This window comes from Myxocyprinus asiaticus, chromosome 4, assembly GCF_019703515.2.
Source record: "Myxocyprinus asiaticus isolate MX2 ecotype Aquarium Trade chromosome 4, UBuf_Myxa_2, whole genome shotgun sequence".
NCBI lineage: Eukaryota > Metazoa > Chordata > Actinopteri > Cypriniformes > Catostomidae > Myxocyprinus > Myxocyprinus asiaticus.
In genome coordinates, this window is record NC_059347.1 from 27,681,420 (window position 1) to 28,214,872 (window position 533,453).

Sequence of the window (533,453 nt, forward strand, 5' to 3'; positions counted from 1 at the left end):
GGGCACGTAACCGGGCAAGGGTCTCAAGATCACGTGAGAGTGTGCCGGCCTGAACTCCAGGCATTCGCTGGTGACAGAGAGCACCTGAATGTCCCCAACCCTCTTGATAGAAGTGAGCACCACCAGGAGGGCTTCAGAGACAAAGTGCTGAGCTTGGCCTGCTCCAGGGTCACAAAGGGGGCTCTCTGTAAGGCAGATAGGACCACAGAGAGATCCCAAGAGGGAATCAGGTGCAGTCTAGGGGGATTCAATCTCCTCATGCCTTTGAGGAAACTGGTGATCAGGTCGTGCTGCCGAGAGGGTCTCCCAACTTGTGTATCATGATATTCCTCTATAGCAGCCATGTACACCTTCAGGGTAGAGGGAGACAGCCGTCTCTCCAGCCCCTCCTGTAGGAAGGACAACACAGACCCGACTGTGCATCTCCGTGGATCTTCCCCATGGGAAGAACACCAATTCGTGAAGAGACGCCACTTCAGAGCGTACAGCTGCTTCATGGAGGGGGCTCTGGCCTGAGTGATCGTGTCTACCACTGCTGGCGGAAGGCCTGCTAGGTCCTCTGTGTCCCATCCAGGAGCCAGATGTGGAGATTCCAGAGGTCTGGCTGTGGGTGCTGGAGCGTGCCCTGCCCCTGAGTGAGAAGGTCCTGCGTACTTGCACAACCCCCGAGGCCAGCTGTGCGCCAAGGCATCTGTGCCGAGGGGAGCCTCAGACAGGGAGTACCAAAGGGGGCAGTGAGAGGACTCTCGGGAGGCAAATAGGTCCACCTGCACCTCCCCGAATCTCTCCCAAATTAGCTGGACTGCACGTTACCTGCTGTGAGAGCGCATCTGCCACACTGTTGAGGACGCCCGGGAGGTGAGTGGCTCGCAGAGACTTCAAAGTCTGCTGACTCCAAAGGAGGAGGCAGTGGGCAAGTTGCGACATGTGACATGAGCGTACGCCGCCCTGGCGGTTTATGTACACCACAGTCGCTGTGTTGTCGGTCCGGACCAACATGTGCTTGCCCTGAATCAACAGCCGAAGCCTCCGCAGGGCCAGTGATACTGCCAGCAACTCTACGCAGTTGATGTGCCATTGCAGGCGGGGCCCTGCCCATAGCCCCGATACTGCCTGCCCGTTGCACACAGCGCCCCAGCCCGAATTCGAGGCATCCATCATGACCACGACGCCTCTCCAGACCTGCTCTAAGGGAACCCCTGCCTGTAGAAATGACAGGTCTGACAAAGGGCTGAAAGTTTGACGGCACCGTGGCGTGATAGTCACATGCTGGGTGCCATGGCGCCATGCTCACCTCGGGACTCAAGTCTGTAGTCAGTGCTGGAGCGGTCTCATATGCATCAAACCGAGGGGGAGTACCACTGCTGAGGACAGAAAAGCCTGCGAAGCATTACAGCCATAACTTACCTCAGAGTGCTGCCATAAATTGAAGCTGAGATTTTAATCTTGAAATATCCACTTGACTTGGTGTTAAATGAAGGCATTGCTTGACGAAACTATTCTTTTTTCACTGTGCAGAGTGAAGAAAATGTTTCACTTTGAAGAGCTTGATGCTGCAGCCATGATAGACTCAGCTTGAGTGACAGTCTGTGACAGCGCACACAGCTGTGTGAACTTCCGCTGTCGTAAAAGTCCCATTGAATAATCTCTCAATAAATTATGCATTAATTAAAATTAAACCCAGTAATGTAACATCAGGAACACCACCCATTGTAATGAAGTAAAAGTAAATTTTTTTCATTAGAAATTTACTTGAGTGAGAGTAAAAAGTACCCACTTTTAAACATACTCTAAAAGTAAAATGTAGTGTGTTACTACCTACCTCTGCTTGTATTTCATACTAGTTCATAGAAGCTTTGATAATTAGGCTAAATTCAGCCATACAAAGAGTGCATTTGACTTACTTTGATTAGTCATAACTGGCTTTCAATTAGAAATAAATTTGCCATTAAAAAGGTGTTTCTCAGTCAAAGATTCCCACCAATTATTGGTAAATGAGAGTCCTGGCATGTTTTACGGTTCCGTCATGTGTGCCGGCTCTAACTGTTGTTTGTTTTTCTCTCCCTTGTGTCTCACAGGTGGAGCCGGCACGTGTGATCAGCGTTTCCATGGGATGCTTCCTGCCCGCTGCCACCTGTTTTCTCCTAATTGCACTCCCTTCTTATTCCTTGTGTTTCCTCTCCTTCTTTGCCAGTTAGTTGTTCCTTGTTAATGTTTACATGTGTGCTGTTTATGGTGAAGTCTAACTTCTCTCTCTTGTATAGTTGGAGCGAGCTCGAGTATCTGTTTGTTGCCTGTCAATCGAGGTGCGGTACCTGTCTGCTTGCATTCTCTCTCACAAGCTGTGCCCAGGACTGTGGAGGATTCCTCGGTATCTGCCCACATCTCGGGAGATTTGTCTGGGTCTCGCTTGCACCTCATCAGAATTCTATGGATCTCGTTGGACAAGCTTGCATTTTCGGTTGGCTGCCGGTCGGTTGAAGTGCGGTTACCTGTCTGCTTCCATTCGCCCTCACTTGATGCCCAAGACTGTGGAAGAGGATGCCTCGGTTTCTGCCCGTGTCTCGGGGGAATTCATCTGGGCTTTGTTTGCACCTCACTCTCTTCAACGGATTTTCATCAGAGTGCTCCTGACTTCCACATGGACACACTCCCCTCACGAACACACTCTCCTATAGCCTGAAGCAGCTTTGCACCCCTGCCTTCAGTTGGTGCTGGCGCGCCTAGACTTGGTTGCTTGAGTTCATAATTAATAAAGTTGAATTGAGCGCTCTCTCTCTCTGCTTTTGGGTCCTTCATCCTCCCTCACTCCCCAGCCGTGACAGTATGGGATTGTGTTTGTGTATTTGCACTGGTACCCAATTTGTAAACATTAAAATAAATGTAAATATAATTTTTTTACAAATGAGGGTTATGTTTTAGATGCTGTCAATATGTTATTTCAGTGTCTAGCTATACATACAAATGTATATGTGTACATGTTACATAGAAAGACCACCCTGTGAAGATCACCCGGTGCAGTCATAGACATTTGGCATTGTAGACTCTTGCTGTGTGATTAAGTTTAATGTGAATTAATGTGTGGTGTCAGTTGTAATAGTATCTGGTTCACGTGTATTTATTTCTGCAAAATGTATCTCCGGATTCTTGAATAATAAAGACAAATGGTGGTTGTCAGAAATGATTTTATATTGAACATTCTTGTTGTGTTTTATCAATTGGCTTGTAGTTTTTTTTACTTGTCTGCTAAATGGACATTTTGGTTTGACCCACAGGTAAAACATCTCCAAGCGCACACTAGAGGTACATACCTTCCCCAGACTTCTAATAGATCTTGAACAATGTCCAAGACAAAACATTGGCTGTCTCAGAATGATCTAGAATAACTGTGACAAGAAATGTTTTTTCCTTTTTCATAACAGTTAAAGGTCGGGCAAGGTGGAGGCGGGAATTGGCTGAACAATAAACATAAACATTTAATGCATAAATGTACTTAAAACAACATAAAACATAAGGACACAGACACACATGCAACTAGGTGGCATGCGTCTCTCTCTCTCTCTCTCTCGAACCGGCATCTCCAGCTACCCCTTATATCGCTCTCCTGCTGATCAGCTGATTCACGCTGGCCGATTCAGGCCGGGGTGCCATTGGCCTGACTAACTCCCCCCCAGACACTGCCTTTCTGTCCGTTCTGTCAGCCAGCGGCCCACCCCGCCTCCTGTGAACCTGGGGGGAGAGACGAGGGGAGGCACAGGGAGAGGGAAAGGGCAAGCAGAGACACACAGAGAGAGAGGGAGAGTGAAGAACTTGCTCGCCAGCTCCCGGATGCGCAGTCGCCCGGTCCTCAACCGCTCCTCTCTCGGCGGATGGCAGCGAGTCCTCTGGCCCCTGGCGGATGGAACCGCTCCTCCCCTTCTCGGCAGCGGCTGCGGCTGCTCCCCTGGCGGATGGCAGTGGCGAGGACTCCGCGACAGCGCATCCCTCCTCCTTCCCAGGTTTCAGCACCACTGTAACAGTTAAAGGTCAGGCAAGGAGGAAGCGGGAACCGGCTGAACAATAAACATAAACTTTAATGATATAAATGAACTTAATACAAAAAATAAGGACACAGACACACATGCAATGCGGCCGCGTGCACCTCTCTCTCTCTAATCGGTGTCTCCAGCTGCCCCTTATCTCGCTCTCCCGCTGATCAGCTGATTCGGCGCCGGCCGTGCTCCATCATGGCCCGGCCACGCCCTCCTCCTCATCACAGTAACATTCTTTAGTTCTTTGGTGGTTGCACATTCATTGTTCATTCAGACTCAGTCTAAACCCAGATTCATGCAGAGTCATGCATAATAACCTAAATGTACCCTAAAGCAAGCTGTATGCTGAATCATTTAACATTTAATCTAAAATTACTTACAGTAAAGATGTTCTGTTAAGGGTTTCTAAAGGCCCTTTGGAATGGCACTCAATTATGGATCTAAAATACGGTGTCTTTCAAATGCTTCTTTAATCAGATGAAATGAGTATAATATATTTAATGTCTCTGTTTTAAAATTAAAATAAAAAATGTGTCCATAATAATTGTCAACATTCAATGTTGGTAGTGTTTGTACTAGAGTGCACATTACACCTTGTTGAAGCCACAATTGATTAAAAACAATATATGAATATGAAGGAGAAAATAAGCACTAATAACATGACATAACAATGTGAATAAAATGCCTCAATGACATGTATGTGAAGTGTTGTTAAGAGAGTCAGTGATTTGACAGGGAAAATGATTATGCAGTAATATTAGAATGTGTCATTTAACATGGTTTAATTTCTGACTTATTGGTAAATGCTATATAATAATCTGTAATCATCTAACTGACTACTAAATCTGTAAATCACATCATACATCACACAATTTACAGCAGGTGGTGGATTTATAGTAATTTTTTATAAATAAAGTTTTGTATTAATTTTTATAATTTGTTATGTTGCTACCACAAATGGATGAGAAGAACTTCTTTAAAATCCAGGTCCAGAACCACATGTCTGTTTATTTAAGGCTTTCTGCTCATTGTTTGAGTTGCTGATCCCTATACTAATATTATAACCACAGCTGACCGTTAGGAAACATCTGATAAAAAAGAAAAGATGTGTTGGAGGGAGAGTGGAAACAGCTGGTCATTACTCTACAGAACAATCACATTGTAGTGGTTATATCTTAGTGGAGATAATGGCAACTCTGAGGGACCTTAGACCAAGCAATCAGCTCTAAACAGGATGCTCAACAAACAGGATGCATGCATGTGTCAGTCAGTGCCTGATTGGCTTACAGTGTTCCAACCATTAGTGTCTGGGGCATTCTAGGGGAACGGCCAAGTCATTGTGCACCATAGGGGCTCCAGAGAAAACATGTTTGCAAAGAGGGCTGAGTTTAGCCTTTAGCCCATGATGTTGTGCTGTTCCAGGGAAGATTTACACACCCATTCAGCCGACAGCAGCCCTACTCAAGTTTAGGAGAAAGGCAGGCCCTGTGTTTATGGACATTCGGGTCCTCTGCAAACCACAAAGCTTTCCGGCAGTGGCTTTTGGATGTGTCACTGTGACTGCCTGTGTGATTTTCAACTCAAAACAGTTTGGAAAACACTAAATCTTATCCTGTCGTTTGTTTTTTCTTGCTAGGTTGAATGAACTGTATATCATAGCTGCAAATACATTATGCATAAGACGAAAGTGGTGCCTTGTTTATTCATTCATGTTTTATAATAATAAAAAGCCAGGTCTGCAACATTCCCAAGATACACTGTAAAGTGTACATGTGCAGTTGTTGACTTAAGAGGTTATTTCTTCTTACAGAAATGTCTTTCATTGGTATATGTTAACATGTTAAGGTTCAATCAGTCATATTAAATAATACATGTAACATGAATTTAACCAGTTAAAGGGATAGTTAACTCAAAAATTAAAATCCTCTCATCATTTACTCACTCTTGTGCCATCCCAGATGTGTATGACTTTATGTATTCTGCTGAACACAAATTAAGATTTTAAGAAGAATATCTCAGCTCTGTAGGCCCATACAATGCAAGTGAATGGTGACCAGAACTTTGAATCTCCAAATGTAAACAAACATAAAGTCAGCATAAAAATAATTCATAAGTCTCCAGTGGGTAAATCCAAATCTTCTTAAGCAATATGATAGGTGTGGGTGAGAAACAGATCAATATTTAAGTCCCTTTTGACAATAAATCTCCACTTTCACTTCCAAATTCTTTCTTTTTTTTTTTTTTTGGCAGTTCGCATTCTTTGTGCAGTTCGCCACCTACTGGTCAGGGCTGGTCAAAGGTGTACATTTTAAGTAAAAAGTACTTAAATATTGATCTGTTCCTCACCCCACCTTTTTATCGCTTAAACATATTTGGATTAAACCACTGGAGTCTTATAAATGACTTTTAAGCTGACTTTATGTGATTTTAGGAGATTCAAAAGTCTGATCACCATCCACTTGCATTTTAAGGACCTACTGATTTAAGATATATTTATATTTTTCTTCAAATGTGTTCTGCTGAAGAGAGAAGTCATACACATCTGGGATGGCATGAGGGTGAGTAAATGATGAGAGAATTTTCATTTTTGGGTGAACTATTCTTTTAATTTAGATGTTACTATATGAAGCACATTTTTTAAGTTACCTGACAAAACATTTTTACTGTGTGACTCTATCCTTTACAGAAAAATACTCTTAAAAAAAGAGTATTATATTTATCATGTATTTGTTTAAGCAACGGCTTGTTTATTCATTCATTTATTTTATTATTAAAAGCCAGATTTGCAACATTTTTAAGATACAATACAATGAAAAAATATCAACCTAATAAAATGTGCTTCATGTGGTAACATCTAAATGAACATGTTTTATTTAAGTCAAACATATGATTTAACATCACTGAATCTACGTGAATACATTAGGTTTTACCAAAAAAACTAATTTAAAGGGTAGATAAGGTAGAAATAGTTCCTTAAAGTTACAATTGCCATACCACAATCTGTCCTTTCCATGTTTTTCGAGACTGGGAGCACTGAAAATAGATTAATACATTTTGTTCAATGCAAATGCCCTATTTATTTCTGCATAAATATTCAAGAGAGGAAATAATCAAGGGAGAGTGCATATTTTGTATTAAATGAGAGGGAATGTTCTGCCTTCTATTACATGGTCTGGAATAAGTCAGCATTGAAGACTGGATTGCATGTGACTGGTGTCTTCACATAGTTTTGAAATCTTTGAAAATGAGGCAGGCTAATTCAAAGAGTATTTCCTCATATCTTTTGGGCCTACGGCCATCAAAAGTCCAAACAATGTCTGGGATCACAGAGGGATGGGTTTACTGAAGCAAAGTCTAGTAGATCAAACAAAGTTTGTGATCTTTCATCTGTAGTCTCATTACATTTTGCCTTTTTAGAATTTAGAACTTTTTTGGGGGTTGTTGCTGAAACCATGGTTTTACTACAGTAATATTGTAGTAGTAACCATAGTTAATTGTGTGGTGACTATAATTTAACTAAATCCTATGGTTAAACTATAGTTAATGTAGTGAAACCATGGTTAATTTTTGTAAGGGTGAACAAAACAGATGTCTATTAATTTTCTGTTTAGGCTCACAAATGTAAAAAAAAAAAAATAAAAAAAAATGAATGACTTGAATTATGACTAAAAAAAATATTTTAAATTACCCATTTTATCCCAAAAAATCGCAGGAAAATAAATGTAATAGAAGTATCTGTATTGGTATCGGTATCGACGATATTGGACTTGAAATTATTGGTATCGCAACGAAAATGCATAAGTGGTATCGCCCATCACTACTGGGATGGTATCAGAGGTTTAACAAATATATTATTATTTTTTATTTTTATTTTTTTTGTGTGTGTGTGTGTGTGTGTGCAAAAAATCTTTACTAATATTATAAGTGAACCTCAAGGAACATATTAAAATAATAAAAAAAGGCATGTCGTGACCCCTTTAAAGGGAAACAAATCCCACCTAGTTAAGCCCTAAGTTTCACACCTCAGACTGAGAAACAACTCTTGAAATGGGCGGGAAAATATGTAAATATCTGGGCAGGTATTGTGGGTGGGAAGAGGGAAAATGGAAGGGGGTCAAGAGCTACTTCCAAAAACCCACACACAACAGAGATGGGTGAACCTCATATTATGAGTGGAGATGAAACCAAAAGAGTTTGGGGATGTATATTAATCATGGAAGAAAATTGCTCGTGAAGAGTAAAAAAGATAGAACAGTTTGCAAATCTGCAAAAAGTTTCAGATATTTTGTTCAAACATTTGAGAATGAAGAGAGAACAGCACTCAGAGCAGACATCACCATCAAAATCAGCAATGCTGCTCTGGCGATGGACTGTAGTGTTTTTTTGTGGAGAAATTTCGATCTGACAACGGTATTTAGTGTAAAAGTCCGCTCTCATGTCTGTTCCCCAAGTGCTGTTGAAGTCTTGTGCATGCAGATAATCTGTGACGTCAATGAGTTTGAATTCTCCGCTGTTGCTGTAATGTGAGCTCATGCGTCAGGTTGCGCTGTGATTGGATGGAAGCATTCCTTCTCATGAATAATGTGGAAAAACACTCAGAATCTAGTGACGTAAATATGTGCTGTCCTACTAATAATAACACATATTTTACACATTTACTTACATTTTGTGACATTGCTTCAACTTACGTTTTTTAAAGAGGAAGAACGAAATGGCTCAATAAAATTTAAAAATTTAAAAATAAAACAAATAACCACTTTCCCCTTAACAACAAACATAATGAGTGCCATCATTGTTTTCAAAGATGTGCAATCTGTACATATCTGTTCACATCTCAGAAAATGTGTTTTGAGGTTTTATGACCCTTTAAAGGTGCATTCAGTAATTTGGGGCTAATTAAAAAAGTTATACACATTAACAAATTAATTGTGTTTTTGTGAAGAGTGATTGAATGGTATACTCAATCGTTTTCTATAAAAAGTGCTTTTATTATACATTGTGCGGGTCACCCCTTCAATGTGTTTCACCATATTGAAATGGCATGGTCCGCTGTGTTTCACTAAACATCGAAGAAGAAAATCCTTTTGCTCATTGGCTGCTGCCTATGTAGATACTCTTGGTTATGCTTACACAGTGTTGTTTGGTTATACGAAGAACGAAAGGAATACAATGGAACATACTAATTATAGTGCTTTAGAAGCAGAGACAACAGGAGATTCAGTAACAGATGCAAATGACATCCCAAAGCTGGCAGGGGCAGCAGAGACGTTCATGCTGATCCACATCGATAGATGGCAGTACAGTGTCTAACTCCACTGTCGTATCAGTACTTTAAGCTCGAAGAAGAGCAATGCTAATGCTAGCTAGAGAACTACTAAATACCCCTTTAAGGAGGTCAGCATTTTGTAAAGACATTAATCTCAGCCTCTTGGCTTTATCAGCTTGACCTTTTTTTTCTCTCTCTCTGTATTTCTCCAGCTTTTATCCAGTGATCTATATCTGTATAGCTTTATCTAACATATGAAAGTGTCTGTTTGAATCTAAATGTTTATTTGGAACTGAATGCTACAGCTTATGGCAAGGATAAGGCCCTTTTAGTGGCAAACCATGGCTGAGTCTGACTGCTGACATTGTCCTTCTCTGACACATTCACTGACACTGCTTATACTTTCTTGATTGTGAGTTGGAGATAAAGTGAAAGAGATTGAGAGATAAGAAGATGGCTGTTGCAACTTGTATGTGTTGACTTCTCAGGGCCAAGGAAGCTTAGCATTCCTCAACCATCCAGTGGACAGCACAAAACAGGGATTTTAAAAGTCATGATCTGTGTTAAAGCTTTACTACATGAGCGTTTTGCAGGTTCATATCCCAAATATGATAATATTTTATGTTAACCTTGTGCAACCCCACATCCTTCAGCGTGGATGTTGTATTTTGGTTTCGCAATATGCAACGCATAATTTAAATGAATTTAAGTCGACTGATCTCAGTTCAGAAGACTCTGGGATGTCAGTATAGGATCAAAGCAGAGTTTGACTTTGGGAGAAATGCAAAACTACATCTGGTAAGAAACCAGGTTTTTACATTGAAACCTGTTTGAGTCAAAAGATTTGTCTCTAGATTCATCCTATGTGCCATTTTTTATATTTGAGCGATATACTGCAAAACAGCACACTGTTAAACACAATGTTAACTATACTGGACAATAGCGCTAGTTTTTCTTTAGAAATTCTACTTACTGTGCATTATCACATTGAGAAATTTCCTTTTGCTTTCAGAGGCTTTATATGGAGTTAGGATGAAAATAAGGTGCAATTCAAATGGTTCTGAAGCCATTACAGACAGACAGCACATTGGAGGTTAAGTCATTCACTAAATAGGGAGCAAGGGAGCATCAATAGATTTCCTATGCTATAGGTCCTCTTTTTCCCAGACATGTCCTCTTTTTCGGACCTTAAATAAGAGTCCGGCTGGGATTTCTAAATTTGCGAAAATGTCCGGGATTCGGCTTTAGTTGCATTATGATGTGCATCTGGTCTAATACTTCACTGTGTGTGCGTGCATATTTGCATTGCTTTAACCCCTCTTTGTAAGTCCCGCCTTCTCGCACACCAGTTGGTCGATTATAAGAGGCTTGCAGCAACTATTGGCCAAATTCCTGCCTGTCAATCTCTCCGCGAAAGTTGTTGAACTGTTGTGTTCAGCATTAAACAGTAGCTTGACAGTAGCAGCAAATGACAGCTGAGTGGAAACAATGCCCAAATGAAAGTGCAAATTTACAGAAGATTTGCACAAAAAATTCCCATGCTTTCATCCATGTCGAGATCCGTGGGAAGCAGAATGTATGACATGTAAAGCTGGCACTTATGTGTCAGTTGCTAATAAAAGGTGCAAGTGATTTAGAAGCACACATTAGCTCTGTGAAGCATAAAGGGTCAGCAAAAGGTGAAAGTTCATCAGGTAAATTAACAGACTACTTTTCACGACCAGGTAAAATTGTTATCACATTGCTTCATTTTCCATGGCCATTCAAAATAATAGCAATAATAAATGAAGGTACACTCATGGCATCAAATATTTTATTTTAGTACATGGACATTCAAAAGAATGTTGGAAAGTTTTATTATATATATATATATATATATATATATATATATATATATATATATATATATATATATATATATATATATGTTATGCTAATACAGTGTCTTTTTCACTGTATTAATGTTTGCATTCATAGTAACACAGTTTTGAACCCTGTTATTCACCCTTATTAATGTTAAGACAATGAGCATGTTTACATGTACATTCTTATGCTTATGCTTGACCAATAATGCTTCTGCTTGACCAGTTATGCTTAATAAACCGACAATATGTGAGGTCATGTCAATGCCTTAAATGGTTTTCCTTTTTAAGGTAAGGTCATAAACCAATCAATACAAGGAGATTTTTGCCCATTGCGGCAATTTTACGTTTTTAATATAATAACTAGGAAATAATTAGATGATTTTAAATCTTACAAAAATGCTGTTTTTTACATTCTCATTTTTTATCAGCTGATTTTGGAAAGTTATCAGTGTATTGCTGCAAATATAGTAGCTCTCATTAAAGGAGTTTACATGCATGATCTAACACCAATTATGCTTTATAAGCAAACAATGCGTAAGATGATGTAAACACCTTAAACAGTTTTCCTTAAAGTATAAGGTCATAAACGACTGGCTTATCCAATATGCACAAGAGTTGTGTGCATGCCTGTTTACGTTTTGTTGTCAAAAGCAAATAACCTGATTATTTCAAATCTCATGTAAACTTGGTTTTCATGCATCGTCAGATTATTTTTAATAAGCTGATTTTTAGTAGTTAGCGTATTTGTATGCATGTAAACATGCTGATGGTGGCATTAAATACAACTAATGGATCATTTTATAGTCTATACAGTATATGTAGAAAATTGCTAATCTTGTTATCATTGAAATAAGAGAGATCCTCTGCATATATGTATATATGAATTGTGTATAAAACCACTTTAATAGATTTTGGTGCTGAAATCTCATAGTATGAACATTGCAAACAAACAATGAACAAAGTGTACAAATTCTTTAGTTTCCAAGTTGGCTACTGTTACATTTTGCTACGCTGGATTTAAAAAAAAAAAAAAATCTAAGTAGGTTAATAAAAATATTTGGACTCAAGCCTTATGAAGAAAGGCATTTATTTTATTAGTTCAGTTTCCTCTCTCCCACTTAAATGTGTAACTCTATTTTCAATTTCCTTTACACATTCCAAAGGAGAGGACTCTACTCATATATGGTCTTGGCGGAGGCCCAGGGATGACTGAGAGCAGACATAGTTGCACAGCTTTTCAGACACTGGACTTTTATTAATGTTTGGGGAAAAGAAAGCAGGAATGAGAGCCTTAGGGGAAACAATGAATATCAGCAATGATTTAGTCTCCTGCACTTTCCTGTGAGGGGGTAAAGATTAATCTTTTCCCAGACATTGGATGAGGTACTTCAGAGTGTTTCTTTATCATTTCACACTTTTCTATGGGTTTGAAGGTTATTATTTATTTTTTTAAAGTATTTATTTATTCAATTTAAGACACTTTAAAAACCCAAAACCCCAGCCCTTTCCCATGTTATTCCAGTTAAAAGAACAAACAAATGCAATAAATAAATAAATAAATAAATAAATATGGAAATAACATAGTTGCATTCTATTCAAGTGTACAGTGTTTATCTCAGCCACCATCTAATAATTCACTAGTTTTTAAGGAAGATATGAGGCCTTGCAAAGCTATAAATATGCAAGATATCGAATTAACAACACTTTGAAATGAATAGACATGTTTCTCTTTTTTTTTTTTTTTTTTTTAACCAGTGTGACTGAAACCACAGCTTCTCATTTCCATACATTCCCAAAGGCATACTGTTTGACATATAATGCAGAGAGAGGGAGGGAGAAAGCCCCCAGATTTCCATGTGGATGTTTTTATCAGGCCCCATGAAACCGAATATGATGTTGTAAGCATTCCTATGTCCATGTATCATTTTCCTGAGTCTGCTTTTTAATTTGCTGAGGAACAGACCAGCAGAGGTTGCATGTGACAACCTGTTGTTGTGTTTTGAAGGTTCAGAGAAGGTTGCTAGGGCTGCTATTCAGCAATTAATTTAAAATATGCCCAGTGAGTGGTGACAAATCAACATGTAGACTGTATGCTTGTGAATGTGCCAGTAGAGACACAGAGATAGAGAAGTGAGGGAATGTGCTTAGGCACAGAGGGTGGGAGGGAAGGGGTGGAGAAACATGCAGAGGAAAGCATGAGGAAGAGAGTGAAAAAAAGAGAGGATTGAGCAAGGGAAGGGCTCAGCAACAACCAACCCCCCCCCCCCCCCTTCAGCTCCTCTTATTTTTATGACCAGAAAACAACAGTAAACAAACAGAGAAGCACATAAACCATTCAGTTCGTAGCATTTCTGCAGAGCCAAACCAGTGGTTTAAAGCTGCCATGCAAAGTCAGTCACATGCAGGAAAAGTTATTTAAGTGTTCTGTGACACTGAGTTCAATCATGTGCACATGAGCTACAGTACATACAGTAACACACAGAAATACTGTGACTTCTGCTTTCAAAATCTTGTAAACATCCACCATTTTCAATTCACAGGCCTCAGGATTTACTAAAATATTTTCAACTTCACCTTTACCTGTGAATTCTGTCCCTCAATGTTTTGCAAGTTCACAGTAACTAATACATGATTACAGTGTGCCTTTTTCAAAAGTAAGCCCTAAGGATTTCTCAGAGGTATACCACAATAACATAAAAAACAAGAATGCAACCATAAGACAACCAAACATTATTTTTCCTTCTTTCATTCATTCAGTGGTGAGAGAGTTATTGATCCTAATTTAATTTATGCTTAGTTACCTACAATTGTCAAATATAAGACATCTTTTCATTGACAACACACATTTCAAATTGGATTGAATGTTGGAGAAAAAATACATTCTAAGGTAAAATAAAGTGTAAGAAATGTAAGATAGCCTCAAATCTCAAAAGAAAGAAAGAAAGAAAGAAAAAGAAAAAGGAGATCATCCTTCAATGCAAGATAGTGTGGGCAGATAATGGAATGCAGAGTTAATCATAACAAAGTATTCATCCATGCCTGTCTGGCATTTGATGTGACTAATGTGTGAGGATGGATACAGATGCATGCTTTTCATTAAGCACAAATGTCAACATCAACACATAATGCATATTGGCTAATTAAAGCAATTTGTTCATTATTCATTATTTATATTTGTAACATTAGCTTGTTTTGTTGATTTTGTCCCTTCTTTATTCCACTTCACAGACATTTTCTGTCCCTACAAAGTAAACTCTCCTCTCCTGTTTCTGAGAGCTATTTATAAGAGTCAAAGTGAAACCAAAGACATACCTAACTACAAAGGTGACATTTTCTGATTTAGTCTTGTAATCTTGATTGAATAATAACCACAACATATTACTCAAATAAAAATTTGGACTATATGTTTACTTTTCAGATCTTGCTTTACATTTACCCTGTCTAGTCCTTAGGCTAAGTCCAGTTTTCTGGCCTAACTCTCATTTGGTTTCCATTTTCCTTGTGTTGTCTAATGAAACCTGACCGTTTTTAACAGATCAAGCTATGGGCCCATCTATAAATACCATATTCTCCTTTTGAAGTTGCCTAGGCTTTGGAAAGTGGTAAGATGTCATGTGTTAAATTATCACCTGATTCCTTAAAACTAATCTACTCTGCTTGACATGGCCAGGTTTTAGTGCATGTGTACCTTATTTATCTTGACAACTGGCAGGCCCGGCTCTTTTTCAGGTTTGCCCAAGTGTCAGGTCCTCTTTGCATCTTGCTTAAGAGGTTTTCCACTCACCCCCTGAGGCTTACACACTAGCAAAAATTTTGAAGAAAAAAAGAAAGAAAAAATATGATGCGTGTCCATATGCTGCTGGTTGACTGTTGTTGAGCCATTTATAGGTGCCATTAAAATAGTGGAGTCCTTCTTTCCTGAGGCTAATCCTTTCCTTCACATTAACAAGCTCCTGTTGCTTTAAATCTAGGCTCAATACTATTTTGCCTCAATGTGTATCAGATGTTTTGCTACAGGTATGAGTGGTTCATTTTCAGGCACTAATCAGTCACTAAATCATACATGCTTTTGCTTACTGCACTCATACTCGTAAAAAAGAAAACAACAGCTGCATTCAAAAGCAAACGGAAAGGGTAAATTCAGTCATCATGTACTCACTCTCATGTTGTTCCAAACCTTTCTTTCCTCTATGGAACACAAATGGTGATGTTAGGTAGAATGTTAGCTTCAGTCACCATTCACTTTCATTGTATAGAAGAAAAAAAAAAAGATGTATTTTCTCTGCATTCTTTGGAAGAAATAAAGTCATACAGGTTTGGAACAACATGGAACAATTTTCATTTTTGGGTGACTATTCTTTTACATATGAATGGGGGGTACAGAAAAAAATAACATTGTGACACTTAATGCATTTTAAATAAATTTTTCTCATTTCTCATCCTCCAGATTGAGGTCTACATCATAACCATGTCTCTCTGACAGTTCACAGTAATAAAGTTCTGTTTCTCCTTGGTTACAGGCCTCCCAGCTGTTTTGGATAATGAATAATAGTAGCCATGCAGTGTTGAGTGTGAGAAATGCCAACGTTTCCATTACAGCTCAAGTGTCAGGTGGAGTATGTTGCATTAACAGTAAAAATTTGTGTGTCCATTAGGCCGTGATGTAAATACCTTTCTGGTCTACTCAGTTGACAGACGAGAGCCAATGCAAAGAGACTGGCCAGAGTGGTCACTCATAACTGCAGCATTTCACAGTATGTCTGAGTTTGTTTACCTAACCCACTTACACCCAACAGAAAATACTTTGTGAAAGGTAATGGTTTTAAAGGGATAATTTACCCAAAAATGAAAATTTTGACATCATTTACTCACCCTCATTTTGTTTCAAACCAATATGACTATCTTACTTCCGCAAAAGGACATGTTAAGCAAAATTCAGTATAAGTCACCATTCATATTCATTGACTACATTTACATGGACACCAGAAAGCTGTTTATTGCAAGAAAGCTGCTTAAGGCTCAAAATCGGTGTATGGGTTTACATTTATGCATTTGGCAGATGCTTTTATACAAAGTGACTTACAGTGCCCTTATTACAGGGACAGTCCCCCTGGAGCAACCTGGATTTAAGTGCCTTGCTCAAGGACACAGTAGTGGTGGCTGTGGAAATTGAACCAACAACCTTTTGCTTACCAGTTCAGTGCTTTAGTCCACTACGCCACCGGTTCAGTCAGATTCTCCACAGCAACGTAATTTCCCGTGACGCTTGTAAATAACAAACATGGGATCCGAGGAAGACTTTTCTATTTTATTCTCTGTTTCTTTGCTTTATTTCCAGATATTCCAGAATTGTTGTTTGTTTCCTTCACTTTGTATCACAACCTGGAGCGGAATTGCGCTGCATCAGTGGGGTTTCCCTCTTACATATAACTCTGGGATTCCCCTAAAGTACGAGTGCATATATGCGAACGTGAGGGACAGTCAGTATTTTCCATGGTGTGTATAAATGTGTATAGTTTATAGTTTATGTGATTTTCCCACTGTACTTCCAGAAATGGTCCACTGTACTTCCACAAACTTGTTGTTGGGCTCAATCCTATGACGTTTGTTATCCGGTCTGTTTCATGCATTTGCACACTACTCAAAAACCAGTTAAAACACTGCTTATGCATTTACATGACCACAATTAGCCACTTTCTTTGGGAGAAACCTAGATGTGTTAAACCGCTTTCTCTTAATCCCTTAAAGGCATAAGGTAATCAGCATTCTTGTTTAAACTATGTTTCAGAACACCGCTTTTTGCAAAACCCTGGAATAAACCGTTTTGTTAAGTGGTCAGTGTATGAATAATAGATGTCTGAGCAAAAAAAAACAAAAAACAAAAAAATTGCCTAACATCCTTTTGTTTTTCCACGGAAGAAACCAAGTCAAACAGGTTTAGAACAACAGAAGATGAGTTAATGATGACAGAATGTTAATTTTTGGGTGAACTATCCCTTTCAGTATACAAGCAATTCAAATGTACTCTTCAGGGTTCTCAAATGTATTCGCACTTCATTTGAAAAAAAAAAACAAAAAAAAAAAAACGTTGCTTTGTGTTCCATATAATGCAAATGTAATGCACAGTAGAAGGTAATATTGCTTGGTGGGACTGTTTCCACCATTGACTCCCTTCATGAGGTATACTGACACAGAACAAGCACTCCCACAAAAGCACACTTACTAATCCCCGCACAGCAAAAAGGAGAAGTGTTAAGGCAATGGCTGTGGCATCTATGACGAGTGAGTGGATTTCACAATCAAAGCTCTCTATTGTTCTTAAGGATTGAGTCTGAGCCACATTAAGATGCCTAATACCGTATGCACTAAGGTTTTCCATTCCCAAACAGTTGCTTTCGCCAAGCCACCTTTTCACCCTGTATTGTTAAAAAAAAAAAAAGAAAAAAAAATTTACAGGAATTCTTTTTTTTATTTATTTTTTATTACAGATTTTCCCTTTTTTTCCCATGAAACAGGTAATTAACTATAATTTGAGATAACATCAATATTATGTTTTTTAATAGCAATTTATTGTACGAGTTGGGGTACTCGAGTTTGGACTCGGACTCGAATCCGAGTTACGAGTCCAATTTTAATGAACTTGGACTTGTTATGGATTCGGATGCATTTTTACTCTGACTTGACTCGGACTTGAGCCTTTGGGACTCTGGATTTTTTTCCGAGTCCAGCCGAGTCCACGACATTTGTGATGCAATGAAAAAAATAAAATAAATAAATAACAAAACAGAAATTAATGAACACATCTCTGTCTGCATGCAGCTGTATTAGCCCCTGAAGTCATAGACGTAGCCAGAGTTGTTTCACTGTTTTTAAGCAAACACACGCACACACACATACTCATGTGCACAGGCACACTCATCAGTCAACCAATACGCTTGAATGTTACTACAGAGACTACTGTATAACATCGACTACCGAGGTGGCTGGCATGACAAAAACACAAAGATGGGTATGTATCCAATGTAATAAAAACTAAACAAGACAACTGGTAAAATTGCGTGTGGCGTTTGTGCAGCCAAGACGGTGCTTGCCTTGCAGTTTCATCGTGTTTAAAATCAAGAACTTCATTGAGTCAAGTCACCTACATCTCACAGTTTACTTAAAACAGCATATCGAAATAAAAATACATAAAAATAGTATTAATATTGGATATTTAGTCTTTTTAGGCATAATTAATCTACACATATAGGCTTCTGTAGTCTCTTGTGGTCCATGCAGTGTTGTCAGCTTGAACTGGTCCATAATAGCTTGATGAATTAACTGTGTAACTTTTTAAATAGTCAGGGGAAAAAAGCGTTATTGATAAAGCAGACAGCAACTCTAAACAGATAAACAGCACCTATTTATTATTGAGTGATTATTTTCAAAGCACTGGTGAGCTGCTTAAAATACATTCTTTTACAGCATTTGTCCACCATTCACAACATTCAACTATGCACAATAAAATATTAGGATATTTTGGGCAGTGAAGCTGTCTGTATGTAGTCTAACTGTTTAGCTTAGTTTGCCGTGTATTTTAAAATTTGGCAAATTCTTGTAAACTTAGCTACTGGCTGATACTAGAGATGAAACGGTATGAAAATTTCATATCACGATTATAGTGACCAAAATGATCACAGTTATCAGTATTATCGTGGTATTGTTAAAATATGCTGGAAATGTTCAAAAAATACCGATACACACACTGAAATCATTTCACCAAGTTTTATATTGAAAACGAACTCTGTAAACAAGGGAATAGCAAATGTATTATTATTATTGGTGTTGTTACATTATTATTATTATAATTATTATTCACTCACTCACTGACACACATGCACACACACACACACACACACACACACACACACACACACACACACACACACACACACACACACACACAGTCTATCTTCTGAGTTGCATTTGAGTATATGCAATGACCCCATGCACAGTTTACATAAATACAAATGAGTCTTAAGAAGACAGTGATAGTAATTGCAATGAGCCCAACAATGGACATACTGTAAATACAGTAATCTTGTATAGGAGTCTATAGTGTTTTTCCTGTTGGAACACTTTTACAACCAAGTTGATGACTGACGGATTTTAAATGAACAAAATATGTTGGTTGGGTGACTAAACTACATAACGTGTTATCGTGTGCAATGGGCAAATAGAGTCTGCAGACACATGACACATACATCAGCAAAACAAAGTGTAGTGTTTTTATAAGAGTAGGTCACACTGAAAGCTTCAGTTTACATTATTGACAAGCTATTAGCAAGTTAGACAGACAAACCATGACATTTTCCCCCATTCCAAAGTCCCCACATCATGCATTGAGCTAAAAGTTAACTTACCTTGCATTCACTATAAAGTAGTGGATGGTGGTCACGAAGATGACTCAAGAGATTTTAAGTTTTGCCCCCTTTAGCAGAGATTTTTTGCAGATAGGGTGACCATCTTCGATTACGTTTCCCTCAGCACTCTTGTAAAATCCAAAATACGACCACACTTCAGATTTGGTCCTCTTAGAAGGCTGAAAAATCTCCCGAGTGCTGTCACTGCCTTCCGCCATGTTTTCACACAAAACAAAACCCACGTTGCATGCTGTGCCTGTGTCAGACTGTTGCTAACTTTGGTTGATGCTGGACAGTATTTACCATGAGTTTTTCAAACCGCAGTAATCAAACACAATTTTAATGATAAATAAAATTTGAAACAGTAATACTAACCGTCAGGAATTTTACCATGGTTTATCGTGAAACTGGTAACTGTTTCATCCCTAGCTGAGACAAACCAGCCTCTCCTCTCTACCAGTGGTACCTGCAGGCAGTGAATCACATCATCAGCAGGAGGAGGACAGAGGACAGGAGGAATGACTGATACTGACTGATGTCTGTGTTCTTCATTCTTTCTAAACTTCACTCAGTATTTTCATGTCGGGAATATTATTTTATTGACATTTAAGATTTGTTTCCAGTGAGATATTGAGTTTTTATAGTGACTCTGCTGTTGTAAACGTTACTGTTGCTGCTCTAGAAACAACATTTAGTTATATTTAAAAAAAAAAAAAAAAAAAAAAAATATATATATATATATATATATATATATATATATATATATATATATATATATAGTAATTTGCGGGGGGTGGGGGGGGGGTGGTCACACAGACAGACAGAAAAACACTGATGGCCAAGGCCAACATCCTGACAGTAAACCCTTCTCAATGGGAGCCTCCAGGCGACCTGCCAGGCTTGTCAGGGTGAGCTCGATGAAACTCCTCCAGTCCGTAGCCTTCCCAATCCACCAGATATTGCAACCCACGCCCTCATCGTCGACATCCATTTGCCGCCTGACCGTATATGCGTTGTGATCATCCATGACTCGGGCGGGTGGAGGGAGATTGGTAGGAGGACAATGTGGACTGTCCAGCACTGGTTTTAACTGAGAGACATGGAATGAAGGGTGGATCTTCATGGACCTGGGCAGTTTGAGCTTAATGGAAGAGGGGTTGATTTTTTCAATGACAAAGGGACCAAGGTAACGGGGAGACGGTTTTCTGGACTCCGTTCTCAACAGAATGTTCCTTAATAACGGCCATAATTTCTGACCTGGCTGGTAATTGGGTGCAGGAGTCCGATGGCATTCAGCAAGGCGACGGTTTTTGTCAGCCGAATGGAGAAGTGCAGAGCGAACATCTCTCCAAATCTTATGGCAGCGATTGACATGAACTTGGATGGATGGGACTGCAATGTCGTTCTCCTGTACCGGAAACAACAGAGGCTGATATCCCAAGGAACACTCAAAAGGAGACATGCCCGTGGCTGAGCTGAGGAGGGAGTTGTGAGCGTATTCAATCCAAGCAAGGTGGGCACTCCAGGGCCCAGTTGTTCAGAAGTAATCTGATCAGATTTCAGCTATCAGATTGGATCAAATCTTGAAAATGGGTTGTTCAAAAGAAAAAAGGATTCTGAAATCGGATTAGATCATGTAATCCAGTCTTGGTTTTGATCTGGATCAAACCTTCAGTATGTGTTGTTAAAAAATTTTAGTAGGATTGGAATACCTTTAATCCAAAAAATCAGGATTATCCTGATTCCAGCAGAAGGGTGGATTTCAGGAACAAAATGTAATGAAACTTTAAATTTTGTCAAATAATACAACAGTTATATCATGTAGTATATATATATACACATTTATTTATATTTTTAGTAAAATATATTATATTACACTATATTTTTAGTGATAAAGTAGATAAAGGAATTTGGGAACAATTATTCCCATGGTTCCTGCCTCAGTATCTTCGCCGTCCAATCACCGATTTTATATCTGAAAACTGCCAGATACTCATGACAATATAAGCTAAAAGCACATATGATTAGTTAAGGGGTTACTGGGCGTGAATAATAAATGTATTGCCATCAGCAGAGCCAGAGAGGATACGCCGGGAGATTACATCCAGTGTTGGACTTACTGCTTCAAATTGAAAACTGAGGCGATCTTTCGAGGTAAAACAAGTTATTTAACATGTGTTGTCAATCTTGTCCATTGAAAGTCAAAAAGTTTTAGTTCCAAAGCATTTATTTGTAGGAGTAACGCTAGTTATTTCTGGAAAAAATGACATGACCGTAGGCGTTCATCGGACAGACAGCTAGCCTCTATTTTTAAGCAAATTTCTGTGAAACTTGCTAAATAAACATTAGCTAGCAATACTATGTACATTTTTAGCTAAATATCAATAACTTGTTTGGACAATTTTGTTGCTTGTGGAAGACAGTGAAACCTTTATAGTTACAAAGTATTTATTTGTAGGAGTAGCACTAGCTAGTTTTTTCCAGAAAATTGATGTGACCGTCATCGGCGAGCCTCTTTTTATATCAACCTTTTTTTGGCAGTTTCTGTGAAACTTGCTAAATAAACATTAGCTAGCAATACTATGTACATTTGTAACTAAATATCAATAACTTTTTTTTGCCAATTTCGTCGCTTGTGAAAAATCCACCTGAAGTAATGTGAGGCAGAGATTAGACGCTTTTCAGACCTGCCTGGAAACTGGCCTGCTAGTTAGATAAGTTATCTAGCTTGTTGATTTTCCCATGTAATAAAAAAATGGTAGACATCTTTCTATAAAAGCAGATAGCCTTACCCATCCATCACACAGACATGATTTTATATTGTGTGTAGCTTCCTGTTCACAAGTAAAGTGTCAGAGGGCTGTCTGCAGTTGGACATTCTGCTTAGTCTGCAAGCCTTTGGTGACTATTCAGTGTATGGATTTGTGAAGAACACACTGCTGGCTACCAACTGTTGTACTTTTTTCTGTTGTAGAGATGAATAGAGACTATGGCTCCCTGCTCAGCACCCTCAAGAGGAGGAGGCAGCTGACTGCTGATGAGCTTAGGTTCATAGCAGAGGAGAACATGGCTCATGAGGGCATGAGCACACAGGAGGAAGATCTGCTGGACCAGGAACTACTGCAGGAAGACCCGGACCACGAGGAGATGGAAGATGAGATGGAACCTGATCTCCAGCCAAGACCATCAACTGGGTATGTATGAATGTGTATGTATTGTTTGTTTCTATTTCTCATATGACTGATACTCACAGTAACACTAACACTGTTACTGTTATTATTTTGGGTATGGCTAGCCATTCTTGCACAGGTCCCAAGTCAGCTAGAAAGCGTAAACGCTTCCCTGACTCTTTTTCTTATCCCTTGTACTCTGACATTGATTCACAGGCACCAAAACCTCTCCCATTTAAGCCTAGCCGTCCATTCGGTATTGACTTAGGTAGCGTGCGTCAGGCTGTGCGGTCAACCTCCAATATGATGTTGCGAGAAATTGACTTTTTCATGCTGTTTTTTTACTGAGGCTGTAGTTGCTGAGATATGCAGCTTCACAAACCATCAGGGGTGGGAGCTCGTCCTAAACTGTCTGTCATATTCCAGCTACCAAGGAGCTTGGATGGAGGTGACCCCCGATTAATTTTACAAATTTCTTGGGTTGCTCATTTACATGGGGTTTTCAATTCTCCCTGATTCCCATCGTCATTGGGGAACAAAGTCACTTCAGGGCTCGTGGGCAAGGGGATTTATGTCGCGTGACCGCTACAAGGCTCTTTTAGCAGCTCTACATGTTGTAGACCCTACCACAGAGGATAATCAGGATTGCCTTAGGAAGTTGCGTTATCTTATGGACCACCTCAAACAAAAATGCCAGCAGCTCTTTCATCCTAACCAAAATCTTGCAATAGATGAACGTATGGTCAAGTCTAAAGCTCAGTCAGGATTTAAACAATACATGAAGGGCAAGCCTACTCGGTGGGGTTTTAAATTATGGGTAATTGCAACACCAGACATGGGGTATACTCTTGGCTTTAATGTTTACACAGGTAGTCATGATGGGCACGTCACTGACTTGGCCACCAAAGTAGTTGAATTGTTACTGCAGCCATTCAAAGCCCAGGGCCACAATGTTTGGTTTGACAGCTTTTACATGTCCCCAGCTCTTATGGTTAAGTTGTTAGAAATGGGAACTAATGCCTGTGGGACATGCATCAACTGTTTCCTGCAGAATTTAAAGACATCAAAAGATGGGAACGCAACACAGCTTGTGGGAATATGAGGTGGTGTAGGATTGAGGGGAATATACTTGTAATTCAGTGGAAGGACACGCGTGCAGTTATATGCCTCTCCAATTACCACAATGCGAATGGCTCAACCGAAATTACTAGGTTTGTAAAAAATGATGGCGACTGGACAAAAGAAGTAGCCCTCCAGCCCACTGTCATCAGTGATTATAACAAAAACATGGGCGGTGTTGATAGGTCAGACCAAATGATAAAATCTTACGACGTCCTACAAAAAACTCTGAAGTGGTGGAAGACTCTATTTTTCCACTTCATAGACATTGCCGTCGTCAATAGTTTCATATTGTTTAAGGAATGGCAACACATTCATGCGGCACCAGGGGATGAGCGTAGACCGGTGAACTTAACCCAAATAGATTTCAGAGAAAACCTGGCTCGTCAGCTGGGAGGTATCGATATTCAAGCAAGTTTCCCTTTGCATACACTAAAGCCTGTAGTCCCTCCTTCGTCATCACTCCACACAGCCCATGTCCCTAAATTTGAAGAGTCCTTTAAGAGATGTTGGCTATGCTATCAGAAAAGTAGGACTGAAAATAAAACTAAAGTAGCTTGTTGCGGAATGTAATGGCAAAAGACTTTGCTTGGTTCGCGATAGGAACTGTTTTCAGTCTTGGCACTCAGCTGAGTGTGACCAGTTTCGCAAAGAGGCCTAGGTTGGGCTGTGTTTACTGGTGTTGTTGTCCTCCCCCTCCCCTCTTTTCTCCCTCTCTTCTCTCCACAGGTAATGCAGTTGTTGAGTATTTATGTTTTTATATATATTCTGTTCCTGCACTCTTTATTAAAAATGTATTTACTGTAGATATTTCGAACGTTTGATTTTGTATGTTTTGCTGTGTAATTCGTGTGTAATTCTAATGTTCAAATTAAATAAAGTGTGTGTTTTATTGAACATTTATTGTACATAAAATATATATTTCAGTGTTTGTGTCCTTCAATTTCAGATGCAATCTCAATTTATTATTACAGGTGCTCAAAAGGAGTATTTGAGGAGTGGTCATGTGAAATGTATCTTAACATTCTAAATGTTTGTTTTATTCAGTTTTCCCACTAATCACTAGAATGGTCATAACTTTTAAACAATAGATTATATTTCTAATCTGTCTGCTATTCTACATTGCCCACAAAATTGTGTATATTTCGGACATTCTAAGTTTCCCTCTAGCTTGTAATTAAAATGGTTGAAAATGCAGTTGTCTGATGAAGTATGGTGGCTGGAGAAGATTTTTGTAAAAAATTGCTGTGTGAAATCTTACTGATAAAGGATGATTAGCCTTAAATAATCATACATATATTTATGTCATTTGAAATCCCTAGTTCTTCTCTTCAATATGGTATATACCGTTCAGGTGTGTGATGTTATATGAATATGAATGTAATATGAATATGGATATGAATATCATATTCTGGCACAGAATGGAATTTTCAGAATTTTGGGCTCAGGCTTTAAAGGGTTAAGCCTTTCAATACAGTAAAGTAATCCCCCAAACAGCTGTCAATATCAAACAAAAATAATATATTTAATTTTAACTGTCATGTATCACTTTATATTAATTACAATGACACAATCATCAGAGATGAACTAGTCAAAAGTAGTTTCTAACAACTGCATCCATTATTGCATGTCCAGTCAGTCCCTCATTCTGAGAGAACACCAGAGGTTGGTCTGGGTCTTCAACAGGCTCAGGTGCATCATAAATGTTATCACAGAGAGGGACATTTAGCCTTTTTGTGTTTTAAAACACGTGATCAAAATATCCACAATGTATTTGTAAATAATGTATATTTGTTTGTTTTATTTATTTGTTGTGGGTCAGATGAGGGGTCTGACTGTTTAAAATAAATTGAAAATGGAAGGGGATATTTGTATTGTTTTATTGTGCTGTTTTCTGTCTCTTCAAAAAAGAAAGAAAAAAAAAATTAAAGTGACCCCACGCTGGCCTACATTGTGATATGCAGTCCCATTTAGAGTACTGGTAATCTGGATTTGGTAATCTTGAAAAGTTTGTATCTGGATCATAGAGATCCAATACAATGTTGCTTTGAAAAAATGGCCCAAAAGATGGATTACCTGATACTGGATAACAAAACATGGGATTTCCAAATCCATATAATTCTGATCCAGATTAAACATTTTGAACAACTGGGCCCAGGACAAGGGATTACGGGCTGTAACACATCGTAATTCTGCCTCTAACTCCTGGTTGATTCTCTCCATTTGCCCATTGGATTGAGGGTGGAAGCCGGAAGATAAACTCACAGGTGCTCCAAGAGCGCAGCAGAAGGCTCTCCAGACCTGATAGGTGAACTGCATTCCACGATCGGAGACAATGTCCAAGGGAATGCCATGGTGACAGAAGACATATAATACCAGCAGATCAGCAGTCTCACGGGCTGTCAGGAGTTTGGGGAGAGTTGTGAAATGTGCTGCCTTGGAGAAGCAGACAACAATGGTAAGGATTATGGTTTTATCTTGTGAGGGAGGCAATCCTGTAACAAAATCAAGGGGGGATGTGTAACCAGGGGCGACTGGGAATAGGCAAAGAGCGAAGCAGTCCAGCCGGATGACGATGCGAAGCCTTCCCACGAGCACATATAGAACAGGCAGCAATGAATGCTTGAGTATCCGCATCCATGGTAGGCCACCAGAAGTATCTTTTAAGAAAGTCTAGGGTGTGACTGGAACCGGGGTGACAGGTGAATGGGGAGGAATGTCCCCACTGGAGAACTTGGGAACAAACAGCATCAGGAACAAATAAACATCCAGGAGGTCCATTACAAGGATCGAGTTGAACGCTTTGAGCTTCCCTGACCACTGACTCGATCTCCCAAGTGACAGCCCCCACCACACAGGAAGGAGGAAGGATGGTTTCAGGGCTCGAATGATATTCTTCTGAGACAAACTGATGGGAGAGGGCATCGGGCTTGCTGTTGTTTGAGTCAGGATGGTAAGTGAGAGTGAAATTGAAACATCCAAAAAATAAAGCCCAGTGGGCTTGCCGTGAATTCAACCGTTTGGCAGTCTGTATGTATGCCAGGTTTTTATGGTCAGTCCATACCAGAAACAGTTGTTTGGTTCCCTCAAGCCAGTGCCTCCACTCCTCCAGAGCTAACTTGACTGCCAGTAATTTAAGGTTCCTTACATCATAGTTATGTTCAGCACTGGTCAGGCGGCGGGAAAAGAAGGCATCCCATCAGGGGCAGAATGTTGGGACAGAATCACTCCCACATCAGAGTTGGAAGCATCCACCTCCACAATGAATTGACGAGATGGGTCAGGCTGGATTAACACCAGAGCTGACGTGAACAAATCCTTAAGTTTAGGAAAGGCTTGATCTGCTTCAACAGACCAATGAAAAGGGATGGAAGAAGATGTGAGCTTGGTGACAGGTGCAGCCACACGACTATAATCCCTGATGAATCGACAATAAAAATGTGCAATACCCAGAAAACATTGTAGTTGTTTAAGGGAGGTAGGTTTAGGCCATTCTGCCACTGCTTGGATTTTTTCTGGATCCGTCTTCACCTGCCCACCCTCAATTATGTAGCCTAGGATACTGACTGAATTGACATGAAATTCACATTTCTCTGCCTTGACAAATAGTCGATTTTCTAGAAGCCTTAGAAGTACCTGACGGACATGGCTGATGTGTTCTGAAGGGGTGTGAAAAAAGATCAGGATATCGTCGAGGTAAACGAAGATGAAGCAGTTGAGGAAATCACAAAGTACATCATTCACCAAGGCTTGGAACACTGCGGGGGCATTGGTTAAATTGGAGATATTCAAAGTGGCCTAGGAGTGAGTTGAAAACGGTCTTCTATTCGTCCCCTTCTCGAATTCTCACCAAGTGATAGGCGTTACACAAATCCAATTTAGTGAAGATAGTGGCCCCGTAAAGTGGTTCGAAAGTGGAGTTAATGAAAGGAAGAGGTGATGGTGATGTTGTTGAGGCCACAGAAGTCAATGCAAGGGCAGAGGGTGCTGTCTTTCTTAGCCACAAAGTAAAAACCCGTGCCAAGGGGTGAAGAGGAAGAGTGGATTATGCCTGCAGCTAGAGAATCATGTATATATTTCTCCATGGCCTCCCGTTCAGGTTGGGAGAGATTATACAATCGACTGGTGGGCAAAGAGGCTCCAGGCAGATGATCTTTCGAGCAGTCATAAGGGTGATGACATGGCAAAGAGAGGGCCCGATCCTTTCTGAAAACCTTACCCAAGTCATGATACTCCAAAGGCATAGTGGATAGATCCAAGGAATCCTGGGTGGGTGGCGCAACAGTGACCTCTGCTGGAGGTAGAGCAGACTGCAGACAGGAGGAGTGGCAGGATATACTCCAGTTAATTTTCTTTTCTGAGGTCCAGTCAATGTGTGGGTTATGAATTCGTAGCCAGGTATGTCCTAAGACCAGAGGAGCTCTAGGTGAGGATATTATCTAAAACTGAATGTACTCACGATGATTTCCAGACAGGACCAGGAGTAGTGGAATGGTGCAATGAGTGATTTGGACAAAATATTTCCCATCCAAGGCATTCACAGTGATAGGAGTGTCCAGTGGTTCAGTCAGAATGCCAGCATGGGAAGCGAGCTAAACATTCAGAAAGCTGTCATCTGCACCTGAATCCACCAGAGCTAACAGAGGAAGAGACTGCGGATTAAAACACAGTGTAGCTTGTAATTGCAGGCGGAGAGAAGACACTGAGGAGGATGTAGTTTTGTTCACCAGTAATCCCCCTTCGACTGGTGAGTTCCCCTTTTTGGCCGAGGGGACAAGTGGCTAGGAAATAACCCATCTGAATGCAATATATACACTCACCCGCCCTCAATCTCCGGAGTCGTTCGGCTGGGGTGAGATGAGCATGACCCAACTGCATGGACTCATCAGACAGCGAGTCTGGTTGGTTGAGACATGGGGACCAGTAAGTCATTTGGCGATCTCCTTTCCGTTCAACTGGGAAAAAATACGATAAGAGGGTGTGGGGTGAGAGAGACTGGATTTTTCCCTACAGCGTTCTCGCAGGCAGTTATCTAAAATGTTAGAGAGAGACACAAGTGAGTCAAGAGAGTCAGATCTGTCCTTAACAGCCAGTTCATCCTCTATTCGGTCATCGAGTGCATTCCGAAACACTGCCTGAAGAGCACCATCATTCCAGTCCGATTCGGCAGCTAAGATGCGGAACTCCAACGAATATTCAACCACACTTCGACAGCCCTGATGGAGTGAGAGGAGGCGCTTCTCAGCTTCAGTTTCATGAACAGGGTGGTCAAAAACTTTCCTAAGTGCAGCAGTAAAAGAGGCAAAAGTGTTAAACAATGCAGTTTGATCGCTCCAGACCGCTGTGGCCCATGCTAAGGCATTTCCACAAAGGAGCCCAATGACATAAGAGATTTTCACCTCGTCTTCGGAATATGTATATGGCCGCTGGCCAAAAACTATAGAAAACTGAAGAAGAAAGGACTTACATTTTTTTAAATCTCCGGAGTATGGTTCCGGATCCGGGACATGAGCCTCACGTAAAGGATGAATGATCCGAGGAGGAGGTGATGGGGGCATGGGGGTGTAGACCACTGAGCGAGTAGAGCAGAAATATCATTTAATTTTTCACAAATCTGTGAGATCTGACCTGTCATGGCTTGGTTGCTGTCCATGAGAACCCGTAGCTGTCTTTTGTGCTGTCCCAGAAGTACTCCTTGCCCAGAGAGAGCTGTATGAACTGAATCTGTGTCAGCTGGGTCCATAGTGGCCAGATTGTTCTGTTATGCCAAACGATGGTTGAACCCAAAAGCTGAACACAGACTCGGGGAGGGAGAGAGAGTTCGATGAAATGGTAATTTGATGAATAAGAAACAGACAGATGGGTGTACTGCCACTGGAGGCTGAGGGCTGGGCAGGGAGGAGGTAATTGCAGAGCGGAGCAGTGGCTGGATGGTTTGGAGTGGCAGGCTTAATGGGGAGCGGATCTGCGGATGAATGAAGAGGTAAGTGGTTGAGCACAGGTTGGCTGGTTGGATAGTGGATCTGAAGCACAGGATAACACAAGTAAGTACAAGGACAAATACTAAGAGAGAATTGCATGAGAGGCAGGTGAGATGTAATCAGCAGGGAAGAGCTGCCACACCACCGGAACAGACCATCTCACAGACACATGGGGGGAGGGGGGGCACAAACAGACAGAAAAACACTGATGGCCAAGGCCAAAATCCTGACACATTTATTTTCTGCTTTCAAACTAATGTTACATTTTAGACACTACTACAGAGATAGATGTGTGTCTAACATGTAACAGAAGTTTCGCTCAAGGAGAAGTCTCGCACTGAACTCTCATGGGAGGTGAGTTGTTGCAGGAAGACAACAGTCTAAATGTGAGTGACAGTTAGAGAGAGCCATCCGGGGAAGAGTGGAGTAACGTTACATAGTTGGAGTACAGGAAGCATAGCTTACTGTTATCTAAAAGATAAAAAAAACAAACAATGGTTCAAGTTTGTGCATTTCCGAATTGTGGCAACAAAATGAAGTGCATCACAGAAAAAGCTTTCACAGACTTTGGGGGACAGGGACACACTGAAGTTGTGGCTAGTTGTGCAGCAAATGAATGAAAACACTCCTGTCAGTGCACTGCACCTTGCAGACCATCGTGTTTGCGGTGGAACATATGCTGGTGTGTGTGTGTGTGTGTGTGTGTGTGTGTGTGTGTGTGAATGGAATACAGAGTATTTCAAAATATTTATTTTGTGATTTCAGGTCATGTGGAAAGACTGTGCTTGTGGAGATCTACCGCAGATAACCATGGCAATCCAGGTGTGGATTGAGTGGACTGTTTTTAATCTGAAATCGGCATAGTCAAAGATGGACAAGTCTTCTTATGCCATACTTATGCTCTGGGAATGGCAAAAAATTAAATTTGATCTATACTGTATATAAATTATCCAATAATATCCATTATTATTTATCCATTTGATCCTTGTGGGGCCACTGTGGCTGCGGAAGGTTTGGTATTGCAACAGTGAGACCTCCATCTTGGGAGGTTTGGTTACAAGGAAGTAAATACAATGCAACTCAATTCAACTCAACTCAATTTTCATGATTTAGTGGATACAAATTTTTTTTCTACTCACAGGGCAATTGCACTTACGAAAAAATTCCATAAGACTTTGGTTGTGATATTGATGGGACTTTCATCAAACCGTCCAATACTGTAAAAAATGTAGGTATCATCTTTGATCCCTCCCTCACTTTTGAAGCTCATATTAAATCTGTTTCTAAAATTGCCTTCTTTCACCTTCGCCGCATTGCTCGCCTTCATCCCTATATCAGTCTCAAAGACGCCGAAACACTGATTCATGCATTTATATCATCATGTCTTGACTATTGCAATGCCCTCTTCATTGGTTTACCTGCTAACTCTATTGCTAGGTTGCAATATATTCAAAATTCTGCAGCTAGAATTCTTACACATACCAAGCGCTCAGCTCATATTACTCCTTTCCTGTTTGAACTTCACTGGTTACCAGTTTTGTTTCACATCAAATATAAACTAATCCTGCTTACATTTAAATCACTTCATGGTCTGGCACCTCACTATCTTAGTGAATTGCTTCTCCCCTACAACCCGATCCGCTCGCTTAGGTCTTCTGGGTCCGGACTCCTTTCTGTCCCTAGATCTCGCCTCTCTGCTATGGGTGGCAGGTCATTCAGCATAGTAGCACCCAATATATGGAATTCACTCCCCCTGACTCTTCACAGTATCTCTTCTATCTCAGAGTTTAAATCTCAACTTAAATCTCTTTTGTTTTCTCAGTGTTATTTATCTTAATGTGTTATGTATTTACTCTCAGAGACTGTGTTATCTGAACTGTGTTTTGTGACTGTTCTTCGTTTTTGTATTATTGTGTTACTATTGTAAAGTGTCCTTGAGCTCTGGAAAGGTGCTATATAAATTAAACTCATTATTATTTATTATTATTAGAAGACTTGGATTATACTACACGAGCCGTATGGAGTCATTTTATGGACATTTGTTGTCCTTTTTGAAGCTGAAGGCCTGGACTCCATTTACTGCAATTGTTTGGAAGAAAGCTTCCCTGGCAGTATTTTTTGGGTGGACTATTCCTTTAATCACAGTCATTGCCCCTGTCTCTTTCCTGATAGTAAAACTGTATCCTCTGACTGAATGCAAAGATTGCTGAAATCTGATCACAGTCTGATCACATCTTCGTTACCTTGTCTTCAGGATTTCACATTGTTCATTGCTGGGCACAGCCTCATACCTTTGCTTTATTAACATCAGGACTGGGTCACTTCCCTTGAAGTAATATTGAACTTTGTTGAAGTTTGGGTTGTGGAGTTTAGTGGCCATGACATAAGTCCAAATATTGCTGATCGTCTTCATCAGCTGCTCCTGTGCTTCACAAGTGTGGAACAGAGTATAGCCTCCCAATACACATTCATTGCATTGAGGAAAAAGATCTCAAAATGACTCTTATTGCACATAAACGGGCAAAAGGCAGATTCTGCTAGTATATGTTACAAAGACTCCTGTAATCATGTCAAATTTGGCCACCTTTTTAATTCTAACATGCCCCCTGCTAGAGCAAAGACATTACTGACTCAGTACACAGATGGTAAAAAAGGAAATATTAGGCTTATCTTACCACTTATAGGTGAAAAAAAGTTTGCAATGGGATACTTTAAACAGAATCCACTTGGTCTGAGTGGATTTCAGGGACATCGAAGCACTTACCTTTCACCATGCAATGAATGTGTATGGAGGGCTATTCAACGTTACCTACTTGTGGAGCATAGGAGCAGCTGCTGGAGAAGATGAATATTTTGGACTTACAGCATGGACAGTACAACACAAAGTTCTACCAAGATTCAATATCAATTTAAAGGATAAAGCCAGTGTAATTTTTTTTATTTTACTTATTGTAAACATGGCCTGTGAAAAGAGCAAAAATTGCATTGCTTTTCTATTACTAACAACTATGGTCCATCTTGCCACCACCAGAAATACTTCATATCATGTAACTAATTGAACTCCATGGTAGAGTTGGGATACTCGAGTTTGGACTCAGACTCGAGTCCGAGTCACAAGTCCAATTTTAATGGACTTGGACTTGTCATGGACTCGTGTGCATTTTTACTTGGACTAGATTCGGACTCGAGCCTTTAGTCCAGCCAAGTCCATGACATTTGTGATGCAATGAAAAAAAAAATAAATAAATAAATAACAAAACAGAAATTAATGAACACATCTCTGTCTGCATGCAGCTGTATGTGCCCCTGAAGTCGTAGACGTAGCCAGAGTTGTTTCATTGTGTTTAAGCAAACACATGCACACACACATACTCACATGCACAGGCACACTCATCAGTCAACCAAAACGCTTGAATGTTACTACAGAGACTACTGTATAGCATCAACTACCGAGGTGGCTGGCATGACGAAAACATAAAGATGGGTTTGTATCCAATGTAATAGAACCTAAACAAAGCAGTTTCACATGACACTGGACCTGACAACTAGTAAAATTGCATGTAGTGTTTGTGCAGTCAAGATGATGCTCGCATTGTGGTTTCATCGTGGTTAAAATCGTAAAATCAAGAACCTCACTGAGTCAAGTCACCCACATCATGTCTCTCACAGTTTACTAAAAACAGCATATCTAATAAAAATAGTATTCATATTAGATATGAAGTCTTTTTAGGCGTAATGTATCTACACATGTAGGCTTCTGCAGTCTCTTGTGGTCCACACAGTTTTGTCAGCTTGAACTGGTCCATAATAGCTTGATGAATTAACTGTGTAACCTTTTAAATAGTTGGGGAAAAGCGTTATTGCTAAAGCAGACAGCAACTGTAAACAGATAAACGGCACCTATTTATTATTGATTGACTATTTTCAAAGCATTGACGAGCTGCTTAAAATAGATTATTTTACAGCATTTGTCCACCATTCACAACATTCAACCACACACAATAAAATATAAGGATATTTTGGGCAGTGAAATGTTTTGTTTATAATTTAATTATAGACTATAAAATAAATGTATTATTGGATGACAGAGTTTGTTTATGAAGCTAAACTTCATGTTACGAGTTGAATTAAGTTGGTTATGACATTTTTATTTTAAATGTTTATTTTTTTAAATTTTTTATTGTAAACCACTGAGTAACTTATGTACGTCTTTTTTTAGCCTATATCTCTGACATTTTTGAAGGACAGTTATGTTAAATTTATGACTCAAAATTATTATTCTCCATGTTTTTGCAGTTAAAGAAGAGCTCAATAAAATTTTCTTTGGTTGGTATTTAAAGTTCCCTATCTGTCACTCACTCGACGTTGTGTCGATGTAGTGACACTAGGGGTCACTCTTGTGAGCCTGAAACACCTCTGGTCTTTGATAAAAGGCCAATGAAAATTGGCGAGTGGTATTTGCATACCACTCCCCCAAACATACGGGTATAAAAGAAGCTGGTATGCAACCACTCATTCAGATTTTCTCTTCGGAGCCGAACGGTCGATGCTCACTGAGCTGAATTCCCACATCTGTTCATTCACCTCTGCTGGATCTGACAGAGCATTTCAGTGGCTTCTCCCCCCTCTGCACTGGTGCACTGCAGAGAACGCCCCTGGGCACTTCGGCAGAAATAAAAGAGTATATTCTAAAAAAAGCGGCACACACGGAACATCTTTTTAAAGATGCCTTTCCGTTTCTGTGTTATTCCTGGTTGCAGTTGTTATCTCTCGCCTCCTGACGGTCACGATCGCTGTCTTTCGTGTCTGGGCACTGCCCACACGGAGACAGTGTTCGTGGATGGGTCATGTACTCATTGCGAGAAAATGTCCATGGCAACAATGCAGTCGCGGCTTGCCTTCGTAAGAAAGCAAGCCACCCCAGCAGCTCCCCGCCCCGGTCCTTCTACCTATGGGTATGAGGCCAGCGCAGCTAGGACTGGGGGCGATTTGGGGACCCCAATGGGACCATCTCCACCGGGTATCCCCCCACGGACCTCCCATTCCCCTGCACGCTCTTCCGGATGAGTCTGCTGGCTCATCTCACGGCAAGTTTGACCTCTTGTTCGGAGCCCGCGAAGGTGATGAGCTCTCGAGCACAGCATCGGAGAGCGGGCTCATCCAGTCGGACGCGGAAGCCTCAGCTGGGCTCCCCCCAGGGGTACGATCACCCAGTCACAGGCTGACGCGGTGATGACGGACATGCTTTCCCGGGCAGCCACGAGCGTCGGGCTAGAGTGGAATCCTCCGCTCTCCCATGAACCCTCGCGGCTCGATGATTGGTTCCTGGGCTCGCGGCACCGCTCACAGCCACGCCCCGCCCCAGTTCCTTTCTTCCCGGAAGTGCATGAGGAGCTGACAAGGTCATGGGAGGCACCTTTTACTGCCCGGTCCCGATCTTTCAGCTCCCCCGCCCTCACTACCTTTGATGGTGGGGCGGCCAAGGGCTATTCGGCGATCCCCGGTGGATAAGGCGCTCGCGGTGCACCTATGCCCGCAGGTTTACGTCGCCCCTGATGGCCAAAGTCTACTGTGCCGCTGGACAAGCCTCCTCCGCCCTGCACACCATGGCTCTCCTGCAAGTCCACCAAGCCAAGGCGCTAAAGGAACTGCACGAGGGTAGTTCTGCCCCGGGATTGATGCAGGAGCTGCACTTGGTGACCGACCTCGCTCTCCGGGCAACGAAGGTCACGGCGCAGTCTCTCGGGCAGGTGATGTCCATCTTGGTGGTCCAGGAGCGCCACCTTTGGCTCAACCTGGTCGAGATGGGAGAGGCTGATGAGGTACAGTTCCTTGGCACCCCCATTTCCCAGGTTGGCCTGTTCGGCGACACCGTCGAGGACTTTGTCCAGCAGTTCTCGGCGGTGAAGCAGCAGACAGAGGCTATCTGGCACATCCTGCCCCGGTGCGGCTCAAGATCCCGCACCCCGTCTGCTCGTCACCAAGGGCGTCCCCCTGCGGTGACTGCACCGGCTCCGCATATGCAGGAAGCAGACGCCACCCGTCTCATGGCTGGCCGTCAAGAACCTGCAAAAGGCTTCGAAGCGCCCCGAGACAGGCGACCCAGGGACGACGAAACCCACTGCTCTGGAGCTGGTAAGCAGATCAATCCATGGAGGAGGGCCGAGAGGAGAATCTTTTGTAACCTTTTCATTTAATTTCGCCACATGCCCAAGTGGCTGCGGTACCCAAAAGTTCAGCAAAAGAGCGGTTTCCTTGTTCCCTGGGTCACATACCCGGTGCACATGGCCGTCATCACGACCACCTTCCACCATTCCATTTTGGCAGGCTTGGTGCTCCAGCGGCGGTCTCCCCACCCCTGCGTGCCCAGCTGTGGCACAAATCTGCCCCTCTGATGTGATGGACTCCACAGGTCACGAGGACAGGCCTCTTCCTCCCCCATCCCAGGCTGCTTCCCAGGGGTGGTAACAAGGAGCCAGGTAAGTGCTTCGATGTCCCTGAACTCAGCATGGCCATGACAAGGCATGGCACCTCAGGCTACGCCCCGCCGCGAGGCCCCACCCGCCGGTATGTCTGATGAGATTGTCCCCTTGGTCCCCCTCGCCCGGAGCTCGGACGCGTGGCTTGCGCTTTCCAACCCGTCGTGGTAGCTGGTCCGGACCATCTGACTTGGCTACACGATTCAGTTCGCCAGGCGTCCGCCCAGGTTCAGAGGCATCCATTTCACCTCGGTGAAGGGCGAGAACGCCGCTACCTTGCGTGCGGAAATCGCTACCCTCCTATGGAAGGGTGCAATAGAGCCTGTCCCTCCGGCCGAGATGAAAAAGGGATTTTACAGCCCCTACTTCATTGTACCGAAGAAAGGCGGTGGGTTGCGGCCAATCTTGGACCTGCGAGTACTGAACCGGGCTTTACACAGACTCCCATTCAAGATGCTGACACAAAAATGCATTCTAGCGAGCGTCCGGCATCAAGATTGTTTTGCGGCGGTATACCTGAAGGAAGCGTACTTCCACATCTCGATTCTACCTTGACACAGACCCTTCCTGCGGTTTGCATTCGAGGGTCAGGCGTATCAGTACAAGGTCCTCCCTTTCGGCCTGTCTTTGTCCCCTTGCGTCTTCACGAAGGTTGCAGAGGCAGCCCTTGCCCCATTAAGGGAAGTGGCATTCGCATCCTCAACTATCTCGATGATTGGCTAATCCTAGCTCACTCTCAAGATGTGTTGTGTGCACATAGGGATCTGGTGCTCTCGCAACTTAGCTGACTAGGGCTTCAGGTCAACTGGGGAAAGAGTAAGCTCCTCCCGGTTCAGATTATCTCTTTTCTCGGCTTGGAGTTGGATTCAGTCTCGATGAGACGTTAAGTCCTTAGGGAAGCACAACCTGATTATCAGGTTCCTGAGAGGTGCCAGGAGGTTGAATCCCTTCAGACCACGCCTCATTCCCTCTTGGTACCTCTATGTAGTTCTTCAGGGTCTACGGAGAGCCACCTTTGAGCCCCTGCAGTCAGCTGAGCGTAAGGCACTCTCTTTAAAGACTGCCCTCCTGACTGCGCTTACTTCCATCAAGAGGGTAGGAGACCTGCAAGCATTCTCTGTCAGTGAAACATGCCTGGAGTTCGGTCCGGGCTACTCTCACGTGATCCTGAGACCCCGACCAGGCTATGTGCCCAAGGTTCCCACGACCCCTTTTAGAAACCAGGTGGTGAACCTGCAAGCGCTGCCCCAGGAGGAGGCAGACCCAGCCCTGATGTTGCTGTGTCTGGTGCGTGCTTTATGCATCTATTTTGATCGCACGCAGAGCTTTAGAGTCTATGAGCAGCTTTTTGTCTCCCCGCCCCTGCGTGCCCAGCTTTGGCACAAATCCGCCCCCCTGATGTGACGGACTGCACAGGTCATGAGGACAGGCCTCTTCCTCCCCCATCCCAGGCTGTTTCCCGGGGGTGGTAACAAGGAGCCAGGTAAGTTCTTCGATGTCCCTGAACTCAGCACGCCACACGATGTCCCCCCCCCCCCGACGTAGACCTGGTAGCCCCAGTCGGTTAACAAATTTCACTCTTTTTTTGGGGGGAGAGGAAAAAAAGAGAGGATAAGAGGCCACGACTGGGCTAGCCTGTGTCTGTCTTTTGGGCAGTCAACTTGTCTCCGAAGGGCCGTTCGACACTCATAACAGCATTGGTGGAAGTTACGTGTCAGCCTGGTGCACTGGCTACGAGGCACACAGTGGTCTGCCCATCACACACCACCAGTTCACGTAACACAGTTCAGCCAGTTGTGGCATTTCGTACAGGGACCCCTAGTGTCACTACATCGACACAACGTCGAGTGAGTGACAGATAGGGAACGTCCTGGTTACTTGCGTAACCTCCGTACCCTGATGGAGGGAACGAGACATTGTGTCCCTCCTGCCACAATGCTGGACTACCCGCTGAAATGGCCGGGACCTTGTCTCGGCTCCTCAGCACAAAACTTGAATGAGTGGTTTTATCAAAGACCAGAGGTGTTTCGGGCTCCCAAGAGTGACCCCTAGTGTCACTACATTGACACAATGTCTCATTCCCTCCATCAGGGAACGGAGGTTATGCAACTTACAGGATGATTTCAGACTGATTGCAGACCAACGCAGCTGCCGCTGAAGCAAATATAATGTAAAAAAAAATGTTTATCTTCTGCGGCAGCAGCTGCGAGACGCACATGGATGCATCAAGGATTTAGGTACAAGAGCAGCAAGCAGAATTTGCGGTTTCCCGCAAATTAACTAGAAAATCACGTCTGTGATGACATGGCCCTAATATTATCAGTGGGCTTTTCCAGTGTTTTTGGATGTAGCTTTTTCTGTCAAATCGTGTGACGTAACTTCTCAGCGAGTGCTAATTACTACTGTGTTGACTCATTTGTACAGTATGTATTTTCCCAAATCAGTGGGCAGATAGAGAAAAAAGTCAAGTCATTTTTATTTGTATAGCACCTTTCACAACACACATCGTTTCAAAGCAGCTTTACAGAAGATCATGCATTAACAGAAAATGAAACTGTAATATCTATAATGTCTTAGAGTCATCATTGTGTAGTTTGATCAAATACAATTGTGAATTGTGTTTAAAAATAAGTAATTCAATAATAATTGTATTTATAACCCCAGTGAGCAAGCCAAAGGCGACTGTGGCAAGGAACACAAAACTCCATAAGATGATGGTTAATGGAGAAAAATAACCTTGGGAGAAACCAGGCTCACTGTGGGGGCCAGTTCCCCTCTGGCTAACATCATGAATATAATGCCAATATTATGTATGTATAGTGCAAGTCATGGTTTAAAATTATTAAACTAAGTAAGTGTTAAGGGTCAGTGTTTAAACAAAGATTTTGTATGAACAGTAAGATTAATGACTAATGTCTTTGAAGTCCATCATGGATTAACTGCAGAAGTTCACATAGATGCAATTGTCCTTGTTAGTTGGCTGATGAAGGGTTTTGTTGGCAATTAACTGATAGTCTATGTATTCCATTTCAAGAGTGTAGTTCATCATTAGACCAAGGTGGTGTTGGCAGAGATCACTTAGGTGCATCACAGTTCAACCTGGCTGGTAATTTCGGTGAGGTCTATCCTAAATCCAAGGTTCAGGCAATGGCATATGAAGTATCCCATGTCTTATGGTTGGAGTTGGCATCAATTCATCCTTTGATATTCTTAGAACTATTAACAGGCCAGAATTTGCGATCATAATGAACGTGATGGAATATAGCATGGTAGAAGGTCACTTAAGTACTGCGGAGCTAGACCATTCAAAGCTTTGTACGTAGTTAACAAAATTTTAAAATTAATACACAATTTAACAGGTAGCCAATGTAATGACGATACAATGGGGCTAATGTGATCATATTTCTTGGTTCTAGTCAGCACTCTGGCTGCTGCATTTTGAACCAATTGAAGTTTATTGATCTTGCTGGACATCCTCCCAGTAATGCATTACAATAATCTAGTCTTGAGGTAATGAACACATGAATTAGTTTTTTGGCATCAGCAACAGAGAGCATGTGTCGTAATTTAGCAGTATTTCATAGGTGGAAGAATGCTGTTCTACAAACATTGGTAATTTGATTTTCAAAGGACAGATTGGTATCAAATATAACTCCTAAGTTCTTCACTGTTGAAGACGATGTAACAGACATTCATCGAGATTCAAATTATATTTTAGTGGCTTGTTTTTAGAGGTTTTTGGTCCAATAATTAGAACCACTGTTTTGTTGAAGGAAATTTCTGGCCATCCAATCTTTTATTTCATTGATACACTCTGCTAATTTGGAGAATTGTGAAATCTCATCAGGTTCTGAATATAAAGTTGGGTATCGTCGGCATAACAGTGGAAATTTATTCCATGATAATATCTCCCAGGGGAAGCATATAAAGGAGAAAAGCAGAGGCCCTAAAACTAATCCCTGTGGCACTCCATACTTTACTTTTGTTTGGTTTGACAATTCCTCATTTACATAGACAAAGTGGTAGCAATCTGCTAAATAGGACCTAAACCATGCTAATGCAACTCCACAAATGCCAACATAATTCTCTAGCCTATTCAAGAGAATATCGTGATCTATCGTGTGGAATGCAGCACTAAGATCTAAAAGCACTAGAAGTGAAATGCAGCCGTAATCAGATGATAAGAGCCAAAAAAAGTCATTTGTAACTCTGATAAGTGCAGTCTCTGTACTGTGATGAGGCCTAAATCCTGACTGAAATTGTTCATATATACAATTTCTCTGTAGAAATTAACATATTTGGGAGGATACTACCTTTTCTAGTATTTCGACATAAATGGGAGATTTGAAATCGGTCTATAATTAGCCAGTTCTCCAGGATCAAGTTGTGGCTTCTTAATAAGCGTTGTGATAACTGCCATTTTAAAGTTTCTTGGGACATGTCCTAAGGATAGCGAGGAGTTAATAATATTAAGAAGAGGTTCTGAGATTACAGGGAATACCTCTTTTAAGAGTTTGGTTTGTATTGGGTCTAACATACATGTTGTGGCTTTTGATGTTTCAATAAGTTTTGTTAACTCTTCATGACCTATGACAGCGAAAGTTGCACGTGAGGAAAATTATGAGACACTGTTTTCTGAGGTGCTGTGACAGATGATTGCATAATTCCATTTTATTTCTGATTATTTAAATTTTATCAGTAAAGAAATTCATGAAGTCATTACTCTTGTGCTGAGACAGAATATCTGTTTCTGTTGAGGCTTTATTCCTAACCAATTTAGCCACAGTACTGAATAAACACCTAGGATTGTTGTGGTTATTTTCTATGAGTTTGCTAAAATTTGCTGACCTGGCAGCTTTTAGTGCCTGTCTGTAGCTACAGACACTATCCTTCCATGCACTGCGAAATACCTCTAATTTTGTATTCTTCCACTTGCGCTCCATTTTCCAAGCTACTCTCTTGAGAGCATGAGTGTGATCATTGTACCATGGTGCAGGGCTTTTTTCTTTAATTTTCTTTAATCGAAGGGGGGCGACACTATCAAGAGTGCTAGAGGTGACTGTATTTATATTTTCTGTTATTTCATCAAGATCTTCTAGGCTTTGGGGTTTACTGAGTGTATGAGATAGATCTGGAAGATTATTAGTGAAGCTATATTTAGTGGTCGAAAGAATAGTTCTACCTGAATGATAGCATGGTGTAGACTGAGTAACATTAGCTGATCGCAGCAAACAAGAGAAAACGTAATGATCCAAGATGTCATCATCGCTCTGCGGCAGAATGTCTATAGTATCAACATCAACTCTATATGACAGAATTAAATCTAGCGTATGATTATGGTGATGAGTTGGTCCTGTTACATTTTGTCTGACTCCAAGAGAGTTGAGAATATCGATAAATGCCAATCCCAATGTGTCATTTTCATTATCTATGTGAATGTTGAAGTCACCAACAATTAAAGCTATATCTACAGTAACTACAAGATCTGATAAAAAAAATGTGCAAATTCACCAAGGAAATCAGAATAAGGCCCGGGTGATCTATATACTGTAGCAAGGGTAAAAGACGACAGAGTTTTTTAATTTATATCTGACGGTTTCACATTAAGCATTATTAGTTCAAAAGACTTACATTTATATCCTGTCCTCTGAGTTTACACCAAAAACTTAAATTGTAGCAACACCTCCTCCTCAAACCTTCAGAGGAGGCTCATGTTTATAACAATAACCTGGGGGAGTAGATTCATTTAAATGAATATATTCATCTGGTTTAAGCCAGGTTTCAGTCAAACAGAGCACATCCAATCTATGATCTGTAATAATTTTATTTACAATTAGTGCTTTGGTAGAAAGAGATCTAATGTTTAATAGCCCTACCTTCATATGATTTTTATCTTTAATTTTTTTGTTTTGTTCAGTTTTGACCTTAATAATGTTTTTTTTCTAAATGATTTAGTGAGAGTTTTGTGTTTGGTAGTCTGGGGAACAGACACAGTCTCTATGTGATACCTAGGTGATACAGTCTCTATGTGTTGTAGTTAATGTGACCTGTGTGACGTCTCAAGGCAACTAGCAGATGTTCAGATTAACCAGTTTGTCTGCTTCCTAACCTGGGCCCCAGTTAGTAAAATATTATCATTATTAAGACTATGAGCCAAATTACTAGAGAGGAGAGCGGCACCATCCCTGGAGGTATGGAGTCCGTCTCTCTTTAGCAGATCAGGTCTACCCCAAAAACTCTTCCAATTGTTTATAAATCCTATTCTATTCTCCAGACACCACTCAGACATCCAGTCATTCAGTGACACTAATCTACTATAAACCTCATCACCACAACGAGCAGGGAGGGGGCCAGAGCATATTACAGTGTCTGACATCGTTTTTACAAATTCACACACCTCTTTAACATTATCTCTAGTGATTTCTGACTGGCGAAGCCGGACATCATTAGTGCCAACATGAATAACAATTTTAGAAAATCTACATTTAGCATTAGCCAGCACTTGTAAATTTGATCTGTCAGATGCTCTGGCACCCGAAATGCATTTAACAATAGTGGCTGGAGTCTCTATTTCCATGTTCCTTACAATAGAATCACCAATAACAAGGGCTCTTTCAACATGATTCTCTGTGGGTGCATCACTGAGTGGGGAGAATCGATTGGAAACCCTAACAGGAGCAGGAAAGTGGTGTCACTTTGCTGAGCGACTATGCTGCCGAGACATCACCCAAATGCCCTGCTGCGGGGGATGAACCAAAGTGTGTGTGTTGCTCTCTGTACTGCCCACACCTGAAACAGTATCTACCAGCTTCTCTTTCCCACTGACCTCCACTTGCATTCGGATGCGTGTCTCTAACTCATTAACCTTCTCCGTCAGCCTGACTAATTCCTTACATTTATCACATGTGAATCCCTCTCTGCTGACGGAAGAAGCTATTGTAAACATGTGACATGCAATGCAGGAAGAAATAACATGAGCATATGCCATGACTAACCGCAATTGATTTTTGCTGTTGTTGTTTGTTGTTGCTGGGCAGTGAGGGTTTGAAATCGATGTGAATCCCTCACGCAATTGTTTGTTGTTATGGTTGTTCTTGATAAACGGTGCTTTGAGATCAATACAATAATCCATGTAACACAGAGCGATAAAAATAGAAAGCGGATGCATGCAGAATATGCACGCAGTTGAATCACAATAAGATAATAATGAGGGGGAAAACCCGATGTGTGCTGAAAAACATCTGGGTTACTGGTGTAACCCCTGTTCCCTGATGGAGGGAACGAGACGTTGTGTCGATGTAGTGACACTAGAGGTTCGATCTTGAGAGCCTCAATCATCTTTGCTTAAAATAGGAAAGGCCAATGAGAATTGGTGAGTGGAATTTGCATGCCACTCTCTGCCCCAGACATACAGGTATAAAAGGAGATGGCATGCATCACTCATTCAGATTTATACTGAGGAGCCGATAGAGAGTCCCGGCCATGTCAGTGGCCGGTTCAGCGCCATGGCAGGAGGGACACAATGTCTCGTAACAGGGGTTACACCAGTAACCCAGACGTTTCCTGTCTGTCACTCACTCGACATTGTGTCGATGTAGTGACACTAGGGGTTCCTATAGGAAACACCGCAGGCGCTGAACCATATCACGAGGTATGGAAGAGTGAACACGGGCTAGCTGCTGCATGCCTCACAGTGAGCGCTCGACCACGTCGTGACCTTCCAGCAAGTTTAGGTAAGGCGTCTCCATAGTCCCATTAAGGGGGGAGGAGGCACTTACACAAGGAGGCTACAGGCGGTGGCCTTACCTGATATTTCCCGCCAAGCACCTTCTAGAATAATGCTGGGAAGTGCTCTTCCCTCTCCAGGTGGAAGGGCACTACGGAGACCACATCCTACCGGAGGGAGGTTAACATGTGGAGAATACCTCACATGGACTTACCAAAGGGGAAGTTCGCATATGGAATGATACCACCGGGAGGACCCTATCTACAGAGAGGGTACACAGCAACAGTGGCCGAAGCAGAGCGAGGCTCTGATGAGGGGAAACACAGGATTCACCAGAGGGGAAACCAAACAGTGGAAATGCATCACATGGGATTACCCAGAGAGGAACTCCCAAGGGGCACGGCAGGTCTTGTGACTGGTAAGCCAAGGAAATAGCATCCACAATCCAATGGGCCAGCCTCTGTTTGGAGACAGCTTTCCCCTTCTGCTGCCCTCCAAAGTAGAAAAAGAGCTGCTCTGAGCATCTGAAGCTCTGTGTGTGGTCCAGGTAGATGCTCAGGGCACGAACTGGACATAGCAACGACAAGTTCGGGTCTTCCTCCTCTGAAGGGAGTGCTTGTAGGTTCACCACATTGATGATACGCTGCTATAGCAGCCACATACACCTTCAGGGTAGAGGGAGACAGCCATCTCTCCAGCCCTTCCTGTAGGGAAGACAGCACAGACCCGACCGCACACCTCTGAGGGTCTTCCCCACGGGAAGAACACCAGTTCGCAAAGAGATGCCACTTCAAGGCATACAGCCACCTCGTAGAGGGGGCTCTGGCCTGAGTGATCGTATTTACCACTGCTGGCGGAAGATTCGCTAGGTCTTCCACGTCCTGTCCAGGTGCCAGACGTGGAGATTCAAGAGGTCTGGCCGTGGGTGCCGGAGCGTGCCCTGCCCCTGAGTGAGAAGGTCCTGCCTCAGGGGAATGCACCAGGGAGGGGCTACTGCCAGGAGCATCAGGTCTTAGAACCATGTCCAGTTGGGCCAGTATGGTGCAACAAACAGGACTTGCTGCCCATCCTCCATGACTTTGCACAGTGTCTGTGCAATGAGGCTCACTGGAGGAAATGCATACTTACGTAGCCCCTGAAGCCAGCTGTGCGCCAAGGCATCTGTGCCGAGGGGAGCCTCGGATAGGGAGTACTAAAGGGGGCAGTGAGAGGACTTTCGGGAGGCAAATAGATCTACCTGCACCTCCCCAAATCTCTCCCAAATTGGAGCATTACCTGCCATGAGAGCGCATCCGCTGAACAGATAAGGATGCCCGGAAGGTGAGTGGCTCGCAGAGACTTCAATGTCTGCTGACTCCAAAGGAGGAGGAGGTGGCAGGCGAGTTGCGACATGAGACATGGCACGCCGCCTTGGCAGTTTATGTACACCATGGTCGCTGTGTTGTCGGTCCGGACCAACACATGCCCTGAATCAACGGCTGAAGCCTCTGCAGAGCCAGTGATACTGCTAGCAACTCTAAGCAGTTGATGTGCCATTGGAGTTGGGGCCCTGTCCGGAGTCCTGATACTGCTTGCCCGTTGAACGTGGTGCCCCAGCCGAGTTCGAGGCATCTGTCATGATCACGACACGCCTCGAGACCTCTCTAAGGGAATGCCCACCCGTAGAAATGCGAGGTCTGACCAAGGGCTGAAAGTCTGATGGTACTGTGGCGTGATAGTCACACGCTGGGTGCCGTGACACGATTCCCACCTCGGGACTCAAGTCTGTAGCCAGTGCTGAAGCAGTCTCATATGCATCAACCCGAGGGGGAGAACCGCTGCCGCTACCTTCTGCCTGAAGCTTTTCAGGCAGGTCAGCACTGACTGTGCATGCTCAGTCATAAGACGTACCGTGAGAGTGACCGAGTCCAACTCCATACCGAGAAAAGAGATGCTCTGCACAGGGGAGAACTTGCTCTTCTCCCAGTTGACCTTAAACCCGAGTCGGTCGAGGTGCTGAAGCACAAGGTCCCTGTGCGCACACAATAGATCCCGCAAGTGAGCTAGGATTAGCTAGTCATCGTGATAATTTAGTATGCGTATACTCTTCTCATTTAACGGGGCCAGGGCAGCCTCTGCGACCTTAGTAAAGATGCGAGGGGACAGGGACAGACCGAAGGGGAGGACCTTGTACTGGTATGCTCGTCCCTCAACAGCAAACCGAAGAAAGGGTCTGTGTTGAGGAAGGATCCTTCAGGTTGAAGGCCGCGTACCAATCCTGATGTCGTACTAACGCCAGGATGCGCTTCTGCTTTAACATCCTGAACGGAAGCCTGTGTAAGACCTTGTTCAAGGCACGCAGGTCCAATAGTAGGCGCGACCCTCCCTCTCTCTTGGGCACAACAAAATAATGGCTGTAAAAGCCCTTGTGCGACTCGGCTATGGGGACGGGTTCTATTGCTCCCTTCACCAGAAGGGTGGCAACCTCCACCCGGAGGATGGAGGCACCGTCGCCCCACACCACAGTGGAAAGGATGCCACTGAACCTAGGCGGGCATCTGGTGAATTGGATCACGAAGCCGAGGTGAATCATCCTGACGAGCCACCGTGAGGGGCTGGAGAGCTCTAACCAGGCCTCCAGACTCCGCGCCAGTGGCACCAAGGGGACGACTGGATTTATCATGCCCGGGAAGGGTGGTTTGCGGCAAGGCAGAGCAGGCGCCCCACCTGGAAAACAACCCAGGGGGGACGTGCTGCTCCACAAGCCCGCAACAGAGGTCGGTGGCTGGGGCGGGCGCGCAGCCCCAGAGACCAGCACACTTACCTGTTCGCCGGCCATCTCTCAACGGAGAACGAGGGAATGCGAGGTACTCGTGTCTGACTGGTTGACCAGGAAGACTTCCAGTACTTGGCCTGGGGTGCCCAGGGGCAATGGTGGGGCTGGTAAGTTCACCAGGGCCAGACTGGTCGGAGTCAGTCACCTCATCCCTGGGTCGCCCGTGTCAGGGCTGCCTTGAAGCTCGTACGGGGTTCTTGGGGGCCGGCTGATGGGCAGGTGGAGCCGCCTTCCTACGGGAGGATCTTCTTCTCAAAGACCGGCGTACTGTCTCTGATGGTACGGGAGCTGGGGCCGGCACCACAGGAGGACGGCCCTGGCGAGAGGCAGACGGGGCACGGGACTTCGGAGGCCTGAAGGCGGCCGAGTCGTCCCGTGGCAAAATATGTTTGATCGCCTACATCTGCTTCCTCACCGTCAAGAACTGTTGTGCGAAGTCCTCGACAGTGTCGCCAAAAAGCCCCCCTTGGGAGATGGGTGCATCGAGAAAGCGAACGTTCTCGGCATCACAAATCTTCGCAAAGGTTGAGCCACAGGTGCCGCACGCCGTGACCTTCGTTGCCCATAGGGCGAGGTCAGTTGCGTTATGCAGTTCCTGCATAAGCCCCAGGTCGGTTCTACCCTCATGCAGATCTTTCAATGCCTTGGCCTGGTGGACCTGCAGGATGGCCATGGCGTGCAGGGCGGAGGCGGCCTAACCCGCAGCCTTGTAAGCCTTCGTCATCAATGAGGAAGAGAACTTACAGGCCTTGGAAGGGAGCCTTGGTCAGTCCCTCCAGGTGGCTGCGCCCTGCGGGCATAAATGCACCACTATGGCACACTCTACCTGGGGAAGCTCAACATATCCCTTAGCCGCTCTGCTGTCGAGGGTAGTTAGGATGGACGAGCCCACGAAGCATGTACGGGCAGAAAAAGGTGCCTTCCATGACTTCGTTAGCTCCTTGTGCACTTCCGGGAAGAAAGGCACCGGGGTGCGGCATGGCCGTGAGTCGCGCTCTGAGCCCAGAAACCAATCATCCAGCCGCTCAGGGCAGGGTGGAGGGTTCCACTTTAGCCTGATGTTCGCAGCCGCCCGGGCAAGCACGGCTGCCATCTCAGTGTCCCCTCATCCTGAGCTTTACTGCCCGTGGGTGGGAGCTCAGAAGATTCGTCCGCTTCTGACAGCGGAAACCCACCCTCCGATGCTGTGACCGATAACTCATCCTCGTCATGAGCCCCGAGCGAGACATTAAATCCGCCCTGAGGTGGACCGCCTGCATCGCTCGATAGCTCCTCCGGGTAGAACGAGCGTGCTGGGGGATGGGAGGTCCGCGGGGGTTGAGCCGGCGGAAATGCTCCCATGTCCACATCCAGATCACCCGTGGCACTCGCCGACCCGGCCGCCTGAGTATCAACCCAGGCAGACCAGGCTGCTTCACAAAGAAGGAGGTGAGCCACGACCGCAACATTCTCATGGGCATGTTCTCACAATGAGAACATGACCCCTCCAGGAAAGCTGCCTCGGCGTGCTGGCGCCCCAAGCACTCGAGACAGATCTCATTGGAATCCAGAGGGGAGAGATAATGGCCACATCCAGTAGCACAAAGGCGAAAGGCCATCTTTAAAAAGACTCCAATCGTTTGTGCGAGCTCTTTTAGAAGAAAATATACTCTTTAGAATATACTCTTTTAACACCTGCAGACTCGGCCGTCAAAGCGCCCAGGGGAAGCACAACACTCGACCGTGCGAGGATGACCGCTGATATGTGCCGTAAATTCAGCAGTGTAAGCACTGGTGACAGGGACGAACACACATGCAATGTATATATGAAATACAACAGAGGTGTTTTTGTAACATTCATATTGACAAACTGTTTTCCTTAGCTGTTAAGTTTAAAATAAGCTTAAAATTTTTATGTTGAGTTTACGGTTACAATTTTAATTCAGATTCATGAACAGAATAATTCGGACTCGACTCAGACTCAGCCTGTTATGGATTCGGTCTTAAGTCCGACTTGGCCCATTTTGGACTCGAACTCAACTCAGACTCAATTGTTTAAAGACTCGGACTTGACTCAGACTCGACTAAGGTGGACTCGAACCCAACAATACTCCATGGTATTCTAAAATTAAAACAAGTCACAAACTTGCAATTTTGCTTTGGTCTGCATAATTTATCATTACGATGACACTTCATGAAATTGTTTCCCAGATGTAATGATGAATTATGCTGATCAAAGAAAAAATATAGGTCTGTGACTTGTTTTCACAGGTTTTTGGAATACAGTGGAGTTAAATTAGTTACATAATATAAGGTGTTTCTGATGGTGGCTATATGAACCATAGCTGAAATGCACTGTAAGTTTTGCTCTATTCATAGGCCATGGTGACATAAGTATAAACGTACAAACCCCATTTCCAGAAAAGTTGGGATATATTGTAAAATGCAATAAAAACAAGAATCTGTGATTTGTTAATTCTCTTGAACCTTTATTGAACTGACAAAAGTACAAAGAAAAGATTTCCAGTGTTTTCACTGACCAACTTAATTGTATTTTGTAAATATAAACAAATATATATATATATATATATATATATATATATATATATATATATATATATATTTTTATTTTTTTTTTTTTTTTTTTTTTTTTTTTTACCACTGTATTACATCACCTTTCCTTTTAATAACTCTTTTTAATCATTTGGGAACTGAGGATACTGACTGTTGCAGTTTTGCAAGTGGAATTTTTGCCCATTCTTGCTTGATACAAGACTTCAGCTGCTCAACAGTCCGTGGTCGTCATTGTCTGATTCTCCTCTTCATGATGCGCTATACATTTTCAATAGGTGACAGATCTGGACTGCAGGCAGGCCAGTCAAGCACATGCACTCTGTGTCTACGAAGCCACGCTACTGTAGCATGTGCAGAATGAGGCCTGGCATTGCCTTGCTGTAATAACCATTGACTTCCTAGGAAAAGAAGTAATCTTGATGGCAGCATATGTCTCTCTAAAATCCCAATATACGCCTCCACATCAATGGTACCTTCATATGCAAGTCACCCATGCCGTGGGCAATGATGCACCCACCCCCATACCATGACAGATGTTGGCTTTTGCACCTTTCGCTGATAAAAGTCAGGTTGGTCTCTTTCATCTTTGGCACGGAGAACTCTGTGTCCATTTTCCCCAAAAACAAGCCGAAACGTGGACTCATCTGACCACAGCACACATTTCCACTGTCTTTCGGACCATCTGAGATGAGCTCGGGCCCAGAGAACTCTGCTATGTTTCTGCATAGATTTGATGTATGGCTTTCTCCTTGCATAATCGAGTTTCAAATTGCATTTCTTGATACAGCGGCAGACTGTGTTAAGTGACAGCTGTTTTCCGAAGTACTCCCGAGCCCATGTGGCTATATTTAAAACAGTATCGTGACGGTTTCTCATGCAATGCCGTCTGAGGGCTCAAAGGTCACGCACATTCAACAGTGGTTTCCGGCCTTGCCCTACACGGAGATTTCCCTGGATTCCCTGAATCTTTTCACAATATTATCTATGGTAGATTGTGAAAGACCTAACCTCTTTGTAAACTTGCATTGAGAAATGTTATTTTTTAACTGTTTGACAATTCACTCTCAAAGTTTGGCACAAAGTGGTGAGCCATGACCCATCTTTGCTTGCAAAGACTAAGCCTTTGGTGGATGCTCCTTTTATACACAATCATGATAACCTCACCTGTTACCAATTTACCTGCTTATTGTGGAATGTTTCAAAATTATGTAACTTGAATATTCTATAAACTTTTCACTCTTATTTTGCCCATCCCAACTTTTTTTACATGTGTTGCAGGCATCAAAATAAGAATGTGTTTATATTTAAAAAATACAATCAAGTTGGTCAGCCAAAACATTAAAAGTCATTTCTTTGTACTTTTATCAGTTAAATAAAGATTCAAAATAATTAACAAATCACAGATTCTTGTTTTTATTGCATTTTACAAAATATCCCAACTTTTTTGGAAATGGGGTTTGTACATTAGCCTTATCTTTTAAAGTGCCTCACCACTATGCCATGAAATAAATTAAAATAACACCCCCTGAGTTTAAACCCTCTGACATATGTGATGTGTGGTTAAGCATGTACTAAAATAATACAGAAAATGATTCTTTAAAGTAGTCAACTGTACTATAACACTATGTAACAAAATTTTTGTTCCTGGGTAGTAAGTGTTATTTCCTAATTGCTTATGCCTCAAAAGTATAGAAAATGGCTATTATTCCCCACAAACTTTGCTTTATGACCAGGACAGTGATATAGTGAAATTTACCTATTTCCAATGAGAAAACGGACGAATGTCCGAAACGGTCTTTTCGTTCACATAAAGTCAGAAAAAAACAACATATGAATCCAAATTAAAGTAATAAAAAAATGACTACAAAAGATTTAGAAGTGAGTAGTTTTTTGAGGTTTACGATTATACTGTAAATCACTTTCACGAATCAGCCCCCAAATGTACTGATCATACTTCAAAGCATCCAGCAAGGTCTTGATACTGTTGTAATCCTCTTTGAGGTGCACCGAGTAAGCCAGGGGAAGAGATGGGCACTTCTTACCGTTATGGAGCAGCACAGCTTTGAGGCTCCTGGATGAGCTGTCAATGAAGAGGCGCCACTCGTTCTGGTTACAGGCGATTCCGATTGCCTCGAACAGACTGGTCACATTGTGGCAGAAGCAGAGCCCATCTTGACGGGCGAAGAAGCTGGAAAAAGGTTGGTGACGCTTCCTCTAATCTGCGACTTGCACACTTTCATCCAACAAGTTCCACTGCTTGAGCCTAGATGTCAAAAGCTTGGCACTGGACTTAGTGAGACCAAGATCTCTAATCAAGTCATTGAGGTCTTTTTGGTTGGGGTAGTATGGGTTTCTCTCCTCAGCTCCACCTCTGAAATTGTCATCTGGATCTACAACGTCTTCCTTGCTCTCTGATTTGCTGCTCTCTTCTAAAGATGGCTGCTCTCTCTCTGGAGGAGTGGGTACGGGGAGCTCATGGCAGTGTGGCACTGGGGCGATGGATGAAGGAAGGTCTGGATACATGATAGCAGGTGCATTCTTGCCAGTCTGACATTTGGAAGGGTCCACCATGCAGAAGTAGCAGTTGCTTGTTTGGTCAGTGGGTTCCCGCAAAATTCTTGGGATAGCGAACTTCATGGCTCTCTTTTCCCCTCTGTACCATCTTACAACAATACATTTATTTCACCCATAACTAATGTGTAAGAGATTCTCCCAACATTTTTCATATATGATATATTTTTTCAATAACATTGAAAATTGTAAAACATTTCAAAATCAAAAATTTTTACAATTTTAAAAATTAACAAATTTTATAACAAAATTCCAAGCAACAATTGTCCATCTTACCTTCCAGAGTCTTAGTGCCCAGGGTTTGTCTTGATCCCCGACAGGCATGCTGAAATATGCCTTGTAGGCCTCACACATCTTAGCAGATGCTTCCACGGAGTACTTTTTCGCTCTTGTCTTGATAAATTGGCCGCAGACATAGCAAAATGTATCTGCCGGATGCTTGCAGCCTCTTGATGCCATCTCAGAAAAATGCAGATATGTATCCACTCAGGCAGCTGGAACTAAACTGAACTGGTGGGCTTAAGGCCCCTGTATTTATACTACTATTTATATTACTGGAAAGTTCTAGAAAGTTCTAGAAGTTACTCCAAGTTTACTTAGCACTGAATCTATCTGGAATGTTCTGGAAAATAGGTACATTTCAAAATATCACTGTCCTGGTCACAAAAGCAAAGTTTGTGGAGAATAATAGCCATTTCCTATATTATGAGGTATAAGCAATTAGGAAATAACACTTACTACCCAGGAACCAAAATAATAAAAATAAATAAATAAATAAATAAATAAATTGTACACAGTGTAATTTTACTATTAAGTTTTTATACACTTGGAAAACTTGTATACTTGCATTTTAATGTGTAAAGACTGTGGACTGCTGATTTAAATTCCTTAAATGTTAGCTGAACACTGTAAATGTGAAGAGATTTGCTTTCAAATGCAATTTGTGATGTACTTTGAGTTCTTGAGCATTTTGACATTTTCAAAATGAAAGCTGAATAGTGTAAATAGAGATCTGCAGTCAGTATGAGTAGGAGGGGGCTTCCCAGTGTACCGGATAGGTGGAGCAGGGGAGCTGGCGAAGTTCTGGTTTCTACTAAAAGGGATTATGAAAACATGTCATTTGGGCACAGGGTTCAAAATATTGAACTATTCCTTTAAGTATTTCTACTTATTTCCTAGTTTTGTCACATAAAAAACAACATTTTGGCAGTAAAACACTTTATTGGACAACTGTATAAAATAACTACTGAATACCTTACATTTACAGAGATTGCCTTCAATGTAGCTATTTTTCATGTGTTCCGACATACTAAGCTTATTTTTCCACTGTCAAATGAACATTTTTAACACTAAATATTTGTTTGCAATTCACTAAAATGACTGTTTAATGCCATAAATTAAAAGTACATATTCTGTGTTTATACATTGTGTTGTAGTTTTTTTCTTTTCTTGGAGAAACACAAATCTTACAGGAAATAACTGTAGGTAGGCAGGGCAGTTAACATAAGGTAACTACTAACTACCCTTAATTTACAGAGATTGGCCTTAAATGTAGCTATTTTTGATGTACTATGCTTGTTTTTCCACTGTCCAGTGAAGTTTTAAAAATATAATAGTTTAGTAAAATGACTGATTAATACTGTAAATGTTTAGACATTTGTCTTTGGTTTTATGTAATTACTGCGTTTCTATACAATATTTCTTAGTTATTGTACATGAAAAAAAATATATATATATATTTTTATAGGAAATTACTGTAGATAGACAGGGTAGTTTCATAAAGTAACCAATAAAAGCCCTAAATATACAGAGATTGACCTGAAAGGTAGTTGTTTTTAATGTATTTTGACATAATATATCTGTTTATTCAATGTTTAATTAACATTTATCAACAATAATATACTGTAATTAATTTTGACTGTAAAATCTGCTCTGTATTTTTACAGTTAATTGCAAGTAATTTTGTAGTATGGTTATTTACTGTAATTTGACAGTATCCATCTGGAAACTTTGCTGCCAGACTTTTACGTTTTTTTTTGTTTTTTTTTTTTACAGTGTTTGTACAACATAGTAACAACCTTAAGGGGACACCATGCTTTCAGGCATATAATTGCAATGGGGATCTGCTGAACAATGTATATTTCAAGCCTTGGAAAGAAAGAATGATACAGAATGACAGCAAAGAAGCAAGGATTTGAGGAATGATCTATCATTTTGTACTTGTGCCATGTTGCAGAGGCTTGCAAGGAGTAATTTAAGCAGTTACAATTCTGGGAAGGCAGCGGTATGAAAAGGAATCTGGAATACAGCAGTGTTGCTGATCAGCAGCTTGGAGGTGGTGTTACTTTTCTGCTGTGCCAGCTGGCCCTTTGTAGCTACATTGGGCAGGCCTAAGGTTACATTGTTATAATGCAATAACTGCTTGAGGTATTGTTTTTGTTCAGACATCCTATTTGAGGCTAGAAGCATCTCTTTACTATTTCTATATCTATTTTCCATATCTTATTATTTAACATAAATTCTCCTTATCTTCATAACATTTATGTATATTCGTATGTAAACTATATGTGTGAATACGTCCAATCAGTCAAAAGTCCAATAACACAAATGTTGTCTCTATAAGTGGTTTTGTATGTTGGTTTCAAATACCTTTAGTTCAAAATCCTCTTAATAAATAAGATTTCTATCCTAAAAAACTAAAATTGCCAATACAAAGGTACAACTTTTACTCCTATAGAGACCAACCAATCAACAAACGGTATTTCAAATTGATACAAAACAAGCATAAAATTTTAGCTAGCTTTCTATCAAACACTTTATTTTAAGAAGGGGAACGGCTATGAACAAATTTGGTTATTCATTCCATATTAATTTTTGCAATTCCAAATGACTGATGTGTGTCAGTTGTCACAGAATGCAGAGGCATGACCCAAAAGAAGAGTTAAAAAAATAAGGGGATTTATTTAAACAAAAACAAAGGCTAAATACAACATAAACTCTCACAAGGGGGAAAAAACAAACATAAACTACCTCATAGGGGAAACAGACAATCCAGGCTGGGGCAGAGGAGAATGGGGCACAGGACCGACAAGACCGAGCTGGGACAAAACAGGACCAACACAGGGGAACAAACAAGCACACAAGGCTGGAAACAAGACGAACTGGCACTGGACAGCAAACACGAGGAGACTAAAATAGGGATAGAAATCAACGGGTTAATGGGGGAAAGATGAGGCAAATTAACTAATAATAAGCAAACAAGGAGGCGGGGTATGATGTAAGACAGATAGACATGTGGCGATACAGAAACAAAACAAAGCCACGCGCTCTCACACGACAATAAAACACCCGAATGGCATGAGCGCACATCGCCAAGACAATGAGGCAATATACGCCCATGCCAACCAACAAACAAGATGAGAGAATGCATAGCAACGGCAAACAAGGCGATGCCAAGCATTCTCACACTAAACAAAACCTGAGCGTACATCACGGGGGCAAACACCACACGTGCACACAACAGGTGACAAAAACAAGACAGGACACCTGTGCGAGAGTTTGGCCACACCCGACACCTTAGGCTGAAGTGACCTAACCTCAGCCCAACATGAAGACAGCTCGCGACCCGGGTGCACAATGTAATGCGAGCATGACGTGAGGTGCACCCTTGTTCGTGAGAGACAGACATAATCTATTGATGAGTGCATGCTGCCAAGATGACATAAGCACGATGCACCCACGTCAATAACAGACAAACATGGAGCATGAGTGTCCGGATCCCGACACTGACCGAAACCGAACCAGACAGGAAGTCAGGACCCAGACACCATACTCCAGACATGAAACAAGACAGACCGAAGAGCGCACGGCAGGGAATACAACTGAAACCATGCGCCCACAAAAGACAGACAAGGAAACACAAGACATGGGACGATAATGCCGGTCATGTCAGACAAAAACCTGACAGAGTGGCAGGACCGTGACAGTCAATAACCCCTCGTCTGATTCCTTACCCCAGTTTTTTCTTTCTTCTGTGGTACACAAAATTTTATTTTCCTGTTAAAATCAAGGTTCATTTTAGGGTTTGGGTAAGGGGTTAGATTTTATGGCTAGTTTTAGTTTAGTTGGTTTGTTTATTTTTCTCTATGGCATAAAAGTAATATGTTTTTGTTAGAGGCAAACCTTATGTTTTCTTACACCATTCGGTACTATTATTATGACTTTTCAAAAATGTAAAAAAAATAAAATAATTCTAGATGTTGGGTAAACATGTTAACATAATCAAACCACACTGACATACAGTTAAGCAAGGGTCAACTACTGTATAATGAAGGTAGATTTTAACAGAAAGATTAAACTATGTTCTCAGGACAAGCGAATGTTTCATAAATGTTAGGTCAAGACAAGTTGTCACATTTTAATCAGGGTAGGTTGTCACATGGGTTGCAAATGCAGGAAAAAAAATGAAAATGAACAATTAAAATGTTCACTACCTTTAATTTGTAGCCAGGATTTTAAGGAAAGTGGCAAAACAGAAAACCTACCCTGAGAAATATTCACTATATAGTAAAAAGTGTGACAACTGTCCCCGGTCTCCCCTATAACTTTCTTCCTGTTGTTTGTTTACATAGTAGGCCCTATATATATTTTTGTTTGCGCTATATTGTTGTTTTATTGTTCTATGCTGACAACCAAGGCAAATTCTGCTGCTGCTCCCCTGCAGTAGCTAATATAGTAATTAATTTTCTGATTATTTGGGTTTAGTGAATTATTTGTTACCAAGTGCACCTCTGTTAAATCATGTAATATAACTCTAGTCATAAATTGGACGTGGACACCTGCTTTCCGGTACTCTCTCACGTCAGAACATACGTTGTGCAAGACATCTCCCAGTTTTGTTCATTGGTTATCACCTTGTGGCGACACACCTGTCCCAACGGAATGCCCGACATCAGAATTCAGGCCCGTTTACATGACAGCAGAGATTGGTAGCACCCATGCGTCACTCTGAAGAGATGAAGTGCATGCGTCAGTGGTTGAAGTCCCTTTGTGGAGTTCATCCAGCAATGAAAAGGTCTCGCATGCATGGATTGGAGTGTTTTTGAGGCTGCAGCCACAGACCTGGATGAGCTAACAGATACTGTTACATCATGTATCAGTTTCTGTGAGGATATGTGCATTCCTACTAGGACTTATTTAAAGTTCAACAACTACAAACCGTGGTTTACAGCAGAACTCAGGCAGCTTCGTCAGGCCAAAGAGGATGCTTACAGGAGTGGGGCTAAAGTCTTGTACAATCAGGCCAGGAACACACTGAACAAGGAAATCAGAGTGACTAAAAGAAGATACTCTGAGAAGCTGAAAAACAAGTTTTCAGTTAACAACCCTGCATCAGTGTGGAGTGGCATGAAACAACTCACAAATTACAGGACTCCTACCCCCCAACCCTGTGGTGGACCAACAACTGGCTGACGACCTGAATGTGTTCTACTGCAGATTTGAAAGGCCCAATCTCACACCCCACACCCACTCTGACCTTCACTTCACACAAACACCAACACCTCCTGCAACCCCCCTCTTCCCCCTCCTGCTACTCAAACTGCACTTAAGATCTGTGAAGATGATGTGTGCTGTGCCTTTCGAAAACAAAGGATAAGGAAAGCACAGGGCCCATATTGCGTTTCACCAGCATGTCTTAGATCCTGTGCTAACCAGCTGGCCCCCATCTTCACACAGATTTTCAATAGATCACTGAAGCAGTGTGAAGTCCCATGCTGGTTCAAATGCTCAATCATTATTCCTGTCCCAAAGATACCAAAAATCACATGACTTAATGACTACAGAACTGTCGCCCTGATGTCTGTGGTCATGAAATCATTTGAGAGACTGGTGTTGGCCCACCTGAAGAACATCACTGGACCCTTTCTAGATCCCCTTAAATTTGCTTATCGAGCAAACAGGTCTGTGGATGATGCAGTCAACATGGGATTGCATTATATCCTGCAACTTCTGGACAGACCAGGGACATATGCAAGAATCCTTTTTGTGGACTTCAGTTCGGCTTTCAACACCATCATCCCAGCTATTCTCCAGACTAAACTACACCAACTCTCTGTTCCCATGTCTATCTGTCAGTGGATTACCAGCTTTCTGACGGACAGGCAGCAGCTTGTGAGACAGGGGAAACTCACTTCCAGCACCTGTACAATCAGCACTGGTGCCCCCCAGGGATGTGTGCTCTCCCCACTACTCTTCTCCCTCTACACCAATGACTGCATTGCCAAGGACCCCTCTGTCAAGCTCCTGAAGTTTGCAGATGACACCACTGTCATCGGCCTCATCCAAGATGACGATGAGTCTGCATACAGAATGGAGGTTGAACAGCTGGCTGTCTGGTGCAGTCAAAACAACCTTGAGCTGAACACGCTCAAAACGGTGGAGATGATTGTGGACTTTAGGAGGAACACCCCAACACTGACCCCCTCACCATTCTAAACAGCACTGTAGCAGCAGTGGAGTCATTCAGGTTCCTGGGCACTACCATCTCATGGGACCTGAAGTGGGAGACACACATTGACTCCATTGTGAAAAAGGCCCAGCAGAGGTTGTACTTCCTTCGCCAGTTGAGGAAGTTCAACCTGCCACAGGCGCTGCTGATACAGTTCTACTCAGCAGTCATTGAGTCTGTCCTCTGCACTTCAATAACTGTCTGGTTTGGTTCAGCTACGAAATCAGACATCAGAAGACTACAAAGGACAGTTCAGACTGCTGAGAGGATTATTGGTTGCCCCCTGCCCCCTTCTTCAAGAACTATACACTTCCAGAGAGAGGAAAAAGGCAGGAAAAATCACTCTGGACCCCACTCACCCTGCCCATTACCTTTTTGAACTGTTACCTTTCAGAGCTCAGAGCACCAGAACCGTCAGGCACAGGAACAGTTTTTTCCCTCAGGATATCCATCTCATGAACAGTTAAATTGCCCATTGAGCAATAAATATGTCCAACACACAGTTTAGTCTTTTTTTTATTTATCCAACACATCCAACCTCTTCTGCCATTTCATTCCACTGGAAAAACAAAAAAACAAAAAAACATTTGCACTGTACATAACAGATTTGTATTTGCACTGTACATAACAGATAACAGATTTGTATTAGACTGCACTACGTACGTTTATGTGTGAATGTATGTATGTGTGTGTCTGTGTGTGTATGTACGGATGTATATAACTATTTTTTATTATTATCTATGTCCTGCTGCTCTTTTTGTATTGTTTTTGTATTGTTGTACACTGGAAGCTCCTGTCACCAAGACAAATTCCTTGTATGTGTAAGCATACTTGGCAACAATGCTGATTCTGATTCTGGTGAGAAATTGCGAGCCTTGACGAAGCGTCATTGTCCTCGTCAGTCCCTTGTAATGTTTGGAAAAAAACACATTGAAATTGCTCTGAAATGTTTGCTGTGTCAACGATGTCCTTACATGTTTGCCACTCAAAAGAGAGAAAAATAATCCTCACTTCGACATGAGTCGCTAGACAATTCATGCATTGAAGAACAGAAAATCTGACTCGATGGCGTGAAAGCGAACACCTTTATGGAGCCCCTGATGTAGCTCCCTAGGGGGCGTTGCTTAAGCGCCATCAGCCAATAAATTGCCGTGATTGTTTAAGGGCTTCAGACCATGTGACACTTGAACGGTGTCCCCATAGTGATCATACACAGCTCGAGTTCCACGAAAGGGAACATATGTTAAAGTTGAGTGTTTGTTGTGGGTTATTTTTGAAGGATGCATATGGATTGCATGTGTGGAGTTTGACCACATGTTTGCACATGCAGGAGGACTGGGTATGTAAATTTAGTATTAATCATATCTCATTTAATAATTTATAGCCCAGAGTGTTTTCCAGTTTGGTGAATAAGTTTGATTTGTGTTATATGTGAGAACATGTGTAATGAGAATTCATTACATGTGAAGTGAGAACATGTGTAATGAGAATTATATTGTTTTATTCTGTAATACCTGTAAAGTGTTTAAGAGTGTTTAAGCATGTGTTAAATGCATAAAATGTTTTGGGTGATTTAAGCATGTGTTAAATGCATAAAATGCTGTGAATGTTATGGGCATGTATTGAGATGATTTATGCTGAAGCATAAAGCTAGGCTAATGCCCTGTTTGTGTTTTCTTTTGACATTAGCCTCTACCATATTTCAGTTCCATATTTCGTTTTCACATTTCATTTTTGTATCTCACTTTTTGTAATTCTTTTTTTTTTTTTTTAATTGACCACGGTTTTTTCTTTTTTTCTTACAGCCATCAGATAAAACCCCGCAAAAATAGTTTTGTGTCCTGTGGTGATTATTTTCAACCCACCGCCTATATATTAATGACAACTAACTGTCTTGAGATATCTGTAATGGAAAGAGTACAAAGTTGCCTGAAAGTGCACAAGTAACTCTAAAATTAAGAGTTTTTTTCCCCTTTTGGCTTGGTTTAGGCTCTTCTTGTAACAAAAGTTACAACCCTATCTTTCTTTTTACATGTATACTATTGACTGTTGCATGCTCTCCAGTAATTATCCATCAAAAAGATGTCACACAGATTTCTCTTGGCATCTAGAACAGTACAGGCTTCAATTAAATCATAGTTTTCAAAAAAGACATTCCTATGAATTTAATTGTAAAACGGATTAAATTCCTGCATCCATTGTCTTTTCCATCAGGCTTTCCAAGCTCAGTGGAAGAAGCCATCAAGCTGCCTAATTAGAGGGTATGGCCAGTTGCCTGAAAGGGCTCACACCCAACTATGTGACTGTATCACCATCTGAGATAGTGCTGTCTTGAAGAATGGCCCATCTGTTAAAGACTGTGGCCTGAGGGTCTGGTTGAAAGAAGAAGCTTTGTAATGACATGGATCGATGGCTTCATCTTAAAATGGCAGAGAACCACATATAAAGATAGACCCCAGGACGACACCATCTAACCTTCATATGAGCAAAGGTTAATGCCGGGCCATATGTTATGGTGGTATGGTTCACAACACTGATGTCCTAATGGGTTCTGGTGGTGCACATTCTGTGTAGGGGAAGGATGTGGTAGGTCAGATACCTGATGAACAGCAGTTTTTCCACAGAGTCATTCATCATTTCAAATCTGTTTATAAATGCTTTTTCTGCAATTGACAGGGCTAGGCTTGTAAACTGAGAAATTGTATCATTTTAAATGATGCTTCTGTTCATGTTTGAGCATGGTGAGACATGCTCTGTAATGCATCCTCCTGTGTTATTTTACATTATGAGCTGTTGCCTCCTAACTTTAGTAAGGATAATTTAAAGGTACACTGTGGCATGGGGGTTGGTCATTTGTCGGTCTGTGGGAGAGAGAGAGCAGTAAGGATCGTCACCTGGGTTATGATGACTCAAACAGGGTCTTTTTAACAGTCTCTCATAGAACTATGCAGTTATTGCTGCCAGTCATTTGGCCACCAGTTCTCTTGCCACTCTCTCTCTGGTGCTCTCTCTCTGCTCTGACGCTCTGGCGTGCCTTTTCAGGTCTCCCTCTGCCATCGCTATAATTAGAGGCAGGTGTTAGGGTCATCATAACCCAGGTGACGATCCTTACCGCTCTCTCTCTCCCGCAGACCGACACATGACCAACCCCCAACCCCCCCCCCCCCCCATGCCACATACACTCAATAAAATTTGTGTTTATGTTCGCTGACACCAGGCGGCATAGATGCAGCATCATACAAAAACATAAGTTCTCAGTTTCCAATGTCATTGTAAAACTGCACATTTTCAGCCAGACTTGACTAATTTTATTAGTGAAAGTGTCCAAATACAAGGGATTTTTGAATATTGATCTCAGCATGGTGGTGCCATTAATGTACAGTCCGCACCATATGTAGAATAGAGCAGTCAGTATTTACATTAAATTTACATTCATTCGCATAATGAAGCGCTAAAATGGTACTGTCTCTTTTAAGAATATCGACAGTTAAAAAAGCATCACAGATGTGTTTCGGAACAGCGCACATTAACGTGAGAGGAGTCACACTGTTTCTTTAACTCAGTGCTATGTATGATTAAATAAATTATTGGTTGATAGGGCCTGACTTACAGTTGCTGTTCCTGTTCACCCCAAAAGTGATCAGTAGGGTTCAGGTCTGGGCTTTGTGCAAGCCAGTCAATTTCTTCCACGCCAGACACAGTAAACCATTTCTTTAAGGACCTCACTTTGTTAATAGGGGCATTGTCATGCTGGAACAGAAAAGGGCTATCCCCAAACAGTTGCCACAAATTTGGAAGCAGACAAAGCCCAAGCCATTACATAAAGGAACATTAAGATTTGTCTTTACTGGATTTAACGGAGTAACCAAATTCGTTAATTAGAAGGGGGTGTCCACAAACTTTTGGCCATATATATATATATATATATATATATATATATATATACACACACACAACAGTTAATTCCAGTCCTCGAATCTGATTGGATGAGAGACGTCCCATGAGCACTGATGGTCTCACACCATCTGCACTCGGACACTTCACTGTGTATCACTCCACTTGTGTTTGTGCCATTCTAAACTAAAGTGTAAGAGCAGTGCATATGTGTTAAGAGCTACTGTATGTGTCTCTTTTTAAATGTATTTTTTTATTTTTTTGACATTACATGTGTTAGCCAGCAGGTGGTGGCAAAAGATCATTTTTGTGTGTAATATGAGCCAGTTAGGTGATGTGAAGTGAATCCGTGTCAGCCAATGTTTACTTACAGCAGCTCTACATGATCGCTCGTATTACTACTACACTACTAAATCTAGGAAATAGCTTTAAATGGCTTTAAATGACTTCAGCAGTACGGCTCATCACAGCTGAGAGACACAACAGACTGATTAATTACACAACTCAAGGCACTTACCTCTCACCGGACTTTCCACATTGGAGAGGACGTGCTGTTTAAAATGGCGGAGGACATTGCGGTTTCTATAGTGAAAGACTTTTGTGCACCAGCTACCGTGAAATAGGGAGAAATACCCCCGCTTGGATGGTTATTTTTCCACTGAGAAAGCTGATCTTCAGAAAGCTGACAGCATCTCTGCTTGGGAGTGGCAGCAGGTGATTGCACATGCTCCATCTCTATCTCTCTCTCTCTCTCTCTACTCTCTCTCTCTCTCTCTCACACACAAACATCCATCCTTGTTTATTCAGTAACTTGTTAGAAACAGCACAAGCCGTGATACTATTTCTGAAGTGACATTTTTGAATTACTAATGAAGGCTTGGACGCATCATTTGGTTTGAACCAGCAACGGCAGATTCTGATCCGCCACGTAAGAAAGCAGTTCCATGCACAAATGCGTTTTTTTTGACCGTACTCAGTTTTTCCTAATTTCTTTTTTTTATTTACTTGTTCATTGAACTGTTGTATAGAAGCAATATCACACTTGCAATTGTGCTATATGGCACTAAATCAGCACTGCTGTGATTACCTACAGCACTCGACCTGTGGCCTCGTGCCTGCAGCCGAATCACAGCAGTGCTGATGTAGGGCCATATCGCACTCTTGCTCGTGTGATATTGCTTAAATATATATAGAGAGAGAGAGAGAGAGAGAAGAGAGAGTGAGAGAGAGAGAGAGAGAGATGGAGAGATAGAGAGAGAGAGAGAGAGAGAAGAGAGAGTGAGAGAGAGAGAGAGAGAGATGGAGAGATAGAGAGAGAGAGAGAGAGAGAGAGAGATAGATAGATAGATAGATAGATAGATAGATAGATAGATAGATAGATAGATAGATAGATAGATAGATAGATTGCAGAAAAAAACTAAAGCTCTTTGATTTAAACTGGAAGCAGATGCCAGTAAACGCCTTCATGTTTAAGGTGAATTAGATGTACTAAATGAAAATAAGTTGGCACCAATTTGCTGAAAGTCAACATAATTACATGGGGAAAGTAGGCCATTAAAATGCATCACAAAAAGGCCAAGCCTCAACTTCAATTCAAAAAGCAATCCCTTCAACATGTAAAGGAGGTAAACAGCTCTCAGCGGTGGGACTAATGCCAGTCATCATGATTCAGAAAATGTACCGAATTAGCACTGAAGATAACGCTCCTCGTTAATAACTTTTAACCAGTTGGATGGATTGATCTTTGCAAGAGGCAGAAGAAAGCAGGATTAATGGAGACAGGTTCCATACAAAATTATGAGAAATGCATTTGTGAAGCAAACTACCAGTGACTCTAATCTGAGGAATTCTGATTCCCTCCCGAGGTCAGTAATTAGGTCTTTTCTCTCAATCTCTCTCTCTCTGTTCTATCTGCCCCTTCAGCAGGCCTGAACATGTACTGAAGCTGTTTGAAATGCATCCTCCTTCAGGCCAGCCAAAAACATGATTTTTCAGAAATTAAATGGTATTTCTCACCCTGAGACTCTTTTGAGAATTTGAAGGTCTCCAAATAGTACAAGCTGATATCTGGGTTCATGTTGCAATTCCTTTAACATTGTATTGTATGCTTTAACACTGTAATTGTAACCTCACTTTACATTAATTTATTCAGTCTCATTCATCAGTTAGAATCATCAGATTTAGAAAATTGTCATATAATCTTAACAGCTCACACTTATATTTTTTACAATTTATGACATTAGCAACTAATACTATCTGAAGGTTTTGAGATATTTCAATTACCACTTGGTGAGATCATATTACTAATCATTAAAGATTTATGTAAGGACTCATTTTGATGTTTCCTTTCCACTTAAATTCCTTGAGAATCCCATTAACACCAGAAATGGTCGGGATGCTCTAAGCAGTTTCAAACCCATAAGAACAAAACAAAGATACCAAACTCATAAATGCTACAACATGACCAAACAAGTGAGACAAGAACCTTAAGAATGCAGTTTAGCTGAAGGGTATAACTCAGAAAATGTATATCTACAAAGTATGTTTATCAGTGATTTGTTTTTTTAGGTTTTGTCAAAGCCACACTTACATGTTTTGGTTATTTAGAGCTAATTATACTAAAGTTGGTTCCGGTTTTCTTATCTGATTGGCCAAATGTCGTTCTAAGAGTGCTGATATTTAGTATACCAGCACTGGGATGCTTAATTGTTTGTAGACTTATCACTTTGGTTGTTTGTGGCAACTGGCAACACACATCGGATTATTCTGATTTGGCTTTCATTGGTGCTATTTGCGTTATTGGGGCAAAATTAGACAAGATTACTGGCCATATTGTGTCTAAAATGTAAGTAATACGATATTAACCTCTTGTTTACAAAACTGCTGTATATAAGTAATATAACAGCAGTAGTGCTTAATTAATAACCTAGAATTAGAGGATGGTTTTGTTAAGTCCCTAAGTGTCTGGACATACACAGCTGCAGATTGTCCATAAATTATTTTTGTTATAATGTGTGCTTTCACTGTTACAACATAATAGAAATTTTAAAAGATATATTTTTTCATATGATATGTGCTCAAAGTTGAACAAATGGTTGTGATCTGTACTATTTGCATTCGGCTATTTGATTCAAAGCTTTTTCAAAAGAAAACATACAGTGCATCAATGGTGATTTTCCTGACAGCTGCATTTAAAGCAAGAACAATCAAGCCTGAGATTACTGCGACTGGTGGGAGCCATACTGTGCTCACAATTTTTCCCAACAAACCCCTCCAACACCACCACCAACAATTCCTAATCCCCTCCAAGTTCCCAGCCAGAAAGAGGGAAGCAGGGGGGGAGACAGTGAAAAATGTAAAGCTGCTGTGTTAACCAGCTTACTGCAATTAAAAATTATTTAGGGCTTACGAGGAATCCTTTCACCATTGAATAAATCAGGGCTGATATGACATGGTTCAGGTGGAAGTGCTGTTTTCAGTGCTGTTCTGGCAGAGGTCTTGTCTCCCTGTAATTACCCGGTCCCACCTCCAGCACTCTGGGCTTAGTTTAGAGGAACGCCCCTCTCCTGGGCACTGGAAGCTTCATACACAAACCCCCGAAAGAAATGTCAGTACACACCAGTGGTTCCATTTGAAAAGGGCAGGTTAAGTGTTCTGTAGATACCTCACTGGGTCTTAGTTGGCAAGACACCACATTCAAGTGGTGGGGGGGTGCTAATTAGAGATGGTTAGCATGTTTAATTGGAGGTACATTTCTATTTCATTATCCAAGAGAACTATTCTAGATGACTTACATTGGAAGGAATATTTCCATACCATAAACAGATTTAAGAGAAGATAAAATTACTGAAATGCAAAAATCCATGCATGATGATACAGCAATATCATCAATATTGTATCTTTTGTTCAGAAGAAAGGACTTTATTGAGCTAAATTGAACTGTATTTAAATATACTTTATTGTCCAAAAAGGTCATTTCAAATCATAAAACAAATACATATATTTAAAAATATATTTTTACTATACTGTTAATAGATTGTTTTAAATAATACAAAATATGTGACTCAATAAAAAATGAAATTAAAATTTATAAAAGCAAATGGATGTCTTCAAAAAATATATCAAGTTTTCATCTGCACTTTGTTGTTTAGTATTTTAATTGAAGTATATGTACAAAATATTTCTTAAAGGATTATATCTACACAATGGCAACCTGTACCATTTAGGGTAATGATCGAATATATTCAGGTTTGCATAATTTTTATTTTTATTATTATTCGATTTTAGTATATCTTTATTCCATAACTCTGGTATATTACCTTAGTAAATTAAATACAGTATACTGTGAAAACAAGACTAATCACCTTCATATAATTTGTAAAACTAAAATAATTGTGTTTTTCAGAGTTTTTACACTTTATTTTCCAGCCAGTTGGAAGTGATGAACTTCTCAGTCTGCCAACAAAAACCAATTATAAAACATGCTGTAAACTTATTTTTAATGTGTCCATTGCTCAGATGGTGAAGTAAGACAAGTAGAGCCAACTCAAAATTTGGTGATTTTCTTAACGTCAGTGTTTGGTGAAGCCTCAAGTATTCCACCCCTAGAGATACATTGTAATTCCATGGCTTCATTCAGCAAAACAAAGGTACTCTTTCTCTCCCTATGCTCAACTATGCTCCCTGCCTCAATTCAAACCTACTTCTGTGACTGCTCAGGTCTGTCTGAGGACTTGACAGCCTATATATTAAACTGTCAAAACTCACTGCCCTTCACAGGTGTGAGAAAATAAAGACTCTTTCCTTCTTACTCTGTCCATATATTAACCTCTAGACAGAGTAGATGAAGTCATAATCATGAGTTGAGTTTTAGCATTTGAGCTGTGATTTCTGCCTTACCCTATTGTTAACGTCCATCCTGATCCCAAATGTGACAATGAATGTCTTTTTTTTTTTTTTTTTGGTTTGTTTTTTTCATAATTTTAACAATGAGGAGTGCTGATAAGTTTGGTGATTGTGGATTTCCTTTAGCCAAAGCTATTTTATTCAAGTCAGTGAATTTATAATGTCAGCTAAATGTGTCTTTCATTACAGTATTCTCTTCAAAAGTGAAGATTTCATGTTTTCAAAATGTATATCTGTGGCCATCTGTTGTCATAATGGCCTTATAAACTCTGTAAAAATGTCTGCTCTTTGACCAGCTGACTTGTACAGACCCGTATGTTATTTTTTTTGGCAGAGGCTTCTTACACTAAGTGCAACCCCTTATTTGAACCCCTAATTAAATACTAACATGCAGTATATAGGGGCATCACTGCAGCATGTTTATTGTGTTTATTTATAGTCCCACAGACACCCTAGACCAACCCTTACCCCTAAACCTAAACCTAACCCTAACCTTCCCTTACAAAATTAACCATGGTTTTACTTCAGTAACCATAGTATCACCATGATATTGTGTACTAAAATCATCGTAACTACAAAATTAGAACATAGTTACTATATTAACACCATATTACTGCTGTAACATCTTGGTTAATTACATTAAAACTATGATGTCAGCCAAAAAAAATGTGGTTACTGCAATATTGCTATAGTAAAACCAGTTTGTCAGCCGTTTTTGATTCCAGTAGACTTCTGGAAGTCAAATAGACGCATTGTATGGCAGGTGCCATTTATACATAGTGCAAATGGTCACTCTGTATTTTTTTATGTGGGGAAAAAAATTAAATAAAGAATCTTATCATAGATCTTTTCTATTTGCTCCAAAATGGACAAAAATAAAACACCGTAAGTAGTCCATAAGATTATTGCGCAGACATCTAGACACAGTGTTACACAATAACCCTGAAACCGGGGTTGATGCTGCTCCAGTGCCTGCCACAACTGAATTTAAGCATATTGTTGTCCTTTCAGTCATTTGAGTAGCTTGCTGAAAACTGACAACTTACATCGAGTGATTTTTCTTAACCTTCATTTCAGGTATGAAAAGTGAAGATTAACATAATCATTACCACAAAGCAAATAAGATTATGGTTGCAAATGGTGGGCTTTTCAAATCTTTCAGCAATAGGACTGTAACTGTGCAGAGAGAAGCGTTCCGTTAAGATTGGCAAAGAACCTAAATAAACCACGATGACAAGACTAAGAGCTACACAAACAAAGGATTAGGTGAGAGATGAAAGGATGGGGAAAAGGGAAGTAATTTATCTTGAATGAAAGAAACACTATTGGTTTTCTTTGAGTTACTGTATCAAGTCATAGGACATGCTTTGGTCCTTCCTCTGAAATAACAAATAAGTCTATTACACATACAGTGGCCCAAAAAAATATTTGGACACTTAAGCCACATCTCAAATGTATGAATGTCATTGTGTTAGATAACAAAATATAATTTTGAATATTCTTTGCAATGTAAAGTCTTTGGTATAGTTGCACTATTCACATACTGTGTTAATTCATGTATGACAATCAATGATCTCATTGATATTTTATCATTTTGACCCAGTGACAACTGCAAATAATGTTAACTTCTGATTTTATGACCAGTTAAATGTACCATACTGCATTTGTCTGCTGACACACTGACATACAGAAAAAGCTACACATCACCCATGAAACCTGGACCCTGACGTGGCTTGTTGCTACCCAGCCGAGCCTGGCATCTTGGGGCTGAGTTGTTGGTGCGCTGGCTTTAGGACCCCTGACTGTTCCTCTGTGCTGTCCATGGCGTGCCCACAGAGAACTGTGACAGCAAGACCTGACAGCTCTGGGGCCAGACCAAGGGCGTGCTGTCATAGCGACACAATGGACCTCTGCTGGTGTAGCTCACACATCAACAACACCCAGCTTTCTGCTGGCGGATTAGAAGGAGCAGGGCTACAAAGAGGCATCTGACAAGAAAGCCTGTGTTAAATTGGGCATTAAACTTAACATTCGGTCACAGGGTCATAAGTATTCAATGGGAGATCATGGAAAATAGACATTAGCACAGGAAAAAAGTTGGGTGAATTTTTCTAAGTGCTTAGAATGGGATAATGTACCCAGTACAAAACATTAAAGCACTCTGGGTGCTTCTCGGTGCATAGAAATCCCATTATAATGTTCTCAAAAGAATTGCATGGTCCTAATGAAGCAAAATCCGAATTCTAATTAATCTAATTAATCTAGGATTCAAGACAGACATATCCTTGGATCCAACACTTACTGACAACAGGGTCTGTAATCAGCTTGAAGCTTTCAAGAAGCGAAGACTGGAATCTCTTCAAAAGGCTCTCCAATGCATATTGGTCACACTAAATAGGGACACTGTGCCTCATTAAAAAGAAACAGCAGGTGGATGAAAGCTGAAAAACCTCTTAACCCAAAGAGAAAAACACATCCCCTAAAATTAAAAACTATTACCACGCTTAAGGTTTCATCTGTGGTCACCCTGGTCAGCCTTATGTGCTTTCACTGGCCACTTGCAGGAGAGCCCTGTTTCACTTTCTTTCAGTCCTGTTCCTCAACCACAGTAAAATAACACCACAGAAGACTAGAGCAAGTGCTGCCCCACAGGTCCAGCACACTGTTCAGCTAACAGTACTTAGTCTGACTGTTCAAGCAAAACACAATTTCGGCACTGTGTACACAGTTTGAAGACAATAGGTGCGTCCCAGACCGCACACTTTTGGACTATTCTACGCCATTTTGTAGTGTGATTAATGTATTTACACTGAAAATGTTTAAAAAAATGTGTACTATGAGTATGACACTACACTTTGAAAATTCATTTTCAAAAATTCACAATTCAAAATTTCTGAATGCATAATTAATAGGTAATTTATAACACATGGTGACAAATCAAGACTTCATCATTTCCAATTATTACATGGCTCTCTGGAATATACTTGATTCTGGTTGGTAATTAGCAACATTCTATGGTGGAATATTTATATGTGACTGCTAAACTGCGTAATTGACAGTTGTCCCTGGCAACCAATGTCGTGCAATGTAATACTTTCATGTCTCTCATATCACTCTCTGCAGGGATGGGCAGTATTTCACATACATGTATTTGAAATATGTATTTGAATACAAAATACTATTTTTTACTTTGTATTTTAAAGTCTTTGAAAAAAAAAAAAAACGTAAATACATTTAGGTTTGGTATTTGTGTATTTTCAAAATACATAACAAACTTTGTGCCAGTCAGCCTCTTTATTAGGCTGCTGATTTCCTGTATCAACTAGTTCAGGCATGCCCCCCAACCCCAACTTTCATGCACGCGAGCTGCAGATGTCAGAGAGAACAGCTCCATCTAGCATCAGGGTTCCTGTAAGGAAATATGGAGTAAGATAATGTGAGGATATGATGGTCGATTCTACATGTTGCAAAAACATTATAATTGCTGGCAACTGTTATTTAATTTCAAATAAAATAATGAGGTAGCTATGATACTTTTTGCCAACATGTCAACAGTGAGGAAATCAAAACTAGTCAGCAGCCAGCTAGCAAGCTAGTCTAACTATCATTAGCGAGTTCACTAGTTATCGTTAGCTAGATTGCTAGCTAACAAGCTAAAATTAAACATCATTCAGATTTGCCTTCAGTTAACCTGAAGGAATAAAAGAGCATTGGCAAGGGCAAAATAGATTTAGAACTAGCACTGGACATTGACGCTCGCTAGTAAGTCTTGCTAGTTAATCTAACTAGCAGATTGTTCCAATGATTTTCAGGTGTTAGCTTCATTAACATAATCACCGTCCAGGCAGAGGGACACAGAGCGTGCATTAGCATCTCCCAGTGGGAGGTGTTAATCACTTGATTGTCGGGACTCCCTGCTGAGTTAATGGCTTCAAAGACAGAAAAAAAAAAACATATTTGTTTGTTTGAAAAAATCATTCTGTCACTGAGGCAGGGTCCTGTGTTCTCATCAAGTGACTAATGAGCTTTTTCTTTTACTAAAGAATGGACAAGGCGTCAAGCTGATGTGAATGTTTTCATCGCACTCAGATTCTGTCACCAAGCTTTTTTCGTGCACTAAAATGAGCCACAACAGTCTGTTTTTAGGCTGTTTGCGTCAGAAAAGACACAGGAAGAGAGAGAGCGAACTTTTCAATGCAGAAATAATGCAAAAGCAACTAATGATGGATAAAAATAACTACGACATAAATTTTCCAGTTTTAGTTCGTTTTAAAATATAACCTTGCGAAAACCGACTGAACCTGCATTTGGATGAGAAGCTTATTGCTCTTTGGAGTCAACAAGTATGTTTCTATGGCATATCTAATATGTTATATCATGACAGACTGTTAAATGAAAAACATTTCTGCTGCCCAGATCTTTGCACAATAAAATGACTATAAATGTGTAAACCATTTACATTTAATACTTGGGTCTTATATTACATTATATAACGTAAACAGATTATATAATCAGAGGTGGGTAGAAAGGTGCTACATTTACTCCATTACATTTACTTGAGTAACTTTTTGAAAAAAAAAGTACTTTTAAAGTAGGTTTAAAAGTGGGTACTTTTTACTCTCACTCAAGTAAATTTCTAATGAATTTTTTTTACTTTTACTTCTTTACAATGGGTGGCGTTCCTGTCGTTACATTACTGGGTTTAATTTCAGTTAATGTGTAATTTATTGAGAGATTACTGAATGGGACTTTTACAAGAACGGAAGTTCACACAGAGGAGCGCCCTGACACAGACTGTCACTCAAGTCATCAGTGCTGCAGGATCAAACTCTTCAAAGTGAAACACTTTCTTCACTCCGCACAGTGAAAAAAAAAAATAGTTTTGTCATGCAATGCCTTCATTTAACACCAAGACAAGCTGATATTTCAAGATTAAAATCACAGCTTCAACTTAAGGCAGCACGTTGAGGTAAGTTTTGGCTCTAATGCTAACGCGGGCTTTTCTGTGTAATGTGATTTTCAGGGTGATTCTGTAACTGGGCTCTTATGACATCCATTTTTAAGTGTACATTTTAAAATCAGCGCACTTTGTCCCGCGTCCCGCATGTCATGAGCAGTATTTACGCATTTACTGGAAACTACTGCAGCTACTTCGGGTGAATTAACTGTATAAATCCATGTAAACATCCAAATTAAGTGTAAATGCCTTTTGCTCTTCCGTTCATGTGATTGACAACTGGAGTGCGAACAGACAGCATTTCTGCACGTGCACAGTGAGGGGGCGGCAGGCACGCACGTGAGAGAGGTGCAGGCGTGAGGCGATCGTATGGCGAAGAGAGTGGCTGTGTCCGAAATCGTTCACTCATTTACTATTTCCTATATAGTGAATTGCAGTGAGTGCACTATATCTCAGCAGTGAGTGAACGAAATGAGTGAGTGAATTCGGACGCTGACATATACACCAAGTGTCGGAGCTCTGTTGTCACAGAAACAACGTCACATATGCACTTTTAAAATACTTGGGCCTTACTTGTTATTCGTATTAAATAATATATGAATACAATAAATCTTAATTCTGTGTGTTAACATAAAGAGTAAACGCATTCTATCAAATAAAGAATACATTTTAAAATGTACATACATATCTGGTATGTTTTGCCTCTCTATATGTTGTTATTTTAATCAAGTATTGATTTGTCAAAAAGTAATTTAATACATTCAGCATGAAATAAAACATTGCAGGAGTGAAAGAAGCAGTAAACTCCCGTCGTACGTCTCATAAAGCTTGTACGTCTTCCCCGTGGTGGATTGTGGGCAATTAACCGTTGTCGAGTGTACATTAACATACAACATTGTGAGTGCATTGTGGGTAAGAATGAGTGACCAAAAGTAGGGAACGAGTGGTTCACTCAGAATTCAGTCCTACACTCCTACAAAATGGCAGATACTCGAAATAGTGCACTATATAGTGGATGGGGGCGGTTTCAGACACAGCGAGTGTTCCACGACCGGGGTTGGTGCCCTACGTAGGCTGCGTACTCTGCATTTAGAGAGTGGTGGTACAGTTGCACAGAACTAATGATCTAAATTCTTTCGACACTGAAAACTGTAACTACACTGAAATAAGAATCAACGTAGGACTTTAAAAGCTATGAAATACCTAAAGTAGGCATTAATAAAGCATAATCTTGCTTTGGTTTATATTTCAGCATTATATATAATGTCCTTGTGGGACTTTTTCACGTTTTAAATGTTTCCAAACCTCTCTTCTTATTGACAAATTCATCCAGATCTGACAAGAGCCCTTAAAGGGATAGTTCACCCAAAAATTAAAATTCTCATTTACTCACCCTCATGCCATCCCAGATGTGTTTGACTTTCCTTCATCTGCTGAACTCAAATGAAGATTCTTTGAAGAATTGCTTTTGGTCCATACAATGCAAGTGAATGGATGGCAACATTTTAAAGCTAAACAAAATCACATAAGTCAGCATAAAAGTGATCCATAGACTCCAGTGGTTAAATCAATATCTTCAGAAGTGATGTGATAGGTGTGGATGAGAAACAGAGAAACAGATCACCTTCACTTTTTCCTTCTTGTGTTTTTGGTGATTCACATTCTTCTCTGCATATCGCCCCCTGCTGGGCAGGGAGAAGACTGTCTAGCAAAAAATGACAAATACTGATCTGTTTCTCACCCACACCATATCATGTCACTTCATCATATCACTTCTGAAGATATGGATTTAACTACTGAAGCCTTATGGATTACTTTTATGCTGCCTTTATGTGCTTTTTGGAGCATCAAAAGTTTGGCGTACAGAGCTAAAATATTCTTTAAAAATCTTAATTTGTGTTCTGCAGAAGAAAGGAAGTCTGGTATGGTATGAGGGTGAGTAAATGATGAGAGAATTTTCATTTTTGGGTAAACTACCCCTTTAAAGTGATAGCTCAGCCATAATTTAATATTATGTCATCATTTCCCTACCCTCATGTTGTTCCAAACTAGTGTGATTGTATTATGTAGAACAAAAAATATGTTAGACAGACAGTCTCTGTCAACATTCACTTTCAAAATATGGAGAAAAAAAAACCATTCACTGAAAGTAAATAGTGACTCAGGCAAACATTCTGTCTAAAATCTCCTTATTGTGTTGCATGGAAGAAAGAAAGTCATACGGGCTTGGAACAACATGATGGTGAATGATGACAGAATTTACATTAATAATAATTATTCTGTAATGCATGTTAAATGTGTATTATGTAATGGAATATAGGGGAGTTAACGTCTATTATGTCATTTGTGAAAGTAACGAGTTTCTCACTACTTGAGTACTCTTTTAATTGGATACTTTCTTACTCTTACTCAAGTAATTATTTATGTTAGTACTTTTACTTCTACTTGAGTACAGTTTTTGGCTACTCTACCCACCTCTGTATATAATACCTAATAGTGATACTTCATTGAATGGCCAATTGTACGTGTATTTTGTGTATTTTCAAGATACAAAATACTGTATTTTATTTTGATACATTTATTTTGATAATATTTGGTATATATTGCTTTTTTATCACTGTACTGTGGAAAAAATGGAAAACAAAAACATGCATTAATTATCTTTAACTAGATTTTTATTTCATTAAACATTTTGAATGTACTTGGCTACAATGGCTAATAGGTTGAATTTAAAATTATGATAAAAAATAAATAAATAAAACATTTTGTAATTTTTTAAGCCAAAAATTACGAAATGGGGCCCTGGGTTGGTGGGATACTTGGGGCCTCAGAAATCATAAACCCGCCCCGATGACAACATTTCAGTACTTTGTCTCGACTTCACACATTACTAGAGGCAACTTCCATATCTCAAAGGGCTTCATAATTTAAAGCTGTTTTAATCAGTTGTACTGCTTCCAGATACCCCACGCGGTTCATCTTTTCACATTTCACCTTGTGAAAACAAGAGTAAATTGCCTTTAAGGTAAATAAATGTGTGTGGCAGTGGTGGTGTGTGTGTGTGTGTGTGTGTGTGTGTGTGTGTGTGTGTGTGTGTGTGTGTGTGTGTAGAGAAATCCAGGTGTTACATGATAAATGTGCACTTAAATGTTCCAAGATAATTTTAAAATCCCCTAACATCCAACTAGAAAAACAGTTTACTCTGAGGTCACCCTAAGCCAAACCAACTCAAAGTTGTTTACATGTTTCACACAATCCTACATGAGAGGAAATAAACATGTTATAATGTGTTTTATGCTTGTGAACTTGTTTTAAAAAGACCTAATGTGAATAGTCAGCAGTAAGCTATACACTGTGTATATATTGTAGCTATACACCGTGACACTGAACAACCATAAAGTATGTCATGGTGTTGTCTTTACACACTCAAATATCCACAGTGTAATCTAAATTGATGTTTGGTAGGAGCGCACCGATGAACATCTAGAGGATTGGGATGACCGTGTAGGGCAGAAGTGAGTCTGTCAGGTCCGATTTCAGATCCAGCATAACATGAAGTGGGATTCACCCTCTGCAATGGGGAAAACAAAGCTGATCTGAGTTCGGGCCAAGCCACCACGTGGGAGGCCCAGAGGGAAGGTGAGGCTTGGTTTTACACTGCTTGCAGCTGGCCAACCCTTTAACTATGCAACAATTCTCTCTCTCTCTCTCTCTCTCTCTCTCACTCACTCTCTTACTCTCTCTCTCTCTCTCTCTCTCTCTCTCTCTCTCTTCACTGTACTGTGTTGGTTCATCCAAGTAACAAAGGTTAAAATACACACAAATTAACCAACTAGAGATGCGAAACTGGATTGTTTATAGATTTCTCCAGAAAAAGAGATAAAGAAAGTGAGCTAAGAAAAAAGCTAAGGCCACAATGGTCTTTATGGAAGTGCCAAATATGAATCATTGTAGCCCGGATGCCAGAAGGGCCTCTACTGTGTTGCTTAGAGAGACCCCGTGCCAAGGACCAGTTTGAGGGGAGGTGAGTGGGGGGCTGAGTGCCTCAGATGGCTGTACAGTTTCAGTTGTGTTAGATATGACTGGATGCTCCTATTCCTGTAATGGCTGTCTGGGTGGTCTGAGGCAGGAGGGCTGGATTTTAATACTGCCACCTATTAGCTACAGTGGGCTGTGATTTATGCAGCTGTCAGCTTGAACTTCATCAGGCTTGCAGGCCCTGGTGAGTTGTAGGCATCCAAATCGGGAGCCGAGCCTCCCAGGCTCTCTCTTATGGGGCTTAAGTAAACCTTACTCCAAGGGAGGGAGAAAAAGCAGAGAAAGAGAGGGAAGGGGAAAAAAAATATTTTTAGTGCATACCTCTTGTCTTGCTGAGCCCCTAGTCTGAAATATGTCTCCTTCTGGCCTGTGGTTCTGCAGTTTTGAAAATTGGGTTTCTGCATGGCAGAGCTAGGGAAGGGGATAGATTTTGAGATTTAGCATAATAATTGTATTTAGAGCCCAATGAAGTTTTAAAAATGAAAATTCTCTCATCATTTACTCACCCTCATGCCATCCCAGATGTGTATGACTTTATTTCTTCTGCAGAACACAAATGATGATTTTTATAGTGCAAGTGAATGGGTGCCAAAATTTTGATGCTCCAAAAAGCGCATAAAAGCATCATAAAAGTAATCCATACGACTATAATGTTTTAATTTATATCTTTAAAAATTATATGATAGGTGTTGGTTTGAAACATTAATATTGATCTGTTTCTCATCCACTCCTATCATATCTCTTCAGAAGACATGGATTTAACCACTGGAAACATTTCCGGCAGGAGAAACTAACTACACTGTTCAAATCAGTTCAGTAACACTCACACAGTTCAGGACAGCATCTTTGCGGTCTAGATGGATGTTTATCTGTTATCCGTTTGGTGAAGTTGTTTACTTGATATAATGCTTGGATATGTTTTCTGGTAGGGTTGTTGAAGCTTATATCGCTTGTCATGCTTTTATGAATCGAGCATTACTCGTGTGTTAACCGATCGTGATGTATGTTGTCCGGTGAAGTTACTGTGACATGATTAATATGTATAACTTCTGAAACTGACTTCTTGTAATTGTTATTTTGCATATTTAAACGTATTATTTTTCCGTTTAATAAAGTATATTTTATCCCCATCATTATTGAATCCTTGTTTTATGTTTTTAGTTGATGGTGTTATTGTGTGCATTGCATAGACATGCTATTGTTGTAACTGAGGCTTGACAATATAGTATAAAAATAATAAAGTCTTCTATTGAACTTGTATCAACCACATCACGGGTTTAACCTCTTAAATTGAAAATTGTAGTGCAATTCAAACATTAATAGTAGATAAAAAACTTGAATAATCATATTACGATATACTGGTGGTATCTGAGGAGAGTCCCTTGTTCTCTATTTAAAAGTGCATTGAGTGTAGTTTCAGAAAGTGTAAAATTCATTCAAATATGTAAATAAGAGTGTTGTTTATCTTCATCAAAGCAATTAATATTTCCGTTTAAAATGTTTAATCATATAACATAATATCAACATGAAAAAAGCACGTTATGACTCTGGCTCCAGTCATGACCACACACAGGCGATGTCCAGTTAAGCTCAAATTAGGAGATGCATCAGCCAGAAGAGCAGTGCCAGAACACGACATAATGTATTCTTCCACAAATTGCTTACAATTTTAAGTTTCAACCACAGATGTCGTTAGGGAGCACAAAGTTACATAGTGCAGCTTTAAACATCAAGCTTAAAAAATAAATAAAATAAAAAACATTTTGATGAATTGCATATCATTGCATCACCTTGTTAATAGGGATGACTAGAGGACTAACTAACAAATACCCTCAATGGTCATCATTAGTTTAAAGACGCGGTCACACCAAGGTTATAATAGTTTTAAAAAATGTATTTAGTTTTTATTTACATATATATCATTTTAAATTTTTCACTCCAATTTAGTTTAGTTTTCATTTTGTTTGTTAGTTCTTTGTTAGAGGCTGTAATCACTGCCAAAGGTGATTCAACTAAGTACTGAGTTAAGTGTCTGAATACTTATGTCAATGTGATATTTCAGTTTTTTCTTTTTAAAAAATTTGCAAAGTTATCAAAAATCTGGTTTTTGCTTTGTCATTATAGGGTATGGAGTGTAGATTGATGGGAAGAAAAAATATTTAAAGCATTTAAGCATAAGGCTGCAACATTACAAAATGAGAAAAAAAAAAAAAAAAAAAAAAAAAGAAAAACCCGAAGGGGTCTGAATACTCTCTGAATGCATTGTATATAAATACATACATTGTATTAAAATATGTAGCTAAATTCAAAATAACTTTTTTTATATGTGAAATGTTATTTTATTATATATTGTTATATACGATTTTAACCACATTTTAGATATTTGTAAAATGTACAAGTTCCATATAGAATTTTCTATCCATATGATGTCACATTGCATGTGTAATAATGATATGACTTGTCTGTGTTTGACATTTCTTGTCAGCTACAAATTTTTACAAAAATTTGCAACATTGGAACTTAAAAGTTAAAATACAATTCCACATTTCCACATTTAAGTTCTTGTTCTGTTTAAAAAAAAAAAAAACAATACATCTGTATGAATATGACCTGCAATCTCTTATTTAACACTGTGGCCATGGGAAAGTGAACATTTACAGTGACAGCAAAACATTTCAATTCCATTTTCATGTGTTGTGCAAAGAAATAGATCGGATTCTTTCAGCTCGTTGAACATGCATTTTCATTTAGGCATTTCTAAATTGCGTTGGATGATGCCAGAGAGCGGCAAAGAGCGGCAAATACTGCAAAACTAGAATGAAAGTATCGTCAAATCATCGTGCAATGCAATAAAATATCTTCACTTCCCTGCAATCGATACCAGACACGATACCAAGAAGGACGTTGAGGATATTTAATTTCAATGAAAAGAAATCAGTGAGCCTAACAGCATTATAAAATTTTTTAGAGAAATGACGGAACACACCTCATAAAACTGGGACCGACTTTTGGTCACCCTAGTTTTCTAACTGCTTTGCTTCTCTCCATGATGTACTGTAGTGATTCCCTCCCACTCTGTCTTTGCTAATGTAATGAGAGCAATAGGCCATCTGCTAGTGCTATCACTGCCTAGTGCCATCTTCATGTTACGGTGATAGCTCAAAAACCTGTCGCAACATAAATGAAAACTAAATATTTTTTACGATTATTTTTATTTTAGTTTATTTTAGTTTGAAAATGTATTTCAGTTTAGTTTCAGTTTTTCGAATAATGTTGATTTTTATTTTTATTTCAGTTTACGAAAATGTTTTTTTACAGTTAGTTTTCGTTTTAGTTTACGATAATAACCTTGGGCCACACATACCTTTGCACAGCGAAATTCTGCGGGCAAAATACAGTCATCTCAATGGGAATCCGCGTGAACGTGGATTTTGTGTGATGGACTTACTGTGGCGAAGAATTTTCTCTGGCTGATTTTGCCTCGAGTTCAAGTTTGGTGAACTTTGACAGGCGAAATCGTTGTGTTGACCAATAGGAAGTTGCTTGGTTTGGCAGTGACCTCTGTATGGGCAGTGCTTCGTAAACAGCTACTCTGAATATTCACAATGGACAATGATATAATTTTAGTGGTGAGTTTTTTTAACTGAACTCTTTTTAACTTAAGTCTCAATGAATATAAAATGCAGCATTAAAAAGGCTGTTTGACAATTATATTTTTGCTTGTTTCACGTGCGCTCAACGTCTGCCCATGGAATTTCGGTGTGAGAATGTATGTGTGATCGTGCCTTAAGATAAAATTAAAAGACTTACTGTCCATAAGAATCTAATACAATGGCCCCTTTTAGTATTAATTAGTAATCATGATAGTTTACTGACAGATTTCTACTGCTAAAAAAAATACTAAAATACAAAATGCAACAGGTAATATGAATATTTTGCACAAAATTCATTTATTTTACAAGGTTAGGATACAAATTGAACATGCATAAGGCTAAAATTAAATACATTTATTTATGATTCCGCTGGCATACCTCCAACAATACCACCTCACATTATTATTTTCAAAGTTTCAAATATCTGCACTGCAACCCTAATATGTACAGGTTTTAATAAGGAGCAACATAATAGCAAGAGCTATGTAATCTCATTTAGGTCTGTCTAAAAGTAACTTTACAGATTTACCTGTCAAGGATTGCTTTTTAAAGAGAATGTAGACCTCAAACATTTTGTCAGCCCAAACACTTTGCTTTGACAGATGACTTAACTAACTGAAAGATGACTGTAATTTTTTCCAACCAGCCATTACCAAAGAATGCATATTTGCAGAAATGTTTGTATAGGAGGGAGGCAAATTTCTACTTTCAAATGAAAAATGATTCACTATATAGAAAAGTACCAATATACTAAATTATTTTGTGGAAAGGCCCTTTAACATGGTTAACAATAGCCAGCATCAGAAACACTGCACATTATTTTAGATGTGGGAAAAGTGTACAACACAAAACTCTCGGTCCCTCAATGCTGCATTAATCACCAATCAAAACAACGGCATGATCTCACCATGGCTTATTATAAAACATCAGCAACACTATGAGGATCACATTTTCTCTATTCATTATGGGGAATGTGTTAGCACTAGCAAGGGGTACTCACTAATTGGCCACCAGATGGACATTATGTGGCATGTTTTGAGGAGAGGATTTTGGGAGCTTGTTGTTGTTGAGCACCTGAGATGCTTTCTGATTGGAGGTTTTCATGACAGATGATTTATTCATGTCATGACATTGGTCAGACCTCTAGCCACAAGACACAAATTAAGGGGGTAGCTCCCAAAATGCTAAAAATCTTATTTTTTGGTATGTGCCTCTTTAATGACAGCAAGAACTATTTCCTATTCATTTTACATCATAAACATCCTTTTTTTCTTCTTTTTTTAATTTTTTAATTTAACCAACTAAACTTTATTTACATGAAAATTTTAACTGAAAAAATATACAGATTTTCAATGTGGTTTTAGCTTTTTTTCTGTTCTTGGACCCCACTCTGCTCTTTGTTTTTGTCTGTATGTTACCTTAGCTCAACATTTTTAATTCTCTTATAACACAGCAGCAAAAAGAAAGAAACTTTATAAACTTCAGCCAGAAACTTTCTGAGGCATATTCCTTTTCCAATTATATATGACCAATTTATGATGTGGTGTGCATGAGTGCAAATATTTGGTTTCACTGTGTTCTTTCTGGGATTAAACCCATATTATGTACTTCAAAGTCTAAAAATACATGCACATGCACGGAGTGTAATGTGCACCTCTTCAGCCAAGCTCCCCATGTAAACTGGTTTGCCTAATTTACATTGGGTCATGTGCAGAGGTCATTTGATTTTGGAGAAAGGTTTTGCTTGAGGTCACCAATACACTTTCCAGATGTGCCAGAATATGATCAAACAGTTTGTAAGTAGAACCATGTAATTTTTTGACATAATGATATTAAAGATGGTAGTTTGGTTGCCCAAGCAAAAACTAACTTTATGACAAGCTCACCATAATTTAGGGGCTTGATTGCATTTGTAATTGTTGTAGGGAAGAAGCGACAAATAAATTATATTTTATTAAATAAAAAACAGGCCTGCGCTATAGACTTAAGTCTACCAAGTGGGTAAGGAGAAAACGAAATGCTGTCAATTGTTTTTTCCACAGGAACCTGAATTCAGGCTAATATTACCATTTTTAATGCCTCCTTACTGAAGTTTGGGGAATACCACATAAAGGCATTATAAAAGTAATTCATAGGACTATATACAACTATATTGCCAAAAGTATTCGCTCACCCATCCAAATAATTGAATTCAGGTGTTCCAATCACTTCCATGGCCACAGGTGTATAAAATTAAGCACCTAGGTATGCAGACTGCTTCTACAAACATTTGTGAAAGAATGGGCCGCTCTCAGGAGCTCAGTGAATTCCAGCGTGGTACTGTGATAGGATGCCACCTGTGCAACAAGTCCAGTCATGAAATTTCCTCGCTACTAAATATTCCACAGTCAACTGTCAGTGGTATTGTAACAAAGTGGAAGCGATTGGGAATGACAGCAACTCAGCCACGAAGTGGTAGGCCACGTAAAACGACAGAGTGGGGTCAGCGGATGCTGAGGCGCATAGTGCGCAGAGGTCGCCAACTTTCTGCAGCAGTCAATCGCTACAGACCTCCAAAGTTCATGTGGCCTTCAGATTAGCTCAAGAACAGTGCGTAGAGAGCTTCATGGAATGGGTTTCCATGGCCGAGCAGCTGCATCCAAGCCATACATCACCAAGTGCAATGCAAAGCGTCGGATGCAGTGGTGTAAAGCACGCCGCCACTGGACTCTAGAGCAGTGGAGACACATTCTCTGGAGTGACGAATCATGCTTCTCCATCTGGCAATCTGATGGACGAGTCTGGGTTTGGCGGTTGCCAGGAGAACGGTATTTATCTGACTGCATTGTGCCAACTGTGAAGTTTGGTGGAGGGGGGATTATGGTGTGGGGTTGTTTTTCAGGAGTTGGGCTTGGCCCCTTAGTTCCAGTGAAAGGAACTCTGAATGCTTCAGCATACCAAGAGATTTTGGACATTTCCATGCTCCCAACTTTGTGGGAACAGTTTGGGGATGGCCCCTTCCTGTTCCAACATGACTGCACACCAGTGCACAAAGCAAGGTCCATAAAGACATGGATGAGCGAGTTTGGTGTGGAAGAACTTGACTGGCCTGCACAGAGTCCTGACCTCAACCCGATAGAGCACCTTTGGGATGAATTAGAGCGAAGACTGCGAGCCAGGCCTTCTCGTCCAACATCAGTGTCTGACCTCACAAATGCGCTTCTGGAAGAATGGTCAAAAATTCCCATAAACACACTCCTAAACCTTGTGGAAAGCCTTCCCAGAAGAGTTGAAGCTGTTATAGCTGCAAAGGGTGGGCCGACGTCATATTAAACCCTATGGATTAAGAATGGGATGTCACTTAAGTTCATATGCGTCTAAAGGCAGATGAGCAAATACTTTTGGCAATATAGTGTATGTCCTTCAGGAAAATTTAGCTGTTTATTGTTTTAGTATTTATTTATTTATTTTTATTATTTTTTTTTTAAAAGAGGCTATTTTGAGATGCATTATGTTTACATATTCATTTTAAAGTGATAGTTCATCCAAAAATGAAAATTCTCTCATCGTTTACTCACCCTTATGCAATTTTCAGATGTGTATCGCTTCCTTTCTTTCTTCTTCAGAACACAAATGAAGATTTTTAAAAGAATTTTTCAGCTCTGTAGGTCCATAGAATACAAGTGAATGGTGGCCAGAGCTTTGAAGGTTCAAAAAACACATAAAGGCATTATAAAAGTAATTAATACGACTCCAGTGGTAAAATCCATGTCTTCAGAAGCGATATGATAGATCATAGAAACAGATCAATACTGAAGTCCTTTTTTACCATAAATCTACTTTCACAATAGCCCTATGCGGGCTCATGCGCGATGGGTGAAAGGTGCCATGCGTTGTTCCTGGCGGGCTGCTCAGCCTTACAGGCTCCATATGGTTAGGATCAGGGCGGGGTGGGGTTAGGACATATGCTGCCTCCCAGGAACAAACTGAGGCACCTTTGTACAATGGGCACAGTCATGCGAGTTCTTCTGTTTTTGCCGATTCGCATTCCTGGTGCATATCACCACCTATTGGGCAGAGAGCAGAATTGATAATAATAATACATTTTAAAAAAGACTGTAAATGAGTAAATGATTAGATAATTTTCATTTTGGGTGAACCATACCTTTAAGAATAGTTCACACAAAAATGAAAATTCAATGAAAATTACTTACTCATCTTGATGTTGTTCCAAACCCATATGACTTTCTTTCTTCCATGGAACACCAAAGAATTTTAGCAGAACGTCTGAGCTGCTCTCTTCCATACAAATAAAATGGATGGTATTAGCTATCAAGCTAAAAAAAGGACCATCAAAGCACCATCAAAGTAGTCCATACAACTTCTGAAGCCATTCGATAACTTTATGTAGGGAACAGACTAAATTTATAGCATTATTCACTGAAACTCTTGCCTTAAAAATCTTGCTTGACAGCTATTGTCACCATTCACTCTCATTGAATGGAAAAGAGCAGCTTCAACATTCTGTTATAAATTACTCCTTTTTGGTTTCACAGAAGTATGAAAATTAAAATATGAGGGTAAATAAATGATGACAACATTTACATTTTTGGGTGAACTATTCCTTTAAGCATCAAAAACTTGATTACTTTAATAAGCAACACATATCTATAAACTTTTCTCTCGCTGTAAATGTTTCAATCCAGAGCAAAACTGATGAGCCATGTTACTGTTCAAATGTGCTGGAGAGTCTTGATCCAGAACACCAAACCAATCCAGCTCTCGTTGTCCTCCTACACTGAGGTTTGTGTGCAAAGGAAGCTCAGTTTGCTTAGCTCAGTGGACCATTCTAACCCCTTTTGGCCAGGTGCCCGATGAAACATATGGTGAGAATCTATCCCTGTCAGGGAGATTCTTTGATGGAAGATTCATGGAGTGCTCACCGGCTCTGTGGTATATATCACGTAAGGCCAGGGGTCAACAGAAGAGAAGATTAGACTTCAGTCTCTCTTTCCCACACTCCCTATTTAACTCTGCGATGTGTGAAAGGTGCCATGCGTTGTTCCTGGGGGGCTGCCCAGCCTTACAGGCTCCATATGTTTAGGAGTAGGGCGGGGGTTGTGTTAGGACATCTGCTGCCTCCCAGGAACAAACTGAGGAACCTTTGTACAATGGGCACTGAACATCTTGAGTGAAAGTTTCTCCTGTTGCAATGTTTGTAGTATGAGAGAGCAACACCACCATGTGGATGTCAGAGTAATTGTAACAGTTGACATCTTTTTGATATTTCAGGAAAAACCTTGAGACTTCTTAATATCCATAACAGCTGAAAAGCAATTATATATGTCATAACAGCAGCACTTATGTATTATTTGCCTGGCATCTGAGATTATGCCACACAAAGCCTGCACCCACAATGAGTGAAACCTGAATGCTTTTTCATATAGTATGTACTACATTATTTAATTTTTTCTATGAGTCCGATCAAGTTCTTACCATAACTGACTACAATGCACAGCTATGCATTTTGTCTGGCTACAATTCAGACAAATGCAACTGGTTGACATCCAGCCACTTAACTGAGAACATTAATTGTTGGCCTATTTAAAGTTGTCAAAAGAAGATAAACATAATGCAACATACAATAATTACCTCTTAATATTATCTGTCTATAAAAATAATCTAATCTCACCCAGGACAAAAACATTTTAAAATACCAAGAATTTTTATAGAATAAAAGTAATCTGCAAAACATGTTATTAAGCTTTGTGTTGGACCATGGATAGAAATAATACAAATAAACATCAGATCAGTAAACATCTGAGAACGAGATTCCTGCAAATCTCCAAATATCTTGGTCCAGTTTAATATACATGTGTGGAAAAGAATAAGTCAGTATAAAAGTAATACAACACACTGATTTATTTATTGCCAGGAACACTTACAATCAGAATTACATTTACCCTTTATCACTCAGATTATATGGGCAGGCAAACTCGTGAATCTTGCATTTCATACATAACCCAACAGTTTCATGTTTTATACTTGCGTCCTGAGTGATACAGTGATCTGTTAGGTCCTGCTTTGTGCTAAAATTTCCCCCTTGTTTATAAATAAAATAATTCTATCTTATCCTATAAATTTCCATATGGTATTTTATTTACAGCATCAATTTATCTGACATATTGTTTTCTGTGTTGGTGTTTGAAGGCTTTCCAGTCTGTGGTTAACAACTTTACATTAAAAAGTCCAATACCCAAATTTGGGGGCAATGACATGACTGTTAACCTAATGGTCAAACTGTCAATAACAGGTATGCAAATGAAAATCCTGTTGGTGTTTTGTTACTATCCACATTGTGATGAGACACTGCTTCTCTGGTGGACAGGGTTCTTTATCACTTTGGTTGATATTGTCGGATCATTCAGTCCAAACTGTTTGGCGGCCATAAGCTGGAAGAACTGGGCCTGAAATTCAGTCTCTGGCTTTGCCTTTTCCAAGAGTCGCTTCTCCTTTGGAGCAAGTTCATTTCCTTCAGGTATCTAAAACAGAATTTGAAAAAACGTGTATCAGTGTTTTTTTGTTTGTTTTTTAAGTTAGTGAGCAATGTAGAACAAACAAACAAAAACCTATGGAGAAAGACATCCTTACCTCAGCAGATATTCTAAGCAGCCATAATTTCTCCTCATCTGTAAAGTCCATTGCAGAACTGAAACAAGTTCATAACGTCTCAATTAATAACTAATTGGGTCCAAAGAAATGACTAGACATTCAAGCCAACTGCAGATTTAAATGTATTGTATTGAGTTGCTATATGGCTCTTTATTCATAAAGCTATATGCATAAGTGAAAGTGAAAATAAACTGTACAATGTCCTTCAACTGTAGGTTGTTTACTAGTGTTTTTCTTTTAAATAAAATAGTTTAACAGAAGAAAATAAATACCGTTGTAGACATGTTCGAGGCTGGTTTGTGTGTGTTTAACTCACTTTAAATTTTAAAATTCAATGTCAGAAAATACATTGTTTGTGTTCCTGGCTTCCTGATTTGGGTTCAGCTTTACGCGAGCATATACTTTACGTCTGCAAATATTTTACATTAACATATAGCTCCAAAACATGGTCAAAAATAATGTCCTACCATTAGGTTATTCTGTTTCTATTAATTTGTAAATGACTTACCTTTTATCAAATGCTACAAGCAATTATTTAAAGCAAGATCCTGTCTCGATAAAAGCAGCGCTGCTTTCCGCTGAATCAATTAAATAGAACTACTACCGTTAAAAACAACTGAAGCTTGTTTGTCAGTAAACATCCTTAAGACGAAGCTTGTGTCAGCTGTCAAAACGACCGGCTGCGATTAAAAGCTGAGGGTAAAAACACCCTATTTTCACTAATACATTTCGAAAATGCTACAATGCCAAATCATTAAAATATTTAAAGATTTAAGTTCGCTAATAGTGCCCGACTCGCGCTTTCTTGTCGAGGATGAGCGATCTCCAGTCACTCCGGCAATTTCTTAGAAATCATCCGCATAAACCAACTGAAAGTGAAAGTAAACTTGAGTATTGTGTAAAGGTTGTAAACAAATACATCTATCAACCATTATGAGTCTATTGTGCTCCCGTATGTTTATGATGATGAAGAGGACATATTACAGCCTACACCGCTTCCAATTTGAATTTCAAGTCAAAAGTCAACTTAAGCCAGACATTTTTATTCCACTGGCAATAAACCAGACCCAGTTTGAGGCAAGCAATAAGACATGATCATCATTTACCCATACACATACATTGATAGAAAAGTTCCTTTCCAATAACAGAGTATCCAGCTAGCTCACAAATGAATATTCCCAAAGCATTGTTTTGTAAGAAAAAAACAATCTGTATTGACAATTAAATAAACAGTTCTACAGTTTCTATACATTTCAGACAACTGGCTGATTCATTATAAAATATTATTACTGATTTAAAATGAACCATACAGATCCAAGTGAAAGGTTTTAGATCATTTACTATGCAGAAGGGCACACTGTTGCACAGTGGACACCAAGCTGGTATTTGAAGGAAGACTTGGCAGGAAGTTTGGGGAGCTCAGAATTCCTCCTCTGCGTTGAGGCTTCTTGATGCCTTCAGCTGCTTGAGGCGTTCCATGCAGTCAGTCAGACTCCTCTCTCCGTGCACCTTGTTGTCACGAGTCCTAACATTCACCGTTTCGCTGCTCTTCTCCTTTTCACCCACCACTGTTAATTTCATAAGCCATAATGTTAGTGTCACAATAAATGACATTTTATGCCTGTTGTGAACACAAAGGTGTGAACATACAGTATTTACATGTGATATTTGCCAAATCTAAAATCAGGGAAATGATGGTAAATAAAATAAAAACACTTCTTCATCAAACTTGGTGAGAAAGACCAAGTTTGTCCAATTTTGCAGAAAGCAAAAACATACTGCCAAAATTGCATACAAATTTTGTGCTACAAGGTAAACATTTTGGGAATTTTCAAATCAGAGTAATTTCATTTTCCATGCAAATAATGGTATAGCAAAAAGATGTAAATTCATTTAAGCTTTGTTTAAATTTAATAATAATCTATTAAAAGATTTAAGTTTGCTTATAGTGCATGTCTTGTGATGAATGTCACTGCACATTATTGAGCCATGGTTTGCTCATGTTGTTTTCAAGCTTCAAATATTTCACTCAATGCAAAGAAACACAAGGGAGTCAATCATATAAACAGTTACACCTACAAAGTTACACTTCACCTGGTAAAAGTCATGCATCAGAATACCCAAAAAGTCTTTGCATTGAATAAAAAAGGCAATCTACAGTACTAAACAGAAGCAAACCACATCTATCACAGAGCCCTTTAAAAAAAAGACAGTTTTCTAATGTGAAGGTTAAGTTGGGTATGAATCTCTCACCTAAAATGAAATTGTACTGAGCCAACTGAGCATTCCTGATCTTCTTGTTAAGCGTGCAGCCTGGGTCCAGATCAACATCCGTCATCAAGCCTCCATTGTGGAACTCTTGTTGGACCTAATTTAGAAAAGTGGCTATAAGCTAGAATCAGGGGAAAAAAAGCTAAAAGATACCAATGTGTTCTCAATTGCAAGCAGGACTTACTCTTTGGGCATAGTCATCACAAGTGGGTCCTACAGGAACAACCATCACCTGACGTGGTGATAGCCACAGTGGCCTGAAACAAAAGCAGTTTATTACTGTTAGGAAAAAGGAAGTTCTAGTATCTGGCAAAAGTTCAAGTAACTCTTGTCAAAGTTCTATGGGCATACCACTTTCCACCATAGTTTTCAGTGAGGATGGCAATCATCCGTTCCACTGAGCCCAGGATTGCTCTGTGGATGATCACAGGTCTCTTCTTGTCATCACCATCATGGCTGAGGAGAAAAAGTTTTGGGTTACAAAATCAGCAACTTGCATAGTCAATGATGTCTGAAGTGAATTGCTGGGGAAGTGTAATAATCAAAATCAACCACGAAGTGCCGCTATTACGCTGATAGTTGAAATGAGGGATCTGGATGTTTGTTCTCTTGGGTGTTTTGCTCTGACAAAATGAATGCTGCAGCAACATACAGTATTGTGAATGAAAGTCTTTAAGGTAAAGCTAAATTGTCTTAAAGGATCTTTTATCCAAAAATTAAAATTCTGTCATTGTTTTCTCACACTCACATTGTTCCAAAACTACATGACTTTCTTCCATGGAACACCAATGGAGATGCTAAGCAGAATATTAGCCTCAGTCACCATTCATTTTCATTGCATATTTTTTTCCATATAATGAAAGTGAATAGTGACTGAGGCTAACATTCTGCTTCGCATCTCCATTGGTGTTCCATGGAAAAAAGAAACTCATATGGGTTTGGAACAACATGAGTGTGAGTTAATGATGAAAGAATATTTTTGGTTGAACGATCCCTTTTAATAGGCTTTGAAAGTCCCCATTTGAAAGTGAATATTTACTGTAATTCAGCTGCAGTTAAATATTATCTGGAGAAAAAATAAAATAAAAAAAAGTATTCAGTAAATGTACCTTACAAAGGTGAGATTGAAGCGAATGGGTAACTGGAAGTCCAGCTGAATGGTGGCACATTGGTGATACCTGCCAATGGCATCCTTTATCTGAATGTCAATCTGATTCAAAGAAAAATGGCAAAAACAGTAAAAAAGTAATTTCATAAATGTTCATTTACTGCTTTATTTATCTGTCTGTTCAAACCTTTGGTCCATAGAAAGCTCCATCACCAGGATTCAGAACCCACTTTTCCCCAAAATCATTCAGGCTGTTCTCCAGTTGCTAAAGCAACAATGAAATTAAGGGGGCTTTAATAAGTCACACAACATAACTATATATATCAAATTGAATTGAACACTAATACAAATAAAATGTTTTTTAAAACATGATATGACATTACACAGGATACATGTATTTTTATTGATGTTCTTTGAGGTTTAATTTGAGTTTCGTACTTTCTCAGCCTGGTCCCACACTTCAGGCTCTCCAAGGAACTTTTCTGGCCTGGTGGAGAGGTTCAGTTTGAAGGTGAAGCCAAACACATCATACACTGTACGCAGGAAGTCCAGGCAACCCTTTATCTCTGACTCAATCTGATGAATGCATCCAATAAATCAGTTATTAGCTGATGAAAACATCAAACATGTAATTAAAAGGAACCAAACAAATCAGGAATGTAATAAGCCCTTAAAGGACAAGGCAATATTTTTTTTCTGAAAAAGTTTTGCATGCCCTCACATTAGTTTGCACTCCCTCGCAATAAATTAACCATGGTTTAACTAAAGTAACCATATTTTAACCATGATATTTGTTGTGAAACCACAGTAATAATACAGGAAAAAACAATGGTAATAAAAATCATGATTTTGTGGTTACTATGCTTTTTACTACAATTACCATAGCATTTGAAGTAAAAACATAGTAACCATAAGATTAACCATGGTTAATGTATAGTAAAACCATGGTTACTAAATGGATACAGTATACTGTATTTAAACCATTGTTTCTGCCCAAAAACCATGGTCACTTCTCATAAATACTAAAATTTTACAATAATAAAACCAGGGTTTCCACAAAAAAACAAAAAACAAACATGTTTACTACAATCACGGTTACTACAGTCTTACTATAGTAAAACCATGGTTTCTGCCGAAAATAACATGGTTACTAGTTTATAGTTTTGCAATCCCTCGGAATAAAATTACCATGATTTTGCTGTAGTAAGGCTGTGGTAACCGTGACTGTAACCACGTTTTTTGGCAGAAACCATAATTTAAATACAGTATACTGTATCCATGTTGTAACTATGGTTTTACTATAAATTAAAGCAGTGCTGGAGCATATCCCAGCTGTCTCAGGCCAAAGGCAGGGAAACACCCTGGACAGGTGGCCATTCCATCACCGGCTAACACAGAGACAAACACATTCACACTCTCACTCACACCTACGGCCAATTTAGAGTCTCCAATTCACTTGACCTGCTTGTCTTTGGATTGTGGGGGAAACTGGAGCATCTGGACACCCAGGTTGACCTGGGACTTGAACCGGTGACCTTCTTGCTGTGAGGCGACAGTGCTACCCACTGAGCCACTGAGCCACCATAGGGTATTTCATTGTAACATGCCTGGTCCATAGAGCAGAAGATGTGAGCATCGTCCTGTTGGAAGCGCCGGACTCTGGTCAGGCCAGTCAAAGCTCCTGACAACTCATTGCGGTGCAAGACCCCAAAGTCAGCCATACGTAAAGGCAGTTCCCTCCAAGAGCGTGGCCGGTGGTCAAACATCAGACTATGAAAAAGTAAAAGCTAATTATTTTTTTATTTGTCCAAAACTGATTTGTCCCGTTTAAATTCCTACTTACTACATACGAGTATTGTACTGCTCTTTCAATGGTGGCGATATCTAACATATACTGTCTATTAATCAGTACCAGTCATCAATATCAACATTAAAAGGTTAGTTCAGCCAAAAATGAAAATTCTGTCATTATTTACTCATCCTTATTCTGTTCCAAACCCATATTACTCTCTTTCTTCCACTGAACACAAAAGGAGATGTTTCTGCCTAACTACTTCTTTTGTGCTCCACAAAACAAAGAAAGTTTGGGTCAGCAACATGAGGGTGAGTACACCACCGGTCAAATGTTTTGAAACACTTGACTGAAATGTTTCTCATGATCTTAAAAATCTTTTGATCTGAAGGTGTATGCTTAAATGTTTGAAATTTGTTTTGTAGACAAAAATATAATTGTGCCACAATATTAATTTAATTAAAAAACAAAAATGTAATTAAAAAAAAAAAAAGTTTTTGAAACTGATGACTTGGACCAAATAATAAAGAAAAGCAGCCAATAAGTGCCCAGCATACAGATGGGAACTCCTTCAATACTGTTTAAAAAGCATCCCAGGGTGATACCTCAAGAAGCTGGTTGAGAAAATGTCAAGAGTACATGTCTGCAAATTCTAGGCAAAGGGTGACTACTTTGAAGATGCTAAAATATAACACAGTTTTGATTTATTTTGTATTTTGTTTAGTCACAACATAATTCCCATAGTTCCATTTATGTTATTCCATAGTTGTGATGACTTTACTATTATTCTAAAATGTGAAAAAAAATATTATAATAAAGAATGAGTAAATGCTTCAAAACTTTTGACCAGTAGTGTACATGCTGACAGAGTTTTATTGTTGGGTGAACTTTCCCTTTCGGTCAGAGGTTCCCAACCCTGTTCCTGGAGGCCCTCCAACACTGCACATGGCTGTGTCTCGTTTGGAAGGCTGCGTCCTCCAGAGGTCGCATTTCTCGGCCGCATACGTCATCGAGGCTGTCTCCTTTCAGAAAAGCGAGTAGGACACTTCAAATGCAGCCTTCGAATGCGACCTTCTTTCACGGGAATTCGGAGGATGCATGAGGTGTATCCTTCGTGGACACTCACAACCCACAATTCTTTGCTTCAACGGAAATGTTTAAAAAGTAATGTTAATTCCCAAGTTGAAGTACCTCAGTAGATGGGTGAAGAGTATATAATATGTACAATTATATTAATATATAATTAAAATAAAGTATTAGACTAAAAGTACCCCTGTAAAATCAATTTTCTTTTCCCTTTACATCATTATAACTCTCCTAAAAGTCACCTCATACCTTCCCTTCCAAAGGGACTTTGTTCCCTTGTCACTCAAAGCGCTCGCGCTTGTTAAAGAGTGGCGTGCTGTCATAGCAACCATGATACCTTATGTTTCCATTCGTCCCACGAAGGCCGTCTCGTTTAAATGAGACTTGTTTAAAAGGAGGACGCTCGGTATACTGCAGCCTTCAAAGGACGCATCCTACCTAGCACGCAGCCTTCGAAGCAAGGCACAGCCTTTGTATATCTCCCTTTTCTAACACACCCAACTCATGTCATAGTCTCTCTACCAACGAGCTAATGAGTTGAATCAGGTGTTTTTGATTAGGGAGATATCCAAAATGTGTAGTGTTGGGGGGCCTCCAGAAACAGGGTTGGGAACCATTGCTTTAAGTAATCTGCAATGTGTCACTTCTGTTGCTTAGTTAAATTTAGTGAATAGAGAAAGATTTTGTACCAGTGTCCAGGGCAGTTCATGGGCTTGAGCGCAAAGATCTCCTTCTCCACTTCAAATGAAAACATGTTTTCGCTGTAGTGTTGCCAGTGCCCTGAGGTTTGCCACAGTTTGCTGTTGTAGATGTTAGGTGTGACCACTTCCTGGAATCCCCTCTTTCTGTATTCACTCTGAAGTGTAAAATATATTAAGTAAACTAAAAGAAAAACGGCCCATTCAAACAAATATAAATTCAAGTGGTTGGCCCACAATCGTTAACGGGGACCAAACTATCCATTACATGGTCTACTGAACCATGACATCTATAAAATGCAATTTAGCATAACCTAATAGACCTCTGCAAACCCAGCTCCACATTACACCCTTGTTTCATTAGTTATTGTAATTTTTTAAAATGTATGATATGCTCTATGGTAACAGAATATGCTTTGAATTCTAATTGGGAAAACTCACCCTAATGAACTCGATCAGCGTGTTATAGATGTAGGCTCCTTTAGGTAGGAAGAAACAGCTACCTGGGCTTAGGTCATGGAAGAAAAACAAGTCTTGTTCCTGAAGACAAAAGCAAAGAGAGAGCATTAAACATTAAAAGAGAACCATTTTTTGTACAGGCACAAAATCCAAAGGAGAATCTAGAAGGATGCAAATTATCAAGGCAAAAACAAAGAACAAGAGAAGTCCAAATGACTAAGAGACTAAAACTAGGACAAATGGCTGATTAACACTCTTGCTTTTGTTGTGACAAAATGTTCCCCGTGCACCCATCAGCGTGCACACGAACAGATGGCACATTAAGGAGACAGACATCTGCCTTGTTTATGGGCACAGTCCCTGTTCTCTCCCCTCCAGCCCACCTATCAGACCTGTCTTTAGTCACCCGTGAGACTCCCTACACACTGCATCAAATGAGAGAGAGGACAGCTTGCTGCCTAAATCATTAGCACATCAAGGCGTCCACATGTACTCCATTGTGAACAGTTTCGCCCCCCAAATGTTCAGTACAGAAAGGCTTTTATAAAATTGTACACATTAATAACTTCTCTTTGTAATTATTCATTTTCAGGACGGAGATGTATACATACAGGCCAATGTTTATGTTTTTGTGTCACACACAATGTTTGGTGAAAATATTAACACAAAGCAGACAAGCCATGTTTTTTGTTTTATGCAAGTAAATTCCCAACTGGAAAAGTTGATGCAGCAAGTGTACAATGCAATGCCATTTCTATTACTACACCGTTTCGGTGCTACAAAGGTTTAACTTTCCCCAACAATCTGGAGTACTATTCTGCGACTACAGCCAATTGAAACCAGATATGCCGAACTGGCAAAAGTCGCCTACGTCATCGCCATTTCTAGCATGCCTGCAGAGAAAGGTTTCTCACTGTAGAAACGTGTAAAAAGAGCCTTGCGTAGCCACCTTCTGAAGGAGAAAGTCACCAAGCTTATGCGCATCTTACATTAATGGCTTATCTATAAACATTACCCGTGCCTGTTCATGACAAAAATCACCTATGTCTTTCAGATGAGCTTTGGGTTTTGATTATGCATGTATATACATTTCCATATACAGTACATCTACACATACTCGTCCCAGTTTGCGATGATCCCTGTTCTTGGCTTCTTCCTGGAATTTCTCCCACTCTTTCAGCATTTTGGGATCAGGGAAGGAGATGCCGTAGATCCTTTGTAGGCTTTCCATGTCAGCTTTGCCCTCCCAGTACGTAGAGGAATTCTGTGATTGTATATAATCTACATAAATTCTGGGAGATTAAACATCACGATAAAAGTCTAGCCCACATTAACTAACATACTGTTCAGGAAAAACAGGAACCTAGGGATTATGTTTTAAAATACCGGGTACTTTTAATTGATAATTAGTGCCATATGTTCTCAAGGACATTAACCAATTAAAGAATGACTGAATTCTGCACCTTGTGGATTTTCAAAGCCTTGATCTTTCCAGTATGTCTTACATGAGGTCCTCTGCACAAGTCAATCAATGGGCCACACCTACAGAAAAAGCAAAAAGAACTTCATAAGAAACAATAAACTAAAATATATTAACACTAAAGCATTGACTAAAACATACACTACCTGCCAAAGGTTTGGACACAAAAAAAAAAGAAAAAAAGAAAAAAGTCACATAAGTCAGTATAAAAGAATTCCATAAGACTCCAGTGGTTAAATCAATATCTTCAGAAGTTATATGATAGGTGTGGGTGAGAAACAGATCACTTTCACATTCTTCTTGTGTTTTTCATGATTCACATTCCTCGTACATAGTGCCCCCTACTGGGCAGGGAGAAGAAATTCAAGCAAAAAAGTACTAATATATTTCTGTTTCTCACCCACACCTATCAAATTACTTCTGAAGACATGGATTTAACCACTGGAGTCATATGGATTACTTTTATGATGCCTTTATGTGCTTTTTGGAGCTTAAAAATGTTGGCACCCATTCATTTGCATTGTATGGACCTACAAAGGTGAGATATTCTTCTAAAAATCATAGTTTGTGTTCTTAGAAGAAAATCATACACATCTGGGATGGCATGAGGATGAGTAAATGATGAGAATTTTCATTTTTGGGTGAACTATCCCTTTAATGCTTAAATGCAGAGTTGGGGTACTCTAGTTCGGACTCGAGTCTGAGTCACGAGTCCAATTTTAATGGACTTGGACTTGTCATGGACTCTGATGCATCTTTACTCTGACTCGAGTCTTTCAGACTTGGGATTTTGTTCCGAGTCCGGCTGAGTCCATGGCATTTCTGATGCAATGAAAAACGAACAAACAAAAAAAATAACGTAAAATAGGGTGACTATACGTCCTCTTTTCCCCAGACATGTCCACTTTTTCAGACCTGAAAAAATTGTCCAACCGGGATTTCAAAATTGCCTCTAAATGTCAGGGATTTGGCTTTGTTTTCATAATGATGTGCTCTATACTGTTAGCACTATCATACATTCTGTGTATTTGATACTGCACATCAGTTTTCATGCGTATATGTCCTTACGAGTGATTATTCTGGCAGAGAGCGGCAGCGCGCACTCTTTCAAAGTACTTTTTTAACTCTCTCGCCCGTGCTGTATGTGTGTGCGGGAAAGAGATCACCACTCACCAGATGTGCTCTGCTGCTCTCACCCAGAAACACCAATAACGTACGTTATTTAAAAAGTATGTTTCTCAACTCTGCAAATTATTATATAGAACAAATGCTTTATCAGACTCATGTTACTACGCAAAGCCATTTCTAACTGAAAATGTTGACTATATCGAGACAAAATCAAATTTACTGCGTATCAGGGGCATTTAAACTAATATGACAGATGAAATAGATCATGATGGAAACTAAACAACTCAGTCCATCAAATATTTGTAGAACAACCTCTGTGTTACCTGCAAAGCTGGCACTTGCGTTTCAATGGCAAAAAAGTCAGAAAATACAATGAAGAACACAAGTCTCTATTCACCGATTATCCATACTAAATATAATGTGAAAAGCAAGAAACGTTAGCCCAAAGTGAGTTTGATCTTGACTGTAGGGAAGTAGGCTACACCTGGACACAGCAGGAAGACTGAAAAGTGTGAAGTGTAGTAGAATAAATATACAATTCTAATGGTATCTGATCTTTACTGTTTTTATTTCTGTTTAATTTTATGGGCATTATTAAATGTTTTAATATTACCATGTATTAAATGTATTAAACACATTAAATGTATTTAATTAATAAAATGTATTCCACCCATAATTTTAGATAAAACTAAACTAAATTGAAAAGTAGAAATACAAACTAAATTAAAAATTTAAAAATTAATAACTAATGCACTAATTGCTAATGACTAATGCACTTTGGTGTATGTTTGAGTGGAGGGGAAAAATCATAAAATAATTGAAAAAGTCAACAGATCACAATAAGAAGTGTGTTGAAGGACAATTTTGTCTTCATACACCTAAAGCATATGCTTTCATTCTGAAACCACTTTGAAATTTGTTCAGCAGGATACTAATCATTTGTTTTTTGCATTTATATTGACAAATTGTTTTTCTTAGTTATGAAGTTTAAAATAAGTTTAAAATATTGATGTTGAGCTTACGGTTACAATATTAATCCAGATTCTTGAACAGATTCATTCGGACTCGACTCGGCCTGTTATGGACTCAGTCTTGAGTCTGACTCAGCCCCTTTTGGACTTGATTGTTTGAAGACTCGGACTCGACTAAGGTGGACTCGAACCCAACACTACTTAAATGTTTGAAAGTAGTTTTGTTGCCAAATATAAATTGTGACTACATATACTATATGTAGAATTTCTTAACCTACAGTAACTTACATTTTTTAATAGATGAGTTAGGCTGGCTAGTGAAGAAAAAGCAGACAAATGCCCAGGATACATGGGAATTCATTCAGTACTATCTACCAGAGTGTGCAGAGCTCTTATCAAGGCTGCTTTTGAAGAAGCTAAAATATAAGAGTAATAGTATTGATTTGTTTAACGGTCATTTAAGGATGTTATATTTCCCATCCAAATGTGTTATTTTATAATTTACGACTTTACTATTTTCTAAAAAGTTGAATCTAGTTGTATGAGTAGGTGTGACCAAACCTTTGACTGGTAGTTAGTGGTAACCACATTTCAAAGTTATATGTTCTTGCAACCAAAAATCAGACCTGTAAACTGTAGTTGTGGGTGTGGTAACCTTCTCATTGAGGATCCTGCACTTGAACTTGTTGTACTGGAAACAAGAGAGATGCACAGATCTCACTGGTCTGAACTTCAAAGCACTTGAGAGTTTATTCACAGCATGAGTGTAATGGGTAGGCGATGGGCAAGGAGGCGGCGGGAACCAGCTGAGCAGTAAACGAAATGTTTAAATGACAAACTCAACTTAAAACAACATAAAACATAAGACACACACACAGCGGCCACATGCGTCTCTCTCTCTCTCTCTCTCGAACTGGTGTCTATGGCTCCCCTTTATCTCGCTCACCCACTGATCAGTTGACTCAACGCTGGCCGTGCACCCTCACGGCCCAGCCAATCCCTCCTCCTCGTCACACTCCTCCCCCGCCCGATTCAGGTCAGGGCGCCATCCAGACTGACCTTTAATGACAAACTCAACTTAAAACATAAGAGACACACACAGTGGGCGTGTGTGTCTCTCTCGAACTGGCGTCTCCGGCTCCCCTTTATCTCGTTCTTATCAGTTGACTCAGCCGGGCCACGCCCTCCTCCTCGTCACAATGAACTTAAATTTTCCATCTTTGAAAGGAATCACTTACCTTAAACATCTCCAAAAGGGTCTCCTTCTTCACTTCTAGCCTCTCAAAGGGCTGTTTCTCTTTGATAATCTTCTTACACAAGTTCTCCAGACAGGGGAAATCATTACTCGATACGCCTCTGAGAAAAGGGGGGAAGGAAGGGAGTGAGAGAAGGGAAAAATAGAAGAGGATACAGGAAGAAAAGGACACAAAAGTGCCCAGGTTTCATTAATAAACATAAGCTCTTAAATCAATCTTACAGTGGCAGAGAATTACCAAACATCTCACAGATGCCGCCAACTAAAGAACGTTTCTCTACGAGCAGACATTCTCTATGACTCAGAGGCAGAAGTAAGCGCTGCATTTTCAGAAGACTACCTGTTCTGGACCTGACAGAACCACGCTACAAACAACCAAGCACAGCTTGACAGTGAAATTATCAGACTGAATAACATTTTTATAAATTTACTTTCAACAAGAAAATTATGCTTATTATGCATTATGTTACTACTACTACAGATTTCTAAACAAAAGGTGCCACATGGAAAACAATTGACTTTGGCATTTGTATGGATGACCATAGTCTTGCTAAGTGTGCTGTAGAATCTATAATACTATGTAATAATAAAAACAAATATATAATCCTGCTGTTCTATTGCAAAAGTCCAAAGTTCATTTTAATAATAATAATAATAATAATAAAAAATCTAGAATTAAAACAGAGAATTTTTTGACACTCACTCATTTTCAAGAAACATGTCATAGTAAAAGCCATTCTCGATGGGGGGTCCATAACATAGGCAGCCTCCATAGACTCTCTCCATGGCCTCTCCCATTATGTGGGCACTAGAGTGCCAATAAACCTAAAAAGAACATAAAATGTATCAGAAATAATGTACCAGGAAATCTCTATTTTGATAGAGTGGGGTTCAAAATAGGACTATTAGCAACAGGGCTGACAAAAAAAGATCATCAGCTAATGAGACTTAAAGATCTTGCCTGTACTTTGCATTCTCTCAAACCAACTGTAATTTCAATAATAGAAAGGATGTGTCTAAAGGGGCACTACAGAAGGGACAATTAATTTTGTGAGAATAAATTCTGCAGAAAGAATATTACGTTCACTCTTTATAATTATATAAGTCATTAGCAGATAATTACTGCCACTGTAGACCAGTGTTCTTGGCACAAGCATTACAAAGAACAATAAAAAAACATCCTAAACTTACTGCTTGTGCCTCATCATGATCAAATTTGAGAAACACAAGACTGCAATCTTCCTCTAAGGGCCTGTCAAGATCCCACACACCATCGTTCACTTTGGCAATCACGGTGCTATCAGCAAGGCCTTGGCTGTTAGAGTAAAAAAAAAAAAAAAACATTAAAAAGAAAAAATTATACATTGCGACTGCCAGTTATTGCATGAAATTGAAGCATTGGGGGGGGGGGGGGGGGGGGGGGTTCAATAAGACTCCACAGGAAAACTTAAAGGTGAAGTGTGTAATTTCTGTAATTTAGTGGCACCAAGCAGTTCCAGAATTGCAAACTTAATGTTGCAATTGCAATAATAATGTCTGTTTTCAAACAGGCATCCCAAATACTCCCCATCTGGCAGAGACACAGTCTGCAAAAGAGGCCCCTCCCACATCTCAGATATCATGTCTAGCCATTCATTTCAATGGGGAAAATAAAGAGAAACATCCAATAGATGTATCTGTTTTTAGAAAGAAAAACAATCGTACTCTCACATCAAATCATCTTACAAGCATATCATCCATGTAAGATTTTTTTCACGAACCAGAATTTTTTTTCATCACCATGTATCTTGTGTCTGGATTCAGCCACTTCAGTTGGTTTGATTTATTTACTCTGTGGCTGAATCCAGGCACTTGTGTTTTGTCTCGTGCTGTGTGAAAGCACTTGAGTTTGTGTTTTCTCATTCCCTTGTGCATTCGTGTCTGTCTTCAGTGATAACCCCGCTCTCACTTTTGCCTTGTTATCTGTCTGATTATTAGTTGATTGTTTTCACTTGCCCTCCTCGTTATCTCCTTGTTTTCTTCCCTATTTAACCCCATTGTGTTTTTTTGTCTTGTGCCATTTCATTGTGGATGTTTCCCGGTTAGGTGTCTCTGTCAGTAGGTTCCTGTCTCGTTTGTCTTATTCCAGCCCTGCTCCATCCCAGCCCGTCATCTGGTTTGTCACCCTGGACTGTGTTTTTCCCCTTCAGGGCAGTTTTTGGCTTGTTTTTGTTATATTTTTTTGTATTAATAAAAGCCCTATAGTATATTTGTATATATTATCTGATATTTTCATATATCAGACATAGAAAAAGTACTTATATAGAATAGTTTGAGCATTATTTTAATCCAGGAAAACAAAGATGAGACAGTAAGGCCTTCGTGACCTCGCTGAGAGAGATCTGGGCACTCTCAGAAAAGTACTCTTCAAAGCACTGAATGGCATAAGCCAATAGCCAAGTTATCTTATTAGACTGTTATATTCTATTTGCTTAGAATGTATACTTTCATAATAAATGAATTTAAAAGTTATTTTTTTAAAATAAGCTAACGGTTAAGATTCCACCATTAAAAAGAAGCCAGAGAGTCTGTGAGATAACGGTGGTGAACAAAGATAATGGAAAAGCATGCATATTGGCTAAAATGGCAAAGAAAGGTGTGCTTATGAGGTAAAGTGTGATAACAGAAGTGTATAAACAAGTATGCTTTGAATGAGACAATAGATCATCAACTGGCCTTCTCGGGTATGACACCTGGAACTCCTGACTTTGAGAGTTTTCTTACTGAGAGGGAAAAAGAGACTTCATTACTCCATGACATATTCATTGGTGACCATGAAGGGACTGGAAAGTGGCCAAGAGAGCAGGGAGCCGCTGCGGGCTTGTCAGCACGGACTACACAAAATCACTGGCGCCAAAGACTGAGGTACGCAATTTTGCTAAAAATGGTGTTTTGTGTAGTCTGCTGTAAGTCTGGCCTAGATAGTGGTAACTCTGAAGGCCTCACCAGTCTCCAATTAATCATTTAATTTAGTTTGATGAAATAGAGAACTGGGTTCCAGGTTTCAAAAACTGTGCATGCAAATGTGAATAAGAGTTGGAGATAAGTTGAAGCGTGAAAAAATCCTGCGGATACCGCACTCCTAGGTAGGGGTGGGCTAAAATTGGCAGGTCACGCAAGAAGCGTGTTCACCCAGAGAGGGGTGCATTGAAATCCTGTGGATACCGCTTTCTGTAGTGACACCAGTAGGGATAAGGTGTCCGTTTTGAACGGTGGCCTTTGAACTGGCTGAGAAACAATGAGCCCACAATTTGATGGTTGGCATTGTTTCTCAAAATAGCACTGCATTTAGGGCTGAATTGGCAGGTTGCCCGGGCTGAAGAGTGTAAATGTTTGTCTGTCTGGTTTGTCTATATATGTATGTGTTGGCTGTATTGAGTTGTTTATAAAATGACTGCATTGTTTTATATGCTGGCTATGTTGGTTGTGCTGTGTTTATATTGGCTGCGCTGTGCTATCTGTATGTGTGTGAAATCAAACTGTGAGTGTGTGGTTGGGTGTGCTGTTATAAGCTCATGTGATTGTTTTTTTCCTGCATTCATTTATGAACGCTGTGGTATGAAGAAACAAGTGTGTTAAATTCTGTATTTGAGAATTGTGAAATGAATGATGAAAAAAAGTGTGAAAAAAGTTAGAAAAGTCATCCCAAGAACTAAAAACGTTCCAAGATATTGGCTTTGATTATTTGGACATCATCCAAATTGTAGTCGGTGTGATCCAGATAAAGAGACAATCATTAATAAAGAAACAAAAATTAAAAAATAAGAAAAACACCCGTTTCTCTCTCGCAATGGGAGTAAATGAGTACAGGATTGAGAATGTGTGACTGAGAGAAGTAGAGCAAAAAGGAGGGGCCGAACTAAGTAATAGTTGCGTTTTAGGATTATACTGTATTTTTTGAGAGCTCTGTGTTTACAAAGGCCTTGTGTTTGTAAAAAGTGTGACATTTTCTGTGTTTGTGAGTTTGTATCTGTGTCTGAAAGTGTGTGTGAAGTGACTGAAGTGCGATTGTTTGTAAATGTGTGAATGAAAGCAAAAAGTTAACTCTTAGCTGGCTGGACAAAATTCAGCCTTGGGCTGTTCTTTTCATGCCATGAAGGAAGCGTAATATAAGATTAACTATACTGAGAAAGAGCAAGTGGTATAACTGTGCTTAGAGTTAAAGTTTGAATCACATTATCTGGACAAACAAAGTTTTGAGTCCAGTGTATTACCTTAAACTAAATTCAACTAAGTAATTGGATTTTAAACAAAGGTTGTATTGAAGATAAGTGTTGTTATGTTGCATAAGGTATAATTATGGCAAACACTCCAGTGGAAATACTAAAATCTCGAAATCCACCGTGTAAATAATTGATTGATAAAATCTCAAAGAAATGGGAAAGCGAAAAAAGAAAAGGGGGGGGGGGGAGGGTAAAACTGAATAATAAGAAAAAAAAATCCAAAACCAAATTCTATTTTGTAACTTGGGTATGAGAAGCAAACCTTAAATGTGAAAACTTCATATTCATGTGTCTGTTTTACATTCAGTCTGGTCCAGTTTATGAGAGAATACAATTTTGAACAATATTAAACACTGTAAAGTCTTTATTTAAATGTATTTATTTTTGTTTTTGATTTCCTATGTGTTCGAGTATGTCTGGAGAACAAATTTACATGTGAGTTGCAGCTTTATCTGTGTAAACTTGATCAACCAACAAAAATAAGTTTAGTAGAGTTTATTTTTTTGTTAGGGACTGTCTGATGGAGAGATTGAGTGAGACGTTGCTCTGTAAGTAGAGTGAGCAGGAGGGGTTACACCACATACTCTGTAAGGATGGGGCGCAAATGATAGTCTGCAGACTTTGAATGGGAAAACTCGTCTCTCTTGGTGTCTCCACTCAGACACGGTCGCCCCGAATTTAGAAAATATTGATAACAGATTCTTTTAGTTAAGATTACATTTTTTTTTCCTTTTCTTGTTTTATATACACAGTGTAGGCATTGGTTGATCATGGGTACACTGAGAGCTGCCTTTGAGACTAAAATTAAAGGAAAATAAATTTAAGAATGATTTGGATAATTTCATGTTCTCTGCTTTTTCAATTCGCTGAAGTTGTGCTCTTAATACCTGTTCTCCTGATTTTTATGTGTGGCAGCCTTGCCAACATTGTGATGCTTTTTCCTTGGGTTTGATCTGTGATCAATCATGCCAGATAAAATGGAAAATAATGTCCCAACCTCCAATAAGGAGGCAGAACTAAGCAAACGTTGTAAACAATTTTTCTCAGATGCTCTGATATCTAATAAAATAGAAGTTTTCTTCTTTTGAAAGTGCTTAAAATGGAAAATGTTATTCGTGCTAGAAGTTCTAATTTTAAGAATTAAGAAATATCTTTGATGTATTTGATTGTAAAAATTATTGATAATGCTAAGGAAAAATTGGTCATTGGTAGCAGGTGAAACCCATGGAGAAACGTTAAGATTAAATTCAACACCGTAACTTCCTCAATTATGAATGTTAATAACTTAATATTCTTGCGACTATTCTGTGTGTGTCTTTGATACCAACTATGTTTTACCCTTTCTTTTGTCATCATTATGTGTATGTTGTTTCACTAACTCATTCTGGAACCAGTCTCTCACCATTGCAGATGGCCGGGCCAGATTATTTATTGAAGCTGCTAATACTGCAAGAGGAAATCCGGAGAAAAAGACTGAAAATGATGTGGGCTATTATTCGATTGGTGCTCCCGCTCTCATTACTGCTGGTAATCATTACTGATTTGCCATTTCTAATATAGATTAAAATTTCTCTGGATAAATTGATTTCAGTCTTATACGACCAATTGGGTTTATGATTTTCCAGACTGCCATCCATGGGTTCAATACCCATGTCTAAATTGTTCTGAGGGTCTAAATTTAAATCCAGCATCTAACCACTGATTTATTGATTTGAAGAAATAAATATTACATACTTAGAGCAAAGTTAGAGTTACCTATTGGTTTGGTTACTCCCCCAAATTTTCCAGAGTACCCTCACTTTAAAAAAAAGAAAAACAAAAGGGGGGGGTGTATGTCAGTGGGTGCTACAAAGAGATGATTGAGTGTCTTTTTCTAGTACTACTATTTCTATTTTGAGAATAATCTATGAAAGTTTTACTTTAGAGGCATACAGTTTCTGCACTGTAAATTTTGGTTCTGCTAATTAACTGTATAATTTGTCAGGGAACGCTGATAAGTATAATAATAACTGAAAAATCTTGTTAAATAATGCTGAAACATTAGGAAATAATAGAAAATAAGAGACGTGAGAAATTACAAAAGCGTAGTGTATCTCACTGATCAATTTTTTCAAAACACGAGATTTGTCTGAATTTCCATTGTGCCTCTTTAATACTTTATCCTGTTTAAACTTTTACTTTTCTGTTAGTTTAAAAACTTGATTTGTTATTTTATTAGAATGGAAGTTCCTTCACCTGAGAAAGAGTAAGAAATGGAGAAAGTAGTCATAATAAATTATTAATTAATAAAGGATTATAATATATTAATAAAAAGATAAGACTACAAGATAGGTGTTGTAAATATAAAGCTCTGCTTGAACAGAAGGCTAAAGTAAGTTGTATTGAATTGTATTGTATTGAAAGGTTCTATGTATGTTGTTTGAATGGACAAAAGAAAGTAAGGAATGAGTAGGTTTGAAAGTTCTGGAAGAGGTTTTTTTGAAGATGGTTTAAGATGGGAAAGTTTGAAAGCAGTCGATATAATGAATTATTATAATTATCACTATTTTTTTTACTGTTGAAGAGTAACATATTATTGTGAGATTCTAAAATGAAAAAGGAATAGCTGTAATGAGATTAGAAACAGCGTGAGGGAGTGGAATGTCCCCCCTCCTAATTTCTCCCCCACCCTGATCTCTCTCAGTCTAAGTTTGATAAGTGTCTGCTTGAAACAGAAACACAAGAGCAAATTTTGAAGTGTGCTAAAGGCACATCACTAAGTTGTTTTATTTTCTTTTGATTTTTTATTCATTTTATATGGAAAATGATGTGATTTGACAATAATGTTAGATACAGTGATATGAAGGAGAGGTTCAAACAGCTTTCCTCATCATGATTAAAGATTTTATATATTCAGAGGGCATTCTAAAGTTATGGGTTTATGCTAAAGACAAGAGATTCAGTTGAAAGTTGATCTGACACACTTAATGTAGGTTCAAAACAATCTAGAGACTATTATTGAATTAAGGTGATATTTTTAAATTAAGCTAGAAGCTTGAGAGACGCTTCCTTTATTTTGTTTTGTTCTGATGTTAGTCCCCACCATGATACATGGTCTTTTGTGACGTTGGCTAAAGTAGCAGAAATACAACCTGAATGGAAATTAGTAATCTGTAAATCAGTTCAATTTTAGCATTCTTTTAATGTGGACAATTTTAATAGATTGATGAATTTTGAATAATGCTTTTTGAATTTAACCATGTTTTGAATTGTCTCCATATTTAAGCATTTGTAGATGGTTCCATTGGCTGTGACGGTTCTCAGGTGATACTCCCTGAAACAAAAGAAAATATCTGTTTACTGATACCAAATTAAGGATTGGCTAATAGGACTGAGCCGTATCGAGACCAGTGGCAAGAAGTCATGACCCAATGATGGGTAAGACTCTCCAATGGCAAAAAATTGGGGGGGGGGCAACCTAAGGCAGGGCATTTCTGCCCTGGAAACCTGCCTGAGAAGGTTTGATATGGGTTCAAGGAAGTGGAAGAATGCTCTTAGGTCAGAAGCATCAAAAGGCAGGTCTAGAAGAGACCAGCCCAAAAATTGTGAATTCCACTCTACCCCACTGCATTTTAATAACCACTTTACTAAAACAACTTGTCACAGTGTTAAATACCAAGCATTCTGTCACTGTGCCATCAGGGGATCATATCCTGTGTAGTAGATTATTTACAGATTGGTTTTAGGGGTAAAGTTTTGAGAACTGTTGCAGACAAAGGAGTGCCTGACTTATTAAAGAAGTATTAACCCTCTGGGGTCGACGGACGCATCCTGCTGGATTTTTTTTCCTCATAACAGCGGAAACAACTTAAAATACTCCGTCATTTTTGGGCATACAGATAAGTGTAAGACATCATTAGAGGCTATAAAGGGTCTACTTTTATTTGTGTACACTCACAATAGCATTAAAACCTTGTGCTTTTGTAAAATAAAGAAAATAAACAGGGTGCACTTTCAGCCGTCTCTGTCTCCGCGAGCATCTTTCTGACACACGTCAAAAAAATGAACTGAAACTCCGCAAATTCTTATCAGACAAACATGAAACATATGTCTAAAGAAAGCTTAAAATGTCTACTTTTAAATAAAAAGTAAATGTGTCCTGCAATGTAATCTCTATGAAACAAAGCGATGTACAGTTTCTCCTGGCTCAGCTAATTATCGCTAATATGATCCCACCCACCAACAGAGTGTGCTATTCATACGGTAATGTGCTGAGGCGATAAATGCAAATGGTAAATGCCCCCAACAATGACTTAAAAAAACATCAAGTTCATTCACTTTTCTGCACGTTTGGAAGATGGCATGCTACACATGTGAGGAAGCTCTTCAGATGGTCCTGGATAGTGATGAAGAGTTCGCATTTTCCTCAGAAGAAGGGCGGGAATCCAACAATGAACGTTTGAAGATCGACTTGATCCAGCTGAGGATACAGTTTCGGATGAGAAAGTAATTTAGTTTTATGTACATTAGTTGACATGCTATTTTATATAAACATGTACATATTTTACTAGTTGGACTATTTCTAGACTTGCCAGCCAGGATTCAGAGTATTGAAATTTGAAATATGTCTTAATAGGCAAGTTTAGTTACATTTAAATGTTGTTTCTGCTAAAGCAGGTATTTAAATTGTATGCTGTATGATATTACATATCATATTTATATGATATAAAAATAATATGAATGTTTAGATTTTAACTAGTGTTTATGCTGTCTCATTATCATCAATGAAGCTTGTGCTTGCAAATATCTGTTTGGGTGTAAATGTGTAAAATGTGCTGTAAATATGCCCATATTAGAAAATCAGCATATTAGAATGATTTCTGAAGGATCATGTGACACTGAAGACTGCAGTAATGATGCTGAAAATTCAGCTTTGATCACAGGAATAAATTGCATTTTTACAATATATTCAAATAGAAAACAGTTATTTTAAATTGTAAAAATATTTCACAATATCACTGTTTTTGCTGTATTTTGGATCAAATAAATGCAGCCTTGGTGAGCAGAAGAGATTTCTTTTAAAAACATTAAAAAATCTTACAGATCTAATACTTTTAAACGGTAGTGTAGGTCTAAAGTTTTTAAGTAAAGTCTTTATGTAAAGAAAATGTATAGTCAGATTACTTCTTTTAACTTAAACTTGATTTTATGAATAAGCTACAAACAATACATTCAATCATTAAGTCTCTTTTCTCCTCAGGTGTGAATTACATCAATATTCATGATCATCCACGCCTCCTCGCATATGGCCTTTCTAACACTAAAAGTGTCTTACAAAAGTGAAATGACTATATTGTTTTGTATGAATGAGTGATCAGGATGGTTTCACACCATTTTGTAGCAAAAACTCTAGGCTACAAGATCCAGTTCTCAAAAGTCTTGTGAACAAATGTTTAGTATGTGTTATATGGCCTTATTTCAGTGACTTAACATTTTTGTTTTTTCAAAATCCACGCATAAACGTTCTTTTCTCAAAAATACAAACATACATACATGTTGTTCACAAATTATTGTAGCCCAGTTTGTGCTGAATACAGTGTTATCAGACTTGAGCCATTACTATGTTTTTAAGCAACTGAAAAAAGCACAAATGTCAAGGCATGTCAAAACTTCTCTAGGGCCCAAAACACCCTCAGACCCCAGAGGGTTAAACAAACCTGGGAATGCTTGTTTGATGAATAATTAAGACTGGAAGATGATTTATTGAACTCATGTACATTTTAATAGTAATGAAAAAAAAACAACATGGTGGTGACTAAAGATTAAGATTGCTTGTCTTGTTTGTTTATAACAATTTAAATAGAATTGTTTAAGAAATGTGGGGCATGGTTGGCTAAAATTGGTATAGTGATTGAAACAATTCTTGAGAGGAATAATATTCTGTTGTGTGTTACCATTGATCAAATCATTCTTGATCCGAGCGACAAAGATGACACTGATCAATGTGAATGGTCCAATGCAATACAATGACAACAACCCTGGATGGACAGAAAGACCAAATTGGGAGGAAATTGATTCCTCCAATGAAGATATGTATGAGGAGATGAATGATGAGCCATGCCCTGGGATGTAAGTGCTAGTCTAACCTCTCCTCAGTGGTGGCCCTCTACGTTACACAAAGTAACTGGGTTGAAGATCTTTTGTCAACGGGATCTTTGAAAGAAAAGAACTTTTAGTGTGGGGTTATTTCTACAGTTTTTTATGTTTTTGATATATTTACTGATTTTGATCTTCATGCTGTTATATTAAATGTGATGTTATGCTACTCTAATCAAAATGTTATGATTTTGAATGGTATTTTCTGTTATATTCTACATAACCGTGAAACCACAGGCAAGTGCTGAACCATTTACATGCTCATACTTATAACACAATATGTTCTCTCTCTCTTGAGTGTAGGGTTGAGGGAAACAGGATCTTTTACTCCTCTCTTGTTAAGTGTGGGAGGAGACGTTTGGTACAGTAATTTGGCATCAAACAGATGATCAATGTGTCTGTAAAGCCATCTGGAATTAATATTGGGGCTACCGTATGTACCATAGGCCCTGGACTGGATGAGCTGCACGAATTCTAGTAAAACCCTGGAATTACACAAGAGTGGTAGGGAAGGGGAGTCTTTTATTTTTGACTCTTTATTTTCAATTTTCTATTGTTTTTGGATAGCAAGGGAGTCAGCATACTCATTGGGAAAAAGAGACTTCAATACTCCACGACAGCCCATATCGCTACTCTGCGTTTGAGTCCTGCCATTTCCTCCACAAAACCTGACATAATGAACTGGCCATTTTTGGACTCGGCAGTAGCGATGGGCATCTTCCCTTTTCCATTTCCCACCCCCCAGGGATCCATTAGAAAGCATTCAGCCCAGCTCGCCCGGCTTCGTTCCCTCCGTCAGGGGGTTGGCAGACATGAGGGTTTTTGCCAGCGAGTTCCTCAGAACAGCAGATGGGCTGAACTACAACGACGCTGCTCTCAAGCACTTTTTTAACAACTGCCTTGAGAGTCCCCTGTGTGCTTGGGAGATGAGAAGTCTGGGGGTCTTGTCGTTCGAGGGGTTTGTTAGTTACCTGTCCCATCTGGTTCACTGGGTCACACCGGATTACGGACAGCCCCCCAGGAGCGACAGTTCCACTGTCGCCCCCTGACGATGGGGTCCCCAGACCTCCAATGTCTCCTAAGTGGAGGACAAGGAAGAAAACCTCAGCAGCACCCTCCCAGCCCAAGCCCAATGCCAACTGCCAGGAGGCGGAGGGGCCCACTACCGACCACCTGGAGGTCTCAAGGCACGATCATGATTTCAAGCTCGATTACACTTCCTAGTGCTTGACACATGCACAGAGCACTATAGGCAGTGTAATTGAGCTTGAAATCATGATCGCCAAAGAGACTGCTGTCAAGATTTATAGTAAAAAATGAATTACATGTTGGTCTGTTGTCACCTAAAACCGATTGGATCACTTCAGAAGATATGGATTTAACCACTAGAGTTTGATGGATTGTTTATGCTGACGTAATCTGCTTTTTGGAGCTTCAAAGGCCTGGCCACCATTCACTTGCATTGTGATGACCTACAGAGCTGATATATTCTTCTAAAAATCTTCATTTGTGTTCAGCAGATGAAAGAAAGACATACAAACTGGGATGGCAACAGGGTGAGTAAATTATGAGAGAATTTTCATTTTTGGGTAAATTATCCCTTTAAGGCAAGTTGTCACCTTTGCCACCAATGTTATTGATAACTATTCTAATGGTTCAGGATGCTTGGCAAAATAAGATGTAAAAATGTTGGTTTATTTGCAATACTAACCTGATGCCACAGGCAACCTGGTATGGTGTGGTCTTCCAGGACTCCCCATCTACTACTTTTCCATCAGGAAGTGTGATATTGATGGGCTTGCTGCCCTTTGCAGCTTTCTCAGCTAGCAGACTATCATGCTCTTCCTTCAGCTTGTGATAAATGGACAGACGTTCCTCAATGTACTGAGGGGGAGGACTTAACTATAGAGGAGAAAAATACATACTATTTGCATGTACTGAAGTCACTGCAGTGACAAAGTCCTATCATAACAAAACTCAAATCCTTCAGAGTGGATGAATCATAATAAAAATACCACAAAACTCCATTTAACATCATTACTGCATGGTTGGCTAAAGTGTTCAGAGGTCATGAACTTTGTTTAAAATGTATTATTTTCAATTTCTGAACTAGGATCATACTTGCTCTTTACCAGTGATCAGACCACTGTGCAATGGTCCAATTAAGTGCAAAACTTTATAACAACCAGGGGTATGTGCACCGCTGAAGTTACCTAAGCAGGTTTTCAGGGAGTAAGTTTGCTTTGTGGAACCTATAAAACAGAAATGTAAAGGATGAAAATTCTCTCATCATTTACTCATCCTCATGCCATCCCAGATGTGTAAGACTTTCTTTCTTCTGCTGAACACAAAGATTTTTCGAAAAATATTTCAGATCTGTTGGTCCATACAATGCAAGTGAATGGTGACCAGAACTTTATATGCTTTTTTTGAACTTCAAAGGCAGCATAAAAGTAATCTATAAGACTCCAGTGGTTAAATCCATACCTTCTGAAGTGATATGATAGGTGTGGGTGAGAAACAGAAATGTTTTACTCTAAATTATTTTCCCTGCCCAGCAGGTTGCGATATGTATGAAGAATGTGCATCAACAAAAAAAATAAGAATGTGAAAGTGGACATTTATTGTAAAAAAAAAAAAAAAAAAAAGGACTTACATATTGATCTGTTTCTCACCCACACTTACCATATCGCTTCTGAGGATATGGATTACTTTTATGCTGCCTTTATATGCTTTTTGAGCTTTAAATTTCTGTCCTTATTCCAATTGCATTGTGAAGTCCTACAGAGCTGAAATATTCTTCTAAAAATTTTCATTTGTGTTCAGCTGAAGAAAGAAAATCATACACATCCGGGATGGCAACAGGGTGAGTAAATGATGAGAATTTTTATTTTTTGGGTGAACCATCCCTTTAAATTAACATTGTAGGGCTGTCAAATGGTTAAAATAACCACATTTTTATTATTTTGTTGTTGCTGCAGCGAACACCGTCAGATCTGTTTTAGGGAGAGTATAATGGGATGAGAGTATAATACAAGTTAAATTAACATATTTCAGGTTTTGTGTCGACAAAAATGATTGGGAAGCAGTGCTCTATAACAGCATTAATCAGTCCCACCAGGATTTCATGACACTTTTTCCTGATTTTTGCGGCCCAAAATGACTGAATTTGCTGCAGCTTTTCTCAAATTTTGCAATGCAATTTGCTGTATTTTTTTGTGTTGTTTTGCAGTGAAAACTCACAAATCATCAATATATACCTCTGTAATTGTGGTGTACACATGTAAATATTTTAGTGCACAATAACTTTCTATGCAGTTAGCAAAAAACAAAACAAAAAACAAAACAAACAAACAGAATTACACACAAACATATCATACATTTAGTTGAAACCTGTGGGTGTTGAAAAACTCTTAATTATTTTTGCATTATAATTTTCTGTCTCAGACAATGCAAGAAAACTTCTCTAAGTTGAAAATAGACTTGCAATAAATCTGTAAACTAAAAACCCAAATGAGGATTCAATAGTTGGGCCTGATGCAATTATTACATCGTCTAATATTGCAATCTGATATACATATACAAACAAATACAATTAGAGTTCATATATTTGCACATTTATGTACAAATTTAAATTACACGAATGTTTTGAAAAAGAAATTTATGAAAATGGCAATTTTTGTCATATTTTGAAATATATTTTGCATACCTGTATATATATGTGATCTTTTTATTTTAGTAAAAACATTTACGAACATTATCAGCATATTTATATTTTCAGATTCATAGCCTACTGAATTAAGCACTTCAAATTCTAATCCCATTTTACTACACAACTAATGGGAATTTTAAGTGAATGTTAGGGTTTCTGTGTATAAACGCAGGTTTTGTGTCTCATTCGCAGCACTAAGGGTGAAGATTAAACACTAGCTGTGATGTATGTGGCATGTGTGCTGTCTGCAGTCCTGTGAAAGTTTAGACAAGGAATTTGATAGTGAATGCATAACGTGGAGGAGACGAGGCAGAGACACTTACACTGTTACTCTGGAGATGATACAAATGGCAGCTGTGCATTTAGATATGTTGCAACTGTTTCAAGCTTTAAGCATTTATTTTGCCTTTGTCAAACATGAAGGAAAACAATGGGATTCCCTCCGATTTACATTTTTTGCGGAAAATTTGCTGAAATAATAAGAAATTGCAAGCCGCCGCAAATAATGCGGCGATTGTTTGAATTTGCAAGATAGCAAAATCCTGGAGGGACTGGATAATGTAATGAAACACTGTAATAAAGAAATGTATAAAGTAAATACTGTATAGAAATGAAACTACCAACCTCAGCCTTGCCACCTGCCTCTCCACCAGCATTCTTGCTTTTCTTTTTCCCTCCATCTTTGCCACTCTGGTAAAGAGAAACAAGAGAGGGTGTGACATTCATTAGTTTTTACAGTCAATTGTTAGTTGTTACTGTCAACAAACGATGTAATATTCAAACACGTTACTCCACCCACTGTAAAGTGATACAAAAAGCATACCTGATTGCACACCTAAAAATAACCTGACCAAGTTCAAATAATCTTAATCTATCGTCATATTACACAAGAGTTATTATATAAATTACGACAGCAACTAGCTCTAAATATTTCTGAAACTTAATAAACACCCAAACCCGTGAGTTTTGACTGCAGTATGCTGTAACTCTAGAGCTCAAGAACTAGTCAGCTAAGCACTGCGACCGTATGGACACAACTGTTACCTTCTTCTCTTCCACTTGCAGATCCTTCATCTGTTCGGTCACGCACTCGTCCGCCATAACAAGACGAAAATATCACAGGGACGAACAAATAATAAAATCCAACAATGAACAGTTCGGTTACATGCCAACCGGCATGCACGTTTCCCGGATATTGCAAAAAAACTAATTCTGATGCAACTTTTCAGTGGATTTTGGATATTATTCGTGATTGGTGACTCACTGTGATTGACGTGAATGTAAACCAATCATCACGCAGAATATTTTCGTTAGAACGGCGCATATAGATGATGCAACAGGAACCACCTCCTCAAATCCCATATTTGGTCAAAGAGCGTCACTGAGTCATTTGCTGAATAGGCTTTTGTAATTTTATTGAAATATATAATATCATACATAATTTTTGTCATAGCAATGGTTATACGAAGCTTTCTTGAGCAAAAGGATTTCTCTTAAACGTATAGAAAAATAACGTGTAGCATAATAACAGCACTGCACGCTAGTGGAACCTGATGGTCAGAAATATGAAGAGCAGCTATTAATAATACGGTAATACAATATGATACGACAATAATAATAAAAAAATAAAAAAAACAGCACTTCAGAGCTGAAAGGTAATTTATTAACATCTTGTGTTTATAGACCTTACCAAACTTACAGCAGCGCCATCTTTGCTTTTTGACGGGAATGACAACAAGGCTGTGAGTGATAAATGTACAGTCTCTTCAATGGGCTGTGACTGCAGTTTAAAGTGTTTTTGGTTTGTTCCGCGGACAAAACATTGAAAAAATATATTTCCAAGAACCCTCAGTAGACAAAATTCTCCAGACATCACGAGTTGTAGTAAATCATATCTTGGAGATTATACTGCTTTGTTCGGCCCCCATAGCCTTGTTTTCATTCATGTCACAAAGATGGCAATTGTGGAAAAAGGTATACAGCAAGCCTGCTGGGTAAGGCACGTATTTACTTCTGGCCTGTCCTTCTAAAGCTACCTTGTCTTTCACCTACTGCTGAAGTGTAGGCAGGCCTCATGGGTTTCATAAGTTATAAATCCTGATAAGTCTTGCCTGTTGAACTGAAAGGGTTTGTAGATGGGGCAGTTTATACCGGTAGCCTATTTTATTAAATGGGGAGTGTTTGTGGAACTGAAGAATTAGTTTAGGCTTTTGTCTAGGCAAATCATATACATTTAGCCCATGCACTGTTAAAATAATTACTGTGTCTAGACAAAAACCTAAACTAGTGACCTCTTCAGTTCAACAAACACTCATTTAATAAAAAAAAGGCTATAAATTACCCCGTCTGCAAACACTTTCACGCAAGACCTAGCACTTATTCAATTTTTATATTCATGTGTCTTTTTTCTCTTTTTTTTTTTCTTGCCCTTACAAAGAACTGAAGCACATGCAGAGAAGTGTGATTGAACCTCTACATCAGAGTTGGCCAGAGAGTAATAAATGTGTGATAATTCATTATTTTATTATAACATTTTACAGGGCCTGCTCCACCCTCCAGGACCCTCCGAGGTGGCATCTGCATAAGAATTTTTATTTGCTTGGTTTCCTTCACTTGACTTTCAGTGATCCCCTATCTGACAGATGAAGCCTTCTGCACCTCTTCCTTGTCAATGCCCTCACTAACTGACAACTGTATGCACAACTTCCTTAGGCCCACACTGGGGCTTGTGCTACTTATGTCAGTCAGTGGTTATTTATTTATTTACTTACTTTCATGATTCTGTTGCAACTGATCATATATTTAAGGCATAAAAATGTAAGCAAACAGTGATGCAGTACTGATGCAGTACAATTTAGTTTCTCTATTTATTTGTTTGTTTGTTTGTTTGTTTTTCACATATTCTTCAGAGCTACAGTGTCAACGTTTTCACTGTGCATTATCAGGGCATGTAAATTTCATACTCCATTGAAGAGGATTTCCGTATTAATTTAAAGCATGCCCAAAAAAGGATATAAACTCAGGGGTGTTTTGGACTTTGAATGCCAGTGTAAATAAAACCAGTGGACTAAAAAAAAAACTGCAGTTGCATCCTGACAATGGTTGGGATCTGTGGAACTGTATCATCTGCAGTCTTTGGCTGCTTGAATGCTCAGTTGCATACACCCCTTTGTTCAGCTCTTAACATTTTTAAAGATGTTTTTGAGTAAATTTGTCATGTCCACCTACTCTTATGCATCTTTGAAGCATGAACCAAGATAACATAAAACATGAACTAGACAAAGACAAAGGACTTTCTTTTGTGTAGAGTATAGAGAAAGGCAGGTTTACTCCAGATATAGCATCCAGTAAGCCCATTGAACTGTATATATGGAGAATGAAGTATACTGTAAATGTAGTTTATCTTCCAGGTGAGTGAGGTGAAAATCTTTATAAATAAATCCCAAAACAGCATCCAAAAACATTGCCCCTTTACATGATTACATCCATCAGTAAAAATGTATGTGATTTTGACAAACTGGATCAATTTTCCCTCCTATAGTAAGCTAAGACAGCATATTGGATCAACATACAGTAAATCATCAGCTGGTTTCCACTGTAATAATGACATTAACCCAGATACAAATATGGAGGTAATTTTTGTAATGATTTATTATCAAATATAAATTGAGCTTAGATACATTGCCGCTCTACCCAAAAATAACATGAGCATTTAAAAGACATAAGAGTTTAATTAATAAACTAAAGAAGGAATATCTAATAAAAATGGCTCACAACACTTGATTTGATCACCACTATATTCAGTTTTACACTTTGAAGTGTGTCTCTACAAAAAAGACATTTTTCCCAAGGAAACATGAATATTTTCTGGATTATGCTCCCCTCGTTTGTTTAATTCCACACATTCAAACCATTCAGGAGTAGACTAAGTGGAACAGGTGACTCCAATGAATGTCAGATGGGGACAAAGGGAGTGTGTCTGCTTTAAAAAAAAAAAAAAAAGATGGGAGAATGGCTTATGCAAATCCACTCTGGATGTCTGTAATTTATTCTAGGGAAGTAATGCAGGTTTCAAACCACGCTTTGGCCTTCAGATGAAATGGTTTTGTGACACAGGGGAAAAATAAAAAATCTAAATTTTGTTCAGATGATTATTTTTACAATGTGATGTCCTTATTGTAATTGTGGACCTGCTTGGCTTGTAGGTTTTAAAATTGATTGCTAAGGTCTGACTCTTTAATGATAGTGCAGTCTTTAATGGTTGTGCATGGGGGAAATCATCTTGAAAGTTCAACCTCAAGGAAACTTAAAAATATGGATTCTACTTGAACTTGAACTCGAGGATTGTCAGATCCCAACAATCCTAGGCTCTGAATCTTTGCTAGTAAAACATATAGTTTCTTTATATGATCAAAAAAGAGACAGATGCAGCCTTAAAAGGTTAGTTCACCCAAAAATAAAAATGACAGCATTATTTACACACCCTAATGTCGTTCCAAAACTGTAATACTTTCTATGGAACACAAAAGGTGAATTTTAAAAAGTCTTCAAAGGATTTATTCCCATATTGTATGGGAATTGTGACTGATCTGTCAAGTTAAAAAAAAAAAAAAAAAAATTCTTTTTGTGGAACTTGACAGATCAGTCACTGTTTACTTACATTATGGTGAATAAACCCTGTGAATAAAATCATAACAACAGAATTTTCATTTTGGCAATCTGAGGATGAATTGCACATAAAAAATATGTTTCTTTCTTAGTTTCTTTCTTAGTTTGTTTTAATGCTAGCTAGCACATTATCAATAGTAGATTGGCCTCTCCTAAACTCACTTTGATCAACTACAAAAAACTACAGACTCCCCAAATAAGTGCACTAATCGATTAATCACCATCCTTTCCATTAGTTTGCACACAACAGAAGAGAGGGCTGTCAGTCTGTGTTAGATGTCAGGTGGAAAGGATTGATCCCACAGGATCTGAACTCATAAATGTAACCCACACTGTATTTTGGCTTGAGTGTACCAAGCCCAACCTTTTAAAGCTGTGCTGTGATTGCCTCCATAATCACTGGCCACACTGGCTTCTTATCTGTACACTTACTAAATTCATGATGCACTTCCCACATTTTCTCCCCACTCTGCAGAGTGCAGACAACAAAATCTGACCATTGTTGTAGTCGAGACCAGCTCATCTGAGTACAAGTCCAGGGCCAAGACCAAGACCGAGACCAGAGAGGCTCGAGTCTGAGTCGAGACCAAAACCAGAAGAGGCGGAGTCTGAGACAAGACTCCTATAAACCTAATGTGACTTTCTTATTTGCTTAGGCTTATGTTGTTTTAAACAATATTAGTTGTCAAAAATGAAATAAATGCCACATCCTAGGTTAAATGAAAACTATTTTATAACAATATGACATGTCAGTGTTAACAATGTGTCAGTAAAAAATTCAAATTAAAGGTGCAAGGTGCTTATGTGGCTTAGCATGGCAATACAATCTAACAGCTTCAGTGTATTATTACATTCCATTAATTGTAGATCAAGTAAACATCTCTGCTATACAAAATACATTATAAATGTACTATAAATGGTAAAAACAAATAATTAAATATGACATAGGCCACTGTAAATGCAATAAATGAAATTGGTATCAATGTATTCTTAGCATGACCCAATAATATAAGTTAAGGTTCATGACAATAGGCCAAACTAATCAAAAGCAAAAATAGCAAGTTTTCAGATTTCTTCACTACTCGGTTGTCCCCAAATTATGCATGTCCACTGGCCCCTAAGGTCATAGTGCTGATGAAACATATTGTTACGATTCTCTGTTGTTTGCCCTGTGTTTATCCTCTGTCATCTGTTTCCCCTTGGACTACACTTCCCATGATTCCCTGCCCTGATCATTACCAGCTGTTCCCTATTTTTTTCACCTGTGTTACATTTACCTAATTATTCCCTTATGTATATATTGCCCTGATTTCTGTTCACCTTTGTCGGTTGTTAATGTTTCTTCCCTGTTCATGTGCTGGTTCCAGTCTTGTTTGTTTACTTTTGTTTTACTTCCTGGTTTCCTGTCTTGCCCTGTTTCTGCATTTATCCTGCCTTGTATTCTGTTTTATTGTTATTAAAGAAGCTGCGTTTAGATCCTGCTCCTGTGACCTCCTTCATTGCAGCACATATCAAGTTTTAAGTCAATTCGCTCAAACTTTACTGAAATACAGCTTCACTTTCCGTTTGGCATCCTCTTTGTCTCCTTCGTAAGGCCATTTCTTAGGAACAGTTTTGAATATAAAAAAGTGATAACTTTTGTTGTGGACAACTTTAGTTGTCTGATGATCATCTGATTTAAATTTTGTGCAGATTCTATGTTTTGTGCAGTTTCAAACTACATTTAACTTTAAACAGCATCCTAAAATGCTGTGTTTATTATGCAACGTAACCAAGTAAGGAGCTCTAAAAGTGTCTGTCCATAGACGCGTCCTTAGAAAAGCCCTTATAATACAGTAAGTCTACCTCAGACAGACTGACAAAATCAATTGCAAAATGGATCGATGTGGACTGTAGGCCTATGCCTGGCTTTTATTCAATGACATGGAAACAATATATTGTCTTCTAAAGTCACTTTTTGTATTGCCTAATCAATGCTTAGGGTGGCCAGACGTCACGTTTTTCCTAGGACAGTCCCGTATTTAAGCACTTTTTCTAGTGTCCTGACTTATTCTGAAAACATCGTGTTTTGTCCCATATTTCCCCTCTCCTAAAATTTCTCCATCGCCAGTGTGGCTTTCTCAGTCACATGAGTATTTTAATTAAAGGTAGCCAAGGATACGGCTTGTAAAACCAATAAAATCATACCGTGCTATTTGAAGTACATGATTGGATTAAACTATCCAATCACAATCCCCTATCAGTAGACGTCCAGTTAGTAAACTGATTGAAGAGTCAATTTGAAAGAGCACACAGATGAAATTGCTGCTGGAAAAATGTCAAGGAAGCGTGCATATACATTTAATGAGGATCTTCAAAAAGAGTTTACATTTCTGAAAAAAGGAGTCACAGACAGAGCCCAGTAAAGTGAAGTGTGAGATTTGTGGAGCTCGCTTTTCCATCGCCCATGGAGAACGCACCGACATCACGCAGCATGTTCATACAAAAAAGCATGTGGATGCTGCTAAAATTAAGTGTGCCACACCAAGTGTTGTGTGAATTTGACAAGGTGCACGCAAGTGAAGGAATTTTTGCTTATCATTCTGTTGTGTACGGCCATAGCTTTGCACATTCATGACTTGAGAAAAGTCATTAAAAAGCAGTTGGATGCCCTGGTTGAAGCTGGTGACACACAAGCTGATGATTTTTTTTTTTTTTGCAGTGAGAAACTTTTGTTCAGCATTGGTGGATTACCCCCAAAATTGGAGCCGCTCATTGGAGAACACAGAAAAACTTGAGTGGGCCCTACTGAGAGACATCCCAGAGTGGAAAGACATTCAGAGCAGCCTCAAACACTTCTACTCCAGAATCCCCGCTCTCAGTTTGATTGACGAAACCACGCTCTTCGATGAGTGGGCTTGCACGAAAAACATTATCACTCATCACATCACTGAGTGGAACATGAACAAGACAGCCGTGTCTGAGAGATGGACAGACATTTTTCGTGAGCTGGAGAGCAAGACCATCAACTTCAGAGTCTTAGCCAAGGTCGTGGAGTTTGTTTTATGCCTGCCTGAGACATCTGCATCTGTGGAGCATGTGTTCTCATTAATGAACGCAGCATGGACAAATCTCGACTCAGTGTAACAGTCATGAAGGCAATGCTTTTCGTACATCTTAATTTTGGACTGGACTGTTCTGCATTTTACAATAAACTCTTGAAAGACAAGCGCACACTGAGAAAAAATGCTGCCAGCGGAAAGTACAAGGTGACAACAGTTACAGATGCGGATGCACCCTCTACTCCACACTGATCTGTACCTTGGTAAGGATATGTCAATTTCATTTTTGTTGGGAAGGGGCTGTCCCGTTTTCCACAAGCAGGAATCTGGTCACCCTATCAAAGTGGTACTTGTCTGCCACAATAATGTAATTTTTAATTATCTGAATTATTATATTTATTGCATATATTTAATTTATAATTATTTAAATATGATTATTTATAATTATTAAATCATACAGGTACTGTATATTGAATTATTTTATTTGGGGGCCTTTCTCAGCAAATATTGACATTTAAAATATTGACACTGACATGCGATAAATTGTGATTAATTTGATTAATTAATCGGCGTATCATGTAATTAATTAAATATTAATTGACAGCCCTGTTTTAAACATATTAAGTATAATTGATTTCTTTATGTGTAAACTGTTTCAGTGTGGGAAAAAATTGCTGAGTGTTCCTTTAACAAAAGGTAGATATATTTGATAATGTACGTAGATTGAAATAGTTTGTATTATGGGCTATATATTAGTTTAATTATGACAAAACTTGAAGGTTATTGTATCTCCAATAACAATGTGTTTGGCTGGATGTATCATTGTGCATTCTCAGCTACCTGTCATTTTAATTGCCATTAATGTGATTTGTGCACTGTGAACTTTATTGTAAGTCACAATACAGTGCAGCGTAAAACTAACTGGCTCATGCCTTGCCTAATCACAGAACAGTGTTTGTCCTTAAATTTCTTTAATATGCCACAATGAATATTAATTTCTCTATCCTCCACTGTCTGGAAAGGCCTAAAGGTTAATAAGTGCAAATATTCCTGTGCAGTTAGAATGAGCATATCGCGATCACACATACAAACTCAATTAACCAGATGAAAGAAAGGAGCTGAAAGCTTGTCAGGTTCAGAGGAATGTGACATTCAATTGTGCCATGTACCAATACTCATTTAAGAATGCTAACAGTGAATTTCCAGTGAGGAGGGTCAAGATCCACAATATTTAACCAAATCATTATGCATTCTCCAAACACACATAGGCAACAAAGTTCTCATTACTCTCCTGAGCAATAACAAGAATGAACTGTACACACTCTCAGAGGGAAAAGAGAGTATTAAAGCAAGAATGAATGCAATAGAGTGAAGCCCCTGGCAATCCCGGGCCCCCTGCTGCTCCCAACATAAGAAACCCTTAGCTGAATAATGAGTTTCTCCATTTTGGTAAATCCCTGTGTATGAGATTGGTGCTGCACTGTTTTTGTGTGCAGTGTTGTAGGTTACTATGCAATCACATTTCGAAGCAGAACTATTCATGCATCTTCAGCTTGTTTCCATAGTTGGTACGGATTAACTTCCTATGATAAATGTGCCATCTGGATATTCTACAGAGCATTTAGTTCAGTTTTAGTTAAGTAATACCTAGAACACAGAAGGCAGAATGTTAGGTACTGACAGCCTCTGTGACCATTCACTTTAGCCAGCAGCCAAAAAGCAGCATTAATATTCTTCAGAAATAAAGTCATCTGGTTTGGAACAGCATGAGGGTACGTAAATGACCGCAGATTTTTTGTTTTGGTTTGGTCAACTATCCCTTTGAGTGTTCTTGCTTCAAAATGATTAAAAGCAAACAGTGTGCAGTGACTTGAAAGAGTCATTAATAACCCTTTACAATAAGGTTGCATTTGTTAACATTAGTTAACTACATTAGTTAATATGAACTAACAATGAATAATGCTTTTACAGAGTCTAGTGTTAATTTCAACTCATACTAATACATTTTTACCGTTAAAAGTTATAGGTTAACATTAGTTAATACATTATAAACTATCATGAACTAACAATGAATAATTATATATTTAGATATTAAAATTAACCAAGATTTATAAATGCTGTTTAAAATTACTTTTCAAGGTTAGTTCATAATATGTTAAAAAGTGTTAACTGAGTGTTTCTAAGTCATTCACAGACAAATCTATTTCTTTATTTTGCACATTAATTGAGAATGAACAAGGTAGGCACATGGCTTTGTATTAAACACTACAAATAAAATGCAAAAAAAAAAAAAAACATTTATGTCTTTCAAGAAGATGACTTTCTGGTGTATTTTCTGAATGCTCTCAGGTAACAGTGTTATAGGACACTGTTGTCTGTTATAAGGGCCATATGTTCTGCTTTTTGTCAATTTCTCCTCAAATCTTTCTTGTGCTGTTCCTCCTCGGTTTGTTTTCATCTGTCTTTCTCTCCAGGGAGCACCACAATCAGCAGTGGATGATGGAATACGAGGACCTGAAGCAACTAAAGAATTCCCAACACCTGCCACACACACACACACACACACACACACACAATTTTCTTTTGCCTGTCTTGGTGGTGACTTTCCATTGACTTCTATAGTTTTTATACTGAGCTAGTTCCTCTTCACCTAAACCTAACCCTCTCAGAAACCTTTCTGCATTTTTAGATTTTCATTACGACACACACACACACACACCACCCCTTCTTCCGAATTCTTAGCGAGGTAGCTGTGAATGCCCAATGTGTTTTGTTTTGTTTTGTATTTGTCAGCAGAAACAGGTCTGCCGCTGCCCTCTGTTCAAATTCAACTGTACATGCTCAGCCTTTAAATATCTCATCCAAGGACCATCCTGTGCATTGTGGATGCAAATGAACAAATTACAGTGACAGGATGGGATTGTGTGAGGCTGGCAAGTGGCAACCTTGTATCTCACCTTGCGGTGCAAGAAGGGACTGTATCTGTAACTGTCATCACAGCAGGACAGATCAATCCATATCCCTCAGCATGTGCAGTCTTGGTGACAGGGCTGATGAAGCCATGACCTTTTTTAAGCATAAAGAGGAGGAGGAAATGAATGAGAGGGTGGGAGCGGGACTAGAGTGGAGGATGGCTGTCTAGACGTTAAGTGAAATAAATGTGATGCTTACTGTGAAATGTCATTCCCAGAGTCGGTTGTCTAAATCTAGAGCTTCAGAATTGGAGAAGTAATTTTCCAAGAAATACAATATCTCTCAATAGCATTTCAGTTCAGCAATTAAAATCTGTCATTGTCAGTCTCCACCATCAAAGCTTGTTTTTATATCTAAAGATTTGTTTTTCTAAAGTCAACTCAAGTGCATAGCTTGCATTTGAGCAAGCTTGACTATTTGAATTGCTCTTAAATATTTGGCAAACAGTACTGCAACACAAGAGTTGACAGCAGGTGTCAGTAAAAGCATTATTTGTTGGCCTTCATCTTTTTTGCATGCATTTCTCTAAACACAAATCAACATATATTAAGAAATACACTTGACAAAGAATTACTACAAATTGTGACTGGACAGAATGGCATCTTTTCCAATGAAATTTGGGTTTAAATTCTGTGTATAACATATGTCTGTATGTAGAACTGGTAGAAGTATGAGGTTGCTCTGAGAGTATATATGTATATATACATCTAGGTGTGAAGGTATAACATCTTACAATAATATGAATAGTTCAGCCAAAATGAAAATGATGTTATAATTTACTCACCCTCATGTAATTCCAAACTCATATGACTTTCTTTCTTATATAGAAATCAAAAGGAGATATTTCTATTAATATCATGGTCCAATTTTTTCAATAGAACAGCAGTGGACAGTGCTTCACTTTAAAGCTTCTCTCATAGCACTCATGCACATACAATGAATGTCAACATTTTCACTGAAAAATTATTTACATTTCGGGTTATTTCTCAACAAAACTTATCGTATGCCTTCAAAAGATGAATATGTCACACGAATTTCATGGACTACTTTAATTATAATTTTGATTCCTTTTTAAGCTTTAAAGTAAGCCCCTATCCCACTGACATTGTATTGAAAAGACGTACCTTGATTAAAAGACCCCCTTTTGTGTTCTACATAAGAAAGTCATATGGGTTTTGAATGAGGGTGAATAAATTATGACAGAATTTTCATTTTTCAATGAACTATCCCTTTAACTGTTGGTGTAATCTTTAGCAATTTGATGTGATGAATGGTGAAAACATGTAAACACATGCATAAAACAACACATGTATGCACATCCATAAAGCTCTAAATGTATGCTGCTTGTGTTACTGTCAGAGAATGGGAAGCATAAGACCACTAATGATTTGACTGCATTTTCTGGCAATGCCATTAATGCACACATTTGAACACCTTGTATTATTCTGAAACACCTCCGTTCTGCAGACATCTTACACTCGTAAATTGTATATCAACGGCAACAGTTTCAATGCTTGATTTTGCAGGTGGTCTCCGGTTTCCATACTGTTGTCGTGTTATCGCCCTCTTTGACTTTACCACTGGCAAAAGCAGAGGTACGGTATAGGAAAAGCAGAAAATAACAAGCTAGTCGTTCCTTTTTTGTTTTAACTTATTCAGTAAGCATGCAGTGGAGTGTCAGTGTGAGCTGTCAGCATATATTCTCAAAGTTTGTAAGCTTCACTGTATGTGTTGCTTTTTGAGTATTTGAAATTCAGACCTGCAATTTCAATCAACCTTGGAGACACAAAGACGGCAAAAGACAGAGAGTATAACACAAGACTGAGTAAACAAAACATGCTGAGAATTTTTATTTATATATTTATTTCATTAAGATGTAGGAAACAAAAAAGTGAGGATAATTATGTCCAAATATATATATATTTTATTTGTATTTGTTTTTTACAGAAAGAGAAATTAGTGAGCTATATTCGTGAGCAGTGTATTTTTTTATTAGTAATGGAATGAAATGAAAGCTATTTAATAATTTATTTTTAAACAAATCTTGTATTGTCGAACCAGTGATAATTTATTTTAGATTTCAGTTATTATAGATTCTGAAAGGGTAAAATCCCATGTTGATTTGCTGTAATGGAAGTGCACAGAAGCATATAATGAAATTATCAGCATGAGCAAGTGTCATTCTCAAATTATACCCTTAAACTTGTTTAATTGTAGTCACACATTATAGATTAAACAGTATATTGAATTTAAAGGGAATGTGATGGATATTTTTTTTTTCAGAGGTTTGATCATAAACAATGTACCTATTAACTAATCAGCTAATACATCTAATTAATTTAAGATGGTGAGACATTATAATCAGTTTCTAAAATACACAAAAAGTAATTGAAGCCCATATGTCAGTCTCCATAATGGATGCTATACAATAACTGTTCCCCTTTTCACCCTCTGCTTTTTAGTTAAATCATATGTGTTTGCACTTCTTATTAGGCAGTTTTGATAAGACGAGTCACAGAATTTCCTTTGGCTCAGATGTGCAGATTTTGATTATGGTTTCTTGGCATGGCTCAGTGTCAAGTAGTGACAAGTCAGATATTAAGAAATGGACAGGCTGATGGGCAAACTTACTGTAAGCTGCAATAAGTGGCAGTTCTTCTCAGAGGTAGCTCTTCTAAAGAAATCTTCAAAATCTTAAAAGTAATTAAATTAGGTAATAGGGCCTCCTCATAGCAGTTGCACTGTGCCTGTACTGTATATTAAATATGATTAAAGTTCAAGTTGTCTTTTAAAAAAAATGTCAATCAACACACTTTATGTGTAACAGTTAGCAGAAACAACAATCAATCCATAATTCCAAAGCCATTCAAGTATATTGCAGTGATACTGATTACTTTGGAGGCCTTCATTCTTCAGAGAAAGATTTGTTGTTTAAAACCTGAATTTCACTAATTGGCTGCATTGTGCTGTGTGTCTAAGTTTATCACCCCTTAAAATAATAGTTTGCCCAAAAATGAAAATTCTCTCATTATTCATTATGCCATCGTAGATGGGAATGACTGTTTCTTCAGCAGAACACAAATTAAGATTTTTAGATGTGGATGACTTTTATGGTGCCTAAATATGCCTTTTGGACCGTCAAATGGCCAGCAGCCTGATGGCACTTGTTTACTTACATTATAAGGACCTACAGAGCTTCAACATTTTTCTAAAAATCTTAATTTGTGTTCTGCTGAAGAAAGCCAGTCATACACATCTGGGATGGCATCAGGGTAAGTGAATAATGAGAGAATTTTCATTTTTGGGTGAACTATTCCTTTAATAGCTGCCGTAGGAGGAGCTTTTTCACACAAACTGTCAAACACAATTAGCCACTGCTTAACTCTCTGGCTGTTTTGGGTCTAAAGTCTTCAAATCTTTAAAGATCCACACAACTGTCTGCTGTAAGTAAGGATAAAACATTTTACTCATAGTGAAAGTGATGTGTGTCATTTCTGCGTCACTGGCGGCACCATAAGATGTGTTCAAAGTTGTCAATATACATTAAACTGGGATAGGAGAAAAAATTTGGATATAGAAAAAATTAATCTTTAAAATATGTTCCAATGACATCTAACAATGGCAAGGAAGAATTTGCCACTTTTCTCTTTTCTAAAAACTATTCTTTTAGGGGGTTTTATCTGACAGCTGTTTAATAATAAAAAAAAATAAATAAATAAAAATTAAAAAAAAAACAGCGGTCAGTGGGGCCTTATTGTATTTAAAAAATAAAAATAAAGAAAATACAGAAACTGAAAGAGGCTAATGCCAAAACACAAACAGGCATTAGTCTATCCATATGCTTCAGCATACATCACCTTAAAACATGCTTATAACATTCACAGCATTTTATGCCTTTAACACATGCTTAAATCACACACTGTATTTTATGCATATTTAACCAGGCTTTAAGAACATGTATTATAGTTTAAACAATTGAATTCTCATTGAACACGTATCACACTTATTCACTAAACTGGAACAAACTCTGGGCTATATCTCATTAAATAAGACATGATTAATACCAAATACAAAAAACATACCCAGAAATCACATGTGCATCCTTCAAAAATAATCCATTACAAACACTCAGTTTTAACATATGACTTCTGAATTCTTAATGCAATTTATGAGCATTTTGTGTGAAATGTGATGTTTATCCAAAGAATTATCAAGGATGAACAAAACCGGGAGCTCTATTGCAAAATGTTTTCACATCTCTAACCAACACGCATGCCCGAGGAGTTCTTAAAGGGGCCGCGTCCAATTTATGACTAGAGTCAAACTACATTAAATTTCTCTACTTGGCTACATTCTCCCCTGTTAAAAGTCATTGTCCACGATGACTTGATGTGTATTTTTCACTTCTTTAACAGCTTCTGTAAAGAACACACTACCCAGGCTTGTTAACACCTGAGAGAAAAACTGCATGCTGATTTTGACTCATGAAATGGGTTTGAGTGTATGCCAGCACTGGCTCTCTTAATTCTTCTTGGTGCTGTTACAGGCTTTTTCATCTCTGGTTCAGAGAATCTAGGAGCTGTGCCAGTGTCATTCTCAACCCTCTCTGGATCAGACACTCTAGGAGCTGTGTCATTGCTAGACCCAACTGTCTCTGGTACCGAACCATGTTGTTCAATGTTCTGTGGAATCAGTACAGGTTTACCTATAAGGTCTTTAGTGGCTGACACAGGGTTCATATTCTCTGTCCCTTGCAGATATGTGACCTGTAATAACAAAACAAAATCAGGATCAGAATGCACAACCTCAACCTGCTCAGAAACAGATTCTGCCCTTGATTGTGGTGCTGTGGGGGAACAAATTTCAGTCACCTCTGGCTCAGGAACAGAGTTAACACAAGTGCACAAGTAAACCCTATGGACTCTCTTTATAAGACCAGCCTCAAGGGGCTCAACAGTATGTATGGTCTCCTGCACATCTATGACCCTGTATAGAGTAGGACCCCATGAATCCTGTATTTGATTTCTACCCAAAGGTCTGTGATGCAAGTATACCTGCTGACCCACATCAAGCACAGGGCAATAGTCCTTGTCATTCAAAGTGGCAAGTCTCTCAGCAGCCTTGTGTTCAGCATAATCCTTGGCTTTTTCATGAGCTTCTCTCAGTCTGTCTTGGTGAATCACTAACCAATCATGTTTTCTGTCCACAGTTTGCTCTTGACCTAGCAGTGCATCTACTGCAAGATGCGGGTTGATTCCAAACAGCAAGTAATGTGGTAAGTAACCAGTGGTTGCATGTGGTGTTACATTATATGCATAAACCAACTCAGGAAGGTGTTTTGGCTACTGCTTCATCTTTTCAGGGGTAACTGTACGTAATAGATCATGGAGCATTCTGTTGAAGTGTTACCCTGTGGTCGATAAGGTGTGGTGCGTGTTTTCTTTAAACCATACATCTTACATAGCTCAGAAATGCTTTCAAAATTTCTGACCTGCTCAGAATGTAATCATTCAGGCACACAATATTTCATGAACCACTCTTTCAGACGGGTCTTGTCAGTGGAATCAGCCCTCTGATCCTTGGTTGGAAATACCTGTGTGAACTTTGTGAAACAATCAGTCACAATTAACACATTCTCACAGCCATCAGAGACAGGTTCAAGCACAGTAAAATCTACTGCCACTATTTCAAGGGGCCTTGAAGCCAGAAAGGGCTTCATCTTGGTTAAGATGCACCTTTGACATTTTTTAATCCACTGCTCCACATCATTATACATGCCAACCCAGAAGCATTGTTGCCTCAACAGGTTTAGTGTGCGCTCAATGCCCTGATGTCCCATACTGTCATGAACACTTTCAAGGACCTGTTCTCTTGGACATGAGGTTAAGAGCAGCTGTTGACATTCCCCACAATGTTGGTCATTAACAATGTGATAAAGCAAGCCATCCAGCTCTCTAACACACTTCCACTGCTTTATCAGTGACAGTGCAGACTTTGATAGGCCAGATCTCTCATGAGTAGTGGGCTTTTGTTTACATTCCCAAAAGGTTCTGAAAGCACTGAGATTGGGATCTTTCAATTGAAAATCCTTCAGTTCAGCTGTTGTATAACCCTGCAGAGTAGGTGTACTTCCTTGAGGGTTACAGCCTTCCTCTACTCCACATTCTAAAGCACGAATCTGTCTAACCCTACAGCACTTTTCACCAGCCATCACTAAGTCAGGCTCTAAGGCTGTTTCTTTGTTTATTATATTGCAGATGGCAATACAGTCAACATATTCTGCATCCTCAGGAGTGGCAGGCTCCCCTGCTAATGGCCACCTAGAGAGGGCATCAGCAGCTGAATGGCTAATTGAGCGATTCATCTAGAATCAATTGCACCAAGCTTGGCCGTTTTTAGATGGCACAGAGGGTTGTTGTCTGTTATAACCACAAAATTGGAACCCAGCACATAACCACAGAATTTTACAGAGATAGCCCACTTCAGGGCCAGTAGCTCAAGCTTCATGCTACTGTAATTTCTGTCATTCCTTTCTGCTTTATGAAGTCTCCTAATGGCATAAACTATGACTCTCCTACACTCACCCTGCTGCTGGTATAAGACAGAAACCAGGCCCTCACTGCTTGCATCAGTCTCCAATGTAAAAGGAAGATTGAAATCTGCATACCCTAACACAGTAGCAGAAGCAAGCTTCTTCTTCAGCAGCTCAAACACGGATTGGCACTCTGATGACCACAAAGCACTAAACTCTCTCTTTCTGGTGCCAAACTGCTAAATCATGGAGGGGGACAGCAATTCTAGAAAAACCCTCAATGAACTTTCTGTAGTAACAACTCTAAGAACAAGCGTAATTCCTTAACTGTACTAGGAATTTTCCATTGCTTGGCCACTTCAAATTACCTGGATCAGTACCAGTACCTCAAGTTGAGATCTGATGACCTAAGAAAGTTACTTCTTGCTGCAAGAAATTACACTTTTCAGTGTAGAGAACTTTGAGACCTGTTTCTTTTAGTCTTTTAAAGACTACTTCCAGTCTCTGCAAGTGCTCTGGGAAAGTGGGTGAGTACATTAATATGTCATCAAGATACAATAGAATGATCTGAAAAATTAGATCACCCATGGAAGCCTGCATAAGATGTGGAAACATTGAAGGTCCATTGCAAACCCCAAAGGGCATCCGCGAATACTCAAAGATCCCAAATGGAGTCGTAAACGCAAACTTATATCTGTCTCGCTCGTGGGAACCTGACGATACCCACTAGCTAAATCAATGGAAGAAAAGAACTTTGCTCCTTGTAGTGCATCAAAGCTTTCATCTATCCTAGGCAGAGGAAATGCATCTCGCTTGGTCTTTTCTATTTATTTTTGTATCCCCTTTTCTCCCAATTTGGAATGCCCAATTCCCACTACTTAGTAGGTCCTCATGGTGGTGCGGTTACTCACCTTAATCCGGGTGGCGGAGGACAAGTCTCAGTTGCCTCCGCTTCTGAGACCGTCAATCCGTGCATCTTATCACGTGGCATGTTGTGTATGACACCACAGAGACTCCACATGTGGAGGCTCATGCTACTCTCTGTGATCCATGCACAACTTACCATGTGCCCCATTGAGAGCGAGCACCCCTAATCGCGACCACGAGGAGGTTACCTCATGTGACTCTACCCTCCCTAGCAACCAGGCCAATTTGGCTGCTTAGGAGACCTGGCTGGAGTCACTCAGCACACCCTGGATTCGAACTCATGACTCCAGGGGTGTTAGTCAGCATCAGTACTTACTGAGCTACCCAGGCCCCCATCTCTCTTGGTCTCTGCGTTCAGCTGCCTGTAGTCGACACAAAGCCTGAGACTGCCATCAGTTTTCCTATCTTGCATGATAGGTGAAGCATAAGCACTAGTGCTTTCTTGGGTCACTCCTTTCTTAAGGAGCTTGGTGATATGTTCTCTGACTTCCCTATACTGTGTGGGTGGGATACGCCTATAAGGCTGGGCCACCGGTACATCATCCACCATGTGAATCTCATGTTGCACTTTGTCTGTAAAACCGAGGTCTTCATCCTCGAGAGCAAAAACTTCAGAGTACTTCATCAACAAATCACTTAGCTCTGCCTGCTATTCAGGAGTACCACCAATGTGTAGTTTGTTGAGAAACTCTTTGGAGCTGTCCTCCAATAACTGACTGTCTTTTGTGTTTATACTGATCTCTTCAATATCAGCAGAAATTCTCTGAAATCTCACCTCACATGTCACCTCACAGGGATCAAGGCATGTCTGAATCCAATGTTTGTGTCACATCCTGTCTACTGAGATACCTTCATCTGATTGATTTTTGAAGGCAGTATAGATGTATCCTTCGCTGCCTATGAAATCCCACAATACCGTGCGCGCAGCAGAGTATGTGAGCGGAGCAGAGTAGAAGTGGAGCGAGGAGTGGAGAGGCATGATTTTACTTGGAGCGAGGAGTGGGTTTTTAAAAAATCAGAGCGTCATTGTTTTCTATCATTTCAAGAGTGCTCCATTAATGCTCCACCACAACACAACACCTGTTAAAGGCCCATAATGCAATAATTCACCACTGGTTAAGCAGTGTTAAACACTACTGGCATGAAGGAAAGATGGAATTTCTGATATAACCATAAAAATGTGATAAAAAAATCTTGCGGCACTCTGTAATATTCGACGTCCCGCGCAAATTTTACTTTCACTTTCACTCTCTGTATTCTGTTCACACTCTCTATTATTGAGGTAAGCTTGTGGTAAAGCTTGAGTTAACTACATGCTTGTGTCTCATCTCTTTATTCCGACATCAGCTGGCATATATTGAAAATTAATGATTGGTTGGTGAAGGAGAACACGAGTGGGGAGGTAACTGCCATGATCAAAAGTTTGTTGTGAAATCCTAAAAGAAGTGTCCAGAAACGATGATAATCTGTTCACATGTGGAGAGAAAATCTAAAGGTCAGTAATACATAAATAGGCCATATCTCTCTCTCTCTCTCCTATTAAATATTTTGAATAATCATATCATCATTCTAATCGAACGCATCGCAATCTTAACTGTAGGCTATTATGTCCCGCATTAAATAGAACTGAACTTTTAACGACCTAAAACACCAACTGAAAAAATCAATATATTAATATGTTAGTTTGACTTTGATCAGTTGCCATCTAAATTTATTGTAGTGCTGTAGGCTAATTTATGCATTATACATTTGCAGATGAAGAAGCTCAGCAAACGCGAACAGAGAGGTAAATTTAAAATCTTTAAAAATTTAAAAAGCTAGTATTTCTAAACGTGAACTCTGCATTAGACATATAGTTTTGATATAAGGCAAGGTTAATTAAAAGAAGTGCAATAATAGAAAATAATAGGCAATAACTAGGCAATAGGCCTAATAATGTTTTTTTATTTATTTATTTATTTTTACTTATTAATTTGATTTAATGCTTTGTTTTCGTTCTCGTCATTTTTTTTTCCGTTTGGTAATTTATATTTTTAATTAAAAAACATTTTTGTCTAGTAATTTATTTAATTTATTAAATCCAGAGAATGTTGCAGACATGTTTAAAAAGTAAGCTATAAAAGTAATTTAATTTAGTTTTGGGCTAATGTTAGTGTTCCAATAAAGCACATTGTAGCTTTTCTTCTGGTATTGTGCATTTATTTTCATTTAATACATCTTCTGCATAGAAGGTTTTGATATTTAAAAGCATACTGAAATAACTTTACAGTAGAGAGGTAGTTAGGCACTAATTTTGCCATGGAACGAACACGGAGTGGGTGTTCTCTAATCCAGGAGCGAGGAGCAGGAAATGGACAACCCGGAGTGGAGTTGGAGTGGAGTGATTAAAGAACGCTTTGAGTGCGGAGGGGAAATTATTGTACATTTACCCCATTACATTTACTTGAGTACATGTTTGGAGAAAATGTACTTTTAAGTGTAGGTTTAATAGTGCGTACATTTTACTCTTGCTCAAGTTCATTTCTAATGAATGTTCATGTGGATTATTTTGATGCACCCTAAATATGCATTTTGGACCGTCAAAAAATGGAGTACATTCACTTGCATTGTTTAAAGGAGCAGGCCTGAAACGAAATCTTAAATTCTGTTTTGATGAAGAAAGAAACTCGGATACATCTTGGATGGCCTGAGGGCGAGTAAATTATCAGCAAATTTTCATTTTTTGGTGAACAATTCCTTTAACACGCATATTAGGTGGTTTTCACACTGGGCTGCGGTCCGAATCCAAGCGCGATTGTTCAATGTGCCCCCCACAGCATTGGTCTGGTTTCAGACTCATGATTCTGTCGAACCCCGGTGCTTTTCCATCATCAACTTGCGTCATCACAAATATGCACATGATGGAAAGCACAATGCGGGTCGCTGTATTTTTGTGTTTGTTATTAATTTTGTGTCATTATGCACACCAGAGTGAAGGACACTTGTGCCTCTGTGCTTCACATGCTGTAATTCAGCAGCTGTACATGTCCAGGGGAAGGAGACTATATCTGATGCTCACAAACAATCTTTTTTGAGGACACAGCTGGTCAAGGACAAGCTCACTCATTCACATATAAAAGGCACCTCACCTTTTATGGGTCCTGCAACATTTCCCTGCCACTCATAATGCACGTGTGTGTTTGTTTTTGCGCAACTGATGATGTCATCATGCTTAAATCGTCCAAAACGCATGCGCAAGACATTTTACTTCCTGAACAAGTGCGGACCCGAGTACAGGTTGCTTTCTCACTCATGTGAACCGTGCCACAGTTCCAGTGCAACCGAACTCAGACCACCTCCAACAGGTAGTCTCGGGTTCGGTACTTTGGTCCGCTCCCCGGTCCGCAAAAGAGCTTTTACATTACCATCTTTTCGTGCGAACAAGTGCGGACCCGAGTACAGGTTGCTTTCTCATTCATGTGAATCGTGCCACAGTTCCAGTGCAACCGAACTCAGACCACCTCCAACAGGTAGTCTCGGGTTCGGTACTTTGGTCCGCTCCCCGGTCCGCAAAAGAGCTTTTACATTACCATCTTTTAGTGCGAACCGTGCTCTGTTTCGGACTAAACTGCCAGTGTGAAAGCCCCATTAAAAACGCGATGGTTATAGCATCTCCTGTTAAATCAGCTGCGATTTGAAATTATACGGTTCAGACAGTCTCTAAAAAACCGGTGCATGCTTACTAAAATTATTACGGTAACCTTAAGGAACAACAGATGCGCGTTGTACACATTCTTTCAGTTGGGCAGCGAATCCCCGCATAATGACAAAATATGATGCATTATATTTTGATTATGCAATCTTTTGTACATTTTGTTACAGATTATTTTATAACAGCCTATGACCAAAATGCCCATCCCTAGAAGACACCGGCAGTAGTTTATGCAAGCTGCTGTTCTCATGATGCTGTGCCCTGCGGGCTTCCATTGTGCCGCGCACAGCACATTTTAGTTTATAAACAGATTTAGCGCTTATAACTTTCTTCTTCCCAAAAATTCAGAAATATGATGTATTTTTATTTATTTATTTTTTTTTTTGTACTTTGCAATTATGGTGAAAAATAACTGTAGTGAAGTTGAATACTTCATTGTTAATCAACGCAAGTAAAAGTACTATTATTTATTTATACTTAAAAAATGTAGAAAATGTGAAAAATTTACTCAAGTTCTGTAATGAGAGTAGTTGTAATTCGTTACTTTCCACCTCTGCTAGTCAGCATTACAGTTATTTCAGTCAATGAGTCAATATGGTATTTCAATTTTTCTGGGTGGAGTGACCTTAACCCTAACCCTAACCTTGTTAATATGATGGAAACACATTTCCCATAACACAAATCTAATGCATTACAATCCTCAGCCGCTGGGTTGGCTGTGTTTGGGAATGTTTCATCAGCAGGACATCGGTTCAAGTTAATCCCGATATGGCTCCAAATCCTGTGATTCAAGTAAGATTTTCATCATCAACACATATTTATCTCTATGCAGAAATGTGGGTAAAAGCTCCACATAGGCATTTCCCATAGTGGTCCTCACTGAAGCATTTTAAGCAAACAAAGACATTGAGAATTTAATTGCAGGGGGAAAACTTGCTCTCATTGACTCTGAAAGATTAACCATTAGATGAATTTGAGGATATGGGAAATGGCCAGCAGAGGAGAAATGCTGCAGGGTGCCATGGATCAGTTTCCTTCTAATGGCCCAGCATCGTTAAAAGCTTTTCTCCCCCTCCTGGTTGTGACTCAAAACATAATTGACCTGTAGGGCCCTTAATGAAAATCACTTATCACAAGCCTCAGAAATTGCACTTATCACAAGACTCTGAAATTGCATCATCTTATCAATGAGCCATGCAGTCTGACTGGTCACAAGTCTACAGATGCCTGTATTGTTGAAGGTCATATTCCACAAACCAAACAAGCCCTCCCCATTTGATGCATTGAGATTACCTGTGAAACAACCCATTAGAAATAATATGTTTATTTGTACAACGCCTTTTTTTTTTTTTTTTTTATCTCAAGTAGTTTCACGAGATATTAAAATGACAGAACTGCAAGGTAACACTGCATTTCAATGCATTTCTTCATGCATTTTAACACATGAAGTGCAGAAGAAAACCTGCAAACCCACATTAAAATGTCATTTAAAAAGCATATCTAAAATAATTAATCTTTTACTCTTTGGAGGGCTACACTGTTTTGGGACGGTGAGCTAAAACTGGAGCGTGATAACCTTTTTACCTAGAGTTCTGTCAGCATCCTTACACCGGCATGAGCTGCGAGTTTGTATTGATAGAGTGTCCAGTGCGGCAGACATGGATGCCCTTTGTGTTCTAATTAGCAAAGCCGTGAAAAATGAGCACTGCTGCAGAGCAGATAAATGCATTTGTCAGAGTGTGACATGCACTGTGTTAACAGAGCTATTTCAGCACAAAATTCTTCCTGGTGGTGTGAGGTCATGATGCTACCTACAGGGGTCAGTAGCAGGGTGAGAGGAAGATAATATGTTAGGGAACTGCCTTAGCCTGGCACTTAAACAAAGGATAATAATGGCAAACAAATATTTGAAGATTCTATAGCTAATAGCCTACAATAACAAATAATTTTACCACATACTGATCTATGGTGTGAGCCTCATTCTGACTGGTCACAAATCTACCAGAAAAGATTCAGAAATATAATTCTGAAATTAAGTTGTTAAAAAGGTTTAAAAACTAATCAAAGGACAATACTTATTTAGAAAGCAGAATGCATGTTAAGGAGCTCATAAGAGTCAAACACAAATCCATGCAAAGCCTTCAAATCACACTGACCAGAACATTATGCATACAGAGCCTCGTCATCACTCTCACAATAGGTGAGCTAGATCCACAGGTGCAAGCAGAGGGACGGGGGTCTAATCTTGTCATAGCAGAGGCAGAATCTGAGCTAGCTCCAATGTACCTTTGTGAAGATATCATGGCGTCATGTTCTGAGGCTCAAACCAATTGGCTCCACCCCAGCAAATTCAGCTGACAGACTGAACTGTCAGATAAGAGTAGGCCAATCATTTATTTAGTGCAGCTACCTGAAAAAGAACATGAGAAAAAAACAAATGTATACTCTCTCCCTCTCCTCTGGAACACTTGGGTCTTACAATCCTCTGTGATATGTGAAAATGATTTATGGGGAATAGAAATAGGCAGTTATCACAGTCGGGTATCAAACCTACTAAGTTGTTTGTTTCTTCAAGTTGATTGTTTATTTATTGCCATCTTGCCAAATACATGTGCCGATTGGTTTTTGCTCAAGCCACTAAATAATATTGGATATTATATTACATATATTGTAAAACCAGAGGTCAGGTTCCTCTCTAGTTTTTTTTCGTCACTTAAGCTTGCTCTCTGGGGGCTTTAAGACATTAAGGCATGATTTTCTATAAAGCTGCTTTGAAACAATTGAGTATTTTTCTCAAGAAAATCATGAAAATTGAAAGTTCATATGAGTTTTTCTCATTACAATCAAACAAAATAAATGCAGTACTGTTTAAGTTACTTTATTATAGAGCTCTACTATTTGTTTCTAATGTCAGACACTGTTGTGTCATTTATGATTTGAAAGACATTTATGTTAAATCCTTGAAAATGCTTGAGCGAAACATATGTGGGCGTTGTCTTTTTAAACCGTATCGTATAGTGAAATTTGTGTATCATTGCATGCCTAATCTCTATATATATATATATATATATATATATATATATACTAACATTAAATGTTTCTTAATTACCCTAAAAGGAACAGTCAATCAGAGGAATTGAAAAATAAACTTGTAATGGGGAAGTTTTAATTAAAAAAAATATTTTTGAAAAAACAACAGCTTGTTGAAGATAATTCATATGCATTTACTATAATGTCCTGGCATACCCATTGCACCACACATCCACTTTGATAATGTATTAATTGTTTAGCAGTCCTTTGGCTTGGAAGATCGTTACCTTTTCCATTAGGGCATTCTCAGAGATTTGTGCACACTCAACTCATATTGTATTCCCATTTTCAAACTCTTTGACATTTTCTTGTTAAAAATCTTGTTTAAGTGCCAGTGTTTGTTCTTATGGTGGAGACATATTTGTTGCTTGTGGCGGTAAACAGTTTAACAATCAATAAAAAAAGGTCAGTGCGGTAATGAAAATAAGTGCAGTGCAGTATAGAGATAGGAATATTGATTTAATTACAAAACAGCTATGAGGGATGCTCAACAATTACATGGTGTGTCATAAAGTTAATAACGATGATCTTTTGCTAAGGTTTAGGGCAAGGTGAAGAGACAGTATAAATATCCTTCAGCATATTTCTCATTCAATATAATCTGCTTCGTGTTGGGCCCCAAACCACGGTGGCATCTTACTGTTCTCACTGAAATGGTAAAACAACTTTCCCTTTTAATTGAAAAGCACTAACAAACATCCAAACAACAATAAATAATTATTGAAGATTACTTGTCCTTAAGGGAACCGCTTAACAATTCACATTGCTAAGTAACAGTTTGACAGACAAGCCTGCATGATTTAGTAATAGCTTGGAGACAAAGAACTCTCTCCCAATACAACTTGAAATAAAATAATTCTGTCAGGAAAATTCAGAAGTATCTGTGTGGAAGGAGATTGACTACTACTAATGTCACAGTCTGTCTCCCTCATTTTCTTCAAGGGCTCTTATTTTGAAGTTTTCCCCTGCACTACATTTCCCAGAATTCACTGCCCTAATCACTTCCATCTGTTCATCGTCATCCTCACCTGCCTTCCATTCCCTCATTAATTTTCTGTGTATAAATACCCTCTAGTTTTGTTCAGTCATTTGTCAGCCCTTGAAGTGTTGTGTTGAGTTTATGAAGTGTCATGGTGTGTAGTTAGTTTGTAATGTTTAGTGTTTGTTCCACTCCAGTGTTTGTTCCACTGCAGCGATTATAATTAAAGTTTTGAAAGATTCTACTCCTGCGTCTTGTCTCTTCCACTCCTTGGACACCAACGTTACAACTAAGCTTAGAGGTCTGCAAGATCTGATTTAATTGTATCCAATTTGGCCAGAATATGCAAGTGAGGTGTAATGGTGAAGAAATAGGTGCTTATCAAAGTTAGGTTTCAACCTACACAGTTGTTTGTTCAGCTTCATTGTTTGCTCTTTGTCATCTTCGATGAAGCATTAAATTAAAATGTTTTCCAAGTTTTTTTAAAACATGCTTTGCTTTAAGAGCATTAATCAGTTGTTGTTTTTGGTGTGGGAATGTTTAAAGAGAGGTTAAATCCAATAAACTGTTGTGAGTCATCCAATTTGTAAGTTATATAACCTTAATGTATATCATTGTATTAATAATTTCACATGTATGATTATTCCTGAACTTCAATTATACAAAAACTAAAGAGTGGTGAAATATGTGTAAAGGTCAGGGGGGTTCAAATAATCTGAAATGCCATTAAGGTCATTGTCACAGAACTTCAGGTTTGGGTATGGAAGGAGACGGGGAGCAGTGGGAGGCTTGTGGGACCTCTCTCACTGCAAATAACGGGCTCGAGCCACTTATCCCAATTTCTAGCATCCTCATGTATGAACTTAGGGATCATGTTTTTCAGGGTTTTATTAAATCACTCCACCAACCCACTGGTTTGTGGGTGGTAAACACTGGTGCGAATCGATTTAATACCTAATAATTCATACAGTTCGTGTAGAGTTCATGACATAAATGTAGTGCCCTGGTCAGTGAGGATTTCTTTCAGAATCCCCACTCGGGAGATTATTCTGAAGAGTGCCACCCCAACACTACGTGCTGAGATGTTGTGCAGGGGCACTGCTTCCGGATATCGCATTGCATAGTCCACCAGAACTAATACAAAGCGATGTCCGCATGCGGTCCATTCTAATGGCCCAATGAGGTCCATACCAATTCTTTCAAAGGGTACCTCGACTAACGGTAGAGGACGCAATGGCCGGTGGATTCACCAACTGACATTCACGTCATACCTCACACCACCTGCGTACGTCCCCGTGAAAGCCCGGCCAAAAAAAATGGGCCATTATTTGGTAAAGTGTTCTTTCCTGTCCTAAATGGCCAGCCATTGGATTATGGTGAGCCGCCTGGAAAAGCGCTTCCCGACAGCTCTTTGGGACTAATAACTGGGTTATATTTTCTTTTGTTTGAGTGTCATGTGTCACTCGATACAACCTATCTTTGATAACTGAAAAATACGTGTAAGTGAGCGTGACGTTAGGCTGGAGCTGTTGACCATTGATTACTCTCACTTGGTCAAAAGCTTGTTTGAGGGACTCATCACATGACTGCTCTAGAGGGAAATCCCCCTCAGGGAATTACCTGAGGGCGGGGACCTCCTCCCTTCCGTCATCTTGACACAGATCCAACGTAGATGGCCTGGCACTGCCTCCCAAGCCATAGCATCACACATCACACACCGAGATATTATTTCACAAGACCCATCTGCACAAATTTCCCTAAATAAATTCTTAAAATCAGGCCAATTCATCCCCAAAATCAGCAGATGCGTGAGGCAGGAATTAACAACGGCCTCCACTCTATGTTTTCTCCCCCTGAATAGTATCTCAATGGTAACCACCGGATACATGTGAATATCCCCATGCACACACCACACCTTCACCCTATTATTTGTGCCCAAAGCCCCGTCTTGTAACAAGTGTTGGTGGATGGAGGTTTGAGAACAGCCAGAATCTACCAAAGTTTGATATGTATCCCCCTGGGTACTCACCGGTATCCGAAACACCTCAGCTCAAGCAGGGGTAGCCTGTGGAGCGTCGGGAATCCAGACCAGCATATCCACCACCATTAGGGCAACAGTCTTGGAAATGCCCTCGATCCCTGCAGCTCTAAAAGACCAGCCCAGGCCCCCCTCCTACACCCATGGGGATGGACTTGCCTACCTGGGAGGGATAGTGGAGAGAGGTAGATTTTGTTTATTCTGGGAGCCTGCTCCTACATTAAACATGACTTCTTATTGCAGCCAACTGGAAAAATGTCATGTAATTTAACTCTAGTCAAATATTGGACGTGGCCCCTTTAAGACTGGAGTTTTGCGACACCTCTCATGTTAGAAACATAAGAACATACATTGTGCAAGAGAGCTCACGGTTTTGTTCATTGGTTGAGAATTCCTTAGGTAAAGATAAAATTCTACACAAAATGTTGTTAAATTACATTAAATATGTATTCACAAGAGTAATATGTTAAAATTGAGTGTTTGTTATGGATAATTTTTGAAGGATGCATATGGATTGCATATGTGGAGTTTAACCACGTTTTGGCACACATGTGAGGACTGGGTATGTAAATAGGATTAATCATATCTTATTTAATGATTTATAGCCCAGAGTGTTTTATAGTTTAGTGAATAAGTGTTATATGTGAAAATATGTGTAATGAGAATTCTATTGTTTTAAACTGTTATACAGTGCATCTGGAATGTATTCACAGCGCTTCACTTTCTCCACATTTTGTTATGTTACAGCCTTATTCCAAAATGGATTAAATTCATTATTTTCCTCAAAATTCTACAAACAATACCCCATAATGACAATGTGAAAGAAGTTTGTTTGAAATCTTTGCAAATTTATAAAAAAAAAAAAAAAAAACAACAACAAAAAAAAAAACCATCACATGTACATAAGTATTCACAGCCTTTGCACAATACTTTGTTGAAGCACCTTTGGCACCAATTACAGCCTCAAGTCTTTAAGTATGATGCTACAAGCTTGGCACACCTATTTTTGGGCAGTTTCTCCCATTCTTCTTTGCAGGACCTCTCAAGCTCCATCAGGTTGGATGGGGAGCATTGGTGCACAGCCATTTTCAGATCTCTCCAGAGATGTTCAATCGGGTTCAAGTCTGGGCTCTGGCTGGGCCACTCAAGGACATTCACAGAATTGTCTCGTAACCACTCCTTTGTTATCTTGGCTGTGTGCTTAGGGTCGTTGTCCTGTTGGAAGATGAACCGTCACCCCAGTCTGAGGTCCAGAGCGCTCTGGAGCAGGTTTTCATCAAGGATGTCTCTGTACATTACTGCATTCATCTTTCCCTTGATCCTGACTAGTCTCCCAGTTCCTGCTGCTAAAAAACATCCCCACAGCATGATGCTGCCACCACCATGCTTCATTGTAGGGATGGTATTGGCCAGGTGATGAGTGGTGCCTGGTTTCCTCCAGACATGACGCTTGCCATTCAGGCCAAAGAGTTCAATCTTTGTTTCATCAGACCAGAGAATTTTGTTTCTCATGGTCTGAGAGTCCTTCAGGTGCTCCAGGCGGGCTGTCATGTGCCTTTTACTGAGGAGTGGCTTCCGTCTGGCCACTCTACCATACAGGCCTGATTGGTGGAGTGCTGCAGAGATGGTTGTTCTTCTGGAAGGTTCTCCTCTCTCCACAGAGAAACGCTGGAGCTCTGTCAGAGTGACCATCGGGTTCTTGGTCACCTCCCTGACTAAGGCCTTCTCCCCGATCGCTCAGTTTGGCCGGGCGGCCAGCTCTAGAAAGAGTCCTGGTGGTTCCAAACTTCTTCCATTTACGGATGATGGAGGCCACTGTGCTCATTGGGACCTTCAATGCTGCAGAAATTTTTCTGTACCCTTCCCCAGATCTGTGCCCCGATACAATCCTGTCTCGGAGGTCTACAGACAATTCCTTGGACTGCATGGCTTGGTTTGTGCTCTGACATGCACTGTTAACTGTGGGACCTTATATAGACAGGTGTGTGACTTTCCAAATCATGTCCAATCAACTGAATTTACCACAGGTGGACTCCAGACAAGTTGTAGAAACATCTCAAGGATGATCAGTGGAAACAGGATGCACCTGAGCTCAATTTTGAGTGTCATGTCAAAGGCTGTGAATTCTTGTGTACATGTGATTTTTTTTTTTTTTTTTTTTTTTAATAAATTTGCAAAGATTTCAAACAAACTTCGTTCACATTGTCATTATGGGGTATTGTTTGTAGAATTTTGAGGAAAATAATGAATTTAATCCATTTTGGAATAAGGCTGTAACATAACAAAATGTGGAAAAAGTGAAGCGCTGTGAATACTTTCTGGATGCACTATATATGTCCTTAAAATCTGGTTAAAAATGCATAAAATGCTGTGAATGATATAAGTATGAATGAAGAAGATGTATGCTGAAGCATATGGGTAGGCTTATGCCCTGTTTGTATTTTCTTTTGACATTAGCCTCTACTGTAGTTTGTTGAACCATATTTCATTTTTCTATTTCATTTTTTGCCTTTCATTGCACTGTATTTAATTTTTGGTATTTTCTTTATTCTTTTTTTTATATATGGCCCATCAACCGCTGTTTTTTTCTTTCTTTTTTATAAACAGGCATCAGAATAAAACCTCAAAAGATATATATATATTTCCCCTTTTTCACCCAATTTGGAATGCCCAATTCCCAGTGTGCTTTTAAGTCCTCGAGGTCGTGTAGTGATTTGCCTCAATCCTGGTGGCGGAGTATGAATCCCAGTTGCCTCCATGCATCTTATCACGTGGCTTGTTGAGCGCATTGCCACGGAGACATGGAGGCTTCACGCCATCCACCGCGGCATCCGCACTCAACTCACCACATGCCCCACCGAGAACGAACCGCATTATAGCGACCACGAGGAGGTTACCCCATGTGACTCTACCCTCCCTTGCAACTGGGCCAATTTGGTTGCTTAGGAGACCTGGCTGGAGTGACTCAGCACGCCCTGGGATTCGAACTAGCGAGCTAGCGAACTCCAGGGGTGGTAGTAAAAAGATATTTTTGTATCCTTTGTTAATTCTTTACAACCCACCGGCTACATTTTTGGTCTTTTTTTTCTTCTTTTTTTTTTTCTTGTTCATCTTCAAATATAGTAGAGGTGAAGATAGGTGCCTGTGGGACACAGAGTGGAGGCTGTCTTCAGTGGTGCAGTGAACAGGCATCGGCCAAAGGTGACATGGCAAGGTGACAAGACTGCTGGACGAGAGAGAGAGAGCACCTGAGTTCTGCTGATTCCACAGGGGTACTGTTTGTTGAGACACCTATCCAGTGACTTTCTGCAAGCAAGAAAATTAGTAGATTATACAGACATTCGGCAACATATCCTTTGGAAACTTGCTCCCTCGCTTGCTGTGAGCCTGGCAAGTGCAAGGGCAGTCCAGAGGCTCAGCCAATATCGATACTTGTCGTTACTGATTGCACCAGCTGGAAAATGTCCTGTCACTAATCTAAAAATTAGTGGAGTAATGGTCTCTTGTTTACTTGATACAGGAAGCCAAGTCAGTACTATTTCTGAGAATTTCTTCAGAGAACACCTGTCTGGGGAGGATGACGATATGTTGTCCACAGTAGGTTTAGACATACCTTACCTAGGTTATCTTGAGTTGGAGGTTGAAACCATGGGTATTACCCTACCTGAGTGTGGTTTTCTAGTAGTCAGAGACTCACAAAACTCTTCTGCTGTACCAGCCCTCATTGGCATGAGGGCATGGTGGATGATGTACCGGTGGCCCAGCCTTATTGGCATATCCCACCCACTCAGTATAGGGAAGTCAGAAAACATATCACCAAGCTCCTTAAGAAAGCACTAGTGCTTATGCTTCACCTATCGTGCTAGTTTGGAAAACTGATGGCAGTCTCAGTCTTTGTGTCAATTACAGGCAGCTGAACTCAAAGACCAAATAAGATATATTTCCTCTGTTTAGGATACATGAAAGTTTTGATGCACTACAAGGAACAAAGTTATTTGCTTCCACTGAATTAGCTAGTTGATATCATCAGTTGCTGTCCATGAGCGAGACAGGCATAAGACTGCATTTATGACTCCATTTGGGATCTTTGAGTATTCTCAAATGCCATTTGTGGTTTGCAATAGACCTTCGACATTTCAAAGACTTATGCAGGCTTCCATGGGTGATATAATTTTTGAGATCATGGTAGTGCACCTTGATGACATATTAGTGTACTCGCCCACTTTCCCTGAGCACATTCAGAGAATGGAAGTAGTCATTTAACAGACTAAAAGAAACAGGTCTCAAAGTTAAAGCTGAAATGTGTCATTTCTTGCAGCAAGAAGTAACTTTCTTGGGTCATCAGATCTCAGCTCTAGGTTTTGGTACTGATCCAGGTAAAGTTGAAGCGGTCAAGCAATGGAAAATTCCCAGTAGATTTAAGGAATTGCGCTCATTCTTAGGGTTCTGTGGTTACAACAGAAAGTTCAATGAGGGTTTTTCTAGAATTGCCAGGCCCCTCCATGAACCTATGTATCAAGCAGTTTGGCACCACAGAGAGAGAGAGAGAGTTTAGTGCTTTGTGGTCATCAGAGTGCCAATCAGCATTTGAGCTGCTGAAGGAGAAGGTTACATCTGCTCCTATGTTAGGGTAAGCAGATTTTTTCCTTTCACATTGGATACTGATGCGAGCAGTGAATACCTGGGTGCTGTCTTATAGCAGCAGCAGGGTAAGTGTAGGAGTGTCATAGCTTATGCCAGTGTAGAGCCGAGGAGGGCGGGGCCGGGCTGGAATGAGACACACCCGGTCCCCAATCAGCCTGATGGGGCGCGCGAGGGATAAAGTCAGCCGGGGACGACAGTTCGAGAGAGAGAGAATTGCAGGCAGCTCTACTGTGTGTTTTTAGTTGTGCGTTTTGGTTGTGTTTTTTGTTTATTACATTATTATTTATACTATTAAGCCGGTTCTCTGATGCGCCGTCGCGTGGTCCTCGAGCACTACTCCACCCTCTCAGGTGGACTGTAGCCGCACCTCCCCGGGCGGACCGGAGTCAGAACGCCGACCCCAAGTGGACAGAACGCCCCTCCGCGTTCCCGGCGTCCCGTGGGGACTCTCCTCCACCCCTGGCAGCAGCCCTACCACTCCAGGTGGTCGGGGAGTCGCTTCCCTCCTCCCCCCGCGGACGGCGGTCTTCTCTCGACCCCTCCGTGTTCCCGGGGGACGGCAGGGCACTCCTCCGCCCCCGGCAGCGGCTCCCTCGCTCCAGGCGGTCGGGGAGTCCCGTCCCCACTCGCCTCGCGGATGGCGGCCGTTCCCCGCGTCCGGGTGGTCAGGCTACTCCTTCCCCCGTCGGACGGCAGCGGCGCTCCCCTGGGTGGACGGCAGTGTCGAGGACCCTGCGACGGGAATCCCTCCTCCTTCCCAGGTTTTGGCACCAGTGTAAAAGATGAGGTGAGGAGCAGTTTTTCCTTCTTCAGGTGAGGCTTTATTTTCCCCTCTTGGCGACACCAATTTACAGTTTACCTTCACACACTAAACTGACACTAACACACACAGCTTTCATAAATAAACTTTCACTACTAGAAAAATCCTTGCTCTGGCTCGGCTCTGTCGTAACCAGTCTCTGCCTCGACTGAGTGTCGCTCTATTTATGCCGCTCTCCCCGTGCTCACTGAAATTAGAGACAGGTGTTAGACATAATTTAGCTCAGGTGTAAGCGCCCTTACCGCTTTCTTTCTCCGGAGAGATGCTTGACCACGCCCCCGCTGCCACAGCCAATAGAAGACTTCGTAAAGCAGAAAGGAATTACATAAATTACAGTAGCATGAAGCTTGAGCTACTGGTCCTCAAGTGGGCTATCTCTGAAAAATTCTGTGGTTATCCACGGGGTTCCAAATTTGTGGTTATAACAGATAACAACCTTCTGTGCCATTAAAAAATGGCCAAGCTTGGTGCATTTGAGCAAAGATGGATTGTTCAATTAGCTGTCTTTGATTTTGAGGTGAAATACCACCCAGAACGGCATAATGCAGCTGCTGATGCACTCTCTAGGCAGCCATCAGCAGGGGAGCCTGCCACTCCTAAGGATGCAGAATATGATGACTGTATTGCCATCAGCCATATGATAAACAAAGGAACAGCCTTAGCGACTGACTTAGTGATGGCTGGTGGAAAATGCTGAAGGGTTGGACATATTCGTGCTTTAGGGTGTGGAGTAGAGGAAGGCAGTAACACTCACGGAAGTTTGCCTACTCTTCCAGGTTACACAACAGCTGAATTGAAGGATTTTCAGATGAAAGATCCCACTCTCAGTTCTTTCAGAAACTTTTGGGAACATAAAAAAAGCCCACCACTTGTGAGAGATCTGGTCTATCAAAGTGTGTACTGTCACTGATAAAGCAGTGGAAGTGTGTTATAGAGTTGGATGGCTTGATTTATCGCATTGTGAATGACCAACATCATGATGTGGAGTGGTGGATCAAAAAGTGTCAAAGGTGCATCTTAACCAAGATGCCACAGCCAAGGATACATCCTCCTATGAAGCCATTTCTGGCTTCCCCCTTAAAGTAGTGGCAGTAGATTTTACTGTGCTTGAATCTGCCTCTGATGGCCGTGAGAACAAGTTAATTGTGACTGTTGTTTTCACAAAGTTCACACAGGCATTTCCAAACAAGGATCAGAGGGCTGATACCACTGCCAAGATCCTTCTGAAAGAGTGGTTCATGAAATATGGTGTGCCTGAACGATTGCACTCTGATCAGGGCAGAAATTTTAAGCGATGTGATTGCTGAGCTGTGTAAAATGTATGGTGTAAAGAAAAACCGCACCACACTTTATCGGCCTCAGGGTAATGCTCAGTGCGAGCGCTTTAACAGAACGCTCCATGATCTATTAGGTACATTTCCCCATGAAAAGAAAAAGTGTTGGCCAGAACACCTTGCTGAGTTGGTTTATGCTTATAATCTAACACCACATGCAACCACTGGATAATTACCACATTACTTGCTGTTGGGAGTCAACCTGCATCTTCCAGTAGATGCACTGCTAGGTCAAGAGCAAACTGTGGACAGAAAACATGATTGGTTGGTGATTCACCAAGACAGATTGAAGGAAGCTCATGAAAAATCCAGGGAATAAGCCAAACACAAGTCTGCAGAGAGACTTGCCCCTCTGAATGATAACGTCCATTGTCCTGTGATTGATGTGGGTCAGCAGGTATACTTACACCACAGACCTTTGGGTAGGAACAAAATACAGGATTCATGGGGTCCTACTGTACACAGGGTCATTGATTTGCAGGGTACCACACAAACTGTTGAGCTCCTTGAGGGTGGTCCTATAAAGAGAGTCCATAGAGTTGACTTGCGCCCTTGTGTTAACTCTGTTCCTGAGCCAGAGGTGACTGAAACCCGTTCTCCCACAGCACCACAATCGAGGGCAGAATCTGTTTCTGAGCAGGTTGAGGTTGTGCATTCTGATCCTGATTTTGTTGTGCTAGAAGAGGTCACATATCCTAGTCTGCAAGAGACAGAGAATGTGAATCCTGAAAACAGGTGAACCTGTACTGATTTCAGAGTACATAGTACAACAAGGTTCTGTACCAGAGAGAGTTGCGTCTAGCAATGACACAGCTCCTAGAGTGTCTGGTCCAGAGAGAGTCGGACCTGACACTGGCACAGCTCCTAGGGTGTCTGAACCAGAGATGAAAAAGCCTGTACCAGCACCAAGAAGAACTAAAAGAGCCAATGCTTGCATACAATCAAACCCATTTAATGAGCCAAAATCAGCATGCAATGCAGTTTCACTCAGTCCTTAAGTCTTCTCTCAGGTGTTAACAAGCCTGGGTAGTGTGTATTATGTAAATATGTATTAAGTCTTCAGGGACAATGACTTTTAGCAGGGGAGAATGTAGCCAAGTGGAGATATTTCATGTAATTTAACTCTAGTCATAAATTAGACGTGGCCCCTTTAAGACCAGAGTTTTGTGACACCAGAGTTTTGCAACACCTGCTTTCCGGCACTCTCTCGTGTTAGAAATGTGAGAACATACATTGTGCAAGAGAGCTCCCGGTTTGTTCATCGGTTGAGAATTCTTTGGGAAATATAAAATTCTATGCAAAATGTTGTTAAATTGCATTAAATATGTGTTCACAAGAGTCATATGTTAAAACTGAGTGTTTGTTATGGATCATTTTTGAAGGATGCATATGGATTGCATGTGTGGAGTTTGACCATGTTTTGGCACACATGTAAGGACTGGGTATATAAATTTAGTATTAATCATATCTTATTTAATGATTTATAGCCCAGGGTGTTTTCCAGTTTAGTGAAAAGTGTAATGCATGTTATATGTGAAAATATGTGTAATGAGAATGTTATTGTTTTAAACTGTTATACATGTCCTCAAAGCCTGGTTAAAAATGCATAAAATGCTTTGAGTGATTTAAACAAGTACTTAAAGGTGCAGTATGTAAGATGCAGAAACCCTTGTTATTAATGACACTTGTGGCCATTAAGGAAACTGCAGCCAGCGAGCACATGAGCGAGCGAGCATCCAAAACAATGACGTAATGTACAAAGAGACTGAACGTGATTCACTGGCATCATGCTGATGTAACGCACGGCAGACTTAACCTTAGTTACTCTAATTAATATTTTTTTCAGTTTGCTGCATTTATTATTAGTTTTCTCCACAAAACAACACTATTTAATTTCAAAAACATTAAAAATAAAAACAAACAAATATGTAAATATGTGTATTCTAACATCCCTTTTTTTCCACAGGTTTCAGCATGGTTGTAGTAACCTGGGTTACACCCTCCCCTCTGGAATATATGCACGTCCCGTTGAAAGTCATCTGAAAGGCTGGGTAGTAACTACAGGCGTATCAACTACAGGGTCAATGACTGACTCTTCTAAAGAAGTACTGAGAGCAGTATTTAGACCCTGTAATAAGGACTGAATCACTAAGGTGAGTTGGTTCCCTAATTGGGGATATTGGAACTTTTTAGGGGGTCGTCGCTCTCTTCGCGAGCGTCTAGGAGCGACATCTTCTGATTCAATGCTCCTCGCCTGCTCATCTTGAGCATTTTCAGTATAACTCGGTCCATTCAGGATCAGATTACTTTCCTTCTCACACTCTGACTCAGAGTTGGTTAGTATTGTCTCAATTGTTTGAGTAGGAAACTCATCCAAGAGCTCAGGTCTATCATCCACTGAGATATCTGGTTCAATATGGTCTGATTCAGGCTCATCAATAGACCTTTCTACTCCTACAGACTCATTCAAATTTTCCTCTACAAGTCTCCGATCAGGTAAGTATTCTCTTGCAGGTTCTTCTGGATTTCCTTCCATGGATTCACAAACAGGTAAGTTCTTTCCAGCAGTCAAAAACAGGCAAGTCATTTGTAATTCCTTGAATTCCTGGGCAAGGTGATTGCTCAAGGCCCGTAAGAATTTGAGTTTCAAAGTCCAATGTACTTCCAGATACATAACATGGAATTTGATCAGACAGACTCTGACTCTTGCACCTCTTCATCATCAGGACAAGCTCTGGTTCTAGGCCTATGGACTGCCTTTTGCTTAGGCCGTTCTTTAGGTTTGTTTGCCTGCAGAAACCCACAGGGCAACAGTAAATCACGATGCAACGTCCAGAGAGGACCACTCTTTCCGTCTGGTTGGACAGTATACACCGGCAGATCACCAGCTTTCCTGACAACTACATGAACATCTGGCTCCCATTTATCAGCTAGCTTGTGCTTTCCTCAATCGTACATTCCGTACAAAACTCGGTCACCCACCTCCATAGTAGAAACAACCAAATGCTCATCAAATCTTTCTTATTACATTCTGGTACTTTGGCAGCATTCTTAGTTGCCACTTCATAGCTCTCCCGCAACTGATTCTTTAGGTCTCGCAGATATTGAGAACAGGACTTGGTGGGAGTATTTACTGGCAACCCGAAAGCCAGATCAACCGGGAGGCGTGGTTGTCGTCCGAACATGAGCTCGTAAGGAGTGTACCCAGTTGTATCAATCCGCATGCAATTATAGGCATGGACTAAGGGTTTTACAAACTCCTTCCATTGAGACTTCTCATTCTCCAGCGTCCCTAGCATCTGAAGAAGAGTCCGATTAAAACGTTCTACCAGGTTACCTCTTGGGTGGTATGGTGTAGTCCTTATTTTGTGAATGCCAGCGACCCTACACAGCTCCTTTATTGTGTACGACTCAAAATCGGGCCCTTGGTCACTATGTAGCTTCTCAGGAAACCCATAGTGTACAAAAAATTATCCCACAAGCACTTAGCGACGGTTTGGGCAGTTTGGTTTCGAGTCGGTATCGCCATGGCATATTTTGTGAAATGGTCGGTTATAACCAGTATGCTCTTGGTGTTACTTTGATCTGGTTCTAAGAACAGAAAATCCATGTAGACCAACTCTAAGGGTCTGCTGATTTGAATGCTTACTAAAGGAGCTGCTCTGTCTGGGGGTGTTTTTCTGCACACACAGTGTTCATAGGTCTTGACCTTTTCTTTCACTGACTGTGACATTTTGGGCCAAAAGAACCTCAACCTGACAAGGTCTAGAGTCCTTTCGATGACTAAATGACCCATGTCATCATGAAGGCACCGTAACACCATTTCTCTCAATTCTCTGGGCAGTACTAATTGATAGTGAGGGGCTCCATGTTCTTGCCCTTTTCTATATAGCACTCTGCTTCTCAACTCGAGTTGATTCCACTCCCTTAACCACAAATCCATGGCAGGTGGCTGGTCTTTCAGGGTGCAAGGCTTTGCTCCACTCTCCATCCACTCAATTACTACTCTGAGTTCCGGATCCCTCCTTTGCCGATCCGCCAAGGTGGCTTCTGAGAGATGAGGAAGATCTGGAAGACCATGTTCATCCTCATGTTGGAATTCATTTGGCAGGGTATCCTCATAGTGAGTAAGGGATTCGACCAAGGTAATTGAGGAGTGGGCGGAATCAGGATTTTCAGAAGACCCAGTCGCCTGATGCCTTTTACAGATGGCTTTTACCGTGTCTGCCTTGAGGACGGATGACTCAGTTCCTGGCTCCATAAGATGGTAGAGCATAAACTTCTTAATCCTTTCTCTCTCTTTCCATGAAATTAGGTCATCCAGGGGTTCTCCGTGCGGGCGTCGGGAAAGCCCGTCAGCATCTTGATTTTGGCTGCCTGGTCTGTATTGCAGCTTAAAAGTTGACAAACTGGACAACCACCAATAACTGGTGGCATCGAGCTTCGCAGAAGTCAAAATATACGTCAAGGGATTACTGTCTGTTATAATGGTAAAGTCTGCACCGTACAAGTAGTCACTACCATTTTAGCGCTAAGAACTCGAGCTTATGCGCAGGGTACTTAGTTTCACCCTTTGTCAGCCCCCTGCTGGCAAAGGTTATGACTCTCATCTGACTGTCTTGCTCCTGATATAATGCTGCACCGAGCCCGGTGGTACTGGCATCGGTGTGAAATACATAAGTGAGCTTGGGGTTAGCAAATCCTAAAATAGGTGCAGAAGTGAGCTTGCAAATTATAGCATCAAAGGCACTCTGATACATTTCAGTCCACCGATCACCGAACTGCTCTCTGGGGTTGAAATATCCCTCATCTTTCCATTTCTTACTACAGCTCTTCCAAAGTGGGGGATATCCCGCTGTAAGATCGGTAAGAGGTTTAATGATCTTTGAGTAATCGCGCACAAACCTCTGGTAGTACCCGGAAAACCATAAGAAAGACCTCAACTCCCCTAGGTTTGTTGGCCTTGGCCAAGTCTTTAAGGCATCAGTCTTCGCCAGGTCAGTCTCTACCCTGTCCTGTGAGACTATATGGCCCAGACACCTCACCGACGTCTGGAAGAACTGACACTTTTCAGGTGACAGTTTTAGCCCATACTCTTTCAGCTAGTTGAGAACTTGAAACAACCAGGACTCATGCTCTTCTAGAGTCTTTGAAAAGACTATGAGGTCATCAATTAAGACTAGTACCTGCTCCCTGTTCAAGTTCCCCATGCACCGTTCCATTAATCTTTGGAACATGCGTGGTGCGTTCGTAATTCCCTGCGGCATTCTGTTAAATTCCCAAAACCTGAGTGGGCAAACGAACACAGTTTTACACTTATCCGCCTCTTCCATCTCAATTTGGTAGAACCCGGACTTTAAATCAAGCACAGAGAACCACTTCGAGCCTGTTAGTACAGAAAAGACTCCTTTTAATTTGGCAAAGCATATGCATCTTTAATCGTCTGGGAATTGAGCTTTCGGAAATCGATACATAGCCGTACTGTACCATCCTTTTTCCGAACCATGACTATGGGGGAAGCAAAGGGAGACTCCGACTCACGGATGACACCAGCAGCTATTAACTCTTGGAAGTGTTTCCATATGGCATCAATGTCTTGGGGGTGAATTGGTCGGGCCCTGTGCTTTAACGGTGTTTCATCACTCAACTTTATCTGGTGCTTAACTTTCCCAATGTGGCCATAGTCAAGGTCATGTAAGGAGAAGAACTCAGGCATGGAGTTCAACAATTTTGATATTCTCTCTTTCCAATTTGTGGGCAAGGGTAAGGTTAGCACAGGTAGGCATTGCTTTTTCAGCCCTGTCATCTGAATTCTGACACTGTTTGTCCATAACCCTTTGAACTGCATGAATTTCTGCCAGCATTACTTTAGGAGGGATTATTATGTCTGTTGGAGTTCTGTTCTTAAGCAAGACTGATAACTGGGAGGGGCATTTATGGGGCAAGGTGTGCAAGCAGTTTGCAACAAGCAGGCCGCTTGGTAAAGGTACTGATGGCGGCTCAAGTGTCACCCACTTCTCTGTGTGGTCCCAGTGGGCACAACTTCAGGGAAGTTCCCTTTCAACTTCACACACCCAAGTTTCATTGCTTGCTTGTCTCCACCTAGCTTCCAGGACTTTAAGTATAGCTTGATACCCATGGAAGCTTGACTGAAAGTTAGTCGCACTCTCTTGAGCGTATTTGCTGTAAAGCACATCTAGGGAATTAGTTCCGACTAGAATTTGGGACAGACTTGTTAAATCCGGCGCCACTAGGGCCAGAGTGGGGACTTCAACTTCAGCCCCAACAAATGCTTTGGAAAACCTCATGGTTAGCTCAATATACCCCAAGTATGGCACAGCATGTCCATTAGCTCCTACTACCACTAGCAAATTCTCAAACGGCTTCAAAGGGTGGTCTGATAGATTTGTTTCATAAAATGACTTGGGAATTGTGGTAACCTGCGACCCCGTTTCTAGGAGGCAATCTACCTCCCTTCCACCGATGGTGAACTGGGCTGTGCATTTATTTCCCACTAACCCCTTTGGCAAGTCTTTCAATGGTGGCACATCATGGCTGCGCATGTCAGATGCCTGTTTATAACATTTAGGGCGACTGTCTCCATATCTGGTCTCCATATGCCCTGCTACAGAGACCCTTTTCAGTTTAAAGGCAGAGCGGGCTTCCCATGTAGAGAGTCCCTCTGGCTTTGCTGCTCCCTTAACTTACGTCGCTTCTCCTTGACTTTTGAAGGGTTAACAGCATTTTTGCAGTTGATAGCCAGGTGCCCATCCTCTCCGCACCGGAAACAGTACCCAGGGCGAGGTCTGTTGACTTCCAGCTGGCCCCTTCTGGGACCTCTATCTGTGTCTGTTTCAAGCGGTCTTTGTGTGGGGAAAGCTCAGGAACAGAGAACTTTGCTGGGGTAATCTTTAGGTGTTTTGTAAGTAACACTTTGAGTTTGCAGCTCAGCGATTCGCCGCTGTAGTCTAGCAATTTCCAGCTCTTCTGGATCATTACGCTTCACCTCTTGGATGACTGCAGCTTTCATAGTGGCTACTTGAGCACATAACTCTTCCACTAGTTTTCTCAAGGTGCCCAGCTCGGTTTTCTCAGAGTGACCTCTTGGACCCTTCTGGCCTGGGGACTACTTTAAGGCAGCAACTTGAGCTTGGATCTCTACAATTTGTTTCTTTAGGAGATAGGTTTCAGAATGATCAGATTTTGGCACATCACATGAACTGGCTGACACCTGGTGAGCAGCTGTTCGTGACTTTGGGTAAGCAGTTGAAGGTTTTGTCAAACCAAGGTGCTTTCTCATCCGTTCCTCCTTAGAGGCATGTTTGTCTTCCTCTGTTCGAATAAGTACTGCCAACTCGGCAAAGGTGGGCAGTTGAGCTTTCTTTTTCTCCAGCTGAAGGTCAGCAATGATACCACTGTCCCAACACCCTTGGCAGAATTTTTTCAGAAGGCAACGGTTGCGTTCACTTTCTGCTATGCCCCCCTTCTAAATGTCGTGCTCAGAATAACTTGCAAGCGGTGCATCTGATGATTTCTCACTCTGATTCTGTAGAATGCCCATGAATTTGGCTAACAACTCATCTCTGTCCTCAACAGAACCATACACTGACTCCAACAGCTCAAGAAACATGGCAGGTAGGGCTGGAGGGTGTACATGTTTCACTATGTCTGTGGCTGGAGGTAACAGACTGTCCAGGATTCTTCATATTCTATGTAAATCAGAGATGGATGGGTCATTTAACAGGAAGTCAACACTCGCACGCCAGGTGTCGAAGTCGGGCTTGTTGATGGGATGCAAACTCCTCCCTGAGAAAACTCTAAGGCAGATTGAGGCTTGCTGCGACAATGTAGCATCGCACATTTTTACTATGTGCTCGACCACCATCCTCTGGACACTGGGTGGGTCCATGATATTCATGGGGAAATCTGGGCAGGTTGTTACCATGATATCATCAGTGGTAGTTTCTGGACTGGGGGAGCTGCGGAAGTTATTGTTTTCTTGGTTGGGTTTTTAGGTTCTGGGTTTTGCGTTTCAGTCGCTTCTATACTGGTCAATAAGGGAGTCATAGAGCTACTTATTGGCAGTGAGACAGCCGCATCTGGATTCTGGGAATCGCCGCCAGGACCATGGCAGCTCGCATCTTGCGCTCCTGCTGGAGCTCGATTAGCAGAATGGGTTTCTCTGAGTTTCTCCAATTCCTCTTGGAGCACACTTTGGAAAGGCCTTCCACTCTCTTTAGCAATAGCCTTCAGTGTCTCAAGGTACCCCTCAGTGGCAGTGCAATTAGCAGTTTGAGTATAGACACTAGCTAAGGCACGAACTTGGAAGGTAACACCTGGGTCAGTGAGGCTCCCTAAAGTTAAGGGTAATAAGGGGCTCAAATTTCGGATTGCTGAGCTATGAGTGTATTCTACTATAGCATTTCTGTGGAACTCTGAAGTTGGGTCGTCGATTACCATATTACGGCTAATTGAACCATATCTCAGTAAGTACAGCTCCAGCTCATGGTCTACTTCGGTTAATGCAAGGCCTCCGACTATGAGCACATTTGCGACATTCACATTTTCTCACTTTACAATTTCCACGATAATGGTCTGAACCTTTTCAATACATTGTTTCTCTTGTATTGTTAATTTCCCCTTTTCTGTCTCTTTAACAGCTACCCCTGTTGCAACACAACTGGCTAACTTTTTGTAACGCGTGGCGTGGCGTGAGTGTAGACCACCCTGCAGCTCGTGACTCGATGAGATTTAATGCGGAGGGATACACTTTCCAATGTCTCGGACCAGATATCAGAAGACCATGTTCGCTCAGGAGACAGTGTTTGCAACTGAGAGAAGGGGAAATGACCACACGAGACAGATGTGCAGTTGAACAAGTGAGAATTCTATATTGTCTTGTTTTAGTTGAAGAAAGGAAAATAAAGAAAAGAAAACCAATGACAATAACAGTTTCAGATAAACAATTAATTCAGATAAACAAAAATAATAACTCCTTAGTGGAAAACAACAAAATAAAAGAAACAGAACAATGATAATGAAAATTTAATTCACAGGTAAGATACCCAATGTTACATCAACTCACTGTTCATTCAGTTAAATGTCCTTGTGAATTGCACTCACTCACAATCAGTGTAACTTTAACTCAGTTCAGTTATTCGCTCCTATTCCTCTGCGTTTCAGCTCTATTTCGTTGCAGAGCAATGCAGTTATGCAAAAACTTTGACCTTGATCCAGAATAGGATATAGTTCTTGTTCTTCACTATTGAGACAATGTTCAGCAAAAGAAATGTGTAGTCTTACCACTCGGATATTTCTATTGTGAAATGTCTCCGTTCCAGGCTCAGGTATACGATAGATTGGCTCGCCAGTTCCTACACAGCGTTGAACACTCTTTGCTTGTTAACAGGAACAATTTAAATCCGGAATTTCTCCAGGGAAAATCATCATCCAACGTCACAGGAATATATCGGAAAAGACAGAAAAAAAAAGAAGAAAAAACACAAAAAAGAAAACCCAACCTTGCAAAAGACAAGGCCGGTATCACAATTAATTCTCATTTCAACAACAATAACCATCAACATTTCAATAACTGTCTTGTAGTGTACTTAAAACATTTAAAATACACACATATGAATTTACTCTCTATATCAGCATTAATATACTGAATACATACCCTTTTCTTTAACACACTTTCTTCAGAATTATGAACTGTCACATATGAAATAATTTCTTTCATTTGCATGTATACTCAGATAACTTATAACGTGCCTCAGCATGTGCGACCATCATGCACACACATGGTTAGCAAAACTAGCACATGAGGTTAACGAACTCACATAATTCCCAAAATTAGCCATCAGCGCTAATTTATCATTTTACTTACAATTATAACATGTTCACATGAAAATATTCCACTTTTTAAACCTAAATGGTCTTATACATATGTACTCGAACCATGTATCATACACATTTAAGAACATTTGATTCAGTAAATGATTAACCAATATTTGAACTGTAAACTACTAAATATAGTACTTATGTAGATTCACTTACCAAGAAAACTTGATAATTATCAGAAATAATTCCTAATAAAGCATAGAATTTCTGATTTAAAGGACTTTTATTGAATGAGTTTGCATCAGTTCACGTTCACTTCATAGTTTCAGCACACTTTTAACGTGGAGTGCGATATACAGCGATTTAACCGAAATAATTCTCAAATATAAACTCTTGTTGCTCAATTGACTTCTCTAACTTCAAATCTACCAATTACGTTTTTTCTCACTCTGATTTATTTATTTATTTCTGGCCTTAGGGACGGCGCGTGCGATTTCTCCAGCAGCCAATGATACCTCAAGTGAGAGAGCAGAATCCAGCAGCCTGTGATGACGCAACTCGAACAAAAGAGTTAACCTTAGTTACTCTAATTAATATTTTATTTTCAGTTTGCTGCATTTATTAGTAGTTTCCTCCACAAAACAACACTATTTAATTGAAAAACATGAAAAATAAAAACATACAAATATGTATATATGTGTATTCTAACATCCCTTTTTTCCCCACAGGTTTCAGCATGGTTGTAGTAACCTGGGTTACACCGACAGATGAGGTAGCGTAATTAAAATTACACATTTATGATGGTTTTACTAAAAACTTTTGAGACTAAGCTAAAACTACTTATCAGCTAACATAGCATACTGATACACACACACACAGCTACATACTACCAAACTATACCAGACAGTTTACTGTTGCACTATTGTATGTTTTGTATGTCATATGTTGTACTACAATCAAGAAACCAGCGTATTTGCTTAAATTTATCCTGTATACCTGACTTTTAGTATAAAGAGAAGATTGTTTAAATTATTTGAAAATTACGAAGCAAGGTAGCTTGCAGTTCGTCAGCGTTAGCAGGCAAGATCAAGTTAGCTAAAATTACACAGATCAATCCTTATGGCACTATATTTCACATGCTTTGCAGTTATGTAAGCTTACCTGTCCAATAAGAAGAACGCCAGGGTCAGTTTTGATCCCCAAAACCAAACGAAGGTCCCTCCAGGAATCAAATGCCCTGCCAAAGTTCACTCTAGTTTTCGCTCGAACACGATCACGTTCCTGCTTAGCCAGATGGGATTCAGCAGATAAATATTTTTTATTTTATTTTTAAATTTTTTTTTTTGGCTTACTCTGAGTTTGTGTAGGAGTCAGTGTTGCGCTGGGAGTCGGATGTTTGCTGTATTCCATCTCTAACATAATGTTACCTAGTGTTGCAGACTGTCTGTTGACGCTATTGAATATCGGAAGAGAAGCTATTACTGTCTAAGGCAAGGCTCTCGGGAGCACACATAAACGTCACATCCTTTGGATTTTTCCGCCAAAACCGACCCGCTCCCTACGCATGAAAATCAGTCTACAGGCTTTAATAGGCAACCTAGGAAGTCCGGGAAGGGCTCATTTTTTAAGTTGCGTTAAAGCCGTTCACACATTGGCAAAAAAGGCGAATATGCATTTATTTATTTTTTAATAGCACAAGGCAAAATCATAAGAAAAAAAGAAAAACCTCATAAAAGAGCCAGTCCCATTGTCACAGTATATCTTAAAAATCACCTAGTCCCAAAGTCTATTCTGAGCTAAAATAAAACTGATCAAAGTGATTTCATCCCCTTGAAAATGTTTTTTATTCACACTCTTACAATGCACTGACATTCAGGGTTGTAGGGTATTTGAATATCACAATAGACTCACATCTGGAAAGGTATAAATGGAGTGTATAAACAAATAAAGTCATAGCCACATGAGTGACATTTAAGATGGCCAGTATGCTCAATCTCTCGCTGTATCTCTATCCTTTTCCAACGTCTTGATATGGCAGCGGTTGTCACAGGATCTCTGTCGGAATTTTACATTCAATTACATTCTGCTTGTCTGAAAATCTCCTAGTAAATGTCAAAAAGTAAATAAGGTGGGAAGCTGTACACCATGATTCCCTTGAAGATGGAGATTTGGAGTCACAGACTATTTTAAAAATAAATATTGAGGATTATGCTCTCAGCTCTCTTCCAGGTCACTGGTACATTGAAAAATACTTCAAACCATCCCCACTGTTTCACCTTTAACCTTCGTCTTTTTGGACACAGAAGGCCATCAAAGACATCTAAGACACTTAAAGTGCTTGTGCCTTTTAAAAATTTTATCATCAGTACATGCTCTTTTGAAAATGTACCATGATTGTACTATAGTAACACCGACTCTAGCTATTATTTTTTAGCAGAAATATGCAGATTTAATATCAATTATGGGATTTTGGGAATTTCCATCATAGTTATTACAACAATGGAAGTTTTAGTTTCGTTTAGTAGTTTCACTAATCTGATAGTATTACCTGTAGTTACAGTCTTGCTACAAAAACACACAAACTATAATTACTTTGCAAGTAAATCTGTAGATAATGTAGATATTTTTAAACATTTATATGTAAACAAATTTATCACATGTGTGAAATCAGTCTCTTAGACATGAGCATGCCCATCAACGACTTTTTTCTGCTGTTTTGAGGGAGGTGTTTCTACCTAACCTGACTATCAAGACAAACAGGAAGAGATTCTAGGTCACTCGAATCAATGATTTGACATTACATAAAAAGTGCACATTCAGTGAAAATGGTGCAAAGCACTGTTAAATATAAAGCACTATCAAGCGATGTCCAAGATGAAAATGAGAGCAATTGTGCTGAAGAGGAGGACAATGAAGAAATTACTATACATTTTCAGTCGTAAGTGTCAAAATGAAAGTATTCCTTGGTTTACGCCAGTTGCAAGTAAAATGTTATTACTGTAAACAGAACTTTTTTTTCCTGTGAAATGCATTACTTTGTTGGTGCTTTCTTTCAGTGAGTCAGTGCAACAAATGTTAGTGCAACAACAGGTGCTGAAACATCCCATACTGTACATTTGCATGGATTGCGACATGACGTGAGTCACGCGGAAAAAACTAGTACTCTTTCATTATAATCAATGAAGCAGTCGCTCACATACAGTAAAAGTTTATTATGGGATTTTCAAGGTTTTAGTGTCACGATGGGGCATATTACCCAGACATTTCTTTACCAATTTTACCTTTAAAAAAAAAACCAAGATAGTTTGTCCTATATATGAGTTTATAGAGTTTAATTGAATTCCCTTTAATGTAATTTAACTGTTTTTTTTTTTTTATTATTATTTGCTATTTGATTATAGGTCAAGCTTAGTTCATTAGAAAGGGTTTGTTTATAAGTAATTATCTCAAATTCAAGAATTATAGCTACATTACTCTTTTATCTTCTGCAAACATGCATTGGTTTACAGTGAACTATTAAGAGAGAAACAATTTTTTTTATAACTTTGCATCTGTATTTTCCTTTTTTCCCCTCCATTTTTTCTTTCTTAAGGTTGATCTGCTGTCAGTGCATTATGATGAGAAGATTTGCCTCTGGAGGCTCTAATACATTCGTGAATTGCATTAAGGCTGTGGAGAGGGACCAGCAGTGTCCAAATTGTAGTCCTGTTTTAGCCATTATTACTCAGCACACTCATTTAAGACAGTCAGCAGATCAAAGTGATTGAGATCTCTCAGATTGACTGAGACCAGCATCACAGAAGCATTTTGACTCTTTATATTGAATATGCTTTTTGTGCTTCAGTTGTAAATGCCATCCCACCAGAATCCAGATTTTTATTCTTGTTACACTCAGGCCCTTCATTTATTGGCAAAGAGGGAAAAGGACAAGGGACACCTGTATCAGGGTCATGGTGGCCCTTATTTTTCTGGGAAAAGTTTTAGAATTATGGTCAATGAGTGGAATGGGCATTGGTCCGGGGTTGAGGGACAGCAGAACCTGTCAAATCTCCAGGAGAATGACAAGACAAATAAGACTTTTGAGGTAAAGGACCACGACCACCACAACCACCATCATGGTGAACATGATGATGATTATGATGTTGAGGACAAGACAAACAAGAACTCTGAAGAAAAGGAGCAAGGCCACCACCATCATGGGGAGGAAGATGAAGATGACGATGATGACAACAATGGCCACAATCACTCTGTTGGAGATGATCACCATAATCATAATCATGATAGTCACAATCATGAGCACAGTGATCAGTCTCTGTTCCACCATGCTGCCATCATCACAGACTCGGGTATAACTCCATTAGTTAATGCTTTTAATAAAAATACTATTTTTATTAAATATTATCATATTATGACTGATAAAGAAACTGCATAATTCTCTATCAGAACATATCTTGATGCAGCTCATACGATGTTGCTTTTTTTTTTTTTTACAGATATCTGCTCCAATATTGGCAAGGAGCTTCTTCAGGAGAAAGGGAATGTGTTAGATGTAGCGATTGCTGCATTACTCTGCCTATGAGTTGTCCACCCACACACTGCAGGATTAGGTTAGTGAAGAATCATGTACTTTTATTAGTGAATTTTTTCTACAAATCAAATATTTCAGAGACATACAATTTTAGAATTGGTTGGCCATGCCAACAGGAGATTCATCATTGATTTTAGCTCTTTTCAAGCACTGATGTAATTTCCTGAAATCTGAGGTTTTAATGTGTAACAGAGATCGTATTCTCAGGGCAAATGGAGGAGTCACGAGGCAGCGGAAACAGTCAACGTGAGTATTTTATTACTCTTCAGCTTCGTTCACAAAACTCAAACATAAAGGGCATTCAGTGGCCAAATAACCACACACAGACGAGTAAATCAGTCTTGTTGCACACACAGGAAGAGTTTCTCTCTGGTCCCTCTCTATCTGCTGACTGGTGCTCTTTGTCGACCTTTTCAGGTCTCCCTCCGCCATCACTATAACAAGAGAAAGGTGTTAATGATAATGACAGCCCAGGTGACGAGCCTTACCGCTCTCCCTCTCCCACAGACAGACACACGACCATGCCATCCCCACATATTGTTTGACTTTCAGTATTCAATGTCAATCTCTCAAAATACCATTAGCAGATTTTGGTGAAGGATTTTATTTGGCTTTAAGAGGTGGTTTTGAACTCTGAATGAAGTCTTCAGTCTTTCTAGTATATGAAAGTGGAAATCAAGCACATTACCAAGAAAAAACCTCTCCTACATGACAATTTGAGCAGTTTAGGCTCTTAAATATTTTGTAAATCTCTAAAACTAATAAGTAAAAAACTAATATTTGCTTATCACAGGGTAACTAAATTGTTAAAATGCCACAAACAGCTTTTTTAAGGCTGTTAAATGAATCATTTCTTGTACTTCTCTTTGCTTTAAGGTGGAGTGTTTTCAGATATTTTATATAATTGCTCTATGGGATCATTTAAGGCAATACATGACACCTCTCACAAATTGCCTACTTATGGAGCTCCCTCTCTGTTGCAGGGCCTGAGACTACTGCACTTAATCTATGGGCTTTTAGAATTGAGAAACCTTTTTGTAGGTGCCACAAAACTTGCTAAAATGGTTTCCATATTGATGGAATCCTCTCCAGGGCTTTGGAAGCCCACAAGGATAAAATCCTCCAATCAAGACTGTGTGATCTGTTCTAAGATGCGCCTGGCCATGTGAAATCAGAGGGCGCACACATTGGCAATGTGAATCTACCAGAACTTTTGCTGAGTGTCAGCCTAAATGTCTCCCAATTCTTGGAAACGCTGGCTGTAAAATTGGCTCAAGACATTTCTGAAACAGAGAGACCAGCTTTCCTCGCTGAAATCAATGAGCCCCTTATCGTGGAAAAGGAGTAATACACCGTTCTCTCAACCCCATCCCAGCTCACAGGTAGAATGTTATCCAATATGTTAGACAGAGTCAGAGAGCGAAACCTTTCTTTTCAGAGCGATGGAGATTCTAACAATACCACGGCGTCCTATATTACGCTCTTAAATTTGGCACACGAATTCTTCAACAACACTAGCCTGAGTGAGATATTGACATTAAATACAACAAGTAGTCACGCTGGGGCCCTTGAAAGTCATGGCAATTTTATTGTAATTACCACCTCGCTCAACACTACATGGGGATTTGGACAATACTTATTGCATAGATAAGCTCGAGTCATTCTCGAGCATCACTCGGTTGCCTTATTATCCTTTTCCTCTAGTTGTAAAGATTAAAGATGAAGATGAGGCAGATGATCATGATGATAATGAGTTGCAGTTTGTTGCTGTGACTGGAGGGATTTCTGCCCTCTTTCAGTCTGTGGTTATGCTGAGGAAGTTGGTGGACTTTGGAATGTCTGCTCATGAAACGGTGAACAGTCCTCTCCTTCATATTCAGCCCAGAGTTCCCAAGCTTCTGTCTGGCTGTATGTCTGTCGTCACAAATGGCTCTACAGTCTACAGCATGCTTTCAGAGGTACAAGAAGTGAATGGATGCTCATACCACTTTCCATCCATGCTGCCGCAGCTGAAAGCAGAACATGTAGGAGTCTATGGAGCCCCTACTAGTGAGGTCCATGCTGATGAATACTAAGGCAGAAACATTATGTCAGGACAGTTACAACATATCACTGTTAAGAAGTGATATTAGTGGCAATACTCTGTACACTGAAATTAAAAAAAAATAATAATAATTTGTTAACTTTTCTGATGACCAAGAATTTTTAAACTTTACATCTATATCAGTTGAGTGACACATTCAAAGTCATAGTGTGAATATATAACCTAATATTTCTAAATAGCAGGATTTTTTAAAAATACAGCCATGTCATAATTATTCAGCCCCTATTGCATGTAGCTGTATCTTAAATATGTAAGGCTACACAAGTAATTGTTTTAAAACAAAATTAAGTCATCAATCTGCATTGGCATTTATTTAAGTTTTAAAATTTAAGTTTAGTGTTGTAAGCAAAAATGTAATTCTATGCAAAAAATGCAATTAAAAATAAGCTGTCTCAAAGCTAATATAGGAGATTATTTCATTACACAAGAAAGATCATGGCTAAAAGTACATTTCCAAGGCACTTCAATTTCCAATAGACAAAGTTGGCAGCACCATTCATACAGTTTTTAAATATGGTACAACAGCAACCTTCTTGGGGTGTGGAAGAAAGCAAAACTTCACGAAGGGAAATGTTGACTTGAATATTCAAGAAGTAATTAGGAAAGACCTGTGGAGTCCTGGAAGAAGGTGATGACAAGAACGACACCATCCCCACAGTCAAGCATGGAGGTGGGTCAGTCCTGTTATGGGGGTGTTTTGCGGCTGCAGGAAACGGCTATCCTGACTATGTGACTGACACCATGGATTCTTTCAGGTATCAGGCCATTTTGGCATGAAAAATGTGATGCCTTCAGTATGTAAATTGAAGCTCGGTGATCACTGGACTTTCCAGCAAGACAATAACACCAAGGATACATACAAGTTGTCCAAAATCTGGTTTAGAGATAGGTCGTGGAATGTCCTTAAATGGCCCTTTCAGTCCATAATTAAAATTGTTGGGATTTCAAGGAAGCAGTGGCAGCACAGAAACCAAAGAATGTCAATGAGCTGGAAGCTTTTGCTCATGAGAAATGTGTAAAAATTTGAATAAAGAGGTGTCCGAAGCCTGAGAACACTTACCTGAAACATTTATTTGCTGTTATTAAGGATAAAGGATGCTCCACAAATGATTGACTTTGGGGGTTGAATATTTTTGACATGACATTTGTGGAGAAAATTAGTTATTTTTTATTTTAAAATTTGGGTAAACTTTGTTTCTCAAAATCACTCAAATGTGTATTTAAAACTTACTTTGACTGTTTACTGAGGTTTTAGTTGATGTGTTTTAATTCACATCACCAGAATGTATTGCTGGTCAGGGTGGTTGAATAATTTCGATTGCAACTGTACATTCTCTGCTCATCTGCTGTCATCTCTGCTTTGCATTGATGATATATCATCAGTATTGATATAGTACAAAATCTATAAAATATATATATTTTTTAGTCCAACATTGCAACATTAACAACAAAAACATTTTAATTATAACGTTTAGACAACAATGACGGTCGGACCACTTTTTCTTTTTTTTTTTTTTTTTTTAAATTCACACCCTGAGTTGGTAACATGGTGATTCAGCTTTACACCTCAGGATGTGAATGAATTTTCAATAATTCAAAAATCGGAGTCTGCTTATACCGCGGTTACCACATGTAGTATGCAGAAAACACGGCCAGAATCACGGAAGGTAGTCATAAAACTGGCATTGCTATAAAATGCAGAATGTCATGGAATATGACATATTTGGATGAAAATTAAAGCTGTGTATTTATTTACAGCTGCTTATCTGGAGGTGAGAAACTACCATCAAAAACACACAAAACGGCAAAATAAAAGCTAAATTTAAATGGATGCATGTGTTTTTGCTTAAATTGTTGGACGCATAAAATGTCCTGGAAAATTGTGCCTTGAAAAGTTTGGGAACCCTGTAATGATTTTCGTCGCATATTAGAATGGAACCCTGCTTGTTGTTCTGCTAATTGGTTTGTTGTTTTTTTCTTTCTTTTGTTTGCAAAACCTGTATTGCCTTACTGATAGATCTGTTTTGTGCACAGTAGGAGAGTATTTTGCGCTGATAAAAAATCAAATAAAATCTCATTGCTGCTTGAAACTTTGTGATTGTACAAAAATGCTGTGGTCTATCCTCACTGGCTTGATTGGCTGCACTATCAGCTTTGATTTCAGTTCTTGTTTACATTGTAATATGATTGTTCAAGAAGACAGATCCCTGGAAATTATGGGGAGGAATACATGAAGACTATTTTGTTACAGAATGTGGCATGGTTGCTCAAAGGCTCTTGCTGTACCACTGCATTTAGCATTATTTACTATTTTCCCAGTCATTACTACTGAAATAACATCTTAACGCACAAGATGAGGAATATAAGTGCTAAGGTTTTGATGATATATTCATACTAAAGAATGCACTTAAACTACAAAGCAAGTATGAATAAAAACACTTATGATATTATGAAACACTGATTATTGTATGCATTTTTACTAGTTTAAACTGTTTAAAATGATTTTTTCCTGTATTGAATTGATTTCAGTAAATTGCTTTGCAGTTTACCGGAATGTCTGTCATTGTTCCTGTTCTACCACTATAGAGTGGGTGTTTGTCAGCTGAGGTTTGAGTGTGCTCATTCATTGGGATGTCATAATTCATGTGCTGTCACTCCACTCTCAGTGGCAGCAAACTAATGCATATGCATATCTTAAGTAAAACATGTTCCTCTGCTCCTCCCATTAGGAATACTGTGCCCAGGCCACTGTCAGTCCAGAATTGTACTGTGCTTCTTTGCAATACAGATAATTAGATGACAGTTACTGACAGAGCATGGATTAGATCATGATTCAAAAACCACATCCTAATTACACTGTAAATTTTGCCAGACAGTCAAAGGACATTTTGTGAATCTAAGATGGTTTTAAATGGGTGACTCCAATGGCTTTTTGGTACTTAGAAGTCTACATGTACCTCAGTTACCTGCTCCATTTAGAGAGACATAAATATAATACTGCAAACCTCTGTCAATCCCAATTCGTCCTGTATCTTTGCGTAGCATCTCTCATCCATTCCCATTTAGACTAGAACAATTGCTAACGATTTCTTCAACAGAGTCTCAGGGAATGTGTTGCGAGGAGAAATCAGCTTATCCATGGACAGACCAGAACATCAACACAAACTATTGGACTGCTATAAGAATGCCAGAGTTGAGGAGGGCTTGATTTGTTTATGGATGTAGGAGGACATGGTTTCCTGGGTTAAAAGTCTCTGTGTGTTCAATAACAGCACAATAATCTAATTGTGAAAAGTGTCAATTATAGCAGTGCATTGAGTTCTTCTCCTGTTAAATCAGCAACAACAATAACAAAATGATATTTGCAGCAGTGGAGAATTAACCAATCAATGACATGTCCATAGCTCAATTTCTGTGTATAATATTGTCAGAATTTGAATAACAATCGTTTTTCATGCCACTATGAAGGCCAGTGTGATCTTGGTTTATTTTAAAACAGCAATAAAGTAATGTAGATGCAGCTGTCATCTTGTTTTGGATGTGTAGCCTACATAAAGAACATGGCGTGCATATATAGTACCAGACAAAATATGAAATGTGAATTCTATTAATCGAAATTAATTACAATTACAATATAAAGAGAAATAGTCTACAATTATGATTTTTCATAATCCTACAGCCCTAATGACAGCACTAGTTTAGATTAATAGGTTATTATTAAAATTACTTATAATAACAGCAACCCTAAAACAAATATTTGGACTCTATTTGGATTTATTTGCATCTGAACAAAAATCACACCAAGTTTTATCTGCAAACAAATGATGTAAGAATTTTCTTAAAGCTAACTTAATTTTTCAGAGCCATTTTTGCAATTACTGTTAACTAACTTGTTTCAAAGCCTTTTTGTGGATATATGAAGTAATTTCCCCTCAAATTCAAAAGCGTCATAAGCAAGGGCGTTGATTTGGCTTAAACTTTGTGAAGTTTCCATTGATCATGGTATAAATATTGGGGGGGCTGTGTGATTGTTTTGATTATTGGAGGGGTTACATCGACCTCCATCCCCATGGAATCTACGCCCCTGGTCATAAGAGTGGCTTTGCATTCTTTCGTAAAAATAAATGCTGTTGGTTTGATTATTTTTTTTTTTTATCTAATTCAGTGATATTCATCTGAACACTCATAGCTCCTTTTCCACCGACATGGTTCGGGTGAGGGTTCCTCATCCAGTGCGAATTCTTGAACTGTTTCGCGTATTTCCACAGCAGAAAAGGCCATTCCAGGGGCGGAAACCTAGTTCCGCACCAGCCACAAAAGCTTGCTGGTCTCTACGCAGGAGCCGATTAGGTCAGGGGACGGAGGGTGGGATGTTTCGTCACCATGGTAAAGTTTCCCAAACAACAACAGTTGCTACCATCTCCAGCAAGGAGTACTTCTTTGCACTATAATAACAATAAAAAATCCACAAAATTATCAGACATCAAAAGCATTCAGGTAACACGACGAAACGAGTGCTCTGCTTGCGATATGGTATTTACGAAGATCCGAGATAAACTAGAGAGATCGTAAAGGAAAAAAATTATCTACAAGAATGAAGATACAACACGAAATGATCATAAACAAATTGAAAAACACTTAAGGGAGTACAGGGATCATAAGAAGGACATAAGCAAAAGCTGACCAGCCTGCTAACTAACCGGGGTATTGAATTCAGCCAATAACGCTTGTGATAAACAGTGAATTGCCGGTGTCTGCTTGCGATAAACAGTGAATAACCAGTGTCCGCTTGTGATAAACAGTGAATAACCAGTGTCCGCTTGTGATAAACAGTGAATCGCCGGTGTCCTCTGCAGTTGATCTCAGTAAGTTGTTATATTTGCCACCTTTTTTAGCTTTTCTTACACTGTTGTCATCTTATTTTGTGCATTGTTTTGTTCTGTAGAGGGATTTTTGACCAGTTACTCACTAAGTTTGGAAGGTCGAGGCTATCTGTTAAGTGAAACTATGGCAAAAATTCAAATACAACCATCTGCTACACCATTGTTAATAACTGTTACACCTGCAGCATCTGCTATCTCTCCAGAACGCTGCCAGAGGTCTCCATCTCCGGAATTCTAGCTTTCCCTTCACGAACTACATTTCCCATAATTCCCCGCTCAGACTGATTACTCACTCACCTGTTTCATATTATCCCAGACTATTTAAGTTCTCTGTTTACCTGCATTCAGTGCAAAGTCTTGTTCTGCAATTCTGAGCATTATTACCGTTCCTGTTTTTTTTTTTTTTTTTTTTCTGTGTTTTTGACTCCTGCCTGTTTATCGTATTTCCCTGCCTGCTTGTGAGTTTTTGGACCTTTTGCCTGTTTATTAGATTACCCCTCTGTCTCTCGGATTTACTTGCTTTGCATTTCTTGAACTTTCTCCTGTGTACTGGACCCTTGCCTGTTTTGTCATTTATCCTTTTATTTGCTACTTTGTTGTACTGTTCATATGTTTATTAAATTGCACATGAATCTTAATACAACTGCCTCGGCATCTTCGCTACAATAATGATTCCACTGTAACAGTTTACAGTTAGCAAGTTCAGCCATAGTGCATACAATGTAATATAATTACATTACCTGTCATCTTTAGAGAAGATCTTGTTGAAATATGTTTAAATATGTCCTCAAAAACAAGAGTCAAAGCTGTATTCAAACACATTGTGATGCACCATGATTGTTTATGTTTGAGGTAGTCATGCAACTACCATGTAGACAGTAACCCGTAATGTCACCGTGGAAAAGGGCTATATGTAACTTTTGGCCCTCTAGCAGTTGAAGCATAGAACTGCAAGTTACTTGTGGAGGCACACTGTTTTGGTAATTATGTCAGTTGGGCGTTGGCTCTGCTCTTTTGGCAGATGAATCTGATGGTTTGAATACCACTGGTGTAACCATGGTCTTATCAGAGTGAATGTCACTAACAACAACAAAACTCGCCCCTTACCCTAAAATAAATCAATCAATCAATAATGGAAAAAGAAAAAGACGGATATCCGAAAAATGTCTTAAAAGCAGGTAAGTAGCATATCTTCCACTGTTGTTTTGACTTGTTGAAAACAATTGTTTTAAAATAAATAGTGTTACAAAAATTAGGCAATGATGACATTAGGCATAACGATTGCTAGTAATATCAGATAAAGTCAAACAGTGGAAATGGTGCAAATGGTGGAAATTATAACTTAGCCAGCAGGCAAACAGTCCAAGGTAGTAACTTGTTTAAAGATTGCTGTTGTTACCATCATAAAGTTATTTTTTTCCCATTATCCTTCCTCGAAAATGAAATTGAAAGCACTGCAGTACCACAATCCATAATAAAATGCCCCATTTGAGTGGCTAACGCTATCTAACGAACTACCGTGCTAAGTGACAGTCCAACAAACCAGACCTGTCTCTTAATTTTATCGGTCCAATAAAATTTCTTACCTGTCGAGCGAGCAAAACTCCATCTCTGGGTCAATTTTAAATCCTTTCTTGGAGTTGTCGCCACCTATGAAAAAACCAAGCCGATGATGATTCATGTTTTTTTTACGGGCTCTGTCCCTTTCCCTTTTTGCTTGCAGACTCTTCTCAGTTTCAGGTTTCTTCATTTTGATCATGTCATGTGTTTTGGCTACAAGCTGTCAGCTTCAAACTACCACCACGCCTATCACCGCACATATACACGTGTGGTAGCAGCTAGTTGGACCTTCTTTTATTTATTTACGGATGTGACCTAAACACCCACGGATGATTGACAGAAGTATGCTATTTCCCGCCAAATCTATCCCAACAGCTCTAAAATATAAATCATCATTATAGGCTTACCACAGTGAATCAGGGTATGGCAAAGACATGGTTTGGAAGACGGATTGTTGGTGTACTTGCTCATAAATGAAATTTTGTTCATTTCTAAAAAAAAAATCTTACATAGTCTAGCTTTAACATGCTTTTCGGGGGACACTGTAAACACTTTGTTTATAGAGTTCAGCTAAAAAGTAATGAGGCAGGCCGAAATATTTTCCCTTTTCATAATCTTTGGCCACAATAGGACACTACTTGTGTATATTCCATTTTGCCAAGATGAGCCAGGCATAGTCAGTGTATATACTTTCAAATAAACAGACTGATCTTAACAGGGTTTCTTTTGTTCAGCAAGTTGCATTCATATTTTCAGCTTGGAGTATGATGATTATTCATCAACTTGTTTCATGATTCATCCAAAAGGCAGTTGTGATAAATAGATGCATTATATAATCTTGTGATCACAAGACAAGTGAATATTAGTGGAATTTTGCTTAGGACATGAATGTTTGTGTAACCACAAACACAGGGCACTTTTAAGATGTAATGTTAGCTGATAAATCTAGTGCATCACTGTGGGTACAGCCGAGAACATTCTAAAGGCAATAACTGTTCTCATAAGCATCATCATAGTAAGTGACATGTAGAGGATGATTTCATGGTAAGATCTGCCTCTGTTGGGATGAATCATTAATTTAAAACCACACAGGGGTTTGGATTCACAGAGGCCTCTGCTTGCAGTTTTTCATCTCTCTAATGTATTAGAGTTTGACTCCAATCTGTAATTTCACTTGCTCAAGGACAAATAAACCAGAATCAGATTTAATACAGAAAAAAATAAACCGTTTATTTGCTTTATCATTTGTGGATGCTTTAAAATGTCTCCCTCTGACCCTCACTAGGTAAATACAACAGGAAATATGAGGTTATTATCTAAGGTTTCTTATTCATTAAAACCTGGTCTTGGCAATGGACATTTTCCTAAACCCTCTATAAATCGACAATCAATTAGGCTGCAAAGGCAATACAATGCAATCCGAAGTACATTCAGACATTCCACTGAAAACAACTATACTATACATTTACAAGTTGTACACTTTGTGACTTAGTCATATCTATACTTACAGTATATTTAAAAAATGAACAGTATCACATTTTTGTGTCTTAGTGCAAAAGATGTTAAGAAAGTAAAATAGATACAAAGCAGTGCCCTTGGTACAGTACATCCACCAAAAATGTTCTTCGTTAGCATCCTCGAAACACACACACACACACACACAAAATAAAAATAAAAGAAAAAAAAGAAGAAAAAAACAACATTTGGTCAGCCAAATAACAATGAATAAATTACATGACACATTGTTCAATTTTACAGTCAATGTCAAGTAGCAGCAGCAAAATCAGCTTTCACTTTTTAAATAATGCACTAACAACAGTGCATCGCTGTACTGACACAAACAATTCCAAGATACTAACAATGCAAACGGTATTAACAATAGTAATCCAAATAACAATGACAAAAAACTTGTACATATACTGTATGTGTATGCATGTGTTTAGTCAAAAGTTATTTACAGTGCATCTTTAAGTTCTCTGGCTTTGTTTTCCGTGTTTTATATTCCAAAGGAAGGAGAGGAAAGGCAAATACAAGTCTGCGTTGCTAAACTCTGTTGAACATCATCAGCTGGTGCATATGCTGTTGATGGTAATGATAGCTGGGTCCACCAATCCCATCTCCTCGTGTTCATTGACACAGAGCTGGTAGCCACAGCCTCGCCGCCGTTTGAGGGGAGTGACTTTCACATCAGGTTTGGCACGTGGTGGCAGAAGAAAGCCGACACTTCCGGCGATCAGCATGTGCCAGATACTGTGTATGTAAAAGTAGTTCTCTTCCGTCTCCACAAAGGCATATAAGGCCACTGCTGATGTGGCAATTGTGGTGCCAGGGAACAGAAAAAACACCCAGCGCTTCCAGGTTGGTGGGTAACAGCGGCGCCGGCGGATAGTGCGCACAGTCTGAAGAAACACAAGGCAGAAGACACTTTTTTGTCATGAATAAATGAGCAGTCTCACACACACAAAGTAAGATGCATAAATAAATAAGACACAGAGACACTCTGATGTCCACGAGCCACTGTTAGGGTTGAATGCATATGCAAACACTTACAATGTTGGACAAAATTTACAGAGTTCATAGAAATTCATTTGTGCAACCTCCAGGGATGCTGATATTTATGAAAACAGTAATGTGTGCTGTCATCCTACACTCCACACCATGCAATCTTCACATTGCTCGTGCTGGTAGTAATGTCATTACATGGCATCAAATCTATTAGCAGAGCGAAGACCACATAGAGACATTCAGCTCAGCTATAGATTAACAGATGTATAACTGTATAGTATAACAGATGTAAACTCTGCGGTTAGAATATAAGAGGCAAGTTATGGTTGTGTTGTAGTAATTAGCATCTGCTCTTTTGCATAGATGGCACCAGTGATAGAAATGACCTTTTTTATTATGGGGCAACATATGCCCCCTGGAATACTTTATTTGAATGTCAGTTAATTGAAGTTGATTCTCGATCTGATCAATTATGGCTGTTACCAAACCAATTTAATCCAAAAAATGTACAAAAACATAATACAATGAATACATTTAAATAGTAGACCAGTCTCTACGGTCTACTTTCATGGTAAATTGTGATGCATTGCTGTTTGTTTTCAGAGTTGGTTTTAGTTTTTATTTTCATGAAATACCACTTATATTGGCAACAAATTCAACAACACTTGCCTCGGAGACAGATATCTGACAGCTACTGTAAAGGCCACTATGGTGTGTGCAGAGGCACTAAAACCATAACTAGGTTAGCCTTATAAGATATTTTGAAGTATATACAATGTTAGATAACAGATGATTAAAAAAAGGAAAAAGGAATTCAGTATGGGCCCCACACCCTGCTTAACTTCCATCATGATCACTCAGGAAATCGACCTGCTGAATGTTCCGAATGCTAATGTACCCTGAAATCAACCACATTCTGCCGAATTACTGACAAGTGGCATCTCCCATCAAAAAAAATTTTTTTCATAATTTAAAATGTTCAGCTTTCCCTGTGGCACTACTGCATGTTGACTAGGCAGAACTCTAGATCTAACAACCTGTAGAAAAAGTTAATAGTTATTGATATTCTTCCTGTCAAAATTTACACTGTAAAAATCAATGACAGCTGTTAAATAATCAATGCTGGCAAGTGACCATGGTATAAGCAGGATAATCCACGGCTAGGTGTGCGTTAAATATTTTTAATGCACTTTGCGTCGGGTGGTTCTTTGCCTCCACGCCTTTCATTAAAAACATTTAACGCAGACCTAGCCGTGGATTATCTTTTACAAATACAACTCACTTTTGCTGCCACCCTGTGGGCATTTCAAATTTTGGAAAGCACAGACCGATTTCAGCTGAAAAACATTCAACCTACTGTCACCAAATTCACAGTGTGAACAGTCTGTAAATTCCAATGCTCACTGGCACTGAGCAGCATATAGTCTTCATCAATCAGACCTTCTCTACCTACAGTATAGATAATCTCCAGCCCAGTATACCTACCAACCCACTGACAATGCAGAGAGAATAGAATTCTGTTGTTCCCTATCTGTACCTCACTTGACGTTGTGTCAATGTAATGACATTAGGGGTCACCCTTGGGAGCCCCAGACACCTCTGATCTTTGAGAATAGGTCAATGGGAATTGGCGAGTGGAATTTGCATGCCACTCCCCCGGACATACAGGTATAAAAGGAGCTGGTATGCAACCATTCATTCAGATTTTCTCTTTGGAACTGATTGGTTCTATTCAGTGAGCTGAATTCATCTGCCGAGTTCATTCACCTCATCTGCTGGATTTATGGTGCATTTAAACGGCTTCTCCCCCTCTGCACCCATGGAGTGCAGAGCATGACCCTGGGCAATTCAACAGCCTAAAAGAGTATATATTCTTGCAAATAAAAGAGTATATTTTCTTTAAAAGAGTGGCACTGATGGAGAGCATCTTTTTAAAGATGTCTTTCCGTCTGTATTTAATTCCTGGTTGCGGTCGTTACCTCTCCACTTCCGATGGCCACGATCGCTGTCTCACGTGCTTGGGCGCTGCCCATGCGGAGACAGCGTTCGTGGACGGGTCATGTCCTCACCCCTCGGGCATGTGACGAAATGAAAGAAAAGATTCTCCTCCTGGCCCTCCACCAGGGGATGGAGTGTTCTTCTTACCAGCTCCAAGTCTGCAGCAGGTCTCCATGTCCCTGGGTCGTCCGTCTCAGGGGCGCTTAGAAGCCTTCCTTGGGTTCTTGGCGGCGGACCGTGAGACAGGGGGCATCTGCTTCCTGCGGGTGGCTCTACGCCGGGAGGCAGAGCAGGGGCCATTCACGTCTGCTCAGCGTCAGAATGACGCAGGAGGGGAATCCTCCGGCATTCCCATCCTTAGGGAGTTCCCGGAGGGGGATTTCCCTCTAGAGCAGTCCTGTGATGAAACCCTTAGGCACGCCTTTGACCAAGTGAGAGTAATCGATGGCCTGCAGCTCCAGCCGGACGTCGCCCTAACATATCCATACTTTTCAATTATTAGGGACCGGTTGTATCGAGTGACGCAGGACACTCAAACCCATGAAAATACAACCCAGTTATTAGTCCTGAGGAGCCGTCAGGAAACACTTTTCCAGGTGGCTCACCTCAATCCAATGGCAGGTCACTTAGGACAAGAACGAACACTGCACCGTCCAATGGCCCACATTTATTGGCCGGGTATTCACGGGGATGTACGCAGATGGTGTGTGGCATGCCTTGAATGTCAGTTGGTGAATCCACCGGCCACACCAAGAGCACCATTGCACCCATTACCGTTAATCGAGGCCCCCTTCGAAAGAATTGTTATGGACCTCGTCGGGCCATTAGAATGGTCAGTATGCGGATATCGCTTTGTATTAGTCCTGGTGGATTATGCAACCATATATCCGGAAGCAGTGCCTTTACGCAACATCTCAGCATGCAGTGTTGCGGAGGCACTCTTCAGAATTATCTCCCGGGTGGGGATTCCGAAAGAAATCCTCACCAACCAAGGCACAACATTTATGTCACGAACACTACGCAAACTTTATGAATTGCTGGGGTTTAAATCGATTCGCACCAGCGTTTATCACCCGCAAACTGATGGGCTGGCTGAATGATTTAATCGAACCCTGAAAAATATGATTCGCAAGTTTATGCACGAGGACACTAGGAATTGGGACAAATGGCTGGAACCCCTATTATTTGCAGTCAGGGAGGTTCTGCAAGCCTCCACGTGGTTTTCCCCCTTCGAACTCCTGTATGGACGCCGGCCCCATGGGGTGCTTGACGTCATACGGAAGGCGTGGGAGGAAGGACCTTCCCAAAGCAAAAATGAAATTCAATATGTCCTTGATCGTCGAGCAAAGCTGCACACACTGGATCAGCTGTCACAACAAAATTTGCTCCAAGCTCAAAAGACACAAAGCCGGCTGTATAACAGGGGTACCCAGCTATGGGAATTTGCACCGGGAGGCAAAGTACTTGTATTACTCCCCACATCGAGCTAAAAACTGCTTGCCAAGTGGCAAGGATCCTTTGAGGTTACACGGCAAGTCGGGATCTCGATTATGAGGTTAAACGAACGATAGAGGTGGAGCACGTCAAATTTACTACCTCAACCTCCTTAAATTATGGAGAGAGGTGGTCCCCGTGTCCATGGTGACGGTAGTTCCGGAGAGGGCGGAGCTTGGTCCGGAGGTGAAGTTCAAAGCCGACCCATTCACCCCGGTCCCTTATGGAGACCACCTCTCACCGTCCCAGCTCACGGAGGTGGCCAAATTGCAAAACGAGTTTGTGGACATGTTCTCTCCTCTTCCCAGCCGTACTAACCTCATACAACACCACAACAAGACCCCACCAGGAGTGGTAGTTTGTAGTCAGCCATACCGCTTGCCCGAACATAAGAAAAAAGTGAATTGGGACGAATTAGAGGCAATGCTCGAGATGGGGGTAATAGAAGAATTGCACCGCGATTGGGCCAACCCGGTTGTTCTTGTACCTAAGAGTGACAGGTCAGTCTGGTTCTGTGTTGATTACCGGAAAGTCAATGCGGTGTCTAAATTTGACACGTACCCAATGCCCCGAATTGATGAACTGCTCGTTCGGTTGGATGCGGCTCAATTTTATTCAACACTGGATTTAACCAAGGGATATTGGCAGATCCCCTTAACTCCATTATCCTGAGAAAAACAGCCTTTTCCACACTGTTTGGATTACACCAATTCGTCACTCTTCCGTTCGGGGCTCCCGCTACGTTCCAGCACCTCATGGATAAAATTCTCCGGCCACACACTGCGTATGCTGCCACCTATTTAGATGACATCATTATATACAGTAATGTTTGGCAGAGACATATGCAGCATCTGAGAGCCGTTCTGAGGTTGCTGAGGTGGGCGGGGCTCACGGCAAACCCGAAAAAGTGCGTAATTGGGCGGAAGTATGGTATCTGGGCTTCCACTTGGGTCATGGGCAGGTATGTCCCCAAATTGATAAAATCGCAGTGATAGCAGCCTGCCCACGTCCCAAGTCCAAAAAGGAGGTGAGGCAGTTCATGGGGCTGGCTGGCTATTACAGAAGGTTTGTTCCTAATTTTTCTGATGTCACCAGCCCCTTGACTGATCTCACTAAAAAGGGGCCGCCAGATCCGGTCCAGTGGACGGAGGCGTGCCAACAGGCTTTCACGAGAGTGAAATCTGCACTCTGTGGCGAGCTGCTTTTATATGCTCCTACCGCATGAACAAATACCAATGCGTGGATCACTCATTGGTACCTGGCACTTCAGCCCTTCAAATTTAAGGTGGTCCACAGGCCGGGGCCACAGATGGTTGTGGCTGACTTCCTCTCCAGGAATGGGGGGGGTTAGCAGGCCACACGTTGCCCGGGCCTGAGTTGGGCAGTGGGGGTATGTGGAGCGGGACGTGGTCGTGTGTCTGTCATTGGGGAGAGAGGAAGCAGTAAGGGCCATCACCTGGTGATTATTGATGCTTAACACCTGTGTCTCATTACAGAGACAAAGGAGATGGGCTTGAAAAGGCTGCTAAGAATGCCGGAGAGACAGAGAGAGTCAGGGACAGAGAAACCCGAAGTTGTGAAGCTGAAGTGTATATTTGTTGTAAAGCTAAAGCATATGTTTGTTGTGAAGCTAAAGTGTATACGTCAATTGTGAAGCTGAAAAGCCAAAACTCTGATTGTGAAGCTGAAAACGCTGAATAAAAAGCTGACTTACCTGGACTGCCACCCCGCTTCCCGCTTCCTTTTTGCTGGAACTTTTATAGTAGGTTACCACAGAAACCCCTCCTTTTCAAAAATGACTACTGATAAGCATAGAAAGTTAGCCAAAGAACTCCTGATTATTTCACAGCACTAAGAAACAATATATTATTGGAAAATGTTCACAATGTTATATTTGAAGAAAACACTGCATACCAACACCAAAACCTCACGCCCAAGTCTGAAGAATTAGGGACTGTAATGGTTTGGTGCAGCTTTGCCCCTTCAGGGCCTTGACGGCTCACAATCACTGAGGAACCAATGAATTGCAAATTGTATCAGGAAATTCTACACCAGAAGGTGTCTGACTCTAGAATCTAAAAATTAAAAGGGTTATGCAATACAACAATGATACCAAACACAGTGGTAAATCAATAACAGAGAAGCCAAAACAAAAGATAATGAGATCTTATTATGGCCAAGTCAGAATTCTGACCAAAATTCTAATAAACTGCTGTGCCATTGTCTAAAGCATGTGATTCTAGAAAGACATACTAAAAATATACTAGAGCTACAGTAAAACTATTTTTGGGATTGAGGAATGCTTGCTAAACAGGTCTGATCAGTCGCTAAAGAAAGTCTTTGGCTGGTCTTTATTTTTATTATGACACAGATCACATTTTTTTAGCCATTAGTGCAGAAACACATATAATTCCAAAGGGTTCTCATACTTTCTTTCACAACACTACATTTTATGTATCCTGTCCCCATTCATTATTCTCTTTTAAAAGCTAAATGTGTATTCCTCCAGCAGGAGCAATTTAATTTGAAGTGTTAGAATTCAAATTGTGGTTGTTATTTAATAAAAGTAATGAAACCCAAACCTCAGACAACATACTTTTTGCAAGTATGAGTGAGCAAACTCCATCCCACCCGCATATTTGTTTCTCTTGCTCAATTTTGCTGTCTCCCAATTGCTTTGCAACTCTTTTGTAACTCTGTGCACTGCTTGACTGATCTAATTTGAGCTCATCTGTGTACTTCAAGACTGCACTGCCCAAAAATAACACAGCAACAGGATAGTAGAAGCCCTGAAATGGTAAACTGCACTGTAAACATATTCTGTGCATGTTGCATGTTACAAACTTGATGAACTGTAGCTTTTTTCATCAGTTCATAAAAGGATCTTAAGATCAGACAGCGGGATGCTTTGTAGTGTGTTTGTGTAGACTCGGGTAGCATTAACATGGAGGTGTAAGCTGATAGAATTAATTACAGAGAGCTAGGCCTATTATGTGCCATGGGGATGATAGACGCATGTATTTAACTGTTGTCTGATGTTAAATTCAGCGCATTTTGGACAGAATTAGAGTAATCTGTATTTTTCGCTTAATTTAAAACAATTTCTATATTTCTTTCTTTCCATCCCAAATTTAATAATGCAGAAACAGGACATTCATGCTACTGATTCTTAATCTTAATAGTGTACTGTATTTCTGTAGCATTTATATAAATTCATATAATAATATCCTTTAGTTTTTGTAAGGGTAAATTTCTTGACTTAAGGAATAGTTCACCCAAAAATGAAAGTTCTCTCATCATTTAAACACTCTCATTTCATGCCAGATGTGTATGACTTTCTTTCTTCTGCAGAACACAATTTAAGAATTTTGGAAGAATATTTCAGTTCTGTAGGTCCATACAATGCATGTGAATGGGTGCCAAAATGTTGACACTCCAAAAATTATATAAAGGCAGCATAAAAGTAATCCATATGGCTCAAGTGTAGGTGAGAAACAGATCAATATTTAAGTCAATTGTTGCTTGAAATTCTTCTCCCTGCCCAGTAGGGGGCATATGCATGAAGAATGTGAATCACCAAAAACACAAGAAGAAGAATGTGAAAGTTAAAGTGGAGCCGGGAGGAGAATTTATAGTAAAAATGTACTTAAATATTGATCTGTTTCTCACCCACACCTATCATATCACTTCTGGAGACATTGATTTAACCACTGGAGTCATATGGATTACTTTTATGCTGACTTGTGTGATTTTTGGAGCTTCAAAATTTTGGCACCCATTCAATTGCACTGTATGGACCAAATTGCATTGTATGGACCAAAAGAGCTGAGAAATTCTTCTAAAAAAATCTTCATCTGTGTTCTGCTGAAGAAAGAAAGTCACCAACATCTGGGATGGCATGAGGGTGAGTAAATGATGAGATAACTTTCATTTTTTGGGTGAACTTTTCCTTTAAAAAGGCTTTTTTAAAAGTAAACTTCAAGAGTTTAGGTTAAAATTTATAAGAATTGATAAGGCAAAGTGAATATCGGAGGTGGCTGTTTGCATTTATTTAAAGTTTACTACCATTTTAAATACATTCTGGCCATCACTAGTTAATTTCAAATGGTACCACAGAGTGATATAAATAAAAAATTTAAAATAAATTACAAACATTCCATGTTGTCTCTCAATTAATGTGAACTGCATGCATAATGATTAAAAAAGAATTACAAAAGAAAAATTTAGATGTACAGTATAGCATGTCACACAACTGGACATTTCCACAGGAAAGTGCTTCATGTTAACTATCCACATGCCCAATATTGTGGAATTAGATTATAGAATCTTTATAGATTGAACTGTCAGCAAATATACCTAGCAACAATGTAGCACAGCTGCTTATTACAGCTCTCAAAACTAATATTAAGACATTTGAACTTTTCTTCACTGGTTCATTCATTTTATCCAGATGTGGTTTGCCTTAGGGTGGATGATTCTGCTTCATTAGAAACATTATTAACGTCTTCAGATGTGTGTTAACAAAAATTCAGGCAGAATCTTCATATAAAAAAGATTTTTTTTGTGTGTGGTTTTCATAGTCTTGTTGTATGAAACACTGACTGTAGACTCTCTCTCTCTCTCTTAATATTCCTCCCTCTCACACAATATATCTTTGAAGCTAGATGTCTTATTTTTTTTTTTTTTTTACAGATATTGCTTTTTAGTTTTTCCTCCCCCAGCAGAAGTTCACAGTTGGCTCCTCGTCTCTCTGCATTTATATATACAGTACACCACCACATTCTACTCAAGGGAGGACATTGTTCTCTCACTCAACATTCACTTGCCAGAGGCTCTTGGCATAGTCTTTTCCTTGTCCAACACCCATCATTTTTTATCTTCTCACTTCAGGAAAAAACAGTGTGGTCACTAGACAGATTAACATAAAGTATAAGCTGTCTGGTAATGGAACAGTAAGGGCATCTCTGATACTGACAGAAAAGAGAAACTTTTAATGCCACACCATGCTAATGTGCAGATAAATGCAGCCCTTTTTCCCACATGCACGCCCTCGATGAGAGGGCACATGCTAGACCAGGTAACTTGAAATGCCTTCATAAATTATAGATATTGAAGAGGTGCTATGCTGTCACACAGCAGTCCAAGAAAGACTAGTGTTTGCATTTAACTTCCGGATATAGATTTTCAGACAGAAAGAATTGTTACAATTGGACACATTGGAAAGTTACCTTCTGATATGTTACCTTCATTTAGAGGCTACTGGTAAATTTCCCTGTGGTTTCCAAGGCTAGTCAGACTGGTGTGGTTTTAGAGGTTTTGGGCAATATGTCAGTTCGTCAGGCCGAATCCTGCTAAAAAAGCCAGTTAAAACCAGACTAATCCAGTTGGCTGGTCTTAGTTGGTCTCCCAGCCTGGCCAAGCTGTTCTTAGCTGGTTTAAGCTGGTCTCACTGAATGGCCAAGCTGGTCTTAGATGGTTTAAGCTGATCACTAAGTCCGGCCTAGCTGGTCTTAGATGTTTAAGCTGGTCTCCCTGAATAGCCAAGCTGGTCTTAGCTAGTTTAAGCTTGTCTCCCAGGCTGACCAAGCAGGTCTCGTTGGTTTCCTAGCCTGGCCAAGCTGGTTTTAGCTGGGTTAAGATGGTCTCCCAGCCTGGCCAAGCTGGTCTTAACTGGTCAAGCATGTCTCCCGGACTGGCCAAGCTGGTCTTAGCTGGTTAAAGCAGGATTCTAAGCCTGGCCAAGCTGGTTTAAGCTGGTTTCCCAGCCAGGCCTGGTCTCAGCTGGTCTCCAAGACTGACCAAGCTGGTCTTAGCTGGTTTAAGATGGTCTCCCAGACAGACCAAGCTGGTCTAACTGGTCTCCCAGACTGGCCAAGCTGGTTTTAGCTGTTGTAAGCTGGTCTACAGCCTGACCAAGCTGGTCTAGCTGGTCTCTCAGACTGGCCAAGCTGGTGTTAGCTGGTTTAAGATGGTCTACATCTGGATGGTAGACCAACCTGGTCTAGCTAGGTTAGGAGAGTTCTATATGACCATACATTATTTTTTAATTTTTTTATGTACTAACAAAAATGAAAAACGTTGTTGCTTTAGAAGTAGAAAAATCTGTAACTTTGGGAACATAATCATCTGTAACAAACAATGACGTCTCTATCTAGACAGCTCCAACATCTGTTAATTTTTTATGTCTAGTATAATAACTGACTTGCTTTCTGGCATGATTTTACTGATGAATAAAACATTTAATAAGTTGCTAGACAACACTGAATCTATGCATGTCTGCAATACTTTTAGCATCTGCTTACCCAGGCGATGGCCATGATGCCCAGAGCGAAAAGGCTTGGCCCTAGCAGGTTCCACAAGCCATGACGGTCTAGCTGTAAGGCCATAGACAGGGCCATTGCCCCCAGCAAGTATAGCACCTGGTAGAAAAGAGCCAAAAAGAAGAAATGTTAGTGCAATCATTGACAAGTTCACATGCTCAGGGGCAGTAGTGAATACCCTGTCCAATTAGGGACATCATGCACTGGCCACCCTCTGTTAGGCACACAAGAAGTCAAGAGAGTTGCTGCTTAAAAAGCTCTCTCTCTCTCTCTCTCTCTCTCTCTCTCTCTCTCTCTCTCTCTATCTGTCTCTCTTTCTCTCTCTCCTTCTCCCTTCAAGTTAAAAACTGTTGTGACATGGGTGATTTGATTAGTGTCTGCAAGCATTCAGCAAAACACATTCACAGGCACACAAAATCAGCTAACACCTACATAGAAACACTCTCACAGCAGCAGAACTATTTTTCCCGTCCTTTTTATTTGATGCTACTTTCATCTAGAGCAAAACATCTCTCATTTTAAATGAATAAAATGAATGGTTTTCTTCCATAGAACACAAAAGGTGATGTTTTGAAGAATATCCTGGCCGCTCTTTTCTGTTATGAAAGTGAATGTGGACAAAAAAAAAAAAAAAAAAAAAAACACCATAAAAGTGGTCCATATGACTTGTGTACGACAGTATATTCCAAATTTTCTGAAGAAACGTGATAGTTTTGAGTGAGAAACAGACCAAAATTTAAGACGTTATTCACTGAAAATCTACACATCCAGGCCCAGCTTTTCTTTGTGGATTTCCTTTGAGGAAGATTACCAGTGAACAATTATTACATTTTCAATCTGTTCATCACACAAATTTGTCATATATTTTTCAAGTGCTTTTTTGCCCTTTTTGAAGCTTAAAAAGCTCCTGTCCCCATTCATTGTAATTGCATGCAAAAGAACAACCAGTACATTATTCAAAATTTCTCTTTTTGTGTTCCGCAGAAGAAAGAAAGTCCTAGGAGCTTGGGATGACATTAGAGAGAGAAAATGATGACAAAATGTTAATTTTTTGGTGAACTTTATGTCTCTGATTCTAAATATTTGTAACATACACTTAATCACATCATTTCTCTCTTTCTCTCTGTGCTCTCTTTCCTAAAATACTGTATCTCTCTCCCCTCAGCAGGTGAGCAGCTGATGACTAAACTAAAGACAGCACACACACATACACCTCAAACTGTCCACCTATATTTACTCTGCTCCACAGCGAAATGTCACCATCATTATGACAGCATATGACAGACTGCTGACACTCTTGAATTTATTCTCTATGTAAGCTGTTTACTGAAGTGGACAAAAATTTTGCTCTCTTGCAAAACCTTGGAAAGCTCTTTTCTGGCAATAAAGTCCATTAAAAAAACTACTAGCCTCTGTGAATCACACAAAATGAATTTAAAAAAATTGATGACAAAAGAAATATCTAGAATTTCGGGGCCCCAGGGTCTAGATGTGAAATTTCAACCATCAGATTACGTCTTATCACACTTAATAGAGTCTGAGAGGAGAATGTGATGGACCACAAGGTTCATGAAAATCACTTATGTTCTGAATTTAAATGGTTCTTTGTAACAGAGTGATCCTTACCTGTTTGATAATGGATTTGAGTCTGGCCATGGCGATGACAGTGACCCATACTGACATAAGTGAGCCTAGGAAGTCACAGAACTGCAGCACATCATACTCCATGATGCAGAAGACCACAATGCCTGGCTGGTCACAGGCATGGTAAAACTGCTCAGAGGAGGAAGATGAAAACAAAAGATCAGTGGAAGAATCATACAACATGACACTCTTGCATAAGTACACTGGTTCTCAACTTGATAGTTTGTCAAAACAGACTTATTCCATTATGTAATATAAAATATGACTCAGTTCTTTGGTACACTTGATTTTGATTAACTACGGCATTTTGCAATCATATATTTTTGTATAATAACCACTAAACTGTATATTTGACCATTGTACCTGGCAACCTCCTTTTTGCTATTTCTTACATAGCGCTAGTTTCATGTCTCTCGTAGCACTTTGCGGACCCTTTCTTCTTTAAAGGTCTCTTTAAATAAAATAAATAATATTTCATGTGCATTTATTTACTTGTTTGGTAAGTAGCCACGTAATAAGTGAGAAATATATAGTCAGCCAGTCATTGTCACAAAATAAAACCCTTCAGAGTGATACAAGACCTCTTCATGTCACATTATTGTCCTGATCATCATGTTGTGGTTTATTTTGCAATGATGACTGGCTGACTGTACATTATCCCCTCCTTAGATTAGTATAAGAGATATAACAATGTGCCTTGAGTCTAAGTATGATTAGAGGTGAAAGGCTTTATAACACTGTAATAAAGCAATAAGCAACGAGGGGATGTGTGTTATTACAAAGTCTTTTTAGTAAATCAGTCCACTCGGCCACGATCTTTGGAATGCTCTCGGGCAGCTATTTTCAATGTACAAGTGCAGCTCCTATTTACTTGAATGGGGAAAGACTAAAATCTCCAAAAAGTTTAGTCAAGATTATGATCAAAGAACATATTTCAAATCAGCAGTAAAATCTGACAACACTGGTATCATAAATTGTGCTTCTTTACCTCAGATTACAATAAAAAACACAACTATCCCGGCTTGTAAAGCTAATTTGCGTGCGCATTCTAGAGTTGATTGACAGGCAACGTCTGTATCTAAAAGGTGATTGGCTTTTTTACCTGTAAGGCGGGACTTCCTGTTCTACATCCGTTGACCGTTGGGCTTTCCAATTTTTCTCATTCATTTTAATAGAAGTGACCCATCTCTGCTAAATAATCTCTGGTTATAGTGACTCGAAAGGCGGAGTTCATGGTTCCTAAGCAATGTAGTAACTCAACTGATGTGCGGTCACAGGTGTGCATATATCTGCTAATTTTCAACGGCTTTCAATGTGGCTCATCCAATCTGAATTCAGTGTTGAACTTTCTGTTTTATAAAGATATTTTATGATTCCTAAGCTGTATTCTCACACTATTTTTTTCAAATTTTATATGATCCACGGTTACAAAACAGTGTAATCTGCTTATGTCAACATGCAACTAGTTGCTGAAATGTTTATATTGGCCTCATTTTGGGCATATGGTATGGATTTGCATGCATTTTAATCCAGGGATTAAAACTCACAGTGGAAAAGAACATGGTAAAGATATAGACGGAGGCCTCTAGCAGGTAATGACTACGAATGGCAATGGTCACAGGTGGGACGAACATCAAGTTGCTGAGACACAGAAGGAGAGTTGAGAGCAGCTGGAACCCGTATGAGTATGCCTCAGTATTGTCTGTGCAACCCCAGCCATTCCAACCTAGAGGAGAGCACACACATGTTATTTGACCACAGTCTAATACAGATATTAACATTGGACTACATCCTATAATATGAGCTACAGACCTAAAATAGGACCTAATCAACTGATGCAAAATTAGGTTAAAAGAATAGTTCACCCCAAAATGATTTTTTTGTTGTTGTCATTATTTACTCACCCTTATGTCATTCTAAATTCATATGATTTCTTTACCCCAAAGAACATAAAAGGAGAAATTTTGAAGAAGTTTGAAGGATGCAAAAGCATCAAAAAATCAATACAACTTTCAGTATGTGCTCCATACCGTAAATCTTTTGAAGCCATATGATAGTTTTGGGTGAGAAACAGACCATTTAAGTTGTTATTCTTGACAATCTTCCCCTCCAGTAAGCTATTAAGTTGAGAATCGCTGTGCTTAGACTTGAGAACCAGATTAGTCCGATTCATCAACAAATCATCAGATAGGTTATGTGAACCGGACCAACTGATTCATTGAAAATATCTCACTCACAATAATGATTCATTTAAAAACACAACATTGCTACTTCTCTCATGGAGTAAAGGCTTGTCATATGGCTTCAGAAAACCTCTAGTCCCCAGTCATTGTAATCAGATGGAAATAATCGACCAGTACATACCGTAAATTTCCCAAAATTCTCCTTTTGGCTATGTAAAATGTACCAATGCTGAAATACTCAAAGCAAACTAACTGAGCTAAGAAAACACATACAGCACAGAACAAATAAAAAAAATAAAAATAATAATAATAATCACACAGAAATAGACATGTACTCTCTCACACACACATTTCTGTTTCTCATCTGTCAGCGGTTGTAAACAGCTTCATAAATATAGATTGGATTGTGTTATATAAACACTATGAAGGAAATAGATGTGCTGCACTTCTAACCTCTCATAGAAAATAGCTAAAAACATTGCACAAATCTCTTTGATTATGACGCCTTAATTAGCCAAACCCCATACAAAAATCCTCAAAGCTATGAAGTGACTGAAGTTAAACTGAGTGTCGAAGAACATGGTCAATTGAGCTTTACCAGACACTTGAAAACAGAGAAGAGCTCTGCACTCTTGTTGTATGAGAGCACTCAATTGTTTGCCAGAAAATCTTCATAAAAAGGGTAAATGTGTCTATGCTAATGACAAAAGAAAATATGGGTAGGGATCCAGGGAGAGAGTGGTAAACGAGGCACCAGAGCTTCATAATGACGCTGTAATTGAGAGGTTGCAATTAGCATATTTCTCAGGATCATCAAATGTCCTGTAATTAAAAACCACTTGATTTGTGATCTCATAGTTATGGAGAGACGTGATTGGCACATGTGTAATTTAATCCTTTAACATGCCCATTAACTTTGGTTGGCATCTAACAGTAGAGAAGAAAGATAATAATGGAATTATAAAATATTATTGTGATTATCATCATATTAACTGCAAGAGCACCTTGGGGAACAGGGATAGATTTGTTCACCAATGAAATAAAAGACAGAATTCCTACCCCTTTATCTTTTTGAAATGTATAGCTTGGTGGAGAAAAGCAACAGTTTTGAGCCAAATGTTACACATTATAGGCATTACTTTTTCTCCAAACTACATGTGTAATCTTGTGAATTCAGTTTGAACTGATTCCAGAATTCTCCTTGAATGGAAAGTGCAGCCTCTCCCAATAGTAAGCCCTTCTAAAACAGGCTTATAAATTTACACTCAATAACACCATCAAGGAAAACCTGGATATATAATGGAATTTACAAAACTGTGATTTCCAGGCCTGAAAAAAATATCATGTCAATTAATAAAATCCCCCAAATCAATGGAAATGTCGAAAAATACTACACATTTTCTAGTTATGTACAATTCTAAAATATTTAATTGGCTAGAAATTGCTTCTTTTTTTTTTAGGGCAATCCCTATACAATTACTTTTAAATCATGAATGACTAATCATGTCATAAAAATTTATGGAAATTCATCTGCCATGAATTTGGGTTCTGTAGGAACCCTGTGTCACAGTCTCAGTTTCACCCATGAGTTAAGGGCCGTTCACACCAAACGTATGTAAATACGCTAGACGAATGTCCTTGACTGCTGCACTGTGTCTCGCTGTTTCTTCAGTGTCTCACGCAGGACTGGCACATTAACTAGTCAAGTTAAAAATAACTTCAGCCTCAAAAACTCACGTCGAGACACCTGCATTCTGTTTCATTCGTTGTGCTGCATCTAGATTGTTTTTAGCGCAGGGGTCACAAAGATTTAATGTTCTGAACAAGTTCAGATTGCAAAGAGGTGACTGTTACAATGTTTAACATTATTCCAGATTATTCTGCACCAAGCAAACTTTCAGCGCTTGATAAACGGCAGTTTATTTATTTTCCTTCTGCTCTAGTGTGCTGAGGGGCTGCCATGCCTTGTATGTATGTTTACTGTTACTGTTACAAATGTTGCCTACGATGTTTACATAAAATGCAGCCTTTTGCAACATGGTGAACAATACACGCAGCGTCAGAATATAAGCTCCAGGTGAAAGTAAAGTAAATAAGACCTATAAATATATTACCACTGCATACAACAAATCCTCAAAGTAATAATAATACTGTATCATACTGTATTATAATGAAAAAATGGACAACAACGAATAATTGATGGGTTATAATAATAATAATAAATAACAACTGAATTCCAAAATGTTAGTGAGTGAATTAGTAGATTTTGCACACTCTGTTCATAAAAAAAAAAAAAAATTAAAAACAATGTTTTGTAAAAATATATGTAGGAAATATTGCTTTTTTTTTTTTTTTTATCACTGTATTGTTGAAAAAAATGGAAAACATGCATTAATTATCTTAAACTAGAATTTTATTTCATTAAACATTTTGAATGGTCTTGGCTGATAGGATTAATAAAAAATTATGATATAAATACATTTTATGTAATTTTTAAAGCAAAATTTACTAAATGGGACCCCGGGTTTGTCGGTTGCTTGGGGCCTCAGAAATCGTAAACCCGCCCCTGTAAGCAGAGATGTAATTTTTTATATTAATTTTACAAATCAAGAGAACATGTGAATTAAGAATGTTTTTGTTCACTCACCTGCTTTACACTCGCATGCAGCATACAGGAAGTTGTTGGTGCGGAGGAGTTTGCACTGGCCATAGGTGCCACAGTCATTGATGCAAGGGGTCAGGTAAGAGCGAAGGTACACCTCAGCTGTTACATTATTACACAGCTCAAACCTATAGAGGTTTCAACAAAGCAATAAACATTAAAATAAACAAAACAGTTGATGAGTTTAACAGAAACTTTAATGGAGTCCGTTTTGAATAGGACAAATTAATATGAATATGACAATACCTTGACATTGAAAATTACAAGCTCCTGAATATGACAAAAAAGGCATGTTTAATTCTGCATTGAGAAAAATTCTATTAATTCAGTACAATATAAAATTATTGTAAGAATTATTAGAATAATTATAAGATATATATATTTTTTATCCTTACAATAATACCTCATTTCACTTTTCATAACATTTCATGAGTTCAAAGTTGTAGAATTCAAGACTAGAAGATGAGAGTGACCTTATGTTTGAGTACATTTGCTGATATGTCCAGAGGTGAGCAGATATACTATATTCTCTATGGTAATATGAAGCTACAAACAACCTCTGAGAGCTGAGTTGAACTTTACATGAACTCTCTCCATCAGAACTCTTTTCATTTTCAATTTTCTGAGATACACTAAGGTTTTGAGAGACTGGGTCAACATAAAAGTGAATTTGTGAATCTTTCGACTTCAATAGCATACATACCACAGTACACATGGTGCTAACAGCTCATTTCTATATCTTGATAAATGTATAAAACAAAGAAGTGCTATGAACATTTCAATTTTCCAACCTTTTCTTTGCATTAAAAGAATTGTAAACGTAAAAATTGTTGTCTGATAATTTAATGCAAAAATACAAGCAGACCGCAGTTTATTACACTCAAAATAAGTTTCTAGATTTGAAGACATGTAAATGTACTAACCCGTGCTCAGTGGCACATAGAGAACGCAGGCTGAGATACCACGTGCCAGTCTGTGGGTATGGTATCCTTAGCTTGGTGATATTTTTGGTTGTGTTAATGGATAGTTGAAATCCTGAAACTGATTCTGATGAAGAAAGAGCACAAAAGGGTCAAGGACCAAGAAAATGCTATTAAGTCCACCATTAAAGTTATTTGTGATTTTTCAAAAGCAAAATCTGAATTATTATTATGAGTGTTCAAAGGAAACCTTGGGAAGTTGTTTCCAAAAAACGGGCCTCGTTCTTTTTATATTGCCATGGTTTTGGACCAATGCTCTAGGGAACTTCATGTAATGTTATAAATTCAAAGTTGTCTTAATGAATATTACAGCAAAGTGCATTGGCCCAAAACCATTTTATAGACAACTGGAAATAAGTTTAGGCCTTTTCTTTCCATGTAATCTGTGTAGGAATATGAGGGTGAAGGTGACCACACATAATTTAAAGAGATCCATTTTGGATTAAATCTAAGATTTTCCTACCAGATTCACAACTGACTGATGAGTTGTCATGGAGGGACAGTGGCATTCCATGATTCAGGCAGCCAAAGACAGTAATATTCTCTCCTTTCATGGATGACTGTAGGGAAAAAAAAGTTTCAATCACAAGTTAATTAAAAATAACTTTAAAACACAGTCAGTGGGTGAGACAAAGTAGGTGAAAAGAGGGTTTTTGGGGGGGGGGGGGGGGTGCGAAGGAGAAGCTTATGATATAACCATTCAGAATGATATAATTTCATAGGAATATCAGAGAAAAAGAGGTTCTTTGTAGCTGCACAAAAGGCCAATCATCTCCCAGGAATTCCAATGGACAACCCTACTGAAATCACACAGGATTTTTTAAGGCTTGATATCTGGGCAGATTTAGTTTAGAAACTGTGATTTTTTTTTGCACAACTAAATCGTATATTTGATTCTAAATGCTGATGTTTTGAGTATATTTGTATGTTAAACTCTGCTCGCTGTTTGCTGTTCTGAGTGGGGAGATTTGTATTTAATTTTTTTGGGGTTAAGTTTGTTTTGTTGAGCGATCTGAACTAGTAATTCAGTCCCACTGTTACGAGCGGTTACCCTCAATTAAACTGCATGCACTTTTCCTCTCTCTCTCGCACTGATATTCACTGAGTGAGCGGCGCCGCGGTTTATGTTCGACTCAGGCTGGTGAACCAAATTCTCCCGCCTGTTTTGTCAGTTCCTTTGTGTGTCCGCTCATTTCCACTCTCACGTGGTATCAGCTCCATTTTGGATCTAACCCTCCATTTTGAACCTGATCCTCCATTTTGATTCCTTTGTTACCGCATCTGGACACACACACACACACTAGCATATAGCTCCACTGTTAGTTTAGGATTTCCTTGATATTTATTTGGATTATATTCAGCTAGTATTGGCTGTGTTCATTACTGCTTGTTTATAATAAATCTTGTTATATTATAATAAGTACTCCTGTTTGTTTTTGTTTGAATATTGTGATGAAGCCAGCCTCTGCCACGTCAAGAACTCCCATGTTACCTCAGAGTACTGTTATATTATTGGTGTTAGAAACTAACTGTAATTAGATTACTATTAGATTTGTATGGCAATAATTTAACTAGTTTCTCCCCTTTTTGATTATTTTGATTAACAATTAAGATACTCAACCTTCAGGGTAGATTTTGTTTTTATGAGACTCAATCAGTAACTTGCTATCATTTTTCTCTTGTCAAAGAGTGGTGCCCTGAGAATAGAATTGAATGAGTTGAATTCTATAATTTAATTATTCAATAATTAATAACAATTAATTATTGATTATTTCTGATAGTAAAACTGATTTAAACAACTAGTAGCACCTACATAATAATTGGTGCCCCGTGTGAGGCCGTGATAATTGTTGGCTTCCTCCAATATTCTTGCAAATAACTCCTTAATATTTTAGAGTAGCCAAAGGTTTCCCCTCTTGGCTTCCCTTTTCTCCAGGAAGTTCAAACTGCAAAGGCACAAGGCCGGTTGTGGTTGTGAATCATTGCAAGTGTTGTGTTAGTGATTGCTAGTTTGGTACTAATTCATTACTCCTTCTGTTTGTGTTTGAGAGATTCAGTCGCTAGACACTAACAAAGTAGTCTGGCGTACTGATAGCCATAATGTGATTATTAACACCTAAATTAGCAGCTCAAGGAACAGTTAATAATACAAAGCAGTTGCTCGTGAGTGACAGGTAAGTGGTTCCCCCTGTGCATTTTTTTCTCGGGATAACGACTGGTGCGTCAGTGTTTCCCACAGAGCAACGGGTATCGTAAGTCGCCACCCTCAAAACTCAGTTAAGCTTTCAGAATTGTTAACTCGTAAAGAGTTCCTATAGGGGTCCACTGGACATCACCCTCTCACCTGTCTAACCAGGGAGATATGAGTTGCCAGTCCCCATAAGCATCCGGAGCTGAAGCTCCCAGGTCAGGTGAGGAAACCTCACTGTCCAACTGGGTCGCTGACCTCCTCCTTGTCTCTAGAGAAGAAAGGGAGGAGCTTAACAGCTACACACAATCTCAGTGTGATGCTGAAATGGCCACCGCGGTAGATAATTCACACGATCCTCAAGGGAAGGTAACCACTATCCAGGAGGTAGTTTCTACTCTACCACCACAAGGCCCAGTTGCAAACAGCAACACTCAAGGGTGAGTTAAAGACACTTACAGCCCAGTATATTCGGCTTGATGCAAGCAATCACGCTTTACACCGAGACCTCCAGACTACAAATACTGTGCTGGAGGAGTGTGTAGAAAGACTCCAGTTGGCTGAAAAAGAAAGCTGAGAGGTCGCTGACAACCGAGTCCAGCAAGAGAATCGAGACATACGGGCTAAAGCTCAAGAAGCGCTCCGCTACCCCACCTTTGACCAGAGTGGGGCAGAGGACTCTGAGGATGGCACTACGGCGAAATACCCTATCCCCGGTTCAGGTAGTATTTCGAAACCATTGCTCCAACTCCCGGAGCTAGAGCGCATCCCTGTTCAGGACGTGAGTCCAACACATTTTGGGGGCAAGGCCACATTTCTGCAATCTTCCCCTCAGGCGTCTTTTAGGCCCTGCCCCAGCAGGATGCCTTCCTCACCACAAGGAGGAAGGCACTGGTACTCATCCTCTGATGAGTCAGATGGATACAAGTGGGACCAAGACACAGGTCTATGCATGCGCCAGCTTGACTCCTTTGCGAAGGACATAGAACGTTTCGACCCAGCAAGCCGAGATTCAAATGTCAACGATTACCTCAGGGAAATCAAACATTGTCTTGCCGACTTGCCTCATGCCTCGGCACGTGAGAAGTTGAAACTCATCTGGAAAACAACTTCCAGAAGTGTCCACGCTTTCGTTGAGACTCAACCGCCGTGCATTTGTGACAGCTACCCGAGGCTTTGCAGGGTTCTGTGCGAGGAGAACTTGCCATATACTGATGAAACATCAGCCACCCTCAGTGCCATCCGCATCCAACAGAAGCGGTTGGAGCCTCCTAGGGAGTACTTTAGGCGTTTAAGGAATGCATACTTCCAAGGAAGTAATGAGCCAGGTCTGGAAGAAGAGCGAGGTTTCAGATCTCTCTTCCTCCATAACCTCCACCCCTGCATGCAAACCCATATTACACTGATGTGTAAACAGGGCAGACCGACCATGCAGGGAATTAGAAAGATGGCCCAAATGACTTTGGAAACAGTCGTGCGTCCAAGTGATAAACCAGAAAATGATGTCAGAGTCCTAGACATCCAGTCTTCAGAGAGAGCAGACTTAGGGCTTGAGGATATGAAATACCTCAACTTAGAGTAAGCTGCAAAGCAGCAGCCCCAAAACACTTGCCCAACCACCCACAGGGGGGTTGGAGAAACCAAAGGAATGACCACAAGGGTCCCTCCCAGGGTCAGAAAAAAACAGAATCCCTTTCCAAAGAAAGGAATGTTGTGTTTGTGAAAAACCCCAGACAGTGGAATGGAAATAAAGGGAATCATTCGGAGCCTCCCGGAAAGAGTGATCTGAAGCGTCAGCTCAGCCTCATCCAGAAAAGCCTAGCGGACGTGACAAAGCACATCAAAGCGCCAGACGATGGCCACAAAAAACCCGATGGTAACAGTCCGTCAGCGTGACTAGGCCATACACTCCCCTCTTCCCCCAGAGTCTACTTTGTAGGCTGGGAGAAGAACACAGGGAAGACCCAGACGCACCCAGTGGCAGTCATGCCCAATACCCATGCTCCGCTCTTTCAATTCTTGGGAGACCTTGTCCATAAGGGTAATGCCAGACGCATATACACCTCAGTGTCGGTAGGAAGGTGTATAGACATCCATGCGTTACTGGACACTGGGTCTGAAATCGGCCTAATGTGCGAGGAGACTTTCGCAGAAGTCGCCAGGGCAATGCTCTCTCTTGGTAAACCACTGCAGACAGAGCCCTGTGATGTGAGCCTTGTCAGCTACACACAAAACAGAGCCCCCATCACAAAACGTGCTTGGCTTGATATCACCTTCCAGGAGATGACCCTCAATCATCCCATCTACATCTGTGCTTTCGACACAGAACAACTTCTAATCGGCCATGACCTGCTGGACCGACTGGCCCCGCTGATCGACTGCCTTCGCGGGCACATGTGGGCCCAGGTCGCAACCCCGAATCCGGTCCGTCTAGCCCACAGCCGTCATGCTTCAGACGACCGAGTCACTTATATCCAAGAGTCAGGAGAGACCACTTGTGACACTGTTCTTGAGTCAGCACTTTGTCATTACCCAGACATCCAGACTCATCTTGGCTTTGAGCCTCTTGAGTCATCTGTGACTCCACCGACACCGCAGCTTGGCGGACCCGTGAGCACCCACGAATCATTCCTTTGCTCACTACAAAACTCAAACCCAGCTTTGTACAGCCCCTGCATAGCTGGAGGCGTGCATGCTAACGGAATCTTGGTACCTGATGTGCTTGTCGCACTCTGGTCTGAAAAGTCTGCAGTTAGTCAAGCTTTGTATGACAAGCTGTGTCAGAACAGCTCCTCTCTTTCTTTCGTGCACAAAAGTCACCGCCTTCTTTATGCAGAGTCACCGCAGAGTCCTATCAAGGCCACTGGGATATGTGCTCTTTCCATTCAAATTGGAAAGAAGAGATTTACACACTTCATGAGTGTGATTCCCCAACTTGACCCCTCACTCCTCGTGGGGGCCGATATCCTTGTTAGGTTAGGTGCTCTGCTGGACACTTTCAACCAGGTCCTATGGTCTCAGGCAAACATTGAAAACCATCCGGCAGTGGTTGATCCAGAACACATGTTGTCTGATCAGACCATCCCTCAGGCGTGTCAGGCAGCAAGCAAGTTTGACCTGACTATCCCAGCTAGAACTGCAGGTGCCCCTGTCCGCCTCATGATCCTCAAAGGACAGATGATACCGGGTTCACAGGCATTCTTCCAACCCTTGCTATACTTCTGGGAACTCAGCCTGACCATCTGTGATACACCTCTGCTTGAGCTCAACAACCGCTCAGCTTACTTGCTTGTCCAAAACCTAACAAACATACCAATTGTTGTGACGGCACATAGACCATTAGGGTTGCTGATTGACAGCTCATTTCATGACTTCGAGCTCACAGTGCCCGTGATTGGAGAGTTGCCTCCATCCTTGACGAGGGGGGAAAAACTCGAACCCTTCCTTCTCACCTTCCCAAACAAAATGATCACTGTTGCTTGTCATGAGGCCTTGGGCACGGAAATGGACATGATTGTGTACACCCTCGCTGCTCACTCGGGTGACGTGATTTCAACTGGTGATGAAGCCGGTTCCCCACCAGAGGAACCTTATCTGGGATTCGAGGATGAAATAGCACAACAACTCACTAAGGCAGACGCCTTAACGACAGAGGGTCAAAGACAAGAACTGCGGAAGTTGTTTCACGACTTCCAACAGATCTTTTCAAGGGATTCCAATGACTGTGGAATCACCGAACTCCAAATGCACCACCCACATTCGTATGCCAGTACAGAATTCCTTTAGCCGCCTACGAGTCAATCCAAGAGATACTTGACACTTTGCTGAGGAAACGCATTATTCGGGAGTGTAACTCCACATACAACTCACCATTGTGGCCGATGTTGAAGCCAAATGGAAAGTGGGGCTTGACGATTGACTATCAACAACTGAACAAACAGGTCCCTCTTTCACGATGGCCCATGATCCACCTGGATCAGGAGCTTGCGAAAGTGAAAAGAGCCTGTTTCTTTTCGACCGTTGACGTGTCCAATGGGTTTTAGACAATGACAGTCGACCCAGTGGATCAGTACAAGCTGGCTTTCTCTTTTGGCAATCGACAGTTCACTTGGAACCGATGCCCATTTGGATATTCAAACTCCCCAGCTGAGTGTAATATATTCTTGCACAAAGCCATGAGCGATGCTGCTGCCCGCGGCAACCTGATCTATGTGAATGACATCCTTATGCGAAGTCAGACATTTGAAGCACACCTCACCGAAATACGATACGTGCTCAGCCAACTTTCCAGCGCAGGAGCCAAGCTGGCCCTCTCCAAGGATCAGTGGTGCCACACCAAGTTTGAGTACGTGGGCTCATTGGTGGGTGCCAATGGCATTGAACCCCAAGCAGGGAGAGTTCAAGCCATCGAAAACATCAAAGCCCCAACTGACATGTTGGGACTCAGGAGCTCATGGACCCAGTCTCAACTGCCATTGGTCGAAAGCGGCCTACGACCGATGACGTCATCTTGTCAATAAAACCAGCGGACAGATGTAGTTCAGCCTCTCTGTGCTAAGCTCTGGCTGGCTGTTAAGGGACATCTGTACCGTGCACGTACTGAAGTAGTTTTCCCTCTGTTTAGGACTGAGAACAGAGTTAGTTTTTCTAACCTCACCATTTGGCCACAGTAGAGTAAGATTAACTTAGCTTTGTTCAAGTCTTATAGTATACTTATAACAACTGGTTCAGTTTCACTGTAAAGCAACAGTGAATTTATTTTGAAAAACGGAAAGGCGACCAGTTTCCCTTCTCCCTCTTTTTCATTCAACACTGACTACCTTCTGCATTCTTCTCCATCGCTGGATCCGAAGAATAAAGCGGAGACGCGTCTTTTTGCTGACGAGTGTAAGACAAGGGACCATCCAAACCGTTTCTCCTGACTGCTCAATGCAACAGGAATTCCAACGGACAACCCTACTTAAATCACACAGGATTTCCCAAGTAAGGCTTGATATCTGGGCAGAATTAGTTTAGAAACTGTGATTTTTCTTGCGCAACTAAATTGTATATTTGATTCTAAATGCTGATGTTTTGAGTATATTTGTATGTTAAACTCTGCTCGCTGTTTGCTGTTCTTGAGATTTGTATTTAATTTTTTTGGGGTTAAGTTTGTTTTGTTGAGTGATCTGAACTAGTAATTCAGTCCCGCTGTTACGAGCGGTTACCCTCAATTAAATTGCATGCACTTTTCCTCCCTCTCTCGCTCTCATTCTCTCTCACTGATATTCACTGAGTGAGTGGCGCCGCGGTTTATGTTCAACTCAGGCTGGTGAACCAAATTCTCCCACCAGTTTCGTCAGTTCCTTTGTGTGTCCGCTCATTTCCACCCTCACGTGGTATCAGCTCCATCTTGGATCTAACCCTCCATTTTGAACCTGATCCTCCATTTTGATTCCTTTGTTACCGCATCTGGACACACACACACACACACACATATACACAAACACACACTAGCATATATCGCCACTGTTAGTTTAGGATTTCCTTGATATTTTTTTTTGGATTATATTCAGCTAGAATTGGCTGTGTTCATTACTGCTTGATTATAATAAATCTTGTTATATTATAATAAGTACTCCTGTTTGTTTTTGTTTGAATATTGTGTTGAAGCCAGCCTCTGCCACGTCAAGAACTCCCATGTTACCTCAGAGTACTGTTATATTATTGATGTTAGAAACTAACTGTAATTGGATTACTATTAGATTTGTATGAAAATAATTTAACTAGTTTCTCCCCTTTTTGATTATTTTGATTAACAATTAAGATACTCAACCTTCAGGGTAGACTTTGTTTTTAAGAGACTCGATCAGTAACTTGCTATCATTTTTCTCGTCAAAGAGTGGTGCCCCAAGAATAGAATTGAATGAGTTGAATTCTATTATTAAATTATTCAATAATTAATAACAATTAATTATTATTTCTGATAGTAAAACTGATTTAAACAACCAGTAGCACCTACACCCCTATCCACAGATGCCTGAAAATAAAGAAGTTTGCCCTTGCCTTTCACTCCCTTTATAAATAAAACAGAGAGTCTTGTTGAATGAGCGAATCCAGGACATGAGGCAAATTAGCGAACTGTCTCTCTCTCATACACATAAATTGTGGATAGAGAGAGAGAATCAGAAGAATCAGAATCAGAATGAGCTTTTACTGCCAAGTATGCTTCCACATACAAGTAATTGTTCTTGGTGACAGAACCTTCCAGTGCACAAACAATACAACAAGACAGATATAGATATAAAAAACAGAATAAAAATAAAGAGCGCATAGAAATATAAGTATATATAGAAATACACAATAAGACAAAAATATGCATATAGTATGTACAAATACAAATCTGTTATATACAGTGCAAGGGAATGTAATGCAGAAGAGGAAGGATATGTTAAATAATATAATTGACTAGGCTGTGTATTGCACGTAATTATAGTATTGTCAGAGGGTGAGGGGAGACAAAGGGACCCAAACGCAGAGGAGAACAGTTCAAAAGGATTTATTAATAACAAAGGCTTTCTGCAAGTAATATCAGGCACCAGCTGCAGTGGTGAGAGGAGTCGGGAAGAGTGTGTTTGTATGATAAGTGCGTGCATTGTGGAAGTCAGGAGCAATCTGAAGAGAGTCCGTTGAAGCTGGTGTGGTGCGAAGCAAAGCCCAGGTGAGTTTCTCCCCGACACATGGGCAGAGACCGAGGAATCCTCCTCCAAGCAAACTGGGCAACAATACAGGCGAAGGTGAAGGTGGCAGTGAACAGGAAGTTAACCACACCTCTAGAGACAGGCAACCAACAGACACACGAGCAATCTCCAACTAAATAAGTGAGCATGGTTAACATTTGACAGCAAACAATAAACTGGCAAAGAAAGAGGGGAAACACAAGGAATAAGCAGGGAGCGCAATAAGAGTAAAGCAGGTGGAACGTGCGAGTAAATCATTGCTGTGATCAACGTCTGCCCGAGAACAATCAGCGCTCCCATGGAAACGCTGATCACGCATGCCGGCTCCACCTGTGAGACACGACGGAGAGAGAAAAACAAACAACAGTATGAGCCGGCACAAATGCCAGAACCATGACAAGTATAGTTTTAACTGTTCATGAGATGGATATCCTGAGGTGAAAAAAACTGTTCTTGTGCCTGATGGTTCTGGTGCTCAGTGCTCTGTAGCGTTGACCAGAAGTCAACAGTTCAAAAAGGTAGTGGGATGGGTGAGTGGGGTCCAGAGTGATTTTACCAGTCCTTTTCCTCACTCTGGAAGTGTACAGTTCTTGAAGGGATGGCAAGGGGCATTAATAATCTGCTCAGCAGTCCGAACTGTCCTTTGTAGTCTTCTGTTGTATGATTTCGTAGCTGAATCAAACCAGACAGTTATTGAAGTGCAGAGGACAGACTCAATGACGGCTGAGTAGAACTGGATTAGCAGCGCCTGTGGCAGGTTGAACTTCCTCAACTGGCAAAGGAAGTACAACCTCTGCTGGGCCTTTTTCACAATGGAATCAATGTGGGTCTCCCACTTCAGGTCCTGTGAGATGGTAGTGCCCAGGAACCCGAATGATTCCAGTGTTGCCACAGTACTGTTTAGAATGGTGAGCGGGGTCAATGTTCAGGTGTTCTTCCTAAAGTCCACAATCATCTCCACTGTTTTGAGCGTGTTGAGCTCAAGGTTGTTATGACTGCACCAGTGAGCCAGCCGTTCAACCTCCCTTCTGTATGCAGACTCATCTTCATCCTGGTTGGGTTAATTTATTCCATAGGAGAGCTGAGATGATGGTGTTGAAAGCCGAACTAAAGTCCACAAAAAGTATCCTTGCATATGTCCCTGGTCTGTCCAGATGTTGCAGGATATGATGCAATCCCATGTTGACTGCATCATCTACAGAGCTGTTTGCTCTATAAGCAAATTGAAGGGGATCTAGAAAGAGTCCAGTGATGTCCTTCAGGTGAGCCAACACCAGTCTCTTAAATGACTTCATGACCACAGATGTCAGCGCGACGGGTCTGTAGTCATTAAGTCCTTTGATCTTGGGTTCTTTGGGACAGGGATGATAGTGTATCATTTGAAGCAGCAGGTAACTTCACACTGCTCCAGTGATTTGTTGAAGATCTGTGTGAAAATGGGGGCCAGCTAATCCGTACAGGATTTTAGACAAGTGGGTGAAACACCATCTGGGCCCTGTGCTTTCCTTGTCTTTTGTTTTCGGAAGACCCAGCACACCTCCTCTGCACAGATGTTAAGTACAGGTTGAGTAGCGGGGGGGATGGGTGTTGCAGGAGGTGTTGGTGTTTGTGTTAAGTGAAGGTCAGAGCGGGTGTGGGGTTTGAGACTGGGCTTTTCAAATCTACAGTAAAACACATTCAAGTCGTCAGTCAGTTGTTGGTTCCCTATAGTGTTGGGGATGGTGTCTTAAAGTTAGTAATGTCTTTCAGGACTCTCTGCACTGATGCAGGGTCGTTAGCTGAAAACTCGTTTTTCAGCTTCTCAGAGTAGCTTCTTTTAGCCACTTTAATTTCCTTAGTGTGTTTTTGGACTGATTATTCAAGATTTTATCCCCGCTTCTGTAAGCATCCTCTTTGACATGATGAAACTGTCTGAGTTTTCCTGTAAACCATTGTTTGTCGTTGTTGAACATTAAATAAGACATGGCGCATTCTAAAATTCGAAACAACTATGCCCAGCTACGAAATTTCTGCCGCGCCACAGAGCGCAACTCACATATCTTCCATTAAATTCAACCCATATCATTATCAAAGGATATAGATTATTAACTTTAGCATTCTTCATACTCGAAAAAGGGAAAAACCTTGGTAACTTTTGTGTGTACTGTCTGCAACCTGAACCGCATCGACATGCCCCGTGTTTGATACCTGTGCCGTGTCCTAGCCGCGACGCGACACGGCGTGGCGCTTCTCGGACCACAACAAATAACAGTGCTGGAGTGCATAAAAGATGGATTACAGAGTGAAAATTTAATTTATAGCAAAACAACGTGAAAAGTTGTGTTTATATTTAATGAAAAGAAATATAAATTTTTGAATACAGTTTATTTTATCTGGATTTTTTATCTCTTGCATGTATTAAATCTTCTAGTGAATATATATGAAATAATTTTTTGTTACAAAAAAACAAAACAAAAAACAGTAGAGGACAATGCCATTAAACAATTTTATTACACTAAATATAAATAAAATACACTTTACACTATCTTCTATATGATACAATCTAATACAATTGTCTTCTGGCTATATATATATATATATATATATATATATATATATATATATATATATATATATATACACTAAAAAAAGTTAGTTTTATGTACACATATGATCAGGAATAAATGCTCAGGTCTATGTTTAGTGACTTCAAAGACCTAGTATGGAAGTATCAAAATGCAAGAACACCATGTTAATTTGTTTAGATTTTTACATATTTTGCATCTGTACATTTTAAGTACATACAGTATACAGATGGCTTTTTACTTGAGTAGTTCAAACAATGGTGTATTTTCCTAAATGCAAAGCAAGTTACCATTGTTACAACATGCAAATATATTTAACGCGTTAAATGAGTTCTTTTTTTTATCCTGGTTGGAATCAATTTCAGTGGTAGTATTCAGCATCTTTTTTGTGATAAGAGCAACTGTCTATAACATTAGAATATGGGCAATGCAACCATGTAATCTAAATATGAACAAACAGCCTCTCAATGCAGGCTTCTATCAAGCCAGTGTTCTTAGTAATCAGTACAACACTAACTGAAATATACTGGCTTCTCTTTTGCTCCATATTCAACGTTGAGTGCTTTAATGTCCATTCTGTGCCAAGCACCTGTGTTGAACTGGCCTCAAACCAGACCCCAATTTGGGATGCAAGTTTTTAACAATGATGGATGAGCAACTAGGTTCACTCTGGGCAGCTCTTGGCTGTTATTCAAGCCTCTTTCATAATTAACAGGCCACAAAAGTTTCTTGCACACATTCAGAAGTGAAGTGACCACATGAAAGTTGACAAGTATGCTGTTAAATGTAAAAAAACAAACAAAAAAAAACAATACTACATTATTGGCATTTATCAGACAGGTAAGCATCTGATGACTACAAATTGTTGTTGAAGGAAAAAGGAGAACCACTGATAAGCAGTCTTTGCTGTTTAGAATGAATATTATGTCAATAACTGGGATAGAAAGGGATTGAATTGTTTTACAGTTGTAGGGAAAGAAAGTGAACCCTTGGATTTATATGTATTTCTGCATTCCGTCTTATTGGTTGGGATCAGGTTAGTTTTTGGCAAAGTCATTTTTCAAGATTCACATACTTTTTCCAACCTGTATTCAAAATGTTTACACGTGTTCAATAAAGGCATAAAAAAAAAATTGTTTGTGTGTTATTTAAGCAGCCCATGTTTGTCTGCTAAGACTTAAAACCAGGTAAATCCAAGGGTTTACAAAGTTAAAACTACATAAAAGCAATCATAAAAATAGCAAAAAAGGTTGTATATGCAGTTCATTTCATTATATAAGGCAGCTTAAACTTCAACCAAATTGATAGCATTTTATGCTTAATAAGTAATGAATTAGACTGTCACAATGTATAAGAATACACTATAGTTCTTGACATTTTCAGAGTCAAATGACTAAATTTAATCTGATTAATTCAGTCATTAAGTCAACATATTGAACAACAAAAGATTACAGTAGAAGAACAATGACGAACAGATGGAAGGAAAATGGGATAAATGAAATTCTTTGCTCTCCACTATATTACCTCTCAAGCTAATATAGGGTCTGTTTCAGATAATAAGCCAACTATTTTCAGTTTTTCATCTTCAAAGGAGTATAAAAAGAGGTCAAAGGAACAGGATTCCAACTGCAGCTCTATTAGAACCAATTTATATTTTCTGTATTGAATATTGAAAATGCTAATAATTCACATTCTGTACAATCTGACAGATTGCCCCTCGTCTACTGATTAAAAATGGTATTTTGTTTGTCCTTCAGTGGAATTTTGACATTTTGTCCAGCAGTCTTTGTGTTTAAAATGTTCTCTGAGGGACACGGTATTCAGTGCATTCTCTCTCTGCCTTCAAACTTGAAGGACGTAATTACTGAGAGAGCATGAAACACTATGGGGGATCAACTTCACCTTCACATAGGGTGGGCTTCCTCACACAGAAACACACACACACACAAACTTGTTTTTATATCATTGTGGGGACTTCCCCCCACAATAGACTTCCATGCATTTTATGGATTTTATACAGATCTTACGATAATTTGTATCCCCAAACCATAACCCTACACCTAAACCTAACCCTCACAGAAACCTTTTTGCATAATTACGTTTTCAAAAAAACATCATTTAGTATGTTTAATAAGCCATTTCCCTCATGGGGACCGCTGGCTGGGCCCCACAAGGTAGATGATCTCAGGTCTCATTTGGTCCCCACAATGTAGTATAAACACATACACATACACACACACACTTCCTTTGGCCTTTACTGCAGCTCATTAGCCTGATGCCCTTGGCTTTCTCTCAGACATGCATGTCTGGTTGAGGACATACTCATGAGCTGAGGGGACAGTGTGCATATGCGTATGTGTATTGTTTTTTGTTTTGTTTTGTTTTGTTTTTTCTACAGAAAAGCTGCCAGAGCAATAAGCTAAACAGTTTACAATTATGCAGGTCCAAATGTATGACACAGACACAATTGTTCCAAAAAGTTTTGAGCACACTCAAGGCACACTTAAAATGTATGTATGTCTTTGCATTGGATAAAAAAATATAAAAAGGTGTCAAGACAGCACACTTTTAAAGCAAAACATAAAAAAAAAGAAGTGTTAGGTTTGAAATGGAAAAACTAATATATATTATTTAAATAGATACTGTAGAAATGAAGTCATCAACTAAAAATCACCTTCACACATGAGACCAGTTGGTTAAATGTCATTGCAAATAAATGTCTCAATAGTAGCATCATTTGTTTGCAGATAATTTGTTATCTAATGCAATAAAAATGAATACCATTAAGTGTGGCTTAAGTGTCTAAAAGTGTCCAAAAACGTTTTGTATATCAAAAGAGAAAGTGGTCTAGAAAGCTCCCTCTCTTGTAATGTGTTAATTATCAAATTTGATGACACTCAACCAAAACGTTATATGCATTTTGACTTTTAAGTCTTGAACTTTCAGGAAAAATGTAATTCATTCATAAAAAAGAAATAACGCCTCTTTGAGCACTGCCTTGCTTTAGCAAATATTCTATTTTTTATTTTTTTTTTATTATTATTTTTTCTTATCGAAATGTAATGAAATGCCAGCAGACATGGATGATAAATGGAGACCCGAAGATTGTTATTTTGAAAGTCAATTTCTATATAGACACAGATAAATACATTTTGCAGTCTGGACTACAAAAAAGGTATTCAATTCTACCACTGAACTTGATTCCACCAAGGATAAAAAAAATAAATAAACAAAAAACACAACTCATTTAACACGTTAATTATATTTCATGTTGTAACAATGGTAACTTGCTTTTTATTTACACATTGGTGCATTTAGCATTTAGAAGGCCTGGTACGACCGAACTGGTTGCACTGCCCTAAGGACGGCCCTGTCTCCAAGATGTGCCTTTGAGGCCCATAATATCTAAAATCATTATCTCTGCAATAAAGGGTATCAGTGCATTTATATCAGTTTTTGAAATTGAGATTTTTCATCAAACAAGCATGTAATGCCACTTGTGCTGCTGCAGATTTGTTTTACCCCTTGAGTAATTCTCTTTTTGATTCACTGAGATGATTCCTGTTTTTGAGTTTCTGAGCCTGTCTGAAGCTGACACTTTGAGTGGATCCAAGCATGAATACGGGCCCCCTTTTATCTGATCATGCATATTTATGCCCATCCAAACTGGCTCATTATGTCAGACAGTTGACATTTTTCTAGATTTACAGTTTTTTTTCTTGATTGCTAACAAGCATCGATCAATATTGAAGTCACTTTTTCAAAACTCTTCAGTCAGCATAACCAACATGCATCTTGGCCAAACAGTTACTGAAATCTCACATCCAAAACTCACTCAAACCACCAAAACACTTCATACATGTCTCAAAATAAGCTTGTTCGACCATAACAATGGCAACAATTCTCATTCAGAAAGCATACATTGTCACTCTGAACACACTGACCTAAAAAACACTAATAACAGGGAGCATTACATGAATGATTAACTTTTATCTTTGAAGTTTGAATGATTTTTCACATAAATCAGTATTTGATTATAGAATAACATCAACACCTTTTCACTGTATTGACTGTAATTGTCACGTATTCCCTGTGTTTTTGCTTAGACTTTTATGTTGAAATTCTTGTTTAGTTCCTGTTTCCTGTGGTTTTGTAGTCCTTTGTAGTTTTTTTCATGATTGGTTCTCTCTGATTGTTTCCCCATGTGTTCCTCATTCTCTGATTGTTTCCCCAGGTGTTTCTTGTCTTCCCTTGTGTATTTAAACCCTTGTTTCCCCTGGTTAGTTTGTCAATCTTTACATGTGTTCTCATGTTCTGTTCTTGGTTTCCCGTGTTTTGTTTTTATATTCTGAGTTTCTTTGTTCATCCTTTTGTTAATAAAGCTGCGTTTAGATCCTCATTCATCACCTGCCTCGTCACAGAAAGACTGACCAAAAAAATGGATCTAGCAGCCATGTTCACTCAATTGAGCTGGGCGGATTTACCCATTAGGGAATACTCCCATTTCTTCTGTGCCATCGCCAGCCTCACAGATTTTGAGGACTCCCATCTCAAGGCAATATACCGAATAGGTTTAACCTATTATCGGTGGAGGGAATTGCCTGAGATGGGAGACTACACATGGAGGGAATATGTGAGGTTAACTCAGGACACTCTAGAATCTGAGGATCCTCCTCTCCCTACGCTGACCCCGGCTTCAGTGGTCTCGAAGCCTGCCACGGCCAACGAGCCAGCGCCCACGCCGGCCACGGCCACGAGCCAACGCCCACGCCGGCCACGGCCAATGAGCTAGAAGCCTCGTCCGTCCCAGTGCCACCGTTGTTAACATCGGCCATCCGGAGGAGGAGGAGGAGGAGGAGAAGAAAAGTGTTCCCGAGTCTCCGCCCATGCCCACGACCACAGAGGTCATTCCCAAGTCTCCTCCCATGCTCACGACCACAGAGGTCGTTCCCGAGTCTCTGCCCATGCCCACGACCACGGAGGTCGTTCCCGAGTCTCCGCCCATGCCCACGACCACAGAGGTCGTTCCCGAGTCTCTGCCCATGACCACGACCACGGAGGTCGTTCCCGAGTCTCTTCCCATGTACACGACCACGGAGGTTGTTCCCAAGTCTCTGCCCATGCCCACGATTACAGAGGTCGTTCCCAAGTCTCCGCTTATGCCCACGACCACAGAGGTCGTTTCCCAGTTTCTGCCCATGTTCTCGACCACGGAGATCGTTCCCAAGTCTCATCCCATGAACACAACCATGGAAGTCGTTTCTGAGTCTCTGCCCATGCCTACGACCACAGAGGTCGTTCCCGAGTCTCTTCCCATGTTCGCAACCACGGAGGTCATTTCCCATTCATCCAGGACTCTTTGTCTCGACCTGCCACGGCTCCGCCCCTCAAGCCTGTCACGACGCCGCCTGCCACGGCTCCGCCCCCAGAGCCTGCCTCGGCTCTGCCCCTACAGCCTATTCCTCCAGCGGCTCCGCCCCCAGAGTCTTCCACAGCTCCACTCCCAGAGTCTTCCACGGCTCAGCCCACTCCCCCAGAGAATAATATTCCTCCAGCAGCTCTGCCCACTCCCCCAGAGACTATTCCTCCAGCGGCTCCGCCTGCTCCCCCAGAGATTATTCCTCCAGCGGCTCCGCCTGCTCCCCCAGAGACTATTCCTCCAGCAGCTCCCCCAGAGACCATTCCTCCAGCGGCTCCGCCCGCTACCCCAGAGACCATTCTTCCTGCGGCTCCGCCCGCTCCCCCAGAGACCATTCTTCCTGCGGCTCCGCCCGCTCCCCCAGAGACGACTCATACAGCGGCTCTGCCGCCTGACCCTGTCCTGAGGCCGCCTCCCAGGCCTCCTGACCCTGTCTCGGCCTTGTGGCTGCCTCCCAGGCCTCCTGAACCTGTCTCGTCCCAGGCCTCCTGACTCTGTCTTGGCCCTACAGCCACCTCCCAGGCCTCCTGACCAGTCTCCACCTTGAGGTTATCTCCTTGGTCTCCTGGCCGTCCGCCTGATCTGCTCTGGTCTCCTTGGTCTCCTGGCCGTCCGCCTGATCTGCTCTGGTCTCCTGGCCGTCCGCCTGATCTGCTCTGGTCTCCTGGCCGTCCGCCTGATCTGCTCTGGTCTCCTGGCTGTCCGCCTGATCTGCTCTGGTCTCCCTGGCCTCCTGGCCATCTGCCTGATCTGCTCTGGTCTCCTGGCCGCCCACCTGATCTGCTCTGGTCTCCTGGCCGCCCGCCTGATCTGCTCTGGTCTCCCGGCCGTCGGCCTGATCTGCTCTGGTCTCCCGGCCGTCCGCCTGATCTGCTCTGGTCTCCCGGCCGTCTGCCTGATCTGCTCTGGTCTCCCGGCCGTCCGCCTGATCTGCTCTGGTCTCCCTGGTCTCCTGGCTGTCCGCCTGATCTGCTCTGGTCTCCTGGCCGTCCACCTGATCTGCTCTGGTCTCCCTGGTCTCCTGGCCGCCCGCCTGATCTGCTGTTCTACTTGGTCTCCTGGCCGCCCGCCTGATCTTCTCTATTCTACTTGGTCTCCTGGCCGCCCGCCTGATCTGCTCTGGTCTAATTGGTCCTCCGAGCCTGCAGCATCGCCCTGGCTCTCGATCCCTCCAGATCCACTTGGTTCCAAGCCTCCCTGACTTTGCCTTGTTCCTCTGCTCCCCTTGCCCCTTGTGCCCCCCTGAACTACCCGTTTTCCCTCACACCCCATGGACAATTTGTTTTTTGTTTTTGGAGCGTCTGGAATCTGCTCCTTAAAAGGGGGGCTCTGTCACATATTCCCTGTGTTTTTGCTTAGACTTTTATGTTGAAATTCTTGTTTAGTTCCCGTTTCCTGTGGTTTTGTAATCCTTTGTAGTTTTTTTTCATGATTGTGTTCTCTGATTGTTTCCCCAGGTGTTCCTTGTCTTCCCTTGTGTATTTAAGCCCTTGTTTCCCCTGGTTAGTTTGTCAGTCTTTACATGTGTTGTCATGTTCTGTGCTTGGTTTCCCGTGTTTTATTTTTTATATTCTGAGTTTCTTTGTTTATCCTTTTTGTTTCCTCACCTGCCTCATCACAGTAATAAAGTATATGTAACAAGAATGAATCAGAAATGCAGAAATTTGCTTCAATATCCTTTATTCCTTCTATATCTTTGCATATAGTAATTTACTTGTGAAAAAGAAAAAGTTGAAACAAAAAACAAATTCCTGAAATTTCCCCACCACCCTGTCTTCCTTGATGCATGTTTCCAAACAAAATCTTTCCGAAGCCATCCTTTTTTGTCTGTTTGTTAATGAGACTAAAAACAGGACACTATGGTAGGCTTTCAGCTGAAATTGCATTCAACTGTGTTTGGAATGATTAAATATTTTCCTAAGATTTTTTAAATACATCGATCAGCCACAACATTAAAACCACTTGCCTAATATTGTGTAGATCCCCCTCGTCCTGCCAAAACAGCGCCAACCCGCATCTCAGAATAGCATTTTAAGATGATATTCTTCTCATTACAATTGGACAGAGCTGTTATCTGAGTTACCGTATACTTTGTCAGTTTGAACCAGTCTGGCCATTCTATGTTGACCTCTCTCATCAACAAGGCACTGCTGCTCACTGGATGTTTGTTTTTGTTTTTGGCACCATTCTGAGTAAATTCTAGAGACTGTTGTGTGTGAAACTCCCAGGAGATCAGCAGTTACAGAAATATTCAAACCAGCCCATCTGGGGCACCAACAATCATCCATGTGATTATCTAATTAGCCAATCGTGTGGCAGCAGTGCAGTGCATAATATCATGCAGATACGGGTCAGGAGCTTCAGTTAATGTTCACATCAAGCATCAGAATGGGTAAAAAAAAATTGATCTCAGTAATTTGGACCGTGGCATGATTGTTGGTGCCAGATGGGCTGGTTTGAGAATTTCTATAACTGCTGATCTCCTGGGATTTCACACTCAACAGTTTTTTTTAAATCCTCTCTAAAAGACTTATTATGCTTTTTTATAAGAATCACCTACTCTGGAAAAAAAAATCGATACAAAATGTCTGTTATGTGATAACTCTTCTCACCAATACAGTTTGAGGCATGTAAGTTGTCAAAGAAACCTGTTACAAAGCACTCACTTCCCTCTCTTCATCATTAGCTATAACACACTCATAACCACTCAGTCATTTGTCTGGAGGTGGAACCCAGATGAAAACTGAAGCCAAGAGGGTGGTTATATAGTGAGTGCCACTGATAGGTAAGCAGCCATGAACAATAGCCCATGCGGGGAAACCCCGGTTCATGGCCAGCACATGGCTCCTGTAAACAAAAAGGACCACAGGCTAATCAGCCTGAAACCCCAACAAGATCAAAATGTGCTAAAGCTCTATATGAAAGGAATAATTGACGACGGACGGTTGAATTACTGAAATATAATTTAAAAAATTTAAACAATTCAATGGCCCGGAGTCAATTATTCCACTTATACCATGGTTACCACACCTTAAGACATCATTCGAGGTTTTTTTGCGCGGCTTGCACTGCTTTACTGGAGCACTTACTGGAGTAATAAGGTAGTGCGTTTGTGCGTGTGTGTGTGCTTTTGTGTGTGAATTTGTGTTTTAGTGATCGAAAGAGAGAAACTCAGAAACTTAGAGAGATCTTTTCTGGAATTACCTTTTTTTTTTTTTTTTTGCAGCTCTCATCAGAAGTTTTCCAACCCCACTGAGATGCAGGTGTGCACTGATGTGACGGCTTTGTTTTTGTTTTTTTGCTTGCGAGTGTGTGCGCGTAATGCATATAAGTATGTGTCCACGTGTGTGAGAGCTTAAGAGAGGGAGCAAAAGGGTGTTTTCCACAGATATTTCAGATAATATAGAAACTGTTGTATTGATCAAGTGTATCTAGCATTGATACAGCTCAAGCCTTCATTGCTAGTTTGAAAACGTCACTTTAGAACTAGCAACTGAGGATGCGCTACATTGGAGTAACAAGGTAGAGCGTGTGTGTTTGCGTGTGTGTGTGAGCGAGAGAAAGAGAGAAACTGAGAGAGATTGCATATGGAAGTGGCTCTCGTCAGGAATAACATCGCTTCAAATTGCCAAGACGTAAGTTTAAGTATACTTCTCAGCAGCAGCGAGTGCCACCATTCTTGTTATAGCTTTCCCATTGCTAAACAACTGTTTACAATCCCACTGAGTCGCGGGTGTTTGCTGACCATACCTTTCCCCTTTGCTCTTGGCGAGCAAAGGTGAGCAAGTGTTTTCAATGCATTCCTATGGAAGTCGAGTGCCACGCTCGCGAGGTGCATTGTGGGATTGACAGCAGCGCGGAGCAAGCGTAGAGGGTGACCGAGTGCGTCGAAAAATTACAATTCCTCTGCTTAATGCAAATGAGGAACGAAAAATGCCTGGCACCAGCCAATCATTGTGAGCTGAAAGCAGTGACATCTGTCATAAGCACTTAAAATATCCCTTTAATGCTGGAGTTTCTGCTGGATTCAGTGCTTAAATCACATTATCATGTATATTTCTGACTTTAAACGGACTTCAAATGATGATTGCATGCATTCATTGTGGCAATACTGTGGTTGGGTAAGCACTGTTTCCACATTGTGGGCATTCGGAAATGAAGCTGGCATCTTTCCAAGTGTAATCGCACTTATATAAGATTATATTATTGCTCGTATACTGAAAATAATAAGAGATAAAACGCACTGGCTTTGCATTTTACAAACACGCCCCTAAGCGGCAGCTCTCTGGTGTGGTGATCTGTGTTCAGCTGAGTTTTTCCACGCCAGTGGATACGTAGGGTGACTTTGCTCCTGAGAGAGTTTGTGTGAGAGCGAAAGAGAGGGAGCACTACGGTGTGGGTGAGACGAGGGAGCACGAGGGCCCTTTTCAACCGAAATTGAAATAAATGTAGGATATTATAGATATTGTTTGACATTCTTGACTGATTTACTTTAACCAATGTTTTTGTTTCATATGGTTATTTTACTGTGGTAGCATGTATGGTGTATGTGTGTGGGTGAGATGAGAGTGAAAGAGAGAGAGAGAAAGAGAGGGAGCCCAATGATGCTTTTCAATCGAAACTGAAATAAATTTAGGATATAGACTTTGTTTGTCATTCTTATCCTATGTACTTAACCAATGTCTTTGTCTTAATTGGTTATTTTGTTGTGGTAGCCTGTACGGCTCTAAGAAATAACTGAAATAATTTGGCGAAGTGATATGGAACTGTTTTGTAGCCGTGCGTTTACTGGAAAAATAATTGCACAACTTAGAACGCCCATCAACCAATCAGAATCAAACATTCAACAGACCCGTGGTAAAAAATATAATATCTATATAATATATTTAATATAATGAACTCTGCATCAATGTAGCATATCAAGTAAAAACAATAAAAAATCTAACTTCATTGACACAATGCTGTTTAAATAGAATTAAATAATAACAATGTTTAAAAACGCACACTTACTAAATTGTTAGGATGTTCTAAAAGGGCTGCTGCAGATTTTTGGAAATCAAATTTAAGACTTTTTAAGAGCCTTTTCAAGACCTGAACAAATAAAATTAATACGGTATCCACAAGTAGATAACACAATGGCATTGCTCCGAAATAAAGGATGGTTATTTACTGCAGTAATGTTTGTTTTTTTAATTATTTTTTCTTTTATTTAATATTGTTTTTAAATTTTTTGGACTGTTTTGGTTTGTGAACGGCGCTTGGTCTATGCAAGTTTCTCTTGTAAACAATGACGCGCTTCCTGCCTCCTCCTCCTCCACGTGTGACCTTACCAACGAGCTTACTTCATCCCTCTCATGAGCGCGCATCACAGAGATGTACGGAAGCGAACATTTGTAGTTAAAAAGTATATAAGTATTGTTTTGTTTCTAAAAACAATCAATCGTTTGGGTTCAGAAGAACTTTATTTGTCGACTGGAGCCGTGTGGATTATTTTGATGCACCCTAAATATGTATTTTGGACCATCCCTTCAAACACACCATTCCATGACAATTTATCTGTCAAAAGGAATAATATTTTACAATTAAAATTTGCAGCATACATTTATCACATTGTACAAGATAGACACATTACATTGACACACAAAAAAATTAAAGGTATGGTTCAAAACTGAAAATTCTTTCACTTCCTCACCCTCATGTTGTTCCAAACACATATGACTTTCTTTGCTCTGTGGAACACAAAAGGAGATGTTAGGCAGCATGTAAGCCTTATTAACCTTTCACTATCATTGCATCTTTTTTTTTCATACAATGAAAGTGAAAGGTGACTGAGGCTAACATTTAGTCTAACACCTCCTTTTGTGTTCCACAGAAGAAAGTCATATGTGTTTGGAACAAATAAAGGGTGAATAAATGATGTAAAATATGATAACATTTTCTTCTTCTTTTTTTCCATGAACTATCCCTTTAAAAACTTTGGAAAGGTTTAAGCCATTTCGACTCACCACATTGAGTTTGAGCTCCATGTTGAGGACACCTCCACTGTCCAGCACCGGCATTAAGTTGATGGCAAATATCGCAGCCCTGTCTGGTGGGATGGAGATGTTGGGCCCAAAGAAGATGTAGAAATGAACTGAAAATGTATCCAGCTCATTGCGCAGTGTTGGTCGGATGGGCCAGCATTTATTGGTGTCGGCGGTGGGCGCTAAGTAAGTGATGCTGTCCTCAGCAGATAATATGGGTCCTTGATTCGAACTGTTCTGGGACAAGTTAGGCAGACTGGCAGCAGGCAGGGTTTCTGGCAAAGAGAAGCCCATAGCAGTGCCAAATGACTGGGGCATGTTCATGGCTGAGGAACCCTTGGTGATGGTGGGCTTAGAACAATCTGCAGAGAAAATATCAAAGGATGTGTTAAAAATTGGAGCGCACAGATTTTCCACTGAGAAATTTGAAGGTGAAGCTCGTTAATAGAGTTAAAATAAGTATGAAATGAAGATGTCTTGAACTCTGAAGAATCCCTTGACAGAAGCTGACAGCTCAAAAAACGCACTCAGGTTACTCTAAGGCTAAAAGCATCTTCCTCTCATTCCCATGTCTCTTTGTGCTTGATCTAAGTAGCATTTCAGTGGAGACACTCTTTTTTTCAGTTTCATGCACAAGTTTAGATGTCTTCGTCAAGATGACAGGCCAAATGATTGCTGAAAGTGTCTGTAGTTCGAAGAGATCTGACTCAGTTGTGTGTAGAATCTTACGTAGACCACAGAACAGCCAAGGAAATGCAGGAAGAGAACGTTTGTTTCATCTGATATTTCCTTCATCTGATAAGTCTCTCAGCTCTGCAAAACTTTTATGCCAGACAGAAAAACTACAAAACCTTGATTTAGATTTTGAAGCCTTCATTCGAATTGTGACAGATTCTTTGCATTACAAAAATGTTGTCTCCCGACACATAAAAATGAGGTTATGATTGTTCTTAACATCTTTTAATTGCAGGCTTTGTCATAAAACGACACTTTGTAAATTAGAATGGATTACAGAACACACTTTGATTAAACGTAAATTTGCAAAACAATGCTGATGAGTTGAGATAACTAATTGGCACTGATGAGGACAACAAGGAAATCCTCCACACATTTCATTGTTGCCTGATTGCCTCAGGGTATAAATGTTCAGTTATGTTATTGAGGACTCAAGAGTTTCAGGATTATATTTCTCTTATCACCCAAAGCTATCACAGAACCAGTAAAACAAGTGAAAATAGACTAATTTCAAACATTATGTCACGTTTCCCCCACAGTTTCCTGTTTTTACTTACTGTATTTCTCTTACTCTTTCACTTCTCTTTAAGGGATAGTTCCCCCAAAATTACAATTTTATCAGAATTTACATGTCCCAAACTTTTTTATAGAATACAGAAAAATATTTTAGGCAGAATGTTAGCCTCAGTCATCATTCACTTTCACTCCATCCCTTTCATAAAATGAAACTGAATGGTGACAAAGGCTAAAGGCTAATTTATTCTTCTGAGTCGAACCTAAGGTGTAGGCTACACATAGCTACTTACAGCGTAGCCTACGCCATAGCCTGACGTGTACCTTTTCAAAAAATTTAACTGCACATCAACGCAGACCACAACAGCTGTGATTGGTCCACTTTAACCAAAGACCATCCCCCAGGATGAATACAAGGACATCTGAGGTAGCGCCACATTTTATCCAAGTTTATTTTAATATTTATGCATTATATTACATTGTATTTGGACTCGGGACCATCAAAAGTGATTTGATTTTGATTTAAAGCAGTTGTCTCAATCAGGAGCATCTGCTTTTTTATGTTCTGTATGTGTTTCATGAAGTTACAAATGAAATGCGACAAAGTATATCTGTTTACAGCTTATAAACTCTAAAAGCTTTTTTCTCCAGGGTTTTTCTTGGTAACAATTTGATATGTGAGTGAAATAATATGTTTTGTATTCTACTCACAAACTTTCCAATCGACACAAAGATTTGACCGTTTGACAGTACTGTATGTGTACAGTAAATAGTCATATTTCATAAGTTATGGAAACTTGTGTTATTCAGGTGAGTAGTTAAATAATTTGACGTTTCCTTTTTTAACACGGAACGTCAAAAGTATGCCAAAAGATTTATGTATTATTGTTTAAACGACTCAAGAGCAAGCATACAGTAATTTTTTTTGCCTACAATACAGGCAACATGTGTAATAAATAACATGTACTTAAATTTCAACGTTCACATACTTTGAACTAATTTTTGATGCTACAATAATTTAATAAATACTTTTGAATCCAGAAATCAAATCGCTTGCATTGCTTTTGTTTATTTATTAAACATATTGTTAGCATTTTGGCTGTGTACTCACTGAACGACGCAGACACTATAAATGCAAACCAACGTGTTGGCCACTACGCGGAGCCTACGCCATAGGTTCGACGCTGAAGTATAAATCGGCCTTAACATTTTGCCTTTTGTGTTCCATAGTCCTGTGAAGTTATTGACTTCAAATTATGACAGAATTGTAATTTTTAGGTGAACTATTACTTTAATTTTCCACTTTATTACCAACCCTTAAGCCAGTGATGAGGGAAGGTTTTCAATAGTTACGGCTTGACTTTAGATTAAGGGTTTTACAAATTCACAATCCTAAAACAGTCCTAAGCGATGAGACAAGTTCTCCACGCTCAAAAGCGGATTATTATTTCCTCAGGTGGGTAGGGTAATTAAATGTCAGTCAATGCAGAGCTCATGTACCTGGATTCTGCGGACCTCAATATTTTATGTAGCCTCACTAGGGGTGGCAGAATAAAACTGATTCTCTGATACATTGCAATTCTTTCTCCAATCAATTCTCAAAAATTCTGAATTGATTCTGAGTTCAATTTAAACCACGGAAGCACAGTGGCACACATGTGCACTCCAGATACAGAGTGAGATGCTAGAAACAAATGTCAGTCGTGTAAATACTAAAGCCAAGCAAACACTTCAGAACTGATCACAGACTGGGTGTATCAACTACATGGCCATAGTCACAGACTCGTGCTGATTTTGAAAACAGCTGTTAAAAAAAGGCTGAAAGGGATAAAAAGAGTTTAAATCTATCTGAGTGTTTGTACTGATAAAAAAAATCTGGAGGACAAGATGCATCGCGATGCATCGAGAATCAATTTGTAATCGAAATGTAACCCTTTGAATTGTAATCGAATCATGAGGCCAGGGAAGATTCACACCTCTAAGCCTCACATCACTGCAGAGCAGCTGAGCAGAATCTCACTTTCCATCCTTTAAATTCATTAAACGTATGATCAATCTAATGACTTTTGAATCTACATCAATAATAATCAAGACCCAGTGGTGGCTATTAAAACCTTTACAGCACAGCAGTGGCCCAGAGAGCAACGTCCAAAGTTGTAAATGTCTCGTTTAACTGTGACATTGGAGGAACACCGCAACATCTCAAGAAAACCTGGCACGTCCGAGACTTGATTAATATGCAAATCCCGCAACGTTTATAAGGCCTCTCCATCTGATCAAATCAACCCTTTTTGCTCCTCTGTAATTACATCTATTTTGCCATGAAATGTCATTATAGTCCTTGTTGACAAAAGCAATGATGGGCAAAAGATCACAATTAGCGAGTCGAGGACATCAATGAGGGCTGGCACTCGAACATGCCGCCTGGATCCCGATGAGGATGTGTCATCGTGTGCACTATTCAGCACCTGCTGGGTCTGCAGCTGCAATACTATGCCACTGAAACTTTTGTATAACAGGTCAGACTGGGTAATGACATGGTAGAGCTGCTTTAGAAATCATTCATTAATTCATTCTTCAACTCACTATTGCCTATATAGATATACAGATGTGGAACATTACAAGGAGCAAGCGTCTAAGATTTCTTATTCAAGAGGTGGTTATTTAGTAACTGAACAATTCTATTGCTCCGAAAGCACCTAACAATGGCAAAGGTTTTCTCAAGAATATGTCAAACTTTTCAGAAACTTACATTTCTGAAAATAATTTAACACAATCCAGTGTTCCCTGGTGTTGTTTAAAAAAAAAAAAAAAAAAAAAATCTGGAAAACTATTTTTCATTTTGTGCTCAATTGTGCTCAATGTAGTTGCACACTACTTAATTTGGGGATGTTTTATAGGATGATTATGAATGCATTTACATGCATGATCTTACACGATTATGCTTAATAAGACGACAATGAGTGTGGTCATGCAAACTCCTTAAATGGCTTTCCTTTATCAAGGTAAGTTTATAAACAGTTTAAGCATAAATATTTTGCCCATAACCCTGATTTTGCGTTGCGTGTAAACACCTTTACTGGCCTTCTTACCGGCTTATCCAATGTGTGCACTTGCCATACTGATGCCTCTTTACATTTTGATGTCAAAAGCTGTGAATGACCAAATGATTTCAAAACTCATGTAAACGTGAGTCTCTTGTGCTGAGATTTTTTTTTAAAGCTGATTTTTGGTAGTTATCAGTGCAATAGTGTGCATGCAAATGCTTTTAATGTCATACATTGAGTCATACAAAATGTCTGCCATTTGAAGTAGTAGCAATAGTATCATTTTGATTATACTGATGTGTGACATCCCCCACAATGGTTTACTTTATTGCAAAAATGGAACTGAGATATCAAAATAGCATTTCTCTTCATCTAACAACAGTTCCAGTCCTCGGATCTGACTGGACTACTGTTTGTATCACTCTGCTTGTCTGTGTTCTCAGGGGTTCCAGAAGGGGTGCCTGTTTGTGCATTGCTCGGCGACACAGTTGTTGATCCTGCTTCAGCTTCATTTGGAACTGTTTTTGTTTGCGGAACAAATACAGACAAAACAGCTGTACATATTGTGTCTAAAACGTAAGTTACTCGATTTCAGCTTTTTGTTTTTCTTCTTAAGATGATGAAATGTGTGTAATAGCGTCAGATGCAGTCGTGTTAGCCAAAACATATAGCCCAGCATAGCCCATAAACACATGCACATATGGACTGTTATAACCATGTGTTGTAAAGGCCACCGTTTTCAACAGCTCTATAATAACAAGATTCAAAGACTGTGTGAGGTGTCTGTCAAGGGGTGCTGTGACACTCACTGCTACTTTTCACAGGTATCTTTAAACACTATGGAATAAAAAGTTCCTCACTTCCCACTGCATATTCAATTTGAGATTAAGCTGAAGACCCGCAACTGATCCCATGCAGCAAGCTTCTCTTCGGGTCTATCATATTCAACTCTCACAATAGCGTAAACATGTTTTGATACTGTCAAACTGACAGGATTCACATGACCTAGACAAGCAGAGACGAACAGTAAAAATTGCCTCAGGAAAAGTGTATCCAGTATATGTAGGTAGTTCTTTTTCTTGAAATACTACTCCCGGAGACACTTAACTCTTGACACTGAAGCCAACACAAACTTTTGCTACAACGTATTTCAATTAGACTGTCGGTTTTGACTGCAAGCAATCTCCACTGTGTTATTCTGTTGTGGTTGTCAACAAATCTTTGTAGATTTCTCACTCAATGTCAGAATCCAAACCAAACGTTGAACAAAGAAGAGGCATTTTGACAAATGCGTCTTGAAATGTACTGTATTTCCTTAAGGCTAGATCCTTAGACCACCAAGGCCTAATGTAACACAGAATAACAAACTCCTGTGCAAGACTCAGCTTGTAATTTCAAAACATTATTGACATGCGATCGTTTGTTGAACCCAGCATCTGGTGATGCAAATGAATGCAAAGCTGCCTTCTAGGGCACTGAGACTGACTCTCTGAGGCTAAGTTAGATCAAAGTTTCACTTTTTGACCAGTGCTCACAGCTAATGCAGCATCAGTTTAACAAAGCTCTGCTAATATGAATGATCAAATACTGCTCAAATTAGGCGAGATGTGCGAGACGTGGAATGCCTAAGAGAGAGGGGAAATATGCCTCTACAGTACTGTTATACAACGTTGAATGCATTACACTCACCTCGACTAATAACTAGTTTCATACAGTGAATCTTTGTGCTTAAGGCAAAGATAGAGTGCTCAAGTACTGATGCATTTTTAATATATTAGATCGTACATGGATTAATCTAACATGAATGCTTCACATTAACTTCAATGTGAGAGAGTCATAGTTCTCATCTGTGGATCAATGGTTACATTAAAACAGTCACACAGTGTTTGGGATTGACAAATGTATTTACTTACAGGTGTGAGACTTGAAATGTCCTGTTCATACAACAGTTTACAGTAGCAGTTTGAATGCTGTCTGAATAAATGAACAACAGAAGTCACAACCGGATTCTAACACCTGTAACCATAGTGACAGTGACTAAAGTAAATATTGAATATGGTGAAGCCCATAACACCGGCATGTATTATCATTAGATATTATTAAATAAACAAGTCCAATCAAGGATTAGATTAGAGTTAATCCATTGGATCATAATTAACCGACAGCAACTTTTTAACTGAGTGCAGAGCGCAGCTTTTGTGTCGTGTGGCTCGTGACCACGAGCCGCCGGTGGAAAACAGCGGCTACATTTTCGGATGACAAGCAGCTTATGTCTCCGTGAGTTAATGAAACCCCACATGACATGTGTACAGTGCAGCGTGGCTCTCTCACATTAAATTACATGACAGACAACCAGTTTTCCAGTACAGTTCCGTTCACATAGCACAGGTTTGCTGAGAATACAGTTGTAAATCCTGAAAATTTGTGGGTGTCAGTTTGGTTATAGTATGCGGTTGTCACTCTTGTACATAACTGCGTGTGAACGTAACCATATTAAGCACTCAAAACAGGACTGGCCGTATTCTGCTGCTGTGTGAACGTGGCCCACATCATTCAACAAAAGACAATCACAAAGCGTGTTACACATCAAATGCTTTGTGTTAAAGCAAAATAAAATGAAAGCAAAGAAAGAAAGAACAATTTAGCATCAGAGCTGTATATGGGGTATGAGTGCATGAATGCCACTCATGCTGAGTTCCTGAAAGAGTCCATTATCAGTGCATCTATGATGGTGGAAATGTGGGACAGTGGTCATTTCAGGCACTGCTGTCCAACATGTTGTTTCCTATGTCCATCCTTCTCTTCTCTCTTACTACATGGGGCACCAATAAAGCCTGGTGTGCATTATCCAGTATTTTCTAGTGAAAGTGTGCTGGGTTCAATATTGATTTAAATGCAGTGTGGAAATAGTGAATAATGTCAGTGACATTAACAAGTCAATATCTGCTACTGAGGAAACAGGTTTCTGGGCTACTGAGCACTCAATTCAACTTTCCTTCTTTTTTTCTTTGTTTTAAAATGCTTTTAATTCATTGTGATTTATTAGATTAAAAAAAAAAACATATTAAACATTTAACACAATTATTCAAGCCCCCTGACCATAAGTCAATTCCATACTAATTAATTTTCCAACCAACTGAGCAATTCAAGCCTGTAGTTACAGCTGTATGTTTTTGTGAGTCACCATCAGCAGGGGGCAGTCAGTGCAACTCAAGCTGTAAAGGCAACATACAGCTGTACAGGTAAACTCCATTTTACTTTACACTGTAGCATAACAACATGCCGTTTGTTTTAAGATATGTTTATACTAACCAATCAATCAATCCATCCATCCATCCATCCATCCATCCATGGTGGAAAATCAAGAGGGACTTGATTGGATTCTACATCCACTGGGAATGATTAATATACAAATCAGAAGCAACACATAATATAATTATTGAACTGATGTTGTTTTGATATAATAATGGAAAATGTCAGACCTTACAGTTGAGAAAAAGCTGAAATTTTCATTAAACTCCCACAGTGGAGTGAGGAGATGAATGGGAGGAGTGGACAGATGAGATATGGGTGGTTGGTGCACGTTCGTCGAGTAAATTCCTCCCACAGACTCCTGCCAATGTGAATCACTATGGCAGAACAATGTTCAATAAAGAGTTACATTTATTTTTTGTGATGAGTGGGAATAAACTTTTCTTCCGGCAAGTAATAGCATTCCTTATCCTAACAGTAGGCTTCTTGCTGTTTCATTGCAATAAAGTAACTTAATATACATCAGTATACTGTGCATTAATATACTGTGTGTGAATGTACAACCACAGGTGTGTGTTTAGCACAATTTAACAATGGTTTCAAACACAGCTCATCCAATCAGAATTTTGAGTCCGAACTATCCATTTTATAAAATACATTTTAGCTTAGGTACTTTCAAAAGTACTGAAAGTACATAAGCCAGAAAATTTACATATTACTGAACACATTATTTTAGGAAACATTTGCTGGCATAACTGAAATATTGATGAAGTTGCCATTTTCAGGTATAGCAGATGTTCTGCAATTCACTGCATTTCATCATGATCTAATGCATTCTAAATATACTATCATTACTATTAATCACAACAAGGTATCAACTGTTAACATATCAAGTCACTTACTGAGAACAGTCTTTAACTAAATAAAATAGAAAAAAGTGGTAAAATGACAGACAACAGAATGCTGAGCAGAATGTTGTTCTTACTTTACAATAAAAAGATTAGGCAGACACATCAGAAATAAAAAGTGAGAAAAAATGACGGAGAAGTTAATGAAGAGTTTTTATGATTTTCACATTTTACATCCAGTACAAAACCACAAACAACGATGATAATCTGCCAGATATCGCTTCTCTGAACATTTATCATTCAGATAATCCCTCAGGACAAAAACTATTAGGACACAGAGAGCCTTTTTTACAAAAGGATATACAGCTTGCTAAACTAGTCATGATATTAATATATAATAATAACAATAATAATAGAGAGAGAGAGACTTGACTTTTAAGGGTGTATTTATTTATAAAAAGAGAAAAAAGAAAAAAACATTCTGCGAGGAGAGAACAATAAATAACAATAAAATAGGGAGAAGAAAAAAATTATTTAATATATATATATATATATATATATATATATATATATATATATTAATAATTCAATCAAACATACATCTAAACATAAATTTGCAAAACACCTTCATCAACAACTTCACAAATACATTGATTTACTCCCCATTTGTATTTAAACATTTCCATATCATTGACCAGTTTATAGTAAGTAAACTCAATTTTAATACGAGATTTTAATAATCCCTTCAAAATGGACACAACATCAGTTGACCCGACACCATTCAGATGATTTTTTCGTGACAGCCATTTAGCCAATTTAGCCTGCCTGAAAAATAAATTGATTAAAACATGAGCTTCCCTCCTACTTCTACTATATTTTGGCCCATAAATGAAATAAACCAGTGTAAAAATTTCCCCTAGAGTCTGACACCACTCTTCTAAGTTATAAAACAATAGCTTAAGCCTTTCACACTTTAAAAACAAATGAAAAACTGTTTCCTGTTCTCCACAGAATGAACAGCCCTCCCCTACCTGTGGATCAAGGTGTGCTCTGTATCTGTTTGTAACTATAATTCTATGTACAATTCTCCACTGAAGGTCTCCAGACCTTTTCTCAATTGGTGGTTTGTACAAGGACCTCCAGCTATCTTTAGGGGAAAGCCTAGCCCAAACATCTCCTGCCATTTGGATTCTTTGACATTTTCCAGTGTAGTAAGATGCCATACTTTAACACACAGTGTGTAAATAGCTTTCTTTCCAGCAACACCAAAAAAATCCAGCTGAGGTGTCTTAAAAAAATAGTAAGCTACCTTCTTTTTCTTGCCATGGTCCAGTCTCTGCTAAAACACTCAGCTCTGGAAAAACACAGTTATCCACCTCTTCATCAAAAGTTTCTAATGCCAGTCTGTAGTCATGTGGCAGAAAATCTAATATATGAGTCAACAGATTCTGTGCCAATCTGATTGATCTTAATCCCAGTTTTAAAGCCAAATTTTCAGCAGTTATCCATCCTTCTTTTTCCATTAAATGTCCAATTTTTGTAATATTTGTTGCCCACATGGCTTTTCTGAGAGTATCTGATTAAAAAATGTCCGTCTAGTACAGAATTAAAAAATAATGGTTCTTCTTTGAGCCATAATCTCTGCGCTAAAAAATTTGCTAAAAAACTAAAAAGTGTCCATGATTTTAAAATTGATCTATAAAAAGAGCTCAACCCAGACAAGTCCAGTTTATTAATATCCATGAGGAACAGGTGACGGTCTAATCCCATGTTTCCCGCTCTCCTCAGGAGGGCACAGGCTACTCTAGCCCAGCTCACATCTTCCCCGTAGAGCAGTCTCTGTGCCGTCTGAATTCTGAAGGTCTTTACTCTCGATCTGATGTCAATCAACCCCTGGCCTCCTTCCTGTATCAATCTCCCCTTTCAACCAATGCTGTTCCGACCAGAAAAATCCACTAGTCGCTGCTGAATTCCTCTCACCAAATCATCAGGAGGCTCAAGTATTGCCATTCTATGCCATAATGAAGATGCAACCAAACTGTTACAGACCAGGACCCTCCTCCTGTTGGACTGCTGGGGTAGCAACCATTTCCAGTGAGACAACCGAGCACACACTTTGTCCACTAGGAGAAAGTGCATTATCATTGCATTATCTCCCTCCAAGTTTTTTTAATTATTTTTTTTTCTATACTCTTCTGTCCCTATAAACACCCCTAGATATTTAAAACCTGTTCTTTCCCACTACAAGCCACCAGGAAGTGCTGGACCTTTAAAATCTCTTCCACACCACAAAGCATCACATTTACCCCAGTTAACTACTGCTGAGGAGGCTTTTCTATAGCACTCTAAAGCCTCCTTTAGCAACTGAATGTCACTTTGCTCTCGGATTATAACTGTGACATCATCAGCGTATGTAGAGAATTTAATATGAAAATTAAGGGGGTTGACCTGTAGACCCATTAGTTCTCTCCTCAATCTACACAACAAGGGTTCAATTACTATACTGTAAAGTTGACCTGAGAGAGGACAGCCCTGCCTGATTCCTCTATTTACTTTTATAGGGATACTTAACCCACCAGCCATTTTTAACATGCATGTTGCCTCGGTATATAGAAGTTTAATCTTGGAAATAAAATTGTCCCCAAAACCAAAAGCTTTCAGAGTATCAAACAGAAACACATCAACCCTGTCGAAGACCTTTCTTGATCTAAAGATAACAAGCCCATTTTAACATTATTGCAATAAGCAAAATCAAACACATCCCTTATTAAGTGAAGATTGTCTGTAATAGATTGACTCTTTATACAGTATGATTGGTCCTTATGCACCATTACTGACAACACATTATTTAATCTATTAGCCAGACATTTTGAGAGAATTTTATAATCAGTGCATAAAATCGCTACAGGTCTTCAGTTCTTTAAAAGTGTTAAATCACCCTTTTTTGGGGGCAACGATAAAACAGCACATTGACAACTTGTAGGAAGAACTCCTTCACGGAAGCATTTTTGAAGTATTTTAAAATAGTCATCTCCAATAGTGCTCCAGAAACTCTTATAAAATTCAGTGGGTAGTCCATCCAATCCTGGAGTACGACCTGAAGAGAGACCCATGACAGCCGAAATAACTTCCTCAAAAGTGAGTCTCTAAAGATTCTTTATGTTCTTCAGATAAAACGGGAAGATCCTTTAGCAGCTCATTTATATAATGTTCATCTGAGATTTCAGCAGTGTACAAATTGTAATAAAAACCCATAACAAGTCTGCGCATCTCTAGTGGGTCTGATGTGACATGTCCATTATTGTCCTTCAAAGAGTACATCTGTTTCTGTTGGCCCGCTTTTTGCACCAAATTAAAAAAAATAAAAAAAAGAAGTAGGAGCATCCATGTCTTTTACAGTTAAAAAGCAGTTTCTTATAAGAGCTCCTTTAACTCTTTCATTTAAAATTGAGCTTAGCTGAATTTTTTTCTCAGTCCACAGTTCTTTTAGATTAGCAGCATCATTAACAGTCATATTCTTTTCAGTGTCAATAATCTCTGTTTCTAGCCACTCTATAGTCTTTTTTAAACGTAAAGAAGAATGAGATGCATATTTTTGACAAAAATCTCTTATATGAACTTTCCCAACTTCCCACCACTGTATAATAGTTTCAAAATGACTCTTTTCTGTTTTTCAGGTCTCCCAAAACAATTTAAAAGCTTCACAAAATTGTTTATCTTCTAAAAGTTTAGTATTAAAATGCCAATAGCAACTCTTGTGTGTACTTTTAGCCAAAGTAAAACCAACCGTAATAAGTTGATGGTCAGAAATAGCATTAGGAGTAATAGTTGTATTAACAACTCTATTTCTCATGTTATAAGCTGTTATCACTCACCTCCTCCTGTCCTTTCACCTCCTCTATGAGTTCAGCTTGTTCCTCACTTCTCTGCTCTATCACTTCTGTGATGTGCAACAGTAACTCCAGTATCAGCTCGAGATGTGGACACGCAAACCTTTTATGGCCCAAATCTCCACACTCAAAACATTTTAAACTCTCAATGCTCGCGTAAAGCATGTACGAGTTTTCGCCGTTGTTTACACGGAACGAAACTTCTAGAGTCCGCGTGGGTGAACTGAGGAACATGTAGACCTGGTGTCTGAAAGAAAGCACATGTTTAAGTGCTGTGTTTTTACACCCGAGGGGAATCAGTTTCACGGGACTCGCTATCTTCCCGAATCTCTGCAGTTCTTTTGTGATTGCAACATTCGATATAAACGGCGGAACATTAGAGATCGTGATTTTCGTTGCTGGAGCGAATAACGGCGTAACTGCATATCCTAGCGATTCAGACTTTAAAAACACCACAGTTGCTTTGTTCATCCGTGATGCTGACACTATATTATCAAAACCGACCTGCTCTCCGACAACTAAGAGCAGATCTTCCACTGTCACTCCAGGCTCCTGCACACACCTGCAGCCGTGCCAGAGTGACGGAGCTGACCCGGGAACAGACTCCATACCGGCGTCTGAGACCCGAACACACGCGGTTAATAAACCCTGACTTTTCACTTTTCTTTCCTCCGCTAAGATTTAAAACGATCTAACGAGGGGAAATATAAAGAAAAAAAAAAATAAAGAAATAACAGAAAAACACGATATTAATCGTATTCGCTCCCAACAACACACTCAGCACATGCGCACGAGAGAGAGAGAGTACTATTTGTGTAAAATAATAGCCTTTGCTTACAGCCAGTGGCGGAGCCAGCGGGGTGTCCGGGGTGGCACTGGACACCCCTGACATCCGACTGGCCACCCCGAGTGCCACCCCAACATTTTATTCGCTACTGGCAGTTGCTGATGCTGATTGACATCTCATTTAACCTCTTCTAAAAAGAGTTTTTTTTTTTTTTTCTTGGGTGTAAGAATTAAGGGTGGTCGTATGTAGGTTGATGGAGTAAGGTAAATCAGGAGATTGTTTGTAGAGTGTCAATAGTCCATTTGGGTGATAGGTGGCGGTAATGCACTTACGTGTCTGCGATCCGCCGTTTGACATTCGCCGGCAGCGCGCACAGTTTTCAAATGGACATCGAGCCGAGGGCAAGAGAATATAGTTGCAAGATACAGAAGAATAAGAAAATTTCATATTTGAAGTAAGTTTTTAAGGTTTAGCATCATGTTTGTTTGCTGAATAAATTTTATGAGACGCTGTGTGAGTTAATGAGGCTCCAATAGGCTACCAGTTAACCAGATTAGAGAGATTGTTTTGCAATTTAGCATAACAATCCTTACGCTTACATCTGTGCTAGTAATACACACATATATCGTGCAGTGTGTAAGTTACAGTATACGAATGTTTAGCTAATGTGGGGAAGTAGGCTACAGCTTCAGTTAACATTTAGCAATTTGAAATCGATTAGCTAGTTCAGTTACTTCAGTTCAGAGTAGGGCTAGCAATGATCAAACTGGTAACTTAGACTGGTAGTTGATTTTAATGTACAGTTATGAAAATGAGGATTAGTAATTAAGATAAAAATGTTGGTAATTGGATGATTAGATGTAACCATAGGCTGTCATATTTTTGCACAGGATCAGTTAAACATGAAAAGAATGGGAGAGATATCAGAGTTCTTTTTAAAGAAGCACAAACAGGCAGATCAGGTGCAAACAGACCCCAGCCCTTGCATCACCACTGGACCCCAGAGCAGCTCCCTAGCTGAGGCTAGTCAGAGTCAGTGTGGTCAGACTTCAGGACCACCAACAGGTCAGAGCATCTACCAGACACAGGCAGTCAGTCACATGCCAAGTTCAGGAATTTAATTTGAGATGGTTTTGTCAGATTAAAAGGATAGTTCACCCAAAAATTAAAATTCAGTCATTATTTACTCACCCTCATGTCATTCCAAACCTGTATGACCTTCTACTGCAGAACACAAAAGAAGATACTTTGTAGCATGTTGGTAACCAAATAGTTTTAGGTTCCCGTCGACTTCCATTGTATTTTTTTTCTTTTTTTTTTTTTTCTTCTATACTATGGATGTTGATGGGAACCAAAACTGTTTGGTTACCAACATGCTTCAAAATATCATCTTTTGTGTTCTGCAGAAGAAAGTCAGTCATACAGGTTTGGACCTTTAAAATGTTGGTTCATGTGTGTTCTTGTTGTTGATGGCTGTGGCATTTATATTGTGATTATACACTAATGGTTCTTGTGTTATAAATAGATGTAACAAGGGATGACACAGTGACCTCTTGTTCTGAGTAAGACAGTGAGCCAGAGCTGCCAGGAGATGTCATTGAGCCCCTCCCAACTGCATCAAGCACCAGATTTGCTGATCCAAAAGGACCCAGTGGTAGGCCAGACCTATACTTTAAACTACACAGTTTAGTTAGCAGCTGTTAGTATCTAATCTTGTGGATCCGTTTATTATACATTTCCATAGAGATAAGATGCATTATTTAACATTATATTATTATAATATTATTTATTTAGCATTTCAGACATCTCTAGATCCAGAGAAGAGGGTCCTGTACAGCCATGTTTGAAAACATTTCCCAGAACTCAGCATGTTACTAGGAAAAGGGCTTTTAACAGCTCCTGGTATAAGGACAATTCATGGCTTGAACAATCTGTAAGTCAAGATTCAGCTTATTGTTGTACAGTGGGCACTATGCATGAAGGGTGCATTGCTTCATGCAACTTGTAGACACAAACAGAGTGACCCAATTCTTTCCACTATGTGAGTACTGTGTGAGTGTGTGTGTGTGTGTTATTACTATCAAACAGCTTATAAATCATAGTAAATCATCCATACTATTTTTTTATTTTTTTTATTTAAAAATGCATTTTTGTGATGTTTATGTGATGGATAGGTTTAGGGGATAGAAAATACAGTTTGTACAGTATAAAAATCATTATGGAAGTTCCCCATAAAACATGGAAACCCAACATTGTGTGTGTGTGTGTGTGTGGACCCCCGAAAGTAGCAGTGGCCACCCCCTGGCCACCCCAAGTATAAAACTCTAGTTCCGCCACTGCTTACAGCCAAAAACATCTAACCTGTTTTTGGCAGCAAATCAAAATATGACTACTTTTATACCATATAGCCATTATCTTTATTGATATTACTGCTATGGAAATAACACACTGGTCATATTAGGTGTAAAAACCACTTCTATTGTCATGAATGACACATGGGAGTTGACTTTCAAAATGACTTTTACATTTTTGTCAAGAGCAAAAGATGAAAAGCCCTTGCCCCAGGGTTGCAGCAGGAATCTTTTTGAAGAAGCTCAATGTACCTTTCTAGCTCTACAACGGCTGCAGTCTTCTGTTAAGAAAGAGAACAACAGTTTCCTTATTCCACTGATAGCACCTACGTATTGTACATCATCAGACACTTGCACTTCAAAGGACACTTTAACATTTCATGGTCTGTAAGCTACCAGGTGTTTTAGGCAAGGACGTGTCTGCAACCTCAAATCATTGTTCATACTCTCAATACTATAACCAACAAAAAAACAGTAAAGGTTCTGCTAAACATGTTATCTAAACATGATAACAATAAAAAGATGAGGACATTCAGCACCTCTGCACTATCCACCTTTAAGAGAGAGAGGAAAAAAAAACTTCAAATTTGAAAGGTGTGAGGAATAAAGTGTAACAGTGCTCTTCCACCTTTTCAGCCGTCTTGGTTCCAGAAGCATTTCATATTTATCCATAGGGATTTCATAAAATCCTTCATTAGGGAGTTCTAAGACATGAATCACAAAAATAAAAACTTGAATTTCAAGCAAAATAATAAGAAAATACAATAATAGTAATAATAATAATAATAATAATAATAATAATAATAATAATAATAATAATAATATATTTTATCCCAGATAGCTTAAACCACCAGTTACAATTATATAAAAAAAGATTTTCTGTTTGTTTTGTTTTTCTTTTAAACAAATACATTTTTTTACAAACACACAAAAAACTAAGTCTGTACTTCAAGGTTTTTCAGCACATCAACACAAAATATTCACACAAGTTTCAGTTTTCACAAGTTGTTTTATCTTTTAAGGGACAGAGAGAAAAATGGCAGGTGTATAATTTCCAGTTTCTGCCTCCCAATATATTATATAGACAATAGAGACAATATATATAAGTTTATTACAAAAAATTCTGATATGTACAAATATATTAGGCATTTGAGAATGTAAGAGAACAACTTGATTACATCATTCACAGTGCATCCTGGGGGTCTTTTGGCATGATTCTCTTATTGGTGGATCTTTCCCTTCAGGATCATGGGCATTGTACTTCTTTACCCAGGATTCCACTATTAAACAGGATTTATTTTTTAAATGCAGACTGATAGCTTCAACAGAAGCATACACCATTGATTTACAACCTCAGAGCTCATGGAAGGTCTGTCTTTAAAAGTTATATGTTTATTTACTCCTGGTACCCAACTGTTGCGCTCTATTGAAATTCAGCAAAACATTTATTGGTAGAACAGTGCACAGGCAGTCTTCATAAAAACATTTGAGCTGAGCTTCAGGCATTTTCTGAAAGTTTTAATTTTCATTCTACAACAGTTGGAAGAAAATTCTTCCACCACATTTGCAGAGTATACTCTTCTGTACGTAACAGAGAGGTCTTGAACTCAGAGAATGTGGACCTCAGTGCAACTCATGGCTGGCCCACTGTGATCTCTAAGGTTTATTCTATTCACACTCACTAAAAGTTTTGTTAAAATTGCTACCAGTGAGTAACACACTTTTGCTTTTTCCTAGAAACCTTAAGTTGTACAAGTTGTGGGTGAAAGTTTTGATGAAAGCATACCCTTGTGTAGCTTGCTAGATTCAAAAATGTATTCAAATCCTAGGGCAAAAGTATTGCACTAAAAAAGAAAGCGTGAAGCCTCTTAAATTGCTTCCGCAACTCTTCCTCTGAGATTACAGAGCATACCAAATAACACTGACAAACAGCATGACCAGAGGAAACTTTTTCATATTTAACACAGACAGTGTCTAAAGGCAAGGTACAGCAACATAAATGGATGAAATTGTGACACATGGCTGAGGCATTACTGAAGGTTAACCTGAGACAGACAGATCTGATTAACAAGGCTTCTGTTGTATTCACTGCCTCTACGTTCTAACTGCATTAGTTACAGACCTTAAACAAGGAAATAGATCTTTCATTATATACAAGATTACTTCTCATTCGTTTTGTAAGTGTAAAAGACAATACGATCAATCGTTTGTCTGGACCTCTAAAAATGGGGTGATAAAAAGTGAAGAGAGTAGGAATTTTAAGGCTGTAACAACTTGTCTGCATCTATCTCTGTCACCAAAGCAATTTGAAAACTATAAGTACTGCAGCTAGCAGCAGAAATATTGACATACCCATCTAATATGATTACATTAAAGGAATAGTTTAAGATTCTGTCATTATTTACTCACCCACAAACCCATATGACTTTCTTCTGTGGAACACACAAGAACGTATTTTAAAGAATGTTGAAATCGCTGATTTCAATACAAAAGCAGTTGATAGTGACTCAATTTATAGCTTAAAAAAAAAAAAAAAATACAATCATAAAAGTAGTCTATGGAACTTGTGCGCCATATTCTAAGTCTTCTAAAAGCATGTGATCACTTCATATGATAAACAGACCGAAAGTCGTTATTGACTCTCAAATCAAATCACTGATCAACCACCAAGCTTTTTGAATATCCAAAAAGATAAATCCTGATTTGAATAAAGCATATTATGTGCATGCATGTGTATGCACATTCTTGAAATGACAGATCCTCAATGGTATCTATCTAAAAAGTCTTTCCTTAAGGTAGAGGAATGTATATTTCCAGGACAAACACTATGTACAGCCACAGTGCCGGATGAATTGCTTTCACTATCTCTTGACTTCCAGAAGATTAACAGATGCATGGATATGATCCACCAAGACATATCTCAAGTGCTGCAAACAGAGGGTACAGGCAGGTCTTCTGTCCTTCTGTAGCCGACATTTTAGACATATTCCTGACAACAGTACTTACAGGGATTTTTGTGCTGTAGTGAAAAATGCAATCATCTCTGTCCAGCCTTTATTGTCTGAGGGGATGAAAAGCTCATCCCAACATCTGACCACTATCTCAGAATGATGTTAAACAAGGTAATCTTCAAGGTCATCTTCTAAGATGGATGGGGTGTTATTAAATATCTTTGCAGGCTAATGCAAGATGCCTGTCTGCACAGAGTGGTTTTAAAGTTTAATTCATGAGGTGTTCAGGGAGGAACAAAGGAATAAAAAGATAAAAGTAAGCCAAGAATACTTTAGGAAGATGAATCATCTTCCTGCACTATTTGATTCAAGATTACTCATACAAAACACAAGTATTTTTAAGATGGCAGGCAATCTTAATGTCTGAGCACACTGCTTTGCATTGTTCGACAGTGGGGTTACGGCAATGCTAAATAACACTGAGGGGGTAATTCACTAAGAAAGAACTGCACATGTTTTTGTCATTTATTTGCACGTGTTGCTGGCACTGTCTTATTAACTCAAAGAATTATGCAAGTCAGGTAATGATGCAAACACAGCCAAAATCAGTGCTGTACACAGTTTGCATGGCACAGTTCTGAGTGCTAGATTGTCTTGCTGCAGCAGACTATCACAAACTAGCTTGGACTGTACAGTACAGCATCACTCTACCACTGTGATCCAGGCACCTTAATCGGCTCTTCAAAATATAAAGAGTGTGCTCGACTGCATGACTCCGGATATGTGCCCATTTACACACTTGTATCCATCATTTCAACTGCTGCCATTATCAATTGAAAATGTACACAAAATAAATAAAATTCAGTTTACCATCTGCTTTCTTCAGGTGGTGATAGTACAGCATTGATTTTGCTAGGCAAATAGCATTTTTAACAGTTTTGTGGATAAGGTGCAGTCTATAATGTTTTTGGTGCTTGGAAGTTTCGGACCCCATTGACTTGCATTGTATATAAACAATGCATTGATGAAAATATCTTTGCTTGTGTTCTGCAGAAGAAAGTCATACGAGTCTGAGATGGCATAAAGGTGAGTAAATGATAAGTTAATTATTTTTGGGTGAGCTATTCCTTTAATATTCTTAGTTTACCAGAATCAGCCCAATTGTCATCTATAAATTGATCTTTCTATTGTCAAGAAGTTCCCTTCTTCCCTTTACAAACAACATCCTGTGAAATGCCACAACATGCATACAAAACACGCTTAATTTCTGCCAAAATCTGCTCTCCCTGTCTGCCTATTGTGCCACTGAACAGCTCATACAATATTTTTTATGCTGTTCTCTTACATAAGTGAAAAATCAAGCACACTCTAAATCCTTTTTAATTGGCTCTTTGATTCCACAGAATCCTGATAACGATGGGTCAACAGCTTAGAGACAGACTCCTGCAGTTCTTTTTTCTGGTCAGGCTTAATTTCTTTGTCTTCTTTTGCCTATTATAAATAATTGTTTTGGTATTAACCCATATTTTGCCACAACCTGTGCTTGAAGTGGGCAGGTACTTACTGGTACGCAGTACCTGCACTTCTCTAATTTAGTCTACAGAGTACCGGCAGTTTTTCTTACATACCACCACTTTTCAGAGTCTCCCAGTATGATGTAATGTCTTTATTTAATGTAAGTCAGTGATTTGATGAGGCCTGCCAAACACTTTTATCTGACCATCCAATTTATTTTGATAAAAACGTTGTAAACATCCGAGCGATCTCTGCGCAAAACTCAGCAGTGAGTTTAACAACACAAAACATGTGCAACAGCATCGGTAATTGTCAAGCTATACGTGGTCCAGTTTCAGAGGAGCGCGCATGTTTATGCTTGTCTTGGCATAGTTCAGTTACAGTCTTCTCCAAAACATGCACCAGCAACTTTTGGGTGAGCACATTTTATCTTGTCTTATTCACTTAAATGTATTTATTCATATTGGTTAGCTGCTGGGTGCAGTCAAAACTACAAACTTAAAAAAAAATGTCAAAGCTGTTAGAAAAGTGATGTCAGCTCATATGCACAACCTTTTTTTTTACAAAAGGCTACTCGATAAAGAAAACCGATCCTTCAAAGAAAATACACAGGAATATTTGCTTTTTATTCTCCATTATTTTCTGTAGTGCTCGTAACAAGATTATGTGAATTGTCATTGAACTTGCCTATGCATATATCCTGACAGTGTTTCTGTTTGGAAAGTCTTTTATTATCCTCCCTCTTGAATGGGAGGATAATACAAATTTAAAAGACGTAATGCTTTTTCATTTATTTTTTTAGGCTACATTTGTTTTGTGTAAAAAGACAGTTCAACATTATATTGCCATTGTTCTTTTATGTGGGTTGATATAGTCAAAGATACAGACTTTAGCAGATCTACTGTAAATGTTCTTCCTCAGTTTTCATAAACAATGACCCTACATTGCATGTTTTTATTTTCAGTAAAGTTAATCAAAACTTATTTGTTAGTTGTGGTGTGAGGTCATATTTGTTCTTCAGCCAGATCTTAAGAAGAAATGTATGGCTAGATCTTGAAAATGTTAATTAAATACCTCTTTTAATGTAATTAAATACTATTTTAATGTAATTATATGCATATTATTAACAGTTTTGTTTTTCATGTTAACATGTTAGTTACAGTAAAAGTGTTATGTAAGTTAAATATGGATAAAAATGTTTGGTCCCAGTTCAGTTTATAAAACCACTAGTTTATTTATTTATTTTTAAATAAACATATGTTGCGAACAAAAACAGTCTCAGAGTATATTTTATAAAAATCAAGTTTAACACTAACAAGGAGAGTACCTGTACTTTTTTCTTCCTCTTCAAGCACCGGCCATAACAATAAATAGCAGGAGGGCTGATGTCAAATGGAGGCTTATCAGCCTAAAACACATGTGCTTCCTTCATCATCAAATTTTCTGCTCACTCTGCTCACTTGAAATGCCCTTGTTTTTGTGTTCATGGCATGCGTAGTTTTCTTTCTTAGCACCATGGCCAATGAATATTTTATAAAGGTGTTAGTAGCCCTTGTTCAAACTGATTTGTATGTTTTTACTGTTCTGTCTTTCTTGAGCAGTGAAATTGCTTCAGTACTGGAGAAGATCAAATTGAATAAGCTTAGCAAGCAAAGAAAAGACACAAAACCATATTCATTCTTACATTTTTACAATAGTTAATTGACTTGCAGCAGCACACAGTGCTGTTATAAGCTATTTCTTTACTAATTGGTGCCATTTTAATCTAGACCCCAGTGGAATGAACCTGGTACAGAGGAAGAATGATCTGATAAATTGGTGTGGGCTAAAATATTATGGTGGTCTTACTTTGTTTTTTTTTTTTTTTTTTTTTTTTTTTTTGGCAAGTATGCATGCATGTCGGTCCTTGAAATTACCAGGAGTATGAAAATGTGTTTACTATTCTGTAGAAAAGCACAAAATTCCATTTAAAGAAAACAAACCTAAAAGCTGAACTTTCACATCAGCATAACATGAAGTAAAATCATCTTATTTTCTTTTAATGGAAACTGCTTTTAAAAACAAACAAACAAAAAAAAAAAAACAAGGCATTGATTTCCATTTTCAAGTTGTCAGAACAGCATTGTGACAAAAGTCAATTCATGTATCTTTTCTTTTGTGGAAACTACAAAGCAACAAGACATCCTGTGTAAATTTGAACAAAGTGACATGTGGCAGATGTGTGGTGACCTATTATGAGATTCGAGGAAGCTTCTGTTCCAGTCACACAGAAGTACAATTTCCAGACATACCTCATTCCTGAATTTAGAGGGAAGAGAGAGAGAGGAGGGCATACTTCAGATCTTCTTTGTGGTACTCAGATTCCTCATGCAGAAGGTTACAGTATGCTGCCTACTAAACACTCACATATGACAAACTGCTCATGGAACTAAACTAAAATGCTTTTAAATGTGCAATACTATCCAATACTAATGTGCAGTACTAACTAAATGTTGAAATTGTGAGGCATCATTTATAAATTAAATATTTAAATATTATTGAAACTTAAACTAATAGGTTCCATAACTTCTGACTCAGCTATAGATATGCTCAATGAACACAATTTGTGTGCTTTTAAAGGGGTAGTTCACCCAAAAATGAAAAGTCTCTCATCATTTACTCACATCCCAGATGTGTAATACAATATACTGTTATATAATGCTCTAAACATGATAAAGGTCCTAAATACTTTTTAATTTGGAAAAAATAAAACACACACACACACACACACACACACACACACACACACACACACACACACACACACACACACATATATATATATATATGCATAGTTCTTTTTAAGTTTACAAGAATTCAACTAAAAATTAGTATCTACATAACATATACTGTCCACACTTCACATATTTTTTGTTGTTGTCATAAACTAGATTTGTGCAAGCAAATTATCTGATCAGCCTGAAATATACAATGTCACCTGAAATATATGACATGGCAAGGAATGTAAAATATGCATTGTAATAGAGAAACAAATTAGATATTTTCTTAATTGTTAATTACATTTTACAGTGGTTGTCCCAATACTGCCTTATGGCCTTAGTCTGTGCCTTTAATTCATCTTTATACAAGTATGTATAAAGATGAATGTATATTTTTGAAGCTGGACTGCCCTGCTCACTAAAAACTGTTGTAGAATAGAGCTGTGTAGAGATCTATTTCTCATGTTCCAATAAAAAAAAAAAATATATATATATATATATATATATATAATGCAGCTGCTGTTTACTTCCGCATTGCAAAATAAGGTGGATATTGTGGTTACGGCCTTAAAGCCATGCTCCCTTCAGAGTGTCCAGAGTGTCCAGATCCAGTGAATAGGGCATAGGGAGGATCACTTTCGACTGGAAATTGCCCTTTCTCTATATACATCTGAACGCTGCTGAATTGAAAAATTAATGATAATTTCGGTGGAGTAACTCACTGACTGACATTCATTTGTCGATTTCCTCAATAAATAATTGCTTCTAGATATGGTATTGATTTGAAAAAGATTTGACTCATATAATTGAAAAGAACATGATTGTTGGAAATGTTTTGTTGTTTATTGGCCACTAATGATGAGAAGCACAAATGTCTCTGCTGAACTAGAGTAAATAAATTAATATAGTCTATAAAATTATTTGAATGTTTATTCAATTGTTAATCTATGTCAATACATTTCTGATTTCAAAAAACTTCGAATGTATTTAAATTATTGATTATTTGGAATAATTTACTTTAATATCTGCATAATGTCCAGTACTGAGGTAGCTGAAGAAGTGCTAAAATCAAGGCTCAGTTTTCAGTATGGTACAATGTTAGATAAAAAAAATAAATAAACAAAATACATGTTTCAGCCAATCTCACATATGAATGGAAAAAGTACATCTTACATGTTAATTAAATCCACCTGTTAGTGTTTACCTGGCTGCATTAATTCGGCCCGAGGTACACCAGCGACCGTGCGACCCTACATAAGTGGTTAAAAAAATGAATAGATGGAAATGAATTTATCCATTAATTTATCCATCACTCCATATCATGTGTGATGATGTATTTAACTTATTTTATAATTTACGTTGCATATAGCCTAAACATCCTTAAAAATAAATTACATTAATCTGAGAACCAAACTGCAGAGGACTACATGTAGGATATTTTATCTTCCATTGACAAGATTTATGACAAAATACACAAAACACACAAAACGAGTCTTCATGTGTAATGCATGTTTGCATCTCATGTTAATGTATATATTTTAAGAATTTTTATAAGTACCGAAAAGGATTTTTTTATTTTTTTGCTGTTGCGTGTAACATCACAAGAAGTGGCCGTGCGCACACTTCATGATATTAAAGCCCCAAACAGTAGTAGAAGATTATGTTTTAATTGTTCATCTAATTGTTTAATCTAATATCCATGTAACTTATGTTGCCTTTTTCATTTCTTTGTTAAATTTGCAGATGGCAGTGGCGGAAGAATGTTCAATTGTTTTTTGTGGAGAAGTTTACCAAAAATGTATCAGTTTTGACAGTTTTACAGTTAATGATACAATGTTCTTGCACATTTTTATCTGTGAAAATTTTTTCATGTTTTTTTGTATAAATTGATAATTAAATGTTTTGAATTAACAATGGATCAACAAAGACATTGATTGTGGGCTGATTATTTATTTATATAGACTGATTGTTTTATTTATGATTAATGATGTACTGTATGAATGCATGAATATGTAAATATAAATATGATGAAAATTGAGGTTAGGAGAACATTAACAGAACGTTACCAGAATGTAAGGGGAACGTTCTGCAAACCTAAAAAGAACATTCTATTTTCGTAAGAAAAGTTTCCTGGCTAACCAAAAACAAACCTTAAAAATGTATGTTCTGGGAAAGTTCTTGGAACCAAAAACTAACTTTCCCAAAACGTTCTGGGAAACAAAAATTGTTAGCTGGTTTAAGTATAATCGGCGTAAGAATGTGCATATAAATGCACTCTGTTGATCATTGCAGAGGTTTGAGGGAAAATGGCCAGAGCAGCTCACATACAGTGTCAATAACACCAGTGCACTTCAAAAATATCTCTCCTAATTATCCCCTGCCATTATCCCATATGTCAACAAGTAGGATAAGCAGCTCTTTGTCTCTCCCAATGGGTGTTTGTTCTCGCAGCAAACACATGGTTATTTTCCCTCCACGAGAGCTCTGCCCAACAATTGTTACCCAAGTCAATACATGCCAGTCTGGCAAACATGCTGACTGCTCACTGACTTCTTGTCCTTCAAACACATTTTACGCTTTCAACCTTAAAATATATGGATCCAATTTAACCCCTTAGCCCCTGCAATTTGGGACATTTAGCCTCTAATGCATTTTGAGGAGAGTGTAAAAGTCAATAAAATACCATTCACTGTGTGATATTGGTTTTTATGGCTCCACGAAAGTTGGTCATTGCAGATTTATAGCTACTGCCAGGCAAATAACACTATGGTTTGCATTTAAGATGCTGCAGGTCATCGCTTCAATATTCTCAAAATGGGAAAGCATTTTTTACTCATTATTTAGAGGACATAACTGGACATAACATATCACAGTAGATTTTAACTGTAAGGTTAATAACCCATGGTTTGTTATATTCATACTAAATATTTCTCTACTTCTTTCAAAGCTACCTTAAAGGGTCATGAAACCACAAAACAAATTTTTTTGAGATGTTAAGAGATTTGTACAGGTTACACATAAATGAAAACAATGATAGCACTCATTGTGTTTATTCTTAAGGGAAAAGTGGTTATTTTGTTCTTTATTTTGAGCCATTTTGTACTTCTGGTTTAAAAACTAAAGTTGAAGCAATGTAAAAAAAATGATTGGTAGGACAGTACACATGTACATCACTAGATTTTGAGCGTTTCTCCACAATATTTATGAGAAGCAATGCTTCCATCCAATCACTGCACTGCCTCATGCATGAGCTCACATTCGAGCAGAGAATTAAAACTCATTAACGTAACAGCTGTTCTGGGTAGGCGTGAGACTTCAACAGCACTCATGGAACAGACATAAAAGCGGATTCTTGATGAATGGTTCCTGCAGTCCGGATGCCGTCAAGCGACCACGTCCCATGGATCTGCCCCATTCTTCCCTGAAGTTCATAACGAACTGTCAAAATCCTGGTGCGCACCCTATTCAGCTCGCCCGCGCAGTGATTACATCCTCTCTACTGTGGATCACGGGGAAGAAAACAGTTATGCCCGCCCCCCCCCCCCCGAAAGAGGCGGTAGCAGCACATCTCTGGCTAAACAAGGCTACGATCCAGAGACGTTCAAAGAGCTCCGCACTGCTACGGACTTAGCGCTGCAAGCCACGAAAATCACTGCCATTGGCAAGTCAATGAGCAACCTGGTGTTTTGGATCGTCACATCCCCCCCCCACACACACACAGAGCAAAGCACTCCTGATACACAATACTGTTCCCCTCTTCCCCACTGCTGTTTGTCAGGAAAGGAATATTGTTGTTCAAAATGTTGTTCAATATTCTGTTTTCTGTGTCTCACATTAATCACATACAATAAAGTTTGCACATTATGCACAACCGCTTCCCAATGGTGAGTGGCCCATTATATCATGTATGAACATACAAAGATTGTAAAAAGAGTACAGTGCTTACACGAGACGCTCACACTTTTCAAAAAGGGTCTTTCCCACTTCAAAGCCCACATATTTTGCACAACCGCTTCCCAATGGTGAGCAGCGCATTATAACTTGTTATGAATTACAAAGACTGCAAAAAGATTAAAGCGCTCGTTGCAAATGCATGAGATGCTCACACTTTTTCTATAAAGAGCTTTCCCTCTTCAAAGCCTCACATTATGCGCAACCGCATCCCAATGGTGAGCGATGCATTATACCATGTTATGAACATACCAAATTGCCCTCTGTCCCTGTTACTGGCATTCCGACTGGGTGCTAAAAAACGATCGAACCTGGTTATACGATCTAATTTACACGCTGGCTGTCCCGTTTCAACGGTGTTCTGTCTTTCATGGTTCCGTCCGATGATGCACCAGGGTTACGAGCCGAAATATACAATCTTCTCGCAAAGAATGCGATAATGGTTGTTTCATATGAATTAATAAGCTTGCGTGGCAAGTCCTCACGGGTGTGTCAGAGCTAGTGTTTACAACGATCAGCTATACGGTATGCCGGTGTTGTGTGCATAGACTGCGACACACATAGCGGGATTTAAATCAATTTATAGTCCTTCGTTTCAGTCTGTCTCTGGCTTCCCGCACGTTCACGAAATGTATCGATGCGGCGCTCACCCCATTGAAAATGAACGGTGTGTGTGTTTTGAATTACCTCAGCGATTGGTTATTACTAGCCAATCAGAGGCACTTCTGAGCAAACACAGAGACTTACTACTTTGCCATATGTAAAATCTGATCTAATGTCAACTGGGCGAAAAGCACACTTTTCCCCAGCCAGTAAATCTCCTTTTTAGGAGTTCATTCGTGCGCACCTCATGAACGAGTGCGTACAGAACATTCTTCAGTGTCTGTTTCAGTTCAAACTGAAAAAACATTACAACTGAAGTCATTTCATTTTCATGTGCATCGCGGTAACTTGCCGCTTTCTGGCTGCTCTAGCACCATGGACAGTGCCAGCCTTCAACCAACAGGGTGTTATGCTGGGTCAGCTTTTCAGAAAGAAAGTGCTGACCACAAATGCATCCAACACAGGTTGGGGCGTGGTGTGTAATGGACGACCGACTTTCAACACCTGGAAACAGGTGCGAAACGGCCGTGACATGTCAACCGCCTAGAGCTACTGGCTGTCTTTCTAGCTTTGAGAGCTTTTTATTCCGATATTATGAATCACCACATTCTGATTCGTTCGGACAACACAACAGTAGTGGTGTATATATGTCGCTATGACACGCTGGCCCACGTATGGCTGGCGAAACACAAGTATGTGCTTCCCCCCGGTGCTCATCCTTCATTCTGTCATCAGCAAAGTCCGAGTGGACATAAAAACAGTTCTGTTAATTGCGCCGAAATGGCCCTATCAGTCCTGGTTTCTGGAGATGGTAGAAATACTGGATGGGCCTCCGTGGGAAATACTGATGAAGAAAGATATTCTCTCTCAAACACAAGGCATGGTTTGGCATCCCCAGCCAGAGCTGCAAAGCCTACATGTGTGGTCTTTCAACGGATCATGCTAAACACACCAGAACTGGCGTATTCAGTCATGAACACCATTTTACAGGCCAGAGCGCCGTCCATGAGATGCCTCTACATGCTAAAATGGAATGTGTTCACTGATTGGTGTCTTTCAAATGGCAAAGTCACAGTAAACTGCCCCATACATGAAATTCTCATATTTCTCCGCCAATGCTTAAAGCTTATGTGGCGACTATATCTGCGTATCATGCACCTGAAGCCGGCGCCACTATAGGCAAGAGTGATTTAATCATAAAGTTCCTTAGAGGAGCAAAATGATTAAATCCACCTCGGCCGGCTACAGTCCTGACTTTGGACCTAACTTTGGTCCTAAAAGCGCTTGCAGGGCCCCCCTTTGAGCATAAGGACTCTGTTGATTTACACATGCTCTCTAATAAGACCGCACTACTGCAGGCTCTGGCCTCAATAAAATGGGTGGGTGCACTATCAATTGACAATTCATGTCTGGAGTTTGGCCCCGGTCTTTCAAAAGCCAGTGTCAAACCCAGAAAAGGCTATGCGCCTAAGGTTCTAACCACACCCTTCAGAGCACAGGTGGTTCACCTTCAAGCCTTCTTCCCTCCTCCATTTAATTCAGATGAGGAACAATCCTTGCATATGTTATGCCCTGTGTGGGCGCTACACGCATACGTGGAGCATACCCGCCAGTTCAGATTGTCTGATCAGCTCTTTGTGTGCTATGGAGGATGCACGAAATGAATGTCCATCCTCTCTGCTAGAGCGCTTGCTATTTTGTTTGCCAAAAGTATACTTATGCCCCTCCATTTATTTACGGACTCCCCATAATTTTACACTACCGCCTGCATTCAGGCCATTGTAATTTACCATAAAGTCACAAGCACTTTCACTATAAATAAACTTCCTTCCCGACTGGGTTCGTGAAAGTGTTCATTCATACTATATGACTATAGTTCATATATCCATTCTGAGTGCTCCCCTTCTGGCCCAACATGAGGGTCACTCACTGCGGCATACTCATGTCAGTCGGTGACCTGTGAGACTGCAGCGTCATGTTTCCTCTCTGGGAGGTTATGTCATGTAGTGTGGTGTGATGGGATTCTGTTCCCCATATGCATTAGCAGAACGCAATATCAAGTGTACTGAGTCGTAAGGGAACATCTCGGTTACGTACATAACCTTGGTTCCCTGTGACGAAGGGAACGAGACATTGCGAAAGCTGGCCACACTACAAGACTCAGAGTTCTTTGAGGTGCGAGCGATGCGCTCTTTGTCCCTCAATCAGAAAAATCTGAGGAATGGTGTTTGCTGCCTACTTTTACTGCAGTCAGCTTTGCACCTAAAAAGGCAGGACTCAAACACCATAGCCAATATTAGAATATTGGCATTATTGTAGAGAGGTTTCAACTAGGTTGTGTGGAAGGACACTCCTCATATGCGTTAGCAGAACGCAATGTCTCTTTCCCTTCATCTCAGGGAACCGAGGTTACGTATGTAACCGAGACGTTTTGTGTATTGATCCCGTTTACTTCCATTATCTGCCTTACTGAACATGATTTTTTAGAAAAAAGTGATGATTCTATATAATTTTCTGTGGTAATCAACACTCAATGCCACAAATGCTGTCATTAGAGTTTAACTTGTACTGAAACACTCCCTGAAGGAATAAGTATCTATAAATTAATGTAAAGTCTCAAAGCAGTGCTGGTTTTGATAGTAAAGTACTGTTCTAACTTTATTCTCAAAAGTTTGAACAAAACATCCAAATCTTTTTGCAGATTTTCTAAATGTTCTATTGTCTTCACTCTTCACATTTTTGTCCCATTATTGCTATGCAGCAAAGTGCCCCAAATATCATTTGTTTTCATTTCCACTCATAATGTGATGTTCAGCCATCTCTGTTGTGAGAGTGTTTTGGAAGTAGCACTGACCCCCACTCGTCCTACCTTCCCCTCCCTTCTCTCCCACCGTCCATATTTTTGCATATTTTCACAGCCATTTGATGAGTCTTTTTTCAGTCTGAGGTGTGAACGATTGGTGCTGAACCAGGGTTGTTTCATGACACTTTAAAATATGTTAACCATAACCAAAGATAAACACTAAAGAAAATTACAGATATTCAGTAGCCCAGCTAAACAATCAATAGCAATAATAAGGGAGGCTCTTTGAACAAACAATTCTATTTAACGATCTTATTTGTTCTCCATTTTGTGTTATGGTTTCCAATCATATTTGTGCTGATGCCATTATTGTGGATAAATTTGCCTCCGTATAGAATGTACAAATTAGCTCATTTCAGTCCCTGGAGCTCTGGATGGTCTATATCTATTAACAGTCATAACACCATGTTATAGAGATACAGACGGCTCTAGAAACCAATCTTTTTTTTTTTTTTTTTTTTTTTTTTTTTTTATAAGAGTGCATCAGACTTAATTACATTTCCTTTAAATATATTTTGGCCTCAAATGTGTCAGGAGGTTAGCTTCTCCATGAGGGTTAATTGGAGTCTTTTGTAATCAGTGAGCAACAGAAAAAGATACAAAATAACAATGCAGCTCTCTAAAGTTTCCACAGCTTATCTCCAAAAAGATTGGCCAGTAGCAATAGCATATGTGGCTTAATGTAGCTTTGTTTACCAAAAAACAAAAATTCTGTCATCATTTATTCACCCTCATGTAGTTCCAAACCTGTATTAATATCTTTATTTGGTGGAACAAAAAAGATGTTAGGCAGTATATTAGTTTCAGTCACCATTCAATTTAATTTCATATTTTTGCCATACAATAAACATAAATAATAATACTCAGGGTATTAATTATCACAAATTTGATTTGCTGTATTGTGGTCCAACCAAATTGGACTGTTGTGCATTTTCGCCATCGTGGGTGAGACCGGCAAACTGAGTTTATCCATTAAAGAATCAAAGAACGTGGGACTGTTTACGAGCCGTCCACCGCGTCTCTGAGTGATAAACTAACAGCTGCTTTCTCTCCCACAATTGCGAAATCGGCTTTGGGGCCGTCACTTAATTTTTTCTCTCTCTCTCTCTCTCTCGTACTAACCACACACACACACACGTGACCCCTCACAAACATTCTGGCACACATTTTTGGCTAGTAGATACAGTAGCTTCGTGATAAAGATCAGCTTTGTCCCTAAGCTACCATTGACTGGTTTCTCTCTGCCCACATTCGTGGTCATATTCCCTGGCCGGAAGTCTCGCGTGACATACTCTCCACGAGTGTCACGTCCGCCATTTTGTGCGCTTCCCTTCTTACACACACACACACACACACACACACACACACACTCTCTCTCACACACACACCCTCATGTGTTATAGGATTATTTTAATTTCCATATCACTAATCATATCACTGTTTAGTTTGTAGTTGTAAGTCGGAAGTTTATTTACTGCATTGTATTAATTATTAATTGATATTACTGCATAAATAAACTTTGTTATATTACAAAGAGAAGTGTTTTGGTTTGTTTTGCATACACCTGTGTCATGCTGATGGGATGTCAGTGCTCGGATTCATTGTTTTTTTTCCCGAAAATCGATATTCTTCGGATGTCAATTTTCCTGAGAAAACAATCTAATATTGAGACTGTTATACTATCTGGTTATTAGTCCCTGATTCCAGTGTGGTGCCCCGTCAATGTTAATCCTTATTAATATTCTATTGATTTTTGATAATTGATAATTATCTTTGATGATTGTTGAATTTGAATGATCAATAAGCTAGTGTTAATTTTAATTAATGTTTCATCGATGTTAACAATGAGTGATTATCTTTGATAATTGTTGATTTAAAGGATTTTAAAAAAGCTAACATTGATTCTCATCAATGTTCTATTGATTTTAATAATTAATAATTATCTTTGATAATTATTAATTATTGCTAATAACCAAACCCGCTCCTAAACGTAGCGCACTACATTTACTGGAGCCCCATATGAGGTTTTAATGAGTTAGATTCAATTAATTAATTTAAATATTAATTCATAACTAAAGAAATAATTATTAATTACTGGTTTATGATCTAAACCAGTAAAGCCCTACAGTGTTACTTTTTTTGCATTATAATTCCCTCATACTTTGCGATCTACATCACCTGAAGCTGTGAAAGTTTAGTGTGCATCTGGACTGTGAGCTGTGTTTTCTTCCTCTCCTCAGTCAGGCGTGAGCTGCAGTGCTGCTTTCGCGCATCATCATTAGAGTTTAATGTGATCTCATGTTAAATTAAATGAGATCAAATGACTATTCGACAAATGTCGACTTTGTCGATAATGTCGACTAATCTTTTCAGCCCTAATATGAAACAAGACACAATTGGCACATGTCTTGGATCGAACACCTTCCCTCGCATCAGCCCCACTATTGTGGCCTGAGATGAAGAGCACATGCAGTCTAGAAAGCATCTCGGAAAAGGGAGCACAAGTGGAAGATTTCAAAATTAGAGGTATTTCGCGGTGCATGGAAGGATAGTGTCTGTAGCTACAGACAGGCACTAAAAGCTGCCAATTCAGCATATTTTAGCAAACTCATATAAAATAACCATAACAATCCTAGGTGTTTATTCAGTACTGTGGCTAAATTGGTTAGGAATAAAGCATCGACTGAACCAGATATTTCGTTGCAGCACAATAGTAATGACTTCATGAATTTCTTTACTGATAAAATTGGAACTATGCAACCAACTGTCACAGCACCTCAGAAAACAGTGTCTCACAATTTTTCTCACGAGCAACTTCAATCCTTCGCTGTCATAGGTCATGAAAACCTAACAAAACGTATCAAAAAATCAAAAGCCACAACATGTATGTTAGATCCAATACCAACTAAGCTCTTAAAAGAGGTATTCCCAGTAATCTCAGAACCTCTTCTTTTGTTTTTTGTTTTTTAATCCCCTTTTCTCCCAATTTGGGATGCCCAATTCCCACTACTTAGTTAGTCCTCATGGTGGTGCGGTTACTCACCTCAATCCGGGTGGCAGAGATGACAGTCAATCCACACATCTTATCACGTGGCTCATTGTGCATGACACCGCGGAGACTCCGCATGTGGAGGCTCATGCTACTCACCACGATCCATGCACAACTGACCACACACCCCATTGAGAGCGGGAACCACTAATCACGATCACAAGGAGGTTACCCCATGTGACTCTACCCTCCCTAGCAACCGGGCCAATTTGGTTGCTTAGGAGATTTGGCTGGAGTCACTCAGCACACCCTGGATTCGAACTCACTACTCCAGGGGTGGTAGTCAGAATCAATACTCGCTGAGTTACCCAGGCCCCTGAACCTATTCTTAATATTATTCATTCCTCGCTATCCTTAGGACATGTCCCAAGAAACTTTAAAATGTCAGTTATCAAACCGCTTATTAAGAAGCCACAGCTTGATCCTAGAGATTTGGCTAATTACAGACCGATTTCAAGTCTATCATTTATGTCGAAAATACTAAAAAAGGTAGTGTCCTCCCAACTATGTTCATTTCTACAGAGAAATAGTATATATGAACAATTTCAGTCAGGATTTAGGCCCCATCACAGTACAGCGACTGCACTTATCAGAGTTACAAATGACTTGCTCTTATCATCTGATCGCAGCTGCATTTCTCTTCTAATGCTTTTAGATCTTAGTGTTGCCTTCGACACGATAGATCACGACATTCTCTTGAATAGGCTGGAGAATTATGTTGTCATAAGTGGACTAGCATTAGCATAGTTTAGGTCCTGTATCAGACTGCTTACCACTTTGTATGTGTAAATGAGGAATTGTCAAATCAAACTAAATTTAAATTTGGATTGCCACAGGAATCCGTTTTAGGACCTCTGCTTTTCTCCTTATACATGCTTCCCCTGGGAGATATTATCAGGAATCATGGAATAAGTTTCCACTGTTATGCCTTCTAAACCCAACAAAAATTCACAGCTCTGCAAATTAGCAGAGCATATCGATGAAATCAAAGATTGGATGGCCAGAAATGTCCTTCTACTAAATTCAGACAAAACAGAGGTACTAATGATTGGACCAAAAACCTCTAAAAATAAGATGCTAAAATATCATTTGACTCTCAATTTGATTCTGTTACGTCATCTTCTTCTGCAAAGAACGTATGTGTTATATTTGATACCAATCTGTTCTTTAAAAATCAAATTTCCAATGTTTGTAGAACAGCATTCTTCCGCCTGAGAAATATTGATAAATTACGACACATGCTCTCTGATGCTGATAAATTCATTCATGCGTTCATGACCTCAAGACTAGATTATTGTAATGCATTACTGGGAGGATGTCCAGCAAGTTCAATAAATAAACTTCAATTTGTTCAAAGTGTAGCTGCCAGAGTGCTGACTAGAACCAAGAAATATGATCATATTAGACCAATTTTATCATTGTTACATTGGCTACCTGTTAAATTTCATATTAATTAAAAAATTCTGTTAACTACATGCAAAGCTTTGAATGGTCTAGCTCCACAGTACTTAAGTGACCTTCTGACATGCTATATTCCGTCACGTTCATTACGATCACAAAATTCTGGCTTGTTAATAATTCCAAGAATATCAAAATCCACAAAAGGAGGTAGATCCTTTTCATATTTGGCTCCTAAACTATGGAACAATCTCCCCAAAACTGTTTGGGATGCAGACACACTCAGTTTAAGTTTAGACTAAAGACTCATCTATTTAGCTTGGCATACACCTAATTTATCCATCAACTCACAATTAGGCTGCTTTAGTTAGGTCTGCCAGAAACATCCATCATGATCTATAAATCTGGATAAAATTGAATGGCATCTACGCTAATATTATTCTATTTGTTTCCATGTCTCAACTGGATTCATATCCCGAGGTTACCAGAGCCTGCTAGATACAGCTCCGTTCCTGCTTGGTGTCGGACTCCACTGCTACGTGTCGCTGAGAGATGACGACAAACTACAGCCGGTGCTAGCCAGACATCACTTCAGTTCCCTATCTGTACCTCACTCGACGTTATGTTGATGTATTGACACTAGGGGTCACTCTTGGGAGCTAAAACACCTCTGGTCTTTGATAAAAAGCCAATGAAAATTGGCGAGTGGTATTTGCATACCACTCCCCCGGACATACGGGTATAAAAGGAGCTGGTATGCAACCACTCATTCAGATTTTCTCTTCGGAGCCAAACGGTCGATGTTCACTGAGCTGAATTCCATGACTGTTCATTCACCTCTGCTGGATCTGGCGGCGCATTTCAGTGGCTTCTCCCTCCTCTGCACTGGTGCACTGCAGAGAACGCCCCTAGGCGCTTCGGCAGAAATAAAAGAGTATATTTCTCTAAAAGAGCGGCACACACGGAACGTCTTTTTAAAGACGCGTCTTTTTAAAGATGCCTTTCCATTTCTGTGTTATTCCTGGTTGCGGTCGTTATCTCTTGCCTTCTGATGGTCACGATTGCTGTCTTTCGTGTCTGGGCGCGACAGCATTCGTGGATGATCATTGCGAGAACATGACCATGGCAACATTGCGGTCGTGGCTTGCCTTCCTATGAAAGCAAGCCATCCCAGTGGCTCCCCGCCTTGGTCCTTCTACCTACGGGTATGAGGCCAGTGCGGCTAGCACTGGGGGCGATTTGGGGACCCCGATGGGACCACCTCCGCTGGGTATCCCCCCACAGACCTCCCATTCCCCAGCACGCTCGTCTGCCCTGATCGGGCTTCCGGATGAGTCTGTCGGCTCGTCTCACGGCGAGTTTGACCTCTTGTTCGGAGCCCGCGAAGGTGATGAGCTCTCGAGAGCAGCATCGGAGAGCGGGCTCGTCCAGTCGAGGCGGAAGCCTCAGCTGGGCTCCCCCCCTCGGGTACGGTCGCCCAGTCACAGGCTGACGCGGAAATGATGGACATGCTTTCCCAGGCAGCCGCAAGCGTCGGGCTAGAGTGGAACCCTCTGCTTTCCCCTGAACCCTCACGGCTCGATGATTGGTTCCCGGTCTCGCGGCGCCGCTCACAGCCACGCCCCGCCCAGTTCCTTTCTTCCAGGAAGTGCACGAGGAGCTGGCAAGGTCATGGGAGGCAACTTTTACTGCCCGGTCCCGATCTTTCAGCTCCCCCGCTCTCACTACCCTTGATGGTGGGGCGGCCAGGGGCTATTCGGAGATTCCCTCGTGGATAAGGTGCTCGCGGTGCACCTATGCCCGCAGAGTACCACCACCTGGCGTGGGCAGCCAAAGTTCCTGTCCAAGTCCTGTAAGTTTACGTTGTCCCTGACAGCCAAAGCCTACAGTGCCACTGGACATGCCGCCTCTGCCTTGCACGCCATGGCTCTCCTGTAAGTCCACCAAGCCAAGGCGCTAAAGGAACTGCACGAGGTTAGTTCTGCCCCAGGATTGATGCAGGAGCTGCGCTCGGCGACCAACCTCGCTCTCCGGGCGACGAAGGTCATGGCACGGTCTCTCGGGCGGGCGATGTCCACCTTGGAGGTCCAGGAGCGCCACCTTTGGCTCAACCTGGTCAAGATGGGATAGGCCGACAAGGCACGGTTCCTTGGTGCTCACATTTCCCAGGTTGGCCTGTTCGGCGACACCGTCGAGGACTTTTCCCAGCAGTTTTCGGCAGTGAAGCAGCAGACGGAGGCTATCCGGCACATCCTGCCCCGGCGCGGCTCAAGATCCCGCACCCCACCTGCTCGCCGCCAAGGGCGTCCCCCTGTGGTGCAAGAACCTGCGAAAGCCTTCGAAGTGCTCCTGAGACGGGCGACCCAGGGATGACGAAACCCACTGCATTGGAGCTGGTAAGCAGACCACTCCATCCCCTGGTGGAGGGCCGGGAGGAGAATCTTTTGTTGCCTTTTCATTTAATTTCGCCGCATGCCCAAGTGGCTGCAGTACCCAAGAGTTCAGCAAAAGAGTGGTTTCCTTGTTCCCTGGGTCACATACCCAGTGTGCACGGCTGTCATCATGACCACCGTCCACCATTCCATTTTGGCAGGTTTGGCATTCCAGCGGTGGTCTCCCCACGCCCAGCCGTGGCACAAATCCGCCCCCGATGTGAGAGTCTCCAAGGGTCATGAGGACAGGCCTCTTCCTCCCCCGTCCCAGGCTGTTCCGGGGGTGGTCACAAGGAGCCAAGTAAGTGCTGCGATGTGCCTGAACTCAGCACAGCCATGACACGGCATGGCACCTCAGGCTCCACCCTACCACGAGGCCCCACCCGCCGGTACATCCAATGAGATTATCCCCTTGGTCCCCCTCACCCTGAGCTTGGACGTGTGGCTTGCGCTTTCCAACCCCTCGTGATGGCTGGTCCGGACCGTCCGACTCGGCTACGCGATTCAGTTCGCCAGGCGTCTGCCCAAGTTCAGCGGCGTCCACTTCACTTCGGTGAAGGGCAAGAACGCCGCTACCTTGCACGCGGAGATCGCTACCCTCCTATGGAAGGATGCGATAGAGCCTGTCCCTCCGGCCAAAATGAATAAGGTGTTTTACAGCCCCTACTTCACTGTACCGAAGAAAGGCGGTGGGTTGCGGCCAATCTTGGACCTGCGAGTACTAAACCGGGCTTTACACAGACTCCCGTTCAAGATGCTGACACAAAAATACATTCTAGCGGGCGTCCGGCATCAAGATTGCTCCGCGGCGGTAGACCTGAAGGACGCGTACTTCCACGTCTCGATTCTACCTCGACACAGACCCTTCCTGCGGTTTGCATTCGAGGGTCGGGCATATCAGTACAAGGTCCTCCCTTTCGGCCTGTCCTTGTCCCCTCGCGTCAACACGAAGGTCGCAGAGGCAGCCCTTGCCCCGTTAAGGGAAGTAGGCATTCGCATCCTCAACTATCTTGACGATTGGCTAATCCTAGCTCACTCTCAGGATGTGTTGTGTTCACACAGGGACCTGGTGCTCTCGCACCTCAGCCGACTAGGGCTTCGGGTCAACTGGGAAAAGAGCAAGCTCCTCCCGGTTCAGAGCATCTCTTTTCTCGGCTTGGAGATGGACTCAGTCTTGTTGACGGCACGCCTCACAAAGGAGCGTGCACAGTCGGTGCTGACCTGTTTGAAGGCGTGCTTGTAGAAACTCCTCCCCCGCAGGGTAGGACCTACCATGGGACTTCTCCACATGACATACTTCCGACAAAGCTCGGCAAGACCATCTGACGTATTGCCACTCAAACCCCCCCCCGGGAGGAGTGTGGTTTCCGCGGTGGCTTCCCCTTGGGAGGGACACCCCCCCGACGTAGTCCTGGTGGCCCCAATCGGTTAATTTCTTTTTTTGGGGGAGAGGAAAAAAAAGAGGATAAGAGGCCATGACTGGGCTAGCCTGTCTCTATCTTTTGGTCGACTTATCCCCAAAGGGCCGTTTGACACTCATAACAGAGTTGGGGGAGGTTACGTGTTGGCCTGGTGCGCTGGCTACGAGGCACACAGTGGTCTGCCCATCACACACCGCCAGTTCACGTAAAACAGTTCAGTCAGTTGTGGCATTTCGTATAGGGACCCCTAGTGTCACTACATCGACACAACGTCGAGTGAGTGACAGATAGGGAACGTCCTGGTTACTTGCATAACCTCCATTCCCTGATGGAGGGAACGAGACGTTGTGTCCCTCCTGCCACAATGCTGATCTACCCGCTGAAATGGCCGGGAGCTTGTCTCGGCTCCTCAGCACAAAACCTGAATGAGTGGTTGCATACCAGCTCCTTTTATACCCATATGTCCGGGGGAGTGGTATGCAAATACCACTCGCCAATTTTCATTGGCCTTTTATCAAAGACCAGAGGTGTTTCGGGCTCCCAAGAGTGACCCCTAGTGTCACTACATCGACACAACGTCTCTTTCCCTCCATCAGGGAACGGAAGTTACGCAAGTAACCAGAATGTTTTTTGACTTCAGAGGATGAACTGATGCCAACTCCAACTGTGAGACATCGGATACTTCATATGCCACTGCCTGAACCTTGGACTTAGGATGGACCCCACCGAACCTCACCGAAATGACCTGCAGGTTGAACTGTGATGCACCTCATTAAGCTCTTTCTGCATCACCTTTGTCTATTGATAGACTACACTCTTGAAATGGAATACATAGACTATCATTTAATTGCCAACAAAAGCCTTCATCTACCAACTAACAAAGGACAATGCATCTATGTAAACTTCTGCAGTTAATCCAGGATGGACTTCAAAGACATAAGTCATGAATCTTAAAGTTCATTGAAAAAAATATTTTATTTTTATTTTTAAAACACTGGACCTTAACGCTTAATTTGCACATTTAAAACCATGACTTGCACTGCACGCAAATAACTAATATTGGCATTATATTCGTGTTGTTTAGCCAGAGGGGAACTGGCCCCCACAGTGAGCCTGGTTTCTCCCAAAGTTATTTTTCTCCATTAACCAACATCTTATGGAGTTTTGTGTTCCTTGGCACAGTTGCCTTTGGCTTGCTTACAGGGGTTCTAAATACAGTTATTATTTAATTATTTCATTTCTATACACATTTTACAATCATATGTAATCAAACTACCCAATGATCACTGTAAGATATTACAGATATTATGCTTTCATTTATTTATTTATTTTTGTTAATACATGATTTCCTGTAAAGCTGCTTTGAAACGATGTGTGTTGTGAAAAGCGCTATACAATTAAAAATGACTTGACTTGACTTAAGTCTGTTTTTCATTTAAACTACCTCAGATGCAAATTTAAAGTTAATCACTAACTGAGATTTAAATCAGAGTTTAAAATGAGCAACAGGATTAAAGTTCTTCTAGATTAACTGTGAAATTTAAATCGGGATCAAAATGATGGTTAAAATGTAACCCTGATTATCGTTAAACAAAGTTTAAAGTTTGGTGCAACAGAATTGTCAGATAAAGCTGGATTTAATCTAAATTTAAGATCAATCCTTGTTGGTGCAACCCACCCATTGTGTTCCAAGAAAGAAAGAAAGTCATGCAGGATAGAACAACATGAGGGTGAGTAAATGACGTCAGAATGTATGAGTAAAACCATCGCTTCGATTACAGCCAAGTGATGTAGTGCAGCTAGACAGCTAAAACTTGTAGCTCACTGTTTTGGAAACTGTTTTTGTGGAACAACAACTAGCAATTCCAATTTGGCTCAGGAGAGGTCTTTCAAACACAGAGGTCTCCCAGGAGCCTGGAACTCATGATTGATTAGTGCAATTAATGACACTAGCAATATAGCCATTTTGGTGCTAGCAACAGGGCAAACTCATTTAAGAAGAAAAAACAGTCTCACATTGCAGAGCCATGAGTTTTATAACTATTTAAAACCATGCCTGGTCTTTAGATCAGGTTGAAAGGTTTACTTAGTTAAAAACATGGCAGGTCTATTGCTCAAGGACAGCAAAATCAATGAGGATTTTCTAAGAGATCCACAGAACATCCTGCCACTCTTTTGCAAATCTATGCTCCATCAGATTATTCATTTGCTATTTGTTGAGTTTGTGAGGCTCAAGTGTTGTCATAACACTTAAGAGTAGCTTTACTTGAACAAGAGCTTGATAGACCGCAACCTTGAAAACACAACAATAACACTACAATAAACAAACAAAACGCTATAGAACAATGTTTGACAAGCTTGGGATTCGCTGTGTAGGCTCTGTCTGTTTCTGTTTGTTTTAACATGTCCTGGGCATGATTCACTTAGATGATGAAGGATTTAGCTCACACAGAGACGATCTGACCATCATGATATTTCAGGTCATGATGAGAACAGACACTGAAGGCTCAAGCCTACTGAAATAGGAGTTTCCACAGTCCAATTTCATATAGCTCCTTGAAGGACACACGTGTATGAAACTTTCTAGTAATGGCTTTTATAACATATACTGTTGTTTTAATCATCTTTTAGGCATGCTATGTATAGTATGCAAAGTAATTAGTGATGTCAATTGAACTCATTAATTTAGTACAATAAAAATATATAAATATTTAAGCGAAGATTTTGACAGTGAACACAAAGCACTTTAATTTAACGTTCGCATAATGGCAAATGTTCTTGGTCATTGTGGTTTCATACACACGAGGACTAAACATGTGTTATTGACACACAGTGACACAGAGGAGAAGATGCCTGCTAACTCTGTTTCTGTGGAGATGACAGAATAAAGAATAATATTTTTAAATACACACAGAATCTCTAAGGTATTCCTTTATAGTATGTGAAATATCGGCTTGTGTGTTTAATCAGAGAGCCTTAAAATAACGTGTGAAAGGGAAGAATTTAGGACAGAAATATTTTACTAGAGCATAATTTAGTATTATATTATATTATATTATATTATATTATATTATATTATATTATTAATTTGTCTGGGTTGGCTGGGTTCCAAAAAAACAACAAAAAACAACAACAGTGTGAATGTAAAATGGACTAAGACTGACTTTGACCAAATAGAAAGACATATGATAAGTATTTGGAAATATTTTGATATTTAAAATATTGCTTTTCATGTAACTCTACCTCTGTACAATTTTTTTAAGCCTGAAAGGAAAACATATCCTTATTTTGTTTTATGAATCCAAGTTAAATATAAAAAAATTACTTGAAGCACACATTCATCTTAAGTATGACATTAAGTCATAAAATTACATTGTTACATCAAGTGTGAAAGCCCTAAAACAGACAATAAATCACCATAATCGTGAAAACTCTCAAACCAGAAACATAATCATCAAATTCACAATTATTTGTTTGAAAATTAATCATCAAACAAATTTAATAAGTCATACATTGAACTGTTTTAAATTTATTTTTATTTGTCAACAATTACAAAATAGCACAAACAGAACACAAGAAATAGAACGCTAAGGCTTTGTTGCTTGAAAAACTATTTACATTTATGCCTTTCATCCACAGTGTTTTCCGCCACCAAAATCAGAGATTTACGAAAATGCTCTTTTCTACCATTTACTTTTTAAAATTATGGTATAAGGAAACGAAAAAAAAGTTTTCAACTAACAACTCGGACACAGCATAAGTGTACCTCAGACAGATTCACAAACTGGATTGCAAAATGATATGGAAATAAAACAAGCAGTATATTGAATTCTTAAGCCACTTTTTGTAATGTGTATTTAATTCTTTACTTGTCTTCCACAATAATGTAATGTTCCTCAACAAATATTTACATGTGATTAAATGAATTCAATTACATCTTTTTAATATCAGTTCAATTCATCAAACAACATACTGTATTGAATTTAATAAAAATATTTTTTGTTTTGTCTGACAATTGTTTATCAGTGGAAAAAAAAAAACACATTTTCAAATTGAGAGGAAATGGATACCACTCACACACCACCTCACAGAAGGTTCTTGCTGAACTCATAAATGATCTGTACTGTCCATTGACTTTAATAATATCAGGAGAACTGAATGGTATAGAGAGAAAAGTAAGGACAAGTAGAGTCAGGCTGGCTCAGGAGATGGGAGAGAGATGGCAGCAGGCCAATATCCGCTGTTCAGTGAAATTGATCTCAGAAGGGGGAGCTGGGTTCAGAATAATTGAATTAGGACTAACAGAAGCGCTGACCAAAACCTTCAGACACAGGTGATACTACAAGGTCATGTGATACAGGCTAGGAACAATCACAATCACAACTGGTGAAAAATATCACAGAGGAGAAATGACAATGTTAGATGATTTCTAAAAGTTACCCTGATTGCAGTGATCTCCGGTTATTATGTTTATCATTGAGTTACCCACATTATATAATCAGCAGTACTAATGAGTCCTGCTTTAATTTTAACAAAAGTACTGTCATTTGCAGTCTTTGTATGGCAAAATATAAAAATCATAGAAGCTCAACAATTGGAAAAAATCACCTACACTACCGGTCAAAGTTTTGAAGCACTTGACTGAAATGTTTCTCATGATCTTAAAAATCTTTTGATCTGAAGGTGTATGCTTAAATGTTTGAAATTAGTTTTGTAGACAAAAATATAATTGTGCCACCATATTAATTTATTTAATTTTAAAACTAAAATGTAATTAAACATTTTTTTTTTCTTGGACCAAATAATAAAGAAAAGCAGCCAATAAGTGCCCAATATAGATGGGAACTCCTTCAATACTGTTTAAAAAGCATCCCAGTGTGATACCTCAAGAAGTTGGTTGAGAAAATGTCAAGAGTACATGTCTGCAAATTGTAGGCAAAGAGTGACTACTTTGAAGATGCTAAAATATAACACAGTTTTTATTTATTTTGGATTTTGTTTAGTCACAACATAATTCCCATAGTTCCATTTATGTTATTCCATAGTTTTGATGACATTACTATTATTCTAAAATGTGAAAAAAATTATAATAAAGAATGAGTAAGTGTTTCAAAACTTTTGACCGGTAGTGTATGTGCAAAACACACCATTAATAAAAAGACCACTGGTGGATGGCTGTGGGCTAGTGGCAAAAATCTTTGGTACTTGCACAGTAAACATTACCCTAGCATATGGTTCCTAGTGTTCTAAGAATGTTCTTTTTAGATTCTATTTTTATAACTATGAAATAACATTCTTAGACAATTACAGGGAGTTTTTTTGTGTGACAACCTAAAAATAACTTTTACAGAACGTTCTTTGATGGTTATTTTTTAGGTTTTATTTGTATAACCACAAATGAAATTTCCCAGAACATTCTAGGAACCCAAAACTGTTAGCTGTGTACAGACTTGTGTTATTTCCTTAAAAGAGAAACTAAATGTGGCAACACTTTACATTAAGGTTCTATGCATTAACATTTAAATATAAGGTATTATGCAGGGACTGAAAACAAAATGTTTTTCTTTGCGGTTCATTCGGGCATGCCTCTGCTTCCTTTCCAAATGGTAACTGGTTAGAATGTAATAAAAGAATGGTTAATAATGGTCTTATTAAAATGACAGTACTCTGTACTATAGTTGGGTGGAATACAAACTGAAGTGTTGCCAGATCACCCAAGAGCTACAAGCAACTTGGTCTGGAAAAACAAGCCCAAAATAAGCCACTTGCCTCACCAAAATAAGCGAAAAAAGCAATTACATTTTTTCCTGTTCTGTGGATTTATCAGCTTAGAAATCATAACAAACAGTTAATTCTGGAGCGTGCTGAGTGACTCCAGCCAGGTCTCCTAAGCAACCAAATTGGCCCGGTTGCTAGAGAGGGTAGAGTCACATGGGGTGACATCCTCGTGGTCGCTATAATGTGGTTTGTTCTCGGTGGGGCGCATGGTGAGTTGTGCGTGGTTGCCGTGGTGGATGGCGTGAAGCCTCCACACGCGCTATGTCTCCGTGGCAACGCGCTCAACAAGCCATGTGATAAGATGCACGGGTTGACGGTCACACCAACTGGGCAACTGGGATTCATCCTCTGCCACCCAGACTGAGGCGAATCACTACGCAACCACAAGGACTTAAAAAGCACATTGGGAATTGGACATTCCAAATTGGGAGAAAAAACAAAAAACAAAAAACAAAAAAAAAAACAAACAAACAGTTAATTCATGTATCATTTTAATTACAGATCTGCTTCTCAGTCAGCACACGGCAGCATCAAATATTTATTAATGCATCATATCTAACAATAATTCGGTGAAGACTTGGAAACAACTGAGAAATACACGTTTTACCTCTAATAATGTTTTCCTTGTATCTAGATTAGCCATGCATGTACAGTCTATGTAGTAATTATATATAGTTGTTAAAAAGGTCTTCATTCACATAATGCGACATCCACAATGGGCAATTAGGTAAAAAAAAAATAAAAGAATTTGTGTGATGCTGTGGTTTCCTTCAGGATCAAATCACTTTTTTTTCGGCCAAAACAAAAGTGGTGTAATTCCCAAAATTTTCGGTGATAAACCTTTTAGTATTCGGTTTCATAAAAAAATAAAATAAATAAAAAATAAAATAAACATATTGTAACAAATTTAACAGGTTATAACTGGTTACCAGCATTTAAAAATAACGTTTTCTCCCCTGAACAATAGAAAATGACTTTGTTCCAGTTTTCGGTTACGTTCTTAAAAAAATATTGTTCATTTTCGGTTTTGGTTTTAGTTCCTTGAACAGTTTTTAGTCCCTGGTAATATGAACTAACACAGTACAAATTTTTTTTTTTTTTTACAGAATTTATTAATCTTGGTTAAAATGTTAATTTGTAATTATATAGTATATTATTGTTCATTTTAAGTTCATGTGATTTCATGAGCTTTTAATGTTAGAAATGTGTTAGTACATGCAGATATTAACATTAGCCAAGATTAATGAATGCTGTAAAATATTGTTCATTGTTAACTCTGTAAACTTACCATGTTAACTTATGTTAACTAATGTTAACCTCTAAACTGCAAGTTTCTTGTGGAGGAAAATTGTATGCATGTTGTGACTCTCATGCTTTGAGGACTTGGAGATATTTACCTGCTGAGCAGGAGTTATGAGTCTAAGTGCTATTTTCATGCTGATATTATGCTGTTTGTTTTTAAATAATCAAATATTACTTACTTTAAGGAAAATTAAAAAAAAACACAAAATTATATTTTAGTATGATTATTTAAGTGTTTTATTCACTACACAATACACATTAATGTTTGTATTTTACAACACATATCAATTTAAGAGGTGAAACATGTGAAATGGCTGATATGAGTTAAATTATAGACACTACATTTGTATATTACAATCTACAGCCTCAGTGGACAAAGCAAGTGAACCGCAATACTACAATAGTAAGTGTATGCACTGCACAAAATAAGACTGTAATATAAAAATGCAAAAAAAGGACATAATAATCATGAAAATTATTTGATTGAACATAAAAAATAATAAAATAAAAAAATGCAGAAATATGTAATATAACAAATAAAATAATTGTCAGGAAACTGCCATCTTTGGATCTGGTTTGTTGTAGTTTTTGGCAGGATTCTGACAGTCTCCTTTGTTTACTGTTTGTTCCTTGAGTTTTGTGTTGTTTCTATACTTTGTGTTTTAGCTCATGGCCATGTGCATTGTCATGTCATGTCTTGTGATTGTTTTGTCTATGACATTTTCTGCACATGGCCTTGTGTGTGTTATCCATGTGTGTTCTTTCTCCGCCTCCTTGTTCCCACACACCTCCTCCTTGTTTAGTCCTCGTTATGCTTATTAGTCTCATCTGTTCCTCATGTGGTTGTTCCCTTTATATTGTGCTTCCTTCTCTCATGTGGTTGTCAGTTCATCGTTGTTCATGGTTCTAGTCAGCTGGTTTGTTCTAGTCTGTTGCCCTGTTTTGTTGAGTCTGTTACTCTGTTTATTTTGTTTTCTGTCAGTTATCTCCCTCATGAGTGTTTTTGTTTTAGCTCTTGTTCAAAGTTGGTCATGCTCTTGTATATCTCTTTTTCTCCCTCATGAGTTTTCTGTTTGCATTTTTGGTTATTTTCATTAAAGCTCATTAAATTGCCTTCCTGTGTCTGGGTCCTCCTACAAACTCCTGATAATAACTTTTACATTTTTTATTTGGAAGTGAAGTTATAATAGAGAGATGGTTACACACTAAACAAATTAATATGCATTACTATGCTAGGAGATCTGGGCAGGGTTGCACCACCTGTGCGTAAGTTCTCACGTAAGTTGGGATGTAAAGTTCACACTAACGGCTTGGTAATTTACTAGTTAGTTTGTAACTAAGTCAGTGCTCAATTTGGTTGTACCACCTGTTATTAAGACAAGACTTAACTAGTAGGTCGTAAGCTCTCTGTAAAGTAATGCGTAGTCGCGTAATATGACGTTTACCTGTATTTATCCAATAAGCAGCCTTCAAATTTGTACGCAAGTGTATTTGATCTTGTTATGGTTGATGTTCAAACCTTGTTTGTTCCCGTAACTGTCAGCTGTAATAAATTATATCCCCATTAAAATACAATATGTAATAAAAGTAGATTTGGTAAATAGCATATTTGCCTTGTGTAAATAACAATATATAGGAACTGTATCTAAAATAAATAAGGGGTGATAAATAAATACTAATACAACAGGCTGGAAAAATAGACATTTATTCATTTTAATATCTTATATATTTCATATATGTTGAAACTTTACACCGGGCGATGCATCCTGAAAACCACACCATTAGATCGGTTTCATGCTGAACAGCTGTTTAAAAGTATGTTTTTTTTTTCTCTCTCGTAAATGTAAACGAGTGTAAATGCCAACACAATATATGTCAAAAGGATTGATGCCTGTCAGCCAAAACATGAGCTCACTGATGTCATTAAATGAGTCTGCTTTTTTATTCCATCCGTTACTCCTGGTCGGAGTCTACCGTAAATATTTAGTTTATACGTAGGGTTATGTCATACCTAAGTTTAATGGTGCAATGCTCAAATATTTAGTAGTGCGTAAATTGTGACTTAGTGCCCATTTAATTTTAACTTACATACAGCTGGTGCAACCGGCCCCAGTACATTATAAACAACTTGAGATGAGCATACGTTCATGGGGAACTACCTTGTACCTATTGTGGCTTTTAGATCTTTTTAAAATCAAAGGAAAACATGGTAAGTGTCTACACAGTGATTTATTGCTCCAAAAAATACTTTACTAGCTTACACTTGCTTGCAACGTTTAGACCATTAGGGCTTCGTTAGGAAATTTAATTTGGCCAAAGAATTTAAGGGGGTTACATTAAATTAGAAAACATACATTTTAACATTAGACATTAAGTTTAGATTTTAAATTCACTATTGTTTTATATAGAATTGTTCTTTAGTCTATATAGTATTTAACACAATTACATCAGAAGTAGCTGTAATTAAATTACTGAAAAATTAAAAGCAATCCCTTACTTTTTTCAATGAAAAAGTAATTTAATTACAGTAATTAATTACTTAGTAATACATTACACCCAACACTGTTTGTGCCTGACAAAAAACAGGGGCACACGCACTTTGGGAATCTCAAAACTGCAGCAATGTTATAAAATACTCAGATGTCATGAATATTAGTCAGCAGTAACTGAAAAACGAAACTTTGCGTTCGGTACACATGACTACTGTTCGATTCATTAAAGCATGACAACCATATCAGCTTTAACAACCATGCCAGAAAACATATCCAAGCAAAATAGCAGGTAAACAACTTTGCCAAACAGTTCAAAACTGTTAAAAATCCATTAGGAGGCCTGGGTAGCTCAGCGAGTATTGACGCTGACTACCACCCCTGGAGTCGCGAGTTCGAATCCGGGGTGTGCTGAGTGACTCCAGCCAGTTCTCCTAAGCAAACAAATTGGCCCGGTTGCTAGGGAGGGTAGAGTCACATGGGGTAACCTCATCGTGGTCGCGATTAGGGGTTCTCGCTCTCAATAGGGCGCGTGGTAATTTGTGTGTGGATCGCGGAGAGTAGCATGAGCCTCCACATGCTGTGAGTCTCTGCGGTGTCATGCACAGTGAGCCACGTGATAAGATGCGTGGATTGACTATCTCAGAAGCGGAGGCAACTGAGACTTGTCCTCTGACACCCGGATTGAGGTGAGTAACTGCTCCACCACGAGGACCTTCTAAGTAGTGGGAATTGGGCATTACAAATTGAGAAAAAAGGGTATAAACAAAAGAATGATTTCACGCCACTCCTTAACAGCTGTTACACTTGCTTCCTGCTTCCCCGACACTCACGCGAGTCGAAACACAGCCAGGCCTTCTTTCTGAGTTTACAGACATGATGTAAACATGCAAGGACAAATGATGTTTGCCTGCTATTTCAAACCAAATCTGTCCCGACAGCTCTAAATAAAAATCATTATTGAAGGGGGAGTCACGTGATGCTATGCGAGGATCGGACGTGTGAATGGCGAGCTCTGTGGACTTTGCTATTTTTAATACTTTTAATGACATAAACCAGTGAGATTCGATACACTCTGTTCCATAACTGTTCTAGGAGGACAATATGTGAAATAATTCAAAATCCTCAGGCTCTGGTGACATTAAAAGACACTTACGTGCTCAAGCTGATACCCCTGAGCAGGCCGCGGGCCCGGGAGTCGATTTGGTCGGAGAGATGCAGGATATGCGGCGAGAGATGTTGAACATGTCGGCAATGCTGATGAAGTTCGTTGCTGACTTGGAGGATCTTGCTGTGATACGTCAATCGATCACTGCCATGGAGGCGAAATTCACTGATATGGTTACAAGAGTGGGGGATGTAGAGAAATGGATTAATTATCTGGAGTCATCGGAGTGGGAATTATCTGCTAATCCGCTAGCAACCAAGGTGGATTTGGAGCGTGTCTGGGAGAAGTTGGAGGACATGGAAAACTGTAGCCGGTGGAATAACATCCGTATCGTCGGAATTCCTGAGGGTGAAGAAGGACAGGATATGGTGAAATTCCTAGATGGGCTCTTTCCGAGTCTGCTCGATATAGCAGGCCATAGCTGTAAATAGAGTGAGCTCACAGGATTCTGGTTCGGTGATCCATGGAAGGAGACAGGCTCCAATCAATTCTGGCCAAATTTCTGAGATCATCCGATAAAGATCTTGTGTTACGTGAGGCAAGGAGTAAAGGAAGGCTTTCTTGGAAGAACCACAGCATTTTCTTGTTCTCAGACTTTGCAAACACGAAAAGATGGAAACATGATTGATTTTACAATCAAAAGAAACTTTTACATCAACGGAAGGTCACTTTTGCACTGATATTCCCGGCCAAATTGAGAGTAGATGCTAAGGATGCCGTAAAACATTCACATGCCCACAGCAAGCGATGTCCAATGGAGTGAGTATGTCACCTTGTGGTACTCATGTTGCAGCCGAGTGGACCGGCTCACTGAACATTTGCTTGGCTGTTTGAAGATTCTGTGCGCTCTTTTTGTGCTGGTTTCGGGAGCTTCGGTTTTGTGGATGAATCTACATGCTCTTTGTGTTTATTCTGCCTTTTGGCTGGAGTTTGTTTTATAGATGATATTTTGCTGTGTAATTCTGTCTCACAAAATTTGTATAGAAACACCGGACTTAAGCAATCTGACAGCAAAGTTGTCATGGGGGTTCTCGTAGGCGTGCATGGACTGTTTGAGTTTGGAGGGATGGACGCCAGTTGGCGCTGTCATGCGCGGGGTTAATGCGCACATCTTTTTTCTGTTTGTTTGGTTCTGGGGAATGTTCAGGGTTTGACTGTTGCACTAATGTTGGAATGTGGTCTTTATAATCCTGTTTTTGACACACAATCTATTTTTTATTACATGTCAAAATGTCAAATGTTAATATGAGTGGATTGTCTTTCTCCACGTGGAATGTCAACGGGTTGGGGCACCCCAAAAGAAGAAGGAAGGTTATTTATCTTCTGAAGCGTAAGAAATATAATATAGTGTTTCTTCAAGAAATGCACCTGTGACGAGGAGGAGGGCAGGACCAGGCCATGACTACGCACACCCAGCCCCCAATAGGGGTAATCAGCCGAGGAGAGGGATAAGTGCAGCAGGATGTGGCAGTTTGAGAGAGAGAGAGCCACACGCAACTGCCGTGTGTGCATTTGTGTTGTGTGTCTTTTTGTTTAAATTAAATATTACTTTGACTGTTCGTCCAGTTCCTGCCTCCTCCTTTCCTATTTTAACCTTGTTACATTAGTGCCGAAGCCCGGGAAGGAGGAGAGATGTGCTGGAGTCCTCACCACTGCCATCCACCCAAAGGAGCAGCCACGGCCGTCAGCCGGGGGACAGAGGAGTCGCTGCTGGCCGCCTGGACGTGGAGGAATGGCCGCCGTCCACGAGGGGAGGAGGGGCTCGCTGCCAGCCACCTGGAGCAGTGAAGCTGCTGCCAGGGGTGGAGTGGCTCCCTACCGGCCACCAAAACGTAGAGGGCCGTTCCATCCGCCACAGGGTTGGAGGACTTGCTCTGGTCCGCCCGGGGAGGAATGGCTGTCGTCAGGCAGAGGGTGGAGGAATGATCGTGGACCAGGCGATGGCGTGTCTGGGAACCAGCGAGCAAGTTTTTTTCTCTCTTTCCTCTCTCTCTCTCACTGTCGCACCGCCTTGCCCTTTCCCTCTCCTCTTTTTGTGTTTTAGTTTTTCCCTCCCCTTGTCCCCCTTCCCAGCTCTAGAGAGGTGGGGAAAAGCCTTTCCCTGCAGGAAGCTGAAAAATTTGGAAAGATATGGGGTGGGCATTTGTTTTACAGTGCTGTCTCGAGTAAGAGCAGGGGAATCATTACACTGATAAGTAAACATCTACAATTCAAATGTCTCAAACAGAGAAAAGATAAATTAGGAACCTTATTACAGCACCTTTCCCCGCAGGAAGCTGAAAATTTGGAAAGATATGGGGTGGGCATTTTTTTTTTACAGTGCTGTCTCGAGTAAGAGCAGGGGAGTCATTACACAATGATAAGTAAACATCTACAATTCAAATGTCTCAAACAGAGAAGAGATAAATTAGGAAGAGTCATTATTGTTTTAGCTGAAATTCAGGGACAAAGTCTTATTTTGGCAAATATTTATGCACCTAACATTGATGATTTTTTATAGATCTTGAAGGGATTTTGCAAGCCGCTGGTACCCCTCATGGTATAATATTGGGAGGAGATTTTAATCTTTTGATGGACTTAGTCCTTGATCATAGTGAAGCAAAAGTGTGCAAGCCCCCTTGAGCAACAGTGATGCTTCACAGGATGTGTAAAAATCTTGGTCTTACAGATATTTGGAGACTTTTGAACCCATCTGGTAGGGACTATACATTTTTTTCTTCAGTCCATAAGATTTACTCTAGAATGGATTATTTTTTTTATATCTAAGTCTCCCATTTTATCTGTTGTTGATTGCTCAATTGGAAACATTTTAGTCTCAGATCATGCCCTGGTGTATTTAGAGGTGTTGCCACATTCAGAGAAAAAGAAATCATATAGTTGGCTCTTTAATGTATCCCTTTTGCAAAATCCTGAATTCCAACAAATGCTAAAGGCTGAAATCGATGTCTATATGGAGACCAACTGGTCCTCAGTATCCTCTGTGGTTGTGGCTTGGGAGGCACTTAAGGCGGTTCTTAGGGGTTGGATCATATAGTATGCCTCATTCACCAAAAAATCCAAAACACGAGAACTCGTGGAATTGGAACGGAATATTAAAAGTGCCGAGGCAGAGCTGAAGCACCGAATGTTGTCTAATGGTCTCAGAGAATTGACCCGATTGAAATACAGATATAATAATATTTTGTCACGGAAGGTAGAGTTTTGGCTATTCAGGGCGAGACAGTCATACTTTGAGTCGGGGGACAAAGCAGGGAAGCTTCTGGCTAGATATATAAATCAGAGAGAGTCTTTTTCTACCATTCCCTGATGGTGAAATATTTACCTCGGCCATTGATATTAATAATGCTTTTAAAGAATTCTATCTTGATCTCTATAGTTCCACATCTTCGTCTACTGATGAAGATATTAGAAACTTTGTGGAACCATTAGAACCTCCTAAACTGATGACTGAGCAAAAAAATGATCTTAATTCTGAGATAAACTTGGAGGAGCTTGGCAAAGTAATTAAGGCCTTGCCCAAAAGCAAGGTTCTGGGGCCAGATGGCTTTGCTGCTGAATTTTTTAGATCTTATGCTACAGAACTGGCTCCACTTTTGCTATAAATTTAGACAGAATCATTAAAGAATGGAAAGCTTCCGCCAACCATGACACAAGCCCGGATCAGTCTGATTCTTAAAAAGGACAAAGATCCAAGCGAGTGTAAAAGTTACTGTCCAATTTCCCAGATCCAGCTAGACGTTAAAATATTGTCAAACATTTTGGTTAACCGATTAAGTCAAGTTATGACATCTTTTATACATATAGATCAGGTGGGGTTTATTCGGGACCGTAGCTCTTCTGATAACTTTAGGCGTTTCATCAATATTATGTGGTCAGTAGCGAATGATCAATCTCCGGTCGCTGCCATCTCACTTGATGCCGAAAAGGCATTTGATATGGTAGAATGGGATTATCTTTTTAAGGTTTTGGAAATATATGGGTTCGGGAATACTTTAATTGGATGGATTAAGTTACTTTATAGACACCCGGTAGTGGTGATACAAACAAATGGATTCATTTCAGATTATTTTACTCTGGATAGGGGCACCCGGCAGGGTTGCCCTCTTTCCCCATTATTGTTCTGTCTTGTCCTGGAACCATTAGCAGCCGCAATAAGAAAGGAGGATGATTTTCCAGGGGTGGTGGCAGAGGTATGGAGCATAAGCTTTTGCTTTACGCAGATGATATTTTATTATTCGTCTCCAACCCTACTAGATCAATGCTTTGCCTCCACAGAATTATTAATTCCTTTTCTAAGTTATCAGGATACAGAGTTAGTTGGTCTAAATCCGAAGCTTTGGCTCTGACAGCGTACTGCCCAGTAACGGCTTTTAAGCCGGGTGCCTTCCAGTGGCACATACAGGGCATTAAGTATCTGGGCATTTTATTCCTAGCAAATTTGTGTGATTTAGTGAGAATTAATTTAGACCCTTTAATAAATAGGTTTATGAGCGATGTGGGCAGGTGGACTTCATTACATTTATCTATGATTGGGAAGGTTAATGTTATTAAAATGAATTGTATTCCAAAATTCAACTACTTGCTACAATCTCTCCCTGTAGATGTCCCCCTCTCTTATTTCAAACAATTTGATAGCATAGCGAAGTCCTTCATTTGGAATGGTAAACGTCCCAGATTAAATTTCAGTAAATTACATATACCGATTGACAAAGGCGGGCTAGGCCTTCCCAAGATTTTGTTTTATTATTATGCATTCGGTCTCAGACATTTGGCTTACTGGTCGCTTCCACCTAAGAGAGCCCCTCCCTGGTTTTGTATTGAACATGAAGTTCTTGCCCCTATTTCGCCATTGCAAAACCTTTCTATCAAACTAACTGGAGAAGTTAAGTTACACCCCGTTATCTCACATTTGCACACGGTATGGACAAAAGTATCCAGCGTGTTTAATTCAGACATTTATTTAAATGTTGCTTCGAGCATATGGCTGATTCCAAAATTATATATTAATAAGTCCCCTTTCTGCTGGACAGAGTGGATTGTGAGGGAGGTTAATACGCTCGGTGACTTATCTGAGAGTGGAGTGTTGGATCCTTTGAAAATATGGTTCAACATTTTGGGATCCCCAGGTCTCAATTCTTTTGGTATTTAAAGCTGCACCACCTGCTTTGTACTATTTTTGGGAGTAGCATACACCTCCCTAAAGCGGCAGATACTCTGGAAGTGGTGATTGCTGCTTTTGGAAAAGGCCATGAGGCATCAGTGTATTACTCCCTGCTAATTCAGAGTCTGGGGGTTGGAGCTTCAACATCTCTCAAGAGATTATGGGAGAAAGATTTAAACTTGGTATTGGAGGAGGGAGTGTGGGCTAGGATTCTAAAAAAATATCAAGTCTACATCTAGAGATGCAAGGGTGCACCTTATGCAATTTAAGATTTTACATCGATTCTACTGGACCCCCTCTAGATTGTACAGGCTTGGTCTTAAAGACAAACCCACCTGCTGGCAATGCCAATCAGAAGATGGGGACACAACCCATGTTTTTTGGTGGTGTGTTAAGATCCAAGATTTTTGGTTGAGGGTTCATATGTGTAACGTATTGGACACTTGGATTTTATTTTGCCCCAGGCTCTGTATTTTAGGTGATGGGGTGGTCATTAATATAGGGGATAAATACATTAAAAAAATTGGGTCCTAGCCAGTGTTATGATCACCAGGCAGGTCATCCTTAGGGAATGGAAGCTGTTTGGAGTGCCATCATTTCAGGAGGGGTGCATAGAGGTGGGCAGGGTGGTGGCATTCAAAGAAATGTCATATAGAAGGCAGGGAAACTTGGAGTTATTTAATAAAAAATGGGGCAGCTATTTGGCATTTTTGGAAGGCTCTCGGGGAGGGGAAGTGGAGAGAGATTTAAATATGTGTAGTTTTAAATATGTGTGATTTTTTAAATTTTTTTATTCTCAAGTTGGACCACAAGGATATTTGTTGAGGGTCAGGGTGGGATTGGGGATTGGGAGGGCGAAAGGGAATAATGGGGGTTAAAAGCTGATTCGGTGTATATATGTTTGCTTTTCTGTTTCATGTGTCTGAATCAATAAAAGTGTTAATCAGAAGAAAATATAGGCCTACCATAATGAATCAGGGTAAGACTAGGACAAGGTTTTAAACATGGATTTTTTATGTACTCAATAATTCACTTTTGTTACTTGTAACAAATTAAATCTTACATAGTGCAACTTTAACTTATACAACATTACTGTAAGATTTTATGAGGCAACTTTCAGCAGACTTGGAATTTGCAATTAATTGCATTAACACCAGAAAAAATGGCAATATTCATTGTAATAAAAAAGACTTGGCCAAAAGGTCTCCTCTATAAATGCGACAAATTATTTGAAGTAACAAAATGGACAATCAGCCTTGAATGTGACAGAACAGCACTGCAATAACTCCTTACAAGACAGGTTTTTCCTTCTTCCACTCCTCACTCACACCGATAATGCGCACCGCAGGTAGACCATCTCATCATAGCCAATTCTTTCCCCTGTGAGTGCTTTATCTAAGCTGGTCTGAGACTGTTCAGCCTCATTGAACATCAATGGCCCTACTCTTCATACCCTCTTACCAAGCCATCAGCCAACATCCCTTGGCACCATGGCTATAACAAAGGCTGGGATTCTGCTGCACCACAGGATGTGAAGGGAAAATGGGTATAACAGACGAACAGAAAAACTTCAGAATGAGAGAAAAAGTTAGATTTGATTTGATTGTGTATGTGTTTTTATTAACTGTACCATTACTGCTGATAAAAAAAATTCAACTGGGCTACTGACATTTTAAGGTGTTTGAGGTGTTTTCTTTTTAATAGCAAAGTTAAACTGTGTTAATTTTTACACAAAGTTTGTGAAATAATAACAATGTTGTGTGATTAATTGCTTTAATACCCTCAACTTTCAATCCAGTCAGTCCAGGTCATATTAATATATTATACAACAGTTAGTTCTGGTCCTCTAATCTGATTGGACAAGTGGTGTTCCAAGAGATTATTATTGATAATTATATATGAACTATTGTTATTTCGTTTAACAGTAATGGACACTTAATTTTTTGTATCATTCTTTGTTTGTGGTGTTCCAAACAGGCTGTTAGTTTGTGCGTTACTCTGCGACACATAACAGTTGATCCTGCTTTGGCTTTTTTTTGGAAGTATTTTTTGTTGATGAGACAAAATAGATAAAATAACTGGCCACACTGTGCCTAAATCGTAAGTTTCTCAATAGTAGCTTCTTGTTCTAAGAATGTTGTATAAAAGCAATATCACACTTTCAATCATGCTGTTGTTACTGAATATCAGTTTGGCTCTGATTACATGCAATTACCAACATTCAGTACAACAACACGCTAATTTGTGTAATATTGCTTAATTATAATCACAAGCTGTGTAGTTTAGGAACATAACATACAGATTCAAGCAGAAAGAAAGTAACTTGGATTCAAAGTAGGCCTGTATTCGATTAAAAGCAGATCTGTTATGGTGAGCATACAACTTCCTAATACTGCAATAACATGGTCCATGTGACTGAATGAGTTCCCCATCTATTTCACACTTTGCGAGCAGCCCAATAGCCATATTTATCACACCCAACTCAAAACATAGAAAAGTAAGGAATTAATCAGCACTTCATTGTAACATCAGGCAGAATAAAGGCGGAGGCTCTATTCCATGACAGGGTCCTCATCTGAACCTACTGAGGCTCTAATTTGTCACCGAGATTCAAGACAAAACCTGCCTCTCCAAACACACTTTCATTTCCATGTGAACACCATGTGAAAACCTGCCTTGGTAAGAAAAAAATCCCTTCTAACATTCCAGGCAGCATTAATATGCACAAATGCAATTCATCCCAATGCTATCACTTGCTGAATCCAAACAATGACTAGGAGACATATGCCTGTAACATTTGTACTGATAAATCCTAATTAAGAATTAATGAAGCCCAGATCAAATCATCAAGCTGTTGCACGGCAGACACTGTATTTCCTCCAGTGTCTGCTGTGATTGTTCCAACCAAAGGCAGTGCTGGCCACCATTGAAGCCACCACAGAGAATATATTAACATGCAGTAAAGTGCCCCCAAGCACTTAGGCTGGAAAATGTGGTACCTGGTGGACCCATTCATAGAATGTGATTTATTTTGGAAAGACAAAATATCTCAAGGCTTTACCTTGAGATAAGTTTCATCAAAATGCACCATGGCAAATGTCACATCAGAACCCAGAATATCAATTGTTTTAGGGGTCCATTATAATAGGGATTCTTGCCCTTAAACTCCCTCATTAACAGATGCTGGTAATATAATATAAAATTATGCATATGTATATGCAGGGTTGGGGAGTAACGGAATACATGTAACGGGAATACGTATTTAAAATACAAAATATAAGTAACTGTATTCCACTACAGTTACAATTTAAATAATTGGTAATTAGAATACCGTTACATTTAGAAAGTATTTTGATTAATGAAGAGATTACTTTGCATTTTATTGTCATTTGTTTCAATTAATATTTAGTCCTTTCAGATGGAAAACATTTATACATATAAATGATGTGATCCATAGTGCATTTGAACAGCGGTGAAACACTTTCTTATGATGTGTTACATTCATAAGAGCGGATAGAGAAGTAAGTTTGAAGTAAGTTTGAGTAATCTAACAAAATACGTTACAAATTACATTTTACAGCATGTATTCTGTAATCTGTAGTGGAATACATTTCAAAAGTAACCCTCCCAACCCTGTATATATGCAGAGCAAAAGGCTTTGCAAAGCCCTAGACATTGACTGTGAATCAGAAAGAAAGAGAGGAGGACACAGAGTGATTGAAGTCCAAGTGATCAGGCAGTTTAGTCCCATTTATGTCAGTATTATTTGAGGCTCACTCAGTTAAATCTGTGTGACATGCTTGGAATTACAACAAGCACAATGTGAAAATAATTCTTCATATTCCTAAAGGTGAAGCATGACATTTTTTTTTTAATGTTGAAATGCTTTTTTCTAGGCTGATTTGCCCCAAAATTGTAAACAATGTGGCTCTTTGGGGTGAAACAAAACAACTAAAGAGTCTTTGGGAATATAATAATTATTCTTGCCATTCTGTTTAGTGGTTCAAAGATTACACACTTTTTTAAATTTTTACAACAATTTAAATTTTAAACACTTACCTTTAACCTGAACGCCAATACGAAAGTAGACGTCTGCGCTACTTAGGTAACGCTCCACCAAAATATAGTACCACTTTTCCCAGGATGGTAGTGGAACCTCCAGTTCACAGGGGATGTTCTCTCTGCAATCCACAGCACTGGAGTTATGCACTGGTGGGGCCCTTGACCGGATCTTCAGTAGAACTGGACAGCTCTCCACACTTTTGTTTTTTGTATTGCAGTCCACCAGCTGTACCTTCACCCGAGAGATGTAGTTTGGGATGAACACTCTGCAAGGTACAAGGGAGAGAAATTAAAAAAAAAAGAATTTGTCTGAAAGCAGGCACTGCCTGTGGTGGAATTCATTCAGGGTTTCATGTGAAGTGAGCACTCTGTGGACATTTGACCACCTCTTTAATAATGATTCCTAATTAGTGGCTTTGAATAAACTCGTTCACTTACTGAATAAATGTACATTTAGTAAATGCTAATATAAAGGCAATCAGCCATTTAAAGACAAGTAACCTATAATACACCTGAAAGCACCTTAAAATGGAGTCAAATGAAGTCTAATACAGAACATATTCTCATATTCTGTTTAACTGGTTTAAAAGAAAAAGCACACAATGTCCCTGCCTAAAGTGTGTGATTATGAGTTACAGAGAATGTACTGAGAATGAGTAAATGTATTTAATATTAGTAGGCTTATTGAAATGCCAAGGAACTATTTGAACTGAAATGTGTTTTTTTACACTCAGGAGAACTTTAAACAGCACATTTAATAATTATATAAAGAAATATACAGAATGTAATGCAATAGCATGATATGGCCATGTCTTAATTTTCTTCATTAAAAAAATAAATAAATAAAATGAAAAGAGCTAACGTGAGTTGCCCTTTTTTGCACTGAGATGGAAAACATAAACAACAAATTTATATTAAATCATTCAGAGGTGCATTTTTGGCCGTGACACAATTGTATTTGTTTCGTCTTTTGTTCTGGTTTTATTATTAACAATATGAATAAAACATTGCATGCCCAATCAAACAGAACACAATTTATTTACAGAATCACTGAAAAGAAAGCTTCAGAAAAAAGTGTGACATTTGAAAATTGCCCTGAAATTGGAAAAATCATTTAATGCAAGTTTAATTGATGCATCAATTTTTCCAATTTTATGCAACATTGTTTTTATTTCACATCTGACTAAATAGTATGTCCTATTCTGAATAATACAAATTCTTGTGGAAACATATATTAACTGTCTCCTTGTCAGTTTCAGAAATAACAAGATCTTAGTTTAATGTTCATATTTAGTATAGTCAACAGGCATGTATTTTATATACATTTTATGTACTGTATATGTATTTTATTACATATAAAATAATTCTAACCCATTTCTTTAAACCCATAAAGGTCACTGATTTTACTTAAAGGGATAGTTCTCCCCAAAATGAAAATGTGTAATTTACTCACCATTATGTTGTTCCAAACCACTATGACTGTCTTTCGCAGAATACAAAGATGTTAGGCTGAAAGTTAGGCTCAGTCACTATTCACTTTCATTGTATGTAAAAAAATAAAATAAATAAATAAAAAGATGCAATGCAAGTGAATGGTGAATGAAACTAACTCACTGCCTATCATCTCCTATTGTGTTTCACAGAAGAAAGAAAGTCATACAGGTTTGAAAAAAAATGGTGGTGAGAAAATGATAACACATTTCTTTAAAGAGGAATCTTAAACATCTTATGGAAAACCAGTCTCACAGAATGCAATCCATTGTCCTTCTGAAATGTTCAATGCAAACCAGGTCATAACGACAAATTAGAAATTATAAAGGCACTGTGAAGCTGAAAGCTATTAAAGCACAATTTGGTGTGCTCCACCTTGATGCCTTTACAATGTGACTTCTCAAGGGAATGTGTATCCTTGAGATGTAGATGAGTGTAGAGCTTTCATTAACTCTAGAAATCTTTGATGATGCAAAAAATAAAAACCCATCTTCATATTGTCCAGTGCTCAAGGTCTTCTCTGTATACACTCTTGTTTATTTATGCATTTCAGCACCTCTCATTCCTCCTCCTCCTCCTCCCAATTTCCCCCTTTTTCATTTAGAAAGACTTTATTGCTAATTGAGAGGAGAGCTTTAATATCTGAGCCTAATGAGAGTAGAAGCCTGAGAGAAGGATGCGCGTGGAATAGTAAAGTGTTGGATGTAGAAAAAGAAAGATAAAAGGTGAGAGACATCATTAATGTGTGTGCTTGTGTATCTGAGAAGTGATGCAGGAATTATGTGAGTGAGATCATGTTTGAGTGTGCTAGTCTGTAAGAGAGATACAGTGGTGCTGCAAATGGAACAGTGTAGAGATGTCTGGTTAGGGGGGGGTGTCGATTCTCATCTCTGTATAAAAGGATACACAGTGAAGTCCACTTCCATAAAAAAAAAAAAAATCCTATTTAGCATTTTTCTTAAATAAATTTAATTGCAAATTATAAAATCAGCATAGCAATTCGAAATGGCATGGACTCCACAAGTTTGTGTAAAACCTCATGCATGATTTGAGAATGGAAATCTGTCTTTTAGTACAAAGGTGTTAACATATAAATATTCTTATTTGATTCTTGACCTCAAAATAGTACAGAATCTGAAATATTTCTTATTCATTTTATGTCAAAGTGTTTGTTTAAATGTATTTGTAATCCTAGAACATTCTGTTTATTTACAGGTTTAAATTAGAATTTAAATTCCACACTTTCAATGTAACACTGTGTTTCACCTTAAGAAAATGGCAACTCACTTGTAGAGCACAGATCTATTGTGAAGTGGAATCATCTGATCAATGAAGTATCCAGGATACAGCACAGAAATCCCAATGAGCCTCTGAACAATAAGCTGAGGTTGAAAGAGGTACTGGCATTCCTCATGGAGACCCTGCATAAAAAAGGAGAAAAAAGCAGGAATGAGAGAGATTAGTTACAAGATATCCTCCACTGCCCAAATCATATAGACCTATCTTTAGCAGAGCTCTAAAATACAATGGCATGGCACATTCACAACAAATGTATGAATATGTGCATGTCATGATATGGAAATACACGTGGAGATTCTATTCCCACTGAAAGAGTCTTATGATCTCTTCAAATGTCTGGAAAATTTTGTTGCATTTGCATCAATTTTGATCATTGCCATGTTGCCGTGTGATATTACTCATGCCCAACTGCAAAACAATTCCCACCTTACACTGGAGAAAAAGATCAAACACTAGCTTGGATCATCCATGTCACAGATCTAAGTTAGCATTTTTAAAACCATATGAAGAGGGATGCATTTTTCCACATGTTGAATTATTCAAATAAAAGAGTGTGAACTCTCTGCGATTTTTACTGATCAGAACAGGCAGAGAATCCATCCAATAGTTTGTGTTCTACTTTCTTTTGATAAACTAAAAGAAAAGAACAGTGTTGGGAATTAAAATAGATAAGTAAATAAAACAAGCAATACTAAGCATTTATTTAGCTGAATCGGATGAATGATGCCAAATATAAAACAGTGTTACATAAAATAATCTACTATTTTGTAAATACATGGCTATGAATCCTGCATGTTAGAAAGACCACATACTGGCACATAGTTATATTTCAGGCATAAATATATACAGTACATCTACATTTACTGTTTCTGCTTAACAGCACACTATACCAAACTATACTGAACTATTTTGTTTTCAGCTTTTTTTTTTCAAGGAACCAGCGTCACTGGATCATAGATGGCAGTGCTATCCAGAGATCTGCAACACTTTTAAAAGCTGTAAAAAACATTGGTTTCAGCACGTGGCAGATGTCACAGAATATGTTTCAATTCAAGTTCAGATGAGTTATATAGATGAGCAGACTAATTTTTATGGTGAAATTGCATGTTGAGGTGTAGAAATGGGAGGTGGATGGAGAGGAGGTGTAAAAATTCAGGAGAGTTTGTTATTTATCATGCCACATGCTGGCAAATTACAATGCAGTGTTTCATCATGAAACCCCTGGCTTCTCTCGCGCAGGTACCCCTGGCCTAAAACACATTAATCATTGTCGAATGGTGCAGCACAACCCCTCCTCCTCTTTACTTGTCTTTTTTTTTTTTTTTTTTTGCTGTCTACACATAAAACATTGGTTCTCAACTGGTTTTGCTTCAGGACACAGATATTAAATTAGACACAAAAATGTAATCGTACAAAGGCATACTAAAAACTCTTTCAAATCAAACATTGTTATCTATTCATATTACCATATGTCTGATACACAGGCCCAACAATGCACAAAATTATTTAGTGTTTTGTTTCTAAATTCATTCAATTACGTTGGTTTCATGCTTCTGGAACTCAATAATGAGCCACAGAACATGTTTATTAACATTGCAAGTGAACCCATATATAAGGAAGTATAGGTCATATTTTCTTTTAGTTTGCGTAGTTTTGTTAATTTATTTTGGACGCACAGACTTTGACATCATTAAAAAAGATATGGAAACGTTTTATCATCCCTTTCTAAAACATAAGCTTGTTAATTAACTGTGCATGACTAAATGGTTAGTTGCATTAGATTATTTGCATTTAGTATTGTTTTTACCCTGCTGTCCACAACCCTATCGAAACAATTCTGCAACCCATTTGGATCGTGACACCAGTTGAGAACCACTGACATAGAGAAACACAATTACACCAAAGATCTTGGTATTAAATCTCTGGGAACACACTAAAAGCATACACAGTTCTGTGTAAATCGCTCGTAAAATCGAAAATTCTAATGTAAATTGCCATATTCAATTAATTGTGACAATTTACATAAGGATGGTTTTACAAATTATTTACTTAGAAATTTGTTTTATGAATGAGGCCCACTGCCTTTAATCCTATTGCTCAAGATTGCGCATTCCACTGTTTCCGTTTGTTTGTACTGTACTACCACCTGAGACATGGGGTCATTTTCACTGGCTTTTCTGCCTGCGGGCCAACCACATATCACTGCTGGCTTCCTATTGAGGTCAGTCAACCATGTTATTATTTCATAAGATGTAGAGTCTGTCGTCGCATCTGTCAGCTCAGTGCAGCTACACAATAACCAAGACAGTCGTCAGCGGCAAGGACCTCTACCAATATTGAAATGCTATTCAATAGACGTGAAGAGCAAAGAGGCTGTGTGATTAATTATGCAGTTTTTTTTTTTTTTACTGCCTCAATAGTTATCCTATAATTAGATGTCCCTAAATTTATTGAGACGAGAACATTTAAAGTATAATTTCTAAGAAAGCCTCAAAAAGATCTGTTTCACAAATAACAATAAAAAGTACCATTGATTTTTATTAATTTACTTACAACAACAGCAGGTTATACAACATATGTCCAATGCAGTATGCAGGCAAATCATCACCATTTATTCTTTACAGCTTTGGTTATGGCTGTAGGTATCATTTAGATGCTTCTCTATATTCAATATCAATATTTCATAACAAGCCAGCACATTCAAATCAAATATTGTCTCATGATTTTTTATAATGTTTAATGCACCTTATCTTATAAACTCTCATGGCGTTCTTTTCTGTTAGTCATCTTGACACACAAGAGGCATTTGTTGTTATGGTGGCAGAACACATTCTAATTTCATTCAGGTCTATTTGATGGATTTGCACCACTGGGCAGGTGTCATTGCATAGACCGTTTTGCGTCGCTCGTTATCTCTGGTGTATTATCAAGGTCTAATTCGCTCTCAGCTTGATTGGAAGGCTCATTCATTTCAGCACAAACCATTCTGGCAATCAATTCTGCAGTCATCCACCAGAACTAAGAAAGTCTCAAGGTGTTGTGACAATCTCCTAGGTAATAAGCAAGACATTCACATAAACACACAAAGAGCAATTCAATGCTGGCTTCAATAGGCCTTTTGTAGTTTTTTATTTTATTTTATTTTTTATGAAACTTGATGCATTAATACATTTTTAAGAGTTGTTTAAGTGTCCAAATACTTTTTGAGGCCAATGTTTATCAGTTATCTGTTAGAATACCCTGTTATGGCAAAGCAAAGGATTTTTTTATAGACTGCATTTCCCTCGTTGTCAATGTCCTCATGAATACTGTTTTATCTTAAAGGTGACAAATTACCACAAAACCCTTAAAGTAAATAGAACCACATCAGTCCTAATCTTAAAACGGCAGATTGAAGTTGTGGGATAATAGGGAAGGAAAAGCAAAACTGCTATCATTAAATAACAAACTGGGAAAGGAGCCCCATCTGTTGTTCATGTATGGCTGTGTACATAAAGCGCAGGCACAGCTGGTTCTGGAGGAGGCAGACAGGGTCATGCTTTTGTACCCATCCGTCCCCTACTTTTGCATTGTTTCTGACATGCAAGATTTGTCAACTCGGTCCGCCCCAGTATCCTCCCAATTGTTCATTGATTTGATTTGATTGGGGAGGATGTTTGCAGCTTATGTGCCAACACAGAGTGCAGACAAAAGAAAGAAAGAGAAAAAGAAGCAAATAATTGCTTCCCCTTTCAGAGATCAAATTTTGCAACTTTGAGCAACTAGCCCTTAACAGAACACAGAATTGATTGCAAAATGCTGTCATTCGGCTTTTCGCATGTTTAACATAGTCTCCAGCTGTGTGAGGTATAATGTCTTCGACATGCTGTTTATGCAGAATGGGGAGGAGGAGGAGTCCATATGTTGCCGCTTTTGGTACAACACAGCCAGTTTGCTTGTGTTCACAGGCTTGCAACTAAATGAGAAAATGATTTCTTTATTATTTATCGTGCATCACAGTGGACTCCAAATATGTGTTTGATAACCCTGCTGAGAAGAAAGCAAAGCTGTTTGGGCTCCAGAATGAGATGCGAGTGTGCTGGCGTTCCCAGAAGGCATCTAAGCTAGAATAAAAATTCTGTCATAATTTGTTCACTGTTATGTCGTTCTAAACCTGTAGGACTTTGGTTCTCATGTGGAAGACAAAAGGAGATGTTTTAATTAAATTCACAGACCACCTTACATACAACGGCAATGATATTCTCCTTTTGTGCTCTGCATAATAAATAACATGATACCGGTTTGGAACAAAAGAATGTGAGTAAATCTGGACAGAATTTTAACTATTGCTTTAACCAGCAAGTCTTTCTTGATCAGCCAGCATATTATGAAAAACCATATTGGTCAATCAGCACAACCAGCTAAATTTTGATAGTAAACAGAATGGCATGTCTGTCCACCAGCTAGACATGCACAAGACCAGCACAAAACTGTCCCGATCCTGTCGCTCTGTCATCCTGGCTTTTTGTGTGACAGGGTTGTGGCATAATTTTTCTGTGTCTGTCTTGTGTTTTGTTTCTATCTTTGTGTGAGTGCAGGGCTTCGGTTGTTATTTCCCTGCCATGCGCTCCTCAGTTGTTCTCGTGTTTTTATGTTCATTGCATGGTGTCTGGATCCTGACTTCCCTGTCTGGTTCGGTTGGTGTTGGGACTCATGCTCCATGTTCTGTCTGTTATTGGTGTGAGTGCATTGCGCCTATGTCATCTTGGCAGCATGCACTCATGTCAATCATTTATTTCTGTCTCTGCCCGGGTCACAAGCTGTCTTCACATTGTGCTGGGTTTGGTCACTTCGGTCTGAGGTGTTGGATTTCTGTGTGGCCGAACTCTCGCACAGGTGTCCTGTCTCGTTTTGTTGCCTGTTGCGTGCATCGCGTGGTGTTTGCCTCACGATGTATGCTCAGGCTCTGTCTAATGTGGGAATGCATGACATTGCTTTGTTTGGCATTGCTACTCATTCTCTCATCTTGTCTATCTGTTGGCATGAGCGTATTTTGCATTGTTATCTTGGCGACGTGCGCTCATGCCATTCGGGTGTTTGTGTTTTGTGAGAGCACATGGCTTTGTTTTGTTTCTGTATTGCCACGTGTTTCTCAGTTTTGCGTCATACCCCGCCTCCTTGTTTGCCCATTATTAGTTCATTTGTCTCACCTATGCTGCTTGTTAACCTGTTTGATTTCCTTCCCTAATTTAGTCTCCTCGTGTGTGCTGTCCAGTGCAAGTTCGTCTTGTTTCATGTTCATGTTGGTCTCATCTCTGGTTCCCATCCCTAGTCGGTCCGGTCGGTCCTGCTTCTCGTACATCTGTCCCAGCCCAGCTTCAGTCGACTTTCAGCGCTGAACTTTATGTTTGTCCCCTACAGGGTAATTTATGCTGGTTTTTGTTTATTTCTCTATTAATAAATACTTTCATTTTTTTACTCTGTGTTTGCGTCCTGCCTCTACTTCAACCTGTGGCAAAAAACAGCATATACCAGCCTGGTCTAAACTGGTCTTTTCAGAAAGGATTGTTATCTTAGAGCAGCCTACCTAAAAACCTTTGAAATTTCTCCTCTTTGTGTATCTGTACTTGAAAATGTACTTGTACATGAACTTACTGCATATAAAGCATAAATTAATTTGAGTTTTTCAGCCTGATATGAAAAACATTTATCATTTGTCAAGAAATAGACCTGCAGGGATCCACAGTCTCATTACTGGTAAAGCTTGGGGTTCCCCTGCACACCACCCACAACACCCCCTTCTGTTCTGTGCTTTAGCTGCCTGCTTCCATCAGGACCATGTCAAGTCCAGAAATAAATTAGTGATGGGAGGGAAGTTCTGCTTGCTTTTATCAACAGTTGGGAGGTTGTAGCTACCACCATTCACTTCACATTGACTTGATGGTTGGAAATGATGTAGTTGTACAAGCACAGGATACTATCACCAAAGTATTGATCAGATCTGTTTTCAGAAAATGGTACTAGATTTAAGGCAAATTATGCAATTTCTGTGCCATGTAGTGTCACTAAACGGAACTGCCAAAATAATTTGCTTCCAAACAGGTTTCCTGAACACTCACCTCATCTTCCATTAGTCAACAAATAGTGTCGCCACAAACTCACACCAATGGTTGAGCCAATGAGCGCGTTTACATGCACGATCTTACGGTTTAAGCATAAAGCAATTAGCACATCCAGATGTTGGCCCATTTACCTGATTTTGCATTGCATGTAAACACCTTTGCCACCGTTCTTCCCTGCTTATCCCATGTGCGCAAAGGTTATGCACATGCCTGTTTACTCTCTGAGGTCAAAAGCCGAGAATAACCTGATGATTTAAAATCTCATGTAAACATGGTCTTCTTGCGTTAGTTATTTTATTAAAGGAAGAGATCACCCAAAAATGAAAATGTTGTTGTATCATTATGTTGCGAGACGCGATGAGAAGCAATGAGGTTTGATATTATATATTATATATTGACATAGCCGCCAGCCACGGGTTTGGAGCAACATGAGGGTGCGTAAATAATGACAGAATTTCTATTTTGGGTAAACTATTCCTTTAAGCTGTAATAAAATTATTTATCATTGAAAAAATTAGACATATCACAAATCATTAATTAACATCTAACAAGGAATCCTTGGCCTTCCCCTCCCCCCAGCAAATATTATTAAGGTGCGGTCACACTACACATGCACTCCATTCATTCCCATTAAAACGCATCCAAATGCAGGAGACCGGAAACACAAGCTAATCAAATTTCACATTCTGCTGCACACAAAAGTTCAAGTTTGGTAAACTCTAATCAGCAAATTCGTATGACAAGAATATGTGCAAATAACAGAAAATCAAAACATCACACACTGACCTCTTAGTTCAATACAAAGAATACATATTTCAAAGTTGCATGTTTTTATTGTTGGAGGAAAGTGAGTAGATGCCAGCATTTTTTTAACATTTCGAATTTGTTTGTTATTTGTGATGTATTATTTCTTAAAACTAGAAGCCCTCGATTTTAGGAGAGTTACAGTACGTCAGCCATTTCATTGAGCGTCAACCTTGGTTTTAAGTAAGCTGACATGCCTTAATAATAACAGATTTCCAAGTGTGTTGTGAGTGCTTTGACCTGTGCACTCTATCTGTAACAAAAAATTCAGATATGGATATGGAGATAAGCAGCCATAAAACTGACAACCCATCTCCATTCCTTCTGTAGACCTTTCCTTAAAACAACAAAGATGCATTGAACGATAACATATCTCAGAGAGCTGGCAGTTTCCAATTAGTTTATTGATGCACTCCAAGTTTTGTTATAGTGCAAGGCAAACTGTCAGGTTGCTCTGCTTCTGGTCCCTGCTCATCCCCTGTGGCAGCTCCATCCAGCAGAGATGGTCAGGTGATCTTTGCTGTGTGCTTGACTCTTTCTCATCCCCCTTCCTTCCTTTCCTTCCACTTCCCCTCTCTCTCTCACTCTCCTCTCTTCCTCTACAACTGGCCATCTGCTAGTGTGACTGTGCGCCTGCAGAGGAGAGTCTGGCTGCTCCCTGATTAGCCTCACAGAGACTGTGGAGCTCATCAGCAGAGAGAACAGGCTTGCACTTTGCTGAGGGCCAATGCAGCTTTGCTCTGCAGAGATTCACCTCTGTGCTCCATGTGTCCACGGAGCTGTGATCTTGCAAGCTGTTACTTGACAGTGAGTTATTGGCTTGTGCTTGGGTTGTAGCAGTTTCCAATCATTTTGAGAATTCCAAGATGTTTGTCTTTCTCTGTAGGCACACAATTTAAGAATGACTTTTGCTGCAAATGACAATTGTCCAAGGTGAAGTGCGTAATTGTTTCGATGTTAAAATACTTTCAATTTTATATGCAGAGACATCTTAAAGTAAGCCATGTGTAGGCTGATTTCCCCACAAAGTGTAAACACTGTGGCTCTGTGGTGCTATCAAAACTTTGCTGTGTTCATTCCACCCTGACATATCAACATAGGTCGGGGGTTCCCAAAGTTTTCGTCAGCTGAACCCCTATGACATAAATTATTTATTTGAAGTACCCCTGATTTTTTAAGTAATGTTAATCTTTCAAAATATAATACATTTTAAGTTTTTGTACTATATTTTAATTAACTCTTATTACATTTAGTGTTCTTTACTTATAATAACTATATATATTTTTTAAATTCAACATTGGCATTTCTATCCCAATCAGAGGTTGCACTACAAATAATCATTATCTGCCACTGATGTACTACATTTTAAAATTTCCGTCATGGTGCCTTTTTTTAATTTATTTTTATTTTTACTTCATTTATGTTTTCTTTCCCCTGATAATGTGGGGGGACAAGTCCCTCTTCCTACTATAAATATTTTTTTTAGAAACTGAAAATTATACTTATATTTTTAGGAAATTACAATTTTGACCACTGTGCAAGGAAATGGTAGCTGGCTGCATAAAGGACAGCTTTAAGACCCAGCAGAAGCCTCTGCCCAACGGTCGGTTTAGCATTGAACTAAACCAACTTACAAACGATTAGCCAGCACTTACTGCTTTTCAGAACTGCAGGGCAAACAATTTCAGGTTTATGACTCCAACATAACTTTTAAAACATGATTGCATTGCTGATAACACAATTATATCTGTTGCTTTGTATGGACTGTAGCGCATTATTTACTTTTGCATTAAAAAGTGCCATTTTTTCACTGTCAGCTGGATGAGAGCATGCTCTCAAACTCCATCTGGGAAACTCTGACACAGGTCAACCAATGGCACAAGTTTGGGGTGGGACAGTCTGTTTGTGCGTCCAATGGAAGATGGAATTCAAATTCCGTTTGAACACGCTGATGGTACAGAAATGACACATTTCACCTTTAAGTAACAAGCAATAGATATCAAGCTGAAACTCTAGAAGTTTATTTAATTAAAAAAAAAAAAAAAAAAAATATATATATATATATATATATATATATTTATTATAGCTGCATGCAAGCATTAAATGGATTAATTTAACTGATTATTAAATGTATCACTATCCATCAGCAACTTACTGTACATCACAATGTCTCAGTCAACTTCCCTTGGGACAATTTACTGTAGCAGAATCTGTCAAATGCCTACAAACCCCTTTCAGCTGCTTAGTCCAATTCACCACAACCTAAAACCCCATTGCACTACATGGCATAATACTGTATATAAAACATTTATTCCTCAGGCAATGCATGGTCTTGGTTTCCTCCAATTACTCCAGTAGGACCAGCTATGAGTTTTTCTGCTCCACAGGTGCTGTCATTCCCCAGGCCAACAGAAAGGAAAGAGACCTTCGTCATGCCAGGCTTTGTCTCTGTCTAATTGGCTGGTGGTATGATCATGTGGGCTCAGAGAATACAGTGCCCTCAAATGTGGAGAACAAATAGTAAAATGATTGCTCTTAATCCAGGAGAGTTAATTAAAGAAAAGTGCAGGCCTGGTGGCACTGAGATAAGACATGTAAGCATAGGACAAAGCTCAGGAGAAACAGAGTTTTTAAGATGGTAGATAGAGATTGAGGGAATGTTATTTTGCGCGCATGGAACTGAGAATTCTAATTAACATGGATTTTGTTCTAATGTGAGATTAACTCAGATGCCATCCACTACACAGATCGTTTAAACTGTTTAACCAACTCTGCTAAAAAAGACCAGCATTGCTGGTCAGCATCATGTTATGTTTTGGATCCTGGCTTGTAATTTTGTTTAATCAGAAAGACTTACTTGGTCAATCAGCTTCATCAGAAAGATCATGCTGGTCGACCAGCTAAGTTTTGCCAAGCTATGCTGGTTCACCAGCTAGACCAGTACCAAACCAGCATTATTCAGCCTGGACCAGCATGAAAATTCTGGTCTAAGCTGGTCTTTTTTTAGCAGGAAGGTTGGCCACTGAAATCACAGCTGACAGTTTGGATAAATGTGCAGAGGCCAGAAATAAACTTTGGTTATTGTTGTTGTCTAAAACAATTATACCCAGCTCATAATCATTATTTTCCACAGCGTAAAGCACTTTTCCTCCACTTTACAGAACTGTCAGATATTAGCAAAATTATGCATGGCAGCACAATTAGAGCAGATGTGAGTCTCCATGAAAACAAGAAAACGAGTACTCGACATGCTAATGCAAACCTGTGGAAAGTATCTAGTTGTAGCTCTGTAAGGTAGACATTAGCTAAATATTTGCATATTCACTTCCCCCCCTCCCCTTGTACATTATATGTACATGTATATATACAGTATATGTACAATATATGTATATATGTATATAGATAAATATTCCCCCAGGATTTCACACTTCACAACACAAACCAGTTATTATTTCAAAATAATGGTCTGTACTGTGCATGCCAAGGAGATTATACTTTGCATGCCTCATATAAATATTTTAGGCTTGAAGGATATTTAGATACAAGGCAAAACTACTTAAGAATATATATATATATATATATATATATATATATATATACACACATTTATTTATATGGCTGTAGATTAAAACATTGCATATATTTATGAATCCGTATTGACCATTGGGTGCACTTCCTTTTCAGTGAATTTGAAATTAGTATAAGCAACCATTAAATGAACCCATTGTGGGGCAGTACATTACCATAAGAATCGCAGTTGGACAGTCAGCAGCATGAGTCCTTTAAACACTTTCCACTTGCTGATTTTCCCCCATTTCAATTTTCCCTCTGGGCAGTAATACCCCTAATATGAATGTTACAGCTTGATGTACATGTGTTTACTTGCAGAGAGCCATTATTAGGCTCTAATGTAGCTACTGTTGACACGTTATTATTTACACATATTTTATGATGCACAATTGACCCCTCGTGTTTCAATAGTTTTTTGTTACTCAAAATGGTGCTGCAGATGGCCGCCTCGGTGTGGAACTCTCCAATTATTTTGTTGTTTTTTTTTTTTTTTGTCCTGTGTTTACTCATTTTTCTCCAATCAGTTTTACCAGGGATGAACTGCTGAACATTCAGCAGCACATACCAAACAATCTTTTCATGGTTTTGGACTATTCTGACATTTTAGTCGGAGGCACAGCTGTGTTGTTAAAGCATGCTATGAGACGCAAGTGAGGAAAGCGAGCCGGCACGCTGGTCAAGCTCCGACAGCGTGGCTTTCGAACAGCGCTGCCGAGTATTCATCTAGCGAATCTACGCTCTCTCTCTAACAAAACGGATGAACTACATCTCCTCACACATACAAACAAGGACTTTTCAAACTCTGCTGCCTTGTGCTTCACAGAAACCTGGCTGAGTGAAGCCAATCCGGACAGCACATGACATCTTCCAGCTGTTCAGAGCGGATCGCATTGCAGAGTTAACAGGGAAAACAAGAGCTGGTGGAATATACTTTTACATCAGTGAAAGTTGGTGTACAGATGTAACAATGTTAAAGAAGATGTGCTGTCCTAATTTGGAAGCGCTCTTTATCAACTGTAAACCTTTCTAATTGCCGCGGGAGTTTTCCTAGTTTATTCTGGTGAGTGTGTACATCCTGCCACAAGCATGAGTGAATGCAGCGCTGCAACAGCTGGCTGATCAGATCACAGACATGGAACAACAATACCCGGACTCACTTATTATTATTCTCAGCAATTTTAACAAAGCCAACCTCACCCATGAATTGCCAAAATACAGACAGCACATCACATGCCCCACCAGGGACAGAAATATACTGGATCACTGCTACACAACATTAAAGGATGCATATCGCTGTCCCACGTGCAGCTTTGGGACTCTCTGACCACTATCTGGTTCATCTTCTTCCAACCTACAGGCAGAAACTAAAATCAGCTAAACCTGTAGTAAAGACTGTAAAAAGATGGTCTAATGAAGCAGAGCTGGAACTACAAGCCTGCTTTGACTGCACTGATTGGAGTGTTTTTGAAGCTGCAAACACCAATTTGGAGCTCATAGATACTGTAACATCATATATCAGTTTCTGTGAGGATATGTGCATTCCTACTAGGACTTATTTAATGTTCACCAACGGCAAACCATGGTCTACAGGAAAACTCAGACAGCTTCATCATGCCAAAGATGATGCTTACAGAAGCAGGGATAAAATCATGTATCAGATTATAATCAGGCCAAAAACACACTGATTAAGGAAATTAAAGTGGCTAAAAGAAGCTACTCTGAGAAGCTGCGACCCTGCATCAGTGTGGAGAGGCCTGAAAGACATTACTAACTTTAAGACACCACCCCCAAACTCTGAAGTGAATCAAAAACTGGCTGACGATTTGAATGTGTTTTACTGAAGATTTGAAAAGCCCAGTCCCACACCCTACACCTGCTCTGACCTTCACTTTACACAAACACCAACACCTCCTGCAACCACCCTCCTCCCCCCTCCTGCTTCTCAGCCTGTACTTAGGATCTGTGAAGGGAATATGTGCCGGGTCTTCTGGAAAGAGAAGACAAGGAAAGCACAGGGTCCAGATGGTGTTTCACCCACTTGTCTAAAATTCTGTGCTGACCAGTTGGCCCCATCTTCACACAGATCTTAAACAGATCACTGGAGCAGTGTGAAGTTCCCTGCTGATTCAAATGCTCCACTATCATCCCTGTCCCAAACAAACACAAGATAAAAGGACTTAATGACTATAGACCCATCGCTCTGACATCTGTGGTCAGAAAGTCATTTGAGAGACTGGTGTTGGCCCACCTGATGGGAGGTTGAATGGCTGGCTCACTGGTGCAGCCAAAACAACCTGGAGCTCAACATGCTCAAAACAGTGGAGATGATTGTGGACTTTAGGAGGAACACCCCAACAATGACCCTGCTCACCATTCTAAACAGCACTGTGGCAGCAGTGGAGTCATTCATGTTCCTGGGCACTGCCATCTCACAGGACCTGAAGTGGGAGACCCACATTGACTCCATTGTGAAAAAGGTCCAGCAGGGGGTGTACTTCCTTCACCAGTTGAGTAAGTTCAACCTGCTACAGGCGCTGCTAGTCCAGTTCTACTCAGCAGTCATTGAGTCTGTCCTCTGCACTTCAATAACTGTCTGGTTTTGTTCAGCTATGAAATCAGACATCAGAAGACTACAATGGACAGTTCAAACTGCTGAGCAGATTATTGGTTGCCCCCTGCCCTCCCTTCAAGAACTGTACACTTCCAGAGGGAGGAAAAGGGCTGGAAAAATCACTCTGGACCCCACGCACCCTGCCCATTACATTTTTGAACTGTTGACTTCTGGCTGGCGCTATAGAGCACTGAGCACCAGAACCGTCAGGCACAAGAACAGTTTTTTCCCTCAGGCTATCTATCTCATGAACAGTTAAAACTGCCCCATTGAGCAAAAATTATGTGCAGTACACAGCTTAGTCAATTATATTTATTTAACATATCCTACCTCTTCTGCATTACATTCCCTTGCACTATCTGTATATAACAGATTTGTATTTGTACATATGCATACTGTATATATATTTTCTGTCTTATTGTGCATTTCTATTTATACTTATATTTTCTATTAGCCTTTTATTTTTCCTCTATTTTTTATTATTATCTCTGTCTTGTTGTTGTATTGTTTATGTACTGGAAGTTTCTGTCACCAAGAAAAAATTCCTTGTATGTGTAAGCATACTTGGCGATAAAGCTCATTCTGATTCTGACAGTAAATGCCTTTTTTCAAGAATTAAAATGCATTTTGTTGGCTGTGATTTTTGAAGGAGGAGCAGGAATTAATAACACTAGATATCTATAGCCCACAGATGAAAAAGACCAGCAGGTCTGTGAGCCAACTGATTCGGTGTCCTGTAGAGAGTAGAGACACACATGTGGTTTTGTGAACTGTAAAAATAACCTTTTGAAAAGTAATGCACTTTTAATATACCGGTAATGCAATCTATAGACATGAATATTCAGGACAGCTCACATAAAATGCCAGTGTCTTTGAGATTACTATCCAAGCGAAATAATGAACACTCTGACAGGAAATGCATCTATAATCTAGTTTGAAAAAAACAAGTTCTGACAAGTTCTGAAATCACAGTGCTCACTTTTAAATTACTACCCGTGAAGGCCTCCCACTGATTGTGCGGAAGTGAGCAGCATCAATTATAAATGCATAAATGCCAAAAGGAATGTACGGGCAAAACCATGAACATAAGGCACTTCTCATTATCAACAAGCTCAGCTCTTGATGAAAGCAGAAGCAAAATAATTATTTCATTATGAAGTTGTGCTTATGATCACTGATTGATGTTTCTTCCTTATTGACTTACCTTGACAGAGATCTTCCCTTCATCCTTTGGTAAGTGTGCAGCTAGGAACCAGTCTCCCGGGAGGGGACTGGTGACATTGAAAACCCCTGTGGTGCGGTTGGGCAGTGTCCATGTCAAAGTCACAGCAAAAGAGCCTGGTACAATAGTGTCCTTTGGAAAACGAGTATGGAGGGGGTTGATCACAGGTGGAGCTCCTGACCTGAAGTACCTGTAAATCACAACGACAGTTACATTAAAAAAATAACATGTTGTGGACTGTCACCTTGGATGAGACAGAAATGCATATGAGACCACCATTGTTTAAGATCATTTAAGTTCAAGTGTGGTGCAAATGTGGCTTTCAATTTCACATCCAACTATCCATCCAAATGCCATGCCAATGATAATTAAAAGTAATGAAAAATATAATGTAAATAATTAACAGCAACAAAAATAAACATTTGAACCAGATTCATATTTACATCAATTAATAAATGGTGTCAGCTTAACTTTACACACACAATAAATGAACATCTTTTAATATTTAAGTTTTATATTTAAGAGAGTAGAGATACCATTCTACCAGAGGAACGACACTGAGCCATTTGAAGAAGAAGCTGTCTGTCAAGTTATTTAACCAATCAGATCAGAGTAAACTGTTCAACGAAAACCTAACTGAAATTGCTTACAAGAAACAGGTAGACCCACCTTCCCCATTACGCTTGCAAAAACTTATTTGAGTGAGAAAGTCGTGCCAAAAGTGTGAGCGCAACATAGGGTAGATAGAACAATGTATATCAGATTAATTCTGGAAAATAATTTCACCACAAACACATGCCATTTACACTTTTGCAAAAGTTTATTTTTACAAACTGACTGATCCAACATGGTCAGTCCGTTTTGCTGTTCATGACACCCTTTCTTTTGCTTGCATATTATTGTTTGCATGCAGGTTTGCAATATATTTGGCCATATTTAGGCAAAAAAAAAAAAAAAAAAAACTGGCAAAACAGTATAAGCGCAGAAAAAAAGAAAGTCAAAATAATTCAGATCAAATTTCTTTTTTTTAATATACCATACTGTAATGTTGCAGATTCACAATACATGAATTACTCTTATGCAAATCATTAAAATATTGCAAAAAAATTAATTTGCAACTTGATTTACACCTTTACAAAACATTCTGTGCACATGCAGTTTTTTTTACACTCGCAATTTGATTTACACTTTCACAAATCGTCATGGTTATTTGTGTAACTGCCTCATGCGGAGCACCTACCCCAGAACAGGGCTTTTAGTTAGCACATGTACTGGGCCGGCAGCGAGTCTCTCCGAAAACTCGACTGCCACAGGGCTCAGAGGAAGTCAACCAGGGAACATAGTTTGTGAACACTACTGGGAGTTAATGACGCACATCTTCAGTTCAGAGGAGGTGAAAGGCGCTATGTGCAAACGATACACCCGGCCAGCTATCCCGGGCTTATCCGCTTGTATTGCGTGCCACTACCCGGGATGAAACCGGTTCCACCCGGAGGTTGTAGAACCTCGCAAATGTGTTGGGTGTTGCCCTGCTCTGCAAATGTCTGTTAGAGAGGTACCCCTGGCCAGGACCCAGGAGGCCGCTACACCCCTGGTAGAATGGGCTCGTAGCCCTACCTGGGGCGACACGTTCTGGGCATGATATGCCATAGCTATGGCGTCAATGAACCAGTGGGTGATCCTCTGCTTGGGGACAGCCCTTCCTTTCCGCTGTGCACCAAAGCAGACAAAGAGCTGCTCAGAGATCCTAAAGCTCTGCGTGCAATCCAAATAGATGCGTAAAGCGCGCACCGGACACAGCAACGACAGGGCTGGGTCTGCCTCCTCCTGGGGCAGCGCTCGCAGGTTCACCACCTGGTTCTTAAAAGGGGTCGTGGGAACCTTGGGCACATAGCCCGGTCGGGGTCTCAAGATCACGTGAGAGTAGCCCGGACCACACTCCAGGCATGTTTCGCTGACAGAGAACGCTTGCAGGTCTCCTACCCTCTTGATGGAAGTGAGCGCAGTTAGGAGGGCAGTCTTCAAGGAGAGTGCCTTAAGCTCAGCTGACTGCAAAGGCTCAAAGGGGGCTCTCTGTAGATCCTGAAGAACTACAGAGAGGTCCCATGAGGGAACGTGGTGCGGTCTGGATGGATTCAGCCTCCTGGCGCCTCTCAGGAACCTGATGATCAGGTCATGCTTCCCTAAGGACTTACCGTCCACTGTGTCGTGGTGTGCCGCTATATCGGCTACATACACCTTCAAGGTGGAAGGGGACAGCCGCCCTTCCCACCTCTCCTGCAGGAAGAAAAGCACCGATTTGACTGCGCATCTCTGGGGGTCTTCCCGTCAGGAAGAACACCACTTAGTGAACGGACACCACTTAAAGGCATACATGCGCCTCGCAGAGGGGGCCCTAGCCTGAGTGATCGTGTCTACTATCTCTTTTAGAGAAATATACTCTTTTATTTCTGCCGAAGCGCCCAGGGGCATTCTCTGCAGTGCACCAGTGCAGAGGGGGGAGAAGCCGCTGAAATGCGCCATCGGATCCAGCAGAGGTGAATGAACAGTCATGGGAATTCAGCTCAATGAGCATGACCGTTCGGCTCCGAAGAGAAAATCTGAATGAGTAGTTGCATACCAGCTCCTTTTATACCCGTATGTCCGGGGGAGTGGCATGCAAATACCTCTCGCCAATTTTCATTGGCCTTTTATCAAAGACCAGAGGTGTCTCGCGCTCCCAAGAGTGACCCCTAGTGTCACTACATCGACACAACGTCGAGTGAGTTACAGATAGGGAACTTACTCTGTGCATGCAAATCTTTTTATTATGCTTGTAAAGTCATTTACACTTTTACAAATCTTACTCTACAAATGCAAATCTTTCAGGCACTAATTTACCTTCATAGGTTTCTCTCTCTGTAAAACAGTAATGGGATACATTAAAACTCAGAGACCAAAAAGAACATTGGTTGAAGTGATTATTTACCAATAATGAACTGAAATAAAACCTGTAAATTAATCCTATTGTTTAAAAACGATGAAGAATGTCCAACATGACTAATTGACCAACATGACTCTGTACTGCAGGTAAAGACATTTTCTAACCAAAAGAGTATCAGAACTCTAAATGTACACGAAAGCACTTAAAGTACCAAAAATACCATGACAATTGTTTTTGGACATATACCATACTTCAGTACCATGAGTAATTTAGCTTGTCTAACACTGTTTATAACTTGCGGTTAGAGTTAGCCTAGTCCATAATAATTTTAATTTGCTCACTCTAGGAAAAATAAAAGTCAATGCAAAGTCTAGCAATGAAGATAAACAGTATATACATGTTTTGCATTAGTGCACATTTTAGTGTGAGTAAATATCTGAAAATAGCAGGGCAAGAGAAAGTACTTGTTACCTCCATATCAATTAGAATTCAGAAGATGCACCAATTTCTTATTCGAACACAAGAGAGGAAATGGAGCATTGTGACTAATACTAAATTATGCATGAATTGAATCATAAACAAATATTCCAAAATTTATGTCAACCAGTGATGTTCTGAGCAATGCTTACAAATTTAGGAGCCATTGACTTGGAACAGAGCCACAACTAGGCTGCAATTACAAGTGAAAAAGAGGAGACGAATGAAAGAGAGAAAAATCATCCAGTCAGATCAAACTCATTTCCAACACAAAAATGTACTGTTCTTTATTTTCGACATGAGAGCACAAGGCCATGATAGTAAAATTCTTTCCCCAGTCTCTGGCCTGTCAGTCAAGACACAGACACAGCCAGACAGTGGGAGCCTGCAACAAATCATGTCATTAAACTTTTTTTTAAAGGATTCACTGTCTGCAATTATTTCTGTTCAATGCGTTGCTTTGTGTCTCCTGCAGTTTGTCAGTCATAACCCTGACAATCTTTGGGGGAAAAAAAGCCCTGTATGAAGCGTTTCACAACAAAGACTATCAATTACTCTTTTTTCCCCCTGTGTTTATCTTTTCAGCTTATTTCCAGAGGTAAAAAGTGGTTTCGTAAGAGATGTAAAAATGACAAAAATACTGCACAATCATGTGTTATATTGTGTGCAAGAAAGTTAATTCAGGTATTTCCGGTCCTCTAATCTGATTGGACAAGTGCTGGGACGTTTCATTCCACTTCTTTGTGTTTGCAGCCTCCCAAACAGGCAGCCATGCAACAATCAATACTGCTTTTTGTCATTGGTGGAAAAATTATACAAATTAAGTTACTCAATATTAACTTTTAAGTACACTCGCAATCATGTAATTGTACTAAATATCAGCACGACTGTGATTACCAGCACATTTAGCACACAGCACATTAAGTCTATACACCAAGCCATACATCAGTTGTGACTTTCTTTTTTTTTTTCTGTGTATTCAGGGATGGCCATGCTAACCCAGGGGTCCAGGATACTTGACAGGTAATAACTCAAACTACTGCTGCTGGAGCTCTTCAGCATTATTAGAAAAGTCATCCCGCCCTCCTTGTACTCTGAGATGAAGGACCAGGTGGACCTAAAAGATGTCACATCATCAGGGGTGGCTTATTCTGAAAGGGAACGGCCTAAACTGCTCCATGTATACAATGATTTAGCCAGTCAAATATGGTTAGCATGTGTGCATGTGCCGAACACAAGTGCTCTTTGCCAAAACCTAGTGAGTTTCCCACAGAGGCAGCATTGTAAGGCATTATATGTGTGCTACCAATGCGAAAGCTGTTCCAAAAGGAAGGAATCTTAATTATGGGGCCTACAAAGATATCTTGTATTGACCAAATTCTAAGGCAGCATCGCTTGTATCCTTTGCGGAGACAGCAGTCCCAAAATACAGTGGTTCTCAACCTTTTTGACACCAAGGCTCCGCATTGTCCAAGACAAAATTCAAATGCCCCCCATGTAGGATGATTAAGCTATTTACTCTGATAATTCTGCTGTAATTTTGACAAAGCTGATTGTTTTCCAATTAAATTAACAGGAAGTAGGAATGTCAGTAGATAAAATAATCAATTATGATACATTTTTTGATTCCAGAAGTTTCACAATCTGTTTGTTCTTTAATAAAAGCTTGACATAAATAAGAAATATTACATTTGTTGTTGTGTATCTTGATTTTTAGCTTTTATTATAGCAAATTAGATTATTGTGTTATAACTTATTAACTTATTTTAAATAATTTTAATTCATTTTGAGACCCCCTTGGAAGCTTGTTGTGGTCCCCTGGTTGAGAACTGCTGCTATAATTTATTGTGCAGGGCTTAGAGAAAAAATCAAATAAATCTAAGATTAAGGAAAAAGCAAAATAAATGTCGATTATACATACTGTATCAATATACTGTATTTCATTCAATAATCAAAGGATCGATAAAAAAGTTTGGTGTAATTGAACAAGGATTATTTTACCCAATAGTTGCATGTTCAATGTATTTTTATGCATATGAAAATCCATTGCCCCATTAGCTTAGCAACATGCTAAAGTCCAACTCTTTTGAAAACAATTGTGAGTTGAGTCTCCTGAGCACAGTACTATTTGTGTGATGCACAGAGTTGAACAGAACACAGATGTCAAGAAACATGTTTTTAAAAGTTAAAAACTGCATCTTAAACCAGGGCTGCTCATGTGCGAGATGCTAAAACTGCGAGATGTGCAAGATGCAAAGACGTCCATCTAGTGTATGTTTATGTTTTGAAACAGCGTTAAGCTCAGTGTTGTATTCCATATTGTCAGACAGATGCTGTGAAAGTTAGCTTTCTATCTACAGTGTGTTTTGCACTGAGTCATGAACTTTTCCCTTTGAGGCTTTAAACCATGGATCGTGTTGCTGAAAAAAGATCATCAATTTAATTTAGCCAGCCAGTACCTCCGATACTGAGAAGGATGGTGTAATCTAGTGACACAGCACTTGGCCATACACCAACCAACTATTTAAGCAGAAAAAAAAAAGATGCTTGTCTCTTAATTAACTTTATGTAAATCATCCATGACCCTGGTACAAAATGTCTGTACCTTATCAAGCTCCCGTCACCTGTGCCCATGCATCCTGCTCATCCGTATTCATGCACCTGAGTCCTGCTCTATGTTAGGCCTTCAAAGCTCTTCATTAGTGGGGATGGGAATATGTACTGTATGCTCACGCGAAGAACAAAATACTTACAATACAGTGTGTACTACCGGTATATTGCTACAAATGCCCAGCATTATTATACTTTGTAGAACATGCAGTGCTCTGTTATGACCCAATTAGTTATGCATTCATACATGTTTAAGCACATTACTCCCAAGCTCATCAGAGCAATATAGAGCTGGTCTAAGGGACAAAGCTGCATGTAAATTGCATCTTAAGCATACGGATGATCATAATCATATCAACATGCTCTGTAGTCAGTGGATTTCCTCATAAATTTCAAAGGGCAAGTTTGCCCCAACATAAAGATTATGTCATTATTTACTCATCCACATGACATTACAAACCTGAATTCACAAAAGATGTTAAGCAAAATAAAAGGGACAGACAGCCTCAGTGCCTATTCATTTTCATTGAATGGGAAAGAGCAGAATGAACATTATTCAGAATTTCTCCCCTTGTGTTCCATGGAATAAAGTAAAGCTGTGGACTTTGAGCATGAAAAATGATTTCAGACCCTGCAATGAAGGGTATGATGTCAGGCTCTAAGCCTTTTGTTTTAAATAAATGATAAATCACAAATAACAAACACATATTCTGAATGTTAAAATATACCAACCACTTTCCTGCAACACTGCAAACAATGCAGCTTTGTAATCTGTATTCTTTGAATTGAGAAAATAGGTCAATATGTGACATTTAAATCCTCTGTTAGTCAAACATCTTTTGGCTATGCAAATTCGCAAGTCAGAATTTTCAAACCTTGAACTTTCGTGCACAGCAGAATAAATTAAATGTATTCACAAGAGTTTGCGTTTTCACTGGAAGTGGAAAAAAGTGAATGGAGTGCAAAGCCTAGTGGAGCTGCAGCTCTAGTCATAGCAGGTTTGTAACAATGATAAAGAGCTGGTAATTCCTATGTAATGGTCATGTACAAATGTGAACTTTATTTTACTGTCTTATTTCCATGGAATTACAATGGACGTATTAGTGAATGTACCTATTAGTTAATGCATAAGTTATATAGTACTTGTGTGTATGTTGGGGGTAAGTACTATTGCCGTTCACCTTACCTAACAATCTTCATCTGATCACTGACTCTCTTAACTGATTGGTATGTGCCATGACATTACACTCCTTTTATCCTTTTACATGTGTCTGTAGGTACAACATATTTACCATGTATGTACCACTGGTAAGTCCAGTAATGTTTCATACAAGTTACAGTGTACATTTACCATAAGTAAGTACCTGTTATTACCCCAAATTTGTCTGGAGGTACAACATAATTACTATGTATTTACCATTGATGAGTCCAGTAATGTAGTATTTTGTTTGTTTTGTTCACAATTCTTATGTTTTTTTGTCTTGGATGTTGTCTGCCTTATTGTCTACGACAGACAAACACTTTTGGACATTGGTTCAGCAATTTCACACCGTAAACCGGACTTCAAATTTCTCAATGCCGACCCGCTGTTTACAAACACGCAAGCGGAGCCCTTTGTCTGGGCAACACGGCCGCGGAAACGCAAAAGGAAAAGGGGAAACAGAGCCGACGTTCTCATCAGAGTAAGACGCCGCGCAAATCGACCCCCGCTACCCACTATTCTACTGGCAAATTTTCAGTCTCTGGATAACAAGCTCTGCGAGCTGAAAGCGCGGATCTCTTTCCAACGAGATACAAGGGACTGCTGCATTATCTGCCTTACGGAAACTTGGATGTCTGCGGAGATTCCAGACTCAGCCATTGAACCCGTGGGGTTCTCCGTGCACCGAGCGGACAGAGCAAAAGACCTCTCAGGTAAAAGCAGAGGAGGTGGTGTATGTTTTATGATCAGTAAATCCTGGTGTGATCAGAGGAACGTACATTCTATCAAGTCTTTCTGCTCTCCTGATCTGGAATTTCTTATGCTTCTGTGTCGACCATTCTGGCTACCGAGGGAATTCACAGCGGTCATTATCACTGCTGTGTACATTCCCGCCACAAGCCGACACAGACCGGGCACTCAAGGAACTGTATGGGAGTATAAGTGAGCAGGAAACCGCGCACCCTGAGGCCGCGTTCATTGTGACCGGGGACTTTAATAAAGCCAGTTTAAAATCAGTTGCACCGAAATACCACCAGCACATTAGTTTCAACACACGAGGGGACCGGGTTTTGGACCATTGCTACTCTCCCTTCCGGGATGGCTACAAATCCCTCCCCCACCCATCATTTGGCAAATCAGACCACTCTTCCATTCTGCTTCTGCCCGCTTACAGGCAGAAACTGAAACAGGAAGCACCCACCCTCAGAACGATCCAGTGCTGGTCGGACCAATCAGATTCTACGCTACAAGACTGTTTTGATCACACGGACTGGGAGATGTTCCGGTCTGCCTCTGATGACGACATCGAGCTTTACGCTGATAGCGTAATGTGCTTCATCAAAAAGTGCGTGGAGGACGTGGTTCCGAGCAGAAAAATACGGATCTATCCGAATCAGAAACCATGGATAAATAATGATGTTAGCGCGGCACTTAATGTGCGGACCTCCGCTTTTAATTCCGGGAACGCGGAGGAGCATAAACAAGCCAGTTATGCCCTCCGAAATCAGAATCAGAATCGCAAAACGCCAGTACAGGAGCAAGATTGAAGGACAGTTTAACACCACCAACTCTAGAAGCATGTGGCAGAGAATTAACATCATCACGGACTTTAAAGGGAATAAAAACTCCACCATGAACACAGTTACCTCTCTCCCGGATGAGCTCAATACTTTTTATGCTCGTTTCGAGGGAAATAACACCGCCCTCGCGGAGAGAGCTCTTGCGGCCGAAGCTACAGAGGTTAGTTCACTCTCCGTCTCTGTAGCGGATGTAACCCGATCCTTCCGATGGGTGAATATCCGCAAAGCCACGGGCCCAGACGGCATTCCGGGCCGCGTCATCCGAGCGTGTGCGAACCAGCTGACTGGTGTTTTTACGGACATTTTCAACTTTTCCCTCTCTTTGTCTGTAGTCCCTACATGCTTTAAAACATCCACCATTGTGCCTGTTCCAAAACAATCAAAAATAACTTGCTTAAACGACTGGCGTCCTGTTGCTCTGACCCCCATCATCAGCAAATGCTTTGAGAGACTAATCAGAGATTACATCTGCTCTGTGCTGCCTCTCTCTCTTGACCCGCTGCAGTTTGCTTACCGCAACAACCGCTCCACTGATGATGCCATTGCATCTACAATACACACTGCTCTCTCCCACCTGGAAAAAAAGAACACTTATGTGAGAATGCTGTTTGTAGACTACAGCTCAGCATTCAACACCATAGTGCCCTCCAAGCTAGATGAGAAACTCCGGGCTCTGGGCTTAAACAGCTCGCTGTGCAGCTGGATCCTGGACTTCCTGTCAAGCAGACGCCAGGTGGTTAGAATAGGCAGCAACATCTCCTCATCACTGACCCTCAACACTGGAGCCCCGCAGGGCTGTGTTCTCAGCCCACTACTGTATTCCTTGTACACAGATAACTGTGTGGCAACACATCGCTCCAATGCCATCATCAAGTTTGCTGATGACACGACGGTGGTAGGTCTGATCACTGACAATGATGAAACAGCCTACAGAGAGGAGGTGCACACTCTGACACACTGGTGTCAGGAGCACAACCTCTCCCTCAACGTCAGTAAGACAAAGGAGCTTGTGGTGGACTTCAGAAGAAAAGACAGAGAACACAGTCCCATCACCATCAATGGAGCACCGGTGAAGAGAGTCAGCAGCTTCAAGTTCCTGGGTGTCCACATCACTGAGGAACTCACATGGTCCATCCACACTGAAGTCGTTGTGAAGAAGGCTCATCAGCGACTCTTCTTCCTGAGACGGCTGAGGAAGTTTGGAATTAACCACCACATCCTCACACGGTTCTACACCAGCACTGTAGAGAGCATCCTGACTGGCTGCATCTCCGCCTGGTACGGCAATAGCACCGCCCACAACCGCAAAGCACTGCAAAGGGTGGTGCGAACTGCCAGACACATCATTGGAGGTGAGCTTCCCTCCCTCCAGGAAATATATACAAGGCAGTGTGTGAAAAAAGCTCGGAGGATCATCAGAGAATCCAGCCACCCGAGCCATGGGCTGTTCTCACTGCTACCATCAGGTAGGTGGTATCGCAGCATCAGGACCCGCACCAGCCGACTCCATGATAGCTTCTTCCCCCAAGCAATCAGACTTCTGAACTCTTGATCTCCCACGATCAAAATACATCAGCACTGCACTTTATTACCCTTACTCTTATATCTCACACCTGACTGTCATAAATTATATTATTATTATATTATATTCTCTCTTAACAACTGACTATCAACCGACAGCCTGAATGTCAATACAGTACAATACTGTACATTATTTACTACTATATATACTTTTTTATATATTTTTATTTTTTATTTTTATTGAATAATGTGTATCTATATAGTGCATATTGTATACTGTACAGTGTATGTTATTATTTGTATATTGTTGAGTGTAATTATGTGTATATCAGATGTTTAAATTGTGCTGTGTTAATTTGATGTTATTGTAAATTGGTACTGTCTCATCACTGTCACGACTGCTATGTTGATCGGAACTGCATTTCACACACCATTGCACTTGTGTATATGGCTGTGTGACAATAAAGTGATTTGATTTTGATTTTTTTTTTAATGTATCATATTAGTTACCATTTATGAACACTTCTGGTAAGTACTTATGTTACTATACATTTTTCAGTAGGTACAACATATTTACCATATATGCACAAGAAAAATACACAAACTGTAAAATAAAGTGCAACCACAAGGGTTATAAATTCACTCAAGGCAAATGTTGGCTGCAATAAAATAATTTCAGATGATCACTTGAAAAGTCAATGCCTACAAAGCTGTAGTTCTTGAAAAACTATGCAAAGTTCTTCATCGGTAAAAAATAAGTTTTGAATGACATTGCTCAAGGATATAAATTGGCAAAACACACTGTTTCAGTAACAGTTTCACATTGTTATCTATAGAAACTGCTTAACTTTCAGAATAGATCAGAAAGGCCTCATCTGCTTGTTTCAGGACCATGGACAGCAGACGGCCAGAATGACAAATGGGGCACACAGTAACATTTACTTACAGAGTTGCTGAAAGGCAAGTCTAAAATGTTGACATAAATTTTTGACAATTATTGCTTGCATGTAGAGTTTTTTTAGAGTGCTGCTGCTCCTTGCACGTAGCATTAGCAATTTAGACTAAAAATGCTGTTAAGAGATAAAACAATTTGACAGGATTTGTAATCTGTTCAGATTAGACATTGTTCTGCAGGAAAAAAGTAGCCTTTGGTGAACTTTGAGGTTCAGCTGAAAATGTGACATGTAGCCTTTGTGTTTTCATTGCTTATCGTCTAGTTCTTGACTTGATTAGGTTTGTTGACGATCTTATTCCCTCGATCCCATATTATGCAAATAAATGGCATAAATCTAGCCATTCTTGTTCTTGTATTTGTTTAAACAAACAGGCATGAAATGCAGATTGAATTTTGCAGTCTAAAAAATTTGATTTCCATCATTGTTTTGCTGTCTCGCATTACCGTGCCTCATGTACTGAGTGACTGCTCCCTTTGTGACCATGTGCAAAGAAATAGAGCTTAAGATCTTTAAAGTGCATGACATTTATTGTCTTAGCATTGATGAGTTTGAGATCAAGCAATGTCCTCTGGCTTCAATTTAGAAGTCATAACTGACCTCACTAATAGTTGCCGCTTCCCAATCCACATATTTCTGCACTATTGTACAGCATTTTGTAGTAAAATAGCTCATACCAAACTTTTAAACAGTGCTGTTTTGTCTAAGTTTTTTCTTTAAACTTTAACCTTTAAAAATATGACACTTAAATTTTGTTATATTCATTGTGTTGTGTCAAGCTTTTTTTAGTGCAAGAATGTGTTAATAGGACTTAATAGTGTGATTGCACTGAAAAACGCAATAAAACATAGTACTTTGACTCACTTTAAGCATTGATTATCTGATGCAGTGTGTCAGTTCCACATTTGAAGGCTGACCAAAAGCTTTTACTTCATGTTTCAAGTGAGACAAGGACGATCCAGCAAAAAGACTGCTGGGAAGACCTTAGAAGCCGTGTTTTGCCCAGGCCTCCTGGTTTGGATTGGCTGCAATTAGAGTTGTCATGGCTGGTCAGTAGCATGATATTGATCTACAGGCTGTAGTGCAGAGCTGTTGTCCACTGGACCCAGTTGTCCTGCTTTCTCCCTCCTCTTTATCTTATCCTCTCATTTTATCTCTCCCCCGGCACTGACTACAGCCTGTATTAATTACCATCTCTCTATGGCACCCCTTGCCTGCTATCTGACAGCTGAATCGACAGAATGTAACCATGCCTTGTTCATTGTGACAACAGCAAGAGGACTTGGGGCCTCATGTCAAAAGTTAGCATCAGTTCCATTCTAAAATGGAATGGTTTGCACAAATGGTGAAATTTATTTAAGTACTGGAAGAATTTGTGTATATTTGATGCCACTCAAGCCCCTCCTTGAAGTAACATTTAAAACACGTGTTTTGCTTAATCATGATTCCATGTTTGTCATCCATCAAGGAACAAGTTAAAGGAATAGTCCACCCAAAAAGGAAAATTGTGTAATAACTGGTTATGACTTTCTTTCTTTGGCAGTTCACAAAAAGATTTGGTTTTCTGAATCTCGATACGTCTTTTTAATGCAATGGCAGTTGATAGTGACTCACTTCAAAGCTTAAAAAAGCACTCAAAACTATCATAAAAGTAGTCCATTCGGCCTGTGTGTCATATTCAAAATCTTCTGAAGGCATATGATAGGTTTTGCGTTGTTTTTATTGCATAAAAACAAATTTTTAGAGAACACACTGGCCACTGTGAACATGCTTCTCTTATAGCGCTCCTGAGCATGCAGTGGACGTCAAAATTTAAACTGAAAAATTACTTACATTTAGGATTGTTTCTCACCAAATCCTATCGTATGCCACCAGAAGATTTTGAATATGATGCATGAACCACATGGACTACTTTCATTATACTTGTGGGCAGGGTGCGAATAACAGAATTACCTTTTGGTTAAAGGTTACGTTAAAACATGTGCATGTAACATAATCCAAATTAGGTTTCAAGAAATAATAATGAATATTTTTTCACACATTTGTTCATCTTGGAATTCTTGGTTTATGTTAATTTATACATAAAATATTGTTAATTGTTCATTCATGTTAGTTCTTAATGATGTTACATTACTAATTATTTATATTAAACTGTATTAGTGAATGTAGAAATTGACATATACCATGATTAAAAATGGTGTAAAATTATTGTTACATTTTCATGTTAATTAACTGTGTAATTTTAAAATTAATCAAACAATACTTTCATGGATAGACTAACTAAATGTAAATATTATCATGCACTTTCCCATCTACTCCTAAACTAACATTTCCTCACTAAATTGTAAAAAAAAAACCTGTTCTCTTTGTTCTCTTTCTCTAGCTCTTGTTGTCTTCACTGGTTATTGAAATCTCAGAAAAAAAGGAAGGATTGATTTATTTGTTGCAAATATCACTCCATGTGGCCATAATTCATTATCAATATAGGGCTTAATTGAATTTTTTCTTCGTTCAAACAGCGCATTTGTGAGTAGGGTTGTTTCTTACAACACTACCATCAGGATATTTAAAACAGAAAAATGTAGTTGATTTTATTTATTCATTATTCTTAATAATGTTATTCTATATGACGTGAGAACATTTATCATAAGTTTCATTTCAAATAGAGCGCTACAGTTTTGTTTCTTTCTATAGTTACGAACGCAACTTCCAAGCGTGTCTGACTGACAATGTAAAACGCAAGCTTTTATTTCAGCTTCGTTGTTAGATTTGTGGTTGTTTTTCCAGGTCGTTATTTCAGAAAACAACTTGCTTCATACATTCAAATCATCAGCATTAAGTTAAAAAGGGTAAACTTTATCATTCAACTGAACTGTACACAAGCATTTTAGACACTTAAATTCGCTGTGCTCTGTCCATGCACAGAATGAATGTGCGTCCTTGAACGAACATGTTGGTCAATTTCAACTTGCTGAATTTCAATTAATCATGTGGGGAGGACCTGAGTCATAGTCACTGATGTGCTTAGGGTCATGTGGTACTGGCAAGGCATCTTTGGCCGATACTTTGCAGTATTGCACAACCCACCACTCAACCAACCTTAATGGAACCTGTTTCGAAAGAACTTCTATAGAACATTTATTGGACAACAAGAGATTCTCTTTGAACTTTTAATTAGAGGGTGTTCCTCTTTGTTCCTTGGCAGTTTTTGCAGAGTTTAGGAAACACCTTGTTTGATATTTTGCCAGGCCAAATGCTTCTACACCCACTTTTCCTTTTTGATAATGTTAAATCAGATTTTTCACAGTAATAGAATACGGAAGGCATGCTTCCATCTGAGCACCCGTCTACCTATGTACCACTTCTGTTTTTTTACTAATGCATATGTGCAAACTTCAGCATAGTAAACAATTTCTGTGATCTCCTGAATGAGCTGTAATTTATGGTACAGTACTTTTTTTTATTCTGTTTCGGATAATCAAATAAGTCTAAAAGATCTATCCCACTATTTCTCTCACGGTAAGCCATAATTTTGTCAAGAATTCTTGATAAAGGCCCCAAAGACATATTTCATTATCGCTAAAACTAGAACATGGGTGTACTTGCTGTAATTATGAAAGGCAATATGTCCCTGGAGTTATGGCTGACATTATGAGTTTAAAATTCGTCCTTCTAAAGTTAACACTGAGATCTTGTTTATACCACGCATTCTCATATAGCTTTTTCTTGAGGCCATTAGAGAAGTTTATTCAAAATATTATAAACCACAACTGGGACATTAAACAGGAGGTATGCAAGTAGGTTTTTCTAAAGAAATCTGAACATGAATCAAATAAAAGAACCAAAGGATACTTGAATGAGGTGTTTAACCCATCATAAGGTTCAAGCAATTTATTTTAAGGTCAGAGGAGTAGCATGAGCATACAAATAAAACAGACACAGAGTTCTATTGCACTTAATACATATCACAAGCATAAATAATGAACATCCACGATGGGGCTATTTGCCTCAAGAAACTTATACTGGGATATTCACTCAAGGACAGTCTCTCCTCTACTTTATAATGTCACACATTAAAGACAGTCATGAGTTACTTTCTCACCACTTATGATGTACATTCAGTGACAGGAAATAACAAGGTCACTGTTTTGATGGAACTTTAATGACAGCCCGTGTGCTGGGAATTGAGGACCTGAGTATTCATTGAATAGTATTCTGCATTTTGATTACCCAAGGGCCATGGCTAACTTTAACAACTGCTCTTGTGAAAGCACACAGTGTGCAGGCTATGAAAGTGCTCTGGGATCATTGAAGGCTGACTGAAACAACTGAGGGGTTCAGTGCATAAAATGTACAAGAGCTGCGCTCGTTGTGTTTTCACACTTCATTTCAGAACATTTTGGTTTCAGGAAGCGTGAAACTGTGGCACTGGTTTTCTCACTCTTGGAACTCAAAATGCGACGGGGGTTTAAAGTGTAAATTAATTCTTTTTAAAGCTAAAGTGTGCAACATCTGTGCGACTATTGTTCACCAAGGGAAATATCAAAATAATCACTGTTTTCAAAAAGATTTCAGAAAACTCCCAGCATCTTCCATTGGTTGTACAAACAGATAGAACTGTTAAGACAAATTTTAAACACATTTTACTTAAGATTATATTTTTATAGTGTTTAAACAGAGACCATATGATGATGTACAAAACCATTTGTTGAATCAATATTGCTTTGTCAGGCTGGATGGGACACTCAAATAAACAAAATAAATTGTTTAATAGCACTTACAATAAGACTGTATTTGTTAACATTAGTTAACTACACTAGATAACATGAACTAACAATATACAATACTTTTACATCATTTATTAACATTAGTTAATGCCTTATGAACGAACATTAACTAACAATGAACAAAAGTATTTTCATAAATCAGCATTAACCAAGAAAAATACATGTCAAGTAAAAATATTGTTCATTGTTAGTTCATGATATCGCATTAACTAATAGAGTTAAACTAAACTAATAGTGTTAACTTAACTAATCTTATTGTAAAGTGCTGCCGACCCTTCGGTCAAATCAATGTACAAATGGTTTACTTACAGTTTAATCTACATGTTAAGCTGGAATATGAGAAAGAATACACATCAGCTTTAACCCATACTCTCTCATAAAAAAATAAGTTTGCCTTTTGTAATCTTGAGCTAATAACCAAAGGAGCTTTTTTATGACTAATAAAACTAAAATGCCTTCCTAATTTTAGTGGACATTCAGAATGAATTAAATCTCTTAAAACAATTCTACAGAATGTGACCCTGTGACAATGACTTAAAATGTCAGATTTGGGTTTTAAATCTTATCTGTATCACTTGGTTTTTAATGCTTATGATTCTCAAGTGTGCCATTATGCTGTGATTCTGGCAGCACCACACTTGATAAATGCCTTTTTATAGAGCGAGCAGAAATGATCAGCATCTGGGAAATGATCCTTGGACTTGACTTAAAACATATTTTGTCAGGGCAGAGAGTAAGTGTTCTTCCGTGACAGCATCTGAAAGGTCATTATAGTCACGCATTTGACATTTAGCTTTTACATAGCCCTTCCTCTCATATTAAATGCAGATTGGACATATCTGACCTCATCATGCTAGTGTCCTTGCCTTCAGTGAATATAACCTGGAAGTTTAGCCAACTCACACTGTCACATTGCGGTCTGGGCAGCTGTCTCCGAAGGTGCCCCCTTGCTCCTTGAAGGTGATGAGGTTCCAGACAGCCACCACGGTGTCTTCAGGCACGTTGAAGTGGAACAGCTCGACGCTGGCAAAAGAGCGGTAGGCGTTGAGCTTGCGAGGTGTCCGGGTGAAATAATCAGTTACAAACAGGCAATCTATGAAATGGAAGAAGGAGAGAGTTATTTAGATGAAATAAAGCTTTTATATTTTTAGCACTATGCGGACAAGATTGGTTTGTATATAGGACGTCTGTGATTTTTTTGTAATGATTCAGATGGGATTGGGATTTTTGTAATTACTAAAATGAGAGTCTGTTGTCTAGATGTGGGTGTTACAGAAGGTCAATTTAATTCTTGTTTTACATTGGATGGGATGCCAACAGTACTTGAGCCACCAAGTATTTTATTTTACACATAAAGTTAGCAAAAAAGGTGTAAATCCATAATGATGGTGCACCAGGCAGCACAACAGGAAATTTAGCTTTATTGATGGTATTCAATGAAGGTCAAAATAGAGGGCTGCCATGTTAATATAAAATGACCAGCCGGATACTATTCACTTAATCTCAGTAACTGCCCTGTTATTGGACACTTTCAATCGTGGATTAAATTAATCAAGGCTGACTGTGAATAGTTAATTTCTACAATGGCATTGGTAACTAAAAAGCTATTGTGTTTACACAATAAAAAAAAAGCTAGATGCTGCATCCATGCCTCTAGGTGTCCAAGTCCAAGACCAAATAAACAAAAATTACTTAGTATACTTTTAAAACAAAAGCTTGTCAATAAGTGTCCCAGAGGATACACTCCCCTGCCACTTTTTTTTTCTTTTTTTTTTTTTTTTTTGAAAGATGTTAAAAAAGAAGTATATATTTTTTTCCATCTTGATACACTTTGTGGCCAAAAAAAAAAAGAAGAAAGCAAATTGTCCTTAATGGGTGCCTGTAGCCACATTGTACCCTACCACAATGAAAGACACCCCTCCTGCACAGGATCAGATTTTTAGAGAACAATTGAGCTTGTCAAAAAACAGTGGGTAATTTGTTTCGCAAATTTTATAGAGGCAATGTGAGTAAAAAACAACGTGTTTCATTTAAATAAAATTACAACTGAACCATGAATTTCCTACCGAATAGGGCTGTGTGCAATTGGCTGGAAAAGGGGTAAAGTGGGCTGGAAGAAGGGTTGAGGAATTAGTCCTAGTGCAGTTTGGTTGACCTTCCCTCCGAAAGCTTTACTAGTGATTAATTCACTTGCTCTTGGTCATGCGTACCTTGGCTCCAATTCAAAAATCCAGACTCTGTATGCAAAATTAATTTCATTGCAGTCCTTCAATGCAAGGCCAGAGAGGAAGCACCAAAATGACATTTGCAATCTGCCTTAATGAGCCATGGCTCCATCGTCAGTGAGCCTAATGGCTCCAATCTCCTTGTGATTAGTAAAGGGAAACATTCATACCCTACCGCTTAGTTACTTCTATGATATTCATGTATTGCCTGTGTGTTCAATGCACAGGTGTAATTTATTGCAGTTTGCTTCCCCCAGGTGAATGTAGCTGGTACTAATAAACATCTCCAGTTAAGGTGACAGCCAATCCAACATAGCAATAGTCTATAGCTGCCATATTATATAGGAGAGCCAAACAAGTAGACATTTCTATACAGTTTATGTTTATATTATACAGTGCATTCAGAAAGTATTCTGACCCCTTCAATTTTTTTCTTCACATTTTATGTTGCAGCCTTATGCTAAAATGCTTTAAATATTTATTTATTTTTTCACATCAATCTACACTTCATACCCCATAATGACAAAGCAAAAACCAGATTTTTGATAACTTTGCAAATTTATTTAAAAGAAGAAAACTGAAATATCACATTGACATAAGTATTCAGACACTTAACTCAGTACTTAGTTGAAGCACATTTGGCAGTGATTACAGCCTCAAGTCTTTTTGGGTATGATGTGACAAGCTTTGCACACCTGGATTTGGGGATTTTCTGACATTCTTCTCTGCAGATCCTCTCAAGCTTTGTCAGGTTTGATGGGGACAGTCATTGGAAAGCCATTTTCAGGTCTCTCCAGAGATGTTCGATTGGGCTCAAGTTCGGGCTCTGGCTGGGCCATTCAAGGACATTCACAGAGATATCCCTAAGTTACTCTTGTGTTGTCTTGGCTGTGTGCTTAGGGTCACTGTCCTGTTGGAAGGTGAACCTTCAGCTCAGTCTGAGGTCCTGAGCGCTCTGGACCAGGTTTTCATTAAGAATATCTCTGTATTTGGCTGCATTCAGCTTTCCTTCAACCCTGACCAGTCCCCCAGTCCCTGCTGCTCAAAAATACCCCCACAGTATGTTGCTACCACCACCATGCTTCATCGTTGGAATTGTATTGTGCAGGTGATGAGAGGTGCCTGGTTTTCTCCAGACATGACGCTTGGAATTGAGGACAAAAAGTTCAATCTTCGTTTCATCAGACAGTCTGAGAGTCCTTAAGGTGCTTTTTTGCAAATTCCAGGCGAGCTTTCATGTGTCTTGCACTGAGGAGAGGACTGTCTCTGATCTCTGCAGGCAGTTTCTTTGACCTCATGACTTGGTTTTTGCTCTGATATGGATTTTCATCTGTGAGACCTCATTTAGACAGGTGTGTGCCTTCCAAATCATGTCCAATCAATTGAATTTGCCACAGGTGTACTCCAATCAAAGTGTAGAAACATCTCAAAGATGATTCAGAGAAATATGATGCACCTCAGCTAAATTTCAAGTGTCATAGCATAGGGTCTGAATACTTATGTCAATGTGATATTTAAGTTTTTTATTTTTAATAAATTTGCAAAGTTATCAAAAATCTGTTTGTTTGTTCTTTTTTTTTTTTTTTTTTTTTTTTTTGCTTTGTCATTATGGGGTATGGAGTTTAAAAAAATATAATTGAAAGCATTTTATCGTAAGGCTGCAACATAACAAAATGGGGAAAAAATGAAGGGGTCTGAATACTTTATGAATGCACTGAATATTATCATTTTAAAAATGATATTTATACATTTATTTGTTTCCAAGAGCATTATAATATACAGCAGTATTATAATTTAAACATCACCGCAGAAACTAGGCTCTGTCATGCACAATAGTTACCACTCTCAAAATCTTTGTTATTTTTACTTTTTAGACTAGGTCTGCCGTAGACCTTTTTGAGTGATGGGTTTTGGCTCAACCTAATTTTTTTCCACCAAATACTTTCTTTCAAGTACTTTCAATTTATGTTTGTGACCTTTTAACCAGTGTCCCTTGAGATTTCACCAAAACTGATTGAGTTTAATTGGCTGGAATAGTATTTTTGAAGCTGAAAATGCCTAGGCTTGAAGAACACTGCCAGGTTAAAAGCACTAACAAAACAAGCCACACTTTGTGCTTAATCTGCACATGTGTGTGGCACAAATTGCTTAATTTATGCTTCTACACTACATATACTGTGACCATTTCATACATTAAACTTTTGAGTAAATTAATTTTCTAACACTACACTCAAAGCACTTTTACATAAAGAACAGGGGACTCAATCACCTCAATCACTACCAATATATTTTAATATAATTTTTCAAGTGTTTTATCTACTATTAATGTTTGTATTGGACTACACTTATCAATTTAAGATGTACTCGTGATAATGCTGATATGAGTTAATGTAAGATTTTATTATATTTATATTATATTGTAATTCAAGTGCACCGTAATACTAAAATCATAGGTGTATTACGGACCAGGACAATGGGGCCAGTGCCGGGGGGGGGGGGGGGGGGTAATACAGTAAACTAAAAACATAAAATGAGCATTCAATAATGATGGGGATAAAATATACTTTATTAAACATGAAAATAATATGCTTAAAAATGCAATATAACAGTTAACAGTCAATTTCAGAAGTCATAAATATTAGTAAACATGTCACAGTAACTCCCCCTGACAATGTAGATACATCACGATCTGTAAACACACAAGTAATGTTCGATTCATAAAGCATGACATGCAATATTAGCTTCAACAACCCTACCAGAAAACATATCCAAGCATTATAGCAAGTAAACAACGTTGCCAAACGGATAACAGATAAACATCCATCCAGATTGTTGCGATGCTGTCCGGAACAGTGTGAGTGTGACTGAACTGAACTGTAGTTTCATTCTTTTTAACGTCGCAAACTAAAACAGTGCATTACCGCCATCTACTGTTTACATGGGAACGAGACAGCCGGCTCTTTTTTCCTATGTTCACGGACATGATGTAATGACGCAAGGAAGTACATCATAAGCCAGCGATTTCGTGCCAAATAGAACCTGACAGCTCAAAATAGAAATTATTTGTATAGGCTTACAGAAGTTAATCAGGGTAAGGTAAGAACATTGTTTTGAACACTGATTGTTATGTACTCAATCAATAATGTCAATTTGTTCATTTTTAACCAAAAAATCTTACATAGCGCAGCTTTAAACTGCATAGTGCATTGTATGTACAGGACTGAACTAATCCAGTTACAGTGATGTAATTAGAAGTGTGACAAAGTGAAGAGGCAACCCATACATTATGGTCCTGAGAGAGCATACTGTTTAAAAGCAGCAGCTTAACAAGAAAACACAACTGGGCTCCTCTGTTGACAGCAGTTTCTTAAAAATTTTGGATGATAATGTGTCAACTGTGGAGTTTTAGATTTCCCATGAGTTTCCAAGTTGGAAATCCAACATCAAGTGGTTAATCATTGGATTAATTTCAGACTGAATCTTAGCAGCCCAAACCTCCTTGACTGGGGAGGACGACAAGCTCTAAAATCTCAAGTATCAATACAGATCCAAAGCTTGAAAGCACCACTGCAGTGCAAACATAATTGGAGATTGAATGTTTGTGTGTGAGATATAGAGAAAATTATAGAGAAGTGTATAGGGTTAGCAATATGTATGAGTGAAGACAAATGACACCACCTGTACGTCAGTTCTAGCCGCGTGTTTAATCTCTTTCCCGTCGACCCCTTTGCGTCCGTTATTAACAGACATAACAAATCAAGCGCCTTGACACTTTTATTAAGCTGATGGACTCTCAGAGGTATGAAGCCAGTATGGCCTCTTCATCTGTTAGCTCAGACAGCCAAAGCACATCCTACTGATGGGTTTCACGCGCAATCACTTACAGTGTGAATAAAATTACTGAGTGAAATATAGTAGATGGACCCACACCATTTGGTACAGCATGAACTGCAGCAATGTCTAGGACTAAAATGTAACTTATAAAACTGATAATTCCGACTTTGATTGGATGAGCCGATTTCGAAGCTGTTGTAAAATACACCCACACCTGTTAACATACTTTATTTATGTGCAAAGTTGCTATGTTTTTTAGCAACCACAAACTGCTAGGATAATGAACTATATTACCTCTCAGAAGAATTTTTTTATTCCGACTATTATGAATGATACATTGAACTGTTGAACTCTATCAATTTGGGGAACTTTGTCCCAAAGACTTTTGAGTTTAATGCAATGACCAAAGTTCAGCCATGAAACTCTATGTGGCACAAGCTTGTTATCTGTTAGCCAATCAGCTTACTCACATGTGACATCAACTTGCTTCTCTCTCTTTGTGTAGCATTTAAATTGCAGACAAGCTGGTTTTACTGCAGCACACTGTGAGAGTTATTTCTCTGAAACCCACCTCCATACCAACTTCATGTCTAGATCTGCTAGAGGGATTGTTTGTAATGCCTATTTGTGCAGAAGCACGTTCATACACACTTGATGCAGCATGTCTTGCATTTTGTGTAATTGTGCAGCAACAGCAGCATGTCTTCATGATTAACTCAATATGCCTGTGACTGTATTGTCAAGCAATAGCAAGTTTCTGTACTTGATCTGCAGCAGCAGCAGCAGCGTAGCAGATCTAGTCCGCCCCCTATCTATACGTCATAACCACATTAACATTCTAAATCTTTCAGAGAGTTGTTATGACTAAACTGAAGTGAAACAGAAAGCATTTAAATGATTACATCAGCCAACATTTAGAGTAAATGATTATATCTCAACAAAGGTTTGGCATGAAAATCTAATAATTATATCAAAGTGACTATACAGGATGTGTAATAGCACCTGCCACACCGCGCGGCTATTTGCAGTCAAATAGTCTGAAAGAAACACAGAAATTAAAGATAAACTGCACCCTCAAGTATCTTTGTAGTAGTTTAGCGTGTAAGGAAGGATGGTGTGGATGTGCTTTATTCGTGCGGAAGAACCCAAGTTTGATACCCCCTTTTTTCCCACTTTTCCCCATCCTGTTTCCTGTCTCCACTCTTATTAATTTTAAAACTACTTATATTAATAAATACAAATTAAATAAATAAAGTTTGATTGCCTCGCAGTAATTTGGTCAAAGTGATGGTTTGGGAGTTGAGAGAAAGTTCTGATCCAGGTAAAATTACCCAGGTACTTTATTATAGTAATACTGTCGTTACCATATTTTTGGCAGAAGCCATCGTTTGAATGCAATTAACCATGATGTTACTACAAGAATATGGTGTTAATATAGCAACCATGTTTAATGTTGTGGTTACTATGATTTTACTACAATACACAATTGTGATACTATGGCTAATATACAACCCCAATTCCTAAAAAGTTGGGACAGTATGAAAAATACTAATAAAAACAAAAAGGAGTGATTTGTAAATTACATTCTCCCTTTGCTATATTGAAAGCAATAAACTACGCATTATATGATGTTTTTCCTTGTGAATTTCATTGTTTTTGTACAGTAATATCAAATCAGATGATTGCAACACACTCCAAAAAATTTGGGACAGTCGAGTGTTTACCACTGTGCAACATCACCATTTCTTCTAATAACACTTATTAAGCATTTGGGCACTGAAGACACAAGTTTGTTAAGTTTAAAAATTGGAATTTTCCCCTAATCATCCATTATGTAGGTCTTTAGCTGCACAGTTGTACAGGGTCTTTGTTGCCGTATGATGTGCTTCATAATGCACCACACATTCTCAATTGGAGACAGGTAAGGACTGCAGGCAGGCCAATCTAGCACCCACACTCTCCGCTTACACAGCAATGCACTTTAAATTCGGGCAGAATGTGGTCCTGCTGGAAAATGCAGGGACGTCCCTGGAAAAGATGTTGATGGATGGCAGTATATGTTGCACCAAAATTTTTACATATCTGTCTGCATTCATGGTGTTCTCACTGATGTGCGAGTTACCCATGCCATTTGCACTGACACACCCCTGGCCCATACAGACACTGGCTTTTGGACCTGATGCTAATAACAGCTTGGATGGTCCTTTTCCTCTTTAGCCCGGATAACACAACAGCTTTGTTTTTCACAAACTTTTTGAAATATGGATTCTGCAGACCAAAAAACACAGTTCCACTGTTCTACTTTCCATCTAAGATGAGGCCGAGCCCAGAGAAGTCGGCAGCGCTTCTGGACAGTGTTGATGTAGGGCTTCTGCTTTGCATTGTAAAGTCTTAACTTACATCTGCGGATGCAGCGGCAAGTGGTGTTTACTAACAAAGGTTTACTAAAGTAATCCCAAGCCCATGTTCATGATATCCCTTACAGATGAATTATGTTTTTTAAGACAGTTGTCTGAGGGATCAGAGATTCAGAAATGTTTTTTGTCTTGCCATTTACACACCGAGATTTGACCAGATTCCTTGAATCTTTTAACTATATTGTGCACTTTAGAGGGTGAAATGCCCAAAATCCTTCCAATTTGTCTTTGGGGAACATTGTTCTCAAAGTGCTGGATTATTTGCTGAAGCATCTATAGGCAAATTGGCAAGTCTCGAATGATCCTTGCTCTTGAAGAACTAGGCTGTTTTTGGAGGCTCCTTATATACTATGACACGATTGCCTCACCTGTTTAACATCTCCTGTTTCACATTGCCTTGTTATTTTAACTTGTCAAATTGTTATTAGTATTAAATTGCCCCTGTCTCAACTTTTTTTGGAGCGTGTTGCAATCATCTGATTTGAAATTACTGTACATTTTCAAAAAAACAATTAAATTCACAAGGAAAAACGTCATGGTTACTGGTATAAGCTCCGTTCCCTGATGGAGGGAACGAGACGTTGGTGTCGATGTAGTGACACTAGGGGTCACTCTTGGGAGCCCGAGACACCTCTGGTCTTTGATAAAAGGCCAATGAAAATTGGCGAGTGGTATTTGCATGCCACTCCCCCGGACATACGGGTATAAAAGGAGCTGGTATGCAACCACTCATTCAGGTTTTACGCTGAGGAGCCGATATAAGGTCCGGCCATTTCAGCGGGTAGTTCAGCGTTGTGGCAGGAGGGACCAATGTCTCGTTCCCTCCATCAGGGAACGGAGGTTACACCAGTAACCATGACGTTCCCTATCTGTCACTCACTCGACGTTGGTGTCGATGTAGTGACACTAGGGGTCCCTATACAAAACGCCACAAGGCTGAACGGTGTTACGTGAACTGGCGGTGTGTGGTGGGCAGACTTGCTGTGTGCCTCATAGCCAGCACACCAGGTCGACACGTAACCTCCCCCAACACCGTTATGAGTGTCGAACGGCCCTTTTTTGGGGACAAGTCGACTACCCAAAGATAGAGACAGGCTTAACCCAGTCGTGGCCTCTTTTCCCCTTCTCTTTTTCCACTCCCTAAAAAAGAAGGGGCATTATCCAACTGGGCCGCCAGGTATAGTCGGGGGGTGTCCCTCCCAAGGGGAGGACACCGCGGAGACCACACCTCGCCCCAAGAGAGGGGGGGATATTTTTAAGTGGAAAAATACGTCACATGGTCTTTCCAACCATGTGGAGAGCCTTCAAGGTAGATCCTGCCCAATGGGGGAGGAGTTACTACAAACATGGAGACTGGGGCAGAGGGGCTTTGCCCAAGGAAGACGCAGTTTGCCAGCAGGGAAACGAACTAGTGGAAGATATAGATCGCATGGGGTTTAGCCTTACAGGGAACCACCACATGCGGAGCACCTACCCCAGAACAGGGCTCTTAGTTAGCACGTGTACTGGGCCGGCAGTGAGTCTCTCCGAAAACTCGACTGCCACAGGGCTCGGAGGAAGTCAACCAGGGAACAAATTCTTTGAACACTACTGGGAATTAACGGTGCACGTCTTCAGCTCAAAAGGAGGTGGAAGGTGCTATGTGCAAGTGATACACCCGGCCAGCTATCCCAGGCTTATCCGCTTGTGTTGCATGCCACTACCCCGAAGGGGGAAGCCCAGCTGAGGCTTCTGCGTCCGACTGGACAAGCCCGCTCTCTGATGCTGCGCTCGAGAGCTCATCATCTTCGCGGGCCCCGAACAAGAAGCCAGACTCGCCGTGCGACGAGCCGGCGAACTCATCCGGAAGCCCGATTGGGGCAGACGAGCGTGCTGGGGAATGGGAGGTCTGCAGGGAAACCCAGTGGAGGCGATCCCATTGAGGTCCCCAAATCGTCCGCAGTGCTAGCCGCACTGATCTCATACCCGTAGGTAGGAGGACCGAGGCGGGGAGCTGCTGGGGTGGCTTGCTTTCTTACTAAAGCAAGCCGCAACCGCAATGTTGCCATGGTCATGTTCTCGCAGTGAGAACATGAACCATTCATAAACGCTGCCTCCGTGTGGGTCGCGCCCAGACACGAAAGACAGCGATCATGACCATCCGAAGTTGAGAGAAAACGACCGCAAGCAGGAATAACACATGATCGGAAAGGCATCTTTAGAAAGACGCGTCTTTAAAAAGATGTTCCATGTGTGCGCTCTTTTAGAGAAATATACTCTTTTAGAGGGGAAAAATGCTCTTTTAGAAGATATACTCTCTAGTTTTTCTGCCGAAGTGCCCAGGGGCGTTCTCTGCAGTGCACCAGTGCAGAGGAGGGAGAAGCCGCTGAAATGCGCCATCAGATCCAGCAGAGGTGAATGAAAAGTGCTATTCAGCTCAATGAGTATGACCGTTCGGCTCCGAAGAGAAAATCTGAATGAGTGGTTGCATACCAGATCTTTTTATACCCGTATGTCCGGGGGAGTGGCATGCAAATACCACTCGCCAATTTTCATTGGCCTTTTATCAAAGACCAGAGGTGTCTCAGGCTCCCAAGAGTGACCCCTAGTGTCACTACATCGACACCAACATCGAGTGAGTGACAGATAGGGAACAACATATAATGTGTAGTTGTAGTGCTTTCAATATAGCAAAGGGTGAATATAATTTACAAATCACTCCTTTTTGTTTTTATTCGCATTTTTTATTTCTGTCCCAACTTTTTAGGAATTGGGTTGTAGTAAAACCATGATTAACTTTTATAAGGTAATGTTAGGGTTAGGTTTAGGGGTAGGGGTTGGTGTAGGGGAATCTGTGGAACTCTAAATAAACACAAACAATAAACACACTACTATTTAATTAAGAATGCAAATACTATCTGCCACTATTTGGGTGCAAAATTCATCTAACACTATTTGCACTTAGTGCAAAGAAGATACTTTTGGTTGCCATTTACACTTAGTGAAAACAGAATCTATTGTTATTTGAACAGTGCAAATATCCTTTACTGAATTATATTGTTTGAAAGATTTAGACTTTCCTTCTTACTATACTTCATAAAACTTAAAATGTTTTTCTTGGTCAAAGTGATTCAAAATGATGGGGTAAGGCACACTTAAATTAGCATAATTCGGCAACAGTATTCAACAACAATTTTAAACAATAATATTCAATTAAAATCATTACAACATGTACATGATCAATGGACATAAGATGCTGTGACAATGCAGTACTAGCCCGAAAAGGTAAGTTACAGTTACGGTGCCAACAATTCCAAAACTCTCTCACACTGGCCCGGGCCATTAGGAAATCCTTATTGTTGAGCCCTGCAGTATATGGAACAAAAAAATTGTGATCCATTCACAGCAGTAAACTATATTCCGGAATCAGCATTTCTATCGCACTTGAGAGCCTACTGGTATGCCCCAGCCAGACCCAGACAGACCGATTACTCCTCTTGTCAGTCAGGAGCAGAGGCAATATCATGTTGTTTGACCATTACCTGTGTTAATGTGATTTATGCAAGTCTCACATGTCAAAATAATGTACATGTCCTCTTGTCTTGTCCGAAAAGCAAGCCAAGGATAAGCTATCCTTTTGTTTTAAAAGCAGTAAGTCACTAGGGTTTGTAAAATTGTGCACTAGAAGCAGAATATTTCTGTTTTAACATGGTCAATTGCCTCTGCTTTCAGCGCTGAATCATTTAGCTTGACATTGCTGTAGCTACTGTATTAACTTGGAGCATGTTTGATGATACACAACCTGCCAAAAAACAGTGCAAAATTTCTAGTGGTAGATTTCACGTCCACACTTTATAGTACTCATATCAATTGCTTGAAATGGTCAGGTCAGATTCACCTGTGCATATAAGGCTTCATTTCTTTAATCCAAACCAGCTATTTTAAATATTATATAAGGGAAACACTTACACAAGTTTGAAGCAGATAATATTTTATGTACTTTAGGCGTACTTAGGTTTTTGAGGTGTTTTTGTATTTTCCAAACACTGTAATTTAATCTTTGTCCTATCTATATGAAAGTAGCTAGTAGCAAGTACTGTTCTGCATTTATTTAATTAGTTTAATAGTTTTTTTATTATTATTATTATTATTATTATTTTCATACTACATTTGTATTTCCTACATTTTTCTGCATGTATTTGTATTATGTTTGTAATACTATGAAACAATGACTAGGGACTATGAAGCATGTGGATGAAAACCTTTCAGAAATAATGTATTTTTCAGGACATCTCGTTCTTGCTGTTCTTACAGAGCACAACTCCTTCTTTAACACCTGTTATTAATGACATCACAATGTTTTAATCAGTGTTTAACCATTGGGAAACTTTGAAATAAAAAAGTATAAAGGAGTGCTAATAAACAGGAAATGAGAAAGAAGCAAGAGTCCTTTGGAGAACGCTGAGATTGTTCATGTCTTTCTGCCACTCCACAACCCCAAAAGATGTTTCTTAATGGACCACCAGACCAGTAATAAATCACAAACCCTTTTATTACATTTCATGTCAATATTCCCCACACAACAAAGTTTACTGCCACTCAATACAGGTTCCCTTCTTTCAATCTAGGCTACAGCTTTTTTTCCCAGTAACGTTACTTCTCTAGGAGTATGGGGAATCAATAATTACAGATGTCTCTCTGTGTCTCACGCTTGGTTTTATGTACAGCCCTCCATTGCCTACTGTCATTGTTTCCATGTATGAGGAGCACAGATGTTGAGATCAGATTGCTCTTATGTTTGTCTAGTCTGTCTACACAAAGGAACACATTCCTTAAAGGAATACTTCGGGTTCAATACAAGTTAAGCGCAATCAACAGCATTTGTGGCATAATGTTGATTAACACCGTGGCCATTCACAACGGAGGTGTCCTTGCACTAAACAAAGCTAGAGGCAGCACCAAGAAAGCAGGTGTCTCAATTCAAGATGCGTTTTTAAAGGTGCTGTAAGCTATTTTTATTTTTAATTTTTTTTTGGAATGGTATGCTAAAAATGTTCCTTCTCCCTGAAAGATATCTCTAAAATAAGAGTCCTGAGATATCTTACCGGTCTCTGTGACAGCACTAGACTTTGTATACAGCAAAGAAACAAATGTGTCCGAGGGCCGCTGTCACATTCTTTGATCAGCCAATGAGAAGACATTGATGTATTTCTGCCAGACAATCATTTTGCACATTCTCATAGTAGTTGAAGCGGTTCATTAAGGTATATACAACAGTTAGTTCCGGTCCTCGAATCTGATTGGATGAGAGATGTTCCATGAGTACTGATGGTCTCACACCATCAGCACTCTGACGCTTCACTGTGTGTATCACTCCGCTTGTGTTCGTGCCGTTCTAAACTAAAGTGTAAGAGCAGTGCAGATGTGTTAAGAGCCATCTGTCTCTTTACATGTAATTTTGTGACATTACATATTTTAGCCAGCAAGTGAGTCAGTGTCACTCAGTGTTTATATTCAACAAAACATTGTGATTGCTCGTATTACTACTACACTACTAAAGCTAGGAAATAGCTTTAAATGGTTTTAAACTAATAACTTCAGCATTAATGCTAATCACAGCTGAGAGACACAACAGACTGATTAATTACACAACTCACGGCGCTTACCTTTTACCAGACTTTCCACATTGGAGAGGACAAAATGGCGGAGGAGATTGCGGTTTCTATAGTGAAAGACTCTTGCGCACCGGCTACCGTGAAATGGACGGCTATTTTTCCACTGAGAAAATAGGATCCATTTCACCAAAATTACATCTTCAGAAAGCTGAATGACTACAGCATAATCAACAGGTGATCGCACACACTCCATATCTCTCTCTCTCTTTCTCTCTCTCTCTCACACACACACACACACACACACATACACACACACCCTTGTTTCTCCAGTAACTTGTTAGAAACTGCCCAAGCTGTACTACCAGTATTTCTAAAGTGTGATGTTTTTGAAAGGCTTGGACACATCGTTTGGTTTGAACCAGCAATGGCAGATTCTAATCCTTTGCGTAAGAAAGTAGTTCCATGCACAAATGCGTTTTTTTTGTGACCGTACTCAGTTTTTCCTAATTTTTTAAAATGTACTCGTTCATTGAACTGTTGTATATAAGCAATATCACACTCGCAATCGTGCTATATGGCCCTAAATCAGCACTGCTGTGATTACCTGCCTGCTTGCCGAATCACAGCAGTGCTGATATAGGGCCATATCACACTCTTGCTTGTGTGATATTGCTTAATTAACGCCATATTCAGATTCATAACATTTGTCAGTCAGTCCCACCAGGATTTCACAGTTGAGTGTGAGCACTCCAAATGAGCGGAGGCTGTCACCACCGAAAGTTTAGACAAGGCTATCGACAGTGAACGCAAAACGTTCCAGTTTCACTTTAACATTCATGTAACGGCAAATGTTCTTGGTTGTTGTTGGTTCATACATGCAGTGTTAATGACATGCAATGACAGAGGAAGAAAAGTGGAGGACATGCTTACTCTGTAACTGTGGAGAAGATAGAATGGCGGCTGGGTTCGGCTGGATACAGTATACTTGATTGTTTCAAGCATTTCAAGCACTTGTTTTGCCGCTGTCAATATGGAGAAAATTGATCAGATTCAATCAATTCCTCAGATTCACCGTTTTTCGGTAATTATACAAAATTGCAAAATACCGCAAATAATGCGGAGACTGGTTGAATTTGCATAAATACTTGCAATCTCAAATTCCTGTAGGGACTGGTCAGTTGAGGGTGCTATTTTGCTACTTTTGTGTTTGACAACTCTGAGAATATGCACTGCTGCTTTTCCTCTCAGTGTCAGTCGCAACACTATCTGTGGAGAGCGGGGTTTTGGAAAGAGGGGCGTGTCTGATTAAATGGCTCAGACTCGTAGAAGTTCCAGAATGGCTAAAATTGCTTACAGGAACTTTAACAGTTGAAGTTCTTTTTAACTTAACACAGCGTCTAAAAACTGAGGCACTCCTGCACACGACGCAAAAAAAAAAAAAAAAAAAAAAAAGTGAGACATGGCGCAATGGTTAAAGATGTCCATCTAGTGCAGGTTTACATAGGTAAACGATTGAAAAACAGCATGGATGAATGCAATAACATGTTTGGAGTGAACGGCCCATTACTGTGCCATTCCGAATACCACCCAAATAGATGTGTACTGTAAAGCCATAAAAGTTTCTCCCAGCAGTGACACTACAGTAGTGGAGGAGATATCTGCAGACATGAGGATGGATTAGCACTATCAGGCCAGTATGGAGCGAATGTGTGTCCTTGCAGCAGGGCAGTTTTAAAGAAAGCTTCTGGAGTTCTTGGAAGGATGCTTTAGACTGAGAAAGGAATCCTCAAACACCTGCTTAAGACACTGCACTGGGAAAGAATCCACAAGAAACAGCCAACATTCAACAGCTTTTAGCGGCAGCACACTTTAACAAACACTCACCCATACACAGGGTACTATATTTGTGCTGTTAGGAGACAGCATCCACGTCTTTCTTCTCCCCAAGGTTATACAATTTTGGTTTGTTAATTTCCTCCTAACATCCCTTGAATTACATATCAGGGTAGAAGCTGCTCAGTCAGTTTTCATCATGCTGAAATGCTGTTATAAAGAGATGACTTGTGACATGTGTATCATAGAATTACCATTGCATACCATCTCTAGAGGGAAAGTGATCCAACCCCTGACCCCTGCAGTACTGCTTATGTTGCTTTTAGCTAGAGCACAGAGACTAGACAGGGAGTAAGTGTTTTAAGGGAGCATATGGGTTAGAAAGAATGTGCATGTGTAATGGAGGCACGAGAGGGTGAAAGGCATACAGAGACAGAGAGTGAAATATGGCTAATTTATGCAAAGAGAAGTAGGTAACTGGTGTTCCAAGTGCAATTGACAAAATAAAAAGTGGCACATGACCCTCTTTAGCTACAGTAACATTTGGAGTGACTGAATGCAGCACTCTTTAACTGCAGAGTGGAAGAATCCATGCATACAGTATGTGTGGGCATCAGTATATATATCATTGCCAAACACATTTTCTATGATATCTAAAAAAGGTAATTTCACAATCAAAAAATCAAAATGGATCTATTGTACAAATAATTCTCATTAACTCATTAGTTCTCATTAATTCTCATGAACACAATAATTAATTTATTTCCAGTCATTTAATATAAACTTAAAGGGATAGTTCCAACATGAAAGTTCAGTCACAGTTTCCCCACCCCTGTGTTGTTATAATCCCATTTGGCTTTCTTTCTTTTTCTTAACACAAAGGGAGAAATTGTGAAAACAATTTGTGCTCAGTGATGTCATACAATGGCAGTTTATGGTGATCACCTCCTCAAGCTTCAAAAGCACACAAATGTATAATTGAGAAGTCTAATACCTTTTTCCTTGAGACTCACGATTAGTGGTTGACCGATATGGGTTTTTTAATGGCCGATGCCGATATCCAGAGAGCAGGGTGGCCATTAGGCAGATACAATACCGGTATATCACACAACTGAATATAGTAATAGCATAAACATGAAATTGCTTAAAAAAAAAAAAAAAAAAGAATAAATCTTATTTAGCACTATATTTACTCAATTTCACACAAAAGTTATATTAATAAGTTATATTACTCATCTTTTTTAAATTTAATTATCTTTAAAAAATAAGATTGTATTTTAAACGGTAGACAGAAGTTTCTTCGATTTCTGTTTAGTCATAACATTTTTGTAATATATTTCTGCATGAAGAAATTGTTAATATATTAGAAAGAAGGAAATGACAGTACACACAGTAGTCCGGCAACAATGGATGACATTTGTGCATTACCAATTGCATTTTCTCATAAAAGACCAAATCAAACCAATTTTACATACAGTACACAGTGAATATGGCATTTAATCATAGTGCACGTGAAGCACTTTTACTTTGAAGTTGCACTCACGCGCTCGTGCGGATCCAGCAAGAGCAGCAATCTCCTGACAGTTTAAACAGCCTGGATCACCTGCTTGGATTGTCACAGATTGACCATCATGATTTGTGAATTATCGGAGGAACATTTGATCCTTATCCTGAAGTTTTTGATTCTGGCTGATGGAATATGCGCTTCAGAGGAGGATATTAGATGAGTGCTGGACGGGAAGAAAACGCTGGAGTTTTGTGAGGTTCATGAATTTCATCTGTTTAAACATATTTGCAGACAGTATATGATAGAAGTTTTATTGATATTTGCCTTTTTATCATCAGACAAGAGATACAGGGAACTGTTGAGGAAGGAGAATGAAACAGGCGAGCAGGGAATAAAAACGGCTCAAGGAACAAAAAAAAAAAAAAAAAAAAAACATTTTGCAGAATGTAACCGAAAACCAGAACAAAGTGATTTTCAATTGTTCCGGAGTGAAAACGTTATTTCTAAATGCTGGTTACCGGTTATAACCGGATAATTTTTTCATTAAACCAAAAGCCAAAGGGTTTTTCACAGTAAGTTTTTAAAACTACAACCACTTCATGTTGCCCGAAAAAATTAAACATGAGCTTTGATTCTGAAGGAAACTGCTGCATCACACATTTCTTTGCCTAATTGTCTGTTGTGGATGTCGCATTCTGTGAATGATGACCTTTTTAACAACAATGAATAATTACTACATATACATGCACGGCTAATCCAGATACAAGGAAAACATTATTTGAGGTAAAAAGTACTTTTCTCAGTTGTTTCCAAGTCTTCACTGAATTACTGTTCGATATGATGCATTAATACGGATTTGATGCTGTCTGGTTTTGACTGAGAAGCAGATATGTAATAAAAAATTATACTTAACTGTGAATGAACTGTATGCTGTTATGATTTCTATGCTAATAAATCCATTACATAGGAAAAAAAAATTTATTGCTAATTTATCGCTTATTTTAGTGAGGCAAGTGGCTTATTTTGTGAGATTTGGAAACACTGCAATTGGTATTTCATCCACCCATTATCGCAGAGTACTGTCATTTTAAAAAGAACGTTATTAACCATTCTTTTATTTTGTTCTAACCGGTAACCTTCTGGAAAGGAGGCTGTGGAACTTCTGAAACGGAACGAAAAATTCTGTTTTTGCTCAGAATGAGCCAAAATGAAAAACATTTCGTTTTTTTGTCCCTGCAAGCGAGCACTTTAACACTGTTACGAATCATGCCTCTGTAATTCCTCCCGCTCACCACAAGAGGGCTCCATCACCCAGGTATTGACTTTAACTCTCTGGACTCCATTTCCCATAATCCCGGACCTGGCACTGATTACCTGCTCACCTGTTTCTCATTAATTCAGCTATTTAAGACTCACTCTCACTCTCTCTCATTGCAAAGTCTTGTTTTGCCCTGGCTGACATTTCTGAGCAGTAATCTATATTTACTGCCTTACCTGTGTATGATCCTGGACTGTTTACCCTGTTTTAATCTGTTGCTGCCTGCCTATTGTTACTGCTTTATTTACCTGGATATAACCTGTGATTGTCTGCCACCTGCGCTGACCTCTTGCCTGTTTATTGACTACCTCTCTGGATTGCCTTGGATATTACTATTGCTGGTGATTGACCCCTGCCTGTCTGTATTACTATGTTTATTGTTATTAAAGCTGCACATGAATCTCAAATCCGTTGACTCATCATTACAAACACGTTGTGGCTCTGATATGTGGACCATTTAAATGAGACTGTGTTGCACACCGGTCTTTTATTGTAGTAACATGATGGCATGTAACAACAAAGCCAACTATGATTGGTCATTTACATGTCTCAGACAGTCCTTCACATGCAAGCAGGCAATTCTCTGCACCCTTGAAGCCTTAAGAAACCAATTGGCCAAACGGGAAAATTTATCGGCCGATAATTTAAAAAATCTGAATATCGGACGATTTATCAGCCTCAGCTAAATATCGGTCGACCACTACTCATGATTGTTATGAAAGCATACCATGAGGTTTGGTGAGAAACAAACCAAAATCAAATGTATTTTTTAGTGAAACTGTTGACCGACCGTTATTCTGCGCATTCATGAGACTGCAAGATAGCAAGTTCAAGGAGCCTCCACTCGCAAAATGTGGCGTTCAAGCAAAAACTAGTTTTGTTTATCTAAAAACAGGTCCACCACATTGATAGAAACAACAGAACACAACACAGCAGCACACAAACCAGAAAACAGAACTTACTAAATATGTCTGATGAGATGAGGTTTTAGTCGGAGTGCTTAATCAAACTGAGAGAGATAGACAGAGGAGGCTGAAGGCAGCTACAGTCACACCTGTCCTAACCTGACAGCAAACGACACATTAAAAGGTATATTTTCTATGTTAATCAGAGTTTTTGTCCTAACCAGCCATGACGAGCGACAGTACCTTCTGCCGATCGCTTGGTTTCTATTTTCGGCATCACGCTGGGTAACCCCACCCGCTGTAAACTGGCACCGGTCCAAAAACTTCCTCATTACAGTATATAGCCAGTATCTCACAAGCTGGTTAAAAACTACTTGATTTTGGCCAAGAATGTTTTTCACTGAGGTATCGCAATCTTCAGTCAGAGGTCTGTCACAAATACTCGGACAGACATTCCCGCCTCCTCTAACTCTCTGTTTGATTGAGTACTCCGTTTCAAACAAATGAGGCTGGGCATAGAAATTCATCTATTCTGTGACTACAAACTCATCAGACATATTTCGTAAGTTCGGTTCTCTGTTTTGTGTGCAGCTGTGTTGTGTTATGTTGTTTCTATTGCTGTGGTGGACCTGTTTTTAGATAAACAAAATGAGCTGTCACTTGAACGCCCTATTTCATGATCGAAGGCAGCTTGAACTTGCTCTTGTGCAGTCTCATGAATGTGCAGAGGAGTGCAACGTTTGGTAAACAGTTTTACTAAGTAATACATTCGATTGCGGCTTTTTTCTAACCAAACCTCATGGTATGCTTTCATAACAATCATGAGTCTCATGGAATAATTTATTAGACTTCTGAATTATACTTTTGCATCCTTTTGAAGATTGAAGAGGTAGTCACCATAAACTGCCATTGTATGATATCCCTGAGCTCAAAATGTTTTCACAATTTCTCCCTTTGTGTTAAGAAAAAGAAAGAAAGTCATATGGGGTTATAACAACACAGGGGTGAGTAAACAATCACTGAATTTTCATTTTGGGGTGAACTATCCATTTAATATCAGACATTTAAATAAGAACAGACCTTTTAGATACCTGAGCAGTTACTTTTGAGGTGATGTACATAATTTATCAATGTTAAAATACTTTCTCCTATCCAAGTTTAATATGTAGAGACAACTATAAGTAAGCTGTTTATATGGCTCATATGTTCCAATGGCAGAAGGGTGTGTGTTTGGAAAACCTGGCTGAAAACAGTCATTATGTTTGCAATTCCATTTGGTGACGCTATTACTACAAAGATTACACACTTAACATCTTCTAATGTGACTCCCATGAAACAAAATCTTCATTGCTGCATATTTACCATAGTGCAATGTCTGCATGGTTCTCAACTTGTCCATCTTTCTGTTTTGATATTAAGATTTTGTTGCAATTATAATTTTGTCCTTACAAGAAAAAAATCACCTTAAATCTAGATGAAATATAGAAGTTTGGGAGTGATCATAAGCACCAAGTTGCTTCCTTTGCAGTTGAAACATGTTGCCAAAAATCACACCAGTCTTACATTTTATGATGTAAAATGTACTCTTTCATTTTTTTTTTTTTTTTTTTTTTTTGCTTTAGGCTTTAGGCAATCAGGTTTCTAAATTGCATCAAACAAATATGTGCATGTGGGTAGCATCCTTCCCTACAGCAATGTCTACATCTCCCAGACTAAGCTCTGAAGGCAGGTCAACCTGGTGGATGCTCTTTTCAGAGTTTAATTTGCATTTTCTCCATTCATCTCCCACATCCAATCTCAAATCCACGGATTACAACCTTCAAAGAGATGCTTACAGAGACACTCCAAGCAAAGCATGGTGTAATCTGCTCTGGCAACATCATTACCTAGACCGCTAGTATTTCAGCACGTCCCAGTGAAGGGGGAATAAAGGAAATTACCTCAAGCTTAGAGCACAATAAAATCTTCCAGTGTGAAAACGTCCTACTTGAAATGCTTTAATAGCTGTCTATTAGTACCCACATACATCATGACGACACACTACGGCTTTTTTAGCCTGTGGTTGGAGACACAGATCAAAAGGAGATGACCCCAAGTTACTGCTGTGAGAGATCAGTTGTGCCAGCTCTTGAGAGACATGAGCAGTGAGTTCCCACACCAGTTGTGCCACTTTTGTGTGCAATACTTAAACGCAAAAACCTGCACCTTATTCAATAAACTCCCCCAAATCAGTTTAACCACACACAGTGCAGTGAGCATTTACTGTAATTTAGTCACCATCATTCTTTTTAGTGCAAAAATGCTACCTTTCTATGTAAATAAGGCTTAGTATAGTATAAAAATTAGCTTTTTAAAAATTTAAAAAGCTAATGTTGAGTTTAAAAAAAAATCTCTGTTAACTTAAAGTAAATAGTGTCCATTTAACATTTAAAAAAGTTTAAGTTTTTAATTTTGAAAAAATAAAATAAAAAATTCTGATACCATGCGTATTACTAGAAATGGGCCCCATATAAATGGACTAGGGATGCACCTGTGATAGGGACCAGAGCAGTAATGAAGATAATCACACCCGGAAGCAGGAAACTTTCAAAAAAGATGTTTATTCCATCAGAGGTGCAAAATATATTTAAGAGCAAAAAAAAAAAAACAAAAAAAAAACAAAAAAAAAAACAGTCTAAAATCTAGACCTGTTTTAGTTACTATGGAAGCCGGAGTTTCTTTGCACTCAAGCAGTGCTGCATAACCTTGCCCATGTGCTCTAACACTCGTCGTCCATCTTGTTTGTCCCCCTTGCGGCACATGGCCTAAATACAACATTTTCCCGCCTTTGACAATTGGAACATAGCATTATTTTAAATAAAATTAGCCCTCACCTCTCCATTCAAAAATATAATATCATTGAATAAATACATAAAAACAAGAGATAAATGAGAGTTAAAAACAAAACCAATAAATAAGATGGATAAAAACATTTGCACAATAAAACCCCAGTAAATATTGAAAAATGGTGAGTAAGAATAAGTCCATTGAAAACATTAAAATCCTGTGATGGAGACCAATTCGCAGGATCTCCATCACAGCACTGAAACAAAATCTGTGTGCCGATATCTGATTATTTAGAAAAAAGTTCTGCTGGAACAAGATCTTGATTAGTAATGTCCAGTTCGTGAACGAATCGTTCTTTTGAACCAGTTCTTTTTAGTGAATGAGTTGAACCAGTTCACCAAATTGAACTGAATCATTTGAAACAGTTCGTGTCTCGAGTCAGCACTGATCCACAAGTTTCTCTATCTTAACTTGTCTCTCGGATGTCACTCCGACTCGAAATGAGCTGATAACCGGGAGTAATATGATCCTAGAACTGGTGATATCTGCTTTTCCTAAATCTTCTTTGCAATGAACCACTTCAACTAGTTCACAAATCAGACTGAATGCTCCGGTTGCAGCAGTTCTTGAGTCAACAGTACAATGAATTGGTCATAACATTTCTCGAGTCAATAGTACACTGAACTGAGAATCACCTCTTTCTGAGGTGTTTGGCATACTGAGAGCCGATGAGCTGCTGACATTGAGCATACATGTGATTAAGGGGGTGAAATGTATGTTTCTGGTGTATTTTTCTGAACAGCAGAAAGTTTAACAAATAAAACATGCTGGAAATATGTTTATGACTTAATTGCATTACCGTTTTATCAGCATATGATGATGATCTGGTCGCAACAGTTCTTGAGTCAACAGTACACTGAACTGAGAATCGCCACTTCCGGACATAATAGTGAGGACTGCTGATCAGTGAGCTGCTGATGAGCATGCGTGAAACAACCACTTAAATGTGGACTACAATGTTTCAGTCGAGAGATGTAAATTAATTTTACTATTGAGTATTGTGCATGCAGATTATATTTGAATGAAGATTATATACGAGCAATGGCACCGAAAATGGCAGCTGTGTTGCGAGCTCCGACACAACTTAGCAGTTTTTTGCTTTTAATGTTCTTAGTTCATGTTATTTTTGTGTTAGATGTCGTCAGTGTTATTGTATATGACAGAGAAACTATTCTGGACATTGGCTTTTCAGTCACACATCACAAACCAATCTTTGAGTTCCACAACACCGACGACGCTCTGTTTACAAACACAGCAGTGGAGCCCTTTGTTTGGAATGCGCAGCTGCGATCGTGGAAGCGTAGGCCGGAAAAGGGGAAGGAAAGCCGGTGTCCTCATCAGACAGCACCAATCGACCTCACTACCCAGCATGGCTAATGTTCAATTTCTGAATAACCAGCTCTGCAAACTTAGGGCACGAATCTCCTACCAACGAGAGATGCGAGACTGCTTCATTATCTGCCTTACAGTAACTTGGATGTCTAATGAGGTTCCAGACTCAGCAATCGAGTCTATGGGAACTAAAGATCTCTCGGGGAAAAGCAGAGGAGGGGGCGTATGTTTTATGATCAAGAATTCATGGTGTGATCAAAGGAACGTACACTCTATCGAGTCTCTTTGCTCCCCTGATCTGGAATACCTAATACTACTGTGCTGACCATTCAGGCTACCAAGAGAATTCATGCTGGTCATCATCACAGCCGTGTATATTCCTCCACAAGCCAACAAAGAGCAAGCACTAAGGGAGCTATATGGGAGTATAAGTAAGCAAGAAACCACACACCCTGAGGCCGCATTCATTGTTACAGGGGACTTTAACAAAGCCAACCTCAGGACAATCACACCTAAATACTACCAACGCATCACATGTAGCACATGAGGGAACAGGTTTTGGATCGCTGCTACTCTCCTTACCGGGATGCTTTCAAATCCCTCCCCACCCACCATTTGGCAAATCGGACCACTCTTCCCTTCTGCTTCAGACAGAAACTGAAACAGGAAGCTCCCACCCTCGGAACGATACAGTGCTGGTCGGACCAATCAGACTGTACGCTACAGGACTGTTCACGTGGACTGGGAGATGTTCCAGTCCGCCTCTAATGACAACATTGAGGTCTACGCAGATACCGAACATGTTTCATCAGGAAGTGCATAGAAGATGTGGTTCCGACCAAAACCATACGGATCTACCCGAACCAGAAACCGTGGATTAACTTCGATGTTCATGCGGCACTTTATGCACGGACCTCTGCTTTTAATTCCGGGAACATGGAGGAGTATAAACATGCCAGTTATACTCTCCGCAAAACCATCAAAGCAGCCAAACAGCAATACAAGAACAAAGTGGAAGCACAGTTCAACACCACCTATGCGAGAAGTATGTGGCAGGGAATCAGCATCATCACAGACTTCAAAGCAACTAAACACTCCACTGTGAACACCACCGCCTCTCTTCCGGATGAGCTAAACTCTGGAGCCCCGCAGGGCTGTGTTCTCAGCCCACTTCTGTACTCTACACACGACTGCATGGCAACACACAGCTCCAACGCCATCATCAAGTTTTCTGATGATACGATGGTGGTAGGCCTGATCACTGACAATGATGAGAGGAGGTGCACACTCTGACACCCTGATGCCAGGAGCACAACCTCTCCCTCAGTGTCAAGCAAGACCAAGGAGCTTGTGGTGGACTTCAGGAGAAAAGACAGAGAACACAGCCCCATCTCCATTAATGGAGCACCGGTAGAGAGGGTCAGTAGCTTCAAGTTCCTCTGTGTCCACATCACTGAGGAACTCACATGGTCCGTCCACACAGAGGCCATTGTGAAGAAGGCTCACCAGCGGCTCTTCTTCCTGAGATGGCTGAGGAAGTTTGGAATGAACACCCGCATTCTCACACTGTTCTACACCAGCAATGTAGAGAGCATCCTGACTGGCTGCATCACTGCCTGGTATGGCAACAGCATCGCCCTCAACCGCAAAGTCCTGCAAAGTATGGTGCGAACAGCCAGACACATCATCGGAGGTGAGCTTCCCTCCCTCCATGACATCTACACTAGGCAGTGTGTAAGAAAAGCTCTGAGAATCATCAGACACTCCAGCCACCAGAGCCATGGGCTGCTCTCACTGCTACCATCAGGCAGGAGGTATTGCAGCATCAGAACCCGCACCAGCCGACTTCATGACAGCTTTTTTCCCCAAGCAATCAGACTTTTGAACTCTTGATCTCTCACGATCAATATACATCAGCACTGCACTTTATTAGTCTCACACTGGACTCTCATTCTTTATACTTTCTCTTAATAACAGACTGGCTCCTGACTATCAACCAACAGCCCGAATGTCAGTACAACACTATACAACACCTTACTGCATATTTATTCTCAACTGATTACATGTGTAAATGGGGTGGGGGGGGGGGGGGGGTGTATACTGTGTATTTTTATAGTATACTGTGTTTTTTATATTGTGTATATTGTATACTGTATATTGTATATTATTAGTTGTATATTGTGTTATGTGTAAATTAGATGTTTATTGTAGATTGGTACATGTCTCATCACTGTCATGACTGCTATGTTGCTTGGAACTGTACCCAAGACTTTCACCCACTGCTGCACTTGTGTAGTAATTCCACAACTTCAAAAGAAATTTAAATAACAGCTTTGAGGTGATTAATCAATTTAGTTGAGTTTTAATGGTAGTTTCACCATGTGAAATTCTATCAGTGCAAAATTTAAAAATCGCAACTCTGCTGTCATTTTCACCCAATTCAAATAGAGACATTTCTTTCACACACAGCATGAGTTGTGGGCTAATTTTACAGCCCCCTTTTGATTAACAGGAAACAAACGCCCTGATCCTAGGCTGTTTTATAAAAAATCGGCTGAATTAGTGCAGGTAATTGTTTTTATCAGCCAGTACCGATGTTTGGACGATACATAGGCCAATCTCTAAAATGGATGGAAGAGGATTCCCTCCAAAGAGGATCATCATGTTTAGTCCTTATGACCCTTTTTAGCATTAACAAGTTTGAAAACCCCTGAGCTAGAGCACAAGAGAGAAGACTAACTAGTTAAAACTATATGTTGTTGAACAACAACAAAGCCTTTTTGGAGTGTGAAGGCTGTTCCTCTCAGAAGAAATTACTGCAATTGTCATGGGTCAACCTCGGGTTACCTGCACAATCAAAGTAGGAAGAAGATGTCAAATACAAATCTAGCATATTGAAGAGGCCTGAAAACAGGAATGTACTTTCAAAAGTGCACAGACTCTCGTTAAAGGCCAAATGAGAAATGTACCCAGAAAGAGCACAATTTGAGACAGAGCAATAAAAATATTACCCCATAAGCATCAGTCCTTGCACCACGGCAGCACTTTTGTACTTGATATATAACCTCCTTGTTATACTCAATGGAAAGTGTTTTTTTATGAAATTTTGGGAATTGTCAGTGCTGCCCAGAGTTTCGGTAATGTGCATTGCCGAGACTGACAACTCATTCTACCTGCATTAAAAAACACACAGTCTGCCCGTGCATGGCACGCTACTGCTGTCTGTTCCATAATTAATGGCATTGAGCAGAGTGCTGTTCTGTCCTCCTTCCATGCATGTGTTTCTGGGTCTCTATCCCTGATAAAAGCACAGACTCCTGCCTCGGAGCTCTTTACTACGGCTCTGTCACTTGCCCTTTACATTCTGCCTGACATAAAACATTCAGCCGAGGTTCCACATGCAGCGATGACTGATCCAGACTGACAAAAAGATGTGTTTCCAGCCCAGAGCTTGAATACAGGAGCCTTGTCAAAGATCGTGGTTGAAAACCATGAGATGTTGCTGTAGAGTTTGCAAGATGTCATATGTAGCCCCAGTTTTAATTGAATTTCAAACCAGATTATCCTGGCCTGACTTGTTAGTCTTGACATAAAGATTTCGATTTTACTCTAATTATATCAATTGCATACATTAAAGTGGAGGTAAAGGAAATGAGATGTTATTGTCAGGAATGGAGACAAATAAAAAGCAGCATTACTGTATAAAAAGTCTGTTTTACTATACCACTCAGAGTGGTAATTTGAAGTCAGGTTCTATGGTAATAAAATGTAGCTATCTAACCCAAGTTTACTGTGAGAATATATACATTTCGGACTAACAACTAGCTTAAAGGTGATCTAAGCGTTTTTAGACAATATGATCGTTTCAGCTACACAGCCTTTCTCTAAAACTCCAAAGACATGTCAGCCAATACAATGTCAGCAAACCTGAACATACAAAATTATTCACAGGCTGAGATCATTTCTGATTAGCTTAAAAGTGTGGCACACCCCCCAACTCTTTTTTGCCATTTCCAAAGACGAAAGCTGTCACAGAGATAGGTATGATTTCTCAAGATCTACTTCAGTGATTTGTCAGATTTAGGAACTTTTATAAATATAAAAAATGTGAAATGTGAAAAAAATCGCTTACAGCATCTTTAATTTATATGTTAGTTATATATATATATATATATATATATATATATATATATATATATATATATATATATATATATATATATCCTAGCCTTCAAGGACTACAGCATTACAAAATTGCAGCTGAAAAACACCCAGTCCAACACCCACACAATATGTACCCTAGCTGACTGACAAAACGTTTAAGTCCTCAACTCAACAGGGTCTAATTTCTCTGCTTTTGACCCCTGTTGTATTTCTATCAATCACTAGCCTGAGCTGTCACCGGCCAGTGAAGCACGGAAGTGGATAAAGCAATCAAGGCTAATGAGTCTCATATCGCTCATCTATGCAGTGCTGCGGAGTGGATCAGCAGTGTCTGTAAACACCAGGCTTGGCTTGGGCAAGGACAAACAAACAGGCCTGCCAAACTCGCTCTGTCTCTACCTTTGTCTCGGCATCTGTCTCCCTCTTTCACTACTTATCTTAGCACTCATCAATCTAAGATCGCAGAGAGGAAAAAGAGAAGCCTATAATCAACATCAGACAAATACTTTAAAGAGGAAATTGGATACCGCTAATAATAGATGAGCCCAAGAATGTGTATGCATCCTGAAAAGGCTTTTAAATAACATTGTGTCATTGACTATGCTTAGAGAGTATGTGATATATTAGATATCTTAGATATTTGTACATGCAAAAGATGATATACACAAACCCTCAGAGCAATACACTCATTTGCACTGTTCCAAAACCTATTAGCTGCCAACGGAGGCAGCATTTTAAGGCATTATAGGTGTGCACCTGAGGCTAAAGATTTAAAAAATATATAGGCATCTTAATTATGCTGCCTTCCAAGATACCAGTTCTTAGGCATCACAGGAATCGTTCAAGGAGGTTATCGCAGAATGCACTGCAAGCAGATCAGTTAATAAATAAATCTAAGATGACAGATGAGATTATTATAAATGACTGTAGGGCTGTTGATTTAATGAGTTAATTCAGTGCAATTAATTATATTAAAAAAGTAACGCTTTAAAAAAATTACGCAATTAATCAAGCCCCTGGATCGTAATTAGAAATATTCCTACCATCAGAGCAAATTAAGCTTGAAGTATCACCTTCATGTTTTTGCGACTCCCAGTCTGTAGGGGGCGATACGCGCAACTACAGCTGTACAGGCAACGTGCAGCTATACAGGCAATTGACCTTTTGAACTGACTGTGATGACGCTTTTCCGCCTTATTTAGCAGCGTAAATCTTGCAAACTTTTTTATATGATAATTATTTTAAATATTGAGTGTAAGACAGGTTAATAACATTATGCTTTGTGTTATATTACCCTGGAATTAGTTTTAAAAAATGAATTACCACAGCTGCGAGGGGGTTTCTAGTACAGCTGCTGAGATAGTGACAGTAAATTTGGCATCTTCTCCCATCTGACTGTCTTAATCCACCACTCTCTATTTTTTTCTTCTTCTGGAAAGTCATTCAAATGTAATAGTGGGTTTTTGCTTTTGGAGCAAATGGGTAAGTGAAAATAATATTTGCTGTGGTCTCCCATTCACTGCTGTCGAAGTTTACCCTGCAATCGTTTACTTCCGCGCTCCAAAACCCGGAGTGTGAAAAAGGTCTATAAACAACCCTAAGTGACAGCACAAGATGGGGATGTGTTCTTGCTTTCAAAAACAGCTAGACAGAGTGCAACTCCGAGGGGTCAAGACATTTTATTTTAAGTTTCAAACTACATTTAACTTGACACAGCATCCTAAAACCCTGTGTTTATGATGCAATGCAACCAAAGTGAGATACTCCAAAAGTGTCTGCCTTTACGCATGTACTGTACAAAGATGCATCCTAGAAAAGCCCTTGTAATAAGTCTCCCTCGGACAGCTGACAAATTCAATTGCAAAATGGATTGCTGGGGACTGTAGACCAATGATAGGCTTATTTGTATTCAATGATATGTAAATAAACAATATACTGTCTTCTATAATACTCATCTGCCACAATAATTTTGTGTATTTTAATGATCTGAATTATTATGTTAAAGGTGCTGTATGTAATATTTTTACTGTACTAAATCATAAAATGACCATAATATGTCATTAGAGAATTAGAAAACATGCTAAGTTGAAATACTGACTTCTCCGATAACAATGCTACAGCCAGTATATTCTACTCTGATGTTTCTATTCCGGGCCGGAATTTCTGTTTGTGTTTTGGCCTGTGTGATCCCGCCCACTGCCCACTGCCCACTCACCAATAGTATTTAGACACCGCCGAGTTGCCAGATTTGAACAAGTTTGCAGGCAAACAACACTGCGTGCTGCAGCCATGGAAGCCAGCAAACGAACTGGATCAGAGATAACAGATTCCACCCGACCAATAAAGCTTCGCCATCCATCTAAAAACCACCATAACCAGAGGCATAGTAAAACAAGGATAAATATTGGAGATGCCTTTGGAAGATGGAGACAGCTTAAAGCCCAGAAATCCTTTAAAACGGATGCTGAGTTGGCTAATTTGCGTGTCAACATTCTGGCAACCCACATGAGCTTCGAGTCTGGGGCGGGGCAGACAACTCTCCAATATTTTGAATTTGGACTGCAGTACCCATTTCAAACACTTGTTGTCAATCTTACATATAGCACCTTTAAATATACATATTATTATTTAATCATTTTTTTAAATCATTATATGTAGCCGGTGGGTTGTAAAGAAACAACACAAGATACAAAAATATCTTTTGGGGTTTTATTCTGATGGCTGTTTATAAAAAAGAAAAAACAGCAGTGGATGGGGCCGTATATAAAAAAAAATGAAATACGGTGCAATGAAGTACAAAAAAATTAAATCAAAAATTAAATGCGAAAATTAAATACATTACAGTTAAATACGGTACAGGCCAGTCCTCGCATATGCACCAAAACATGGTAAAAATCCACACATGCAATCCATATGCATCCCTAAGAATTCTCAAAAGATGAACAAAACCGGGAGCTTTCTTGCATTACATATGTTCTCATGTCTCTAACACGTGAGAATGCCGGAAAGCGGGTGTTGCAAAACTCCAGTTTATGACTAGAGTTAAATTACATGAAATTTCTCCACTTGGCTATATATATAATTTTGATTAATATGATTCGGTAATTGGCATACCATGTAATTAATTTGATAAAAATTTTTATTGAATGACACCCCTATTATAAATATATCTATTTTCATTCAATATTGGAAACTATATATAAAAATAGTTAAGTGGTACCCAAATATTTGTGTGTACTATGTATTTTTATGCTTGTTAGAGATAGTGTGTTATCTTAACAACATGCTAATGGAAAACTCTTGAAATGTATTGGTAGTCGAGTCTCCTGTGCTTTTATATGGTATGTGGAGCTGCTGCCTATGTTGCACATTTCAATCGGTCACTCATAAGGTTCAATTATAGTTAGGATGCTGCCTACTGTATAAAGTCAGCAAGACAGCTGAATGGGCTTTGAAACTAATGACTTTGCTCCACATTAGATTCTGCCCCTGTCTTAAGTCGACCCTCACCCCCTCTGAGACCATTTGCTTGTGAGCATGCATCACAAGGTCATCCTCTTAAAACAAAAAGGACTCTTAATTACATTTCTTTACTCTCTGAATAGATTCATGGTCTAAAATGAGCTACAATGCAACTGGATGGTATAACTAACCACCCTTAACAGTTCTTCACATATAGGCTATAATAAAGCCATTATTTATATATAATGTCTTCTCTTGTTTAGTATGCATGATGGTTTCATTGATCCAACTGAACAATGTGTGCATGTAAAAAAATGTAAGCAGTAGAATAATCAATTTAAATCATTTGGGAGGGAATAGTAATTAAAGTTCATTTCATGGTCACAGCAAATCTTAGTGATAATGTCATGTGTGAATAACTGCCTGTTTAATTGTTAATTATTTTGCATTCTTTTAAGGTTAATACAATTGAAAAGAGACTAGTCATCCAAGAATAAAGGTGTCTTTTCAAGGATTGTTATAAAGACCTCACAGGGTTGATTCAAACACAAAATATTCTTTCTTTATTTTTCCCCCATTTATTTCAGTCATGTTTAAGGTTCACTCTGTCCCTTCTTATTATTCTCTCTCTCTCTCTCTCTCTCTCTCTCTCTCTCTCTCTCTCTCTCTCTCTCTAAACATTTCCACAGCCCATCCTCGATAAAGCTAGTGGAGAGGTTGAAGTAGACACTTGTCTCAGCAACGTGACATGCCCAACTCTCCTCATCCACTTCACACACTAACCTTGGAAAGACAACTGCTCTCTGTAACATGGGATTACCATAACCTCTCGGTAACCCTCTGTACGATCTTAAAGCAGAAACCCAGGGGACAGGCAATATAATAGACATAGAGCATAACGATTGTGGTTTGTGGCAGAAGGGGGCCATTGATATGAAGATCTTCTAGTTCCATATGTAAAATTGGCTAAAATGCAAAGGGCATTACCACATCAAAATGACAAATGTCATGTGTTGAATAAGGGATCAACCCTGGTGGATTGGTGGAACCCTAACACTCTTGCACACACTCACACACACACACACATATTTGACACATTTAGGTCTTAAAGGGCATGTCAGGTGCTATACTCCTACAGAAAGGCCACTTACACTACCTAATAACAGATGATGCCATGCTGTTCTTTTGTAGGAGAAATAGTCTAATTCTACTTTATTGCTCCAAAGAAGTTGCTGCAAGGGGCAGATACATACAGTAAAGGTGCCCTTTTTTGTGACTGGCAGTGAATTGAATGAATGCTAACAGATCTAGCTCTCTCCAATTACATTAAAACACTTTGGATGCAAATATCTATTTGCTTGTGCATTTCACTTACCATTTCACCATGCACTCAGAAAACACATTAATTCATTATGGGTTAAAAGCAATTTCAACAGCATTAATTTACTTAAAAGTTAAAGATTCCAAAGTTGCATGTATTTTTAAATTTCCACTACATCTTTAGGACACATTATGTGAACCAATAACTATTAGTCATATCCTCACGTCATACATTTCGCATGGTTTGGTTCTGCATATTCCTGTCTTTATGCTAAACATAAAGCAAGATCATTTAAAAACAACTTTACAGCTACACGTTAACGGCTATTAGCACAGTAACATGTGATTGTCTGGTTGTAAATGGATCATTACTAATGTGCTGCTAATTAGCTCACCCCAAAAATAGTGCAGTGCTCACTCAGAGCGTATAATTATGGCACAGCAGTGTTATAGGATAGATGGATATTTGTGGAGGCAGCTAATGTTTAGCATTCTGACTACACACCCATCTGTTATACCTAAATTAATGTGGCCTCATAATGAGGAGACAAAGTGCAGTTCTTATAATTACAAAACTTGAGAAAACAGACTTATGTTTTTTTTAAATTGGAATGCTCAACCAAGGAGCTCTGAGTGCCCAATGGTCAATGGATGAAGAAAGGAATCCCACCTTACAGTTAAAAGAGCCAATCACCTTTTATATAGAGACATCACCTGTCAATCAACTCTAGAACGCACATGTGCATTAGCTATATAGGCCAGTAAAATTATGTATGAGGTAAAGAATCAAAATTTATGTTTCCAGTATTGTCAGATTTGATTGATTTTTTAGATTTTGGTCTTTCTCCATTCAAGTAGATAGGCGCTGCACTGGCATGACTGGAAATAGCCTCCCGAGAGTGTTTTAAAGATGGCAGACAGTGGACTGACTTGCTAGAAAGACTTTGGCTGCATCTAGCTTTTTAGCTCAAGAACGTGTTCAGTACCTAAGAACAAAGTAAGCATAGTACCTTAAACCCCCTTAGCCATAGTAATTTCATTTGTAGTATATGCATATAGCATTTTGCCAAGGTTCAATGAAGAGTTAAATGTATTATTAATAGTAATCAGAAAACCAATTGTCATTCACAAAACTGCTACACATCCCAGTCCCTTGCATGTTTATTTATTAAATATTTATATTTATATATACTTTCAGCTACCAATAAGAGTATAGTACTTTCAGCTCCATTTGACACATATTACAATGTTTAAATACCTTCCACAAAATTCCACAGATTTTCCCTCTAAATCAGAAAATGTGAAAAAAGTCTACTATGCAGATTCCGTCTGGGCCTGTAGTATTATTATTATCCTAAAGCTCTCCATTCTCTACCATTATCACTTTCCATTCACTCTCATTCAAACGCATCGGAATGCTGAATACCAGAAATGCAAGCTCATGCAAAGAAATAGAGCACAACAGTCTGGTTCCGGAAGTAAAAATCCCATTCAGTTTTTCCATAGATTAATTGATTTTCAATGATAACTTATAAACATTGCAAGACAGACCTATCTTGAGCTCTGAGGTTGTTCGTGGATGGTATATGCTTCTGTTGAAGTCATCCGTCTGAGTTATTTCAATGTAATTCTTTAAAAAGCATGTTTGATAGTGGAATTTCTGGTAAACAACTACATTACCCATAGTACAGCAGAAAACGGTTCACCAATCAGAGAACCGCGGCCAACGAACCCCGCGAAATTAGCCTTGGAGCAACCGTCCACTCCCATGACACACTATGAATGACATAATCGAGTCGGTCTCCCTTTACACTTAAACTACTTATCTAATTGTACATATCGGAATATTTAGCAATAAATGTAAAATATATTGTTTCTATCCTTATAATCAACAACCTAAAATCAATAGTTTGATATATTCCCATCGTTTTTTGTTTTTTGTTTTGTTTTTTTCAATTACATAAATGCAATGCTTCATGGGATTGTAGTTTGTACCCTCGTGGAAGCCGGAAGCACACAGCCTTGTACCTTTGTCTTTTGGTCTGATTTTCAATTACTTTTTTGCCTCAAAACAAAGTTTGTGATGTAGTGGTTCACCTAGGAGCTTGTTGGTTTGGTTCATGGCAATGGAAAAATACTTCCGGAGCCCGGATGCTGAAAAAGTGTGCGGGGTGCTATTGCACTCTATAGCAGACTAAAGTTCAAGTTTGGTGAACTCTGACCTGCAAATTCGTTTAACGAAAGGAAGCATGACCAATAGAAGTTTGAAGCATCACATACTGACCTCTTGGCTCAATAAAAAAACACATATTTCAAAGCTGCATGTTTTATTGTTGCAGGAAAGTAAGTAAACAATTTATTTTAAAGCTGCACTATGTAAGGTTTTTTTGGTTAAAAATGAATTGCCATTATTGATTGAGTACATAAACAATCAGTGTTCAACACAATGTTCTTACCTTACCCTGATTCACTACGGTAAGCCTGTACTTGCTTGTTTTGATTATTGGGAGTGGGGGATCCATCCTCCCTGGATTCTATGCCCCTGCCTGCTATAATGCTTGGATATGTTGTCTGATAGGGTTGTTGAAGCTAATATTGATTGTTCATTCAAAATTTCATTCAAAATATGTGAATACGAGTGTTGTTTATCTTCATCAAAGCAAGTAATATTTCAGTTTTAAATGTTTAATCATATAACATTATATCAACATGAAAATAGCACGTTATGACTCCGGCTCTGAATATCTCCAGTTATAATCACACATAAGCTCAAATCATGAGATTCATCCGCCAGAAGAGCAGTGGCGAAACACGAATCACGTTCAGTGTTCTTCCACAAATTGCTTGCAATTTTACGTTTCAACCACAAATGTCGCTAGAGAGCACAAAGTTACGTAGTGCAGCTTTAACATTTTGAATTTAATATTATTTGTTATTTGTGATGTAATATTTCCTAAAAGCACATGACATCATATCCAGGACTGTGTTTCCCGATAACAATCTATTTTTGCTCTTAACAGCACTTTCTATGTGCAAAGTTACGACCATTCTGTCCTTTTTCATGTGCGTTTTCCAAAACTGCACCTTGCAATGACGCACTTAGTGCTTCTTAAGAGTCGTTGTCCCTGCGTGAGTGTTGAAATATGACCGTATAATGACACTAGTCATTCTAATATAGCTTGACGCATAACTTAATAAATAGATAATTTACCTTCCTGGGAAATGTTATACTCTTAAACAATCAAACTAATTAACTACATAATTAAATATATAGTTTTGTCATCATGTGCAGTATGCTACATTATTGCTATTATTTTTACGCAATCACTGTTTTATCATATGTGCGTTTAATTGCAATGTTCCATTTATACAACTTCATCTGTGGATCAAGGTGCAATCGCATGGTCATTGAAGACTATAAATTTATATTTATAACGAGGTTTACCGGGTTGCAATTAGGCCTAATAAAGTGCACAATATGACGATGGAAGCACTTGCATGAGGTACATGTACATACATTCACTGATCAAATGGAGATCTGCTACCAAAATGTTACCAGTGACATCACTGCAGCACAACAATGCTGCTGTGCCACCGACAGTGTCCTTGGGTGTCAGAGAGGAAAATGAGGATAACAAATACAACCATAAGACATGGGATACTTCATAAGCCACTGCCTGATCCTTGGACTTATGATAGACCTCACCAAAATGACCTGCTGACACCTCACTGATCTCTGCCTGTACCACCTTGGTCTAATGATGGACTACACTCTTAAAATGGAATACACAGACTATCAATTAATTTCCAACAAAAGCCTTCATCAGCCAACTAACAAAGGACAATGCGTCTATATGAATTTCTGCAGTTAATCCAGGATGAACTTCAAAGACATTAGTCATTAATCTTACAGTTTATACAAAATCTTTGTTTAAACACTGGCCCTTAACACTTACTTAGTTTAATAATTTTAAACCATGACCTGCACTGCACTATACATAAGTAATACTGGCGTTATATTCATGATGTTAGCCAGAGGAGAACTGGCCCCCAGAGTGAGCCTGGTTTCTCCCAGTTATTTTTCTCCATTAACCAACTTCTTATGGAGTTTTGTGTTCCTTACCACAGTTGCCTTTGGCTTGCTCACTGGGGTTATAAATACAATTATTATTTCATTATGTAACTATTTATTTTTTATACACAATTTACAATCATATTTAATCAAACTACACAATGATGACTAAGACTTTATAGATATTACAGTTTCATTTTCTGTTAATGCATGATTTTCTGTAAAGCTGCTTTGAAACGATGTGTGTTGTGAAAAGTGCTATACAAATAAAAATGGCTTGACATGACTTGTAGAGGAGGAAGATGGGAGGACAAGCCAAGATAGACAGTTTTCCTCTTAAATATAACATCTCCATTCTCTCTGAATTTAATTTGTAATACAATCATGCGACCACTTTGTACCAACTAGCTTACGTAGTCCTGCACACAAATCTTAATTTTTGGATTTATACCGACTTTTGTTTATCATACATTGTTTTTTATTTTATAATTTAATTTAATTTATCTATTTTGTCATCATATTAAATTGTATAATTTTATATTATTATATTTTATATAATAAAAATAGGCCTACATAAGCAGACTTATGTAATTATAATCTATTTATATATTAATAAACTTCATTAAATATTAAAGTATCATGGTTACTCTATACTACTGCATAAAGTGTAAGAATCTCAACATTAACTGTATTAACTGAATTAAGTGTAATTTTGCACATGTCCTGCAAGTGTTTGCATAAGTTTATGTCATTACGATGCTCTTAAGCGCTCTACGATTACTTCACAGCACTAGTAAATCTACGACCATTTTCAAGTACTACTTAAGTTACGATGCTTTTAGGAAACAGCCTGTAATTATAACATAATTCGTACAATCATTTCTATTATCTACTTAAGGGGATAGTTCACCCAAAAATGAAAATGCTCTCATCATTTACTCATGCCATCTGAGATGTGTATGACTTTCTTTCATCTGCTGAACACAAACAAAAATTTTTAGAAAAATATTTCAGCTCTGTAGGTCCATACAATGCAAGTGAATGGGTGCCAGAATTTTGAAGCACCAACATCCACATTAGGGCAATATAAAAGCACTCCAGATGACTATGGTGGTTAAATCCATATCTTCTGAGTGACATGATAGGTGAGGGTGAGAAACAGGTCAATATTTAAGTCCTTTTTCCTTCACTTTCACTTTCAACTTCTTTTGTTTTGGGTGATTCACATTTTTGTGCATATCGCCCCCTACTGGGCAGGGAGGAGAATTTATGACATTAAAGGACTTAAATATTGATCTGTTTCTCACCTTCACCTATCATATCATGTCTGAACACATGGATTTAACCACTGGAATCATGTGGATTACTTTTATGCTCACTTTATGTGGATTTTGGAGCTTACATGGATTCAATTGCATTGTGAGGACCTACAGAGCTGAAATACTTTTCTAAAAATCTTTGTTTTTGTTCTACTGAAGAAAGAAAGTCATACACATCTGGGATGCCAGGAGAGTGAGTAAATCATGAGAACATTTTATTTTTTTGGGTGAACTAACCCTTTAAGCTTATGATGCTTTTAGGAAATTAGGCCCATCCATTGCACTGTCCAAAAAAATGTTGCATGCTCAAAGCGGTTCCCAAGAAACGTAGTAACTTGGCGCATATGCGGTCACAGGTCGTCAAGTCAGGATTTAGAGTCACAAGTCAGAGCCTATCCATTTTATAAGCCCAAAGTTGCCTCATTAATTATAACAGATGTACATTTAGAATTAACTTTATAAAGGGTGCACACGTAAACTGATTTGATTAGATGCACAACAATGTAACCGAACAATTTTGGTTGCTATACGTACATGACAGTCACTATGGAAACAAGAATAAAAACTATTCTCCAGTCTCAAATTAGTGTTGATTTATGCACTCTGATCAAGTATCCAAAGGAAGCACAGCCTCTAAATCTAATGCACGAATAAGATACAGCAACAGCAGACTTGCAGTGGACAATGTAAAACTGTCTAACTCTGCAGAGGAGCTGAAATCACATGCATAGTCTATAAAATGCTGATACTGCCAACATTTCCCTCACACATGTATCATGCAATGAATGAGAGGACACCCAGCAATTACCTCAGTCTGGATGAGTGCAGGCAAGTGAATGTGGGAGTATGCTGGTGTGCAGAAGACTGAATGGTTATCTGTATCTCCTGTAGGTAACAGTGTCGTGGTCATTAATCATAATTTTGCCACTGACTCGTTCAGCTACGACCAACAATATGGGCTGAATAATATTTATTTCTAGATGGTAAAACATATGCAATATCTCATTACATTTCAAAATGCCTGTTAGGTCACTGTTTGATTCATGCTCATACATGTTCATGGAATTAAACTTGTAATTCTCAGGTATTGATGATGTTTCCTACATTAACGTGTCATCAAGGCTCTTCTCATCTCCTGCTATTGATCAGTGTGATCATACATTTTTAACAGTGTCCTATTGATCTATGGAGATGGGCATTGCACACCTGTTTAATCTTTTGAGGGCTTTGGCTTGCAATCCAAGGATTTTAATCTGTCAATACAATATAAATACCTATTTCTATTCTATATTAGATATTTCTCCTATCCTATGATAATATGCAGTGACAACTACATGCCATTCATAGGTCGATTTCCTAGAAAGTGTAATCATTGGCTCTGTGGTGCTATCAAAACATTGCTTTGTTTGTTTGAGCATTCCGACCAGCCCAACACAACAACAACCAATGGTGTGAGTTTGGAGGTGGAACTATCTTTTTTTCCAACCAATGGCAGATGGTGGATGTGTTCTGTAAACCTGTTTGGAAACAAAGGCAGAGTTCGGAATGGCATGCTGTCATACTACTCTTACTATTTCTGCCATATACAGTAGAGGTAATCAGAGTAGTATGGTATACTATATACACATCATCACCCTAAAAAAACTGTTTCCTGATATTTTGACCAAAAATGTTTTAGTTTTATATTAAATAATACATTAGATAGTATCTATACTCTTTTTCATAAGCACTATAATTTAGTTTTGTTAATATTATTATTATTATTATTATTATTATTAGAAAGACTAGCTACATTTATTATGAGCCATCATGTTCTTACTTGTTCTTATTTGTCATTACACTGTAAGTATAAGGGCAAGTTCATAAAGGGCTTTAACCTCTTAAACCCGGAGCGACCCAATACTGGGCCCTCTAGGGGACGCTGATCACGAAAAAAAATATATGGTATTACCGCGATGGGAGAAAGGTGCCATCCATTGTTCCTGGCAGGCTCCTCTGCCTTACAGGCTCCATTTGGTTAGGATTACAACAATCATATAAAAAAAAAAAAAAAAACTACAGTAAAAAAGATTTTAAATAAAAGATCACACAGCCATGTATTATCTTGATTAGTAGAATATAACAAGCAAATTTGTTTCATTCAGAGAGTATTAGCATGTGAAATCCAAATGTATTTATCAAAAAATTATAAACAGCCTTTCCATCACATTTTGGTTTATTATTACTTCATGAAAAATACACATAGTAAAGAAAATGAGATATCAACACTTACAGCTGGTGATCCTGAATCAAACAAGCCCTCACTCAACGTCATACGATATGAAAATCCAGAGAAATCTCTCAAAGAGTGTCCTGAGAGCTACCGCTGTTAGCATTAATGGCAATCGCTATAGCAGCGGTGTTCTCTGGGAGCCTCTCACTGAAACACGACCCTTCATGTCATAGATCTATCAGATCATTCTCACTGGATCTCAAGAGAGTGTCATGATGTATTCATGTCATGTCGGAATTACCGTAATTACGAGATTCTGACTTCGTGTCTCAGTAGAGCTCGTAATTACAAGTTGTAAACTCAGAATTCTATTAAAGCTCCGACTTGACTGTCGTGACGTCATATGAAAAGAACCAGTGTGGCAGCGGCCTCAACAGTTGAAGGTAGTGAACATATTTCTGTTTAATATACTATTTTTATTATGCCATTGATACCTGGATCATTTCTTTTTGTTCTTAAACATTTTGCAAAAACATATAGAGGTGAATTAATGAAGTGATACATTTTACTGTTATTAACAACAAGGCATTTTTGGTGTTAGAAGTGTTGCCATAGAAATTAATAACTTAAGAGGTCTGAGGACGTGAACGGCTCCGAGTATAACCTCAGAGTTGCCATCTCGTGATTACAGTAATTCCAACATGACGTGAACGCGTCTTCAGATTCCATATTTGGGCAATCCACATGTCAAATGTTTAATGTTGGGTCAATAATAGAACCAGAGCGCACATACATAGGCTGTGCAAAAGAAGGCGGTCAAAGCACATTTTTGGAGAGGTGCCACACTGGATCATATGGGACATAGTTGATATAATTTTAAGTATTTTTATTTATTTATTTTTTTTCGATTTTTGCATTCATAGTTTTCAGTTATTCTGTTTTAATGTTCAGTAAAACATATGAATTATGGTTCGGAGAGGTTATTTGGACACTTTGATAAATGAAAGTCCACCATGTGAACCATGGCTCCATATGTGATAACTTTGGATTACTTTGTCCTATCAACAAATTTTTTTTCTGGTATACTTAACATGTTGGAGAGCAACACCAAAGTAATTTTTTTTTACCATCCATACTTCCTGTCCAAAAGGTATAATATCAAACTGAATTATAACTGAAAAGTTTTTTTTAGCACTCATATTCTGAGTTTTGTCAGCAATGTCATGAGTCTCTGAGTGGGATCCAAATATGTTTTCTTACATTTTAAAAGGTTTTCTAAAAATTGATACCATACAATTCACATTCTTTGCCATTTTTTTAGAGTTATAAGCTCTTACTTATGGTTATGCGATTTTAGCTAAATCTGCCAAAATGCCTTTAGGGCTTTAAAGTCTCGACCTCCAAGACTTGTGGACAAATTATGAGCAAAGTTTTCCTCCTGTGTAATGTATGTTCTGTTTGAACGATGTTTGAAATTAGGAAATAAACTGGATAATAAATATAATAAATAAATATGCTCATCAACTTTTAAAAGGGGGGAGATAAAACTTCCTGTAGCTTTTGTTAGTGACACCAATAACAAAAATATTGTCACTTGATACATGCATTTATACTGGTACTTGAAAACCTTGAACAAAACTATGCAAGCTAAAAGAAAATGTGACCCAGGATAGATTAAATACAGGTTATGTATTTTATTTTTTTTTACTATGGTGGGTCGCCACTTGATGTCCAATGTAAAATCTGGGTCCCGAAGCAAAACCATTTGAGAACCACTGCTATATGCTATGTCATTCTATAGTATGCAAATAATATTTTTTAAATATTGTGATTTTAAATATCGTTTTAAATGTAGTGATGCTAGAGGCGCGAAAAATTACACACTTCAGCTTTAGAGAAAACGTCAATTACAAGAATTCAGATATGTGATTATATGTGGAGTGAGAATTAAATACAAATAAAATGTTCAGCCTACATAAGACTAATAAAATCTTTCCTGTTGTTCAATTTTCAATTGTCAGAGAAACACATACTGTATAAACACATCAGTGTGTCAACACTAAGGGTCATAAAAATAAGACTCAGTAATGATAGTGTGCTGGAACTCCTTCCAGGGTATATGTTGCTATGTTTTAATATATCCTTATCATGCAACACAGACATATATGCTTTGAGGCAATGGGACCAAACAGACTGCCCTTCTCTATATGGTTACTTAGTGGTGAGTGCTGCTTCCATTTGGTGAGGAAATAGTCCATGGCCATTCAATTGTCAACAAATATCTTGCAATGGATGGTGGAATTGACTTCTTAAAAAAGCAATGGATTTTTTATGCCTCTGCCAGACACCCAGAATTGAAAACTTTCAGGATGGATTGCTTGAAATAAATAAAACCAAGTATATCAAAGGCTAAACAGACCAGTTGCTGTCTATAGAGACAGAAATTCTCCAGTCTTAGTACACACATTGCTATTTCATAGGATAGCCAGTCATCTAGTCCATATTACTACAGATGTATAATGATATTATAATATGTGATTCATCAAAAACAAAAAACAAAAAACAACTACAATACTATATGGTAAAAGTGCTTACCTGCAATTGTTACCTTAAGAAGCTATTTGTACCTGATCTTAAATAATGTTGTTGGTGCAACCTAATTCAAGTAGATTTAGTGATGTAAAATAATATTTCTAAGATTAATAAAACCTATAAAGTTAGATGTTAAGACATAAAGCACATTTTTTAGGTTTACATTTTTTTTTTTTTTAATTACGTTTTTTTCATCACAGTTTGATGTCTAATTCTTGCCACATTACTGGTAAAGCAGTAATCATTTAAATAGTAAAATAGTAAATAAGATTAACATATATTTGGCATATATTATTATAATTTTATAGTTTGTATAGTTATAGATTGTAATAAAATTACAATCTATAACAATGAACTTATGCAGTTGTTATTTTAATGGCTATTTCTACCTGATCTGACCCTTAAAAAGAATTTTTATTGGTGCAACCCTTGGATGATTCATTCATATTAAATAATATTTTTGACTTGAATACAACCAGTTAATTTAGATGTTACCACATGAAGCACATTTTTAGGTAACCTGACAATTTCTTTTTTACAGTGCAACACATTTCCATATTTCCACATTACTCTCATAAAGAGTGCTGTGTGCTGTATGTGCTGCTCTATGTAAATACATGTAACTATGCAGCCGGTGTAACATTCGTTGATTTATTGCCTGCGCTATTATAAAAGCTCAAATTTAAATGTGACTATGAGCGCAAGTGACTGTCGCTGAGAGCTGAGAGTCACAGGAAACAGAGGATGAAGCTCAGTCTTTATGAGGCAGGCCAAGGTGATAAACAGGCCATGATATGAAGGGGGAGGGTGCTTTGATAAACTGGACCATCCGTGTTATTGCACTGCTTGCAGAGCCCAGCCAAGGGCTTCGACACGAGAATGGCCATCAGTCTCACTCCATCTCTCCCTCCAATCAATATTCTCCTTCATGAGGATATATGACTGTGGTTGCGGGCAGCTTACTACAATAGCTCTTGCTGTATGTTGTGTGCTGTGGTTTTGTTATTGTAGAGCAAAATGTTCAAGAATAAAGATCCTGCTAAAGCATGTATTTGACCTTCCTTAGCATGACTTAATGTTTTGCATGGGTCTTTTTCAGCTTGTTCCTAAAGGGACAGTTCACCCAAAAATAAAATTATCAGTCATCACTTGCTCGCCCTCATGTTGTTCCAAACTCTTATGACATGTTTGTTCTAAACTCTTAAAGACATCTTCCATGTTTTAAACAGCGATGTTTATTACAATCACGTGAAGCAGTATTCTCAAATCAGTAATGATTTCTCACTGCTTGCAGAAACAAAATTACGTTTTTTTTTCTTTTTTGTTCTCTTTTTGAGGGTAAAAAAAAAAAACTACACGCAAGGATATCTCACACAGAGTGCAGGGATGAATCGAGTCGAGAGTTTCAAACTAGGTCACAGAGAAAACAAGGATAAGGCAGTGGGGGGATATGTGAGACCTGAAGTCCACGTGCCATCCCTGGTCAGGCAGTGCACAGAAGAATAAGGCAGCCAAATACTCCCATCACGCAGAGAAACCAGAAGACCCCAGCACTGCAAACCTCTGCTTTTCATTATCCCATTGACAACTGCCTTCCACAGTTTAGAATTTTTAATTTTACTTTTATTTCTATTTTATTTTTGTATTTTTTTGTAATCTTTTTTTTTTTTTTTTTGTTAGTTTTCACTTTATGAGAATGTTTTGGTTTAGTTTTATATTTTTAGTGTTTTCTAGTTTCATGTGTTTTTTGTTTTTTTTTTAAAGCTGAACTGTGTAAATTTTTAAGGGTTAAAATCCTTTCTCCTATTATAGCTTAATATGCAGTGACAACTATAAGTATGGCATTTGTAGGATAATTTTCTTGAAAATTACTATAAGAATTCTTTTGTTTAAGCAGCCCGTCAAGCCAGACATAACAACACTGACTCAACCAATGTCATGAGTTTGGGCGGGACTATCTGTTTGTTTAAATGCAGATGGTAGCATATTCGGAAAGCTGTTTGAAACATTGTTTATTTTTGCAATTCCGTTCGGTGGCACTAGTGGCGCAGAAATTACACAGCTTTAAGAGTATTTCGTTTATATTGTAGTTCTAGTGTTTTAGGGCTGCCAAAGTTAATGCGGTGACTGCTATCATTTAAATATGCTTAACAACATAAACATTTCTCAATGTCGACAAGTGTTGTAGCTATCTATTTTTATTATCATATTTAATTACAGTGGGTTGTAAAGGTTTCACATTTTATAACATACTGCATTTTGAAAACTAAAATTAATTTGTGCATCGAACACAAACAAACATTATTTTGTGGTCATTTTTATTGAGGTAGTTTTGAACTTTGGAGTAATGAAAATGTATATTAGTTTAAGAAAGTCACATGGGTTTGGAACGTCATGAGGTTGAATAAATTATGACAGAATTTTCATTTTTTGTTGAACTACTCAGTTCCCAAAAATAACACAGCCTTTAGTCTGTCTCACACTCTAGGCATATACTAGAATGTTTCCTGCGACACAATGACCTTGCCACCGCAACTCTTCATCCTTTGGCTAAGCCCTGTTTCCATTTCCTCAGAAAAGCTTGCTACACTGAGGGAAGATTCAGTGTTGTCCCCCTGCAGCTGTTTGATCGGACACCTGGCTCACCGTACTAATAGAAATTCTGCAAGGAAAGCATGTTTCACTGTACTGCTAGTGAAAGGACCATAAATCAGTGCTACACTCACATGCCATTTCAATTATTCAAACCGTTCTATTAAATGTGAAGAAATCAACAGCATATTTTCATATTATAAAATGACACTCAAAGACTGGCTTTTCCGTATCCTAGGGGAAACAAAATCGAAATAAATAAATAATGCAAATAAATAAATAAACATAAATTGAGAATAAATGTATGTACAATGATAGAACAAAGCTTTGTTTGTGACTGCCAGGAGAATTTCCACAGTATGCAAACTCACTGACTGCTAAAAAGACTCTGCATCTGAAAAGTGAACATTAATAATCACTGGGATGAATAGTTAAGAGTTATGAGCAGTGAGTGACAAGAGAAGTTATGAAATAGTTGAGGAGATTTCCAGTGTCGGAATTCTTTAGCATATTTCAGAGACAGCTTATTCGGGAGTTTGCACGGTTTTCAAAAAGCACAGCCCGACAGTGAGCAAAAACTGACTCTAGATCTGTTCAGCAACCACTCTTTTATGTTCTGAATTCAGGACTTCAAAGGTGATTTTTATATAAAGATAAACTTGTTTCCTTAACTTATTTTGAGTCAGATGCTTAAGTTAAATACAACTTCAGCTTGCGAGTTAAAACGAAAGTTTTATCATATTAAAACATACAAGCACATTACACTACATCCCAGAAAGCACTTCACTGTTATGCCATTCAAAGGCATTGTAAAATGATGACCGCACATCTATGACCACACACTCTACAGTGTATTAATGCACCACATTGCAACATTGTTTGGCAACTGAAAACAGCCCACAGTTAAGATAATAAACTGTTTTACTTGGTGGAACTATACTACTTGACAAAAGTGACACGTTGCTTTGTATCATGCCTAAGAACACCCATGGTAAAATCACACATATTTGCATACAGAGTGGACTCATTAAAGCCAAGAGATGAAATGGAAACAGAATAATCACACATGCTGCTAACCCAGTTTATAATATTTAAATGTATGTAATCACATGAACCTTACCAGAGGTTTGTGTAAGGTCGACACCAATGACCATTGTGGTCATTTCATTGCTATGTACACCATAAAATGAAAAAAAAGAAAGATTACATGAAGAATGAAGAGAAAAGAAACCAAAAAGAAAAAGCATGGCATTTATGCAATTGCAAAACAAGATCCACTACTTCAAAAAAAAATAAAAATACCTCAATGCTAACTTCCCTATATAACACTACAATCTGCATGTCAATACATTCTTAATTGGCACTTCGTAGTATTTTTCACTTCTTGGCGAGGAATAATTGTCAAAACATTGTAATTGCAGTAAGAAAACATCTGCCAAGAAGAGAATAAATGCATGGCACCCTCACTGCTGCTTCTTACTTTATATCATTGTTCATTTAAAAGATTTTGCCACAGAATGCAACACATCATTCATATCTGACTATGCTTGAAGTCTCTGAATCTGCACTTCATGGCCTGTTTCATAAAGCTGTATACGTAGAGCCTTCCTTGCCATTGTGTTGCATGGCAACCTGCTGAGAATTGATGTAGTGATATATGGCCTTAGTTAAATAAAAGAGAGAAAGAGAGAGAGATAAGGGCATAGCAAATACGGAGAAAGCGACGAAATGGAAACGTGCCTTTTTCACTGACAGTCAATGCCTCTGTAGATGTGAGAAAAAGAGTCTAAAAAATGGCTTTGGGCAGAGGCCAGATTCATGTTTTGATGCAACCACAACACTCTTTTATTTTACCTGCAATGTTTTGACAGGATGCATTGGGTGAGGATAGAAAGGGCTGCACTTCTTTGAATGGGTTAGCAAGCCAAAAGCTGTGTTAAATTCAATGAAAGACACTGTTTTCCTATATATTTAACTTAAAAAACCTTTGTTGTTGTTTTTTAAGACAAAGAAGACACTTGACCCAAGCTTTCTGCTCTTAAAGAAACAGTCCACCCAAAAATGAGAAGAGCTGCGACTGGATCATGTAGATCTGAGTCACTGAAGTGAACTCGAGAATCGTATCTATCCTTTTTATGGATTTTATAGATTATAGATTTTTATAAAAGGTCATTTTCTTTTTTCATAAATCAGACTGAACAATTCTTGCATGTTTTATTATGCATATTTAACTAACCCTACTCCCTAACCTAAACCCCAACCCCAAACCTAGCCATCAGTGGAGTAAAAATATTGTTTTACAGCAAAAATGTAACCTTCGAATCACTCACACCATTGTTTATGTGAACGTGATTACTTCCTGGTTTCAACTGAAATTAGTAGTGCCACAGGGAAAGGTAAACAAGTTTGAATATATGCAACAGTTTCTGGTGGGGATGGCGTTTGTCAGTAATTCGGCAGTATGGGGTCGATTTCAGGGTACATAAATATATGGAAGCAACATGACGATTTCACGTGTGATCATGTTGGAAATAGCGCACAAGTTGTATGAACTACTTTTATGGTACTTTAATGGTGCTTTTTTGGAGCTTAGCAGACAATATCTCTGTAAACTGTTGTTATAGAAAGATTCTTCAAAATTTCTCCTGTTAAAAAATAACAGCATACCAGTGTGCAAAGATATGAGGGTGAGCAAACAATAACAAAACTGTCATTTTTGGATGAACTATTTCTTAAAAGTGTCTGAGGTTTTTGTCAAACATTTTCATTGTCTTTAAAAAACCAAAGGCTTCAAATTATTTAAAACAGAAATGAAAAACAGCAAAGACAAAGTTTCTTTTAGTTATTAATTCATGACAGATGTAACATGTAGGGCTAGAATACGGCACGTGCCGCAGCTCAAAGCTGGAGGTGAGAACATATTCATTTTGACTTAAAGTAGGACATCTTTTAAGACCCTAATGCACAGATCCGCACAGGACCGTTTTGACTAGACCATGTTTTATGCTTTATGGCAGTAATTCATTAAGGAACACACCTTTGTAAGGGGGAAGCAGACAGCACAGAGCGATAAGTACTCTCAAAGCTGGTGTAAAACCAAGGGTAAATCTGATTTGCTGTTTATGACTGGCATTAACCCAGTGCCCTGTAAATAAAGTTTATGGCACAATTCGTTTTAACAGTCCAGCTGTGCATCTAAAAAAGTGGACTTCCAAACATCAGGCACTGGGGGAGAATAAGCTTTTTGCCTGCTTTTGGCTTTCAAGACTTTAAGGTCTTTTGCATTGACTTGGCCAAACATCTCCTCTCTCTCTTTCTCTCTCTCTCTCTCTCTCTCTCTCTCTCTCTCTCTTTTCTCTCTGAGAAGTGATTTGGATTGAATGGTAGCTGTTTGAGCCAATCATATGTGCTCAATTTCCTCTAAAATTTCTCATTTAAATGGAAAAAAGTGTCATTTCTGACATTTGGACTTGTGATGCGGTTTATTCCTTCTCTGATATATAGTGATATGCAAATGAAATGGTCAGTGACACCTGTACAGATACACCTGTAAGAGTGTTCTTATCTTGAAATAAAATTCAATGTACTGAAGAGTAAAAGATAAGATGTAAATGCTGTATCACAGAAATGAGAGGCAGATGATGGGGGTAAAAAGTAATCCAATTAAGCAGCTCCCTAGAGGGAGGTCAATACAGAATTTTATTAGGGTTCAGAGCAGGTCATTAAGCATTTATAACACTTTGGAAATGCAATTAGATGACTACGAGGGAGTTATTTTCTAGTAGCTCTCCACTCAATAACTCCAGAAAACCACCAGTCTCGGTGGTGCAGATCTGTCAGTGGTTTTATGATGGCTGGTCTAATATGTTCTGAAGCTGCAGGAATGGAAGGACAACCACTGAACTCTGCAAAGCCTAATAATATGCTGTCTGTAGATTAGCAGCCCAGGGGTCATATTTATCTCAAGCACATTAGGGAAGGTCTTCGCCAGTGTTGCGGGGCTTTTATGCTGTTACAGAGTTTTTGTTGCCTGAAGTGGTAAAAAGTGTCAAAAGTTTGAAAGTACTGCAAAACTGATAATCTGAGACAGACACATGGAAAACATTAATGTTTTGTTAAGTTTTTTTATTTATTTATTTATTTTATTCATGATTAAGCCCCTATGAGAAAAACTGCAGCAGTGCCAATGCTCATTGTTTAACTGAATTTATAATCTGTCAGTTTACTTAAAAAAAAAAAAACTTGTGTTTTCTTTTGGGTGCCAATCAATATAAAGCTACATACTATTCAGATCCCACACAATTCCCTCATTGTACTACCAATCACCTAACTACAAATCTTACTTTAGGTATTTATTCTATTGTGATATTTTAATAATAAAAATTATTTATTTTTTACTATCCAAACAAAGACAATTTGAAAAACATTATTAAATTAATTTAATAATATTAATATTAAAATGCATTAACACAGGGTACATCCTTTTGCATAAAAACAGCAATATGGAGCACAATGGAATGGAACAAAACTCTAAAAACTGAATGATATTTAACTTGACGTCTTAAAAATGTAGCATTCATAACACGAGACACTGAAAAAAACAGTAAAACTCATCACAACAGTCAAAGCTGTCCATCTAGTGCAGGGGACCCCAACAATTTTGCTGCCAGGACCAGGTCACTTTGCTATGTTTTCAAGTGGGGCCGGAATGAGCCTACAGTAATTTTTGTCACAGAAATTATTCTTCTGCTTTTATTACATGGAATCATTTTACAATTAAAATCCATTCACAGAACATGATTTTAATACTGGTAACTTCATTGTATGTATACATTTCTTAGCAATTTGCTTTAAGTTAGGTCTACTTTGTCATTGCATACATGCTATATCTGCTCACTGACATGTGCATGTCAAGACATGAAGAGGGAGGGAAAGGTCCAGTCATTTAAACAAAACTTTCATTACGTTTTTCTGTTGTAGGCTAACAACAAAAAACTTAGAATCTGTGTGAAATGTTACATTTTAGCCAACTTAATCTTACATCAGTGGATCCATCCACTGGCTCAAAGAACTTTGATTTTGATTAATCTCAGTGATGAGTCCTTTTAATCTGTTCACCAAAAAGATTAGTTCAGATTAGTTCATTGATTTGTTCATTGTCCATTTTAGCAAATTACTTTCTGCGGCAATAGATGACACCAAATGACCATCTTTTACGCTTTGAACAAGGAAAAAGCAGATTATTCAGTTATTCACAATCGGAAAAAATCTAGTTATCATTTAATAAAATTTGCGTCTCAACAATTTTAATAAGAGACTTTAGCACTGCAGTGATTAAGTATCATTAGCATTTCCCTACAAATGTCAACAAAGGATATCTATCAAATTGTGAAATGCTGAGCATTACTTTTTATCAAGCTATACAAAAAAAGACAATACTACCCTAAAAAATAATTCGGAGTTTCATCAAAGTCCATATGCCATTGTAATAAGTTGTTTATCATTCAATTTTATTCATAATTCATCCAACCAATTTTCATGTTCAACAAGATTGCCGAATTTAACAAACGACTAGCCTCCTCCTCTCGTTTAGTTGTTCAGCAGATCCTCGTTAATAATGTTGACTGATTCGTGCATTTCGTTCGCTAACATATGTACCAGTGCATTCATGAATTAGACGTCTTAACTCGTTTAGACTCAAATGACCGACTCGAACTTCAGTGAAGGGGCGTATTCATTCAGCGTATTGAACCAATAATATGCTCCTGAACAACCTGCACTCGAATGCTATTGACTCACACTAAAGTCAGTCTTACAGGCATAAAAAGACACCAAAGCAGTCTTGCGCTTCCTGTGTGGGCCGGTCAAAATGTGTGACATGCATGGTTCCGTGGGCTGGTCAAAACATTTCGAATAATATTCAGCCCGCAGGCCGTAGTGTGGGGACCCCTGATCTAGTGCATGCTTACATAGAAAAACAATTAAAAACCAGCACAGAAAGACTAAAAAATATGTCCTAAAAATACGCTTTTTGTTTTAAAAGCTTTGTTTAAAGCTTTGTTTATTTTTTGTCTACTTCTTACATAATTCATCTTGGATGAATACACTTGGATGAATTTTCAAATACACAGTTGACTCACTAAAAAGAACTGTAATCTGTTAAAGAAGAAAAATATTACATGAAAAGGCTACCAGCATGAAAATGGCACAGCATAAATTCAAAACAGCACACTGGCACTAGACAGCACACTCCCCCCTCAGCCATGGCATGCTAATAGCCTTTTAAGCAACCATTGTAGCATTGTTTCGAGTGCTGACTCACAGGTGAAGGATTTGCATCAGACAAAAAAAAAAAATCTCTAATGTTCACTCTTCATCTGTCAAAGCCATAAAAAGACCAGGCCTGTCAGGCCCATTTACTCCTGCCAAAAATGAAGCCTTGTCTCTGGCGTTTGGCATATTGCACCGGACAGGACCTAGGGCAAAGACCGAGAGCCAGTTTCAGCTTCTTGGCAGGACTGCAGCGAGAGTTCGTGTGGCCTTGCTGAAAGGCGAAAGACTGTAATAAAGAAGATGTGAGGTTTTAATATTAATGTTAGCAAGGGTGAAAATGGAGACGTAGGATCAGGTATGAACAATTGAGAGGGCACTCAGCGAGTCTATGAAATGAGATGGTGATGAGGCCAAGAGATTGGAGAACTGTTTGCCTGCTGGATCTTGCTGTTCTGAGTGCACAGCGAGTGCCTGCATATTGGTTGATTAAAGATTGTGTGACTAGAAAAGGGTGCAAAAACTCCTAAGCACTTTAATCATTCAATTTTCAAACTCTAAAATGTGTTTGAAGTCTAAACATGGTAAATTGGATGTGTAGCCTTGGCCTCTAGGAAGACACAGCAGCCCAAATAAGTATTTGTCCACTTAAAGGGATAGTTCACCCAAAAATAAAAATCTCTCTCATTTACTCACCCATCTCAGATGTGTATGACTCTCTTTCTTCTGCAGAACACAAACAAAGATTGTTTTAAAAATATTTCAGCTCTTTTGGTCCTCACAATGCAAGAGAATGGTGACTAGAACTGTATAGGCCCAAAAGGCAGCATAAAAGTAATCCATAAGATCACAGTGGTTAAATCCATACCTTCTGAAGCGATGTGATAGGTGTGGGTGAGAATCAGATCAATGTTTAAGTCCTTTTCTAAATGTAAATCTACACTTCACTTTCACTTCCACATTCTGGTGTTGAAGTGACGTTCACTTTCACATTCAGACACCTGCAGGTTTGGACTGGTCAAAGGTGGAGATTGATAGAAAAAAGGACAAAAATATTGATCTGTTTCTCACCCACACCTCATATTGCTTCAGAAGGAATGGATTTAACCACTAGACTCATATGGATTACTTTTATGCTGCCTTTATGTCCTTTTTGGGCCTTCTGAGTTCTGGTCATCATTCACTTGCATTGTATGGAACTACAGAGCTGATATATTCTTCTAAAAATCTTTGTTTGTGTTCTGCTGAAGAAAGAAAGTCATACACATCTGGGATGGTATGAGGGTGAGTAAACGATGAGAGAATTTTCATTTTGGGGTGAACTATCCCTTTAAGCCATGCTTAAAAATTTAGGAATGTCTTTGCATTATCTAACACAAAAGAAAGTAAATATAATTAAAACATATAGCCCAAACACACATTTAAGCAAAACATTTAGTTTAGTTTCGTACGTGTCACATTATAAAACTATTTACACTATATACTCTATATATACACTATATTGCTCAAAATGTGAACAGAAACGGTCTGGAAACTTTCTGGTTGTCATACTTTGCGGAACACATCCACAAAGTTAATGATGATATACTGTACACCTGTGGTTATTTTGCTAAGACACCTGTGTGAAATTTAGAAGCAAAGACTTCATGCATACACTAAAAATTACCTTGGGACCTGTTGGTAAAAAGTTAATTTAACCAAAAAAGGGCCAAGTAAAGTGAAGTTAGTCCTGAGAAAAGATCTAGCTTTATTTGTTTGCGTTTTATGTTTTGATGTATGTATTGAGACATACATCGGTTATGTCCCACTTCTTTATTTGTGAAAGCCTTTCTTGTTTTTACACTCCTGTCTCAATACCAATGAACACTGTGCACTAAACCGCAAGAGTGATTTTCATTTTTGAGTCACTCTCTGATGCAGCCAATGCCCTCAAACCCAATACTCAGAGTTTGAAGAAATATTCCCCTATTGATTTCCTCTTTTCCCTTCCTTTGACATAGGCAAACCTCCTTAGGGGATTTTCCTCATGCCCAGGTGCTCCCTGCAGCTTAGGTCATGAATCATTCAGAGCATCATCTGCTGAATAGAGACCCACAGCAACTGCAGTGTAAACAGGCCACACAGGCAAGAAAGTGTGGCTGGATCTGCTTTTAGTAAAGAATAAATGGCTTGCAGGATATGTGTGGTGAATGAGATTAGAAACTTGTGATCTTGTACCTGAAACCATTTTAAAGGAAAAAGTTGTATTCTTTCTGAATTTTAGAGCACTGTGTATTGGAGATGTTGTAATAACCCTCATGTTCTGTCTGGAGACCCAAGGGCGTTTTAATAGCTCAAAAACCATATTTAATATTTAAGGATCAGGTTGAAATGTCATGATTTTGTCCATGAAAATAGATTCTAAACTAAATTTCAAGCTGAAAAGCTTCAAACATCCTCTATGAAACATGTTACAATACGTTTGAGGTCTGAGAGACCCTACCTAGAAAACAGGAATATATGCAATGAATGTTAAGATTCTCTGATTGGTGAACACCGTAGCATTGCAGTCCTGCCTTTTTTTTTTTTTTTTTCTTTTGTTTCTTTTTTTCTTTTTTTCTTTTTTTAAAATTATTATTATGTGTTTCTGCTGAGGTCAAAATAGCCCCCAACAGAAACATGAGAATGGATCACAGACACATTTATGTAAAGTGTATGTCAAATTTGTGATACAAAACAGGTGTAATCCTAAATTATATCGGCCTACTGGGTTTTGATACATCTACAGAGACATATTAAAATATTCTAAAGGGAAAATAAAGATGAATTAAAAAAATCTTATTATTATTTTAACACAAGCAGCATTGGAGTCTTTGGGCCCTGTCAATCTCAAACGGAACATGAGGGTTAAATTATGATTACAAAGAGAATGTGAAATTACTAGATGTAGGTTTTATTTCCTCGGAAGCATCACAGAATGGAGATACCAAATATCAGCAAAGCCTGTGTAAAATTGCAGGCAAATTGTTATAAAATACAGGTTTGTAATCGTTAGAACTGGTCCAACATTAAAGCAGTAAAGCATGCATTATATGGCAGGTCTGCCTATATGTTATCACAAGGCTAATTCAGGGGCCCTTGTGGGGCTGTTTCAGCCATTATGAATTGCCCTTTTTCAGCCTACAGCAGAAAATCCATGTAGCATGGGCATTACATAAGCAATCAAAAAGAAAAAGAAAAGAGATGTCACTGCCCAGCTCAGGACTGTTGGAAAAAAGCACCAACACCCTTGGCAATAAGACACAATAAAGACAGACTTGGCACACTCGCCCACACATACACAGCAGAAGCTCTGTGAAAGTGTGGGAATCCCCTCACTGCCTCTCTGTGAGCCCGATGTAAATGGGCCTCTGGTGCATTGATAATAATTAATGATAATAAGGGGAATGATGAATAATGTTGTAACTGCGCTAGCGAACACAGCAGAAAAGTTTTCTCCTTCTCTTCCTGTCTCATTGACTCATTCCCCTCATCTCGGCATCTAGACTATCTGCCTGCAATTTTGTCTGTCAGGCCTCAGTTGCACAAAAATGCTCCTCGGCACACCAGCCGTTCTGGATGGCCAGAGGCAAAGCAGCTGTCTGCTTCTCTTTCTTGCTCCCTTACTCTTCGTCTCCCTCCTGTCCTTGTCCTTGTCACTATATCAGCATTCTATCAGATGCTCACTTTTTCTCTCTCTCCGTTTCTAAGAAAATACATTGTTTAGAGAAGTACTAATGAAGAAGTAGCATCACATGGTTTATCAAAGGGATAGTTCACCCATAAATTAAAATTCTGTCATTTACTCACCCTCACTTGTACAAACCTATGACTTTATTTCATCCATGAAACACTCAGTCACTATTCACTTTCATTGTATGGTAAACAAAATGCAATCAAAGTAAATGGTGACTGAGACTAACATTCTGCCTAACATCTCCTTTTGTGTTCCACAGAATACACAAAGTCAAACGGGTTTGGAAGAACATGATGAGGGTGATGGGTGAGGGTAAATAATGACTAGGGTAGTGTTGGGTTCAAGTCCACCTTAGTCGAGTCCGAGTCTTTAAACAATCGAGTCCGAGTCGAGTCAAAGTCCAAAAGGGGCCGAGTCGGACTCAAGGCCGCTGCATTAGTCATTAAAACCAGAGTTATTATTGTTTTGAATTTTTATTTCGTTTTTTTATTTCTAATTCATTTTCAATTTGTCCTTTCAATTTAGTTTATTTTTATCTAAAATTATCCCTATCTAAAGAAATAATATATACTGTGATTTCTTTTTTGTCTCTATCTGCCAACTGGTTTGGAAAAATAATGAGTCTACACAGTAGTAATTAGTACTCGCTGAGAAGTTACATCTCACGACTTGACTGCAAGTGCTACATCTGAAAACACTACAAAAGCCCACTGCTAATATTAGGGCCATTTAACACGGACATGATTGTTAATTCACGGAAAACGTGGGGCAGTTGTACGCACTGCTTGTGCACCTAAAACCCTGATGCGTCCGTGTGTTATCATTTAAAAAAAATAAGAGGTATTATACAAATTTATTTAGTACTACCTTGAAGGAGCTATTTGACAACAGATACTCACATATATTCCACAAGACAAAAATAGTAACTGAATTTAAACAAATTATCCAGTTCAAAAATTTACATTCCCTTGGTTCTAAAAGGATGTTCACCCAAAAATGAAAATTCAGTCATTGTTTACTCACCCCTGTGTTATGATTTTCTTTCTTTTTCTTAACACAAAGGGAGAAATTGTGGGGGGAAAAAAACAAATTGTGCTTAGTGATGTCACATAATGGCAGTTTATAGTGACCACTTCTTCAAGCTTCAAAAGGACGCAAAAGTATAATTCAGAACAAGTCTAACAAATTATTGTATGTGACTCATGCCTTGTTCTGAAGGAATACGATAAGGTTTGGTGAGAAACAAACCGAAATCTTATGTATTATTAAGTGAAACTCTTCACCGACCGTTGATCTCCTGTGTGCGTTCATGCACGCGAGCTTTAGAGCTCCTAGCACGAGAACAAACCCTTTAGTATTGTGTGTTGCTTTCTCTATGATTAATGACTATTTGTGTAATAATTGTTCATAAGCTGCCCACTTTTCTTAAGAAAAATACTGTACATTCTTTGGTTTCCCAGCATCTTCTGCACGTTTGAGTTCTTCCCAAAAGTGGCTAAATGATATAGACATCCAGCTTTTGACACTTAGGACAATTGATGGACACATACACAACTAATACAAAAGGTGCAAATATTCATTGATGCCCAAGAAGGCAACACAAAAACCAATGCAAACTCTTGAACTGGATGATTTGTGTAAATTACAGTACATTTTGTGTAATGTAGCTTTTGAAGGGCAGTACTACATAAAATATATAATCTTTTATCTCTTATATTTGCATACATTCAGAAAGGGGTATGAAAACGTATAGGCCTAAAACAAAAGGGGTATGCAAACTTCTGCAATAGTTTGTGAAAATGTATATTTTATTTTATATTTTGTTTTTCACTATTTAACCACATTTTAGCTTTTTTAATTTACAAATTCCACATAGCCTATTCCATCCATATAATTTCATATTGCATGTGTAATTATGAGTAGACTTGTCATGTCAGGTACACATTTTAACACAAAATTCACAACATTGGAACATAAAATTCAAAATACAGTCCCCTGATCTCAACATTTAAAGGAATGTTCCGGGTTTAATACAAGTTAAGCTCAATCAACAGCATTTGTGACATAATACTGATTACCACAAAAAATTAATTTCAAACAGTCCCTCCTTTAAAAAAAAAAAAGCAAAAATCTAGGTTACAGTGAGGCACTTACAATGGAAGTCAATGAGAAAAGTGGCCAATTTTTGGAGGGTTTAAACAAAAACAAATGTGAAGCTTATAATTTTATAAAAGCACTTGCATTAATTCTGTTACAATGAATGTATTATTTGAGCTTAAAGTTGTTTAAATAGTCATTTTTAGACATTTTAGGGTTTGTTGACATTACATCGTCATGACAAAGAAGTTGTAAAATTGGCTATAACTTTACACAGAAAAGGTTAGTAAGTGATTTTATCACACTTAAATCATGTTTACATGCATAGCCTTTATGTCTTGTGGCTATACTTTTGAAACAGTATTTTAACGTTAAAAATTGGCCCCATTCACTTCCATTGTAAGAGCCTCACTGTAACCCAGATTTTTGCTTTTTTTAAAGAAAAGGAGGGACGAGTCAAAAAAAATGTTTGTGGTAATCAACATTATACCACAAATGCTTTCAATTGAGCTTGACTTGTATGGACTTGTATATTCCTTTAAGTGCTTGTGCTATGTAAAAAGTGCAGTGTAGCTGTTTGAATGTGACACTTGTCTGATTTACCTCCATGCTCGTGGGGAAAATGAACATTCAGGAAACAGCCCGCTTACATTTTCACGTGTTGCACGAAGACATGGAACGGCTTCTTTCAGCTCATTGTTGAAAAGCATTTTTGCATTATTTTGGGCATTTGCACTGACTGACAGGATGACATAAGTGCATGACTTCATTGCCATGGTAACCAGACACATTTCAGCTGATTTACTGAAGACTAGAATTAATGTATCATCAAATCAACGTGCGACACAACAAAATAGATTTTCTTCTCTGCAAACGATACCAAAGACAACAGCAAGAAGGACAATGAGGATATTTAATTTAAGAAGAATAAAATCAGTGACCCTACCAAAAACCGGGACTGTCCTGTGTAATAAACTGGACGTCTGGTCAACCAGTCTATAATTAAATAATAAACAAATTTCTGCCCAAAATAACTTCATATTTCATTGTGCATTTTACTGTGGAAAGAAACTGTCAAAGATCATATTTTAAGCAGCTCGTCAATGCTTTTAAAATAGAAAAACAATAAATAGGTGCTGTTTATTTGTTTTCCAGAGTTGCAGTCTGTTATAGCAATAAAAAAAATTTCCCAACTATTTAAGAAGTTACAGTTAATTCATCAAGGTCCAGTTTAAGCTGACAACACTGCATGGACCACAAGAGACTACAGAAGATGCCTACATGTGTGGATACATTACGCCAAAAAAGACTTAATAGCCCAATATTAATTATATATTTCTGAATTTTTATTTTTATATGTTGTTTTAGTAAACTGTGAGAGACATGATGTGGGTGATTTGACTTAATAAAGTTCTTAACTACGATGAAACTGCAATGCGAGCACCGTCTTGGCTGCACAAACGCCGCGCTCAATTTTACCAGTTGTCAGGTCCCATGCCTTGCGAAACTGCCTTGTAGTGTCTAGTACATTGGCTACATACCTGTCTTTATGTGTTTGTCGTGCCAGCCACCTCGGTAATTGATGTTATACAGCAGTCTCCGTAGTAACATTCAAGCGTATTGGTTGACTGAGTATGCCACTCTGCAGGTGTGTTTGCACAACACGGTGAAACAAACTCTGGCTACATCTACGACATCAGGGGGTGCTACAACTACATGCAGACAGTGTCCATTTATTTCTGTTTTGTTATTTTTATTTATTTATTTTGTTCATTGCATCACATTTCAAATGCCATGGACTCGGGTCCCAAAAGCTCGAGTCCGAGTCAAGTCCGAGTAAAAATGCATCCGAGTCCGTGACAAGTCCAAGTCCATTAAAACTGGACTCGTGACTCAGACTCGAGTCCGAGTCCAAACTCGAGTACCCCAACTCTAGACTAGGGTGAAGTATCCCTTTAAAAAGCACACAGTGACCATGTTTACATACACTTAAGAAATGGTTTATTCCAGGGTTTTCATTCCATGGGAGTTTGAAGAGTGCACGTGCATGGAACAGACTGGGATAACAAACGTCATAGGATTGAGCCCAATTATTCATACTGTACAAATGTAAAATATTGACTGTCCCTCATGTTCACATATTTACAATTCCGCTACAGGTTGCGATAGAAAGTGAAGGAAACATACACAGCAATAACTCTAGAACATCAGGAAATAAAGCGAAGCAGCGGAGAATAAAATAGCAAAGCCTTCCTCAGATCTAATGTTTGTTATTAACACATATCCCGGGAAAATGATGTTGCTGTGGAGAAAGCTGCTTACTGACCGAGCCGCATGTATACAGGAGTAAAGAGAAAGCAGCTCATGTAAACCTATAAACCGATTTTGAGCCTTAAGCAGCTTTCTAATAATAAACAGATTTCTGGTGTACATGTAAACGTAGTCACTATATCCTTCGTACATTTAGTCCATATGCAGACCACAAGAAGATGTGCTTCTTCCCCACCAAGAGTAGCACAACGATCCCAGAGGAAACTTTAGTTTGGCTGGTGCTGGATTACATGTGGATTAGTGCTCCTAATGGCCCTGATCTCGCCTAATTCCCATCAATCCTTCTCATCTGAAACATTAAGATCCGAAAGAGGAATCACAGAACCGCAGCTCACCCAAATCGGAAATTCAGTAAGCACTAATTTTCTGTACGACAGGGAGGCAAAGCAACCCATTAACGATTTTCAACATTCTACTTCTACTTTTTTTCTCTAAGCCGTTGATCTTGACACATTCTGTAATAAAGAACAGATTCTTTCTGAAATAAAAAAGAAGTTTCCTCTTCAGACAGTTCCACTAATTAATGTTTGCTCAAGGATGAGAGAAATGTGTTGCTTAACCTTTCACAACGAGACCCTGTGAATTAGAGGATAGTGCCATAGAGAGAGCACGAGCGTGGGTGAAAGAGAGAGCAAAAGAGATCCTGATGAGGGATAGAGAGCTCTTTTCCCTTGGTAGCAGTTGGTGACTCAGTAAGGGAATGGATGTACGAGCCGAGTGCAATTAGCAAAGTGGCCCTAATGCCAAAATCACACAGAAGGGAGCAGAGGCTTGACAGATCAGACCTCTAGAGCAAAACACAAAGCCTTGATGTAGTCCACAAGGGCAAATCACACCTTATTCCAACAATAGAGAGAAGAGTATTGCTGGTGTAAATTGAATAAACCTACTGGATCAGAAGGTGGCACTCAAAGCAAATACAATAGGATAATGTTGTCATCTTCTCTACTCAGTTTAGATACATTTTATATTGGTGTTAGGCTCAAAAGCATTTAGAATCACTTCAGCTGTCACCGTTCTAGCGCCATCAGTGTCAGTTATTTTTGGCTTCATGATGCATTTTGTTTTTGATTGTTTTTGTGAACCTCAAAGTAATTTAAAGCAGTGATAGCTTGGCAGTAATGACGGATGCAATGAATGACAAACAGGGCATCTGATGCAGACATAATAATGTCCAAGTGATAAGACTGTCATCTTCACATATACACTTAAAGCAAGAATGTCTTCAGCTTCATCAATTACCTACTGCATTCTTTGATAGCTCTTCTGGTTGTAGCAGTGAGCTAAAGAATTTCTCTTTCTCTGCTATTGTTGTATAAATAGATAATAGGACTGCAAGTTATGTACCCATGATTTTTATATTGAAAGCTCCTGGTTGAACGAGCTGTTATAGGGAACTCTAACATGAATGACAAGGTCAGTGGTTATTTTGAAGTACATGTCAATGGCTGTTACTTGGAGAAGATAATTTCCTCTTGTTTGTCTAAATTTCTAAATTTTTGTTAATGGCTTCTTAGCTGAACATTATTTTCACAGTCAGACTGACCTTTAGAGCTGTCAGCTTTCACATAGGTTTCTAAAAATCTAACCTCTCCTGAATTAACCCACAATGATGATTCATTCATAATGAGTCATCATTTCTAAATAATATTGGAGAGGATGAATCCTTTATCCTGCATTCTGTTAGTGTACAAGTGGCCATGAAAGATGCTTTTGAAAGTGGTTTTGTACCAACTGGCATCCATTACACTTAAGAAAAAAGGAGCAGAAGAAAGAAGCTAAAGAAAATCAGCTGGTTAGATGAAGGATAATATGCCCAGTTATAGTAAGCTTCATGTGAACTTTCTTGTTGTTGATAATGTTAAATGCCTTGTCTTTTAGATCTAGAAGAAAAAAAAGAAAAAAAAAATGCTGTTTTGACAACCAGCCTTTAACAGGTCGAGACAATGTGCATTAACAATCATAATACATACACCTGCTCTACTAAATTTAGTCTTTGATTTCTGCACCCTTGTTGTTGGCTTATATTCAAGATGTAGATGATTACTGGTGGGGGTTTTTTAACAATTTTTGGGGCAAAGCATGAAGAATTTGCGCAACACTCTCTCAAGGTGAAAACGTCAGGATTTGTACGACTTTTCTAAATTTGACTAATTCATATGATATCATACGACTGCACTCATTTGAATTCATACCACTTTCACTACAGCCAATAGCGTCGCTGGACATCGTTTCCATCTAATACGCGACAATTACTTGTTTCTGTCACACACAACAGATTCCCAACATGTTTACACACTCTACTGATTGGTTAAGTTTAGATAAGGGGTTTGGCTTAGGCCATAATATTAATAAGAATGTCCTTAACGCCTCGCGTGCAGAACTCATGCTTTCTTCACATTAGACATCCGGGAATTTGCACGTGATGAAGTCGTATGAGTTTGTTTTGTCGAACATTGTGCAAGACCATACGAAATAGCCAACTTGTAAATTATGTACGAATTTCCATGAACTTGCAGGTTACCACTTTTTTTTCTTCAGTGTAATAGGATGGTAATTAAGACCTAAAGTTAGCCAGTGCTCAATGAGGGTTTGAGAGAGGAGAGTTATGATGGTGTCCATTTTTTAAATGTTGATATCATATTATTTATGCAATTTTGACAACCGGAATGAAACGATTTGAGTGAGATATACCAACTAATATTACAAACATCACCAAATTAATAAAAATCATATACGTACGTACGTACGTACATATATACATACAGGGTTGTATACATACCACTGCTGAAGAAGTAATCCAAAATATTTAGAATACGTTACTGACCTTGAGTAATCAATGAAATACGTTATAAATGACATTTTACAGCATGTATTCTGTAATCTGTAGTGGAATATATTTAAAAAGTAACCCTCCCAACCCTGTACATACATACATATACACTACCGGTCAAAAGTTTTGAAACACTTACTCATTCTTTATTATAATTTTTTTTCACATTTTAGAATAATAGTAAAGTCATCAAACAATGGAATAACATAAATGGAACTATGGGAATTATGTTGTGACTAAAAATATCCAAAATAAATAAAAACTGTGTTATATTTTAGCATCTTCAAAGTAGTCACCCTTTGCCTAGATTTTGCAGACATGTACTCTTGACATTTTCTCAACCAACTTCTTGAGGTATCACCCTGGGATGCTTTTTAAACAGTATTAAAGGAGTTCCCATCTATATGCTGGGCACTTATTGGCTGCTTTTCTTTATTATTTGGTCCAAGTCATCGATTTTAAAAACTTTTTTTTAATTAAATTTTAGTTTTATAATGAAATAAATTAATATGGTGGCACAATTATATTTTTGTCTACAAAACTAATTTCAAACATTTAAGCATACACCTTCAAATCAAAAGATTTTTAAGATCATGAGAAACATTTCAGTCAAGTGTTTCAAAACTTTTGACCGGTAGTGTATATAGTTGAAGTCAGAAGTTTACATACACCTAATGTATATGCCAAATATATTTAAACTCAGTTTTTCACAAGTCCTGACATTTAATCATAGAAAAACAGCCGCTCTTAGGTCAGTTAGGATCACTACATTATTTTAAGAATATGAAATGTCAGGATAATAGTAGAGAGAATTATTTATTTCAGCTTTTATTCCTTTCATCACATTCCCAGTGGGTCAGAAGTTTACATACACTTTGTTAGCATTTGGAAGCATTGCCTTTAAACAGTTTAACTTGGGTCAAATATTTTGGGTAGCCTTCCATAATCTTCTCACAATAAATTGCTGGAATTTTGGCCCATTCCTCCAGACAGAACTGGTGTAACCGAGTTATGTTTGTAGGCCTCCTTGCTCGCACACGCTTTTTCAGCTCTTCCCACACATTTTCTATCGGATTGTGGTCAGGTCTTTGTGATGGCCACTCCAATACCTTGACTTTGGTGTCCTTAAGCCATTTTGCCACAACTTTGGAGGTATGCTTGTAGTCATTGTCCATTTGGAAGATCCATTTGCGACCAAGCTTTAACTTCTTGAGATGTTGCTTCAATATATCCACATATTTTCTTGCCTCATATTGCCATCTATTTTGTGAAGTGCACCAGTCCCTCCTGCAGCAAAGCACTCCCACTGCATGATGCTGCCACCCCCATGCTTCATGGTTGGGATCGTGTTCTTCGGCTTGCAAGCCTCACCCTTTTTCCTCCAAACATAACAATGGTCATAATGGCCAAAAAGTTCAAATTTTGTTTCATCAGACCAGAAAACATTTCTCCAAAAAGTAAGATCTTTGTCCACTTGCAAACTCTAGTCTGGCTTTTTATGGTGGTTTCGGAGCAGTGGCTTCTTCCTTACTGAGCAGCCTTTCAGGTTATGTTGATATAGGACTCGTTTTACTGTGGATATAAATACTTCACAAGGTCCTTTGCTGTTGTTCTAGGATTGATTTGCACATTTCGCACCAAACTATGTTCATCTCTAGGAGACAGAATGTGTCTCCTTCCTGAGCGGTATGATGGCTGCGTGGTCCCATGGTGTTTATACTTACGTACTATTGTTTGTACAGATAAACATGGTACCTTCAGGCATTTGGAAATTGCTCTTAAGGATGAACCAGACTTGTGGAGGTCCACAATATTTTATTTTTTATTTTATTTTTTTCTGAGGTCTTGGCTGACTTCTTTTGATTTTCCTAATATGTCAAACAAACAGGCACTGAGTTTGAAGGTAGGCCTTAAAATATATCCACAAGTACACCCCCAGTTGACTCCAATTAGCCAATTAGCCTATCAGAAGTTAATTGGCTAATTGCCTAAAGGCTTGACTTCATTTTCTGGAATTTTCCAAGCAGCTTAAAGGCACAGTTAACTTAGTGTATGTAAACCTCTGACCCGCTGGAATTGTGATATAATCAATTAAAAATGAAACAATCTGTCTGTAAACAATTGTTGGAAAAATTACTCATGTCATGCACAAAGTAGATGTCCTAAACAACTTGCCAAAACTGTAGTTTGCTAATATGAAATATGTGGAGTGGATAAAAAATGAGTTTTAATGACTTCAACCTAATTGTATGTAAACTTCTGACTTCAACTGTATAAATATATTCATTCCCAGGAATATATTCTGAAATATATTCTGATAAAACTATTAGCCATTACTAACTAATGTAATATCTATTATATCTATAATATCTATCTTCATTTTAAAGTTTAAAACTTTATTCAGTATTTGTAGCAGACCTGTCAAAGAATGTGGATGTATGTGATGGGAAAAATTTACTGCCTAGTAGGAATGACCCAGCAATGATGAGATGAGGTCTTCGTACTTTTCATGTGTATTTTTTATTTGAATATATATCCATATATTGTTTATTAAAATTGTATGTGCATATTTATTTTATTATATGTCTCATGCCACTGCAACAGTTCTTACTCACACGACTCAACTATCTGAAAATGCGCTCTTTCAAGAACTTTCTTACCATGTACAACAATTTAGACATCACAAAAGCAGACTTCCATTAGTTAAGACTTTGAGATTAGCAGATTGGTGCGGCAAATATTGAATTATATTGAATTTTGCGATGGCGGCGCATCAATCAGAGAGCAGTGACGTGCATTCATCGGACTGTGCATGGTAATTAAGCTCTAAATCTCCCTGCGGGGTTTTTGTGGCGCCGTTCATCTTGCAGCGTTTTAATTGATTTCGGACTCGCTCGCGTGTTAAGGTGATATGTGCTGCTGCACGGGGACGCAATGATCTACAAACTGATGAAAATTAAACGCAAGGTTTGCTCTGCGTTATAATGGGGTAACGGTGGAGCGTAACTAAAGCGAGGACGTGCAGTTTGTTTTGAACTCTCAGTTTTTGTGATTTAAAATGTATACAAAGTCATTGACTATAATAGCATTAATGTAAGTTCATGGCTTTGGCATAAAGCAAAGCATTGAGAAGTTTGTATTGCCAATTTTTCAAGGAATCCAACTCTATTTCAGTACATTTGTTACTCTGTTTCATCCAGTATCAGTTTCACAACAGAGACAATTCTTCATTGTTCACTCAGCATCGAATCTACAGCTGATGGCAGCCTGGCACACATGAACAGGTGCTGCCTGAACAAAGGCTGTCATCCTCAGATGTTAAACAGAGTTTTATTCAATAATAACATGCCTCCAATTACACACTAAATGTGAGTGTTAAGTAATGCACTACCACTCAGTGCAAAGCATCCCTTCACGGGTCTTGTCTCTGCATAATGGGCTCTCACAAGCATGCTCCAATTTGGCATAAACGTCACTCATGCCCAATGCACTAAGAAGGTGAGGGAATATTACTGACATTTTTTGCTCTCTCTATCCTTTTTCTCTCTCCCTCTCTTACACACACACACACACACACACACACACAATAATCTATTTATTGAGATACATAGATAGACAGACAGACAGACAGACAGACTGACAGATTAGATAAATAGATAGATAGATAGATAGATAGATAGATAGATAGATAGATAGATAGATAGATAGATAGATAGATAGATAGATTTAAAAAGGACAGAGAGATAGATCAAACCTGATCAACACATTAAAGGTTGTCTGAGACAGGCAGATCTGAAATTGAAAAATTTAGAAACAGACTCTCTTACTCTGTGTCACAGCCCAGCTCTTTGTCTATGTCTGTCACACATTGAACTTTTTTCTTTGGTCTGCACTGACTCGTTCCCCCATGAGACTGAATGGCTCATTGGTCTTGCTCCTTTGTGCTATAGCCTCAGAGCATCACTCTGTTCTTGCAGCTTGTCAATACTGTGATCAATGTAAGATATCAGCAAACTCCTGTGACTGCTGTATCTCCTTGCAATGTGTTTGTGCCCTATAATCAAATCATGTTAATGAATTGCTTGTGCATTATGAATCTAATCTGTACACTGAAAAAATGGTAACCTCAAAAATGTAGATGTGGTAACATCTAATTTAAGTGATTTGATTCAAGTCAACAATATTATTTAACACCACCAAATCAACCTGACTCTATTAAGTTACACCAACAAAAAAAAATGTTAGTGTTAGATCAGGCAGAAATTGCTTTTTAGGGGAACAATTGCAGGATACCACTTTTTACAGTAAGGCAAGTAAGAAAAAGGTATTCACTGGAGGAAATGGAGAACAAAAGTATTCACCCAACAGGTGACCTCCTCAATACATACAGTATGTAATCAATTGTAAAAAGACAGAAAAAAAAAAACAAATCAAATGATTGAAAGAATCCTCATAATTGCAAGAAGTAAAGCATACTTGAAAAATAAGTACAGTAAGTTATTTTCACCCATCTCACAATCAAACAAAATTAAAGGCAGGTTTACAAAATGGAGAAGCAAACATCTAATAACAAGCTATTTAAGTTTCCGTAATGGACTACTGTTAAGCTTGATTTTGTTAGAACATGGACAGAAAATGATCTCTAAAGGTAGAAAAAATGCTTTTTTGATTTGTACCTAAGAAGTATGTGATATGAACTGTAGTCTTTGCTTTATTCTCGAGAAAGTGCCCATGAAAACATTATAACACCAATGAAACAACAGCAAAAAGAAGAGAAGCATTACACCTTTACGTAAAGCACATTAGAAGTAAGAAAAAGGTATTCACTGGAGGAAATGGAGAACAACAGTATTCTCCCAACAGGTGACCCTCCTCAGTGCATGCAGTACTTATTCAATTGTGAGTTGTGAGTGACAGAAATGATACAGTCAAAAGATTGAAATAATCCTCATAATTGCAAGCAGTAACGCCTATTTAAAAATAAACAAATCAATAAGAACAGTACCTTTACAAAGCCAGGTTTACAAAATGGAAAAGCAAACATCTAATAAGCTATTTAAGTGGTGGAATACTGTTAAGCTTGATTTTATTAGGACAAGGATAAAAATATGAGCTCAAAAGGAGGCAAACAATGCTTCGTTTGATTTGTACTTAAGAAATATGTGACGTGGACTCAGTCTCAGAGATCAAGTACAGCTGACACAGAGAGTGATCTAAAGCAGTGGTTCTCAACCTTTTTGACTCCAAGGCCCCCCTCATTGTCAGAGAAAATATTTGAAGATAGATGAATAATCTATCATATTTTAAATAATTTTAAGATATCTTGAGGCCCCCCTGGAAGTGTGCTGAGTCCCCCTAGTGGGTCCCGACCACCCTGGTTGAGAACCACTGATCTAAAGCACACCATCCAGCAGCGCAGGTATTGTCTTGCTCCGGCAGCCAGATTAACTTCCTTATCGACGTGATCTACAAATGCACAGCGTCTCGAGATAAACAAGAAACAACTCGCAGCTATTTTAATGCTGTCGAGAATTTGATGACTAAAGGTAAGACTCGAGGCTAACACGCTGCCATTAAAAAGCATTAATTGGATAATTAGCGTGTACATATTTCCCGAAGGCGCGCGATGCGCTTTGGGAAACATGTTGATGTTGTGTGAGCACGGGTGAATCACGGGTGAACTAAATATTGCTCATCGGCAACAATGGAATAAAACTGAAATAAAACAATATAGGCCAGCATACACAAGCGATGGATGTAATGTAAGGCAATTTGGAAGGAAGTTTTCCAATACGACTCATAGTTTATTACAATTACTTCTCAGTTTACCCTTGTATTAATAATATAATAAGATATTCGTCTATCTGGATTTAAAGAAGCATCCACTTCTCGCGAGCACCTAGCATACACACACTTGAAAAGCTCAGCTCCTGAAGAATCTAGCACACTGTAGTCTTTGCTTTATTCTCGGGAATGTGCCCATGACAACATCGTAACACCAATAAGACAACAGCGAAAAGAAGAGAAGCACTGCACATTTACGTGTCCAGCAGCTGTTCAAAGTGCAATAGCATTAAACGATATCGGCTACGGCAAGCCGTTGTGTGAAGTAGTTCAGCACCAGCACAAAGGACAGCTCCACTGCATCATGATAGCGATCTCACTTTAACCCTCACTGAACGACTCACCTCCGAGAGAGCAGAGCAAGGTGTAAACAAGCAACAGGATCTCCAGGCGGCCCATGCCCGACCTAAACCCTTCCAGCCACCACATCGTGATAAACTGACAGTTTATGCCGCAACGGCACGGACGCGGTTTTATATCGCAACGCTTGTACACATTTTCAGGTCTCGAAACGGACCAGCTGTTCGCTCGCGCATGACGTAATATCGAAGAGGCTATTCCGAGAAAGCTCCGCCCCTTCTCTGCTGTGATTTGAGCTTTGCCACACATCCATTCAATTCACTGGCGGGTAAGAACATCAGTCAAAGGGACTGGCGTCTTTCTCTGTGCTGGCAGGAGAAATGAGTGGATTGTCCGACATAGGAGCTGCATTTCAAGTTTGCTTCCTCTGTCGAGTCAGAATAGTTACAACGATAGTGTATCTTTTCATTTCAAGGAAACTTCCAAAAATCCCTTCATAAATGGAGATAAATCGAAAGGGTAGCCTTAGGCTGTGTTATGACATCAATTAAAAGGGAAATGTGTTGGACTTACTTATTTCACAGTTTATTCATTTTTATTTTAACTATAATGTTAATTATTTTTTATTACTGCTCAGGTAAGCGAAAATTTAAGGTTACATTTTGCATTTTATAATAGGGTACAACGAGCTTAAAGGCTCCCTGGGGTAAAAGGCTCTTATGATTGTATTTTCTCCCAAAACACTAAATAGTATCAACAACTACCACAGGGCTTTCCTAAACACCTGTTTGTTACTATACACAATACCTTAACCTTAAAAAAGAAGAAGAAGAATTTTATTTAAAACAACCTTCTGTTGTTATTTATTTTCATACAAATTGTGTTGCTCCATCGGTAACCTATACAAATAAATGTATTCCTTGAATCTTGATACACTTTGGTACCATTAAAAAAAAAAAAAAAAAAAAAAAAAAAAAGAAGCAGCTAATTTTACTTAAGGTGTGCCTTTAGTCCCGTTGTACCCTATGACATAAGTTTACCTTGAAAGCAAAATTAGAATATGTAAAGGCTGTCGTACTGTCGAGGACAGAGACAAATAGTGCCACCTATTGACCGCTGACTAAAACAGCTACCTATAGTCAGACATAAGAACTCTTTCGTACATTAAAATTACACCAGCTGAAGCACTTCAACTGAACAAACTGTTTTCTGATCTTCTTAGGAAGATTGTTAGTCTATCTACTACACTATTGCTTACTACTAAACATTTTTACAGTGTGTTAGCCTATTAGTGCACCTCATTTAGTCCATTCGATGGTGTAATAAGAAAGGCCTGTCCCTTAAGCTTTTAATAGTAAGAATTGGTGGTTTTGCTGAATTCCTGTTGAATAGTGCTTAAAGGAATATTCCAGGTTAAACACAAGTTAAGCTCAATCGACAGCATTTATAGCATAATGTTAATACAAAATTTTATTTCATCTCGTCCCTCCATTTCTTTAAAAAGAAAAAGAAAAATGCAAAATCGAGGTTGCAGTGAGGCTCTTACAGTCGAAGTGACTGGGGCCAATTTTTGGAAGGTTTAAAGGCAGAAATGTGAAGTTTATAATTTTTATAAAGGCACTTACATGAATTCTTCTGTAAAATCTTGTGTATTATTTGAGCTGTACAGTTGTTTAAATCGTTGTTTTTGCAGGATTACAGGGTTTAAGCAATTTTATCACACTAATGTCATTTTTACACACATATTGTCTTTTGGCTATACATTTATAGATTGGTCCCATTCACTTCCATTTCAGTGTCTGTATACCAGATTTTTGCATTTTTTTTTTTTTTTTTTTTTTTTTTGTGGTAATCAGCATTATGCCACTAATGCTGTCAATTGAGCTTAACATGTATTGAACCTGGAACATTCCTTTAAAGGGATAGTTCATCCAAAAATAAAAATTATCTCATCATTTACTCACCCTCATGCCATCCCAGATGTGTATGACTTTCCTTCTTCTGCAGGACACAAACAAAGATTTTTAGAAGAATATCTCAGCTCTGTTGGTCCTCAAAATGCAAGTGAATGGTGACCAGACCATTGTAGCTGCAAAGATCACATAAAGTAAATGTTTAAGTAATCCATACAACTCTAGTGGTTAAATCCATATCTTCAGAAGTGATTTAATAGGTGTGGGTGAGAAACAGATCAAAATGTAAGTTCTTTTTTTACTCTAAATCTCCACTTTCACTTTTACATCTGAAAGTCACATGTGGTGCCTAGTTTCATGTTCACATCTGAAAGTGAAAGTTAAAGTGGAGATTTAGAGTAAAAAAAAAGGACATACATGTTGTTCTGTTTCTCACCCACACCAATTATATTGCTTCTGAAGATATGGATTTAAACACTGGAGTCATATAGATTACTTTTACATTTCCTTTATGTGATTTTTGGAGCTACAAAGGTTTGTTCACCATTTACTTGCATTTAAGTACCAACAGATCTGAGATATTTTTTTAAAAAAACTCTTTGTTTGTGTTCTGCTGAAGAAAGAAAGTAATACCCATCTGGAATGGCATGAGGGTGAGAAAATGATTTTTCCATTTTTGGGTGAACTATCCCTTTAATCGGTCTTTGACCGATGCACGTCTTGCTGTTTTTTCAGTGCAGTTTATTTAGACACCTTGTCAAGTTAAAAGAACTGTTAAAATGTCTCTCGAGACACCTGTGTTCTGTTTTATTCTTTGTGATACCTAAAAAAAAAAAAAAAACATTATTTTACCACAATAACTTTAGCACAAGAATGTGTTCGGTCTGAAGCCTCTAATAGTCCTTTGGTTTTCAAATTGGGGTCCGAGGACCCCCTGTGGGCCGTAAGGGGGTGCTCTGGGGTCAGGGAAAAGAAATGCTATTTTTTTTAAACATTTTAAAAAGGTTAGCACTTGACATTATTGTGTTTCATTCTACTTTCTAATGACTAGTTGCAAATTATGGGGTTGATAATTTAATTCTATTGACAGCAATAGATTTTAACAGTAATAAATTAAAACATTTACATATACAGGTGCATCTCAATAAATTAGAATGTCGTGGAAAAGTTCATTTATTTCAGTAATTCAACTCAAATTGTGAAACTCGTGTATTAAATAAATTCAATGCACACAGACTGAAGTAGTTTAAGTCTTTGTTTCTTTTAATTGTGATGATTTTGGCTCACATTTAACAAAAACCCACCAATTCACTATCTCAAAAAATTAGAATATGGTGACATGCCAATCAGCTAATCAACTCAAAACACCTGCAAAGGTTTCCCGAGCCTTCAAAATGGTCTCTCAGTTTGGTTCACTAGGCTACACAATCATGGGGAAGACTGCTGATCTGACAATTGTCCAGAAGACAATCATTGACACCCTTCACAAGGAGGGTAAGCCACAAACATTCATTGCCAAAGAAGCTGGCTGTTCACAGAGTGCTGTATCCAAGCATGTTAACAGAAAGTTGAATGTAAGGAAAAAGTGTGGAAGAAAAAGATGCACAACCAACCGAGAGAACCGCAGCCTTATGATTGTCAAGCAAAATCGTTTCAAGAATTTGGGTGAACTTCACAAGGAATGGACTGAGGCTAGGGTCAAGGCATCAAGAGCCACCACACACAGACATGTCAAGGAATTTGGCTACAGTTGTCGTATTCCTCTTGTTAAGCCACTCCTGAACCACAAACAACGTCAGAGGCGTCTTACCTGGGCTAAGGAGAAGAAGAACTGGACTGTTGCCCAGTGGTCCAAAGTCCTCTTTTCAGATGAGAGCAAGTTTTGTATTTCATTGGAAACCAAGGTCCTAGAGTCTGGAGGAAGGGTGGAGAAGCTCATAGCCCAAGTTGCTTGAAGTCCAGTGTTAAGTTTCCACAGTCTGTGACGATTTGGGGTGCAATGTCATCTGCTGGTGTTGGTCCATTGTGTTTTTTGAAAACCAAAGTCACTGCACCCGTTTACCAAGAAATTTTGGAGCACTTCATGCTTCCTTCTGCTGACCAGCTTTTTAAAGATGCTGATTTCATTTTCCAGCAGGATTTGGCACCTGCCCACACTGCCAAAAGCACCAAAAGTTGGTTAAATGACCATGGTGTTGGTGTGCTTGACTGGCCAGCAAACTCACCAGACCTGAACCCCATAGAGAATCTATGGGGTATTGTCAAGAGGAAAATGAGAAACAAGAGACCAAAAAATGCAGATGAGCTGAAGGCCACTGTCAAAGAAACCTGGGCTTCCATACCACCTCAGCAGTGCCACAAACTGATCACCTCCATGCCACGCCGAATTGAGGCAGTAATTAAAGCAAAAGGAGCCCCTACCAAGTACTGAGTACATATACGGTAAATGAACATACTTTCCAGAAGGCCAACAATTCACTAAAAATGTTTTTTTTTATTGGTCTTATGATGTATTCTAATTTTTTGAGTTAGTGAATTGGTGGGTTTTTGTTAAATGTGAGCCAAAATCATCACAATTAAAAGAACCAAAGACTTGAACTACTTCAGTCTGTGTGCACTGAATTTATTTAATACACAAGTTTCACAATTTGAGTTGAATTACTGAAATAAATGAACTTTTCCACGACATTCTAATTTATTGAGATGCACCTGTAGTTTTGTGTAAAAAAAAATCTTATTTCTAATTGTTTATCTCGCATTCCTTGCAATGTACATAGATTGTACTTATTTTGTGATTATACTTGAACGGTGTTAAGCGCTGTACAAATACATTTGAATTGAAAATTTTTCGCTTCACTGTCAACTTAATAGAGACTAAATATTTTCTATATAATATTTAATAATTTCTTTTGTCTTTAATGCAATAACAATATAAAAAGCAATTATTAAATTTTGCAAACAACATGTCTTTATAATATCACTATTCTTATTTTATTTATTTAGTTTTTTGTCACACATTATAAATGTGATTTTATACATAAAAATAAATAACTTGGGGTCCTCGCAAGGGGATCATTAGATTTTGGGGTCCTTGGCATCGAAAAGTTCAAAAACCCCTGCTTTAGCAGTCAGACTTAAGGCTGAAGTGTGTAAAATGCCACTTGCGCCACCATACGGAAGTTAAAAAAAACTTTTCAAAACAGCTTTCTGTTTACATACTGAGCTCAATGCATCATTGATCACTTGCAGAGGTGGTAAATGTGTTTCCAAGAAGGTGTCTTGATTACAGGTAATCATTTCACTCATCTATTCTTCTGGCCTAAACAAACAGGGAGGTGATGCAATCCAATGAGAAGCTTGGAATCCAGGAATGAACAGAGGAGATGCTGCTTTTTGGGGAATAACAGGTCTTTAAATGTGAGACAGAGGCACTTTTAATAGAGACACATGGTACATAGTCTGAAGGTCTGAATTGTGCAGCATAGAGTCACATGAATGTGCTATGAGACAATCCTATGCAAAAAAAAAAAAAAGAAATAGTTAATAACTCGCTAAAAACAGAACACGGATAGTTAGATTACCTGTGTGTTAAAATAAGGCATGTGTTGAGTATCTTATAGATACATTTGTATCAACAGAGATTTGAAGTATTATTGAATTATAGCAATGGCTATATCCAGGGTCGGGGAGTACCGGAATACATGTAACAGGAATACGTATTTAAAATAATAAATATAAGTAACTGTATTCCACTACAGTTACAATTTAAATCATTGGTAATTAGAATACAGTTACATTCAAAAAGTATTTTGATTACTGAAGAGATTACTTTGCATTTTATTGTCATTTGTTTCATTTAATATTTAGTCCTTTCAGATGGAAAACATTTATACAAATAAATGATGCAATCCAAAGTGCATTTGAACAGCGGTGAAACACTTTCTTATGATGTGTTACATTCATACGAGCAGACAGAGAAGTAAGTTTAAAGTAAGTTTGGAGCAGAAGAAATAGAAATAAACCTTGTGTAAATTGTCAGCTTTACGCTAAGCTAAACTACTATTTCTGGCCATTTTATATGTACATGTTACCAGACACGATCGTATTTTTTTATCAAGAAAATTCACGTTGAATCATAATTTCTTTTTTCTAGTAAGACCTTTGATATTAGGGCAAAAATCGTATTCTTGATAATAATTTTTGTATTGTTTTCCTGTAAAAATATCTAAAAATCCTTAAAACAAGAACAATTTGATTAATCTTGTTTTAGAAACAACACTGCATAAGATATTTAGGTTTTTCAGAGAATGTATTTTTAACATGTGTATTTTGTCTTACTGTACTGGCAGAGTTTTTATAGTCAAAACAAGTGAAAAAATCTACCAGCGCTGAAGAAGTAATCCAAAGTATTTAGAATATGTTACTGACCTTGAGTAATCAACAAAATACGTTACAAATTACATTTTACAGCATGTATTCTGTAATCTGTAGTGGAATACATTTCAAAAGTAAACCTCCCAACCCTGGCTATATCACAGCCCCAGACACCTGAGATGCACTTTTCATACTCACCGCAAGATGTCGCTCTTAGGCCAGCACTGATCAGTGCTACGAATTGAATTGATAAATCTTTGGGGGCGGAAATTAGATTTACTTGCTTCCTTTTTCTTTGTTTTCCATGTGATACTTTTTTAGCCATTATTGACTTGGTTAGTTACTATGTTCTATACTCTCTGACTTCTTTCTCCCCTTATATTCCTCACATCTCTCACAAATTGTCTGGTGGATATTGATTTGAATTTTTGAGCAAACTGAGGAAGGACAGAGCTGTTGATCATCTGGTGCTTTGCATGTTCTCCCTGAAGGAATTTTCTTCCCTGAAGGATTAGCACTCGGGCCAGTATGTATTTTACAAAATTGAAACTTTAATTGGCCTTGTAATAGTGCTCTAATAATAATATAAAATAAAAGTGCACTTTCAAGGTCCATTCCAGTGTGAGGGCGAAGAGAACTGAGTTCACTTTTTGGTCCATTTACAAGCCACGGGTTCTCCTAAAGAGGACTGATATGTGAAGACACCTTTACATCAGTCACCACATAACAGTGAATTCAAAATGGAATTCACCAAGTAAAAGTTACTTAACATATTAAAACAGTCAGGACATTGTTGAAAATAATTAGGCTAAGGCAAATCAACGAGAGAAAAAAAAATGCACTGAAAAGTTGCACATTTTATGACGTGCAGTCATGCATTAGCCATTGATCTGATATGACAGCTGTTCTGTAAAGAACGTTAACCAATAACAGTTACGATGGGGTGGGGACCAATCGCACTCCATTTGAAATACGGTTTCCACGCCGGTCGTGAGTGCGATTATGGCAGTTAATTACACAACAAGCATTCACCACTGTTACGTATTTTTATCTGTATAATACAAACTATACTGTCTATTTCCAATACAACACAGGATCCACCACAGCTTCCGTGTCCTAAAGTCCCAACATGTATTGCGTTGCTGACGTCACGTTCCCAGAAGCTATAGAACTGGATTGCTCATGACGTCATATCAGTGAAGCCACTGTGCCGCCATATTGCTATGCCCAACATTCCAATAGGCCTATCACTATTGACTTAACAGGAAATCATCTAATTTCAGCGAGTAAACATAAGTCATTTAGTCACCGATTTTATATCTGAAATCTGCATGTACATCCCTACAACGCAAATGTCCTACACATGTAAATATCTATTTATTTAAAGTCGGGAATTGTTCTTGTTTCTTGAAAGCCCGAGCATGTTATGAATATCTACTGTATCAAACAGTATCCACCTCTATCAAACTTCATCAGCAAACAAATCAGCTGAATGTAAACAAGTTCACTGAAACTGAGGTAAGATACAAACATTTTCAGACTAACTTATTGTGAACATCGAAGTGTTTGTTCAGAGTTACTTGTTTTATGTTTTTATCAAAAAGTGCCTTGTTCTCGCGGTCACTTGTATAAGAGCGCGCTCTCTCCCCCTCTATCACACACGCAGCGGGCGTGCAAAGCAAAGCTGGTTCAAATTAAACTGATACGGGTTAGACTGGAGGACAATGAATTAAACTGACTACAGAGAGCACTTCAATATGAAAACAAGCAAATCCCGGTCTGACTTTTTTTAAAGTCCCTTTCGGGGGTAAAGACATGTTGTCACCCTAAACAAGCAGATATTACAGCTTTTCCTACTTGCATTACAACTTGTGGACAGTTTTCCAGCTTCCTTTGGTGATTGTTGTGCTGCAATGATAGACTGAACACCGGGGCAGGTGAATGCTCTGACATCGCATTCGGAATATATCTTCTCCCTCATAATGAATATTATCCATAATAAGCAAATTAAACATTAAACGTGATTGTCACTAGAGGGCGAAATGCAACTGTCATATCTGCAGGTCGGAGATGGGGGGTGTTTTCACCTGTCAGTCAGTGACCCGCTATAAGAATTTGGGCAAACAAAGATGGCTGCCCGAACAATTCCGGTGGCTTCAACTCCTGCAGGCAGTTTACGCTGCGTCAGCGATCCAGTTATATTTATATATCAGTGGATCTGACTCACCTGAGGCCAGATTCACGAAAATGTTCTTAAGAAAAAAATTAAGAAAGTTCTTAGGATAAATTCTTAAGTTCTCAAATATTTTCTTAAGAACATCTTAATTTTTTTCTTCAGAATAAAAAGACAGGCTTTGACATTGTCTGATCAGCCTGCTCATGGAGTTGCCTTGTCTAATAGCCTACCACAAATTCAACACTTCAACACTGGTAAATCGTAATGATACATTTATCTATTAACCTTTTTATTGTATTTTTTAAGTAGCAGATTAACCTCGCGATAAGTTTTTTGAATGTAAAGTGCGTGAGATGTGTTCGTTTAACAACATTAACCGTCAAAGGAGAATTTACTTGCTGCTAACCATTTGATAACTTTTAATTTGACATGGAGGAAAAGAAAAGAAACAAAAACTTCAGGAGACAAGAGCTGGATGTTCTTGTTGAGGAAATTACTGCAAGGAAAATGTTCTCCTTGGAAAGCTTGATAATAAAATAACATCAGAAAGTAAATGGGGAAGGGTGGCGGAGGCTGTCTCCACTGTGGCCAACTCCGATAGGGATGTGGATGGGGGAGAAAAAGAAAGTCTCAGCTTTCTAATGTTATAATTATTATGTTTCTATGAACTCTAAAGATCGTGGAGAGAGAGTGCTACATATGCAGTGCATCCATTTGAATTAGCATGATTGGTCACCACATTAAGAAGCTTCAAAACAACATTTATTGTTTGAATTTAGTGATAACATTTACATGGTTTACAAGCTGAAAATAAAAATATAATTAAACATATATAATTAAAAACGTTTTTTGGTCTAAAATAACATTTCTAATTAAAATGACTTCAGACTCAACATGAAAAACCAAGTAAAATCTTACCTTTTAAGATTTAAGACAACTGTGAGGTTAACTTGAAGATGTTATTTACGACGATATTAAAAAATGTTTTTTTTTTGTTTTGTTTTTTCGAGAATTTTAATGCTTCTTAAGAAATTTCTTCTTAACTACCAATCTTAAGAAAAAAGATTTAAGAAGTTTAATCGGGAACACAAAATATTATTAACTTTTTTTCTTAAGTTACAAATTAAGAAGAAAACGGTAGTTAAGAAGAAATTTCTTCTTAAGAACGTTTCGTGAATCCGGCCCCAGAGGCGGTTATCCTGTGCTTGAAAAAGCCCGCTTGGCGGGAAAATAACTTACAAGCATGCATAGATGTGAAAACATCCATAGGGACTTTCAAACGTTTGGAAATCCGAGTCTCGCACCACCACCGAAGTGATTTCATAACTGCTTTGCTGAGTTTTCTTGTGTAGCGAGAGGACATTTTCCTGCATGCGCCACGAGTGAGAGAGGGAAGAAGCACGTGCAGACTGAGTTGAAATGAAAAGTTGAATCTGCTCCAGATATCCTCTTTTTAAAATAATATTTGTATTATTAATTCTATTTAAAATATGTAACATTAATATGACAGTAATTTAAGTGCAGCCTCTGTAAAAATATAAAGCCAAATGTAAATGTGTAAAAATGATGATACGTTTAATGGGGGGAAATATTAACCGACTAGTAAATCCAGTGTCGACTAGCAGCATCAGAATCGTTTAGTTGACTAGTCTCACACATCCCTAGTTATAATTAGCTATTGTCTATTTGTCAAACACCATCACTGTTTTTGTTCAATCTTAATAAATCCAAGATGCTTTTTTGTAGCCTTCACCCCACCCCTCCCCCCCCCACCCCCCACAACTGCTCAGATCTTACATGCCCACAGTTACTGTTTTCAGACCTGTATGCATTCAGCATGTGGAATGGAGGTCAGAGAAACTCTGAGTATGTGTATTTATGTTGTTTGAGTGAGGTTTGTGGAGGGCCACCCACATTACCCGCATGCTTACTCAGCACTTTTGGTCTCTCTTTTTGTCTTCCCTGCTGCTATGTCTCGATAAACTGATGACTCAAACAAGCAACAGTAAAGCGCAGTTTATAAGCACATTTGACATAAATACAGTTCTTTAATATACTGTACATTTCCTTTCTGCATTTTTATAAACTTATTCTTATACTATAAACTTATAAACTTATACTTTATATACTTTGTCTTTCTGTTGGTCTTTCTGTCTAACCCTCTGTCTACATATCAGCTGGTCTTGCCATTTGTCTTCATTGGTGGGAAGACAGTAAGTGGCATCTAAAACAAGGTTCTAGAAACAAGATAAGAGAAACACTTTTCCTCCCAAAAGAAAACAACATAGACATACTGTATAAGTATACAGCTTAAGCAATGATGAGGTCTTTCATTTAGAGGCATATTTTAGACCAGCATCTATCTGAGTTCTGCACTTCAAGTCCATTCTCAAAGAGAAATCAGTTAAAATTGTAGTGGTTTCACAAGGATCACACGTAGTCGAACTGTCAGGTATGGTAGATTACCAACTAATCAAACTGTAAAGGCATATGTCTGAAGTGGGGAGAAGCTTTGGGAGAGAAATCCAGCAGTGTAGTCTAGGGCGTTTTTTATTTGGGTGGAGTGAGTGGGGTGCAATGGTTTTGTCAGAGGGGCAGTAAATTAAACCTGAGTTGTGTCAGGAAACCATAACATGTGCATCCTAAAGACATGGTTGTTTTCCCTTTTACTGGCATCTACCTTTTACCAGCATTTGTCTTAATATTGAATAGAACATACAGTACAGTACAATCAGCAAGCTTAATCACTAAAACGCTGAAGTGTTTTCATCAGAGGTCAAATAGCTTTCAGGAACTCCTGTACACTTGTTCTGAAAAGATTCATCCTCCTTGCACAAAAGTGATACTTCAATTCAGCTCTATTTCAGTTCAGTCCTAAAAATGACCTGCCTCTGTTATATCATACTTTGTAATACTTTTGAGACGAAATGATGGACAAAAATTGAGAAAAGGGAGTGTCATAAATCACTCTCTGAGTTTTAAAAGCTACAATTAGTGTGACCACCAAGTGCAAAGCTGAAAAGGAAAAATAAATGCCCTTTCTTCTCAGACTATGAATTAGTGCTGTTTTTGCCAACCTGAGTATAATCTTTCTGAAAACGACACAGTAATACTGCATGGTGTTTATGGTGTTTCCTGCTTTGACTCTAATGAATGCACTTACAGTATGGTGTTAGGAGTCATCGTATTGTTAACAGAGTGTTTAATGTCACAGAAAGTCTAACTACAAACAATACTGGCAGACTTTGAATGGTTTACAGAGGGTTCCAGTCCAGACAGCCACTTTATTTGACCCCAGAGTGTAAAATACAGAGTGTTTTCGAACTTCTACACCATTCTTTTGAAAGGATATTTATCATTTGTTTAGAATAGACAATGATATATGGGTGTTTCTTCAACTTTGGGCACTTTTAGCACTGTGGACTCAGAGAAAGTAAAGTGTCGCTCAAACATTTTTCACACTTTGCATGGATTAGAGAAGGTTTTTCTTTTTTTTTTTTTTTATTCTTTCAGAATCTCATGAAAATTCCTTCCACAATGTCATTTCCACCACATCTTAAATTCTGTAGTGTCAACAGAATTATATGGTGGAAATGATGGAAAGATGGACATTTTGGACATTTTTAGGTTTTTATTTTTTTAAATAAAATGTAATGAAACTTTTACACTTTTTGGATAATCTGGCAAAATTACAGCTTGATTGGTAATGACACCATATGCAATATTATGCTCACAAGTGTTATTTACGTTGATTTTTCTTCTTCCATAATCTATACGTAAAAGGTATTTGAAAAGTATACCAAAAATAAAAGTCATGGTTAAGAATTTCAGTTGTAATCATGTTTAAGTTTAGTCAGTTTTAATGTGATCATCATACTATGTAACAAAAAAGTATTAATTACAATCAACCCCTAGGACATAAAATTGCCTGGAGTTGAAGAAACACCCATAAAGGCTTTAAAAAAACAGTGTCGATTATATAAATGTACAAGAAATATTGGTGGATTTATTGTGGATTTTAAAGAGAACGACAGAGAAAAAGAAGACATTGAAGACATTGTGTTTGGTGATTAGATTACAAGCATTTTTTTGCTGGAAAGGTGAATCAGAGTCCTTGGTGTATGCTTTTTGCCATGTGCAACTTGTCTGTTCACTGTTAAAATGATATTCAAGGCACCATTTGGGATTCCTCACTTGTCACACCAGCAGAACCTTGTGAAGATCTCCCACACACCCTTTTAAAGGAGCCTCAAATATCCTATTTACTTTATGTACTCTCTATATATATATATATATATATATATATATACACACACAGGTGCATCTCAATAAATTAGAATGTCGTGGAAAAGTTCATTTATTTCAGTAATTCAACTCAAATTGTGAAACTCGTGTATTAAATAAATTCAATGCACACAGACTGAAGTAGTTTAAGTCTTTGGTTCTTTTAATTGTGACGATTTTGGCTCACATTTAACAAAAACCCACCAATTCACAATCTCAAAAAATTAGAATACATCATAAGACCAATAAAAAAAACATTTTTAGTGAATTGTTGGCCTTCTGGAAAGTATGTTAATTTACCGTATATGTACTCAGTACTTGGTAGGGGCTCCTTTTGCTTTAATTACTGCCTCAATTCGGCATGGCATGGAGGTGATCAGTTTGTGGCACTAATGAGGTGGTATGGAAGCCCAGGTTTCTTTGACAGTGGCCTTCAGCTCATCTGCATTTTTTGGTCTCTTGTTTCTCATTTTCCTCTTGACAATACCCCATAGATTCTCTATGGGGTTCAGGTCTGGTGAGTTTGCTGGCCAGTCAAGCACACCAACACCATGGTCATTTAACCAACTTTTGGTGCTTTTGGCAGTGTGGGCAGGTGCCAAATCCTGCTGGAAAATGAAATCAGCATCTTTAAAAAACTGGTCAGCAGAAGGAAGCCTGAAGTGCTCCAAAATTTCTTGGTAAACGGGTGCAGTGACTTTGGTTTTCAAAAAACACAATGGACCAACACCAGCAGATGACATTGCAACCCAAATCATCACAGACTCTGGAAACTTAACACTGGACTTCAAGCAACTTGGGCTATGAGCTTCTCCACCCTTCCTCCAGACTCTAGGACCTTGGTTTCCAAATGAAATACAAAACTTGCTCTCATCTGAAAAGAGGACTTTGGACCACTGGGCAACAGTCCAGTTCTTCTTCTCCTTAGCCCAGGTAAGACACCTCTGACGTTGTCTGTGTTTCAGGAGTGGCTTGACAAGAGGAATACGACAACTGTAGCCAAATTCCTTGACATGTCTGTGTGTGGTGGCTCTTGATGCCTTGACCCCAGCCTCAGTCCATTCCTTGTGAAGTTCACCCAAATTCTTGAATCGATTTTGCTTGACAATCATAAGGCTGCGGTTCTCTCGGTTGGTTGTGCATCTTTTTCTTCCACACTTTTTCCTTCCACTCAACTTTCTGTTGACATGCATGGATGCAGCACTCTGTGAACAGCCAGCTTCTTTGGCAATGAATGTTTGTGGCTTACCCTCCTTGTGAAGGGTGTCAATGATTGTCTTCTGGACAACTGTCAGATCAGCAGTCTTCCCCATGATTGTGTAGCCTAGTGAACCAAACTGAGAGACCATTTTGAAGGCTCAGGAAACCTTTGCAGGTGTTTTGAGTTGATTAGCTGATTGGCATGTCACCATATTCTAATTTTTTGAGATAGTGAATTGGTGGGTTTTTGTTAAATGTGAGCCAAAATCATCACAATTAAAAGAACCAAAGACTTAAACTACTTCAGTCTGTGTGCATTGAATTTATTTAATACACGAGTTTCACAATTTGAGTTGAATTACTGAAATAAATGAACTTTTCCACGACATTCTAATTTATTGAGATGCACCTGTATATTTCAAGTGCCTCGAAGCCTTTCTGGTGGGGTCATTAAAGCATCTGTCACTGTACAATCTAAGATTAGAAAATCAAATTAATCTATGAGTTTATGGATGCTGTTAATGCAGACGAGACTATTACATGAGCACTTGGGATTCTGAATGATGGTGAAGGCCGTGTTGTGTGAGTGGCTGTAGTGGATGTCCTCATTTGGTCAATCTGTCCTAGTGATCTCCCTGGGTGGCTCATCTGTCCTGAACAGTTCCTTCACCAAATCAGATGGTAATGTCGGCACTCGAGATACTCTCAATGGTACTGTGGAAAAACCAGCTTGTTGCATTTCCTCAGAAGGTGAAGCTGCTATGCCTTGTTTAGGATTGCCATTTGTCTGAGTGCCTTCACAAGAGGTGTTTTATCCCTTTTTCCACAGAATAATTCAAAAATCTGCATGCACACTGACCAACCACACTTACAAGAGCACTATTCTTTCTTAGCATTCCCACACCTTTAAATATCTCTTGTGTGGATTGGTGCCATATAGTTCCACAATACCATTGCTCTTGGCTTTAGTGAATGTTATCCTAGCACACTAACAGGTTCCATATGTGTGTCTGTATGATTTTTTTTTTTTTTTTTTTTTCTCCAACAAGCATAGAAATGATTTACTGGACTAGAAGGAGAGGGGTGCTGCACACTGTTGTACACTTTATTCAGCATTCAACAAGGCAGCCTCTGTTGTACCCTGGGCAGCAAGCCAGATTTCTCTACCTAATACACTAATACAGCCACTAGTTGGTGTAAAAATGTACTTTGCTCATGTTTGGGCAGTGTTGTCTCCACTAGATTTTAACACACTCTCACCCACAAAAACACATACATGCTTAAAGTCCTTTGTGCTTGCTGATCGGCAGCGCAAGCCAGGATCCTTAGGCTGCCTGGCCTCACACTTCAGAAAGAGAAGGACTATTGGCTACCTCCTCTGAGAGGACATTGAAAACACTAAGTGACTTTAAGAATCCCGAAACACTTGTGGAGATGGGTAGCCTCTCTTGGGCTGGAGAGAGTGCTGTTGATGTACTGTTCTGCTTGAGTTTGTGAAGGAAATTGTTATGTAAAATCTGTTATCCACTGAGGCATTCCTCACCACTTTGGCACAAGCTGTGGGTTGTTCAATGTTCACTTGTGAGATGACTTTATAGAAAAAGACTGTGGCAAACAAACACAGATTTATACAGACACACTCACAGAAACACACAACAGTTTCAGCAATTACATACAAAACAACATAAGACTTACTGGAAAAGTCCTTGTTTCCTGTTCAGGTTGTACCCAACAATGTAGAGAACAGCACACTGGATTATAAAAACATTTCTAGGTATTTGTTACAACAATTCCTCAGAGAGATGAGTGAGAAAGCATATTTTTGGGAAATGATGAAACTTCATGATTTAATGCTCTCTTCATGATGAGCAACCACACTTCCACAAACTCTCACAGAGTAGTGTAAACTTGTCACATGTCTGTTTCTTACTGGCTCCTGGAATGTAATATATCAGCATTCTGCGCAAAGAACTCAGGAAGCACATTGCAGCTCTTCAATGGACTATATGTGGAGAATGTATTTGTATCTGATTCTCAGTCAAAGAACTAGGCTTGTATCCTGTCATGTTTCCTCTGAACTACTGATTTCAGCCAAGTGGGAAATTAAAGAATGACTGACTAAAAAACTAACTTTTCCAGAATTTAACATTCCTATAACATACAATCACAAAAATCCTAAAATCTTTGTTTTAATAAGAACAAATGCTATTTTTACAAATCATTGTAATAATTGTACAATTATTGCAATGTCACAAATTTTTGTAATCTTATCTGCATCCAAAAAGACTCTTAGTGCATTCACATTGACTCACAGTATACTGGGTTGCCTTGTGTTCAATGATAGCAGATTAATAGATCCTTTGTGATAAAGCAGAACAGGAAATCTTCTGCGAAGGAAATACCTTTGATGTAGCATCTCATTCATAACCCCCAAACATTTGGTGTAATACAATTCAGCAACAAAGACACACTTGGACCATTGTACACACTTAACATTGACTGGCTTCTTCCTCTCATAAATGCAACAGCATCAGACCCAATGAATGTGGCCTTTATTTGGCAAACGGCAACCCATTGAAGGGATTCTTGTCAAATATGAGGTAACGTCAACTGACCAGTGAACTCAGGGAGTCTTGGATGAATGGCTGGCCATAGCCTTCACATTTCATCCTCTCCCCAAATGCTTTTCCTATAAAGAATTTTCCATCCCCACTAAATTTTTCCATCCACACTTCCTTTCTGAATTTCTTTCTTTCTTCTTTTTTTTTTTTTTTTTTTTTTACGTACAACCAGAAAAACACCTTCAGATGTCTGGCAAGTTGTCACTGAATACGTTGTTATTTGAAAAGACAAATAGTAAAACAAGCTTTAGGCTTTCAGCCCTGTTATAGACCCATTGCTATGGTAACTTGGCTTCATATTAGTCCAAATAAAGGCTTCCCTAAGCAGGGTTTTTAGAAGATGGATAGCTTCATTGTTTGAAGGCATGTCTGGTGTTGATCAAACCAACTGTCAAGCCTTGTTTACAAGAGATTGCTTTCTTTTTTGAGGAGTTAATTTTCATATAATAGTGTCTTGAAGGGATAGTTCACCCAAACATGAAAATCCTCTCATCATTTTCTCACCCTCATGCCATCCCAGATGTGTATGACTTTCTTTCTTCAGCAGAACACAAACGAAGATTTTTAGAAGAATATCTCAGATCTGTAGGTCCTCACAATGCAAGTGAATGGTGGCCAGAACTCTGAAGGTCCAAATATCACATAACGGCAACATTAAAGTAATGCAAACGACTCCAGTGGTTAAATCAATGTCTTCTGAACGATCCAATTGGTTTTGAGTGAGAACAGACCAAAATATACTCCTTTCTCACTATATATCTTGACATCAGCAGTCCCCTTGGCAATCATGATTTCAAGCTTGATTACACTTCCTAGCACCATTTAGTGCTCTGCGTATATGCGTTAAGCACTAGGAGGTGTAATCGATCTTGAAATCATGATTGTGCTTATGTAACGGGAGTCAGCTGTGATAGCTGTGTGATATGTGTAAACCTCACTCCCCTGGCCTCAAGAGGTGCACTAGCGACTGATGCTAGGGGCTGTAACCCTTTAGCCTCATCGTTAGCGCATCCGCCTCACATGCCGGTTGACTCCGTTTCGAAACCTGCTCCAAGCAGGACCGGTTACACTTAGAGTGAAAACAGTGAAAAATGACCAGTAAAAGCATCTACATAAGGGAGTTATCTAGACCTTTATCCTACTATGGCTACAAGCAGATTCTGATCATCCTAAGTGACAGTTTCTGTGTACAATATGAAGGGCTATTCAACAAATGTGTAACAACATAGCACTGATGCCTGTTAATTGCTTTTATTTGGTATAGTTGTTTGTTTTTTTAAACCTTTTTATAATGATTTTATGAATGTGACCCTTTTATCATGTTTGATGAGTCAGCAGACAAAAAGGGAACTTACTTTTATTATAAGGGCAATGGTACAACTACTCATATACTTTTTACCTTTTTTGTTTCTTTCCTGTTTCACATTTCATCATGTTCCTTTCATCACATTTGACAAGTTGTACATATGAGCAATAAGCATATATCATATGAAGAAACAGATAAATACATATCTAAACAAAAAACCAACCAAGCTACTATACACCGTTCCTCCTTCTCACTTGTAAATAGCGCTGCTCTTCCGGCTGTGACGCACTTGCCTCAGTTCTCATGTGTTTCAAATGCTAATGTGATTACAATCATACGTGCATAACTCTTCTGACCAGAAGCATGATTTAGAGTTTTAAAAAATGTACTTAAATATTTATCTTTTTTGCACCAAATGCAATTTTGTCGCTTTAGAAGACATTAATTTAACAGCTGGTGTCGTATGCATGAAGTTTATACTGACTGTCTTGCATTTTAAGGACCTACTGAGCTAAGATATTTTTCTACTTTTCTTTAGATGTGTTCTGGTGAAGAAAGAAAATCATACGCACCTGGGATAACATGAGGGTGATTAAATAATGAGAGAATTTTAATTTTTGGGTGAACTATCCCTTTAAATCTACTGATGTGCACAGGTTTCTGGGAAGGTTAGGTTTAGGGAATAGAAAATATCATTGGCCTGCTATGAAATCAATGGAAGTCTATGAGATGTCCTCACTTATATATTGAAACAAACCTGTGTGTGTGTGTGTGTGTGTGTGTGTGTGTGTGTGTGTGTGTGTGTGTGTGTGTGTGTGTGCGCGTGTGCGCGTGTGCGTGTGCATGTGTGCATGTGTTCATTTTTGGCAGTCTTGGTCATGTACACAAACTATACATATGTTGTTTACAAATTGCTGGACTGGGAAAAAAGAAGAGCTAAGTATGAGCAAAGTATTGCTCTGTGTCAGCTGTTATTGGTAGTTTGTCCATATGGAGAAGGCGCTGTTTCCTTTACCCATAGTGATTGGGAATGATTAGTATTACCTCCAGTGATTTTTACTGTCATTTTATTAGTAGTATGTTAAAGAGCACAATGTAAGTAGTTTCTCTTGTTGTAAATTGTCCCAAAAAATATTTGGATCTTGTAAGATATTCTTGACTTTAACTATGAATCCAAATAAAGCTTTTAAATGTGTGTGTACTTAGCTATAGTTTGGGGACAAAATTGCACCCAAAAGTGAGCTAAATTGGACAAAACCTCCCTTTGGGGACATTTTTGGAATGTCCTTATATGTGGAAAGACAATCCATACATACTGTATATTAAATAATGATTTTCAAAATTGTAATAATGCAACAACAAAAAAAAGTGTTAGGGTTAAAGTAATTATAGATATCATTATATAAAAACAATAGAAGTCTATGGTACATTATGTGATATACAGTATATAAGGTAGTACAATGAGGTTTAAAGAAATACAGTAGTTCAAAATGGAAAAGAGTGGCATGGATATTATTCAAAAATTGTGTGTTTCACAGAAGAAAGAATGTCATACAGGTCAAATTTGGAACAAAATGAGGGTAAGTACATGATGACAGAATTTTCATTTTTGGGTGAAAACAATATTGTTTCTCAACTTTCACTTAATATTCAGTCATTTAACCATTCAGCATTTAATAGACAGAGTTTTCAAAACAAGCGTTTTGTCCTGACTGACACTGGAATCTGATCAAGTACTTTGTATGAACCATGAACTGCCAAAGGAAATAGTGACACTGTTACCACAAACAAGCATTTATTTTCAATGTAGCACATGTTGTTCATTCTTAACACTGACGTCAAGGAACAGAAAACATTCCCTCCAGCAGCAGCAGCACTGCCTTCTCTAGGGCCATGATTGCAGCAGATCCCTGGCCTGAGGTTTTATGAGATCCTTGAAGAGGGAGTAAAAGAAATTATATGAAATTAAAATATCAGCAAAACAAATAACGAACAAAATGAACAACTCAGCATAAGGATTACATTAATCTACATTCCTCTCAGTGTTTCCAATAGCATTGTTCCAAACAAGGGCAATGTTCTCTCAAACAGTGTAGGCCTACAGCAAAACCTGGACTCACAATCAGTGGTGGTCTGTGGGAAATTTTCTGGGGAGGCAAATATTTAAAACGATATTGATTGATCAAACCAACAGAAGGTTGCATTGTTTTATTACTTTTTTTTTGTTGTTGTTGTTGTTTGTTTGTTTTTTGCTAATAAATATGCTCCCATGAAAAGATGATCTCTCCCTGATATCTTAAAATAGATGATGTGCTAATGATGCGTTATAATCTTACCAATCACCAACCCAACACTTTTTAATCTACAGATAATTAATAGGAACATTTATAAATTCACCTGTCGTGTTGCGCTAACCACAAGCAGGCTTAATGACCTGCTAACATAATACTGAAACTGATTGGCTTGAAAGGTTATCTATGATAATGATTGGTTATAAACGCAGAAGGAAGCACATTTTATTTTGTCTCCGTTTATCCTTTTTCAGTGTCTTTTTTTATTTTTTTTTTTTTTTGATGGAAGCAAATAATGTTGCGTAATTTGAATATCCATTCTGATTGGTCAGTTTACTAAGGAGAGGAGGCTGTATGCCGTCGGCCTCCTCTGCTGTTCATATCGATTCATACGGGGATTAAACTCATCTGGGCTACCATGCATTAAAGAAAAATTTTTAAAATATAAAAATATTTCTAATTATGTGCATCTGAATTATACAGATTAATATATTAATTGATTAAAGAAATGTTTAGTAAAACTGTTAACTAAATAGTTTTTGTTACGTTCATTTTGAAAACAATTTTGAGGTGGCTCAGCCTCGCTTGCCTCTTATGATGGGCCGCCACTGCTAACAATAATGTAGATTTAAAGGGATAGTTCATCCAAAGATACAGCAGCTGTATCACCCTGTAGCTCAAGACTGGTTGCCCACTGAAACTAAGCAGGGTTGGGCCTGGCCAGTACCTGGATGGGAGACCTATTGGGAAAACTAAGTTTGCTGCTGGAAGAGGTATTAGGGAGGCCAGCAGGGGGTGCTTGAAATGCAGTCTTTGTGGGTCCTAATACCCCAGTATTGTGATGGGCACTATACTGTAAAAAGGCACTGTCCTTTGGATGAGATGTTAAACTGAGGTCTTGACTCTCTGTGGTCATTAAAAATCCCAGGGCACTTATTGTAAAGAGTAGGGGTGTAACCATGGTGTCCTGGCCAAATTCCCCCCTTGGGCCCTTCTCAATCATGGCCTCATAATAATCCCCATCCATTTATTGGCTGTATCTCTCTCCTCTCCACCAATAGCTAGTGTGTGGTGAGCGCACTGTGGTTGCTGTCTCATTATCCAGGTGGATCCTGCACACTGGTGGTGTTTGAGGAGAGTCCCCTGTTCACTGTGTAAAGCACTTTGAATGTAGTGTCAGAAAAGCGCTATATAAATGTAACATTCATTCAAAAATGAAAATTCTCTCATACCCTAATGCCATCCCAGATGTGTATGACTTTCTTTCTTCTGCAGAAAACAAATGAAGAGTTTTAGAAGAATATTTCAGCTATGTTGGTCCTCACATTGCAAGTGAATGGTGACCAGAACTCAGAAGGACAAAAAAGGACATAAAGGCAGCATAAAAGTAATAAACTTCCTGAAAAAAAAAAAAAAAAAATGAAAAAAATGAAACTATGAAAATCTAAATCTAGAAGAAAAAAAAAAAAAAAAAAAACTTCCTGGAAATCTAAAGAATTATACTCAAATGATCAGGCAATCACATAAATAATGTAAAAGTAAATTAAATCAAATGAAAGAAATATTTTCTTGTTTGAGGAGTCTCAAACCATTCAAAGTGTGAAATTGTGCAATGTACAACTTGTTGATGGTAAAGTATTTCGTAATTTCTGTGACTGAAAACAGCAATGGTAGGCCTACTATCTGTGTTCATGTCTTGGTACGATTGTGACTGCTTGTCATATAGCGGGAAAAGTGCAGAGAGTAGCAAAAAAATATTGTCTGGGTGGGAGCTAGAGGGAATCAGCACTTGATGAATTATGACAAATCAATTACGCATTAAAGTGAAATATAAATGAGCGATTTGAGAAACTGGCGCAATGCACATTGAGAACATTGATTGAAATGCTGCGTGGTGATGATGCGTCGGAGAATGTCGTGTAGACGCAGCGGGCTGTGAATCAGGAAAGCATTACAGTCTGGGCCTCAGAGGGTTAAAATTTCAGTTTGAGGGGGAGTTACCGAATCTGCAGTAACATCAGAACGCATTCCAAAGCAGAGCTGCCAACATCCCTGGAAGAAGACCATTTAGGCTATAGCGTCAACATCTTAACACACATCCCGGGAATAAGAGCTTATATCGCCAGCACCTCAGACACACATCCCGAAATAAGACCGGCAGCACTACCGGAGACGCGTCGACTCCATCTCGCCGTATTTTCTCTACCGGTTCGGCAAAATCTTTAGGAGTATGCAAGGTCCAAGTTCCGCTAAATATCTGCTATCTGTAGGTGAGTATAAAATTTTTCCATTAAATGAGTGCAGCCCGAATTTCAGTCTGTGACAGAAAATGTGGTATTTCTCCAACGACCACTGAGATGGAAGGGTCGTGCTGTAAAATATATTTCATCAAAGGAATAAACGAAGGAGAAAAAGGGAGTTTTTATTTGTTTTTTATAATAAAAAAAAAAAAGAAAAAAAAAAAAACACCATTCCGCTTCCATTTACATCTCCAGGAGCTCGTTTCTGTTTGAGGTCCGTTATGTTCACTCTGTCTTTCTCAATGCCGTCTAGGTATTTGATTTCCCGAATTTCGAACACATCCTCAAAACATCCTCACAGCTGGTAACGCGTCTTGACGCTTTGGCACAGTTCAGGCAGATGTGAGATATGCTTTAAGGTTTTATACAGCATATGTTGCATATTCTATTAATATACGATTTAAGATGCGCTGAAGCACCCAACGTGCATTTACCGGCTTTTCTGTACAACATCGTCCATATATCTTTGCCTTTTCAGATATTTCCAGGTATTCCTGATCTAGTTTCACAGATCTATCTCAGATCTCAGTATCTATGTAAATAGAACCTGTTGATTGTAAATGGTTCCCTTTAGTGTGGAAAATTACAAGGCTTGTGATCTGACCTAAATTCACAGATGTTTGCATTCATTACCAGTGATCACGTCATAAGAAAAGGCTTCATTTTGAGACCACACTCAAAGGCTTTTATGTGTAGCTTACCTCAGTCTACCGGTAGTAGTAGGGCAGACCAAGAATAAGCACACTTTTTTTTTTTTCACATGAGATGCCTTTATCTGTCTACCAACAAAATATATGTCAAAACCCTACATGCATAGTTAGATTTTCCAATTAGTGTGTAGCAACAAAGAGAATTACAACTTTCCTTATGCTTGGAACAGTTGTAACACTCGTTTGTAATGTGAAAAATACATAGGAGTATTATGGAGCAGGCCAATGGGCCAGTGCCCAGGGGCCCTTGACTACCAGGGGCCCGGGGGGGGGGGGGGGACTGGGCTGTAAGGTCTCGCAGCCTATCAACTTTGAAAACAAATGTTTAATATACGCTTAAATATGTGGGCCTCACAGCTTATACAAGCCCCCCTCTCAATAGGGCACTTTGACTATGAGGGCCCCCAGCCCTCTTATAGGACACTTGTGCATTACTGTTTCAAATAAAAACATTTTTTGCCACTCTAACCCTATGATGCATATCATATTTGATACATCACTTTCTAAAGCCTCTACATCATCTACATGATCAAAACTTTGCTGAAAACCCTGTTGTATGCAGTGTGGTATATTTCTACTGCCTGCTGGTGAAGGTTTCCATGCTCCTCTGGAAGTGGAAGATCTTGTAGTATAATTTCCTAAATAGCTACCTTCATATTGTGATGCACTCATCTTTTTGATGTGAAGTCTTTGCTGATTTTGATAATGTAAAATTAACAATGTTTATATTGTTACTGATATTTCAAAATGATTATTTATTGAACTGAAGCAACGTGTGCTTACTTAAGATTTCATTATTTTATAGAACAAATGGTTTAAATAGTTAAAAAAAAATCGGACTATTATTTCATATGTTAGGCTTTATAGAGTAAAGCTTTATAATTTGTATGAAAAGTGCTGTAGAACAAAAATATTTATTATACTATTCATTGCTACAACTGAATGTTTGCCCTACATTACCAAAAATAACTTGGCTTAAGTGGTTGGGAAAAAGAAGATATTGAGATTTTATTTTGTGTGGTACAAAAATACTGATGAAACTAGATACGTAAAGTTTGTTGAGATAAATTGTAATGTCGGTTTGACAAAACCTTGTCTGAAAATGTAAAATACTTTTAAATGCTTGAAGTTAGAAAGTTTTACAGGTCTTACAGTCAGACAAAGAAAGAAAAAAGAAAGAAAGAAAGAAAGAAAGAAGAGAGCATCTTAAAGCAGATTAAAGGGCTGGTGTGTAAGTTTTGACAATTGAAGTATGAAATCACGAGCATGTAATGTAGCCTAGGACACACACACACACACACACACACACACACACAGGTTTGTTTCAATATATAAGTGAGGACATCTCATAGACTTCCATTAATTTCATAGCAGGCTAAAAGAAAATTGGCCCTGGGGCCCTTGCTAGTCATAATCCGCTCCTGGTCATAATCTCGGTTTTCCTAACCCTGATACAAGGCATCCTGTGACACGCACACACATGCATACCAACAATAATGCACATTTACCATCATAAACCTACATAACAAAATCATTTCTACTGTATAATATAAGCAGGCTACCCTAAAGCAAGACATGCAATAGCATTGGGTGTTACAGTACTTACTGTAATAATCTTACTCAGGATTTTTGAAGGTTTTGACCATATCAGTTAGTACCTAGGACTGCTCAGAGCTCCTAATCTTCATCTGAAGTTCAACAAGATTTCTTTGATGTTTACTGTCCAATTTGAATTTTTAAACCTTTTGGCAGTCATGGACTATATCTTTTATAAGGACCTTTCCCACTGGCTGTACTAAAGCCCATTTTAGGTATTATTCCCTAGGACTTGTGCTTTTCGGCCCTTTCGCACCTAAGGAACTATAGTTCCTCAAAGCCGTTTTAGGGGACATTTTTAGCTCCTACTCCGGGGTAGATGGTTTTGGGGCATATAGGGACTGTGGGAGGTGCTGCAGCCTGTGATTTGTCAAAAACCTGCATTGAGAAAGGAGAGGAGCTCCACAGCCACCGTTAGTTGCTAGCATGCTACACAGAGGATTGCGCTAATTTTACAATTCCCTTAACAGGGAATTATTTTGTTGTTGTTGTTGTTGTTGTTGTTGTTGTTGTTGTTGTTGTTGTTGTTGTTGTTGTTGTTGCTATTGAAACGCACGTGCAAATAATGTCGAAATAAAAATGGTTGATACTAGATGACGTCACTACGATGGTACTTTATGAATGCGAATGCAACAGGGGAAAAGTCTCCTCGGGTGTTCCGTTCCTCATAAGATTTATCACCTAGAAAGTTACTAAGGAAAAGTACCAGGCCTGTAGGTGGAAAAGAGCCTTTATTTTCCCATACAAAAGGCATCATCTGGAACTTTCTATTCCACAAATTCGATTTTTCAGCTGAATCACAGGAGACCTGAGGTCTCATGTGTGTAATGACCTTTAATAATATGGTCCATTAGTGGGACAAAGGGGACATTGGTCTTTAGCTTACTTTACTTTTGGTCCCAGGTATGATCTCAGTTCTAGAGAATGTACAGTATGTCATTAAGTCCTGGTTGATATTAATGGCAGTGCAAGATGTGGAAAACAAAAGCCGTTAAGCATGAGAACTGCAATAGTAGGCATTAGAGGGAAAGTGATGAGAAGACAATAGAAGAGGAAGAGAGAAATTTCAGTGACTTAAACTGTAAGGCCTACTGTACAGTTTCTACTATTCCCTCTATGCCATTTTTGCCCTTTCCCTATTGCTCCACCATCCCCCAAAGAACTTTAAGAGGAGGAAATGCCACAGTAAATACGTTCCTTTTCCTCTCACAAAGCTGGTAACGTTGAAGGAATGTGTAACCCTTTTATAGTGAGTTTACTTTAAAATAGTCTGAAGTCCAAAAAGTTTGAAAACTGAAGCCTTTAGAAACATTGGAGCAAAGTGTCTTTGTTCCTCACATTGGAAATGGACACATGCATTCAATTACTGAAAAAGGGAAATGTGCTTCTACTCAAAAACGTGGAAATGACTGTACCAAAGACAAGGAGCCAACACTGATTTTAACCGTTTGAAAATGGGAATTACCATTTCAAAAAGATGATGCTGTGTATGACTCGGTTCAAGAGATTTTTTTTTTTTCTCCTGTTGGTACAATGTGGTGCAGTTTTATTGGAACCAGATGTTGGCACTCAACTTAGTTTCCCCTCTGTCCTTCATTCTAAACTCTCTAAAGATTTCGAATGCTATTCAGCACCTCCCTCATTCTCTCTCAATAAAAAGGATAACATATTTCAGTGGGGAAAGTAAAAAGAGAGAAATAAAGGCAACTCCCCTTCACTTTGGCTCTTAATAGTGTCTTCTCCACTAACTCTGCTGTCTTTTCCTGCCTCTGTGGCATTTTATTAGACAAAATGGACTGCTATTGTATTTCATTGTAGACATATAGTTGAGTAGAGAAGTCATGGCTGCTCTTTAATGTGTAGAGTGGAATTTCACTGTGGTGGCCTCATGCTGAGGTAAGTGACCTTTGTCCCAAGTGTTTGTTTGTACTGCACTTTCCCCCTCCTAAAAAAGGAATGAAATTGGGATTTTTCCTTTATTTCAAGAAAGTGGTTTTGAACCAGGTGCGGAGGCATTAGCTATGTGTATGATCTGCAAGGATAACACTTGACCTGTGCACTGCTAAAGGACAAAAACATGGATGGCTTTACAACACTCAGCTTCACTTAATTTACAAAAACAATAACTAGTGAGTGAGTCTCTTCTCTGGTACATCAGGTGCACATTTCTGCATGGTAACCAAGTGATTCTTGCAGTGAGTTCTTAAAGGCAGCTCACCTCTGTCATTATTTACTCATGTTGTTCCAAACCCATATTTATTTTCAACAGTCAACAGTCACCATTCACTTTAATTGGATGTAAGGATGTAAAAAAATAAAATAAAAAGATGTAATGAAAGTGAATTGTGGCTGAGGCTAACATTCTGCTGAAAATCTCCTTTTTGTGTTCCATGTAAGAAAAAGTCATACATGTTTTGAACAACATGAAGGTGAGTAAAGTATGACAGAATCTTCATTTTTTTGGGGTGAACTATCCCTTTAAAATTTTTCAATCAGGCTGTGATCCTTGACAGGGTGAACTCTCCTAGCCAAACTATTCTTGTTCTGGACAGGACATTTGGAAATCACCAGGTCAATGCACTGCTGACCTATTAAGACCTTTAACCTTTACTAAAAAAGCTGTTTTGCATTTTCTTTAAACATTATTTAGAGGTTCACAAATTTCATAATTTAATACTCTGTAAGTACACCAGGTCCAAGATTACAGAACACAGAAATTATTAGTGTGTTGATTTAGTAGTTATTGAGCAATCCTTGGCCTTTTTCAACTGTTTATCCTCAATTCATTCCATTAAATGCAATTTCAGGAAACGCTGATTCAAACTTACAGTATATACAGCTTACTGTATATATTCTGCTTATATACAGGCCACCTACCTGGACCAAATTATTGTGTGAAGAGAGGATTTGCATTTTCTCAGTATTTCATGAAGTGTTTGTTGTGTCACTAGATGAACCCAGCTCTTAAGAGATAATTAGCAGAAGTGTTATGGGTTAGACTTTGTTTGTACACCAGACATTTGAATACCTCTTTTGTCACCATTCTGGAACACCTGTACGACCACACAAGCAGAGTGCTAAAATTATGGTTTACTGCGCTCCTCAAATGTTTTTACTAATTTATACTCATTAAAAATCTCCATCATGGGACCCCATGCTGAGAATATTAAGGATGTAATGATTTCCTGTGAGATAGGATTGTATTAACCTGCATATTACAACAGAAAAATAACTCACAGAATCTGCCTTAGTATTACAGTTACACTGTGAATACCCCAGTCTAGCCAGAGAGGTTTTATGAGGGGCAGTCTATGAATATCTTGGCTGAACACTTTAACAGAGGGTTTGGTTTTACTCTTCTGTTGTGCTATTGGAGTAGTGACACACTAGCTTGTATAGTACACTGCATTGTAGCATTTTACCATACTAGTACTCAAATGGTATTTGGTAGCACCACTTTATTTGATTTATTTTTGTTTTGTTTGTTTGTTTGTTTGTTTTTGCTTGTGTTAGGCTAATTGCTTTTGCTTGTATTCTCATTTGTAAGTCACTATGGAAAAAAGCATCTGCTAAATACAGAAACATACTGTGAATGTAAATGTAAACTTTTCTAAAGTACTTTTAATGTGTCTAAAGTCAATTTTAGTAGAGTAAATGAGTAGTCTTACAGGTTATCTTCATATCATAGTGCTATTATTTTTATAAGGATAAAATGATGTTTATAATTTATATGTGTAATTAGTATTGGCTCATTTGTGGTGAATTTGTGACAAGTTTGCGGAAACTCTATTTTTAATTGTTTTTTGTAAGGGTTATTATCATTTTAGTTTTTTTAATTATTAAAGATCTAGTTTGTAATTTTACTGTCATTTTGCTTGAAAATTCTCCAGAGGCTTTGTGTGTGCTGTGTGCTGTGTGCTTTACCCTCATTTTGTTTGATTATGTGTCTTGGATGATGGATTGTATATTTGCTGCGCAAAGCCAGCCTGTGATTGCACTACCATGAAGACAGTTGCCCATACTTGTCTTATTGGCAAATGGGTGCCATAGTAACCATCAGAATCCAAAGCCATGACTGTCATACAGTAATTGGCTAGTTACATGTTACATTTTAATTTAAAAATGTTACAAACAAATATCATTACAAGTCATGTGCTAGAAAATTTACTGGAATCAGAAGTGCTATTCCTATTTTGCCAATTATTTGTATCTTTGATAATTAAGTTGCATAGTTATTTGTAATAAAAGTGCTTAATTAAAACGCTGTGACAGAATATCACCCATTCACGTCTTAATTTGGTCTGTCAAATCAAGTCAAACCTTCTGCAGATCATCTACCCACCCTCATGCTGCGCAAAACTCAAATGACCTTTTCCCTTGAAACACACCAAAAAGTTGTTATCAAAAAGTCAAAGCTGCTATTTCCATTCAACAAAATGCATGATCACTAACTGGAATCCTCAACTTAAAGTAATGCTTACAGTTGACTGTTAACAAATCCATAGTACACTTATTGCAATGGCAGTCCATTGGATCAACTTGAGGGTTAAGAGCACAATAATACAGTAACATTCCAGTTTTTACGCCACCCCTATGTACTACGCCTTACGCCACCACCGTAGTACAGTATTAACTACAGTATTAAAGCAGCAACCAGTTAGTATGCCACCACCTACATGGAGACTTAGAGAAACTTCAAACTAATGATCATTACATGAGTATTCACATGGATTAACTGTTACTCACAGAAGCCTCTGGCAATGGATTAAAGTGCAAAGAACCAGATGTTACCACCCTTGCCCTATAGTTTCTGCTCTGATCTCTATCCTCAAACAGATCATTATTCTCCATCAGTTTCAATAGGAGTTTAAGGTGTACTGAGGCCATTAAATACATTGATTGGTCTAGCATGTGGACAACCAGTTCCTTGTTCCTGCTAACTTATGGGGCTTTTCCACTGCACGGTACAGCTCAACTCGACTCGACTCTGCTTGCTTTTTGGGGGTTTTCCACTGTGGATAGTACCCGGTACCTGATACTTTTTTTAGTACCACCTCGGTCGAGGTTCCAAGCGAGCCAAGCCGATACTAAATGTGACGTCAAAACCCTGCAGATCACTGATTGGTCAGAGAGAATCGCCACTACCAGCGTCACTGGATTTGCGACACGGGATATCGACCCACTAGTTTTAAAGTTAGCAACAGCGATAGCAGTATCATTTGTTCACGTGACTTTTGAATTGTAAAAAGAAATGGCTGTGTGCAAAACCACGCCGTGGTCAGTAAACAAGGTGCAGATGTTCCTCTCGTTAGCGACGAACGAAACGACGCGAAACGAAAAAGTCTTTCAGGAAGTGTCTCATCTGTTGACCGCACACGGCTACCACTGGACCTTCCAACAGTGTAGAGAAAAGTTACAAAAACTTAAAAGTGACTACAGAACCATCAAGGACCACAACAGCCGGAGTGGTTCAAACAGAAGAAAGTGGAAGTGGTTCGACCAAATGGACACTATCTATGGCAAAAGACTGGCGAGCAATGGGAGGGAGAGTGCCTGGACTCGCCGTTGTTGGAGTCCACGATGGAGGATGGTACGTTTTGTTACATTAACTCTACATTCTGCTTGAAAGCTTCACTTTATTTAGTTGACCAGCTACTGGAAAGCTTGCTTCTAAAACAACCAGGCCAATTTAACTGTTACACTTGTGTAAAATCACCATGCAACAACTGCTTTATGCAGCACAATGAGCTAGTAGCTAACAGCTAGCGGTTGTGTTATTGTTTATGGTCAGTAATGTTTGTGTCGCGTTTAAGATGATGTCACGACAGTAGAAATGGCGCAACTATGACGATCAGCCTATATTCCCACCCACGTTGAAGCGGCACTAAACTGCAGTGGAAAAGCAAGCTCAGAAAAGTAAAGCGAGCAGAGTCGAACTGTAACGTGCAGTGGAAAAGTGCCATAAAGTTCCCTGTGTGTTCCCTCTATTTATCCAGTGTCCTGTTGACAACTGACAACACACCCCTGTAGATTTTCTCTGTCCAGTGTGTTTACCTTCAGAGTTAGGTCTGAGATTCCTGGCAATGAGCTGGGGAGGATGTGTCTGAGCTTTCCTTTTTTCATGACCATATTTACACATGCTCCATAGCTTATTTCAAGTGACAGCCTTTGGCACAGAGACTCAAGGAAGAGGAAAGATGGTGTTTATACTCATTCTTCTTCCTCTCTGGGGGTATTTTTTTTTAAATTTTTTTTTAAAAAGAGGCTCCTGGACCCAGTATTGGAGACCTGCCGAGATGCCAGGCAGGAGAAAGAGAGAAAAACAGAGATGACGAGGTCTTGTCAGGCCAGCAGAAAAGTGTAAATATTTATGTTTTTCTTGTGCTTACCTTTGGCCAGGAAGAACAAATGTCATCTAAGTGTGGGTAAAGGGTTTTAAAATATCTTGGCACCATACAGTTAGAGTACTGTTAGACAATTTATTACACAACTGCATTTCAGGATGGCGTAGATACTTAGCTAAAATACTACACATCTAAAAATGCTTGGCTACTGACAAACTCTATTTAATCAATGTGACTTACTGAGCCATACAGTATGCCTCATATGGTGACCATATGTTTGGACAGAACATATAGTTGACTAAGTTTTACTGGCCAGCAGAAGAGCATGAATTGTCTATTTAGACCAAATGTTCAACAGACTGTCCAACTCAAAAGCTTACTCAAAAGCAGTACGTTGTATTCATTGGAATGGTTGTGAATTATTTGTTTTTGTTACTGAATTTGCTTACATTTGTTTTACAGATGTGTCAAATTATAGATCTTGCCTATAGAGACTTGCCTCTTTCTAGCAAACTAGCATTAACATAACACCCCATCAGCCTTCAGCTTTAAAGGAATAGTTCACACAAAAATGAGAATTTACTGATAATTTACTCACCCTCAGGCCATCCAAGATGTATCTGAGTTTCTTTCTTCATCAAAACAGAATTTAAGACTTTTAGGATTTCATTTCAGGCCTCCTCCTCTAAATAATGCAAGTGAATGTCCTCCATTTTTTGACGGTCCAAAATGCATATTTAGGGTGCATCAAAATAATCCACACGACTCCAGTCTACAAATAAAGTTCTTCTGAACGCAAACGATTGATTATTTTGAGACACAAAACAATACTTATACAGTTGTGCTCAAAAGTTTGCATACCCTTGGAGAATTGGTAATATATGTACCATTTTTAAAGAAAACATGAGTGAGCAGGCAAAACACATTTCTTTTATTTCTTATGGGATTCATATTCAACTGTAGGTTATAACAAAATGGCACAATCATAAAACAAAAAAAATTAAATGACCCCTGTTCAAAAGTCTGCATACCCTTAGTTCTTAATACTGTGTATTGCCCCCTTTAGCATCAGTGACAGCATGCAGCCTTTTGGTATGGTTGTCTATGAGGCCCCAAATTCTTGCAGGTGGTATAGCTGCCCATTCGTCTTGGCAAAATGCCTCCAGATTATGCAAAGTCTTTGGTCGTCTTGCATGAACCGCATGTGTCAAGATGTTGTCGGGCATATTGTAACCATGCTTTTTTGTGGCATTGGCGCAGTAAAGGCTTCTTTCTGGCAACTCGACCATGCAGCTCATTTTTGTTCAAGTATCGTCGTATTGTGCTCCTTGAAACAACCACGCCATCTTTTTCCAGAGCAGCCTATATTTCTCCTGAGGTTACCTGTGGATTTTTCTTTGTATCCCGAACAAGTTGTGGCTGAAATCTTTCTTGGTCTCCCTGACCTTGGCTTGGTATCAAGAGATCCCCGAATTTTCCACTTGTTAATAAGTGATTGAACAGTACTGACTGGCATTTTCAAGGCTTTGAATATCTTTTATATCCTTTTCCATCTTTATAAAGTTCCATTACCTTGTTACACAGGTATTTTGAGAGTTCTTTTCTGCTCCCCATGGCTCAGTATCTAGCCTGCTCAGTGCATCTACGTGAGAGCTAACTAACTCATTGACTATTTATACACAGGCACTAATTGCAATTTAAAAAGCCACAGGTGTGGGAAATTAACCTTTAATTGCCATTTAAACCTGTGTGTCACCTTGTGTGTCTGTAAGAAGGCCAAACATTCAAGGATATGTAAACTTTTGATCAGGGCCATTTGGTGATTTCTGTTATCATTATGATTTAAAAAGGAGTCAAACAACTATGTGATAATAAATGGCTTCATATGATCACTATCCTTAAATAAAAGATTTTGCATGCTCAGTCATATTTTCAAAATCATTGCAAAAATTTCACAATTTCTGCCAGGGTATGCAAACTTTTGGGCACTTTGTATACTAATTTGAACCACTATCTCATGTAAACATTCACATTTTCACTCATGTTTCCTATATAGTGTAGATTTACACCTTGGTGAAGCACCAGGAGGAAGCAGTAACAAAAATTGCAGCATATACTTGTTAAAGCTATAATCACCCTTTGTATTTTACCAAGTGTTTTTACTATTATGAATTCTTGCTTATTGTTTCTTACTTAGACTCTATCTAAACACTGTCTGTTTCTGTAGATATTCACTATTGTAAACCTAAATAAACACATTATTGAATTGTTTATTTCTTTTCCCAGTAGGCCTACGCTATGCTCAGAATATGACAATGTTATGATAATGGAATTTTGAAGATATCTTTGCACTTTCCATGAGCTTTTTGTATCTCAGCAGTGTATTTTAGGGGACTTCTGTTTAAATCACATAAATGTGTATGTGCAAATGCATGTAAATGGGTAGTTGATGTCTGTTCAAAATGTAGATAAACTTATAAGAGAAATATCATATTTTAGTTGTTTCACCATTTTTTAATCACCTTTTGTCTTTAAACGGTCCTGTGTTGTGACAAATGAATTAAAAGTACAAATATACCAGGTAATCTTGTGGTCATGAGGTCACAACTGCATGCATAACAGTTATAAAGTAATTAGCAAAATTATTTTTTTAACTCTTGTGTTGTGTTCGTTTTGTGCTAACACATTTGTGTTCCTGGTAAAAAATTAAGATTGTTCATAAATCTCTCATATTGCATTGCATATATTATCACAAGATATTGCTTTAGATCTTTTTATCAGCTTCTGTTTTAGTAATTATGACAGGATTTGGGTGGTTTACTAGAAAAAAAAATTAGGTTACAAACTGGTAATTACAAGGGTATTGTGCTATAAATGTGGTTTTAGAGGAAATTTCTAGTGTCCCCGTAATTTAAATCGCTTAAAAAACATACTAAACGAAGTTTTTTTTTTTGAACGTGAAAATGCAAAACGTTTTTTGTGAAGGTTAGGTTTAGCGGTAGGGCTAGGGAATATAGAATCTATGTACAGTATAAAAATCATTATGTCAATGGAGAGTCCTCATAAGGATAGCCGCACCAACGTGTGTGTGTGTGTGTGTGTGTGTGTGTCCATATGTGCATATCTAAAGGATTGGGATGCTCCTGATAGCTTAATAATTTTGTATTTTGTAGTCTACTCCATTCATTTCCAATGGCCAGTCATTTTTGACCAGGAACACAACAAGTGTAACAAAGTGAAATAAAACCAATAAAATGTAAAGAAAATGGTCCAAAAATGTTTGTGTGTTTTCAGATACCGTATGTGAACAAAGTCAGGAAATTTATTCCAATTGGATGAAGGAAAAAATAAATCATTTAAAAAATTTGAAAAATGACACAAGGGTTAAATAGTTACTTTTAGGGTGCTTTCACATTAGCACTTTTGGTGTGCACCCAATGCGAATGACATCATAGTTTGGTACGTTTGGATGATGTGAAGGCTGTTTTCGGAACTCAGGTGCGCACCCCGGAACCACACCAGAGTCTGCTTTAAAAGGTGGCCTCGGGTATGGTTCTTGTGAACTCTGGTATGGTTCGCTGCTGATATGAACGCAACTGTAACAAATCGCGAAGTGGACCACTATTGATGATGTATAATTTGTGTCTTTGCAGGCTCCCGATCGCAATTATTATGGTTTAATGCATTTCTCATACCAGCTTGCGTCCAAATAAATCACCTTCATACAGCAGCTCACATTCTTCACAACTCTTGCAACGCATCCACGGGCTCGCGGTAGTCAAACGCTACAGTTCTTCACACCATTGCACATTCAGTGGATCCGTGGCAGACAAAAAGAAGTGTTGTTTTGTGCATGTAAAGTTTTGGTGGTAAATCTAAAGAGATGAATACTTTAATAAGACAGTGAAGCTGATGTCTTCTTGAGTTGTTACCTAGTTACAGTGGTAAACAGCTGCTGCTTATACTCTCATTGTATCTGATGCAATCAAACCGTGGTTCGGACCCAAAGAATATGATGTGAACAGAGACCAGCGGGGGGAGGGGGGAGGAAACCAACTCGGATTTGGTCCAAGCAATCGAACCAACTGTGAAAGCACCCTTATTATTCCCAAAGTATTTCATGTAAACTACCCAAATGTTTGCTAACCCTGTGCAGTTATTATTATTCTCATTATCCAATGTCTAAATTGTTACATAAGGAGAACTCACTGCTAGTGAATCTGTAGTAGAAGTAAATAGTATGTTTTTTTTATCTTGTTTGTTTGACAGCTTAATAGAATCAGACTGCTGGCTATATGCAGGAGCTATATAAATACCAAGACTTAATTCTTGTGTGGAACATCTATTCAGCAACTGTCATAATAGCTTGCCAGCATTCCACATATTTCCTCTTTTCTCATCCTTTCTCAGCTCTTGTCTCACATAGGGAAGATACATATCTGTAAAGAATACTGCTTTTGTGTATATTTTATGCCATGGTTGCTCTGTCTGCCATGAGTTGCAAACAGCTGTGGTTAAGGGAAGGGCAGCTGGTACACTTAGCCTCTTATAATAGAATATGCTCACCAGATATAGATGGCCAGCAGAGGTTTAGGGTCATATGTGGGTCGCTGGTGTGAGAGTTGAAGCTGATTATGGGTTAAGAAGTATTTATATCAGGTGACATGCAAAAGCCTTTCCATTTTGAGTCTGAGACTATATAACAATTTTGACTACTGGCAAACAGAAAATAGCCTATTTTAAAAGTGTGAAATCCAATTTGTTTAATTAGGTGTACAGCATGAGTTAACTTTAGCAATGAGTCTCTACAAAACAAATTTACTCCAGTAACTTTAGAAAAACATTACTCACATCAGAATTATTTTTATTGCACCCTAAACATATACTGTTCTACTTTTTTTCTTTTTCTTTACATGAACAACTGCTCCTTAGTTGTTTCGTAACTATGTAACATTTTTGCAGTGTTGTTTTGAATGCTTGGAAGGATATTTCGAGTGTTGGAGTCTGTTAGAGGTGAGTGAATTTATAGATACCTTGAGTTGGTGGACAGCTGAGGGCAAAAACAACCCAAATATTTGCATGTGGAGTTGCCTGGATTTTTTTTATTTATTTTTTTTAAACAAATGTGCAAAAATAGCCAGCCTGTGGTATGTAGAAGGTGGAGACCAAATAGATCCCATATGCAAGGGAAGCTCTGACTTCCTGTATTTGGTTGCAGGGCGGGATAATTGCAATGCAAAGACAGCTGGAAATAAAGGCTAACAGTCTTCTAACAACCTGTAATAGATACACAACAAGAATAGGTTAGACTGGAGAATACAAAAACGTCTTGGTAACATTTCATCTCAGATAAGTCTTGTGGAGAGGCAGTTATCTAGTAATTCAAAGCATGAATGTTTGGTTGGGTGTTAAAGGCTGTGAGAGGAGAGTATTTATGGCCAAACAATGCAGTGACCCCAGCAGAATGCTCCAGAGTTCAGGATGTTTGTTCAGCTTCAGTTTAAGCACAGCCACTTTGATTTCTATTATTGCTTGTGGAATTACTGTGTCCACTAAGGATGAAACCAGAGCTGGTTAGCATGTTATTGGAAGGGTTAAAAGGTGGCCTGTGCATGTTTAGAGAGCAAGTCATCAGATCACACTAAACAAGGTCCACAGACATCTTACAACTAATCGGTCATCAGTTATTGTGTAGTCATGCTGTAACGTTTATTGTGACGTGTAACCAGTTTTTCCAAGCAGTTCTACACCCAATTTTTCTCTGGTGCAAGAGTAAAAAAAGTGGGATTCTCTGGTCAAAGCTCAATCACTTCTGTTGATGAACATTTAAATTGTGATTTATTATGTCATTTTAGGGATAGTTCACCATAACAAATGGAAATTCTGTCATTATTTACTCACCCTCATGTTGTTCCAAACCATATTACTTACTCTTTTTCCCTCATGGAAAACAAAATGTAAGGCAGAACGTTACAGGATTAACAGCCTCAGTTGTCATTCACTGTCATTGTATTGAAAAAAGGGTAAGGCACTTACCATGGAAGTGAATAGGGCCAATCCAAAAACATTAAAATACACACAGATTCAAAAAATTAGCACAAGACATAAACATTATACATGTTAACATTTTAGTGTGATAAAATGAGGTATTTAGCAGCATTACAGCATTTACCATATATTGGGTTTACCAGCGTTACGTCATCATGACAACAAAGTTGTAATATTGAATATAAATTTACATAGATAATGTTAGTAAATGATCTTATCACACTAAAATCATGTTAGCATGTATAATGTATTTATGGACTGCCCCATTCACTTCCATTGTAAGTGCAGTGATTTTTGTGTTTTTATCTAAATAAATGAGAAACGATGGTCGACATTATTTTTTGTAGTAATCAAAATTATGCCACAAATGTGTCAAATGAGCTTAACTTGTATTGAACCTGGAACATAAATAATATACTGTATGTATATATATATATATATATATACATATACAGTATAGCCTATATATACAGCTGTGCTCAAAAGTTTGCATACCCTGGCAGAAATTGCTCAATTTTGATTTTGAAAATATGACTGATCATGCAAAAAAATCTTTTATTTAAGGATAGTGATCATATGAAGCCATTTATTATCACATAGTTGTTTGGCTCCTTTTTAAATCATAATGATAACAGAAATCACCCAAATGGCCCTGATCAAATGTTTACATTCCCTTGAATGTTTGGCCTTCTTACAGACACACATGGTGACACACACAGGTTTAAATGGCAATTAAAGGTTAATTTCCCACACCTGTGGCTTTTTAAATTGCAATTAGTGTCTGTGTATAAATAGTCAATGAGTTTGTCAGCTCTCACATGGATGCACGGAGCAGGCTAGATACTGAGCCATGGGGAGCAGAAAAGAACTCTCAAAAGACCTGCGTAACAAAGTAATGGAACTTTATAAAGATGGAAAAGGATATAAAAAGATATCCAAAGCCTTGAAAATGCCAGTCAGTACTGTTCAATCACTTATTAAGAAGTGGAAAATTCAGGGATCCCTTGATACCAAGCCAAGGTCAGGGAGACCAAGAAAGATTTCAGCCACAACTGCCAGAAGAATTGTTCAGGATACAAAGAAAAACCTACAGGTAACCTCAGGAGAAATACAGGGCGCTCTGGAAAAAGATGGTGTGGTTGTTTCGAGGAGCACAATACGACGATACTTGAACAAAAATGAGCTGCATGGTTGAGTTGCCGAAAGAAGCCTTTACTGCGCCAATGCCACATAAAAGCCCGGATACAATATGCCCGACAACACCTTGTCACGCCTCACAGCTTCTGAAATACTGTAATTTGGAGTGACGAGACCAAAATAGAGCTTTATGGTTACAACTATGTTTGGAGAGGGGTCAACAAGGCCTGTAGTGAAAAGAATACCATCCCCACTGTGAAGCATGGTGGTGGCTCACTGATGTTTTGGGGGTGTGTGAGCTCTAAAGGCACGGGGAATCTTGTGAAAATTGATGGCAAGATAAATGCAGCATGTTATCAGAAAATACTGGCAGTCAATTTGCATTCTTCTGCACGAAAGCTGCGCATGGGATGCACTTGGACATTCCAGCATGACAATGACCCAAAGCACAAGGCCAAGTTGACCCTCCAGTAGTTTCAGCAGAAAAAGGTGAAGGTTCTGGAGTGGCCATCACAGTCTCCTGACCTTAATATCATCGAGCCACTCTTGGGAGATCTCAAACGTGCGGTTCATGCAAGATGACCAAAGACGTTGCATGACCTGGAGGCATTTTGCCAAGACGAATGGGCAGCTATACCACCTGCAAGAATTTGGGGCCTCATACACAAATATTACAAAAGACTGCACGCTGTCACTGATGCTAAAGGGGGCAATACACAGTATTAAGAACTAAGGGTATGCAGACTTTTGAACAGGGGTCATTTAATTTTTTTCTTTGATGCCGTGTTTTGTTTTATGATTGTGCCATTCTGTTATAACCTACAGTTGAATATGAATCCCATAAGAAATAAAAGAAATGTGTTTTGCCTGCTCACTCATGTTTTCTTTAAAAATGGTACATATATTACCAATTCTCCAAGGGTATGCAAACTTTTGAGCACAACTGTATAAAAATCTAGGACTAAGTGCTTTTCTTTGATTTGAAAGTTTCTAGCTTCTACTAAATCTATTTCCTATTTTGCTTTCTCTCTCACTCTCTGTTTCCTATCCAGTGCGGACACTGCTAAGCGCCGCCCACTGCTGAGTCAAACTGTGGTGCACACACTGCAGAGAGGAGAGCAAGTGTGCTTTACCCAATTCTGTTTTCACACCAGTTTTGCACAAGGCTGGCCTCCCAACATGTCTGCAGAAGTGGAAACCAGCACACCCCCAGTCGACCAGGCACCTTTTAAAACACCTTCTAAAAAAGAAAAGAAAAAGGGTATGTGACAATGCAGGGGCCCTTGCTCTGCACTCATCAAATCTTGCTTTGTCAGTTTACATGCACAACCTGAAGCTAGAACTTTAGACCATACACAAATACAGCTTTGCCATTTGCAATCATATGTGGGTTTGGTTGACCCTGAAAATGTGAGGTTTCTCTGTGAAGTCAATTATGAGAGGTTTTGCAATGTATTGTTATAAGACGTTACAAAAAAACAGAGAAGAAGTTTCATCTTTGTGTGAGTGACCTATTTGTGTCTTCTAGCATGTCATTAGTGGGATACTGAGTGTGTCCTGATCAGCTTTACTGTGAATCTTTTGCTCTTGCTCAGTGTGCACGTCCCCAGAGCACCTACAAAACCAGGCTTGAGCCAAAACAAACATGCAATGAGTCTATTTTGTGAGGTAAAACTAAGCCATTACTGTATAAGAGTTTTACCTGAAAATACTTATATTGTGCTTGCTGCTTTTCCAGATGAAAAGATAGCTTGTTTAGAGATTTGATTTAAGAATTTACATGAGTAAGAGTTACGAGCTGGTTAAAACAGACCATTTCATCCATGATTTATAGTTAAATTAAAGGGACAGTTCACCCAAAAATGAAAATTCTCTCATCATTTACTCACCCTCATGCCATCCCAGATGTGTATGACTTTCTTTCTTCTGTAGAACACAAATTATGATTTTTAGAAGAATATTTCCACTCTGTAGGTCCATACAATGCAAGTGAATAGGTGCCAAAATTTTGACACTCCAAAAAGCACATAAAGGTAGCATAAAAGTAATCCATCCGACTCTAGTGTTTTAATCCATATTTTCAAAAGTGATATGATAGGTGAGTGTGGGTGAGAAACAGATCAACATTTACGTCCTTTTTTGCTTGAAATTGTACCCCCTGCCCGTAGGGGGCAGTATGCATGAATGTGAATCACCAAAAACACAAATCAAATCGCTTCTGAAGAATTGATTTAACCACTGGATTACTTTTATGCTGAATTGTGTGACTTTTGGAGCTTAAAAATTTTGGCACCCATTCAATTGCATTGTATGAACCAAAAGAGCTGAGAAATTCTTCTAAAAATCTTTGTGTTCAGCAGATGAAAGAAAGTTATACACATCTGGGATAGCATAAGGGTGAGTAAATGATGAGAGAATTTTCATTTTTGGGTAAACGATCCCTTTTAGTCTTGTGTACAGTTTTTGCCATGGTTGTTCTCTGACTGTACAGTTGGAAACACACACACACACAAAAAAATGTAATAGTTGTCTTAACAATAGATTCTCAGTTTTTGAAAGGTTTAAGTCATTAATCTTAGTGGTGGAATGTTAAGCACAATAGGATTTTTGATTAGTATCACAGGCTACTGCATTAAGCCTTTTGGCATTTTTACATTTAAATGTATTTTGATGTTGACCTCATGTCTTCTTCATCTTCCTATACATTTGTAATGGTCTCATTTAGCCAGCTGAATAAAATACCTTTTTCCATTTTTCTCTTTAATTTTTAAAGCAGAAATAGAGAGATTGTGCTGAGTTTTACATCCTGAACCTCTTTTTTGCAGTCAAAAAGCTTTTTGGCAAATTTTGGATCTTGTATCCCTCATTTTAATCTGACCTTAAAGGGATAGTTCTCCCCCAAAAATTACAATCTCATCATTTACTTACCCTCATGTTGCTCATACTTGTATGACTTTCTCTCTTCCGTGGAACACAAAATGAGATGTAAAGCAGAGACTGACAGCCTCAGTCACCATTTATTTTCATTGTATGGAAATAAAGGTGCAATGAAAGTGAATGGTGACTGAGGCTATCAGCCCATGATATTCTGAATAAAAATTTCATTTTTGGTTGAACTGCTTCTTTAGTCACTATTTGAGGTACCTACATTCAAAGCTGACCCAGTAGTAGCATATATGTGACCAGATGGTTAGAGTTGATGAAGTTCTTTATGATAAATGAAGGCACTAGCTCCTATCAAGAACACTTGAGTTCATCAAGTTCCATGTCATGTCATGCACTGTAGCTCAGCACAAAGTTGGCCAACAGCCACCTGCAGAACACTAAAATCCTCCATCCAGAACTCCAGGGGCCTCTTCGACCCAATATTTCTCTGGATTTATTTGTCTAAACTGGAACCTGGTGCACAGTGGTATTGTTTGTCTTGCCATAGCTCATTCATACCAGCAGATCACACTAGTGATGTATTCTATTAGAGTTCTGTTTCTGTTTCCACAATACCTTCCAGCTGTGACTGCAAGGCACTCTCAAACATATCTATTTATGAGCCTTTTCCACAGGCATGAAAACAAGCAGAATGATTCCCACAGTGTCACGCTGAGGAGCCAGCAGTGATTTGGGCGATGTGGTGCATATGGGGTTAAAGGAGGTCTTTCATAGTGATGTGTTGGATGTACAAACAAAAATATATTTCTACAGCGCCACGTTTGAACTTTCTACCACATTGTTATAGTTAATATAGGCCTTTGCTATGTGTGCTTTCTTTCAAATCTTTGATTTTTTTGTATATTGCAGTGTCTTTGTCATGATTGACATGACATGGTTACCTGCATTTTCAGGCTCATTTGTGAGTAATAGGCATGTATAAATGGGTTGTCACTTGTCTACATCTCAGCTCACCTCATATCAAGGGTTCTGTCAGTATTTACTCCTAGACAGAAATAAAGCCCTTGTTTTCTTGATTAAGACCTTAAATTAATAGTTCACCCACAAATTAAAATCTGCCATCCTTTACTCACTCTCATTTTTCCAAACCTGTATGGCTTTCCTTGTTTCTGTTTTTTTTTTTTGTAAATTATATGTTGCTACTTAGATACACATTAGTGCATAGGGTTACAACCCCATTTTCTTTAGCTGGGGAGTTTTTAATCTTGAGACCTTTTTTAAGGAATAGACTAGCTAAAACTGTGTGGATAAATATATGATTCTAGCACTCAGAAACATAACAAAACAAAGGCCTCCAGATGCCATTTTATGAAAACAGTAACTAAACTAAGCAAACAAATGTACTGGTATCATATGTACAGTACACGTTGGGTGGGGGTTGTAGTGGCGAAACCTCAAGCCTGTAGAGTCCCTGCATGGGATGAATGTCAATGCTGTCCCTCAGCTTGGCCACAGCAGGCATGAGGTCTGGGCCTCCGCCAGACTGTTCTCTCTCAGTCTCTTTTTGTTTCATCACGTCTGGCTTCCTCTTTCTCCGCCTCTGCCATCTCAGCAGCGCCACTGGCCAGGAGGGGACATTGCCACATAGTCAGCTGAGCTGTTGTTTTAGATTCAGAGAGAAAGAGTGGAAAAGATTAGAGAGAAGTTGAGTGGAGACACAAAAATCAGAGAATAAGCAGCAGTTAGAATTAGATGGAGTGATAGAGAGATACCGCAGAAGACAGACCAAGGAAAGCAGGTGAGCCTTGTATTACCCTGAAGCTGTATATTTCGTGATTATGAGCAGCTGACCGTACAGTAACCTGCTTATTACATAGCTACTGTACTTATGACTAATAAATGGAATAAATTAAATGGACATTACATATTGATTTGAGTTTATCATTTTATGAGAAGTAAGAGATGGCTGAGTGATACAAGAGACATGAAACTAGCACAGCTATGTAGGTTGCCCGGGACAATGGTCAATTATTTAGTTTATCTTACATTATGCCAACATATTGCCAGCAGAATGCCTCGATTGACCCATCAGAATAAAGTGTTCTAGAGAGAAGAGTAATAAATTCAAGGTAAATGTAGTTAAATGTTAATGTTAGTGGTGTTCATGTATAAGATAAGAAAGAATGACAGCTCACAGACAAGAAATAATCTTCTTCCAATAGAGGAGAACTGAATGAACTCTCAAAATCAACATGGCACAAATCCAAAAAACACAAATCCAATGCTAAGACACGGTCAGACTGAAACATTGAAATATGGATTGGGAAGAGCAGATAAAACGCCATGATCAGCATATCAGTGGCTCTCTGACGCACTTTATGTTCACTGTAATCAGTTTCCTTTGGGTCTTTTTGCATCATTGAGCAATCATGCATATTTTATGACATTTCCAGTGATTGAGTAACACTTAGTGATTCAGAGGCTGAAACACTGCAACAGATAACACTGACTCTTAGTCAGCTGGTCTCATCAGTTCATCTGAATGACATCAATCATTCCCTGCAGCACCCATAATTATGTCACTGAATCAGTTCACATTCCTCTGAGAATGTGAGAATTTAGAGGTTTTCAAAAACACTGTACTCTGCATTCCCGTTTTAGAGGATTTTTTTTAGAATGATAGCTGCAATTGTGATGAGCCACGTTTTTGACAAAACATTTGCTGGCAAATGAAATAGTCAGTACATGGAGCAGTACATTTTAAATGTTTAATGACAGGGGCATGTCCTGCACTACATAATGGGTGCTTGATTAGTGGTTTCATTATGTACTGTATGAGTAAAGAATCAACCAGAACCTGCATTATTAGCTGTTTTCAAAATGATAAATACTGTATGGCCAAGAACCTACAGGACCGACAGTCTATAAATGAATTATTAAACTAATTTAGAGAAGTCTTTGTGTCGTCATTATTCCGCTAATGGTTATAATAGCCTGTAGCCATACAAAATGGCATAACCATACAATGTCTTATGTGTCTTCACAGTGTACACTGTAAAACAAAAAAAAAGAGGATCTATTTCTACCTGATCTATTCCTTAAAATTCATTTTGTTGGTTTAACCTAATGTTAAATAATATTTGTGACTTGAAGCACATGAAGGACATTTTTGATTAACAACATTTCAAGGTGATCTGTGATCTCTGTCTGTTTGGCTGTAGATAATGAAATGATTTCTCCTGTTACAAATCTTAGAACACAAGGTCATGGAAACGCACGCTGTACTGCAAAAACCTCCAAAATGATGACTAAATAATTGTTCCTGAGGAATTAGATAAAAACAATGCTGAAAAATATTTTTGCTCTCAACCTTTGAAACCCAGGTGATTTATGTTTTTGATTTAGATTAAAATCTAATTTTTGTGTTCTCCCCTTCTCTCGCTTTCTCAGCTGCAGCAAGCCCAGAGAAAACAGATGAGTTCCTGCTAGCCAGGTTTAGAGGGAATGGCGTTCGCTACAAAGCCAAGTTGATTGGTGTAGATGATGTCCTGGAAGCAAGAGGAGACAAGATGAGCCAAGACTCCATGATGAAACTGAAGGTCAGTTTTAGGACACACTACATACTTTGCTTCTTAGGTGACTTTCAGTAGCTTATACTAATGACAGACACCATCCCCGTGGATTAAGTCAAGTCAGGTTTATTTGTGTAGCACTTTTCACAATGCATGTTATATCAAAACTTTACAGAAAATAGTACCTTTATGTCCTCAAATCCCTGACACAATTCAAACAGTGGTTTATAGACAGATTTATTCAGGACACTGACCAAATCCTAAATCAAGAAGTCAAAAAATTATATTTGTTTAAAGAGATTAAAAACTTGTTGCCTCTGTGGTGACAGGGCAAGGCGGCCACAGCTCGCTCTCAGGGCAAACACAAGCAGAGAGTTTGGGTGAACATCTCTCTCTCAGGAATCACTGTCACTGATGAGAAAACAGGGGTGAGTTTCGCTCAATCACTTGTAATAATTTTTTGTGAATTATATTAAATAAGTAAATATGAAAATGCAATCATTATTTACTCACCCACGTGTCGTTTCCAACCTGTATGACTTTCTTTCTTCTGTGCAACACAAAATAAGTTATTTTAAAAATGTCAAAACCAGAGCATGTGTAATAATCCAATGAAATGTCTCTGTAGTATACTTGTACCGGGCACATACACGGGGGGCAGGGGCGCACTGGGAAGGGAAATCGGCTCGGTATTTTACATAGAAACTGAAATCTGGCCCAAAAGTTGATTCTGACAATCTGTGCTATCTGCTCAGGATGTGCTACCAGAAGTAAATACAGTGATATGTAAAGTTAAAACCTGGATAGCACATGTTGGTAGGCACAGGAGAACTGTCGGTATGTACTACAAGCACATCTTGTCAGGCAGATAATACCTATCAGGATGTGCTACCAGCATATCTATCAGATAGTGTGAAATGGTGTGGTGAAGCTGTACTAAGCCCTAACCCTACCCCAAACCCTAACCCCAACCCTAAAACTATGCGAATATAGCGTTGGTAGCACATCCTGATAGGTAGCATATATTTTCCAACATTTATTAAATTATCAAATGCTTAGTAAAGTACACATCTGAAATTATGTGACTGTATTGTTGTGTTTAAGTATATAAAATCTCCCTGTTTATTTTGTAATGGTTTACAACAGCTGTTAGATAATCGGGTCAACCAGACCTTCGTTATCAGTTGTAATCAGTCAAATATTTCTCTGTTAGCATTAAACATCTTCAAATAATTCCTTAACGTTTATTTCAGTTCTAAATTATCTTTATTTACTTTAAACAAGTCATCAAACATGCCTCTACAAGTGATAAAACATATGTGCGGTAGCGCAGAATCTCGCATACCGACCCAGAAAAACACAATCTTTTCAACTTTAAAGTTTGTTCGAGTCATTTATGGCAATAATGAAAACATAGCCTGGTACCAGGGAATACAAGTAAAAGTGAAATTCGTAATTGTCTCCACGGAATGATAATTAGGCTACTGTAGATTTGATACATTAATAGGTTACTGATTTAATGCTATCAGACTTTGGGTCTGTAAATTAAAATGAGCAATTTCTCATCCTAATTTTGTGTTCCGTTTTAAAGGGCGTATTAATTTATCCAGAATAGAGAAGTGAATGTTTTTCTCTTTTTCAGTGTTGTTGCTTTATTAATATTCCCTACAATGTTATATGTACGAATTGTATGCAATCTAAAGGACTGTGGTTAATTATATAATAATTATATTAGTAGATACCATGTGCCCCCTTTATATTTAAAGCAGCAAAAAGTGATTCTGGACTGTATATGTGTTAAATAAATCATGTGTTTTGCATGCGCTTTTTATATGTACAGCAGTGTTTAACCATGGATTTAACAAATAAAAAATATTCGTCATGCATAAAGTGAGATTTTGTCCAATACGTACTGTATATTAGATGAAATCATGTTTAATGATCCATTTGATAACAATTATTTAATTAACGAATTACACTGCCTTTGTTTAAGAAAAATTTTTTTTTTTATGTACAATCATTTATAGCTTTTTTTCCCTGCGCATGAATGCAGCAAGCGATGTCGGAAGATGTTATCCGCAACCACTAATCTCGAGCCATTTTTTTATGTTTTACTTATCGTTAAAGTGTGGATTTGGCTTTGGGAAACTGAACAGCAGTTATGTGCACTTTATCCCCAAGCAGAAATCGAAAGCAACAGGCGGTCAATTAAGTGAGATAATTTCGCTATGAAATTCTCTATGCGAGAGCGGAAATCTTTACCAACCAAATGCTCAATGGCATGAAAGCAGAATGCTGTACCTGCAAATTAGGGCACACTGATCTGCAAGATCACACATGTTTATTAGTTTTGATGCAGGGATTTTTTTGTGTGTTTGCCAGGATTCAAGGAAATATGCTTTGCCAATATACAGTATTATTAAACGTACATATTCAATTGAGAGTGCTTTAACTTTCACAACCCCGCAGAACCAGGCATGCATCTAGCTGGCAGCTGCACTGACGTGATTGCAAAACAACAAGATACCTTACTATCTACTTATCTATTAATTTAATATCGATAGGTAGTGTAGCCTACCAGCTCACCTTTTGCTGCACTACTATGTTCGCGTAGCACATCCTCTTGCTTTCTGACAACGTGACGCATTCCAAAAGGAATATTTGCTAATTCTCACAGTCTCTCCACACTCCCTTTCGAGTTCCTCGTTCTTAACTTTGATTTATACTTCGAATTTATTAGGCTATAAGGTTTGCAACTTCACTAAAACAATGTTTGAACTCCCTCAGACTTATTTCGCTGGTTCCCAAACCACCATATCACGAAGCGCATTCTGGGTTGAGCGGGCGGCACTGAGCGGCCTGAGGTCCGCTGACACGCTCTGGTCACAACTGCTGATTTCTATACAATATCAGTTGATAGTTACTCACTTTAAAGCTTAAAAAAGCAACCAAAAGTGTCAAAGTAGTCCATGTGACTTGTTTGTCATATTCCAAGTCTTCTAAAGGTATATGATTACTTTGTATGATGAACAAACCAACATTTACGTCATTATTCACTCTCAAATCAAATTAAATCAGTGGGACATTTACCAGTAAAGGCAACCCAACAATTTTCTTGTAATTTACCTGGTTGCATGTGTGAAAGGGGCTATATATACAGACCCCAAATCAAATATGACAACACATCAGTAACATTAAGAAGACTTACTATATGACACATGAGCTGCATGAACTACTTTAATGACATTTTGGGTGCTTTTTAAGCTGTAAAGTGATTCACTATCAACTGCTATTATATGGAAATGAAGGATTGCGACATTCTTTAAAATATCTCCTTTTTTTGTTCTGCAGAAGAAAGTCATATGGGTTTGGAATGACATGAGGGTGAGGAAATGATGACAGAATTTTTCTTTTTGTCTGAACTATCTTTTAACATATCCAATAAACAGTTTGTATTGTCATTGGTTTTGATTTCCTCAGGCAACAATACTGGAGCATGCAGTGAATAAGATCTCCTTCATTGCACGAGATGTTACTGACAGCAGAGCGTTTGGCTATGTGTGTGGTGCAGAGGGCCAGCACCAGTTCTTTGCCATTAAAACTGCACAGCAGGTCCATCGAGATTTTATAGAGCATTGCTCTTTCCCTTTTTACACATTTATGCTTTGGGCACACACGACAAACACACACACTCTTTCATTACCCAGTGGTTCATAAACACACACACACACACACACACACAAAACACGTCTTTGAACCACAAACAATAACTCATAAACCATTTGGAAACATGCTGTTTAACACGTTATTTGTGTTTCCACTCAGGCGGAGCCTCTTGTTATTGACCTGAAGGATCTTTTTCAGTTAATCTTCAATATGAAGAAAAAAGAAGTTGAAGGTTCAAAGAAGGTAATTGACCCCTGCAAAATAAATAACCCTGCTGACAAGACCAGCTTGACCAGCATGCTATTCCAGTGGTGGTCTAGGTTAGTTTATGCTGGTTAGTGCTACAGTAGTTAGAACCTGGTTTAGTTGGTGGACCAGCACCGCCATATTGTTCATCAGCAAAACTTAACCAAGGAAGTCTTTCTGGCTAGTCAAAAATCCCTGTTAGAACACCAGCACACCAACATCTCTGTTGTGGACCAGTATTCAAAACACAACAGATACTGATGTCCAGCTATGCTGTTTCCAATAGGGGAAATAGACCTTTCAGATATGAGCCATACAGTTCAGACAAATCACCACTTGAAGAAACTTACACACATTTTATACATTAAATGTGCTGTAAATATTTATTTATTTATTTTGGAATACCTTACATAAAGATACACTGCTTCCTGACAGATTTCATTGAAATATGTGTCCTGAGAAATCACACCTCATTTTGTCTCTGTATACAGCAATAAAGAGTCAGGAGCCTGCCCTGCGCTTTTTTAGCCAATTAGAAAACAAGCCAATTAAAACACTATCGGACTGAATCATTTGCCATGTTTACAGTAGGTTTGCTTTTGCTAACATGCCTTTGGAAGGGTTTTGGAGAGAGAACATATGGTTGAAGTGAGCAAAATGGCTAAAATCGCTTACAGCACCTTTACTATTTTAAAAACACAATCAGTTTGTATAATCACATTTATTTATACCACATTAGTGTGTGCCCATTATTTTCTAGCTCATTGACATACTAAAGCATGTAGGCTTGAAACATTGCCATCTAGTGTGAATTTCTGTTCATCTGTGTTTTTATCTGTTTTAATATGTGGCTTGCAGCTTAAAGGCAAGAACATAGCTTACTCTATGCCAGTATGTGAACACAGAGGCTTCTAGCTACGCAAGCTCGATTTCATGCATTTGTTGCATTCCAGAATGTGTCAGACTGCAATTCATAACATAGCGCAAGTACGAGTTGCATTCTCAATGTTGCCGCAAGGGGTGCTATAGTGGACATTAGTGTGAACTGTCTGTTTCTTGGGTGAGTTTTCTCTTTTAACTCAACTACTGCCATGGCGCAGCAACAGTTTGAAGAGAATAATGCAGAGCAAGTAAGGTAAAGTCAATATATTTATAGCAACTTACCTGAATAATAAAAACATGCAATTTAATGGCACAGACTTTTGAAGGTTACTCTATCGCCCCCTTGAGTACTGAGGTTTGTACCCCCACAGTAACGCTAGAATGCATGTTAACTACATTATGTTCAATTGGACCTAGTGGTGGAGATTTTGATTCATTTCAGTGACTCGATTCTTTTGATTCAGCAGATCATCTTTCGTGATGACTGATTCGTTCATGTCAGTTGCAAATGAGTTTACCAGTAAAATTCAGTTAGTTCATGACACGAACAAAATGACCGACTAGTTCAGTGAAGGCGCGTATTCGTGCAGTGGGTCCAACTAATGATATACTCCTTCACAGCCCACTCTCTAATGCTATTGGCTCGCGCTGAAGTCAGACTTAACAAGCACGACAAAGAAAGACAAATAGAATTTGCATGTCTACAAATTTTACAAAGACACATATTAAAATAGAGTTTAAACTCCACTACCATTTTTACCACAAATGGTAGATCTTATTTTCCCAATATTTTTCAAAACGCTGGGCTTAATTATTACCAAGACAAAGAAAACGTTTAGGAAAAGCCTAAATATCTTACACTGTGCATCAAAGCACAACATTTCCATCAGTAATTCATGTCATTTTTACTGTATATCTTCAGTCATTTTTACACATTCATAAATTGGGGATCATGTTTTGTGTATACCTATAAACTTGTCTTAAGTGCATTTCACCCCTGTCTTGTTGAACACGACTTACTCACATGCCGAACTGAACGAATGACATGCCTCCATTTAATTCAGTCATTCAGCAGATCGTCGTTCACAAGTCATTTGCGAACGAGTTTACCACTATATTCAGTTCGTTCACGAACCACCTCTCTTCTCGTTCAGAATCGAATGACCGACCAGTTCAGTGACGTAGCGTATTCATTCAGTGGGTCTAACCAATGATATGTTCTTTCACAACCCGCACTCAAATGCTATTGTCTCGTGCTATTCGCCTTATTCAACCCCACTCCTTTTCCATGCTCCACTCTTCCGAATTTTGTCATCTAACTTCCTGTTTGTATTTAAGCTACTAAGAATAGTTGATGAAAATGGATTATGTGTGGGAGCACAGAAAGTATTTTTCAGAAAGACTTGATGGTGTGAGTCTACAGAACTCCTTTACTATGTGAAAATGCTAGTGAGGTATTTTTTCTGTCACTCTAAGTGTTAGTTTTTTCCGACACCCGAGGCGGTAAATTGGACCACATTTGGACAGCTATGACACACTACGCTTTTCATAATACAAGCATTTAAAGGAGCAATATGTAACATTGACATCATGTGTTTAAAATGGGTACTGCAATCCAAATTCAAAATACTGGAGAGAGTTGTGTCCCCCGCCCCTCCCCCCAAACTCAAAGCTCTCGTGGGTTGCCAGGTTGAGAAACACACAACAGGAACGAGCAAACTGACAATGGCAAGCGATGAGCCTTACACTGTAAGTTGATCAGCTAATGTATACGTTTGCAAAGTTTTTATTGTTTGCAAATTATAAACCAGCTCATGTGGATTTTTAATAAATCTGTCAATGTTAGCTAGATGTATTACTGGCTTCCATGGCTGTGTTTGCCCGCTAACTTGTTTCAAATCTGGCAACCTCGGGTGTAGAAATACTACTGGGAAATGGGCAGTGGGCCGGATCACACAGGCCAAAACACAAACAGAAATTCCGGCCCGGAAATTTCAAAGTAGAATATACTGGCTTTAGCCTTGTATTCGGAGAAGCCAGAATTTCATCTTAGCATGTTTCCTAAATCTCTGATAACATATTATGCAAATTTTATGCTTTAGTACAGTAAATATATTACATATTGCTCCTTTAACTGTTATACGTGTAATTCTGCTAATGGTAATGATTTGTGTTAAAATGTGTAGTTGACGTGAAATTTCCAACAGTGACAACTTGTATTATTACGTAAGTTAAACATTAAAGAAAATTACAATTGTACTTTTTAAAATTAATTTGTCACCATACATTTTTAGAGGCTTAAATGTGATTAAAATTGTTGTAAACAGAATATAAAATAAAACATACACTTTCACATGTGTATGTGTGTGTGTGCGTATAAATATAGTTGCACCCCTCACCCCATCCCGGTTTAACACACAAAAAATCTGTTTACCTTCACTATAACGCAATGGATGAATGACATGAGAAGATGGTCAGAGGTATCTTACGAGATATTTTAATGACTTTGTGTTGTCTCTTGGACTTTCATGAGTACGGTTGCACATCAGTACATCCACAGCTTGAAGGTAGGATCTTGTGTATTTATAAATGAAGTACTCTTCTTTTAAAATCTCCCTGCTCTGCTTCCAGTTGTTATGACACCCCCTGAACACTTCAAAATACTCATGAAAGCTTTTGACAACTCTATATCCTGTAAATCCACTTCGCTAGCTAATTACACTTTGACATCAACACCATAGATAGAACCGCTAGAACGGAAGTTCCGAGACTTTCTTTGATGCATAAGGTGAATAGGCATGAAAAGTAGCAGAGCTCATTGGTCTCGAAAGGGAGAGACATCAGTGAACGAGAAATATAGTCAGTGTATGGAGGTGAACGAGAATGATTCGTTAACTTAAAAGATTCGTTCAAAAAGGCTGATTTGTTCACGAACAAAACATCACTAATTGGACCAGCACTCGCATCTGCGTATTTGTACTTGCGTGAAGTAGGTTTTAGACCTAAAAGGGCACTCAGTAATTTTTTTTCCTCATTAAAAAACGTTTTCCTCCAAAAGAAATGAATAGTAATTTTGAAACATGTAACATACAAAAACATGACCATTCACATGAAGACTCCAGTCATATCAGAAACCTTGTAAAGCTGTTTTATTCTACATGGAGAGGGTTCCCTCATGGGGATAGATATTGTTGAGGCACACTTTTGCTTGTCACATTATTCTGATTTGTATTTCTGTCTTGCTAGTACGATCTTGTTTCCTCTCTCGGATGAATCCAATAAAGTGTTTGAAGTGGGTATTGACATATATTAAATAAAGCAGCTGCTGAATGTCTGTCATATTGTTTTTGCCAGTGCAACCTATATCTTAATTTCTGTCAATCTTTCCCCCACAGAATGGCACTGAAGCCTCACACAGTGACAGAAAAGTGAGTAGGCATTATTTCATCACAACGTCACTACTTAGAATACATTGTGATGTAGTTAACACGTACCAATCAGATGGTCTCAACGTTACAACAGAGCTTTCAAACCCCTGTGGAAGACTTTTGTTAGTGGCCACTATCCTGAACTCTCCACATTCACTGCATCAGATGCCAGTAGAAATCTCTTTCTCTCTCTGGCCCGATTCCTAAAGCCTCCTGCTGGGTTGTCTTCATGTTGTGTTCACAAACACCACACTGCACCTAAACTACTCTCCGCAGGGGGCAGAAGCTAATGAAGTTAGCAGACAGGAAATCTCTGAGATGCATCACATAGCAGCTTTGGCCATTCTTACTCCAATCTTTTCACTCACAGTCTTTGGAAAAACACAATTCTCCTAATTCTCTCCACTGCTCATTTCCTTCCATTCATCTGCCTTCTGTGTTTTGGCAGCACAGTATGAATGGCTCTTCTCTTTGGCTTTTTGGTTGCTCAGACTCTGTTTGGCACAGAGTTAGTCTGCTCAGGTTCATGTTTTTCCTTTTTCAACTCTGTTACAGTGTGTTGAACAGCTGGACTTGTTTGGAGACATGTCGACACCACCTGACTTAAACTCCCCCTCGGTAAGACTAAACAGAATCAGTCAACACATACTGTTATGATGTTACAACAGGCTCTAAATATACTAATACATGTCTTGTAAGACGTTTACACACCAAGGTCTGCTTACTAATGTTTGTATGTACAGTGACATTCTACTTTGTTACATACTCTGCTGTATTACATTTACATTTATGCATGTGGCAGATGCTTTATCCAAAGCAACTTACAATGGTATATATTTTATCATTATTTGTGTTTCCTGGGAAATGAAACCCATGACCTTGGCATTGCTAGTGCCATGCTCTTTCAGTTAAGCTATGTGTATAAATTGAGTGTACTCAATCATTTATTCACCTTCATGTTGTTCCAAACCTGTAAGACCTTCTTTCTTCTGTGAAATACCAAAATTTCAGTCACCATTCACTTTCATTGAGCGCATTTATATGCACGATACTACACAATTATGCTTAATAAGCTGATAATGTGTAGGATCATGTAAATGCTTTAAATGGGTTCCCTTTTCAGGATAAGCGCATAAAAGCCTTAAGCATAAACCGGTCCACACACAGATTTTTTACTATTACCCCAATTCGCATCACATATAAACACCTTTACCGGCGTTCTACCGACTTATCCAATACGTGGATAAAGTGTTGGGTGCATGACTTTTTATGTTTTTATGTCAAAAGCAGGGTCTGACATGACAATTTCAAAGTTTTCTTGCGAAGTGTTTTGAATAAGCTGATTTTGGTAGTGATCATCAACACATTGGTGTGCATAAACACTGAAAACATAAAGTATATGGTGAATGAGGCTATCATTCTGCCTAATATATCCGTTTGTGTTACACAGGAAAAAGATATACAGGTTTGAAACAACATGAGAGTCCACATTATAATCTATCTATTATACAGTGAATACACCAACTCGTTTACCAGACCAAAGCAGCATTATCCAAATGAGATACAGTATTACACTTTTTTGAAAGACACTAGTGCCATTGAGACAAGTCTCATATCCTGCTATAGTCCTTGTTTAGTCTCTGGTTGTGTTCTCACAAAGTGCTTGATTGATCCCAAATGAAGAAAAGGTGGTCACGAGGACCTGGGTGCTGGCCAGTAAAAACAACTAGCACAAGAATTTCAACAAGGCTTAGTTGTTAGGTGAGGAACTACTCACTAGAGGTGCTTTTAGTCCATATGAGGAAGGTTTTTCCTCAATATGATGGATTCTAAGGCCTCTGAAAGTCTTAGGCTGCATGAGGTATCCATGGAAATAATTAATTTTGCTATTGAAAAATCAAAAAGAAATCAACCATTTTTATCTTGTTAGAGTATTTATTTTCATTTAAAAATATTATTGACACTTCATTTACAATTAGTGATTTTTTTAAAGTGATTTTGATGCATTGTTCTGTTCTTTGACTAAACATTGCAATGACTGTGAGAGATCAAATGAAGGTAAGGTCAAGTGAAAAAATATATGTTTATTCACAATTGTGATTTTTACTCATCCATTTATATTTGTACATTATTATGTTTTGTTGTCAAAAGCATGGTATATTGGGGATAAAAATCGGGGGAAAAAAATTCATGAATTCCCATGTTGTTTGCTTTGTACTGCCTTTCTAATTCATTCAGGGTTACCACAGTAAAAGAAAACCTGGAAATATCAGGGAGTTTCCTGGTTTGGAAAAGTCATGAAAAACTAAAGTGAATATAAATGTTTTTAGTTTTGCTAGAAAATATTTTATTGAGAGACATAGTTTTTTGTAGAGTTTAGAGTAAAACTTTCAACTATGCAAAATTATTCTCTCACCTTACTGTTTTATTGGAGACATTTGAACACTAGTCATTTAAATCTTTTTCTTTACATGCCCTCTTTAAATCTATAAATTCCAAACCAATTGGTGTCTCACATACAAATGGAAATCTGCCTCAGCAATCTAAAAAAAAAAAAGATATGAACCAGTTATATCCTAAGAATGAACATTAGTCATGGAAATTAATTGTTCATAAAGTGTGGAAACCCTGTTTATTCGGCCACACAGCATCTACATATGGAGAAAGTTTATTGTACTTCATGCATGACTTCACTTCATCTATACCACAAATAAGTGCATGTATTATCAGTCAGACATATTTATCCTTCCCTTTCTGCTTCCATATCTTCTTTCAGGAGTCTGAGGACATCCTATTGATGGATCTGTCCACTGAGATAGACAGCAATCAAAACTGCGTTAAAGGAAACCCTTTTACCTCATCTTCTGTCCCCAGAGCCCAACCCAGCCTCTTGCCTGAGAACCCCTTCTCCTCTCAGCTCAACTTCTTCCCTACCCCTATCCATGACCCGTTCAGCGATGACCCATTTTCCAATAGCAACAACCAAACAATCAGAGACGACCCTGCCACAGCCAACCACAGCCCTAATAGTTATTTCAATGGTGGCCCTAAGAATGGTGACTCTGACTACTTGGGCCAGCAGTTTGACCAGCTCTCCAACAGGACAGTCATCCAGGCCCTCAGTAATGACCAGTGGCCTTTAGATGGTAGAGTTGTGGAAGCGTCAGCCTGGACTCAGAACACTGTGTCAGCTCGGGAGCAGAATAGACATGGACATGTGACGCCTAATCCATTTCTGGGAGGTTCTGAGAAGATGCAGCCAGTGCAGAATGGAGTGAAGCATGAGAATGAAGGCATGGCTGAACTGCCTATCAATCAAGCCAAGGATTCAGTCCTTATAAGCCCTCCTCCATTTAATACAAAAGCCGGGAGGGGGAGGAGGAGTGTAAAGGTGAGGTTATGATTCAGATCGTAAGTTATTTGAGCCACAGACCCCTGTAGGATGTTTTTCTTACTCAAATTAAAGGGATAGTTCACCCCAAAATGAAAAATACAGTTATGATTTATTTACCCTCATGTTGTTTGAAAATGATTTTCTAAGAACAGAAAAAGAGATGTTAGGCAGAATATTATCCTCAGTCACCATTCATATTCACTGTATGGAGAAAAAAAAAGCACTGTAAGTGAATGGTGACTGAGGTTATCAGTCTCTAATGTTTTGTCTAACATCTCCATTTTTGTTCCACAGAATAACAATAGTCATATGGATTTGGAACAACATGAGGGTGAACTTTAAAAGGGTAATGAAATGGAAAATTTTCCTTTGTATTTAGACATATAAGAAGTAACTGTACTATAAAAACATACTGTAAATTTCAGAGCTCAAAACTTCCTCCCCAGTCTAAAAAGAGCATTTGTAGTTCCCACCCTGCTGAAACGTCTCATTTTGAAAACCGTGTGTTTGTGACATCACGAGATATTGATCAGTTGTATTTACACGCCACACAACGTGTGTCGTCACACCCTTGGCCCCGCCCACTGGCACTCAGTTAGTATTGTAAACAGAGGGGCAGAGACAGACCTAGTGTGACCAACAATTTCTAAACAACAAAGGGGACCAATCTGGACTATTTTAAAAACAATTGTGCATATAACATGCATTACAAAGACGTCTTTGACCGTTGTCATGTTTATCGCACCACTTTTAAAAGATGTGGGGTCAGTTACAACTCAGAAAAGGAGACTCCGTTCTACTTCATTCAGCTGCTCTGCGTCTTGCTGTTCTTGCGCCCATCTGCGCTATTTTTAATTGTTGGTGTATGTAAACAAGCACTAGTTGGACGTCTTTGACCATTTGGATGCGTTTCTGGCGATCTGCGCCTCAGTGCACTATGTGTGTGCGTTGTTTCACTGTGGTGTGGACTGTGTATGTGCGGCTAATATCAGCGTCGACTGCTTGTGAACCAGTCAGAGTACGAGTCAGGCTTTGCAAAGGAACTGTTATTGAAGAATGGGCAGTTAAAAACATTTGGACTTGACAGCAAAACCGTGAGTAAACAGTTTCATTCATGAATATTTCATATGTTTTGACTGTTTGATAGTTATGGTGCTGATGTGCTTGAGTAAACAGTTTAATATATTTGGATGCAATGTGTTGGATGTGCGTTATGTGTAAACCCTGAAATGTAGTTTTATAATGTTTTGGAGAGCTTGTTTATTCTCTTCCAATTGAGTTTAAAATATGGCTGAATTTGAGGGGCTGCAGGATGCTAGCCAGTCAGAACAGTGGCCGTTTACACTGAAGTTTAAAGGGGACACTGAGGCCAAAACTGAGCGTTTCAGGGCCAGAGACAGGGTGGAAAATTATAATTTATTACTAAACTATGACAGTTGTGGTGCAAAAAACTTTACTGGCGTTATCAGTGGACCTCAGGGAAGATAATAAAATTATTATATTTTAAATAGCGTTTCATGGCCTCTTTATATTTGCATCTCTCTGGTCTTGATGGTTCAAAATGTGCATGTCCCTTTAAGCTCTCTGATTTGAATTGAAATCAGATCTAACACCATTTCATGATCTGGTAATTTTTTTTTTACCTCAATTTTTAATGCTTCAGTGATTTGTGCTTACAAGGTAAGGATTGATTTGCTAATGTGTTTTCAATCATGTTACATATAAATATTTTCCAATGCCCTCCTCTGGTGGTAAAGGCCATACTTTATTTTATATAATAATTTGGCATGCTTGTTTGATTCCTGTTCTCTAGTTGCCTTCAAATGAAAAACCTGGGACAGATCTGTTTGCTTCACCAAACCAATCCGAATCACCATCTCCTCAACCCGAGAATGGCACTGTCAACTCCGTCAGTCTATTCAGCAAGAGCCCCACCTCCACTGACACACTCACAGCTCTTGGTAAGATGCTCGAGACAAGAAATAAATAATTTCACATTTGTGCGCTGCTTTCCATACTGTCAGTTTTTCTTATTCAAATGCACATTTGAGCTTAGAATGAGTATAACTGTCCCCAAGCATTAATGAATCATGGTTTGTTGCATTGATAAATGGTTAAGATAAGTAGTTGTTTTTTTAATGTATGAAAATGCTTTTTGTATTTCTAAGAGACAGACTAGAATATTGTAATTGTAATCCATGCAATTCATGTCATAGGTTAAATACACACTAATGCATTTTTGGTTAAAAATGCAGTGATTTTGCTATATGTTTGCATCTCTCATCCATACTGAAATGGCATTTTACTCCACAGAAAACAGAGACTTTTGAAAACACTCTCTAGTGCCAAATACTTCGGAAAACAATGACATTAGGAGTTTTCATTGAATCAGAGTTTTCAACTGGAAGCGTATCAAAATCACAACCTCAGTTACCAATCACTTTCATAGTGTGAAAAAAGATGCAAAAAAACTGAATCCTGAATTTTGGGTGAACTATACCTTTAACATTTAACCTTCCCTTATCAACACTATGTTTGCTCTTAATACTGGTTGCCTCTGTACGTCCCTTCACCTTCAGTCTCCGCTCCTGGGGCAGCTCCATGGAACCAGCCCGTCTCCTCCATCTTCCCCAGCACCACCTGTGTCTCTCAGCCTTTCACCCAAGCACCTATCTTCTCCACTTCTCCTGTGCCTGCCTGGGAAACCACTCCTGGTGGTTTTGGAACTTCTCCTGCTACCCAACAGCTTCCATCATGGAGTCCCACCCCAGTCTCCAATGGATTGAATAGATCCAATGGATCCTGGAGCCCACAAACAACCCTGGGGAACCCCTTCCAGACCAATGTATTTCCACCAACTGCAAGCCTTGGGCCTGATGGACAGCTGAGCTCCAGTCCCCCTCCACAGGTTCCACCTCGGGCTGTACAAACCAAAGAAGCTCCAAAGTTGGACAGTAATGCTTTTGTTGACCTGGATCCTCTAGGGGAGAAGGAGAAGAGAGATATCAAGGACATGTTTAAAGATTTCCAGATGGCAAAGCCACCAAATGTGCCTGCAAGGAAAGGTAAGCTCCATCACACATCATACCATTATTTTTTTATCATCAGTTTTTAATTTTTCCCCTATGACCAGACCCAGAGAAGGATCCAAAGATTCAGAATTACGCCCATCAGTCATAGAATTATACACATCCCCGCCTCTGTTGATTAATTTCTTATTTTGGCTAATTTGAGGATTTCAGCTACCAAAAGTACCAATAAGAGTGTTGTACTCTCAGCTCATTGTTTTGTCATGTTTAAATCTATTCCACAGAATTCTGCAGATTTCTTCCCAAAGTTAGTGCAGAAAATTTGACCTACCTATGACTGTAGTGATTAAATTTTTGTAGTCATATAAACACTGTAGTCATATAATTATTATTGTCACTACACAGAGATGCTGAATGTAGGAGGTCAGAACCCATTCAACAAGTCCTTTGGAAAAGATCTGTTTGGCACACCTGTACCTGCCACTGTAAGTATATGTGTTGATAAATATGAAACATTTTATGGTATTAGCCTGATCTCATGAAAATCACGTGACTGGTGACATTTTTGCAATATTATAGTGCATATTGAGGCAGTTGCAAGGTGAAATGTCCACCGAGTAGTGCTAAAACAAGTTAAGTTTTCACTCACAAATGAGGTTTGTAAGGGATGATGTACAGTCTGCTGGTTGTTATCGCAAAATAAACCCAGACAGGGTGATCAGGACCCGATGTAAAGCCAAATAAATAAATAAATGGATATGAAACATTGATATGTGGAAATTATTTTATTAGCTTACTTGTAGAGATCGCACAGTGATCCGAGAAGCAGGAAAGATGACTCACAATACCCGAATGAGCGGTCTGATATATGAAGGTGCGGTTGTTACTCTGAGATATCAGACTGCTAGATGGCAATGTGAGACGAAAAACACAATTGCTAAAGCATCCAAGTTGTTTTGGGGTGCTTCTACAGTATGATACTTTTCTCAGACAAGCTTATAAATGAATGTACTTGGTTATGTAATGCAAACGTTAAAAGTCATGCACTATAGTAAAGGTGTTGTAATGTAATAAGATAGCATTATGTAAAGAACAGGGCGAAAAATAAGTCTTTATGAACTGTTAAACTGCAGACAGTTTTACTCTTGATTTGTGTAAAATGAAAGTCATTGTTATTGTAGTGCCTCTAGTGTCACCAGGAGACTGATGGGATACGTACAAAGAGCCATGTAAAAATCATTATGTAAAAATGTAGGTATAATAAAGTGTTTCTAAGTGTTTCTATTTTGAGGTTCTCTTGTTCTGACATCCTGGTGAATAGCTGCACCTTACATTTTAGTTTGTTTTTCTTTTCATTTTGCCTTTGCAGATTGATCGTCACATAAAGGCAGTGGGATTAGACCCTTTCAGAGACCCATTTGGAAACCCATTTGCATGATAGCCAGCCACCTTAATGACTCCATAGGGTCCAAGTAAGGATCGAATAAAAGTAATTTAACAAGAAATTATGCAAAAACACTTCCATCACTGATGTTTGTTACAGCTTTATAATGTTTCTGTTCAGCTCACTGATGCATGACCACAAGTCTCCACTACAGCTTTTCGTGGAGTACCTTCATTATTATTTAGCTTTCACACTAAAGTGCATCCTGTTCAAGAGCAGGTCTCTTAGCTTTGATGCCACATCCATCCTGTAGCAGTATCTGAGAGCCAAATGAAGTCTGTGTATTCCTCCTTTATTCATAAACCAGGATCCATGTGTTGGTAGTGGACAGCCTGAAAAATAAACCATCATCCAGTGCTGACCTCCTTTTAAAATATGGTTATAACTTACAATTGCACATTCTATTGAAACAAATATGAGTTGTAGTGCAGTTTGTGTTCTAAATGATGGAAGGGTTTTCTGTACTAAAAAAAAAGCACTCGAAAGAAATGTATCATCATACATATACAAGTATTCTGTACCATTAGACAATGCATTTTCTTTCTTCATGCAGTATTATGTTTCACATTTGTATGTTTACGTTTCAAAACTCCTTATGACATTTATCAAAGCTTTAACACATGATTTGTCACCAAGTAATTTGTACGATTTACTGTATGCTTGGCATGCAAACAATTACATCCAGATTTTTTTTTTTTTTTTTTTTTGCATCTCATTGAATGTTGATTACTTCATTGATTATTTGAAATGTTCAAACATGAGCAGACATAATGGACAGTAGAGAGACGATGTATTCAACTTTTGTAGGAATGCTTTGATATGATAACTGTGCAATCTACGCCTGATGATCTGCTCTGTTCTGATCACATACTGTACTGACCCATTCATTATAAGAGAGCCTGGTAGATTGCACAACGGTGCTGGCTCTAATCAACATGTATGTGAACTGAACCCCTCACTTTAATGTTATTTTCTACAATCTTTAGTCAGTGCTCCTTTATTTGTCAGGTGGTGAAAATGCTTCATTTACTAATATATACAGGATGTACTGTCATCAGGTTGAAAGTTCTCTGTTTTTATTTTGATTTTACATTGTATTGAAAGAGTAATCCTTAATTTTACCATTGGCATGTTGTCAGTGGTATTACCACTACAAACACCTTCAAAAAATAATATGTACCCATAACATTCATTGGTGATGATGCCTGTATGTTGTACAGTTCAGTTCATACTGATTAAGCAATTATGGATAGCACATTGTTTTGTGCAAAACGAGATCATCCAGAACCATTCAGGTTATACTTGATATAAGCATATTGATGTGTCTATCAAGATCAGTGATATTGTACTACACTGCTCTTTATTATATTTTTCTTTTCCTATTTGGTAGGTGGGGAAGAAATATTTTTCCTCCTGAGAAATTAAGTGGGTAAACATACTGTATGGTATTGCAAGGCTTATCAGTGTAAACCTTGTCCATAATCACTGGTATCCATTCATCACAGTGGTATCAAATTTAGCAAACAAAAGGAATGTGTGTACTATACTGACTGTACTGGATGTTTGAGCCTTGATAGAATGAACTATGTGAAATATATTTGTGTGTACATATATAAATATCTGCTCTGTTATGCAATATGCCATCTCTACCTTGGATATTATAGAACTAAGGTGTTTTTAAAAAAATGTAGCCGCTGCAATAAACTGGAATTTTAGTTAGTGGAATAGATTCCGAATTGTCCTATTTATATTTTACAAGGTTTTTGTTTTAATCTGTAAGACCAGTAAGGTCTACTTGACAATAAAGTGATATATATTTCATTTTTTTAAGGTTTTATTACCTCTTATTTGAGATCAGTAAAAAGGAATTCAATTGATATTTTTTCTAAACACAGTAAATATTGCAATTAAGGCCATGAGTTGAGAGTTGTGCCTTCCTGCCCCCTTAATCAAAGTAATTAAATACTGTAATTAACATAATATTAGGCCTTTATACAATTGGTGGTACTGTCCCATTATTGAAAAGCACAACACAAGCATGCTTGATTATGTTCTGATTTGTATTATAGTAAAGATCACTTTATAACTACTAGATTGCACAGCTAATATTTTGTTAAGCTCCCAATAAAAAATTCAGTGAATTAAATAAACTGCTTGCTTCTAAAGACATTGTTCAGAATGGAATTCTAGTGTACTGCTTCCAGCATACTGCTCAGTAAATACTGCCTACAATTCACAAAAATAACATGTGAATCATTATGCAGAATTTAACAATAAATGTTTCAAATAGCGGTATGCTGCGTTGTTGCCACATGTTTAATTCAGCCACTCACTGAATTAAAAGTTGCATGTTTAATTTAGTGTGACGAACATACATTATATCATATATCAGAAATAAAAAATTATATTTTTTTTGTGTGTGTGTGTGTAAATGTGTCTTTATTATGTGTAAAACTGTGTGCTATACAGCACATTTCGGGAAATGTAGAAGGTTAGCCTGGTATTCCACGAATACATAAATTGCATACTGTGCACAGTACTATCTGCATGTTACTGCAGAAATAGTAAGAGTGTGGTAGTATGCTATTCAACACAATGCAGAAATAGTAAGAGTAGTACGGTAGGATGCTATTCTACATAATGCAGAAATAGTAATATAAGTTTGGAAATTCGCTACTCTACATACTGCAGAAATAGTAAGAATAGTACAGTAGTATGCTATTCTACATAATGTAGAAATAGTAAGATTAGTACGGTAGTATGCTATACTACATAATGTAGAAATAGTAAGAGTAGTACGGTAGGATGCTATTCTACATAATGCAGAAATAGTCATAGAATTCTGGAAATTCGCTACTCTACATACTGCAGAAATAGTAAGAGTAGGACAGTATGTTATTGTACATACTGCAGAAGTATTAAAGGGATAGTTCACCCAAAAATGAAAATTCTCTCATTTTTTACTCACCCTCATGATATCCCAGGTGTGTATGACTTTATTTCTTCATAAGAACACATTTGAAGAAAAATAGAAAAATATCTTAGCTCAGTAGGTCCTTAAAATGCAAGTGGATGGTGATCTGATTTTTGAAGCTCCAAAAATCACAGACAGTCAGCATAAATGTCATCGATACGACTCCAGCGATTAAATTAATGTCTTTTAAAGCGACATGATCGCTTTGGGTGCGAAAAAGATCAATATTTAAGTACTTTTTTAAACTCTAAATCATGCTTCTGGTCAGAAGCGGTATGTACACGATGTAATTGCATTGGTATTTGAAACACGTGTGAACTGATGCACGTGAGTCACAGCTGGAAGAGCAGTGCTGTTTACAAGTGAGAAGGAGGAACGCTGTACAGTATCTTCATTGGTTCTAGTTTAGATCTGTTTTTATCTGTTTCTTTACTCACAATGGTGCGTTTGTGTGCTTATCTTGGATGTCTCAACCAAGTGGAAAACGTGAGATTATATCTGTATCATGGCAACGGTAATACGTCACATGAGAGACCGCGTGATCTCCAACCTCGTGAAGCTTACCGTAAGAGATGATTTTGAGTTAAAAAGTACTTATATATTGATATTTTTCGCACCAAAAGCAACTGTTTTGCTTTAGAAGACATTAATTTAACCGCTGGAGTCGTATCAGTGACGTTTATGCTGACTGTCTGTGATTTTTGTTGCATCCACTTGCAATTTAAGGACCTACTGAGCTAAGGTTTTTTTTCTAAGTTTCTTCAAATGTGTTCTGGTGAAGAAAGAAAGTCATTCACACCTTGGATATCACGAGGGGGAGTAAATAATGAGAGAATGTTCATTTTTGGGTGAACTATCCTTTAACAGTAGTATGCTACATACTGCCAAATAGAGTAGATTGGTAGTTTGCTAATGTTAAAATATGCAGTCAGATCAAAGTCTTTCTATCAAGTCAGTCCACAGTCGGCCATCTTTGGAACGCTCTCGGGAGGCAATTTCAAGTCATGCCAGTGCAGCTCCTGTCTACTTGAATGGGGGACACACCAAAATCTCAAAAACAGTTGGCCAAGATTACAATCAAAGAACATATTTCAAATCAGCAATAAAATTGAATAATATTGTAATCATAAATTGTGCTTCTTTACCTCATATTAAACTAAAACACGCAATTTTCCCAGCTTGTATAACTAATGCTCATGCGCGTTAGCGAGTTGATTGACAGGCAATGTCTGTATCTAAAAGGTGATTGGCTCTTTTCCTTTCTACATCCGTTGACCATTGGGTGCTCAGAGCTCCTTGGTTGGGTGTTCCAATTCCTGCCATTCATTTAAATAGAAGTGGCCCGTCTCTGCTAAATAGTCTTTGTTCAGATGCAGTTATTAAGCGATCTTTTAAATAATCTTAACACATTTGTAAAGTATAAGTTGCAGTCAGTAACTTTAGTGTGATTGGTTTTTAGTATTAAAACTATTTTGATTATTTGCTGAAACTCTGCTCTTTAGGCTATCATAAAGTGTTATTTATCAAATTCATAGCAGTGCATGTGGATAGTGAACTGACAGTCTACGAGTGTTGCTCCACATGTGTACTATCAGTCATAGACTTTTTGAAACTGCTGGGTAGTGTAGATCTTAAGCGAGATATAAGAGCAGACACAAATTACGGTAAAAACTACAAAGACCCACAATGCCTTTCTCTCCATGAGCGGCACTTTGGATGGCGTGGTGGTGATCGCACCGGCCGGTGCAAAGTGACATTACTGCAGGGGAGCCATGCGACAAATAGAATGACACCGTTTTGCAACTTTTAACTCGACATTCACAGTGACATTCACATGTTGATTTGAACTGAAGTAAGGCATGTTGCTTTTATGTTGTCATAACACATTTAAAGTTTTATCACATGTAATTCAGCTTCTTTATTCTGCATCCAATGGGAAATCAATGTAGGAGACATACCAGATGGGAGCATGCATGAATTTGAAGTGTTTCTCGAGTTAATCTGTCTAATGTAAAATGAGATTTGAGTCAAAAAGTCCCTTGTACATTTACAATTTAAATTGACGTGGATGTTGACATTTTACTCTTATCAAATAACATGTCCCCACGGGTTAGGATTGGATACATGAATTAGGCAGTGCCGTCCTTCCTTATATCATTCAAAGCATAGCTTATTTTCCAGCCATGCAAATAACCCCTCCTGCCCCCTCAGCCAAAACCCTGATGATAAAATCTGCTACAAGACCACATGGCAAAGTTGCCTTGTTGGGGTTTGAGTGAAGGCATGGTTGTAGTTATTGCTAGTGCAACTCTAACTCAGTCACATTACACTCTCCTTACATATAAATTTGTATGACATGCCATCTTAAAAATGTCTTGATTGTACCACAGTTCACCAACGAGGATGCAAAGATCACGGATCAGTATTAAGCCTAATGTCAGGCCAGGGGCTCCCACAGCAGAGAACAAGAATTCTCAAGAGTCAGCGGCTTTTCACAACATCCAATAAGCACATATAGGTGTGGAAGTAGATAGACCATCAACTGCTCCACAGCCTCAACTGGAAGTGATAGAGCCTGCTGTGGCAACAGGAGATGGGAATGTTCCCGACTCTCTCTCAGAGAAAGCACCAGTTACATTTAAGCACACCTTGACCCCATCCCTGACGGCACCTTTTTTCATATTGAGCTGCTCTTATTGCCGTGGAGCTCCAAGATACCTGTACAGAATCCATAATACATTATTTTTGTAATCTGCAGAACCTTTGCTTTGCACAATGGGTTCTGTGTAGCTTGACTTTTCTCTTACTCTATTAATTAGTGTCTATAATTGACTTAATTAATATACAGTACTGTGCAAAATGTTAGGTAGATTATATTTTCCACTCAATTTTATCTCAATTTTAGATTTCTACATTCCCTTTGCAAATAGAAGAGGACAACAACCAAGAAAAATTGTGTCCACTGTCCAGGTGTACCTAGGAGAATTGGTGCTGTTTTGAAAGCAAAGGTGATCACACCAAATATTGATTTAGCTTTTTTATGCTTACTGGACTTTGTATGACATTAGAGTCAAGTTTTTAGAAATCTGTGTCTAATTTGGTTTCATATATTTTTGAAAAACATTTATAGCATTTTCTAAAAAATAATAATAATAAAAATTCATGCTTAAAACTTCACACTCAGTCTTGTTGAGGACTTAAAGGGTTATTCTCTGTTTTATGTTTTTTGTCCAAATAAACAACAAACCTGTTGGTTACACCACATGACTGATTTGGTAGATAAAATTTAATTAATCATATTTTAAAACACAGTTTCACTGCTTATTTAAGAACATCAGCTTTTAATGAGACTTTGGTTGTCTCTGGACAGTAATGCCATATGACATTTTTTACTTTAAGTCCCAGAAAAAATATCAAAATGACTTTGAACTCAGAAATTGAAAATATGCTCATCATAGAAAGTAAAGAGTCAGTTACTGTTTTGTGTGAAATGTATTTTTATTTTTATTTACTTATTTTTTTTGCACTTTATTTTACAGTACTTGTACTTTGTATTCTTACAGTATACTTGCCCAAGAAAGTACTGTGTAATATTAGGTAACTACATGAACTTAACCCTCAGGGGTCGACGGACTCGCTGGCGGAAACAACTTAAAATACTCCGTCATTTTTGGTCATACTCCGTCATTACAGATAAGTGTAAGACATCATTAGAGACTATAAAGGGTCTACTTTTATTTGTGTACACTCACAATAACAACAAAACCTTGTGCTTTTGTAAAATAAAGAAAATAAACAGGGTGCACTTTCAGCCGTCTCTGTCTCCGCGAGCATCTTTCTGACACACGTCAAAAAAATGAATTGAAACTCCGCGAATATTTATCACACAAACATGAAACATATGTCTAAAGAAAGCTTAAAATGTCTACTTTTAAATAAAACAATTCAAATTTAAAACAAATGTGCTCCTGCAATGTAATCTGTATGAAACAAAGCGATGTACAGTTTCTCCTGGCTCAGCTAATTATCGCTAATGTGATCCCACCCACCAACAGAGTGTGCTATTCATACGGTAATGTGCTGAGGCGATAAATGCAAATGGTAAATGCCCCCAACAATGACTTAAAAAAACATCGTTCATTCACTTTTCTGCGCGTTTGGAAGATGGCATGCTACACAGGTGAGGAAGCTCTACAGATGTTCCTGGATAGTGATGAAGAGTTCGCATTTTCCTCAGAAGAAGGGCGGGAATCCAACAATGAACGTTTGAAGAGCGACTTGATCCACCCGAGGATACAATTTCGGATGAGTAAGTCATTTAGTTTTATGTACATTAGTTGACATGCTATTTTATATAAACATGTACATATTTTACTAGTTGGACTATTTCCAGACTTGCCAGCCAGTATTCAAAGTCTTGAAATGTGAAATATGTCCTAATAGGCAAGTTTTAGTTACATTTAAATGTTGTTTCGGCTAAAGAAGGTATTTAAATTGTTTGCTGTATGATATAAATATGATATGTAATATGATATAAAAATAATATGAATGTTTAGATTATATTTTAACTAGTGTTTATGCTTCCTCATTATCATCAACGAAGCTTGTGCTTGCAAATATCTGTTTGGGTGTAAATGTGTAAAATGTGCTGTAAATATGCCCATATTAGAAAATCAGCATATTAGAATGATTTCTGAAGGATCATGTGACACTGAAGACTGCAGTAATGATGCTGAAAATTCAGCTTTGATCACAGGAATAAATTGCATTTTTACAATATATTCAAATAGAAAACAGTTATTTTAAATTGTAAAACTATTTCAAAATATCACTGTTTTTGCTGTATTTTGGATCAAATAAATGCAGCCTTGGTGAGCAGAAGAGGTTTCTTTTAAAAACATTAAAAAATCTTACAGATCTAATACTTTTAAATGGTAGTGTAGGTCTAAAATTTTTAAGTAAAGTCTTTATGTAAAGAAAATGTATAGTCAGATTACTTCTTTTAACTTAAACTTGATTTTATGAATAAGCTACAAACAATACATTCAATCATTAAGTCTCTTTTCTCCTCAGGTGTGAATTACATCAATATTCATGATCATCCACGCCTCCTCGCATATGGCCTTTCTAACACTAAAAGTGTCTTACAAAAGTGACTATATTGTTTTGTATGAATGAGTGATCAGGATGGTTTCACACCATTTTGTAGCAAAAACTCTAGGCTACAAGATCCAGTTCTCAAAAGTCTTGTGAACAAATGTTTAGTATGTGTTATATGGCCTTATTTCAGTGACTTAACATTTTTGTTTTTTCAAAATCCACGCATAAACGTTCTTTTCTCAAAAATACAAACATACATACATGTTGTTCACAAATTATTGTATTATTGTGCTGAATACAGTGTTATCAGACTTGAGCCATTACTATGTTTTTAAGTAACTGAAAAAAGCACAAATGTCAAGGCATGTCAAAACTTCTCCAGGGCCCAAAACACCCTCAGACCCCAGAGGGGGGTTAAGGTTAGGGTTGGGGTTAGGTTTAAGGTTAGTACGTAGTAATTACTGTAGTTGTTGTAATTATTTAGTACGTAAATCTAGAACAGAATTGTAAAATAAAATGTCTTAGTTATTTATTTATTTATTTATTGTATAATTTAATATATCTGGACAAAACACAATGAATGTCCCATCATTGACCCATATACTAAGATTATACTGACTTTGTGTGTATTAATTGACAAATTACATGTCCATTTATTCAGCATCAAGATTTATATAGCAGAGTGTGCATTATAAGTGCTGCAACTGTTCTTTTAAGTCATTATCACCATTTTTTATCTCTGTTAAGCCTTCACAAGTTTATTTTCAATGGTCCTGCAGTGTGACAAATGAATTTTGAAAGTTCAAATATCTATGGAATCAAGTCTCTCATTTAAAATAATAAAAATAATGTCCTAAAAACTACATTAAAATTTATTATATTGTTAATACAGCTATTATAAATTATAAAATAATCTATTAATTATAATAATTTTAATATAAAATGCTGTTAAAAATGCTTTAGTTGAGTATTTCTCACCGCTGGACATGTAAACTTTACCAAAGTATTTCATGTCAACTACCTGTTGCGGTGTTCCTGTTGTTACTTTATGGTTTCATTAGTGTTCTTGAGTCAAATTAGTTTGTCTTATCTATTTTATTGGTGCGGTATACGAATATGCATTTTGCGATTTTAGCTTGGTACACTTCTGTCTTTAGCTACCCATTGAAATAGTATCATGAACTCTTTCTGGTTAGCCATTTTTGATAAAAAACTAAGTGCAAAGAACAGAAATATGTAAACTATAGATGTATTTTTGCCTTTCCTGAAACTTGGTCATGTCTTGGTGATTTTTGTGACTTCATATATACACATATTTATATATAGTTGAAGTCAGAAGTTTACATACATTTTAGCCAAACACATTTAAACTCTTTTTTTTACAATTCCTGACATTTAATCATAGAAAACATTCCCTGGCTTAGGTCAGTTAGGATCACTACTTTATTTTAAGAATGTGAAATGTCAGAATAACAGTAGAGAGAATGATTTATTTCAGCTTCTATTTCTTTCATCACATTCCCAGTAGGTCAGAAGTTTACATACACTTTGTTAGTATTTGGTAGCATTGCCTTTAAATTGTTTAACTTGTATCAAACGTTTTGGGTAGCCTTCCACAAGCTTCTCACAATAAGTTGCTGGAATTTTGGCCCATTCCTCCAGACAGAACTGGTGTAACTGAGTCAGGTTTGTAGGCCTCCTTGCTCACACACGCTTTTTCAGCTCTGCCCACAAATTTTCTATCGGATTGAGGTCAAGGCTTTGTGATGGCCACTCCAATACCTTGACTTTGTTGTCCTTAAGCCATTTTGCCACAACTTTGTAGGTATGCTTGGGGTTATTGTCCATTTGGAAGACCCATTTGCGACCGAGCTTTAACTTCCTGGCTGATGACTTAAGATTTTGCTTCAATGTATGCACATAATTTTCCTTCCTCATGATGCCATCTATTTTGTGAAGTGCACCTGCCCCTCCTGCAGAAAAGCACCTCCACAACATGATGTTGTCACCCCCATGCTTCACTGTTGGGATGGTGTTCTTCGGCTTGCAAACCTCACCCTTTTTCCTCCAAACATAACGATAGTCTTTATGGCCATACAGTTCAATTTTTGTTTCATCAGTCCAGAGGACATTTCTCCAAAAAGTAAAATCTTTGTTCCCATGTGCACTTGCAAACTCTAGTCTAGCTTTTTTATGGCGGTTTTGGAGCAGTGGCTTCTTCCTTGCTGAGCAGCCTTTCAAGTTATGTCGATATAGGTCTCGTTTTACTGTGGATATAGATACCTGTTTCCTCTAGCATCTTCAAAAGGTCCTTTGCTGTTGTTCTGGAACTGATTTGCACTTTTCACACCAAACTACGTTCATCTCTAGGAGACAGAATGCTTCTCCTTCCTGAGAGGTATGATGGCTGCGTGGTCCCATGGTGTTTATACTTGCGTACTATTGTTTGTACAGATGAACGTGGTACCTTCAGACATTTGGAAATTGCTCCTAAGGATGAACCAGACTTGTGGAGGTCCACAATTTTTTAATGAGGTCTTGACTGATTGTTTTTTATTTTCCCATGATGTCAAGCAAAGAGGCACCGAGTTTGAAGGTAGGCCTTAAAATACATCCACAGGTACACCTCCAGTTGACTTCAATTATCCAATTAGCCTATCAGAAGTTAATTGGCTAATTGCCTAAATGCTTGACATCATTTTCTGGAATTTTCCAATCTGTTTAAAGGCACAGTTAACTTAGTGAATGTAAACATCTGACCCACCGGAATTGTTATATAGTCAATTAAAAGTGAAACAATCTGTCTGTAAACAATTGTTTGAAAAATTACTCATGTCATGCATAAAGTAGATGTCCTAAACGACTTGCCAAAACTGTAGTTTGCTAATATTAAATCTGTGGAGTGGATAAAATGAGTTTTAATGACTTTAGCCTAAGTGTATGTAAACTTCTGACTTCAAATGTGCCTCTCTCTCTCTCTCTCTCTCTCTCTCTCTCTGTGTCTGTGTGTGTGTGTGTGTGTGTGTGTGTGTGTGTGTGTGTGTGTGTGTGTGTGTGTATAAAATGAAGTCACAAAAACACCAAGACATGACCAAGTTTCAGGAAAGGCAAAAATACATCTACAGTTCACGTTACATCTACAGTTTCTGTTCTTTGTGCTGAGTTTCTTATAAAAAATGGCTAACCAGTGAGGCAAGTGTTAGAACTTAATGGTCATAAAAAAGTAATCTTTAAAAAGCTTGTGGCAATTTCTATTTATTTATTTATTTATTTTAGAACAAAGTAGACAGATTTTTAACATGGTCTTTTCATGTTTAATGTAACACAACACTAGTAAGGATGAGATTAAAAAGCATCTCAAATTCGTTATGCTTGTTTGATCATTTAAAGTAGTGATGGGGTGCCCTCTAGTGCCAGTTTACCTGCAACTACAGCACATCAGAGGAGGAGCAGGATCTCTGCCACACCAAACCTTGCCAGACCTAAAATCGGTTCTGTTCCTCCTCTGTCCACTGGAAAGACTGCTTCTCTTCCATCAGTGCCATCCAAGTCTCTTCCTGAGGCCTCTGTCCCAGCTGCTATTATAGTATATTTTTATATATTATAGTATATTTTTATATATTAAACATAGAAAAAGTGCTTATATAGAATAGTTTGAGCATTATTTTAATCCAGGAAAATAAGAATGAGACTGTAAGGTCTTTGTGACCTTGCTGAGAGAAATCTGGGCACTCAGCCATGACAGAAAAGTACTAGGGAGAGAGTACTTTTCAAAGCACTGAATGGCACAGACAACAGTTAAATATTACCACAGCCAATAGTCAAAGTTGTTGTGTCCTTTCCTAATAAATGAATTTAAAAGGTTATTTTTAAAAACAGACTAACTGCCAGAATTCCACCATTAAAAAGAAGTCAAAGAGATTCTGTGAAATAATGGTGGCGAACAAGGAGAGTGGAGGAACACGCTTATTGGTTAAGATAACAGGAGGGGTGTGCTTATGAGGTAATGTGTGATAACAGAAGTATATAGATATCTCGGCTTTGTTGTTTTGCTCAATAAAGTCTAGCCTTTGACATCTGGAACCCCTGACTTTGAGAGTTTTCTTACTGAGAGAGAAAAAGAGTCTTCAATATTCCACGACACTATCAGCAGAGATGATTCTCTAAACACTACATTCTCAGATCCAATCAATACACAAACCACTGCAACAGCTCAAGGCCCCCCATCCTCACCAAGTCTTCCATCCACTTCTGGTTGCCATGAGCCCTCTGTCTGTAAAACATTGGTGCCAGAATCTCCATTTACACAGTCTCAACAGGATCCCCACCAAACTCCCAAACAAATCCCAAACAAGGATTCTGGACCCCAAGAAGGTGCCACTCCACTCTCACCAAATGTGAAACTGACACGTTTTGATGGACCAGACTCCCCCCTGAAGAAATCTGAAATAACCTCAGACAAACAGCAGGTCTTGAGGGCCCTCAGACTGAAAGAACTTATGAAGCTGGAGAAGAGGAAAGAAAGAATGGTAAATTCAACAGTAAATCAACTAAACAATAAACACATTAGTACCAAATAAACTACACTTATGTAAGCTCCTTGAAACAATTGTTAGAAATTAAAGCACAGTCCCTTTAAAAACTACAAATCAAAATGTTAATTAGTTTTTTGTTTTTACCAATTCAAAAAACAGAAATAAGAGGCAAAAGCGTGAGAATACTGATGAGATGGATTGTAGAAAAATGACCATAGCTGACTTCATTTATTACCAACCAAAGTCAAACCCTAAGAGGTATGTATAAACTGTTAACCCAAAGATCAAACATCAACAAATTATATTTTTTCTCTGCATGCCTAGGATTAGGATTGCTTGAATATCATAGTTTTTAAAATAAATTAACTTTTTAAATGAATGGATAGCAATATGTGTTGGTCTTTAAGCCTTAAATGCCTGAAATGTAACTGTAATTGTTTCTTTATATTAAATGACAGGTCCTCCCTTTCCACAGAGCAGGTTCAAGAATAGACTATTGTTCCACCCTCACCCTAGTAAGTAAAATGTGTTATAAGTTAATCTCAGATTGCTAAACTCTTGTAGTGTTCATGACTTCTGACTTATTAGAGTTTTATTGTATACTGGATGAAAGAGAGCACTTCTTTTTCTTTGCCTTTTTTATATTTGTCTTGTTAAGCTGTATTGTGTGAGAACTGTATTGTGTCTCAGAGTGCATAAAAAAATGGCAGAACTGGATGGGGAAAATGATGAAGATGCTGAAGAGGAGATGCTAGTTCCTAAAGTCAAGGTGGCAGAGGATAGCTCACTCATTCTAGATGATGATAGGTATAGTTACACTGAAAAAAAATTGCCTTTAAAGAGATCATTCACCCAGAATTTTAAATTCTCATCATTCACTCACTCTCATGCCATTCCAGATGTGTATGACTTTCTTCTGCAGAATACAAATGAAGAATTTTAGAAGAATATCTCAGCTCTGTAGGTCCATACAAAGCAAGTGAATGGTGACCACAACTTTGAAGCTCCAAAAAGCACATACAGGCAGCATAAAAGTAATCTAAAAGACTCCAATGGTTTAATCCATGTCTTAAGCGATCTAATCAGTTTTCTGTGAGAACAGACCAAAATATAGCTCATTTTGCCATTGCAATCTCTAGGCATGATCATGATTTCAAGCTCAATTACACTTCCTAGTGCTTGAGCAAAGCGTGAGAGGGGCGTGCGCGATGTGTGAGCAGGCTGATATTTTCTTTAAAGGCCATAAATTATATATTTTTTGAGAGGAGGTAATTGATAAGTATAACAAATTCGGTTTTCATGAAATTGTACATGATTAGGTCAACAGAAAATATTTTGTGTCCCTGCGTCGAGAGTTTGCATCCAGCCCCACAACCCATAAATTATTAAATAATAATAATAAAAAAAGATAATTAAATAACGGCATTTCTTTGTTAAAACACATGACAAATACTTGTTAGGTAGACTGTTTTTTTACGAGATGAAGATATGACACACAGAACAGTGAACTGAAACATTAACTTACTGCAAAAAACTGCCAAAGCTACTGCTTCCCACACCTTTTCCTTTGCTAAAAAATTCTTGCTGAGGGTTGTACAGCACTTTGTAATTCTCAGCCTTCACAATTCGTTCATTGTTGTGGCCTTGAAAATCCAAAGGAGTTAAATTGTTGCTTCAACGACAACGGCGGGCATTCAGGCGCACTAGTTTATTGTTTATCAGCATACCTGGTCGTGATTAATGTTGTAAAGCCTAAACTATATCCCTACATATACATGAAAGGCAAAAGTCCTGCAGTTTATTTATTCTTTCCTTTTATTTAGTTATTTTATGTTTGCTTGTATACAGACCTATAAATTGTAGTGTATTGTAGGTTTGATTAAAATGTTTTTAATTTGCTTTTGCATCTTTCCCATAATCTCCTGATTATTATTATTATTTTGTAGCTATATTTTTTTATACTTGGTTTAAAAAAATAAATAAAAAAACATAAGTGGGATATCCATTCAGCTGTTTGCACAGATGTATAGAATTACAGACTTGCAGTACAATAATTAGTTGGTGTCTTCACTGATATACAGTCTCCATTTCGCCCAGTAACTTAGAAATAAATAATTTCTAGGCCTTAAATTAAATGTCAGTGTGACGAGGAGGAGGGCGGGGCCGGGCCGTGACTATGCACGCCCAGCCCCCAATCGGGCTAATTAGCCGAGGAGAGGGATAAGCCTCGCCTCGGCTGATTAGCCCGATTGGGGACCGGGCGTGCGTAGTCACGGCCCGGCCCCGCCCTCCTCCTTGTCACAAGTCAGTTCCTCCATACAGCAGATTTCTTTGACAGCTTCTATCAATTGACCATTAGGGGTTCTGATTTGTACCAATTTCTGGTAATGGATTTTTTACACACAATAAGTAATACCTTAACAAGGTACACATCTTCCTTTTGCACATTGTTTGAAGTATTTCCAAGGTACAGTGTTGTAAAATCCCTTGGAATCTTGTAACCCAAAATCCTATTAACATCTAATAAAACAGTATGCCAGAAAATTTTTATTATGGGACAGCTCCAGAATATATGAAATTGATCAACATCTACTTGCCCACACATTTTCTGTCGCAAAGATAAATGCTTTTTATTTTGGGTATAATAAAAAAGCGTACAAGATTTTTGCACCCATCTTCGAGAGGAAGTAGATGCGTACTGTGTTTTGCATACTGTATACCACACGTTGTCCGGAATTTCTCCCATTTCTGTTTTATATAAATTAATGTGTTGTCTCTGCTCTCCATCAGAGCATTGTAGAGTGAAGAGATTATTCTAGTTTTACTCTTTGTATATGTATCTATTATTAGCTCAATCACATTATTCATACCTAAAGCTTGCTGTTTTTATTTCCCTCTCAAGATAGTCCCATAACTTTAAATAGCGATAGAAGTCTTTATTTTCTAAATTGTAATTTTCTTTTAAATCTGCAAAACTTCTAACTGCTAAGTATGCTTACACATACAAGGAATTCGTCTTGGTGACAGGAGCTTCCAGTGTACAACAATACAAAAACAATACAAAAACAGCAGCAAGACATAGATAATAAAAAATAAAAAATAATTATACACATACGTACATACACACTCAGACACACACATACATACATACACATATGTAGTGCAAATCTAATACAAATCTGTTATCTGTTATGTACAGTGCAAAATACAAATCTGTTATGTACATTGCACATGTTCTTTTTTTTGCTTTTGTTTTTTTTTATTAAAAAAATATATAATTTTTTTTAGAGAAAAGTATATTTCTCTAAAAAATAATATATTTTTTTCATAAAGAAAAAAAAACATTTACATAATGCAGTGAGAACTTTATTTGCCCAATGACAAAATCTCAAATAAAATGTTGCTTGTTTAAATTTATGATCAAATGTAACCCAACTCAATAATTTAATCTGGTTTTCCAGGTTGCACTTTTCAACCACATTAAACCATATTTCAAGTGTGGTAGCTGTAACTGAATCAAATTGTCTTTTTAAAGCCAGTGCCTGTTCTCGGCGGTCATGATGTGGAACACAGTGAGCGTAGAACCAATAATCTGCAGGGTGAGGTCAATATACTGAGACAGGCTGTGGGTACTCTGACCGCCTGGCATCAGCAAAGAGATAGACTCAGTCAGTCCAAAATGGAAAATGTCTTTGAGGGCAACCTCATTAAAGTCCACCTGACATGCCAGAGCACAAAAGTCCTCCACGTAATCCTACAGGGGACGATTCCCCTGGTGGAGTCAAAGAAGCTGGATTGCTGGTCAGGTATTCAGTAACGATGTTGCTGGCACTGGCAATGACGAAGACGATGACAATGAAGTAAAGAACCCAAGTGCAGTTTATTATAAATCGTGATAACCAGAAACCTTAACTCTAAAAGTGAACAAAACATAAACATAAACATGAACTTGACTTAACTAAACTTGACATGACTTGGTAGACTATGAAACAGAACATAAACATAAACATAAACTTGACTTGACTTGACTAGACTTGACTTGATCATAGAACCAGCGATACATTCACAAACAATACCTGACCATGGACCATGAAAAACATGAGGGTTAAATACATGACATGGGAGAACACTTGACAAAGATAACCAAAGAACTCTAAACTAAATAACAAGACAATAAAAACAAGACACATGAACATGGAGGGAAACATGAAATCACATGACAAGGGATCCACATGACATGAAACAGGAACTAGAAATTTCAAAATAAAAGACATGAAAAACATGAATCAACAAAATACACATGACAGCAGTTACCTTGTGAATTCTCAGTTATTTTAAAGGGAACAGTTCAAATGTATGTTATGATCCAGTCTTTGTGAACAGAACTGCATGTTAATTTCAGAAGTAAATCATCCGTCAGTCTCAAGTTATTTTGGATACGTGTGCTGAAATTCCTAGAGCCCTTCACTCGCTCGTTGATTTCTCCAAGCTATTGCCTCCGACATGCTGCCAGGCCATATACCGCTGCAGTTGCTTATCCATAGAGTCGGCTTCAGGATCCGCCACATTTCCATCTTCACTGTCCAATGTAGGCCCACTCCTGTCCACTCCACGGTTCACCATCTCCCGTTCGGCTTCACAGGGGGTATCATAAATCTGTGGCCCGTCACTCCATTTTTCATGAAGGTTGTCTGAAACTGAATCTTCCTTTCTTTCAGTATTTTTTTTATTCCAGAGTATGCTTTACATTTTTGGAGCACTTCCACGGCATAGTCCTGATCAAATGACAGCACGGAGCCTTGCACCTGTATCCACCCCAGCCAGGCCTGCTTCAAAACAACCTCTTTCACCGAAAACTGAAGTTAACAACAGTTGATCTTGGTGGTGAATTTGAATTCGGTTTCTGGACTAAGGCTCTGTGTGCACATTGAATTTGAAGAACAAAGTCAAGACCGAGTTCAGTTTTGAGAAGAGTCTTCACAAACTGGGAGACAGAACTGGTATCGACACCCTCTGGCACCTCGTAGATACGGATGTTGTTTTTTCTCGATCTTGATTCCAGGTCAGTTAATTTTTCTTGTGTTGCCCTTTTTGCTCTGAGTGTACTCAACAGAGCAATGTTCGCTTCAACAGCCCATGTCTGCAGTTGCTCGACACACCATTCAGATTTGTTGCTTTTGAACTTCGTTGGTGTTCGTTGTGAGTTTTTCATGTATTACTTTTTTGAGTTCCACAAACTCTTGTTTCATGTTTTTCCTTAACCTCAGACCTGTCTTCTCAATTTATTTTCTCAATTTTCTGATTTTTCTGACTGTTAAAAGATTTCCGACTTCTTGTAGTACCCCCACTCATTTTAGTCAAGATTTCGAGTTTAATATTTGGATTCAGGGGATTAATCTCACTGACTATCGGGAGCTAAAATGTATGCAGCCACCCAGTACGCCACCTAAACCAGAAGTCCCCAATCTCCTGATTATTTTAGTTTCTTACTGCACCCATTGCCGCTGAGCTCATCACTGAAACTATCCACTCACTGCCATGTCTGGGATGCTTCTGGGATGCTACACCTTTGCAGCTCTAGCTTGCAATGTGAAGAATTTAATCCGTTAATATGGGCGCCGAAACAAAAATGCACTGCTCATGCCCCGCTCATGGAGTGGATGTGAAGCCGGCCTAATCAAGCTTGTTGATGTCAAGATTTATGGTGAAAAAGGAGTTCTATTTCACTGACGGGACAATGCTAGTCACATACTCATGGGAATTAATTTCGTCTTGCCGAGATCTCACCGAAATAAACCGAGAATGAATTATCAGAGTAATTATATACAGGTGTGAAGCATTAGCACCCCTTTAAATACTTGAATGCCCCACACCACTTCCTCTTTTCTTTCCTCGGCAAGCAGGAATGAGAGTTGTGAATATATTACTAGAAGTATAAGAATTCACAGCAATCTTTTGCAATAAGTTTGCAGGAATCCCTACCAAGGTGAAACTTGCTTCTCTGACATCCTTGATTATTATTATTTTTTATTTTTTTTTGTTCTCAGAGACATAATAACTTGGTCTTACTGAAACACAGTTATTGTGTTCTCTTAAAACACAAACGAGTGGTCACTCAGTTGCACTTACATTCATTTTTTTTCTCTTCGTTAAACACACATGAACAAGTGGTCACTGAGTTGCACTTTATGTTTGTTTTCTTTCCTTTAAACACAAGTGAACGAGTGGTTGCACTTTACATTAGTTTGTGCTTGGCTGTGAGTGTTTGTATGGGCTGCATGATTGCCACATCCATCCACTTTGGAGATTCAGAGATCACGTTCAAGTCCCACCTAAAACAACATGAAGTGAAAGTGGCACTGTTTCACAATGTCATACGCTTGTGATAAGTTTGGCACAGGTCTGGCCAGTGCTGATGCCCATTCATCTTGAATGATGTGCTTGGGGCTAGAGCATGCTATTCAGGCTGTGAAGGACCCTTTAAATGTCTTGTGCTGTGTCACATTGGGGCCATGACTATGTGAGACACATCTTGCTATTTTGAGTCAACACAGTAAGAATGGTAAGGAACCTACGAAACCTAGATCCCAATCACCTGTGGCAATGGAGCATGGTCCCAACCAAGGAGTTGGAGGCTCAGGCAGCCCTGCTCACAGAACAGTTGCATTGCCAGCTGAGGAGTCTGACTATGAACATGTCATGTCCATATATGCTGGTCAGGACTTGGATAAGGACTCTCATCTTTATCACATTCAGCCCACCATGGCTCTGATGATCTCTCTTCACAGGATCTGACACAGACCTGGACAAAAGTCTGTGCAAGGTTCTTTTATGTCCTCCCCTGGGAAGCTGGGATTGGACCAGTACCCTTCAATGGACCCCATAGTTGCTGCTATAGTGCTCCTGGATAAGAAAATTATTGGGAAGAACCCTTGTTATTCTCCATCTCCTCAACGGGTGGCAGATGATCTTACATTAGCCATGATGTCTCGATCGCTGAACGCAGCCACCTTGCTTTAGTTATACCAGCAGGTTGTGCTTTCTCGGCTTTCATCCAATTATGAACCTGATATGCTTGGGGAGCTCTCTTAGGTATCTTCATTGGTTTCAATCTTGCATGCTGACATGGCCTGGGTGAATGGTTGGGCCTTGACCACGGTCATCTCATCATAGAAGCACTTGTGGCTTTCGCAGTCAAAAGTTCCTGCTGCCCTCCAGAAAACTGTCAAGCAACTGCCCAGGTCAGGCAATTAGTCCAGGGTTGATTTTTTTGTTGTTGTTTTTGTTTTTTGGAGCAGACAGCAAAACTTCAGAAGTACAGTTAAGTTCTCCAAACTTTCTTAAGGCCTTCTGTCTCAGACCATCAGCCTCTACGTTATGGGCACAGATGAGGGCATACCTTACACAAGAATATGTTTCAAACATCTTGACACACTTCTCTCTCTTTTCAGAAGGTCAGGAGGTAACTGTTTTGCAAGTTCAGAGACCAGTAGGATTACTGGCAGCAGCAGCAGCAACATCGCTGGCTCGGCTGGACCTTTTACATCTGTGACCACTGTAGAGATGGCTGAACGCTCAGCATCACAGACACTACCTTACGGTCTTAAGGTCACACGAGGGTGAATGCTTGTTTTTGTAAGATGGTGCTCTCCAGAGTATCTGTTGCAGGGTGTCCCTGTAGGGAGAATATATCATTGAGAGCTTGTTCAGACGGACACCTTGCAGATAAGTTGGGGAGCCGTATGAAGGGGGAGAATTGTCAGTTGTTGCTGGAAACCCTTTAATGCCAGCCTACATATCAATGCATTGGAACTCAAAGCTAGGTTCTCTTCATCTCCATTATGACTCAGACTCTGCTTCAGTGGGCACAACAGAATCTCACCTGTCCAGAGGTGGTCTGCAACAAGGAGAGTGGAGATTACACCCAAAAGTGGCAAGCGAGTCCTTTGCGAGAAGTTCAGCCAAGTGCTGATGGACCTCTTTGCCAACACAGAGAACACTCAGTGTCAGCTGTGGTTCTCAATGACCAATTCCCCAGGGCCATTTAGGCTGGACGCATTTATCTACGAGTGGCCAAGGTGAAAAACTACATTCCTTTCCTCTAATGCAGCTACTCTAGACAGAGTTCAGGAAGCAGGGCACAAGCTGCTGCTGATTGCCCCAAGATGGCCCAGCTGCCACTGGTGTGCAACAGTGTTGTTACTCCTGGCAGGTGGTCCTCCATAGGAGCTTCCCCAGAGATCAGATCTCTTCACAAGTGGTAGGCACACTATGGCACCTGAACACTGCATGACTACATAAATGGGCTTGTCAGCTAAACTGTGAAAGTGGAACAGTCTAGAGTTTTGGCCTGTGGTAGTAAATGTCCCGGAGAGTTCCAGAGCTCCTTCCACCAGGACAGCATATGCTAAGAGGTGGGATCTGTTCTGTCTGTGGTGTAGCGATCAAAGCCTCTTTCCTGAATCTTGCCGTATTGCTGCAGTCCTTCAATTTCTGCAGACACTATTTGAAGCAGGATGAACTGCATCCACTCTTAATGTGTTTGCAGCAGCTATATCTGCATGCCATGATGAGGGACCAGATGGCCCCATTGGCAGGCATCCTCTGCTGACAAGGTTTCTGAAAGGGATCCACAGGTTGCGGCCAAGAAGATTACCATCAGTTCCCCAATGGGACCTTGATATAGTGCTTTTGGCACTATCAAGACCTCCTTTTCAGCCTTTAGAGATGGTAGACCTCAAGTTTTTGTCTCTGAAGACAATTGTATCTGCCAAGAGACTGGGATAATTGCACACACTGTCAGTCCACAAATAGTGCTATCAATTGAGCCCAGACAGCCAGAGTGTGAGGCTTGGGCCCAATCCTTAATTTTTTGCCAAAAGTCTTTTCCCCAAACTTTCAACAAGGACATGGTCATTTCAGCTTTTTCTCTCAGCAGAGGAAGAGCACATTATTGCCTTATGTCCACTGAGGGCCTTAAGGACTTATGTTGAAAAAACTCATCACTACCACTGATCAGCTTTTTGTATGCTTTGAAGAAAGAATAAAAGGCAAGCCTCCCTCCCAGCAAAGTTTGTCCCATTGGATTGCGGATACTGTCATAATGGCTTATAAACTGGCATGTCTCCCCTTGCCTTTCCCTGTGGTAGTCCACTCCACAAGAGAAATGGCAACATCCTGGGCATTACTTAAAGGCATTCCCTTGGAAGTGGCAAATTGGTCATCAGCTGGCACTTTCACCAGGTTTTACCAAGTCAATGTGGCTGCTCCAGCTTAACCAGCCATGTTCTTAGATAGATCGTAGCAGGTGGTGGTTCTCACATTGTTCAGTCTCAGGCACCAACGTACTCTGATATAGTATGTGATTAGCATAGTCCCGTCAGTGAAATAGAACTAAAGGTTACTCACGTAACCTCGGTTCTATGCATTGAGGGACTATGCTAGTCCAGCGGATGGTTCCCTCACCACCTCGGAATGACTCGAGGAAGTGGTGTGAGGCATTCAGTTATTTAAAGGGGTGCTAATGCTTCACACATGTATGTAAATACTCTGATAATTCAATCTCGGTTCATCCCGCTGCGAGGCGGAAGGAATTCCGATGAGTATGTGACTAGCATAGTCCCTCAGTTCACAGAAATGTAGTTAAGTGGGTAACCTTTCATGATATCTTGGTCTGTTCTCATCCAAAATCAATCAGATCGCTTCTGAACATATGTATTTAACCACTGGAGTAGTATGGATTACTTTGTGCTTTTTAGAGCTTCAAAGGTCTGGTATTATGGCTTTGTATTGACTGGTATTTAACAAACCAATCAACATAAAGTTTTAATTGTAAAACTGAACTTAAAACAAACATAAACACACACATGCAGTACGGCTGCTTGTGTCTCTCTCTTGAACTGGCGCCTCCAGCTCCCCTTTATCTTGATCTCCCGCTGATCATCGTCATGGCCCGGCAACGCCCTCCTCCTCGTCACACTCCTCCCCCGCCCGATTCAGACCGGGTTGCCACCGGTCTGACCAAACCCCCCCCCCATCTCTGGAGGGGAGACGCTGCCCTTCTAGCCATTCTGTCAGCCAGTGGTCCACCCCGTCTCCTGTGAACCTGGGGGAGAGACGAGGGAAGGCATGGGGAGAGCGAAAAGGCGAGCAGAGACATAGAGAGAGAGAGAGTGAGACGAACTTGCTCGCCGGCTCCCAGACGTGCTGTCGCCCGGCCCCTGGTGGACGGAACCACTCCTCCCCTTCTTTGGCAGATGGCAACAGCTCCTCCGGCTCTCGCCGGCCAGCAGAGACCCCTCCAGAGAACCACTCCTCCCCTTCTTCGGCAGATGGCCATGGCTGCTCCCCTGGCAGATGGCAGCGGTGAGGTTCCCGGGTTTCGGCACCACTGTAGCAGTTAAAGGGATGGGCAAGGAGGAGGCAGGAACCAGCTGAACAGTCAACGTAAAGTTTTAATTGTAAAACTTAACTTAAAACAAACATAAACAAACACACACACATGCAGCATGGCTGTGTGCGTCTCTCTCGAACTGGCGCCTCTGGCTCCCCTTTATCTCGCTCTCACGCTGATCAGCCGATTCAGCGCCGGCCATGTATCTTCATGGCCTGGCCACACCCTCCTCCTCGTCACATACAAATTTTCAATGCAATGTGACAAACGTGTCCCATTATGCTATATCCCACTGATTTTAATTGGTGTTACATCACTTGTATTCATATTTCATATACAAAACTTTTTCTCAAAGTGTAGCTATAGGCACACTGTTGAATTTTATGGCTAATTTAACTTACTGGTGCTAATTGATTAATGCATATTTGTCAGTAAATACTGATTGATTCCTGTGTTGTATTCAGTTTGACAGTGCACGTTCAGAGGACATCTGATATTGTTGTAGAGAATGCAAATCCATTGTTTGAGCGAGGCAGTACTACAACATACACTAGTTTCAGAAAAAATTGCTATGTGAAGAACTGGTCTGTCAGAGGTACGTTAACAAAATGTTGCATCTGTCAGTTTATGATTATTTATGAACATGAGATTTTTAGATTTGCTCATGTAAAACATGAAATTAGAAAGATTCAATCACAAACAATGTTTTGTGATTCATTTCTTCTCATTTATGTGAAGAAACCCATCAAGATCATCTTCATGAAATGTTAAAGTTGGTGTGTGTGTATGTGTTTCAGAGAAGGATATGTTCTATCTGGCCATCATTATGGTCGGAACTGACTTCTCCATGATTGCTCAGCTGTTGACTCACCATAGCAGAGCAGAAATAAAGGTACCATCTATAATTCTTCGAGGAAAAAAATGAGCTATTAATTGCATGGAGAGGTATTCTCTACCATAACATCTGTCTCTCATTGACATAACCCTGGATGTACAGTAAATGTTCTTCATTAAGTTTTGGACTTTTAGAGAATTTATGTTTTTATGTTATTATTTTCCGTTTTTGGCAGAGTAAATTTAGGAAGGAGGAGAAAACAAATGCATAGCGAGTGGATAAAGCATTCAATGAGTTATTTGTATCTTTTAGTCACACGCATTCAGGAATTGTGTCTGAAATTATACATTTTTAAACTATATGTTTTTGAAAGTTTTTACAGTCCTTGCTTTGACATTTAAAATATTTAGGAAACAAGCGACCCTTTGACCAGGAGTTTTTCAGTTTCCTGCTGAAGAGGATTTTGGCTAAGGACAAAGAAAGAGGCAGATCTATAAAACTGGTTGTAAAAAAGGCAAGGAAAGGCAAAGGTAATATAGCTCCCAAAATGTTCCAGTGAGATTTTTGTATATCTTTTTGCTATAACAGACTCTTTTTCTTCACCACACTATTATTATATTATATTATATTCACTCTACACTCAGGAAGTAACCCAGGAAGTAAAAAAGCCAAACAGCTTGATGATGAAGACATCAATGATGACGATGATGATGAATTGTGCATTGGGCATAGTGGTTCTCTTGATTTAGAAAAGAACAAGGACAGCAGTAATGTGAAGGTAGCTGATGTGCCATTAAAAACCAGCAAGAAGCGAAAACGCACAAGAGAGCCAGAAGTGTCATTGTGTGAAAAAACACGCAAGTAGAGGAAGAAAAACAAGAAATCAAAAAAAGGTGACCTGATTTTCACAAAATATTTCAGTATATCACAAATATATTCAGTATATGTCAGGGTTTCCTAACCTGAGGGTTGCTAATTATCTCCTGTGGAATCGCCTGGGTAATTATTGGCAATTAATCTACTGGGTTAGGTATCCAGTTCCTGTTTTAGGAAAGAAAACAGTCAACATCAGTGGAATATTTTTGTCATTCGCCCACTCTACTCTCATTTTCACAACAATACAACACTTTGTGAACTTAATATCACATATCCCACTGGCCTGAAAAGCAGTCTTCCAATGGCCTTCACGTTAACATTTGTACAAATGACGGTGTGTTTTACATAATATTTTACAACTAATTCCCTGATGTGTATCACATTTAAAATGGAGGTCCCTTGTGAAAAATATTGAAAACTGGTATATATTATTTTACTTGGTTACAATTCAGCTCTGTCCATGCAGTGGAAAGGTATTTGTAGGAAAATATGGTCTTTTCAAAACACCCTTTTAGCCACACAGTGTCTGAAGATAATGACTTCCTGTAGAAATAAGCTAATAGACTGTTAAATGTAATGTATATAATTTTAGGCCAATTTTAGGTTTTTTGAAGTTCATCAGATTTTTATATTTTTCACAAACTGCGTTGAGGTTGAGTTGGGTGCTGATGGTAGTGAAGTCTCAACAGCGGGCCCCAGTGGTGAAGAGGATCAGGGGTATACAAAATTAGTTTCCCAAGATCAGAGTACTGCATTTTCTTTAAACAGTCAAGTTCCCGGTCCTCTAATTGCAAATCTTAATCAACTGCTTCATAATGTGTCAGGGAGAAGCTCATTCAGCAGACATCAGTTCAGGAGGAGATCTCACAAAACTCTTCAAAAAGATCTAAGAAGCCCAATTTGGCCAAAAGAAAAGCCCAAAAGTGCTTTGAGCCAAAGGCAACAGTGGAGGTTGAAGACATTATACAAGAGGCTCAAAATGAGAATTGCAGAGAGACTGAGATTGAGGTATGTTAAATACCAGTCAACACATGGCAATTACACCAACACAGTAAAATTGATATCAGGTAGGGATTTCATTAGTTAATTTCATAAGTCATCATTGAAATGTAGGGCTTGGTGATATTAGTAAAAAAATTATATATATATATATTGTTTTCAGACCTCAAATAATGCAAAGAAAACAGGTTCATATTAATTTTTAAACAACACAATACTAATGTTTTAACTTAGGAAGAGTTCAGAAATCAGTATTTGGTGGAATAACCCTTATTTTCAGTCACAGCTTTCATGCGTCTTGGCATGCTCTCTGATGACTTTATGCCACTACTGGCACAAAAATTCGAGCAGCTCAGCTTTGTTTGATGGCTTGTGGCCATCCATCATCCCCTTGATCACATTACAGAGGTTTTCAATGGGGTTTAGGTCTGGAGATTGGGCTGGCCAAGACAGGGTCTTGATCCAGTGGTCCTCCATCCACACTTTGATTGACCTGGCTGTGTGGCATGGAGCATTGTCCTGCTGGAAAAACCAATCCTCAGAGTTGGGGAACATTGTCAGAGCAGAAGGAAGCGAGTTTTCTTCCAGGATAACCTTGTACGTGGCTTGATTCATGCATCCTTCACAAAGAAGAATCTGCCCGATTCCAACCTTGCTGAAGCACCCCCAGATCATCACTGATCCTCCACCTGGTCATCTGATGGTTAGATAGAGATCTGGAGAGGCCTTCAAGCCACAGTGTCTCTCATCTGATGGTTAGATGGAGATCTGGAGAGGCCTTCAAGCCACAGTGTCTCACACCCACTGTGAAATTTGGTGGAGGATCAGTGATAATCTGGGGGTGCTTCAGCAAGGCTGGAATGTTGTCAGTACTTTTATAGAATACAACAAAAATTTTCATTTTACTCAAACACATGCCTATAAATAGTAAATCCAGAGAAACTGATAATTTTGCAGTGGTCTCTTAATTTTTTCCAGAGCTGTATATACACTGGTGGCCAAAAGTAGATCGAGCATCCATGTAAATGTGTTCCTCCGAAGGGGGACAATGATTCCCTAATTCCTGTTTCAGAGGATGCAGTGAAAATGACTGTACACAATCACAGAAAAGCAGCAGGCCACCAGAGAGCCAGGAGGTGCTCTCCTCTAATGATGCCATGGTATAATGTTGTATTAACTCTTTTTGTTAGAATAACAAACACCTTATAATAAGGTTCCATTTGTTAACATTAGTTAATGCATTAGGCATCTTGAACATATAAAGACATTTTTTTTATTTTTTATTTTTTATTATTTATTTATTTTTTTATACTGCATTTATTGATCTTGGTTAATGTTAGTTAATAAAAATACATATGTTCATTGTTAGTTCTTGTTAGTTTATAGTGCATTACCTAATGTGAATAAATAAATAATTTGATTTTAAAAATGTATTATAATATGTTGAAATTAACATTAACCAATATATTATAAATGCTGTAAAAGTATTGTTCATTGTTATTTCATGTTAACTAATGTTTAAAAATGGAACCTTATTGTAAAGTGTTACTGAATAATTTGCCTTATGGTGGTATTTTGTAGCAGAGTTACAGATTAAACATTTTCCCTTTGGTATAAGCCAGCAGATGTTACCAATGTGTCAAAGTTAGATCCAAGGCCAACAGAATCTACAGAAACAAAGCCTCCTGATCAAAGGAGAAGTAGGATATTTCAATGTAACATTTATTTCCTATATCATTGAAATAATAAAACTGATGTTCAAGTCGAAAATGATGATAAAGTTCTCTCTAATCTCTCCCTCAAGGCAAAATAAAGGTAGAGCCAAAACTAAGGCCATGCATGAAGGCTGGGCCCTCAAAAACAAACCAATCTAACTGCGCATCCAGTCAGACAACCACAGCCAAAGTTAATTTACCAGCGTCTCATCAAGAAGTAGCACAACAACCTGAAATTGTGTCCAAACTGAAAATATCTGCAAAGGATACAGTTTGTTATCTAGTTGTTCCCAACATCCAATCAAGCCCTGAAGACAGTGAGAGGGCAACCGATCCTGGTTTCTCTTTTTGTCTCTCAAGACAACCTGCATGGTGAGCATAAGGGTGTGTTGTCAAATACCACCATGCCAGTTTCTGAAGAAGCGATATATGATGTTCACAGGAAAAGGGAAAGTCCTCCCAAAACTGGTCTTCAAATGGGCGAGGACTCCATTGTTAACTCTTCAGTAAGTCAGAGGCCGTTCTCTGCAGAAACATATCATGCAAGCAGCATTTTTTCCACAATTTTATAGTTAAGGATAGATCAAGACATTCACTTGGGTGTTTTTTCACAGATGGTAGATTCAGCAGATATTCCTGGTCAGAACAGTACTATGAAGATGTTGAAGATGGTTGTGAGGGTGTTTCACACATGATGTTGGCTGATACTTCCCTACTTGCCTTTGGAGAAATGAAAAATTATGTTGATGATGATATGGGGACGGCAAGCCCTCATTTGAGTGAGCTTCAAAAATCTGAGGACATCTCTGTATGCCTTCAAGACCAAGTATGCCTAGATAATGACCAAGTAAGCTGTTTTCTAATTTTATGACTGTTTTAAATTAAGGAATAGTTCACCCAGAAATAAAACTTCGGTCTATACTCCCTCACTCTGTCGCTTCAAACCTGTATGACTTTCATGTAACACAAAAGGTGAATTTTAAAGTCTTTACATTATTTATTTGTCAAATAATGACAGTGATTAATGATTTCAGTCTGTCAAAATTGAAAGGACAAAAAAAAAAAAAAAAATACACCATAGACCTTACTCATGCTAGTGCCATTTTTTATTTTTTTGTGGAAATGACAACGAGGCTGTGAGGGATAGACTTACCATCTCTTCAATGGCACGTATGGTATAAAGCTGTATAAAGCTCCTAGATCACATCTGATTTTCCACACCTCATGTTGTCTGGAGTTCTTTGTATACTTAATGTTCTTGGACAGATATTTGATCAATGTTTTGTCCGTGGAACAATCCAAAAACACTTTAAACTGCAGTACTGCCCATTGATTAGACTGTAAGTCAATCCCTCACAGCCTTGTTGTCATTCCCATTAAAAATCAAAGATGGCGCTAGCGTGAATAAGGTCTATAAAACCAAAGTAAAAGTAATTGATACAACTCCTGCACTGTATTCTAAGTATTCTGAAGTAATACAATCACTTTTTTGTGATGAAAAGAACAGAATTTAAGTTATTCACTCAAGTAAAATAATGTTAATAAATTAAAGCATGTAAAAATGGCAGGTATGTCGATAACAAACCTCATTGGTTCTCAATGTGGCTTGTGACCAAATGTGTGATGTCACAAGATGTGACAAAAACCAATGAGGTTTGATACCGACATAACCGCCATATTCTATCTTGGTGCTTTATTTCTTAAAAAATTACTTTCTTGTTCCACAGAAGTAATAATGTCATACGGGTTTGTAAGAGCTGTAGCCTGGTGGCCAGTAGCATTCCAGGTGACCTGAGTTCACGTCTCAGCTCAGGGATCTTTCCCGATCCTGATCCCCCGCTTCTCCCCAGTCATTTCCTGTCTTTCTCCACTACCTATTTTAATAAAGTCGAAAAATGCAGACACTTCATAAGGGCGAAGCAGGTTTGGACATTAGGACTACTAAATGATGACAGAATTTTATTATTTGGGTGAACTATTCCTTTACCAAAACATTATAAAGTCCTACTATAATTTACAGTTTAAGTGTACAGTTTACACAAGTTGATTATTATTTGTTTCCACAGAAGGAAGAAGTGGCAGATATTTCTAAAAAGCCAGATACATGTGGAGAGTCTTCAACTGTGACCACATCAGCATCTCAAGAGGTGAAAATGCCCTTCAGAAGAAGTAAGGATATCAGTGAATTACAAAGTCCCTTCGGATATGTTGTTACCTACAATGCGAATTTGCGATATAAAAATATTATTTTTGCGGGAAAAAAGCATTTTTGAGGTTAAAGGTTTAATTGTTTTCTAATTATTTTTTCAAGGTAAGTTTCAAGTGAAGCCTCAATTACCAAAGCTAACATGTACTAATGATGGTTCCTCAAGAAAGGTGCAATCTGACATTGAGCTTACTCATCTAGCCACATTCCAAATCATTTCGCCAGCAGCTCAGCAAATTATTGAACCTCAGATTAAAGAAAAGTCTGATAAAGTAGTACAGAGATCTGAAGAAGATATCTGTGATATTGTTCCAACTGTTACTAATGAAATCGTGAAGACAAAGCAACAGCTTATACCATTCACTACTGCAAAAACATCAACATGGTAAGACACCTTTGTCTCAAATGTCCTCAAATCTGTAGACTAAGAACTGTGTGATAATTATTGCTTAACAGTCTTTCATAGTCCTGAATCACCACCTGTTGAAGAGAGTGAGTGAGAATGGGCATAAGGATCTGTCACACATGGTGGTGCCTGATATATTAGTGCTAGTTTCTGAAGAAACTGAAGATGTGGTTCATAAGGAGAGTGAAGACCCATATGTCTATGTGGTAGAAAGCCCGCAGTCTCATTGCAGAGGCAGATGAGGAGATAGATGATAAGCATGAGGGAGTTTCACACATGGTGCTGGCTGATATTTTGATCCCTGTCTCTGAGGAAATGGGAGATGATCTGAGCATGGAATGGAATAACTGGGAAGAGAAGCCCTCATGAAGCAGAAAGATCCCAGGTTAGTTCTGAATTGCATAATGGATTGGCAGAGAATGTTTCTTTCCATATTTGTCTCAACATAAGTAGAAATATTAAGATTGTACTAAATGTGTACTACAGGTGAAAAAGCATCCAAACATCTCAAACCAGGTGTCTGCAGAGCCGTCAAATTTGAGACTATCCAAATCACCCAACAGGAAAACACCCATGAAGAAAGGTGGTGAAATACTATTGAAATAATGTGGATATTCTCAAAGCATTACAATAGTTTATGTAAAAATATGATGCATTTTCTTTGAGTAATATTTATTTATTTATTTTACTTGCCTTTAAGGCAAGTTAAAGGTGAAGATGGTATTTCCCAAGAGGAGGAGTGCTGAGACCTCAAAGAGTGTCCAGTATTCACAAACAGTTTTATCAGTGCCTTCATCAACTTTCATGTCAAAACAGCAAGAGATCAATCTTACTATACATTCTCCAGAAACTGAACATGTCTCACAATCCAAAGTGGAGTCAAATTCAGATTGGAAAAGCTCAACCAAAGATTTGACTTGTTTTGGAAGTCAAGACTTGCAGCCATGGCAACAAAGCACACAATGTAGTGTCAAGGAGACTTTAACATGGAATGCAAACTTTATTCTCTGATCTGTACATACATTTTTTGATGAAGGCATGTATGTTGAAATTGCTGATCATTTTGTTACTTCTAAATAGCGCTGACCCTGAGAAGACATTTGAGGGTGTTTCTCACACAGTGTTTTCTTATGTATTGGTGCCAGTATTTGATGAGACTGCAGAGAGCAGCCTCAACAAAGAGGCCTTATTGGTTGGTGTTAAAGACTGCCATGAGACACCATCTCAAGATGCAGTCAAAGTATGTGTTCTTGTGTTTTGACAGGTCATTCATGATTGAGTACTTTTTCTCTTAAAAATTTTAGTACAACTATAAATGGTTTATTGAGAGTCTATCAAACTGCCACAGGTTGTGAAGTCAACAGATATCGTGAGACCAACAAGTACTCAAAGAGAGGAGTCAACTGCAGGTCAGTCTGTGTCAGTGGAGAAGAAAGAACCTTACTGTAGAGGAGGTTAGAATGTACATTGTTGAATCATTTTAATTATATGAATCTATTTTAAATGCAATAAAACATTGGTGTGGTTAAAAATATCGATTTTCTGATTAATAGCAATCTTTATTTTAATGATCTCGATAGCAATTCTTAAATCCCAAGATCGATCTTTTACTCTGTGCAACCCTTCACTACAGTGAGAGGAAATCACTTGCATTTGCAACCAAAATTCGTGCTATGTGACTAAAGTGAATATATTTGGCAACTGGATGGTAAATGTTTACATTTCACTCACCAGTAATTCTGTAGTTTAGTTGTGGAGTATTCAGCAGCAAAATCCTTTCACTGCATGTTGAGAGTAAAAATTGTTACGTGTAATACTTCCAAAGAAGAGATCCACACAGCCCTTTTGTCACTGAATAACGTCTCTTTTAATAGCCTTTCTGTTCTTTACAGTTAATTGTTGATAAAAAAAATAAATAAAAACATTTAATTCTAATCAAGCATAACATAGATGAGGTAAAGCCATTCAAGTCTTCTCTCTTTAACATGCACTCATCTACAGACACTCTTTACAGAAATGCCAGTTTTTGTTGAAGAGACCGTACCAGTTTTAGCACATGTTCAACAAATCAGTGTAAATACATGTAAATAGTACAAATTGTGCAATTAAACAATAAATATGTAACAAAACAAATAATAATATCTTATTTATTGATTGAATACATTGATTTGTTCATTTATAATAAGCCGAAATGTGAACAAAATGATGAAAGTAATAAAATATAATTAATCGATTACATTTTCAATCAAATGTATTACCTGTCATGCCACTTAATTAATACAATTAATCACAATTAATTGCATATGCCAAAATTAGCTTGGGAGAGTCCCAAAAATAAAAATAATTCAATATATATAATACATGATAATTCAAACAATTATACATTTATATTGAGTAAAGCATTGATTAGACAAAAAGTGGCTATATTCAATCAAGTCACTATACTATTGTTTGTTTTATATCAATATCATTGAACATAAGCCTACAGTCAACAGCAATAATTTTTGCAATTGCATTCGTCTAACAGTCACATTCTCACAGGATGCATTCTTGCGCTCCGTCTGTGCTGTTTTTAATTGCTTATCTATGTACATACTCTATGTGTCAGATGGATGCTTTTGGAGGGTCTCACTGGTTTTCAGCATCATAAATGGCACATTTTAGGAACCTGTTTAAAGTTAAAAGTAGTTTGAAAATAGCATCTTGGGGCCTGGGTAGCTCAGCATGTAAAGACGCTGACTACCACACCTGGAGTTGCAAGTTGGAATCCAGGGCGTGCTGAGTGACTCCAGTCAGGCTTCCTAAGCAACCAATTGGCCCGCTAGCTAGGGTGAGTAGAGTCACATTGGGTTAACCTCCTCATGGTCGCTATAATTTGGTTCTCGCTTTCGGTGGAGTGCGTGGTGAGTTGTGCGTGGATGCCGCAGAGAACAGCGTGAAGCCTCCACACGCGCTAGGTTTCCGCGGTAACGTGCTCAACAAGCCACGTGATAAGATGCGCGGATTGACGGTCTCAGACGCGGAGGCAACTGAGATTCATCCTCCGCCACCCGGATTGAGGCGAGTCACTACACCACCATGAGTACTTAGAGCACATTGGGAATTGGGCATGCCAAATTGGGGAGAAAAGAGGAGAAAATCCCCCGCCCCAAAAAAAGAAAATAGCATCTCAACACCTATGCATTCTTTTGTGCTTCATCCAGCTGTCATGAATGTGACTGGCTGTCCTGTGTGACCGGCTCTCATTCTGTGGCTGCACTGCTTGTAAGGTTTGATGAGGCACAATGAATGCCCACTGCTGATGCGGTTCATAAAAACATGAAGTTACATGTACTTCAAGCACGAATAGCTCCGATGGTAGGAATATACTAAGGCTATTTTTATTGTGGAATTTACGTACGGGTCAGGAGGCATGATTAATTGCGTAATTTTTTTTACCGTATTATTTTTATATAATTAACTGCACTATATTAACATGTTAAGTTGACAGCCCTAGTGTTGTTTTTTAACAGTTAACAGCAGGGGCGGTTCTAGACCATTTTTGACTGGGGGGGCCAGGGTGGGGCCGGGTGTGCCTGTAGGGGAGCAACTCTATTATACCTTAAATGTCCCCTGTACACATATAAAACATAATTTGCTGTTTTAATATTTGCGGACATGCAACTTTTTAAAGACAAGCAAAGATTCACCAAATTAAAGTTTTACCCACAAACTTTAAGCCATGTTGCCATGCTGTTCTTTAGAGTGACAAAGGCACTAAAATTCTTGAGTAAAATAGTAGGCTACATCAAGATTTTAGGTTAGAATTTAATCAGTAGGCTATAATCAGCATGTACAGGTATTGTAAATGGTCACCATTTCCTTTAAAATACTTCTAGGAATTTTTAATCACATTTTTAAATTCACTAGTTCATTTTAAATGGTCCAATGTAACAAGGGAATTTTTAAATGTATCTATCTCAATTACTATGAATTTTAAAAAATTGCATGCAGCGTAAGTGACCAATAAGATGGCTTTAATGTGTTTTTTGTCATTTTTAATCATTATTGTCTGTCAGTGTCTATGCACATTTATTGAGCGTGCTTGGTGTGTGCCTCTTATTAGAGAATGCGGTTGCTAATATTATGCTCAATTCTCCGTTACTGAGCACAAGTGTGCCTCTCCCTTGTGATTGGTGCGCCACACGTTTAGTATTTGATTGATAAATGGTGTTTATAAAGAGGACGTTGTGTTTGTTATCTTCCTTGTAAACTATTTATTAGTGCTCTTGCATTTCATTTGCAAGAGAAGCAGCAGGATCATCTCTGCAGATTTGTTCTCTCTCTCCCAATTAGTTGCGCGTTTGCTTTTTATTCTTGTGCCTGTACCCAACAGTACCAATATTAATCTGCATATATTGTTAGGTTGAAGTGCGTTGATTTGGTGAGGTTAGTGTATAAGAGCCTTTCTCACTGAAGGTAAAGCATTTATTTGGGCTTTAGTGGGATGGTTTGTAAGGGTTCCAATTTTTATGTTTTTAAGTGTATTCATAATAAATTTGCCATTGCAGGTGCAGTGTGGCCCTGTATAATGCTAGCTGCTGTTTCTTCATACCTGTTTCTTTACATTTGTTCCTACATGCTGTTTCATCAGTCGCTTTGTTTGTTTTGCCAAACTTACTGCACTACATTTGTCTGCATTGTACAGTGTAAAACATTCAATTAAAGACAGTTGAAAAAAATACCTCATTATAAATGACATATCTAAGTGTTTACTGTATGTTGTTCCAGAAATGAAAACCTGATAGATTCAAAAAATATTTTATAATGAAAGCTTGCCAAATAAGAGCGATCTCTAATGAGTTGGTCTCTGGCACATTCAGTAAGGCAGAAAATCAGATCCAGATCGGGTTTCATGATAATAACATGAGAAATTGCACTATAAAAGTAAACTAACTTACACTTATATTTACACCAGCACGTACTGCATAATCCACATTAAGTAGAACTGAAACTGGAGCTGGCAGGTCCAAAGATGCATAACTAACACTGAACGTCTACCTTATCCCCAAAAGTTGTTGGCTCGTTATTCGTTTGGCATTTGGTTCTCTTTCTAACATTCGTTCGGCATCTCACTATGGGAATTCGCCTCAGGCATATCCGACACTGGAAGCAATGACACCATGTCTGTCAGCTGACAAACCAATCACAGCAGTGATAAGGGAGCCCCACCTCCCTACATAAGACACCGCCACAGGTCTCTTCTTCATTCTCATTCTCTTCCCCATGAAGATTATTGGAAGCTATCCTGAGCAGGACTGGCAAGGAGTGGTCGCTAAACAGTTAGACAAGCCATTCAGGTACGTCGCAGAGCGCGGCTTTATTCTTTTGCAAATACTGTATATTCACTGTCGAAGTGAATATACTTTTCTGCTGTGTCGATATTGTTTCTCCAGACGAGTGTGGAAGTGTGTGGAAGCAGCGCTAACGCTGCTGAGATTAACGGGTTTCAGAGTGTCTGCTTACCTAGACGATCTACTGCTCTGTGCTCAGTCACGGCAACAAGCAGAGATAGATACGAGAGCACTGGTGTCTCATTAAGAGAACATAGGTGTAACAAAGTTCACAAGATGGGCAAGGAGGAAGCTGGGACCGGCTTGACAAACACGTGTGGCACTTTTCAGTGTAAATTAAATACTACAAAACAGCTGCTTTTCAGCAGCTCCAAAACATATTGTTTTGCAGCATAACACAGACACGCAGACAGACAACTTTGTGCATCTCTCTCTCCCTTCTGCCACTGTCTCCTCTCCTTAAATATTCCCGCTGCCCCTCACTGGAATGTGAGATCGGTGTGGCACACAGGTGGACCTCATTCACCACTTATCTTCTCGGCCTCACTCTGCCCAGATGCCGCTTGGCCCCGCCCTGCTCACTACATACCCCCATCACCAAACTCAGGTCAGGGAATCCTCCGGCCTGTGACCTACTCCACCCCCCTATTTCTAGGGAGGGAGCGTTGGCACGTCAGGATTGTTTCCAGGTCAGACCTGCACGTGCCTGGGAGTGGGAAATAGGATGAGGGAGAGGAGGGGGGAATAGAGAGAGGAGAAAGCAGAGAGAGGAGAGAGAGACTAGTTCGCCGGCCCTGGACACGCCGTCGACTGGCCCTCAGCTCGCTGCACTGCTTCCATCCATGATGCCGGGTGATGGCACTGGACCCCTCAGCCGTCCCTTTCGGTTGCCAGTTGACGCAGTGCTCCAGTGCCACCGGATCAAGCACTCCCTGGGCAGAGGGGATGCTCGCTTTCATTGGAGAATCCCCACTTTCCTTCATGGGAGATTCCCTTTGGGGGCGGTGTGAATGGGGTTTGGCCCATGTCACTACGCAATGCGCATGTCAACACCCGCTTGCTTGCAGGTTTATGAGGGGCGCTCGGCATTTGAACAGGGCGTCAAAACCGCTAGTTCCGTCATGGGATCTGTCCGTGGTTCTGAACGTGCTTTCTCAGCCTCCCTTTGAGCCAGTTGAAAGTATGGAATTGAAGCTTCTTTCGCTAAAGGCAGCTTTGTTACTGGCTCTGATGACCGCGAAGCGAGTTAGTGAACTCCATGCTTTGCCAGCACATCAATCATGTATGCACTTTGTGGTGGATTTGTCAAGAGTGTCTCTTAAAACGAATCCCGCCTTTGTGCCTAAGGCGCTCAGTTGTAAGCCAGTGGACTTGCTGGCTTTTCACCCGCCATTGTTTTCCTCTTCGGAGGATGGACTGCTTAATTGTCTGTGTAAAGTTCGTACTCTACATTTGTACGTGGAGAGAACCAAGGCATTGAGGAAGAGTAATCGGCTTTTTGTTTCTTGGGCTGATTCACGTAAAGGCAGATCCATATCACAACAGTGCCTGTTGCAATGGGTAATTGGAAACTATTGTATTAAGTTATAATAGTCGAGTGTTGCCACTTCCTGAGGGCTTGAGAGCTCATTCTATCAGAGGCATGGCTACCTCATGGGTGTTGTTTAAGGGAATTTCAGTCCAGGACATTTGTGCAGCTGCAAATTGGTCGTCGCCTCATACTTTGTCCGATTTTACAGACTGGATGTTACAGAGCCATCGTTGGCTCATTCAATCCTTAGTGTGGGTAGTCAATCTGCTGATGTGTTAAAATATACACACACAAATCAAAAATAACACAGTGAAACACAAGTGTTATTTTGTTTCCCCTCCAATCCATTCTTTGCAAATTGATTAGGTAGGTGTACATTAGATGCTACAAATCGGTTGATGGTCTGCTTCGGAGAGCATATCTGCAGTAAGGGAGTTGGCTATATCCCATAGTGAGATACCAAACTAATGTTAGACAGAGAACTTTAGGTTACTCACTGTGGCAGCAGGTCAAGCGTCCGTCCGGAGAGAGAGAAAGCGGTAAGGGTGCTTGCACCTGAGCTAGATTATGTCTAACACCTGTCTCTAATTCCAGGGAGCATGGGGAGAGCGTCATATAAGCAGCCACGCCACCAGCAGTGAGGGACAGAGAGTCTGGCTCGAGAGTCTCATGGTGTAGCTACTGAGTTGTGAAGTTAAAGAATTGTGATAAAGACTGTATGATGATTAAGAGGCTGTGACTAGGAGCCAATGACGCTAAAGAGTTTGTGAAGCTGAAGAAGTTACGGTGCCAGTTGTGACTGTGTTATCCCAAAGTTTGTGATTAAAAGCTCACCTGAGACCTGAAGCACCCTGTCCCAGTGTCCTCCTTCCCTCATTTTGAGTGTCTTTGCTTATACTCACGTAACCCCGGTTCTCTGAAAACAGGAGTGAGTTGCACGGAGAAGAGATATGCGGAGAATGAAGAAGAGACCTGTGGCGGTGTCTTATATAGGAAGGTGGGGCTCCCTTATCACTGCTGTGATTGGTCTGTCAGATGACAGACGTGGTGTCATTTCTTCCAGTATTGGATACGCCTGAAGCGAATTCCCATAGTGAGATACCTTGCTTCTGTTATCAGAGAACCAGGGTTACACGAGTAACCTAAAGTTTCTCCTACCTGTGCTCTCAGAACGATGTCATTAGCACAATTAGTTTAAAGAATATATGACTACAGGTGCATCTCAATAAATTAGAATGTTGTGGAAAAGTTCATTTATTTCAGTAATTCAACTCAAATTGTGAAACTCGTGTATTAAATAAATTCAGTGCACACAGACTGAAGTAGTTTAAGTCTTTGGTTCTTTTAATTGTGATGATTTTGGCTCACATTTAACAAAAACCCACCAATTCACTATCTCAAAAAATTGGAATACATCATAAGACCAATAAAAAAACATTTTTAGTGAATTGTTGGCCTTCTGGAAAGTATGTTCATTTACTGTATATGTACTCAATACTTGGTAGGGGCTCCTTTTGCTTTAATTACTGCCTCAATTCGGCGTGGCATGGAGGTGATCAGTTTGTGGCACTGCTGAGGTGGTATGGAAGCCCAGGTTTCCTTGACAGTGGCCTTCAGCTCATCTGCATTTTTTTGGTCTCTTGTTTCTCATTTTCCTCTTGACAATACCCCATAGATTCTCTATGGGGTTCAGGTCTGGTGAGTTTGCTGGCCAGTCAAGCACACCAACACCATGGTCATTTAACCAACTTTTGGTGCTTTTGGCAGTGTGGGCAGGTGCCAAATCCTGCTGGAAAATGAAATCAGCATCTTTAAAAAGCTGGTCAGCAGAAGGAAGCATGAATTTCTTGGCAAACGGGTGCAGTGACTTTGGTTTTCAAAAAACACAATGGACAAACACCAGCAGATGACATTGCACCCCAAATCATCACAGACTGTGGAAACTTAACACTGGACTTCAAGCAACTTGGGCTATGAGCTTCTCCACCCTTCCTCCAGACTCTAGGACCTTGGTTTCCAAATGAAATACAAAACTTGCTCTCATCTGAAAAGAGGACTTTGGACCACTGGGCAACAGTCCAGTTCTTCTTCTCCTTAGCCCAGGTAAGATGCCTCTGACGTTGTCTGTGGTTCAGGAGTGGCTTAACAAAAGGAATACGACAGCTGTAGCCAAATTCCTTGACACGTCTGTGTGTGGTGGCTCTTGATGCCTTGACCCCAGCCTCAGTCCATTCCTTGTGAAGTTCACCCAAATTCTTGAATCGATTTTGCTTGACAATCATAAGGCTGCGGTTCTCTCGGTTGGTTGTGCATCTTTTTCTTCCACACTTTTTCCTTCCACTCAACTTTCTGTTAACATGCTTGGATACAGCACTCTGTGAACAGCCAGCTACTTTGGCAATGAATGTTTGTGACTTACCCTCCTTGTGAAGGGTGTCAATGATTGTCTTCTGGACAACTGTCAGATCAGCAGTCTTCCCCATGATTGTGTAGCCTAGTGAACCAAACTGAGAGACCATTTTGAAGGCTCAGGAAACCTTTGCAGGTGTTTTGAGTTGATTAGCTGATTGGCATGTCACCATATTCTAATTTTTTGAGATAGTGAATTGGTGGGTTTTTGTTAAATGTGAGCCAAAATCATCACAATTAAAAGAACCAAAGACTTAAACTACTTCAGTCTGTGTGCATTGAATTTATTTAATACACGAGTTTCACAATTTGAGTTGAATTACTGAAATAAATGAACTTTTCCACGACATTCTAATTAATTGAGATGCACCTGTATATCATACAGGCATAAAACATTGAACTCAAATGGTCAACACTTGTTGTAGCTGGAGAATTATGCCTAAAAATTCTCCGATGGTCTTTCAGTGCTTGTAAGGGACCATGTGAAAATTCCAACCACAGCACAAAAATGTCGGAGTTATAAAGTGTTTAAGACAGAACATGCAAAGCAGTTCCATTGAACACTTGGACACCAGTGATGTATCGACACGGGGGCACACTCTCTGGAGATTATGGAGCATGATTAGTTCATGCTCTTAATATATCTCTTAAGCTAAACCTCAGCAGTCCCTGGAACCTCAAGCTGAGGAATGGTCCCTCAAAAGTGATATGCTGCCCATGGACTCTGATGAGATTGAGAACTGGTGCGAAGGAGTTTCCCACATGTTGCTGTCTGATGCCTTTGTGCCTGTGTAACCCAGATGTAAAATCAGAGTAAATTGTATTCTAAGTTATTAGCTTAAAACTAACTAAAGTGCATATTTAACTAAAATATGTGAAGAAACTAAAGACAAGTAACTAGAAACAGAATTTAAGACCAAAGAGTCAGAAAAATATGCAAAATTGTATATTTATTATTAATACTTGCAAATATATGTAAAACATATTGCAGATAAACTTGGCCAATAAGATTCTGGATCAGCTCTGCAAATGTGATTTATCCATTCAGCCAATCTTGCTGTAGCCGCTGACTCCACCCTAGAGTTAATGCACACAGACACAGAACAGACGAAGACGCGAAGAGCAACGAGATGCCGATCAAGTGCACTGTTAGGAATTTATAGCAGCAAAAAGCCTGAAAAATAGAAAAAGTTAGTTTAATCTTAAACTAAAGCTCTAGAAAAAGAGAAAAATACTTACCTGAGAGTGAATCTTGATGTCTAATCGAGATAAAGCTGAGTGATGAAGTCATTTATTTCACTGTTCATCCGGATAAAACCTGGAAGAAAAGAACAAGTTTAGTTAATTATCGAGGAAATCGGTAAGTTTAATCTTTTATTCTAAATATAAATGAAAAATCTGAAACGTAAACTTGTTTGAGTAAACTTAGTTGAGAAACTGTGTTGTGTAAATGCTACCACAAGGAATAGTATTTAGAGCTAAAGCTAATGCATGTAATGTAAGTTAAGAAAGTTAAAATAATTGTCTGAAATGTTAGGAAAATGTTTCTGAGAGTGTTTTCCTGCTTTGTGCAGACCAGTTTTTTGTATATATGTGTTTTGTTTGAGTTGGACCACGTTTTCAATGAGAATAGTGAACATTTCATCGTGGATGTTTCTGCACGAAGTTTCTGGAAAGTTTGATGGCGAGCCAAAAACCCAAGAGTCTTATCTGAACTGTGATTATCTTCTGTTCATGATTTTCCGAATAATCTTCAATTCATCTCTGCTTTGAATTCATTCGACAACGAAAAGGTCGAGGTATTTGTGAATCTGGACATATATTGAATGTTATTTAGTACATTTGGTAATTCAGTTGATAGATTAATGTTTGTTTAATTGTATAATTGTTTATTTGAATTGTATTGGTAATGAATAGGTAACTGTAATTTTATTTGTTTTGGTTTATTTACATTTTATTGAGTTTATTTGGGGTAAGAGTTACAAAAGAGTTAAATGTGATAATAGATAAAATATTTTATTAGCTTCAAATAAACACAAAATAGGCGTAATTAGATTAGATTAACAGAATTTGAAGAGAAGGAATACTGAATTTAAATATCAAATTGTGTTTATTGTATTTTATCTAAGATTTATTTGTTGTATTGTTTATTGTTTTATCTGTGACGTTTGTGTTATTTAAATTATTCAATATAAATCAGTTATTTCACTAAAGTCAGCTGTTGAGTGTGTATGTGTACTTTTTGCCTCCTTCACATACCTGGTTATCTTCTGATTGGCCCAAAATCTTTGCAGCCCGGGTGTCATCACACATGCTACCCATACCACGTGCATGCCACAGGCTACACCTGCGTCTGAAATGATTGATGAAGAGAACAGTACAGACCGAAAAGCACATATTGCAAGAGATAAGGAATACACTATTTGTCCGCTAGAGAAAGAGGGGACATCCTCTGAGAATGCAAACAAAGTATGTTTTACTATTTTAAGACATTTAAATGCAATTCTTAATAATAATTGATTTTTAAACAAGGTGCAGATGACAATGCAAGATCTGTTTCATAGGTTCATCATTTAGACAATATTTCTCGCATGCCAACAATTGTCATAAAGTCAAATGAAAGATTGTTGTCTTCACAAGCAATAAATTCACCCGAGAGAGTACCAGTATACCAAATGCTATACTGTTTTTGTTTTTTTCTAATCATTTTTAAAAGGTAAGTTCCAGATGATGCTAAGATCACCACAAAGAACATGCCCTAAAGATCGACCTGATCTGTCAAAGTCAACCCAAGCTGTCCCAACAACACCCCAGCAAGCTAATACAGCAAATGTGAAGAGAGAGTCTATCCAAACTCCAATAAAGCAACCAATACTAGAAATAACTAATGTATGTAGGGTACAGCTAGAGAGGTTATCTTCAGAGGAAATCTGTTTGAGACAAAATTACTTGCAACCAAGACATCACAGCACACCTGTCAATGTGAAAATAACTTCTAGATGGTAGGGATGTTTTAAATTTCATGGCAATGACACATAGTATCATTATAATTATTTTTAAATTGTTGCTAAACTGCAGTATTCAGTGATAATAACCACTGAAAAATTAAATACTGAGCTGTTTCATAAATCTTTTTTTAATTTTTTTTATGAGTGTTGAGATGCACAAGGCATTTCTGCCTTTGCATGGAAGCACAAGCACTGGCTTAGAATCATGTGCTGATGAGGAGCCACCTGTGCCTTCAGGCCACTGGCCAAAGGTTGTCCTTGATCGTATAAATATAAAGGCTACTGATGCGGACACTTCATTGCCTACCTCATCCCCAGCTAGAGAGTCCTCTACAGCCTCCCTACCACTGGCTGAGCATCAGGTACATGCTGTAATCTACAATCAAATAATTGTATTATGTGCATTATAAAACAACTGTATTAAGAGGTATAAACTGATGAATTGACATACTTTAGTTTTTATTACATCCTCTATTGTGCAGTCACCTCATAGCAGTCCTCTTACTCCTGGTTTGGATGGTGATGAAGAGCCTAGCCAAGTGTCTTCTTCCTTGATGACATCTTCACTGAAGTTGATCCGGACTGATTCTGATTTCTGACCTTTTGGTTAAATTCCCACTGCTGCTATCCCAGTTCATTGCATAAGAGTGAACTATCACATGTATAACACATTTTGGAGAATTGGTAATCTTAATAGGATTTCTTTAGTTAAGTTTTGTTCACAAAAGGAAAAATTACAAACACAGATAATAGGAATTTCGGTTTTGAGGCTTTTGCCATAATTTTTTTAAAAATGTGATTAGACATGAAGTGACAATGTGCATCCATTTCTGTATTTTTTTCTATTTATTTAATGATAAACATTGCTTGTTTACCAATGTTGTTTTTTCTGACACTGGTTTGAGTTTATCTTGATTTGTTCAAATCGAAGTATATTTGTTTTTATGGTTACTGTATGTTACATTCATTTTAACTGTTTTCTTTGCAACCAAATCCCTTTATGTGAACTATAATTTATTTCTCAGGTGAAACACCGTTTTTAAAAGAACACTAAATGCTAAACAAGGTTTTAGCAATGGTCAGTTATATTTGCAATTTGTTGCAGAGTCCAGATATCTGGGTAGATGACAAATAACTGGACCTGAACTGTTTGTCAACTTAAAGTTTTAGGTTACATTTTAAATGTAATGTAATGCAGGGATACTGAAATAAAGTTTCAAGAAGTTCAGTCTTTACATTTACTTCCCATCAAAGATCCAAACAATCATAACTTCACTGTTTCAGGATAGATTAGTTGTATCTCCATGAAATGAAATAAGCAATGTGCATTTCAGGAATATAGTCACTGATTGCAGGGTGAACATTATAGGGACTCGGTTCACTTAAAACAATAACACAATGGTTTCTTCAACAAAGTTAATACTCTGTCTTGTTTTAAATGAATAATTTCAGTTATAAGGTGGCCCAGGGGCTTTGCGAGGGTGGACCAGCCTGTGATGGTTGTACACAATTAGGAAGCGCTTATATTATACTTTTTACTAGTACAAACTCAGTAGATATCTAAAATTAACAGTCAATGGATAAGAGAACAAATTTAAATATGTATATGTGAGCCTGGATTTTTTTCACTATTCAAAATAGAATAGATATATTGACATGACAATAATCCAAATTGCATAGATCTGTAGATCTCATGAATGTACATTTTCTACGAGTCAACACTGAATTTCTAGTAACGCTGGAGACATTACAAGCTAAAACGGCTTGCCATAGCAAACCTATTTATTGTAGCTTGTCAAAGGGTACGGGAGCTGTTCCAATCCTACCAGCTTTCATTGGCCCGGGAAGGCGGAGCGAATGAACTCAAACTGTTTGCTGTGCGAACCAAGTGAGGTCAGGGGACTGCATGCTGAATTCGCCCTGTGACTTGTCGGTTGGATGATGAAACATGATTCTGCAGTATGTTAGACCGACGGTCTCGCTCATTCGGAGCAAGAGTGTAAATGCTGCCGTCTCCAGATTATATCATGCGGATAAAGTGGCAACGCTGGGCTCGCAGCCGGACGTTCAGTCTCCGGTCTTTCAGGTAGGCCGTGAATGAATCATTCAGCTGAAGTTCTTGCAACAACCAGTAGTCCGGATTTATTTAGCGACTGTGGTGTTTAGTGCCCTTGTGCCCAACATTGCCTTTAAACATCTCTTAGTTCTATTGCATGCCTTAAGTACATCCGTACTTAAAGAGACAGGGGAATGGTTGAGAAAACAATACACAGACTGTTAATGTTTTGTAGTACAAGACTAATAAACTTGTACGACTACCGCAGTTTATCAGTGTATGTGTCCAAATAGCTTTCAGATTTCAGTCTTGATCTGAAATGTCTTTACAGTAAACTTTGAGTATGGTGAATAACCAAACATGAAACATTTTCCACCATAGGAGAATTACGAGCGAATGCAAGCGCTGGTGAAGGAGTTGAAGGACAGAGCAGAAAAAATCAAACTTGGTGAGCGAGTTTTGACGCATTTACGTTCACAGCGAGTTAAGACCCTTATATATGGATAGTGTGCTTGTGTAAGTTTCCATAAAGTTTACACAACATTGCCTTTTTAAAAGGAGGTGGAGAAAAAGCAAGAAACCTTCATACATCCCGAGGAAAGCTTCTGCCTCGAGAACGCATCGACAGACTGTTGGATCCTGGGTAAACACGGACTCACTTTTACAAACAACTATATACAGTGTGTGTGTGTATATAATATAATATAATTATTTATATATATATATATATATATATATATACACACACACACACACACACACACACACACTTTATATATATCCCACATTAATGTTGTTTGTTTTACTGAATGCAGATCTCCCTTTCTGGAGTTTTCCCAGTTTGCTGCCTATCAGTTATATGGTAAGGAGGAGGTTCCTGCAGGAGGCATTATCACTGGTATTGGCAGAGTCTCAGGGTGCGCATACTGTTGGATCTCTCACTTTTACATAACTTTTTTTCTTCTCGATTTTCTCCCCTTTTTCTCCCCAATTTGGAATGCACAATTCCCAATGTGCTCTAAGTCCTCGTGGTGGCGTAGTGACTCGCCTCAATCTGGGTGGCGGAGGACGAATCTCAGTTGCCTCCGCATCTGAGACCGTCAATCCATGCATCTTATCACGTGGCTTGTTGAGCGCATTACCGGGGAGACGTAGTGCGTGTGGAGGCTTCACACTATTCATCCACGCACAACTCACCACGCACTCCACCGAGAGCGAACCACATTATAGCAATCACGAAGAGGTTACCCCATGTGATTCTACCCTCCCTAGCAACCTGGTCAGTTTGGTTGCTTAGGAGACCTGGCTGGAGTCACTCAGCACACCCTGGATTCGAACTCCCGACTCCAGGGGTGGTAGTCAGTGTCTTCACTCGCTGAACTACCAAGGCCCCTTACTTTTACATTACTATATTTATGCAATGATGAGACTGATAATGTGCAAGTGTATATGAATTATAACTGGTAGCCTGTGCCTCTTCACAGGTTGGAATGTATGATAGTTGCAAATGATGCCACTGTCAAAGGTGGTACCTATTATCCGGTTACAGTAAAGAAGCACCTACGTGCCCAAGAGATTGCACAGCAAAACCATTTGCCATGCATATACCTGGGTGAGTTCTCATAGAGGTTTTAAATAATATGGTTATGTTCGGAATAGCATACAGCTCCATGCAACATGGCATATTATTATTATGTGAACTGTGCATAGCATGCAAAATGTCTAAATTAATGGACTAGTCAGATCGCCTTCTGCATTTCCTAAAATGTGCAACATACAACAGAGCAAATTGTGCCAGCTGAGTACTGTACCCCACAATACAATGCACTTGACCTTACATTTTTAGTCATGTTGACTCATTTAATAAGACTGCCAAGAGTTTGGCATTTTAATTCAATTTAAAATGTAATGAAAAGAGTATTCCTGGTTCAATGCAAGTTGAGCTCAATCAACAGCATTAGTAGCAGAATGTTGATTACCACAAAAAGTAATTGACTCGTTTCTCCTTCTCATTATAAAAAAGCCAAAATCGAAGTTACACTGAGGCACTTACAATGGAAATTAATGGGGCCAATTTTTGGATAGTTTAAAGCCAGAAATGTAAAGCTTATATTTTATAAAAGCACTTGCATAACATTTTCTGTTAAAACATGTATTATTTGAGCTTGTTTAAATTGTTGTTTTTATGGTCATTTTAGGGTTACGGCATTACATAGTCATGACAACAAAGTTGCAAAACTGAATATAACTCTTAACTGAAAAAAGGTTAGTAAGTGTTTTTATCACACTAAAATCAAGTTAACACATATTGCTTTGGTCTTGTGGCTATACTTTTGAAACAGCAAGTATTTTAGCGTTTACGGATTGGCCCCATTCACTTCCACTGTAAGTGCCTCACTAGAACCCAGATGTTTGCTTTTGTTAATGAAAAGGAGGGAAAAGTTGTTTGCTGTCAGTTGAGCTCAACAAGCTGTGTGTGCAAAACCAGAGACTAGAGATACTTTGTTGTGAAGCTGAAAAGCCAAAGAAACTGAAACGCCTTTGTGTGAATAAAAGTTGACTCACGTGGACTGTGAAATCGGCTCCCATCTCCTTCCTACTCTAACCTTGTTACACACACGTGATTAAAGTGTTAAATGTTGTATTGTTTGTGTATTGTCTCGTAAACTATTAAAAAGAAATTTGTAGGCAGTATAGTGGAATCTGTGCAGTATTCCATTCTGAACATAACCTATATAAAATATATTTTTTTTTTCCTTACCAATGACTATGTTAACTCAAATAGGTCTGTTGGTACATATGCTCTGATCTGTTTTTCTGTAGTGGATTCTGGAGGAGCCAATTTACCCAGACAGGCAGATGTGTTTCCAGACAGAGATCACTTTGGGCGCATCTTCTTTAATCAGGCCCATCTTTCCTCTGAAGGAATTGCACAGGTCTTTATGCAACATGTTTTGTGTACAGTATTTGTTCTGTTTGTTGTGGAGACAGTAAGTGGAATTGTTATTTACATATAAGCCACTGAATATCAAATATTGTTGATTGGTAACATATGTTCTAAGTGAGCTGATGTATGAGTTGCACCTGTCATATTTCAGATAGCTGTTGTTATGGGTTCCTGCACGGCCGGGGGTGCCTATGTCCCTGCCATGGCTGATAAAAGCATCATAGTACGCAAACAAGGGACCATTTTTCTGGGAGGACCACCACTGGTATGTGTAAATGTCCTAAGGAATATGATATGACTTTTTGGTTATTTACAGTTGAAGTCAGAAGTTTACATACACTTAGTTTGAAGTCATTAAAACTCATTTTTTAACCACTCCACAGATTTCATATTGGCAAATTATAGTGTTGGCAAGTCGTTTAGGGCATCTACTTTGTGCAATTTCCAACAATTGTTTACAGACAGATTGTTTTACTTTTAATTGACTATATCACAATTCCAGTGGGTCAGAAGTTTACATTCAGTAAGTTAACTGTGCCTTTAAGCAGCTTGGAAAATTCCAGAAAATGATGTCAAGCCTTTAGGCAATTAGCCAATTAACTTCTGATAGGCTAATTGGAGTCAATTGGAGGTGTATCTGTGGATGTATTTTAAGGCCTACCTTCAAACTTAGTGCCTCTTTGCTTGACATCATGGGAAAATCAAAAGAAATCAGCCAAGACCTCAGAAAAAAAAATTTGTGGACATCCATAAGTCTGGTTCATCCTTGGGAGCAATTTCCAAATGCCTGAAGGTACCATGTTCATCTGTACAAACAACAGTACACAAGTATTAACACCATGGGACCACGCAGCCATCATACCGCTCAGGAAGGAGACGTATTCCGTCTCCTAGAGATGAACGTAGTTTGGTGCGAAAAGTACAAATCAATCCTAGAACAACAGCAAAGGTCCTTGTGAAGATGCTGGAGGAAGTATCTATATCCACAGTAAAATGAGACCTACACTGGCAGCCAAAAGTTTGGAATGATGTACGGATTTTGCTGTTTTGGAAGGAAATTGGTACTTTAATTCACCAAAGTGGCATTCTGATGATCACAAAGTATAGTCATGACATTACTGATGTAAAAAACAGCACCATCACAATTTGAAAAAAAGTCATATTTGATCAAATCTAGACAGGCCCCATTTCCAGCAGCCATCACTCCAACACCTTATCCTTGAGTAATCATGCTAAATTGCTAATTTGTTACTATAAAGTCACTTGCCATTATATCAAACACTGCTGAAAGCTATTTGGTTTGTTAAATGAAGCTTAACATTGTCTTTGTGTTTGTTTTTGAGTTGCCACAGTAAGCAATAGTCTGGTATGTCTTAAGGTCAGTATTAGGTCAAAAATGGCAACAACAAAAAAAGAAACAGCTTTCTCTAGAAACTCGTCAGTCAATCATTATTTTGAGGAATGAAGGCTATACAATGCTTGAAATTGCCAAAAAAAACTGAAGATTTCATACAAAGGTGAACACTACAGTCTTCAAAGACAAAGGACAACTGGCTCTAACAAGGACAGAAAGAGATGTGGAAGGCCCAGATGTACAACTAAACAAGAGGATAAGTACATCAGAGACTCTAGTTTGAGAAACAGATGCCTCACATGTCCTCAGCTGACAGCTTCATTGAATTCTACCCGCTGAACACCAGTTTCATGTACAACAGTAAAGAGAAGACTCAGGGGTGCAGGCCTTATGGGAAGAATTGCAAAGAAAAAGCCACTTTTGAAACAGAAAAACAAAAAGAAAAGGTAAGAGAGGGCAAAGAAACAGACACTGGACAACAGATAATTGGAAAAGAATGTTATGGATCTTAACCCCACTGAGCTTTTGTGGGATCAGCTAGACTGTAAGGTGTGTGAGAAGTGCCCGACAAGACAGCCACATCTATGGCAAGTGCTACAGGAAGCATGGGGTGAAATGTCACCTGAGTATCTGGATAAACTGACAGCTAGAATGTCAAGGATCTGCAAAGGTGTCATTGCTGCATATGGAGGATTTTTTTGATGATAACTCTTTGAAGTAGTTTTAAAAAAAATCAAATTGTAATAGTAAATTTTCACGTTATTAATGTCCTGACTATACATTGTGATCAGTTGATTGCCACTTTGGTGAATAAAAGAACCAATTTATTTCCATAAAACCAAAATCTGTACGTTATTCCAAACTTTTGGCCACCTGTGTGTGTGTGTGTGTGTGTGTGTGTGTGTGTGTGTGTGTGTGTGTGTGTGTGTGTGTGTGTGTGATTATACACAGTGTATCCGGAAAGTATTCACAGCGCTTCACTTTTTCCACATTTTGTTATGTTACAGCCTTATTCCAAAATGGATTAAATTCATTATTTTCCTCAAAATTCTACAAACAGTACCCCATAATGACAACGTGAAAGAAGTTTGTTTGAAATCTTTGCAAATGTATTAAAAAAATAAAAAATCACATGTACATAAGTATTCACAGCCTTTGCAATGACACTCAAAATTGAGCTGAGGTGCATCCTGTTTCCACTGATTATCCTTGAGATGTTTCTACAACTTGTCTGGAGTCCACCTGTGGTAAATTCAGTTGATTGGACATGATTTGGAAAGGCACACACCTGTCTATATAAGGTCCCACAGTTAACAGTGCATGTCAGAGCACAAACCAAGCCATGAAGTCCAAGGAATTGTCTGTAGACCTCCGAGACAGGATTGTAACGAGGCACAGATCTGGGGAAGGGTACAGAAAAATGTCTGCAGCATTGAAGGTCCCAATGAGCACAGTGGCCTCCATCATGGAAGAAGTTTGGAACCACCAGGACTCTTCCTAGAGCTGGCCGCCCAGCCAAACTGAGTGATCAGGGGAGAAGGGCCTTAGTCAGGGAGGTGACCAAGAATCCGATGGTCACTCTGACAGAGCTCCAGCATTTCTCTGTGGAGAAAGAACAACCATCTCTGCAGCACTCCACCAATCAGGCCTGTATGGTAGAGTGGCCAGAAGGAAGCCACTCCTCAGTAAAAGGCACATGACAGCCCGCCTGAAGTTTGCCAAAAGGCACCTGAAGGACTTGCAGACCATGAGAAACAAAATTCTCTGGTCTGATGAAACAAAGATTGAACTCTTTGGCCTGAATGGCAAGCGTCATGTCTGGAGAAAACCAGGCACCGCTCATCACCTGGCCAATACCATCCCTACAGTGAAGCATGGTGGTGGCAGCATCATGCTGTGGGGATGTTTTTCAGCGGCAGGAACTGGGAGACTAGTCAGCATCAAGGGAAAGATGAATGCAGCAATGTACAGAGACATCCTTGATGAAAACCTGCTCCAGAGCGCTCTGGACCTCAGACTGGGGTGAAGGTTTATCTTCCAACAAGACAACGACCCTAAGCACACAGCCAAGATAACAAAGGAGTGGCTACGGGACAACTCTGTGAATGTCCTTGAGTGGCCCAACCAGAGCCCAGACTTGAAGCCGAATGAACATCTCTGGAGAGATCTGAAAATGGTTGTGCAGTGACGCTCCCCATCCAACCTGATGGAGCTTGAGAGGTCCTGCAAAGAAGAATGGGAGAAACTGCCCAAAAATAGGTGTGCCAAGCTTGTAGCATCATACTCAAAATGACTTGAGGCTGTAATTGGTGCCAAAGGTGCTTCAACAAAGTATTGAGCAAAGGCTGTGAATACTTATGTACATGTGATTTAAAAAAAAAAAAAAAAAAAAAAATTTTTATACATTTGCAAAGATTTCAAACAAACTTCTTTCACGTTGTCATTATGGGGTATTGTTTGTAGAATTTTGAGGAAAATAATGAATTTAATCCATTTAGGAATAAGGCTGTAACATAACAAAATGTGGAAAAAGTGAAGCGCTGTGAATACTTTCCGGATGCAGTGTGTGTGTGTGTGTGTGTGTGTGTGTGTGTGTGTGTGTGTGTGTGTGTGTGTGTGTGTGTGTGTGTGTGTGTGTGTGTGTGTGTGTGTGTGTGTGTATATATGTATATATATACACACACACACACACACACACACACACACACACACACAGTATATAGACTATATAGACTATATATACACTGTTCAGCCACAACATTAAAACCACCTGCCTAATATTGTGTAGGTCCGCCTCGTGCCGCCAAAACAGCGCCAACCCGCATCTCAGAATATCATTCTGAGATTATATTCTTCTCACCACTATTGTACAGAGTTACCGTAGACTTTGTCAGTTCGAACCAGTCTGGCCATTCTCTGTTGACCTCTCTCATCAACAAAGCATTTCTGTCCACAGAAATGCCACTCACTGAATGCTTTTTGTTTCTGGCACCATTCTGAGTAAATTCTAGAGACTGTTGTGTGTGAAAATCCCAGGAGATCAGCAGTTACAGAAATACTCAAACCAGCCCATCTGGCACATCATGCCATGCTCCAAATCACTGAGATCACTTTTTTCCCCATTCTGATGGTTGATGTGAACATTAACTGAAGCTCCTGACCCGTATCTGCATGATTTTATGCACTGCACTAAAGGTAAAAGGAAATGGAGATTCCTCAAAAAGGTTTGTCTGGTTTGTTTTAAAAGTAGGTTGCTGAAGATTTCATACAAAGTTGTACACTACAGTCTTCAAAGACAAAGGACAACTGGCTCTAACAAGGACAGAAAGAGATGTGGAAGGCCCATATGTACAACTAAAAAAAGAGGATAAGTACATCAGAGTCTCTAGTTTGAGAAATAGACGCCTCACATGTCCTCAGCTGACAGCTTCATTGAATTCTACCCGCTCAACACCAGTTTCATGTACAACAGTAAAGAGAAGATTCAGGGGTGCAGGCCTTATGGGAAGAATTGCAAAGGAAAAAGCCACTTTTGAAACAGAAAAACAAAAAGAAAAGGTTAGAGTGGGTAAAAAAAACACAGACATTGGACAACAGATAATTGGAAAAGAGTGTTATGGATCTTAACCTCATTGAGCTTTTGTGGGATCAGCTAGACTGTAAGCCACATCTATGGCAAGTGTTACAGGAAGTGTGGGGTGAAATGTCACCTGAGTATCTGGACAAACTGGCAGCTAGAATGTCAAGGATCTGCAAAGCTGTTATTGCTGTCCATGGAAGATTTTTTTTTATGAGAACTCTTGAAGTAGTTTAAGAGTTCTGAACATTTTTTTTCAAATTGTAATAGTAAATTTTCATGTTTAATGTCCTGACTATACATTGTGATCAGTTGAATGCCACTTTGGTGAATAAAAGTACCCATTTCTTTCCATAAGAGCAAAATCTGTACATTATTCCAAACTTTTGGCCGCCAGTGTATATCGACATAACCTGAAAGGCTGCTTAGCAAAGAAGAAGCCAATGCTCCAAAACCGCCATAAAAAAGTCAGACTACAGTTTGCAAGTGCACATGGGCACAAAGATCTTACTTTTTGGAAAAATTTCCTCTGGTCTAATGAAACAAAAATTGAACTGTTTGGCCATAATGACCATCGTTATGTTTGGAGGAAAAATGGTGAGGCTTGCAAGCCGAAGAACACCATCCCAACCATGAAGCATGGGGGTGGCAGCATCATTTTGTGGGGGTGCTTTGCTGCAGGAGGGACTAGGGCACTTTACAAAATAAATGGCATCATGAAGAAGGAAAATTATGTGAATATATTGAAGCAACATCTCAAGACATCAGCCAAGAAGTTAAAGCTCGGTCTCAAATGGGTCTTCCGACAATTACCCCAAGCATACCTCCAAAGTTGTGACCTCAATACGATAGAAAATTTGTGGGCAGAGCTGAAAAAGCGTGTGCGAGCAAGGAGGCCTACAAACATAACTCGGTTACACCAGTTCTGTCTGGAGGAATGGGCCAAAATTCCAGCAACTTATTGTGAGAAGATTATGGAAGACTACCCAAAATGTTTGACCCAAGTTAAACCATTTAAAGGCAATGCTACCAAATACTAACATAGTGTATGTAAACTTCTGACCTACTGGGAATGTGATGAAAGAAATAAAAGCTGAAATAAATCATTCTCTCTTCTATTATTCTGACATTTCACATTCTTAAAATAAAGTAGTGATCCTAACTGACCTAAGCCAGGGAATGTTTTGTATGATTAAATGTCAGGAATTGTGAAAAACTGAGTTTAAATGTATAAGGTTTATGTAAACTTCTGACTTCAACTCTAGATGCTTATGCTTTCTTGGACAGTTACTAACATTAAGCAGTGTTAAATATCCAATGCTATGCTTGGTCACTATTACATCTGTGTATGTGTTTAACAGGTAAAAGCTGCTACAGGTGAAGAGGTGTCTGCTGAAGACCTAGGAGGTGCAGACCTTCACTGCAGGTTGAAGAAGCATATACATGTTTACATTAACATTTGTTTTTACGTTGATTAATCTTACACATTGTTCAACATTTGTCTCTCCTCAGAAAGTCAGGAGTAACCGATCATTATGCCTTGGATGACAACCATGCCCTTCACCTTGCACGGAAAGTAATACGAAGCCTGAACTACAAGAAAAAACTTGATGTGAGGGCACACCTTCTCAATCTATCAGTTGTTGACTGAGATTTTTGACTGGTGAAAGAGATTTACTGTTCTGCAGTAATGTTTCTTTAACTTGGCCACTGCTTATTAGGTTACTGTGGAGCCTCCGGAGGCACCTCTGTTTCCTGTGGATGAACTATATGGGATTGTGGGAGACAACCTCAAACGCAACTTTGACATTCGAGAGGTATTGTTCGCTGATTGATCACTAGAATACAAGCTTGTTAAAATGCTGCCCCAATAAACAGTTATATATTATACATTATATTTATATATTATACATTACTAAATGCTAAAATTCATGAAACATATAGTTCTGAAGAAATCTGATCAGTAATTAATTTCAGGTTATTGCTCGTATTGTTGATGGCAGTAAATTTGATGAATTCAAGGCCTTCTATGGAGACACACTTGTCACAGGTGCGTGTTTGTCAGTAGGAATCATCTTTTTAAATGAAGTCTAGAGCTCTTTGGAATCTCAACATGGATTTACACTGAGTTTGTTCTGGCTTTGTTTGTTTGCTTTCTAGGTTTTGCCCGGATATTTGGCTACCCTGTTGGAATTATAGGCAATAATGGTGTGCTGTTCTCAGAATCTGCAAAGAAAGTGAGGATATCTTGACAATTGTTCTGATCTGTGATACTTAAAATTAATCAGTGGAATGTCATATTTTTTGTACTCTGTTGTGCTTTGATCATAGTTGACCCAAAAATTCTGTCATTTTTTAGGTGTACTGATCCTCTTGTGGCTTGAATCACATTTTTCCTTAAAGGGATAGTTAACCCAAAAATGACAATTCATGAAAATTCAAAAATGAAAAACATTTTCTCACACTCACGGCATCCTAGTTGTGTATGACTTTCTTTCTTCAACAGAACACAAAGATTTTTAGAAGAATGTTTCATCTCTGTATGTCCTCACAATGCAAGTTAATGGTGATCAGACCTTTGTAGCCCCAAAAATCGCATAAAGGAAACGTAGAATGAACGCATAAGACTCCAGTAGTTAAATCCATATCTTCAGAAGCAATATAATAGGTGTGAGTGAGAAACAGATCAATATTCAAGTCCTTTTGTTTTTCTTTTTTTTCTAAATTTCCACTTTCACTTTTACATCTGAAAGTCATATGTGGTGCCTGTGTAGTTCTACTCTAACATCTGTAAGTGAAAGTTAAAGTGGAGATTTAGAGTAAAAAAGGACTTGATTATTCTGTTTTTCACCCACACCTATAGCTTCTAAAGATATGGATTTAAACACTGTAGTCATATGGCTTACTTTTATGTTTCCTTTATTTGATTTTTGGAGCTACAAAGGTCTGATCACCATTCACTTGCATTGAATGGACCTGCAAAGCAGAGATATTTTTCTAAAAAATCTTTGTGTTCTGGTGAAGAAAGTCGTACACATCTGGGATGGCATGAGGGTGAGTAAATGATGAGAATTTTCATTTTTTGGGTGAAATATCCCTTTAAGTTATTAAGCAGAATGTCCAGACTGCTCTCTTCCATGCATAAAAAGTCAATAGTTACTGGGGTTGTGAAGCAAAATTTTGCCTTCCTCCTATTGAAACCTGGTCTGTTCACAGGGGGTGGGAGAAAGATTACATTGATTAATCTAGTTCAATTAATAATACTGAGTAAGATCTTGAGGTTAACTCTTGTTTAACTTCTGATGAGTGGGCTTCAAATTTAGGAACTTTCTCAACATGGAGTAGTAGGTAACAGAGGTCCATATGGGATCTTTTTTTCACATTTTCTGTTCTGGAAATCAGCATTATTTAAAAACTATCTATGCTCTTTTAGGTAGTCAAAATCATTATCAAATTAGCTGAAGTATTTAATAAACAAATCTGTGAAAATGTGAACTTTGAAAAATGGACTTTGTGAAAAATAGGCATTCAGTTGTGTAACTTTCTGCAGAATTGTGTGGGTGCAGATTCTGGGCAGGCCTAGGGATTTCACAAAATGTATTAAATGACTGCTAAGAAATATTTAACTAATACAAATTATTTATTTTTACAGGGAACTCATTTCATTGAGCTTTGCTGTCAGAGAAACATTCCACTCCTCTTCCTTCAAAATATTACAGGTATACATCCATACTTTATCCATGCTTCAAATGAACATACAAATACTGCCCAGTGAAATGGTCACCGCTATCCAACCCATGATGTATTCTGTCCCTCTGTTTTTATCAGGCTTCATGGTTGGCAGAGAGTATGAGGCTGGAGGTATTGCTAAAGATGGAGCTAAAATGGTGACAGCCGTGGCCTGTGCCAATGTGCCTAAGATTACTGTAATCATTGGAGGATCGTATGGTGCTGGGAACTATGGCATGTGTGGTAGAGCATATAGGTAAGCTTTATAGTTGGCACAGAAATATTATTTCCTACACTTTCTTGCTCAAAGTGTCTAGCTCAAACAGGATAAATTCTCAAGGAATCCAACCAACATCAGAACATAGTTCCCCCTGTGTAGTTAAATTATCTCATTTATTAAAGTGACTCTCCCTATGTGCATTTCACAGCCCCCGGTTCCTGTACATGTGGCCCAATTCACGGATCTCAGTAATGGGAGGGGAGCAGGCAGCAACTGTACTTGCCACCATAACTAAAGATCAAAAAGTAAGGGAAGGAAAGGAGGTAAGAAATGATGAATTCAAATCCGTTTTATCAGTTAGTACATGTCTAGGGCTTTTGAAATTAAATATATTTGTTGTCATTTTTCTAATTTTTGCAAAGTAATTAAGTTTTTAACATCTGGTTTATACATCTCAGAATTTGTAATATATTTTTGGTAATTTCAGTTTACAATAGAGCAGGAGGCTGCTATGAAGGAGCCAATTATCAAACGCTTTGAGGAGGAGGGAAGCCCATATTATTCCAGTGCCAGGTAACTAAATTAATGTTTAAATTATGTATTATGTAAAATGTACATTTACATTTCAAAAAATATTACTTTGTGCCATGTCTTACTATCACTTTTATTGCACTTCCCCTAACTACCTAGATTGTGGGACGATGGGATCATTGACCCTGCTGACACTCGCCTTGTCCTGGGCTTGAGTTTGAGTGCTGCCCTCAATGCACCCACACATAAAACCCGCTTTGGTGTCTTCAGAATGTAAATCTGGTCTAGTAAAGATATTTAGAATTAGTCAATTTTCATGTTTTGGGCAGAGTATAACTTTTATAGACTTGTTTTGTCTTTTGTATGTTTGAAATTAACAGTAAAAATTTTAAAAACAATGATTGACTATTGTGTCTTGAATATGCAGAATGGTTTTCTTTGTGTTTTGTGGCCCTTACATTTAAGACAGTAAGTCATCACAAAATATTGGCATATGTAAGGATATAAGCCTTGAAAGTCTGCATGTGGTACTATGGTCTTTCTCAACAATTATATGTGAATGTTCTGCAATTGCAAATGCATGTAGTAATCAAACACCAAAATAATGATAATAACAAATAATTCAGATGAGATAAACAAGAACATCCACTCAGCACAGCTAGATTTTAGACCTCTACATCAAAATCCTCATGTGGGACAAAACTCTTAAGAGTTAGTGAGAAATTTCTCTGTATAGCCCACCACTGTTAAAAGGTGCAAGTTACAGGTGTGGTCTAAGTAGACAGTACCACCACTACTGTTAAACTAAAATATAACAAAATAATTTGACTAATTTGAAATGTAAATTTTGTGTGCTCTCTCGAAATTGTGATGTCCCAATAATAACCATAAAATTCTGTGTTTATGTCAGTTTCATGCAATAGTGTTTATTTCATCTAAACTTTGGATAGATTGGTTTACGAAAGCTAAATGACTTCTAGACGTTAACATATAAATTGACTGTGCAAATCTCTTAAGGAGACAAAAGGTACCCAGGGCCAAAGCAGGATGAACTGGGTATGCACACTGCAGATTTCAAACTTAACTTACATTTATTTTCATGAAAACATAAAGCAGGAATAGGAAGAGAAAACTTACATATTAAACTATAGAAATGAGGACTAGATTTATTGGTTGTAACAGAAAATATACATTGATTCACTTTGAATAACAACTATGATTAATTCAGCTGTATTTAAAGCCAGCCTTAAAGTTACTGCATGCAACTTTACATAAATGACATCAAAGATGGTGATCCTCTCATGATTGTACACTAACTTTGTGTACAGAGACAAAATGGTCATATCCAGACAATATGAGGAACCGCAAATGAGTTGCATTTGATACATTTACCTGTAAGGAACAAGAAAGGTGAGTATTTTGTGCGTCTTATATGGAGACATATATTCAAATCTTTGAAATTAACTCACATTAATGTCATTATTTTGTAGGCTGCTCTCTGTGTGCTCAAACTCTGAAACGTAGAAAATGAATGTCAGTGACACTCAAAAAGATAAGTGAAAACTAACACACGTGATTTTGGGATTACCTGTCTCTGCAATAGCTTCAAATTTATCAGCATCCTCTGATGTGCCTTTCTCTATTCTCAAGTTTTTAACTGAAATGCAAATATAAAGACTGCACAACCACAAAAAGAAAAGAGACAGTTTTGCACCATGCTTGTTGTTTATACTTACTGTTGTAACTGTGAATGGAGATTGTGAATATTTTCATGTTATCTGGAAAGCGGATGATAAACTCTTGAGGAAACATGCCAGTTGAAACCCAGAACGTCTCCGTTTTTCTACAGAAAGTAATACAAAATATCAGTGACAACAAATGATCTCAGTTCAATACCCACGTGCCATGTAAGTTTAGGCAACAACAGCTAGAGTGAGTTGGCCTTCTGGTTGTTTATTGCGCTTTCTAGCAAACTACACACCCGTCAATTATATTCTCCGGTGGATGATTCTCATCACTTGATGAAACCAAGACAATCTGGGCACCGTATGAGCTTAAAGCAGCATCAAGCATCGTGAATCTTAGGATATGTCGATGTAAAATCTGTCAGAGGCAATAGTTTAACCCTGAGCCATTCCGAGTTGCTAAGTAACAGGCAAGCTCATCGTGTCGCATGATGTGAACGTCATCAGCATCTGGCCTTCTACATCGTCAGTGGCGCACGCTGCACTTGAGGTCAGTTTTGCTAATCGGTTGTAAATGTACAATTCTCATGGCAAATGGAGCGGAAGACGTCATATTTTGTCGAGGAACGGGTCATGTGAGTATTTTAACCAATTGAAAGGTTGATTTAAGTGGTTAGTTATAGCTAGATAAGACGGTGTTAATATGTTAGTTTTGAATGCAACCGATTCTGTTCGCTAATATGCTAGCCTGTACGTTTTATTCGCTGTACATTCAAAGTAAACACTACACGCCCAGTTTGCTCAAACTTTTTTGCCTTTCTTTATGGTTCTGGAGTTTTATCTGGCTCTTAAAAGATTTAGCACAAAGCAAATAGCTTGGTTAATGTTGGTTAACTTTGGTTAAAGGAATAGTTCACCCACAAATTAAAATGATCTCGTCATGCCATCCCAGATGTGTATGACTTTATTTCTTCTGCTAGAGATCTTAGAATGTCTAAGCTCTGTAGGTCCTAAAAATGCAAGTGAATGGTGAGCAGAACTTTGAAGCTCAAGAAAGCACAAAAAGGCAGCATAAAAGCAACCCGTAAGACTCGAGTCCAGTGGTTAAATGTACATCCTCAGAAGCGATATTATAGGTGTCAGTGAGAAGCAGGTAAATATTTAAAGGTGCACTCAGTAATTCTTATCCAATACACTTTTTGTCAAAATATTTGGCAAATATCTCCTCACAGTCTGCTAGCTGTCCGTTCTGTGGGTGGGCTGAAAAAAAATCTAGTATTTGTAAACAGCTCTGGCTCTGTAAATGAGAAAAAAAAAAAAAAAGTGGAACAGACTGATCCACGCAACACTACTCTAGCTAATCAGCAACAGTTCTTGCACGTGCACAGGATGGGGGGTCGGGGATGCAAACTTTCTAAACTCCAAAGAGGACAAATGGCTGAGAAACAGACCAAGAGAAAAAGGTCAGATGAATATAAACTTAAAAAAAGAAGGATTATGATAAGTCGAGGGCTAGGAGCCGCGTCAACATCGGTGAGGCTTTTCAGCGGTGGAGAGACCTCTGAGAGGTAAAATGCTTTTAGACGGATGCAGAAGTTGCTCTTTTTCTTCTCGATAGGTATATAACATAAATTTTGCTATGTTTCACAGAACTCATATTCATGCTGTTGTTGTGATGTTGGATTTAGTAGCAGGAGAGTTCTGAGTGTCTGGAGCTGGTGTGCGTAAAACCATCTCGCTTGCATGAATTTGGGGGGTGGAGCTTCAGAAGGAGCACTGAAGGGAGGGTTGTGTTTGTTTTGGCAGTTGAGTTTGAATATCAACAGTGTTTCTCAGGAATCTCTGAGTGCACCTTTAAATTCTTTTATTACTATAAATTATCCTCCCTGCCCAGTAGGTGACAATATGCATGAAGAATGTGAATCGGCAAAAACAAAAGAAGAATGTAGATGTGAAAGTGGACATTTATAGGAAAAAGAGCCTAAATATTGATCTGTTTCTAACCCACACAAATCATATCACCTCAGAAGACATAAATTCAACCACTGGTGACTTATGCATTACTTTCATTCTGCCTTTGTGTGCTTTTTGGAGCTTCAAAGTTCTGGCCACCATTCACTTGCATGAACAGATGTACAGAGCTGAAATATTCTTGTAAAAATCTTAATTTGTGTTCTGCAGAAGAAAGAAGGTCATACAAATCAGGAATGGCATGAGGGTGAATAAATGAAAACATTTTTTTTTTTGGTGGGGGGGTGAACTATTCCTTTAATGATATCTTTCCATCTCTTCAGAGTGATGATTCTGATATTTGGGATGACACAGCTTTGATTAAAGCATATGATAAAGCAGTCGTGTCGTTTAAGGTATGTTATGTAATTAAAAGCAACACCTCACACTCTAAACAGATGCCATCATGAAGCTGATCATTTTGTGCTCTCTTTTTTTTTTTTTCAATAATCATAATGTTGTATGTCTCCCTGTGCCTCCCTTACTCACTAGAATGCATTGAAAGGAGAGAATGATGTGACACCAAACAAGAAAGATAAACCTGGGAAGAAGCGGAAAAACAACAAAAAGAGTAAAAGCAGAAAGAAATGTAACGCAGCGCCTGATAAGGAGGTAATCACAAACAGTGCTTCAGTCAAGCAATATAGGCTAGTGCAGAGGTGCTGAAACTTTTTCCTATGAAGGGCCAGTAATCAAATGATTGAGGGTCGTGGACTGAAAGTAAACATTGCATTATATCAAACTGTATTATATTAAAATATAAAATCCCCACAGCCACCACCATTGTGTCCTTGAGCAAGGTACTTAACTCCAGGTTGCTCCGGGGGAATTGTCCCTGTTATAAGTGCACTGTAAGTCGCTTTGGATAAAAGCGTCTGCCAAATGCATAAAAATGTAAAAGAAAAAAAAATAATTGCCCTGTATCCCCTCCTTTATGATTTCATAATATTAAAAAACTCTGTGCAATCTGCCGGTACTAAATCAATGCTGTGAGAAACTGCGTCAATGGGATATTTTTATTTATTTATTGTTTTCCCCCTCTTGTCATTTACGGCAAGGCTTGTTTTAAGTTTGGCCTTCAGTCCCTGGTTTGGGCATCTCTGGGCTAGTGTATATAAACTGAAATGTGCTCAAATCTGTCATACAGTGGCAAGTTGGGGACTCCTGTTTTGCATTCTGGTCTGAGGATGGCAACTTGTATGCTGCTACCATTTCCTCAATCGACCACGAGAAGGGCACCGGTGTCATCATTTTTACAGACTACGGTAATGAGGAAGAACAGAACCTCAGTGACCTTCTAACAGAGGGTTCGGACTTGGATGAGGAAACTCAAACACCAGCAGATGTACAAAGAGTACGACAGTTATTAATTAGACAATGTGATTGGTATCAACTACAACTTTTAGTCTTTTGAGGGTTTAATGATGCATTTGTTAAATATCGTCATTCTTCTGCCCAATTCTAGGTCAAAGAGACAGAGTCATCGACAGAAGAGAGTGATAGATCTTTTACCCCACACCAGTCTGGTCATCAGAAGCACAAATCTAAGGGCAGATCTCCCATGGGGCCTCCGTCTTGGGTTCCTGGTTTCCCTCCTGGACTTCCACCAGGACCTCACTTCCATAAGGTGAATATTGAACATTCCTGTGTCTGTGGAAGCTGTCTTTCCTTGAATTAGGAATCACTATAATCAGTGTTACTTGTGCAAAGTGATTCTCAACTTGCATTACAGATTTGCATATGTTCAAAAAGCTGAATGTGCACTCTTAAGCAGTGAATAAAAAATTGAATCTTGTGAAGAGATCGCATTAAACTATAATGACCAGTTTTTGTGCTTATATATATATATATTTTAACATTTGTTTTCTCCCAATTTGGAATGCCCAATTCCCACTACTTAGTAGGTCCTCGTGGTGGCGCGGTTACTCACCTCAATCCGGGTGGCAGAAGACAAGTCTCAGTTGCCTCCACTTCTGAGATCGTCAGTCCGTGCATTTTATCACGTGGCTCGTCATGCATGACACCGCGGAGACTCCGCATGTATAGGCTCATGCTACTCTCCATGATCCATGCATAACTTACCACACGCCCCATTGAGAGCGAGAACCACTAACCACATTATAGCAATCACGAGGAGGTTACCCCATGTGACTCTACCCTCCCTAGCAACCGGGCCAATTTGGTTGCTTAGGAGACCTGGCTGGAGTCACTCAGCACACCCTGGACGCTGACTCCAGGGGTGGTTGTCAGCGTCAATACTCGCTGAGCTACCCAGGCCCCCTCTGTGCTTATATTTAAGTATTAAAACTTCATCTCCCATAACAAATGTCTTACTAAGATCATGTTCTCTCTAGTCGGATGGCAGACGGTCAGAAGGTCCTGGACCTTTCTTCCCTGGATGGCCTCCCATGATTCCACCTGGTCCCCCGGTAAGAAGCATCTTTTACTATATTCATTAGGGATGGACAAGGATGGTCGACTAGTCATCCAAAAACCGACTAGCTGATTAGTGGGGTTGATTAATGAGATCAGTATTTTTAGGGGTGATCATTTTGAAGGGAGACACATTATTTATAATCTAACATAACAGTTTTGCATTTTTAATAAATTCCTAAGCCCTATGATTCCAAGAGCTTTGGTTACATTGAAGTTCATCAGTCTGCATCCGGGATGCATTATAGCGATTTTGTGCAGCTCTATATTTGATATTGAAAGTTTTGTGGTATAAGCGGTTATAGTTATTAACTTATTTATTTTTGAATAACTTAAGTTACCCTGTTAAAGGGCTGTGCTTAGAGTGAGTATATCCCTCTTAAACACAAGTGATTGGGATCTGGTGGACATAGCCAAATTATGCAAGAGTTCTTTAAAAGCAGCTTGTCAATTAGTCAGACAGCAGACCAACTAGTCAATTTTGTAAATTGGTAGTTTTGCACATCCATAGTATTAATTTACAAACATACAACTCTTTATGGGACAAATACATTTTTTAAATGAAAATCAAAATGTATTCTTGACTCAGATGATCCCACCACCTCCACCAATGAGTCCAGACACCATGGAGGATGACGAGGCCTTGGGCAGTATGCTTATTTCCTGGTACATGAGTGGCTATCACACAGGATACTATATGGTATGTTTATTCTTGCATTTCACAAACATCAATCAACATTTACTCCAGAGATGGGGACTTGAGTTAGTGACTTGGACGCCCATTGTACAAAGGTGCCAGTGATTGTTCCTGGCAGGCAACAGATGCTGTAACCCCACCCTAATCCTAACCAAATGGAACCTGTAAGGCAGAGTAGCATGCCAGGAACAACGGATGGCAACTTTCTCCCATCGCAGACTCGGACTTGACTTAAGACTTGAGAAAGAGGACTTGTGAATATTTTAAAAGCAACTTGAGTCTTTTAACAAGTGGTCGATTGATATAGGTTTTCTAATGGCCGATGTGATATCCAGAGTGCAGGCTGGCCGATAGGCCAATATAATGCTGATATATCACACAATTTAATATAGTAAATGACATAAAATTGCTAAAAAAAAAAAAAAAACTCTTGTGCACTATATTTACTCAGTTTCACACAAAAATAAAAAATAATATTGTACAGTGCATCTGGAAAGTATTCACAGCGCTTAACATTTTCCACATTTTGTTATGTTACAGCCTTATTCCAAAATGGATTAAATTCATTATTTTCCTCAAAATTCTACAAACAATACCCCATAATGACAACGAGAAAGAAGTTTGTTTGAAATCTTTGCAAATGTATTAAAAATAAAAAACAAAACAAAGTCCAGATGATCCAGAGCGAGCAGCAGCAATCTCCTGACAGTTTAAATGGCCTGGATCGCCTGCTTGTATTGTCACAGACAGACCACCGTGATTTGTGAATCAGAGGAACTTTTGATCCTAATCCTGAAGTTTTGATACTGGCTGATATAATACAGTTTCAGAGGAAGATAGTAGATGAGCGCTCGACAGGAAGAAAATACTGGATTTTCTTGAGGTTCGTGAATTACATCTGTTTAAACGAGATATCTGCATATTTCCAGATGGTATATAATAGAAGCTTTAGTGATATTTGCCTTTTATTATTAGAAAAGTTACAGGGAACTGTTGAGGAGAGACTGATAGAATATGTGCTTTAGAGTTAAATAAATCAGCGCTCCACAGGATGCTGGATCTGCTGAAGTTGTGTGAGGTTGGTTTATTACATCTGTTTAAACGAGATATGCACATATTTGCAGACAGTATACGATATTAGTTTTATTGATATTTGCCTTTTTATCATTAGACAAGAAAGTTAGATGTTACAGTGAACTGTTGAGGAGAGAGAGGGAGAGTGAAACAGGCGAGCACTTTAACATGAGCTCAAACGCGTCTGCTGCGGCTCTGATATGCATACTGTTTAAATGAGACTGTGTTGAATGCCAATCTATTATTGTAGTAACACGATGGCATGTAACAACAAAACAAACTGTGACTGGTCATTTACATGTCTCAGTCGCTTCACATGCAAGCAGGCAATTTTCAGCACCCTCAAGAAAAAAATCGTCCAAACGGGAAATTTTATCGGCCAATGCGTTAATGAAAAAAAGTCAGAATATCGGTTGATTTAGAAAAAGTCACGTGACGTGCTCATGGACCGAGTCGCACTTGAGGAGAGCTCTGTATACTTAGCCCCTTTTTTGCCGATTATTTGGTTTTATTTCTAGTTTTCTTTTACAATTGTACTCTACTAGATGGCACACAGTTGGAAACTGCAGGATTCATCACCGTCAGCTTCTTCAACTAAGAAATCCAAAGCAATGAACATGAGCAATATTGATGACAAAATGGTGATCAATGTTGCACATTTTGAGGACATTTTAAGATCCGAGCTGGCAGCGGTGTGGAGTGAATTTGCCTCTCACATGTCTGTAGTTCAGTCGCTATGCTCTAAACGCGATCTCACAGGTGAAAAAAGTGGTCGCAGATCATGATGGGCGAATACAGGTGCATCTCAATAAATTAGAATGTCGTGGAAAAGTTCATTTATTTCAGTAATTCAACTCAAATTGTGAAACTTGTGTATTAAATAAATTCAGTGCACACAGACTGAAGTAGTTTAAGTCTTTGGTTCTTTTAATTGTGATGATTTTGGCTCACATTTAACAAAAACCCACCAATTCACTATCTCAAAAAATTAGAATACATCATAAGACCAATAAAATAAACATTTTTAGTGAATTGTTGGCCTTCTGGAAAGTATGTTCATTTAATGTATATGTACTCAATACTTGGTAGGGGCTCCTTTTGCTTTAATTACTGCCTCAATTTGGCGTGGCATGGAGGTGATCAGTTTGTGGCACTGCTGAGGTGGTATGGAAGCCCAGGTTTCTTTGACAGTGGCCTTCAGCTCATCTGCATTTTTTGGTCTCTCGTTTCTCATTTTCCTCTTGACAATACCCCATAGATTCTCTATGGGGTTCAGGTCTGGTGAGTTTACTGGCCAGTCAAGCACACTAACACAATGGTCATTTAACCAACTTTTGCTGCTTTTGGCAGTGTGGGCAGGTGCCAAATCCTGCTGGAAAATGAAATCAGCATCTTTAAAAAGCTGGTCAGCAGAAGGAAGCATGAAGTGCTCCAAAATTTCTTGGTAAACGGGTACAGTGACTTTGGTTTTCAAAAAACACAATGGACCAACACCAGCAGATGACATTGCACCCCAAATCATCACAGACTGTGGAAACTTAACACTGGACTTCAAGCAACTTGGGCTATGAGCTTCTCCACCCTTCCTCCAGACTCTAGGACCTTGGTTTCCAAATGAAATACAAAACTTGCTCTCATCTGAAAAGAGGACTTTGGACCACTGGGCAACAGTCCAGTTCTTCTTCTCCTTAGCCCAGGTAAGACGCCTCTGACGTTGTCTGTGGTTCAAGAGTGGCTTAACAAGAGGAATACGACAACTGTAGCCAAATTCCTTGACATGTCTGTGTGTGGTGGCTCTTGATGCCTTGACCCCAGCCTCAGTCCATTCCTTGTGAAGTTCACCCAAATTCTTGAATCGATTTTGCTGGACAATCCTCATTAGGCTGCGGTTCTCTTGGTTGGTTGTGCATATTTTTCTTCCACACTTTTTCCTTCCACTCAACTTTCTGTTAACATGCTTGGATACAGCACTCTGTGAACAGCCAGCTTCTTTGGCAATGAATGTTTGTGGCTTACCCTCCTTGTGAAGGGTGTCAATGATTGTCTTCTGGACAACTGTCAGATCAGCAGTCTTCCCCATGATTGTGTAGCCTAGTGAACCAAACTGAGAGACCATTTTGAAGGCTCAGGAAACCTTTGCAGGTGTTTTGAGTTGATTAGCTGATTGGCATGTCACCATATTCTAATTTTTTGAGATAGTGAATTGGTGGGTTTTTGTTAAATGTGAGCCAAAATCATCACAATTAAAAGAACCAAAGACTTAAACTACTTCAGTCTGTGTGCATTGAATTTATTTAATACACGAGTTTCACAATTTGAGTTGAATTACTGAAATAAATGAACTTTTCCACGACATTCTAATTTATTGAGATGCACCTGTAGATGCGCTCGAGCAACAGGTGGTCGATTTGCAAGACCGCAGCGGGTGCAGCAATTTACGCCTGGTCGGGTTGCCCGAAGGATCAGAAAAAGATGACCCTATGGGCTTTTTGAAATGATCATTACTGGTGTGGCTGCCTTCTGGTGGGTAGTGAGCGGCTGCTCAAAATGCAGATATTTGCTCCCTATCGTTATCTGATCATAGTGGCAGTTTGTGCAGATTATCTTTGGTCCCTAAACCATCTCGGACTGTTAGATGGCGATTTAACCCTAAATTGTTACAGGATGAGAGTTTCTGCAATCAGTTCAGATACAGGTTCTCTGAGTTTATTGAAATTACCCGGGGCTCAGTGGATGATCCGTGAACACTTTGCAATGCGGTTAAAGGCTTTATAAGAAATAACTCGATCTCATACGCCTCTTTTCTCCAGAAAACACACCACAAAAAGATCTGATCTTGAATTACAGCTTCAGAACCTAGAGCGAGCCAATCAAAACTCTTTCTCAGATAAAACGCATAGCAAAATCATGGCTGTCAGGTCAGAACTTAACTTATTACTGAGATCTAGGGCGTAATTTCTGATTCAAAGATACAGGCAGACCTACTATTTCTGGGGGAGTAGACCGAGTCACCTTTTAGCTCGTAACAGTGAAAAGTTTGCTAACATATCTGCTATGAAATCCCAATCTGGGGACATCATGACAGATCCCAAAGATATTAATACCACTTTTTGTTCTTTTTATTCTGATCTTTATACTTCTACTTCTGGTGGTGAGCCTGACTCTTTTACAAACTTTCTGTCCAACCTTAATTTACCTCGGCTATCGGATTCGGATTCTTAACAGCTGGCCGAACCTATCTCTCTCTGGGAGCTTGAGTCAGCAATCAGGTCTATGAACAAGAGTAAATCCCTTGCCCTAGATGATATACCAGTCGAACTGTATACAACTTTCTGGTCTGACTTAGGCCCTCTAATGTTGGATATGATATATTTTTCAGTTGCTCAAGGATAATTTCACCTATTTATTAATATAGCTATTATTTCTCTCCTTTTAAAGAAAGACAAAAATCCGACTTCCTGCTCCAGCTACCGGCCACCTTCTTTGATTGGGACGGATGTTAAGTTGTATGCCAAAGTGCTGGCCCGGCGTTTGTAGGGATTTATGACTAGGTTAGTTCATTATGACCAGACAGGTTTTATTAAATGTCATTCCGCCTCGGATGATTTGCGCAGGTTATTTCATATTGTTAATTCAGCAGATATGTTGACTTCCCTTTCTGCAGTATTAGCTCTAGATGCGATGAAAGCTTTTGATCGGTTGGTATGGAACTATTTATGGGTGGACCTAAGCCATCTAAGTTTAGGATTGAACTTCATAAACATGATTAAAGTGCTGTACGCCAATCCAGCAGCTGCTGTTCTTACGGGCCCGGTCTGTTCTTATACTTTCTCTATTCTTCAAGGCACTCGTCAGGGTTGTCCTCTTTCTCCTTTGTTGTTTGCTCTATCCTTGGAACCTTTAGCTCAAGTGGTCCGGCAATCAGAAACTATTTTCACTTTAGTTATAAGAAACACATATCATCATCTCTTTGTTTGCTGATGATATCTTATTGTATTTGAATAATCCATCTCACTCTATCCCACAGGTGTTGAATTTATTTGACCATTTTGGATCCCTCTCTGGATATAAAATTAATTGGAGCAAATCATGTCTACTCCCTCTCAATTTTGAAACTAATTCCACACCCCTGCCCACAGCTATCCCAGTGGTTCGCTCCTTTAAATACCTGGGGATAGATATTTTTCCTTCTCTACATGAAATTGTCTCAAAAAACATTAAGATTTTAGCTAAGATATCCTCAGATTTGGAAAATTGGTCTCGTCTCACTACTACTTTTCATGCTTGTGTATCAGTGATTAAAATGAATGTCCTTCCTCGTATTCATTTCTATTCATCAATGATTCATGTATCTCCACCTGCTGGTTATTGGAAAAAAAACTTGATGCATGTGTTTCTCTTTATAAATGGGATGGGAATCGTCCTCGAATCAAGTTGCTGAACTTACAGCGTTGCAGATCACAGGGAGGTCTGTTTTTCCCCAACTTTAGACTATACGCTCAAGCCTTTACCCTCCATCTTTTATCAATCTGGTTTGATCCTGATGCTTCAGTGTCATGGAGAGCGATTGAGGAATCTATCATCTCCCCATATGAACTGAAACATCTTGTTTTTTCGGGGGTCCCGTTTAGGCAGTGTAAATTACGGTTTGGTCCTATTGTAACACATCTCCTCTCCACTTGGAGGGATGTCGAAAGGCAGTCGCAACGAGGCACAGTCATTCGCCTGTTTTTCACAATAATACTTTTTTGTCAGGCAATGTTCCCTTTTACTGTCTGCAATGGACACGTAACAAAGTAATTACTTGGGGTGATATTTATGATGATAATGGCCTTAAATCCTTCCAGAACATTAAAACTCAATATAATTTACCAAGTACTTCTTTTTTTATGTTTTTGCGTATTAGATCAGCCCTGCGGGCATATGGGGTGCCTTGGGACTCCCAATTACCTACTCATCCTTTGCGCAAACTAATTCTTCCTTCTGAGGGATCTCCCTCTTCTGCTTCAGTTATATATCTATACCTTCTTGAACATTCCTACAAAACCCTTGTCTATTACAACTGTTTGGGCTAAGGATCTTAATGCTGATGTGGACGATTTATTTTCTGAGCAGGTATGGGAGATGTTTAAGCTGTCCTTAAAGAATCCTAATCACCAAATAATACATTGGAAATTACTACATAGGGTTTATTTGACTCCGTTGAAACGTCGCTATATGAATTTGTCTCCCTCTCCTAAGTGTAGTTTATGTTCTCAAGGATCCCAGGGCACGTATTTGCATTTTTTTTTGGGAGTGACCCTCTCTCTCACCTTTTTGGACTCAACTCTCACAGGACTTGTCTTATCTGTTGGACACTGATTTATGTTTGACTCCACGCCTTTTCTTCTTGAATGACTTTGGGGATTTTAACTTATCCGTTCAACAAAGCAGCTTACTGTTGGCTGCACTCACAGCAGCAAAAAAAATATTTGTCAACTGCTAGAATCCTCCTCACACAATGGACAGACGAACGTGGACTATATTTACTAGATGTTATATTGATGGAACGCTCAACCTCTCATATACATGGGTCCTACGCTAAGACTGTGAATATATGGTATGCTGCTTTTGATTCTGTGTCAACTTTTTTATCATCTTTGTAAACTCTTATTTTTCGTTTTCTTAGTTTTATGTATACATTTATTTTTGTTTATTTATTTTGTATCTAGATTTTGTGTATGTATCTTTGGAGTCTACCAGGGCTGGGATAGGTTTGGGGTGGGCTTAAGATTGTAGGGTGGCTTTTGGTTTTGTATTCTTGTTTCTATGTATGACGAATTAAAAAAATCAATAAAACAGTTGTTAATAAAAAAAGAATATCGGCCGATTTATCGGCCTCTGCGATATCAGTCGACCACAACTGTTGATATCATAAAGGAAGAATTTGAGGTTTTTTTTTTTTTTTTTTTTTATGGTTTTATTACATCTGCATCACATATTTCCCCATGTGTTATGATAGATCAGACCTTTATCATAGTATAGAATGTGATAAGAGTCCCATGAAACATGGCAGCACTAGCCGTGCCATATGTACTCACATTTGGTTTTATTAATATAGTTCCTCAGAAGCAGGAACTTCAAGAAGATCAGCTAGATGCAAAGAATGTGGGGAAACAATTAAAGATACCGGAACGACGACATCAGTTTTTATTAGGGATTTAAGAAAACATCCACAAAATAAAAAAAAAAAAGACAAAAGATTCGAGACTTGACTTTGATTCCAGCTTGAAGACTTCAGATAAAAGACATGTGAAATCTCTGATTCTCTCTACCCACAATTTTTTGCACCTGGTTATTTTCATCAAAAATCTTTCAATCTCTTTCTTTTATACAGGGTTTGAAACAAGGTCGTAGAGAGGCTGCAGCATCTAAGAAGTCCCATCGTAAATAAAGACATAGTGGTTTGTTTTTTCATTATGTCACAGATCATTGCTGAAATTCAAGGAAAAGCTATTACCATTGAATAGTAACATTAAATTATTCAGGGTCAAATTAATTTATAGTCTGAGTGGTCACACTTTATAGTGTATTTTCATAGGTGAGTACAAATTAGCATTAAGTGCATGTACTTACTGTTTGGTGCAATTGCATTTAAAGTAAATACACATTGTTATAGTTATTAGTCAAATAATTTTAGTAATATGTAAAACAGACAGAGTTTTTGGAAAAACATTTATCCTTTACGCCGGGTTCACACATTCTCCGTGAGCGGAGCGGTTGCGTTGGACATTCACATTGGCCACGTCTCTTCCGCGAGAAACAGCAGCGCCTCTGCGCTGAAATCTATGGGGTCCTACGCCAAATTTTTTCTTTAATAAGGTCATAATAAGTTGAGGTTATTGCTGCTTCAAGGACAACAGCGTGCAGTCACGTGCACTTCATCTTTATCAGCACATTTGGTTGTGATTGGTTACTGTCGAGTCTGTACTATTCATCTATATACACAGAATGTCAAAAGGTCCGGCAGTTTATTAATTATTTCCTTTTGTTATTTTATTGAGTTTACTTGCATGCAGACATATAAATTGTAGTGTACTACAGGTTCGGTTTGAATAATTTTGATTTGCTTTTGTGTCTTTTCTATAATCTCCTGATTATTTTAGTGTTGTGCTGCACCCAGAGCTGCTGAGCTCAGCGTGAGCCGTGTGGCTTAAATAGGCTCAACGGCGAAACTATCAGCTCACTGCCGCGTCTGGGACGCATCAACTCACGGCTCATGCTTGCAGTGAGAACGGTGTAATCTGTTAATATGGCCGCCGAAACTAAAACACACCGCTCTCAGCTCTCGCTCACAGGGGATGTGTGAACCCGGCGTTAGGGTATGTTTATGTCACCTAAGTGTCCTTGTATGAGATCTTTTGTATTTTTGTGATTTGAAATTTTATGAAGTACTGTATTCTTTTCATTATAGGGCGGAAAATATGCTCGTGATGGTGCAGCAGAATTGATTACAATTTTTTTTTTTTTATTATTCATTGTAAATAAATTAATTAAAAGTCATTGTGCTGGTTTCTACAGTGTTGCCTTAATTAACTGATATTACCTCAGTGGGAACTTTAACTACAGGTCATTTCAGAGTGACTTAAATAAGCAAAATTGCAAGCAATAAACTAGCATAGGTACTTTTTCTTTAACATGAAACTTCACAATATTGTTTATAGACATTTAATAGAGACTTAAATTACTGTAGTCGGAGAGTGCTCAAATCTACCAGGGATCTTAAAAGTCATTGCAATAGAAACTGCCTCATTGCATATAGCAGAAATGTAGCTGTGATTATGGTGCCTTGTACACTACCAGTCAAAAGTTTTGAAACACTCATTCTTTATTATAATTTTTTTTTTTCACATTTTAGAATAATAGTAAAGTCATCAAAACTATGGAATAACATAAATGGAACTATGGGAATTATGTTGTGACTAAAATATCCAAAATAAATAAAAACTGTGTTATATTTTAGCATCTTCAAAGTAGTCACCCTTTGCCTAGAATTTGCAGACATGTACTCTTGACATTTTCTCAACCAACTTCTTGAGGTATCACCCTGGGATGATTTATTAAACAGTATTGAAGGAAATAATAAAGAAAAGCAGCAATAAGTGCCCAACATAGGAATCTATGTTGGGCACTTATTGGCTACTTTTCTTTATTATTTGGTCCAAGTCATCAATTTCAAAACCTTTTTTTTTTTTTTTTTAATGTTTGTTTTATAATGAAATAAATTAATATGGTGGCACAATTATATTTTTGTCTACAAAACTAATTTCAAACATTTAAGCATACGCCTTCAGATCAAAAGTTTTTTAAGATCATGAGAAACATTTTGGTCAAGTGTTTCAAAACTTTTGACCGGTAGTGTAAATACAAAATTACAATGATAGAGCTTTTTTATTTGTATATAAGATAAAAGGAAAAAAACAATAAGGGCTAGGAGGTAGATAGTATTATTATTCCTTTTCTTTAGGAGCTTGTCTTCAATAATGAACTTGAGCAGGGCAGTCCACCATAATGACGCCTGGCCACGCTGCCATTCTACTGGGTCTCTTGCTGATCTCCAACTCTTATCTTCTTGCCACCTGATGGGGTCACCAGATGCTGGTGTCTTTTGGCCATTGACATCTTCTGGATGATAATCCCTCTTTTGAAACTGTTGTCTTTGCCTTTCAAGCTGCAGTCTGCTCTCCTCATCCCATGGTTATTAACGCTTTTCTTTCTGTATCTCTCTCCCCTTCTCCTCTATGCTTTAAAAGTACTTTATGGCCATGATTGTGTTTGCATACAATATTGTCAAAGCATTATCGTAATACACGGAACAAATAATGACAAGAAAAAAAAGTTATATTACAGTAAAAAACAACCAAGATTGACTTGATAGAAAGGGGCCAAGTAATGAATAAAAAAAGAATCGGTGCATACATTATACAATATAAAATGAAATAAACATTAAACAGGACATTATGAACAACAACAACAAAAAAATACTGAAATATGTACAGCACATGAACATGTAAAAAATATAATTTCCAAATAATATTTTAAAAAAAAAAACAATGTAAACAATGACGCGCTTCCTGACTCCTCCAGGTGACGCGTGAGCTTACATCATCCCTCTCATGAGCGCATGTCACAGAGATGTACAGAAGTGAACATTTGTAGTTAAAAGGTATGTAAGTATTGTTTTGTTTCCCAAAATAATCAATCGTTTGTGTTCAGAGGAACTTTATTTGTCGACTGGAGTCGTGTGGATTATTTTGACGCACCCTAAATATGTATTTTGGACCGTCAAAAAATGGAGGACATTCATTTGCATTGTTTAAAGGAGGAGGCCTGAAATGAAATCCTAAAAGTCTTAAATCCTGTTTTGATGAAGAAAGAAACTCAGATACATCTTGGATGGCCTGAGGGTGAGTAAATTATCAGCAAAGTTTCATTTTTGTGTGAACTATTCCTTTAATTTTGCTTTAACAGATGAATAATTGTCCTTCTCCAGTAACACCTGCATTTGATCCGTTTCTGCTAAACTGGAAAACTGTGGCATGAGGTTTGAGAGTTTGTTGAAGTATTTCTCTCTCACCTCTACATTTCTCACAGTGAAGTAGAAAGTGTGTCTCAGTCTCAACCACAGTGTCACAGTGAGCACAGGCTTGTTCTTCCTTTGGAAGTCATGTTTGTCTGTGTCTGCCTTTTTCTATGGCCAGAATGTGATCACTGAGCCAGTATTTGGTAAGGATCCATCTCCGTTTTGTATTTCTAAATATAGAGATATTCTTCCAAAATATACTTTCTGTTTAGGGCCTGATAACATTCCAATTTACTTTATTTTTACTTTGATTTTCCCAATGGTCTGCTGTTTTTGTATTGTTTTTGAATTGTTGTACACTGGAAGGTCTTGTCACCAAGACAAATTCCTTGTATGTGTAAGCATACTTGGCAATAAAGCTCATTCTGATTCTGAAATATGAATTTGAAGTTTCTTTCTTTTATGATTTGGTCTATTCTAATTTGGTTTTGTTCAGCAGTGCTGGTCTGAAACTTGTTTGTAAGTTGTTTGTGAGTTTCAGAGCCAGCTGACAAAGGGGACTGGTTTTCATGTTGCAGTATGTTAGGGGAACTTGAATTTAGGTGTGTCCAGACTTTAAGGGCTCGTTTTTGAATATATATAATTAGGGGGTATCTGCCTAGCACAACCTCTGCATGCATTAGTTGGTGTTCTCTGAACTGTTAGAATGTTTCTATATAATTCTGCATGCAGGGATTCTATGGGGTGTTTGTCCCATCTAGAGTAATCTGCCAGACAGAGTGGACCCCAAACCTCATATCCATACAGAGCAATAGGCATAATAATACTATCAAAGATTTTACACCAAATTGTTACAGGAATGTCTAATTGGGTAAATTTGCCCTTAATAGTATAGAATGCTCTTCTAGCTTTCTCTTATAGTGCATTCACTGCCAGACCCCCAAAAAACCTCTCTCTCTCTTCTTTTATCTCTGCCTTAGTCTTACCATCTCTGTCTTTTCCATTCCAAGTGCTGTTGATCAGCCCATTTGGCCATTTCATACCAGATGTTATGAACTCCTCTCTTCCCCCTGTGTCTCCCTCCTCTCTGTTAGTAAACTCTACTGTCTACTGTCTGTCTCCATTGCTTTCTGTCTTCACCTATATTTCAATATTAAGGAAGTTAAATTGATTAATTCTTGAAAAAGATATGTGATGATAGTCACTAACACACATAAGGACCATATACTAAATTTTTTGCAACTTATGTTTTGTTTACCCATTGTTTCATTGGACCATCATCGTTAGTTGATGGTCCGTTAGTCTCAGCAGAGATTAATGGGTTGGATGAAGGAGCACTTTCATGGGACTGATCTAATTGTTGAGGTTAAGAATGAAGGAAATCATTGATCAGTACTAGTAAAGCAGGATTGAGTCATTTTTCGCTATGACAATTTTTATTTGCATTTACATTAGAAAGTTTGTGATAGATGTTTATGGGCTTACTGCCATATGATGAATTCATACATAAAATAATGCTATATATATATATATATATATATTTACATATGGCCTTTGTTGCCATTTCTGGCTCATCATCATGCTCTTTCTCATTTTGTCCAAAGATCACAGTGTTCACAATCAGTGAAGTGACAGACTCATTGAATTGATCTGGGGGGTCCAATTTAAATGGAAAAATATGACAGATCTGTTCATTTCTTAGCTCAAGATAGTTGTCATTTAATTGTTCAATAAATTGTGAAATAATAGTCTTTGAATTCTTTAGACAATGTGGTTGAAAACACCCTTCACCTCAGTCTATAAAATCATTGGAAGAACTTGACCAGCTGCAAATTATATTTTAGATTGATCTTCTGTTCAGAAGCTCAAACAATCTGCTCACTGTGTTGTCTGATTGCAAGACCTTAAGATGGAAAAGAAACATTTAGAAAACATTTGCATCACAACATGATATCATAAATATGTAGATATACATTCTGCTTTTCACTTTGCTCAAATCTTACCGAAAACTCTTCCTGCTGTCCTCTTGTCACTTCTTCATCCTCAACTTTTCCCATCTTGTCCACAAGCTTCTATTGCAGCGACACCTTCTCCACCATATTTTCAGCTGTACCTTTGTTCTTTTTTCATAACTTTTTCTTGAAGCTCATTCTCCAAGTCATCTTCCTTTTTCTGTTCAGTCTCATCTACCTAAATCTTCAATATTTTTTCTTTAGCTATATCAACCTAATCCACTTCAATCAGATACATTTCCACTTTCTCATGAAAGTACATTTCTGCTTTCATGACTCGGTTGTCCTCAGTCTTGTCCTCCTCATTCAGCTCTACATACTTCTAACTCTGTTTTCTCACCCATCACATGCAAAGCCCCAGTTTTCTCTTTGTCTTCTCCTTTTCTCCTACCATTTCCACATTCTTCACCTAAGACACCAAGGTCTTAACTACTGTATATTTTATATACTTTCTTTCCATTCTTGCCTTGGTATTTGTCGGTCTCAGCCTGATCCACCTCTGGATCCTTTTCCTCTTTCTCAAGAAGATACATTTCAACCTCAAGACTTGGTTCTCCTCAGTCTTGTCCTCCTTATTTAGCTCCACTTTCTTTTCTTCTCTGTTCTCACCCATCACCTGCACAGCCTCAGTTTTCTCTTTTCACTATTCTTGCCTTTGTTTTTATTTTCTTGCACCACTTTATTATTTGGCATGTTTCTTTTGAAATTCCCTATCACAAAGAAATACTTTTCACAGTATATAGCCTGTCTAGATGATCTCTGAACATTCTTCTCTGCATTGTTTTGTAAGAAATACATTTTTTACTACTCTGACATTTTAGAAAAATGTTTCATTGATTTATTTAATAAAACACAATCGCAAAAGCTCCCTAGAGAAACATTGTGACAAATTATTGCACTTTATTACAGTTTCATTGATTTTATTCCTGCATTAGACCACCCCACTCCACCTCTTAGAATGAATAATGAAGACATACATTTTATACAGATCTGACTGTTTATTTATCTGCATGAAGATTGCTTTACGTTAACACAAAACTGCGTAAATCTCCCCCACATACATAAGATTGAAGTCAAACTTATTAAAACCACAACAGATCTAAACATTAATAAATTCTATAAATTAATGGCTTTATGACTACAGCTTGAGATAAAAAGCATGTATAAGACATAATAAAATTTTATAATCAGCAGAATGTTTCAGAAATTAAATCAAAACAAAAAGAAAATGCGCTTCACAAACTAAAACAAAACAGTGTAAAATCAAACCCACTGAATTTGTGAAATCTTAGATCCACATTGTTAACGATGAATATTGCATCATGTGAATACAGTGCTGTTTGTAATATTTAAAAGAACTGAAATGTAGCCATCAGTTCTCCTCTTTAAACAGAGCATCTTAAAATCACAGAGCTTTGCCCATCATACTTTAAGGACTCTGCCTGTGTAATTAATCATCACAAAATGCTCATATTGATACAGAGAAGTCATTAAAAACAAGAAAAAAAAATATAAATATTTCAATGACCAAAACAATATTTAAATCAGATTTTTACAAATAAATGGAAAAACATTAATCACATTTGAAAATGTGATGTATAGTTCTTAGTACCTCAACTTGTTGCAAAATGTGATTTAGTTTAGGGATGATTCAGAGTGTGACAAGACAAACATAATGCAGCACATTTGTCATTAGGCTCCAAAAATGTCTTGATGATATCTCTTCTCTCCCTACCAACAAAAAGCATGATGACATGACTTCACTGGTCATAGAACAGTTCAAACAAGGCTAATACAAATTTCACAACTTGAGGATAGCCACAGTTGACCATTTTAAGAGCTCACCTTTAACCTCTCTGGATATTCTCCAGCCTCTGTGATAGTCATGCCAGTTTTGCTTGCTAGAATCTCCTGCAAAGTGCACACAACATCACAGGCATAGAGATGACCAGTGTTCTTGTGTAGAACCTCCAAGACCTTTTCACTTAGCTGTTCCCTCAAGACATCCTGGACATACATCTGTTCCAAAACAGCATATGTTTAAGTTTATAGATAGACAAACCACTCAAACAGATATCAGTTGAAATGTATTTAATGAGTAGCACATGGTCTTACTGATTATAAAGTAAAAAATGTTTTTTTTATTTTTTATTACAGTATTACAAATAGAATTTGAGATACCTTTGGTTTATCAGGCTGGCGAGAGTAAGCTGTACTGACGTTGCTCAGAATACCATCAAGTCTCAACTTAAGAGTTTCTACTTTATACAGATGGTCTTTTTCTGAATCACGACACCCAAATACCAATGTCATCGGACTAAATTTCAGACCTAAAAATAAATACATTAAATAAGTTAATTAAAAGAAATATAATAGAAATGGAAAAAAACTAGACCATTTTTTTGCTTAAACACTTCAATATAAATATTATTGTACTGGTCAAAATCAGATTTAGGATATTGTAATAACTTGTATAACACCTCACCTAACACCTCAATGCCTCTTAAGATTTATCATAAAATGATTTTTTAATTAGTGATGATTTTGGTGAACTGGATTAATTTAACCATAAATTAGGATTTAACGTAGATTACCTGTCTTTTTCATGTCATGGATGCGCTGTTGCCAGAAGCTGCGGAAAGGAGCAATTCCACTCCCAGCCCCTATTAAAATAACTGGAGTGTTGGGGTCTGCCGGGAGATGGAATCCACCCGAGCTGAAATAATGAGCATTTACAAGACTTTACAAGTCCCTATGTAAATAATTTTCGGTGGACTGATTTACTAAAACCAGAGATCCAGTTTGTGGTTTCTATGTAATTAAGGTGTATGTAATATAGAATACTAAACTGCCCTCAAATATTTTAATGAGATATTCATATTCAAAAAGCTTTAACTTTCAGTACCGATGAACAAAGCAGGGTACCCCGTGTCCTCTTTTGATGGTGTTAAACCACGTGCTGCAGGTGCCAAAATGCCGTGGTCCCTGTCCACCTACATTACAAGTTCTTAAGTTTTGCAGTTTCCAAAGAAAAACGTTTTTTTTTTTTTTTTTTTTTTTTACACCTTCCTTGAAACTCGATCTTCATGTCTATTGCAATGTCACTTGGTTATTAAAGAATAATTTGATATGCCTTTTTGTTGTTTATATGATGAGTCTCTGCATACCCTGAGTGTGGTATTCAACCACAGAAATTGTGAGGTGGAGCTTGTCCAATGAGGAGCTGACGGAGTACAAACGGGGCTTCAGCAGAGGAAGCTGGCTGAGAATGAAGGCTGCAGGGACTTTTACAGAGGGAAATTCTTCAAGCACCTCAGAGAAAGTGGGCCTGTGGAAATCTTTCCATGTAGAATATTCCTGGAAATCCTAGGGAGAGATTGTAATACTGTAAACTATCCACTGGTAATGTTTGTAATTTAGCACAATATCATGAACAAGTGTCTCATTAAATATTTAAATCAGAGCAACATTGACTCAACCAATGGCTTGAGTTTGGGGCGGGACTATCCATTTTTTTTTTTACCAATGGCAGATGAGAGAGAATTCGGGGAAAGCTGTTTGAAAAGAATGTTTGTTTTTGCAATTGCATTTGGTGATGCTAGTGGTGCAGAAATTGCACTCTTCTGTATTGACAAAACAGGTGTGTGAATACTTTGCATAAATCTCATTTTCAAAACCTATGTGACTCAAAATCAAAAGCAAGACAAACAGACAAAGATTAAATAATTAGTTTTCCATCTCTACACTTTTGGTCACATAAAGGCGTTGTGAGGAGGCATGTAATGTACTTACTGATGCAAGTGCCTCCAGCCGTTTATGATCCTCCAGCAGAACACAAAGATTTTTAGAAGAATATCTCAGATCTGTATGTCCTCACGATGAAAGTGAATGGTGACCAGACATTTGTAGCTCCAAATATCCCATAAAGGAAACATAAAAGTAACCCATATGACTCCAGTGATTAAATGCAGAAAATATATATAAAAGATGTGTGAGAAACAGATCAATATTTAAGTCCTTTTTTACTCTAAATCTCCACTTTAACTTTCAGATGCGAACGTGAAAATAAACAGGCACCACATGTAACTTTCAGATATAAAAGTGAAAGTTTAGTTAAAATCAGGACTTAAATTTTGATCCGTTTCTCACCAACACCTATTAAATCGCTTTTGAAGATATGGATTTAACCACTGGAGTCTTGTGGATTACTTTTATGTTTCCTTTATGGGATATTTGGAGCTACAAAAGGTCTGATCACCATTCACTTGCATTGTGAGGACATACAGAGCTGAGATATTCTTCTAAATATCTTTGTATGTGTTCTGCTGAAGAAAGAAAGTCATACGCATCTGGGATGTCATGAGGGAGAGTCAAAGATTTTTGGGTGAACTATCCCTTTAAGATTCCATATTTCAATTTCATAAAATTCCATTAAATTAATAGCACTTAAAATATGTAGTTTTGTTTATATCTTTAAAGATTACTCAGTTCAATTTGATGGGATTTTGTTATGAAATTGAAGTAAATGTTGATTTTTTTTTTTTATTATTATTATTTTGTGTTGTTTCTCGCATTGTGCTTACATTGCAAGTTAGCTGCTGCTATTAAACAACACGGCTTTAATGTTTTAGATGATAATTATAGGATTGATCAAGAGGAGTCATAATTGTAATCACTATCAACTCAGCCTACCATTAGAGGCGTACTTCAGATGAGTTCACAAGGCATGAAACGTGTTCGGTGGTCTTACACTGCGTGCATTACACGCGCATCGAAAACCTGCCGAACACACATTTTGTGTTTGTATAACCGCATACATGCGAATAACATTGCTGTCGAAATGCTATCTGTAATCAACATCTACATGAACAAAACAACATACCTGTAAATTGGCCCACTGAATCCTGCCAATGCACCTCGGCGCGTTTCTCCACGCTTGTTTGGCCCCAAAGGCGAGTTCATCTGCAGTGAGTGTGTAGGATCCGGTCAGGGTGATCTCCAGTGTGACCCTATCAACCCGAGCCTGGTGTTCCGTTGGATTAGGACTGCAAAGGTATGAATGAGTCATTCACCTTAAACAGTCACCCTCCCATCATTTCCATCCTAATTTGTCAAAACAGGCTACATCTTAAGTAGCCTACAATAAAAAAAAAATGAGATGATGTTTTCTGTTTTTTTTGTTTGCTATAAAGATGAGCCTAAATGTTGTACTTTTATGAGTGTTTCCCAGCAGGAATCCTCCCTACTACAAATGAATCGCACTCTAGTATCTCCACCTCTCTTCCCACACATTCACATCTCATCAATGCGCGATGGCACCTGTTCATTATCAGAATACAAAGCCCGCCATCACGTTTCACAAACGTTCAAATGGATCCATTTTTTAGACCTGTCTGACAAACTATTATTCTGTAACGGCTAGTGTGCGGAATGAATGTAAAATTGAATGAATGACTTTAAGTTCCTACATTTTGAATGATTTGTAGTACTGGTCGATGAAATCCACTGCTTGGGTGAGGATGTCAGAGGAGCCTGGTGTGATTTTGGGTGAGCCGCGTATCAGAGATTTGGGACTCATTATGGAGCCCTCGCAAGTTTTTGAATTGCAGGGCGTATTCTGAAATAAATACGATTTTTATGATCGTAAGCATTGAAGAACTTTTGTTGCAATAACATTTTGGGTCTAAACTAATCTCAAAATACCTGAACTGCTCTTTGATATAGGGTATCTTGGTGCGTCGAGCCATTCTGATAGTTTCTCAAATGAACAGCAACTGGGCATCGACTGATGCGGTCGACTGACCAACACTGGGGTGAAAAGTCAATGTGTTAATCAAAGTTAAAGACATAATAAATATTTGAAGAAATCCGAAATTGTACTCACCTTAGATGGCACAGTTGTTTTGTCATTTACAATACTTGTGGCTTGGATTTGCTTTCCCATCCTGAGGGAAATAATATTGAAGCCAATTTTGAATTATGTCTATGACAGTATATAACATTCAGCTACAGTGCTGTTATAGCCATATGTTAAAAGTGACCCACAACAAGTAAAATAAAGAGGAGAGAAATGGAAAAAAGATAAAAGAATGATAACAGGTGCATTACATAAAAAGAAAGAAACACAAACCACAGTATTTACCTTTAGCTTGTGTAAGGTGTCTGTTTCGGTACATATAGCAGAAATTTGTTAATTAGTATCCTAATCATCTGCTTCAACATCCTTTTATGTAGTCCAGTTAAGGAAAGCACAATCCTGATTGGATCATTGCCTCCCATGTCAACTGGGTGTGAACTATAATGGAACCTATATGAACACAAAGCATATGTAACATTAGTCACTGATGCTGGATAGAAAGGGATTCCTTGAACAAATTAATTACATTTAATTTCCTTCCGACTTTATTAGCCATGTTATCAGTATTGCAGCCTAAAACAGAACACGATTTTCTGACCATAGCCAAATTTACTCATGTAGCCTATATTAAAACACTTTATTATTATTATTTTATTGAAACCTAAGTTTTTACAGAATTTAGCATTGTTAGCAACAGGAAACCTTATTCTTGAAAATAAGTTCAAGCAGGGAAATAAAAAAAAAAAAAACATATTATAGTGCAGGGCTTTTCAAATGGCAAATCTGATTAATCATTTTTATGCAGCCCTCCGATTACCTTTATAATTTAATAAATGAGGCAACTTATTACAAAACTTTAGTAAGTAAACTAAACTTAATTTTGTACACCTCCAATTGCTGTAGTTTAACCAAGAAATTGAATTTAATAATTTTGTACATATAATGCGTTCCAGGCAGTCTATTGAATTTGAATATTCTTGTTGCAATGCAATTCAATTGCTAAAGAAATTATATGTTGTCATTATTTCATCCATATGTTTGATGTTAAGAGACTATGATGAGTTTTGCATTCTTTGCCTCTAAGAACTTGACTCTGGACCATTTGCAGGAAAACTAAAAGTGACAACAAATGCAACACAACAAACTAATTTATTGTCAAAGTTCTGTGGCTGTGAACTGATATTTGCTCTCTTGCCAGAGCTTTTCAAAGCAAGGTTTAACCATTTGAATTGAAACCCCTTAGTTATTTTAATGTTAACAAGCACACAGTATTAAAGTTGTTCAGTTTTGTTTTCCGTGCTAATATGTTGGACTTGACAGTGGTAAGATCTGATAATAATACCAAAACCTTTTGGCCCACCTCGAATTTTCAATAAAGTAATCTGTCCCTTTAAAAAAAGCTGAAGAGTCCTGTTATAGTGTGACTGTTGATGGGTTATTTTGATCAAGAGTGATGGCATTGAGTAGATTGTGTAGACCTACTGTTTGCTGCAAGACAAACAGTCTTATATGTAAGATGCGGTTTGGCATGCACATTGCTCGTTTTCCATTGATGGCTGTTAATTAACATTCTCATTGTCCAACTACCATCCACTGATACATGATCACGGTGTTTCCGCAGTCTCATCTGTCATCAAAAAAATCTTGAATCACCTTCCGTCAGTTTATTTTGGCTCTTGGCCTGCTTAGTTCCTGGTCACGCCCACAGAAAGACAATAATTCTTTGAATACACCTGTCCATTCCAGCTGGATTGATGGCAGATGAATTTACAAAGTATTCCCATAATTGACATTTCTTTCGTTTACATGACTTTAGATAAGTGTATTTTAAAATTCCCCCAAACACCAAAAAAGCAGCCCAAACAAACAATATTTTTGCTCAACATGTTGCAAGCAATACCTCTCGCCATGACATCCTAGATTTCCATCAGTGATACCATGGGTTATGGTGTCTTAAGAAACACAAGTAGGTGGGCATATGTTTAGAAAACCTTAAATTAGAATTCATGTTTTTTTATGCTATATAATCTGACTTCCTTTAAGACTAGACAACTTTCCACAGTGTGAAACAAAAGCGACTTAACCCATACAAGGCAAGGCAATGGATGACTGATCCTGTGAGAAGTGCATTGATATGACTCCTAAGAATCATTGTTGTAATGATAAAAATCTGCAGCTTACAATAAGAATGATTTCTTTGAGTTATTTATACACTTTTTAAGAAAAGCAACCTACTTTTAAAACAAACCAGACAAACCTTTTTGAGGAATCTCCATTTCCTTTTACCTTTAGTGCAGTGCATAAAATCATGCAGATACGGGTCAGGAGCTTCAGTTAATGTTCACATCAACCATCAGAATGGGGAAAAAAAGTGATCTCAGTGATTTGGAGCATGGCATGATGTGCCGGATGGGCTGGTTTGAGTATTTCTGTAACTGCTGATCTCCTGGGATTTTCACACACAACAGTCTCTAGAATTTACTCAGAATGGTGCCAAAAACAAAAAGCATCCAGTGAGCGGCATTTCTGTGGACAGAAATGCTTTGTTGATGAGAGAGGTCAACAGAGAATGGCCAGACTGGTTCGAACTGACAAAGTCTACGGTAACTCAGATAACTGCTCTGTACAATTGTGGTGAAAACAATATAATCTCAGAATGCTATTCTGAGATGCGGGTTGGTGCTGTTTTGGCGGCAAGAGGCGGACCTACACAATATTAGGCAGGTGGTTTTAATGTTGTGGCTGAACGGTGTTTATATAATCTATATACTGTGTGTGTGTGTATATATATATATATATATATATATATATATATATACACAGTGCATCCGGAAAGTATTCACAGCGCTTCACTTTTTCCATATTTTGTTATGTTACAGCCTTATTCCTAAATGGATTAAATTCATTATTTTCCTCAAAATTCTACAAACAATACCCCATAATGACAACGTGAAAGAAGTTTGTTTGAAATCTTTGCAAATGTATAAAAAATTTTTTTTTTTTTTTTAAATCACATGTACATAAGTATTCACAGCCTTTGCTCAATACTTTGTTGAAGCACCTTTGGCACCAATTACAGCCTCAAGTCATTTTGAGTATGATGCTACAAGCTTGGCACACCTATTTTTGGGCAGTTTCTCCCATTCTTCTTTGCAGGACCTCTCAAGCTCCATCAGGTTGGATGGGGAGCGTCACTGCACAACCATTTTCAGATCTCTCCAGAAATGTTCATTCGGCTTCAAGTCTGGGCTCTGGTTGGGCCACTCAAGGACATTCACAGAGTTGTCCCGTAGCCACTCCTTTGTTATCTTGGCTGTGTGCTTAGGGTCGTTGTCTTGTTGGAAGATAAACCTTCACCCCAGTCTGAGGTCCAGAGCGCTCTGGAGCAGGTTTTCATCAAGGATGTCTCTGTACATTGCTGCATTCATCTTTCCCTTGATGCTGACTAGTCTCCCAGTTCCTGCCGCTGAAAAACATCCCCACAGCATGATGCTGCCACCACCATGCTTCATTCTAGGGATGGTATTGGCCAGGTGATGAGCGGTGCCTGGTTTCCTCCGGACATGACGCTTGCCATTCAGGCCAAAGAGTTCAATCTTTGTTTCATCAGACCAGAGAATTTTGTTTCTCATGGTCTGAGAGTCCTTCAGGTGCCTTTTGGCAAACTTCAGGTGGGCTGTCATGTGCCTTTTACTGAGGAGTGGCTTCCTTCTGGCCACTCTACCATACAGGCCTGATTGGTGGAGTGCTGCAGAGATGGTTGTTCTTTCTCCACAGAGAAATGCTGGAGCTCTGTCAGAGTGACCATCGGGTTCTTGGTCACCTCCCTGACTAAGGCCCTTCTCCCCCGATCGCTCAGTTTGGCCGGGCGGCCAGCTCTAGGAAGAGTCCTGGTGGTTCCATACTTCTTCCATTTATGGATGATGGAGGCCACTGTGCTCACTGGGACCTTCAATGCTGCAGACATTTTTCTGTACCCTTCCCCAGATCTGTGCCTCGTTACAATCCTGTCTCAGAGGTCTACAGACAATTCCTTGGACTTCATGGCTTGGTTTGTGCTCTGACATGCACTGTTAACTGTGGGACCTTATATAGACAGGCGTGTGCCTTTCCAAATCATGTCCAATCAACTGAATTTACCACAGGTGGACTCCAATCAAGTTGTAGAAACATCTCAAGGATAATCAGTGGAAACAGGATGCACCTCAGCTCAATTTTGAGTGTCATGGCAAAGGCTGTGAATACTTATGTACATGTGACTTTTTTCGGTTTTTATTTTTAATTAATTTGCAAAGATTTCAAACAAACTTCTTTCACGTTGTCATTATGGGGTATTGTTTGTAGAATTTTGAGGAAAATAATTAATTTAATCCATTTTGGAATAAGGCTGTAACAACAAAATGTGGAAAAAGTGAAGCGCTGTGAATACTTTCCGGATGCACTGTATATATATATATATATATATACACACACACACACACTGGTGGCCAAAAGTTTGGAATAATGTACAGATTTTGGTTTTATGGAAATAAATTGGTTCTTTCATTCACCAAAGTGGCAATCAACTGATCACAATGTATAGTCAGGACATTAATAACGTGAAAATTTACTATTACAATTTGATTTTTTTTAAAACTACTTCAAAGAGTTATCATCAAAAAAATCCTCCACATGCAGCAATGACACCTTTGCAGATCCTTGACATTCTAGCTGTCAGTTTATCCAGATACTCAGGTGACATTTCACCCCACACTTCCTGTAGCACTTGCCATAGATGTGGCTGTCTTGTCGGGCACTTCTCATGCACCTTACAGTCTAGCTGATCCCACAAATGCTCAATGGAGTTAAGATCCATAACACTCTTTTCCAATTATCTGTTGTCCAGTGTCTGTTTCTTTGCCCACTCTAACATTTCCTTTTTTTTTTCTGTTGCAAGAGTGGCTTTTTCTTTGCAATTCTTCCCATAAGGCCTGCACCCCTGAGTCTTCTCTTTACTGTTGTACATGAAACTGGTGTTGAGCGGGTAGAATTCAATGAAACTGTCAGCTGAGGACATGTGAGGCATCTATTTCTCAAACTAGAGACTCTGATGTATTTATCCTCTTGTTTAGTTGTACATCTGGTCCTTCCACATCTCTCTCTGTCCTTGTTAGAGCCAGTTGTCCTTTGTCTTTGAAGACTGTAGTGTACACCGTTGTATGAAATCTTCAGTTTTTTGGCAATTTCAAGCATTGGATAGCCTTCCTTCCTCAAAACAATGATTGACTGATGAGTTTCTTTTTTGCCATTTCTGACCTAATATTGACCTTAAGACATGCCAGTTTATTGCATACTGTGGCAGCTCAAAAACAAACACAAAGACAATGTTAAGCTTAATTTAATTAACCAAATAGCTTTCAGCTGTGTTTGATATAATGGCAAGTGATTTTCTAGTACCAAATTAGCAATTTATCATGATTACTCAAGGATAAGGTGTTGGAGTGATGGCTGCTGGAAATGGGGCCTGTCTAGATTTGATCAAATATGACTTTTTTTCAAATAGTGATGGTGCTGTTTGTTACATCAGTAATGTCCTGACTATGCTTTGTGATCAGTTGAATGCCACTTTGGTGAATTAAAGTACCAATTTCCTTCCAAAACAGCTAAATCTGTACATTATTCCAAACTTTTGGCCACCAGTGTATGTATATATAAAGTGTATATATATATAAATGGCTCACTGATATATTGACTTTGAGCACTGCATGGAATAAATGGTTACTATTGTGTCTGTGTGGGTCTAATGTGTCAGCCGCTCTGTTCACGTTTCGTATGGAATAAAGAGCTGAATATGAAAAGTATCCAACATCTTAATCTAATACCCTGTTTTGAGATAATCAGGGACTGATAATCTGACTTCCTTTAAGACTAGACAACTTTCCAAATTGTGAAACAAAAGTGACTTCACCCATATGAGGCAAGACAATGGATGATTGATCCTGTGAGAAGTGCATTGATAGGACTCTTAAGAATCGTTGTTATGATAAAAAATCTGCAGTTTACAATAAGAATGATTTCTTTGAGTTATTTATACACTTTTTAAGAATAGCAACCTACTTTTAAAACAAACCAGGCAAACCTTTTGAGGAATCTCATTTGCTTTTACCCGTTACCCAAAAGGCATTTTTGGACCATGCAAGAAGTTTAATTCATTTAATTAAGCCATTTCATGAGGATGTAGATCAGCAAATAATAAAGTGTTGATATGGTCATTGTCCTGTTTGGCCCAGTAGCCTTTTGAATTGATATTGATTTCAGATTCCACACTTCTCTTTTTCTTTTGCCACAATAATTCACAAGAAAAAAGGCTTCAGCTTATGAAAGTATTACTATGGATCAGTTATACATTATTTTCTTAGTGCTATATCAAGCAAAAGAAAGGCCAAATGAGAAATATTGTATTTTCAATAGAGGCCATATAAAGGCATTGTCTAGATGGAAACTAAAATATATAAATAAGAATGTAATTACAATGATGACGTTAAAAATTATTAGAAAATATGTTTAGAATGTTAAAATAGTTTTTGCTGGATGTGGAACTCTGTGCAAAAAAGGAACAGTATCTGATATGTATTTTGTTTCCCAATAAATAAGTAGCTAAGTCAGTAAGTAAATTGTCTCCTCGATCCTTCTCTGGCAGGTAGTTATTAATTCTTTCCATACTTACTATTCTATTTGACAAATTGCTTATCAAAACAATTCTATTCTATATTCTATTGAATATAAACAAATATAAATATATGAAAAAAAAGAGATATTTCGCAGATGAATTGCTCATATTTTCACTCTTTGTGAGTTTGTTGTGTCTTTATATCTGTAGTATTTTAATTCCTTCCCCAGAATATTCTTGAGAAATATGCTTTGACAAGCGCTGTTTCTGCTGTCCTTTAAACAAAGTGTGACGAGGAGGAGGTTGTGGCCATGAGGATGCACACCCGGTGCTGAGCTGCCTAATCAGCGGGACAGGGATAAAGGAAGGGCCGGGGATAACAGAGAATGAGACGCAAGCGGCCTGCGTGCGTGCGGTTTACCTTGACTGCATAGCCGGTTCCCGCCTCCTCCTTTCCCTTAAGCAGAGACTTTACCCGTTACACAAAGTAAGACTCAAATAGCCACAAAGCAATATTTTTAACTTATGTTCTGCATTTTTATCAGGCGTGAGCATTATTCAGCAAGCCGCACTTCAGCTCCCTGCAGTATGAATAAATTATGCAAATTACTGTGTACTGCTAATAGCTTTACTCTTTGCAGATTTTATATATGCTGCTGTTGTTGTAACTTGCAGTTATTTGTCATTTTGTGATTATCCAGAGCTCATCTTATACTTAATATGTTGTCTTTGGTTGTCACCATTATTGTGATTTGTATGTCAAATAATGAGGTCCATGCGATGTAAACTCTATGATATGTAAATAGATTGGGAATAAATGTAATTTCAGTTTCAAAATAAAAGCCAGTCAATTCATTTGACTTTACAGAGTCTTTTGAATATTCATTCTGTAATGGGGTCCACGCTGACACATTGGAGCCCAGGGCAGTCGCCTACATCGCCTGTACTTATTTGCACAGCAACGGGCAGACCCAAATTACCCAGCGGCCCACTGGGAAAATGGCCCAAATTTAAATTTGGTCTCTGTACTGTTTTGGGTTATGACAATTTTTATGATTTGTGTTGGGATTATATTAATGCAATTACCACTCAAATAATCAGACGCACTCTGCCTTGCACGTCTTATTCATTTAAAACCAGATCTAGCACTCGCGCAGTGCGTTGCAACCGTAGATCCAGCTTCGATCACTGGTATGGGCAGCTCACCCATTCGGAAAGCATTCACCAATTTTAACAGACTACAAATCAGAATATTTTTTGTGAGTTTTATCTCAAACTCTTTCTAAAACTCAAGGTCACTTCACAAAGCCAAAAATAAAAAAAATGCAACAACAACAAAAAAGCAACATAAAACAAGTCAATAACAGAAAATACAGAACTCAGTAGTTCATAGACCAGACTAAGAATGAAAGTACAGGGAAAAGATATGTTTTCAAATGTGTTTTGAAGGAGGAGAAGGAAGGTATTTCATGGAGGTTCTGAGGTAGTGAATTCCAAAGTTTAGGGGCAGCAATACTAAATGCCCTAGCACCCATTAAGGCTAATCAAAATCTGGAGATAGACAGCACGCAGATCAGTATCATTTTGCTTGAGCTGTTAGTTAAACTGTAGGTATTTGTTACAAAGAACCCAAATGCAAGACAGTCTTAACTCGCGCCTTAAGAAAAAATAAAATAAAATGCACAAACAAGAAGCAAAACCAAACCCAAAAGCCCCGACAGGGTCAAAATTGAAATAAATCTCAAGAATTCAATTTACAAATAAACTGGGAAACAAAACCACCAGGAACCATACAAGACCGACAAGAAGGGAAACAACAGAAAGAATCCAACATAGACAGAGCACACGAGGGGAATATAAAGAGGGTAAAAAAAAGAGGTAAAGGAGGAGGGTAGGTGAGGGACATTAACTAATGAGGGAAACAAGGAGATGGGGCCAGTGCAGGAGAGCACATAGGAGAGACAAAAATACAACAGAAGTTCCGAAACAACATAAAACAACAACAGTGTCAGAATTACATCATCAATGTATAAAACAAATTGTGATATTGTGGATTCTCTTTCTTTAAAGAAAGAGACAGAAAATACATTATTGTTAGTGGTGTAGACTTCTACATTGTGTTGGTATTTTCTAACAATGTTCTTGTAAAAATACCAGAGACCGCTTAAATAATCTATCTGTGCCCCCACCTAGCGATGACAGAAACGAAGGCTTCTGAATCTTCGGAAAATGATTCGTAGGCTGTGTCTCGTTTGGAAGGTTGCGTCCTCTGGAGGTCGCATTTGTCGGCCGCATACGTCTCGTTTCAGAAAAGCGAGTAGGACACTTCAAATGCAGCCTTCGAATGCGACCTTCTTTCACTGGAATTCGGAGGATGCATGAGGTGTATCCTTCGTGGACACTCACAACCCACAATTCTTTGCTTCAACGGAAATGTCTTTAAAAAATGACGCCAATTTGCCCGTAAATATGATGTTCAAACGCAAATAATGTTAATTCCCAAGTTGAAGTGCCTCAGTAGATGGGTGCAGAGTATACAATATGTATAATTATATTAATATATAATTAAAATAAAGTATTAGACTAAAAGTACACCTGTAAAATCTGTTTTCTTTTCTCTTTACATCATTATAACTCTCCTAAAATGTACCTCATACATTCCCTTCCAGAGGGACTTTGTTCCCTTCTCACTCAAAGCGCTCGCGCTTGTTAAAGAGTGGCGTGCTGTCATAGCAACCATGATGAGTTCTGTTTCCGTTTGTCCTACGAAGGCCGTCTCGTTTAAACGAGATTTGTTTAAAGGAGGACGCTGGGTATACTGCAGCCTTCAGAGGACGCGTCCTACCTAGCACGCAGCCTTCCAAACGAGACACAGCCACTGTTTCGGAGCGCTCGAAACACAGCACGCTGAGGACATCTGCTGGTCACATAGGCGTGTTAACGCAGTGGGAAGACTCGAGTCAAAAGCAGCTACAACGACACAATGCATTGAAAATGTACTGCCTTATCTGCCTAAATAATCAGGAATAAACAGATCTGAATCTTTGCAGAGTATGTAAACCTTCAAATATAAGTTGCCTTTTTTATGATTACTGTTTTAAAATTATTTTAAATACCAAACAATATTTGTTTTGTTTTTTTATTCTAAAACAATGCTTTGTTTTGAATAAATATTTTAAAAATATATATGCTTTGATTGTGCAGTAAAGATTTGAAAACTAAACGTTATGATAAGTTCAGACAGTGCAGGACTCGAACTATTAGAATCAGAATCAGAATGAATCAGAATGTGCTTTATTGCCAAGTATGCTTACACATACAAGGAATTTGTCTTGGTGACAGAAGATTCCAGTGCACAAACAATACAATAAGACAGAAATAATAAAAAAACAAAATAGAATTTAAAAAAAAAAAAGCAAACAAAAAATCTGTTATATACAGTGCAAGGGAATGTATGGCAGATGAGGTAGGGTATGTTAGATAAATATAAATAGACTAAGCTGTGTATTGCACATAATTATTACTTAATGAGGCAGTTTTAACTGTTCATGAGATGGATAGCCTGAGGGAAAAAAACTGTTCTTGTGCCTGACGGTTCTTGTGCTCAGTGCTCTGTAGCGCCGGCCAGAAGGCAACAGTTAAAAAAGGTAGTGGCTGGATGAGTGGGGTCCAGAGTGATTTTTCGAGCCCTTTTCCTCACTCTGGAAGTGTACAGTTCTTGAAGGCAGGACAGATTTTGTAGCTGAACCAAACCAGACAGTTATTGAAGTGCAGAGGACAGACTCAATGACTGCTGAGTAAAACTGTATCAGCAGCGCCTGTGGCAGGTTGAACTTCCTCAACTGGTGAAGGAAGTACAACCTCTGCTGGGCCTTTTTCACAGTGGAATCAATGTGGGTCTCCCACTTCAGGTCCTGTGAGATGGTAGTGCCCAGGAACCTGAATGACTCCACTGCTGCTCACAGTGCTGTTTAGAATGGTGAGGGGGTCAGTGTTGGGGTGTTTCTCCACTATCATCTCCACCGTTTTGAGCATGTTGAGCTCCAGGTTGTTTTGACTGCACCAGACAGCCAGCTGTTCAACCTCCCTTCTGTATACAGACTCATCGTCATCTCAGATGAGGCCAATGACAGTAGTGTCATCTGCAAACTTCATTTGTGTACAGGGAGAAGAGTAGTGGGGAGAGCACACATCCCTGTAATAAATAGAGGTTATAAGGCCAGCTCTTTCCAGTTTGGTCATAACAGTGGAAAAGGTGAGTGGACATGATTAATTTTATGTTCATGATGTCCACCTATATTTGAGCTGTTGCTTAGTTTGCATTTAATTTATAAATAAAAAATAACTGTTCCTTTGAGGATCAATTTGCGATATTTCAAAGTGCTTAAAGGGATAATTCACCCAAAAATGAAAATTCTCTCATGGTTTACTCACCCTCCTGTCATCCGAGATGTGTATGACTTTCTTTCTTCCGCAGAACACAAATTAAGATATTTAAAATAATATTTCAGCTCTGTAGGTCCTCACAATGCAAGGAAATGGGTGAGAAATTTTGAAGCTCCAAAATCCACATAAAGGGAGCATAAAAGTAATCTATATACCTCCAGTGATTAAATCCATATGTTCAGAAACAATATGATGTTTTCCATGCTAATATGTTGGACTTGACAGTGATATGTTGATTTACAGTAAAAAAAGGATAGGGATTAAACCAATGGAGATGTCTGGAGGACTTTTATGTTGCCCTTAAATGGATTTTGGAGCTTCAGAATTTTGGCACCCATTCACTTGCATTGTGATGGACCTACAGAGCTGAAATATTCTTCTAAAAATCTTAATTTGTGTTCAGCAGATGAAAGAAAGCCATACACATCTGGGATGGCATGAGGGTGAGTAAATGATGAGAGAATTTTCATTTTTGGGTAAACTAGCCCTTTAAAATGCACGTAATCGCATGAGAGACAGTTGAGTATTTTAATGTAGTTTCTAACTGGCCTGACAAAAATTAAAGGCAAAAATAGGCCTGGGCTGCATTTCCCAAAAGCATCCTAAGCTTAAGTTGATTGTAGAGACCATATTAGGTGCCAGTGGGTCTATGATCTGCAGTACTTAGGCTTACGATGCTTTTGAGAAATGCAGCTCAGGATAGTACATATTCTTATAATGTTTTACTAATGTTTAACAATTTGCCTATTCCTTTATTCTATGCAGTTCTGCCACTGTCAATGCCAGCATCCGATGCAGTCTCCTGCCCTCACTTACCACCTGCTGCTCTGCCCTCTCAACACCATAAAACATCTGTACTCCAGGTCTCCAACCATCTGTAAAATCATTGTTCCCTGTACCATTGCCTTACAAACAAATTACAAATTGCCTTACAAACTGCCCTGTCCTTATTCAGAATAAGTTGTCATGCAAATGTTGACAGTGCTTAATTTGTCAAAATAAAACAGTTTAAGATGGTCAACATTTTTAAATAGAGCATCTAAACAGAGTGCCTTCTTGTAAATAAATATGAAATAACTATTTTAATAACTGTAATTCTTCTATAAGGCATTTTTATGATTATTTAAATGACTGCTTTATCGTAGCATTTGAGCTTACTACACATTCATCTCCCACAAAACATTTATATTTTATCCAAAAACGGCAGCATGACAGAATCATCGCCTGAGTCATGCAATACAAGAGCATCCTGCTGTTTGAACCTCCCCTGTATCTGCAGTAAGTACATAATCTCGGTTCAACAAACTCTTCAGGTTCTGACTAGACTCAGTTTATGCTTTAAAATAACCATAATTATCTACAGTTCTCAAAACATGTCCAACTTCACAGCTGTGAAAGCGCTAATAGGCTACATAGCTTTTAGGGTTAGTCTGTTTAGGTTCTTCCATCAATGGATAAAGACTCAACAAAATAACTAAAATAATTCTATTTGCGATATTTGGCCATCATCCTGAAACCCATAATCATAAACAAATAGGCGAGGAAGAACATTATTTCCTTGCTATAATTCTGTGATCATATGTTCTCAAGTTTCTGTCGTTTTTAATGCTGCGTTAGTTTATGCTTAAACGGAAGTTTAGCCCACATCACCCACAAAGCGTCATGGGACTCAGGAATATTGTGGATTGGCTTGTCAGTGCTCTACACCTAAGTGCCACTGGCCTAACCATACGTTTCCACTGGCACGTTGTGAGTGAACGTTTTCAATTCATTCTTATGGAAGCCTAACCCCACGCTCACAAAGTGGATTGTGGGATTGACAGCGGTGTGGAGCAAGCTGTTCCCTAGCGTTGTGAGCGGCTTTGAGCGGATTTCTTCCACGCCAATGGAAACGCAGCATTAGATTCTTATGCTATGTCAGGATCCTGCCTTCTCTATTTAGTTTTGTTTTTACTGTTGTGGCAGGATCCTGACAGTCTCGTCTCTGTATTGTTTAATTTTCTGTTGTGCCTTATCTCTTGTTGTGTGAGTGCACTTGGCGGTGTTTGGTTTTTTATGGCATGTGCACTTGTGTCTGTCTTTTCTGATTTCCCCGCTCCCTCGTTTGCCTGGTTATCTGTCTGATTATTAGTTGTTTGTCCCCACTTGCTTCCCTCTTTAGTTCCTTACCTATTTAATCTCTATGCGTGCTCTGTCTTGTGCCAGTTTGTTGTCTTTATTCTCATAGACAGTTGGTAATGTTTGTATCTTGTTGGTTTAGTTTGTTTTGTTGATTTTGTTTTTGTTTTCTCGTTGGTTTTGTTTATCTAGTTGGTTTTGTTCTTGTTTTTTTCTGTTTGTCTCCATCGTAAGAGCTTTGTTTTCTGTTTTTTTTCTTTGTGCACCGCCAAGAGGCGGCCAAGCCTGCTGTTGTCATTTCACCCACACTCAAGAGGAGAAGGAAGAGACGATTCTCAGCCACTGACACCACCCAGCCTGGTCCCTTTCCAGTGGCCACCGCCCAGCCTGGTCCCTCGCCAGCGGTCGCCACCCAGCCTTGTCTTATCCCTGTCCTGCCACCAGCGCTCCTGTCCACGGAGGTCGGTCCCCTACCACCACCAGCGCTCCCGGCCACAGAGGCAGTTCCCCTGCTGCCGCCAGCTCTCCCAGCCGTGGAGGTCATCCCCCTGCCAGCAGATCTGCTGGTCCTGGTCACTGAGGTCAGTATGCCAGTGGATCTTACATCTCATACCTGGCTACTGCCCTCCTGTGTGTTTTGGCTGTTAATGTCTCCGTGCTCTCCCCTGTGGCTGCCATCGAGACTGACCTCTCCCCTGCTTCTGCCGCTGCCGCCCAGCCTGACCCCTGCCCAGCTGCTGGCACCCAGCCTGACCCTTGCCCAGTGGCTGCTGCCATCCTTCTCCTCAACCCTATCCTGAGGCTGCCTGACCTCATCCCATCTCTGGACCAGCCAGACCCCGCTCCCTTCCTGGAGCATCTTCCATGGCCGCTGTACCCCACCCTTCCTGGAGCCACCTCCCTGGCTGCTGGTCCCGCCCCCTTCCTGGACCCTCCTCCATGGCCGTGGACCCCATCCCCTTCCTGGACCCTCCACCAAGGCCACCGGACCCCGCCCACTTCCAGGACCCTCTCCCTCCCCCTCGGCCGCCGGACCCCATCCCCTTCCTGAAGCCTCCTTCCAGGCTGTCGGACCCCACCCCTTACTGGAGCCTCTCCCTTGGTTTCCTCCATCCCCCCCGCTGGTACCACCTGCGCCCCTGTGGTCTGACTCCTGCCATCCTGCCCCACTGGCCCTCCTTTGTCCTGCCCCACCCTGGTCTGTGCCTCCAGCTCCACCATGGTATTTGCCTCCAGCCCCGCTTTGGTTTGTCCCTCTAGCCCCACCCCCTCTGCCTGGACTTATATCGGTTCTTGTTTTGTTTTTGTTTTCTGGTTTGTTCGTCTACGATGCCTGGATGTCGTCCCTTTGAGAGGGGGTACTGTCAGGATCCTGCCTTCTCTATGTAGTTTTGTTTTTACTGTTGTGGCAGAATCTTGACAGTCTCGTCTCTGTATTCTTCAATTTTCTGTTGTGCCTTGTCTCTTGTTGTGTGAGTTTCACTTGGCGGTGTTTGTTTTTTTATGGCCATGTGCATTTGTGTCTGTGTCTTTTGTAATTACCCTGCCCCCTCTTTTGTCTGGTTATCTGACTGATTATTTGTTGATTGTCCCCACCTGCTTCCCTCATTACCCTCTTTAGTTCCTTCCCTATTTAGTCTCCCTGTGTGCTCTGTCTTGTGCCAGTTCGTCGTCTTTATTCTCATGGACGGTCGGTTATGTTTGTATCTTGTTGGTCTAGTTTGTTTTGTTTTGGTTTTCTCTCCCTTGTGAGTTTTTGTTTCTGTCTCTAGTCTAGTTGGTTTTGTTCTTGTTTTTTCTGTTTATCTCCATCGTGAGAGCTTTGTTTTCAGTTTTTTTTTGTGTCTTTTTTCAAAAAAAATCTCTTTTACTGCCAACTTGCGTCTGGGTCCTCATCTCTCAGTCTGTGTGTTAACCACTACACTATGCAGCATATCGTTATGTACAATGTCTCTCTCAAATTTCTTTCTCAAACACAACATACTTATTTTTTTCGGTGGGATCACAACTCAAGGTGTTTGACAGGAAATTTAAAATGACTGAATTCAAACCAGCAACTCTTAGCAGAACCATCTGATTTTATGAATCTAAGTTATTGCTGAATTGACTCGATCAGTTGTAGCCTGCATTTAACACTGATTCAGAGTTTCACTGTGGGATCAATGCCCCTAGCGTAAACGCAAACAAAGTTTCAAAACAGTATGACATAATAAAGTCTTGTTTGCTGAAATCACGTGACTTGGACAGTTTGATACGCGCTCTGAAGAATTGTTTCGAAACCTCATGAAGCATGTTTCGAAAGCGCCCATCATTACCCCTACCTGTGCCCCTCCTCTGTACCAACATGCAAGACCAGACCCGCGCATCGATCTAAGTCTTGCAGGCTTACATCTGCCTCCAAGTCTGACCTGTTTAAGGATATAGATGTGAACAGTGTGGATCCCAAGTCGTTCAGTGTGTTGTGTCACCCCACTGACATAGCGCTCCGGGCTACCAAAGTCACTGCCCAAGCCAGGGCCATTTCTGAGCATTGACGCCCCAATGTAACAGCAAGGCTTGTTTAATGATGTCATGAGTGCCTTCACCGAAAGGTTCCACGCAGCTCAAAAGCAGTTGCAGGCCTACAAACACGTCTTGCTGAGGTATGGGGGTTCTATAGTGCAACCAACTTGCTCATGCTCCTCCCGTCCACAGCACTGTTTGTGTCTGTACAGTTGTTGGCTCCGTGCCAAAAAATGGTCATGTTCTAATAAAGTTTTCATGCCCTGTTGCTGTTCCTCGTAGCACAAACATGATCAAACCCTGACAGTAAAAAACTGCACCATCACTATTTGAAAAAAGTCATTTTTGATCAAATCTAAATAGGCCCCATTTCCAGCAGTCATCACTCCAACACCTTATCCTTGAGTAATCATGTTAAATTGGTACTAGAAAATCACTTGCCATTATATCAAACACTGCTGAAAGCTATTTGGTTCATTAAATTAAGCATAACATTGTCTTTGTGTTTGTTTTTGAGTTGCCACTGTATAGACTGGCATGTCTTCAGGTCAGTATTAGGTCAAAAATGGCAAAAAAGAAACAGCTTTCTCTAGAAACTCGTTAGTCAATCATTGTTCTTAGGAATGAAGGCTATACAATGCATGAACTCGCCAAAAAAACTGAAGATTTCATACAAAGGTGTACACTACAGTCTTCAAAGACAAAGGACAACTGGCTCTAACAAGGACAGAAAGAGATGTGGAAGGCCCAGATGTACAACTAAACAAGAGGATAAGTACATCAGAGTCTCTAGTTTGAGAAATAGACGCCTCACATGTCCTCAGCTGACAGCTTCATTGAATTCTACCCGCTCAACACCAGTTTCATGTACAACAGTAAAGAGAAGACTCAGGGGTGCAGGCCTTATGGGAAGAATTGCAAAGAAAAAGCCACTTTTGAAACAGAAAAACAAAAAGAAAAAGATTAGAGTGGGCAAAAAAACACAGACGTTAGACAACAGATAATTGGAAAAGAGTGTTATGGATC

General features: G+C 38.9%; 7 protein-coding genes, 3 long non-coding RNA genes and 2 pseudogenes across 17 annotated transcripts; 5 read left to right on the top strand and 7 right to left on the bottom strand.

Annotated features, from left to right (window-relative positions):
- Positions 1-85,810: 85,810 nt before the first annotated feature.
- LOC127439618 (threonine--tRNA ligase 1, cytoplasmic) lies at positions 85,811-114,155 on the bottom strand. 3 transcript variants are annotated; one of them, XM_051695820.1, is made up of 23 exons: positions 113,986-114,034; positions 113,566-113,631; positions 111,443-111,481; positions 110,941-111,131; positions 107,412-107,553; positions 100,024-100,147; positions 99,536-99,657; positions 98,816-98,933; positions 98,204-98,268; positions 95,462-95,540; positions 95,116-95,262; positions 93,981-94,079; positions 93,531-93,697; positions 91,571-91,733; positions 90,402-90,539; positions 90,151-90,228; positions 89,965-90,065; positions 89,207-89,311; positions 89,040-89,112; positions 88,838-88,952; positions 87,093-88,152; positions 86,564-86,621; positions 85,811-86,454 (listed from the first exon to the last, which is right to left on the bottom strand). In XM_051695820.1, exons 4-21 carry the CDS (start codon positions 110,987-110,989, stop codon positions 88,004-88,006), a joined length of 2,034 nt encoding a protein of 677 aa, XP_051551780.1. In that variant the 5' UTR covers positions 110,990-111,131; positions 111,443-111,481; positions 113,566-113,631; positions 113,986-114,034; the 3' UTR covers positions 85,811-86,454; positions 86,564-86,621; positions 87,093-88,003. The 3 variants fall into 3 exon arrangements, with proteins under 3 accessions (XP_051551780.1, XP_051551781.1, XP_051551779.1); XM_051695821.1 differs by having other exon boundaries at positions 111,362-111,481; XM_051695819.1 differs by lacking the exons at positions 107,412-107,553; positions 111,443-111,481 and having other exon boundaries at positions 113,986-114,155.
- Positions 114,156-125,590: 11,435 nt separating this feature from the next.
- LOC127439610 (uncharacterized) lies at positions 125,591-158,979 on the bottom strand. Its single transcript, XR_007896998.1, has 4 exons — positions 158,680-158,979; positions 156,982-157,199; positions 140,872-141,043; positions 125,591-128,389 (listed from the first exon to the last, which is right to left on the bottom strand). It is a non-coding gene; the product is annotated as an uncharacterized LOC127439610 (long non-coding RNA).
- A 2,527-nt stretch (positions 158,980-161,506) lies between these two features.
- LOC127439727 (glutathione hydrolase 6-like) lies at positions 161,507-164,181 on the top strand (annotated as a pseudogene).
- A 7,705-nt stretch (positions 164,182-171,886) lies between these two features.
- On the bottom strand, positions 171,887-373,972 carry tmem8b (transmembrane protein 8B). Its single transcript, XM_051696663.1, has 13 exons — positions 373,846-373,972; positions 305,731-305,920; positions 288,758-288,965; positions 274,456-274,589; positions 271,675-271,943; positions 213,335-213,714; positions 190,903-190,999; positions 190,383-190,506; positions 189,445-189,587; positions 186,162-186,340; positions 184,597-184,743; positions 182,953-183,069; positions 171,887-173,052 (listed from the first exon to the last, which is right to left on the bottom strand). The coding sequence occupies exons 1-13, from the start codon at positions 373,928-373,930 to the stop codon at positions 172,717-172,719; spliced, it is 2,409 nt and encodes an 802-aa protein (XP_051552623.1). The 5' UTR covers positions 373,931-373,972; the 3' UTR covers positions 171,887-172,716.
- LOC127440200 (uncharacterized) lies at positions 228,864-234,680 on the bottom strand. The gene is made up of 3 exons (XR_007897091.1): positions 234,569-234,680; positions 229,404-229,479; positions 228,864-229,056 (listed from the first exon to the last, which is right to left on the bottom strand). It is a non-coding gene; the product is annotated as an uncharacterized LOC127440200 (long non-coding RNA).
- Positions 373,973-395,779: 21,807 nt separating the features above from the next.
- Positions 395,780-437,062, top strand: LOC127439625 (disabled homolog 2-like). 2 transcript variants are annotated; one of them, XM_051695835.1, is made up of 14 exons: positions 395,780-396,236; positions 413,154-413,362; positions 418,438-418,586; positions 418,889-418,987; positions 422,040-422,171; positions 422,385-422,468; positions 426,749-426,781; positions 427,337-427,399; positions 429,558-430,172; positions 431,989-432,136; positions 432,755-433,240; positions 433,610-433,689; positions 434,574-434,676; positions 434,769-437,062. In XM_051695835.1, the coding sequence occupies exons 2-13, from the start codon at positions 413,281-413,283 to the stop codon at positions 434,640-434,642; spliced, it is 2,040 nt and encodes a 679-aa protein (XP_051551795.1). In that variant the 5' UTR covers positions 395,780-396,236; positions 413,154-413,280; the 3' UTR covers positions 434,643-434,676; positions 434,769-437,062. The 2 variants fall into 2 exon arrangements, with proteins under 2 accessions (XP_051551795.1, XP_051551794.1); XM_051695834.1 differs by having other exon boundaries at positions 395,783-396,236; positions 434,574-437,062.
- A 2,963-nt stretch (positions 437,063-440,025) lies between these two features.
- LOC127439729 (transcription factor TFIIIB component B'' homolog) lies at positions 440,026-465,056 on the top strand (annotated as a pseudogene).
- Positions 465,057-474,949: 9,893 nt separating this feature from the next.
- On the bottom strand, positions 474,950-476,681 carry LOC127434925 (uncharacterized). The gene is made up of 3 exons (XR_007896109.1): positions 476,220-476,681; positions 475,200-475,278; positions 474,950-475,037 (listed from the first exon to the last, which is right to left on the bottom strand). It is a non-coding gene; the product is annotated as an uncharacterized LOC127434925 (long non-coding RNA).
- Positions 476,682-478,748: 2,067 nt separating this feature from the next.
- On the top strand, positions 478,749-491,790 carry LOC127434884 (methylcrotonoyl-CoA carboxylase beta chain, mitochondrial-like). 3 transcript variants are annotated; one of them, XM_051687949.1, is made up of 17 exons: positions 478,749-479,054; positions 479,406-479,472; positions 479,583-479,667; positions 479,840-479,941; positions 480,509-480,636; positions 481,848-481,960; positions 482,123-482,236; positions 488,264-488,328; positions 488,415-488,514; positions 488,624-488,719; positions 488,880-488,952; positions 489,063-489,139; positions 490,555-490,621; positions 490,731-490,887; positions 491,060-491,156; positions 491,339-491,424; positions 491,542-491,790. In XM_051687949.1, exons 1-17 carry the CDS (start codon positions 478,917-478,919, stop codon positions 491,657-491,659), a joined length of 1,683 nt encoding a protein of 560 aa, XP_051543909.1. In that variant the 5' UTR covers positions 478,749-478,916; the 3' UTR covers positions 491,660-491,790. The 3 variants fall into 3 exon arrangements, with proteins under 3 accessions (XP_051543909.1, XP_051543901.1, XP_051543894.1); XM_051687941.1 differs by having other exon boundaries at positions 478,752-479,054; positions 479,586-479,667; positions 491,060-491,174; XM_051687934.1 differs by having other exon boundaries at positions 478,754-479,054; positions 491,060-491,174.
- A 474-nt stretch (positions 491,791-492,264) lies between these two features.
- hspb11 (heat shock protein, alpha-crystallin-related, b11) lies at positions 492,265-493,594 on the bottom strand. Of its 2 annotated transcripts, XM_051687975.1 has the most exons (5): positions 493,364-493,594; positions 493,119-493,225; positions 492,971-493,039; positions 492,852-492,895; positions 492,283-492,774 (listed from the first exon to the last, which is right to left on the bottom strand). In XM_051687975.1, exons 1-5 carry the CDS (start codon positions 493,453-493,455, stop codon positions 492,682-492,684), a joined length of 405 nt encoding a protein of 134 aa, XP_051543935.1. In that variant the 5' UTR covers positions 493,456-493,594; the 3' UTR covers positions 492,283-492,681. The 2 variants fall into 2 exon arrangements, with proteins under 2 accessions (XP_051543937.1, XP_051543935.1); XM_051687977.1 differs by lacking the exon at positions 492,971-493,039 and having other exon boundaries at positions 492,265-492,774.
- smn1 (survival of motor neuron 1, telomeric) lies at positions 493,573-508,700 on the top strand. Of its 2 annotated transcripts, XM_051687961.1 has the most exons (9): positions 493,573-493,702; positions 495,362-495,433; positions 495,570-495,689; positions 496,225-496,431; positions 496,543-496,704; positions 497,432-497,506; positions 498,100-498,210; positions 505,658-505,724; positions 506,735-508,700. In XM_051687961.1, exons 1-8 carry the CDS (start codon positions 493,655-493,657, stop codon positions 505,712-505,714), a joined length of 852 nt encoding a protein of 283 aa, XP_051543921.1. In that variant the 5' UTR covers positions 493,573-493,654; the 3' UTR covers positions 505,715-505,724; positions 506,735-508,700. The 2 variants fall into 2 exon arrangements, with proteins under 2 accessions (XP_051543921.1, XP_051543931.1); XM_051687971.1 differs by lacking the exon at positions 495,362-495,433 and having other exon boundaries at positions 493,585-493,702.
- A 3,847-nt stretch (positions 508,701-512,547) lies between these two features.
- Positions 512,548-516,799, bottom strand: LOC127439730 (nitric oxide synthase, inducible-like). Its single transcript, XM_051695976.1, has 11 exons — positions 516,736-516,799; positions 516,559-516,653; positions 516,324-516,472; positions 515,738-515,900; positions 514,648-514,677; positions 514,023-514,221; positions 513,761-513,848; positions 513,450-513,571; positions 513,037-513,185; positions 512,701-512,874; positions 512,548-512,586 (listed from the first exon to the last, which is right to left on the bottom strand). The coding sequence occupies exons 1-11, from the start codon at positions 516,797-516,799 to the stop codon at positions 512,548-512,550; spliced, it is 1,272 nt and encodes a 423-aa protein (XP_051551936.1).
- Positions 516,800-533,453: the final 16,654 nt, after the last annotated feature.

Coding starts and splice junctions, on each gene's coding strand:
- LOC127434884 (XM_051687934.1), top strand. CDS start 478,917: ATGATTCTGCAGTATGTTAGACCGACGGTCTCGCTCATTCGGAGCAAG. Junction 481,961..482,122: donor CCTCTGAAGGAATTGCACAG/GTCTTTATGCAA, acceptor GTCATATTTCAG/ATAGCTGTTGTTATGGGTTC. Junction 488,515..488,623: donor ACTACAAGAAAAAACTTGAT/GTGAGGGCACAC, acceptor ACTGCTTATTAG/GTTACTGTGGAGCCTCCGGA.
- LOC127439730 (XM_051695976.1), bottom strand. CDS start 516,799: ATGGGAAAGCAAATCCAAGCCACAAGTATTGTAAATGACAAAACAACT. Junction 515,901..516,323: donor TACTACAAATCATTCAAAAT/GTAGGAACTTAA, acceptor ATACCTTTGCAG/TCCTAATCCAACGGAACACC. Junction 513,186..513,449: donor CCATGACATGAAAAAGACAG/GTAATCTACGTT, acceptor ATTTATTTTTAG/GTCTGAAATTTAGTCCGATG.
- hspb11 (XM_051687975.1), bottom strand. CDS start 493,455: ATGCTTGATGCTGCTTTAAGCTCATACGGTGCCCAGATTGTCTTGGTT. Junction 493,040..493,118: donor CTCCATTCACAGTTACAACA/GTAAGTATAAAC, acceptor TTTGCATTTCAG/TTAAAAACTTGAGAATAGAG. Junction 492,775..492,851: donor TACAAAATAATGACATTAAT/GTGAGTTAATTT, acceptor TGTTCCTTACAG/GTAAATGTATCAAATGCAAC.
- smn1 (XM_051687961.1), top strand. CDS start 493,655: ATGGCAAATGGAGCGGAAGACGTCATATTTTGTCGAGGAACGGGTCAT. Junction 496,432..496,542: donor CACCAGCAGATGTACAAAGA/GTACGACAGTTA, acceptor GCCCAATTCTAG/GTCAAAGAGACAGAGTCATC. Junction 498,211..505,657: donor ATCACACAGGATACTATATG/GTATGTTTATTC, acceptor TCTTTTATACAG/GGTTTGAAACAAGGTCGTAG.
- LOC127439625 (XM_051695835.1), top strand. CDS start 413,281: ATGTCTGCAGAAGTGGAAACCAGCACACCCCCAGTCGACCAGGCACCT. Junction 418,587..418,888: donor ACTCCATGATGAAACTGAAG/GTCAGTTTTAGG, acceptor CTGTGGTGACAG/GGCAAGGCGGCCACAGCTCG. Junction 418,988..422,039: donor TCACTGATGAGAAAACAGGG/GTGAGTTTCGCT, acceptor TGATTTCCTCAG/GCAACAATACTGGAGCATGC.
- tmem8b (XM_051696663.1), bottom strand. CDS start 373,930: ATGTGGTGGCTGGAAGGGTTTAGGTCGGGCATGGGCCGCCTGGAGATC. Junction 271,944..274,455: donor AATAGATCTGTGCTCTACAA/GTGAGTTGCCAT, acceptor TGTACCTTGCAG/AGTGTTCATCCCAAACTACA. Junction 184,744..186,161: donor TTACCATGTTCTTTTCCACT/GTGAGTTTTAAT, acceptor TCCTCTGAGCAG/TTTTACCATGCCTGTGACCA.
- LOC127439618 (XM_051695819.1), bottom strand. CDS start 114,042: ATGGCGGACGAGTGCGTGACCGAACAGATGAAGGATCTGCAAGTGGAA. Junction 95,541..98,203: donor CCCACAACTACAGTTTACAG/GTCTGATTTTTG, acceptor CTTTTTCTGTAG/GTGTGGCCCATTGATTGACT. Junction 89,113..89,206: donor GAAAACTATGGTGGAAAGTG/GTATGCCCATAG, acceptor CTTTTGTTTCAG/GCCACTGTGGCTATCACCAC.